At 45.2% G+C, this 576,716-nt stretch overlaps 1 protein-coding gene across 2 annotated transcripts; it reads left to right on the top strand.

Moving 5' to 3' along the window:
- Nucleotides 1–139,200: 139,200 nt before the first annotated feature.
- Nucleotides 139,201–559,303, top strand: SESTD1 (SEC14 and spectrin domain containing 1). 2 transcript variants are annotated; one of them, XM_086956209.1, is made up of 18 exons: nucleotides 139,201–139,329; nucleotides 189,416–189,495; nucleotides 210,737–210,845; nucleotides 213,010–213,100; nucleotides 237,506–237,619; nucleotides 241,826–241,939; nucleotides 314,139–314,236; nucleotides 361,440–361,495; nucleotides 385,225–385,427; nucleotides 391,375–391,497; nucleotides 392,267–392,461; nucleotides 411,075–411,189; nucleotides 414,085–414,244; nucleotides 476,980–477,061; nucleotides 480,536–480,658; nucleotides 482,251–482,442; nucleotides 545,503–545,624; nucleotides 558,642–559,303. In XM_086956209.1, the coding sequence occupies exons 2-18, from the start codon at nucleotides 189,441–189,443 to the stop codon at nucleotides 558,766–558,768; spliced, it is 2,079 nt and encodes a 692-aa protein (XP_086812335.1). In that variant the 5' UTR covers nucleotides 139,201–139,329; nucleotides 189,416–189,440; the 3' UTR covers nucleotides 558,769–559,303. The 2 variants fall into 2 exon arrangements, with proteins under 2 accessions (XP_086812335.1, XP_086812334.1); XM_086956208.1 differs by having other exon boundaries at nucleotides 139,209–139,329; nucleotides 385,225–385,436.
- Nucleotides 559,304–576,716: the final 17,413 nt, after the last annotated feature.

The following is a 576,716-nucleotide window of genomic DNA, read 5'->3' as shown; positions in this document are numbered from 1 at the left end:
CTCCAGAGAGTGCAACAGTAGGAAAAGTGTTGGATAGCGTCGGTGTAAAAATTACTATTCCAACTCCAGAGAGTGCAACAATAGGGACAGTGTTGGATATGTAGGGGTTAAAATTACGATTCAAACTCCAGAGGGTGCAATAATAGGGAAAGTGTTGGATACCGTAGGGGTTAAAATTACTATTCCAGCTCCAGAGGGTGCAACAGTAGGGAAAGTGTTGGATAGCGTAGAGGCTAAAATGACTATTCCAACTCCAGAGGGTGCAACAGTAGGGAAAGTGTTGGATAGCGTAGGGGTTACAATTATTATTCCAACTACAGAGGGTGCAACATTAGGGAAAGTGTTGGATAGCGTAGGGGTCAAAATTACTATTCCAACTCCAAAAGAGACAACAGTAGGGAAAGTGCTGGATAGCGTAGGGGTTAAAATAACTTACTAATAATTAAAATATTAAAAAAAATAATAATAATCATTTATTTATTAAATAACAATAAATTAATTAACAATACCAATACATAATTACTTCAAAATAATTACCAATTCATAATTAACAATTACATTGATGATAAATAGAATTAAATAATAATTCTTAAAAATGAATTACCAAATAAAAAATATTGAATTTTCAATACCCAAAAACAATAATTATTAAAAAATAGTTATCAATTAATAATTAGGTACCAAGAATGTATTGATAAATACCAAAAAAATATAATTAATCAAATGTAATTACCAATGCTTAATTAATGAACAATACATTCATTTCCCCCAAAAATATTCATTATTAAAAAGTTATTACCAATTATTAATTAATTAACGATAAATTAAGTATCAATACTCAACACTAAAATAAATAATTACTTAATTACAATTAACTTACTTCCCACCATATTGCCCTATAACCTCACAACACACTTCAATAATAAATTAATACACTTAATATAATTACCAATTAATCAATTAATATGAAACTCCTTTATACTGTTCCGACGGATAGGGTCCGCACAGTGCGTTATGTCTCGGACTCCTTTTCTATAGCTAGAGGGACACGGCACGGGTGTCCACTGCTCCCTTGCTGTTCGCCCTCGCGATGGAGCTATTGACGTGCCATGTTCGTGGGGTTCTGCAGGGGAGGGGCATTCGGGTGGAGGCTGTGGAACATATAATATCACTGTACGCGGACGCCGTGCTGGTATACCTACGGGAGCCAACGCATTCGCTTCGCTATTGATGGCGGCGTCGGGCCAATTTGCTGAGGTCTCTGGACTGTATGTCAACAACACCAAATCCCAACTATACCTGGTGGGGTCTGCGACTGAGCAAGGCGGAATACAGCTCCCCGAGATGGGGATCCCCTGGGTGCCTGATGTGTTACGCTATCTTGGGATTTGGATAAGCAGGGGTCTCCGGGGCAGTATTGAGTTCTGGAACACACTTCCACTCTCGCTGATGGGGAAGATTGCCCTTATAAAAATGGTGATATTGCCACGATGTCTTTACACAAAGCAATGCTCCTTCTTCGAAATCCCGCACCAGGTTTTCAAAGACCTTGATTCGCTGCTCCTACGCTTACTTTGGAATGGCAAACGCAGTCAGGTAAGCCTGGAGGTCATGAAACGTGCCTGGGGTAACGGTGGCCTAGAAATCCCAGAAATCAGACACCTCACTTATGGGGACCAACAACTGGGAGCACTTTTGTGGCACTTGGATGGTCACCAGAAGCAAGGCCCCCCACTAGGTGGATTATTGGCGGCCGTGTGGGTCAGGGTGCGTAAACGGATTCTCAAAGTGCAACCGTTCGCCCCGGAGGCAGATTTTTGGTTAATGCCCCCTTTCACGCGTATTGAAGGCGTAATGTCCGTAGATAAATAGAAAGCAGGAGGCTGTCTTATGTTGATGGATCTTTACCCAGAACAGCAGTTCATTGCTTACCAGGAGGCAGTGGAATCCTTTGAGTTAGGCCCAGGACAATTCCTACAGTACGCTAAGATAGCAGCAATGGCACGGTAGCTATGGCCTACATTCCCGGACGCCCCAGAGCACACACATATCCTGGTCACGTTGATTACCATGGCGGGTGGGCGGAAGCTAGTCATGCATTTGTATAGGGTGCTCAAGGAACACAGGAAGGGTGCAGCTCTTAAGGTGGAGGGTAGATAGCAGGATGTGAGCCAATATGAGATAACGCCACAGGACTGGGAGAAGATACACGAGGGAGTCCCAAAGGTGGCAGTCTCCTATAGATTCAAGCAGATCCAATACAATATGATCCACATGATGTATCTTTCTCCCAAACGTTTACACACCATTGACATTTCAAGGGCCTCATTATGTCCCATATGCCACTATGACCCGGCAGATTTCACACATATGGTATGGTCATGTCCGACGATCCAGAGATTTTGGGTAACAACCCTAGAGGTTCTGAACAGGATCACGGGTTGGAGGGTGGCTCTGGAGGTACGCACCTGTATCCTGGGACTGATCCCCCGAGAGCCTAAATGTAAAACCAGTAGAAAATTCCTAGTGTTAGGACTGGTGATGGCCAGGCAATGTATAGCAATTCACTGGTTGACACAACAAGGGCCACTTCCAGCACACTGGAAAGCGGATCTGAAGGAATGGGCACTGGCATGCGTAGTACTAGGAGGGACGCTAAACTCCCGGAAGTGTTACAGGCATGGGGGTTAATGGTCCAGGAGATAGACGGGGTCACCCCCAGCTCTACACAGGCGACTGCCAGAGGAGATAGTCCGGATGGAACAGAGTCTCCCAGACAACGGGAGAGGCGGGAGGATACCCCGACCTGAATGTTTGTTCTCTAGGCCTTGGGAGGGGTGGACCCGGTGGGTGGGGGGGTTTCAGTTCAGGGAGGAAATTGATTTACAAGTTATCAAATTACCAACGTGACACATGTTGATGATGTATTCGCTGATTGCAGGCTTGATGGACACTTCAGTGGACATTCGTTTTGATGTATGAACCCCGGACTGGGGAATGTCCTGCTCACTGTATAAAGTGGTACTAGTGTTGTAACTATCTGAAGTAGTAAAGTATGTCAAGAAAATTGCAATAAAGAAATTAAAAAATAATAATAATTATCAATTAATAAAAATTATTTACCAATTTATAAAAATTAATTACCAATTAATAATTATTTTACATAAAATAAATTATCAATACCAATTAATAAAAATAAATAATTGCTTAGTTACAATTAAATTACTTCAAACCCTATTCCCTTATAAACCCACAACACACTTCAATAATAAATTAATACACCTAACATATTTACCTATTAATCTTTTCATAAAAATGAATTACCAATTAATAAAAATTTATTACCAATTAATAATTATTTAACATAAAATTAATTATCAATACCAAAAATAAAATACATAATTACTTAATTACAATTAAATGACCTCCCACCCTATTCCCCTATAAACCCACAACCCACTACAGAACTAAAAAGCAAAATGTATTTAAAAATAATTACTAATTCCTAAAACAATGTAATTGATTTCCTATAATTAAATTACTTCCCACCCTATTCCCCTATAAACCCACAACCCGCTACGGTACTAAAATGCATAATTTACTTAAATAAAAATTACTAACTTCTAAAAATGTAATACATATATTCTACAACTAGTACAATAATTAACAAAAAAAATAAACACAAACATATAAAATACATTATAAAATACATAACACTAATAATAATATAGATATTACTAACATCAATATTTTTGCTATCGATATTACTAACATCGATATTAAAAAAAACGATATTTCTTACCTTATGGTCGATATTCTGGTCGTCGATATTCTTGATTTCGATATTGTGTCCCTACGATATTTCCAACTCAATATTCTTGTAGGTTGAAATGAAAAACTCGATATTTAGACTGTTTACCCTATGGGGCCGTGGTTTCGACGCCGGTCATGATGGCTGCATAGTGGAGCAGCTCCGCCGCGCCAAAAACTTCTTTCGTATCTCCACACTGCACACGCTGGATTTTCGGGACCCTGCTGACAGTGCAATGCATCGGAACACTTGAGGTGCTGGTGAGAACACTTTTGGTGCAACCAGCACGACGCGTTCGCTATTTCTTCGGCCGCGCTCCTTTCAGGGATGGCGTCCACCATTTTGTCCAGCGCAAATCACTCATAAGGAATTTAGGGGCATATTATCAAGGGAGTTTATCTCTGCTTTTTTGGCTTTAAAAGCCAAGAAAGAGGGTATAAAATGATCTCCCTATTACCTAGCTGTCACTAACACCAGTTAGTGACAGCTAGTAGGAGATAGTGACCATCTTGGGCCCCGCTTTGTATGTCAGTGATATTTATCACTAATGACATGCAAAGTGGGCGTGCCAAGATGTTAGCGACTGAAAACAGTCGCTAACATCGCTATCTCCTATTAAAACTTTTGGAGATATTTGCGCTAAGCTCTTTCTCTTTCTGGGCAGTCTCTCAGATTCTTTAGATCTTCCTCCACATTCACATGGACTTCATGATCTCATGCTTGCACTCTCATTTCAACACATTTCTTCCAACTGGAAATCCCTCTCAAGCATTTCAATACAATATTGGTGGAACTCCTTATGTCACTTTCACAGACTTGATGTTGCCTTTGTTTCTTCTTGTAAACCACGACGTAATGTGGACCTTTATTGGTGACCTGTTACCACTTTTCTAGACCGCTCAGTTCGTACATTAACCAGTAGATATCTTTAAAAAGAATATCGATCTCTGGGCTCCGATACTTACCAGGATCTTTAATGCCACTTGCTCTAAAGGATTACTTGATACATGGTACAAATCGATTATTATCCCGATATTTAAAAATGGTGATAGATCCAGCTGTGCCTGCTATCGGCCCATATCACTACTTGACTCTACCATAAAAATTATTGGGTGAGTCATTTTAGATAGACTTCAGAAATGGGCAGAGGAACACCATATCATAAGTGATCTCCAATATGGGTTACGAGAAGGAGTTGGCACAACGGAGCAAGCACTTAATCTATCAATTTTGATTGAGAAATACACCACGGCGAAGGGAGGTAGACTCTATTTAACATTCTTAGACCTCACTTCAGCATTTGATTTTGTAAACCATGGCAAATTATGGACAATCCTAACTAGCATGGGTGTGGAAGCTAATATCATCAGCTTTTTAAGAGAATTATACAATGGAGCTGGTGCTATGGTTAGATTTGGCTTAAAGGGTGAGTGTACAAGGGAATTTAGAGTGGGGAGGGGCATGAGGCAGGGGTGCGTCCTTGCCCCATTCCTATTCTCTATCTATATTAACAACTTAGAGGACTCACTGCTAAAGGAATGTAACGATATGCCAAGTGCCATGACTCGCCGGTTACCTGCACTTATCTATGCAGATGATACAGTGCTTATGGCCAGAACCCCATTAGCTATGCAGGCCATGATCTCGTCTTTTAGTGGTTTTATGGATAAACTCGAACTTCAAATCAACTGTACCAAGACATATGTGATGAATTGTGGGGAAAACGTCCGACAAAAGAAGAAAACAATGTTTATTGGGTCAACCCCACTACAGCATACCCCAACTTTTTCGTATCTGGGGATTCTTTTCGACCATACTGGGAACTGGAATAGGGCAATACAGGCCAGGAATTTACTTTTCTCCAAATCCATAATGGCCCTCAAGTCTTTTAGCAAAAAGATGGGCAAAAAGCCAGTCAAAGAGCTGCTATATATTTATAAAAGTAGCTGTGTCTCAGTAGCGTTATATGGGGCTGGCATCTGGGGAAATGTAAATGTTAATAGTTTGCAAATAAGTGAAAATTATTTCTTACGATTTCTATTGTCACTTCCATCGAGTATGTCAAACTATAACTGTCACACAGAACTGGGTATCTATTTCCTGGAAGACCTAATTAAAATTCAACCGTTGCTGCTTTGGCATCGGGTATGGACTACTGAGAGATGTCATTTAAACTGACTTATCTTGGGAGATGTGTTAAAGTTGGACGGGGCCAAAAGGATAAAATGGTTACACTATATAAAAACTGTTTTTAACAACATCAGACACCCAGAGTATTTTGACGAGCCAGAAACTATGTTCAATATTACTAGGAAGACTCTCAAACAATTGTGCCTAGACTTTATGGTGAACCAAAGAGAATCAGTTGAAATGGTAAAAAAGACTGTGACTTCCCATCAAATGATTACTAAAGGAGGTACTCTTCAGCCTTATCTAAACCTACAAATGAGTGAACATGAAAGGTTTTTATTGATAAGATTCAGATTTGGTATATTGTTTAGACTATTGAGCTTCCCAATCACAAATAACTGGTCTATGGTTCTGTGTACATGCCCCTGTGACAACGTCTCCGATCAATCGGATATTCGTATTTTATTTTTTTGTAGATTTTATGTGATACCTAGAAAGAGATGGATTATGCCTATTTTAAAATATATGAATTTGAGACAGTGTCGCCCTGCATTTCTGGCTATACAGACCTTTGAAGACATTTTTCCTGTCTCCTCCGTGGTGGCGTTTCTTAAAAATGTATTTTATCTGCGTAAGACGATGATAATATGATTTTTGCTTGTGCATAAAATACTTTGTATAGTTTGTTATCATTTTTCCAAAATTGATTGCTAATTGATGTTTGATGATGCTAAAATTTTAATGTGCTTTTATGTACTTTTATGGTTATGAAATATAACCGAATAAAGTTTTCTGAATCATTACCCACTCATACCACCTCAGAGAATTTCAAACCTCCTTGAAGGACTTGTACTCTCTCCTTCTTTGTTCACTTGAGGGTTTTTGCAAGTTTCCTATTTTACATCACCTTTTACTTATGTATACTGTTATTTTATCGAATGTTTTCCTCTCATAGTTTAAATTGCCGCTATTCTTTATATTTTATTTTATTATTTTATATTATTATTATTCTGCTGTAGCATTGCTTTTCCTTCTCCCCCCCTTCCCTTTCCCTCACTTATAACCTTAAAATCCCATTAATTGCTTTTATTTTTTCTGTTAGGACATTGGCATTGACATTGCTTTAGTTTTCTTTTTTGTTCTTGTATATTTACTTCCTGCTGATGTCTATTGTTGTTTACCAATTTTTGCTTTCAATAAAGCTTTCAAACATAAAAAAAAGACTGTTTACCCTATATAACAACACCTATGGGTTGACCCACAGCAATAAGGGAGCCAAATTGACCTTATCGATTATGATTGCAAGTTTAGCTCTGAGTGCATAATAAAACTGGAGTTGGATGGCGGGAAGCATAAGAACCTCTGACAGATACAGATTTCCCCGACTTGGAGAGGAACAGTGTTATGATAGCCCCAAATCCTTGTGCCGTATGTTGTGGCTGGTATGCACTGGACAGTGTAAATGTTTAAAAGAGGGAAATGGTTCTTAACCCAGTGGGCCTTGGTAAGTTAAAGATTGCTCCAGCACTCTGCTGAGCTTAAGATGTGAACTGTTTAGCTGTGGCTGCCAAGACCCTGAGGAAAAGTAGTCCTAGAAAACTAAAGTCGCTTCCAATGATGAGTGGTTGACCTTTGATAGAGAACCTGGAGATGTTACTTTTACCAGGTTGTGAGTGAATGTTGAAGACTGGTGCACAGCCAAAAGTTCCACAAAATAATTAGTGAGCTAATTTTTGTATGGTTCAGGGTGCCGCCTGGGTAACGTCTCTTGTCATGGACATCTGAATAATATTGAAGAAAAGTGCTTCTAATGAATCAGTAGTTGCATCCCCTGGTGCACACCTCTTTCTCCTGGATAATAAATCAAGGATTCCTTATATTGTTGTTGAAGATTGATTTTTTATATATTCATTCGTTTTTATATTCATTCTGTTCAGTTGAAATTATCATCATTTCAATTTTTACATGTTTCATATATATTTCATGACATCATAGCTTATAGTAATGTCCTCCAATGAATTTCGGGCACTGTATGCCCTTCCTGATGAAGGGCATACAAAGACATCCGCTCCACAGACTCAAACTAAAATGAACCAGTATACCACTGCTGAGTGGAACCCAGCAGAACGGGCACCTGGAGGCTCCTCCCTCCCCGGGAGTGACCTCTCAACCATCCTGCAGGCTATCGGCACCCCCCAGACCTCGGTGGAGAGCAAGATTGTCAAGGTCTGGATGGACATGGCCCTTATCCTCCAAGACCTTCGTAACACCACGGCTCAGATCTCAGAGGTAGAGTCCCACCTCTCCATGGTTGAGGACGAACTGGGACAGCTGAAGACCCAGGTGGCACACCTGCAGAATCACGCCTCGGAGCTGCACCGTCGAGCGAAGGATGCCGAAAACCGCTTACGGTGAAACAACTTACATCTAGGGGGATGAGCAAGGTCATACGGACACCTTCGTGGAGACATGATATTCTCTCTGCTTGGTTTGCAATACAACGCGCCTACTGCTCCCTGGCACCTAAACCTCCTCCCGGGCCCACCCCTTCTCATCATCGTCAGGATCCTTAACTTCCGGGACAGAGATACCATCCTTACCACGGCCAGGGCCCAGAGTCCCCTGAAATACCAAAATAGCACTATTATGCTCTTCCCGGACTATATAAGGGAGGTGCAGGCCCAACATCGCACGTATGCAGACATCAAACAAAAACTATGCAATCTGGGACTGCAATATGGTGTTCTGTTCCCGGCCTGCTTCCCCTCCCTCCCTGTCTGATCCTCAGAAAACAAGTTCATCTCCTCCCAAGAAACAATGGAGACTCACCCAGTCCCGCATGGGGGGGATCGGTGGGGAGGGACATCGCGATCGCCGGGCCTTGGGTCTCGGTTGTTGAACTCCAGCTTGGCTCCCCCGGCTCTCGGCAACCACAGCCACGCCAACTCTATGGATGAACTAAGTTGTGGTCCGGGCCCACCTTGGGCCTTGCGCCCCGCCTCGTCGGACTCAGACCTTTCTAGAAGCCCCACGATCCTGGGCTCCAGTGGGATGCAGGAATCTGATTTGTGGAAGCCTATGGGGTCAGTATTGAGGCAGAACTCCTGCAAATACTTTACATTTAAAGGCAGCTGATGATATCATTACATCCGTTATTCTGGAGGGGTCCATCATTGCCATGAACTGCCCTGCTCAACATTTTAGCTTAGCCATTTATTATTGTCAACAGTGGGGATGCAGGAATCTGATTTGTGGAAGCCCATGGGGTCAGTATTGAGGCAGAACTCCTGCAAATACTTTACATTTAAAGGCAGCTGATGATATCATTACATCCGTTATTCTGGAGGGGTCCATCATTGCCATGAACTGCCCTGCTCAACATTTTAGCTTAGCCATTTATTATTGTCAACATATTTTTCCTTTTCAGGGAAAAAGATGCTTTGATTCTGGAAGTATAGGGTGGGGAAAAAGTAAGGGGGGTTTTGGGGGGGAATGTTGCCCTCCGGGTTGTTTTTGTCCTGGCTCCGTTTCAGTCACTGCTTTATGTTCTTAACAGCATCTTGACATTTGCACACAGCATTGCCATCGAAAAACAGCATATCACCTTGTGCATGACACACCTTTCTGCCCTGGTTGCGGAGCACTGCTCCCCCTGGGATCTGTGCCCCTTCGGTCCGCCACACCTGCACCTCACCACAACCCAGATGTCCACCAGCAGTAGGTCCCTCCACGTTCTGTCTTGAAACGTGAACGGTTTGCTAGATCGCATCAAACATACAGCAGTCCTCACATATGCCCAGCGCCACACGCCTCCTACTTTAGGAGACACACCTCCAGGGAACCCAGAGCCCCTTTCTAACAAGGTAAGGGTTCGACAGGATGTGGCACTCCGGCTTTATACGGGGCTCCCGGGGAGTGGCCATACTAATCCGGAGGGGACTTCCCATCACCCTTGCGCATGTGGCGGTCGACGCACAGTCAGCTATGTGACTGTGTCCGGTAGACTCGAAGGGCACACCCTGAATCAAGTCTCAGCATACTTCCCACCCACTACGCTCCCTTCCACTCTCCATCACCTCACGGCCATAGTCTCCGCCCTGACCTTGGTCAGACAGTTACACAGGGGTGACTTTAATACAGTTATGCAACCTTCGCTTGACACGACCGGAGCACCATCCCCGTTGCGCCATATCCACCACACTCACTCTAGCATCGACTTGCTCCGACTGCCTGCCACCGACTGCCAACACATCTCCAACATCTCTAATCTTCCTTAGGGGATTTCTGACCATTCAGCCATGTCACTACAATTAGGAGGTGCCGCAAAGGCCCGTGTTTATGGATGGGGTGATAAAAACGGAAAGCTGCTGCACAACTTGGTTTCCTACTGCAGGGCCAACAGAATGATCCCCGAAATCCAGGACACCGTGGAACCCCACCACCACCCCTCATGGGCCATTGCCCAGGCCTTTGTGGGCTACTATGCCCAGCTGAATTCTGCTCACCCCCCTGAACCTTCTCTGGTGGACTTAATGGGACAGGTGGCTGTCCATCTCCTCTGCCTTACCCAGGCAGAAGCGATGGATCTCAACCTTCCCCCATTTCTTTGTTGAATTCTAGGAAGACACCGGGTCCAGATTGCTTCCCCCAGGAATACTACGCGGCCTATAGAGACTTGTTGGTGTCCCAATTGGTGGACCTCTTACAACATGTCGCAGAGGAAGGCCCTTTTCCAATTGAGACCGACGTAGCTACTATCATGGTAATTCCAAAAGACCCAGCCACCTTTTTCCTCCTGTGAGGACTATCATCCGATCTCTTTAATTAACACTGAAATGAAGATCTTTGCCACAGCCCTGGTACAACGCCTCTATCCCCTCTTGCACAAGCTGGTCCACCCAAACCAATGTGGCTTCATGTTAGGACGCGGCACCCGACACTGCATACAGAGCCTCCATCTCGCCCTGACTCACCGGCACAGCCTGACGCCGTACCTGGCACTGCGACCTATAGATTTTGAGAAGGCCTTTGACACGGTCGACTGGAAGTATCTAGAGGACGTCCTCGTGACGATGGGCTTCGGCCCCCATTTTAGACGCCTCATCCGTGTCCTGTATTGCAACCCCAAAGCCAGGGTCCTTACCAATGGTGCCTTCTCTGAGCTGTTTCAAATTTGGAGGGGCACGCATCAGGGTGCTCCCTCTCACTCCCTTCATTAGCGCTGGTGATGGAACCCCTGGCTGGCCTCATACGTAATGACTCCCAAATCCGGGGCTGGTCCTGGGACCCCTCCAAGTGGAAAAAACGCCCTATACGCGGACGATGTCCTGCTTTTCTTGGCTGATCCAGAATGCTCCGGTCCTCGCTGCCTGGAGGTGCTCCGACCTTCGAGATTGTCTCAGGCCTGCGACTCAACCCGGCTAAGTCCACTCTGATCCCCCTCCATCTTTCAAGGGCTTGCTTTGACTGGCAGACTAATATCCCCATCAGGAGACAGTAGTTCAAATACCTTGGAATCTGGATGGCTCTTCTCCCAGAGATGGAATGGGCACTTAATATTACCCCCCTGGTCATGAAAGCCAAAAATGACCTTAGGCGCTGGCAAACCCTTCCACTTTATCCCCTTGGAAGAGGGGCACTTTTTAAAATGATGATCCTTACCCGCTTTCTATACATCATTCAGAATACCACCTTTCACGTTCCGGGTAGTTGGTTCCGAGAATTTGATGGGGTGATTACAAGGTTTCTGTGGGGGGGAGGGAGGGAGGCCGCATATCGCCCTGGCCCGCTGCCGGTTCCCACCCTTTGACAGGAGGCATGGGTATGATGAATCTCCACCTCTACTACTTGGCTACCAGACTCCTCGTCATCCAGGACTGGTTCACTGGGGGGTGGTCTGACCCGGCCTATCGGAATGAACTTAGAGACATGGACTTCCTGTAAGTCCAAGTCTACTTATATGGGGCTCCCATACCACAGGCGATCCCACCAATCACCAGAGTGGTCTTAGTGGCCTGGAGCTCCGCCCTTCGATACACGCGCTGGGACAAGCGACTCATTCAACACACCTCTGTGGCAGGGCACTTGGCTGCATGAAGCATCGACCCTCGCAGGCTTCCAGCAGTGGGATTGCCTTGGGATCTCCCTCCTTGGAGATATCTGGGTGGGGGACCACATCAGGGCCTTCCCTGATCTACAGCAGCACCATTCTCTTCACACCTCCCCATTCTATAAGTTTCTGCAGCTCCGTCACACCCTCACCGTACACATCCCACCAAGTACGTCGCTACCCGAGTTTAGCCCATTGGAAGCCTAGGTCATGATGGGAAATCTGGGAAGAAATGGAGTGTCACGGATATACCGCTCCCTAGTGAACAATGGCCCCACTAACCTGGAATTGTTGCGGACACGTTGGGAGGGATGGTTAAGCCCCCCTACGGGTCGCTGATTGGCGCAATGCTCTTATGGCCCCCAAAACCCTTACGACATCCTCTAAACTCTGTCTCATTCAACTTTACTATCTTCACATGGCCTACCTCGCTCCCGTGTGCCTACATAGGGCGGGACTGCGCCCCTCCCTGGACTGCACACAATGCGGCCGGGCTCCGGCTGATTTTTACCACATGGTCTGGTTGTGTCCGAGCCTTGCCCCGTTCTGGTCGGGGGTCGAATCTGAACTTACGCAGACCCTGGGTTGGCAGGTCCCCCATGACCACCTGCACCTTCTTCTGGGCATGTTCGATGGCTTGGATGGCTCTAGAGCTGACAAGCACTTTCTGGGCATGGCGGTTGCTGTGGCCAAGCCAGATATTGCGGCGCTCTGGGCTCAAGCCAACCCCCCTACCCTGCGAAAGTGGCGCCAGGGGGTGGACTGGTGCGCGGCCCAGAAGGAGGCTCTCTTTGAGGCCCGGGCCTGTCCTGGGAGGTTCCACATGGTCTGGGGCAAGTGGTTGAACCTACTGTTTTAAATTATTTGCTCTGGCTCTCTCATGCACCAATGTATTGCCTTTCATCCGGGGTGGCTTGCTTGAATACTCCTATCATGGCTTTGGCTTTTACTGTCTGGTGGGGATGGTTTTGATTTACCATGCAAGCTGTGTGCTGTCGTTTTGTTTGTTTGTTTTTTAAATGCTAATAAACTTGATTATCAACAAAAAAAAACGTTTCTTACTATGTATGTGTGATGTACAGTGCAGCACACATGCAAAGTCGGGAAATAAAGGAGAAATGAAAAAATTCTCCTTTTAACGCCTGGTTTCAGATGGTGTTATTTTTGGACGCAAAACCCTGCCTCATATTTATGGTAGATAGGGTTTGGCGACAAAAAGTGTGGGTAGGTGCATGGGAAAACCCATATAACGCCCCCTTGATGCTCATTAATATAAAGTAGCACTTCGCATTGCTTTGCGTTACTTTTACTTAATTTCCAGCGCAAAAGTTTTGCTCTAGAAAGTAAGTAATAAAAAACATTTTGTGCTAGTCTGCATCACTTTTATGATGCAAAAGCAGTACAAAATGTTAGAAAATCGCTCCTATAATCCTTACATTTTCCAGTAATATGCCTTGATATAGTGTTGAGTCCCAGCACTACCTGGCCATATGGGCCAATGGAATCTGAACCCAGGCATAAAGGCCCTCAGCACAGCTCGAACCCTGTACTTCAAGGTCAAAATATATCCTCTTGCCACATCATACATCTGCACAGGCAACTTGACACTCTCATTCATGTCATCACTCATGGACACTCTATGAATATTCCTAACTGTACCACCTTCCACTCATATTGCACTAATAAAACAACCCTAAACAGATCAGCCCACTTTGAACTAGACTCATCACACTTTACTGGCCACTTCAATCACACTATATTCCCCACTGAATTTTTCCCTGCCTATGAGATTTCCTCATATACTCTAACACTCAACCCATCTTTCGTTTGTACTCATCCATTCTCCAGGGCACTTAGCGGTAGAGATTCTCTCCTGACCGTAAATTTGTCCTAACATCTACACCTTTGTTTTTCAGTTGCATGGAGACAACTTAGTGCCTGGCCTGTGGTCCGTCAACAACTCAAATGGAAAATATTCGGTAAAACATATTAGTTCTGCAGGAAAACAAAGTAGCCTTTAAGACATATATACCAATATATGACAGAAAGCAATCCATGTGCTTTGCACCCCAAATCTATTTCCATATTCTTGAAATTTGCAACTAGTAAACTGTGGACCATCATCTGAAACCATATATTCAAAAATCACCTCTCTATAAAATTCCTCCTCCAAAAAACCAATGACCATATCAGTAGTAAATATTTCCGTAAGCTTCTATTCCAGCCACTTTGAATAGCAACCTACTAGACCCAAGGCATACCTCTCTCTACTTGATGGTGCACAGAAAGGCCCAACCATATCAATCTCCAACTACCTCGAGGTCCCTCCCAATAAGGACATGGGTGTCTGCAAAACTGAACACAATGTAGCCTTCTTATCACTTTTTGTACACTAATTACATCGCCTGATTGAGCTATTCACCATTTCATCCAGGCCCAGCCACCAAAAATGCTCCCCCACACATCTTTTGGTCGCCAACATTCCTAAACAACCACAAAGTGAGTTGGCAATAATAACCTCCCTCAGTGTTTAAGGAGGAACAACCTTGTCTTCCTTTACCAGCACCTGTAGTAAAAGAGGCGCTCTTGTGGTTTGGCACCCTTTGATGACCCTCAACTACCATCATTTTAATTGACTTTAGTGTGTTATTTTACCCTAGCCTTAATGTAGGACGGTCCTGCATATGCCTGCTTCTCTTCTTTCTTGTAATCTTGCTGTCTTTTAGTGGGAGCTGTCACTGAGTGGACAGCCTTGTCAAGAGCAGAGCGTGTGGGATGTGCATTTGAAGGCGTGAGAGGGAGAAAGAGGCGTGGAATGTCAAAGTGCAGTGTTGTGAGTGGTGGTGCACACATGTGCTTGGTGTTCTATGTTGAGAGATAAAGTATGTGATGCTATAGGACATTAAGAGATAAAGTATGTGATTCTATAAGCAGTTGTGCAGAAATGTGTATTGTGTTGTACATTTATAAGAATTATGCTTACTATTGGCTTTGACATGGCCTCATGTCATCTTTGTTTTTTGACTTTGCCTTGCTTGATTATGAGTACTTACTTTTGGCTTTGACATGACCGCATGTCATCTTGTTTTCTGGATTTGCCATGCTGTTCACACGTAGCTACAAAGTGGGGGGGCAGGCTTTTGCTCTTCACTTGCTTTTCGCTCCTCACTGACCAGAGTGAACTGGATATGTGAATGTGCAACTCTGCTACGAAGTCAAAATACGGGAGCTTGGCTAGCCTCCGTCTTGACCTTGACACAGACTGGAACAGCCTGCTCGTTTTTTTCCAATGAGAAGCGGGCGAGGTTTTCTAGAAGCTTCGTCTTACGTTTAGTAATGATATTCAAACTGGGAACATTCTGGAGCCAGGTGGGAGCTCACTACAGAATAGACGTATTGCTGTGGAGGTGATGGAATTTGAATCCTGATCGAACTCCTTCCTGGGTTGGTGTAGAGCTCCTACCAGCTTGAGTTGGCAAGGATGATGCTAATTCGATCATTGAGGTGTTCCTAGCCAATATATTGTATATATTTGTATATACTGCATTTTATTTTACTTGTTCATTTGAGTCATTTGATATTTTGGGAGTCTGCAATTACTGATATATTCGGCCTACCTTTCTAAAATATTGCATAAATAAACTTGTGTATGTTGTTCTTAAATACACCTGAATTTGTTTTCTTATGTCGCCTTAAGGGAGTGCTGGGTCTTTGCCTTGTCTTAAGGGAGTGCTGCTCAAAGTGTATTATTAAAGGTACAGTGGTCAATTTGCCTCCCTGGTGGGAGTGCAGGGTTTGGGTGTGCCTTATTGGTGAGAAGTCACATTCATTAAAGCACCCCTTTTATCTGGGCGAATTCACCTTGAACTTTGGCAAAGGACTTGATATCACTTTCCAGTCTTCTTTCATCCACTTGTCTCAAGGTGACCTCTAACTGGTTCTAAGATTGGATCCTCATGTCATGCTGCTGCCCACTCTTTCAAGGTATTTGACAAAAATGTAGGCAAAAAAATATTTGGGGTCACAAATATTGTGGCCTGAATATCAAGATGTCATAAGTATCATGGGACTTAATATTGACATTAAGTGAATCATTTTGTTAGATGTTTGGTGTCATTATAGCTAGTATTTATTATAAGTGTTTTCTTTAATATGGTGTTGTATAAGTATACTTTTTTCATTAGTTTGAAACATTTTATGAATTTTATTATTGTAAGTTATTGTTATTGTAATAACATTTGAGTTTAATTTGTTTTAATATTGTCTGTTTAGTTTTACATGTTTAATCAGAAATTGTTTATTTAGTAGCAGATTGTTACCTTTATAGGAGTTAGGGTAGGGAGGGTTTTCAATAAGTAAATTATTATTTTTAATTTATAATAATTATTTTTATAGTTTAATTATGGAATTGCTAACTAAGTATGTACATTAATTAATGTATTAATTGTTATTTTAATTGAGTGTTACATTTTAATTAAGCATTATTTCAGTGTTTCATTAAATTGTACAATTAAACAAATTAATTTAATTTGTTTTAATTAAAAATAATCCAATAATACCTTTTCATTTTGTAATATAAGAAATGTTTTATTGGCTTTTTGGTCATTTTCGTTTATTGGGGTAGCACAGTGGAAAGTGTTTTAGTTTAAAATGTTTTTAATTTTTTAATTGTAATATATAATTTGTATTTGTGTAATACATTATTTTGAAGGTGTTTTATTGATACAATATCATACGAAGCAGAACTGTGTACATCTGTAATGTAAATACCAACCAATTGTCTCAGCAACTCGTTTCATTACCGCTCATCTTTATCGGCAGGTTACAAGTGATATTGCATTCCAATCTTACTCCGCTTCACACTGGTCCACCAAAGCTCCAACCCTCCACATGTTTGTCAATTTATTCATGTACAAGTTGAACCTGATGTAGTGGGAATCACAACAAAGATTAAGCACACACACACACCAATCCACTTCTTCCCATTCAGAAGTTTTACATGCAATTTGTTTTACATTTAATAATTAAATTGGTTATTTTGGATATATTTGAAAGTTGTAATTTTTCTCTAGATTTAATAACAACCAATCATCACAGCAACTCGTTGCATGTTATTGTTGACAGGTTACAAATGATATTGTGTTAACATCCCTCTACGCTTCCCACCTGTCCACCAAAGGCCCAACCCTCCACATGTGTGTTAATTTACATTCATTATACACGTTGAACCTGATGTAGCCGGATTGACAACAAAGAAGGAGCACTAGCACACACACATAACAATCCACTCCTTCACATAGGAAACTTTTGAATTTCCTTTTATTTGTTTAATATTTAATTATTAAATTTGCTATTTTTAAGATATTTTTTTAATGTGTATTTTTTTATTTAGACGTAAATGCTTTCTTTAAAGAATTTAAGAGTGGGAATGGTATGTTTGATCCCTGCATGAGTCCGACACTGTTGTTAAGATTGGAGTTAGGATAGTAAATTTGACCCCACCGCAGCTCAACATTTTCCAAACTTTTGGTAAGACAGCATTTTCCCTAATGTTTCTTATATTGAAGTAGGAACAGTAAAGCTGACCCATCCAAAGTCCAACACTTTCACTACTGCTCCTCAGATTGGAGTGTGATTAGTAAATGTTTTTCCTCCAAAGTCTAAAACTTTCCCTACTTTTGATTTCTTTGGAGAGGGAACAGTAAATTAGACTCCTCTAAAATCCAACACTTTCCAGACTGTTGATTGGATTGCGGCCCAGAGGTGGAGATTTCATCCATGGCTAAATCCCCACCTCCAAGCTGGAAGCTCCGCCTCCAAGCTGCAAGCTCTGCCTCCAGGCCGCAAGCTCCGCCCCCAAGCCAGAAGCTCCGCCTCCGGGCCAGAATTTCCGGCCCGAGAGCGGACGTATAGTTAGTAGTCTTAAATCTATTCTGTGAATACCGAAAGTAGTACGTTCATTCTGTGAATCCCGAAAGTAGTAAGTTCACTCTGTGAATCCCGAAAGTAGTAAGTGCATTCTGTGAATACCAAATAGTAGTAAGTTTAGGATTTAGTCTTAAGTTCATTCTGTGAATTGGGCCCATAGAGAGTGGCAGTGAACTAGAGGCAATGTATCTAGCTATCTGTTTGAATTCCCATTCCTTTATCTTCAGTGTGGGGCTATACTTGACCCACCCTATCCTCAGTATCTCCTCGCTCCTTTTCTTTAAACTTAGAAGAACTTTGTACCCTCCTTGTACACACCACAATATTTTTGCCTTAATATTTTTGTTGTTTGCATATAAAGTATGCAAACACTATATTTTGAATCCCAATAACTTTTTATTGATATTTGTTTATCAATATTTGTTTTCTCAATGTTATGTAATGTACAAGCACCGCTTCCCTGCTCTTCAGCACTACCATTAGTTCTGTGACATTGACCACAACTTCACTCTCTTCTTGATCAAGCTTACATAGCCTGAGGCATCTGTGGCATGCAATCTGCTTGAATGTTCATTTTCCCTGCCACATCCTAAGTATCAAAATGAAAATCTATATCTAGAAATGTTTGTTTAATTTTGTGCGAAGTGATCTTTGTGTGCCATTTCACCAATGTTCTCTTTAAACTTTCTGGGGGTAAAAATGTATTGCCTGTTACAGCCATTTTGTCTCCACCCACTGATAGTTCACCTAATACTTAAGGCCGTATTGAACTTGGTACCATGCTACACCTCCTTTCTCTCTTCAAAATCAAGCAAACCACTCCACTCAAAACTGCATCATCATCCCTTGCCCTAGACCACTCTTCACTGGATATTGCTCCTTGGCTGCATTTAATTATATCACCCACACTCACCACTAACCCTTCCTTTTCGTTAGCATGAAGAACATTTTTATCTCCCTCTTCCCAATGAAATAGCAAATAGGACAGAAAGTCAGTTTGGGTACTGTGCCATTCAGAAATGTGTTTACTCTTATAACAATGCTCTTGGAGTCGAGCTGCAAGTCTATCCAACCTTGCACATGGTTAGCCTGCCCTCGGAGTATTACCACTTTTATCAATGGGTTATGATCTGTTCACAGTAATACGTGAACATCTCATATATAGGATCTAATACACTGCGCACCCCAAGCTGCTGCCAATGCTTCTCTTTCAGTCAATGAATACATGTGTTACTTTCCAGTCATTGAACGACGAGCAAATGCTACAGTCTTCTCATATCCCCAATGCACTTGAGATAATACTGCACGTATCCCTATTGCACTAGCATCAACTGTAAGAATTGTTTTATGCCTGTGGTCAAAGGCAACTAAAATAACATCAATGAAAATTAAAATTTTGGTTTTGTCAACATTCACCTTAAGTAATGACAATGACTATGACAATGCCAGTTGTCATAGTCTCTTCGACTACCAAAACGTGGTAATGTGCTATTTGATAAATTATGATGCTTAGATTGCACTGATATCCTCAGCCTAAAATTAGTGGTCCACTCTCAGCCATGAACACCTTTCACTCTTTCTGCCTATCTTGAAACGCTATCTTGGTCATTATATACCCTACATTATCTATTATGTCTCCTTGGCATGCTCCTCTATTTATGTCTCTTGGTAATAGTGTTACCTATTGTCATGCTGTTACAAACATTCACCTCTGTATAATTGTACAGAATGAGCCTGAATCTACTGTTAAGTCTACTTTGCCTTTAATTGTAAATTCTGCTTTTGGTACACACTGTCTGCCTGTACTTTCATTGCTGTCACTAACACATGCTATCTTATCAATGTTTGATCATTTTGTGATTCTTCTGACACAACAGCAATATTGTTTCTCAGGATTTCTCTACACATGTGCCACATTTCCTGCACTTTCTATTCATGGCATAGCAATTCTAACTATGATAATTACTCACACATCATTTGTAAACCCTGTTACCTTGTTTGTAAGTACCTCTTCCTTTTACTGGTTTACTGCTGCCCTTACTCGTTACTTTCTTCTGCATCTTCTTTATCAGCACAAGATATATCTACACTACTCCTACTTTCTCTATTCTCCTTCCCCTCATGCAATACTCTCATTCCTTCACCATTTTTGCGATCTCTGCTGCATCTTTTAATGTTGGATTCTTTGCTGCCTGTACCCTTTCCTACAGATTTGTGCTCCTGCACTGTACTATCAATTGACCACGTATTAATTCATCTGTCATTGTTCCAATTTGACCCTCGAGTGAAAATTTCTGCAACTTAGATACACATTAATCAACAGATTTTGCTACACTTTGGGGTTGAGTGTAGATTTTCAATCCAGTCATCACATGGCAGTGTAAGTGCCTTTTTCAAATCTGTTCCCTAAACCTTCCTTTGCTTCTTTGTAGAAATTCTGAATCTTGATTGATGGCCAATGTAATTATTTGAAGACATTTTGTTCTTCTTTGAAAAGGAACTGAGTAATTGCCCCACGTACTAAAAAATGACATCGACCCCAGACCCACCCTTGAGCCCTAACTTGCCCCAGGCTTGAAAACTGTCAGTTCCTCCACTTTGAGCCCTAAAACTCGCCCCCACGTCCTACAAATGTCCCCCTACCCAGCCCCCCTGTGTTGAGCCTGAAAACTGCCCCAGCAATGAAAACTGTCCTTTCCCCCACCCCGCCCTGAGCCCTCAAAACTGACCCCAATGTCCTAAAAACTACCCCGACTACAGCCCCGCCCTAAAAACTGACTTCCACCCCTAAAAGCTACCTCAACTGCCCCGCCCTATAAACAACTGACCCCCCCCGGAGCCCTAAAAAAATACTCACCCCTAAAAACTACCCCACCCGTAAAACCCAGCCCCACTTACTAGACTGCGTCCTCTCCCAATCCTTTCTCTTTCTGCGCCCGCCTATACGTGCATCAAGACCACGCACTGCTTTAACCCTGCATAAGCCTGGTTAAGGCATGTGCGTAGTTAAGGCAAGCATGGTTCCACTTGTGTGGGCATGGCACTTGTGGCTCAGCCCAAGTCGTAAAGGCCGTTTCCCCAGAAATGATTTCACCTCCAACAAAAGCGATCAGAAAATGTTGATATTAATAAAGCTCTTTGCCAAATTGACGCTTATTTGAGCTATTTAATCCATTTTCCAGTGTTAATGTCCATTCCTCTAATTACACGGTACTCATAGTACAGTCTGCGGGCCACCAGCAGCCCAGCAGGCCTTCATTGGCGGCCCGCTGACCTTGCATGCAATCTACCAGTGTTTTAAAACACAGTGTCAGTAATCTCTAAAGAGGGCGCTTGAGCATGCACAATAGCAAATTCACTATGTATCCTCCAGCGGTCCTCTTCTGTGTTTTTGTGAGACTTTCTAGGAGGACATTGGCTTTGTATCCTCTCCCCCATAAATATCTTTTAATGTAGTCTTCCTCCATCAAGAAAGAAGTACCTTTTATCTTGTAACTGCAATCAAGAGCTCCTGCTGGTTACACACCACCATTGGTATACATTTACGTGTACCGGCAGTGTCTATGGCAGAGAAAGTGCCCTTTGCTTCCCTACTGCCAAGTTTAGAAACCTGTTCATTAGAGGTGGGCGAGCCAGCAAATTAGCAGGATGATCAGAGCCAGAGCCGAGACAAGGGTCTGGGCTGGCTCTCAGAGCCTGTGCACAAGACGAGCCCTGAAAATAGTTAGCATATAAATCAACAAAAACATGATGTGAAACATGCCAAAGTCTCTTAAAAATTGTAAAAGAGTATTTCTAGACCATATGGAAATGTTTACCTTTGTTCATCAGATTATATCACTTCAATAATGGGTAATTATTAAAAGTAAATGTTTTTAAACAGGAAATGAAAAACATTACTGCCCTCACCCAAATAGCTAACTGGCAGATGCATCAACGAAAATACCTCCCGGTAAAACACCGAATCGGTAAAACAGGCCGATACCGAACGCAAAACCAGAAAATGCTATGCATCAAACCAAAATCTGTAAAATATAAAGAATCGCTAAAAAAAACCTGCGGTAAATTACCGAATCGCAAAACAGACATTCGGAAATACCGAACCCCAAAGCTGACCTCGGAAATACCGAAGCGCTAATAACGAATCGCAATGGAATGCATGATAAGTCGCTAATACCGAAAATCCCAAAAATCGCTATTTAGCATGAGCAAAATAAGGGGAATCACAATCAGGAGGTAAAATAAACTGAAGGATAGAACAAAAAAATACACCCCATCAGCAGGTGCTGACAATCAGTAACCCTTCACAAATGCCGTGGGAAACCCCACATGTCATCCAAAATGGCTGCCCTCTACGTGCTTGCTAGGAGGAGGAGGATCAACGCCCAGGCCCAGCGCAGGAGGATGATCCAGGACCGGATCTTCAGGGTGCGCATCACTTTGCTGGGGCAGACCGAGGAACAGGTGTACGACAAGTACAGACTCAGCAGTGCCATGATTATGCGCCTAATAGCAGACCTGGAACCATTACTGCAGCACGAGACCCGTAGGACCAACGCCATACCAGCCCATGTGCAGGTCCTATGCTGCCGGCACCTGCTTGTGTCTGGAAGCTTCCAGGGGGTAATAGCTGAGACTGGAGGCGTGTCGCAAAGCGCTTTATCACGCTTCTTCCACCGGGTTCCTAGAGGCCATGCTGACATTAATAAATCGCCACATCACCTTCCCCACAACCCCCCAGCAGCTGACCCGCACCAAACGGGAATTTTACCAGATGGCACAATTCCCCCATGTCTTAGGGTGTGTTGACTGCACGCATGTCCCCATCTGTCCTCCATCAGACACCGAATACATATTCCGCAACCGGAAGTCATATTATTCCATCAATGTGCAGGTGGTGTGCAATGCCAAGTACATCATTACGTACCTTGTAGCCCAATTCCCCGGAAGCACACACAACGCTTACATATTCCGTCACTGTGTCCTTCACAGGCGCCTGATCAACGGTGAATTTGGAGAGGGACACCTACTAGGTACATATTGATGCATCATCGTACTCTCCATCCACTCCATCCCCACATGCATATTTTCATTCATGCTGATTACCATTCTCTCCCCATCCTGCAGGTGACAGCGCATACGCATTGCGTGAATATCTACTCACTCCCTACCTCAACCCAGCTACACCGCAAGAGTAGCGCTACAACAGAGCACACATCAGCACAAGGAATGTGGTTGAGCATACATTCGGCATTCTCAAGAGTCGCTTCCGAATACTGCACAAGACTGGAGGTGCCTTGCAGTACGACCCAGTGACCTGCTGCCAGATCATTGCTGTCTGTGCCATCCTGCACAACATCGCCACAAGCAGGGGGATACCCATAGAGGTGGACGGAGAGGATGAACTACGTGCACAGCAACCCCCCCCCCCCCAACACCGACAGGCGCATGTGCCCAACACAGCTGAAGGGCAACGGAGGCGGACATACATCACACAGAATCATTTCTGAGACAGGTAAGAGAGTGACTTGACAACAGGATCAGATTTGCAAGGGTTTAATGGGCATGGACACCTGACTGGTGCAGATATACGTAACACAAACATGCTGCTGCTGCAGTTGAAGTCTAACTTAAATTGTCCCTTCTCAGAACAAGTGATGTGTGTGGCACTTTAGTCTGGCCATGGTTACGTCACCAAGGACAGTGTGACTGCCACATGTTCACTTGCGCTTGCCGCGAACCCCCAGTCTCTTGTCCTGTGACTCCTCGGCTTCTCCACGATGGGTGTCTGTGGCAGTTGCATTGCGCCCACTGCGCCTCCTCCCGCTGGTCTCCGGCAGGGAGATGCTGCTGACACTGGAGGCTGCCTCACTCCCCTCTTCCGCTCCCAGACTGCTGACACTGGCTGACCCAGGCTGCAGTTGCTCCACTGCAGTGGTCACCCTCTCAAGGGCCTTTGCCACATCCTCACAATAATGACCTAAGTATACTTGCAGGGACACGGACCTGCGGGACAGCACAGCCGTGCTGTTGCACAGCTTATTGATGGCCTTGTTAGTAGAATTCACTGCCAGCATTATCTGCCTGTGACGCCGGCGCTCACTTTGTTGGCCTGCGACTACAGCACGTGTTAGTTCCTGCAGGCAAAGCTTGATTTCATTGTTGCCGGCAGCTACGGCAGTGGTGTGCTCACGCACAGCGTCAGTCATGTTGCCTAGTTTGTTGCAAAGTTTGGTCATGGAGAGTTTCATGGCACCCATGTATCTCCCCTGCAGGCGCTGGACACGCAGCATCCGGGTCTCCACAACTCCGTACCCTTCGGACAGATCGACTGGTCTTGCAGCTGCCCGACCCGGGGGCACAGCCCTCTGCCTGATGCGCTGTCGTGCTGCAGTTTGGCTGGTTGGAGTGACAACAGCCTGGCGTGGGACATTTTGGGGTGCTGAACTCTGATCCAACTCCATCACGGGCAGGGAGGAAACATCTGCTCTGCGGCTCTGCGGAGTGGCCCGCACTGGTGGTGGTGGTGGTGTCTTGGACCGTGAGGATGGTGGTGGTGGTGTCTTGGATCGCGAGGATGGTGGAGGTGTTGTCCGCCGTGGTGGTGAAGGGGAGGACACGGCTTCAGCTCCCTGTGAGCACTCCGCATCGGTCAACACTGGTGTCTCTGAGATGACGAGGCGGCCACTGTCGTCAGAATCGATGGGGGATGCATCTGTGTGTGAAACAGTGCATAGTTATTATCATGGTATTGTATGTGAAAATTGCTTTGGCATCTCACAATAAGTTACTTTTTCTGACAGACATTTGGCCCTTTGCTGCTGTATTCATCTCTGGGTTCTGGCATGCACCCATTCATGTATTGACTACAATTCCCATGGTGCAACACAGTGGTGAGGGTATGTGTTTTGGGCACCGCTACATGTGCACTGGGTCTGGCATGGGGGATTGGGCAGAGACTTACTAAACGCTGCTTTGTTACGCTGCCATGCATCTTACCTTGTCCTCCTTCCGCAGCACCAGATGTGTCCAGACGTGTGACCCCCACAACAGCTTCCGGTTCTATGGTGGACTCCACTAGATCCTCCAGGGCTGTGTTAGGCGTCACATTGGATGTGCCCCCTCCTGTGCCAGCAGCATCCTTGACCCTCTGTGCAATCCTCTCCTTGGCCCTCTTACGCAGGTCATACCAGCGTTTTTTTAAGTCGTCGATGCTGCGGTGGGTGACTCCGCAGGCATTTACCTTGTCCTTGATGCGCAGCCACATCTTTCGTTTTTCGGCCTCAGGCACCTTCAGCGACAACTTCCCAAACAGTCGGTCATTGTTGCTGGTCACACACTCTATTAGGATTTCCAGTTCCTTATCAGAAAACTTGTGTTTTCTCTTTCAGTGTGTGTCCTTTCCCTGCTGGGGGGCCTCCTTCTCCATCTTGTCCTGCTTGCCTAGTCCTGGTTGCTTCTGGTTCAGTCTGGGTCCTCAGCTCCTCTGCTCTGCCTCCTCCTCTGTGCTACTCCGAACACTGAATGGAGCATGGGCTGTCCTACTTCCTGGTTGTGATGTCATCGGCCTGCTTCCGATGCGTTGCATATTTTTCCCGTTTTCGCTATTACCGAATTCGCAAATACCGGATTCACAAATACCGATTCGGTATTTGCTAACTCGGTATTTGCTAGTCTCGCTGACGTACTTTCGCTATTTAATAGCGATTTTTACCGAATCTGTAATTTTTACCGATTACTTTGATGCATCGCGGTTTGCATGTCCTTAATAGCGATTCCTTATTTTTCGCTATTACCGACATGTATTACCGATTTTTGATGCATATGCCCGTAAGGGAATTAATAGGCAATCCAGGTCTCATCATCATATATAACCTATATGCGTCCAAGTTTCTTGTTATAGCAGCAGCAACATTATAGTAAATTACATATATATTGCATCAAACGCAAGATATTTTTGTACAGTGCACAACCCGAGCTCAGGTATTTGAAGGTGCTCTCATATGTGTTAACGAAAGAAAAGTAGGTTGAGTGAAATCGAATATTTGACTTAGATCTCACTATTTAGTCAAGGCAGGAAGCAGGGTTAACACCAGATTTAATAGATTCACATTATACAATTTAGCCACTCAATGATAATGTCTTTCTCTCGTTTATAACATCAAAAGGTTTATGTTTATATTTTAATCTTGGTGAATGAGGGTGAATTGGGGGTGGCAGGCAGAAGCCACATAGAGGCTTGGCTCATTTTCGGCTCAACGGTATAAGAGGAAATTGTGCTGAGCCAGAGTCAGGCATCTGGCTCAAGCTTGGCTTGGGCTTTCAGTGGCTCACCCATCTCTACTGTTTACATTATGATTTTTGTGGTTTTAACAGAGAGCCATCCAGGCCACAATGGCATCAGAGCACTACTACAAACAATTCATGTGAATTCCATAGTAGTTTGTAAAATGACTTACAGACAAGTAAAATTACATCATTTTGCACCATGTAGTAATCTTCAAATGAAGATTCAAAAGATATCTTGAAAAGTAGGTTTATTCCAGTAATAAAAGCACATCTGGTAAGTTCAGCTGTCAGAGGAAACTGTAAACTGCATTCCAGACCACATTCCATTACAACTCCCAATGAACATAGAATATTAAACACATTCAAAAGGTTACATTAAATTAAAGAGATACAAACTTACCAAAGATAGCATATACTACACATCTTCCCCTTTATGGAGAAAAACAAAAATAAAAATGAATAAAATATACATTCATTGTACCTTTCAGGTTTCTTATCACATCTGCCAAAAGACGATTTTACACAAGAAGAAGCAATGTCAGTGTTTAACATTTCAGTATCATTATTGACATTACACGGTACAACATCACAAGGCAAATTATTTCCTTCTACATTGTCATAACACCAAAAATAACTACGAGACTTAGAAACTGGAAAAGTATCTTGGTCAGTAGACATATGCATGTCATTAGAATATGTTATGTTATGTTATGTTATGAGAATTTGTATAGCGCGCGGCTGCCCCAGCCAAGGGGCGTCCCGGCGCTGCAAGCTGACCAGAGTGCAGAATGAAGGTGCACAAAGAAAACGGATTATTGGAAAAGATGGGTTTTGATGGCTTTTCTAAAGGCTAAAAGATCATGCATCCCCCGTATGGTTACAGGCAGGCTGTTCCATAGCTTGGCAGCAAGGAGGCTGAAAGAGCGTCCCCCAACTCTAGCAAGTCTAGTGCGGGGGATGGTCACTAGATGTTGTCCCTCTGAGCGGAGGGATCTGCTGGGGGTATACTCAGACAGGAGGGGACTCAGCAGTGGGGGAGAGGCGGTTTTGAGGATCTTGAAGGCTAGACATAGAGCCTTAAACTGGATCCTTCTTCCCACCGGGAGCCAATGCAGTTTTCTTAAAGTTCCTGAGACAGAAGAGTGGCAAGGGAGGCCGACCAGAGCCCTGGCAGCCGCATTCTGGACTCTCTGCAGTCTGGTGGTTTCAGCCAGGTTCGCTCCCAAAAGGAGAGAGCTGGCATAGTCCATATGCTGTAGTTAATCGACTCATGTGCCATTTGTCTCCATTATCCAAAGTCACAGAATGATGATGAATGTTTGCAATCTTTTTTGGAGCACTAAACATGCTGTGACCCTTACGTACTTTCTTGGCACTTTTAATACAAACCCACTGACCAACTATTAAATTAACAGGGTTGGAACCATGTTTAGTATCATAATAAACTTTGTTCTTGATTTGTGAACAAGCAAGATTTCATTTAATATCATTCAAATGAGGCGCTAGGGGGCGCACAGCGGAATGGCTGGTTAGCACCGCAGCTCCGCCGGACAGCCGCAAACAAAAAGGGGTTACACCAACCAAATGCCCTCTAAATGACCATCCGAATATAGCAAATCGAATGGGAAGGTAACGCGGTTTCAACGTGATGCTTTACAACGATCAAGATTGCTGATTTTACAATACTGCAGCGAAATGCCTTCACCAGAGCCATCAAGCACTTAAGATGGCGGCGCCCTAACGGACACCTTCCAGATCACGAAAAGTGGGTGGGTGCGCTAGCATGAGCGTTATATGCTGACCCGCTCGCCCCGCGCCCATAGCGGAGATACTGGCACCACCTCACTCCTCAATACAGGGTGCTAACGAAAGACAGAGCATAACGTGGAGCCTAGAACAACCCCGGTATGCCGACGCAAAATGGCAGCACCTCTTTATCGGAACTGGAAGAACTGCCAATAAACATCGCAGTTAGCTCCAAGATCGGAATTTAGTGAGGGAAACACCATTCTTAGCGCCCCTATCACAGAGCCTGATGTAAGATATTCACTACGTGACTGTGCGACTCCTGATAACATTGTTTCTGCAACATGGCGCGGAGCACAGGCATGGAAATGCGTACAGTAAACACAGCGCTCAATGTCACACGCTAAGCGACAAGCGTTTCACTGATTTGCCGCCCTTCCGAGTCCACACATCCTGATTAAATTGGAGCAGAGCATCACCTCGCACCAACGCACAGCGCACTCGGCATATGCGGTGCTGCAACGCATAGAATAACCATAGGGGTGAGTCAAGGCAAGATACCGGTAGCGCTACTGGGCAGGGCTGCACAATATTGGCGCTCAAAGCCTATCATCTGCTGCACCCACGATTAGCGCTGTGCTGCTTCAACATACACCCGACCGCTCTGAAGAAAGTTGCTGCTATAATACCATTCTCTAGACGGCGACAAGCACACACAAGACCAAGGTCATGACCACTATCACTGGTCCGGTGTCGGCATTCTAAGCAAACATGGTACGTCCAGACAGGCAGCAACAGAAGATAAATTTCGAAAACAAAAAAACGCCAAAAAGCACTGAAGAAATGGCGAGCACCGCCTCAGGGGCAGAACAAACACCAACCAACAATATGGAAAAGATACTACTAGCTATTCAATCGAACCTGCAGGACATCAATGGTAAGCTAGACAACCTGACATGCCGCGTGGATAACATGGCGGCCAAGTTGGAGAAACATGGCGAACGATTGGAAACAGCAGAGACGCACATATCTGCAGTTGAGGACGAATCCCGTACTACCACGAACAGATGTACCGGCATGGAGCGCATTTTGGATGTCATCAAAGCGAAAGCAGAGGAGTTAGAAGCGCTCTCAAGGCGCAACAACGTACGCATCGCAGGCTTACCAGAAACAACCAACACTGGTCGTATGGAATTGTACGTGGAACAATTATGTAAATAAATATTCGGAGCAGAGGCCCTATCGCCTATATTCGTTGTGGAAAGAGCCCATCGCTCACTCGCGCCCCGACCACCAACATGAGCCCTGCCACGACCTATAGTTGCCAGAATACTGAATTATCGGGATCGTGACACTCTTCTGCGACTAGCACGTGAAAAAGGCACAATCACTCACCAAGGGAACCACCTTGAGTTCTACCCGGACCACACCGTAGCTGTCCAACATGCGCGGAAGGATTTCTTGGCTATGAAGGCGAAGCTTCGTGATATGCACATATCTTATTCCATGTTATACCCGGCCAGACTGCGGGTGAATTGGGATGGAAAGGCGGTCATACTGTCAAATCCGAAAGCTGCACAAGAGTTCGTCAAAAAAGTGGCGAAACAGAACAAAGAATCGGCACACAGAGAACAACAACAAGACTCTGAATGAACATGAGCTACTGATCTGGCAAGGTTGATGCCCACATGGCATGCCCACATGGCGGTAAGGCCTTCTAACCTCTTTTTTGGCTTGAATAAGGTGCAGAGGCATAGTACCCTCCTACTGTAGCGCCATTCTGACTATTTCCATCCTGTGCTACTGGCAAAGGAACGTTCTTATCTATATATAACACCCTTATCTAATGATTTCACATACTCGCATGCCAGCTATTGACATAGGCGCGATGTGGCGCAACTGTGCATCACCCCCGAATTTTAAGAGTGGACTTGACATGCTTGTACTGCATAACCGCAAGCTATGCCTTAGGCACTGATGACTGCAATAAGCCCCCAACATGAAATGAACGAAATGAAATGAATGAATGAAATGAAATGAAATGAAATTAAATGAAATGAAAATAAATTTCTATAGCGCAACTAAGCCCAATGGGCGTCAAGGCGTCTAACCAAAAGATACCAGCTATTAAGGTATACTCCTACTGTGGGTAGGCCTTGATAAAACACCAGGTTTTCAACGCTTTTTTAAAAAGGGACAGAGATGGTTGGGTCTTAATCTCTTGGGGAAGCGAATTCCACAGTTTGGGGGCAACAATTGAAAATGCCCTATTGCCCCAGCGTACCCTTTTGGCACGAGGAACCACCAGCAAATTCATCTCCGAGGATCTAAGAGATCTACAGGGCAAGTAACGAGTCAGCAGGGCACCTAGAGGATCAAGTGGCCCGTCTGCCAGAGCTCTGTAGGCTAAGCATAGGATCTTGAAAGAGATCCTCAGATGTATGGGGAGCCAATGAAGACTCTTTCTGGCCATTGTAGCAGAAGATGCGTTGGGAAGTGCAAGGACAAATCGAGCAGCCGCATTTTGCACGACCTGAAGTTGATGAATGAGTCCCTTGTTGGAGTCTGCATAAAGTGCATTGCAGTAGTCCAACCTGGAACCCACCAATGCCACCACCGTCTGCTTGCGAACTGAGGAAGAGAGATAGTGGAGAATTTTCTTAAGGATTTTTATGACCCCCCAAGAGGTAGCCACAGTTCGGTTGACCTGTAGAGTCATGGACAGAGAGGTGTCAAAAATTACGCCTAGGTTTCTAGCTGACTGGGAGGGCGATGGACAGGTTCCCAGCGCTGACGGCCACCACTCATTAGACCAGATATCCTGGTCTTTGCCAAAGACCAGGATCTCAGTTTTGTTGCCATTCAACTTCAGGGAATTCTGGAGCATCCAGTCAGAGACTGTTTGCATACAGATCCTGAAGTTGGTGGTGGAGGTGGAAACCGAGTGGGCCAGTGACACCATGATTTGTGTGTCATCGGCGTATGCCACCACTTCCATCCCCTGTGATTTTACTAACCTAGCAAGGGGGGCCACATAAATGTTAAATAGGGTCGGACTAAGGGCCGACCCTTGTGGCACCCCACACTGCAAGGATTTGACAGGGGGAAGGAATTCGCCAAGCATGACTCTCTGCTCTCTATGATGTAAAAAAGAGTGCAGAAGGTTCAAAGCCGAACTGGCAATCCCTGCCTCCCTCAACCGAGATGTAAGAGTAGAGGGAGACAGGGTGTCAAAGGCTGCTGTGAGGTCTAATAAGACCAACACCGTGGTCTTATTGGACCACCTTCATACGGATGTTATTTACCACCATAGTCAAAGCTGACTCCGTACTATGGGCCTTTCGGAATCCATGCTGGGAGCTGTCAAGAAATCCAGATGAATCCAGAAAGGTGGAGAGATGAAGATTGAGGTGAGATTCAAGCATTTGTAGGGGAGCAGGTAACAGTGAAATAGGTCTAAAATTTTTCAACTGTTCCGGGTCCAGCGTGGGCTTCTTAAGTAGAGGCTTCACTATCGTCCTCTTCCAGACTAAGGGGAAAGTGCCTTGAGTTATGGAACCGTTCATCACTTCCAAAAGAGGCGGAAGAAGTGTGGATCTACATTCCTTCAGGATCTTCAGAGGGCAGGGGTCGAGAGGGGATGAGGATTTAGTCCTATCAAGCAAAAGCTCAAGTCCTTCAAGGGTAAGTAGCGGGAAATCAGTGAGACTCTTGGAGTGGTCTTTAGGCCAAGCTTCTAAGTTGACCAAGGTTTGAAGAGAGGAATCTCCCAGGATATTTCTCTGGGTTTCCAGGGCAAGATAGATATCCTCAATTTTCTTGTAGAAAAACTCTGATATGTTGTCACAGAGCTCCTGCGAACCCACAACTGGGTCAGGCACCTGAAGGGAGCAAAGGGAGTCGACGATCTTGAAAAGCTCCCTAGAGGAGGTGAGAGAGGCAGTGAGATTCGAGAAATACTGCTGTTTTTCCCCAATGACACTGGCTTTATAGTCTCTTAACAGACCCTTATGGACTCCCTTTCAGTAGGGTCCCATGTTTTCCTCCATTTTCTTTCTTGTCTTCTGCAGCTTTGTCTGAGAAGTCTTAGTGATTCCGTAAACCACGGGGCAGTGGGCTTGCGGCGGGCCGAATATCTATAAGATAAAGGGGCCAACTCATCGACCGCTTTGGTGATGGAGTCAGAGTACCGTTCAGCTGCTTCATCCACGTCTCCCAAGGGAGAGTACCTACTCTTCTCTATGTATGGAGCAAGGGCATCATTAGTGATATTCCTAAAACTCCTTTTTGGACCTCTGGTATTGGAGGGTAGTTCAGATATTACTGCCGAAGGATAGGCCATCAGGAGAGGGACAGCCAAATGATCTGACCAGACTAGGGGCACCGGAGTATCGACAGAGAGTCTTGCGTCATTAGTAAAACCTCCGTCCAGGATGTGGCCCGCCAGGTGTGTCGGGTTGTTAACAAGTTGGATACACTCACAGGCTGCAAGTGCATCCACCAGACTAACGCTGTCTGTATCACTTAGGTTATCTAAATGAAAATTAAAGTCCCCAAGTATAGTCAAATGAGATTTGCCAAAATAGGGTTCAAGAATTCTCAGAAGGTCCTCAGTAAAAGTAGCTCTGGATCCAGGGGGTCTATACATAAGGATTCCCGAGAAAGAAACCGAGGGGGCACACAGAATGGAAAAATAAAGAGCCTCAAAAGGATCCGAGGCTACGGACAAGGATTTTATCGTGCATGGCAGAGCGGATTTACATAAAATGGCCAGTCCTCCCCCTCTGCATTTGAGCGTATCTTGTCGGAACAGTTTATAACCTTCTGGAATGGCCATCAGTAGGTCATGGCCCGACGACTCAGAGGCCCATGTTTCGGTAACAAACATCCATTCCGGTTGTCTGTCCGCCACGAACTCGTGAAATGCGATGTTATTTTTAATAAGGGACCTAGCATTAATTAGGAATCCCTTTTTTGTCGACAAAATCCCAGGAGGAATAGAGGTATATCTGGAGCTCGTTTTAGGGGATATAGAAGGTAAAACCGCTGTTTTGCAAGTGTGACAGCGTGAAGAGTGCATAACACCTTCCGGTGAGAACTTGTGAGTGCAGGGCAGGCGGAGAGGTTTAAGAGCTACTAACTCCGATAAGGAATAGTGAAAAGTTACCTGTGGTCGTATGAGGGAGAGTCCAGCGTCCAGCCCGTCCTCAGCGCGGACGGGCGCAGACGGGCTAAACTCTGGCGTAACTCCGGCGGTAATCCGGCATACCCCGCTGCGCGTGTCCGCTGCACGACAGTGTGACCTCCATTTAAAGCCTTCTAGCGTCCTTCTGACGACTAGAACGCGCAATGTCCCCAGGTTCTGCCAAGATGTCCGCCATGGACCGATCACACTCCGGGAAAAGGGCCCGCCCAACAGCGGTGGGTTTTAAACATTTATCGTGCAAGTAAGGGGCTAGGGAATAAAATCAGGGGATAATGCTGCCAAATAAAAAGTTAACGCAAATACCATAACAGGATTTTTAAAATGTACGAGTGGCCGCTTTTGAATCAGGGACCACCCGCAATGCAAGAGTAATGCACGGTAATAGCAGGAAAAGGCAAGGCGCCTAATTTTCCCTCCAACATGAACTACTTAATGATGACTGATATTATATTTGTTGGAATGGCACATGTTCACCATGTTCTAAGGACATAGCATGTCAGAGCACCCTCAGTGGTGATGAATAAGCTTTTACCTTGCAGTTTATGGTTGCTTCCATAGCATTCTCGACTCTGTTTGACTGTATACCTTTTTTTCTCATCTGTGTCTGTTAAAGCTAATTAGATTTTTAGGGTACTCGATTCGAAGGTGGTTATCTATGACTATTAAGAGATTTTGTGATATTTTGGTTATCCCTGCAATGTACGATCAATGATGCTGATGTCTAGAGCTGTCCACATCCATTAAGTTGGATGCTGAGATGTGCCCCAAGCGGACCTCCATAAGGGTGATCCCCTACCTAGTTATGTTATTGGGAGCTGTTCTGATGGGTAATAGGCTTCAGCAAGATTGGGTTGCTGGAGTGGGTGGGAACGGGTGGGGGCATGGGGATGTTAGAGTTCATATACCAAATCAATTGAAATATGTTATCCAACCTCCATTTACGATAAAGATTGTACTGATATCACATGTAACACCGTGCTACCGAAAGTCCCATAGTTCTGTTCTTGTAGTACTCAGCCCCAGTATTTATGGATACTCTCCTTCCCCATGACGCAAACGACACGCAACACCGGTAGACGACATTTAAACATCCTCACGTGGAATGTTAGAGACTTCACACAACCTAATAAAATCAGACAGGTGTTTGCCTATCTGAATAGATTGTCCATAGACATAGCATTCCTACAAGAAACACATATTGCTCCTGGCACACATCAGACTATAGGCAAACGCTGGGCGGAAGCAACATACACATCCACTTACTCGTCTTACTCGAGAGGAGTAATGATGCTAATTCGTAAGGGCACAAATTTTGCAGCCCAGCAAGTGATAACAGACCCTAATGGTAGATTTGTTATTGTATCAGGCTTACTACGAGGCCACAGAGTGACACTAGCCAATACTTATGGTCCAAATGTGGATACCCCAGAATTTTTCCAGGGGATGTGGGAACACCTAAACACATTACTAGACACACAGATCATATGGGGGGGGGGCGACTGGAACGTAACGCTGGTGGATAGAACAGACCAATCCCATAATTCCACAGAACCACACAAACGTGCTAGGAAAAAACTTATACATATAATAAATGATTTATCACTTACAAATCTGTGGAGACACAAACACCCACAGGTACCAGGTGCGACACACGTTAACGTCCTACATAATAGTTGGCCACGTATTGATTACTGGTTAGGCACAAATAGCATTGCATTATGGCTGTCGGATATAACTATTCTTCCCAGGACACTATCAGACCATAACCCGGTTCTAATGAAGCTTACAATTCTGAGCTACACACCACGCCTTTTCATTGGAGATTCAATTCGAGAGCCCTGTCCGACAAAGTTTATGCTGATACTATCCTTAAAGCGATCAAGGAATATTTTCAGATTAATGAGCCGGTGACGGAGGACCCGTGCACTTTGTGGGAGGCATTCAAGGCCACGATACGGGGGGTGTGCATGAGCACCACGGTAGGCGTCTTGAGGGACATAAGACAGCAAATACAAAAACGAGAAGGGCGTATGAAAGATCTGGAGTCAGCCTTTGCAAGCACTCACAACCTTTCATTACTGGGTGAATTACGACAAGTACACACAGAACATCAAACCTTTGTCGAAGATGAGATGAAATACCTTAAAAAGACACACGTGGCCAGAGCTTTCGGGGAGGGTGGTAGACCTGGCAGAGTACTCGCAGCTAAAATATGTGAGGGTAAGAGCCACACAGCAATTTTGCGTATCAAGTCCGCTGATGGCACATTACACACACAAGCAACAGGCATTCTAAACTGCTTCACCGACACCTACAGCGCCTTATATAGATCACAGAAGACCGCATCGGCAGAAGACACGTTTGCCTATCTAGAGGATGTAGCGATTGCATGGCTATCGGACGGGCAGAGGGAATACTTAGCATCCCCTATAACAGTAGAGGAAGTCACTGATGTGATAAAGGCCTTACCAAACGGAAAAGTACCTGGCCCAGACGGGTTCACCAATGAATTTTATAAACAGTACGTAGACCTTCTAGCCCCTTATTTAGTTACAATGTATGGCGCGGCTTTTGAGCAGGCAGAACTACCCCTGACGCTAAGGGAAGTAGTAATTATAACCCTCTTAAAACCCTCAAAGGACCCGGAGACATGCGACTCGTACAGGCCGCTGTCGCTTATAAATGCAGATTCCAAAATCTTAGCAAAACTACTGGCGATCAGATTGAACCCTTTGATGACGCACCTGGTACTCCCTGATCAAGCAGGCTTTATCCCGACACGATCCACATCGCACAACACAAGGACACTATTTGCCCTCTCCCACTATCTCACACCCACCACAAAGGCCGTAGCAGTGATGCTGGACGCCGCCAAAGCGTTCGATTCTATAGAATGGCGCTACCTAATTACTATACTACATAGAATGGGCTTTCCCAAACGCTTCGTAAAATGGGTGTCTCTGATATATACAAAACCACGTGCCAGGGTTAGAGTAAATGGGTACGTCTCAGACGCTTTCGACATTGAGCGTGGCACCGGGCAGGGATGCCCACTATCTCCCTTGCTCTTCGCTCTTGCCTTAGAACCGCTGTCTTGCCGGATCCGACAGAAGTACAAATCATCCGCTTTGCAGTTTCCGTCCAGGCCTCTCCATATCTCCTCCTATGCAGATGATATGGTGTTGTATGTTAGGGACCCTGCGGTACATCTGAACCCATTGTTGAGAGAATATATTAAATTTGGGGGACACTCCGGCCTAACCATTAACTGGTCCAAATCATCAATCATCCCTCTAACCGACACGACTACCCCGCACGACTCTGACTTCCCCTTAGAGTGGCAATCGGACCCATACGCTATTTAGGAGTCTGGTACCACAGGGATCCAGAAGTAGTAATCCGCTCAAATTATGGGTGCACAATCTCCAAATTATAGGACAAAGTGAAATGCAGGACGCAACTACCGCTATCACTGGTGGACAGCATCGCGATTGTAAAAATGAACATCTTACCCAAATTCCTTTACCTCTTAATAACATACCTATTCCTCCTCCTGGAGAGGTGTTCCGGCGCATAAAATCGCTGGTCTTGCAGCTCATATGGGCGGGTAAACAGGCTCGCATAGACCTCAAAACATTGACTCTCCCATATGATAGAGGGGGTACGCAGTGCCAGACTTCCTATTGTATTATTTATGTGCTCAGGCACACTATGCAGCCTATTGGTACCATGAGATACCGTATCTCACCCACACTGCCGTGGAAGAGGGTGATGCCAAACCTATCCCATAATCGGCCATTTTAACACATGTGCGACAGCCCTACATGCGCACAACATAAATACGATCGACACCACAGTGAAAGCATGGCGTAAACTAGGACAATTAGCGAACAAACTCCCGCTATACGCTCCAGAATTGCCACTACACCACCACCAGGCACTGTCGGTCACAAGCGAAAGGGTAGGAATGTCGCTACTGCGCAGCGCAGGCATAGAACAATTTGGGGACCTATTCACTGAAGGGAATTTTAGGGACATTCAGGATCTTGAATACATACAAAACAAAATACAACTATTTTACTTTACTCATTACAGACTGAAAAGAGCCCTGAAAGAACTTTTTCCTACATTCCCCAATAAACCAGACTGTCTAAATACGCTGCAACTCGTACTCCAAACTCAAGACTTGTCACATTTAGTATCAAGGCTGTACGCCACGGCACAGGCAGAAATACCATACACCACAGACAAGGCTAAGGCGCGATGAGACGCGGCTCTAACAGACCCACTGACAGAGCTCGAATGGCGACATACCTGCACCTTAGTACTGATACTCACACCCAACGGAAATCTACGTATCATTCATTACAAGTTCCTCCATCAGGCATATTACACACCTGCCAAAATGTACAAATATGGGTTGCAAGATGAAGACAGATGCAAAAGATGTGGAGGTGGTTTGAACAGGGCTAGGGTGGGACCCGGGAGGGGGTAGTTTCACGGGGTTGGGGGGGTAAGGGTAGTTCATTGCCAATGTTTTATCCTGATTACTGTATTGATTGCTATTCTTTGCTTTTTGATTATATGCTCACAGCTCCTCCGGTGTTCGGAGTACTGTGGATGTCTTGCAATCTTATCTGAAACAACAATAACATTTTGTTCTGAAAAAAAAGATGTGGTGGTGAAGGGGCAGATTTCGCACATCTAGTTTGGTATTGCCTGAAAGTCCACGATTTTTGGGGAGAGGTTACTGCTAAACTGTCTGTCATGATTGGCGTCGAGCTGGAATGCGAGATACGATCCTGTGTACTGGGTATCACACCACATGTAAAGGCTACTAAACGCAAATTAGTGATGTATCATTACTACTTGCAAAAAGACAAATTGCGCAATGCTGGAATAGCAAAAGTGTGCCCACAACCCTTCAATGGTTGCGAGATATGGCAAGCTGCAGAGATAAACTACTTACGTACGAGGAAGATTTGCCAATAGGGTTCAGGTCAAAAGACTACTGGTCTTGCTTCACAGAAAATATGAATACACTGGGTGACGGGGAGGGAACATGAGCTACGGGAAGAGTTGTATTGTACCAACCTACTACATTGTATATGATGAAATTACAGCACCGTCAGCGCAGGAATTATGGAGGTAATGCATGTATCATTAATATCAGTTTCGGATTGTACTGGTCGTACTATATGTTTCTACTGCACTTTCTTTTACTGTTGTACTGTAAGCAGAAAACTAATAAACAAAATTAAAAAAAATATATATCATTCAAATCACAAAAAGACATTTCATTTCTTTTCATCCAACCAGGATTGGTCTTAGATAATGGAATCCTACACCTCATAAGAGAAAAGGGGCTTTTCCCCAATGAAGAATGGCATTACTCTATAAGCCAACACATTATTTTTAGTTCTCTTTCCCAAGAAAGTTTTGATTTAACACACAATTGCAAAGTATTTTATTTTTAATGACTCTATTAAGCCTTTCCACAGTTCCATTACTGGAAGGATGATAAAGTGGGGTTAATTTATGTTTGATACGATTAGATGTAAGAAAAGTTAACATTTCCTTAGATTTTAACTGTCCGTTAAGATGGAGGCAGGACAAACTTCTTGTAAAAAAATACTGTCTAAGAAATCAATTACATTCTTGGTGTCTACTTTGTCAACAACTTTAAGTTCAAACAATCTAGAAAATAAATCAACAAGCACTATAATATACTTTATAGTACTATCAAACCAGTTGATAGGGCCCATGATGTCTAAAGCTAAATCTTCCCATGGAAGATTTGGGGAAGTAACCACACCTAAAGATGGATTCAAAGGTTTTTTTTTATTTATCAGACATCTCACAATTTATGCAGGATCTGACAATTTTCTCAATATTATTGTCAATTCCAGGCCATCAATATTGATCTCTAACTCTAGATTTGGTGTGAGAAATACCTGGATGACCTTAATGGGACAAATGTATAATTTGATCTCTTAAATACACAGGAGGAATAATTTTGTCTCCTCTAAGAAGTAAATAGTCAGAAAATGAAAGTTCATCTCTGACTTCCCAAAAACCTCTTAAATCATCATGAAGATTTTTTTTACAAAAATGTCTCCAACCATCAATAACTTTTGTTTAAACATCAGATAAAATACTGTCTTCAGAATCAGCTTTTACCCATTGTTCTTGAGAAATACTATTTATGAAATTGTCATTCGAAATAACATTTGCAACTAAAAAATCATTCCAAGAACTGCAATCAGATTCTATAATAGGTAAAGACAACCGACTGAGAAAATCTGCAATAAAATATTCTGCTCCAGGAAAATAATGAATTTCAAATAAAAAATCTTGCAAACGCATGGACAATCTTGCAATTCTGGCAGTAGCTTTGTTGAGACCTTCTTTAGTGAGTCATTTTGTAAGAGGTTTATGATCAGTTCTAACGCAGAAACTTTTACCCCATAAAAATTTTCTAAAATGCTCCAAACCCCAAACCACAGCTAAAGTTTCCCTTTCTATCACAGAATGCTTTTCTTCTGTGGGAGTCAAAGATCTAGATGCAAATGCAATGACAACTTCCTGATTGTTGTCAGATATTTGAGTTAGCACTGCTCCAAGACCTTTGGAGCTAGCATCTGTAGTGACAAATGTATGAGCGTAAGGAATAAAGCCTTGAAGATTGGGAGCATTACAAATAGCTTTTGTATCATGAGAAAAGCTTGCTGACATTCTTCAGACCAAGTAAAAGTGACAGTATGGTCTTTGAACTCAAATACCAGAGAACGATAACCTAACATATCAATTTTATCACCTGTGAAACTTTCAGGAAGCACATTGGTAGTTTCGAAATGTGGACCCAATTCATTAATTAATTCTTTTTCCCAAACATTCTTAGCAATAATAGTGAAAGGAGAACCTGAGTCTGCTGCAACTTGTAAAGGAATACTACCAGATTTTACAATACTTGAAGGTTTGCTCCTTTCATTATCATCGATGTTCAAGACTATATTGCATTGTTTGTTTTCTTTGAGATTAGGAACAGAATTGTAGCAATCAGAGTCATAATCCGATGAATCTGTATCTGTAATACAAGTAACCTTCGGTCGTTGACTAGGTTTTTTCTTACTAACTTTAGCAAAATGTCCTGAAACTCCACATTGCGAACATTTTGTAGATCTTGCTGGACATTTTTCAAAACTTGCATTATGATTTTTGTCACCACAACGATAACATGCAAAAGTTGGTGGTTCATTTTGGTTACATTTTGGTTTGGTAGAAGAGTTATAATTGTTTTTGTTTGGAAATTCTTAGTAATTCCTTTTTTTGAAGATTCTTTGCCTTTTTTGTAAACTGAGATTTTATTAACTGTAGGAGCAGGTTCAGCTTGATCGGATAGTGCTTTGGAACTTCTATCTGAGAGTTCAGCTTTTTTAACTAGTGTGATAACATCTTTAAGGCTGGATTCACTTTCTATCCAAAGTCTATCTTGAATACCTTTATTTTTTGTGCAAGCAACTACTTGGTCCCTAGTTCATTGTGTAACACTCCAAATTTGCAATGTGCAGCTAACAATTTTAATTGAGAAACATATTCCTCCACAGACTCATGCTGAAGTTGTTTTCTTTTGAAAAATGCACGTCTTGTAACTCCTATTCACACTGTAGGCGAATAATTTTCAGTTAAATCTAAAATAGCTCTTTAAAAATTGTCAAAATCACCAGATGTTTCAGGTTTTTGCATTTGATTATAAACTCTTAAACCTTCAGGGCCAAGACTGTGCAAAAGCATTTTTTTCTTTCAGGAGATAGAGAAACAACGTTGTCTTCCAAGTAGCTATATAATTTAGAAAATACTCCTTCCATTCTGTCCATTTAATAATTGGTTCACCAGGAGCAGTGAGGAATTCTTTAGGGGTGCTTAAGTTAATGTTATTACAAGAGGATGAAGCTGAAATGCTTGTAGAAGTAGAAGCTGAAGTACCTGTAGAAGTATGAGTATTCATGGCAATCCACAAGAAAAATGTATACAAAATATTACTTTAAAGTAATGAATACGACTTACTTGAGGAAAAACTGTAAATGAAACAAATGAAATTGCAGCAGAAGTAAAATGCTGTCCGTAGAAACCAGACGTGCTCTGCGAAGAAATGACGATAACTTTAAAAGAAGAAAACAAAATCCAAAATGGCGGCACGTATGCCGCGTCGGGTTACATTGCAAGACCTTGGAGCCACAATCGATTGTACAGGTGCTGGACAACAACGTTCTGTGACGTATGGAGTCACTAGCTTGTTGCAAGGTGGTGTTGCTATGCAAGTCTCTGCGGTCCGCGCGGGGAATCACGGGGAGACCGCAACTTGCAACAGGAGACAGAGTGAGGATTCCAGTAACTGTTCTGGGAAGCTCAAAGTAAATGAACGATTGTAACTACGAAAATTGAGTATAATGGATGAAAATACTTAGCTACTCACTTTCCATTATTCTCTTGACGCTTCATGGAAAATGGGGAATAAAATCTTGCTAATCGCTTCGAGTGGCTTAAACAAGTAAACAAGCGATGGTGAGGAGGAGATTAAGTAAGAAATGGAACTGTTGAATCTACTCACTTTCCACTTTCAACTAGCCACTTGCTGCTTTATACTTGCCGCTTGTAGAAAATGAAGATCCTAATTTGAGTCCGAAAGAATCCTGCTTGACTCAAAGATTTTAATGAAGAGAAGAAAAAAATCCACACTGAAAAAATAAATAATCGTGCAGAGAAGTAATCATCCCAAACGTCACCAATAAAATGTAGTATTCTTCAAATGAAGATTCAAAGATATCTTGAAAAGTAGGTTTATTCCAGTAATAAAAGCACGTCTGGTAAGGTCAGCTGTCAGAGGAAACTGTAAAGCTGCATTCCAGACCACATTCCATTACAACTCCCAATAGAACATAGAATAGTAAACACATTCAAAAGGCTATATTAAATTAAAGAGATACACTTACCAAAGATAACATATACTATACACCATATTATCAGTTATGTAGTTTGCCCACATTAGGACGATAGAAATCAGTGTTAAGTACATTGACGCCTACTATGTCTGTTTGCGACATTTCCTAGTAGGGACAAAAGGGTGTGGCACTAAGAGGGCAATTAGGCAAATGAGGGAACCACTCAAACTATTATAGCATTGGCACCAGGGCCAGACTGGCCATAGCGGGCACCGGGCATTTCCCTGAGGGCCGGAAGGGTGGGGGCTGGTTTGGGACCAGTTTAAGCCGTTTTTGGTACAGGGGGCCAGTTTTGCAGCAATGCTGCAATATCGCACCTCTGTACATAAAGTAGCTGCAGTGTTTTCCTCACCCCAACCCCTTCCACCCTCCCCCGGCTGTCAGACTCAATTGCCATGGGCGGTTTGCTTTTTCCACTCCGGCCCTGATTGTTCCACTGTACAAACCAGGTTGGCCTGAAGTTATTTTTTGAGCAGTATTAGTTGAGGCCTGCCAGTATACTACCGTTACCAAGTGGCAAAAATATGTAAAATATAAGTAAGAGGCATGCGGGTGCATTTAGGGCTGTGGTGTTCATAGTACAGCCGCAAAAGGTCTGCAAGCGGCTTGCAGGCCTTCCTTGGTGGCCCACGGACCTTGCAGGCAGTGTACCGGTGTTTTAAAACACAGAGTGCCAGTAAACACTAAAGATGGCCCTGGGAGCATGCGCGATAGCAGATTTACTATGTATACTCCAGTGGCCCTCTTCTGTGTTTACTGACCACCTCTATGGTGTCACGCAAGGCCCTTTAAAAGTCAGCTGTTGCTCTTTCACAGCTGACTTTTAGGGGGCCTTTTGGAAAGCTTGCTGCTTCCTTTGTTGCCCATGACATCTCCACCCACAGCTGGCGCTGTCTGCAGCCTGCTCTTGGCGATGCTGTTAAGATAGCAGCATGAGGCCAGCCTGGATCAGGCCAGCATGCTGCCTTCCTTGCAGCCCGCAGAACTGCTTGGTGCTCCTCCAACACTGTTTGCTGCCTGCTTTTGCCAGAACTCTGACGCCATCAGGACTGCAGCATGGGGCCTTCTCAGATCGGGCCAGCCTGCTTCCCTCCTCGCTGCCCACGCAATCTCTTGGTGGTTCATTTAAGATAGGTTTGCAGAGTGCTTTCTGCTTGTTTTTCCTTCCTTTTTTCACTGCTTTTTCCTACCTTCCTGTTTTCTCAGTGCTTTCTTTGCTTTTCCGTCTCTGTTCACTGCTTTATCCCTCCTTCCCATTTTCAGAGTTTTGTCTTTGCTTTTCCCTCTCTTTTCAGTGCTTTCTCCTTCTCTGTATTAACAAAATGTCCTCCCTGTACCTTTGTAGTTACATCTGCTTTCGAAATACAGCATTATCTAGTAATGTTTTGGAAAGGTGGTGATTTCTTTTTTCCTCTAACCCTGCTCCCACTGACCCCGCCCACACACTGACACTATCCCACCGGAGTGGTCCTCGGGCACAATCCAGACGTAATTTTGGCCCCAGAGAGAAAATTTGTGAGTACCCATGTTCTAATTGTTTGTGAACCACCGCTTTTGGAAATTGAGGGTCAATAAGAAACCAAGGGGCATATTATCAAGGAATGGAGTTAAAATTATCGCCGCTTTAGCAGCAAAAAACTGCTGTTAAAGTGGCGATAATGGGCTTGATAATACGCCCTTGAGAATTCAAATAGAAGCCCATGTTCACAGCAGAACATGGGCTTCTATTGGAATTCTACTGGAATTCTTTGTCCGCCCGCCATCCTAACGTGGAATGGGACCGCCCGCCATCGTTGCGAGGGTCCCGTTGCATACATTAGGATGCGCCCACTTGTGTGGCGGGCGTATCCTGCATTCCTGACATTGTGGCGGGCGGTGCACTCAGCACCGCCTGCCACAATGCCAGGAAGGCATGTCGTGCACTTCCATGCACAACATGGCAGGCACCGCGTGGTGCCTGCTATGTTGTGCATGGAACTTGGTACCCCTCATGTGCACCCCCACCCCCCCTGGAGTCCCTGGGGGCCGTAATCAGACTCTGCATGCCTTTCCATGGAGGCAATGCCACCATGGAAAGGCATGTTCCAACCCACATCCAAATATGGCTGGTGGTGTCTAATAGACAACGCCACCATATTGAACCCTTTTCCGCCCGGTCAACTTGTCGACCGGGCGAAAAAGCGGCGGACAGTCTTTCCGTCCTCAGCGGATCCTCCAGCCATAGTAATATGGCGGGGAGGTCTTTGCTGGAAGAATGGCTGGCGGATCGCCCCCGCCGGGCCGGTGGTGGCTACCGCCGGCCCGGCGGGGGCGATCCGCCCGCCATCCTAATGGGGCCCTATGTCTCAATTTTGTTTTTAAAAAGTTCTTAAGGATTGACACCTTGAACATCCCTTGGAACTGCAGCAGTAGAAAGCCCTCGATAAATATGATTATTCATTAAAGTCTGTAAAGAACCACTTGGGAATTCTTTATAAACTGAGGTAAAAAGTGCAGCGTGTTTTCCATATTACTTGGGGTTTACCACCCCGAATGGGTTTCAACCGTACTCGCTCGCTCAGTTCCATTTTGGATATTGTTCAAAGTAGGTAGGTGTTTTATTTTTCTGTTTAGTCTCATTGGTTTGTTGTCATCTCTGGTATGAGGTCGTCACGGTTTCTGTAATGCTCTTTTTCAGCAGCAATTTCTTCCCTTCTTCCTTGCCCCACTCTCTCCGTGGCATTCATCCCGTAGTGTTGACGTTTTCACCGCCTGCTGCTGCGGCCTGCCTTTTTAGGTCGAGGACTGCATCGCACTGCGTAAGCAGTGGGCAGAGCTCCGAGATTTTATGTTTCTTAGTAAGGGGGCTTGAACCTGCCTCTCTTCTCCATTGGCTGGCTTCCTAAATGGGGGCCAGCCATTGGAGGAGAGGGGCGTCCCTCGGTTCAAGCCGCATCTTTTTCGGATTCAGGGATGTTTTTTTAAGCTTCTTTCTTGTTTTCTTTCTCTCCTCTTCCCATTGGCTGGAATTTTACCTTCCAGCCAATGGGAAGAGGAGAGAACGAATACCACGTCCCAGAATCAGAAAAAGACGGTGGTTTTTCTCTGAGGCATTCCTGCCTCGCCTCAGAGAAACGTGGTTGTGTGTCTTCTGGCTCTGCAGGCGCTCATGTCCCCGTGTCTGAGGGATGCTTGTTTCTTTCGGAATGCAGCAGTTGTAAAATGACTCCGCTATCTGCTTTCTCATCTGCTGTCCCCAGCATGGCAGGGCTTTTCCATGACATCAGTACTTGGAGGAGAGTTCGTCACAGATTTAGCCAATCTTTGCAGTGCAGCAGAATGATCCTATCAGCCTCGAACTGCGGTGACTAGCTGCTGACTGGCGATGCTTCAGCCGAACATTGACAGCCTAGCCAGGGCAGGCCAGCAGCCAGCATTCCATCGGCTTCAGCACCACCAAGAAAATGCAGCCCCTGGCCCGAGAGCTGTCATGCTGCGCACCTTTAAATAGATTAGGCAAGAAACTATTTGGCCTACCTGTCCAAAAATAACAACTTTGTAACCTTTGCGCATGGCCTGACTCCTAGGGCCACTGTAAGCACATCGATTCCATTTAGGAGCGTTAACCATGTCGTAATTGGTGGCGTGCATAGCAAACAGAGGTGAGGGCTAATTTACAGCAGCAAAGTATGACAGCTTGTTGTGAAAACGCAGCAGCGCATGACGAGAAAAGTGACCAATGCTCGGTGAGCGGATGGTATTTTAGCTGAGGCTCGAGCTGCAGTCAGGGGTGGACTGCCTGTCAAAGCTAATGCTAGACTGATTGGGTGAGCTTGCCAAACATTCTGTGATGAAGGGGGATACAGTAAATCCCTGTCACGCCATTCAGTATAAGACATGGAGGAGGCAAAGATTGTAGCGATTAGATCACTGAACCGTGAATCAGAAGTGAAAGTGATACACCGTCGGATGACGACGGCACAGCGGGATACGCATGTGCATGACCTAGATTGAACCCTCTTGCTTACTTGACAGACATGGGCAAGCATATTTAATTCAGCTACTCAGTTGGTGCCCAATTTGACACAGTATTCCGATGATAGGTAAATTGGTCTACGATGAAAGTCGTAACCCAGGCTGAACGTTGGCAATAAACTATGATGAGTGTTAAATGCTTAAAATAGCTTTGACACTAGTTGGACGCATTGTAATAAAGTAAAATTCCGAACTAAAATATAAGATTTTCGGGTACTTAATTAAATCAACTGTACTGTATGTCTGGATTCATTCAGCTAGAACCACCAAGCCAGCCTAACTGAGATTTGAAACCAGGGGTGTGAAAATGTCTCTACTTTTCACATCTGTGGAGTCGAATGAGGGTTGCTCAACTTGTCTGCTGGGAGAAAAGCCAAACACTCAAACCAGTTCCGTTCTAGAACACTGTTGCGGCTAGATATGCCAATGACTAATCATTAAAGCCAGACTCAAAATGCAGCACAACCTGCGAGTAGAGTGTGGGTCATTCGGCCACATGCATCAAAGTCCGTTTTTGCGATTCCTTATTTGCGATTTTTAGGGAATCGCAAATAAGGAATCGCAAAACGGGATGCATGATTGAAATTGCATAAAATTTGCGATTCAGTAAAAATCGCAATTTTTACCAATTCGCAAATATTATGCGAATTCCAATTTGCGATTTCGCAATTCCCATTGATTCCTATGGGCCAAAAGGCCCATAGGAATCAATGGGAATTGCGAATTCGCAAATTGGAATTCGCAAAATGTTAATGCATTCCATGGGTGCAGGGGGAGGTCCAAAGGACCCCCCCCCTGCACCTCTGAAATGTATTTTAAAATGGATGTTTCACACACACATGTCCTAAGGACATGTGTGTCTGTAACATGACAGTGTTTCAAATGCTAATTTGAGCATTTTAAACCTTTTTTGCAAATTACCACGAGGTTCACCCTCGTGGTAATTTGCCCCCCCTAATTGCGAATTCGCAATTTTAAAGACAATCATGCATTGCTTTTAAGGAATCGCAAATTTTTCCAAAAATTATTGATGCATAATAAAAAGGTATTTAGGAATCGCAAACGGCCGATTTTACCGAATCGCACCGTTTGCGATTCCTAAATACCTTGATGCATGTGGCCGATAGAGTTTCACTAGACTTCATTAAAGTCTCCGGCTCTGTAATGTACCCCCTTCCATAATAACGTTTTTCTAGAGTCACGGTAACAAAATAAGACAGGCCAGCAATAATGCTTGTTTTTGTTTGTTTTCGGAGTTATATATAGCGCAAACTTTACCCTGATACGCGCTTTACATGAGCACCGGCAGCGTTACAGAAGGACACATGCATTTTGGTAATCAGGGGAGATTAAGTGATTTGCCCAGAATCACCCTGCCGGGCTGGGCCGGGGTCAGTCTGCCCACAGGTCACAGTTCTCGTCCAATGGAGAGACCAGTGCTGGGGTTGGGTCGCTGTCACTCTGCCCAGTAGTGACGTTTCTCATGCTATGGAGAGAATAACGGCCTGGGCTGGGGCTGGGTCAGTCTGCCCACAGGTCACGGTACTTGTACTATGGAGAGAAAAGCACCTGGGCTGGGTCGTGGTCAGTCTGCTCGTAGAGGACTGCTCTTGTGTGACCAGACCTCAGGCAGCAAAGAGGGTAGAACGGCATTCGGGTGCTTTTAGAAACTCCCAGTGCTGCCTCCCCGGTGAGCCCCTGTCACTTCCAGGGAAGCAGGCGAGGGTGGGGGGGAGTGCAGTGTTTGCCTCGGCTCTGCTAATGGCTGTGCTTTGTAAACATTCCATGCAGACCCTGACTGTTGTTTTATCTGATGGACCCCGCTCTTGGAGACATCTCCGGGGAGAGATGGGGAGCGAACTCATCACTAGTTGTATTTTGTTAGCCGTTACTCTTGAAACTAGTCTCCGGGTGTTTATAATGGCAGCGAGAGCGCGCTCTGGTGTTCAGACTCGAGGCAGTGCGAGTTTCGTGCAGTGTCCCTCAGTTTGTCAAACTTCTTTACAGAGTGCAGACATCCCTAAAGCACTGTCCATGCGGGTTTTAGGTGCATGTCAGATGTGCTGTATCTGGATGCATTAACGAAGCCTAAGACTTTACAGTACCGGTAGGGGGGCCATATTATGCACATCACCAGACTGCCTGGGATGTGTTCGTGACAGGCCATCAAGCAAATCTTGCCATGTAGATGGACCAGAATCTAAGGCACCAGTAGATTTGAAAGCGAGCGTAGAATGGGATTGATACGCCCGCTTTCCTATCTTACGAAATTGCAGGGAAATTAGTAACGCAAGCCCAATTTAAAAATTTGAAGAGAACAGTTTGACAGTGCTGTAGCACTGCGGTTCTTAATGTTTTGGTTTCTGTGAATCCCCACCGAATCACTTTTGGAAGTAAGGTGCCCTTAACTTTGAATAAAAAAAAACAAGTAAACAAACATAATCCAGCATAGCCATTCTGTGGTAAGGGCAGACAAAGAAAGCAACTTCTCGACCTTTTCGGTACACAGCAAGTGCCTTACCCAGTTAGTTCCAAGTAACCTGAAAATACCTCCCGTGGCATGCCTGGGCGGCCTCAACTCGCATAAGAGGATCAAGTTATTCACAACTACCTCTTAATCGTTGTGGCCTAACCAGGGATTAATCTCCAGAAATTCATTACATTTTATTTTGTCAGCCCTAGAGCAAAATATTTGGCCTGAGAAATGTACTCACTCCTATAGGTAATATGGGTGGATCAGAATGGGGTTGGAGGCCACAAAATCTCATCTGCCACTGTATTCAATACCTGTGTGAACTCCAGAGTTAGCCCCGGTTACTCTGCGGCTAAATCCAAGGAGCAAAGAAAAATAAAGCTGAGCTCAGTCGAGGATCTACATTCCCCACACAAACATGATGCGCCCGTCACCCAAAAACATTCATAAACTATGAAAAGATCAGTCACCGAAAAAGCATTATTGTAGGAGAAGGGTATCTTGTAAGTGCTCAGGCCAATTCATCTTTGCCTAGAAAACGGTCTAAACTTTTCGAACTTGTGAGGCATCCTGTGTGTGTGTGTTACTAATCATCTGTCTGTGATGCATTTACTACCAACAGTTCTTGTTTTAACTTTAATGCGCGTGGTGCCCTCTTCAAGGACACCGCGTTGTGCAATGCAATTGGTGTTGCTTTTGGTATTGTAAATGACAATACCTTTTAATTTTGGTTCCCTGTGTGTGTGGCTCGCTGTGTGTGTGGCTCGCTGTGTGTGTGTGCGGGGCGCTGTGTGTGGGGCTCTGTGTGTGTGTGGAGCTCTGTGTGTGTGTGGCTCTGTGTGTGTGTGTGGGTCTGTGTGTGTGGCTCTGTCTGTGTGTGTGTGTGTGTGCGTGGCTCTGTCTGTGTGTGTGCGTGGCTCTGTCTGTGTGTGTGTGTGTGCGCGGCTCTGTCTGTGTGTGTGCGCACGGCTGTCTGTGTGTGTGTGTGTGTATGTGTGTGTGTGTCTATGTGTCCGCGAATACTCTCTACTACTCTCTAATGCTCACCTATTGCCATTGTAAATGACAATACCATTTATTTATGTTTAAAAAAAAAAATGTCATGAGCAATGCCAATAGCTCTAAGTTTAATAATGCCGAGACCATTGCATTGTAAATGCTTGTTAGTATTCTGCAACAGAGGCTGTTTCTTACGGAGACCTAAACAAATCCTGGCTAAGGATCTCTACCTTCTGTGTACTTATAAGTATTTGCAAAGAGCATTACTAGTGACCAGTAGTATGTTTGGGCTGCTCCTCGTTTTCTAGTTGAATTATGTCATGACCTGAGTTTCTCCAATTCGTCGTTCACCTATTTCTGTCTCTGCAATGTGTTTTATTGGATTTCAGAACAATAAATACATTTTAAATAAAACATTAACTACTGTGCATTTCACCAACTCAGCTGGCCGTAATAATGAAAAAATATGGCTAAGCTATAATTTCATTTTATTAGGCATCTTCAGACTGACTCTTATGCACAGAAATAATTGTTTACCATAAAAACATGATAAATGGGCAAAATAGAGTAAAATTACATCTGCAATGAAGTACTGAAGCATACAAATAAAGGCCGTGTAAATACTGTTGTATTTTTACAGCGTTTTGGTAGTTTTCCATTACATTCTGTCCGAAGTCAGGTCTTCAATAGTTTTCGTAGAAAAGTTTCTCATTTTTTAAAGCACTTCAACGCACATGTTTTTTATCCTGAGCGTGACGCGTCAGAAAAGCTGGCAAGTGCTAGCCGCACGAGGGAAGTTTGTGGACAGTTTTCCTAGCACGTTTTGTCTTTCACCAATTATTGGTCAGGTGTTAAATTTGCTAATTTGTGTCATTTACAGGTGTCAGTGCTCGTTCACAGGTCTTCTAAAGTCTCTTTCCTTCGGGCGTTGAATGCAGGGTCGGAATGGGACCAAAAATTGGCCCGGCCAACCCCAAAAAAGTGTCGCACATTCATGGAGCGCAATCTTCACATAACATTTCTTGGCTAATATGCCTACCCTCGCTGTAGCCTGAGTCAGTAAACCTGTCTAATGGCTGGCATAGGAGCAGAGGCAAAGGGGATTTAAAATTGGTAGTAGGAGGGATTATCTGGAGTTATCTCCCTAATACATTGTTAATGTTTGTAAGTAAGAGTTTAAGAATCAGCCATTAAAATATATACCTTCCAAACTCTCTCAAACAGCCTTACCGTGTTTTTCTAATCTTCGAGAGCAGGAAGGGTGGGTGGGGGTCTTGCTAGTGAACATCGTCATGTCCGCATCCAGTGAAAACAACAGAAGAAGCTGACATGGCTGGTTCAGAGACAGGTGCAACTGGCAGACAGTACATGGCAGTTCAGCATTGGCCATATTTGAGAAAAAGTTGACAGATTTCTTCCCTGTTTCCAGTCCTGCCAGTCCTTGATGTGGATCACTGTTCGAACCATTAGGCACATACATTGATCATGTCCTGCAACCGATAGTGCGATCTTGGCGCTCTTATATACAGGATATGACTGACTTTCTAATACGGTTGGACGACGTGAGTTTGGAGCATACAGATGAGTGGCTATTGTGCGCTATTGACGTCACCTCGCTGTATACATCCATTCCTCTTAGAGAAGGGATAGAAGAAGTCGAGTGGGCACTATTGAACTAGCCTCATATTTCACAATTGGCTCAGAATTCACAATTGGCTCAGAATGATGTGAAAAGTTTTGTAGGTTTGTGAATTTTAATTTATGTTGCTGGATGTATTCATTTTTTCCTAGAGTCCCATGAGGAAGGGACCATTTGTGCCGAAATGGGCATCACAAGAATAGGACAGAGTCACGTTAAGAAGAATCATCATCATTAATATGATTTGTATTGATATTTGTTCTATGTAAATATCGAGATGATTTGCTATGAGCGATAATGTGAAGATAATTCACAATAATGTTTGTGATTAAACAATTTTGAATGAAATATCAATTGATTGCTGATAAAGTTGCATAAATTTTGCTTGGTACCCCAAAATTGTTTTTCAAAAACTTGTGAATGTTCAATACATCCAGTTGTGCACGCAGTTATTTAAGTACGTTTACTTGACATATTTCTTTGAGCCACTATATTTCGCCAATCAATGCTGAATATATGATGGAAAGAACAGTGAACCGCCACATACAAATGGTATATTGTAAACCGCCCAAGGCATATTACAACAAGTGTGCAGATGGAGATTTTCAATAAGTGATTACACTCAACAAATCACGTGACCAGCTGTAGAGAAGCACACATGTAGGGCGCATGAATGAAGCGGTGGATGCCACAATTATCACAGCAACCATTCGTGAGCAATCTTAACAGCATGGAGCCCACACAGATATTGCACTTATACGGGTAATTGACTGTTACTCTGCATGGTCCTTGGCTTACCACTGTAGAGACCCCCAATATTACTGCCTATAAGCAACCTTCTAATACAAAATGGGCCGGCTAAAGGGAAGCAGACTGACCAAGGCCCTCCCGGTGGGGGGTGCACACCAACTCAGCAGATAACTCCCCTCTCATTGTTGAGGGCGGACACGTGACCCCGGCCCTGGACCCATGCCCCTGATAAGTTTGACATTTTATTAGAAAAATCAGGGAATCCTGGATGGTTCTAGAGCAATAACTGGGCACGCTCACCACAGATGTTAATCTACTAAGGGCTGACCACAAGAAATGACCGGAAAAAATTCAGCTGCACTCCATGGTACTGTCTGATATCACGCCCTGCCATAAAGAACAAACGGAGGCGGTCACTAAACTGCAGCAACAAGTAGTAGACCTGCAAAATTGAGCAAAAGATGCAGAGGGGCGAGCAAGGAGAAATAACATCCGAATATTAGGCATGTCTAAAAATAGTGAAGGGAGAAACCCCATGCACCTTGTTGAGCAATGGTTACGGAAAGAGGTGGCCACAAAGGGCTTGACAGATCTGTTTAGCATCAAAAGGGCACACAGTGTCCCCACTGGGAATGAACGCCAGGAGCACCGCCAATGCCACTTATAGCCAAGATAGAGACACCTTACTCTGGAAAGCGTGAGAAAATGCACCCATTTTGTATGAAAATTCAAGAACTTCCCTGCTCCCAGACTATACCCTGCAGGTTCAGTGGCAAACAGCATCATACCAAGGGGTCAAAAAAGGCATACAACAGCTCAACTCAAAATATGCTCTTCTTTTTCCTGCACGACTCAAGGTCATCCAAGAGCGAGAAAGCTATTTCTTTGATGATGCAGAAGCTGCATGATATGGGATTGAGGTTACATTCCCAAATCTGGCAATACTGGAGGAACACAGGCGGCCCTGGACGGGCATTCCTCATTACAAAAGAAACAGACAACGTCACACCAAGCACCCACAACCGGATGAAGAGTCTCGGCCCACCCTGGAGCAGAAAATTGAGAGCAGGCGAGTGGCGCTCCAAACTGCAGCTACGATGAAAAGCTTTGACACCCCTGGCGTGGGGGAAGCATCTTCCGACGGAGCACCGCACACGGACTCTGATAGCAGCCTTGCACTCTTCCCATCAATAACTCCAGAAACAGCTCAAGAAATAATAGGATGATAAGTATGCCCCAAAGCTGCACAAATGGGCAGGCCTCCCCAGGCAAATATTTCAAAAGACGGAACTTATTCTAAACGGACACCAGGTACAAACACTACTGATCCTACAGAAGGAAGCAGTGTTATGTTGCATAACTCATATGGTCTGGTACTTACCTACTTCCCCTATCCCCACTACAGACTCTGGGTTATGGATGTCCCCATCCCTCCCCTCAGTCTAACAGTATTGGAAACCACACCAAATTTGTTATATTTTTGGATTAGGGGGTGTAACCCCCCGGCCGTATTTATTAAACATTTAACAAAACAATTTTTTAAAACATTAGATACAAAATTTACGCAGAAAGTACAGTTACATTGTTAGACAGATGTTGTTCCAAAGGGCTAACCTTAACATAGTCTAATACAGAAGACACTCCTACCGTAAAACTAACAATACATGTTATTTACTTTCTGCGTGTCCCATCTAGAGCCTACGATGCAGTCAATGATTGGCAGCTACCCCCGACCCCAGTGTACTACCAATACTACTCACGGAGTAAGATTGTGCAGGGGGTACAACTTACTGGACGGATACTTTCCCCCGGCCCCCCCCCTACACCCTGTGCCCTAAACTCCGTAAACGGTGGCTGCAGACTTCTGTATAATGGCACTTTGATGCGCATGCATGTGCAGGGGGGGCCCCAGGCCCATTGGGAAGGATGACTGCCCCGGCCCCCGCATCCCAACAGCCTACTTACCAGCTGTCACTACCCTGAAGTTAGATGGTGCTGACCGCTAAGGATGGAAGACTATGCTTACCAATTATGACCTTACCTCCACAGGCCAGCATTGTTGCCCGACAATCTGGCCTCCCCCTCACATACTAGGAAGATCGTGTACTGCGCAACATACTCTCCACTCAAGCAAGGATGTCTTCCATGAAAGCCTGATTCCCTTTATGCGAGAGGTGTACTCCGTCCTGCAGAAAAAATTGCTCCACCCTGATGTAACGATGTCCTATGGACCTTAATTTAGGAGTCCTGAATAGCTTATCAAACTTGTTGTTGATCCGCTTTACTGCATGATTCAACGCTCTAACCGATTCGCCCCCTCCACTGGAACCTGGGGATCATGTGAGACCATGCTATCATTGACTGGGGACATTGCTTCGCTAACCACCCTACTTCTGTGAGCAGATCCTCTACTAGTATCCTCCTACCTAATTTGGCCAAGTCATTACCCCCTAGGTGCAGGATCCAGATCGCTGGTGGTCCCTTATTTGTTTTCAAAGTGCGGTTCACCAGTTCCCTGAATTGCCCTACGCAAAAGCCACCCTGACTTGTAAATGATAATCTTACTCCCATCTGATGGGCCCTATTCCTGGCAGATCATGAAAAGAAATTCTTCAACCGGCGAACATATGAATGGCCTACCACCCAGATCTCCAGTTCTTCTTGGTGTGAAGAGTCAACTTGCACCACCCCTTCTGTTGCTTGTCCGGTGTTCGTCGTCCAACGCTCTCACGGTTGCTCTTGTGGCTTGCAAGTGCGGATATATGCAGGCTTCTCCCCTGAGTCACAGGATGAAGAAACTGCACGTAATGTGGAAACAAGAAAGCCAAGGTAAATGCTTTGCCAACGTGGCACATGAATACAACATAAACTACACATAGCACTGTCTGCTAGTGAACTACACCACCCGCCTTTTCTGAGTCACAGAGAGAAGGGGAACACACAATTTACACTTGACAAACCAACAATCACACCTGGTTAGAGCATGTGAAGCCGCACATACCTCTTGTAACAGTTAGAGGACCACCTGCCAATCCTCTTGAGGCGCTCGCCCCCTAGCCCCCTTGCTGCTGCTTCGGTGGCTGCCACTATCCTGAAAGAGTGAGTCCAGAAGTCGGCAGTGTCTATCCCGGCCTTCTCCAATGCCAACAACATGACTCTCTTGAACTGGAATACCATGAGTGGTGCGTCCCCATGTACCAAGAGAGGCCCTCCCGTGACCTGCGCACGTTGGGCCATAAATGTCTCCAGCCTGTAGACGGGGCAGCATGAATTGTTCCCTGCCCTGTGTAATACTGCATTCTCCCCTCTACCTTCTGAAGAAAACAGAAACCTTCTCAGGGGTCCCTCTGATACTTGGTCCTTTTAAACCAACAAAGAAGAAATTGGCACAGAAGCTAAAATATAACAGGAACATCTTTATTAACCTCAAATGAGCGAGACTACATCACACAGAAGCCTTAGCAACTGAATGAGGCAGTCTGAGGAGTACAGAAAACTGGGGCCTTATATATGCTTAGGGTTACATAGCCGTACAAAAGGGAGTGGTGATGGACAGAGCATCTGAACCAATCAAACACTCACACCCAGTCCAAAGATCTGGGTTTAATCCATCACCGTTCTTTAGCCCCCTCTGCCACCCGAGTTCAGACATGGCTATATGCAAATCAGTCTGACCCTGTGCCTCATGGGAACAGTCCAGCCCGAACTGCCAAGCCATGCCTTCCCTGGACACAAATTGCAATACGTATATCTATCCCATACAAATCCAAAGTTGGCCAACACAAATTCCAAAATTCCAAAGCCACAGTAAGCATTACTAAACTACCTTACCAATCCAAGGCATCAAACCAACAGATGCCGCAGAACGACTCTTACCAAACAAATGGTTGTCCAAATTCTAACTGCCAAGTTCTGAATGACCTAACGGTCTTTTTAGAATACTCACGCCAAAAAGGTTCTTCTCAGTCAGAGGTGACATCATGTGGAGGATCAAAATCAGGAAGATCAGAAATATACTGGGCTGCAGAGACAGAGAATCCCCAGAATCTCCGTCCACAGAGTACCTCCTTAGTAGAGTCCTGTCCTCCACAGTAGATTTCTGTCTCCTGACAAGATCACTCCTTAGATAGCCACTTCTCTGATGAGCCCCACGGTGGGCGCCATTTGAAGAAAACAGAAATCTTCTCAGGTCTCCCACTGATACTTAGTCCTTTTAAACCAACAAAGAAGAAATTGGCACAGAAGCTGAAATATAAAAAGAACATCTTTATTAACCTCAAATGAGCGAGACTACGTCACACAGAAGCCTTAGCAACTGAATGAGGCAGTCTGAGGAGTACAGAAAACTGGGGCCTTATAAATGCTTAGGGTTACATAGCCGTACAAAAGGGAGTGGTGATGGACGGAGCATCTGAACCAATCAAACACTCACACCCAGTCAAAAGATCTGGGTTTAATCCATCACCATTCTTTAGCCTACTCTGCCACCCCAGTTCAGACATGGCCATATGCAAATCAGTCTGACCCTGTGCTGAATGAGGCAGTTTGAGGAGTACAGAAAACTGGGGCCTTTTATATGCTTCGGGTTACATAGTCAGCATAAGACCAAGGGGCAGTCCTGGCGCATGTAAGCATGCAAAATGACTAATATGGACATGCAAGATCTGCTAGCTCAACAAAGTGTGAGGCGCTAACAGTTCCTAATTCTGGTGAACACATCCTGACATTTATAGATTAGGAACAGTTGCAAGGACAGCTACAAGCTCAACTGAGCATGTGCGAAGGTGGAAGATGCTGAATATAGTTCATTTCTAGACAGATTACAAGAGCAGTCAAGACTGAGGGAGGACAGAGCACATGGCAAGCACGTGGCAGCACATGGCTAACTAAAATGGCTGCCATAAATACAAAAAGGCTTTCAGCTCATGCTAACCAATCCGTCCAATATTTAACACTTCCTGATCCATTTTTGATTTTAGGATGGAAATCAGCACTGAATCCTTCCCAAGTTTCAAGTGACCTGTCTGCTGGCCGCCTAGCCAGTCCGTCTTATTCTTCGCGACTAGTTCGCCTACCCTAAAAGTGCCGTAGAATGCTAGGCAGAATGCTGCCTGAAACAATACTACTTCACCCAGGGAGACACAGACCTGCGGCAGTGCCTCCACTAACTTCCCGAGCGCCTCCAAGTCAATGGGTCTCCTGACGTCTGGCTGCCCCCCCTGCAGACGTTGCGATCCCTTCAGGGCCTGACGAACCACAAAGTTCCTTGTGGGATCCTCTCCCCCTCTCATCTTTGCAAAAAATGATATGGCTGAAATGTGCCTCCTTGCTCCTGATACTGTGCGCCCCTGTTCCCTCATGAAAGCAAGATACTCCACTACTGACTCATGGTTGTGCCACTTGTGTTCCCAATGTTCACCCAAGTAAAGACAAAAAGAGCCAAACGCTCCTTCGTAAGCACTCCTGGTTCTGGGCACTAGGCTCGCTGCCACGAGGTTCGCACCTCGGGGGCAGCAAGTTGCCAAAGCTGCTCTGGGAAAGGTGTCAGGTGCCATGTCGCTTCTGGGATGTGTGACCTGAATGCCTGCATTTTAAAACGAGACAATGCATCAGCCGCATGGTTCAAAACCCCTGGCACGTGTTAAGCTTTAAACAGGACATTCAATTTCATGCATTGCAACACAATCTCTTTCAGCAGACACAACATTATGGTGCATTTAGCGGTGTGGTTCTTTATGCATTCTACCACTGCCATGTTGTCAGCCCAGAATATTATGGCAAAGGTAAATACCCAGGCAAAAATAATAAGAATATCTGACAAAATAAAATACAATAAAGTTGAACAAACACAAGGAGGGAAACAGAACAACAACTTGCTATGATAGCATAAAAAATGTAATTATACTCATAAGAATTGATATGGACATGTTCATTCATACTAAAAGTTTTTTTTAAAATACATTAAAAAAGAACAATTTTTCAATCACAATAATACATAATATTCAGGAAAATGTTAGAGCATTGACAGTTCCCAGAACTGATCGAAGAAGCTGATGTCTGTCAACGCGTTTCGACACATACAATGTGTCTTCATCAGGACAATTTCAGTAAAGTAGATTGTCGTAATTGTGCTATAATCTTTTGCCAGATAATTGATAATTCAACATGATATATTGCTAGACAAGGACATACACACTGACGTAATGCTGCTTACACTAGTTATAATCATGTTATACAATATACAAACCACTATCAACATGTATAATCAGAAACTCATAGGAATGAAAATAGAGGCATGAGTACATAAAATAGAGATAGAAGGTTTCTGGTGCTAATAACCTAGCTAAATTTTGGACAGAGCTTATAATTCCTTGGGTGGATTCTATATTATGTAACCTACAATATCGCCAGATGAAACATATTTTTTAGCTCCCTCTTCTAGTTGTTAAGGGTCATGATGGAATCTTACTTTTTAGCTATAGGTAAGGTCATGTTGAACCTAGACTACTGTCACTATCTAGTCTATATGCAATCTTAGGCAAAGGTGCTTACATTTAGGTAAAAAAAGGTTATAGAAGATTTTGAGTTCAGATTCGTGAGTATAGATATTGCCTGTTTGAATTAAGAGTATAGAAAATGTGCGTTTCGTAAGAACCAAATATTCTCGAAAGACATCTTGTCTTTAGAGGAATTTTTAACAACCCCATTATTATCTTTTGGCAGTTTGATTAAAAAAAACACATATGCGGGTGAAGCTCTGCTGAATTCCGGCATCAATATAATGTAAAGACGTGAGCTGACAGTGTCCTTACCTTTTCATGTTACCAGGTAAAATCCTGCTGTGTTTTGTTAGATGGTAGTACGTTGTCTCTGAAGACATTTCTTCTTCAGAGCAATTTTTAACAATCACATTATTCTCTTTCTGGCAGTTTGTGTATATTTTAAAAAACGAGTACATATGCGGGTGGAGCTCTGCTGATCTTCGGCATTAATACAACATAAAGCCCTGAGCGGACAGCGTCCTCAACTCAACTTTCCTTGTTACCAGGTAATATCCTGCTGTCATTTGTCAGAAGACAGTACGGCGTATGTCTTTACCCCATATATAAAATCTTTTAATTATTGCCCTTTAGGACAGCAAAAACACTGACTTTTCTGCCCTGTTTGTTTTTATGTGGTCGAACTAGCTCGAAGTCGTGTTGTGCCTTCCCGAATGAGTAACTTTATTTTTGAAGGTAATACTATTCAATTCAAGGGCAATTGAAATTGAATCCTGATCGTTCTGATGAATATCCACATACGACATCTTTTCTTTTATATATTTCTTTTCAGAATGCTGTGAATAGGATGGGTTTCTCTCACCCGTAAAGTTTTTCGTACTTGGGAACGACGTAAGCGTCTTTGTTGAACCAAAGGTAAATCTCGCGACAATTGGTAGATGCCTGAATAGGAAATCCGTGATGATATTACGAACTACTTATGGGACTATTATTATCCTTATAATAGGTTGCAAGACGGCAAGCTGCCTATATCTGAAGGTATCGTTTACAGTCACCATATGTTTTTAATGAAAGATTCGTCACGAAGCATACGCAAGACGATAGCAGGTATGCCCTAATGCTAGAAACGTTAAAGTGTGCCTTAATAACTAGGACCCTAATAGAACTCTTATGTCTAGATATTTTACTACCAACATGATTCCTAATAAATAGTTAGTTGTTCGCAACACTGTACTTCCTTCTCTAGTGCACAAATTTATCTCAGTTCTTACCAACTCAAAATCTTCAATAACCTTTTTTTACCTAAAGGTAAGCACCTTTGCCTAAGATTGCATATAGACTAGATAGTGACAGTAGTCTAGGTTCAACATGACCTTACCTATAGCTAAATAATAAGATTCCATCATGACCCTAAACAACTAGAAGAGGGAGCTAAAAAATATGTTTCATCCGGTGATATTGTAGATTACATAATATAGAAACCACCCAAGGAATTATAAGCTCTGTCCAAAATGTAGCTAGGTTATTAGCACCAGAAACCTTCTATCTCTATTTTATGTACTCATGTTTCTATTTACATTCCTATGAGTTTCTGATTTTACATGTTGATAGTGGTTTGTATATTGTATAACATGATTATAACTAGTGTAAACAGCATTAAGTCAGTGTGTATGTCCTTGTCTAGCGGTATATCATGTTGAATTATCAATTATCTGGCAAAAGATTATAGCACAATTACGACAATCTACTGTACTAAACACAAGAATGAGTGACCTAAAACATTATTTGTTTAATTTTAGAACTATGCTGAAATTGTCCTGATGAAGACACAATGTATGTGTCGAAACGCGTTGACAGACATCAGCTTCTTCAATCAGTTCTGGGAACTATCAATGCTCTAACATTTCCCTGAATATTATGTATTATTGTGATTGTAAAATTGTTCTTTTTTAATGTATTTAAAAAAAACTTTGTATGATTGAACATGTCCATATCAAATCTTATGAGTATAATTAATTTTTTTTATGCTATCATAGCACGTTGTTGTTCTGTTTCCCTCCTTGTGTTTGTTCACCTTCATTGTATTTTATTTTGACAGATATTCTTATTATTTTTGCCTGGGTATTTACCTTTGCCATAATTTGCTTTGCCCTGACCCAGGAAATTCATTTCACTCAGGGGGTCCCTGTTTATTTCTATAAGTCAGCCCAGAATATTACTGATTGATTTCTCAATTCCTCGGCCCAAACAGAGAGTGCTACCAGAATTGGAAAAAGCTCCAGGAAGCTTATGTTACTTGTGAGCCCAGAACTTCTCCACCAGTCTGGCCAACGCTGCGCCACCCAGTTGCGCCCCAGAATGGCCAAAAAACCTTCGCTGCCTGTAGCGTTGGTCATCAGGCCTAGATCCGGGCTGGACACGGGTGGGCTGGGCCACATCACTCTGCCATTAAAATCACGCAGGAATGCTTTCCAAATCAGCATGTCCTGCTTAACTTCGCCGGACAGCCTGGTGTGATGATGTTTTTCCCTGAGACCTGACATGGTATGTGCGATGGTGCGTGAAAAGGGGCGCACCATTGGGATAATGCGCAGTGCAACGTTCAATTGCCCAACCACTTGCTGTAACTGGTGAAGAGTAACCTTCTCACTGAGGAGGCAGAGTTGCAGCGCCACCCCAAAGTCCCTGACCTTGTCTGTTGGTAATCTAGACACACCTTGGACGGAATCCAGTTCTATCCGCAGGAATTCATTTGTGGTGCTCGGACCTACCGTCTTACCGGGAGCCAAAGGCACCCCGAAATCCTGCATGAGGTACAACATTTTTTTAAAGCTGCCCGCATTATCCTGAGCCTGGTGCCCCCAGAAAGAGGAAATCATCCAAGTAATGAAGCACCCATTGATGCCCCGAATCTCTCCTGAAGGCCCACTCTAAAAACGAGCTGAATTTTTCAAAATAGGCGCAAAACACTGAGCAACCCATTGGCATACACTTGTCCACATAGTATTTACCTTGAAATTGGAAGCCTAGTACGTGAAAATCTGAGGAATGGACCGGCAGTAGCCTGAAAGCAGACTCAATGTCAGATTTAGTCAGCAGTGCCCCCTGACCCAGTGTTCTAAGCATGTCAACTGCCTGGTCAAAAGATGCATATTTCACGCTACACAGTCTGTCTGCAATTGCATCGACAGGTTGTGGATTAATCTGTATTCGCCTGGCGCCTTCTTAGGTACCACCCCCAGAGGTGAACATACAAAATCCTCCATTTGGACATCCTCAAAGGGACCCGTCACCCTACCCAGGCTTTCTTGCTTCTGGATTTTTGCCGTTGCTATGTTTATGTTGGACCTAACTGACAACTGATTCCTGCAATGAGTCACCCCGTTGTATCCCTGTGCTGGTATCCTGAAAGCCTCAACAAACCCCTCCCTGATCGTTCTGGCTGTGTCAGGGCAATTGTAAAGTTCCAACTAAGGTATCGTGGTGCTAAAGTTAACCGGGGATCTAGCCTTTCCTAGGTGTTACTGGCTGCTATTCGTGTTTCTTGCCCCCTTTGTCCCTGGATTTCTTGTTACACTTGGATTCTGGGTGGGATGTACCACAGTAACCACAGGCATGCTTGAACCTGCATGTGCCTGGTGCCCTACTGCAGGATCTTTTGTTAAAATCAAAACAGACTCCTTTTTTTCCCCATTGCTCCCTGTTTTGTCCGAAACCCTCCCTCCCGTGTTACCGCTGGGGCCTGCTTTAAAGGGCTGAAAATGTGCGTCGTCGGTAAGCATGGGCGGAAAATCCGTTTCGCTCGCGGATTTTGCGGATTTTCGGTAAATTCGCAATCCGCGAGATCCGCGAATCTCCCGCAAAATCCGCAAATCCGCGAGCAGCGGATTTTATGGCTTGCTCGCACTGTTCGCGTGAGTTCGCGGCTTGCCAGTACAACTTCGCACCCCGCGAGTAAGTGCTAAATTGCAGAAATATGATCTTAGCAAAACTGAAACTACTTACCAGGTTCAAAAGTTCAGGCTCATCATTAGTAGCCATTTCCTGTAGTGCTTCCTGAGGGGCCCCTCCAGAGTTCAGTTGCCAGTTGCAACTATTATGTGACCCTGCTCTGAACCTCAGAATAGTTACACATATGCCACAAAGGTCCTGAATTACAGCTAAGGGAGACAAGCAGGAGCCAGGCTGGAAGTTAAAATCCATTAATCAGCCCCTAATTCATTATTGTCAGTTGGGGCAGGGCAGGTGTTGTAACTAATTTTGCAACAATGAAAGCACTTAGCAAGTGCAAAAGATCACTAATCAGGAAGCACTAAGGAAGCAGGTGCCAGCTAAAAAAATATTCTGTGACACATTAATCAGCCCCAAATTAATTCAGGTCACTTGAGGCAGGGAAGGTGTGCTTTGCCGAAAATAATGTACACTGGACAACCAGAGGGTGTGGTGATGAAACAGAGGGTGGCATGGGTGGGCCAGAGGGTGGCATGAGTAGTCAGAGAGTGGCAGTGGTGACAGCGAGTGGCAGTGATGAAGAAGAGTGTCCCAAACAGGCTGGACACGTAGAAACAACAAGTTCGCAAAACTTGCGACCCGACAGGTAAGTTCGCAAATTGCGAAATTGTAAAAACCCTCGCGAACTGGCAGAAACACGCGCGAACACAAAAAAAAAAATCCGCAAATTCGCGGGAATTCGCGGATTTTGCGGATTGCGAGTTCGCAAGTCCGCAAAATTCGCGAACGCGAGATTCGCAAAATTCGCCCATGCTTAGTCGTCGGGTACCTGACCCCGCCCATTGTCTGCTGGGCCCTGCACCAAATGTTTCAAGTAGATAAACATATCCGGCTGGCTCCATCTTAAAGTTGGGTCCTGCGCTTTTGCCCTCCTAAACTCTTTGTCATAGTCCTTCCACCCGTCGCCACCCTTAGTTGCGCGTAACATGCCATTTCGGACCCTACCTCTGGGAAATGTTCTAACATGACAGTCATGTAAGTAGTGAAACCCTGTATCCAATTTGCCAGGCTCTCCTCTACCCTGTATTTCAAAAGAATGTTGGACCATTCTTTTGATGTGTCCATTCCTTGTTCTTTCTGGCCTCCTCCCTCTCAGCCTCATCTATCAGGAGGGAAAACATGTTAACGTATTCCCCCTTCCAGATGTTTTCCTTAGTTTCTTTGGTCAGATGTCACCCTAAATGTTCCCTGCCTGAGTGAATCTCTCCCAAACCTAGGGGCGCCAATGTCACACTTATACCTGCTGGTGCTGCTGCATCAGCCGTCTTGTGTGCTTCCGGGTTCTTCGCATCTCTGGCCGCTACCGGTATGACTTCGCCACTAGGGACTGGTATTTGGGCCAAGGGTGTTGCGCCCACCAGGACGGTTACCCCACGGGGGACCAGTAATGTGGCCACGGGTGTTGCACCCACCGCCGGTACTGCCGGCACCTCTTTTGGCCTCCCTTTGATCAATTCTGCCATCAGTTTTTTAGCTCTCTCAATCGCATCCCCCCTCCGGAGGATGCCCCCGCTGCATTGGACCAGTTCCCTACTGTCTCCAACCATGGGAGTACCGCCGCCAAACTGGCTGTCATGTCAGGCAGAACTGGTGTGGCTTCGGGCTGAACTGGTGTGGTTTCTCCTGTGCCCCCTCCTTGCGGGGGTGCAGGAACATGGGCCTCACCTCCGGCTGGCCTAACTAGCCCCCCCTCTTGGGGGAGCACGGTGGGGATATCTAGTCCTCCTGCTGGCCCCGAGGTGTGCTTACCAGCGCCACCCCTGGTTTCCCCCCAGCCCCTTTACCACCGGGTCTGTGCCTAATCAGTTTTGGAGGTGGCAGAGAATAAGTTCTCGGCAGTACAATAGGCCGCCTAGGCCTCTCTTCTGGCGCCCCTGGAACCTCAACCTTGTCCTGCAATCTGTTAAGGGTCTGCCCCATTGCTGGACCTGCTGCATCAAAGTCTCCAGCATAACCTCCATGTGGGACTGCTTCTCCTTCCGCCGCACCTTACCTGCCATGGCGATTGAAGGTACTGTATATGTGCCATGGGCGTACGCAAAACCTGCACCGTGGGTGGACCGCAGATAGATGACTGTGTCACCTCTTACTCGAAGTAGTAACAGCCCCGGCCAACCTTTGCAACCACGCAACCAGAGCCACGACCCATTGGCTAGCCCAGTAGGCTCAGGTGAGCCGCCCGCTCAAACCCTCTGTGACTCCCAGAAGCGATGGGATGATGGCTAGCCGGTACTGCCCACACAAGTCCTCGTGTGACCTTCAGTGATCCTCCTGAATCAGGAACACTTTTCTGCTCTCCCCAGAAAGCGTTCTGTGCCTGCGGATAGAAATAATACGGATTGCGCCGCGCAGGGCCCTACCTTCCGTGAGCAACTGCGACCCCCCCCCCCCCCGGGTAATGATCCTCAGCCAAAACCCAGTTTGGCAGCGCAGCGTGCCCTTGATCTAGCTGACTCTACCCACGAAGAGCACTGCGCCTCTGTTCACAATACACCTCCCTTAGCTAATGCCCCCCAACACTGTGTAAGCACTGCCAAGACCCCTTGTGTGCAATGGGATGAGTAAAACACACCAAGCACACTAATTCTCATGCACCAAACTACACCCTGCCCACAAAACAGTGTAGGGACCGCTTGGTGTCTCACAAAATTGCAGCTTTAGTATCTCGCTGATATGTCAAAACTCAGTCTCTCAGCTTAATAACACAGCATATTACACAATCTGTAGATCAGAACGTGTGCGAGGGAGGGATCACAGGGAACTCATGCTCAAATGTGCCTTTTAACTTGCGCCGCGTCTAACCAAAAAACACGTGCAGCGCACACACAGCAAAATGCCCCTTTGTACCCCTTAAAATTGAGCTGCTGCCAAATGCCTGTACGTCACTCATGTAATTTTTTGCTGGCCCCGTGATTTACTCACGCCACACCGCTTCACAATCGGGGACTGCCACTCTCCCATAAATGCTCCGGCAGCCACCCCGTCCGATCGGGATTCCCAGTGTTCCCGAAGGCGATTCCCGGCTCCACTTCCCGCCGACTCCGCCTGCAGGGGAACAAAAGACAAAACCACTCCGGCAAGGCGCTGCCGCGATCACCGGCTCCAACTTCCGCCGAATACCTGCTGGGGAATAAAAGAAACAAAATCCAGTGACGCACTGCTCTTTCCGTGCCACGCCTTCTCAACCCCAAGTCTCGACTCCTCTCAGCTCAATGGAAGAACCTGAAAAACAAAACAAGAAAAAGGTTACGGCCCGCAGTGGCCTGGGGAAATGCTCTAAGTGAAGAGCAAGAACAAGAGTCTGTTCTGCTCCCCGCTTCTTCCTTATAAAGGGGTGGGCGCCCCCAGGCAGATCAGACCGGTCTGCCTGGGCGCAGGCTGTACGTTTTGAGCCGGAAGCACAGAAGTGCTTCCGGTTCAAAAGGGGGGGGGCAGCCCCGCGTCATTGCTGACGCGACCTCCCCCACCTCCTCTTCTATCGGGGACTAGTGCGACCGTCATAGGGGCGGCGCGCTCTATCCTTTCCCTCGCCTCTGTCAGTTGCAGTGATAAGATGGCCTGGATACCGGTCCTTTTTACTGCTAATTAAAATAATATCCTACAATAGGGTTTGTGGGGGTGGTCCTGGGGCCTCTCCAAATAGGAGTCACAGTTGTACAGCCAACATACAGATAACGATCATTGCAATGGGCCAGATGCCCCCCTCAGAGTATGCATATACTGTTGTTTTGTGGTTGCCTCTGAAGTCCTGAAGAGATGATAATGCAGTACTGGACACACAATTAGATCGATCTCATCCGCCACTCCCTGGAGTGGCAGCAACAAGACAAGCTAAAGCACTAGCTACATGGGTGGATATTAGCGGACACACGGCGCAACAGAAATAACAGGCACGAGAATATTCATTCTATTCATCAACAGACACACTACTCACTCAGATAGATCACATATTGTGCCCTCCCACGCTGTTAACACAAATAACTAATACAACATGTTTAGGGAAGACACTATCCAACCATAATCCCCTAGAATTAACTCTGTCTGGGGGTGGGTACCTACACCAGTTCCGATATGGAAGATTAACCCTGTGCTAATTGAAGATAGTTCCTTCCATGCCCATATGACCTCAGCAATAGATACATATTTTACAACAAATGTAAATACTTCTTCCACACCACTGATAGAATGGTAGGCATTCAAAGTAGTCATGAGGGGAACTGTGATTAGTCCTGTGGTGGAGATGCAGCAAACTATTCTCCGGGAATTCGACCGAAAAAGAGTTGCGGTTGGGTATACTGGAGCGTGAGCTATATCATCCCCATCAGATGACCAGAAACTGCAGGAAGCACGTATTGAATACGCAGACCTGTTAGAATGACTGCGGGTGGTGGACCATCGCACACATGCCCATAAACAACACGCATAAAGCGGGTACACTACTAGCACACCTAAGTAAAGACTACCTTCCAGTAGTGCCCATACTCGACATTTGCACCACATTGCTCAAAACTGTTAATATCAAACTGGAGATAACGGGAGGCGTGGCTTGGGCGCCGATGGCGATGGTCGCCTGAGAGCTCGGCTCCGGGACTGAGCCCGGAATTATCCTGTAAATCGGAGGCTGCGGGGCACCCCAGACCCCGCATTCTGCTGAGCGGACCGACGGAGACCTGCCGGGGCCCCTGGTGGGGCTCGGACGAGGGTTGATCCGGAGTGAAACCGAAGTTTGCGGAGTTGCGGAGTGCGACCCAACATGGCGCCCGGACTTCTTTGTCCCCCTGGTCGGACCCACTGATTCGGAGGAGCGTCGCGAGCAGCGACTGGTGCCCGGCTTTGCCATCCCCGGCTGCTCTGTGCACTAGATATCAATTTGATCGGACTTTTTACAACGAGTCTGCACTCGGTTGGGTGACTGGGCGGATGCCCACGGTATAGGGGACCCCGGGAGCGGACGCCCTGTGATCCAGGCGGTGGCCCAACTCACGACACCGCACCTAGCTACGTTCTCCTGGCCAGTCCACTTCCATGGGAGGAGCGACACTTTGGCGCCACAAATCATCCGGTGGAGTTGGTGACCCTCACCCCGGGTCTCTAGCGGCTGAGCGGGCCTGCCCGACTCGGCGGCGGCTGTCTCCGCCCCCTCATCGGTGCCCTCGGACGCCGTGGCGGTGGCGTGAGCCGAAGCGGAGAAGTCTCCACGGGCCCTGGAGAAGGAGGTCTCCCATACTTGATTTGAAGACCGGTAACCGGGAGGGTCGTGGTCGGCATCTGCACCCGGAGACGCCTACTCCGGGACCTTCACGGAGTGCCCCCGGTGACATGGGGAAACCTAGAGGAGCCAAGGGGACTACCCCGACTGCCTCGGACTCGGAAGCCCAGGACAAAGAGGAACATGGGGACTCAAAGAGTTCTGGTGGCGCACCGATGCAACAACAGTTCGACCGCGTCCTGGAGGCGATAGCGACCACGAGATCGGCCCTCCAACAGGACATTGCCCAGGTGGCGACGAGCCTAGGCCTCCTCAGAGCGGACCATGGTAAACTGTCGGACCGGGTCAAGGAAGTGGAGAGCTCGGTGAAAACCTTGGAGCCGGCGCAGCGAACCTTGGCTGCAACGATGAAGGATGCCTTATCCCGAATTGCGACCCTGGAGCAGAGGGCGGAGGATGCGGAAGGCCGCAACAGAAGGAACAACATCCGTGTAGTGGGCCTCCCGGAAAAGATCGAGGATGGCGACATGATGACATACTTGGAGACCTGGCTCCGTGACACGGTGGCCCCGGAGGGGCTATCCTCCTTCTACACTCTGGAGCGTGCCCACAGAGTCCCGGCGCGGCCACCGCAACAGGGGCGCGCCCCGAGACCGGTGGTGGCGTGGTTATTGCACTTTCGGGACAGGGACTTAATCCTTAATGCCGCCAGACATACTGGTCCATTCAAAGTGGCGAACAGTCAGGTGAACATCTTCCCGGATTACACCTACGAGACTCAACGCAAGCGGTTCTCCTTCCTGGCGGTCAAGCGCGAGCTCAGGAGCGAGGGCATCCAGTACTCGCTCCTCTATCCTGCGAGGCTCCGCATCATTGTCGATGACAAAACTCAGTTCTTCGACACCCCGGAGGATGTCTGTGCCTGGCTTGAGCTTTACAGGGCAGGGAAAGATGGCTTCGGCTCCTCGTCCCAACAGGCTGATGAGCCGGAACAGAGACGGCGATCCAGGAGGATCAGGAATCGCCGCGGCCGCACAGGAGGGCCCTCAACTGCAGAGACGTCGTCGGAACGGAGGGGAGTGTTGGAAGTCTTGTCGGAGTTGTCTGGTGCACGGGACGAAGCCATTGAGGAGGAAGGCAACCCGGGTGATGAGGAGGCACCATCGGAATCGGAGGACTCAGTGACTGATAGTGCCCATACACCGGTGATCACACCGAAGTCGGTGGAGGACCTTTTGGATGGACAAGGGTAACGGGGTGTGCTGCCTTATTTTGGGTGGGGGCCCGGCAGGGGGGTGGCGGTTGCCGTCCATTGATGCTGACAAAGGGGGAGGGAGGGGTGGGGTGCCCCTGTTTCTGCCCCGAGGGGTTTTTGGTACTGTTAAGGGCTTGTTTTAGTCCTGGTGGCCTGAGCGTCGAGGGCCCACTGCCTCCGCCCAGCCCACACCTGGCCCTTAAGGCCTTCCTACGGTGGCGACCGTAGGAGTAGTAGGGGTTGTTGGGTTGATAGAAGGCGAGGTTTGGATGGGATCTGGATGGCGCAGTTTGGGTCCTGTTCTGGGGTGGGTGGGTGGGAGTTCGGTTTGTTCTTGGGTTGTTTGGTTTTGGTTGGGGACAATGGCCGCCATCAGTGCTGGGATGGATGATGTCTTTTCTTTGTGGGAGCCCGGACGGGGAGACTGTGCGAGAACAATATGGGACAATGGCTGATGTTGCTAACTTGAAATGTGTTACTTGGAACGTAAGGGGGCTTCATACTATGTCCAGGCGCCACAAAGTCCACGCTTATTTAGTGCGTAGGGGAGTGCAAATGGCGCTGCTGCAGGAAACTCATCTGACCAAGGCGGAAGGGGCGGCGCTACAGCGTAGATGGAGGGGACAGGTCTTTTCCACGTCGTACTCCGCGTATGCCAGAGGGGCGCTAATATGGATCAGAGCAGGGGTCCCCTTCCAGGTCACGAGAACAGAGATAGATCCAGAGGGGCGTTACGTGGCCATCTCGGGCACTCTAGGAGGGAGGGACTTGAACGTTTGCTGTGTGTACGCTCCTAATGTGGACCAGACTGCCTTCCTTTCCAGGTTATCGGGCTCGTTGGCCCACTTCTTCTCCGGGCCCCTTCTGCTTGGGGGAGACTTCAACTCCGTAGTGGACGTGGATATTGACCGCTCCCATCCCCCACTTCCCGATTCTCCGGTTCGTCGCACGGCTAAGGGTCGTCAGGATTGGCAGACCCGATGGGGTTTGACGGACATCTGGAGGGCGCATCACCCCGCATCTAGGGATTATTCATACTTCTCGGGCCTGCATGAGTTGCATGTCCGACTGGATGGCTTTCTTGGGTCGCCCGAACTGGTTTCGGCAGCGATCCGATCTGAGTACTTGTCCAGAACCATTTCAGACCATAACCCACTCCTGCTGGACCTTCGCTGGTTCCCCGGGGCGCCGGCGGTCCCCACCTGGAAGCTGCGACCCGAGATTCTTGAGGACAGTGTTTTCAGAGCAGACCTGGGAGACAAGATATTGGAATATTTTGCGTCCAACGGCGGCACCGCGAGTACACGAGCGTTAGAATGGGATGCTTTTAAGGTAGTGGTGAGGGGTTACTGTCTTTCTAAGAAAGTGGGCATGAGGCGCGTTATTCTGGCTGACTTAGATGCAGCGGACCAGCAACTCCGCGAGCTTGAAATTCGCCGCCCTGGACACCCGGAATTGCAGGTACGAACGGCGGAGGCGAGGGAAAAGGTAGCGGCAGAGGTCGAACGGCTTCGCTGTTTTGATTATAAAGCCTATACGATCCGATCCATCGCAGAGGGGGACAGATCGAGCGCGCTGCTGGCATGGTTGGCCAACCCTACGCGCCAGTCCCAATTGACGACAAGTATGCGTGAGGCAAACGGCACCCAGGTACACACTCAACCGGAGATTCTTAGCTGCTTCCGGCATTATTATGAATGTTTGTACCGCAGTCGCTCCGCACGAGACCCTGCCCGGCTCGATAATTATCTACGTCCACTGGAGCTCCGCGCAGTGGAGCAAGAAGTGGCGAAGGCCCTGGGGTCCGACATCGCATTGGGGGAGATCCGCGGCGCCATTAAACGGATGGCGAGAAACAAGACCCCGGGCCTGGATGGCCTACCCGTGGAGTTTTATGCAGCTTACGCTGATCTCCTAGCCCCTCGATTGTTGGTGGTCTACAGGGAGGCGAAGAGACTGGGGCGACTCCCGAGCTCGATGTGTGAGGCGCTGGTGGTTCCTCTCCTCAAACCGGGACGAGACTCGTCCGACCCGGGGTCTTACCGTCCCCTATCGATGTTGACGGTGGACTATAAAATATTGAGCAGCATCTTGGCCTCGAGGCTGCTGGGACACATGAGTTCCCTAGTGCATGACGACCAAGCTGGTTTCATCCCACGGCGAAACACGACTATGAATATTCGCAGGCTGTTCCGTTTGCTGGGGGAACCATTTGTGGATGCCCCGTCCCCGGTCGTCTTGTCGGTGGACCTACAGAAGGCTTTTGATAGCCTCGAGTGGGACTACCTCTGCACGGTGCTGCGGAGATTTGGCCTCGGGGAGGGCTTTGTCAGGTGGACCGCGGTTCTCTATGCCTCTGCATCAGCCAGGGTCCGGGCGGGTCCACTGATTTCCTCACAGTATCCGGTAGAACGAGGCACGCGGCAAGGGTGTTCATTGTCCCCACTTCTCTTTGCGCTGGCGGTGGAGCCACTCGCGCTGCACCTTCGATCGGGAGCCCACTATACGGGCTTGTGGACGCCTGCGGGCCCGCATTATGTTTCGCTGTATGCGGACGACCTGTTGCTCTTCCTAGAGGACCCGCTCGACGCTTTACGTGGAGCGGCGGTGGCACTCACAGAGTTTGGGGAGGTCTCGGGCCTCCGAGTAAACTGGTCCAAGACCTGTCTCTTTCCGGTACGCAAAGGTGCTCCCGCCCCTACCCTACATAGGGAGATTAGATGGGAACCCGACTGCTTTAAGTATCTTGGGGTGTTCGTCTATCACGACCAACCCGACCTCCTGGATGGGAACATTGCCCGCAGCATTCGAGCACTCCGAGGCTGCATGGACTTTTGGGCCACGCTGCCGCTTTCGGTGGCGGGACGGATCGCCCTGCTTAAAATGGTGGCGCTTCCCCGGCTATTATATTACTTTCGGACTCTACCGATCTGGGTCCCACCGGCCACGTTTCGACTGTTACGCTCTATGGTGGTCGGTTTCCTCTGGTGGTCGGGCCGCCGGCGGGTAGCCCTCAAAACCTTGATGAGGCCGAAGGACGAGGGGGGGCTCGCGGTGCCGGACTTTGAAAAGTATTATCTAGCGGCGCAGCTCCAGACCCTCACCCAGGAGATCGCCAGGGAATTCCGGGGCCCGGAAGACAGGAGGGGGACGGGCATGGCCAGGCATGTTCTCTCCTTTGTAGCGCTGCGACAACGTTTGGCCCTGCGGGATTTGTCGATGGAGGAGCGGACTGTCCGCCTGTGTTGGAATCGGGCTCACGCCCGAGGCCAACTGAGAACACCATATGCGCCTGAAATACCGTTGGGGATGCTGACGGCCCTCCCCCATGGAGGGGATTGGTCACGTTTGGCGGCCTGGGAGGATGCCGGCTTACAGCTGGTTGGAGATCTGTACGAGGACGGAGTGCTCTTGTCCTTCCAGGATCTTATCGACCGCTTCGAGATCCCCCGTGGTGATTTTCTGCTGCACTCGGCCATTTTCCGAGCAATACAGGCACACTGGAAGAGCGGGCAGGAGGAACCCCCCTTATCTCAGGTGTGCCAGTACGTGATGATGTCTGCGGGCACGGTGAAGGCGGTCACTTGCCTTTACGGCAGGTTGATTAACGAAGGGTTGGCTCCCCTCACCACTCTGAGAAACCGCTGGGAGGAGGATATTGGCAGGGAGATCCCGGAGACGACCTGGGCCCAGTTGGTGAGACGAGCCTGGAAGGGCACACGTAACGCCCGTTTCCAGCTGGTCCACTATTACGTGCTCCATAGAGCGTACCTGACCCCAGTGAAAATTAGGCGGTATTTTGCCACGAATTCGGCGGAATGCCCTAGGTGCCCAGCTCAGGAAGCGGACCTCCTACATATGTTATGGGCCTGTCCGGGATTGTCGTCTTACTGGCAGGAAGTAGGGAAGACCCTGGAGGAGGTGACGGGGAGATCCTTATCATTTGATGCGGCGGTGGGGCTCCTACACTGGTTCCCCCATACCCCCAGGAATAAAATTTCTAGTAAATTTATCGACCTAGGGCTCCTCCTTGCTAAACGAGAGGTGACCAGGAACTGGAAGGCACGAGTTGGTCCGACAGGCAGCAGATGGCACAGTGAGCTTTTGAAGTGGGCGGCGGGGGAGAGCGCGCTGAGGTATCAACTGGCTTGGAGGCAGCGTAATGAGAAGGCGCAGGAGGCCGCGTTGGAGTGGGAAATGTTGGTGCAGGCCCTCAGGGATTATTGTGCCCCCAGCGACTCTGAAAGTGAAGAAGCGACTCGCCCTGAGTCCCGGTAAACATTTGCACTGTTAGTCCTATTGTTGTCCCTGTGGGTCCCATGGCAGATCCTGTGACGGTGGCTCCCAGGCGCTAGTGGCGGGGTTGGGTGGGGTTTCTTTTGGTTAGTAGTATTTTGAGGGTGGGGGTTTCTTTCGGGTTTATAGGCTTGTTTGGAAAAGCAGATGACGGATAGTGGATCATCCGGACCAGCTCAAGCGTCCTGCTGAGCCCCCATTGCATATCGCCGCCCGACCCCAGGGTTGTGGGCCGGTTGGCTGTGTACGAAATTTACGGTGGGGGGCCAGAGGGTTTTACTATGGTGATATTGCTTGTGATACAATGCTGGTCGATATTGTAACGATTTACTAATTCCTGCAATAAAAATATATTTAAAAAAAAAAAAAAAAAAAATCAAACTGGAGATAACCCACGCCTTCTGAGAATATTACGAACACTTGTACACTGCCCCTGGGATGATAAACCCCAATGAGATACACAATTTCCTCCAAGTACTGAAAATACCTAACCTGACAGAAACACAGCAGGAATCACTAAAAGCAAAGATCTCAGTGGCTGAGATACGTGAGGCAATCAAAGACCTCCCACGTAGCAAAGCCTTGGGACTAGATGGCCTCTAGTCCCAGGTTACCCTACGCAATTAGTGCCTTGCCTTGAAAAGCTTTATTAGTCTGTGCTAGCTTGTGGAGCCGTACCCCCAAGCCCTTCAGGCCCATGTAACATCTGTGCCCAAAACTGACAGAGACCGTACCGATATAACATCATATAGGCACCTATCCCTAAACACTGAATACAAAATACTGAGTAAAATTCTAGCTAGTCGCCTTCTTCCATTCCTCGAAAACCTTATCCCACCGGACCAATGTGGGTTTGTGCCGGGCCAAAGCACCTCATTGAATATCCATAGATTATGCCACGTAATGTGGGCACTCCAAGGTAATTTCCCTTATACTGTACGCCTTTCTGTAGACTTACGACTAATTTGGGAATATATGCTGGCCACCCTTTAAAGATGTGGGATCCCTGTAGAATTTATTAAGTGGATGAAACTATTATATGCCTCACCAACAGCGCAAGCTCGCATGGGGTGGTCACATTTCAAGCCCACGCGCGAAACAGAGAGGAACACGGAAGGAATGCCCACTATCCCCAATACTGTTCGTGCTTGCACTAGAACCACTGGCACAGAAGCTGAGTGGTGATGCGACCACCTGGGGTATACCACTGGGACAAACAATGCATACGATGTCCCTGTATGTGGACAACAATATACAATATGCCAGAGATCTCCGGTGTGAGTTCCAAACAGTAGCTCAAATATTTGTGCAGTTCTGCACTATATTGGGGCTAGCCATCAACTTTGACAAGTCACTTGCGTTCCCCTTCAGAGAAAATTCTGTGCCCAGCATAATCCACTTCGTAGAAGAAGAATTGACAGTAACCTCCAATACTTTTTAAATACTCTGGCCCCTCTGTACCTACCCGGTCCGTCCCCGTTCCGTCACGGCTTTCTGTGCCGCCAGAGCGGAGGGACGGACTCCTCCCACTCGTTGCCTACAAAGGTGCCTGGGATCAGCCGCGCTTGGTGAGAGCAGCGCGAGCAAGGCGCTGGGTGGGAGTGGCGACTGAAGTTGCATTTTTAGGCTGCACTGTGGTTGAATAATAACTATCAGCTGTATGTTCATTTAAAAAAATACCTGTGTTTCGTTTTTGGGAGCATTGCGTGTTTAAAAGCTTTTGGGGGGTAATTGGCAGGCAGAATTGTAATCACTCTGGCCCCTCTGTACCTACCCGGTCCGTCCCATTCCGTCACGGCTTTCTGTGCCGCTAGAGCGGAGGAACGCGACTCCTCCCACTCGCTGCATCACTTCCGGGGTATCTCCTATAAGGACAATGTGCTTTCGGCTGCGCAGCGGACGAGCGCAGTGGGCGCGCCGAAGGCAAGCCCGTCTGCGCCCGTCCGCGACTGGACATCGACCAGGGCCAGCCACGCTGCCGGTGCAGGGACAGCGGGCGTCAGGATTGTCTGGTCGAGGGAGGACCTGCTGGCTTTCGATTCGGCAGCACCCTGCAAAGCCTACTCACCGGATTTGGGGCCCGCTTCCATCCCGCACAGGTGCCTGGATTGTGGGAGATCTTGGTGCGATACTTATCCCACCAGAACGGACAAACCAAATGCACACACACACCAGCTCTGTAACAGCTTTAGAGCCGGCCTTCTGAACTGCAGGTCCATGGTAGGCATGCAGATGACATCTGGCTGCTATTGGAGGGTCAGGAGTGGGACGCCATGTTTCTAACCGAAACCTGGCTGAACGACCACAACCTGACCGCTATTGCCCTAGCTGTGCCTTTAGGTTTCAAAATGAGTTTTTCCAACCGGGAGGATGGTAGGAGAGGCGGGGGGGTGGCCCTTATCTTCAAAGAGCGATATGCACTTACATCCGCCCTGCCAGTCATGATTCCCGGGGTGGAGGGGCTGCATTTTTGCCTTCAAACTGACTCTCATTTGGCACTAGCCGGGCTAGTTATATACCGTCCCCCGGATTGCACAGAAGGCAGCACAACAACACTTATGGACATTATTGTCCAAAGCTCCCTCTTGCATCAACATTTCATTGTAGTGGGGGACTTTAATATACATGTTGATAGGATTGACAGACCACAGGCGGAGTAATTAATTGCTTCACTGAGTGCTGCGAATTTGACACTATCCACTTTGGGTACTACGCATAAGGCAGGCCATTCGCTTGACCTCATATTTTCCAATATAAGCGAACTGTCAGTGGAAGATGCACAGCCACTGTTCTGGTCGGATCATGCGCTAATCCCTTTCGTGGTGATGTTAGAAGAGGGGGGGGGGGGGGCGGGCGACGGGGAAACGTTCCTTTATGCAGAGGCATTGGAAAAAATTGACCCCTGAAGCTATGGGCCCAGTCCTGGCTCAGAACCCCCCGCCATTAACCTTAAACGCTAGCAAGGATGCTCAGGCGCTCAGTCAATGGATAGGGGACATGGTGTCGCAGATTTCACCCGCTAAATGGGCAATGTCTCGGAGGGAATCTCCCGCGGCCCATGGTTTTCTTTGGAGCTTAGGACCGAAAAATCAGCCTGTAAGAGGTTGGAGCGGATTTGGGGGTCGGATTACTGCTCTTTGGTGAAGGTCCAATACAAAGAAGCCATCAGAAAACTTCAGAATTCAATTAAAAAGGCAAAAAAACGGTTTTTTGCAGCCTCTATTCAACAAGCAGAACATTCGAGCAAAGAGGTTTTTAAAATTGTTCAGTCTTTTTTTAAACCCCGCTGCATTGAGAGGGAGGTCCCCCCGTCAACAGCACTCTGTGACAACATCTCTGAATTTTCTGATAACAAAATACAGAAAGTCTATGATACTTTTGTTCCACCAAGGCCTACAGTGAAGGCTGATACAGCAGTAGGCGGTTCTTCTCCAGTGCCCCTCAGCCAATTTCAGTCAGTGCCATTGGATATGGTTAGGCAGGAATTAAAGCGTTGCAAATCAGGATTGCCAGACGACCCCTGCCCACCAAAGCTTTGGGGGCTGATGGCGGACTCTATTGCGCCCCCTCTGCAGCACATTTGGAATACCTCCATCTCTACAGGGGTGTTCCCCGGAAGGCTGGAAGCATGCCACGCTTCTTACCCTGAAAAAAAAGCCGAACGGGGATCCGGAAGATCTTAATAACCTCCGTCCAATCTCTTTACTGGCGGCTCCTGGTAAAATGTTGAAAAATTGATTCAGTGTCAGCTAAACATATTTATTGAAGACAACAACATTCTACATGAGACCCAATCGGGCTTTAGACCCGGCTTTAGCACCGAGACAGCTCTAATCGAGGTGGCAGAGTCAGTCAGGTGGTCGATGGATTCAGGGGACTCAGCTAGGCTGGTGCTCCTGGATCGATCGGCCGCTTTTGATAGGGTCGGCCATGGTAGGCTATTACAGCGGCTGGCAGCAATAGGTATCCAAAATCAGGCACTAGGATGGCTATACTCTTACTTATCCAGCAGAACGCAGAAGGTTGTACTGGGTGCCAGTTCCTCCAAACCGAGGGATCTGAGCTGTGGCGTCCCGCAGGGGTCGGCATTAAGCCCGCTATTATTTAATATCTACTTGGCCCCGCTCTTTACATTAATCGCCAACTGGGGTGTCACTGCAAAATCTTACGCAGATGACACCCAGCAGGTTTTCCCCTACTCAGAGATGTCGAAGGCAGCTTTCGCTAGTTTCTAGGGGTGCCTCCGAGACGTGGCAAACTGGATGAACATGAATAAATTAAAGTTGAATGCGAATAAAACAGAGGTGATCTTCTTCGGGAAAGACACCCTCCCCCCTCCGGTGGGACTGTGGTGGCCTGCAGAGATGGGGCTTGCACCTCCCCCCAGTCATCAGGCAAAAAATGTGGGTGTTAAATGGGATGACAGCCTATCCTTCTCTTCCCACATCTAGCAGGTGACTGGAGGTTGCCTCAGTAAACTGAGGAACCTGCGAAAAATTCTTTGGGTGTTGCCAGAGAATTGCCGAAAAACGGTGATCCACGCAACGGTCACATCTAGGTTGGATTATGCCAATGGCTTATACCTGGGTCTCCCGAAATATCTGACCCAGCGCCTGCAAACTGTGCAAAACGCGGCAGCAAGGCTGATAAAGCACATCCCTTTTAAACAACATGTTTCTCCGTATCTTCGCTCACTACACTGGCTGTCTGTGGCGAGCAGAATACAATTTAAGGCTCTTACTCTGGCTTTTAGAGTACTACATGGAAATTGTCCGAACTATCTAAGATCTCGGCTGCCCAGATACACCCAGGACCGTTCTCTTCGATCTAACTGCCAGGTCCAATTACTCGTGCCACGAGTCAGAAGGGCTCGACTGGGGGGTCGGACCTTTTTGGCAAATACGGCACGGCTATGGAACACCTTGCCTCCTGCCCTCCAGAGAGCACCGTCGGAAGCCAGTTTTAAGAAACAGCTGAAGTCATGGCTCTTCTCTCAGAGAGGCTAAACATCCTCCTCTCTGCGATTCTCGCTCAGCCTGCTCTCTCAGCGCCGGGACACCTCCTAGTCGAGGTAGCTGTTCACGCTATACAAAACTCTGTATTATTATTATTATTATTATTATTATTATTATTATTATTATTACGTGCAAAGAGTGATTACCTCCCTGCGATCACAAAATGCATTCTGAATATCGCTCTCGTTGTCAGTGGCAGGACGGTTGGCAATAGCAAAAATGGTTATGCTTCCGCAGGTCTTTTTACTACGTTACTACTCTCCCCATAGTAGTGCCCGATGTAGTGTTCAAATTATTGAATACAATATTGACGGAATTATTATGGAACACAGCGAGATGGCAAGGTAGTCTGGCAAAGCTTCAATTACCAGCAGAAGCTGGGGGTATGGAAGTCCCTGACTTAAAGGCCTATTGTATGGCGAGCTAGCTACACTGGCTTGCATATTGGCTAGCAGGACGTAACCTGCAAAAGGTGGCATACACCCCTGTCATGATAGCGTGGGGCGTGCTACACACCCTGCTATTCCCTGAAACAACATCTCCACCCACAGCACCACCACTTTTGAAAGTATCGCTAACCTACTGGAAGCAGCCCTTGCACTACACAGTATCCAACACACCATCTGCACCTAATATTCCATGGTTAGGGCTCCCTACCCCTGCTGGAGTGTTGACTCACCACAGGCTTGCTAGGTGGGAACGCGACAGAGTGATGAATGTTGGACTCTCGCAGCTCACGCTTCAAATTCATACAATACATGGTCACACAAAGAGCATACCTCACACTACATCATTTACATACAATGTTCCCTGCGGTGACTGCGAACTGCCCCAGATGTGTAGAACAGGACACTGATTTCTTGCACCTGATGTGGTCATTTCCTGCCCTCTCCACTTACTGGACAAAACTAGAAATATTCACTACGAGAAGTAGTAGGAGGACGTGCATGGAGCATGATAGAGGGGTGTATCTTAGGCTTCTACCCACGCCCTAAGGGATACAAGGTACAAGCAAGGTTTGCTGACCTGATTACAAGGCACTGGAAATCGACAAGACGTCCAAGAGTAAGGGCTTGGAGGGAAGAAGTGGAACACTATGGACTGATGGAAAGTGGCACACTGCAAAGGGAAAAACCACAAGGGTGCTGCAAAATACTTATTGCCATGTCCTGGGATGTACTAATGGAATCGTTCAAAGCCCTAGATATGGAAGAACCCTGCAGGCAAGTAGATAACATACCTGAAGACACAATCGAGAACTAGTGCTTCCCCGAGACAGGTATACCATGACAGAAAACATGTGATAAGGAGTGGAGGAAGAACCGCAAACAAAACAGGGAAAAAAGGGAAGAGAAAAGAGTAATTCCTGACACATAGTATTGATGCTTACCCTATTAATGTACTTATATACGAAAGACAAGCACAGATATACCTGCAATCCCTTGTACAACTGGCTATAGTTAAGACTGCACCAATGGATATCGAAGGGGGTAAAGAGTTTTTTTTAATTTAATGTTCTAGTCTACTGAGCTGCAAGATTCTGCCTCAGGTTTTATGATCATTATGAGCGGTAAGAATGACTAATTTAGAACTTGCAAGTATGTTAATCACCAGGAGCGCTAGAAATAGAAATATAAGGATCAGATTGATCACCTTGATATTGTGCAAGATACTACACATTGTACAACAGATGAAACTATACTACGAGTTAACATGTGTGCATAATACTGTACGAATTGCAAAAAGCAATAACATTTGTTAAAAAAACAAAGTAAAGTGAATCCACCGCGAAGAAATAAACTGGTGACCCTGACAGTAAATAAGATATCGAAAATGCATTAACAACTGCATGTAATGTTGATAAATCAGATCCACTGCTATCTTTGTATTAATACAGAAAGCTTGAACATCATAGTCCTTCTTCAGTATCTTTGAATCCATGTTTAAAAGAGCAAACAGATGTACACACTCATGTGATGGATATGATTAAGTAGTTGAAATGCGTTATGCCAAGGAACTTGCCTGAGGAAAAGCTTTTTTGACATGCCTATATCTTTTGTGCCAGTTGACGAATCTTCACAAAATTTTCCAAAAAAAGAGTGCTGTAATACTTGATGCGCATGGAAAGTTTAAGAGTGATTTGTAAAAGTGGGGGCCAAGAAAAGTGGAGGGCGTGTGTTTCTCATGTTAATTCCCTTAGGAACTTTAGACACAGATACAACCAAAACTGCTTAACGGAATTATACCAAATTTGGCGGAAAGGTAGCTGTTGGTCTAGAAAGCCCTCTTTATGTAAATTGGTGTAAATCTGTTTAGTAGTTTTGGAAATAATAAGGAAAATACCAATTTGTGTATAGGGACGCGGATCTTCTGAGGATCAATTAGTCCCCGAGCTCAAATCTGATTGGCTACCAGCACTTCAAACCAAATATGTGTTGACAGCCATTTTGAGACTCGGCTTGAGCTGAGTCCCAGAAAAATTGTTAAAATAAAGAAAAGGGGGCAAGGCCAAAAAAGTATTTTTTAAATAAAATGTTCAGCTTTAGTTGCTTAGGATCAACCGATCCTGCTGAAAATTAAGAAAAAAATTAAGCACGGGATGCCCGTGCTTCATTAGTAATTGATCCCCAGGTGGGCCAGGTACATGGGCATGCTGCTAATAAAGGAGGAGGGTACACAGCCCCCCCGTCCTGTGCCCTATTAATGTCTCGGGACACCACCTTCTTGGGGTCTTTTCGGACTCCCAGGTCCCGGGGACCAACACCTCTCCGGGGACACTTGCCAAAAAAGAAATTGGGGGGCCTCTTGGACCCCCTGTGCACTGGGGAAAACCTCCTCTCCAAGCCTGATATATTATTATGGGGGGCTCTCGGACCCCCCCCCCCAGTCCCAAGACCAACCATCTACCAGAGCAATAATAAATATGTATTGGGGGGCCCCAGGGACCCCCCAGGCCCCGGGGAGCACCACCTCCCTTGGGCCATCATCTTCTTCTTGAGGGCTGCATGGCCCTCGTCCTGGCCCGTTCTCAGCCCGAGGACCGCCACATCGCTGAGACAGGCCCTACACACAAGAAAGGAGGGGGCCACACGGTCCCCTTCCTGGAGCCATAGATGGCCATGGAGACCACCACCCCACGGTCAGCTCCTGCTATGTCTCGGGGTGCCCTCTCCTGGCACATGGCTGTTTGCTGTGGCCTGACAGGAGCTTTACAGCTTCCTCCAAGCATTTATAAATGCTCTATCTTGCTGGAAGTGGAGCAGAATTGCTTTTAGACAGAGAGAGCTGCATGTTTAGCAGCTCCCTATGTTTAAAAGCAATGCAGGCTCCTGCAGGAGGCAGGGAGCTGGCAGGGACTGCACAGGCTTTCAAGATCCACCGTTTTGCCAGTGGAGACTGGGTGCCCTGGGGGCACTCAGAAGACATGGCCGGGCCATGGGCATAGGGTCCCTGGGCCGAAATCAAAAGAGGAATGGGAGGGCGCAAGCCCCCTCCACTCAAAGTATTTAAAAAAAAATTTAAAGTCTGGGTCCCCGGGGCCAAAATTGCCACAGGGAGGGGGCCACATGGACCCCTCCCCCATTACAGCTAGGCCGGGCCCCGGGTGATCGTGTTCCCGGGCAGCTGAAATCTGCCCAGAGAGGGGCTGCGTGGCCCCCTTAAACTAGACAAAAATAACAAAAGTAATAAAAAGGCCTGGCCCCGGGGATGGGGCCCCAGGGTAAAAATCAGCCCATGGAAGGGGGGTCATGCTGCCCTCTCTCCTAATAAAAGCAAAAAGTGCTCCCTTTAACTACCACTCTGCAAACATGCCTCCTAGTGCACTGCTAGATGGGGAATACAGTACTCTTGGCTCTTGAGGGTCCTTGGGAGCCAACTACGCCTCCAATTATCTCCAGTAAGTCCAACACACTGGGATTGCTGAGAGGGCATCTGAGGCCACATGCCCTTTCACCACCACTCAGTAAACACGCCTCCTTGGACACTACTGGTTGGGGGAAGAAGCTGCTGGGGGTCATTGGAGCCAACAAGCCCTCCTGTTACCTCCAGTAAATCCCACACAACAGGAGTGCTGAGGGGTCTTTGGAGGCCATGCACACTTTCTTCAGCACCCTGCAAATTCACCTCCTGGCATACTACTGGTTGAGGAATGAAATCCATTTGCATTCTGAGGGCCCTTGGGGGCCAAGAAGCCCTCATGTTACCTCCAGTATGTCCGACACAGCAGGATACCTGAGGGCTGGTGGGAGGCTCCACACCCTTTCTCCACCACCCTGCAAACGTGATTACTAGTTATAAAAACATATAAATTCACTTAAAAGACCAAAGGATACAAGGACATTATAGTTAAGAAATAGAATTTAAAAAAACGTAGAAATTCGCAAAAAAAAACAAAGGCTACAGAGACGTTATAGTTAGGCTCAGATTTCACTCGTACAAAACCATAGAAATTCTGCAATTATAGTTACCTGAGCTAACTATAACTTATGCCCCCAAAACCCTGCTTATGACCTCACATATTAGATCACTGAAGAAATCTCAAAATGGTAGCAGACATTTTTTTTTTGCCTTCAGGACAGGGTACTGAGTCCTCGAGTCCTGTAGTGGCTGCTAGCAACTTTTTTTTCATATTGCTGGCAGCCCATTAGAGCACTTGCTCCTGCGGGAGTCTGACTGATGAGAAGGTCCAAGGGAAAAAAGTCCCCTCGGTCAATCAGAAAGCTCTATTTTTAAATTGGTGCTCCCATACCCCTTGCGGGAGTCCCTCGCACCCAACAATCCAGATATACAAATATGTTTGCACCTTTATTTTTCAAAAACTATTTATCGAGTTTACACCAAATGACAAAAAGCACAATCTGCGGACCAAAATTGAGCTTCTTGCCAAATTTGTTGTAATTCTGTTCAGCTGTTTTTGCTGTGACCCTGCCTAAAGAAGTCTGTGGAAAAAGTATGGTGAAATTTGCTTTTGTTGACACAGATTTATTTCTCCGCCCCCGCTTGACAGATTAGCCCAGAACTTTACAGGAAGGAACTGAAGTGAATTCACTTTTTAAAAAATGGTTTCACGAAGATTCGTCAAATAGTGCAAAACTTATTAGCAAAACACAAATCGCATTAACAATTGAAAAGCTAACCTAACTATACCTATCCAGCACGTATGTATGTAGAGACTGAGCGCAACTAGAGTGGTTTGCAGTCATATGTTTCAAATAGGTTGTGCCTTAATTCGAAGGCCGTTACTAAAAATAAGCGAGAAAAGCTGAAGCTTATCCTTACATTATTCGCCTGACGATGTCTGTGTACATGCTGTTGATAGAGTTTTCATGTAGTACTATAGACAATTTAAAAAAAAATGAGATTTATAAAGTGCAGCTATTTATGTTCGAAACTTCAGTGAAAATTCTAAGATATACAGAATTGTAGAATGTTCAATGTTTGGGTGACGCACTGACAGGTGGTTCAAATTACTCAATGATTGAAAGCGTTTATAAAATGTAAAGATTCGTCAAACGGCACCAAAGAGATTGGAAAAAAAAATAATCTATTTCCTATGGAAACATTTTCCTAACTATAACTACCTTTCAGTGACCACTATTAGGTTTTAATATATATGTATATGCAGTTTTTCCTTGGGAGCTGTACACACACATATATACATTATCTCTGCTATAGGGGGGGCGTTGGAAAACACATCTAAATTCATTGACTCGTTTTTGTGCCCTTTTCTAAAACAACTCCCTTCTTTTATACAAGATTCTAGTGATTTCTTGAGAAGAATCTATGACCTACCATGGGAGGCAGATCTCTTGCTGGTAACTATTGATGTCACCACATTATACACCAGCATTAGACACGAAGATGGCCTGCGGGCAACAAAGCACTTCCTAAAAGAACACCCAATTAACCTATGGCTCCATACTCAAATGCTTCTGACCATGATTACGACATGCTTGAACAGCAACTACTTTCTATTTAACACCATCCTATATAAACAGATCTGTGGGACCGCGATGGGCACCTGCTTCGCCCCCAGCTATGCTAATTTGCATATGGGCTGGTGGGAGGAGCAGGTGGTCCAAGCGGAATTCCACTAGGAGTGGGAAGAAAATATTCTTCACTGGAGCAGGTACATTGACGTCCTGTTCCTCATTTGGAAAGGGACAGAGGCCAGTCCTCAGAGCTTCATTGATAAACTTCAGTTAATAACCTTAATCTGAAATTTACGAGCAATATAAGTGCCACTTCTTTGAATTTCTTAGACCTTACCATCTTTGTTAAAAACGGGAAATTACACTTCAACCTTTATAGGAAACCCACAGCGGGCAATACGCTGCTTCATGCGGCAAGCTTCCATCCAACCAACTTAGTCAGAAGCATCCCATACGGAGAAAGTCTAAGAGCCATCAGAAACTGTAGTGACCAAGAGAACCTAGAACTAGAACTAGCGACACTTAATACCCGATTTACAGCACGAGGGTACACACAGGAGAATATAAAGGGCAAGAAAGCAAAGAAACGTAGCAGAGAAGAAATTCTGTTCAACCAAAATAAACCCCTAGATACTAATAAACGTGAGTCAAATCAGGTCAGAATGATAACAGCATATAATAAGAAACATAAAGATGTGAGGAAAATCTTAAATTGTCACTGGCATCTGATTGTGAATGACCCCTTGTTACAAGACCAAGTCCAGAAGAGACCAGCCATAACCTTTAGGAAAGCTAGATCCCTCAAGCAAATGCTTGTGTCTAATATGTTACCACCTAAACCAAAATCTAAAGTAGGAGGGCTTGACTGGCTTAAAAGAAAACCAGGTTTCATAAAATGCACCAAGTGCAAGGCCTGCAAGCTAGGAGTCAATACCCAATCTTACCAAGGGGGGCTCACTAAAAGAGTTAAGCAAATCAGGGGATTTTTTGACTGCAAGACAGATTATGCTGTCTGCGTGCTTCGGTGCCCATGTGGCCTGAGGTACGTGGGCAGCACTATCCATCCGGTGCACATGCGCATATTCCAACATATGCGAGCCATCCGAAATACGGACCCAACATACCCAGTGGCCCGGCATTTCGAAGAAAAACATAATAAGGATGAAGCAGGGCTCTGCTATTTTGTAATTGACCATGTGCCTAAAAATGTCAGAGGCGGCGATAGATTGAAAAAACTAAGACGCCTCGAGTCGAGGTACATTTTAGAGCTCAAAACCTTGAAGAAGATCTGAGCACGCACCTGTAGGTAACAATGTAGGTCCTAAACCCCACAAGCTTGTCAAGTATCGTGTTAACTCAGAAAGTGGGTTTAGAGCTGCGGTAACCTCGTTTTAATTATCTATGTTTACATGCACAACATGCCAGAGCACCTTGTATTGTCAAGTCACGGGCACTTTTCTTCCCCCCCCTCCTTTCCCCCCCCGCCTTATTTACTTCTGGGGACAGGTGATAGTATTTGCCCACTTGGGCAGTATTTTGCAACACGGTGGAGTCTTCCAATAATTCCTTATGATCTATATAATGCGGAGTTAATTTGTGCTCACTATGGGCGAATTTAAGGCTTGTCAGCTGAATATTTAGCAGCGCGAATTATGAATGTTATGCATTGAAGCATTTAATGTTGTTCTGAATGCGCACACTTGTATTTGCGTATGCCTATTTTTAATGTCAGTTAATGAATGAACTAAATATGCTATCAATTGATAAGCATTAATGTGTTCCACGCTTATACTCAGGTCAAAATGTATGAACATGATTCGTGCCACCGAGTCTCAGCTGCAATTCACCTTCTGCATTTAAGCGGAAAAACTACGAGTCTTTTTTCACTGTCTGCCAGTTTGTAGTTCTAATCACATGACTGATTGTGGGTGCACTGTTTAAAATGGCGACTGTATTGTATTGAAGCTTCGGTGAACAAGTCTGCTGGTCAGGCGAAACGCGTCCGAGGGCGACATGAAATAAAAAAATGTATGGTCAGCACACAGTCTCGTCACCTGTAGTTCTTCTACTTGAGAGGCGAAGTGTTGTCAGGACCCGACTTCGGAGGTCCTTTTTTCCGACGAGACGCCCGCTGTTCAGGCAGGCGGCAGTTTTCTTTCTGAAGTTAAGAGAAGTGGATATATATATATATATATATATATATATATATATATATATATATATTCACTGAAAAAAACCATAGGTTATAGACCATATATAGTTAGGAATTAGCATTTACAAAACCTTATTTTACTCGCACAAAACCATTGAAATTCCATATATAGTTAGTTGCACTAACTATATATCGCGCACCCGCAATCCACTGCTGATGATGTCACATATTACATCATTCATGACATGGTCAGTGACATCACTGATGACATCACTGATGACATCTCAAATGACATCACTGATGACAACATCCAGTGACTGTATGTTTCTGTAAAGTTAAAATATGTCTTACATATTGAAGAATGAGTGGATGTATAAGTGTCTGGATGAAGGATTTAGTAGGTGCATGACTGACTGTATGAGTGAGTGATTAAATGTGTCTCACTGAGTGCATGGGTTAGTGACTAAACTGTCTTAATTTGTGCATCATTATGTCTGTTGTTCTGTAAACTGTTGCATGTGTTGATAAGTAGCTATATGAGTAACTATATGGGTTATTGATTGGTTGCCCAAGTATTTGTATGGGAGACTGAGTGTGTGTGTGGGTGGCTGGGAGGTGTATGACTCTGTGCATAGATGTGTGAGCAGCTGATTCACTAGATGTAAGGTTTCAAAAGTGCATGTGGAAACAGCTGTATGGGCGGTTGACTGTGTGCATGAGTGTATTGGTGAGTGAATGGATATCTCAGTGCTACATGTCAAAGTAAGTACATATGTAAAACACAGTACATGTGAGAGTTGACATATATAAATAACTGTGCATAAGAGCCAGTGAATGTGTGAGTGGCTGTATGGATCATTGTGAACTTGTATCAGGGATTGTATAAGAGAGTAAATATGCGTTAGTATATGTTTGAATAAGTAAAGTTTGTATAACTGTATAGTTGAGGAAATGGAGGTGTGATTGACTCTTTGCATGACTGACTGTGTGTGTGAGTAACTCCATGGATGAGTGACAGTCTGTGAGTGTCTGTTTACACTGATTGTATCTAAGGTTATATTAGAGTCTGAAGAGGTTCATTGTATTATCACATGAATGATATCATCAGTGATGTGATCAGTAATGTCAAATGAGATGTCATCAGTGATGTCATCAGTGATATAATTTGAGATGTCATCAGTGATGTCATCAGTGATGTCATTTGAGATGTCATCAGTGATGTCATCAGTGATGTCACTGACCATGTCATGAATGATGTAATATGTGACATCATCAGCAGTGGATTGCGGGTGCGCGATATATAGTTAGTGCAACTAACTATATATGGAATTTCAATGGTTTTGTGCGAGTAAAATAAGGTTTTGTAAATGCTAATTCCTAACTATATATGGTCTATAACCTATGGTTTTTTCAGTGAATTTTCAAGGTTTTGTAAATGCTAATTCCTAACTATATATGGTCTATAACCTATGGTTTTTTCAGTGAATTTGATTGGTTTTTTAAAAGCTAACATCTGAAGCTGTAAAATGTATTCTTCTTTAAATCCAAAAATATATTTTAGATGTTTATTAATAATTTTTTTTTAAATATTTTTTTGCTTCGCTTTCGGTTCGCGAACTGGGAAGCTTTCCGTTAGCTCATCTTGATGCCGCGACCTAGTCCGCGAACCGGTAAACGTTTCGTTTGCGCAACTGTGACGCTTTGCGGAAGCGCGACGTATCACTTTGTCGCGTAATGCGTCTTTTGACGCGCCGCGTTAGCGATCCCAGAAGTGCTCCGGACCGCGAACCGGAAGCGATGCGGGACGCGGCGCGCACCGCGTAACGTGAGCGGAACAGGTCATGTGACTTGTTTATAAAACTTTTCATTGGTTCATTTCACTTTTGGTTTCCTAATGATGTAATACTAGGTCATGTGATCTAAAATTAACACTTTTCATTGGTTTAGAACTTTTGCTTTTCCCAAATGATGAAAACCCCTCCTTCTTTCCTCACTCTGACTTTCATCTTGGTGAGAGAAAGACCATTTACCTATAATTTAGCAATGGCTTTTGTACTTGCTTCATCTGGTGCACCCCCATCACCACCTCCACCTCCTCATGAGAAGAGAGGACCATCATCTCGGTTCATCGCCAACACAGAGGAGGAGGAAGAGGATGAACTTGAAGAAGAGGAGAGAGAAGAACAAGAGTTCTTACAGGAGTTGCCCCGTGTTTCCCATCGGAAAACTAGTTTTATCTGGCAGTTTTTTTCAATCCCTCGAGGGGAGAAGAAAGTCAATGCAAAATATGCCACCTGCCTTATCTGTAAAAAAAGGCTATCAAGAGGCACTGAAAAAAAGTATAGCATGGGAAACTATACCATGCATCGCCATATGAACAGGTGGCATCCACTCAACTACAGCCGTGCAGAGTTGCGTGACCTGCAGGATAATCCCCCAACAACTCCTGTGGCCAGGTCAACCTTGCATATCTCTTTGACTGGAGGAGAGGCACAGGAAACCGTGCCAAACATTCAAAAGAACTTTAAACACATGAAACTAACCTGCTTGTATTGCGGGGCATTACTTTCATGTGGGAACATGAGCATAAACTTAATGAACATTGCTTTCGAAAATCACAATTGCCCTAACCAACCCAGACAATAATTTTTTTTTTGCTCCTGTTGAGCCCTTTTCAATGCCTGTTTTTTGTTGTTTCCCCGCCTTCAAAAACAAAAAAAACATAAAACTGTTCAAAAATACAAAAAAATCAAAAAATGTTTAGAAAAAATAAATAAATAAATAAAACAACAAAAACATAAAAAAAAAGTTCTTTTCAGAACTACCTCCCCTTTCAAATAAAATTGCTAGAATGTTTAGCACTCTGGCAAGCTCTAAATTTGCCAAGCACAGGTGGGAGCGTATTTACAACAAACTTGCCCCATGAGGAACGCTTTCCATTGAAAAAGGGAAAAATAACATCATAGACACTCAAATGCCTTATAAATATGACCCAAAACAACCTATGAAGCTCTAGCTGTACATATCCAGAAATGTAATTGATTTGAAAAAATAGTTTTTAAACACAGCATATAATTCAATTGTATACCTGCATTCAAGAAGAAATGACTGAAAATGTCCTTGAGACACATGAAAGCGTTTTATTGAATGCCCTTGCACCATTTTTGGGACATTATTAACATGGCTATGTAACTCCCATAATCAAAATCTAAATTTGCAAAGCACAGGTGGGAGCGTATTTACAACAAACTTGCCCCATGAGGAACGCTTTCCATTGAAAAAGGGAAAAATAACATCATAGACACTCAAATGCCTTATAAATATGACCCAAAACAACCTATGAAGCTCTAGCAGTACATATCCAGAAATGTAATTGATTTGAAAAAATCGTTTTTAAACACAGCATATAAATCAATTGTATACCTGCATTCAAGAAGAAATGACTGAAAATGTCCTTGAGACACATGAAAGCGTTTTATTGAATGCCCTTGCACCATTTTTGGGACATTATTAACATGGTTATGTAACTCCCATAATCAAAATCTAAATTTGCAAAGCACAGGTGGGAGCATATTTACAACAAACTTGCCCCATGAAGAACGCTTTCCATTTAAAAAGGGAAAAATAACATCCTAGACACTCAAATGCCTTATAAATATGACCCAAACAACCTATGAAGCTCTAACAGAACATATCCAAAAATGTAATTCTTTTCAAAAATCGTTTTTAAACACAACATATCTGTTTCAGCTTACATGAGAGACCATGGAATGGGCTCCATGTACAACAATAACTTGTGTTACTGCATGCCAGAATGCTAAACCGAATATGCAATTACAATTTCTCAAAGAAACAAAATCTATTTGTATTTCACTTGAGACAAAGCCACATTTTAAAAACACAGCTTTCTTCATCATTTTCTCCTTAAATCATACTATTCTCTTTCTAAATTAAATAAATCTTTTCTCACCTTAGCAAATACTTTTTGAGTTTCAAAACAGTCTCAGAAATACACCAAATTGTCTTGAGCAGATCAAACAGGATGCACTCCAGAGGCTGCAGCTATTGAAAGCACAGAAATACAGATATTCATTACACATATCTCTCATATTAGCCAATCATAACTCTTCCCTCACTTTTTTCAAATCAAAACCCTTCCCCCCTCTGCCCTCTCTGCCTTTTTTCCATAGCAACCACCTCCTGGAAGAACTCTCATGTTTGCAAATTCACACAACAATGTTTCAATTGAACTCTGAACTCTCACTGCACCTGCGTATCCAGTGCAATCTTTCATTAAATGTTTTTTCCTTGACCATTCAAATTGCATCTTTCAAAGAACACATCCATGCACCCTAACCTTCTGTTTTCAGAAATGGAAATCCACCAATCACTGCTAATGAATCATTAGCACTGAAACTCCACAGTTTTTTTCTTTACAAACTCCTACTGTTTCAACTGCCCTTTCATTACCACACTTCATCTGACTGCAGCACAACCTTCTCTCACCATGTTTAAAGTCTGGATTGTTGGACATAGTTACATCCACTGGGCTCAAAGGTATGCTGAGAACAGAAATTTACCTAACCTCAATTTACAAGATGTGGAAATTAAGTGGTTGGGCCAAAGAGGATTAAAATGTCACCAATTGATACCTTTGGTGAAAACCTTTATGCATTTGCCAAAACCTGACCTGTTAATTGTGCACTGTGGAGGTAATGATTTGGGCACTTTGACTGGAGTAGGTCTGGAAATGCTTTTAAAGGACACCTTTGAGCAATTGATGGCACTTTTACCTCAAACTGCCTTGGTATATTCCAATATATGCCAAAGACAGAAATGGAGGTGGTCCAACCAATTTTGTCCACAAATTGAGAAAGCGAGGAAGCATGTAAACAAATCTGTTTCAGCTTACATGAGAGACCATGGAATGGGCTCCTTGTACAACAATAACTTGCGTTACTACATGCAAGATATCTACAGAGGAGATGGAGTTCACTTCTCAGATGAGGGCAACAGAATTTTCATTCTGAATTTAAGACTGTGCATAGGTACCTACTTATAAGTACCTAAATGTACCATAAACCCAAAAGCTCTTCTCAGAGCTACCCTTCATCTGATCACTCACAATTATTATTTTTTTCTAACTTTTTTCACTAATTTTCCACAAATTACGCTCCCCGAGGCGCTACCCGGTTCGCGAACCGAAAGCTAACCTCGCGGAATTTTTTAAAAAAATGTTTTTTTTCCGCACATATAAGCCTCCTCAGCCACCCTCAGAAAACCTAGGGGGTCAAGATAAGTCTACCATGACCCCTTCTACCCATTCTAAACATTATTTGTCCTCCATCTTGTATCTTAATGCGACCGAAACACAAAATGGTGGACCCCCGTGACGCTTAAAGTTCGCGAACCGAGCCGCTTCCTGGGAAGCGGTCCAAAAAAAAGGTGGGAAAGTAATTTACAGAAAAACGACTAGAGACACTTTCACCAAATATAGATTAGCTCATACTACATAACAATCCCTTTCATTTTCACAAATTTGATTGAAATTCCATTTAGCCATTAAGCCTGTAGACCTCTCTAAGTACCGTGAGGTAAATTACTTCACAAAACACATCTGAAGTGTTGGAATTGACAACCAATGAAAATGTTACTTTCATTTTCTACTTTTATTATCTAACATTTGATTGGTTATATACCTGTATATATATAAAGGAGGAGAAGAAAACACAGCCATTTTGTCTGCTACTTCTTGTTGTACTTGTACATCACATTTGAATAGCTATCAAACAATTCAAGTTGTTTGTGAAGGTAAGTTGTTATTTTTAAAACTGAAGTATATTGTGCACTATAACTTAATATGGTAGACTTTTTCTGATAGATATATACTATCCCTCTATAGTAGTTATAGATTTAGATAGACTTCTCTGTTATAGTTATGAATGGAGTTAGGCTTGTCTTGGTTAAATCACATACACTTTTTTATAGTCCTATTTCCACTCTGATACTATACACTGCCAAAAGATAAATTCACTGATAAAAACTGCCTATCTAAAATTATTCCCAACAGTGCCCTATCTCTACTAATATATATATTTTTAATCAAAATTTCAGGCAAAATGGAAGGCGAGCAACAAGTTAAATTTACAATTGTACTGGAGGAGAGCAGCCAAGAAAAAATTGATGATTTTATGGATCAAAGTAGAGACCAGGAACTACTACAATGTGTTGAAGCAGTGGATAACCTGCTTCAAAATGAGGACAATTTACACCCTATATTCAATTTTGAAATTTCTGACACTGAAATGTTAGAAAATATAATGAATTATGAAACACAAACAAAATAAAAAAAAATACTTTAAAAATAAAGAAAACAAAAAAAAACAACAAAAACAACAAACAATTAACATACAGTATTAGAAAAGTCTATCATTCTTTTATCCTTATAGTCCGCTGCCCAGAACACTTCCCGGTTCGCGAACTTGGCGCTCACCACGCCAAAAAAAAAAAAAAAAAAAAATTTTTTGGACCCTCCTGGGCCCTTTTAAAACCTCCACATAAAACCTAGGGGGTCAACGAGGATCTACTATGCCCCCTTATGGTAATTTCCCCCTTTGTTTTGGCCTCTTCTTCTCTCTCGATCCTACCGAGAGTTAAGATGGCGGCCGCTCCGGACTGTTTAGAATGTTGACAGACACCGGAGAGCCAATCAGCTTCGCATCGCAAAGTTCCGTTACGCGAAAAGTAAGCGGACCGGAGCGCAGCCCGGAGCGCTGTTACAGATATATATCTTGTTTTAAACGTTAATTTCTCAAAATCCACTGGAGCACATATATTGAGACCTAGCAAAGGCACATCGGGCTAACAGTCCCTACAATTTTGCCAAGTTTCGTGTAAATCCATTCAGCCGTTCGAGCTAAAAGTGAGGCCAAAGGCCCTAGGGAAATTAACATGGGAAAAACGCGTTTTGGGACCCCCCTTTTTTCTCGGCCCCCCCTTGACGAAACCCCCCCAAATTTTCAGGGGCTGCTCAGAAACAAAATGTTCCATTTTCCTGAAAATTTCAGCCGATTCCGTCCACAAATTTTCAAAAGTTCCATAGAGAAAAAATCCTAACTATATATACCTACTGGCGACCGCCATTAGGTAATATATATATATATATATATATATATATATATATATATATATATATATATATATATATATATATATATATATATATATATATATATATTACCTACTAGCGATAGCCAGTAGGTATATATAGTGTGACCCGCCCGAACATTCCAGTAGCAAAGGTACGGAGGTTTCCAGCCGTCACATTTCTGGAAATTGTTTCTGGCATGGGAAAGTACAGCACACTGATGCTGCAACTAAGGACTTCGGGATTGTTTTAAGTGTCAGCAATAAATAAACAGGAGACAGCCGGTTCTAATTGAGCAAGTTTTACATCAAGTAAGTGACTCTGAAATATTACATGCACTGCAATTGTGCTCACAGAAGAGGAAAGGAGGTGAAAAAGCACGCAGTTTAAAAGTCCCATTACAAGAGCTTACCTGATGCATTCTGGTATTTCCACGATGACAGAACTACAATGTAATGAAGTAGTCTGACTGGCTGATATAAAGGTCACATGACACGCCGCAAACAGAATGGTTCAGCTCACCTGTGATCAAGACTGCGCCAGCAGTTGAAACGCGTTAGGTTGAAGATAAAGGCTGTTTTCCTGTCGAAAATAAACACAAGTTACCCTGGTCAAGCGTACTTTTTATCTATGATGGGAGGTTGTTGTGGAATATGAATGGAGGTTGCCCGCCCCCAGTGCTGTGACCGCCCGAGAAGAGGTCCGTCGCTCCCTGTGGGCGTTTGAGGTGGATATATATATATATAATATATATATATTACCTACTAGCGATAGCCAGTAGGTATATATAGTTAGGACCTAGCTACCATAGGAAATCCGCAACATTCTATTGGGAATAACTTTAGTGCCGGTTGAGGAATTTGCGTGTAATTTTCCAGAATTTTGGCTAGCTCCGCTGCGCTCCTTCCCTGAAAGTTCCAGGGGGATTCGTGAAGTGGGGGCTGAGAAAAAAGGGGGGACCCAAAACGTGTTTTCCCCATGTTAATTTCCATAGGACGGTCTGACAAGTCTACAGCCCAAACCGCTGAACGGAATTACACCAAACTTGGCAAAATTGTAGGGACTGGTACGCAGATGTGCCTTTGCTATGTTTGGTGAAAATTGCTCCAGTGGTTTTTATGAAAATTAACTTCAAAAACACATATATATCTGGGCGGAGCCTAACCACACATCTCATCGTGAGATCTGATTGGCTGTCAGCACTTCATCCAGGAAGTGTTGGCAGCCATCTTGGGACCAATATACATGATAGCACCTCATTAAAAAGCATTGTAGTTAATAGAGGGTTTTAGGACTTTAGTTACATTATAAATCATTTGTTGATGGTACCATACTCGTTTTAGGAATTGTGGTGTGTTCTAAGGTGATTTTACCATGTGAAAAAGCCTTCTGCTGGGATATCATGAACCATGTTTGAAAGAAAACTATTATGTCATGCTTTTTCCACAGTGGTTTGGAAGGGGATCTATAAGCTAAACTGAAAGCATATTTTCTGTAAATTCACATTTTCTTTCTCAGTCATGTGAGAATGAAGTCTGACATTCTCAGTAAAACATGTACATCCAACAAGGACAGAGACTGTCAGTTGATTCCTTTGTGTTCTACTGCAGCCTCCTAGAGTGTTCTAAAGAACAACTAGAGCGCTAACTGTCCTACTTATTACAAAGGTATGGCACACCTGAAGCCATCTTGATTGGAATAAAGTGGTAACTCTTAAAACATTTAATTTAATAAAAGGGAACAAAATGAGGGGGTATATTTTGCCATAGAAAGTATGATTAGTGCTGCAGAAAGAAAAATTAGAGTACATTTTGAGTGACTTCTCAAATCCTGTTCAATTTCATAAAAAAATTCTGACATGCAGTCTCCCAAGATGGCCACCAGAGACAAAAGAACCCTAATGTAGCCCAAATATCACCCAGATGTAGCCCAAGTATAGCCCAATGATAGAATGTCCCAGAGTGTTCTAAAGAACAACTAGAGCGCTAACAGTCTTACTTATGACAAAAGTATGGCAAACCAGAAGCCATCTTGATTGGAATGAAGTGGTAAGTCTGAAAACATTTAATTTAAAAAAGAACAAAATGAGGGGGTTCATTTTGCCATAGAAAGTATGATTAGTGCTTCAGAAAGAAAAATTAGGGCACATTTTGAGTGACTTCTCAAATCCTCTCCTATTTCATTAAAAAAATTCTGACATGCAGACTGAAACATGCACTTTGAGTACCAGCAGCAGACTTCCCTGGTGAACAGTAGCTTTACTACAGTGATCTAATGAGCAACTAGAGTGCTAACATTCAGAATTTATGGCAAATGTGTGGCACATCTGAATGCCTTCTTGATGGAACCAAAGTAAACAAGCATTGAAAATGCAATAGATCTCGGCCTCGTTTAAGTTAAAGCCATTCTGTTTGTAATGAGGTGGCTTTTTAGCTTTGCTTTTATTAGTGTTTTTAAAACTTTCATGTAAATAACATGCATATGTATGCATATATGTATATGTATGCATGCATTTATATTTGTATTTATGTAGATATGCAGATTATATATGTTTATATATGTATGTATATATATATATACACATACATATATATAAATGCATATGCATATATATGCATATATATATATATATATATGTGTATATGTGTGCGTGTAGAGAGAGGTAGAGAGGTAGAGAAAGAGAGGTAGAGGTAGAGAGGTAGAGGTAGAGAGGTAGAGACTAGTAGAGAGAGAAGTAGAGAGAGGTAGAGAGGTAGAGAGTAGAAAGTGAGTAATAGAGAGTTGAGAGTGAGTAGTAGAGAGTAGAGAGTAATAGAGAGCAGTAGAGAGAGTAGCAGAGAGTGAGTAGTAGAGAGTAGTAGAGTGAATAGTAGAGTGAGTAGTAGAGAGTAGTAGAGAGTGAGTAGTAGAGAGTGAGTAGTAGAGAGTGAGTAGAGAGTAAGTAGTAGAGTGAGTAGTAGAGAGCAGTAGAGAGTGAGTAGTAGAGAGTAGTAAAGAGTGAGTAGTAGAGAGTAGTAGAGAGTGAGTAGCAGAGAGAGAGAATAGTAGAGAGTAGTAGAGAGTGAGTAGTAGAGAGTAGTAGAGAGTGAGTAGTAGAGTGAGTAGTAGAGAGTGAGTAGTAGAGAGTAGTGGAGAGAGAGTAGTAGAGAGTGAGTAGTAGAGAGTAGTAGAGAGTGAGAAGTAGAGAGTGAGTAGTAGAGAGTAGTAGAGAGTGAGTAGTAAAGAGTGATTAGTAGAGAGAGAGTAGTAGAGAGTGAGTAGTAGAGAGTAGAGAGTAGTATAGAGTGAGTAGTGGAGAGTAGTAGATAGTGAGTAGTAGGGAGTGAGTAGTAGAGAGAGAGTAGTAGAGAGTAGTAGAGAATGAGTAGTAGAGAGTGAGTATTAGAGAGTAGTAGAGAGTAAGTGGTAGAGAGTAGTGGAGAATATTCCAAAGTTTGGCACAGCACCACTTGCACAATAAGTCCAATCAAATCATATCACTTAAAGTCCTTATTGAAGCGCTGAATCTTGGTGTATATTCAAATGCTTTTATTTTCCTTAAGTTTATGTACCACAGCCAGCCGAGGCGTTTCGTTCTGTACAACAGAACATCTTCAGGGCGTTCTTATTTCCTTCAAGTTATGTCGGTATCCTGTTGTCATATAACTAGATATTTCTTCCAAATGTTAGACGAGACGTAAGTACATTCTTATTCAAAGTGACTAGGTATCAATTTTATCCACACAATTCGGGCAGACTTGAGTAATTTATAGCATCCTCAAAGTCAGTCTTTCAAAAACTCCAAAGTATAGGACATGATAATTCAAATCCAAATGTTTCTCAAGAAAAGTCATTTTCAATCGTTTGGAATATCGGCGTTTGGGCAGATATGACCCAGGGACCCCCAGTATGCAAGGGGAATTAGCCCCCCCTCTGCAAACGCGCCAGTGGCCTGCGTTGCAGAGAGGTGTAAAAAGGGGCATAGCCTCATTACACCTCTGTGCAATGCAGCCCCCTGACGCATACTGGATGTTCCAGGTGGGCTAGTTGGCCCCCAGGGACCCCTAGTATGCAAGGGGAATTAGTTCCCCCTCTTCAAACATGCACAGGGGCTGCATTGTAGAGAGGTGTGAAAAAGGGTGTGGCCTCATTACACCTCTCTGCAATGCAGCCCCCTGGCGCATACTGGAGGCTCCTGGTGGGCTAGTTGGCCCCCAGGGACCCCCAGTATGCAAGGGGAATTAGTTCCCCCTCTGCAAACGCGCCAGAGGGCTGCGTTGCGGAGAGGTGTAACAAGGGGCATAGCCTCATTACACCTCTGCAATGCAGCCCCCTGGCGCATACTGGAGGTTCTAGGTGGGCTAGTTAGCCCCCAGGGGCCCCCAGTATGCAAGGGGAATTAGTTCCCCCTCTTCAAACATGCACGGGGGCTGCGTTGCAGAGAGGTGTAAAAAGGGGTGTGGCTTCATTACACCTCTCTGCAATGCAGTCCCTAGACGCATACTGGAGATTCCTGGTGGGCTTTCAGGTCTTATATAGTTAGGAATTAGCATTAAAAAAACCTTTGAAATTCACTGAAAAAACATAGGTTTCAGGCCTTATATAGTTAGGAATTAGCATTTAAAAAACCTTGCAAATTCACTGAAAAAACCATAGGTTTCATGCCTCATATAGTTAGGAATTAGCATTTAAAAAACCTTTGAAATTCACTGAAAAAACCATAGGTTTCCGGCCTTATATAGTTAGGAATTAGCATTTAAAAAACCTTTAAAATTCACTCAAAAAACTATAAGTTTTAGGGGTGTTAGAGTTAGCTGGACATTTCACTCATACAAAACCATTGAAATTGCTCCTATATAGTTAGTTGTACTAACTATATTTCACGCACCCGCAATCCACTGCTGACGATGTCACATATTGCATCATTCATGACATGGTCAGTGACATCACTGATGACATCTCAAATGACATCACTGATGACATCACTGATGACATCATCCAGTGAATGTGGTTTGCTTCGTTATTATACATATATATATATATATATATCTATATATCTATATATCTATATATCTATATCTATATCTATATCTATCTATCTATATATATATATATATATATATATATATATATATATATATATATATATATATATATATATATATATATATATATATCCAAACCTAGTTTGCCTGGAAGAAAGAGAAGCCCACGAGCAAGGTAAAGGTTTCAGCATTTAATTCTTTGTGGGAGCGCAGCTTGCGAAATGGATGCAAAAACAGCAGATGCAATGAAAGTCAGCCTGACGCGTTTCATATTGCTACTTCTTCAGAGGCACTGACTCGAGCTCCAAGGCAAACATTTTTCTTGGCAAAACCACGGCAGTAGTACCTGCCCCAGTGGGTGTGGCCGGTCGCAGGGCTTCATGGTACCTGTAGTGTAATGTCCTGTCCTCCTTCAGTGAGTGGCCTGCCTTGGAGCACACTGTTTGATGAAGAAATAAAACCACAGTGGGGTATGCAGTATCACATCACAACACCGCAGCTGTCCATTATCCCCCAACAAACGCTCCTCGCTCCCAAATCGGTGGCGTTGTTAAGCGTCTCCGTGGGGGGCTGTAACAGCCCCAGGGCTGACCTCCGCGGCTCAGGCACGCCGCTACAATATCCAAACCTAGTTTGCCTGGAAAAAAGAGGAGCCCACGAGCAAGGTAAAGGTTTCAGCATTTAATTCTTTGTGGGAGTTTGAAAGCGTTTATAAAATGTAAAGATTCGTCAAACAGCACCAAAGAGATTGGAAAACAAAATAATCTATTTCCTATGGAAACATTTTCCTAACTATAACTACCTTTCAGTGACCACTATTAGGTTTTAATATATATGTATATGCAGTTTTTCCATGGGAGCTGTACACACACACATATCTATCTATCTATCTATCTATCTATATATATATATATATATATATATATATATATATATATATATATATATATATATATATATATATATATATATATATATATATATATATATATATATATATATATATATATTTTACCTACTGGTAGGTATATATAGTTAGGACCTCGTTACCATAGGAAATTCCGAACATTCTATTGGGAATAACTTTGGCGCCGATTGAGGGATCTGCCTGTAATTTTCCTTAAATTTGCCTCGCTGCGCTCCGCTCCTTCCCTGAAAGTTTCGGGGGGATTCATCAAGCGGGGGCCGAGAAAAAAGGGGGGTCCCAAAACGTGTTTTCCCATGTTAATTTCCGTAGGGACATTCTGACAAGGCTACAGCTCGAACGGCTGAACGGAATTACACCAGATTTGGCAAAATGGTAGGGACTGGTATGCAGCAGTGCCTTTTGTATGTTTGGTGTAAATCCCTCCAGTAGTTTTTGAGAAAATTGAATTTGAAATTTTTCAAATGGCATTTTCTGTGGGACCTTTAGACACGGCTACAGCCTGAACGGCTGAACGGAATTACACCAAACTTGGCAAAATGGTAGGGACAGGTATGCAGTAGTGCCTTTTCTTTATTTGGTGAAAATCCCTCCAGTAGTTGTTGAGAAAATTGAATTTGAGCAAATTATATATCTATATGCGCTCAACTTTCTATGGGAATAACTTTGGCACCGATTGAGGAATCTGCGTGTAATTTTCCAGAATTTTGGCCAGCTCTGCCCCGCTCCTTCCCTGAAAGTTTCGGGGGGATTGGTCAAGCGGGGGCCGAAAGGGGGGTCCCAGAACGTGTTTTCCCCATGTTAATTTCCATAGGGACCTTTAGACACGGCTACGGCCCGAACGGCTGAATGGAATTACACCAAACTTGGCAAAATGGTAGGGCCTGGTATGTATGCACATGTGCCTTTGCTATGTTTGGTGAAAATCCCTCCAGTAGTTCTTGAGAAAATTGAATTTGAAATTTTTCAAATGGCATTTTCTATGGGACCTTTAGACACGGCTACAGCCCAAACGGCTGAACGGAATTACACCAAACTTGGCAAAATGGTAGGGACAGGTATGCAGTAGTGCCTTTTCTATATTTGGTGAAAATCCCTCCAGTAGTTGTTGAGAACATTGAATTTGAGCAAATTATATATCTATATACGCTCACCGTACGCGCACCATACGCGTACCGTACGCGTACCGTACCCCGCGATTAAAAAAAAATTTTTTTTTTTGCACTTGGTGGTCCTTCTAGGACCCCCTGAGAAGGGCTAGGGGGTCAGGGGGTCTCTACCCTGCCCCCTTTTCACGTTTTCCACTCTTGTTTTGTGCTTTCTTGTGCCTCACTTCTCCTGAGAAACAAGATGGCGGCTCAGGTGGTCCCAGAAGGATAATAACATATGTAAACGTTATTCGCTAATAGAATTAGCATTTACAAAACCTTTGAAATTTATTGAAAAAAAATATAGGTTTCACGCCTGATATAGTTAGTAATTAGCATTTAAAAAACCTTGCAAATCCACTGAAAAAAACCATAGGTTTCAGGCCTTATATAGTTAGGAATTAGCATTTAAAAAACATTGCAAATTCACTTAAAAAGCCATAGGTTTCAGGCCTTATATAGTATTATAGTTAGGAATTAGCATTTAAAAAACCTTGCAAATTCACTTAAAAAACCATAGGTTTCAGGCCTTATATAGTTAGGAATTAGCATTTAAAAAACCATTGAAATTGCTCCTATATAGTTAGTTGTACTAACTATATTTCGCGCACCCGCAATCCACTGCTGATGATGTCACATATTACATCATTCATGACATGGTCAGTGACATCACTGATGACATCACTGATGACATCTCAAATGACATCACTGATGACATCACTGATGACATCTCATTTGACATCACTGATCACATTACTGATGATATCATTCATGTGATAATACGATGCACCTCCTCACACTCTAATATAACCTTTGATACACCCAGTGTTAAATACAGACTACCATTCTTGCAACCATTGACACACCAATACCAGTTACTACATACGCAGTCACTGATTCTTAGGTCTACACACACATTCACTCATTCACCCATAGAATCACTCATACATACAGTCACTCATTAATACAACACTATCATATGCACTCATACACCTATACAGACACTCACACACTGCCACTCATCCATGGAGTTACTGACACACCTAGTCAGTCATGCAAAGAATCAATCACACTTCCATTTCCTCAACTATACAGTTATACACACAACACCTTACTTATTCAAACATATACTAACACATACTTACTCTCTTATACAATCACTGATACAAGTACACAATGATCCATACAGCCACTCGCACATTCACTGGCTCTCATGTATAGTCATTTATATATGCCAACTCTCACATGCACTGTGTTTTACATATGTACTTACTTGGACATGTAGCACTGAGATATCCATTCACTCACCAATACACCCATGCACACAGTCAACCGCCCATATAGCTGTTTCCACATGCACTCTTGAACTCATACACCTAGTGAATCAACTGCTCACACATCTATGCACAGAGTCACACACCTCCCAGCCACCCACACACACACTCAGTCTCCCATTCAAATACTTGGGCAACCAATCAAAACCCATATAGCCACTGATGTACCTACTGATCAACATATGCAGCAACTTACACAACAACAGACATACTGATGCACACATTCAGACAGTTTAGTCACTAACCCATGCATTTAGTAAGACACATTTAATCACTCACTCATACAGTCAGTCACACACCTACTAAATCCTTCATCCAGACACTTATACATCCACTCATTCTTCAATATGTAAAACATATTTAAACTTTACAGAAACACACAGTCACTGGATGATGTCATCAGTGATGTCAAATGAGATGTCATCAGTGATGTCATCAGTGATGTCATTTGAATTGTCATCAGTGATGTCATCAGTGATGTCACTGACCATGTCATGAATGATGTAATATGTGATATAATCAGCAGTGGATTGCGGGTGCGCCAAATATAGTTAGTACAACTAACTATATAGGAGCAATTTCAATGGTTTTTTAAATGCTAATTCCTAAGTATATAAGGCCTGAAACTTATGGTTTTTTTAAGTGAATATATATATATATATATATATATATATATATATATATATATATATATATATATATATATATATATATATATATATATATATATATATATATATGTGTGTGTGTGTATATATACATATATGTATTCACAGAAAAAAACACAGGTTTCAGGGTCGTTATAGTTAGTTGCACATTTGACTTGTACAAAACCAGAGACATTCTGCCGTTATAGTTAGTTAAGCTAACTATAACTCGCACCCCCGCAATGCACTGCTGATGATGTCACATATTACATCATTCATGACAAGGTCAGCGAAATCACTGATGACATCACTGATGACATCTCAAATGACATCACTGATGACATCATCCATTGACTGTGTGTTTCTGTAAAGTTTATATATGTTTAATATATATATAGGCCCAGGTGTATTGAAGAATGAGTGGGTGTACGAGTGTCTGAATGGATTATTTAGTAGGTGCGTTGTTGCAGGGATTCTGCACATATACAGAACTATGGGCAGGAAACCAGGTCCTCTGTGTATAGTGGTGTACCAACTACCCACCTTAGTGCCCAAAATCCCAATCCGACTAGCTATAGTCTCATTCATTCTCCATACTACAACGAAGCTACCAATGATTAGACAACCCAGAACATGTCACTCCGACTCTCTCAGGAATCGCAGGAGCAAGAACACTCTTTCGCTCACTCACTCATACTTGTCGACAACATGAGTAATCAGAGACATTGTATAGTTTAAAATGTTTATTTTAACTAACGTGCTCTAAAATGCAGGTCACATGCTATTACTAACCGCAGAATGCATAAACACACTATAGTGAGCATTGTTACAATTCCATAGAATATGAACGGGGATATCATTTTATAAAGCTGGTGGAAACGGCCTACTGTGCCTTGCCACCCTCCCCTTGCTAGGAACTAGTTTATTATAAAAATAGAAGACCTCTGAGCTTTGTCAGGGGGACCCCATACCTCCATGTCTAGATACAAAGGTTTACATTTGTGTACAAGCACAGCTCTTCTCTGAAAAGGTTTTTCTCCAAGTGCCTCAAACATGCATGAATGCAATATTAAAAGCACTCGGTTTTCAGCAGTGCAGCTGTGCTTCGTGTTATGTCTTGGTGCGGGGGACTGACCAGAGCAGAATAACAAGGGACATTATTTTTCGACCATGCACATCATGTACAGGCGAAAACCACAGAGAAGAGCAAGGAACGCGAAAGGCAGACGGTTCTCATGTGAACAGGCACAAGCAGAGTCTTAGTGAGAACAAAGTTGTGTAGTAACATGCGCAAAAGCAGCAGCATGGCAGCCAAGCTTGTGCTAACTTAGCAATGTCTGCAGTCAATCCACCAACCTCACTATAGCGTGCCTGTCTGTATAAGTGAGTGATTAAACTTGTCTTGCTGAATGCATGAGTTAGTTAGTGACTAAACTGTGTGAATGTCTGTATCAGTCTGTTATTTGGTGTGTAAGCAGCTGCATGGGTTGGTGAGTAGCTACATGAGTGTCTATATGGGTTATTGATTGGTTGTCTGAGTATCTCTATGGGTGCCTGAGTGTCTGTGTGCGTGGGTGGGGAGTGTGTGACTCTGTGCATAGATGTATGAGTGGGTAATCCACTGGGTGTATGGGTTCAAGAGTACATCTGTGAAGGACTGTATGGGTGAGTGAGTGGGTGAGTGTATATATAGGTGTGTTGGTGAATGAATGGATGTCTCAGTGGTACATGTGTGAGTAACTACATATGAGTTGGAGTATATAAATGACAATGTGAGAATGAGTGATTGTGAGAGTGGCTTATGGATGAGTGTGTGCTTCTATCAGTGATTGTATAAGAGAGTATGTGTTAGTATCTGTATGAATAAGTGAGGTGGTGAGTGTATAACTGTATAGGTGAGTAAATGGGAGTGTGATTGATTCTTTGCATGCCTGACTAGGTGTGTGAGTAACTCTATGGATGAGTGGTGGTATGTGAATGTCTGTATAGATGTATGAGTACAAATGATAGTGCTGTATTGGTGAGTGACTGAATGTATGATTGACTGTATGGGTGAATGAATAGATGTGTGTGTAGACCCAGGAATCAGTGAGTGGGTATGTAGTAACTGATATTGGTGTGTCTATGGTTTCGAAAATGGTAGTCTGTATTTTAGAGTAGGTGTATCAAAGGTTATATTAGGGTGTGAGGAGGTGCATTAGATTATCACGTGGATGATGTCATCAGTGATGTCATTTGAGGTGTCATTAGTGATGTCACTGACCATGTCATGAATGAGGTAATATGTGACGTCATCAGCAGTGCATTGCGGGGGCGCGAGTTATAGTTAGCTTAACTAACTATAACGGCCACATTTCTCTGGTTTTATACGAGTGAAATTTGCAACTAACTATAACGTCCCTGAAACCTGTGGTTTTTTCAGTGAATTTCTTAGGTTTTTTAAATGTTAATTTCTAACTATAACATCCCTGAAACCTGTGTTTTTTTTCAGTGAATTTCAAAGGTTTTTCAAATGATAATTTCTAACTATAACGTCCCTGAAACCTATGTTTTTTTCAGTGGATGTCTATGGTTTTATTGCTAATAGTTGCCTTTGCAGAGTGGTGGGGGAAAGGGGCAGGGTCTCTGAGCAGCTCTCAGAAATCCTTCTATGTTGGAGTTACTGGGGATAGGAGGAGGGCTTCTTGCCCCCCAAAGTCCCTCAGGAGTAAATTGGACTTCATCCCCCATCCCGTAGTCTCCAGGAGGAGTATTTGCAGAGTGGTAGAGAAAGGGGGGCATGGCCTTCGAAGATGACTTAGCAATCCCACTGTGTGGGACTTTTCTTGAGGTAACAAGAGGAGTAGTTGGCCCCCATGACATCCTTGGGGGCCAACTACCCCTCCTATTACCTCCAGTAAGTCCCACACAGCAGGATTGCTAAGTTCTCATAGCAGGCCATGTCCCCTTTGTCCACCCCTCTGCAAACGTGCTCCCTGGCATGCTCTTGGATGGGGATTGAAGTCCCCTTCATTGCTGGGTGTTCTTTAGGGGCCAACTAGCCTACCTCTTACTTCCAGTAAGCCCCACAAAGTGGTATTGCTGAGATGTGGACAAAGGCCACACACCCTTTTCCCACCACTCATCAAACGCACCTCATGGCGCGTTCTAAGCTGGGGTATTAAGTCCCCTTCATTCCTGAGGGTCCCTGGGTGCCAACTAGCCCACCAGGTATCTCCAGTAAGCGCCACACACCTGGATTGCTGGGAGTGGTCCGAGGCTACGCCCCTTTTTTACACCACTCTGCAAACGCGGCTCTTGGTCCACTTGTGTCCTGGTGTCCTTTTTTATTATTATTATTATTATTATTAAATGGGAGAGGGGGCAGAGTGCCCCCCTCATTGGCCACTTCTGGCCCCGGGGCCCCCATCCTCCAGACCCAGCCCAAAGCGTTGGGGACCGTGGGGGGAGACCAATGCCCCCCACGGTCCTGCCGGCTCCCCACCTCCTGTAGGAGTCGGCATTGCTTTTGGGCAAGGGGAGCTGCATGTCAGCAATCTGCTTTTGTTTTTGGATGTGAGAGGAGCCATAGCAAATGACAATGTCCTGGGTGGGCACCCCGGGACATTGCAGGAGCCGGCCCTGGGGGGTGGTGGCCCCCAGGGCCACTTGTCTCCAATAATCTGCTATTCTAGGACAGTCCCATATAGTGTGAAAATATGTTCCTTCTTCTCCACAACCACGGAGGCAGAAGGGGTGCTCTATTCTACCTATTTTATGCAGAACAAGTCTGGTGTAGTATGAGCGGTGCATCTGAGCTGCACAAGCCTAAGGCGTGAGGGTATGCCCACCTCCCTTGGTGATGCCAGTGCTTCTTGCCATTCTGAATCGTCCATATCACCTATGTCCCGTGACCATTTAACTCTCAGGGGTCCCGTTGGGTCGGGCAGGTTATTCACTAATTTTCGGTAAGTAAAAGAGGTGGCTTTCCTCTGCATATGATAAGTTAATAATCTATCCTCCATAGGGGATGCTTCCGGAACTTCGGATCCGGGTGGCATCATTGTAATCAGGGCATGTCTAATTTGCGTGTATCTAAATAATTCAGAGGGTGCCAATTCATAAAGGTGTTGCAGTCGCTCAAATTACACTATTTCACCTCCCTTCTATAAATCACCCACTGTTGATATTCCTATATCATCCCACTGGTCGAAGCCCTTACTGTTTCGGAGTCTGCCTAATTTTTCCGTGTCCCATAGTGGAGTGAGTTGTGTCACCACCCCCCTCCATCCTAATTTGGCCTGAGCGGTATGCCGTAACCTCAGAGTGTGGCGCAGTGGGCCATGCATTGCCAACACCATTTTCTCATCGTAGAGGGGAGCAAGCATACCCCTTGTGCCAAGCTGTGTTCTATCTGCCTTGAACGCCAGATCCGACTGCAGGCGTGCAACCATTGGTTAATCACCTTTAGCTGCGCTGCCCAGTAATAGAGTTGAATATCAGGGAGTACTATTCCCCCATCATACCATCCTCTCACCAGCTTAGCCTGTGCGATACGTGGTGGCCTATTCCCCCATAAGAGGCTAGAAACTTGTGCCGAGATAGCGTTGAAGTAAGTTGGCATTGCTTGGTATGGCGTGTTCTCCAACACATACAAGAAGCGAGGCAGCGCCATCATTTTGAATAGCGCTGCTTTCCCTAGCAATGTTATTGGCAATGTTCCCCAGTGGCGCACGTCTCTTTTAAGATGCTCCAGCGGTGGTAGCAGGTTTTTGTTAAAAAATTCTCCAGAGTCAGCGGTCACGGCGATACCTAAGTATTTAAATGTACTTCCCGCTATCTTAAGCAGGCAGCTATCAGGAAGACGTGGTGGAGGGCCGTGCAGCACGTATAGTATTGATTTGGACCAGTTAATGGTATAACCGGAAGCTGTTCCATAAACCCTACACACATCCAGGAGGGTCAGTATGGAAAGCCTTGGCGCGGTCAGATATAACAGGATATCATCGGCGTATAGGGACACTCGGTCCTCCCAACCCTCCGTCCAGTGGAGTCCTCGTATCGTCGGTTCCCATCATATCCACGCCGCCAGAGGCTCCAACACCAGTGCAAAAAGCAGCGGAGACAGCGGGTAGCCCTGGCGTGTGCCCCTCGCTAAAGAGAAATCGTCTGAGATATGACCATTGGCAACTACATGTGCCATTGGCTTGGTGTATAAAAGCCAAATCCAAGAGCAAAATGTTGGTCCAAACCCCAGGTGTTTTAGTACTGCAAAAAGAAAGGCCATTTGACCATATCAAATGCCATGTGCGCATCTAACGAGAGCACCACCGCCGGTTCCTCCAAATACACTGCGCAAGCAAGTACCTCATGCAGTCTCCTTAAATTAAGGGCTGTGCTCCTGCCAGCCATGAAGCCCGATTGATCCGGATGTATTAGTGTTGTTAAGTGCGGCGTGAGTCGGTTGGCTAACAATTTTGCAAGGATCTTAGCCTCTGCGTTTATCAGAGAGATGGGTCGGTATGAGGTACACCTATCCGCTGGTTTTCTGGGTTTCAAAATAGCCACTATCGTGGCCGTGCGTTGGTCCAGTGGGAGTTCACCCACCTCCAAACTATCATTGAACATGTTTAATAGGTGGGGGGCCGTAGTTTCCATCGTTTTCTTATAAAACTCTACCGGAATGCCGTTTGGACCTACAGCCTTGCCCGACTGTAGCGCATTTATGGCTGCTTGCAGTTCGTCAAGCGTTAGGCCACCCTCCAATTCCTTTGCCGCTTCCGGAGTTAGTTTGGGCATGATGAGGTCCTGCACATAAGTCAGCGCCTCCTCTATGGACATCTCCGAATCGGGCATATAGATGGCTTGAAAATGTTGTGCTAATGTGTTCAGTATTGTGCGTGGGTTGGTTGTAATCCCCCCCTCTGTATAGAGCTGTGCAATCCATCTCTCACTTTTTTCTCTCCTATCTAGCCACAGCAGTAATTTTACGGCTTTGTCACCAATGTCGTAAATTTTGTGTTGCGTTGCCTGTATCTGCTGTTTGGTCAATACTGTGAGGTGTTCTTTGTATCGTTGTTGCTTTAGTCTGAGGGTGTGGGACGTTTCAGGGGTGGGTTCCCCAGCGTGACGAGCCTCCATTGTATGCATTTCACACTCTAGATTCTGCAGTTCACGCTGTCCCTCCCTTTTATGTGCTGTAATGGCGGCGATGGCCCTACCTCTGATCACTGTCTTAAACGCCTCCCAAAGGGTGGTCGGTGAGGAAACCGATCCCATGTTGTTTTGAAAGTATTGGTCTGTCCCTTTTTGAAGTGTCTTTCTAATTTTTGTAACTTGTAAGTAGCCTGGGCGTATCGGGTAAATGCGGCGTCTTGTCTGTTGGTAGCGAGTATACTTAAGTAATATTGGAGAGTGGTCCGAAACACCTCTGGGTTTTATTTCTATAGTTTCCAAATTTTTAAGGCTACCTATTAAACCCAGGAAGTAATCTATCCTTGTGAGGATATTATGGACTCCCGAGTGATACGTAAATTGGCGTTCTGTTGGGTGTTGTCTCCTCCATATATCTATAAGGCCCATAGTATCCAAGAAACTCCCCAGGCGCGACCCTCCCGATGTACCAGCCCTGGCGGGGAATCTATCCGAAGTGTCATTCAGAGTTGCATTAAAGTCCCCTCCAATTGTAAGCTCCCCCTCCGGAAGACCGAGCAGGAACTCACTAAGGTCTGGGAGGGCTACTGTGTGCAATACGGGGGGAATATAAACTGACACCATGTTCAGGGGCTGACCCTCCCACTGCGCAATTATTGCTGCAAATCTCCCCATAGTATCGGACTTAACGTCCCACACAATCAATGGAAATTGTTTTTTTAGCAGTATGCCAACTCCGCTGGATCCCGACGTGAATTCCGAATTAACCACCATATTGTATCCCCACCTGTCCAATGCCCTACTTGATGTGCCAGTAAGATGTGTCTCCTGCAGCAATACCACTGCCGGGCCCACCCTTATAATGCACTGAAGCACTATGCCTCGCTTAAACTTATCACCTAGGCCCCTTACATTCCATGTGAGTAGGGAAAGGTTAGGTATAGTGTTACCAGGGCTTTCAGGCGTCTCAGTCGGCGCCATTCCATTTAGTGTCACACTCGACATGTCCATTAAGGCCAGTAAGATTTCTTAGGATAAAGAGAAATCGTTTCTCAGTGTGTGCTGCAACTGCGTAACTGACTGTACATCCAACCATGTAATAACCTTCTTGTGAATAAACTTGTAACAAACCCTTCCCCCCCACCCTCCTCCCTGCCTCCCTGCCATGTGGACCTACAACTGCCCGTCACCCCAACTCAGCAGAGTGCTTAAAACCCAGTCCCTTAACCATTACTTGCACGTATGGGAGCGGGAAGTCCAAGGAAGAACATTCCTTCCCCACGCCCTAGAGTCCTCATACATCGATAGTCTCATCGCTGTTGTTTTGTCGAGGAGTACCTGAGTCTACAGCAGTCTGTGCAGTTTGCACTTGATGATAGGCAGCCGGTTAGGGTCTCATTCCCCGGGATTCTTTATGTAGTTGGTCATCTTCGCCCTCTCCTTGTTCAGTGTTCACAGAATTGTCCTCCCTCTCAAGGAGGCGGCGTCCCTTCCGATCTCGGCCAGGCTTCCTCACTTGCCGCCAACCTTCTAGCCAGTCATGCACCTCTTCAGGTGTCTCAAAGAACCATGTTTTGTCGTCCGCCACCACTCGTAACTTTGCCGGGAAGAGCATTGAATAAGGCAGCTCACGGGCCCTCAGCGCCTTTTTGACCTCTAGAGAGCTCCTTCCACGTGCTGATACCTCTGCCGTATAGTCCGGAAAGAAGGAATCACAGAGTTTTGTATTCGGATGGGTGGTGCCACTCGGGCCGTCTGAAGAATGGCGTCTCTGTCCCGGAAGTTGAATATGCGGGCCAGCAGCGGTCTTGGGGGGGGGCACCATGTTTCGGCCTGCCACCCGGCACCCTATGAGCGCGTTCTACTGAGAAGTAGTTAGAAAGACCTTTTGGCTGTAGTGTCGTTTTTATCAAGTCTTCGATGTATAGGCCCATGGCGGGGCCCCTTCCTTCTCGGGAATCCCGGTAGTTCAGACGTTATTCCGGCGGGAGCGCCCTTCTTGATTGTCCAGTTTTGCTGCTATTCGTTTGTTTTCAGCCTCCAAATGTGCTACCTTGTTTATCAGAATGGTAGTGTCTTTAGTGAGTGATGTTGTCAGCTGTTCCACTTCCGTGACTCTGGCCACCATTTTTTGAACATTCGCCCGTAGGAATGTTACATCTGTTGAGATGGAGCCCACCGTCGTCTGTACGTTATGGAGAGCCGCCATAATATCTTCCAGCGTTACTTTGGGCGCACTCACGTCATCCCCTCCTTTAGTTACCTGCCCTTTCGGTTCTGGCAGCGGCGGAAAGTCCTTACTGAAGGCAAATTTGTCTAATTTCCCCTGCTGGGTCGTGCGGGATCCTCTTCCACTCATCGTGTATTCGGCATCACCCCACTTCTCACCTGTTCAGTGTTCGCGGTTATATTCGTCTGCTGGGCCACTGGTCACCTGTGGGGGGTCTCAACCCACGAGAAACCGCCACTGCGGTGTGCGTCTTCTTGAGCCTGCTGTAAACCGGCACTGTCCAGGGGGTTATCCTACTGGTGCCTCCAACAATTTTCCTCCCACATCACCTCCTCTCAGAATCCATGAAAAGGCATGCAGGCTTGCATGCTGCTGTTTTCACATGCACCCTGTTTTCCTGGCAAAGTTCTACAAGTTCAGTATTGTGTGCGAGAGACACTACCTCTCGTCAGGAATTACCACACCCTGTGCCCGGGCGTATCGCCTTCGGTTATTTCCGCCCATGTGCCACACCCAGATTACTCTCGGCAGGGCTCTAGGCCCACCCGGGCCAGTTATGCCAGTGTCTTTTCAAGGCCTCACCAAGGGGTCGCCGCCCATGCCTCTGCACGGTGTCCAGCAGAATCGCAAGTTGTCACACCGCAGGGTCTGCTTCCTCCAGGGTTACACTCGACCGGTCTCTCCGCCCTATTCTGCCCACACAACACAGCTCTGCATACAGGCCGTATTCCGTCTCCACTTCAGGCCGCTAGCGCCGCAGCTGCATATATTCGTCCAAGCATTCTCGGCAATGAACCATACTGCATCACGCCGTCTCTAGCCGTGCCGGCCGGTCCCAAAAATTGAGCCCCCGGCTCTTACCAGTGAGGCCCTGGGCCTACCTGGGCCAGGCGCGTTCGTTTCCTCTCGTTTCGGCCCGTACAGTGGGCCGATACTCAGCGCGGTCTCACGCAGCGCTGTACAGGAGATTGCCCCGGGGCTCGCCACAGCAAAGCGCCGACCTCCGGCTTTGTCACTCGTACGATCATTGCTCCCGATCTGGTCCGTAGTGCACGAGCCCCCTTAGAAGCTTCCGCTCTCCTCTGCGGCAGTCGGGCGCAGCAGCCTCTATTTTCCTTTCAAGTGGGACCTTATTTATTCGCGGATTCGAGAGGTGGCCCCTCCCCCTCAGCCACCACGCAGTCTGCTTTGTCCTCTTGCTGCCTCTTAAATTGAGTCCTCGGCTTCCAACACATGAGCAGGCCGCAATCTTGTATCCACGATATCACGCTCAATTGAGCATGCAGAATCCCCAGCGTCGGTTTGTTTTACGCCGCTCCTCCTCCGTCTTGCATTTCCAGACTCTAGGTATAATTTCAAAGACGGATGAAAAGACAGATTATTGGGGAGTTAATCTCAGCCTCGGAGTCCCTTTAGTCTGTGGTCATCTTGCCCGGCTGCAGGCCATGCCCCCGCATCTGGAGTTTTGAAGCCACTTAAAGATCTTGCGTAGCATGTGCAGGATAAAGAAGAAGAAAGATGATACAGCATTGTCCTGAGATGTCATGGAGAGTTTGCCATTCAGGATGATTCAGAAGTTTCTGGCATGGTTCGTTGGGGTTGGTAAGTGTGGGAAACAACCATTACAACGCAGTTATTACAACGCACTACATTTACAATGCAGTCATTACAATGCAACAGCCTTTACATCGCAGGCCGTTACAAGACATCCATTACAACGCATGTCACTATAACACATGCCATTACAACTCATGCCACTACAACACTTGCCATCACAACGCATTAAGTAGGTAATGGGGAATAGTAATTTTTACCCCTACACTATTTAAAACTTAAATGTCAAGGGTTCTGAGTGGGGTTTCTATGTGTATAGGAAAAAAATGGGGCCTGTGCTGGTAGCGGTAAGTATAAGATGTAAAGAAATATTGTTGGACGGTGCTACAAGTCAGAGGAGACCCCAAGAAACCTCTGTAAAGAGTGGCCAGGGCCCACTCAGTAAAGTACAACAAAAGGTCCTGTGCACACGTACTGTTAGATACGTTTAGAGAGTCATCAATGGTACAAGGCAAAGAAAAATCAAATGAAACAAGGTAGACCATATGTGAGGTTTCTTTCAAAATTGTAGTGTATTAACTTTTCTTTTCTGGAAGAGTGACATCAATGTAAGATCAAAAAACAACCAGCCGACATGCGTTTTGTCAAGCGGGCTCTTGGCCCGTGACTCTTCAGGGCTGGGGATGAAAAAGAACATGGTGCAGTATGGAGAACGATAGAACAACGTTTTTAATAAAAGGGTGAATGGCGCAAGAAAGCACCTCACGTGAATGGAAACCCTATATAGTGAAAAGGCAACCTAATAACATGTATATATTCAAAAGGTGACATCACACGATGGATAGAATGAAGAACCTAGTGTCAGTGTCTGCTAAAAATACTCAGGATACTCAAGTTAGTAAACTTCTGCACAAGCAAATGAGTCCTGGTCAGTAACAGTTTGACTAACACGATAAATGTCATCACATTCACAGTACTTGATGGACTTTAAGACAGAAAAGGTGACGTGGCGCTTGAATGGAAAAGCAAGATTCAGCGTATTTACCAAACATGGAAAAAAGCATAGTGGCCATCAATTATCAGAGGAAATTATCCTATAGAACCTATTGCCATTGAGAATCAAATTCAAGGTCTGAAAATGTAATGCCAAAAAAATATATATACATAACGAGTAGGTAGCTGCATGCAACTTTAACTAGAACAGTAATAATCTCAAAATACATGTTAACCGGGTTTGGAGATGCTAAGATTTAGAATAAGTCTATCAACTTGGCAGCACATCTGAGACAATTTAACAGTAGATCCACAAGTGTAACTGCAAGTATGTCTGCTTGGATCAGAAAACTACAAGTTTAAGATACTAACGGATGCGCAGCAGGAGGTACCTATAAAAAACCAAATAAGCTACCCAAAAAATATTTTGGTTGAACATTTCTCGGTGTCTATGCATATGTTAAACCTTTTTTCACTGTCCAAGCACATATCCATAAAATTGTCTAAGTGTCACATACAACATTCAGCAAGTTGAAATCTTGATCGGTATCAGAAAAAACGAGAACATAGTATCACCATCTAACAATAGGACATCTATGACTGACAGGCAATCGCATATGGAACATGACAAACGTGTCACCACGAAAACCTCAATCACAGATGCAGTCTTGGGAGGTTACCCCTTCTACCTCCTAGAATTCCATTACCTGGTTCGATTGATGCACCTTCTTGACGGTAACTACAACACTCAGCCCTATTACCGAACCTTCACATTTCACTCCGGCTCACCTTCTTACCACGGCTCCACGCCAAAACCACTGTCGCGAGTCCCATTTGACCCCGTTCACTTGCATCTGATACCTTACAAAGCTGACGAAACATATGAAAGTGTGTGTATATCTAAAAAACGTTCACAGAAGCATGATGTTCTAAAGGATTGCACTGAATGCCCACGCCTTTTGGCTGCACCTTTCACTGCGATTCCGATTACTGTAACTGAATAGCTAGTGCTGAACATTGCTTTAATTATTGACTGCACTCTTGTCTTGTTTTCCTCTTTTGCTTTTCCAACAGGCGTTTTTAAAAAAAAAGCTTTATTCAGGCAAAATCATTTTTCAAGTCCTGAAGATGATCCCCCTATAACTGAGCTTGGGATCGAAACGTCGACTCCTTTATGAGTGATCCATACATGTGAACCCAATGTATTATTGTATGGTTGATTTACTCCAGGATACAGTTAATTTAAATTCACATCAGTGACCTGCAAGCTCACCCTGTTTGCCTGATATTTTTTTCACTTACTGTCCTTTTTACTTCTTTCCCACGTACGGCACAGGACTGTGCCTCACTGTAACCCCTATTGTTTTGGTTATGTGCTGTATTCTCACACTGAACAAACCTACCAGATCAATAAAAATTCCCTGTCTGGCTGGACAAGGGATTGTGAACTATATAGCAGCCCATTGTGGTCTATATAATACCTTTGTTTACTTTTATTCTTATATGCTAAGGACCACTTGTTTCCTTTTAAAATACTTGATACCATTGGTCCTGAGCCATTTACTGGGTTCCCCCTGTTTTTCTTTAAAAAACGTGTCACCACAGCATTAAATCGATTAAGGGCATCAAGGGAAATGACAGTTTCAAAAGAAAGAGTAATAAAGTGAAAGAAAATATTAGTGTGAAAAAACAAACGAGTCCACGAGAAAAGAAAGAGAAAAAAAGGTTCTAGAGTGCACATCATCGCCGCGTTAAAGGAGCAAGTAAATACCTGTAAAATTCCAAACTAAGGGGTTCTCTGTAAAGTGGAAAGAGGGACGGGGTTAGTCACGGTTATCAGGGGGAAAAAGGAAAAAACGGGGGGGGGGGGAAGAGATATGGCCAAAACTAAATAATATAATATTCAAAGGGCGTGGTGGACTCACCACATTGCCGGTGATATTTCCAACCCGGCAATTCCGGGTAAAAGGACGGTACCAAATAGGAATAATCCTGGTACTGGGTGAAGAGCGGCGGGTACGGCCTTCGTGACAGTGATCTAAAAAGTAAGGAAACAAAGTGAAATAAGATTCGGAATCAAGGGGGACCACAGGAGAAGGCACACAGCCACTCCGATGTGTAGATATGAGTATGGCTCACCTGAGTAGCGCCTGGGGATAAGACGGGTGATGTCTTTGATCAGAATCCGTGGGATAGTGAGTACGCCAGAGAGCCTTAAGAACGAGTGAGGGGCGGGAAAGGCAAACAACTTGCACGCTCCTTGTAGTGGAAGCTGGAATCCTACCCCGTCCGGTCAAAGAACCGGAAGTGAGTCAATGGTAGTTTTTGTCGGTAAGCCGAAACGCTCACCTCCATTTCCCGGTGAGTTAATGTGACTAAAGACTATTATAGAAAACACACTCGCAGATAAATTGAAAGCGGGTGGATAGAAGAGAGTCAGTAGAGTGGACCAGGAAATGCACTTAAGTTAAAGAAGCGAAAAAGGTCCAATTTACAGGGTTGGAAGAAGAGAGTAGCAAGTGAAAAATTATAGGGGGGAAGAGAGGGGGGAAAAAGGGGGATTGAGGCAAAGACGAAATATTGTGACAGACCAAAATATTGGCAAAGCATTAAATGGTATACATCTTTTCCAAAATCAATCATGTTATATGAGATAGGAAAAGATTCCACAATTTTGACATATTCAGTTATTAATAAGGCAAACATCACTGGTCTGTTTGTCCATTAAAGGGAGACTGGCCCAAAGGAGATAAGATTCAGAGAATGGCAGCCCTCATTTATGAACCTAAGAAATATTGCAGTTCATGATCAGAGTTCTGTCCATGCCGGACTGCCTGTAAACGCATAATCCAGGTCGCCGCCTCTTACGCTCACTTCAGTTACATCAATTCCAAAGAAATTAAATCTTTTGTGGGAGCCTTGTGTGGGACAAGATGCAATGTGAAGAGCCATTGGATAGTGGGCACCCTGTTGATGAATGGCTCTTGTGTGTTCACTTTTGCATTCCTTAAGCGCTCGGATGGTACTGCCCACATACTGGCTCTTGCATGTGCATTCTAGCACATATGTTATGTACTTAGTGTTACATGTGATATTGTGTCATATTTCTTTTTGTTAGAGCCATAGAAAGTCTTAGTTCCATGGCATGCCCACTTACAGACTCCACAGCAGCCACATTTGAAAAAACATTTGGAGATAGGTTTGAGCCATGTGGTGATTTTAATTGACCGTGGTACAGTAGGACTAAGTCTGCTTTTCAGATTCTTGCCATGCCTGTATGTAATCTGTGGTTTTGGGCCTATTGCTTCTTTGAGGGCCCTGTCCCCCAGAAGTATATTCCAGTGTTTTTTTAGACTTCTTTCCATTATGGCGCTCATTCCATTGTAGTCCAAAACCATTCTGAGGTTCGAGTACTGGTGGTTCTCTTTTCTTGAGAGTGGTGCTCCTGTCTAGTTTGTTGACTCTAGCGGACGCTCTGCGGATAATGTGAGATTTATAACCTCTATTAGTAAACCTGTTCTCCATATCCTTGAGGCATTTTTGGAATTCAGAGTCTTTGCTGCAATTGCGTTTAGCGCGGACAAACTCGCCGTAGGGGATGTTGTCTGTCTGATGTGGAGGATGTGAGCTTGTTGCATGAAGCACCGCGTTGCAGGACGTTTCTTTGCGGTAGAGGCGACTGTGTAAGCAATTGTCCCTAATGTACAGTTCTATGTCTAGGAAGGTCACACTCGAGGTGCTGGATTCACATGTAAACTTCATGTCGTTACTGTTGAGGTGTTCACAAAACTCATCTAAACTACGATGGGAACCTACCCAAAGGAGGAGGCAATCATCGATGTACCTCCCCCAGTAGATGATGGAATCTGTCCGCTCGAACCCTTTTTTGCCCCACACACACACAGTCTCCAGGGCACCCATATACAGTTTTTTTTTTTTTTTTTTTAATATATTTTTATTGCAGAATTAGAAACAAGACCTCAAAATAGACCAACCATTACACTTATGGCATCACGACGATTAAAGTGACATAAATACACTACACAGCCATTTAGCCCACATCCCGGAGGCTGGGCGGCGCGCCAAATTTCCGTTCCCTGAAAGATGCCTCAGTGTGTGCCCTTCACGGGCGTCAGGTCAGTTGCACCGTGTAGTATCTGCTTTTACCCCCCGAAAGCCCGCCCCCCCTTGCACCATCGAGCCCCAGATTGCACCCTGGGTTGTTTCCAACAGTTCTTGTCCACATCATTCCAAATCCATCTGGATCTACTAAGCTATGTCGCTGTGCTTAACTACCTTTCTCAAGAACACCCCCCCCCCTCCACCCCCCCTCAACTGCTGCTAATGCGGGCACCTATAATCCGTCCTAGTGCCGAGGCACGCCACCCATCAGGATCCACACTCAATCATTCGATCTACATGGAGCACTGTCCTATCTCTACTCTCCCTCTTCATCGTCCGTCATATAATCACGCAGCGCTTGCACCACCATCTCCCAGGCCCTCGCCAGCTCCAGGCATTTCTCATTGCCAGTCCTAGTGGCCTGTCGCATCTTGATTACACTCTCGCAGCCCGACCACTTCAACAGCTCATTCATCCATCTCCTCACTGATGGGCCTTCTGTAGACTTCCAATGCCAAGTTATCTCTCGTTGTGCTAGCATGATTCCCAGATCAATAAATGTACTCGTTATTTTTGTCTTTTTGGTATGAGGGAACCAGAGGAGCAGACACGCCGCCATATCAAAGTCTACCTCCCTATCCGTTACAGCATTCAGGAGTTCCCCTACTTCCGGCCAGTACGCCCCCAACTTCGGGCATCCCCACAATAGATGATCCAGATCCACCTCTGGTGCCAAGCATCTCGGGCACAAGGCATCGAGCACCTGGAAATGCCGTCTCAACCTCTCCGGGGTCAAGTACGCCCTATGGACAATGAAAAAAGGCACCTGTTGAAATCGTGCGTTCCTCAGTCCCTTCCACGTCCGACGCAACACCTGGCTCCAGATAGTGTCCGGTATGGGCTTGCCTATGCTGGCCTCCCATCGCGACTTTAGCGCCAGCAGGGGCGCCAGTCCCTCGTTCAGCATTCTATTATGGAGGCAAGTCACTGCTTCGAGGGTGCCCGCTGCCATCACCACATATTGGCATGCCATGGTCAACTCCGGCTCTACCAGCCCTCCCCTCCAATGTCGCTGCATCGCTGCCACCACCGCCGCATGCAGTAGGAAAGTTCCGTCCGGCAAGCCAAATTGCTACTGTAGCGTCTGATATGGGACTAGCGTCCCATCGATATATAGATCCCCCACCACCTGCAAGCACAGCTCCTCCCATGTCAATAGTTGGGACCAATCGCCCCCGTGAGGCAGTGCGGTCAGCATTCCCAGCGGTATCTCCGGTGCATACGGCCGGTCTCTTTTTGCTCTCTTAAGCTCCTATTCCAACATAATTTAAGCGTCCTTTCCTCTATTGTAAGCTCCCTCATGTCCAGTTTCTGCTGCATAATTAAATATGACAAAACACACCTCTGGATGCCAGTCCCCCGTTCATGTTCAGGACCCCTGAATTCTCTGGCCACATTCTGTGTTAATACCTGGAGTTGTGCCGCCAGATAATATAATTCAAAGTCGGGAACGGCCATCCCCCCTTCGTACTTGGATCTAGTCAGGGTATTCAATGCCACCCTGCGCCGTCCGTGGCCCCAGAGGAAGCCGGTCACCAACGTCTTCAGTTCCTTAAAGATCCTCTGCGGGATCCATACCGGTAGCGTTCGGAAATAATAGAGTAGTCGCGGGAGTGCCACCATCTTCAACAATGCCACTCGACCCAGCACAGATAGAGGGAGGGAGGCCCAGAAATCCATGCAACCCTTCAGCGCGCGAATACAACGCTCCACGTTCCCCTCCAAGAGGTCCACGGCCTCATGATAGATGCGCACCCCCAAATAGGTGAAGCAGGAGGGCTCCCACACCACCTCTCTCGTCAGTTGTGGACAGAGCGTGCTCTTCCGCAATGGGAATACACAGGTCTTAGCCCGAATCTACCCAGCATGTCCACTGCACCCTCTAGTGACCGCCCAGGATCCGCTAGATACAATAACAGATCATCAGCGTATAGAGATATATAATGCGACTCTGGCCCTTGTGCTATCCCGTTATACACGGCGCCTGATCGTGCCTGTGCCGCCAACGGCTCCATCGCCAAAGCAAACAACAGAGGGGACAGTGAACAGCCCTGTCTCGTTCCCCTACAAACCGGATAAGCCGAAGATACAATGGGCCCCAGTCGTACTCGCGCCTTTGCCGACGAATAAAGCACCCTCGTCCATCTCCGAAAGCCCTCCCCGACCCCAAACTTCAACAGCACCCCATCCAGGTATTCCCATTCGAGGCTATCGAAGGCCTTTTCGATATCAACTGCCAATACCACGGGATCAAGAGCCGATGCTTCAGCGCCATCTATTACTCGGATCAGACGACGTATGTTCATCGAAGTGCTCCTAGTCGGGATGAATCCCGCTTGATCCCTATGCACCAGAGTGGTCATGTGCTGCAGTAGCCTGGTAGCCAGGATGCGACTCAAGATGTTATAGTCCACCGTTAGCATAGACAATGGTCGGTAAGAAGTCACATCTAACGCATCTCTGCCCGGCTTCAGCAGCGGCACCACTAGTGCCTCCCTCATGGATTCAGGCAAGCACCCCACTTGATTTGCTTCCGCGTACACCATCAGTAGTCTGGGCACCAGTGTATCAACAAATTTGACGTAAAATTCTATCGGTAACCCGTCCACCCCTGGGGTTTTGTTCCGTGCCATATGTTTAATTGCCCCCCTTATCTCTGCTAACGTGGTGGGTCCCCCCAGTTCTATCGCCTCTTCGCTATCCATCACCGGTAGTGGGATCGGATCTAGGTATTCGCCTATCTCCGAGATCTCCGCCTCTAGGTGGCATTCGTACAGTCCCATGTAATAGGACTGAAAGCGTGCCAGGACCGCTGATTGAGAGTAGACTACTTCCCCATCCTCTCGTCTTATACTCAGGACCGGGCACCCCCTAGGCTCTGGATTAGCTAGCCTGGCAAGAAGCGTGCCCACTTTATCTCGTTCCTCATGTACCTTGACAACATACAACTTATAATCATAGCACCTGAGCCGTTCCGTCTCAGTCGCCACCACTTCTTTAGCCTGCATCAGTTGCTCCTGTAAATCCGCCCGCTCAGGCCTTCGCTGCTCTAACCCGCATCCATATACAGGTTAGCAAACGAAGGGGAGAATTTGGAGCCCATGGTGACCCCCCCTTGTCTGTCTGTACCAGTGTTTATCACACATAAACACATTGTTATTGAGGATAATCTCCATCATTGCTAATAACATGTTGGTATGCTGCCAGAGATTAGGGGTCTATTGTGTAGGTATTTGGTGACTGCTTCAATGCCCATCTCAGGTTTGATAGATGTGTATAAAGATACAACACCCATCGTAGCCATAATAAAGCCTGGTTGCCATTGAATGTCCGCTAGAACACTAAAGATGTGCTTCGTGTCCTGTATAAAGGAAGGAAGGTTTTGGACCAAGGAGTTTAAGAACAAGTCAACGTACTGGGAAAGTTTTTCTTTCGGCCCTCCTATGCCAGACACGATAGGTCTTCCCTGGGAAAACAGATTGTTTATGGATTTTGGGTAGAGTGTACAGCCATGGGAATGTTTGGTCTAGATACTTTCATATATAAGGCCTCATCTTCGTCAAGGATGCCCAGATCCTGCCAATCAGACAGATGTTTATTGATGAGGATCGTGAGAGGTCCCATGGGGTTGTGGTCGAGTAACTCATAACAAGAGGAGTCTTGAATTTGGGTAAGGATCTCATTGTGGTAGTCTAATTTATCCATGACGACCACATTCCCCCCTTTGTCCGGACTCCCTGATGATGATTTCAGAGTCAGTGCTCAAGGTGTTCAGGGCTAGCCGTTCATTCCTAGTCAAATTATCCCTGCCCCTGAGTCTATGGGTATTGTGTCTATTGTCATACCTCTACAAGTCTTCCAATACTAGGTTGTGAAAGATGTCAACAGCAAGTTCAAGTTCAAAATCTATATTCGAATTTCGTAGAATTCATAAAAGTACACATACAATTTACACAATTTTCATAAGATCCATAAAAAGTAAGTTTACAAATTACACGATTATCATAAAATCCTTAAAAAATAATAAGCATCAAGCTTTAAACTCAGATAAATGAGACTTTAGGCATTGTCCATCATTTTGCGGGCGCGAACAGCAATTTTTAGGAAAGTGCAAGTACGGAAAATTATCTCCTCATTGTCCAGGGTGAGTAGCAATTGATAAGATTCTTCCAAAGTGATCGGTCTATGTTTTTTTTAAAATGGGATTAAAAGCCATTTTACATACTTCAAATAAAAATTACATGAAAAGAAAAAGTGCAAATCATTTTGGTTACTTAACCCATCACAGGGACAACTTATTATACCTAAATGCGGATTATAACCCAGAGGGAAGTTTAACATAAATCTGACAGTACCAGCCCTCAATCGAAACAGGAGACTTCTTTCCCAATGTGTCATCGGTAAGGTTAGATACAGTGCTAAAGGATATCTATACAATTCCTTGTCCATGTACCTAACAACTGTAGTTTTCTCTGATTCTATCCTGATTCTATCCGTTGTATAAAGTGCGTGTAGTGCTTTCTTCAGGTCGGATTTATTCACTGTGTTGGCTTTGCTTGGATCATTAAAGATACTATCTTGTCCTATCTTGCACAAGCTTTTGTGAACAAACGAAAGGCATGGAATCTCCATTCCCCTTTCACAGTTAAGACAATCGGTTATGATTTCTTGAGTCAGAGTAGCTAAATTGTTCGTCCATACGAGTGCCAAAATACCACCGGTCGTGCACTGATGTAATCCGATACAAACTGTAAATTTAGTTCTTTGTGTAGAATATAGTTAGAAGTTGAAATTGGTACACTTAGCAACTTTCTACAGAACCAATTTTCTTCTTGCTGTATATGGGGGTTATTCCCAGTTCCCCATACTTCTGCCCCGTAGGTAGCTACGGGCACACATTGCAGTCTAAAAATGTTAGTAATTGCTTTAATAAGACCCAATTTCTTTGGTCTAGGGATACTTAAGATTGAGTTGATGGCGTTTGAGAATTTGCTCCTGGACTGGGCTAAATGCCCAGTCCACGAGCCATTCGCAGCAAAGGCCATCCCCAAGTATGGAAAAATATGTGGGGCAATAAGTCTTTCGTCCCCCACCGATATTGAGTTCAGCTGTCTTTTTCCTGGGCCACATGACATTATAAAAGACTTTTTAAAATGTACCCGCAAATCTAATTCATCCATATATTTTGCGAAACTTTTCACTAAAATACGCAGGGAGTTAGGGGTGCGGCCCATTAGGACCGCATCATCTGCGTAAAGGAGTGCGGGTAGCAATTTACCGTTTATTTTTGGAACGTCTGGGGTAGAATTTTCAAGATAGGTACTCAGACCATTAATGTAAATGATAAAAAGCAGGGGTGCTAAAACGCACCCTTGCCTAACTCCCCTTCCTATTTTGATTGGCCCGAATAATTCCCCTCCCATTCCTATTCTGACCCTTGATTTAAGGTCTGTATGTTAAAAGGCTAAAAAGTGGACTAATGTATGATCCAATCCATATTCCAGTAAAATATATCAGAGCTTGGACCTGTTGACTAAATCAAAAGCAGACGACAGGTCCATAAATGCTAAATAAATCAGGGCAGAGCGAGCAATATTATATTTATCAATAATTAGTTTAAGATTTAAACGTTGTTCCACAGTGCACACCCTGCTTCTGAAACCCAATTGACACGGGGATAAAATACCACTTTCCTCTGTCCAAACAATTATTCTATTATAAATGACGCGGCCAAGGATCTTTAGGGTATTATCTAATAAGGAGATCGGTCTATAATTCGCAGGGTCCGACCTGTCTCCCTTCTTATATATGGGGACAATAATGCTAGTTCCCCAAGTTTCAGGCATCGGTGCTTGGGGTAGACTATTAAAAACATTCACTAAAATTGGGGGCATAGCTCAGGTTTCTATTTAATAAGATCTATGGGCAACCCATCAGGTCCTGGAGCCTTGTTGCCAAGACTCTGGGAAATTGCCTTATTCACTTCCCCCATGGTTATCTGTAAATTACCAATCTGTTCTAGTGCGTGATTGTTCCAACTATTATTAGGTGGAGAGGCATAGATTTTTGAAAAATGTAGTTCCCACGAGCTACTGGCAATAGTACAATTTATCGGTGTTAATTGTTGGGCCATATTACGAAGATCTTTTACCGCTGGCCAAAATAAATTACTACGTTTTCCTACTGCGGTTTCTGCCAGGGCTTCCCAACGTTTTCCCAGAAGTATACCTCTCCGCCCGTCTAGTGCCAATTTATAGGCTTTCCTTGCCATACTAACGTTTGCCCTAATTCGAGGAGTCTCTATAAGAGCCTTACGCAAGTTCCTATTTGCCACAGAACAATTATGGTCAAACCATTTCGGATCTTTTTGACCATAGGGTACCGGAACTGATAATAAGGTTCTAACCGTAGAAAATATTTTGGTAAAATATACAATAGCTTCATGGGCTCTAGCTGTTATAATTGAGCATGAATTAATTAATGTCTGATCCTCCATTAATAAGGCCTCAGTGATCTGACCTTTATCTATGCCTCTCCATTTCAGCCTCAGTCTATCCGTCGATACGCTTATATCCCTCACCCCCAGCGTAGTGCAATATACAGGCCGTTGGGCTAATCGTAGAACGACCGTCACTGGGTTGTGGTCCCCAAAGTCTGTTGCCACTACCTCAGTTGCCATTATGCGGTCCACCAGACTCAGGGAAACAAAGATATTATCAATAATTGAAGTACTAACTCTTCCTCTGTATGTTGGTACCGACTGAATGGTGGATTGTGGGCTCGAGTCCATTATGTTACTCAAAATATGTTCATTGAGCAGGGCTCTCAATTCCATTCCCCTCCGCATCGCTGAATCCCCCTGTTCTATTCCTTTGTTCCAGGTAGCATTTCGAAGTTTGGCATTAAAGTCCCCGCCCAGTACAATCCCCAGACCTTCACCTTTATCTCGGCTACCCTCTAATTTTGAAATAGATTTAAAAAGTGCTACGAAATTCTTATTCGGAACAGAAATAAAATCATTATTATAGAAATGTATTAAAAAGAAAGAAACTTGGCGCTTATATTGTATAATTTGTATGTTGGGGTTATTGGTATTTATATTCTTGAAACTCCCACCGGCCATTATGCTGAACCCGACAAACAGACCTCTTGCAGCCCAACCAAAATGAGACTTGGTGGCCACTATGCTGAAACAATGGAACCCATCTATGTGCAGGTCGTGCGGCGCCCATGTTTCTTGGAACATTACTATGTCATACATAGAAATTAAGTGTAGCCAGCCTTTGTCCGCTAATCTGGCTTCAAAACCTGCAATGTTCCATCTGAGTATGTTAAGATTACAATCATTGTCACGCAGATTTAGAGTTGCTCTTTTTGGCACGTGGCTTGCGATGTTCGATACATCAACTGGGCCACTAGAATTATGTTTCCCATTATCTACCTCAAATTTACCTTGGGATTTTTCGGCCCTCTGCCTATCTGGTACAATATTTGGTACAGGAGTATCTAGTTTATCTTCCAAAACCGTTGTTACCATTACTACAGGTAAAGATTTTCCAACATTTTCTGTAGACACTACACCCCTACATGAGTCCAAAAAAATAAAAATTCTGGGTGGTAGAAGTAGATTTTCCCTTGCACCGTCAATCAACTCCCTCAAGATCGTCTTGTGTGTGGAGGATGTCAAAGCGGTTATAAATAGGGACTTTGAAATGGTTATTATAGAAATCCCTATACCACTTTCCCTGTGCGCCTTCTAAGTGCATATTGCGTTGGGCCGTAGGCGGTGGAGGGTAAAAATACCTCAAGTCTACTGTTTGTATCCTGCTCTCAGTATAACCCGCCCTCCAGCCACAAATATGTTTTACCACCCGCCTGTCCCTGAAGTTCACTATTATGCAGTCCCCTTCTTGATCTTTCGGTCTCTGCCCTACCCAGCTTAGTCTGCGAACATGGAGGATTGCACCATGCAAGGATGGGGGGATTGGCCTATTTCTATTCAGCCAATGGTTAACTTTGTTCTTTAAATCAAAGTAGCTTTCTGACTTGTCCTCTTCTAAATCTGGAACCCTATTAACACCACTGTGTATGGAAATGAATCAGGTGGTAGGTCGATGCGTATATGTTTATGAGTGTGACTTGCTCTGTCAGATTCTTTCTTGCTCGGACCCTCAACTGCCCCTTTAACCCCGGTATTCCCATGGGTATTTCCAGTTTCTGATTCCCCAAGCTGGACATCTTTTGCTGTCTCTATTCTCTCTTTCCCTGATGTTGCTTGTGGCTCGTTTGTTGGGTCTACATGCCCGGTGACAGATCTTACGGGCAGTTGCATGCGTTTAACCGACTTGCTTATGCTCGATACAGCGGGTGAGCTGCTCATATTTCTTGCCGGGTTTGCTGGTGTCACGGTATTTAGACTCAGTATCGGTTCTGCATACTTCATCAACATTTCATTATTTAACCGTGAAACTTCTTCTATTTTTACCAGTTTCTCCCCCATGCCCTTTGCCCTTTCAAGAAGAGGTAGCATAAGTGACTTGACCAATTGTTCTATTTTTAACAAAAGACCCTCTACGCATTTTGTGTTATCCAGTGCCTGACCTACGATATCTATCATGCCAATGTAAGGGACTTTAGTTTCCTGGGTATATATTGGGGGAGTATAGTCTGTAATTATTGTAGTTTGCGCTGCTCTACTTGCACTCCTAGATGCTTGCGACTTACTCCCTCCTTTTTCCGTTATGTTTTTCACCATATCCGCCCTTCTTTTCCTGTGTGTTTTAGGCTTGTTAATTGGGATTTCCTTATGTGTTTTGGTTTCCCCGCCATGGTTAGTAATATTTTTGGTTTTGGACCTGGTTCGGGGGAATGAAGTGTTATTGCTGACTACCCTGTCATCGTCTGAGTCACTGGACTCAACCAGTTCTTCGGCAGAGCCGCTACTCTGTGCTAGTGGTGTATTTGGCATAGGAATAGAAGGACTCTCCTTTTCAATTATCAGGTTATTACAACCCATTTTTAGTCCATCCTGGATAGGTGTACTAGAGTTTGCTATAGCCCCCATAGATGAGCATCTGTGATATAGTGGTTCCAGTGACAGACGTCTCTCTGTTAAAGCAATTTCTTTTTCGAGGACGCTAGCAGCTCGAATTATGAAATTATCTAAAGTTCCCATGACGCTACCCCCAACTCCTCCCTTCCTCCCTATATCATTTCGTGTGGTCATAACCTATAGCATAAACACAAATATATTGTATTCCAAAAGTGTCACAGGTAATACATACATACGCTCCGGGAGACGTTAATTGTATGGCCCAGTCCAGTCCCGCACAGTCACGAACGGTCACAAACAGTCTCGCCCTTGTCCCGGGCTTCTCCTGGCGCGTCTCGCGCGCGTTCCCGCGATGCGGGGACTGGGCCCGATTTAAAGCACCCCCAGGCGTGGGAGTTGCCGTGGGCGGCTTCAGCCGCTAAGATGCCTGGGAATAGTAGTCCTCCTCACTGCAGCCGCGTAGATGGTAAACGCGGCGGCGGGAGGACTGCGGGAGAGCTGCAGGGAAACAGGGAGACCAGCGTATTGTGAGGAGCCACAGGTACGACCAGCGTGGTGTAAGGAGCCACAAGTTCAGCCCCCAGCAAAGTTCGGCGCCACCCGCTCCACCGGGACTGGGCGCGATTTAAAGCGGCTCTGGGCGAGGGAGTTGCCATGGGCGGCTTCAGCCGCTAAGATGCCTGGGAATAGTAGTCCTCCTCACTGCGGCCCTGTAGATGGTAAACGCGGCGGCGGGAGGACCGCTGGAGAGCTGCAGGGCAACAGGGAGACCAGCGTATTGTGAGGAGCCCCGGCTATCATTGTCTACAACGCAAAGGCTGTGAGTGCAGCACTTTATGGCGTGGAAATATGGGGGCAAGGGAACCTAAAAAAGCTTACAGGTTCTGAAAACAGGTTCCTACGCAATCTCATCAAACTTCCACAAAGTACTCCCATAGGCCCGGTTTTTCTGGCCCTAGTCATTAAGCATATTGAGATCATTGCAAACCTCCGCCCAGTATTATACTGGAGGCGCGTGTGGGTTACGCCAGAACTAAAAACATTCGCCATGGGTCTCCTAGATATAATCAAAAATGATGTTTTCCACCAGGTAAAATGGCTCTCTGGAATTGGAGCGATTCTCAGGGAGTTAGGCCTGACGGAGGCATGGGAGGATCCTATCAATGCCACATTTCCTTCAAAAAAAGAAATAAAGGGGTTGTACTGGGGAATGATATCCTCCAGAGTGTTCAGGACCACCTCTCCTCTCTCATTAACTGGGGCTTTTATGGAGTCCAAGGATGCGACTCTATTTCAGCCTTTCTGGGACGACATACCAAAGCCACTGGACAGAAAACTCTACTTCCAACTGAGACTAGGCAGTATCCCTGTCAAAATATTTACATCTAGGTGGTCCAGTGGCGGAAATGCCTCATGTCCATGTTGCCCAGATCCAAAAGAAAAAATTAGTCATCTGCTCTTTGGATGCCCCGCATACTCTGCCCCGCGTAGAGTGTGGTTGCGTCCTATGGCCAAATTGCTGGGCACACGGAGTGGAATGGTGGCCTTTCGAATTATTTGCACAAGTCCAATTCCCTTTATATACATTGCTGTGGTGAAATTTTTAGGAGGGGTGTGGGTCATCAGAAACAAAAGTGTAAATGTATGAGCTACAAAATGACTAACTTCCCATCACTTTGTGTATTTAAACATGATGAAATTTTTTCTTATTGGGATTTTATCCTTTTATGTATTTATCTAATTTTATTGTAAATGACCAAATTTTAATTGGTGTGCTTTTATGACAATCGTCGAAAAAAGCTTGTTTGACTTGACTTGAGGAGCCACAGGTAGGACCAGCGTGGTGTAAGGAGCCACAAGTTCATCCCACAGCAAAGTTCGGCGCCACCCGCTCCACCGGGACTGGGCGCGATTTAAAGCGCCTCCGGGCACGGGAGTTGCCGTGGGCGGCTTCAGCCGCTAAGATGCCTGGGAATAGTAGTCCTCCTCACTGCGGCCGCTTAGATCGTAAACGCGGCGGCGGGAGGACTGCGGGAGAGCTGCAGGGCAACAGGGAGACCAGTGTATTGTGAGGAGCCACAGGTAGGACCAGCGTGGTGTAAGGAGCCACAAGTTCAGCCCCCAGCAAAGTTCGGCGCCACCCCATGTCAACAGCATTCCCGCCCGGTAGGGTGGGTGTCCATTTGGATTTCATTTTCAGTCCACTTGCTACGGTCATGTTTGTGTCAATATCAAGGTTATGGAAGAGATCCTCCAAATGGTCAGTGGGGTTATCATTGTCAGCCAATGATAGGAGTAAATGTGTGACTTTCAGATAATTGATACTTTGAACGTTAGAAACATTCTATTCCTGGATATTCATAAGCGTGTTACTAGGAGGTGGTAACCCCGAGAAATGCTTTTTTGGTTTAAGACACCTAATGAATTTGAAGAGGTCAATCCTCGCTCTGCATGAATCCCCCTGTTCTTTTGGGTTAAAACTGAGACCTTTGCTCAAAAGAGAAACCATGTTATCAGTTAATGGTTTAGAGGACAGATTGACTACCTAAACTTCTTTACTGATAGTTAGACTTTTTTGCCGTCTCCTGATCTTAGTTTCTTCTTGTATTCTTCTTTGGCCGGCTCTCTTTCCTCGACGGATTTTACGTCTGTTGGGTTTAACCTTTGTTGGGTGCGATTCTCGCGTCTTATAGTCTGTATTTCGCGTAAAAAATTGGAAGGTCGTGGTGCTTGATCTTGTGCATTACCACTTTGTAATTCCAAATCACTTTCGCTGGTGGCAATCCTGCTGATTGAGGTTGAGCTAGAGGAGATGGAAGCACTATCTACTTTAGTGGTTTTATCAGTGCGTTGGTTGTTCTGCACCAGTTTGTCATACTTCCTGGCGAAGGTGAAAACTCGTCCTTCTCTGTAGTCAGCCGCGTCCCATTTGAGTTGTCTAGTTTTTTGTTCTTTTATGTCATTCTGGTGTTTGGCAAGTACTTCGTTTAGAATTACATAGTTCTTTTTGGTTGCCTCTTTGAGATCCAAAGCCTCAATCTCTTTTTCCAAAATCGTGATTTCAAGTTGTGACTTGGTGACCTTGCGTTCTGCGTTTTCTATTAAAATGTGAATGAGTGTGGTGGAGTTGTTGGTTAGTGTCTCCTCCCACTTGCCTAGCAAATCATCATCCAGATCATGAAAGGTTAGAAATATTTGAGGACGGAGTCCCCTGGGGACCCGGTTCAGTGTAATGTATTGTTTAAGCGTAGCGCTATCCCACCATCGTGAGTTTTCTGTCTTCTTGAGTCTTTCAAGTTTGATGAATTTCTCCTTCAGACTTTCTTTGCGTTGAGGGTTTGCACTGGTGGGGGGAGTTGAGGTATGGATACCTTTATACAGATTATCAAATAGTTCGAAAGCTACCTTGTCCCTATCCATAACTGATATAAAGAAATTAGTTTCCCAAATGTCACCGCAGCGGCTGCCCTTCCGGAAGCCAAATGTCAAGGGTTCTGAGTGAGGTTTCTATGTGTACAGGAAAAAAATGGTGCCTGTGCTAGTAGCGGTAAGTATAAGATGTAAAGAAATCCTGTTGGACGGTGCTACAAGTCAGAGGAGACCCCAAGAAACCTCTCTATAGAGTGGCCAGGGCCCACAGTTGGATAGTGTAGTGGTAAAAATTACTATTCCCACTCCGGTGAGTGCAACAGTAGGGTAAGTTTTGGATAGTTTTGGATAGTACAACAAAAGGTCCTGTGCACACGTACTGCTAGATACGTTTAGAGACTCATCAATGGTACAAGGCAAAGAAAAATCAAATGAAACAAGGTAGACCATATGTGAAGTACTGTGAATGGGATGACATTTATTGTGTTAGTCAAACTGTTACTGACCAGGACTCCTTTCCTTGTGCGGAAGTTTACTAACTTGAGGTATCTTGAGTATTATTAGGAGACACTGACACTAGGTTCTTCATTCTATTCATTGTGTGATGTCACCTTTCGAATATATACATGTTATTAGGTTGCCTTTTCAATGTATAGGGTTTCCACTCACGTGAGGTGTTTTCTTGCTCCATTCACCCTTTTATTAAAAACGTTGTTCTATCGTTCTCCATAATGTACCATGTTCTTTTTCATCCCCAGCCCTGAAGAGTAACAGGCCAAGAGCCCACTTGATGAAACACGTGTCGGCTGGTAGTTTTGTGGTCTTACATTGATGTCACTCTTCCAGAAAAAAAGAGTTAATACACTACAATTTTGAAAAAAACCTCACATATGGTCTGCCTTGTTTCATTTGATTTTTCATTTCCTTGTACCATTGATGTCTCTCTAAACGTATCTAGCAGTACGTGTGCACAGGACCTTTTGTTGTACTATCCAAAACTTACCCTACTGTTTCACTCACCGGAGTGGGAATAGTAATTTTTACCACTACACTATCCAACACTTGCTCTACTGTTGCACTCACTGGAGTGGGAATAGTAATTTTTACCCCAACACTATCCAACACTTACCCTACTGTTGCCCTAAAAATATTATGCGTTGTAATTGTATGCGTTGTAATGGTATGCGTTGTAATGGAATGCGGTGTAAATGTAGTTTCTACAAATGCGTTGTGATGGCATGCGTTGTAAAATCATACGTTGTAATGGATGTTGCGATGTGAAAACCGCGTTGTGAAGGCATGCGTTGTAAATGTTTGCGTTGTAACATGTCCTATTCGTACGGGTCCAAGGTCTATGGGCCACCTGAAGTCATCCCAGGAGGGGTTATTGTTGCTGAAAATCAGTGCTTCCATTTAACCTGTGTTGAGCTTAAGGCGGTTGTCTTTCATCAAATTTGCTACACTATTCATGCATTAGTGGAAGTTGGTCCTGGTGGTTCTGGAGTCTTCAAAGAGGGAGAGGATGAGTTGTGTTTCATCAGCATAGGAGATGATGTTGAGTCTGTAGGATCTGACAATGCTGGCCAGTAGTGTCATGTAGGTGTTGAAGAGTGTGGGGTTGAGTGATGATGGTGTCATCATGGGCACCATTTTCTAGTCCTCTGCTTCTTTTAACAACCTAATGCATTCAGTGTTTGTAATTTTGGTTCATTTCATCTCGATCACTAGGTCTAAACTACCTGAAAATACTGATTTGTACATTGAAAGCCATGGCTGGACCATGGAATCATTGATGGTCTTGAGTCATATGGTATCTTTAGAATACAATGGCAATGTAGTAATCCTCCCTAGCACACCAGATATAGAATTGTCATACTGCAGCACTTGTAAGTTATGCCAGATGGATCTTAGAAATTGAAACTTGCTTTCTTACCCGATGTGAAATGTGAAGGAACTAGAAGACATTAATTCTTGCATATTTCAAGGTAATTCACACTGATCTACAATGTGCTTTTATTGTATTGTATTGTAAATGCATTTATATAGCGCTTTCTACCCCAGATGAGGCATTGAAGAGTTTTTTTTGGCGAGTAGCACGCTACTCCAGAACCCATAAAGGATTAGTGGTGAATTAGTATAGTGAAATATGAAAGTAATTTGAGTGGTGGATATTAGTCAGTTATTTGGATTGAGAAGGATAGCGGAGGAATAGAATAGGGAAAAAAGGTTGCATTTATATAGTGCTTGCTACCCCTAATGAGGTGGTGTTGAAACACTTTTTTCGGCGAGTAGCAGGCTACTCGGAACCCATAAAGGATTAGTGGCAAATTAATATAGTGAAATATGAAATTTGACAAGTGGACATGTTAGTCTGTTATTTTTTTTTAAAGTATAGTGGAGGGATAGAAGGGTGAAGGATGTATATATGTATATTTTTTAGGATGTCATAGCAGTAGTGGGAGGCTTTGGATGAGTAAAAAAGGATGTGGAGGGGAAGAGTCAGAGGGAAGAGTTTAGAAAGGCTTGTTTCGGGGGATCAGTATTGTAAAAAAAACGTGTCAGATGGTGCAAGGAGGGGTAGAGTAGGGGAGAGTCTAGAAAATGCTACTTTGAGGATCGTAGTAGTGGCATAGGGTTTGGGATGAATTAGAGAGTGGAGGTAATGGATATCAGTTTGGATATCTTTATTCGGCAAATTGATCACCATAAAAGAATACATATACATATACATTTCCAATTTACCAGTAAAAAAATTATAAAATACAATAAAAAGCATGGGCACCTCATTCATAGTTTGGTAACGGTGAATTCATCATCAGCCTGTAGGACCCCCCGGGTGCAGTTTCAGTAAGCGGGAGCGTGTCAACCACGCATTTCCCAAAAATTTAGCCACCCCACAAATCATAATGGCAGATGAAGAATCTGTAGAGAGGACGCGTAGTGCCTGGCTATGGCACCTCAACCCTAATTCCCTGCAGACGGGTTTCAACCAGAATTTCCGCGCCCCTTTGTAGGCTGGACAGGCGAAGAACAAGTGAGCCACCGATTCCTTTGGTGCCGCACAGCCAGGGCATGTGCGCAAGAGGGCATCTGAATTCGACCACCTCACCGTGAAGTCATGCACCGGGAGCGTCCCATATCGCAGTTTTAGGTACAATGCTCGATCCAACGGTTTGGTTATCAAGTCGAGAAAGGGTTCCAATTTTCTCACACATTTAATTGACAAAAATTGATCAGTAAGTGAGCCCACATTCGTAACCCTCGCAGCGTTAATCTGTACCCAGTCCCAGTATAGTTTTTTAATCACATCTTTGGGTGGCGGTGATTGCGACTCCCATGCCTCTTTTAGACCCAAATTGAAGGCCAGTTCTTTCAGTTTGTTTAGCCATCCTATTTTTTTACCCGTGTCCAGTAAAAGTAGATCGTCCAACCCTTCTGCGTACTTTGCGAGCTCCTCAGTTCTTCTTAAACGGGACCAGAAGAGCAACGGGCGTAGCCTCACCAATGGATATATTGAGAGAGGTACTGGGTGAGAAATAGGGTAGTGCATTGGAAAGAGTAGTAGAAAGAGGTTTGAGATGAGTCAGAGAGTTGAGGTAGAAGATATATTGAGAGAAGTATAGGGTGAGAAATAGGGTAGTGCATTGGATATGCTGAATTAGAAGAAAGTAATAAATATATGGATCCATAAGTACATGGAAAGTTTATAGATGCATAAAGGAAGTAAGTATAAGTAGATTAAAGATATTGATAGAGGTATAGGGTGAGAAGTAGGGTAGTGCATTGAATATGCTTTTTGGGGGGAGGAAAGTAGTAAATACATAGATCTAAGTACATGTCTTGGGGCCCTGTCCTCAGGCAGGGAGGCCAGAAAAGCTTCAGTCTTGGGGCCCTGTCCACCTGGGGGACAGAAAAGCTTTAGTCTCTGGGCCCTGTGCACTGGGGGTGAGAAGCTTCAGTCTTGGGGCCCTATCCACTGGGGGGAGAATAGCTTCAGTCTTGGTGGGCCTGTCCACCGGGTGGGGGGCAGAGAAGCTTCAGTCTTGGGGCCCTGTCCTCCGAGGGGACAGAGTAGCATCAGTCTTGTGGCCCTATCCACTGGGGGGAGAGTAGCTTCAGTCTTGGGGCCCTGTCCACCGGGGGGACAGAGAAGCTTCATTCTTGGGGCCCTGTCCCCCGAGGGGACAGAGTAGTTTCAGTCTTGGGACCCTGTCCCCTGAGGGGACAGAGTAGATTTAGCCTTGGGGTCCTATCCACTGGGGGGAGAGTAGCTTCAGTCTTGAGGCCCTGTCCACCAGGGAGACAGACTACTTTAGTCTTGGGGCCCTATCCACCTGGGGAACAGAGAAGCTTCAGTCTTGAGGCCCTGTCCCCCGAGGTGACAGAGTAGCTTCAGTCTTGGTGCCCTGTCCTCCGAGGGGACAGAGTAGTTTCAGTCTGGGGTCCCTATTCACCGGGGGGAAGAGTAGCTTCAGTCTTGAGGTCCTCACCACCGGGGGGACAGAGTAGCTTCAGTCTTGGGGCCCTATCCAATGGGGGGAGTAGCTTCAGTGTTGGGCCCTGACCAGCGGGGGTGGGGGGCAATGGAGAGTAGCTTCAGTGTTGGGCCCCTGTCCACCGGGGGGAAGGAGAGGCTTCAGTCTTGGAGCTCTGTCCACCGGGGGGGGGGGGGGGACAGAGAATCTTCTGTCTTGGGGTCCTGTCTTTGTCACTTATGGGGCAGTAACCATCATAATAATCTACAATAGTTTGCCTATTAACTCACCTGCATTTAGCGGATGGCACCTGTGATGACTGACCAGGACAGACGACGACAGACGCTGGACACTAGGACCCTGTGGGTCACAGGGTGGTGACCAGGTCACCGGACACCACTTTCTGTCGGGGGACAGGAAAGGACATTATGCAGCAGGACGAGGACGAGGACAGACGTGCCATGACAGACTGATGAGCAACCGAAATAAAGAAGTATCTGTGCACCTACCCAATCTGTGTCCAGAGTGATCACTGACCGTCGAGTATATGACATCTGGCGACGAAGGACGGATCCGGTCCCTGCGTGCAGGAATCCAGAAATCGCGATTTTAAAACCAGGAGCCCACCCTGGATCGCGTTGCGGCCAAGAAGAAGAGGGAAGAGTGAAGCGCCGTCCAACCATCAGCAGCGACGTGGGAGCCCACCCCAACCGCCGCAAAAGAAAAGAACAACAAAGCCGGTAAGCGCCAAGCGCTAGCGCGAAGTTTGAAGAGCCCAAAGCCCGCGCGAGCTCTCGCGAGAGTCTCGGCGGCCATATTGGGGCCAGGCGTTGGAGCTAATCAAAACGAAGAATAAGCGTGGCGGCCATCTTGAAGTCAGGCAGCGCCCGGATTGGCCAAGAAGTCTCGCGAGAGTCTCGGCGGCCATCTTAAAGTCAGGCGCGAGGGCCAATAAGGAAGCAGGAAAGTTGGGCGGCCATCTTAAAGTCAGGAAAAGATCGAAAAACGAAGGAAAAAGCGCCGATTACAAGGAAAAAAGGAAATAAAAGCGCAGGCAAAGACAAAGAACAAGAAATAAAGAGTAAACAAAGATAGAAAATAAAAGAAAGACTGAAAGAAATAAAAAAAAAAGGGGGACAAAAGTGTCACCACACAAAGCAGAATAATAAAGAAAGAATAAAGGAGATATCAAAGAAATAACCAGAAATAAAAGAGTCTAAAGAAAATGCCAGACACAAAATCGCAGAGTGCACAATTCCGCAGACCAGTGCCTTTCGTCGTATCGGAGCCACAAGTGGGCATCCGGTGGGAAAAGTGGATCATAAAATTTGAACGATACATGAAGGCGACTGACGTTGTAAATGAGAAGAAGTTGGATCTACTGCTAAACTTAGTGGGGGATGAGGTGGAGGACCTCCTCATAACACTACCACCGAGTGAATTAGAAACAGTGACAGCAGTTGACCACCTAGCATACTTTGACCCGAACCTATGCACAGAACTAACAGTAGACGCCAGCCCGGTAGGCCTGGGCGCAATACTAGCACAACACAAACCTGGGAAAGACTCACCTCGACAAATAGTAGCATACGGAAGCAAAAGCCTATCCGATGTTGAGAGAGCCTACTCTCAACCAGAAAAGGAGAGCTTGGCGGTGGTATGGGCATGTGAGCACTACCACATGTTCATATATGGGAAACCGTTCACAATAGTGACAGACCACCAAGCGCTAGTGACTATCTATGGCAACCCAAAGGCAAAAATACCACCGAGAATAGAAAGGTGGGGAATAAGGTTGATGGACTATAACTTCAAGATAATACACAAACCAGGCAAAGATCAAAATCCAGCCGACTACATGTCGCGACACCCGCTCCCGCATCGGAGCAATAGTACCACAATGGCAGAAGAATACCTCAATTTCATAGTGAAACAAAACACTCCAGCGTCAATAACAAGCGAAGAACTGGAGCAAGAGACAAAAAGAGATCCGACAATGAAGACAATAGGAACGATAGTGAGGCTACAGAGATGGAGACACATTAATAACAACACCATCACAGAAGAAGGAGTTGACAAAGAAGAACTGTTGGCGTTCAAAAAGATAGGCGAAGAATTGTCAGAGACAGAGAACGGAATTCTGATGAGAGGTTCAAGGATTGTAATACCACTTCGACTATGGAAAAGAACAGTTAAGATAGCACACGAGTCGCATAGAGGAATAGTAGCGACAAAGAAGATGCTGAGAGAAAGAGTGTGGTTCCCAGGACTAGACAGCATGGTAGAGGAAGAAGTGTCACAATGTCACACCTGTCAAGTAACTGGATCATCCAGTAAGCCCACACCGCTGAGGATGTCGGAACTGCCATTGGCAGTATGGACTGAACTAGCGGCAGACTTCTATGGGCCACTGGAGACTGGAAAATACCTGCTGGTAGTCATTGACGAATTTTCAAGATTTCCAGTAGTGAGGGAAGTGGCATCGACATCGGCAAACGCCACCTTACCAGTGCTGGACGACATATTTGCTGCCTGGGGCTCACCACAAACACTGAAAACAGACAATGGCCCACCATTTTCAGGAGAAGAGTTCCTCAGGTTCATGGACTACCTGGGGATCAAACACAGGAAAATAACCCCACTGTGGCCACAAGCCAACGGAATGGCAGAAAGGTTTATGGGGACCATCAAAAGGGCCATCCAGCGAGCAAAATTGACACAGATCTCCATTGGACAAGCGCTGTGTCAAGTACTATGAGACTATAGGAACACCCCTCACAGCACCACGGGCAAATGCCCAGCGGAACTGGTGTTAGGAAGAACAAGCAAGACGAGGCTACCACAGAGAGAAGCCACAGCAGACACCAACAGACAAGAGATCGCAGAAAGAGACAACAAAGAGAAAAAGAAAATGAAAGAATATGCTGACAAAAAGAGACATGCAGCTGAACACCAACTAAAAGAAGGAGACATAGTAATAGTGAAGCAAACACAGCAAAGAAAATCCGACAGCCCCTTTTCAAAGGAGCCGCTGGTAGTAACTGGAGTAAAAGGGTCAATGGTGACCGCGGCCTCAGACCATCGGAAGATAACAAGAAACAGCTCACATTTCAAGGAGCTCAAAATGGAAGAAGTAGAAAGAGCAATAACAACAGCGGAAGTGGAGGAAAGAGAGCAAGGAACAAACGGAGGAGCGACAACACACAAAGAAGAAGGTGGAGGACCAGAGCAGAGCGGAGAACAAAGACCAAGAAGAGAATGCAGAAAGACAAAGAGACTGCTAGAAGAAATGTAGAGACTATCTCTCTCTCTCTCTCTCTCTCTCTCTCTCTCGCTCTCTCTCTCTCTCTCTCTCTCTCTCCCACACCGTCTCACAGGCGGTCCACAGTGTGGGCAAGGACTTGTGCATGGGGAAAGCATTTGTTGTAACAAGGGGGGAGATGTGATGACTGACCAGGACAGATGACGGCAGACGCTGGACACTAGGACCCTGTGGGTCACAGGGTGGTGACCAGGTCACCGGACACCACTTCCTGTCGGGGGACAGGAAAGGACATTATGCAGCAGGACGAGGACGAGGACAGACGTGCCATGACAGACTGATGAGCAACCGAAATAAAGAAGTATCTGTGCACCTACCCAATCTGTGTCCAGAGTGATCACTGACCGTCGAGTATATGACAGCACCCTCTTTTTACCTATCCGGCAAACAAAATGCCTCCATAGATTCTAATGGAGTCAATCTCTTTTCAGGCTATAACTAGGGTTTCCAACTTGTTCACGTTTTAAGATTCTGCAAAGGACCGTACATGATTCTTAAATAGAGCTTTTTATACAATCACCTGCAACATTTTCAAAAGGACCTTTCTGTCTTTAACTATTAGTCAGGTATCATTAAGATAGTTCTGGAACACATTTTAACGTGTTTTTCTTTATATTCACTGTATTAATATGTACTTAGAAGAGGAAAAAATACCAGCTTTGGGTAATTTTTATAATTTTTGTACCGGGCTGGACAAAAAAAAACTTGTTTAAAGGTAAAAAAAAACACGGCCGGTGGCAATCCTACCTATAACACCCTTGCAAAAAAGTATTCATTTTGTATTCACCTTGTGGGATCACTCTCTTAAAAGCCTGCCTTCACCACAAATTTTGATTCAATAGGCTAACTGGTATGCAAAACAGTACAATGTAATACACTTCCGAAAGCTAAAAATGAATACAAATCCTTAATGAGGATACGTTGAGGAATCCCTCTTAGAGTGCAACAATATAAAAGGCAACTTAACTAGTACTAAGACTCCAGAGACAATATTCGAAAAGAACTAAAACTCTGCCCTGACGAAACTAAATTTGAACAATGGCTAACTAACACTAACAACTAAGCCTAAACAAGAAGAAACCTGTACTCTTCCTTCTGAAATGTATTGTTTATAGAATTCTCAGGACCATGTTATGGTCATACTTGTTTATTTAGTCATACCAATAAAGCATTATTGAATCGTATTGTAGTCCTTCTTTAGTGTCCAGCGCGATCCAGTGTGCGACCGGAAGTGATGCTTTGGATTGAGGGAGGCACAGGAGGGGCTACCCATTGCAGGAGATGGGGTTGCAGAGATCCTGGCAACGGGGAGTCGATTTGGGCAGAAGGTAAGTGGCACCCGGTGCCAGGCGCTGCTGTAGCGCGCGTGTGCCAGCCTGTTTTCTGTCTTGTGTGCTGCAGTGATGTGCGCACAGTTCTTTTGTCAAAACACCATTAACCTCAGTCTGGTCTCTTGTTTCTGCCTTTCTTGCTGTTTCGTCCTCATGCTGCTGTGTTGCCTCTCCAGCACATAGGTCTGCAGTATATTGCCGGCCGGGAGGATGGGGGGCGTGACTGCTTGATCGGCGACCCCAACCCCCACCGCACTTGCCTGCCATTTGTGCTATAGTTACCTTTTTGCGTTCGCTACCTATTATTCGTGTTACCCGAGCTTCCATGGGTACGGTCTCTCCCTTCTAACCTGCCACCCTGTATGCACTCCCTTGTCCCGTTCCCCACGATAAACGTCTGGTCCTGCGCCCTGTCCTCTTACGATTTCCTGCAGTACTCCTGCCCCAAAACATCTATTTTTCCTATCCCTCCGTTTCACACCATGCCGTGCCTCGAGACTGACTGTTCCTTGACCCTCGTTATGATGGGGGCTGAGTTAACACTTCCTTGTTCCTCGCCATACATTGGGGTGGTACCACAGAACAGACCCTGAGTTACCGTGCAGCCAGTACCAGCTTAATGCAAAACGTTGGGGTAGCAAGCTCTTTGTCTTTCAGTGGATGTAGTACAGTGGGAGTTTGAGTGGATTCAGTCTGCAGGTGACATTTACCCCCCTTCCTTCCTGACCTCTCAATCTTTTCGCGTAACTCTCTCCCATTTTCCCAATACCAAACCACCCTTCTGTCTCCTTATTCCTCACCCCTTTCCCGGTCTTTCCTCGCTTTTTATTTTGTATTCATTAATTGTTTTCTCTGTATTATTTTCACCCACCATTCTCCGCTTTCTCCTGCCTTTCACTCCTCTCCACGTTCCCTGCGAGATTTCAAATGGATCGCTCTGATTTTCTTTCCATTCCAATATAAATTGCAAACCATTAAATGCCAGAACGTAAAGACTCTAAATGAACTTCTCGAGTCCTGCCTAACTTGTTCCACCTTCGGATGACTTCTCACAGGCTCTCCTGGCACGGTGTTTCTGACCTTTCCCTTTTTAGGTCTCACTTGTGACAGCTCCTACACCTGCATGCGCTCTCACTTGCAAGAGATATTACATACAAGCTGCTTATAGCCCACCCATTGCTTAGCATTTATTAGCTTCATTATCACTCTTATTTTCTGCTTTCTAATTGGCCAGCGCCTGCTGACTTCACTTCCTTTTCTTTTAGCTGGAGTATGGACCAAGTACTGTTTGCTTCAGGTTGATTGCTGTCTTTTCTCTGACTTGCAGTGATTGAGACACTACTTTTATTTTTTCTTGTCATTCTAGGTTATCTTCTTGCCATTTGTAACTGTCTTATACTATTTCACACTCCCTTCAAAGAAGCACCTTTCTCTTTTGAAACGGATGCTTGCTGTGACAGCATGTGTTCTCTGCTTTTATTGTGACAACATATGTTCTCTGTTTCCCAATACAATTTCACTGAGACATGGGGACACTTGCTTTCCGTATGTGATAGGATTTGTTTCCCAATTTTTTTTTCTTTTTCACTCATAGGTGGATAAACTGATTTCCTAGAATTGCAGGGGTGTTGTTCTGAGACACAAAAACCACCGGCAAAGCCAATGGGTCTTTCCTTTGAGGCTATTGGCTCTGTCATTGCCTTTCCTTCATGCTGTACAGCATGGCCATAGCTGAATTTGGCAATGATTTGTAGCCATGCTGCATATCAGTGTGGCTAAAAATAACATAAAAGGACTCTAATGCATACAGAGCTAATGTCTTTTTTTTAATTTATTTTTATATTTTAAAAGGACATTAGTCCTAGCTTCTAGGTAGGCCTTTTTAAAATTAGTTCAAGCCACATTGCAAAGCATCCGCGCTGCTGTGCAGCATTGCCACAAAACATTGGCAAATCCAATGGCTCACATAGACGCTACCTATTGCCCATGCTTGTTTCTATTTGTCAGTCCATCCTTCAGTTTCTTCTTACCGGTACTGGGTTATGTGAGGGTTTGTGATGTCTCATTGATGCAGTAGGCTTGTGGGTTAGGATAGTGATGTATTGATGTTGTTAGTGGACAAGGTATAGTCTGGGCCGCTGTGATTACATGATTCTAGGGCTCTGGTGTTTTTTTGCATAGTCATGTATTTACCACATAATCCAACATAAGCTCCATAATTTCACTAAAAACATTTTATTTATAGTTCAAATGGATCAAAAGTTACTAATTAAAAAGTGCCAAGGTTATTTCTCGGCATTGGATGATCCTTTGCAAAGGTTAACAGCGCACCATTTTCTGCTGATTGCTGTTTTCAGGTGTAAAACTGGTACTCATGCGGGGCAACGTTGTTCATTCATTAGTACTAGTTGTTGAAATGGTAGAATAAATAACACTACTACTGATTGTGCTGTCTTATGCCACATGATTTGCCTCTGGTTACCACATCATTTTGTCAAACCTGGCGGGTAATCATTTCCTCCAGTGCTCCATTATCTTTTTGTAGCGAATAGGAGTTAAAATGGGAAACACAGTTTTTTTGATCACCCCATTATGTGATACGACCCAGCCCACAACACAACAGGTTATAATTGAATGAATAATTAATATGCACTGCTGTAGAGGTATTGAGATTTTGATAAATGATTTTATAGTTATTTATATAGTGAGTTATCTGCTGTGATGGTTAAATTTTTTTACAGTTATAAGTTTTGAATGTGGTGGTGGCTATTGACTTCCTGATTTTGCTTTCCTCTTTCGCAAAGTAACCGCGGGGTTCACGACGACTAACGCCATTGCGATCTCCGGCCTCACTGCGAAAACGGAAAATAGGTTTTAGTAATGGTTGGTCTAGAAATACACTAGAAAAACGTAAGTTGGAAGTGTACTGTAATAAACCCCTAGTGTGTAAAATGCTGTAATATGTGTTTTTACTTTATGGAAAAGGCGCGACCGTTGCGGGATAATGGCGCCGTCGCGACGTACTGCATAACCGTGCTGCCCCCTTCCCTGAGCCATTAATGGCAACGTGGACCCCACTCCCTGGGTCTGTCTCACATGCTGTGTCCCGAGGAGCCCACTCCCGGGAAACAGCGATTTCACTGCATGCACAGGATCAGGCAGGGAAACCTTTGTTTTCTCCCGCCTGGCCAGAACATTTTCAAAACTCCTACCATGCTGACGCAAATACAGTCTTCTCCAAGCTGACTGGATCATTGAAAATGCTCCAGCAGGCTGGAAGTAGACCTTTGATCTGTTTCTCTTTCTGCACTGATGCAATATTGGTCAAATCTGGAGGTAGCAACATAAGTAGCTGTTCCCTGCAGGCAGGAGCAATGTTGGCTCCCGCTGCGCGCAGTGAGCCGGTTTGGGCATTAGGTTCCCCCTGCGGCCTCCAACAAGTGTATGCTGGGTAGGCACCAGGGCAGCCACCTTTAAGTAATGTGGGCCCTAGGAGATTCAGTCCCCGGGGCCAATAACGGGCAGTCGAGGGGAGCTGTGTGGCCCCCCTGCGGAAGTGTGCCTTCTGCAAGACACACTGATGCAGGGTCACCCTTGGTTCACGGGTTCAAACAAGTAAGGAGAATCGACACTGGAGTTGCACCGTACATTCATTTTTCATTGTGTACCAAGTGAAAAACAATTTATATGGGTACATATGTAAAGTGAAAAATGGGTGTCAGGAAACCTATGCATTTCTGAAATGGACAAAAGATATGGAGTTTAGGAGGAGTGCTTATTATTAAATCTCTGCATTTATGGGTACCCATATTAGCATGTGATTCAAAGGATATTTCTCGAGATGCCTTCTTTCTTACACACTGGGCCAGACCTACAACATTATTTTATTTAAAAAAATGTATTCCTGCCATAGAGTGGGTTTTCTTCCACCCCCAGGGGCAAATTGAGGGCAAATCTCCTGTCTGCCCATTGGGGTCTGGGGGGAGGTAAAAAGACTGGTTTGGCCCTTTTGGGTTATGGGTGTGGCCAGTGCCAAAGTGCAACAACCGAACCACATTTGGGGCAACCTCCCCAATTGAGACAAACAACGCTATTGCCTCTTCAGGGGTGGCGGTATGGCTCGATGGCTGCCCTTCCCTTTGTTTTGATACCGTTTTGAAATCCTTGGTTTTAGAGGGCTTTCTGCCCTACTGGAGGGTGGTTATATTGGGGTGAATATCCCTATCTCCCTAGATGAAGGGGGACAGAAATTCTATTGGGCTGCAGAGAGGAGGTGAGCAAGGATTCATTCCCTCCCCCCACCACAAAAATAATACTGAATAACTATAGTCCCACCAAGTCATGTGGCTACCACTACAGTGATTGCACATCTGCTCGCCTTTGACCTGTTAAAAATGGTGGTCACTGCGCTAGACTTGGTGCAACTAGACTATTGTAATGGATCTTGCAAGTTCTTCATAAAAGCTTGCTTAAAAACCTTCAGTCATTGCAAAATACAGCAGCAAGGAAGCTTTTTAATATCCCTAGGTCAGAATCGGTGTCCCTAGCTCTAAAGCAACAACATTGGCTTCCAATTGAAAAGTGTATCACCTTTAAGGCACTATGTCGTGCGCACAAAGCTCTGTCTGGAACTTGTCCAGACTATCTAAAAAAGAACCTAATTCGGCATACTCCAGTTAGATCCCTGCGCTCTAGCTCTCAACAGAACTTGGTAGTTCCCTCTTACAAGCAGATGTCCTGGGGTGGTAGGAGCTTTGCTAGAAACAATGCCACCAAACAGAATGGTCTTCCCCAATCGCTGAAGTCTATAACTAAGCTTTTAGTTTTCAGGAAGGCGCTAAAAACGTGTTTTTTTTCCATTTAAGGGTACTTTCTTATTGATAACTGCGCCAAGATGCCTCCGGGTATATGTCGCGCTTTAAAAAATATATTCAGCATCAATATGAATGCACAGTGGGGATTGCACGCCTGTGGAGAGTGGAGTCCGTGCCTGGCGGAGAGGCCAATACTTTTTGCACATTAACTTTGGCTGACCATGGGGGCTTGAATGCAGGACCTGGATCTAGGTGATGTGCTGCTGCCAATTCCTGCTTCAAATGGCTAATGGTGTTGCAGGGGTTGACAGCCCAGAGCAGTTGGGTCATAAGACCTGCAGCCGCTCTCTACTCCGCTGCACTGTTGGAGTTGGTGCAGTGATGGTTATTTGTAAAAATAAGGTGAGGTACAAAATACAAATCTGTGTGGAATACCAAAAATAAACACAGAAATTCACTGACCATAACTTGTACCCCCTTCATGCACTGCTAATGACCTCTCATATTGCATCACTCATGACTTGCTAAATTACATCATCAATCAGTAGGTTTGGTGTAATTGGTTGAATTGGAGTCATCTAAATGTAAAAAATTTTGACAATTGCTTGGTGTGTTCTAATGTTCTCTTCCATTCCACACCTATCAATTCTCTGTCGGGTTTCAAATACCAAAGTTCTCCCATGTTTGTGATGTTAGTCAGTAATGTCTCTGCTGGTGATCAAATAATACGAATGCTAATCTCACTCCTTCATGTGTTAACTTCTGTTTGGTGTGTTGCATGTTTGAGGTTCATTTGCGTTGTTCCTTGTGTAAGATGACCTGCCCGTTGTCAGTGCGTTTAAATTCATGAAATGGCAAGTATGACATATGTATAATATTAGTGAATGAGTGGAGTGCCCCATCATCATACAGGTTGTCAATATTTATTACCCCTTCTTTTGATCCAGGGATGCTTATCTTGTAGCCAAAGCACCTTCTCCTTTTCTGGAGCATAGACCTGTGCATGTCGATGGCGCTACAGGCACTTTTGCAGCAGTGTCGGTCTAAGATAATCAGTTTGGGACAAATGGAGGGTAGTCTTATACCAAAGACTATGGCCTTTTAGAAATAAGTTGCAGCTAATTTGACTTCCAGGATTTTAGTCGTCATGTTTGACATTACACAAAACCAACTAGTGCAACATTGTGCTTGGACTTTGAGGCAACAGTGCTTTTAAATGGGGGCTCCTACACCGTTAGCAGTTGGTAGCTGAGTTTGTTTAAGGACACCATTATTCTCTCTTTACCGCATAGCAAATCAGAAACCCTAGCATACAGTTCCACAAATAAGATCTGATGGCTAATGAGTGGTATTGTGATAAAAAGGACATAGAAGTCTGAGTAGAATTATCTTTTTGGAAAGTGCTACGAGAGGAAGAGAAGGGGAATGTGTATCATATTGAGAGAGATTTTCAGCGGGCAGTCATTGACTTGTTGGGGTTACCCAACATAGGTTATTTCACAGTGGTAAATCTGTGCCCCCCCCCCTCCTTCCCCCTTTGCCCCCCCCCCCCCCGATATCTGAACATTACTCTGTTCCCAGTGGAGTGCAGATGTTTACAGTGTCAGATAATCTCTGGCCCTATGGGGTAGTGGTGACAAAACACAAAATGTCTTTCAATTTTCTTTTAGTCTGATCTGTTGCCAAATTGCGTCAAGGAATACATGATCTCTGAAATACCTTTTCCTAGTGAAACAATCAGGCTTATAGCTGTTTTCATTAGCTTGTCACCATATCCAACTCCGGCTTTAGAATAGTGTAATACAGGGCAGTAATGGCCGTAGAGGGCACCGGGCAAACCCCTGGTGCTCCGCACGGGTGGGGGGGCCGGTTTGGGGCCCCTGGGGCCGTTTTTGTTACAGGGCCGTTTTTGCAGCAGAGCTGCAAAATCGGCCCTGTACCAAAATCGGCCTAAAACCCCAGAAAGAGCTCGGCGGCACCCACAACCTCGGCGGCACCCATAACCCCCGGGTGCGGGGTGGGGGTGGTGCGGGGGGGGGGGGGGGGGGGGGGGGGGGGGGGGGTCAGGCCGAGCACTTTACCAGGGCCGGTTTTGGTTCCCAGTCCGGCCCTGATGTAATAGCAATCTATGCGTAAAAGCCTATTGACTTTAGCATAGGCTAAACACCATTAGTCAGGCCTGCTGACTTTGTCATAAGCTTTGTCGTAACATTTCATTATATACAGTTCAAACCTGTGGAATCTGGCACAGCTTTTCCAGTGAACTGATACGGCCTATAGCCTTGGTTTGCCACCATAACCAACACTGGTGTATTCAAGTGCACGTAAACTGGCAAACAATATGTATACAGTTATACAATTACAAATATGAAGAAATATTAACTTTGCACAACAACATATGGCCCATCTCATTAGCGCCTGGCAAGAATCATCACATTGAAAACCCCCAGAGTTTGTCAGAGTGGGTGACTGACACAAAACTCTTGTTTACTACAGTAATCTGTGAGATTAATTGTAACAAAATATCTATATACCACCCGTACGATTTGCTGTTAAAGGGGTACAGGCTTTAACAAATGCTTTTAACAATAAATAAACCAGGCCTGCTGTTGTGTCACAGCTTTTCATAATGCACAAACCAGGCATGTAGTTTGATACCATAAGCAACTCGGGACCTTTGAGAATAAGCTTTCCCACAAGGCAACCATCAGGCATAGGCATAAGACTACAAAGGTTAACATAATTATAGTTAGCTAAGAAAATACTATCTCCCCTAAGAGAGCCTAACAAGGATTCTCACAACGTAAATCTTCTATGCCCACAGTAGTCACGTGAGGTACCAACACCAAAGCCCTCGCCTACCACGGTAATATATGAGATTTCACCACAGTAATATATGAGATTCCATGTATCAAAATCCTTCTTTAGAGGCTTTCGTATGGAGTAATAACATTCTATTTTTAAATAGATTGATATTAATGTATGCTTTTTACAATAAATACCTAAAGCGTTTTGCCTTTGTTGTAACACTCCATAATAAACAGATAAGGCCTTATCTATGATACATGGGTTGCAACCATAACCAACTCAGTCCTGCTATACTGAGAATAACCATTGCAACTAAACAAAAAGTACAATACAGGCACTCTTTTCAAGTGAAAACACACATCTTCAGTGTTCGACCTGACATCCTTGGCGTGGTTTTCCCCTTAACGTTTTGCCTTTAGACCGCCTGTTTTTGCGAACTACGTTTTTGCTGCCTTTAGGACTCTGCACACTTTACCATTACGATAAAGTGCTTGTGCTCTCTCTTAACACATGTTGAATTGGCTTATACACATTTGGCATATTTAATTTACTTTTAAGTCCCTAGTAAAATTGCACTACCTGAGCCCAGAGCCTGTAAATTCAATGCTACTAGTGGACCTGAAACACTGATTGTGCTACCCACTTGAAGTAGATCTTTAAACATGTCTCAGGCCTGCCATTTCACCCTCCTCTGTGTGTGCAGTTTTAAACCTTTTGCCAGGTCCAAATCTTCCTTTTTAATGCACATAAGTAACCCCTAAGGTAGATCCTGGACAGCTCAAGGGCAGGCCGCAATGTATTTAAAACGTTCGACATGTACTTTTAAGTTTTACATGTCCTGGTAGAGAAAAACTCTTACATTTGTTTTTCACTACTGCAAGGCCTACCTATCCCATAGGATAACATTGGAGCTACCTTATTACATTCTATAAGTGTAATTTCCAAATGGGAAAAGGAAATCGGTTCATGTTTGGTGTCTGCGGAATCGCAGTTTAAAATCGTAACAGAATTGGAATTTAAATTACAATTCTGAAAACACAATTTTTAGGAAGTAGGCATTTCCTTTCCATAGCCACTTGGTGCCTGTAGCATGTTTCTGGGTCACATAAATGGGTGTGGGTGACAGTTGGGCTTGTGTGTATTCCTCCTAGACAGCCACACACAATGGAGAGCTTACGTATTTCTGGATGTGCCATCACTGGCAGGATGGGAGGGAGGAGCTGGACCCACCCCACTTACACATGAATAGGCTGTGTCCTGCCTACACACAAAGGGTTGAATACACCCTGCAGTTGGTCTGGATCCAGGAAGGCAGGGCACCTGTTCAGTTCAAAGGTATGCCTTTAGAAGCCTCAAAGGGACAACTGTGTATAAATAGTGGACCTCTGACAACACCACTTCAGTACACTTTTGGACCTGTGGATACTTTGACATGAAGAAGGACTGCTGTGCTGCTACAAGGACTGCCACTCTGCTGGACTGTTGCTCTGAAGGGACATCTACCCTGCTGTGCTGACCTGCTACCCTCTTGCCTGGGTGAGATGGACTAGACCTGCATCTCTAGAACCCAGAATAACTAAAAGGGCTTGTTGGCAGGTCTCCTGATCTGAAGCCTCAGGGACACAACAGGCTTCCAACAACCTTACATCTGGACTCTGCCATCTGTAATTCTACCCTGCCAAGTGGTGCCACCTCAATCCTGAACTCATGAAAATGGGTTTAAGGTGCTCTGTTAGCCTCTGAGGATGCAGTGAAACTGATGCATCTCCTCTGCTGCGTGACGCAACCACTAGCCAAACTGAATCATATCCACTGATGCGTTGATTGGATCCATTGCAAAGATCCACATCGCCTCTGCCCTCAACGCCTTCAGAAACACCACTGTGCAGCACATCATCATGCATGTCCTTGCATTTCTTGCCGACTGCAGCCTCTATGACGATGCTGGACTCCACATCATTGCCTCGCAGCACTTTGGGAACCGACACAATGCCACAACTGTGCACGTCATCCTCAACACCAGACTTTGCATCGCAAACCTAGTTGACGGGATTTTCACGTCACAGCCTTCCCGCTCATGGGATTAAGTGTGGGGCCTGACAGCATCAAAAGAGCTGATTTGGACAGATCTCCAGCAGAAACACTATATCCCCAGTCAGCAAACAAGTGTGGGTGTGTAAAGAGGGGGAGTTTCTGTAGCTAAAAGTGCAGCTTTTATATTTAAATTCTGCTATTCTATAAAGGAAAGGGACCAAAATGGCCTTTACTTCCAGGCAATTGAAAAAACTAAATCGTAAATCCAAAGAATTCTTGAATTCTGTCTTAGCCACCTTAAATCTCTTTTGGGAGCAAATTTGCAGGATACTAATCTAGTGAAACCAAAGATGGAGGTGAGATTGCCCATGTACTTAAATCAAGCCCAAATGGAAGTGTTAACCGTTGGGAGACACGCTTGAGATGACTCGACAAGGAGAATGCCAGTCACAGTTCAGTGGGAGGAAACATTAATATTGCAGCATACCGCACTCTTGTGAAAACCCCAAAGCACAGATGAATGCTCACCAATACAGACTGAGTGACCAGAGACTAGAATTAGAGACAGGTTGACACAGATGAAATCACAGACCCCAGGGAAGACAGTATCTACCAATAATGGAGCCTGGGAGAGTCCTATTCTGTGAAGCATTTTTTCCTAGCTTTCGAAGACCCCTGAGAGACCTACTTACTCTGCTGGGAAAAATAATCCTTCACTAGAAAAACGGAAGAAAAAGTGTGCATCATCACTTGACCTGCTAGAACAACAGAAAAAAGGATCAAAGTATGTACATATCACTCAAAAAGACACTTTGCATCAAAGATGGACTTATACTGAAACAACTTTTGCTGGAAAGGATGTTATATTTAAGGTTTACTTTTGCTGCACTTGTTTCATAGCCATTCCACTAAAGCATCTTGTAGTGTGTGGCACTCAACTTGGAATCTGTATCCATGTGAAATAAAAGCTCTACACGAGGTACGAGCCAAGATGCTGAGCCTGGAAGTGATTTAACATTGCAGAAGTCCATAGATAAACCTATTGGTCCTTGGTTCTATGGAAGGTTGGACTAACCTTTGTTTGTGTTGGACCTATTGGAGTCTCAAAGCAGTGATCAAAAGTGGTACCCATTCCATTTCTTAAGATCTAGAAAAAAGTTGACACTTGTTTCAACCTCACATATGGCTACTGGCGGATGACTCTGACTGCGAAGACACAACTATGTTCTCCGCACTGCCAGATCTCTGCTAACCTCCTGGGGTGCTGCAGAATGCTAGGTAGCAAGATCAATCAGAGCACTGTGGTGTACTCTAGGTCTCAAATGGGTAGTGCCATTATTGAGCCACTCTTGAGTGATGGCCCAGACAGTGCTTTATTTGAAGATTTCCAATTTCCTAAATCCATGTGACACTTTCCTGTGCCTTGCTGGTTATTACTTGAGCTTTGTTTCCAAATAAAGACCATAGCTGTCTGCATGGATGCCCTGAACTGTTGGAAGCAGTAAAAGGTCATTTGGACTGAAGAGTACTGCGGTGATTTGATACTCTGAAAGAGTTCCTTTTTGGCCGACTAGTACTAAAGCACACATTTTTCAGATGAGAGACAGTAACTAAGAATGTGAAGGTATACTAGCTCACCTCTGTAAGCAGGGCAGAGAGCATCTAGTGCTTTTTATTAGCAACAGTCTGTTATTACTTAAAGCAGTCAAACAAGTGCTTTAAATATACCCAGAAATTAAAGAGGATTCGCCCCCAGCCTACTAGTTATCCCCTGGAGTTTCTCATTGCTCTGAACTGTGATAATTTTAGGCTCTGACAGTGATCCATTTCCCTGTAAGGTTTGGACTTCACTGAGGAGTACAAGGTTATGATGTCTCATAGAAATGGTGATTAACTTTTTTTCAAGAAGTTCAACCAGTACTAGGAAAGGAATCCCTTGCGAAGAGTGTTTTCCGGGAAGTCTGATATTGCCATTCTGTGCTGTAACAACACCAAACGTCCGGTCACTGTGTGATCAGAAGTAGATCTGAGCTATATTTCTTGTTTCTGTGTTATCTTGTATATCCCTTTTTGTGTTATTGTTCTATTGCATCCTTGAGACCCCTAGAGGATCAACTCTGTCTTTCTGCTAGTCATCAGTATGTCAGTTAGCGTCCAAAGTATTGGCTCTTCTTTGTGTCGATGTATAAATGCTGTCACACTGGCTGTAGCTCAGCACTCTGTTCTGCTTGGGAATGCATTGATCTGAGGAGCAATTACCTTTATTCTTTCAGGAGTGTGGTGACCGTGATTTCACTACACTTTCTTCTCCTCTAACTAAGTTCCCGTAAAGTAACTCTGCTTCATCTATCCTAGAATGTTCCTGAGACTTTCATTTTCTAATCCAGCTTTTCTTCATTCAGGCACTGTGACCTTCATTACTGAGGTACAGTCTACCAAAGACTTTGGGTAATATTGGTCCTAAAGCTTCCAGGTCAGGACAGGGTTAAACTGGAATACGACAATCCTGACCATGACCTTCAGGAAATGCAATATTGGCCCAATTTAGAACATTGGCACCATTTAGAGGTAAACCTAAGGTAACTTATATTGTTTAACCCCAGGACTATAAATCCTCAGTTGAGACAAGTCTTTATTGAGTGATCAGTGCCTGTCTGGCCACTTGGGCACCCACCACGCCAGGAGCTCAAAGGTTCTGGGTATTATGAAATAAATGTGACCAACTTTGTGAGAGATGCCAGTTTTCGGACCCAGTGTACCCACTTCATCTAAAATTTCATTTTGGTACACTTTTGGATGAGTTATACTGTGATATCCCCCTCTTCCCTGCCCCAGGATGTGACTCAGGTTAGCAAACAGATACTTTATTGAGGTACCCCAGGCTGATGGCCACACACACAGACAAGCCTTGTATTGTTGTTTGTCTTTTGACCAGAGCATTACAGCGCAAACTATAATATTTTTCAAAGCCTTACATGTTCCCACCAGTGCCTGGTGTTCCTAAGGGACCATAGTCAAAGCAGTATAGTGATCAACCTTAGGACTAAATAGGTGGTTGATCAACCTAACTTGTACCTAGTTTCACAAAGATGCTTACACCATAAGGCTTATTTTGTTTTGCGTTACTTTACTTTAATTGCTCTAATGCTTCTTAAAGAAAATGCTGTTGCATTCCTTCTGTGAGTAATACTAGTACCTAGACATTGACATTCATTGTGTGTGTGTAATACTATACCTGTTCATAAACGTACTACCTCCTCCTAGAGTGAGTCTTGATTCCTAATACACCTACTGCTGGTGAGATAAGTAGAGAAAGGACTTATTGGGTGACCAAGGCCCCGGGACCCGATGGAGTGCCAGCGGATATGTTCAAGGCAAATCCGCTGTTCTGGGCCAATATTTTAACAAAAGTTTTTAATGCCTCTGCCGTAGTGGGATTCCCTCAGACCTGGTCTTTAGCCACAGTTGTGCCAATATTTAAAAAAGGGCAGAGAGGAGATCCGAAATGCTATAGACCGATTTCGTTGTTGGACTCCTCGGTTAAAATCCTAGGAAAGGTTGTCCTAGCAAGAATATCCGCGTGGGCCAAGGGGAACAATATCCTGTCCGAGGCACAATACGGATTTAGGTCAGGGAGGAGTACAGAGGATCAATGCCTCAATCTCCACCTCATAATCTCTAAATACACCAGAGCTAAAGGGGGAAGTATATTTCTTGGCTTCATGGACTTGTCCACAGCTTTTGATCTTGTTAATAGATCTAAGTTGTGGGCAATGCTCCTGAAGATGGGCCTCGATAGCTCCTTGGTACACTTTCTGGCAGAGCTCCATAATGATCTGAGGGCCCGCATCAGAATAACAACGGACGGAAAGTGTACCAAGAGTTTTCGATCAACTAGAGGGGTCCGTCAGGGATGTATACTCGCGCCAATGCTGTTCACGTTATACGTGAACTCATTGGAGGATGAATTAAGGGCAGCTACAAAGGATATTCCGAGCATGGGGGGTGCACCAATTCCGGTGCTCCTCTACGCCGATGATGCGGTGCTAATAGCCAGGACCCCAATTGCCCTGCAAAAGTTACTCAATTCCTTCGGTAACTTTATGTCCAGTCTTGACCTGGTGGTGAATAAGAACAAATCGCACACTATGTCAGCAGGATGTGGTAAACTAAAAGAAAAAACCTTTTTTTGTGATGGAGAGGTTATTACAAATGTTAAAGTTTTTACCTACTTGGGAGTGATATTCGACCAAAGGGGAACCTGGACACCGCAGTTAACAGCCAAAGCGAACGCGGTGAGAAGCTCATACTCTGCAATCCTGGGATTCACTAAAAGATTGGGGGGGAAACCTATCGAAGCTGTCCTGGCTGTTTACAAAGCCAAGACAGCCGCGATCGCTAGATACGGGGCTGCAGTCTGGGGCTACGCTAATTCTAAATGCATCCAGACAGAGGAAAATAAATTTCTTCGTTCTCTGTTGGGTCTACCACAGTCAACTGCCACTCACTCTTTACATCTTGAGCTGGGTTTGGGTTATATTTTAGATATAATTAATCTCGCTCCACTTCTGATGTGGATTAAGCTTTGGCTTAATCCGAATCTTGGCCTTAATCATAGGATAATCAAAGACTGTCTTATGTTAGATCACAGGAGGGATATCCAGTGGCTGGCATATGTCGAGTCCTTGGCCGCAAGTCTGGGACGCCCTGAAATCTTTACCAGCCCAGAATCCCTGTGTAAAGCAGATTTGTTGTGGGTTAAGAACAATTTCATCAGATTACGTATGGCCGAGCGTGAAGCGGATGAATTATGTAAACCCTCTGTGAGGGCTCATGTATTGATAACCCCATCTTTTGAGTTGGCTCCTTATTTGGCAGTGGTCACTAATTCTTTTCATAGGTGGCTACTGTCCAAATTCCGTTTTAACCAAATTTATATGGTTCTGCGGGACGAGAAAGACTGGTGTAAGCTCGAGGACTCGTCCCCATGCAAATGTGATGGTTTTTCCCCTCAGGATAATGCGCATTTTTTGTTCTTCTGTTCCTTTTATCACGAACCCCGTACTCGATATTTAAAATCAATTCTGAGGGAGTTGGGCTTCACGCAGTACAAGCCTGCGCTGTTATATTTACAGATGTTGCATTCCCCTTTGATTATGTATTGCACCGCTAGTTTTTTGGCTGCATCTGTTAGATGTAAGAGATCAAGGTTAAGATTGGATTCACAACTGAGGATAGATACTTGAATTCATGTTTACTGTAATGTTGAGTGCAAACTGCAAAGAATTCTGTGTAAATAATGCCTTTTTAACTTGTTTTTTAAATTCTATCGACTGTTTAATACTGTATTAACTGTTTTTAAGATATATGAACGTATGATATTTGTTGTAGAATACTTTTATGATTTTAATTAATCGAATAAAGTGGACTTTGACTTTAGGTGACCAATTGCAGACCTGGGATATTAGAGAGAAATATTATCCACCAAGGATACTGTACCTTAATTCCAGTGTTTCAATGGACCTTGAGGAAAGGCATGATACCTTATTTTTCAATTACTGCTAGCATTCAGATGCTCCTATGAGCGTTATGATGTGACTTGTTCACTCTTTCGCTGTTTTTTTTTTAACAATATTGAGATAGCCTTCACATTCATTTCCTTAACAGAATCAAGATGTTCCTTTACCACCGGCTGGAATTTTGTGCATTCTATGTCTGGACACTACAACTAGTATTGTGGCCTACTGACCCCCAAAAAGATAACTAACTAATGGAGCAACAGTAAAACTTCTTGATCAACTCTCTTGATGGGTCAAAAACTTTCAGGATGTGTTCTAACCTTGGTTTTGACATTGAGTTCTTGCAGATTAAGCTCTAAAGCAAATTGTGTTGAGCAGCCATTCAGGAATTGCACTGGCTACCAGTTGGTCAGCGGATTAAATGTAAGGCTCTTTGCGCTGGGTATAAGGCATTTCATAGAGAAGGACCACGATTTCTTTTGGACCTTTTTAGCTGGTGTTCTCCCAACAGATCGCTTTGTTCAGCTAATGCCTACCCGATGCCCACCCCTAAAATCAAAAGGACTAATTGGGGATGAAGGAGTTTAATTTACAACACTATAAAGGAATGGAATGCCCTTCCACTTTCCCTTAGGAAGACTTCATCCCTGCTTGAGTTCAGGAAACTGCTCAAGACATGGCTCTTTAGTAAGTAGCTTTTCCTGACACAGCATGGCAGACCTTGAGCGCCTAGACACCTCCGGGTAGTAGTGCGCATAATACATTGTTATAACATAACATAACAGATACATGTTTGCTGTAAGCGCTGGGTAGCATATCTATATTACCAGTTTATCCATCTTTACCCTTAATAATTGAACAGCCTGCCATCAGAATTGTAGTAGGGAATATTGAATCCAAAATATTGACGGGACAGAATATTGTTCCCACCATATCGAGGGACAAAATATTGGAATAGCCTGCCCCTTGATATTCGCCAAACAACTGAACTTCTCCCTTTCAGGAAACGGATCAAAACCTGGCTTTTCCCCAAATGTTAAACCCTGGTTACCCTACTGTTGTTCCACCACTGCCTTCCACCTTAGGAGTTATTTCCAGCGCCAGGATACCTGCAAGGCGACAGCCGCGCTATACAAATGTTTTAAATAAATAAATAAATAAGTGCACATAGGCTGATAAGGATTTACTATTCTAAGCTCAACATCTACATACCTTGAAGATCTATATCACCAAGGCACGTAGATGTGGAGTTAAAAATAGTAAATCCTTAGCACCTTACGTGCACTGACCTTTTGATAATTTGTCCCTCGATACTGTTGTTACGATATTCTGTCTTGTCGGTCTTTGGGATTTGATATTCTGAGCCTTCACCACCATCATTGCCAATGTTTCCAGCGTATAGTCTCAATCAAAATATCGGCGAATGTGCCTTATGTAGCCTCACTAAACAGCTCAATATTTTCTGGCCAAGATTTGAATAATTCATGCACCTTCTACATGTCCCAAAAAAGGTTTACATTTGAAGATTTTATCGGCAAATACCCTTGAACAGATGCGTGTTTACCTCACCAGCACCCTGGCCATTGAATTGTAACCCTTCAAGATTTCGGACTTGAAAGTTAAACAGCCTGAAAAAGATAACCACTGCTGCTACTTCTGAGACTAATTCAGAATGTAAAGTCAGTTTGCTTAAAATGAATGATATCTAGCTCCACGCACAAGCCTGTAAAAACGTGTAACTTTATGCTTTTTTCCTCCATGGCTGAAGGACCACAGCAATTTGTTCCCAGAAGCACAAATGATTCTTTTGATTTGATATGAAATTTGCCATGTGAGGGTGTTAGGGCGCCAGTGGCAGCTGCCCCTCCAAGTTTCCCTGACACCAGGGCAACTCATTCCCCAGAATACAGTCTGTTGGCATCTGGGGACTAACTATGACCCTCCTCTAGGCCACCTCCCCACCCTTCTCTAGGGATGCCAGGGCCATAGGGCAGAAGAAGCCCTGTCCATGGGCTGGAGTTACTCCACACACCTGGCCGGTGTACTGCTCTGGGGAAACTAGCCTTTCCACTACCCTGGTCCGGCTATCCCCGGTGTTGCTCAGAGCAGGGACTGGGACCCCATTCACTGTCACCTGGAGTAAGTGACGACTTCCACCCTCAGGGATCACCAACTCACCCTTTGAGTCCACCTCCCAATTAAAGGAGATCCCAGCATGGTCTATGAACTTCTCCTGGGGACTGCTTACCCCGAAGGCCACATTGGCCACCCCTGCACAGGTCCCACCAGTGGGTGGTTTCTTAGGACAGACAGAGTCCCCCTACTTGTGTTCTACGGGAAAACAATCAAAGCAGTGGGGTTGGAAATGGAGTGCCCTTGGCCACCGCCCACCAGAACCTCCCCCTGTTTCTCAGAAGGGGCATGGGAACCCTTTCCTCCCCACTTAGCCTGGGATTGTCGGTGTCTCCCTCGACCTGGAGCCTGAATCACCCTTCTTGGGGTCACTCTCAACTACCTTCTTTTTGGACCCTGGTGCTGACCCAGAGGTCCGCCTCCATAGCAAGCTCCCTGTGAACAGTGAGCCTACTATCAACCAGGTGTTGGTGCAGATCTGGAGAACAAAGACTGAACAGGTGCTCTTGTGCAATCAGATTATATAGCCCCTGGTAATCCTTTACCTCACTGCCCTTCGCCCGACCATCCAGCGCCTTACAAGGGAATCACATCCCAGTGTGCTAGACGTCTGGGTTCCATTACGGTGCCCTGCAGGCTTATCAGGGTCCTGCAATCCACATAATAGTGAATCCCGATAATATTTTGGGAAATGAAGAAATATGATTGCCCCCGGGGAACACTAACTGGCTTAAAAGCATTAGGAGATTCCCACCGGGACTAGTGACGATTTCTGATTATCGGTGCAACAGCGTTGTTAAGCAAAACACGGGATTCTGAAAAGGTTGCCGAATGTTTGAACTCTTGAAAGTCATCATAGCCTCGAAAAATTTTCCAGAGAACGAAACAAATGTCTGCTGCTTCTAGTTGAATACCAATGTACTCGGATTCATTCATGAATTAAGAGGACAGTGTACCACTCATGCTCGGACTGGATTTTCTTACCAAGGACTGAGGATTAGAACTGGAGAAAAAAACTGCAGCGTGTGCGCTTCGGTGCTGTGGTTGTGTTACTTAACTTACTCCATAAAGATTCGTCGCCCCAGGTAGCATTTGCTGACATTTCTTGAATACCCTCGCAAGTCTCCGTCAAAACTGCTTGAATAAAATTGACAGCAATTCCGGCAATGGCAGCCAGTAATTTGGACCCCCTCTACAGACGACTAGTTAGTAACTTGACTGCAAAGAAACTGAACAGCCAGTGTGTAAACTTGGTTCTTGTTGAAACATGTTTTCTGTCTATATGGCAATAGTTCAAATGTTCCTGCATTGTGCACCAACCCTGGTTTCCTTGCTTTTTTCTTATACGGATTGCCATGAAATGCACTTGTATACCAATCGTATTCCAATCTTTGTCGTCAAGCTATCCTGGAGTGTCTTCCTTTGTATGATGCGGGATGGTAGAATTCTCCTTGTAAGACATTCCTTTTGTCTAAATGCTGGCTCTTGAGTGTGTGCAAGGCTCTGTAATGCAGAGTGCAGGATCAAATTAGGAGGACGGTTGACCAGCCAAGTCAATTCCTGAAGAGCTACTCCTGCCTCTCCTAAGCTCAGCCCAGTCTTTATTCACATTAACAGGATCTTTTGAGATGGAGGATTGTGGGTTGCATTTGGTGTGCTGTGAATCCTAAGGAGCACATCATTTTTGTATTGGCTTACATGAGACAATTTCATGTTTTACAAAAAACACTTCTCTCGTGAAGGGCCATGAACAGATCGACAACCCGTTCTTTCTAGGCCACGAACATCGTGTTATGCAAACAAATTACCACTCTTGCTCACAGAGTGGCAGCTTTTTGCCTCTGGGTTGCAGAAGCACCACAGGTGATGAATGACTGATGGTTTGTCTGTTAAAGTCACTCCACTGTCCCCACACGTCCCCTTATCACCAGTGAGTTGCAGGCACTTGCTGTATAACTTAACAGTAGAAACTACCAGTAATGCATCTGTGAAGTCTGTCATTAATAACAAATCTAATTTGTTGATCATGTCCCTTGGCATTCCTTTTTAGGTCTCGACTAAGCATGGGCGTAAAATCCGTTCGGGGAATTTGCGGATTTTCTGCAATTTCGCAATCCGCGAATATCGCGAAATTGCAGTAAAATGCGCGAAATCGCATGTGGGACGGATTATCAAAAACTGAAGTACATGAAGCACTTACAGGGTTACAGCAGGTGCCCAAGTTGAAGCTAATTTCTTTATAACCATTTACAAAATGGTTACAAAGAAATTAACTTCAACTTTGGAACCTGCTGTAACCCTGTAAGTGCTTCCTGAGCGGCGCCTCCAGAGTTTTTTTTTTTTAAACTCTTTATTCGTGACTGTAACAATGTGTCATACATTACATTACTTCATTATCTCACACATCAGTCTTTTCCATTTTCTTTACCAGTAACTTTTGATAGCATATCTTTCCAAATCGCGTGTCTTCTGTATTACAATTCTCCGGATGCTTTTCAATGTTAGTCTTCACATAGCATAAGTATGACTTACATATTTCGCTAAACCCTAACTGTCCCTCCCTCCCCGTCCACCCACCCTTCATCTCCTGGTCGTCCTCCCTCATAGGCGCCTCCTGAGTTGTTGCCTTCTTGCACCTATTCTCTGACCCTCGAAGCAGGGTCAGAGAATAGTTACAAGTATGGCACAATGCTCCAGGCTGTCACAAAAATTAAACCACAACAGGAAGCAGGTGCCGGACATGAAGCTCAAATTCAGTAACACATTAACCAGCCCCGCAGGTGTGCTTTCTCCCCATAATCTACAGTGGTGAACCAGAGGGTGCTGTGATGAACCAGAAGGTGCAGTTGTAAACCAGAGGGTGGCAGTGATGAACCAGAGGGTGCTGTGATGAACCAGAGGGTGGCAGTGATGAACCAGAGGGTGGCAGTGGTCAACCAGAGGGTGGCAGTGGTCAACCAGAGGGTGGCAGTGGTGAACCAGAGGGTGGCAGTGGTGAACCAGAGGGTGGCAGAGGTGAACCAGAGGGTGGCAGTGGTGAACCAGAGGGTGGCAGTGGTGAACCAGAGGGTGGCAGTGGTGAACCAGAGGGTGGCAGTGGTGAACCAGAGGGTGGCAGTGGTGAACCAGAGGGTGGCAGAGGTGAACCAGAGGGTGGCAGAGGTGAACTAGAGGGTGGCAGTGATGAACCAGAGGGCGGCGAGGGTGGCAGTGATGAACCAGAGGGTGGCAGTGGTGAACCAGAGGGTGGCAGTGGTGAACCAGAGGGTGGCAGTGGTGAACCAGAGGGTGGCAGTGATGAACCAGAGGGTGGCAGTGATGAACCAGAGGGTGGCAGTGATGAACCAGAGGGTGGCAGTGGTGAACCAGAGGGTGCTGTGCTGAACCAGAGGGTGGCAGTGGTGAACCAGAAGGTGCTGTGATGAACCAGACTGTGCTGTGATGAACCAGAGGGTGGCAGAGGTGAACCAGAGGGTGGCAGAGGTGAACCAGAGGGTGGCAGAGGTGAACCAGAGGGTGGCAGTGGTGAACCGGAGGGTGGCAGTGGTGAACCAGAGGGTGCTGTGATGAACCAGAGGGTGGCAGTGATGAACCAGAGGGTGGCAGTGATGAACCAGAGGGTGGCAGTGGTGAACCAGAGGGTGGCAGTGGTGAACCAGAGGGTGGCAGTGGTGAACCAGAGGGTGCTGTGATGAACCAGAGGGTGGCAGTGGTGAACCAGAGGGTGGCAGTGGTGAACCAGAGGGTGCTGTGCTGAACCAGAGGGTGGCAGTGGTGAACCAGACTGCTGTGATGAACAAGAGGGTGGCAGAGGTGAACCAGAGGGTGGCAGTGATGAACCAGAGGGTGGCGCTGCTAAACTGCCCGGGAGCCCTGTGGGTGTGAGCCCCCGCGCTGCTGAGCTGCCCAGGGGTTGTGAGCCCACGAGCTAATGAACTGCCCCGGAGCCCAGTGGGTGTGAGCCCCCGTGCTGCTGAACTGCCCCGGAGCCCTCTCAGTGTGAAAATCATTCGTGCTCAATTGTGTGGGAGCCCTCTGGGTGTGAGCACACATTGTGCTAAGTACCCCCCTGCGCCCAGTACATATATACCCGTACCGCACAGCACCATTATGCTCTTGCACCGTGAAGTCTGGTGCCTGGATGCTCCTGATCCGTGGAGGTGGTACAACCATCTGGTGCAGTCAAAATGTAAAGTCATAACTTGCTACACAGCACCAATAAACACGTGTCCCCCCTGGCACCAGTATGCGCATGTACCAGGCATGGAGCACCCGCATGCCACTGCTCCCTACTGCCCAGCGCCAGCATATGCCTGTACGGGGCAGTTTAATATGAGATGGGACATTGTCCAGCAGCAGCTGAATGCGCCTGAACTCAGTGAGCAGGATCAGAATGGCTTTGTACCAGCACGCGCAGCAGAGCTATCTTGGACATCTGAAGGATTCTGGGGTCCTGTCCCAAACATATTTTTGCATCCATGAGTTTCCCGAGCGCCATCCCCGTGTAGCTCCTGTGACCAGGAGGCTGCTTTCTCCTCATCTGCTGCTCTGCTCGGTCTCTGACCCTTTATAAACAAGATGCATGTGAACTCTCAAAGAAGCCCCGCCAGTTTGGCCCCGTTCAACACACACTAGCGGTATGAAACGTCTTCCCGCCCATCCCCACTATAATGGCCAGCTCACTCAAGGGACCTTGGCGCCTTTTGGCGCGCTGGCAAAGTTACAGGCACACCTAGTCACATATTTGTGCAAATGGCACAAAAATTCGTGAGTTCGCGGGAAAATTCGCGAACTCGCAGATTTATTTTGTCATTTCGCACATATTTGTGGACCGCGAATTCGAAAATTTCGCCCATACTTAGTCTCGACCTACAGCATTGCTTTAGCAATGCGTTTTTGTTAGGTCTCGACCTACAGCATTGCTTTAGCAACGCTTGTTTGTCAAGATTCTAGTAAGCGGTTCGAAAAGTCCACCCAAACTGCTGCGGATCGCATACAGTTCATGTGAGGCAGGCACGTGCACATCGGCAGCCACATCCCACACCATGCCTCGGCATCAGACTTCAAAGGAACCGCTCGCTCCCCCCCATCAGACTTCAAAGGAAGCCGCTCCCCCGCCTGACTCCCAATGCCTCTGCCCCGCCGCCCACCACACAATGCCGAGAGTCCAGTAATGAGTCACTAACATCCTATTTGTTCCTGCGTGTGGCCTTACGCTGTTCTCTTCAGCATGGCGGTGCTCCCAGTCACATCAGATCAGACCTAATAACATCTGACTCAACTAACAAAGCTGGTCACCCGCTTCTTCTCACGACCCAACTGCAGCGCGCGCTTCAAGCCTTGCAGACCAGACCCGTTTATTATACACCATTGCCCCCTTCATTTCCTCATATTTGAACTCTTTGAAGGGCTGTCGGCACATCAGAGGGTTTTAATCTGGTGTATAGCTTTAAAAATATCGAAGGGCATTTCGTAATTTCAGACATACGAAAAGGTTGGACTCGCTGACTCCCAAAATCAACTTCCTGAGGCACTCTCTGTGCTGACTTGGTTTTCTGACGTCATCGTCATTTAATAAGGAGCATCTAAAATACCTTGTTTCCCTTATACTTGTAGGCTTGTTCTAATTAGTATGGTTGCTTGTCCAAGATAAGAAAGTAAATGAACAAGTAAAAGAGAACACTTGGGACGGGCTGTTTTTAGAAGCAGACCTGGTTCTTCATTGACGAGTGTGTGTGTGTGTGTGTGTGTGTGTGTGTGTGTGTGTGTGTGTGTGCGTGTGTGTGCGTATGTGTTTGTCTGTCTGTCTCTCTCCGGGTGAATAGCTGACTGTGAGCAGAACGCCTCTGTTGGATTCCTTAGCGAGTGCATGGATATATTAATGTACAATAGTTAACTAATGTGCTTGTTTTCTTATCTTTTAATTTTATAAAATGTGTGTAGTGTGCTTGGGAATACGCACGCACTTATCAGCATTAGTGAATGCGTGTTTTGAAATATCGTCAGCATTAGTGAATATGTCTTCTGAAATATCGCCACCAGTCAATGCGCTTTTATGTCCGGTTTACTTTAAAAACCAACTTTCCCGCACGTATACTTTAAAAGCCTTAGACAACATGTGCTTTTCTATCTACTTTGCTTTCAAAGCATTCCTCTTTGCTTTGAAAGCCTTAGCACCGCTTTTGTTTAATGTCATTTTGGGGTGGGGGGATTCTCCTACATTAACTATTCACTCGTGCACAACTTTTCATTTATTGGGAATAAAACACATTCAGAGACATAGCCGTGCGCGAGTCAAACAGTCGTGCCTGGGAATATTGTCATTCGCCCAATGTTTGTTAAATGGGTGCTTTTGAAAAACGAACACTCGCGGTGTTCCTGCAGCAAGGTCGGAAACCCTTTATTTAGTGTTTGAAGTTCAAAAAATGCAGACAGCGCAGCTTGGTAGCACTTACATTCAAATGCTACTCTTAGAAGTGTTGGAAGGGAACAGACGAGGAGCCACTGTGGCAGAAGGCAGACAGAGCCCTTCTCTTTAATTCCGGTTTCCCCTCCGCAGGGCATTTACCACTGTGTTGTTGAAGTCCCGTAATTTTAGCATATGGGTGAACACCTGCTAAATGGACGACTCAAAAATGGAGGCATTCAAAATCTAACAAAAATTGTAAAGGGATTTATTTTTGGGGTAACATGGACACGGATATGATTTCATTTGTGTTTTGGTTTTACTGTGACTGTTTTAATATCGCTTTTTTTAGGTTTCGACCGGGCGAGGGGCACGCAGTGCCCCTCCCAGATCGAAAACTTTTGTCTTCAGTAGGGATGTTTGGACCGCCTCTGTTTCCAATTGGCTAGCTCCATAAATGGAGACTAGCCATTGGGAGACAGAGGCTGTCAATCACGCTTTCTTGCGAAAACGCGATTCGGGGGCGTTTCTCGTTCTTTTTTTAAGCCCCGCCCCTTTGTCCTGGGCCGCGCTGTGATTGGCTGCCGGCCCGGGACACCCCCGTGACGTCATTTTCCGGGCCGCGCTGTGATTGGCTGCCGGCCCGGGACCTGACTTGTTTTCCTTTGAAAGCACGGACGCAAACATTAAACATCTCCTCTCCCCGCTCCAATTCAGCACATAATCCATGAGCGTTTCACCTTCCGCGTCACTTAAATGACTGCCTTCGCTCAGTGGCCGAAAACACAAACTGTAAAACCATACATATAATCACGTTTTACATCGTTGCCGGAAGCTTCATACTGGAACAGCAACTCCAGTATGTCACCCGGAGGAGAGAAGGAATTATGAGTGTAAGAATGGTAATAGAAAAAAGACTACCGTATATCGTACTAGAGATAAATGCTTGTGGGGAAGAGCTTGTCCAGAAGGCGGGGCCATCTCAAACAAGACTGAGACAGAGGGTAACGGCGTCGTTCGAAATTTGTTTGCATAATGATACCTACACGGACACACATGTTTGTTTTTATCAGAGATGTTGCTAATATGTTGAAGTTTTGGATATGCTTAGTCATTCACTTATCATTATCAAGCCATCAACAAGGAAGACAGAGTGCATCTCTTTATTTTACCCATGAATGTTATTTGAACTTATGCATTGAATATACTGAAGAAAACCGTTTAAAAAGCATCACGCTGGGGCAAGGACAACACAGTAACAGGAAGGACATTGAAACTACAGTTTCTGATGTGCTATCGTTGGTAGGTGAAAAACAGACTGGCTACAAGTAACCTTCACGACAGCATACAGGATGGTGGATCAAGATCTAAATTATTGCTTGAGGAAACAAGGCACTAAAACGTAATCTAGAGTTGCCCTAAACCGCTCTACCCCTGAATGCGCCGATTCTTCATCTAACAGTCCGAAGTAATCCGACAACAACTCTTATGCCCGTATAGGTTACTCTTTCACATTGTATTTAACTGGCTTTCTTGTAATTGTAATATTGCATATGCAGAGTGGAAACAGTAAATAATTTACACACGCCTGGAATGGAGTGACATGAAAACTCCGCTTTAGATCCCGTCCAGTCAAACATCCGCCCCCTGCCACTTGCATAGTAACTTAACCGCACCGCCGTTCCTTTCAAATCTATTGTGTGGTCGCTTCCCTGCTCCCAAATGTCCTTAACACTAGCTCACGTTTCACAATCAATGTCATATTCCATGCGCGTCAATATTTTCACCTCACCTCACTGGCTTCCGATTTCTAGCGCAACCCCGATCTTCTCATGCCGCCTGTCTCGCAGCCGAAGCTCCGCCTGCGCCTCGTGCTTCCGTTGCCAGCCGTTTCCTAGGAGATGAGTGGTCGCCGTGAGGAAGGCAGAGGGAAAACCAAGGTTTTGACACGGGAAGTGGGACCAGTAGAACCGGAGAGAGGAGCCCTACGATCCGAAAGAGAGTCTGTCGAATTAGAGGGAACGTCTGAACGCCAGGGAGAGCAAAAGTGGAGAAGGTAGAATTAATATGAAACTGAGAAATCCGCTTCAGAAAACTTCGCAACAATTTCAAAGCACTTGCCCGCTTTTGCGCATTTTGATATAAGCCTGTGTGTTTGCATTAGCAGAAAATAGCGTTCTCTTGCTGTGTTTGCCGAAAGTAACGCTCTTCTGCTTTGAACACTACCCATTGTGGCATTTGTGAAGTTGAAATGGGTGACTAACATTGAAAATATTTGTATAATGATGATGATGCTGGTATTAATGCAGAATGAGGAGGCAGACTCGGTGACTATGGGGAAGGTCGCTTTATTATAATTACAGGATCGCGGGAGAGCGCCGAGCGTCCGCTCTGCTCCGATCCGCGACCGCGGGCTCCCTTCGCGCGCATGCGCACTCGCTCGGACTGGGCGTCTTCGCGTGGTGCGTCATGACGCAACGCGCGAAGTCTAGAGCACAACTCTACATATCTCCCCTTTTTATACATACACGAAAGAGTCCTCTGAGTCCCCAGGGGCTTAACATCCCCCTAGTTCAAAGTCTCTGAAATGATTGGGTCTGACCACCACTCTACCGGCGCGTGTGCGTCTTACCGGCGTGGAGGCTTCTCTGGTGCAGTTCTCTTCAGGGCTTACAGTCTTGTCTCTCTGCTGACTCTGCTCGGCCCTTTTCGGTGTCACACACCTTTCTCCCTGTGTTTCCTCTGCAAAGGGTCTTTCTTGATCTCCCAAGTCCTCGTAAGATCCTTCTTCCGTCTGGTGCTCTTCCCCAGCTGATGTACATCCTTCTCTGTCTCTTGGCCCTTGATCTTGTAGGGCTCTCTCTTCCTCCGCAGGCCACTGAAGGATCTTGTTATTAGGTTTCGACCTGGCGAGGGGCACGCAGTGCCCCTCCCAGATCGAAAACTTTTGTCTTCAGTATGGATGTTCGGACCGCCTCTGTTTCCCATTGGCTAGCTCCATAAATGGACGCTAGCCATTGGGAGACAGAGGCTGTCAATCACGCTTTCTCGGGAAAGCGCGATTCGGGGGCGTTTCTCGGGCTTTTTTTAAGTCCCGCCCCTTTGTCCCGGGCCGCGCTGTGATTGGCTGCCGGCCCGGGACACTCCTGTGACGTCATTTCCCGGGCCGCGCTGTGATTGGCTGCCGGCCCGGGACCTGACTTGTTTTTTAATATGTTCTTTAAAGGCTGCTGATTTCATAAAGTGAATATAGAAATGCATGAAGCTCGCTTCTGATCCTGACATAGTATTGAATGAACACATAAACCCAGAGTCTACTTGTAGGAGGCAGAGACAAATTCATCCACAGAAGCGATGTGAATGCCAGGTGAGCGACGAACAGAGCACCGGGAGACATCTCAATTCTACGGCGGCCATGTTGTAAAGGTTTCCTCTCTTTAGTTATAGTAGCCAAGTACTCTATTGCAGGAATTCGGATAAAAGTTTGATAAAGGAGGTCCTATATTACTAGTTTTATTTATTTATACAATAGATCGGAACTATACATTCTAGTCATATCTTAATAGCAACACATTTTAAACAGTTAATGTTTTTTACATTTTCGTATATATTGCTCTATCTCTGTTGTTTACCATGGTATGACTCATCCGGTAAGTGTCGATAATGCTTAAACGGAAACTAGCACTGTCTGTATCTATAAAGTGTCCGTTTTGTACTTTCACGCCTATCTGATTTTTTTTTTCCGGTTGGAGCATACCAAAACGACGCTCACTTAAGGAAACCCCATTTTGCTTTTGCCATCTGCAATTTTATCATAGAAACTAGTCTATTCTTCGTCCAGATGTCGCGTTTTTGGACATAATTTGGATTCTATGGAATAGGACAATGTTTCGATCGTAAAGGAACACCCCTCTGCACACGAAACGGATAGTTCAGTCTTGCAAAATGGTGGCCACCATGAAGAAAGTGAGTACCGGAGCGGAGCCCTGAATAACCGTATTTTGCATGTTTTTTCTCTCTTTTCTTTGGACCTTTCTGCGGTGTTTCTCACACCCTATTTGTAATGGACAAGACATACTCAGAGAGATGTGGTTATTTTCATGCGCTTCTTCCGTAGTTTGGATGAGAGCATGGCCTCCCGAGCTCTCACAGAGCTGGGGAAAAGGACTAATTCACGGTACTTAACTGGAGGCACAAGATGGGGGTATTCAAGGGCGAGGGGCTTAATTGACTGTTTGTTTCTAAAAGAGATCGAGAGCTCAGCAACACACCCGTGGTTCTCTTCTGTTAAATGTATTATTGAGTGTCATGTTTTAGTGTGCATATGGGCAAATAATGGTTGCTTGTCTCTATGTGATGTTTACATATCCTAGTACCAATATATCACTTAGTGATAGTTTGTTACAATTAACTGAGTGATAAAACTGTCACACTTGCAGAACTCTCAATATACTCTGTTCAATGTGTGAGTAGCTCATTCATCCCAGATTTGCTTTAGTGCATGCTGGGATTAGTACTCCTGTTTAACAAAACCAAGGCTACAACTCCGAAATTGGAAACCTTCTGTGTTTGCAAAGCGCCCTGATGCTAATTTGCCCAGTGAGGCGCTAATGGAGCACATCAATGTCGGGTTCATTTGCAGGTCTCCGCTCCTCCCAGTGCCATTGGCAGGGATCACCCCCTGCAGGGAAGCATTGTCCGGGGCTGGGAATGTACACAGGGCAGCTCCGTGACGCCCATTGTGTGTGTGCACCGAAACTCGAGGCACACACGGGACTGGGGGAGGGCGGGGGCTGCAGACAAGGTCAGGGGTGGACCCTTCAAGCACTCTTCCTTCAAGATGCACTTGGAGCAGAGTTAGCCCGACTAATGCACAGAGCAAACTTCATCCAGGCAATCACTTCCTTGCTACTCGTAGTGTCGGTACAAAATGTCCTGTAGCAGTGTTGTGAAGGGCACGTACACTCACTTTCAGATGTAAATTGTGTAAATTGTGCAGGCAGTCAACACCTGCAGATTAAAGCACTGCGTTGAGCCTAAAAAGAGATGCAATTCTCATACCCTGGTACTCTACCGGTTTAGGGCGATGCCCTTACGTTCTGGGTGGGTGTGTGTGGCTCTGGGTGGGTGTGTGGTAGTAATTGCTGTCTGCTGAGCTCGTCCGTAGGGTACAATAGGTCTCACATTTGCGAGAGATTAAGCTATTGGCAATGTAAATGACAATCCGTTTATTTATCTGTTTTCAAAACCAACACATAAATACAAATTTTGTCATTTACAATGCCAATAGCTCTAACTTTTCCAAAGGCGAAACCGTTGCATTGTAAATGCTTGTATTACCTTGTGCTCTCTCTGGTGTTTTTGGATGGTTCGTATTATTACCTCGTTTGTGTTATATTGTTCTTTACAGCCTAATTAACTATAAATGTAGTGCTATTGGGTCAGTTTTTTAGGTTGAGCTAAAACAGCGCTTGCGCTGTTTGTTGCTCCACATTTTGTAAAGGGGATCTCAAAATTGCCACCCAGCCTTTGCTTGCTAGCTACAAGCATCAGTGCACGTGTGCGTGCACGCGCGGCCATCTGCTTTTCCTGCATTACTTTGTGGCCATCTGCTTTTCCTGTCTCACACCTGCCCACCCTCTCCCGCACCACAGAACAGCCTCAGGCTCAAAGTACGTTGCATGCTGTGCTCGTACCCAGCAGACGTTTTGTGTATTCCAGATATTTACTGGGCTGTTTTAAGAGACCCTACTCCTGGCGACAGATTTCCTACTGGCTTTGTTTTCACCCTCTCACCTACCGTTAATCTTTCCCTTTGCCTCCACGCATATTTTTTGTTTCCTCGTTTCTCTCTTAAAACGCCACTATATCATTTTCACCCCCCTGCTCCCGCGATACTGATTTTCCGTCTCCTTCTTCTTCCACTTTTTCCCCTCTTTCATTGCCTCCTTTTCTCTGTCTCTTTTTCGCCCTGTCTCTTTTGTTCCCCCGCTTCCCGTCTCTCTCAGCCTTCTCATGTGTGCACATTTTCTGACAGTGACTGCAAGGAGGCTGCATATTCTTTCTAGTAGCCTGGGTTGTTTGTGCATCAGTAATGTTTGTCCTTTATGGCTCCTCGCTGTGCGAGTCAGTGATGCACATTATATGGGACGTCATGGGCTCTGCATTGTCAATGCGTGTCCCGCCTGCCTGCATTGCTGTGCCTTCGAGATGTGTATTTTCATCAGCCGCCTGAGGGTGGGTAGTATAGAAATGTGTTATTTGTTTCTGGCAGCGTGACCTTTGATGTGTGCGATCATTGGACGCCGGTTACATCGCAGACAGTATATCGAAGTCCTATGATCTCCGGCAGTGCGAACTTGCACCAGAGATGGGTGCGCTGCGCTATAACAACAGATGGTGTGCAGTGTTTTATTTGTATTCTCTCTAGATTACAGATGACGCGTGTGCGCTCCACCAGCATCATGCAGATTTTCTTCTGCCACAGCGGACGTGTAATTCTCTGTCCATAGGGTTCCAACTCCTTGTGAGAATTGGTGGTGGTCGGGAGATGACGTCACTCTTGACTTGAGAGCCAACAGAATATTTTTGTGTACTTCAAGCAGCGGCAAATTGATTCTTTTTTACCATGCTGTCCCTGGTGCAGATTGCAGCTCTGTGGCAGTGGACGCCTTTGGCTTGCTGTGCTAGGGACCAGGAGCAAGGTTAACTGTTCCATGACACACCGCACGCGTCCGTGTCTTACTGTGTGGCCATGATACATCACCCCACATCAAATCCAGAGATGAAACTGGGGGTGGGAAGCTGTTTCGGCTGGTGTCACACAAACCTCTTTGTCTGGCTGAGCTAGGGATCATCTAAATGAGGTGTGTGTGTAAAGGTGCATAGCTCAGATATGAGAAGAGATGCAGTGTGGAAGTAGTGTGCATTTTTTCCTGCATCATATGGCTTGAATCCCATTTGGCAGCTCACTGTATGCTCACGCATTCTTTATAACTATACCTGCCTTCACTGCTTCCTGCATAGGTGTGTCTGTCCACATGTAGCTAATTTGTTGTTTTTCTGAATACTTGATGGCTTTGGCGCAGAACGCTTTTACTGTTTGTAAACTCTGTGATTTAGTCAATTGCATAGTTTGTTACCTCTTCTATCTACCGCTCTCTCTCTCTACCTCCCTCTCTACCTCTCTCTCTACCTCTCTTTCTACCTCTATCTCTACCTCGCTACCTCTCTCTACCTATCTCTACCTCTTCCTCTGTCTACCTCTTCCTCTCTCTACCTCGCTCTCTCTCTACCTCTCTCTCTCTCTCTCTACCTCGCTCTCGCTCTCGCTCTCTACCTCTACCCCCTCTCTACCTCCTCTCTCCCTCTCTACCTCCTCTCTCCCTCTCCCTCTCTCCCTCTACCTCTCCCCCTCTACCTCTCTCCCTCTACATCTCTAACTCTACCTCTCCCCCTCTACCTCTCTCCCTATCTACCTCTCTCTACCACTCTCTCTACCTCATTACCTCTCTCCCTCTACCTCTCTCCCTCTTCCTCTCTCCCTCTACCTCTCTCCCTCTCTCCCTCTCTCCCTCTCTCCCTCTCTCCCTCTCTCCCTCTCTCCCTCTCTCCCTCTCTCCCTCTCTCCCTCTCTCCGTCTCTCCGTCTCTCCCTCTCTTCCTCTCTCCCTCTCTCCCTCTCTCCCTCTCTCCCTCTCCCCCTCTACCTCTCCCCCTCTACCTCTCCCCCTCTACCTCTCCCCCTCTACCCCTCTCTACCTACCTCTCTTTATCTACCTCTCTTTATCTACCTCTCTTTATCTACCTCTCTTTATCTACCTCTCTTTATCTACCTCTCTCCATCTACCTCTCTCCATCTACCTTTCTCCCGCTCTACCACTCTCTCTCTTTACCTGTCTCCCTCTCTACCACTCTCTCTCTCTACCTCTCTTTCTACCTCATTACCTCCCTACCTCATTACCTCTCTGCCTCTACCTCTGTCCCTCTACCTCTCTCCCTCTACCTCTCTCCCTCTACCTCTCTCCCTCTACCTCTCTCCCTCTACCTCTCTCCCTCTACCTCTCTCCCTCTCTACCTCTCGCTCTCTACCTCTCTTTCTACCTCATTATCTCCCTACCTCATTACCTCTCTCCCTCTACCTCTCTCCCTCTCTACCTCTCTCGCTCTCTACCTCTCTTTCTACCTCATTATCTCCCTACCTCATTACCTCTCTCGCTCTTCCTCTCTACCTCTACCTCTCTACCTCTCTCCCTCTACCACTCTCTCTCTACCTCTCTCCCTACCTCATTACCTCTCTCCCTCTACCTCTCTCCCTCTACCTCTCTCCCTCTACCTCTCTCCCTCTACCTCTCTCCCTCTTCCTCTCTCCATCTACCTCTCTTCCTCTCTCCATCTACCTCTCTTCCTCTCTTCCTCTCTCCCGCTCTACCACTCTCTCTCTACCTCTCTCCCTCTCTACCACTCTCTCTCTACCTTTCTCCCTACCTCATTACCTCTCTCCCTCTACCTTTCTACCTCGCTCTCTCTCCCTCTCTCCCTCGCTCCCTCTCTCCCTCTCTCCCTTTACCTCACTCTCTCTACCTCTCTAAACCTTTCTACTTCGCAACCAGTTGAATTCCGGGAAGCCCAAACCATCAGTATTTCAAATCTTCACGTGAAACATGGGTAGGATGAGCCCTGCAGCTCAGAAAGAGATGTTCTTTTTACATAATTTGTATTTAACAGAATTGGGAAGCAGGAGAACAGTCTCACAGTTGAGATAGGGATTCACATACACTGGAGACTGCTTTTGAATTGGATTTAAAACCATTCAAAGATGGCTGCAGTGTCTACGTGGGATGAAGTGGACTAAGTGGCAGCCGGAGCCTGATAGCACTGCTTGTCATTTAAAAAAAAAAAGCATTGGCATAGCCAATAGGTCTCCCCTTTGGGACCTTAAAATTGTTTAGTTATCCAGTACAATATCCTTGTTCTATTGTTTGTACCCGAATAATGGTCTTCAATCTGCTCTAGGATGCTTTCTTGCCTTTTTTTTATTGCCCTACATTGTGCGATCCTTGACTAACTCTTTCTGCTCCCTCACGTTCTGGTAAATTGTAAATTGTAAAATTGTAAATTGATACTTGTATAGCGCACTACTCACCCGCAAGGGTCTCAAGGCGCTTGTACGAATACCGCTGTGGAATCCATCCTAGCTTTCCCTGTGAGGCGTCTACTCCTGGGCACCCCCAAGGTGGAGGCCAGGCATCCTTAGCGTTGTGGGGGCCGTTGTGGAGATTAAGCAAGCTATTGCCGAGGGTAGCAGAGTGGGACTCCATGATTGGAAGAGGCACGAGGCGAGAATTATCAGGTCCGTGGAATTTTGAGCCCAAGACCCGCTGAGGCGGGAATTGAAGCCTGGTCCCGGGCTGCATCAGGGTCTGCCGCTCTAATCATTGAGCCACAACATGTCATAGAAACATGTCATATCACAGAGTCTCTCTTGGAACTGATCCAGCGCTCCTACTAAAATTCTGCATAAATGATGTCACTATCTACCACCAAACTTACCAATCAATACCAGGCCCATAAGAATAACAGAGCAGCTGAATCATGAGGCAAATGGATCTGATATGTTGTTTAAACTTTCTACAATAAACAAGACCAGCATGTCATTTTTAAAAGTTTATTAGTGATTCTCAAATTGCATAAACTTTATTAGCTCTTTATTAATATCAAACATGTAATTTTATTAATCCAGTTTAATCCATTAATCATTGGCTCAAAGATCCGACAGTTCAACATTGCATAAAATATTGAATTTAAGAAAACAATAACCCTAGACCCTATGTTAGCTTTCTAACCTGAAAAGGAAACAATTTTAATAAACAGTTAATTTTCTTACAGGTCCATAGGAAATCGGACAGTACTTCGCCCTCAGGAGACAGTCAGCCCCGTTCCCCTCAAGAGGCCCAATTTTTATACCTTTCTTGCTCGCCAATCTAACTAAATGTAATATTTTAATAAACTTCAGCACCCTGATTGGCTGCCGACTGTCAGACCACCAAAACCACCTCTTCCAGAGAGAGGACGTCACCACATTATTGTTCATTGACATGGAGTGACACCAGCTTCCGAGCGTTTGCAACAATTTTAAAAGTTGTTTCTCTGATTTCCTCCAAAGCTCGGCAAAATCATCCCTGTCACTTCCTTGGCCTTGTAAAAAGAACATTCAGAGCAGTCCGTGTACAAGTCTCTTTTGTCTGAGCCACAGTCCTTTCAAAAGTATAGCTCTCCATGGAAAAGTTCCAATAGGACTGCGCTTGGCTCCAACTCTGCTCACGTACAGGCCAACCAATATCCTTCAGAACCAGTACTAGGCCTCAAGCCTCTCTCTCGGGCTAGTATTTAAACAAACACAAAAGAATGATTAATTCAGGTAAAATAAACCCTTCTGTTACCCACCCGACCATTGCTAATAATTAACCCACTAATAAATGACATCTAGCAGAAGCAAACAAATAAAGCAGCACATAAAATAGCTACCATTCTTCATAAAGTCCAGCTTTAAGTTTCTGAAAAAGTAAAAAGATGATTAAATGATACACAGACAGACAATCACAACATAGGACAAACATGTAAGCACATATAATAAAGCACATGCCATGAATGATCAGCCGCATATTAAGAATGACAAAGACAAAAGGACATACATGACAAACAAAACAATATTAATCATGAGTTACAAAACAGACTCGCAAATGCAACAAGAGCACATGTTATTAGTTACCGCGTGTTCAAGTGTGTGGTGCAATCTTAATCTAAGTTGAATTAATTTAACAAATCATGCAACAGTTCATGAATAGATTAGTTCATGTTACAGGGAAATGAATTCACGAGTCAGAATAAAATAATTTCTGAAGCTCGCTTCATCAACTCCCTCATCTGGTGATTTAAAAATCACCAAACATCACCCAAAAAAATTTCAGAACATTTTTCACCCATTTTGGAGACGTCGCACATTGGTTGGATTCTCTCGATATTAGTCTCCCTAAACCCCTGTTTCTGCTGTCTGATCATCTCTTTCAAACTGAACCCTTCGCATTTCCTCTAACTCGTATTCTTTCTCTTGTTCCTTTCTGAGTTTGCAAATTCTTCTCTTTTCTTTCTGATGCTTTCTCCTTTTGTGAATCAAACAGCTAATTTTTAGCAGCATTATCACTATGATGATGATGACAATTACCGGATAGAGCACTTTGCCAATGATGGAGCTTCCATCTTCAGAAAACCATTCTTTTATAGCCTCCATTCTTTTTCCAATTCTTTCAGTAAAACTTTCTTCTTCCATAGGTTCTATCTCCTCATGGAACTCTGTAATATTTTTGATAAGTGACTCTATATTCCGACTCTTGTCAGGAATATAAGTACAGCAGTGTTGGACATGTAAGACCCCACAGACTCCTCCCTCTTTTGCAAGCAGGATGTCTAATGCAAGACGATTCTGCATAACCATACTTCTGGTAGCAACAAGTTCTGTATTAACTAATTGAAAACCACTTGCAGTATCTGTTGACAACCTATCTACAATTGTAGAAACCTTTCTGGTTTTGATTGAATTCATGGTAATCCCTACCATAGGAATAACAGCACCAAAGATGTCTCCCAGAACTTCTGTAAAACTTTCTCTTTTGTATCTATTCAGGTTCAGATGTTCACCAAATTCAAAAGTACCCTTTTCATTTCTGTCAACATGAAAAAATTTTGGAAAGACCAAACCAAGATAGCATGTCCCATACCAGTGGTCTGGGAGGCTAAAATATGCTTTATTGCCACAAATAAAATACATCCCAGGGAAAATTGGATCCTTACCACCTTTAAATCCCCATCCCCCTATGATACGATATGTATCCTCACATTGACTAGCACCCACAAAATAATTATCATATAGCGTATTGTCTCTCCTGATACAAAATTTACCACTAACTGGTTCGTCTATGTGAATTGCAGTATTAGTATTAACACCATTTAATTTAGCGTCCTCCATTTGCCAGTACTTAGACTTGGCATGCTTAAGCATCTCATTTCTCTTGTAAACAGCCCTTCTCTCCTCAACCATGTTCAGGAAAGTCTTTTCTTCAGCTCTCATTTTGCATGTTAAATTATTTCTGTATGCGTACTCATAATTGAGTTTATTAGTAACTAAAAAGAATTCCCTCATCTGTTTCGCAGGTCTCACTTTGTTCAAGCTATTTACAACTTTGAGATTTGCAAAAACCTCATCAAAGTCTGAATAATAATATTCCAGACGACCAGTTTGATAAAACAAGCTAGCAATTACACTGCAAGTAATGCCATAAGTGAGAGGTAACATATTATAGGTTACTCCCTCTGAAACAGAAGCAGGCAGTTTCACACAAACATAGCAGTCCTCGACATTCATTACTTTAACATATTCAGTCGAAAGCCTTGAAAATGAATTGCTTGAGAAATCTCCAACAGATCTATCTTGATGAGTCTCTGGATCATGATTAATAACTCTGCTAGACTTGCCAGCATGTTTCTCATGTTTAGGCTCTACCTTACTTGTTATATTAGTCTTAAGTTTTTGCTTATTAACATCAAAAGGATAGACCACAGCTAATATTAACCATAGTAGGATTAATAATATCACACATATTGAAGTCATTTTACAACATCTCTTAAGAATCGAACACCTAGAAGTATCTGATCTAGGCATTCTAAAAATTTGAAAAAAACAAAAATTTAAAATGTAAGTAAACTATAAACTATATCCCCCTTTAAATTTTTTTAGAATAAAACCCTAAACAGCTTTTCTTCGACCTTGTGTCACATAAATATGTGCTCTCCAACTAAACACAATTTCTTCGACCTAGAGTCATCTAACAAATTTTCTTCAGCCTTATGCCAGGAAACAAAACCCTTATCAATAATCTTAAAGAACTTCAATCTTTGTCACTGAGTTCTTCCAAGTCTTCCTGACTGCTACTCTCAACCTCTACAATTGGTGGAATTATTATATAAGTCCACTCTGGGGACTTATATTTCTGATTTGGCTTTACTACTCTTTTTGTCTTTCGAGTGATTACTTCTATTTTCTTATTTTCATTTTTCTTTTCAGGTTCACCTCCCTGACTAGAAACCTCGTTGATTTGATCTTTTGATTTCTTCACCAGTTTGAATTTCAAATTGTCTTCAGGCCAAATATCTCCTTTTCTCAAGATCTTTTTCTTTGGCACACTTTCGTTACATTCAGCTTTCCAAGCTCTTTTTCTGAATTTTCTTATTTCAGATTCTTCATCACTTTCATCAGTGTCTGTATCTGAGACTTCAAATCTGTACCTAGGAATTTCTTTACTCGGCAGCTTCACTCCATTCGAAACAATATCCTTACTGGTACTTGGTAATTCTTCTTCTTCTTCAGGAATCACCTTCAGCTTCCCAGTCTCAGGCTTTTTGCTCCTGAACACAGAGTTACTTTTTTGCTTTTCAATATTTCGGCTCAGATTTTCGTCTCGCTCAGAATCTTCTGCTTCTTCTGAATCTCCCTTTTCTTTTAGAGACTCTTTTTCAAGCAGATCTTCATCAACACCTCGATCTCCAGTTTCGATATTCAGATCTTCTTCATTCAAGTTCTGATTCTCATCTAGATTTTCTTGATGTTGATTTTCTTGTTGATCATCAGACTCAGGATCTTCTGGGTCTCCTTCTGAATCTGAATCAGTTGTTGTATCACTGTCTTCATCAGGATTTTCAGGAGGTGGTACACGAATCGTATGGCTTGCGTGGACCCACCTTTTCAGCCCTTTGCATTTAACTGCATTTGTTGTAACCAAAATCACTTGTCTTGCCTTCTGCCACCTTGAGACTAAACAGTTTCTTCTCCGATGAACTTTGGTCCTTACCCTGTCTCCGGGTAACAAATCATGGGCTTGCACTTTCTCCTTTGAGATTACATCTGTTCCCACCTGATGAAATACAGAACTGACTACATCAGACAGGTTCTGGCAATATTCAATGATTGCACTATCATTAATACTCATTAATTTGCCAACCGGAATAAATGCTTGCCTCATTACTCTACCCATTAAGATGTCATGAGGACTAAGACCTGTCTTTTTCTCAGGAGTACTTCTCATTGACATTAGAACAAGTGGAAGTGCATCCGTCCACTTCACTCCTGTGGCTAGACACATTTTTGAAATTCTATTCTTGATAGTTCCATTTACTTGTTCAGCAACACCTGATGCTTCTGGTCTGTAAGCACAGTGCAGCTTCTGTTGAATATTCAAAGCTTCACAAATCAGTTTCATCAATCTGTTTTCAAAATGAGTTCCGCAATCACTTTCAATGGTTACTGGAAATCGGTACCTAGGTATGATCTCCCTAAGAAGCATTTTGCCACAGTGACTGAGTCATTGTGACGAGTTGGGAAAGCTTCCACCCATCTTGAAAACAGACAAACCAATACCAATACGTCTGTTGTGCATCGGCATCTCAATGAAATCCATTTGTAATCTGGTAAAAGGACCACCCTCCTGTCCTATGGTTCCCAAACTTACAACAGTCTTTCTGTTAGGATTCATCTGTTGGCAAGTCAAACATCTTTGGCAAAGTGACTCTGCAATGATTCTAAATTTCGTATTGAACCATGTTTCTCTGAACAATCTAATCATGGAATCTCTCCCTAAATGTCCTGGACCATGGTACATCCGTGCCATATCAGCAAACATGCAGTCTGGCATTACAGGCCTTCCATCTTTGTAAACCCAAATTCCATCTTCCTCTCTTTGCCTGCATTCATTTTTTAACCATGTGTTTTTCTCTTCCTCATCTGCCTCATCTTGTAAATCCTTCACTTCCTGCCATGTTTCAACTACAGAAATTAGCATGAGAGAATTCATCGTGTGACTTTTGTCTTTTTCCCGATTGATTGAGTAATTGTTTTTGGCGCAGTATTTTGCGATCTCATCTGCATACGCATTCGCTTTGGTGATGTAATCATCACCTTTCTTGTGAGCTGCACATTTGACTACAGCAATTTGCTCTGGTAACTGAATGCCATCAATCAATCTCTTGATCAATTTTGCATTTCTGATTGGTGTTCCTGCAGAGGTTAAATAACCTCTTTGAGACCATAGCTGTCCATAGTCATGAACCACGCCATAACCATATTGACTATCAGTCACTATGGTTACCCTTTTGACAGCTGCTTTTTCACATGCTCGAATTAGACCAAATAACTCTGCAATTTGAGCAGAACGAATTCCATCCAGAGGTGAACCTTCAACAACATCCGAAACTGTGCACACTGAATATGCTGCTCTCAGAATCCCTTCATCATTCCTCAAACAAGACCCATCCACAAAGTAGACTATGTCTTATTCAGGTAAAGGAACATCTTTTATGTCCTGTTGTGGTTTTGTGCAGTAATCTACAACATCCAGACATTCATGATCAATGTCATTTTCATTATTTACCTCAGTAATGACTCCATCTGGTAACAGTGTGGAAGGATTCAAATTCACACATCTTGCAATCGACACATTATCTGATCCCAGAATTGTTTTCTCATATTTTGTCAATCTGCTACTTGTCAAATGTTGAGTCCTACTTCTGGTAAGAAGAATTTCAACTGAATGAGGTACATATACTTTTACAGGAAATCCCATAATGATACCCTCACTTTGCTTAAGACTTACACTTGTTGCAGCCACTGCTTTTAAGCAACCTGGCAAAGCTTTTGCAACAGGATCCAAAACAACTGAGAAATATGCAATTGGTTTTCTCAACTTACCAGGCCTCTGGATCAACACAGACAATGCACAACCTTCTCTTTCACTGCAGTAGAGTTCAAATTCCTTTTCATAATCTGGCATACCCAGGGCTGGAGCTTCACATAAACTCTTTTTTAATTGTTCAAAAGCTTCCAGTTCAATTTTTGACAAACTGATTGGATCTTTTATGTCTGCTTTTGTTAGTCTCTGAAGTGGTTTTGCAATTACTGAAAACCCACTAATCCATTGTCGGCAGTAACCAACCATTCCCAGAAACATTCTCACCTGTCTTTGTGTTGTCGGTGGTTGAATTGCTCGAATCATTTTAATCCTTTCAATTGTCACTTTTCTTGTTCCCTTTGCAATTCTGTGACCAAGATACTTTACTTCTTGTTTACAAAACTGCAATTTTGCAGGAGACACTTTATGTCCCTCATCTGCTAAACGATTTAACAAGGTAATGGTATCAGTAACACAATTTTCTTGTGTTTTAGCTGCCACAAGCAAATCGTCAATGTACTGTACCAGTGTGGAATTACCAGGCAATATCAGATCTTCCAGGGATTTCTTTAACAACTGATTAAAGATAGATGGACTCTCAGTATACCCTTGAGGGATACGACACCATGCTAGGATCCTATTTTGGAACCTGAAAGCGAAAATTTGCTGGCTTTCTGGATGTAATGGAACTGTAAAGAAGGCATTACACAGGTCAATGACCGTGTACCATTCTGCATCAGGCGGAATCTGGTAAAGAATTACTGCAGGGTTTGGAACAATTGGACAACATGGAACAACAATCTGGTTAATTTTTCTCAGGTCCTGAACAATTCTGTATGTTCCGTTTGGCTTTTTAATACCCATAATCGGTGAATTACATGGGCTACTTTCAATTTCTTTTAGCACACCTTGACTTATGAATTTTTCAATTACTGGAATGGCACCCTCAATTGTCTCAGCTTTCATTTTATACTGAGGAACATTTGGAAAATCAATTCCCTGCTTAACAGTGATTTTTACTGGATCTATATTTTTCATGAGACCCATATATTTTCCTGTTAGGTCCCAAATTGCTGGATTAACCGGCTTTTTGAGCTCTTCTGGCAAATCATTTTTATCGAACACAGGAAACAGTGATGTTTTCTCCTCATCAACCATGAGCATAGTCAATTTATAAAGCCCATCTTCTTCTGCAGTTTGCATTTCAATGCCATCTGGTGAGCAATATATTCTGCAATTCATTTTGCATAATATATCACGACCCAACAGATTCACAGGACTGCTGTCACAAACTAGAAATATGTGCTTATCTTTGTAGTGTCCTATTTCCACTTTCACTGGTTCTGTTAAATTTGTTTTAACTTGCTGATTAGCTACACCTACAACTTGGATGGACTCCCCAGAGAGAGGAAGATTTTCTATTTCTGCTGATCTCACAGTAGAACGGGTAGCACCTGTATCCACAAGGAAGGTAACATCGACATCGTTCACTTTACCATTCACAAATGGACCAGACTGATCTACCTCAAGAGTGGGTCCAAGCACACACTCTTCTTCCTCTCTCAGGCACCGTCATGAGTAATCTTCTGATGAATCACTCTCTTCTTTGTCTTTTAACCAAAATTGAGAAGCATTTGACATGTTAACCTTTGACACATTATTTACCAAATTACCTCCACAGAAACCTGTTTCGGGAGAAAATCTCTGTGTGTTAGCACTCCCAGGGAATGGTGCTTGAGGTCCCTGACTCTGCTGAATTTGACTCTGCTGTACCTGGTTCTGCTGAAACTGGCTTTGCTGTATCTGGCTCTGCTGCTGATTCGCTATCTGTCGATGTAGCTGTCGCTGCTGACTTAACTCGTTTAACTGTTGCTGTAGCTGTTGCTGTTGCTGCGGATTTAACTCACACTGCACCTGCGGATTCAACAAATTATTTTTAAAATTTCTGGGCGGGTTTTTACTCTCGCGTTTCCAGTGTCTAATCTCGCCGCAATTAAAACATGGGAGCTTTTGTTTAAGCTCTTCAACATTTACATTAAATTTTGGCTTATTATTATTGAAGTTGTTCTTGAATTTTCCCTGATTCTGCTGCTGCATAGAAGCTAGCTGTTGTTGTTGCTGCTCTGCTACCTTCACTTGTGCCCACATCGCTTTTTCCTTGTGATTCTTTTGCTTTGCATCTATCTCATCACTGCAATATTTTGCTTTTCTCAGGATGTCATCAACTGAAAGTGCTTGCCAGCAGACAATTCCATTTCTAATCATGTCGCCAATTTCAGGTCTCAGACCATATAGAAATCTGTATATAAAGTGGCTCATGTCCTTCTCACTTCATTTTTCATAGCCACTGTACTGTTTAAAAACTAACAGTAACCTTTCATAAAATGAATGAACTGATTCTTTTGGTTCCTGGTTTGTCCTGTCAATTTTAACCCAATCTACTTCTTTCGGGGGAATTTTCCCTTTCAACCAGTAAATAACTTTATTATAAATGTCCATGACATCTTTTGCTGGGGCACCTGTAACTGGGTCTCAGGGAGGTTCTTCTTTTGGCCAATCCACAGAAATGTTGCATTCTGTCCAAAGATCTGACGGGACAACAATGTCAAAGAATCCATCTAGATCAATCCACAGAACTTTTGACACTTTTATAAATCTGTCTACCTGTCGATACCACTCAACTGGCTTCTCTCTCAAACGTGGAAAATCATAAGTAAACAGGAGAATATCCTGTCTAGACCAGGGGACATGCACATACCCTCCTCCAGCTATTTCCCTCATTGGAAATTCTGAAACTACATTGTTTCTTAATCTTTTATCCTGTTCTTTCTTTGACCATTTTATTCTCCATTTACCTAATTCACCTAATTTTCTGAGAAAACTTATTAATTCTCTTATATGTGTCATTCTTCCAGCAGCATTTAGATTGTCAATGTCTCTTTCAGAAAAATTGACTCTGTAATGTTTCTGCAAATGTTTCTGTTTACTCAATTCAATTTCTAATTCAGCAGCCATTTCTTCCAGTTGTTCATACCTGTTTTTCGTTTTCCACTGAATACTTTTACAAATAAACAGCAATTCATCATCCTGATACAATTTCAAATGGTCAGTACCAATTGTGCCAATGATTAATTCTTCCAAACCGGCCTTTAATTTAGCAACATCAAGCTTTTTATAATCAGGAGCTTCAGGGGACAATCCATTTTGGGATAATTCTATTCTGTTTAAACTTTTCTCTGACAGACCTGAATCTGAATCTGCCACTGATGGTGTTTGCGAACCTGACAAACTTCCAGTTAATGTTAAATTTGGCATCATAGATTTTTCTCTATGGATCTCTGAAAGTTCTGAATAAAATCTCTCAGCAACCTTTTGAATTTCTGCATTTAATGGAACTGTCAAAGCTGATATTCTATTGTCTCCTTGATCAAAAACCGGGACAACAGGACCAATAGTTACTGGTACTGTCACTGCTTCCATGCCTTTTGTCAATTGTTGAATTAAATCTTCCTTTGCTTTATTGTAACTAGAAATTTCTGGTATGACAGCAGGTATTCTTTCTTGATTTCTCACAAAATTATTTTCCTGTTGCGGAAATCTATTTTCTCTAGGTGTACTACAATTATTTACTGACCCTACTCTTTCAGGCAATTTTAAAAATCTGGGAGAACCTTCTTCAGCTTCTCTAGGAGGTGCACTTGGAGAAGTTTCTGTAGAAACTCTCGGGATAGATTGAGAACCTGCTTGATAAGGCGGCGGTTTGCGTTTAGTAGCATACATGTCTTCCAAAACTGCATCGTCTATTTCCTCATCAATTCTCCTTCCAGCTGTCTTTTGTTCCAAATCTTCAGTAATCCTTATTCTCACTGGATACAGACCATCGTACATATCTGCCTTTCTCCAGCGTCTCACTTTGTCTTCATATGTTTCTCTATTTAAAATATATTTTGAATTTCTAGGTGCTAGGCATTTGCTTTCACGCTCAAGTTCCATCATCTCAACCTCCCATTCAACCAATGCCTCGAATTGTGTAGGTCTTGGCTTCGGCACAAGATCCATCATTTTTCCTCTCAGGTTTCTCAAAACTTTCATATTAAATGACCCATCTTCTGGCCAGGCTAATACGCCATCATTTCTGGTGTAATGCATCTAATTATCAAACCAAATTACAGTATGATAGCCATATTCGCCTTCCATATAGGCTGCGGGTGTTTTGTACTTATGAAGTAATTTACCACCACGCGTTTCAATTTTCTTGTCAGGTTTAAAATAATTTTTCACTTTCTGAAACCATGAAGGCTTCTTTGTTACACTATCGCTCCGATAACTCATGATTTTAAGTTAAAATCGTTGTTCCGTAAGCTTCGAAAATGTTTTCTGGTGTTCCGCTATTCTAACCAATCCGTGCGCGAAAGACACCAACAAGCCAATCAGGTTAAGCCACGTCACCACCTAGCTCTTCCAATAGAAATACAATATTCAGAACTGACCAATCTGGTACCAGCTCGTCACAGTCACGTGAGCCAATCAGTGCGCTTTCTGTGACGTTTGTTAGCCAATCACAGCGCGAACCAAAATGACGTATGCTGCCGCTGCAGCTTCTCTGTGTGTTACTCCGTAAACTCACCCCTCCTTCACAAAACTTTTTCACGGAGCCATTTTAAACAAAACTTTCCAATGAATTTTAATTAGTAACTACGAATAAACAAACCCACCTGTCTGTTTCGCTAACAAAGTGATAGCTTTACAATCCTTCAGAACTCACTCTTCGCATAAAATAGACGACGCTATTTCTATACGATCATTTATTCACACTTACATACGAAAACCCTAATCATTCACGCACGAGATCTTGGCAGGACTTGAACCAACCACAGAAAACGCCAAACGTTGATAAGAATAGATGACGCTATCTCACCCTTCTCTCAAGCTTGGATAAATCCTACTACTCTTTTCACAAAAAGTTTTAAAACGGGCAACAAGTCCCTATGCTTAATGCTACGATTTCATAGGCAATCCTCACTATACATTTAACCAAATAATCTAAGGTCCCTAAACTTGTGTTGTACGTCCACAACACGTGATATATTCTATACCACAATTTTGAAACAGAACAAATGCACTGTGTAACTCTTCTAGTCACACTACCCTTTGCCGGCAAAAAAACAGGACTTTTTCACACTGCTGGAAAAAATCCTTACGACTACATACAACAATCTGACAAAATCAAAAACTCAACATATGTTACACATTAATCCTATGTTTTTACCAACATATATGTATCATGTATGTAACATGCATGTCAAAAACAACATATAACCGTACGAATGCTACCAAAAACTGATCCAGCGCTCCTACTAAAATGCTGCATAAATGATGTCACTATCTACCACCAAACTTACCAATCAATACCAGGCCCATAAGAATAACAGAGCAGCTGAATCATGAGGCAAATGGATCTGATATGTTGTTTAAACTTTCTACAATAAACAAGACCAGCTTGTCATTTTTAAAAGTTTATTAGTGATTCTCAAATTGCATAAACTTTATTAGCTCTTTATTAATATCAAACATTTAATTTTATTAATCCAGTTTAATCCATTAATCATTGGCTCAAAGATCCGACAGTTCAACATTGCATAAAATAATGAATTTAAGAAAACAATAACCCTATACCCTATGTTAGCTTTCTGACCTGAAAAGGAAACCATTTTAATAAACAGTTAATTTTCTTACGCGTCCATAGGAATTCGGACAGCACTTCGCCCTCAGGAAACAGTTAGCCCCGTTCCCATTAAGAGGCCCAATTTTTATACCTTTCTTGCTCGCTAATCTAAATAAATGTAATATTTTAATAAACTTCAGCACCCTGATTGGCTGCCGACTGTTAGACCACCAAAACCACCTCTTCCAGAGTGAGAACGTCACCACATTATTGTTCATTGACATGGAGTGACACCAGCTTCCGAGCGTTTGCAACAATTTTAAAAGTTGTTTCTCTGATTTCCTCCAAAGCTCGGCAAAATCATCCCTGTCACTTCCTTGGCCTTGTAAAAAGAACATTCAGAGCAGTCCGTGTACAAGTCTCTTTTGTCTGAGCCACAGTCCTTTCAAAAGTATAGCTCTCCATGGAAAAGTTCCAATATGACTGCGCTTGGCTCCAACTCTGCTCACGTACAGGCCAACCAATATCCTTCAGAACCAGTACTAGGCCTCAAGCCTCTCTCTCGGGCTAGTATTTAAACAAACACAAAAGAATGATTAATTCAGGTAAAATAAACCCTTCTGTTACCCACCCGACCATTGCTAATAATTAACCCACTAATAAATGACATCTAGCAGAAGCAAACAAATAAAGCAGCACATAAAATATTTACCATTCTTCATATAGTCCAGCTTTAAGTTTCTGAAAAAGTAAAAAGATGATTAAATGATACACAGACAGACAATCATAACATAGGACAAACATGTAAGCACATATAATAAAGCACATGCCATGAATGATCAGCCGCATATTAATAATGACAAAGACAATAGGACATACATGACAAACAAAACAATATTAATCATGAGTTACAAAACAGACTCGCAAATGCAACAAGAGCACATGTTATTAGTTCCCGCGTGTTCAAGTGTGTGGTGCAATCTTAATCTAAGTTGAATTAATTTAACAAATCATGCAACAGTTCATTAATAGATTAGTTCATGTTACAGGGAAATGAATTCACGAGTCATAATAAAATAGTTTCTGAAGCTCGCTTCATTAGAACACACAGTTCGAACGACCCAGTAATCTACTGCTATTTTGTCACTTTTGCATAAGGTATTCATTATTCTTCCTTCTTTTCTTACAAAGAAAATAGGGGTAAGGCTCATTTACAGTGGACGAAGTACGCTTATCTCTGAAATCACCTTCCATTGCCTTTTAGAGTCTATTCTTGCTACTGGTATTACCTTCTGAAACCCAGATACCTATAAACCTGGGAGCCTTGGTAATAATACCTCAGTGAGTGGATAAGCCAAAGAAATGATTCAAGAAATAATACTTTGATGGCGTGATCCTTGTTGATGCATTTAAGGTTTTGACATACTTCCCATATCTCTTTAATGGACTTGTCTCCTAAGAGCTACCCTGTTCAACTAGACCGACCAGCTTTTTCCCAGGCAGTTCACCGAGTGTTGGTTCTACTTGGGGAATAATGCTGCTTTACCTCTCTACAGATAAGGTTTCATTTGCATTGCTCTTGTGATCCAGAATCTTGTTACTGGCTGTCTCCAAGATGAGTATTTTATCCCAAAAGAGCTTAAAGGAACTGTTCGATACATTTCTGGACCACCCATCACGTGTTGTATGTTGGGGCAACAGTGTACCTCAGTGGCAGTTAACTGGTATGTTTGTGATCAGGCAGCATCATTTCTGCAAATTATTTTTCTCCATGTGACCATCCAAGTTTGAGCTCAGTTGTGGCAACTGTTATTGCTGTGGTTGCAATTACGATCACTTCTCTTGACTCTACTTTGGTGGCAACTGTTCTTACTGCTGTTGCATCATTTGTGGGTGCTGCTCTTGTGCGGCTGTGGTCCATGCTGCGGTCCATGCTGCGTTGCTAAATTTGGTTTCTGCTCTAGTTCCTGATGTAGATGTGCAGCTGTGTCACAGAGAGCACCTTTGTTATTGTGCTCCTTTGTTAGAGGCCGCATTTTTGTCTAGAACGCTCAGTTGTGCAATCCCGGATACGTACAAATTTGTTAGTGCCTTTTCTAATGGAAAAACGCAGTGCAAACCTCGACACTGAAAGACCTTCTAAGTATTCTTGTTATCATCACATGAGTTCTGGCAGAGAGCTAAAACTGTCTCTAGCTAGACTTAAATAAGTGGACACTAAATTAGAACTGAGAATAAAATATTTTGGTCTGTAATTATGCAAATGAAAACGCGATGATGAAAGATTGAGTCCACCTTTATAGTATTTACACACGTGGCCTTCTACTGTCACTCAGATTTCCACTGCAAAATAATCATTCCACTGCACTAATTTAAAGAATGCAGAAGCAATTGGGCTGGTGAGATGGAGAGGCGGGCACCTTAGAAGATGGAAAAATAAGTTCACATTGCTAACTGCTAAAACAATCCTATGTGCTGAGTTTGGTTTATAATGTTTGAAAGACGTGGTTTGTGCATTCTGGGCTTTGAAGAGGTGGTCAAAGAATAAGTAGTGTATTGCATTATTAGTAGGTCCTCTTAATCAGTGTGCCTTAGTGCGTATGTCACTTTTTCATGTAAACTGCTGTATCATTTATTATAAAACGTAGTCAAAATGTGTTCTGAATATTTCACAATCGAGGTCATAACTGTGTGGTCTTCTCATCTACTCCTGTCTTTTAAGCCGCCTGCACTGGGCAAGCTGACCTTGGTAGCTCGTAGTTTATAATAGGAAAAACAAAAAGGCACTTCCCAGAATGCAACGCGTCCGTGTGTATTCAGTTAGGACTGGCTAGATGTGTCACACATGACATGTTTGCCCCTTCCCTGTGTGCACATCGCCGGTGGGTGAGGTTTTGGCTGGTAGTGATATTGAGGGTGAAGAACATTTCAGCTCAAGAGGTCTGTCAGTTGTTTTGCATGTTCTCCAAAAGTGGCCGAGTGGGCCAGCAGACGTAAAACTTGTGCATCACTGTCACAACGCCATGAGATATGAGGCGCACCTTTATCCAGCAGCACTTTGCATGGTCACTCTAGCAGACCTATAGGGAAAGGGGGGCAAAAACCTTGTCTTGGACCTCCGAATGTATTTATATTTATGTGTGGCGCACGAACCTAGCATGCAAAGCTTTGGGGGCCTGTTGGGAAGGAGGGTGATCAGTGTAGGCCGAGAAAGCCGGACTAGGGAAAGGTGGATGCCGTGGGCTCAAGGAGGGGCAGTAATTGTAGATGCGAATATGAGGGGACGTGGGTGCAAGCTTTGCATCCCAACACAGGAGAAGATGGGGAGATGAATGAGAACTAGAGAGCGAGGGAATGGCCAGGGAGGCATGGCAAATCACAGAATCCAAAGTAATTTGGGCTTTAAAAAATAAAAACAACCTTGGGCTGACTAAAGGTGACTCGTGGCTTGAGGGGTAGTGTGTAATTGTGAAATGCATTATATATTCAGTACTAATGTGTAGCATTAACGTAGGATATTGACACTGGCGAAAGAATAGGATAAAATGGGATTTAACCCCTATAAATAAGTGTCAGTCCATGACTAAGCACTGAAGGATGACGAGGATTGATGAGTTACTGAGAGGCTGATTAATTTGAGGTCTAAGACAAGGCAATTTTAGAGGACAGTGCAAGCGAAGAGGCCTATAGTCCATGGGATGGCTGGTGAAGGACACCCATTAACGCTCTTCATCCACCATGAACATGCTAGCCAGTCTTATCAATGCATCAGTCTGCAAACTTGCCATCATCCACTGTTCTACTCGTTATCCATGGACTTGCATTCATTCATTCATCCATCCTTTCCCAGCCCATCAAATCATGCATTCATTTTCCATCTATAGATCCACCCTCCATCCTTTCATCAACCATGCATCCATCTGCCATGTCTTTACGCATCTGTCAACTTTATGCGCACTTTTCAGATTTCTACAAACTTTTCCGCTGTAACATCTCCATTTAGCTGTCCATAACAATCCATCTACTCCCGGTGTTCACCAAATCCTACACCCATCAAATCTGTTCCTGCTTCTCTCCTTCTGTCTCACTCTTCTCCCAATCCGGCAGTGAGTCCATCGTTGGTTGAATGATTTATAGAGATCTGCGAATACTTCCCAAACCATGTCTTGTCATAGTTGTCCCTCTGAACCCTGACATTCATATTGACCTTGCCGCATTGTTACCCTCTTTGAGACACTGGATATATGTGTATTTGTGTCGGGGTAGTATGCATTGTTACTTCTGTGCTGTAACTGTGTATGCCAATAAAGCTTCTGTTGCTGCTGTCTTTCTGCTGCTTGTCTGTTTCTTACCGGACCGTTAGAAAAGCTTTTATCTGGTAAAAAGCAAAATCGATTGGCATAGTCGAAACTGTCTCCTTTCATTCAGAAACTTACAATTTGCTTGTGCATTTTTAGCAAACATTTTTCCGTGACTGCAATGCTGGCTTGCTTTGTCTCATGACTATAATAACGTATATGCTTCCGTTTTACTGCCACGAATATACTGTAGGGTTTCAGCCTCTCCTGAGTTGTTAAGGATTAACAACATCTAACTATGAAAAGAGAAATGTGTGCCTGCATGTCTTTAATCAAAAATATATTAATCGTTAAATGTAAACACGTCGATCGTGCTGAAAAAGGGATGCCGACTGTTTTACAAATAAATAGTCTTCCAAAGTACGCTCTTTCAAGAAAGGCGTTGCTGCATTCATTTGGGCAGACTTTAAACTTGGGAATGTTAATTATAGTTTGCATGTGGCTAGTTTGTTCCACTCTCTGAAGTGCAATTAGTCCAAGACCTGCCTCGCATGCACCATCTGGTTTGTAAAGTGTCAACATTTAATTTCTTATTCGTTTTCATTCGTTCTTCCTGTGTATTTTCCTCCAGAGCAGAGTAAGTGAGAGACCACGAAATGGACGCTACAGTGATCTTGCCCATTTTGAAGAAAAAACTAGCTTACCTCTCAGGTAAGTGTTCGACTTTTCTTATTTTCTTGCTGCATTTTTATCGTGGAGTTCCCCATGTACATTTCCGTATATTCAGTAAAACGCATTAACTTTAACATGGCTTTTTGCGGTAGAAGTGGACTTTACGAGCGAGTTAACGTCTAGATTGAGGCTTGCCTACAATAAATTATGTTTCTTAAGGTACGTTATTGCAGGCAGCTGTGGACCAGACCGGTTGGCAATTATTGCTGAAGTATACACACTAAATTGGTGTCAGACCTCATTAAAACCATGTGTTTGGTACAAGTTTCATGTTTTAATGAGGGTGGCTAGGTAAGATATGGAGTTCAACAAAATGATAATTGAAAACTTTGTATGGTAAACAACATAGTTAGAAAATACTGCCCTCTGAACTCTGCTCGGCCTTTTCTGTTGTTCAGTGATTTGAAGTTATTTAACTAATTTTGCCATGGAAGTGAATTTTCTGCAACAGAAGACAGCTCGTGAAGAAGGGTGGTCCAGATCCATAGAATGTACTCGTGCACAGACCCTAAAAAGAACGTTATCTTAGACATAGTCCATACATTATTTAACTATCATTGATTAAAATTGTTTTCTGACTAATGATCTAAAGTAACTCAGTGATTGGTACCTTGGAGTCTCACCATTCCACATTAAAAAAGGCCTTGAAACTGAATCTTTCAGGTTCTCAAAACATGAGGTTCCACCTGGAAAAATGTTTAGGGCATGTGTGGCTGTTGATACACATGCTGTGCATGCTTCCACCTTCTGGTGTTGGGCTCGGATAATTGAAAGTTATTTTTCTTAGAAGAATGTTTTGGAGTCATGAGGATGTGTGACTCCTCTCGGGGATAGTGTGCATGGACATTGTAGGAAGCTGGCTCTGTATATACAATACCAAAGTAAGGAATAGTGGGCACAGCGTCCAGTGCATCTCCAAAGGCTTACAGAGGTTAAAGTAGATAATACCTTACTTATTTGTGGTAGTATGGGTGAGCAGTAAGGCTTTATCAGAGGATAGTATTAAGCATGTATTGTACACACACTAAAAGACTGAACTCTGACCAATTGTTTTGTAGAACAATATTTCTTAGTTGTATTTTATTTATAGAACCAAGCAGCACTTTGTATAGGTAAATATAATTGTACTTTTCAAGACAGATTGTTAAAAAGCAAGTTGGATGAAGAATGACTTTTCTTATAGGTTTGTACAAAATTTGCCAATACAGTTATAATTTCTTTTGGATTACTTTTGATTATTTTTCAGAATTACTTTTTCTACTCGGTGTGAAATGCCTAGATATCACACTGGGACATTTCCTGGATAAAAGGCAAGTAAGTCAGTTTTTCTCCAAACCCAGTTTCTTAGGTTTTCATACAATTCTCAGCTCCACACAGAACTTTTCCCACAGAAAAACAGTCAATACAGTCCTATAGGAGAAAATCAGGTTATCAGTTTAAAGTAAAGTAATCTGTCTTGGGAGTTGCATTTCGGTAGTTAGAAACAGGGTTTCTCTCGTGGTCAATGATGCCCTCAGCGGCACTAGGTCAGCCGGGTGCAGAGTGCTGAGGCCCAATGGTATCAAATGGGGGATATGTGGCCTGCAGTTGGTGGCTGCCTAAGGGCACACTACTTGGATGTGGGAGCAAAGCTCATAGGGTTTAGCTCAGAGGAAAGGGGGATCAGATTTAACACACAAGGTGCACCCACAGTAGACTGGGACGGCCAGTTGCACGGTGCTGATTTGGCGTTGGCTGCCCTGTTTTCAATGGGAGTTTCTGGTTTTGTATTTTGGCTGCAGGCTCGGTCCAGGAAGTCTTACCGGAGGAACCAACAGCTAGGCAGGTAAGTTGGAGGACTCTGGGACATAGGTACACCTCAGGTCCTCTTCTCCAGGGCGCAGGGCGGCCGGATACAGGGTTGCCTTTTGAGGTTGGATTTCACCTTACCCGCTCACTCTCTGTTGGGGGGGTCTCCGTGCAGAGGCAGCAGGCGACGTCTGGGAGTCTGGGGGGGAAGGGGCGTTGGGGGGGGTCAACCTATGGTGGACTCTGACTCTGGAGCGCTGGGGGACCTCGCTGGGACCGATGGGCCACTCTGACTCTGGTCGTGGGCGTCTGGTGCAGTGGTGGTTTCAGGTGTCTGGGTTCTTTGTCCTCAGCAGGCTCAGAGTCTTTCTTTGGTGATTATTTTGCACAGAGCTGCTGTTCACAGGAGATCCGTCTTTGTTGAAGACAGTCAGTCCTCCCAGGAGTTCTGGAGGTAGCTGGCTGCAGGACAAGGCAACGTTTGGCTCAGGATCTCTGGAAACTGCAGACTGGCCGACAGGGCTGGGGCCAAGTCAGTTCTACTCTGTAATCTCCTCTGCTGGGCGTCTTCTTTAGTCCTTCTTCTTTGTAGGTTGCGGGAATCTCCCTTCCGGGTTCAGGGCTGCCCCTACATACTGTATTTAGGTGGCATTTTAGGGGTCTCGAAGTCAGTAGCCAATAGGCTACTGACCTTAGGGTGACTACACCCTTGGTGTGCTCACCCCATGTGGGGGAGTGGGCAAAATCCTGAACACTGTTTGGATAGTGCCTGCCATCTGCAAGATGGCAGGCACTGAAGAATGGACTTCACCTCGCCTCCCCCACCTGAGGGGTGGGGTTGGCAGAGGTGGACACACCTTCTGGGTTGTTCTAATTGTACCAGCCTTTCCTCCGTTGAAAAGGGGATGAGGCAGGAAGGGGGCCTGCTCTTGATGGCAGGAGAGGCTGGGGGTCGCGTTACAAAGGCAGCAAGGCCTTTTAAGTTCCTCTGCCACAGATGGCTCTTCCTGACTTGGGGGTGGTGTGACCTTCTCCGCCCAGGAAAGGCCTTGTTTCTGGGCCCAGGGAGCAAAGGCTCCCACCCTAGAGGTCCAGAAACCTGTTTTGTGGTGGCAGGCTGGTGTTTACCAGTCAGGGAGCCTACCAGAGGCTGGTCGTTTTTCAGGGGGCTTCTCTAAGATGCCCTCTGAGTGCACTGTATAATAAATCCCACACTGGCATCATTGTGGGTTTAATGCGCTGAGAAGTTTGCTATCAATTCTCCCAGAATTCAGTAATCCATTATGGTGCTGTGGAGTTCAAAATGACAAACTCCCAGATCATATACTCCTTATGGCTTTACTGCACTGACAATGTCTAAGGATGGACTAAGGGCCAGATGTACGACCATGTTATTTTGCAAGTCGCAAATTCTGCTTAATTGCGAGTCGCAATTTGTGACTTGCAAAAGGACTGGTACAATAGTGTCAGACGCTGTTAGTGATTCTCAATAGGGTCGCAAATTGCATGCCTCATCAATATTCATGAGGCATTTGCAATTTGCGACCCTATTAAGAATGGCTGGCCCTCCCAGGTATGGTGGCCTGCTGGGCTCAGAAGACCTCAATGTCTGGGACTGCTTTTAAATAAAGCAGCTTCTTTTAAATGCAGCCCGTTTTCCTTTAAGGAAAACTGGATGCATTTAAAAAAAATAAAAAATAAAAATTTTCATTTAATTTTGAAAGGGAAGTTAGTGTTCCTTGGGACCAAAGCCTGCCCCTAAGAAATATTTTCCTCTGCATTTACAAAGAGGAAGGGGTCCACTGGGGTCCCCTTCCCATTTGCAAGTGCATTACCACCCACTTGAAGAGGGCGGTAAATTGCGAGTGTTTTGCAACCGCAATTGCGCTTGCAAAACATTCTTACATAGGGTAGCGAGTCGCAATTTGGAAGGGAAGCCTTTGGAATGCCCCTTCCTAATTGCGAGTTTCAAATCCTATTTAGCGAGTCGCAAATAAATAGGGTTTGTACATGGCCCTGTAGGTTTTTGCATTCGCAAACTGGTCGCAAACCCGGTAACGCATGCAAAAATGAGTCGTACAACTGTACCCTCACCAGTGGTATAATGCACCCAGCTAGAGGGATGTCTTACCTATACCTTAGGCAGCGGGTTGCAGGCATGGAACATTGATATGTGTGCCATGTCGACGCTTCACTTTTCTCTGCACCACAACACTCAGCATGTAAAAGTGTGTATCAGTAAAGGTACAGGATCTCGAAGGGTGGCACAATATGTGCTGCAGCCCTTGGAGGTGCCAATAGGGGGTACAAATGTACAGTTTTGTGAAAGAACACAGGCCCTGGGAACCTGATTGGCAGTGACTCGGGCACATCTAGTCAAAGTGCATCAGAAATCGGGCTAAAAGGGGAGGGTTACTGCAACAGAAACCCACTTTCCTACAGACATGAACTCCATTGTTAGATTGTTTTTTACCCGCCGAGGGGTTTGGAACCATTATAAATGCAACTGTACTTTGGGGCAATTCTAAATGCACAGTTAGGGTTGACATCCCAAATACTGTCCCAATTCAAAACATTCAAACATGAATTCTACAGTTTCAAGCAGGGACACAATTCGCAGTCATGGCAGTAACCAACCTGTTAGGCATGATGGCATCCTGCATTGCAGTGGTCCCACATGCACAGCTTCATATGTTCCAATGGAATCACAGAGTCTAATGCACAATCTAGTGTTGGTAGACAGCTGCACACCTCACTCTCCGCAGTGGTGAAACTCACAAAAACTTTCCTAGGGGCGGCCGTTTCTAGAACTAGGTCTCCAAGCCATTCTTATAGGGGATGCTTCTCTGACAGGATGGGGAGCCTATCTGCAAACTCTAAATAATTCAAGGTGTATGGGATCCCAAACACCAGGTTCTCCACTTCAGTTACCTTGAGCTGCAAGCTGTTCACTTAGCATTGAAAGCGTTTCTAACTCACCTGATCAACAAGGTTGTACTGATCGAAACAGACAACATATCAACCATGTACTGTCTACTAAAACAAGGGGACTCACTCTACAATTATCACACGTAGCACAAACAATCTGACGCTTGGCAGTACATCACAACATGTATCTCCTGGCAGAACACGCAACAGGCACAATAAACCAAGTTGCAGACCTTCTCAGCAGGACACAGCAACAAATTCATGAGTGGGAACTCCACCCCCAAATACTCCAACCATACTTTTTCAATTGGGAGTTTCCACAAATAGACCTATTTGCAACCCCAGAAAATGCAAAATTCCCAAATGTTGTGACCAGGTTCCCAAACCCACTATCCAAAGGCAATTCCCTATGGATGAACTGGTTCGGGATATTTGCTTGTGCTTTTCCCTCTCTCCCACTACTTCCATTTGTGGCCAGAAAACTCAGGCATACATCACTCACCCTAGTTTTCATGGTTCACCACACTATTAGAACTCTCACAAGTTCCTCACAAGAAACTTCCTCTCAACCTGAATTTTCTCACTCAGGACCATGGCAAAATTCGACATTACAATCCCAAGGATATGATCCTTGCCATATGGCTCCTGAATTCCTAAAACATGGATATCTAAACCTTTCACAACAATGTATGGATATTCTTAAGGAATATCGTAGACCTACAACTAGAAAATGCTACTCAGCTAAATGGAAAAGATTCATGCTCTATTGCCAGATGTTGCTTACACCTTTCTGCCATTACAGCCTATCTGCAAAATAGACACCATTAGTCCTTATTCAAAAAACCAGTCATTAAAGCATTCATGGAGGGACTTGAGAGTAATTCCCCCCCAAACTCCCACCAGCGGCAGAATGGAATTTAAGCATTGTGCTAACAAGGCTCATGGGGCCTCCATTTGAGCCACTAAATTCATGCCAACTCCCATACTTAGCTATTAAGAATGCTACTTGAAAAAAGATATCACTTCACTCAGACGTGTCAGTGAGCTCCAGGTACTAACCTTAGAAGAACCATTCTTCTGACTCCATAGAGACAGAGTTGTGCTCAGAACAAACACAAATTTCTTCCCAAGGTAGTCTTACCCCTCCAGATTAATAAATTAATATTATTACCGATCTACTTTCCACAACCTGATTCAGTTGTAGAAAGAGCCCTGCTTACTCTGGCCGTCAAAAGAGCTTTAATGTAGTATATCGACAGAACCAAAACATTTAGGAAAACTAATCAATTATATATTGCTTTCTCACCTCCTCACACTGGGAATCCAATTTCAAAAAATGTAATCTCTAGGTGTAGAGTTAAGTGCATTCATACATTTTATTTTTAGTTTTATATAGCGCAAACTAGACCTGATGATATCAGGTATCAGAGCGCTTTACATGAGCACCAGTTTTCGTTACAGATGGGCACATTGATTTTTGTTCGGCACGAGGAGATTAAGTGATTTGCCCAGTTTCACAGGATGTGGAGTGTCGTTGCCAAGACACTGGTTATGCTAAAGCTAAAAGACTTCTACCAGTTCCCCCTAGGGCTTACTCAACTCGTAAAATAGGAGCTTCTATTGCTTTTTTACGGAACATCCCTATTGCCGACATTTGAATCACCAAACCCTCAGTTGACCACCGGAGATACACATTGCGGATTGACTCGCGTCGAAGGAAACTGGACGCGAGCCACACCTAACTGATAAAACTCACCAAACGTCTATGGGCAGTCCAATTGATAAAAGGACTCCCATCTGAAGACCCTCCAGACAACGTATCGGGGACTCAACTAAGTGCGGTTTATGAGTGACCGCCGTGATTAATAAAGAGTTGATTTTGATCTGAAGTGTAGATCGGCTGATCTAGTGACTCGATTGAGCCTTTCGGTCCTGAGGAGAACCCCGGATTTGAGGGGCTCGAAACGTGTCGACCTTTGTTGTGATTTTTTTTTAACGCACTCTTTTTTGGCCTATAATTTAATTGCATTTTTGACTGGGTATTGTTTTGTATTTTTGTAAAGTGGGTAGGTTGTAGGGCTGTTGGAATCTGTGGTGAGTGGGAGTAGTGGTTGATTGTGAAAGTATGTAAAACAAGCATTGGAAATGCAATAGGTCTCGCATTAGAAAAGTTGGAGCTATTGATCTTGTAAATGACAAATATTTTATTTATTTATTGGTTTTTAAAATAGCTAAATTGATAGCTTTGTCATTTACAATGCCAATAGTTATAACTTTCGCGAATGTGACACCTATAGCATTTGGAATGCAACATGTTTTGTATTTACGTGACTTAAATGGCAGCTCTGGTCGTTAGGCCACATCTCTAGAGAGCAGGAGAGTGCAGCAATGCAATAGGTCTCGCATTAGGAAAGTTTGAGCTATTGGTATTGGACACATTTTTTATTTATGTGCTTGTTTTGAAAATAGCGAAATTAATAGCTTTGTTATTTACAATGCCAATAGTTTTATCTTTCGCAAATGTGACACCTATTGTAACACAATATGTGTTGTAGCACTGAGTGGTGTGAGGGGTGTGAGGGTGAGGGGTGTGAGGGTGAGGGGGTGTGAGGGTGAGGGTGAGTGGGTGTGTGAGGAAGGTCGCAAAAGTAGCTCTTGGAATAGTGACTTTTTTCAAATAATTTTAGGAAATGGCTGCTAGGAATGGTTTGACAAATGTGCGTTCTTTTTAAAGGACTTAGTGCTGGTTATTCAAACAGATAGTGAGGAGAGGGGAGAGTGAGGACAGGGGAGAGTGACATACCAAGAGTGCAGTTTAACGTTGCTAGGTTATTTATAGAAACATGATAATATAATGTACATTTTCACCTAAATTTTTACAGATTTTCAGGTTGCCAGGCAGCTCTTACAAAATATCTACACAGACATTTGAGAAATATTCACTTTATGTTCACATTTTTATGTAGATTTTGAATGTTGCTACTCCTACAGTAAAAGTAAAGTTTACGTTAGGTGGAAAAACTACCGCTTTTAAAACCATTAGCTCCAATAGAAAACTTGGAATGTCAGCTTTGGTTTACTGTTTTATGTACCGCACACGTTCTCCAAAAGCGCCCGCATGTTTACTGAGCGAAAAAAGGCGTCCAAATTCACTCAACTAACCCAATCTTCAACCAGAGGTCATAAAAGAGCAGGAATCCGTTGTGAAAATCAATCCACATCTGCAGGTTTAAAGAAATAAAACTGCAAGTAAAAATGCTTTAGGACGTGTTGAAATTTCAAAGCTCCAGTTAAAACCCTTGACTCCAGTGCATGCGCAGCGCAGCGATAAATGTGGGATTAACCACTCAGTCAGGTGACTGGGAGAGGCCGGGAATGCGAAACACGTAAACAACAAAGCCATATAGGAGACGGTGTTCTGAAGGGGAAAAAAAATGCCGGATTTAAAAGCACCTTAATTGGTGGGTCCTCGGAGGCACATTAAACATTCATGCACGGTCCACTGGGAACACTAAGCACACACGCTTCTCAGGGGAAGGCATGGAACTGTTGCTACTTAACGTTCAAGAAAGTAGTAGACACAGTAGAAAGGAAACAATTCCTCAACATTAAAACATATAACAAACAAGACGGAGGGCATTGTTGTGGGGAGGGGGAGGAGAAATGCGACACGGCCGCAGCAGGGGGCGGAGCGGGGAGAGCGGCGATGGGGGAGAGACACGGCCTTACGGCCGTGAATAGTGTGAAGCAGCAGGGGCCTTTGAAGTGAATCTAAGCTTCACTTCAAAGGTGTGGGAGGAGTGCTGCTGGGGAACAGATGGCAATTTGATGATGTGCACGCGCATTTTAGGTCAATGCGCTTGCGCATTGACCTAAAAGCGCACGGGCACAGCATCAAATCGCCAGTCTAGGTAAACCTTATTTAAGCCCCTATAGTCTCGCTCAATGTGCATGCGCATTGAGAGGCGAGACCTAAAAAGGGGGGTTCAACGGGCCAAAATGATATCAGTGGTACTCAGTCAGATAGCTGCAAGAAGTAGTGTAGGCCTCCTTGATAAGGGCCAATGGAGTATTCCTAGGGAGAGTAAGAATCAAAAATCAAGAGGTGTAGTATCTAGCCAGTGACAGTATGCTACGTTTGGTACACGAGAAATGTGTGCCTTGAAGAAAGACAATAATGGCACCAAAAACAGTCCAACCAGACACTCTGAACCTGCCTGTTGGCTATGGGGTAATAAAATGATCCTTCTTCAGTATATGCGCACAGAGGAAATAATGTTAAAAACAACTGTGAATGAATGACCACCATGTGCATAGGCTTGACATTCCAGGCAGTGTAGAATAGGTCAAAGTTAACTCTCCGTAAGGGACTATAAAAGGAACCACTTCAAGAATGGAGACATGTTGCTTAAAATACCTAAACAACTCATGGCTCACGATGACACCAAGTGGGCATGAAGAACGCACTAGGGCAACCAAAGTCCCATATCCCTTGAGACAAAGTATCTGGAGCTAGGCATAATGCCCATTACAATCGAGGAAAAGCCATCTCCTTCGCTGGGTGAGAAATTCGGGTAAATGCGGCGAGTGAAGTGATCGATAGGGTGTAGTTATTTAAAAGAAAACCCCTGGTTCTTGCTTTAGGAGTAAAACACAGAGATCGAGCGGGGAACAAGGGCTGAATCAGGACGATAACATACTCCAAAGAGAGATGTAGTGGCACCAAAACTTCCACTGTGCTAACAAGTCAATCATGGCGTCTCGGCTCACGGAACAGCATATAACCTTTGTGAGCCAAGAAGCCCGTATATAAAGAGTAAAGGTAGCGAAAACCGTCAATTAGTCATGCGCAAAGAGAGACTTAGTTGGCATCAAGCCAACATGATGGACTCCAGTTCTGCTTCCAATCCTGAGCGTAAGTGACGTCAGGAAAGCTCGATAGACAGCTGTGCCCTCGCGGTTGCTGCGCAACAGCGACGCTGAGTCTATTGTGAAGAGTAATACCAGACTTTAAACGGATAATAGGTTAAGAAAAAGTAAAATAAAAAACACCAAAGCATCCCCGTAATACGCAAGAGGAAAGTATATGGCATAACGATGGAAAGAAAGTAAACAACTGTGGTCAAGTGGTGTGATGAGAAACGGCGAGATTACTAAGGACTGTGAGTCGCTTGATGTGAGAAAGAAATGTACCCAGCCACCGAGGGCAGCGAGCTGTAAATCGGTTCTGAAGAGGAAAAAAATGCCAGATTTAAAAGCACCTTAATTGATGGGTCCTCGACGGAGGGCATTGCTATGGAGAGGGGGGAGGAGAAATGCGACACGGCCGCAGCAGGGGGCGGAGCGGGGAGAGCGGTGATGGGGGAGAGACACGGTCTTGCGGCTGTGAATAGTGTGAAGCACTCCTTCGCTGGGTGAGAAATGCGGGAAAATGCGGCGAGTGAAGTGATCGATAGGGCCTAGTTATTTAAAAGAAAACCCCTGGTTCTGGCTTTAAGAGTAAAACACAGAGATCGAGCAGGGAACAAGGGCTGAATCAGGACGATAACATACTCCAAAGAGAGATGTAGTGGCACCAAAACTTCCACTGTGCTAACGCGCTTACCTGCAAAGTCAATCATGGCGTCTCGGCTCACGGAACAGCATATAACCCTTGTGAGCCAAGAAGCCCGTATATAAAGAGTAAATGTAGCGAAAACCGTCAATTAGCCATGCGCAAAGAAAGACTTAGTTGGCATCAAGCCAACATTATGTACTCCAGTTCTGCTTCCAATCCTGCGCGTAAGTGACGTCAGGAAAGCTCGATAGACAGCTGGGCCCTCGCGGTTGCGGCGCAACAGCGACGCTGAGTCTATTGTGAAGAGTAATACCAGACTTTAAACGGATAATAGGTTAGGAAAAAGTAAAAGAAAAAACACCAAAGCATCCCCGTAATACGCAAGAGGAAAGTATATGGCATAACAATGGAAATAAAGTAAACAACTGTGGTCAAGTGGCGTGATGAGAAACGGCGAGATTCCTAAGGAGTGTGAGTCGGATGGCAGGAGGAGGCAGGCCAAGGTTACATAACGGAGGATGGCTTTTCACCGTACACGTGGCCGGAAGCCCTGAAAGTCCCGAGGGCTATGACTCAAATGCGTTTGTCAGCTGCTTTGTGTGCAAGCAGGGGCGCTCCGGTAACAGACATGTCAGGATACGGGCGACAGCCATCTTACAATCAGGGCAATGCATGTATGAATGAATGTCTTTTATATAGCGCGCGGATGCTCCGAGTGTCCCGGCGCTCGGCATAGAGGTACAGGTGAGGGGCAGAGTCCCCAAATGTGTCCCAGAATCCGCAAAGCTTAAAAAATGCGTCTTCTGTGCCTTATGAAGAGAGTTTCCTCGGGAATGAAATACAGCACACAATGAACACGGGTAGAAAGCAGGCGGATCTACTGCGCGTGTGCTAAAGAATTCTTCGTGTGGTACAGGTTGGTGTTTTCTTCCAATGTTGCCGTGGATACGCGGTTTTATTTTGGGCTCAGCGATTTCCGTTTTCATTGTTGCATGTTAAACCAGAGGGATGGATAAGAGGAATGGAGAATAAAGGCAAACCGCTCTTGCCTCTGATAGGCTAAAATCTGCCACAAAGTATTGGTGACAGTCAAGGAGCGCTGGCACTTGTTCATAGAATACACTTGGAAGTGCAACAATAACTAAGTCAACGTGAAACAAGATAATACATCAAATACAAAACAAGACGGAGGGCATTGCTGTGGGGAGGGGGGAGGAGAAATGCGACACAGACTTAGCAGGGGGCGGAGCGGGGAGAGCGGCGATGAGGGTGTGAAGCAGCAGGGGCCTTTGAAGTGAAGCTAAGCTTCACTTCAAAGGTGTGGGAGGAGTGCTGCTAAGACAGAGCGCACGCTGGGGGAAGCTTGTGGGGCGGAGCGGGAAGAGCTGCTGGGGAACAGATGGCTGGCATTTGATGCTGTGCACGCGCAATTTAGGTCAATGCGCAAGCGCATTGACCTAAAAGCGCACAGGCACAGCACCAAATCGCCAGTTGGGTAAAGTCTGTTTAAGTGCCTATAGTCTCGCTCTGCTCAATGCGCATGCGCATTGAGAGGCGAGACCTAAAAAGGTTGGATGGAATGGGTATGAAAGTGAATTGACGGTGGGTGGAGGAATGCTCTAAAAGGAGAATTTTTGTGGTGTGATGAAAAGAAATTGTTATTGGATTGTGTCTATGGAATTCATATATGTGAATATTGTTATGAATACATTTTGATGAACTCATATGGAAACAGGTCTCGTGGTTACATTGCTTCACTTCAATGTGCTGCCGTTGAGATGTGAATTGTATATCAGTATTGGCATTTTGTTGTTTATTGTTGAACTGGGGCTCAGCCTTACTGATTGGAGTCCAAATCCTTCCTTGGTTTTTGGACATTTGCAAAGCAGCAACATTGTCCACACTACACACTTTTACAAAACATTATTGTTTGGCTGTTTTAGCACATACACAAGCTAATGTTGGACAATCAGTACTGCGCACCCTATTTCTAACAACTGCAACCTCTACAGTCTAGCCACTGATTGGAGAGAGGAACTAGTTTATGGTCTATTCACAGCATGTGTATCTACAGCCCCACATGCCTTGATCTGATTATTTTACTTACCCTGTAAGCAGCTGTTCTTGGCATGTTGTGCTGTAGATTCACATGAACTCTTTTGCCTCCCCAGGCGCCTGTGTAGGTCCCAGTTTACTGCTTTACATCATTTATTTTATTTTACTTACATGGACATCACATTACTTATACTTACTCTAACTTCATTCTCAACTGCCTTCGGCAAAGCAATCTAACAGTAGTTGATGCCCATGCGCAGTATCAACATGAGGTGTCCCCCATGCTTGTGACTCGAAAACATTCTTCGAAGAAAAACAACTTGCAATCATCCGAGCCCAAAGCTAGATGGCAGACCTTTGCGCAGCATGTGAATCTACAGCACTACATGCCAAGAACAGATGCGTACAGGGTAAGTAACATAATCCTTTTAGTTATAATGCAGCTGTTGAAATAAAGCAATAGAATTATGTCTGCTAGATTTTTGATATTTGAACCTTTTCTGCGTCTGGTAATGGAGAGTACATTGTTATGGCAGAGAGAAAGGGAATTGTATGGCCGCCTCTCCAATAAAATGTGCGGAAGTCTTTTTCTGCTATAGTGCTTTTTAGTGGGTATTTAGAGGTAGAAATATAAGTTTATTAGTATAGCAAGCGTTTATTTTTGTTATTTTTATGTCGAGCTAGAGTTGCGCATGCGTAGCATGCGGTCTAGCTCGACAACTATTGTATTCAGTTTCCTCGGAATCTGAGACAGGGTTCGGACACGAGCGCCGATTGCACCTCGTGGGCGCGCTCGGCGCCGTGCCCATCTCCTGCCTCAGATTCCCGTGCGCAAACACACACACAGCCACACTCACGCATGCGCACATACACAGCCACACGCATACACAGGCACACACACACTGCATACACAAACGCACCCCCCTTAAACAGACACACACGCACACACACACAGACAGACACACGCACAGACACACTCGAACACACACAGACACGCGCGCGTACACCCCCTGCCCCCCCCAACCCATCCCCCCTCCCCCCCCCCCCCCCCCCTCTCCCCACCCCAGGCTCTTTCTGCATGTCCCTTGGCAGCCAGCATTCAGCGTGCATGGTTCCAGGACGTTCTCCCTGCAGTTCCTTCCTGTTTCTTTGTAGGCCCCGCCCACGTCCCAACGAAGGCTGCCTGACTTCCGCTATGCATAGCGGGTAGCATTAGCACCTCTTGTTGTCTAAGAAGTTGACTCTGTCGCTTGGCACTGAATAAAAGACCAGTCTCCCAAAATGAGCCCCATACTAATTAAACTGTGCTTCACAAAAGAGGTGGGAGGAGTAAGCGATGTGGGGGCGCCTCTAAAGGAGATAATCGCTTCTTAAGCTGTTTAGTGGCGGCATTCACTTTGACTGAGGAGTTGCAAATCGCCATCTCCTGAATTGCGCTTGACACAGCTGGCGTTGGAGCGGTATTTGCAGAGGAAGGCGCGGACTGAAGAGAGAAGGTGAGCAGTTCAGCTTGAAGTGGTTCAGGTTGTGTGGATAAAGCAAGATAACGTAGAATGTTCTGCCACGTTTAACAAGTTGTCGATCTAGACTGGCACGTCTGGCTTGTGTAGGTGATGACGGTATGACAACAAGAATGTTACCAACGCCCTCTTGAGTAGAACAGTAGGAATGTAGTAAATTATGTTTTTGAACTGCGTTATACAGTGGCATAGCAAGTGTGCCAGCGACCCTCATACTAGCAAAGACAATGGGTCTCTGACCCGCGGTCGGAAAATAAATTACAGCTATATTTGGAGCACAATGATTTCCATTATTACCTTTGGGTCTCAGAGCTGCTGCACCTGTTGCCCCATAGTTTGCAACGGCAGCGCTTAACTTGTAAAACAAAAAGTGGCGGGCCCAGAGTTGGCTCGGAATCCGGCAACTAGCTCAAACGAAGGCTGGGGTGCTGACTACCAAGGCTTTCTCGTCCTGACGCTCTCATCCACCACCATGATAAGCACCCTCGCGAGTTTATCTTACTCCTGCATGTTTTTTCAGCCATGGTTTCAGTGTTTTTCCGACTTCTCTTCCTCGTTCTTTTCTCCTTTTGTGTCTTTCTCTCTCTTGTGGTGGATCAAAGTCTGATGATGAAAAAGAAGCCTCCCTTCCCAAAAAGTAGCTTTTTTTCCTGTACATGTTTTGAGCTCGCTTGTAAGGGTTCACTAACCGAGTGAGCGTAATTTCTTATATTTTCAGAGCTCACAGGCGTAATACTTTTCTCTTCATCAATACATTATGCTCGTTGTCTATTGTAGTCCATGGCTGAGGTTACGGTGCGTTTTAGGTCTGCCCTAAAGACCCCTTCTGACTCTCCTTACTAGCTTCTCCCCAGCACTGCCCTTCCCCCTCCGGCTTGCTTTCCTCTACTCCCCCAGTCCCCGTTCCTCTGCGCCAGGCCATGTCCTGCAGCAGCTGGCACTGGTGGCAGGCCCTGGCCTGGTTGCACTACCACGGCACCTTCCCGGACGGCAGCAAGTTCGACTCCAGGTGAGGAGGGGAGGCGGACAGGGTCGCAAAATGACTTGTCACCAGGTGCCTGGATGTCACAGAAGTAATATCACATGTGGCTATTTCACATGCTTTTCAGTCAGCCCAGGCCTCCTTGGACTCCTGAAGTCTCGCTAGTCTAACATTGGTTTCCATGATGCTGAAAATTGCCTCGAATCTCACTAGAAGTGATTCAGTTAATCCAGTGAAATGCTCTGAAATGAAAAAGTATTTACAATCTGTCTTTCTGAACTGCGTCGCAGTGCAAAGGGGACTCAGATTAGATTTATAAATCGTTCCCACAGAATAATCCCAGCTATAGGTAGAAGCTGTTAAAACCAACCGGACCTCCTCAATGATACTTTTGCTTCGACATTCCGAGCCCCCCCAAATTTTTCTGCCCCCTTCTCTTCACCTCATACTCTGCGCATCTTTACTGCATTAAGTCCCCCGATAATTATTCATTGATTACAAGCTGCGCATCAAATTAAATAGAACGTTGAAAACACTCGTTCTGACATTTAAGGACAAACCAGTTGCTCTAGAATTCATTAAAATCTTGAAACGCATCTGGCCCCACACACAACCCCCCCACACAACTTCACACAGACCCCCCACACACACATAACCCTACACACACACCCACACAACCCCACACACACACCCAGACCCCCCACACCCCTCCACCCCCTCCACCCCCTCCCCCCCACAGACCCCCCCCCATCCCTCCACACACCCCCACCCCCACCCCCCCAGACACAACCCCCCAGACACAACCCCCCAGACACAACCCCCCCACACACAACCCCCCACACACAACCCCTCACACCCCCCCCACACACACAACCCCACACACCCCCCACACACACAATCCCACACAACACACCGAGACCCCCCACACATACAACCCTACACACACACAACCCCCCCACGCCCGCCCCCCCACACACCCCCCACACACCCCCCACACACACCCCCACCCACACCCCCCACACCCCACACCCACCACACATCCCACACACACACACACACACCCCACACACACCCCCCACACACCCCCTACACTCCACCCACATACACAACTCCATACACACACAACTCCATACACACACAACCCATACACACACAACCCATACACACACAACCCCATACACACACACAACCCCATACACACACACAACCCCATACACGCACACAACCCCATACACGCACACAAACCCATACACGCACACACAACCCCATACACACACACAACCCCATACACACACACAACCCCATACACACACACACAACCCCATACACACACACACAGCCCCGTACACACACAGCCCCGTACACACACAGCCCCGTACACACACACAGCCCCGTACACACACACAGCCCCGTACACACACACAGCCCCGTACACACACACAGCCCCGTACACACACACAGCCCCGTACACACACACAGCCCCGTACACACACACAGCCCCGTACACACACACAACCCCGTACACACACACAACCCCATACACACACACAACCCGTACACACACACACACACAACCCCATACACACACAACCCCACACACACACCCAACCCCCCACACACAACCCCACACACACAACCCCCCCACACACACAACCCCCCACACACGCGCAACCCCCCACACACGCGCAACCCCCCACACACGCGCAACCCCCCACACACGCGCAACCCCACACACACGCGCAACCCCACACACACGCGCAACCCCACACACACGCAACCCCACACACACACGCAACCCCACACACACACGCAACCCCACACACACACACGCAACCCCACACACACACACACACGCAACCCCACACACACACACGCAACCCTACACACACACACGCAACCCCACACACACGCAACCCCACACACACACGCAACCCCACACACACACATCCCCACACACACATCCCCACACACACACAACCCCACACACACACAACCACACACACACACACACAACCCCCCCCACACACACAACCCCCCCACACAACCACACACATACACCCCCCCGACACACACAACCCCCCCACACACACAACCCCCCCACACACCCAACCCCCCCCACACACACAACCCCCCCACACACAACACCCCCCCACACACAACACCCCCCCACACACAACACCCCCCCACACACAACACCCCCCCACACACAACACCCCCCACACACAACACCCCCCACACACAACACCCCCCACACACAACACCCCCCACACACAACACCCCCCACACACAACACCCCCCACACACAACACCCCCCACACACAACACCCCCCACACACAACACCCCCACACACAACACCCCCCCACACACAACACCCCCCCACACACAACACCCCCCCACACACAACACCCCCCCACACACAACACCCCCCCACACACAACACCCCCCACACACAACCCCCCCCACACACAACCCCCCCCACACAACCTCCATCTATCACCCCTCACTCTATCACCCCTCACTCTATCTATCGCCCTCACTCTATCTATCGCCCTCACTCTATCTATCGCCCTCACTCTATCTATCGCCCTCACTCTATCTATCGCCCTCACTCTATCTATCGCCCTCACTCTATCTGTCTATCTATTGCCCTCACTCTATCTGTCTATCTATCGCCCTCACTCTAGCTATCACATCACCACAGCATCACTCAGGAGCACCACAACATCACTATGCGCTACCACAACATCACTGAACGCACCAGCATATATCGTCGCCAGCACAACATCACTCAGCGCCACCACAGCATCAATCTGTGCAACCATTCAACAACTGGATCAAATATGTTCTTTCAATGTTTCAAGCTTTATTACAAATGTCACAAAAAGATGTTAATATTTCACTTCGGTTCTTGGATTTTCGTCACAATAAAATACACTGAACACAATCTTCACAAAAGTTATTTACAAAAGTTTAAGCTATCGCCATTATAAATTACAATAACTTTTATTTAAGATTTAAATATAAAAAAAAATAAAAGCCATTGTTATTTGTAATATCAATACATCTAAGTCACGTAAATACAACACATATTGAATTACAAATGTTATAGGTGTCACATTTGCAAAAGTTATAACTATTGGCATTGTAAATGAAAAAGCTATTAATTTCACTATTTTCAAAACCAACACAACTAAAATATTTGTCATTTGCAATACCAATAGCTCAAACTTTCCTAATGCGAGACCTATTGCATTGCAAATGCTTGTTTTTGGTAGTAGGCATAGAGCAATAACCCGCTCCATTATTCACAGAGTGTTTATAAAAAAAACTTCTACTTAACTCCATGGCTGCTATGCGTTTTCCCCCTCTGTGCTGGAGATTGCTCTTTTTCATTGTTTTATGACGAGCTGGGCTCGTCATCAGTGTTTGAGGAGGCTACACCATGACGAGCCCAGCTCGTCATGAGTGTGGAAGGGGTTAAATAGTTGTGACTGCCAAGGTTTAAAATTCTGAGAATATCTTTCACCACAGAAGCTACTAGAGTAAAACTTTCTCCATTCAGTCTTTAGTGTCGCAAACCTCCATCTGATTGGGGCAAACATGAGATCACGTTCTTCATTTAACAAAAAGGATCCTAAATCCTATTAAACTTTGCAGATTCACGGTTGGCAGAGGAGGTTTTTTTCCATAAGTTATGTCCAATAATATGTTGACAGCAGATGTCCAATAATTTGTGACAGCAGAAATTTAAACTAGGGATTTATTTTCTCAGTTATTCATATGCCATTATTAAGCAACACATTATTATTATTTATCTTTTATATTGTACACGAATCATCCTCAAGGGGATCTCTTGCATGAGGGCTTGCTAAGACATTCCTCTAGTTTCTGTTTTGCAGCCGAGAAGTATCCATAACTGTTTCATAGGCAAGATCAGGCAAGTAATTCCCTTAATAAAACAAAGTATATCTTTGACGATTTCTGGCTTTTCTGACAGTTTTTTCAGATTAGAAAATAAGTACCTGTTTGATCACTTCACCTCCTTAAGCTATCTGACTGGTTATGTTTTTGCTTCTGCAATTTGTGTGGCAATATATTCTAACTTTCATAGAGTATGTATTAGTCTTCTTTATTTTGGGAGCATTCGCGCAACAAATCTTCTAGTTAAAAGTGTTATTTCTTTTTGGCCGCCTTTTCTCATTTGCTCATGTATGGCAGGCTTTGTTGTTGGTCATGCTGTTCAAAGTCTTTAAATGAATGAGAAACCTATGTATCTCTATCTCATAAAAACTTCTCCTCTGTCAGCTATATAAATTATCCCAGTCTTATTAGAAGCTGTGAATCCCAGTGGTGAAGTTGTATGTTTTGATACTGTCCCTTTTTCTAACATAAAATCGGGTTTTGCGTTTTTCAACGATAAATGGGTCATTATAATTAAGGCACCCTGTTTTCCGTTTTTACTGATTTTCACAGATAAATAGAGACAGAAAATCATTTATTTTCTTGTCTGTATTTATTTTTTAAATGTGGATAAAAAACGGAAATTGGGTGCTTTTTTTTATTGATTCAAAATGCACTTTGCTAAGACTGCCAAGCCAATAACTGTGTGGATTGAATGGTAAGGGGTTAAAAAAGAAAGGAATTTTAGTAAAGAAGCTTAAACAGCATTAGAAATGCACAAGGCTGATACTGAAATGTGCATATTTTTATATAAGTGCATCGATTTATTTTCTGCAGGTGTTCATATCATTGAAACCTGGCAGGCATTCAACCATGACTGCATCTTTATTGGTTAAATAAATGCAGAAATATTCCAGTTTCAGCTTAATTTTTTCACAAAACCCATAATAAATATGGATAAAAACAGATAATGCTGACAAAAAAGAAATATGGATAAATACAGACCGAAATGTCAAAAAAATAAATACCATAAAACCGGGAGCCCTAATTATAATTCCACGGTCATCTTAATGTTTGCAGTTCCACCACCTTTCCCATATAAATCAGTGTATAATTTACTCCCAAAAATGTTTTAATCTTAGATAGCAGCAAGCCGTGGCGGGATGCAATGCTTGTGGTCTGGCAGAATTAATTGGAAGTAGAATTTCACCTTTAGTGTGACTGAAATAAATTGCTGAATTGCAATGATGGTGGGTAAAATTGCAAAGATTTCTTATGTGGGTGTTCAATGTGGACTGTTGCCAGCTCCACCAACTAAATCTATTCTTCACCCTCATACTTCACTTCTGGCACAGAGCTGTAGAGGCTTTCACTTCTAATGTTGTGGGGTGAGGAAGTGGCTGCACAAGTCCGGGTACTCGTAGCAACAGAGAACACATTTCTAAAATGATCCACAAAAAGTTAGGCATCAACATCTTAGACTGAGAGAAGCAGAAAGACCGAAAGTAATTTGCTATGTTCAAAGATCTCTTTAGATGGACCTGAGCAGATAAGGCATATGCATAGCGTCTAGGTAGTGGTGTGGACCCATTACTAACCTCCCCAATTTCATGATTTTGCAGAAAAAGAAGCAGTGATCCTCATTGCATATTTATTGAAGGGGGGTTGGGCATTATTGATCCAACAGAACCTGTTGTGCTATGCATGGGAGGGGATGAGCTGAGAGGGACACCTTTGCCTCTAACAGCCTTCCTGTGGTAGATGCAGGAAAGCAAATGACCGGGACTAAACATAGCTCAGACAGACACTGTCAAAATTGAAGGGTAAGGGTAATGGGAAGGGAAGGAATCTTTGAAGGGTTTGGGATCTGAGCATGTGCAGCAGACAAGTGGGATGACCATAATCAGTATCTTTGACTTATCTGTTTGGTTCTGTCCTATCTCTTTAGCTTCAGGTAGGTAGCCAAAGCCAAGATAACAAAGAAGTGTCTCCTAGCACATCACTCTGGTGTATTTATTTATATTTTAGCCTGATTAGCTATATTCCATAAAGTGTGATGTGGCTAGCCAGTTATTTGTGCTGTGCTTGATATGTAAATATAGCAAGGCTGTGTAGAAAACGTGCCTCATTAATTTTGGGGAAATCATTGCACCATGTGCAAATGCAGAGCTAGAAGTCTGCAATGAACAGCAGATCGCCGTCTGGACTTTATCCGTAAACTGCCGGTATCGGTTTAGTTTCCTTAACTGTTTTTTATGGTGTACAGTATCTGCGACTTTTCATTTTTACAATATTACTTTAGTGAACAATATAAAACTACTTAGATCTTACTCCAGGATTTGATTAAAATAAGGAAAACTCTCACATGAGCCATTTAATTTTCTTTTTCCTTTTTTGAAGCACTCTGTAGTTCATGTTGTAAGATCGTATTGCTCTTGTGTAAAGAACTGAGATTGGTGAAGAAAGAATGAATGTTGCTTTTCTTGCAGGAGGAAAAGACAGACGAAGTGGCCTCATCCTGACCATTCCCTTGTGTTTAGAGCAGACAAGTATGGATGAGTTGAGTGTCACTCTAGACTACCTTCTTGGAATTCCAAGGTGATCTACAGTATTCTTTTGTTCCTCCCTTTAAAATTTGCAGCTGTATTTATTTTCTAATCTAAGCTCTGTGACATAATGTCTTCAAAATTCACAAAACCTTTGATTTACTAACAATAATGGGCATGTGTTGCTAGTTTCATATTTTCTTTTCTCTTTTTATGACACTGCTTCCTGATAGGAAACACATTACAGATATGTGATTCTGGGTTTTAAGGCTTTGAAGGTTTTATTTTTGCCTTTGAAATATTGGAGTTAAGATTACATTTTCTGTTTCTGTCCTTATTTAGATCAAGGGTACCCAGTGTAGCTTCTGGAGGGCCAGCTTCAAGCCAGATTTTGAGGAAAGCTGTTGACTAAGTAAATCAGTTCCTTTAAGGTTCATTATATGTGACTGTATCTTATTTGAAGATCCCAAATATCTGGCATGGACCCTCCCCCTCTCGACCTGCCTTGCACACCCCTAATTTACCTATGCTTTCAAACGTTTATCCTAGTTGAAACTGGATAAACTGGTGGGCCATATGTTTTTGTATTGCTTCCTAATTTGTAGGTTTTCTGTTAGTGTTTGTTGGCCATGGAATATGGCTTTCTGAGAGCATTGTATATTAAATTTCAACAGGTAGTAATATTTTAGGTACAGCTTAAAGATGATCACTGTTCCAATACAGTACAAATACACCCTTTCATTCAGTTAACATGTTTCAACTTTGTACCAGAAGGATTCTATAAAGCATTGTCAATACTTACTTTTTCAGGAGACAAATCTGTGGCCTATCCATAGGAGCCTTTACTTTGTACAAAAGTGGCCATGGTGAAAGTGAGCTGCTATGCTCACTTTTGTAATACACTGAGGAAACCTCCAAATTCAATAATGGAATAAACTATGTTTAAAAAGACCTGGGTTGAGTTTCAGCAGGAGTTTTAGGGTCACATTCTCACTGTAGATGTGGAGTTCACCCCTCCAGACCTAAGAGTTTCAAACCAAGCAAGAGGCATTTAATGGCTGAGGGTACTTGCACCCCTGTGTATCTATTTGTGCATCCCTTCACTGCATATCACTTCTGTTATTTTAACTATTCGTCCCTGGGTTAAAGGTTGTATGATGTTTTTGGTTCACATTTAACCTTTCTCAGCTCAAGAAGGGTCTATATTTGTATTCTGTTTAAATGATGAACTATTTACACTTTTCCTCAGTGAGTTTATTTGTTGTTTTACCACCTATGTAGGATACTTTTTCACAGACGAGTCTAGCACTGCATGCTTCCCTATTTGAGATGTCATGATCCCATCCACTTCAGACACTCACAATAATTAATAGAAAAGTATCTGAAGTGCTGGTTAAAGATTCTACTTAAAATTACTTGACATAAAGATCATTGAGTTAATCTTCCTATATGTAGTCATGCTTTGTTAGTTGTACAGCAGTATTTCAGTCCTGCGGATAAAAACCAAGAGCAGAGGTTGATGGAGGTCTTACACATATTTGTAGTGCCTGTAAGCATTATGAGGTTTTACATTCCACCAAAACCATAGATTAGTGTTGCATATCTTGACCACAATTCAATTGGTAATATCTTGTATGAACAAAATGATCTAATGACTCCGGATGCTGTACTTCTGAATATAACTATAGAGCATCAATTTGGCATAAACGTTTGTTTGTTGCCCACTCATTTTCAAAAAACCTTTCTATTATGCTGCTATACACGTTTAAATTCTGTCTCAAAACCAATGCCTTCATGTTTGTGATCTCAAATATAACTATGAGAGAAGAGGAACAGTAATGGTCACATAATTTGCTCCCATCTTCATGAATCACTATAGAGGATGGCCGTAGCAACCAATGGCATTCAAGCAGCAAATGGAGAACATTGTCTTCTGAACAACGTTTATAGATAACTAGTTAATCAACTGGAACGGTACAGGAGAAGATGCAAGAGCAGGTCATCTGTAGCTCTTCCTACCACTGTTTCTCCATCACTCACATTTCTCCTGTTTCAATGTATATCTTGTTTCCCTCCCATCCTGTCTTATTCACTGTTGATCTCTCTACCTCTCTTACTCTCTCCATTCTTACCCTCCTTTTCTTTATCACCCTCCCCGACTCTCTAGCATCAGTTGTTCCATTCTCTAACTTACTGAAAGCAATTTTATCTTTTAGTGATAAATGCAAAGCCCGAGGATTCACTGTGATAGTGGATGGAAGAAAGTCCCAATGGAATATTGTGAAGACCATTGTCTTAATGTTACAGGTAATGTATATGCATTTTCTTAACTATTTGGTGGTTAAATCTGTTGAGTAATGTGACCATGGCTGCGCAGTCTAAAGACGTTCAATAAATATAGCCTATTTACATTGTTAAGTAGAACAACTGGGATTTGCACCTGTTAAAACACATGGTATGCGGATTCTTGTAGAATCTGACAGTTGGTGGTTTAAAAAGAAGCTGAAATGATTATATTGTAGTGTATTGCTAAGTGGAGGCTTATCCTGTTTCCTTTTCAGTTAAAACAGCCCAGGCTTTATTGCCTAAAATATCCACAAAGTAGCTTTATATTTGTGTAGCAATGAATTGGGCCTATCTTTATGCTTTTCAACTTAAGGAAAAAAGAAGCTTCTGTCAGAAGACAGGTTATTCTCCACTAATGCAGAGAACCTTCCAGAGCTGCCTCAGATTTGGCTGCAGATGCATAGTCACCAAAGGAAAAACCAAGGACGGCTACTGCTGACACTATAAGCATGGTCCGAGGCTACCTTGAACCCTCTTCTGAAAGAAAAGAAGAAATAAGCCCATTCATAGCGCTCCTTGACTCTGTTGACGGTTGTATGTGATTTTATAGAAAAACAATTTAATAGAATACCATTACTGAGAATCCATTTCACCTGAACTGTTTAATGGAAATTTGCGGGATGAATGGCATTTATCCTTTCATAGAAACCAATTTATAGACTGTCTTTCTTTTTTGAAATTGGCGTTTGCTTGTTTATTTAAAGAGTGAATGCCCTGGTTGCAGGTCTTACGTTACTCTAGGAGGTATTTATTTTAGTGCTTTACTTCAGGGGACATTACTTTGGATTTGTATCTTTTACATTGTCAAACATTTACTTTGGATGCTTTTAATTCGCTGATCCCTCACTGCCTTTAAACTCCATCAAACCCTGACCACATCACAACCCCTAATAACCTGCCTCCCTGCCCCATAAAAATCCCTCAATGCTCCAAAACTACACCCATTCCTGACACCTAAATCCCACCCTTCCCTGACACTAAAAGCTTTTTATACTCTAAAATCCACCCATCCCTGAGCCCTAAAAATTCTTCACCACACCTAAACTATCCCATCCCTAAACCTCCACCCATTCCTGAACCCTAAAATACCCTCATTTCTCCTAAACTCCACCCATTCCTGAACCCGAAAAAACCTTCACCATCCCTAAACACACTCCATCCCTCCTTATACCTTAAACCCCCCACATGCATACATTCTGCCCATGCCTGAACCCTAAAAACACTTTCTACACCAGAAATTACCCACCCCTTCCCCTAAAAACTTTCATCACCCCTAAACATCACCCCTCCATAAACCCAAAAACCCTCACTACCCTAAAACTCCACCCAATTACGATATAATTGTGTTTTTCCCCCTAAAATTATCTTTCCTTTAAAATTATTCCTTTAGTTTAGATGTGAAGAATGCCTATTGGGGGGTGGGTTGTCCGGGAGGAAATGACCAGTGGGGCCTGGGGGAAGCTCACTGTAGACTTCATGTCCCATATATCAGATCGCTCCCGAGAAGGAAATCTTGATTTTATTGAACATCCGAGGAACAGAAAATTGTACATTTAATTCTGGTTTGGCACTTTGCCTTTGAATGATTTTACTAGCAAATGGAACTGTAGGAATGAGGCTGCCCCAGCCTTGCTGGCTGTGGGCATCACCAAGATTCCCAGGCCCATGTAATGTTTGCCTGCCCACTATACGTAACTCCAAGGAGAAATTGGATTACTTCAGTCTGCATGTTATTGGGAACTGACAATCATAGAACCGCATTGAGGTTCCTGAAGTCCGACACTGATCCAGCGGGCTGCCAACCTGCGGTCATCTATCACTAAATACTTATCTGGGCCCATAAACACACTCACTCATGTAGGCCGGTGAACACCGCTGGGGATTGAAGGACTGGGTTCTTTAAGACCCAGCGGTGCCAGGGCACAACACCTGAAACCTTCGTGGGTAACCTGCTCCGGCGTACGAATCACAGAGACACGGGACACTTCCTTCGACGTCAAAGATTCAAGGTTTATTTGCTGCAGGGAACACAGAGATCACGACAAGTACACAGCGTGCAACTTGGGGAGACTGCTTCAAATTGGTTCTGTGGATCGCTCCTTTTATACAGTTTTTACCCATAGGATAACATTGAACACAAAAGTTTACAACCCGGTTCCCACCATTATCCCCCAGAGGGGTCACTTTGGTCACTTTGAAACACATGAGGTCCGGAACATAAGTGCGGAAACATTTGGCGGTTCCCAACTGTAAAAACCATCTTCCCACCATTAGCAAATTCCAATCAGCAGTAAAACAGATCGAAATAGGAACAAGGACAGGTGTAGAGGAAGACGGAGACAGTGGGGAGATCGGAAAGGGTGTCAAAGGGGAGGTAACGGGAAACACGAGATACAGGCATCAAAGGGACGTGCCTAATGAGATGCACGGCTGAGACAATAAGTCCGTGCAGCAAGATGAGCCTCGAGCGGCGCCATCTGCCTTACAGTACCAACCCCCTCATCATAAAGACACTCACAAAGAACATGTGTCTTCCGCAAATATCTTGGGAGTCCCAGGGTCGCGAAGCGGACAACGTCCGTTCGCTGGCTACTTGAGGGCAAGAGACAAAATGGATGCCGTATCTAAGATGGAACCCGTGGGTACAGATGAAAAACCCACATAACAAACGAACGGTTTAAGTTAGCACAGCGAAACTGCGCGCACTTACTAAACTCGTCATTTGCGGTTCATAGATACCAGACTCGACCATATTCGTGCGAGTCGAAAACACCACTTACAATTGTCACGGAACCTCAGACGCTCCTTTTGCCCTCATGTAGGCAAGCACTAGTCAGAATCATATTCGATATTCATCAGACCATCGAGGTGTTGCTGTAGCATAGCTCTGTCCAACCGAGTCCCCTTGGTAACAGATGGTTGTCTCATACACGTTGTAGCACAGAGGCCACATAAGGCAGGACCACACTGCACACAAAGGCAACACGTGAACAGGAACACTACAACGACTCCGATGATCATCAGAATTTTCCAACCCCAAGTCGACATCAGGCCCCAAAACCATCCAAGTAGCGTCCAATCCCCTACATCCACGTGTATGGATTCGGAGATCTTATGCAACCTCGAGATGGCTTGATAGACAGTAGGAGCATTATCTGGAATGAAAATGCAGCAGCTCGAATGGATCACCTTACATACCCCACCTCGATCTGCTAAGATGACATCTAAAACCATACGGTTTTGTAACGTCATAAGTCTCTCCGCCTGAAGTTCTGTGGTGATATTACCAAGGGCACTGGCAGTAATATTAGCTGTTGATTCTACCACCCGAGTCAACTGTCTCAGGTTCCTACTATTGACCATAGGTCCCCAAAACGGGAGGAAACCCTTGAAAAAGTCTCCTGCCTCTTGACCGGCAGTATCCTCTTCGCTAATTACGCCTCGTACAACTCTAGTCTTATGATAATCGGCATCTACAGTAAACGTCGGAGGCAACAGATTTGCAATGAAACATGAGCCCATGAAGTCAGCGGGCAACCATGTGTATGCACGATCATAACAGATAAAGTATGTACCCTTGGCAGCCAGAAACACAGGGGACGAGGACATCGGCAGAATGTAATTTTCAGTGCAAGCACTTGCTCCAAGTCGGGCTTGCGATCTTCGGCCACGACCCATAAGACAAAAATTACCAGTGTGGGGTACGACCCATATCGGAGGCGAGCTTTTAAGCTGCTTTTCGCTAGTGAACACACTATATTCACCTCTACTTAGGACTCTATAGGCTTGTACCTCTTCTTCGGGAATAAGCGAAGGATCATAGATATCACTATCTAAATCCTCTATTGCTATCGACAAAGGTTTTTGATACGAGGTAGGACCAGAGTAGGGGGAACGTGGTTCTCGAATGGGGTGGAAACCCAGTGCGCTTCGAAACATTGTTTGAAATGCTCGAGCTGACCCTTGGGAACTATACGGTAACACCAGATATGGAATTCCCTTATCTGTAGTATGTGGCATCAACCCACACACCCAACAATTAGTAGTGTTAACCACTAACTGATGCTGATGGAGGAGCTGAATAAAGGAATTGTTGCGGAATTCTACACGTCTAGCCTGCTCGTGTTCCGGTAACATATGAAAGGAATGGGGAGAAGCAGTAGAGGTAAGATTAGGGTAAGGAGTAGGAGTAGGTGTAGCAGGTAAGAAGTAAGACATCGTGTAATACACCCCACCCGCCAATAATGCAGAAGCAGTCAAAAACAATACAAACAGTTGGAATATGAAACATTTGGTACGACTGAGTTGCTGCAGCTTGAATCTGTGGACTTGAGCTCCCTCCAAATCATTCAGCTTCGAGAATGCCATTCCCTACGACCGTCCGCAACGTTTCTTGACGCACTTCGTTCTGTGCAGCAATAGTCATTCCCTAGGAGTTCCCAGGAACCGACGGCCTTTAACCTAGCGTTAAGACCTACTGTCCAGAAGGAAGTACGCGCGCGGCCCTACGGCCTTCAATGCACAATATGTACGTATGCAAAAACAAAGTCTCTCAGCTGTAAAGGCAAAAAGGTACAAGGAGTGAAGCTCAAAATATATGTACAAAAATAATTACAGTAATACGAAAGTTCAAAACTGATCACGGGAAAACGGGATAATGCAGTTGTCAATACGGCAAGGCAAGATCTTTTTATTTGTCCTTAGTGCGGGATCGCAAAAAGTATCGAGTTTTCCCAGGACGTGTCTGCTCGTCAAACAAAGGATCCGTTGAAGAGACAGCGTCCTGCTGATCAGTTGAGTGTTCTGGTCTTGAGTCTTTTGATGCTAATTGTTCAACAGTGTCTTTCTGCTGCGCTGAGGATTCTTCAACAAGCTGTGCGTCGCTAAAGGGCACAAACGCCGGCAATGTTTCTGTTTCAGATGACGCAATGCCTCTCCTTACCCACGGGTCTGCCGGCAAAGGGATGGGGACTCGTTTGGTGTGCGTAGCATGCACCCAATTCTTACGTCCCTCAAGACGAACGGCAGTCCTCGTGGCCAGGAGCACTTGGTAGGGTCCGGTGAACCTCGGGTCCAGGTTATTTTTGCGTGAAAAATTCCTTGTCACCACCCAGTCTCCGGGCTGGAGCTGGTGGCCTGGACCCTCTGTCTGCGTCGGCAATGCGTCGTAAACCTGTTGGTGAATTAACCTCAGTTTAGCAGTCAAGTCATGTAGATAATCAATCAACATTGGGTACTCAAGATCAGAAAACATTCCTGGCCTAGGAACCCCCCACACATTCGCAGGACGGCCGAACACTATTTCATAGGGACTAAGCCCTACTCGGGAGTGTACAGTCGCCCTAGTCAACAGTAATGCTAAAGGTAAAGCGTCAGGCCACGAAAGACCAGTCGTAGCCTGAATCTTCGCTAACTTTAGTTTAAGGGTGCCATTGTACCCTTCAACCAATCCAGCTGACTGGGGATGATTGGCGCTGTGGAATTTCTGATTAATTCCAAGGCCCTTACACACACTCTTCATCACACTTCCAACAAACTCACTTCCGTTATCTGACCACACGACTCTAGGCATTCCATACCGAGGAAAGTATTCCTTCAGTAGGATTTTCGCAGTAGACAAAGCAGTATTATCTTTGAGGGGATAGGCCTCGATCCATCGGGAGAATGCGCAAACCACAACTAAAACGTACTTCAGGTTATTGCATCGCTCCATATGGATGAAGTCCAATTGAATCACCTCAAAGGGATACGAAGGGGGAGCAAAACTGCCAGGAGGAGTTGGGGTTCCTTTGCCAGGATTGTACATTATACACACCATACAATTCTTCACCAGACGTTCAGCACATTTCATAATGCCCTCATTTTTCCACACAGGAGATAGCAACTTACAAATACCTTTCGCGCTAATATGTGCTAACCCATGCGCCATTGTCACAACGGCCAGCACATACGCATCAGGCAACAACCATCTTTTCTGATCCGACAAATCAATCCAACAACCATTCGCATCCAACTTTCCCGTACTTTCTTTCCACTTCGTTTTTTCAGTCTCGGTGGCCTCATTCTGAATTGCTTTCACACTCTCGATAGTGTCTTCACACATACTCGATTCTGTAGGCCACCTAACCGAACTCGTCACATACATTCGAGTGCTAAGGTTTCGGGCAGTCTCCCTAGCAGTCTCATCCGCAAACGCATTACCACGACCAATATCATCCGTCACCTTACGATGCGCACTACATTTAACAATCGCAACTTGCATAGGCAAAGTCAATGCATCCAAAAGATCATTCACAAGCTGGCCATGCTGTATCTTCGTACCGTGCGACGTCAAGAAACCTCTCTCTCTCCACAATCGTCCAAAACTGTGAGCAACACCAAACGCGTATTGACTGTCAGTAAATACATTCACACGTTTCCCTTTCGCTAACACACATGCTCTAGTAAGAGCAATCAGCTCCGCAGCTTGAGCAGAATTTTGATTCAGCCTTGCAGTCTCAACAACAGTATTCAGCGTTACAACAGCATAAGCAGTAGTCACATCGCCATTCGGCAACTTAAAACAGGACCCATCCACATACAAGGTGCCATCCGGATCTTCCAATGGGGTGTTTTTAAGGTCCACTCGACCTTTCGTTTCCTCTTCAGTCCTCAAGTAGCAGTCATGTTCTGCTACTTCATCTGACTCTGTGCTAATTGGTAACAAAGTTGCCGGGTTCAGAACATTACAACGTTTTATCTGAATGTGGCTTGCCAAGAGCGTCAATTCGTACCCAGACAACCTCGCACTCGTCAAGTGCTGAGTTTTCGTTCGATTCAAAAGAGTATCGACTGCATGCGGAACCATCACCGTAAGCATATTATCCATGACCAATCCTGCTGATTGTCGGATGGAGACCGCAGCTGCCGCTGTTGCTCGTAAACAACTCGGCAATGCTCTAGCTACTGGGTCCAAGGTCGAGGAAAAATATGCACATGGACGTTGCTTACCACCAAAAGGTTGCGTTAAGACACTCAAAGCACAACCTTCCCTCTCGTGAACATATAACGTAAACGGCTTACTGTAATCAGGGGTACCTAACACAGGAGCCGAACACAATGAATCACGCAGTTCAGAAAAACTTTTCTGACATTCTTCCGTCCATGGTAAAGGAGTTGAAACATCCTTGCACGTAAGAGCCACCAATGGTTTCGCTAGCAATGAAAAATTTGGAATCCATTGCCTGCAGTACGACGTGATACCTAGAAAGGCACGCACATCTCTTTGGGTTTTTGGCACAGCCATTCGCGCAATTGCTGCAATTCTCTCTGGGGTCAATCTCCTTCCCTCCTTTGACAATAAGTGACCTAGATAGGTTACTTCTTGACAACAATATTGGAGTTTAGAAGGTGACACCTTGTGATTTAACGCACAGAGATGTTGCAGCAACGACACCGTAGCAATTTTGCAAATGTCCTGAGTATCAGCAGCCACCAATAAGTCATCGACGTATTGGATCAAGGCCGCACCAACCGGCAACCTGAATGCGTCCAGTTGACCCTTCAAGGCTTGGCTGTAAATAGATGGACTTTCACAGTAGCCCTGAGGAGCGCGTTTGAACCGGAAGCTACGTCCACCGAGAGAGAAACCGAAAAGGTCCCTGCTCTCTTCAGCAATCGGGATGCTGAAAAACGCATTTTTCAAGTCAATCACCGAAAACCATGATGCAGAAGCTGGAATCAGAGTCAGTAGCGCCGTGATGTCAGGCACAACAGGAAATTGAGGAACCACAATTTTATTTACCTCCCGTAAATCGATAACAAAACGATAAACAGGCGGTTTTGAAGGATCAGTACGTTTAAGAATGGGCAGCACAGGGCTGTTGCACACGTTTCCCCGAGTCTCCTCAATAACATCTTTCTCGATCAAATCATAGATGATCGCCAACAGTGCTCGTTCACCATCAAGGGAGATACGATATTGGGGAATACGTGGCAATCGCACATTAGATTTCAACTGAACAACATAAGGGGAGATATCAAGCAGGCCCACGTCATTTGGACCTGTTGCCCACAAAGACGCAGGAAGAGAACTCAATTCCGGTGGGAGCTTATCGAGGGACAAATACATAGGAGAGACAACCCTCTCTCCTAACGTAAGTTTCACACCCGCAGGAGAACAATACAAAGTCGCATACAGACGTTTAAGCAAATCCAGGCCCAAAAGATTTTCACCACAACCCGTAGTTAAAATCAACGGAGCTTCTAGCTCACGAGGCCCAATTTTAAGGGGCAAAGGGCGAGAAACTGGATTGCTAACAGGGGCGCCAGAGAATCCAACGGATACATTTGTTAAGCCAGACAAAGGTGCGCCAGGGAGTTTCGAATGCATGATAGAACTTTTCGCTGCACCAGTGTCCAACAGAAAAGGCTCGACGACGCCCGATGTAGCAACTGCGACGTAAGGCCCTCTCTGATCAACCGGAACTGATACCACTCCCTCTCCTTGTCTATGGCTGTCCTAGTAATTACTGTCGTCAGTTCCCTGATCGACGTAATAATCGTCTACATTGTACTGCGCAGATCGTCCTTGCGATGATCCACGTTGATCGAAACAATTATTAGAATTAGACGAGTTATCCGAGCGATCGTTCTGAGCACCACGACCTCTACCACGTGATGTTTGCTGCGAACCACCACGACCTCCTCTAGATGAGTTACCATTGTTACGTTCATTCAAAACAGGGCAATTGAATTTAATGTGTCCCTCCTGTCTACAATAAGCACATTGATTGTACCCTAACGAGGATCTTTGGGAGGAGGAGTCGTTACGGGTTTGGGATCTGTTCGATTGTGGCTGTGACCTATTCTGTTGTGAAGTATTCTGATTTGACCGCGGAGGATACGCTTGTTGCAACAACACTTTAGTTTTGAGCTCTTTCGTCTTTTTATCAGCACGGTCGTTCTCTTCTTTCTCTCTATTCTCATAGTATTGTGCCGTAGCCAATATCTGAGCCGAAGTAGAAACGGCCCATGCACTTTCCGAATTTCTCAATTTATTGCTCAAGTCGGGCAATAAATTTGAAACAAATTTATCCACAAACAATCTCTGACCACCCTCAGTACCCATATCCTGACCACTATGGTCGATGAATGCCTCCTCAAACCTCGTAAAGAAGTCGGAAACACTCTCATCTTTCTTCTGCTTACAGGCTGACAACTTGTCCCAGTTCACCTTCATAGCTGGCATAAGTGTTTTCATTAGCGTAATAATTCTTTGAGGAAGGTCAAGAATCAACTGGTCGGGTTTAGTAGCAGCTACTTGTCCGGCGTCTGCCGCTACAATGGCAGCCCAAGCACCACCTAATTCAGCCGGGTGATTTTCCTGTCGAATCTTTGCCCATACCGGTTGCGGTACGACATTGCCAAACAACATATCGATATCGGCAAGATTCATTACCGTAGCATCTACAAGCTGTGATAATTCTTTGTAATATCCTGTAGGATTCTTGCGTGGGTCAGGCAAAGATTGCTTCACCTGTAACACTTCCGAGCGTTTCCATGGGAGATGTATCCATATTCTCCTGAAGTGCGCCAATGTCGGAGGTTGAGCATTAGGATTAGCTGGTATCCAAACCGGCGGAACTTCACGCATAGGATATTGGCCAGACTCGTCTGGTTGTTTTTCAATATCTTCAACGAACAATGCATGAGGGATGGGAGCCGGACGAAGAGATAGCAATCGTTCAACAGCACGTCGAACGTTAGTATCCACTATCAGCCCATTTGCGAACTGAAGCTGGAGATCAGACAGAGCGGTGAGCACCTCGTCAGGCGCATCAACCGCTATCTGATCATAAAGGAACTTACACATTTCGTTAAACACATATCTCTGGGTTGGTATATTGAATTGACAAAATGTTTCGAGGACAACACGGGGTGGACTTCTCTGAGGATTTACCATCCAACCCATCGCCATATTATATAGCGCAACGCGTTCTCTGTTTCCAGGAAGCTGACTACGTCTCTGAGGACCATCGGAACCAGCGGACCCATGAACAGGTCCGAGCGAATGAAAGAAACTAGCCGCAAGAGGAGAATTGCGACTACGAGTAGAGGGAGAAGAATAAGACACAGGGCTAACAAGAGAAGGAGTAGAAACAGTAGCAACAGCAGGAGTTAACAAAACAGGAGCAGTAGCAGGAGCAGTAGCGGGAACAGGAGTATGTGGAAGCGGAGGAGCAGTAGGAATAGAAACAGACAAAGAAGCAGGAACAGTCGGAAGAACGGGTGCAGGTTGAGGAACAGGCGGAGGAGGAATAGGCGGAAGAATAGGAACGGCAGGGACCACAGGAGCTGCGGTACCCTGTACGTACGGAGGTGGCGACTTCATAAGATAAGACATTAAGGGATCCTCAACTGGCTCTTCCTTCTTTTCCGACTCCGTTGGTAAAGCGGGGTAACATTTATCTACAGTCATATGCTGTAATCGGTCAAACACTTCCTTATCCTTAACCTCCTTATCTCGCTGAAATTGCTCTGCTTTCTTCACTATGGTAGCAACATTATCTCGCTGATTACGTTTAGTCTGTCTGATTTCTTTCTGTCGGGCTTCTTTGCGCCACAACCGAAAGGCATCAAACATGGCCGGCCGTGACTTTCTTTCGAACAATTTAATCTCTAGATTATCTAAAATCGGGGCCTCGAAGCTACCATGAGGTGGCCAACGAAGGTCGCCGTCCTTTTTCGTATATTTAATCCAGTAATCGTTAAAGGTAACTGGGCCTAGCCCATGCTTACTATAGAGCTCATACGTGGGAGTTCCAACCGGAGGTATCGGACACGAGTCCTCCAATCGGGAATCCATACCACAAGGCTTGAAACAACTAAACAAAGTACTGCGACCAGGCATCTTGCACACTAGCCGAGTTTCACAGACTTCAAGGGTTACGGGATTTACCAAGTCCCAGCAAAGAACAAAACCCTCGGTCTTTGGCGGCTGCAGTCGTCAAACAACACAACAAAGTACGCTAGCAAAGTGTCACCGACAAAAACACTCACACAGCGCTAACAACAAAAACACTCGCTAAAGTGTCAACAACCAAGAACTATGGGAGCGACCCACAAATACTTAACTCAAAGATCGATGGCGCCACCAGGAAGGCCCGTCAATCGTCTCGCTATACCAAGGTCTACGCCAGGCGCCAAAAACAGGTCTACAGTCAGGGCAGCAGTCCGTCGCAGCCGTCCGGAGGCGGGAATCTTCGCGGGAAAAGTCTTCGGGCCACTTATTTCGACAACAGGATCGATGAAGCGGAGTGCACCTTCCCTCGGAGATTTCACACGAAGTTCCTCACGATCGTCGGGCTTGGACCGGTACCACTGATGCAGCCCCACGTTGGGCGCCAACTGAAGGACTGGGTTCTTTAAGACCCAGCGGTGCCAGGGCACAACACCTGAAACCTTCGTGGGTAACCTGCTCCGGCGTACGAATCACAGAGACACGGGACACTTCCTTCGACGTCAAAGATTCAAGGTTTATTTGCTGCAGGGAACACAGAGATCACGACAAGTACACAGCGTGCAACTTGGGGAGACTGCTTCAAATTGGTTCTGTGGATCGCTCCTTTTATACAGTTTTTACCCATAGGATAACATTGAACACAAAAGTTTACAACCCGGTTCCCACCATTATCCCCCAGAGGGGTCACTTTGGTCACTTTGAAACACATGAGGTCCGGAACATAAGTGCGGAAACATTTGGCGGTTCCCAACTGTAAAAACCATCTTCCCACCATTAGCAAATTCCAATCAGCAGTAAAACAGATCGAAATAGGAACAAGGACAGGTGTAGAGGAAGACGGAGACAGTGGGGAGATCGGAAAGGGTGTCAAAGGGGAGGTAACGGGAAACACGAGATACAGGCATCAAAGGGACGTGCCTAATGAGATGCACGGCTGAGACAATAAGTCCGTGCAGCAAGATGAGCCTCGAGCGGCGCCATCTGCCTTACAGTAACAACCCCCTCATCATAAAGACACTCACAAAGAACATGTGTCTTCCGCAAATATCTTGGGAGTCCCAGGGTCGCGAAGCGGACAACGTCCGTTCGCTGGCTACTTGAGGGCAAGAGACAAAATGGATGCCGTATCTAAGATGGAACCCGTGGGTACAGATGAAAAACCCACATAACAAACGAACGGTTTAAGTTAGCACAGCGAAACTGCGCGCACTTACTAAACTCGTCATTTGCGGTTCATAGATACCAGACTCAACCATATTCGTGCGAGTCGAAAACACCACTTACAATTGTCACGGAACCTCAGGATGAACTTCAGGGCTAAAATGTTATATTTGTTTGCTTGTATATTTGCTTGCTTATCAATTCTTAAATCTATTACTAATCCAAAGCCCTTTCAATAACTAATGGATCTATTTTAGTTGATTAGGTTTGTTGATTATGACTTAAACCTCATTTACGTGATTTTCTCATGGAATAACCACAGACTCGGGTAAGTATTAAATGTTTATCTAAATTAGTCCTATGAGCAAACAAATTACAGTGTTAAATCCATCTTTCGGAGGAAATGGAATCGGTCTATCACATTAAAATAAGATTTCACAATAACCAGTACCCCAGGAAAGAGAGGATAGAGATAGAAAGGCACATTGACACAATACACAGATTTATATTTACCTAGGATGGTTCGAAAATCCGACCCCTCTGGCCAAGAGCCATAGGCCCCTTGAAGAGTTCAGGTGACAAGTTCTTTAGGACAGGATAAGACAGGGCAGATGACCTCTACTGGATTTGACGCCTGCGTCTCACCCCTCCCTGATGCTAACTTCCTCCTCGATTCTTCTGCGATCTTCTTCTAATTCTATTACCTCCTTGATTCTTCCACGATCTTCTTCTAATTCTAATTTGCTTTGAAAATTCTAAGTCTGCTTCATCAGGTATTCGATCAGCATTCGGACAGCATCTCTGTCTTTCAGCGTTCTGGCAGCGACTGCTCTAACTAAATCTAACTACCCCAATTATACTCTCTTAATGGGATGTACCACCCCTAAATGTTTCAACTTTATGAAACTTTTATTTCTGATTGGACGAGCTGAGTGGATGATCATCACACCATGTTAAGTTCATTGTTTTAAGTTCCCGCCCATTAACTTGTTCTCCTAAGCTTTATTTCCCACCCATATTTGTAAACTTTATCGACAACAATGTATAAAATTTCACAGTTGTTTATTTAATCTTCGGGATGTTCAGCTGGTTCACAGGACATGTGTGGAGAATGTCCTTGGACGAGTCCCAAGACTTGAGCTCACTGCTTTAGAGTTGTCCCTCCTGCGCATGTGGGCAAACCGACATGGGTGTCAGACCTCAGCATCGTTCAGAGGCCCAAAGACGAACTAATAGAGAGGTCAAAAGACAAAGTATTAAATTCAGAATAGAATGATTTCGCTGTACACAACCTATCCCTATTCTAATCCCATTTACTTATAAAGACTATTTATGCATTAGCACCTCGTATATAACGCAGTTTAGTTTCAGCAAAGCAGATACTTAGCACGTGAGTTCCCAAGCAGCCATATTAGATGCTATTGCGCAGAAGCAGAATTTTCCCTCCAAGCGTTAAGACTTCATGCAGCTGACGAATGTGCAGTTAATTTTCACGCTTTATCACCCATTCTTAATTAGACTTGGTTTACTTGTTAGAAAAACACATAGGCAAGCTTCCCTTTTTCTAGAAATATATGGAATTTTGTGCAAATTAGTATTACAAACATTAATACTTCCTTACGGGATTATATGAGAGGATTGCATCCGAGCAAGTCTTTTTTACACAAATCCTTGCTCCATCAATGCTAGGCATCTATTTGCTTGTGCGGTGGCAAAGTTCTTGGGCCAAATTTGGGCTACTAGAGCCAGAGCCAAGAAGGTGAACACCAAGTAAAGCTCTAGTTAAACTTCCTAGGATTTAGTATTCTAAAACTTTAAGGATGGGCCCATTTTGCAGTTTTATACGATGTATTCTGTACCCACTGTATCCTGATGTTTTAGTACGACATTGTCATCGATCCATTGCAATGATGAATTTAATACAATAATGTATTTTAAGACAGACTTATTACTTTTATTGTATTAATTATTACTGTTTACAAGTGCGAATTAGTGGATGGTACTGGAGAGAAACAGTAACTGCTAATCATCATGGATTGTATTTAACTGTGAATGTCCCATTGCACGATTGTGCATTTTACTTAAGGTCTACAATCAAATATTGGTGTTATTCACTTTATATTTATTTGATCTTTATTTGGTTGTTGCACAACCTGTTGGCGTCACTGGGCTCTTGAAGCATGTAGATATAGCAGAATTTGAAACATTTTTATTGTATACTCCCATGCTTTCATCAGGCCTTGTAATAAGACCTGTATTTTATCTGTATAGTTTTTACTGTTGGTGTTTTGTAAGAAAACTTTTATGACTTGCCGAAATAAAGTAATTGAAAGATAAAGGCTATGCCACTAGGTGGTTATGCCATGAACAGAGTTCAGGGTTTCCCCAAAAGAGGACAGGGCTCAATGTAAACCCCAAATTGCTCCATTAGTGGTAGTGTGGGCGAGCAGCTTTAGGCATAACACAGAGGAGTGGAAGACATTTATTGCGCAACATTGACCCATAATGGACAAACGACTCAAAGAGGAGATGCACTCCAATTTTAGAAAAATATGCATTGTTTGTTTTTTATTTTAAAGCCAAGATCTTAAAACGGTTCAATGTTATCCCATGGAGGAAAACAATAATGAGGTTTAAGAGGTAAGTATCACACTTACAGTTCCAGTCTTCTGAGCCAAAGCTCAGCAAGGAAAAGATACACAATTGATGGACGGAATGCAGAACAAACCAAAACATTCTTCCCCAGTGACAAGATCTGGGTTAAATCGATCCTTCTTTTGCACACCATGCAACCCAAGTTTAGACTTGGTCATATGCAAATCAGTCTTGACCCTGTGCCTCATGGCAACAGTCCAGCCCGAACTGCCAAGCCAGGTCCTCCCTGGACCGGAAACAAGCATCCTAGGACCGGTCAGCAAGGGGCAAGGGTCAGGTGAGTACCAAAACTGCTCCACCAGCGGCACAGGGGCCTGGTGCAGAGATCAAAATCAGAGTTTTGCCCAATTTGTTTCAAGGGAGACTGGGGGTGCTCGAATCCATGCTGCTTGCAGGTAAGTAAAGCAGAAGCAGGCAGCCGTCCTCTCTTCCCCATAGCCAATTACAATGCTGCAATGGCAGTGTTGTGATTGGCTAGGACGCCGTCCTTACAGGCATCTATGGGGAGGCCATTTTCTTCATGAAGGCTGTGCAGCAGCCTACATGAAGAAAACGGAGAGTGCTATGACTGGTTTGGTAGGCCCTTCACGAATCCTGGTTAGGAAAAACCTTAGGGGAAGCGTTTTTTTTTCTTCAAATTAAAAGCCACGGACAAGTGACCCTGTTGTTAGGAGTGACAGGAAAACATTGACATCCGCGATTGGAATAAGAAAAGCGACAGAGTGTGGTCTTGGTTTTAAATATAACCATTGGATTGAGTTCTTGAGTGTACTTGTTTGAAGGGGTTCATTATCCTGAATGTACATTAAACTACAGGAGCTAACCTCTCTTTACATTGAAGATTTGAAATTGTAGATAAAGATAAATTATCATCTACCTCAACCATCAGTTGTAGTGACCTGAAAACCTTAGCCTGAGTGCAGTTGCACCGGTTTGACACAAGGTTGATATAAGATCGTTTTTAAATAAGAGGAGAACAAAGTTATTGTCCTGAAGAAGGTGGTCCTATTGCGAATGTGCCACTGAAACGCATTGACACCCACAATATAATTTGTGTTAAATTTGGACGAGTCAGCATCAAGCTATAGACAGGGAACTTGGATCCATGCCTTATGCTGTCTTTGTATATAGCCAAACTAACATCTAAAAGACATAGTAAATTGTCTCTTTATATTCTCCTTTTTACCTGTGTTTGTAGATTATTGCATTTTTAATGTATATGAATTTGTGTTTTTTAATGATGTGATCAAGTTTTTGTGTTATACAAATCTGTACAATTTTTATATTAATTAAAATATATTAATAATTTGACAAGAATAAGCAGTCGACTTATAAGTGCCTTTATCATTGATGAGTACGGTATGTGTGGAGTATAAGTTTGGTGGGATGATGAGTGTGACTTGTTGAATATAGGTCCCATCCAAAGGGAACATTTCTTTTAACTTTATGGCCCTGGGGACGACCAAACAGTCAAAGCCCATAACATTGGGCTAGCAACTCCTGCTCGACCCGCCCACCCACCCGACCGCCCCCAGCCAGGCATACCCTTCTTCTGCTTTCTCGCAGTTTGAGAAGCAGAAACGTAAAATGGTATTTATACCATTTTACGTTTCTGCTTCTCGCACTGCGTGAAAGCAGTGGTGCGATGTTCCGACGCCCAAGTGGAGGAGCCGCCCTTGCATCTAAATTCTAAATTTAGGGGGCGTTTAAGGGGAGTATCCAGTAGAGCCAATGGGGACCTTAACTGGGGTGACTAAACCCTCTATTATGCCACCCGCCTGTGGGAGGGGGCATAGACCTAGCCATGATTGGAGGACCCTCATCTTCGAGATTGAGGGGACTGAAAAGTGTGCCTAACTTCGCCTCCTTCACCTGAAGGGTGGGGTAGGCAAAGGTGGGAGCACCTCTAAGCCTTTCTAAGTTTTCCGACCCAAAGTCTGGGTGTGAACCGGGGACTGCCATCTGCTGCTAGCAGCAGAGGCCGGGGGTCGCATTACTAAGGTGGGAGGCCTTTGATGCTTCCCCTTCGAGCACTGTGTCCAGCCTGAGGGAGGAGGTGTGACATCAGGATGTGCAATTTTTTCTGGTCCCTGAGAGCAGAGGCCCAGGGGTCCAGATACATGTCTTTGTGTTGCAGGCTACCTAAAGCTAGTCTGTAACCACACCAGGGTCAGTAGGTCTCCAGGGGGCACCTATGAGGTGCCCTCTTGAGTACATGGTTTAATAAATTTCACAATGGCATCAGTGTGGATTTATTACAAGGAGTTGTTTGGTACCAAACACTCCTGGTTTCAGTGAAGCAATCAGGGTGCTGTGGAACTCGATGTCAAGTTCCCAGCCCATGTGCTCTTTATGGCTTCACTGGCACTTACAATATTAAGGAACTGACCCTAATACTGTAAGAGCAAATCTTCTCATGCAGACTTGCCCACACATGTGATATAGTGCACCCTGCCTTAGGGCTGGTAAGGCCAGCTAGAGGGGTGATTTACCTGTATCTTTGCCAGTGCTAGTTGGCATGGCACACAGGCAGTGTGCCATGTTGATGTTGTTTTGTCTGCACCAGGCCATGCATGCTGCAATGGCAGTTTGTATGGTGTAGGTGAGGGGTCCCTTGGAGACCTTCTTCAGTCCTAGTGCCCTAGGTACCCATGTACCTTTTACGAAAGCTTTCAGGGGGTCTGCAGGGCCAATTGTGGATCGGTTTTAGGGAAAGAATACTGGCACTGGGAACCTGGACAGCAGGGTCTCAGTACTCCACAGCCAAAGTTACATTAAAAGCCAGGCAAAAGTTGGAGGGTACTGCAACTGAAGTCCATTTTCTCACACTAATGATGTGAAACCTTTGCCCAGTCTTAGACTCTGTAAACATGACAAAATGAGGAAATAATATTAGCACAAAATGTACTGCATTATGGTGCATAATTTGGCTTGTCTTGGCACATAATTTAGTCAGTGTCCTCCCCTCTCACATAATTTCAGTAGCTCTGGTTATAAGATAAATCTTTAAACTACCAGGCATATTAATTTTCTGGATGGACATTCATTATCTTTATAGCAACTATGCGTTTTCAGAAAGCCTATTCATGTTAGTCAATTAAATAGGTCCAATCCTTCTTGCTTATTCTATCCTACCATATACAGGCTTTTCATCCTCTATAGCATTTTTGACGACTTTATTCCTAATCATTTCTTCCTGACTCTTGGATGTGCATTAAGTGACATGCTTTATAGATGTCCTTCGATGGCAGTTTGCTTCTCCTTCTACTTATTGGCTAACTGAAAAGTCTGATCCTTAGTTTCCAGTTTGAGCACGTCAAAGCCCAAGGGACATCCAGTTAAGTGGGGTTCACATGTTTCCTACTGGAGAATAGCCAGTAGGAAACAATTCCTCTTGACAGCTCAGACTTTGTATTTAAGCAGTGTGTTATCCCTAGATGATCTTGATGAGGCCCTCAACATGGCCTTGACTTTCTTGTTTTGTATCAAAGCAGTGTTGATTTGGAATCCATGTGAGGTCCTAGATTTTCACTTTGAAGTTCAACAATCGGTCTCGCCTTTGGGATCTTATACGTTTTTTGCCAGAGCTATTGGCTTTGCCAATGTCTTTAAGCTATGTTGTAGAGCATTGTGGCTAATGTGCATTATGTTGAAAAGTTATAATAAAACAACATACAGCCATGCTCTTGGCAGGCAGATCCAAAAGTGGCAACTATAAATGAGCTATGCCCTGTTGCCTGAAGATCATTTACACGGGATGCGGCACATTTCGGACTGCCTTCTAAAAAATACAATAATAGGAGCTGAAGGCAGAGGATGAACCACAGCCTGAAAACTATTTAATGGTAAAATAAAACTTATTTGTGCTCATCTCTACCATCATTAGGAATAGATAATGAGAAACTAGGGAAAAAACATAACACCCTAACTTATAATATGTAGTTTGCATGCAGCTTTTTGAGGCCAGTTCATAAGCCACTGTTTTGTATTAGGATTGTTACTTGTGAACTGCTGTAACAAAAGTATACTTATAGCAAAAGCGGTAGCCCACCGAGCAATCCACATAAAATACAGTACTGTGATCTGCATGTACACATTCTTTACAGCAGGCATATTAACCCTCTGTGCTACTTTATCATGAGTTAAACTGCCACTAGACAAAATTCAGATCCCTCTCCTGCAGGAACATTAATCACCAGAGTTATCTTGGCTTTTTTATTGCTGCCTGAAAACTGCTGGAAGCGCAAGGAACTGCAGCAAGGGCTTTTAAAACCATATGTTACTTGTAAACATAGCCCTCTTAGCCCCTCACCTCCAGACACCGCACCTTAAGGTCAGCATTTGTTGTGGCTGCAGGGGTCACCCTGTTTTTAGTCCCTCACATCGCAATTGTTGCTGGGGGACTCTGCGTTGTACAATGCAGCGCAGGGAGCTTTTGACGATATTAAAATGCAGATACATTTAAAAACGATTAATCTAAACAGGAAACCGTTCCACCATCAGCCACTATTATAAAAAAAACAAGCATTTACAATGCAATAGGTCTCGCAGCATTAAAGTTTGAGTTATTGGCATTGTGTATGACAATGTTTTGCATACATTTTTTTTGCAAACTTTGAATTGGTGAGCAGTGAGAGTGTGTGCAAGAGTATGCTGTTGCTCACAGCTGATATTATTCACACAACTCTGATGATGCACCTCAGGCACGGGGCTCACAGCTGTTATTATTCACACAGCTCTGATGATGCACCTCACGCACGGGCTCACAGTTGTTATTCACACAGCTCTGATGATGCACCTCACGCACGGGCTCACAGTTGTTATTCACACTGCTCTGATGATGCACCTCACACACGGGCTAACAGTTGTTATTCACACAGCTCTGATGATGCACCTCACGCACGGGGCTGACTCAGTTATTATTCACACAGCTCTGATGATGCATCTCAGGCACGGGCTCACAGCTGTTATTATTCACACAGCTCTGATGATGCACCTCAGGCACAGGCTCACAGCTGTTATTATTCACACAGCTCTGATGATGCACCTCACGCACGGGGCTGACAGTTGTTATTCACACAGCTCTGATGATGCACCTTAGGCACGGGCTCACAGCTGTTATTATTCACACAGCTCTGATGATGCACCTCACGCACCGGGCTGAAGCAGTTATTATTCACACAGCTCTGATGATGCACCTCAAGCACGGGCTCACAGCTGTTATTATTCACATAGCTCTGATGATGCACCTCACACACGGGGCATGTAGTTATTGTTCACACAGCTCTGATGATGCACCTCACGCACGGGCTCACAGCTGTTATTATTCACACAGCTCTGATGATGCACCTAAGCACGGGGCTCACAGCTGTTATTATTCACACAGTTCTGATGTTGCACCTCACACACGGGCTCACAGCTGTTATTATTCACACAGCTCTGATGATGCACCTCACGCACGGGGCTGACGCACTTATTATTCACACCGCTCTATTTTGTGTACCTTTGTAACTGTATATATGTAACTTGTTAGTGTGTTTAGTGTATCTTGTGTACCTTTTGTAACTTACCTAGTTCTTTTGTAAAGCGCTCTGACACCTTTTAGGTAAAGTTTGCGCTATATAAAACTTCATTAAAGAAAGTAAATAGTATAGGTAAATATTAATTAATTTCAGCAGTGGATTTGCGAGTTCCCTACACCTCCGTCATTAGTGTAACGTTGTGAGGGCACAGACCCGCAATAGCGTACTGACTACAGAGATTGGAATCGCGGCAATAACTAGAGTGGGTGAGCGTGTGCCCAGTCTGTTTCTTTATTCGAACGGGATGCCTCTGTAGTCTGCTACGATGGGTGACGTGCGAGAAAGCAAGTCAATGCCTCAGCAGGGTGCCACTCGAACCACTGCTTCTTAACGGAACGTTTAGTGTCGAAAATGCCACATATGCCTCAGAGAACCGTCCCCGTATGGTACATGCCCTGACAACGTCCCTTAAGGATGCCACGCATATCCCAAAACCCGGGAACGGGGGCAGCAGCCAAAGCTTCCTGCACGGAGTATCAGTTACGAACATACCCGGGAGAGGTCCAACAATGGTTCACTCTGACGATAAACGGCCATACCACACTCTTTAACGTTCCTCCCATCCTGAAAGTCGAGCCACAGGCTGGCCTAACATCCCCGCTCTGGGAGAAGCGGTTAAAAACAGGTCAGTTACCGACTAACATTAAGAAACCCCTAACCAAGGCAACAAACTCGCTTAAAACTGGGCGGCTTCCACAGCCTGTATGAGAGCGGCTGGAGAGTAGCACGTGCTGACCTGCCCCAGCATCAAATTAAATGGCATGAACAGACAGCAAAAAGCATGAAAACCACAACACGAAACCGAAACCTTCCGTGGGGCGGGACTTCCGTCTTTGGAAGCCCGCGTACGCGCCCACGGAGGGCCACGGAGAGAAGCAGTGCTGGTGACGCGGGGCTGCCATGCCCGAGGGAGAGCCCAGCGGAGGCTGCAGAAGTCCAGAATGGCGGTAAGTGGCGCATAGTTGTAGGGGGGAGGGGGGTGCGCTTGTGTGTGTGTGTGTGCGCGCGCCTGTGTGTATGTGTGCGGCGGAGGCGGCAGTGGGGAGGGAGGGTCTCTATGTGTGTGTGCGTGCGTGTGTGTAGGTGCGCTCGGGTGTGTGTCTCTGTGTGTGCGCATGCGTGCAGGGGGAGGTGTGGCTGTGTGTTACGGCTTTCCAGGAGACAGGAGCTGGCCACAGCGAGCGCGTTCTCGTGCGCGTGGCCCGCTCAAATCGCCTTCTGGCAGAGGAAATGCGCGCAGCCAGGTGCTGTCTCCTGGAAAGCTGCGTCGCTCACAATAGGTCTCTGGCGAGACCGCGCTTTGCGCTGTAAATCGCCACGTGATCTAAAAAGGGCATGGCTCAGCCCCTCTGGGACCAACATTTGACGAACCTGGTCCAACGATGTACCATTTAAAATAAATTCCAGCCAAACCATTTTTAATTTTCTGTCAATAGTGATCCGGCCAACTGAGCCACAAGCTTGTAAAGTGAGCCAGCAGGCTACAAAAAACATTGTTATGAATACTGAAAATTCCAGCACTCTAAGTTAGGAACATTAGTTAAAGCAGGCTTGAAACCATGTGAGCATTTTTGGATTTTATTGTAAGATTATTTAAGATCCAATAATTCTTCATGAAACTAATTAGCACATGCCGTGGTTCTGCCCTGACTGTTATCCTGAACCTCCGTTTGTTAAGGTTGTTGTAAGTATTGACCATTAAGCACATTATGACTGAGCATACCACAAAATAATAAACATTACTGACCAGCTAAAAAGTCACTAATGCTACTAACGAATGTGTCAACGCAAGAGCTAGCTACCTTCCTCCACCCTTCAGTCAGATGTCTGCTAAGGGACAGCTTAGCTGTACCGTATATTTACAAGCTACAATCCATGCACCTGGATTGGATGCCTGCAGTCACTGGCAGCTAAATTATAAATTCAGATTGGTTTTGTTTTACTTGTGCCATGCCGGAAGCATGACCTATGTAAACACTGTAACAACTCATACTAATAATGACAACAAAATTAAAAGTATTAATCAAATTACCAAGAATGAAAGGTGGCTGGCTTCTGCAACCTTTCAGAGTTGTCATCCACAGACAACAAAAAGATGTATACTGTACTTTGGTCATTTACAGGCTGAGTTATATTACAGCATAACCATTAAACCTGGACATTTAACTTATAAAAAGTTTATACTAATTGATGATAGGGCCTTTTACTGGCTTCAGAAAAACTGCCTCCTGCGTGTGTCACAGAGCTGCCTTGGTGCGGTACCCTCGGTGCAAAAGCTATTAGCATTTCGCAGGACGCCTAGATTTTATTTCTTATAAAATGCCAAGAATCTTGCAGAAATCCAAACATCTGTTCAACAGCTCAGGGAAGGATAATAAAACATGGATTTACATTGCGGTGAGCAAGCATGTAATCCTCGGCTGCTCTCTAGGTAAACAAACCCCACGCTTGCACTATAGACACCAGGTAGCGCGCACTGAAAGAACAAGCACTGGCAAAGTCAGCAAGTTAAGTGGGCGCCTGCTAAAATATGGCGCCTGTGTTGATAATGCTGAAAGTTTAGCGCAGCGCCCGAGGCAGGACAGCAATGAGAAAGCTGCCTGATGCGTTGCCAAACAAAAAAATATATATATATAGTGCAAGTTTAGCGAAGTGCCTGGGGGCATAAAAAGTTCATACAAACTGATGATAGGGCCTTTTACTGCCTTCACAAACACTGCCTCCTGCACATGTCACAGAGCTGCCTCAGTGCACTACCCTCGGTGCAAAAGCTATTAGCATTTCGCTGGACGTCTCGATTTTATTTCTTATAAAATGCCAAGAATCTTATAGAAATCCAAACGTCTGTTCAGCTCAGGGAAGGATAATAAAACATGCATTTCATTGCAGCCAGCCTGCATGCGATCTCCGGCTGCTCTCTAGGTAAACCAAACCCCACGCTTGCACTATAGACACCAGGTAAAAAAAATAACAAATATAGTGCTTACGAAGTATTCAAGGAGGCCGTGTCCCTCCGCAAGTAAAAGATCTAATCGCAGTGGGCAGGGCCAAAAGTGGACAGGGTGACAACCCTCAGTGTAATGATTGCCTTCGGTGCAATCATTACACTGTGTTTTGTAACCCATTACGCAAAAAGACGCGCACAAATCAAAATTGCAGGCGGAGCAGCAGCACAACTTTTGGAACCTTATCGATTCCAAGAAGCCCTTGCATGGCGAGAGCAGCGCACATGGCGAGACCTAAAAAGATGGAGTCTGTTTGAAAAGCGGGTATTACGTAGATCAAATGTGACTTAGCAATTTTGTCTCTTAAAGTACTTCATAACTTCCTTTTTACCTTTGCCTCATTTTCATATTTTGTATTCATTCTGATCTTCTAAGACTATACAATAGAAGTTACATTGTGTTGTGCAGCTTGTAGTGTAGAGTTAAGGTTGTAAAACATAATGGCTAAAAATAGCAAACTTCATCACTGATAGGTATTACATAGATTGCACTTGGCATGCTAAAGTACAACCTATCTTTGGGTTGATTCAAAATGTTAATAGCCTACTTAAAATAAGTAATTTGTGAACTAATATTAGTCAAGTGGTCTTAGTAAAAACTTGCAGGTGGTCTAATCAATGGGGAGTAAGATTAATTTTTGTGGTGGCGGGTATAATAATATTTTGATCTTGGCACTTCATGCAACAAGGTGTTACAGTTTACATGGTATATTTTACTCCGACTCCTTGATGTTTACATACAGCCCAATAGAACACATCACTGAAATGTAAATTTAGTGCACATGCCACTTCTATTGCAACCAAAATCATATGTATCAATTTAGCACACTGATTCTACAAGTGATAAGTATGTTGTATCAATGAAATTATGTCCTTTTTGTTAGTAGTTTAGTAAACTTGTTTATACTTTATGTTCCTCCTTTCCATTTTAAACAGCTTCAATGTTTTCTTATTTATTCCAGAATGTTGTTCCTCCTGAAGTGTCACTTGTTTGTGTAGTGAAACCTGATGAATTTTGGGACAAGAAAGTTACACATTTTTGTTTTTGGAAAGAAAAGGACAGACTAGGTTTTGAGGTATGTATATCATCTAGTAATTGCTACTTTTTAGTTACTTTGTTTCCGTAGCATTGCCTTTCAGAAGATATTTTAATGATGTTAACACATCAGTGGGCTGGCTAAAGCTTTTGGCTGGGTGTGAATGTCCACATTTAAATCTCTCTCTTTCCAGCTTTCAAAAGCCTTTACAGTGCATTTGATGTTATCAGAATCAAAAATACTTGTGACTTGAAATATGTATTATATTTCCGTTTTTTGCTAAATAGAAATTTAATAAAGCTTGCAAATTGTCAATTTCGATTTTTTCCAGTCTCTATTAAATAATGAAAGAGTAGCTTCAAAATGTAAATTTGAAAATGCAATTTTTAATAGTGTTATAAGTTTCGATGATACCATGATTCCTTTTATCTATAGTTGGCTTGCATAAAATTCAACTGGCTTCTAATAATTGAAGATTTTCTAGGTCCTTAAAAAGAGGCCTCCATTCATTGTTGAGAATGGGGGAGTTTTCAAATGGTTCATGTTGCACAGCATTGACAAAAAGATTTGCCAAAACCAATTGGTTAAAAAGGAGAGACCGATTTGCTTTGCCGATGCTTGTTTGGATGTTTCCAATATTTAACTGCAGTCTTTCTTCTACCTGTAAATAAACACCCTATTCTTCATTGAAGCCGTGAAAGTTATTGAGTGTTATTTACTATGTTAGTGTGTCTATGTTTCAAACCACTGCCACTCCTAGATTAAGCTTTGACTGTTACCAAGAAAGAGCTAAATGCCCAAAAGATACCTTGGTTATCGAATTGTAGAAAGGTAGTGTTGTGGCCCATGAACTCTATCTTGAGCGGGACCAGACGTTTAAAAGTAATGTCTAGAACACCTTAACTACTCCTGAACCCTCCCCCCCAAAAAAATGTATCATCACAAGAACCCTCTGACAAGATCCACTGGCAGCTCCTAATGATGATGATGATGATGAAGATGATTATGTACATCAAATAAGTCTTTTGCTGTGTAGCATCTTCACTCATCCTACTGAACCTTTGCTTTCTCAGATGAGGAAAGACGTTTTTAGATCTGCTTCTTAAGGAAACTGGCTCTTTATATGATGTATCAAAATGAGATATATTGTGTAAAGAGCCCAGTGGTTCCCTTTTAAGTGGACAGGGGCTTGCTCTAGCAATCCCAACGTGCTCTTTTACATGATAGTGTGGTCGAGCAAACTTGGGCTTATCAGATGGGAGTGTTAGAAAAATCACAAATGAACTCAATGGTCGATAAGTGAGACATACAACTCAGTAAGGAGATCACATGATTTAAAAAAAAGAACACATTCTTATATATATTGAGGCATCAAAAGCAATTTGTTCTGATAAGTTTTTCAAAAGAAATACTTTTGTATTCAAAAAGTCGACACATTTACAGAAGCTGCAATATTATCCTATGGGAGGAAAAGCATGTGCAACATTGAGGTACAGTACATCAACTTATAGGACCAGTCTCCAGGAGTTAAAGAGAGTGGTGGGCAAGGTCCGAGACAGCACCATCACCAGCTGCACTAGGGCAGTCGGGTGCAGGGATGCAAAACAGCGTCGGGTACACAATGTTATTCAGTCTGTTGGGATCTTTCTTCGTGTAAAGAAGTTGCAAGCTTTGACTGATTGGCCAGTCTGGCTGAACCAACAGGCGGGCTCATCCATGATGCTGTGGGACGTAGGGACACCTTTGGTCCTCTTCTCCAAGGCCCAGAGGTGATGGGTGCAGAGGTGCCTTTAGTCATCTGGTTTTCCTTACCGGGAGCAGTCGTGGTAGAGGGGGCCTGCGTGTAGAGGCTGCAGGTGATGGCATTGAGTTCACTTGGGGCGAAACCACTGTGGACTCCGTCTCAGGAGGGCTGGGGACCAAGATGACACGTTGATCCACTTCGACTTGGGCTTGGAGTGGCGGGTGCATCTGTGTCTTCCAGCATCCGGTTTCTGCAGAGCCAGAGTCCTCTCAGGAGTCTTTGGTTGCCTGCAGGATGCAGGGAAGCAGGTCTGATACTTCTCTGGAGGCCTTGGTCTGGGGTGAAGTGCTAGCAGGTCTCCTTGACTTTGGGGACTCAGCAGCTGCAGGACTATTATGTTTTGACGCAATTCTCGAAGTCAGCTGGCAGGGTTGGCGCCAAGTCAGTTGCTGGGTCTTCTGTTGTTGCTCTTTGCGACTCTTCAAGTCTGTCTTCTTCTTTCAGGTCGGTAGGATCTGTCTCTCTGTTGCTAGGGGCTCCCCAAAATACTGAATCTAGGGGCTTTAGGGGAGTGTAGGGTAGTAGCCAATGGGCTTCTTTCTATTGGAGTCACTACGCCTCCTAGATGTCCACTTCCTATGGGAAGTGGGCAAACCCTGTCCCAGAATTCCTACGTTTGCCATCACAAAGATGGCCAACACTGAAAAGTAATGTCCACTTCAGTTAGCCGTCCTTAGGACTGGTACTAGCTTGGGGCTGGGCACGTCTACCTTACTAAGACATTTTCACACCTGTCCAGGTGCCAAAGGGTTCTGGGCAAAGGGTGTTGGCTTCCTCTCCTGTGAGAGGAGCCAGATTTCTATTTTAAAGGTGGTGGCTTCTTTGAAGCTCCCCTGCCTTGGAATGCTAATCAAGGTCATCCTGAGGGAGGGGGTGTGAACACCCTCTTTCCGTGCATACTTTGTTTCTGACCTCCTGAAAGCATAAGCCCTCACCCTGAGAGGTCAGAAAACTGTCTTGGGTGACAGACTGACAGAGACCAGTCAGCCAACACACCAGAGGCTGGTAGGTTTTCAGAGAGCACCTCTAAGGTCCCCTCTGTGTACATGTACTCACAAATCCACCACCTAAATCAGTGTGGGTTTGGGAATACAAGATGTTTGATACCAAACATCCCTATTTTCAGTGAAGCCATCATGTAGCTGTGGTTTTTACCACTGTCCAGCACATGGGTTAAAATGGCTTCTCTGATCATTTGTACTGTCCAGTCTCTGATCAAGTGAAACTGTCCAGTAATGGGGCATATCTGGCCATGCAGATATGTCCACACATGTAATATATGGCACCCTGCCTTAGAGCTGTAAGGCCTGCTATAGTGGTGACGTAAAAATATTGCATGCAGTGTTAGAGGACATGGCACACAGGGATGTGGGTGATGTTTTTTCCTTCACTTTTGTATGCACTAAAATATGCAGCCTGAGATGCAGCCCTGCATGGGTTTGGTGATGGTCCCTTAGGGTGGCACAATTCGTACCTCAGGCCCTAGGTACCAGGGCACCATTTACTATTGACTTACAGATGCTAAAGATATTGTCAATTGGGCACACATTTGTACAATTTTGCGTAAGGAGCTCTTTCACTGGGGACATGGTTAGCAGGAACCCATTGCACTTCCAGTTGAAATCATATCATGTACCAGGCAAAATGCGGGGGTGAACACGTCAAAAAGGGGCATTTTCCTATAACTTCAAGGCATCTGCACAGTAGAGTACTGCTCTTTAGTTGCCAATATGTCTGTGCTCTATGGATATTGTTCTACAGAGCAGGTGGCCATGGATAGAGAATCTTGTGTCTTTGATTGGAATATTGCATTCCTTTGGACTATTAAGTATTTCTAAGGGGTAAGCTAGGACTGTAATATTTGGGAGATTTGTAGAGGAAGACATATTCAGATTTTTATGGATTTAGAAGAATGGTACCTAGCACCATACTCTTCTGAGTCCAATAGTGTGTAGACCAGACCACTTTAGGACTAGTTAAAGATTATGCAGCAAGCGGTTGGTGGGCTAGACAATCGGTGCTAATATTGATTTTATTTGTGGATGATGCCTTCAATTCCCTGCCTCTCCTTTTGATATGAAATGCAAGTACACTCTAACAAAGATTAAGCTTTCTGAAGATGCAGATTTGCAGACCCACCAAAGACATGAGTGTATAGTTTGTCAAATAACTAGGCTGAGGTTCTCTTCAAAGCTTTAGTGTGATGCAAGGTAATATAGAAGATGGTATTCATCATCAATTATGCAGGATGCTTGAGACATACATGCTAACTTCAGTATTTTCCTTTTCAGACACTAACTTAATTTGATGTGCAACATGAATACAACCCAACAGTATTTTCAGGCACACCCGCTTTTGAAGTGACTGTAATGAAAAGCTCATGAAAATAGAGGAATTCATTTTAAAAAGTCGTAATGTGCGAATTACCTTCTGTATTTCAGGTTATTTTAGTATCTGCAAACAAGCTTACTCGGTACATAGAACCTTGTCAACTGACCGAAGAATTTGGAGGTAGCCTTACATATGATCACATAGACTGGTTAAACAAACGATTGGTTAGTATAAATTGGCACACGCTTACAAATGTTATGTGCTCAAGTGTTTCATGTTCTGTTGTCTATTTTGTTCTTTAATTCTTAGTTTGATTTCTAACGTGGCAAATCAAGTTTTTTTTATTTACCTATTTTGCAGTTTTTCATAAACCAGCAAAGGTAACAAACCAGTCACTATACATGCAAGTGAAAATCACTGTTTCCCAGTAGAATATTGTATTAAAGTACAAGTATATAGCATTATTTTTCAATTCAGTCATTAAGTCTACTCCAGTTATACCTGATGGAATCTTTATTTTATATTGATCTCCTGGTCGGTTTGGCAAGGGCTGTCGGCTCCCGGGGGTTGGGGAGGAAATGATATGAATGTGGGACTCTTGGGTTAGAGAGGGCGAGCTGTCTCTGGCTTCTCAGGGAGGTAGTGTGGCACGCTCAAGCTCAGATCTCAACAGTCCACCAACAAACACAATAACTTCAATTTTCCAATGCAGTACTTATCTTTGTAGGAAGGAAAGTGCTTTTTAATCACACAGCAGTCCAAAATACTATACAGTTGAATCCAGTTTGCAGGGCAAGGATCCTGGTTACAGTTCTCCCTTGTGACGCTGCACCCACAGATTCCCCCTCATGCTACTCCCTTTCAGGGGATCCTTGATAAGCTTTTCCCCTCCATTATTATCATGGCAGAAGGATGAATCTGGCTCAGATGCAGAGCCCCACAAGTCCAATATGCTCTTGGTTCACATATTTCAAAAGCTCTTGTCTTGGTGGTGTGATAGGTAGCAAGTGTTTGTCCACCATTGGATCTTTCTTGTATGCACATGCTTCTTTAAACATTGCCTGTTATCAAGGTGAGAATCCCCAATAATTTTAAATGCCAGTAAAACGTGTTGAAAGGGTATTAGGCCTCAGCACCAGTATTTAATACGTCACACAGCGACCTTATTTGGAACAACCTGAACTTAAGCCAATGACATTAATGTTCTGAACTCTCCTACTCCGTCTAGAGTCCACCACTGCTCAGATTTATACTGCATGTTGTGTATCCATTCAATGTTATGTCCCTCGTCTTATGATGTCAGATGTACACCTGGGGAACCTCTGAGTGTGAAACCTTTTTTCAAATTCTTTTTTGTGCTGTGGTTCAGGAAGTACAGCTTAGAACTCCAGAACTGAAGGAGAGAAGGACACACTTTTTTGTTTGATGAAAACATAAGGAAAAGCACTGGGACACAGAAGTCAACACAGCTGTTGGTGGGTGTCAAGGGAAAACGTAAATATACCAATGATAGAGGCTTCCTTCTCAAGAATGCATTAGCAACATGGGCCCGAGAATAAAAAAAGGATATTCAGCACATATTAGATTGTGTCGAAGTGCCACCACAAGTTAACCCAGAATTGCAACCTTGAAGTCAGTAATCTCTGTTTGCTGAAGCACCACAGCTTGGATGTGTGGTTTGCGTTTGCGGGGTTCCAGTTGAAGACATTAAAGACCAGGGAGAAACAAGGTTATGCCATAGCGCAGACACATAAGCATACCTCGCTCAAACACCTGGAGTTCCTGAGTGATCAGGAAAATCTTGCGGAAACAGAGGTGCCACAGAGGAAAGCTCCAACACTGAGAAAATTGTTGTGATAGACAGAAAAAAACCATCAAGGAGGTCTTTGTCAAAGGGCACAGACTCTAAGTAGCACCAGGTAACATATGTTGGAGCATGATCCATTCCAGCAGCGGTAAACAACAGAAGAGGAGTGACAAGATTCCAGAGGAAAGGGGTCGACACATCGCCATTGAAGCCATTGCCCACCCTTACAACATCCCAATATACAGCACTCTTGTGAAAGGGGCAGCTGACATTTAAGGGGTCCAGTTAGAGGAAAAGCATTCTAAGACGTGTTTCATGCTTGAAAGACTACAACCCTCTCAAAACAAGAATCCATTTCTCCCTGTGTTGTCTAGTGTGCTCAATGTAGGGTGTGAAGCCTTCAGAGAACCTGCTGTTGCCAAGGTGATCACTCCCAGGATGGGTCTCTACCCATGCCCTGGCCGACATCCAGGGCAGTGTCACTGCTGACTGTTGGCATGGACTGAATGAACAATTGATGGACAGAATGCTTTACAATGGCATGCGTTCACCCCATTGCAGATATCTTGGCCTAAATCCATCTTTTTTTTGATCCCTTTGCCATTCCAGCATAGACCCAGCCATATGCAAATCAGTCCAGCCCGACCTACCAGGCTAGGTCCTCCCTGGACAGGAAACAAGCATCCTAGCACTGGGTTCGGGGTATCACCCCTCATTAGCCAGGCTAGCTTACCTCCAGTGACATGGAGAGCACGGGACCCACAAATGGGTATACCTGTTCTTCTCGGGGTGACAAATGCAAAAGGAACACTTGATGGACAGAATGCTGAACAATGTCATGCCTTCACCCCAGTGCAGAGATCTGGATCTAAATCCATTGTTTTTTGCTCTTTATGCCATTCCAGTTTAGACCCAGCCATATGCAAATCAGTCTTGACCCTGTTCCTCCTGGGAACAGTCCAGCCCGAACTGCCAGGCCAGGTCCTCCCTGGACTGGAAACGAGCATTCCAGTTCTCACAGAAGAAAGGGTTGGAACTATGAGCAAGGACGGGTGATGGCAAAAGTCAATAGCAGGAAAAAGGAGAAGAGTAGAGAGGAGTGGGTAGGGGGTATGGTGAAGAGGAGAAGGGAGAAAAGTCCAGTAGAGAGAAGCAGGAGAGTTTTCCCAAAGACCGGCTGGGTAGCTGATGGTCAAGGAGGGAAATCCCTAGCCCATTTCCCCTTTAGCTCGCGAAGTAGCTCCACCGAGCTTCAGTCAAAATGTCTAGGTCTCAGCTGCCGATGTGAAGATCTCCTAGTCAAGTGTCATGGAGGGTGAGCAGCAGCGGGGTCGGTGAGGGCTGATCCTGAACAGGACAATGACCTATGATTTTAGATCAGGAGAGATACTTGATCCTGTTCCCACCAGCTCAGTTTGGGAGTGCTCCAGAACCTCAGGATTCCTCCCGAGGCAGTAGTCAGGAGTGGCCCCAGTTGCCATCTTGGGGACAGGCACTGCAGCAAACTCCACCTCCGCCTGAGATGCAAGCATTGTGAAAGGCAGAGGGGAGAGGGGCCAAGAAATCAAGGTAGCCTTTCCACCATAATAGGAGAGGTGGAAGAGACCGCTCCTAAATCTGCATTTCTTTGCCATTACCCAAAACAGTAAAAAACACAGTTGATGGACAGAATGTAGAACAATGTCATACATTCACCCCAGTACAAGGATCTGGGCCTAAATCCATAGTTTTTTTGCACTCCACACCACCCTGGGTTAGACACTGGCTATATGCAAATCAGCTCTGACCCTGTGCCTCATGGGAACAGTCCAGTCCGAACTACCAAGCCATGTCTTTCCCAGACCGGAATCAAGCATCCAAGGACCGGTTTCTGGCTATCAGCCTTCATCAGCCTGGATAGCTTGACTCCAGTGGTGTGGAGAGCCTGGGACTCACGTCTGAGTATACCCACACACTCGGGGTGAAAATTGCAAAAAACACAGTTGATGGACAGAATGTAGAACAATGTCATACATTCACTCCAGTACAAGGATCTGGGCCTAAATCCATTGTTTTTTTGCACTCCACACCACCCTGGGTTAGACACTGGCTGTATGCAAATCAGCTCTGACCCTGTGCCTCATGGGAACAGTCCAGTCCGAACTACCAAACCATGTCTTTTCCAGACCGGAATCAAGCATCCAAGGACCGGTTTCTGGCTATCCGCCTTCATCAGCCTGGATAGCTTGACTCCAGTGGTGTGGAGAGCCTGGGACTCACGTCTGAGTATACCCAGCACACTCAGGTGAAAATTGCAAAAAACACAGTTGGTGGACAGAATGTAGAACAATGTCATACATTCACCCCAGTACAAGGATTTGGGCCTAAATCCATAGTTTTTTTGCACTCCACACCACCCTGGGTTAGACACTGGCTATATGCAAATCAGCTCTGACCCTGTGCCTCATGGGAACAGTCCAGTCCGAACTACCAAGCCATGTCTTTCCCAGACCGGAATCAAGCATCCAAGGACCGGTTTCTGGCTATCAGCCTTCATCAGCCTGGATAGCTTGACTCCAGTGGTGTGGAGAGCCTGGGACTCACGTCTGAGTATACCCAGCACACTCGGGGTGAAAATTGCAAAAAACACAGTTGATGGACAGAATGTAGAACAATGTCATACATTCACCCCAGTACAAGGATCTGGGCCTAAATCCATCGTTTTTTTGCACTCCACACCACCCTGGGTTAGACACTGGCTATATGCAAATCAGCTCTGACCCTGTGCCTCATGGGAACAGCTTCCGAATGTATGACATTGTTCTGCATTCTGTCCATCAACTGTGGTTTTTGCATTACCCAAAACAGTAGTAGGTGTTGGGTAATTGTCCAGGAACACACAGGTAGGGGGGCCATAGGCAACTCTGGGTCAAAAAGTGATGCTCTGAGAGTGGTAGGACGCTGAATAAAACCTTATAGCCTCGACCAGGAAACGGAGGTCTCCAAGCTTCCTAAGTAAATAGGGAGGGATCGCTGGCAGCAGTAAAGGAAAGAAGGTTCCCTGGCGGTGATAGCATAGCCTTCCCATAAAGCACTGTTCTAGAGGCTCATGTGCTGCATTCACCCAGATCTTACATATGCCCAAAATGCCTCAGCCCCTCATTTCCTTGCAGCCATGACGTCCAGAATAAACCACACCACCTTGTCACAGCTCTGTAAAGCCCAGCTTGGGAACAAGATCAGTTGTACAGTGAACTGCTCCCCACAAGACACAGACATTGCACCTCTCTTTATCTTCCTAATACATCATGCTCAGATAGAGAAAGTGAAGCGGGTCGCGTTGTCTTACACAGTCTCCATTTTGAAGTCAGGCACCGTTCCTCCTGAGGTCGTCATGAGACTACAGTTGGATATGAGACGTCAAAAGAAACTTCAAATCGCAGGCATTGCTACTTTATGCTTGACTAGCGTTTCGTTAGCAGGACACCAAAGCTTAAATCAGCGAAGAAAAGCTCAGTATTTTGCGTGTAGCCGCCATTTTGCGATCAGGCTCCCATCTATGTTGTACAGAAGTGAGTAGGATTGTGGTATGGAATTATTTAAAGGAAGTGTGTGAGATGAAAGGAAAGGTTGATAACGTTTTTTAACAAACCTTTTTTTCTGTGTCTGGGGACGTGTTGTGTGTTTCTTTTATCGTTGTGCTCTGGTTTATTCCCTACTAATATTAGTAATATTAATTTTATTTTATAATGGATGTATTTTATTAACGCTGGGACCCTGTGTTTTTGGAATAATGTATTAAATGTAATTTACCCATTATTTCTCTGCGTAAAAATTAATTAACAAATATGCATTTTGGCATGTATATGCGTTAATGAAGGCTATTGTAGGAGACTACATTATTACCGTGTGTAAATTGATGTGCAACTGTTTTTTGATACGTAGTGATAAACCGTGTGAAATGAGTTGTAATATGGGGTGGTGTGTTAGAGTAAAGGCAGAGGGGAGTTGAGCAGGGAACCGCCAGAGGATCTGATTAAATTGGTTTAATAGAGCATAAATGGATTGAGCGAGGCAGAACATATTTAGTTTTCTTTAAAGCTGTTATTTTGTTTTAAACAATATAACATACGTTTGACACTTTAAAAAATAAATTAAAATGCACTTCGAAATGTTCAGCTATGCCATCGATTTAGCTTGCAGCCACCGCAAACGTTTCATATGTCGCTTCTTGTTTTCGTGCATGATGTGTTCGGTTCAAGTTCGCAGCCTTTTATTTAGAATTGCTTACTCCTTTTGGTTTTATAAAAATTGCCCCAACGTGCACAATAGGCCTCGTGCAAGCAAGCTTTCAAGTGGTCAGCACTGCAATGTTAAGGAGTCGTTTTTAATCTGGGCCTTGCAGGAAACTGTCAGGGTTGTGAATCTATAAAGTAAACAATTCGTCCTGTAGGGTGTCCCAGTTAACCAGCTGAATTAACAATTTGCTTTTGATTTTATTTATTAAGTTAAAAAACACAAATGTTTTCACATTTTAGAGAACTCGTCTCCTTTCCCTGGCCCTGTGAATTCCGCCAGTGAGAGCTATTATTCAGTTAATGTTTCTGTTTGTGTCAAACGACTAGTGGTTCACAGACATCTCTACTCTTCTGAAACATGTTATTTATGACATCAAGATATCTGATGTGTGTACGCGATGGCGAAGTCACGGACAGCTGCACGCGAGGTTCTAAATCAGTCTGTGGAAAGTACAGGCCGCTTCACACCCACTCCTTTCATGGTGTGGGGCCGGCAGGACGCAAAAAATTCACAGAGAGGCAGAAAAGGTATTATAGCGCTGAATGCCTACGGGATTGGGCGCTATAAAAATGTGATTGATTAGGCCGAAAAGAACAACGAAAGCGCACCGTAATACAACAAACAAACGCACTTTCTGCGACTCCCGGCGGCGGCTCCTGCACCAAAACAACCTGTATTTGAATATATAAACATTCAGTGGCACAAACCAGGATTTAGCTCCGGTGTGTTCAGCGTCCGAAGGAAGGCCACCTCACCTGGCAACACTTCTGTTTTCTGCATAAGCGAAGGCCTGCCCTGCAGCGCACCGGTGTCAGCAGCGTGCGGTGGTGTTTAATAAAATACACACTGGGCTCCAGGGCAGGTATGTGCTTCAGGGATGGGCCTGGGGCGCCACTGACACAACGTAAATAATGAAATCCAACTGTACTCTCAGGAAGGTACAAACGTGGTCAATTTTATGGTGTGCGTGCGCTGTCTGAGAGAAAGCGTTTATTTATTTCAATGTGCACATTTATTCTAGTTTATAATGTATTGCCTTTTTGTCTGGTTTTCTTCTTTGCTCTGTATAGTTGTATTTGAGTGTGTTTTTGCAACACAGAGGTGCGTGCAAACCAGTACAATTAAACCTTATAGCATGAGTGTGTAGGACTTTGCGTAGACGTCCCCGCTGCTTTTTCGAATGCCCGCCACGCTGAGCCCCTGTAGAGCCGCAATGCCCGCTGGTTTATTATAGTCGGCATTCATGAAATACCTGCGGTGAAATAAAGCCTGCTGCATAATTACAGCAAATCCGTTGTAAATGAAGGTAACGCTGTTCAAATGAGCGACAGTATAATATTTAGTTCTGATTTTATCTACATCAAAACATCAGAAATAAACAAGATAACCAGCGCTGATCGCCATCTTTTTTCAATTAACACGACCGCGAGACGCGTGCGCGATAATTGGAAACAGATGGCGCTGTTGCTCGCTCCCGAGCACCCTAGGCCAGGAGACAGAGAAGGCGGGACATGCACCCGCCTTGGACCAATTGCGTTCTGTCTTTCTTAGAAAGAGTCATGCAAAGGCCAATTGCTGGAGATAAAAAAAAAAGCACAATCATGTGTTTAGAGTTTAAAAGCCCTAACTAAATGCCTTGCAGAGCAGCGCATGCGCTCTGGCGAGACCTAAAAACGAGCCACACAGAGAACAGGAGGGCAGGCAGCCACATTTAATGAAAACAGGCGGCTTGATGAAAACTGAAGCATGTCGCCATTCGAAGTTTTATGGCATGAAGTAAAAGCAGCATCTTGAATCTGAGAAGAATGCAGCAAGGGGGGAGGCAACAGAGGGGGGACTGGGGACTGAAATGTATGCTTCAGGAGTTAAAAAACATTTTTATGCGCAATGGCAGTACAGAATTTAAATCAACCTTATGAAAGCACCCCTCGCGCATAATTAAGAACAAAATGCTATTTGTTATTGCCTATATGCCTTCATTTCTAAATTAATTCATAAAGCATAGTGTGCATACAAAGGAATCTTTTACTTGCCTCTGAGACGAGCAATGCACATCCTCTGACTTGTAGGCTGTTGTTTTACAAGTTGCAAGCGCCGTGCTGAAACCTAAAGCACGGCGCCCTGGGGTGGACATTGGAAAGGAAGATAAACGTGTGACTCTTAAAAATGACACAATGCTGCGTCTCCTCTGATTTCCGCAGAGGGGATATGACAGTGTCTGCTAGAAAGGCTGTTAAGCTGGATGACCCTCAAGAAAGCTCAATGATAGTTTGAAATGCCAGCCTTTTCTCTGATCATATGCGGAGAAAAGAGATCGCAGTTCTGTTAGAGCAAGCTTAGATTCCTGTGCCACTGTTCGAAACTATTAAAGGACAGCCTTTTCTCTAGTGAGGTGCACGGAGGAGAGCTCAACGTTTCAATTTACATGGCTGTTCTGCTAGAGGTATCTCCATTTCTTTCATAATGGTGTGAAATGATGACATGCTACCCCCTTTCAAATGATTTGCGAGAGTGAGCAGTGTATATTAATTAGCTGCCGTTTTAGGAGAAGTCCGGTTTCCTCAGTGGTTGTTTGAAACGATTATAGATCAGCCCTTCTAAAATAAAAACAAAGTTAGGTATTTAGCACTGACAATAATAATGTGTTGGTAGATCATAGTAAGAGTGAGAAAAGCAGAATGTATTAAGACAGAAGAAAAGATTTCCAGATGGGTGGGAGGGGGGAATAGGGATCAAAGTTAAAAGAAACACGCAGCCGTAAAAGGGAACCCGACCTCCATCTGTTTCCAATTAACGTGACCGCGAGACAGGCAAATGTAAACAAGCGTGGCACGATAATTGGAAACAAATAGTGCTGCTGCTGGCTCCCGCAAGGTGGATGCCATACATGCAGGAGTGCTCATTGGAAACAGTGCAATACATGCTCGAGTTTTCGAAAAAGTACAGACCGATTCCAACAGGTCATCACCTATGCTGCGCTTGCGCGCTGCTTTAGGCTCGACCTAAAAAGGGGGTAGTAAGGAAGGACTACTAAGTCTATTGACCAATACAAATGCCCTATTTACACAGGACAATAACAGCAGCCAATTAAAAAGATGGGGGAGCTTAATGTCCATGTCACTTGCATAACCTGAATACAGCATGGTTCGAAGAGACAGCACAGGAATTAACTAGTCGAGATCCTAAAATGGAGCGACGCTCGCTTTTATCGGTAGTGTGTCCATTAATGACATTTACATAGCAGCCACATGGTCTTGCACACCTTCACTAAATGTATGGACATCCAAGTTAACAAAGGGGCATGGGATGGAGCAAAAGGTTCTTATAGACCTTGTTTACAATTGCAAACTCTTTTTAACCCAACCAAATGGGAAAAGTTGCTACTGAGTCAGTGTGTGCATGTGAATCTAGAAAAAACGTATCTTACAAAATGAAATGGTTACTTACCAATAGAAGTAGTTTTGCAGCTTAGAATTTTCTATATTCACGTGCTTTCCTTCTCCCATTCCCCCCTCCCCCAAGCTGTCACCTCTACAAGAGTATCACCATAGGGAAAACAAGCATTGGCATAACAATAGGTCTTGCATTTGGCACATTATTCCCAGTGCTGTGCCGCAAGGGATTGGAGAGCTATACAATTAATACACACTGGGTCATGCAGTTTGATTCAGGAATACTTGTTTGCCCCCAGGAGACATTTATGGACACATTACAAGGCTTTTCAACGCACAGACAGAAGGACAAGTGTCTCGATGCAAGTCAACAGAACTTAGTCTGGAATTGAGGATATCAGTTTAGAGGGCAAAAACTAGTGCAAGAATAACTGTGCTCTGGTTGACTTCTATACAGTTTTCAGTCTTTAAGTGGGTTGCTTCATTCTGGGAAACTTTTAGTGTAGCCAAAGTGGAGAAAGTTAGTTTGTACTAAATTGTTATTTTTGTAGTGGGTATATCATTTAAGAGAATCATTTACCTTTGGATACTAACAGAAAACAGGAAGGATCTGGTTAAGGTAGCAGGTCTGGGGCATTTGGGTCTACCTTTTGCCTCATTGTGTGACTGGGTGGTAGCTGCGTAACATAAGACAAGCCATATGGCTGGAGAGATTTCTTTTTTGGAACCTCTACGCCAGACAGCTAACACTTTATAACCTGAGTAGCGTACGCGTGAGGTAGTGTGGCGAGCAACAGAGCATCTGCTTTTAAATACAAAAACTCTGCCCAGGGAAGATCACTGCCAGGGAGTTCAAACAGAAAATAAACAGAGCCAGAGAAAGTTCAGACCTCTTGGACCCCCCAACACTCCATGATCTAACTCCTCCTCACTGCTCTGTACAGCTAACCAGTCTGTGTGGTGAATAAACAGGGTATTGCAAAGCTGAGTGGATGGAGGCAGAGTAGAGATCAGAGCCCCCTGAAACACATATCAATTGCTGCCGCATGTATTTCAAATATAGCACGGAACCTACACCCTGGGTAAGCTAAACGACGTGCAATGAACAGCTTACAAAGAGAACAGAAACTGTTTAAGCAGAAATAGGAAAAAAACGAAAGGTTTTGTGTGTGGTGTTTGTCAAGTACACAAGCCATAAGTGCCTTAAGGCATGACAATGAGCATCCCCGAGACAAGTGCAGACCTGCTAAGTGGGGCGCCAGGCAAACCGCATTGTAGTTGCATAATTAACCTCCAACAAATTAATGTACATGTTTAGCTCACACGGATGCATACTTAATGTATATAATTGTCATCGGTTTGACATCCTCCTATACAGAATGCCTTCTCTCTTCACATAACTCTCTCATACATATGAGTGCTTGTCTTTGTTTTGATCTAGTTCATCCCACTATTAATACGGTTTATTTACACTTTCCTTACTGCGGGAGCATACAGTGGCTCGCAAGTGCCTCCGACCCAAAGAGCTCTTAGTACAAGTTTAAACAAAACACCACAAACCCGGGGCTGCCCTCTATGCAGAGGTCCCGCATGCACCATGCTCGTTATCAGGTTGATGAAACGTCGCATTCCTCGTAGCCGGGGAACTGAGACGTCGACTGCACATGCACAGCCTGCAGAGTTGCAACCGCACCGGCCTGCAATTAACCGAAATTTAAATAGAAAAGGAAAACCTTGTCATCGTTCTTAATCAAGTATTGTAACGCAGATTAATCCGGAGGCCTGTGACACGGCCTAAGTAGTCCACCACCTCTTTCCAGAATTGACCTATTTGCGGGCATTCCCAGGCCAGGTGAAAAAACCCAGCCCTCAGTGTCCCACATCTAGGGCAGTCATCTCGCCTGTCTGCAGAGATACGCTGCAAGGATGTCGGGGTCATGTAGGTGCGGTGCATAAAATTAAAGTGGATCAACTTGAACCGTGCATTGCACGAGACCTTCCGGGTCTGAAGCCCGATACGCTTGCGCTGTCCCGGTTCTACAGCCTTCCCCAGATCCGCCTCCCAAGCCGCCTAGGACGGCGCGGTTGGCAGGGCCGAGTCCCGCCGCATGGCTGAATACAGCAGGGATATCAACCTTTTACCCCCACCACAGGAAAGGAGGATGTTAAGGGTGTGTGTCAGCGGTGGCGCCTCCGGGAACTGGGACCAGGTTGTCCTCGCTACCTCCTGGATTCCCCTATAGTGCAGATATTGTCCTCTGCTCAGGCCAAAGGCCTCCGTTGCTCTCTCAAAGGACACAAAGGAGTCATCCGGATAAAGGTCTGCCAAAGTCTCACAGCCTCCATCCAGCCATTCCCGGAAGGACACACTTTTCTCCATCAGCAACACTGGGGCCAGGATCCACACCGGCAGCTCTCTATGGAAGGGGGCCCGTTTCAAGATTTTTTCTACAAATCGCTGCCAGATTCCCGCCGTGTGGCGTACCACATAAGGTAGGGTTTCATCTGCGCCCCGTCCTTGCATTAAAGCCACCTGTAGTGCCCTCTCGTCCGCCCTACCCACCAGGAGCTGTAGTTCCCAGTTATCAGCAGCCGCAAACCATCTCGCAGCCGGCAGGAGCCGCGCTGCGTAGTAGTAGAGGTCAAATCTCGGGGCCTCCAGCCCTCCCTCTTCCCTGCTCCGGACCACAGTATGTAGGGCCACTCTGCTACTTCCGCCTGCGCAAAGTAGAGACGTAAGCAGAGAGTTGAGCGTGCGGAATAGTCGCGGGGCAGCGGGCATAGCGTATTCTGCAGTACATACAGCACGCGAGGCAGCATCACCATTTTGGCGACCGCAAGCCGTCCCATGAGGGAGAGGGGAAGTGTATCCCATAAGGACACGGATTGGTGCAGGGAGCGGACCACTCGTTCGGCGTTGCAGGCCAACAGCTGGTCATCGGACGCAGCCACCTGGATACCCAAATACCGAAAGGCTTCTAGTTCCCAGCGCAGCCCCAGGCACGGGAGGTCTACACCCGGAGCGTCTGCATATCCCGCCAGAGGAAAAATTAAAGACTTCGCAGGATTAATACGCAGCCCGAAGGCCGTGCCAAAGCGGTCTAGCACCCGCAATAAAGCAGGGACCGAGTCCTCCGGGGATGACCGGTAGAAGAGAGCGTCATCCGCATAAAGGGAGACCACGTGCACGGTGTCTCCGACCCTTATGCCCCACTGCTCCAGTCCAGTTCGGACAGAGACCGCTAAGGGCTCAATCGCGAGAGCGAAGAGGAGCGGCGACAGGGGGCACCCTTGTCGTGTGCCCCGCTCCAGGGGCCACTCTTCGGATCTAGCCGATCCAAGCCAAACCTTTGCCCGGGGAGCCCCATACAGCACCCGGATCCAATTGCAGAAAGTCGGTCCCAGTCCTGCTCTCCGGAGCACCTCCAAGAGGTACCCCCAGCTGACAGTGTCAAAGGCTTTAGCGAGGTCTATGGACACCAAGACCTGAGGATTCTCGCTACCTCGCACCTCGTGGAGGACATGATTAAGGCGCCGCAGGTTCATTGTGGTGTTACGACCGGGGATAAACCCACACTGATCCCGATGGACCAAATGCGCCATGTGCGAGGCCAGGCGAGTGGCTAACAGCCGGGTAAGGATCTTCACGTCCGTGTTGATTAAAGTGATAGGCCGGAACGCCGCCGGGTCACATTTGTCCCCTCGCGGCTTTAAAATCATGCAGACCTCCCCCTTATTCATAGTAGGCGGGAGGACCCCGGTCTCCAGGGCTTCATTATAGACCTGCAAAAGGAGTGGGCATAGGATATCAGCGAACGAGTGGTAGAACTCTGGTGGGAAGCCGTCACTACCCAGTGCCTTCGCTCGTGGTAGGGCGGCCATAGCCACTCTAACCTCCTGGAGCGTTAACGGCGCATCCAGTTCCTCCACCGCCTCTGCAGAAAGGACCTGAAGGTCCAATTCCTGGAGATAAGGCCAACAGGAGTCTTCAGTGATTGTGGGGTCCGCCGTATACACCTGCTGGAGATGAGATCGGAGCACCTCTAATATAGCCGACTCCGAGTGTACCACGTCCCCCATGGGAGCCCGCAAGGCAACAATCCGTTCAGGGGCGAACTCCCACCGAAGGATCCAGGCCAGCAGGCGACCAGATTTATCTCCCTCTCGGTGGAGACGCTGCCTAAATTGGCCTAAGGTGTATTTGTCCAACCGGGTAAGAATGTCATTGTATGGACACCTGAGCCTCCTCTTCCACCGTGTGATCCGGGGCTGCGGGCTCCGGTAAAGATTGAGAGCGTCGGAGACGGTCCTCCGCGTCTCGCAAATCACATAACTGTTTCCGGACCCCATAGGTGAGGCCCATACAGGCCCCCCGTATCACTGCCTTCAGAGCCTCCCATTTGGTGGAGTAGGCCAGGTCCTCGCCTCCCCAGTTCAAATCTATATAACCATTTAGAGCAGTCTCTATTTGGTCCTTCCCCACCTGGTCTTGCAAGAGGTCTACTGGCATCCGCCAAGTACGGGGACACGCAGTCTGTTCCGCCCAGTGCGCTACGCACGTCTCCGGAGCATGGCCCGACAGAAACCATGCCTGTCGGGTAACCGTCAATGAGAGAGATGCGGCAACATTAGCCGCAAGTATGCGATCCAGTCTACTATGAGTATTGTGTGTCGGGGTATAGCAGGTGTAGAGCCTTTGCGTGGGGTGGCCTGTACGCCGCACGTCTACAGCGCCCAAGTTATGCATCACCTCCTTGAGGCGGGCCGTCATGCACGGCTTCGTGCCAGTGCGAGGAGGGTATCTGTCTAACTCCGGATCCAACACACAGTTAAAATCCCCAAGCCAAAGGAAGGGGGTGTCGAGATCCGAGACCACGAGGTCCTGAAGATGGGAAAAGAAAGCAGGGTCATCGGTATTCGGCGCATAGGAGTTTAGTATCAAGAAGTCTCTACCGTCTAACTTGATCTTTATTAACAGGTACTTGCCCTCAATGTCCGCCTCCACATACTGTACGGCATAGGGCACCCCCGGTGCAATCCAAATAAGGACCCCTCTGGCATACGTGGAGAAGGAGGAATGGAACACCTGGCCCAGCCATTTCCTGGACAACTTCTGGGCATCCTCCTCATTCAGTTGGGTCTCCTGGAGACCGGCAACGGAGACCCAGTGGCGCTTAATAAAGGAGAGGACCCTATGTCGTTTGGTGCAGGTGCCCAACCCGCGCACATTCCATGTCAAGAATTTAAAACCCATAGTTGGTAAGTAAGCCCATCTGGGCTGCATATTACAAACAGTTTGATCCAACACCCCCGGGCCCGCATAGTATCCACGCTGGTAAGTCTAGCCCACTCAGTCCGCCACACTGAAGCCTGCAGTACAGTACACTTGATGCCAGCAACAATCCCTCTCCCCAACCCCCCCCCCCCCCAAAAAAAATCCCCTACTCCAGAACCCCCCCAGAACTTCCATTCCCACTCCCACCCACGAGCAAGATGACAGCAACAAAAAAACATGCTACCCTGCCCTCCCCCTGCTGGTGCCAGGACATACACAGCCACCCCATTCGTCCAACGCAACACACACTCACAACAACCAGACTACCACCTCCTCCCCTCCCCCCCCCCCCCCTATATCAGCTCCCCCCAGGACCCAAACTGCCAGGACTGGCCCTGGGCTATCGTTGCGCATCTCTCCCAGTCTGGTGGCCCTCCAATCCCCGTCGGCAGATTTTCCAAAGCCAGTCACAGTAACCGTCCACCAGGCTTGTGCCTCCGGTTTGCTGCCCAAATCCCCACCGCGCCCTGATTCTCGCCCCGTAGCTGCCCAGGTTGTGGGAGGATGAAAGGCGTCCGGGGAGGGCCAAGAGCACCCCGACGATGTGACAATCCAAGTAGTCTCCAACCAGGGCGCAGGATGAGTCCAGTCCCACCACAGTAGCAACGTCAGCAGGAGCGGTCCGGGTCCAGGTCAAGGTCAGTGGTGCAGCCCCACCAAAGGCACCCCCGAGAGGAGCAGAACCCCCAGGGCGACAGACCGCAGAGTCCAGCGGCACCGACGTTCGCCCCCGGGTAGATAGTGGAACCCGGGGCAAGCAGGAACGCCGGCCTTGTGCAAGCAGCGGGGGTCTCAATCGGCTGGTCCAGGCCACCCCAGATTCCCAGCAAGGGACAGCGGCCCCTCCGCTGTAAGTTCCGGCTAGGCAGCGACATGCTCCCCGTCGCAGGTAGAAGATGGAGGCACAGTGTGGACGGACAATTATCCAGGCGTGGGGGGACCCGCACCACCACGCAGGTCGCAGGCACCACAGGCTCTCAGCCCCCAACTGTCAGCGGAGCCGCAGTGCCACGATGCCTCAGTGGGGGCAGCGGCCACTCCGCTGCAATCCCGCTCCTCGCAGCAGATAGCCACCCCAATGCAGCAGGGGAAGTGATAACAGTGGGGGGAGGGGGGCCAAGGTCGCGTCCACTCACCCCACGAGCTTCCCGCTCCGCTCCAGATCTCAGGCTCGCGCCCCAGGTGGCATAGGAGGTCTTCCCCAGGGAGCACGCCGCGGTCAGAAGGCTTCCGGTCCAACCAGCATGGCTGTCTCAGTGCGTCATTAAGACGATGTCGGAGTGGGGGAGAGGCAGCAGTCCGGCTTCGTTCGTCTTGCTTCGAAATGCTCCCCGCCGCCACTCTAGAGTCCAGATCGGTACCGCAATTCCCAGAGGGCCCAGGGTAGTGCAGGGTGGGGAGTGCTCCCGCTGTCGGGAGGCCTCGGCTCCGCTGAACACGGCCACCACAAAGCAGCCGCAAGATGGCGGCGGTACGGGGGAGGGGCGGGAGTCCGTCTCTTTTCGTCCCGCAATGCCGCACCCGCCGCCGCTGCCGCAGGCTCTGGGCCGTCCCCTCAGGCCCCTTGAGAACTCAGGAGGACAGGATCAAGGGGCCCTCCCCTGCTCGGGATGCTCCGCTCCGGACCAACCGTGCCGCCTCACTCACTCCCTCCAAAGGCGGACAATATCGGCCAGTGGATGTCCACTGCAGGATCCCAGCCGCACGCACAGGCACTATATTGGCGGAGCCCCGGGTGGCAAAGGGCCCCGCCGGTCCACAGCATACACCCCAGTCTCCCGGGAGCACCTCACAGCCGGGCCGCCCTCGCAGCGCCGCTCCGATCCAGGCCCCAGTCCCCGGCCTCTCGTAGGCAGCGGCCCAGCTTCCGATCACCAGGGCCGTCTCGGGAACAAAACGGGGAAGACAGCCAGCGGACTTTCAGCCAGGGGGCCCCCCAGTCGTCAAGGAGCTTCCGGCACTCAAATCCAGCAAAAAGCAGCCCAGATAGGATATATGGGTCCACGGGACGGGAGCTGAAGGAGCTCACGTCCTGTCGGCCATGCTGCTTGGCCACGCCCCCTTCCTTACCTTAGAATTACCCCCAGGCGTCCGACTGGATTGGAAAGTTTTCATCAGCAGTACCCCTGCGCGTTGGAAGGTGGCGTTGTGCAGCTCTGCACCTGTCGTTGGCGTCGTGGTCGCCGAGATGACATTGCGGCAGCTACTTAGACGCCGTCCTCGCACGCTGACGCCAGTTCTTTCTTTTTCCATGTCAGCAAGCGCAGATCCGGAGATAGCGGTACCCCCAGTCACTTTTTGACTGAGTTTTGTCTCTTCTTTCAAGTCTATCGATTTCTGGTGCCGTTGGGATGCCCGGTTTTAAGTCCTGCAGAGATTGTCATCAAATGATGTCGTGACGGACCCGCACCGCTTGTGTCTTTATTGCCTGGGGCGCGACCATGACCCCAAGTCATGCCCCGACGGCTGGGCCATGGGCCGAAGACTTTGCGGGAGCGGTCCCGAAAGTTGCTGGAAGTCCGGCAGTCAGCTCCGTGTCGCTCAAGGTCCCGGTCCCGTGGGAGGTCGAGGGACCGGTCGCGGAGCCATCACCATCATTCTTCGGGATCGAAGTCTTCGCACTCTGGGTCAGGTAAGGCAAAGCATCACAAGAAGTCGAAGAAGCGCCATCGCTCAACGACTTCCACTCTCCTGTCACGCGATGCGGCTGAGGGTGGTGCCTCCCCCGTGGAGCCTACAGTGTCGCCGTCAGCCTACCAGCCCTTTCCGGGTTCGTTGGCGACTCCAGCCCAGCTGCAGGACTTTCTGGCAGCCATAGCCCGCTTCTTTGGGCTGTTGAGCCCGACTGGGGGTCCTCGCCCCGTACTGTCGACGGCTCCGGCATCGCTGTCGGCTTCGACCCCGGTGCCGCTGGGCCCCCAAGAATCCAGGCCTGGATCCCGGTCGACGCCGGTTGACCTGAAACACCTCTACCGTCGTTTACCCCACCGGCACCACCTCCGACATCGCCCGTGCCCCCGGACGCCATCCACCAGCCTCCGTATTTTCGGCCTGTTCAACAGCCTTCGGAGGAAGGGGGGGACTGGTAGGGGTCTGAGGACCCTCTCACAGCACGGTGCGAGTTTGGTCCGGACTGGGTTGAGGATTTGGGGGATGCCAGTGGTCTTGACACCTCTCCTGACCTTGGCTTTTTAACTCCTCCTACTGTTGCTACGGAGTAGGGTGCGAGTTATGCAGTGGTGTTGCGTAGGGCGGCAGAGGCTCTCCACCTCTAACTCCCTACTAACCTCCTGACAGAAGTGCTTAAGCCGGCGGCTACCTCTGCGGAGCCACTGCTGCCCTTTAATGATGCACTTTCAGACGTTCTTTTGGGCACCTGGTCCAGGCCCAGCACAGGGGCTCCTGTGGATAAGAACGTGGCCGACGCCATTGCCTGGCCCCAGGGGACCCCCTCTTTCTCTCCCAGGACCCCACCCCTGAGAGCTCAGATGTCCAAGCCTCTGCATCCCAAAGCGCCTTCCCTACCACACCTCCAGATTGGGAATCCAAGAGGCTGGAACAGTTTGGGAAGAAGATTTTCTCTTCCGCCAGTTCAGGGCTGCGGTCTGTGAACACCGCATGGCTCTTGGGCGGTTATTCCCACTTTGTGTGGGATACGGTGGTGCAGGTGCTGCCTCAGTGTCCGGAGGAGCCCCGGACAGTGCTCTCCAAAGCTATTGTGGAAGGGAGGGATGCAGCAAAGTTCACAATATGATGTGGCCTTGACATCGCCGACTCGCTGGGCAGGGCGATTTCCACAACAGTGGTGTTCCGCCGCCACACCTGGCTGAGGACTACTGGCTTCTCGGGGGATGTCCAGAACACCCTGATGGACATGCCCTTTGATGGCATTCACCTTTTTGGCAATAAGGCAGTGCATTGGAGTGTTTTAAGTACTGGCGGGCTACTGCCTAGTCCTTGGGCCTTTTGGCCACTTGCCCTCCTCCACCTTCTGCTTTTTGCTCTTTTCGTGGCCACGAAGGGGCGCCCCAACACGTTCGCTTCAGAGCCACAGGCCGCAGCAGCAACAGTCTCAACGCGGACTTCGGACTCGCAGAGGCGAGTAAGGGGGCCAGCGGGCCTGTCAGTCCACCTCTACCCCAGTCACCACTGCCTCCAAACCTTCCTAGTCCGGTTTTTCAGGCCCACCAGACACCAGTGGGCGGCAGGATTCACCAACACCTCCCCCACTTGCGCACCATCACTACAGACAGATGGGTTTTACACATAGTCCGAAGGAGCTGCTCCCTCCCCTTCGAGACTACCCCTCCAGCCATGTCACCCCAGTACCACTGCATGTCGGGGGATCACTTGGCACTTCTTCAACAGGAAATTGTGGCCCTCTTGGCCAAGGAGCCATCGATCGCGTTCCTGCGCCAGAAGTAGGTTGTGGTTGTTATTTCCACTACTTTCTGGTGCCCAATAAGGACAAGGGCTTGCATCCTATCTTAGACCTCCGGAACTTCAATCGCTTCCTTCGGAAGGAAAAGTTCAAGATGTTCACTCTGGCTCAGGTCTTGACTTCCCTCGACCCTGGAGACTGAATGGTAGCGTTGGATCTGCAGGACGCATATTTCCATATTCCCATCCTGCTGGCCCACCGGTGTTACCTGCGGTTTACGGTAGACCACAAGCACTTTTACCGTGCTCCCCTTTGGCCTTACCAGCGCCCCTCGGGTGTTCACGAAAGTGATGGCGGTGGTCGCAGCTCATCTCCGCAGACCAGGGGTTCCAGTCTTCTCCTATCTCAGGGACTGGCTGTTGAAGGCTGAATCGCCCCAGGCAGTCGTCTCCCATCTCCAGACTACTGCCGACCTCCTGCATTTGCTGGGGTTCTTCATCAATGTGCCAAAATCGCACCTGATTCCATCTCAGAAGCTCCTCTTCATCTAAGAGGTTCTAGATACGACCCTCTTTCGGGTCTATCCTCCTGAACTGCGAGTCCAGGATATTCAGGCTCTGATTCCGATCTTTTGGCCTCTTTCCTGGGTTTCAGTCAGGCTGACCCTAAGGCTGCTGGGCCTCATGGCCTCCTGCATCCTGCTGGTCGATCATGCCTGATGGCATACGCGGGCTCTGCAGTGAGACCTGAAGTTCCAGTGGGCGCAGCACCAGGGGAACCTGTCCGAGTCCGTCCAGATCTCGGAGGGCACTGCAAGACCATTGCAGTGGAGGCTCACAAACCAGCATTGGTTCAATGGCAAATCCCTCTCCCATCCCCAACCGGAGCACATAGTTGTGACGGATGCGTCCCTCCTGGGATGGGGCGGTCACATGGGAGAGGCGGAGATCATAGGCCTCTGGTCTCCGGCGGAGTCCCGGCTCCATATCAACCTTCTGGAGCTGCGGGCGATCCGACTTGCAGTGAAGGCATTCCTTCCCTCTGTCCGGGGAAGTGTGGTGCAGGTGTTCACGGACAACACCACTGCCATGTGGTACTGCAACAAACAGGGCGGGGTGGGGTGATGGACCCTATGTCAGGAGGCTCTGCGCCCCTGGACATGGCTGGAACATCAGGGCATTTCCCTGGTGGTTCATCACCTGGCAGGTTCACTGAACACCATGCCCGACAAACTCAGCCGCAGATGCATGATGGATCACGAATGGCGTCTTCACTCGGATGTGGCGAAAAGGTCTCTTTCAAAAGTGGGGAGAGCCTTGGTGAGACCTATTCACCACCGAAGAGAACGTGCAGTGTCAGCAGTTCTGCACGTTGGAATTTCTAAGGCTTCACTCGCTAGGAGTTGCGGTCTGTTGTACGCCTTTCCGCCTATTCCACTTCTACCCAGAGTGCTGAAGAATATCAGGCACAACCGGGCCCAAGTCATTCTTGTGGCTCCGGACTGGGCTCGAAGAGTATGGTATTCCAAGCTATGACTATCGATCCCCCGATCTGACTGCCTCTTCGGGAGGATCTTCTCTCGCAGGAGCAGGGGACGGTCCTCCACCCGAACCTGTCCAGTCTCGAACTCCTTGCATGGAGATTGAGCGACGGCAGATGATTCCATTTGACTTGCCTCCTGAAGTTTGTAATGTTGTTCTGGCGGCCAGGCGGCCCGCCACTAAGTTGGTATACGCCTGCAGGTGGAAAAAATGTGTTGCATGGTGCACAGCAAAGGTTGTTGATCCCCTTTCTGCCCCTCTTTCAGAAGTCCTTATGTTTCATCTCTCTTTGGCCCAGCAGGGCTCTGCTCTGGGCACTATCCAGGGCTACCTTTCTGCTATTTTGGCCTTTCTCAGGCTCCCTGATCAGATTACTCTCTTCAAGTCCCCTGTTGTAAATAGATTCCTCAAAGGCATTACTCACCTTTTCCCTCCCATTCCTCTTGTGATGCCACAGTGGGACTTAAACCTGATTCTTACATATTTGATGTGCGCTCCCTTTGAGCCTCTGTACAACTGTCCTCTACGTCTCTTAACCTTGAAGAATGCTTTCCTGGTTGCCATCACCTCCGCTAGGAGAGTGAGTGAGCTCCAGGCTCTTTCTTGTAAACCTCCTTTTCTCTCTGTCCATCCGGACAAGGTTGTGCTCAGAACCTGTCCATCCTTTCTGCCAAAAGTTGTCACTGCTTTTCACATCGGGTAAACCATCACTTTGCCCACCTTCTTTCCGCATCCTTCCAGAGAGGAAGAGAGGTTCCACCGTCTGGACTCAAAACGTGCACTCTCATTTTACTTGAGCTGCACACAACAGTTCCGGGTGGATGACCAGCTCTTTTTTGGCTATGTAGGCACCAAGAAAGGTTGAGCCAAACACAAACGGACCATTTCCAGATGTGGTCATCTTGTGTATCAAAGCCTGTTATTCTTTGACTAAAAAGGAGCCTCCGGTGGGGCTGCATGCCCATTCCACCCGGGCGACGGCAGCCACTACAGCATTGGGACATGGTGTCCCCCTGCAAGACATCTGTCAGACAGCTACGTGGGCCTCGCTGCACACTTTTACTCAGCATTATTGCCTGGGCAGCAAAGTCCAGAGAGACGGCTTCTTTGGCCGTTCTGTTCTCTGGGACTTCCTGGTGTGATCTTGGTTCGCAGTCTCACCAGTGGGGTTGGTATTGCTGGGGTATCTATTCTAAAGTATGGAATCAATCACTACGTGTTTCTTTCAGATGAACAAGTTACTTACCTTTGATAATGATATATCTGTAAGAAACATTAGTAGTGATAGATTCCTTACCGCCCCACCCATCCTCCCCGTACTGCGAACTGATTTCTAGGGTTAAAGTCATCCCTTTCAGGGCCCTAGTTTCAAGGAACCAGTGGTCAGTATCTTACATGGCTATGCGTTCCTGGCGCGGAAAGTTGTGTACAGACTGACAGTATGTGAGGGTGGGGTCTCAGTAGCTGCTGCGATGTCATCTCGGCGACCACAACGCCAACGACGGACGTGGAGCCGCACGATGCCACCTTCCGACGCGCAGGGGTACTGCTGCCGAAAACTTTCCGGATCCAGTGTGACGCCTGGGGGTAATTTTAAGGTAAGGAATCTATCACTACTAATGTTTTTTACAGATATATCGTTACCGAAGGTAAGTAACTTGTTCTCCTCGGAAACACTTCCACATCTGCCTTCGGTGAGGGCGCCAATGGCTTGACCATACTCTGTGGGAGAAAGTGATGTTTTGTTTTCCTCACTCCAGAGACAGTACAGAGAAAGTGCACTATACACTATTGAAGAGGTTTCTAGTACTGACAACATGACTTAATTTTCACTAAGCTACAGTTCAGTGCATGAGTAAGACCATGGGGAAGTTCACACATGTCGCCTTCAGAAGAACATTGTACATAATGTTGCCTTCATAAGATGATTTTGAAAAATAACTTGCCTTTAATGCCAAAGCTCTACATGTCCTGCCTCGAAGGCGGCACACCCTAAGACCATGAACAGGAAACATTGCATTATATTTGTATCTGTAATCAAGCATATTTAAAGATCTCTGTAATTCTAGCTATAAGTACTGTGTAAACAAGCTAGTAGTCAACATTAACTGTGGATGCAGTATTAATAGTCGTCCTCTTTTATAAGGTAATTCTAAAGATTCGGTAATCCTATTTCCAAAGGTGATCTTGATTTCCACAACAAATGAAGTAAAACTGTTCAGATCCAGATATTTCTCCCACACATTCAAACTACTATGTTGGCCTTTATTAAACTAGTTACAAAGCACTTTCCGCTGTTCTTTTGTTCCACAAGGTCATCACTTATACCTTCAAACTCTTTAAGAGGATAGGGACATGCTGGCATAAATGGAGCAGATAGACAAGCCATAAAATATATTTGTTCAAGGAACAGGATTAGGTCATGTGTCTGGTATAAAGATAGACACAAATTACTTGACAGAATTAAAGTGCAAATCATAAGGACTTTTTGTAAGAAAGTGTCCTCTTTTTGCATGGTTGCCCCACTTTCTGCCAAACTGTTGATGTATTTTGACTGAGAGTGCCCTGGGTTCCTGCCAACCAGGTACCCAGGGCGTATGTTCTTTCCCTAAACTGCATTGATACAAAACCCAATTGGCACTCTTTGGCCACATACCAGTCCCTACTAAATGGTACCATAGGTACCAAGGCACTGTGGCCAGGCAAGGTCTCTGAGGGCTGCAGCACTTATTGTGACATCCTTAGAGGCTATGTACCTTTACACACACACTGCCCTTGCAGACTGTGTGTTTTGGTGCAGAACAAAGTGAAGAGTCGACATGGCACACATCCCTGGTTGCAATGCCTACAACCCACTGCCCTGGCATAGGTCAGTCACCCCTCTAGCTGGGTGCACTATACCTGTGTTGAGGGACAGGTACATGAGCCCTGTACCTCTACAGTGTCTAGACCAATTCTTAGACATTGTAAGTGCAGTACTGCCATTAAGAGTATATGGTGCTGGGAGTTTGTCATTACGAACTCCACAGTACCTTGATGGCTTTACTGAAAACTGGGAAGTTTGGTTTCAAACTTCTCAGCACATTAAACCTACACTGATGCTAGTGTGGGATTTAATTAAAAATGCACTCAAAGGTCATCTTCGAGATGACCCCATAAAAACAATCTGACTCTAGTGTCCTGGCCGAGTGACTGCTCGCCAGCTGCCACCAACAGACAGGTTTCTGGACCCCTGGGTCGAGAGCCTTCTGCTCTCGGTGGTCTGAAACAATGCACATCCTGGGATGAGGTGCCAAACCTCCTCCCCCTGGATGGGCAGGGTCCACAGAGGGTAAGCTTCAAAGGCTTGCCACCTTAGTGAGGTACTCCAGCTATTTGCTGCTTCCAGCAACTGGCCCCCACCGATTCTGACCCCGAATTTGGGCTGGAGAATTGGTGGAAAAAACAAGTTAGGAAGGGAGGTGTGCCCACCCTTGCTAACCACACCCCTGAAGTGGGGAGGCGAGGTGAAGCACAGCTCTCAGTCTCCACCATCTTGCAGATGGGGGACCCAGCCTACCAGAGAAAGGCATATCCCCCCCCCCCCTCCCAATGGAGGGTGGCATAATAGGGGGTGTACCCATTCCAACAAAGGGACCCATTGGTACCGACCTTTTCTTACCTGTAGCACCCCTAAATCTAGTATTCAGGTGCAACCCTGAACCTTACGTCCTCAGACAAGAACCGACCAGAAGAAGAGAAGAAGGACCAAAGAAGCTGTGCTGAACTAAGAAGAGGAGGACACCCACTGACTTTGCCCCAGCCCCACCGGCCTGTCTGCACCTCGAGCCTGCTCCAGCAAAATCCCGGTGTGTCCTGCAGCCAGCAGCCCTCAAGAACCCGAAGGACCTGTCCTGCCCTCCAAAACCAAGACTTTGTCTCCCTGAGCACCAGATTCGCTCACCCACAGACTCTGGCCCCGGCCAATTACGCAAGTCTGCACCCCTCTGCACCTGCGGCCTGAGTTCGAGTCGCCCAACCCCATGAGGAGGTCTCCCCGGTGATCCTGACCTGAGGTCTGGTGATCTGACCTGCCTCGAATCTCCAAATGATGCTTTAAGACCCTTTCTGGAGGATCCCCCCGACCGCGACCGAAATCCGGACGCCTAAAGACACCCTTGCAGTCCCACGGCCGTGGGTGGCCCAACCGATGGTGTCCTAGCATCCCCAGGCATCCCAACTTACCTCTCCAACCAGTGGTTGCCTCCAGAAGATCTTCGTCCCCGAGCCTGCATTGTTTGTTGCAACAGCAGAATCCCCATTGAAAACAAGAGGGCACCCAACGCCAAATCTGCACCCAGCCGGCCCTGAGCAGCTGCTGATGCACTTTGTGTGCTAAACCGGATCCCCCTTTGCCCTAAATTTAACACCAGGAGCTTTTCTCCCACAACGTTGTGGCCTGCTCGTGAGCCCTATCCCCCAATGGATAACATTGGGCCTCTGCACCAAGCTGCCCTAGTGCTGCTGAGGGTGTTGTGAGAGTGCATCCTCGACCCTGGGGGATCCCTGGTTCTAACCCCAGAATACTAGTAGGAGAAGTTCTATAGCGTAGTCAAGGCTGTGACATAGTAATGAAACCCTAAGGTTATATTTCCTTACAAGGCTATGGCCTAAAAAATTTTTTTTGTTGTAATGAATCATAATTTCCCAGAATACCAACTCCCACAAATAAGTACTTCTCTGCAAACTGTGAGCTTAATTTCTTCACATAGGTTTGCATTGACTGCTTTTCCTTGAAAATTGTGGAGGTGGTTTGTATGAAACATTGAAAAACTTCATAACTGTAAAAACTGAAGTACTTACCTTTTGCTTAGGAAATGTTTTACTGCGATATATGCATATCACACTGTTTAGCAAAAGTAATTTAAAAGGTAATCCAATAAGCAATGTGCACAGTTATCTGTAAATTAACTAAAAAGTAATTGTGAACGGTTGACTTACCTGTAACTCAACCAACTGCATTTAAACCTGCATTCAACTGTAAATCAATGCATAAGATTTTGCATATTATTTCGCATACCTGCACCAGGTTTGGCTTGGTTGTAGAAATTAACTAACTAAATTATATTTTTTTATACAACAAATTGGTTTGAGTTCAGTCTTTGAGTGTGTGACATCATTTCTTGCCTGAGTGTGTACAACAAATGCTTAACACTACCCTCTTATAAAGACTTACTGCTCACCCACACTACCACAAATGGAGAGTAAGGTGCTATCTACTTTTACCTCTGCCTACTTTTGGGGTTCCACTGGACTTTGTGCACACTATACCTAATTTTTGTATAGTATATACAGAGCCAGCTTCCTACAACTTTTTATCAGTCGGCTTCTGGGTACATGGGAACGCGGCCACAGTGAGCCGGCCTGTCGGCGTACTCATTAACAGGAGAAGTTTGGGGATACTCAATCCGGTGACAGCGCACTGTGCCCGCCTCTAGCATCGTGATGGCAGCACAGGTGGTGGCGAGAGAAGAGACAGCGTGTGGACCCTCCTGAGTACCCGCCTCGTAGGGATCTGAACTGACTCATTCTCAGACAAGGTACAATAACCTTTGTTGCCATGATGCCACTGCCATCTTGGCACTTCCTTTGCACTACCCAGTGCACGGTGCAGATCCGACCAGCGGAGCTCCTTGAAGGCTGCAGAACAAGCAGCTGAGCGCTAGAATTGGTGCATAAAGCAGACCACAGTGAACGATGCAGATTCGACTAGTAGAGCCCAATGAGACCCCACAACTTAAAATGGCGTATTTGGTCAGCTTGTTTACGTAGGGGATTAATAGTCACCATTGATCTTATTTTCTTTACCAAACATCGGATCTGCGAGTTTGAGTCTGGGCGAACACTCGATGAGGTATTTGCAGCATTATTGGCATTATTAGACGCTTTTGCGATGTTTGTTTAACTTGTGCAGCCTGATCGCAAAATGGCAGCTACACTCAAAATAATGAGCTTTTCTTTGCTGATTTAACCCCTTCGGTGCTCATGATGGAACGGTTCCGTCATGAGCATCGGTGGCGCTGTGCTCATGATGTAACCGTTCCGTCATGACCACACCCGCAATTGGAATGTTCAGAACCGGGGAAGATTCGGCGCCGCAGGCAAGGTGTTAAGCTTTGGTGTCCTGCTAACGAAACACTAGTCAAGTGTAAAGTAGCAATGCCTGCGATTTGAAGTTTCTTTTGACGTCTCATATCCAACTGTAGTCTCATGACGACCTCAGGAGGAACAGTGCCTGACTTCAAAATGGCGACTGTGTAAGACAACGCGGCCCGCTTCACTTTCTCTATCTGAGCATGATGTATTAGGAAGATAAAGAGAGGTGCAATGTCTGTGTCTTGTGGGGAGCAGTTCACTGCACAACTGATCTTGTTCCCAGCTGGGCTTTACGGAGCTGTGCCAAGGTGGTGTGGTTTATTCTGGACTTCGTGGCTGCAAGGAAATGAGGAGCTGAGCCATTTTGGGCATATGTAAGATCTGGGTGAATGCAGCACATGAGCCTCTAGAACAGTGCTTTATGGGAAGGCTGTGCTATCACTGCCAGGGAACCTTCTTTCCTTTGCTGCCGCCAGCGATCTCTCCCTACGTCCTTTCTAAGCTTGGAGACCCCGGTTTCCTGGTCGAGGCTATAAGGCTCTATTCAGCGTCCTTCCACTCTCAGAGCAACACTTTTTGACCCAGAGGTGCCCATGGCCCCTACCACTGTGTTCCTGGACAATTGCCAAACACTCACTATTGCTTTGGGTAATGGCAAAGATCTGCAGATTTAGGAGCTGTCTCTTCCATCTCTCCTATCATGGTGGAATGGCTACCGTGATTTCTTTGCTCCTCTCCCCTCTGCCTTTCACAATGCTTGCATCTCCGGCGGAGGTGGAGTTTGCTGCAGTGCCTGTCCCCAAGATGGCGACTAGGGCCACTCCTGACTACCGACTTGGGGGAATCTTGAGGTTCCGGGGCACTCCCAAACTGAGTTGGTGGGACGTTCTACAGGATCAAGTATCTCTCCTGATCTAAAATCATAGGTCTTTGTCCTGTTCAGGATCAGCCCTCACCTGACCCCGCTCCTGCTCACCCTCCATGACACTTGACTAGGAGATCTTCATATCGGCAGCTGAGACCTAGACATTTTGACTGAAGCTCAGTGGAACTACTTCGCGAGCTAAAAGGGAGATGGGCTAGGGATTTCCCTCCTTGACCATCAGCCACCCAGCCGGTCTTTGGGCAAACTCTCCTGCCTCTCTCTACTGGACTTTCCTCCCTTCTCCTCTTCACCATACCCCCTACACCCCTCCTCTCTACTCTTCCCCTCTATCCTGCTATTGACTTTTGCCATCACCCGTCCTTGCTCATAGTTCCCACCCTTTCTTCTGTGAACTTCCCTTGTCAGTCGAGACCTAGCTATCTGACTGATGCCCGATGGAGCTACCTGTTTAGCTATTGGGGTGATGGGCTGTGGATTCCCTCCTCGGACGTCACCTACCCAGTCGGTCTTTGGGCAGACTTCCTTTCGTCTCTCCTGCCGTCTTTTCATCTCTACTGCTGTCTTTTCCCTCATCCTCCCCCTTCACACTTCCCCCTACCCCCTCCTCTCTATTTGTCTCACCTTTCTTTCCTCTCCCAATTTGTTGCTTATTTTTTGGCGTAATGTGTATTTATTTTCATTCTCTGTAACATTGTGTAGCCTAATTTAAAGTGCTCTTATACCTACGGGTCTAGCCAGCACTAAATAACGTTCCTCTGAACTTCTGTTGGACCTTTGACGACGCCCAATGGGCCTCAAAACTGTTTGTACTCACCTCGAGCAAACCTGGCCGATGCCCGGTGGAGCTGTCACATGCAGCTAAAGAGGAGTCTGGCCCTGGTTTCACCCCCTCTGCCGTCACCTACCCAGCCGGACATCTGACATTGTTTTCCTCGTTTTTCCCGTTGTGTATTCCCTCCCTCCCCCTCCTCCCCCTGTGACTCTTTGATTTAAGTGATGCAACTATGTAACCTGTAACTCATGTAAATCGCTCTGATACCTCCGGGTCTAGCCAGCGCCATATAAAACTTTTCTAATAAAATGAATACAAAAAATAAAACCCGGGTGATTTCAAAACGTTTTTTTAATACTGCATGTGGCAGAGGATATTTCTCGCATGGCCGGGACGGAAGTAAAACCGGCATAGAGGTGTGACAAGAAGTTAAAGTTTGTCAGATTTACAGCCCTGACGACGAAACCCATGTAGGCTGGGCACAGAAATGAATGAAAATTAAAGACAAAGACCAAGAAAATAATTTATTTGTCGTGTTATCACTTATTGAAATATTATTTATTTAAACATGTTCTTAGGATTGGATTTATACTGTAAAAAGACCTTAGGGTCTTGAATTTAAAGGGGTTAGGGTGATTCCCCTCCCCTTGAGCACCGCATGAAGTTTGATATTTACAACTTGACCACTACGTTTAAGTGAGCGCCAGTATTCACCTAGGGTTGATTCACCCCAATTCTGTATTCATATTTGGGTACTACGCTGCAAGGTCACTCTCATGGGAGAGTTCAACGTTTGCAGTAAGTTAGACAGACTTTTGCCTCATCTCCCTGCAAGATCTTTGATAACATGGAGGTAAAATAATTCCTTACTTTGGCTTGATAACCTATCTCAGTCATAGCCCATATCCATAGTAGCTAGAGAGTTCCATTCTAGAAGGAACACTGCTAGTAGTGTTTGAAAGATATGTCAGTGAGACTACATAGATTCTCCCTTTCCCTTTGACATGGAACTACTCAGTGGTCATCCAGATCAACTGTTGTACTTTTTTTGCAACCGTTTTTTGTGAAAAACGGAGGTCACAAACACAATTGAAATTTTTATGTGCACTGTATTTGACACGATCCCTCGTGCCATACTTCTGTCAATAATAAGTCTGCATCTTTACAGAATAAGCCTGTTCTTTTAAAGTTTTTTTTACAATACAGTGAAACATATATGCAGACCAATCTGGTCCCAACCAGAACGCACAATACAGCCCAAGCTTTTCCCTTCTTATCAGTGTAAATAATTAATCCTGTGATCTGCAACAGTGGTCACAATGGAAATAAACCATTAACTAGTGGTGTCTATAGACTTTCAATACCCATATATAAATCATTTTAGAAGAATCCAATGTCTGTTGGCCTGCATAACTGCATACGCAAAAATTGCATTCTATTTGAAATCCTGCACCATTGTTATTGAATGTGTGTTACTTTAAGCAGACCAGGGCTTTACAGTCAAATTACCTTTAACGATTTAGAACTTGACTATTTTCCTGACCTACACTAATTTTTGATTTGGAAGTAAAACCTTGTTTTTGTCTCTGGTTTTTGTGATCTGCTACATATTAGCTAGGTTTTTGCATGCATTTATTTTATGCCCCGCTCCCTTTCCTGGTTTACTGAAGTGTGTTTATGGATAGATATGTTCCCTTAGAATTTGTTGGTGGCGTCTCAGATATATTTAAGATTAGATTTGATAACGTAATAGCGTTTTTGTTAATGGAAAATAATAAGAGGTTGAAATCCCTTCATGCCTTGTTCCCTGCTTTAAATTCCCCGACAGGTTTGTGACTCCTTTCTATTTAGCATAAGGTCAACACAGTTCAACTGATTTTCAAAAAGTAATGTTTTTGGTGCTGGGAAGTAGTCCCATTCCGTTCTTAGATATTATGCTACAATCCACCAAAACAAGCAAAGATCCTTTGGTAAATGTATCTCCATATTGTTGGTGACAATTTACCAAAACTGTTCAACACGTAAGGACTAACTAAACTGTATATTGTGACTTGCTACTGTTTTTGTACTGATGCAACAAAGATGAAGTCATCCTTTGTTTACAGTTCAAGTTAAGTAGTCTCAACCTATTTCACCAATATGTTCAAACAGCTTCTTTAAACTTACAAGAATTGGCAAAGCCAATAGGTCTCGCCTGTGCGAGAGCTAGTGGCTTTGGCAATGTGTTCTATCCTTATTGTTCACCAGTGTGGCTGCTGTTCAGCATTGTTAAGTGTTAGTGGTGTGGTGTTGAGTGGAGTGGGGTAGATTGGTGTGGGGTAGATAGACGTAGCATGGAGTGTTGTAGACTTGCATAGCGTGGAGTGGGGTAGACTTGGATAGCGTGGGGTAGACTTGGATACCGTGGGGTAGACTTGGATAGCGTGGCGAGCGGTAGATTTGGATAGCGTGGAGTGGGGTCAACTTGGATAGCGTGGAGTGGGGTAGACTGAGATAGTCTGGAGTAGAGTTGGTTGGTTTATAGTAGCATGGAGTGGGGTAGATTGGGGTAGCATGGAGTGGGGTAGACTGGTTTAGAGTGGAGTAGATTGGGGTAAATTGTAGTGGGTAGATTGAGTAGGGTAGATGGGATTGGAGCGGGGTAGATGGTATTGGAGCGGGGTAGATGGTATTGGAGCGTGGTAGATGGTATTGGAGCGTGGTAGATGGGATTGGAGTGTGGTAGGTGGGTTTGGAGCGGGGTAGGGGGTAGATGGGATTGCAGCGGGGTAGATGGGATTGCAGCGGGGTAGATGAGATTGCAGCGGGGTAGTATTGATTGAAGTGGGTAGATTGGAGTGGGTAGATTGGAGTGGGTAGATTGGAGTGGGTAGATTGGAGTGGGTAGATTGGAGTGGGTAGATTGGAGTGGGTAGATTGGAGTGGGTAGATTGGAGTGGGTAGATTGGAGTGGGTAGATTGGAGTGGGTAGATTGGATTGGAGTAGATTGGATTGGAGTAGATTGGATTGGAGTAGGATGGGTTAGATTGAAGTGGGATGGGGTAGATTGGAATGGGATGGGGTAGATTGGAATGGGATGGGGTAGATTGGAATGGGATGGGGTAGATTGGAATGGGATGGGGTAGATTGGAATGGGATGGGGTAGATTGGAATGGGATGGGGTAGATTAGAGTAGGGTAGATTTTAGTGGATTGGGGTATATAGGAGTAGATTTGGGTAGTGCGGAGTGCGGTAGAGAGGTAGATTGGGGTGTGGTAGATTGGGGTGTGGTAGATTGAGATAGAGTGGAGTGCAGTAGATAAGGGTATATTGGAATGGGGTAGAGCGGTATGGGGTAGATCGTGTTAGATTGGAGAGGGGTAAATTGGGGAAGAGTGGAGTGTGGTGGATTGCGGTAGATTGAAGTGGGGTGGAATGTCGCAGACTGGTGTGGAGTGGGGTAGATTGGGTGGATTAGAGTAGGGTAGATTGGAATAGAAAGAGATGAAGTCAAGCGAGACAGCCTTAAACAACAAGCAAACGACAGAGCCAGCTAGGAGCGATGCAGTCTATATAGTGGCTCAACAAAAGGAAACCAGCATTGGCAAAGCCAAAAAGTCTCTGCAATGCCTGGGTTATTGGCCTTATTAATGTGTATGTCTTTTAGCCATGTTGTCTAGCATCACATATGCTGTCAGCATAGCTGAAAGTCACTGAAAGCCCAGAATAACAGGATGTTGAGCCAGTGCTGTGTCTCTTCGCCCCCCTGTTGTGTTTATTGTCTTGCCCCATCTAACACAAAAAAGTGAAATGACATTGCCTGCGCTGCCCCATGATAGTGCTTTTTTTGTGTGACTTTTAGCCATTCTGAACAGCAGATGTGCTGCTAGACAACATGGCATAAAAGACATTCACATTGACAAGGCAATAGCTCTGGCATTGCCAAGATCTATTGGCTTTGCCAATCCTTGTTCAGTGTTGATGGGGTCTTGCTGAACAAAGGTGGAAGTCATAGTGAGAAACAGTTGAGCTTTGAAGTGAAGCGAGGATGTGGTGTAACAGCCAGGGCTACCGACAGGAGACTTGGGAATCATGTTCAACTCTCGGGGTGAGCTGAACAGTTTGTTATTCTTGGCAAATCACGTACTCTTCGCCCTGCATATGACAATGATTGTGTCATTGTGTAATGTAACTGGTGACCACTTAAAGCGTTCCAGTGCTATTGACTGGTATTAGCATTAAGGCAAGATCGAGGACGGAGCAAGCGCTCCAATACCATTGGATCATGCAAAAAAAGTATAAAAGCAGCAGCGACGTGGGAGGTAGTGCTGAGACGGGTCAAGCAGGAGGGGTGGGGAGATGAAGAGCGGGAGAAAGCGACAATGAAGGGGGAAAAAAACACCTTAGTTGGGGCAGTATCAGCGAGAAAAATTAATGTGTCATTGTTGAATGTTAGTGGTGAGCACTCCAATACCATTGGCCCGTGCTCGCACAATGGCAAGACTGAGGAAATCCTCCAATACCATCGGATTGTGCAAAAAAAATAAACAAGGGCTGTTTGTGTTTTAACAACTTTTAAGAAATGCATTAGTTTATTCACACACATGTGAATGTTAGTGGTGTGGGTGTGTGTACAAGCGAGATGGCCTGAAAACCCAAGTAATCCTATGGAGTGCTTGAGAATAAAAATAATTGCTTTACAAACTGAGAGCAACGTAAGTAGACATGTTTTTGTTCCATGTGATATGATAGGGCCAACCACAAGAAGAGGGCATGACGCCCGCATGCCATGACTAATGGCATCAAGGAAAATGAGAATAAGGTTGAATTTTACCACTGGTAGGGGATGGGTGGAGTGTAAAATCCATAGTTTGAACAGAACACGTCTCTTTGAGACATTGCATGCTCTGTCTAGCCAAGCAGCATGTGCTTTGTCTAGCTGAGACCTAAAAACTATAGATTTTGCACAGACGAAACCTACTGGCTTTGCCAATGCTTATTGCGTTTAGAAATGGGGAGATTAAGTGATTTATCCATAATCAAAAAATGTGGAACTCAGGCTGAGGATAGGGTGAGGATTTGTCGTCCTTTCGGGAAAGGATGTGACGTAAGGTCCAGAGCTGCAGACTATGGAGCTGGTAAACAGAGTTCAAGTTTCAGCGTCAGCTTAATATCCTTCATTATGGGCAAATCACTTAATCTCGCCATGCTTACAAAAAATGAACATGTCCTTGTGCAAAGTAACTGGTACTTATGTAAAGCGCTCCACTATGGGTGGTGTTGGCGCTATATCGGACTACACAAAGAAAAGTAACTAGTGCTAATGTAAAACTCCTCAATACCTTTGGGTGGTGTTGGTGCTAAATAAATCTGCACACAAAAAATAACTGGTGCTTATGTAAAGCGCTCCAATACCTTCAGGTGTTGTTTTTTTAATAAATATTTCTTTATATTAAACAAACATCAGCAAAACATTACATTTTAAAGGGTCAATTACAGTAGCCAAGCACACATCTTGGGGTCATAGGATAAACACAAATTTTCAAAATTAGAGCTGAACTTCACGGAGAGGGGTAATCTTCAGGGACAGCATTCATGGGCGGTGTACAAATTTCTCCTCTGTAACTGTTCCAAGGCCCCCAAACCAGTGACCACTTCCATTCAGGTGTTGTTGAAACTACATAACACTGCACAGAAAATGTGAAAAACTGAGTCAGTGGAGGAGGGGGATCTGTGGAACGGAGTTCAGCAGGGATAAGCAACGACGGGCGGGAGGTGAACTGGCATCCACGGGGAGATGAGGTGATTTGCTTGTAATCACAAAATGTGGAACTGAGGCCGAGGCTAGGGAGGTGATGTGGCTTCCTCTTAGGAGAGGATGTGGTGTAAGGGCCAGAGCTGCCAACCTTTGAGCTGGGAAACCAGATTTGAGTTTCGGCTCAACATCCTTAAATTTTAGACAAATCACTTAATTTGCCCATGCCTACAAAAATGAAGGTGCCCTTGTGTCAAGTAACTGGTGCTAGGGTAAAGCACTCCAATACCTTCGGATTGTTTTGGCGCTATATAAAACTGCGTAAAAACAGTAACTGGTACTAATTTAAAGTGCTCCAATACCTTCATGTGGTGGTGGTGGCGCTATATAAAACTGCACTAAAAAAAATTTGAAAAGCAGAGTCGGTGAAGGAGGGTTTCTGTGCAGCGGAGTGCTGTGGGGCAAGCAGCGACGAGCGGGAGGTGGACAGGCAACCAACAGCAAATGCAGGCTGACACTGGAAGATGAGGTAATTTGGCCGTAATCACAAAATGTGGAACTGAGGCAGAGGCTAGGGAAGACTATGTGGCCTCCTCTTGGGAGAGAATGCGGCGTAAAGGTCACAGCTGCAGACTATGGAGCTGGGAAACTGGGTTTGAGTTTCGGCTTAACATCCTTGATTCCGGGCAAATCACTTAATCTCCCTGTGCCTACAAAAGTGAATGTGTCTTTGTGTAAAGGAACTGGTGCTAATATAAAGAGCTCCAATACCTTCGGGTGGGGTTGGCGCTACATAAAACTGCACATAAAACAGAAAGAATCACAGTGTTAGTGTTTACAGAGGTGAACATGAGGAACTACATTGCACCGACAACCACATTAAAAGGACTACTTTTGACAAGGACACTGAGTGGGTAGGCAGAACTTGATGACATCAAGACTCAGCCTGGCTCATTTGAAGAAAATTTAAGTTGAGCAACAATGGAGCACTGTTGGACATGGCTCTTCTAAGGGGAATTCACCCCAAAACGTTTAGATTTTTCCTCCTAGTCTTCTGTGACTCTCTCCACATGACATAAGGAATCTGGGAATCTTCCCCCTGTACTGCAGATGGACTGCAAAAGCAGCCTCATGGTAGCGAAGCTCATGCTAACTTAGTAAATGTCGACAATGGACCTATAAGCCATGCTACACCCTCCCCCTGGTAAGTCCATCGTAGTAGACATAGGAAGAAAACTGAGTTCAGAAAGTGGGCGCAGATATCAATAGGTGTGTCCTTAAACCTGGAAAAAGCAAATACGAAAGTCTATATAAAAACCAAGTTCTGAAAGAAGGAAAAAATATACTGGGGAAAAAGGCATCCGAAACCCAAATGATGCCGGTTGGCCATGTACGTGATCAATCCATCAAGGTGTAGGGGCACAAGAATGTAATTTTGCAGCGTGAATCTTTCTGGATTCACTATGCTGTGCATTATTCCGCGGTCTGGTGGTTGGGTCCGGAATCGTAGTTTTTTTTTCTTTTTCGTAGCCCAGGTGGGCGTCGACGTCCCACCTTTTGGTGTCCTTCCAGTGACGTCGGCATGCTTCCTGCGGAAGCTCCCACCCTTGGGCGCATCTTCAGATTCTTTTTTCCGCCGTTGGGTCTGGATCGTTCCCGAGAGGGCTCCAGAGATTTGGAGAAAAGAGAAGCCAAAAAGCTAAGTTTTGGAAAGAAAAGAGAAGAGAAGACTAAGTGAGACAACATCAGCGAAGGGGACGACAAAGGAAGAGGATCTTCGAAGAACTTCGACGTCCAGAAGAGAATGCGTAATCAGGGGGCCCTCTGAACGCAAGAGATGGACAACACACCATTCAAATTTTGCCGGAACTGTCACCACAAGTACACGCAGAAAGACCAACATCCAGTCTGCAACCTCTGCCTGCCGGTTGACCACGAAAGCAGGGACTGCAACGCCTGCTCCGCCTTTACGCCGAAGACCCTTCGTGTGTGAAAGAGAGGCAAAGGAGAGCTAACTTCGCCATGCAGGGCAAGGGCCAGCCACCGTCCCTTCGAGACCTGGGACTCTTGACCCACGAGGAGGATTCCGTCGCCGAAGAAGACGACGGCTACACGGTCGAAGAGACTTATAATATGAAGACTCCAGAAAAGGTAGGAGACTCGACGCCCCAAAAAGGCCCAAAAGAGGCTCGACAGTCTGCCCAAGACTCTCGAAAAAATGAGGGCAAGACCCCGAAAGCGCTGACGCCAAAAACTCCGGCGTCCGCGGCAACACCCAGGGCCAGCGGATCCTCCCAGAAGGACTCCCAGGTGCCAAAGGTCGAAAAACATCCACGAAAAGGAATGCTCAACGCCGGACGCAAGACCTGTCTCGACGCCGAAACCAGTCTCGACGTCATCAAGCCAGACAAAGAGACCGGCACAACTAATCGGCGCCGGACAGGCGGCCGAGATGGAAAGAAAGAAGAGAAGACTCAAGGCAGAGATGGAGAAGATCTTGCAGCGAAAGAAAGACTTCGACGAAAGGATGAAAGAGTATACAATTCCGTCGAAGCCAAAGCCACTGGTGGTCGAGTTCGTCGAGGAAGAAGATGAGTTTGAGGTCGAGGCACCGCCGGAAAGCCAGGAAGGTCTGGAATATCGGGAAGATGACACTCCCTACTACGAGGAGGAGGAAGATGACGACCAGAGGACCTTCCAAGGCTCGACATACTAGGACACACAGGACCAAGAGTGGCAGGACCTCGAAGCCGAGAGTCCAGAAGAGGGAGTGGACTCATATCCGGCGAGGCCCTCGCCGCCTGACGACATTGGACTTTACAATGAAGTCATCAAGAACGCAGCATCAGCGTTCAGAGTAAAGCTCGAAGAGGAACAGCCTAAGGCGGATTTCCTCGTGGAAACACTGCTCCCAATACAAACTAGGAGCCAGTACCTGCCAATGCTCGAAAGCATCAAAGGACAAGGCAGAGAGGCCTTCAAAGAACCTGCGACTTGTAAACCAGTCACACCCAGGACGGAGAAGAAGTACAAGCACTCCCCCATGGACCCACCCTACATCCAGGGAACGGTGACTGCAGACTCCATCATTGCGGCAACTGCAAGGAAAAGGGCCAATGTTCCGACAACATCAGGACCACCTTCAGACAAGGAGAGCAGAAGGATGGACCTGACAGGGAGAAAGATCAAGAGGAATGCCGCAACGCACTGGTGCATGGCCAATTCCAACGCCCTGCTGAACAGTCACCAATACCAGATCCTGGACGACAGTTAATCAAACACCTCCCACAAGAATACCAGCAAAGAGCTACGCACCTGGTAGAGGAGGGGAAGAACGTGGCGAATTCATGCCTAAAAACAGCACTGTACGGTGCAGACACAGCCAGCAGACTTATGATGCTGGGCATCACGGAAAGGAGACCAGCCTCGCTCAGAATATCTGGTTTTAAACCAGAGGTGCAACACAACATCCTGAACATCCCGTTCAACAGTGAGACACTGTTCGGAGCACCAGTGGACGAAAAGCTCACCCAGTTGAAAAAGGACAACGACCCCGCAAGATCCATGGGGGCCTTGCAGTTCAGGTTAAATAAGAGAGGAACCCCGTCACGGAGACCAAACGGGAGAGGGGGAAACCAGCCGGGGACTTCGCACCAGACTTCCCACCAGGGCGACACCCAGACGCAACAAGACCAGCAAAAACAACACTGGCAATACCAACAGAGGGGCCAGTCCTTTCGCGGGAAGGGGAATGGACGTGGAAACAGAAGCGCGGGACAACAACCCACCTCCAAGTGACACTGCCACACTACCAGTGCACACCCTTTCAAAAACTCCACGGGTGGAGCACAGATACAACAAAGACGAGTGGCTCGGACTAAACATCCAAGAGCACGTAACACCGGTGGGAGGAAGACTGAACTAATTATTCCAGGAGTGGAAGAAAATAACTACGGACAGATGGATTCTCAACACCATACAGTACGGATACTGCATAGAGTTGGAAAGAACACCACCAAACAAAAAAACTAAAAGAAGAACACTAGCAAAGAAGGAACTAGAGCTACTTCAAAGGGAAGCACAAGAACTTCTGCAGAAGGAGGCTATCGAGCTTATACCTCCCATAGAGAGGAACAAGGGGGTGTACTCTACGTACTTCCTGGTACCAAAGGTAGACGAAACAATGAGACCCATCCTGAACCTAAGGTTCCTCAACAAATACATAAAAACCCAAAAATTCAAAATGACGTCTCTGCAAGAGGTCCTTCCACAGATACAAGGCGGGGACTTCATGGTCACCATAGACCATGAAGATGAGATGCCTACCTGCACATCCCAATGAACAGGCGGCACAAACATCTACTAAGGTTTGTCATCAACACAGATCACTATCAATTCACGACATTGGCATTTGGACTGAAATCAGCACCATGGATATTCACAAAGTGCCTTGCAGCAGTTGCAGCACACTTAAGGAGGGAAGGGATCCACGTATACCCTTACCTGGACGACTGGCTAATAAAGGCAAGGTCATACAAGACATGCAAACGGCATGCACAGCGAGGGACAGACACGCTGATGGCCCTGGGTTTCTCCATCCACTGGGGAAAATACTCAATGAACTTAGAACAAGTAAAAAATTTCCTGGGTGCACAGATCCAACACCGTACAGGAGAAGGTGTTCCCCAGCGAGAAGAGAACACAGGCACTGTTGAAGGAGGCACATCTCTACCAGAAGGGGCGTGCTCTAACAGTGAGGACGGTGAGCTAGATGATGGGCATGATGGCCTCATGCATACACATAGTGCCAAATGTACGACTTCACATGAGACCACTCCAGGAGAGTCTACAGGACCAATGGTCACAAGCTACAGGTTGTTGGGAAGATCTGGTGGTTGTAACGCACACAGTGCACTAGGAGATATCATGGTGGAACAAAGGAAACGTAACAAAAGGGAAGCCTCTAACACCACCAACACCAACTGTGACCATCACCACAGACGCATCCCAGAAGGGATGGGGAGCACTCATGAAAAAACTCAGGGTGAGGGGTCTGTGGACACCAACGGATGCGGTCAAACACATCAATTACCTGGAACTAAAGACCGTTTTCCTCGCACTAAAGGCATTCCAGACGAAGCTGTACAACCAAACAGTGTTGATCCAGACAGACAACACACCAGCGATGTTCTACATAAACAAACATGGAGGGGCACAATCAGCCCCACTGTCAGAACTAGCGCAGGAAATATGGAGATGGACCATCCCACTAAAAATAGCCCTACTGGCGATTCACCTGGCTGGGAAGGACAACGTGGTAGCGGACTGGCTAAGCAAACAGACATCGGCTTCACACGAATCTGAGCTCAATGCCCAAGAGACAAGGAGTCTGTTCAACAGGTGGGGAACACCATCGATAGACCTATTTGCAACACGCCAAAATGCAAAATGCCAGCACTTTGCATCCAGGCAATCAGGGGAAGGGTTACTGGATAATGCCCTATGGATAAGCTGGTCAAAGACATTTGCTTACGCTTTTCCACTGATCCCCCTGATACACAAGGTACTCAGCAAGTGCAGGACGAGTAACATGACCCTGATACTGGTGGCACCACAGTGGGCCAGACAGACCTGGTACTCGCAGATTATGGAGATGACACAGAGTGCACCACACAGATTTGGGAGAAGGAAAGACCTACTCTCCATGCAAAACGGAGAGGTGCTACATCCAGAGCCGGAAAGTCTAAGCCTGGCAGCCTGGCTCCTGAGGGCATATAGTTTGCACACCTTAAATTACCTGAGAGCACCCTTAAGGTACTTCGAGAGGCAAGAAGACCTAGCACGCGGAAGTGCTATGTGGCCAAATGGAAGAGGTTCACACTATAGTGCAGAAAGGAGAAACTGCACAACAAGATGACAAGAGACTCAACAGTGCTAAAATACCTCACGCACCTGCTCGAGGCTAATCTGAGCTCATCCTCGCTAAGGGTACACCTGGCAGCCATAGTCGCTTACACTAGAGGAGAGACCGGGAAAAGCTTTTTTACTTTACAGATTGTAAAAAGATTCTTGGAAGGTGCAAAGAGGATTGCACCGCCAAAGAGGTTAACAGTACCCGCATGGAACCTCAACCTAGTATTGTCGGAACTCATGAAAGTGCCCTTTGAACCGATCCATAAGGCCTCTCTACAAATGCTAACCTTAAAAACAGCTTTCCTAGTGGCAATCACCTCGCTACGCAGGGTGAGCGAGCTACAGGCGTTAACGCTACAAGAACCCTACATACAAATTCACAACGATAGGGTGGTGATGAGAACGGACCCACACTTTATGCCAAAGGTGGAGTCTAAGTTCCACATCAACCAAACTATTCAAATACCTAGTTTCTTCCAGCAACCAACGACAAACGCAGAAAGGGCACTGCACACTCTGGACGGCAGACGTGCAGTCATGCACTACATAGAGAGAACTAAGAATCACTGAAAAACAAAACAATTTCATGGGAAAAGCAGTTACCAAGGGTACAATTGCACGATGGATTGCGCAAGCAATACAATTCTGCCACAAGCAAGCTGGGCAAGAACTAGCGGAGGACCAGAAAAAAGGGAGCAACAATAGCCTTCCTGGCTAACACTACCATTCAGGACATATGCCTGGCGGCAACATGGGCCTCTTTGCACACGTTCACAAAACACTACTGTGTGGACATACAAATGAACAAATAAGCACAAGTAGGACAGAAAGTGCTTCAACACATATTCAAAACCCAAAGCTCATCTTCCACCCAGCCGCCACAATGATAACAAACCGCTACAAAGTCTATGCACAGCATAGTGAATCCAGAAAGATTCACGCTGCAAAACGAATAGTTTCTTACCTGTCGGTGTAGTTTTGCAGCTTGAAGATCTTTCTGGATTCACTAGCGAACCCACCCACCTCCGCAAGACAGATGAGACTGGAGAAAGAGATGGTAAAAACGGGGAAAAGACTTTCACAGACTTTTGAAGGAAAAAGCAGTGAAACAAAATATTGAAACATTGCCATACTATTCGGAAACAGAACACAAACGGGAAAAAAGAATCCGAAGATGGCGCCCAAGGGTGGGAGCTTCCGCAGGAAGCATGCCAACGTCACCGAAAGGACACCAAAAGGTGGGACATCGACGCCCACCTAGGCTACGAAAAAAACAACAAAAAAACAAAGAAAAGACTACGATTCCGGACCCAACCACCAGACCGCGGAATAATGCACATCATAGTGAATCCAGAAAGATCTTCAAGCTGCAAAACTACACCGACAGGTAAGAAACTATTCGTTCCCTCCAAAAGGTAATCATTTTGGCCATCCAATTTAGCAAGCGGAAGGAACAAGCGGGCTCTTCATAGTCTGGTGCCTCCATTAGCATTGCAGATTAACTTGTGTGATATTCAATGAAGCTTTAAAGCAGGAGATTCTGTGTAGTTTCACAGATATCCCATTGTGCCAACATTCCAGGGAAGACATGGCTTGGCAGTTCCGGCTGGACTGTTCCTATGATGCACAGGGTCAGACTGATTTGCATATAGCCATGTCTGAACTGGGGTGGCCGAGTGGGCTAAAGAACGGTGATGGATTAAACCCAGATCTTTTGACTGGGTGTGAGTGATGGATTCAGATGCTCCGTCCATCACCACCCCCTTTTGTACCGCTTTTGGCTGCCATAAGTGTGGCAGGGTATGCTCAGACGTGAGTCCCTTGCTCACTTTGCCACTGGATTCAAGCAAGCCGGGCTGAAGACGGCTGTAATGCCAGAAACCGGTCCTCAGAAGCTTGTTTCCTGTCCAGGGAAGACATGGCTTGGCAGTTCGGGCTGGGCTGTTCCTATGAGGCACAGGGTCAGACTGATTTGCATATAGCCATTTCTGAACTGGGGTGGCAGAGTGGGCTAAAGAACGGTGATGGATTAAACCCAGATCTTTTGACTGGGTGCGAGTGTTTGATTGATTCAGATGCTCCGTCCATCACCACCCCCTTTTGTACAACATTCCAAGTGCAACAGCATGCACCATTAAGCCAATTCCAGAACAGTCCTGCTCAAGAGCTACTATGGGACTCATTAGACGATCAAAATCTGGGACTGGACATGACGTATTGGTAAAGCATAAATCCAATGCCCACATAAATTGACCACGGAGAAATGAAAATATGGGTTGCACGCAAGTGAAATACGTAAAACTGAAAGATAATCCATAGGACACCCTGAGTGTTGCAAGTGGCAGTGTACGGAAGCATTCATGCATCCGTTCACAAAGCAATTGCAGCTGGCCCGGTCTGTGCAGCACCACAAGAGGAGCAGCCATTGCATAGCAGGCACAGTAGAATCGGGATTCCAGTGGCTAATGCCAATATTAAGGGACAACTGCCAAAGATGATGAAAAAGATAGCATGAATGAATGCAGGTATTGCACCAAATATAGTCTGAAAAGAAGACACGAGGCCAGAACACACAGCCTTAAAGAAATGTGCTAGACCTTGAGTATGCGATACATTGAAGTTGCGATGTATTAACTCCCAAAAAATGTAGTGGGAAGTTTGTATTTAAAAGTGTTTGAATTTTAGTGGCTGCTCTATCCACCTGGCGGGTGAATGTTTCTCGTGAGGAAGTCAGTGCAACTTCTTGTTGCGTTAAAAGCGCTTTTAATCTGCTCAGCTTGTTGAAATCTGCTTTCAAAGTTGGTATTGAAGGCCAAACTGAACTATCCAGCGGCCCACACGGGGGTGGAAAAAGCACATTATTGCAACAGATTACGCGCTGGGAAACTGTTACAATGTACGGTATGCCAGCAAGCATGCCGCAGCATTCCTGGTTATTTAAGATTAGATAGCTACTGTTAGCAAGCAGAGTGAACTTGGGAATGATGGCGGGCACTGGTTTACCTTTCAAAACACATGCGAGGTTCGGAGCTGACAGATTACATGCCCCATGCAATTGTGTGTTTTTGCATACTAGGGAATGGCCTACTGTGGAATCGCTATCCTCCCAGCTAAGGTAAACTTCTGTATCTTCCCTTAAACATCGATAAGTGAAAGGTAAGGACCAAAGTTCGGGTACAAATGCACTCCCAAGGGGTTCAAAGTGGCCTACAGGGTAATTCATACAGGAGCTATACTGAAACAGAGAGAAAGGCAAAGATATCACCCCATGGATTAACCAAGCAGCAGAGTCAGATTCTGCTACAGAAAAAGGTAAAGGGTCAATTTTTTCAATGTGCAGAAGTGTAGGTAGCATCTTTCATGCACATGAATTGCTGTTTGTCTGTTAAATTAAATAGAGAAAATAAAGCAGTTACATTCAAATATTCCCACAGTACTTTTCCCATTTTCAGAGTTTGCAAAGTCTATGCAAATTGCATTACAGAACACAATTGATTCTGACAATGATATAGCATTGACACATCTTCTTGTAAAATGTCAATAACAGAGGAAACCATATTATCTAATGTATATATGTGTGAAAACAGTGTATTAATGCTGTTGTCGACAACTGCCAAAATGTTTTAAAAGTTTGCCTGGTCTATTTCCCACAAACCAGATGCTGCTTCAATTTGAGAAAGTTTCCAAATGTCATTGTATGCAGCATATATCCATTGTTTTGGTCTAGGAGCTGTAGTTCCTAAGACAAAATCGGTCAAATTAATATTGTTGGACAACAACGACAAGTGTTGTTTAACGGATGAGAGTGTAGAGTGCTGCAACCACTGTTGACATAATTTTCCCACAGAATAGGTTGTGACAGAATGTGAATCCGAAAATCTCGGGTCAGGTTTGTCTTGCTTAAAACCTAAACCAGAGTTAAGGAAACTAAGTTGGCAGGCATTCAAACTAGTTTGCCAAACTTTCCAACCTAGGGGGTCCATGGCAAATTCATTAAAGGAATTATTTTGAAATAAACTTTGTAAAGCTTCAATGGTATACTTTGAATGTGTGCGCCAATCATTATATTCAGCTGTGAGTCAGATGAGTCCTGTGAAGAACGAGGAAAACGCTGAACAGGGACCTGAAATCTATCAGTAGTCTTCATTTTCGCACAGGGGCGTGCATGTCATAATTACGCTCAGAAGTATCATGTGTCGTTGAACCAGCACGCGACCCTTGCTTCTGTTGTTGTTGCCCCCTTTTTTGTTTCTTCCATTTCTTATAAGAAAAGACTGGGCATCCATTTGTGTCAGATGGAACTTTTGGTTGTGTTAGAGACTGAGTTTGCGTTTGAGTAAAAGGCTTAACCCCCGGACTATTGCGACCAATGGTTTTATAAGCCTTTGCCATACTTTTTGGTAATTCGCGAGGTTTGTCTACATCAGAGACTGCTGACAAGTCGTTGGCGACTTAAAAGCTTACTGCATCGACCTTGACATTGGCAAGGATCATATCAGCCACCACATCAAACACTCCCACCAGACGCATCCCCAGTTCCACATCTGCTTCAGCACAATGCTCATCTTGAACACTCTTAATCACGGAGGGGAGGATAGTTATAGAGGGAGTGCCGAAACACTTTGAATACACAGCTGCAAACATCTTGCCCCAGGTGTTACAATCAGCTAACTCGGAAATCAAGTCCTCAAAATTCTGTGTTTTTCTACAGGAGAGGTATTAGGAAAAACCGCTTCAAGCTGTCCAAATTTCTCAGCAAGCCAATAAGGCAATTCATTCTTATATATTGGACGCTTGCCCATTGCCGAATTAACCATAATGGGATTGATAGTTACGCCACCAGTCCCCTCAGGTTGCGCAACAACTCCAGGTGGAGCCACCTGGAAAGTACGCAATACAAACTAAATAACAGCTCTATGAATTCGAATCAGAGAAGTATGTAACACGCGTAGCTCTGACAGCGTAGCTGTCGTTAACCCACGTGGATGAGGTGCTTACTCGGTGAACACCATCCATGTGGCCCCTTTAATTGATAAAGGACCTAAGTGGACCGGAGTGACAGTGTGTGGAAGGGCGCCATTAAACCAAATTCGGTGTTGCCAAGCTGTTAGCTGAACCTCATGGGTCCGATAGGGTTGATACGCAATCTGAACAGCCGCGGCATTGTATTCATGAAACAGATCGTTGTCTCCGTTCACTGCTGGAAAGGTGACCCAAGAGTAAAATGCATCGAACGGGTACGCAGGATGTGCTTCCACTACAAAAATCAGATCCCCACCAGCATCAGGGACACCATATGTTCTCAAGTAATCCCTGAGCGGAGTGCGATTGTGAACAGCAATATTATGCGCCTTCAGAAAAAAAAATGGAACAACTTAAGTCGGCAGCACATCAAAGGCTAATTGGAGAGAGAGAAACCTTTAATTTAAACTTCAAGCTTGAAAGAACCTATAAAAATGTCAATATAGGTGGTTACACCGTCGCAGCTGCCTCTGGAGGCAGAAGTGAGGTTATTGTGGACCTTGCTGGGTGCACCCCAAATCATTCTCCTCCATCTTGTGAGTTGGAGCCTCCCTGTGCCCCAGATTGCAGTGAGCAGGGTCCAGGAAGTGGTAAGGAGGCAGACTAGTGCTGTCTCTTCCCCAAAACAAAAGTTTAAAAAAAAAACGATTTTCCCTTGCTGTGATTTCTGTCTTTGCCTGTGGTTGATACAGTTTAAAAATTGGAGTTTTAACCTGCCTGTGATTGGATATTTTATCACCTGTTTTGTGTTTTAAACTTGTTTTTTCCTGCCCATGATTGCTTCCATTTAACGTGTTGAATTGTGGGATTTGCAGTCCAAACTCTGTAGTTTTCCCCTCTCATTGCTGAGGACTTTCAGTTTTCCCTTCAAATTTCTCCTTTGCTCTGTGCTAAGACCTGTATGTTAAAACAATGCACCCCAGCCACCATTTTGTGTTCACAAGCCAGTGAAACCAGCCTCCCCCCCCCCTCCTCCCACCCAGCAACAGGGATATTCTACATCAGAGGGTGCTTCTGTGAGCTGTTTAAACAGTGTTTACTAGGGACTGTGCACTTCGCTTTTTGGCCAGTAGAGGGAGTAACGTTTTATTGAAACAGTATTGTTAGATTTCAAGTTAGTGAGGCCTTTACCTGCAGAAGTTCAAAGTGTGGATTGAGCCTGTATGTCTCCTAGGAGATTCTGAACTGAAAAGGCAGCTTCCAACTCCCTGGCTAGCAAACCTTGTCTGAGGTCGCTGGGACCATATATGGTCTGATCTTGTTTGGTACATGTGTACACTGATTGGTGGTTGTATCTGATTTTTTTATTGGATTAGGGTTAGTGTCCTCATTGGTTGGGTATTTGAGTGTTCTGATTGGTTTCTGGGTCTGTGATTCAATCAATGTAGGGTTGGGACTAGGGCTAGGGCTAGGATTTCTGTTGAAATTAGGGACTAGGGTTTCCTGTGTTATTGGTTGTTGGGACTAGGGTGGGACTAGGGCTAGGATTAGACTTTTAATTGGAAGCAGCGATTAGGGCTTCTGGTGTGATTGGTTGCTGGACTGGTTGTGGGACTAAGAGTAGGGTTAGGCTTTTTTATTGGAAGTAGGGACAAGGGCTTCCTGTGCCATTGGTTGCTTGGACCTTGGGTGGGACTACTGGTAGGGCCTCTATTGTACGTAGAGATTAGGGTTTTTGAACTGATTGGGTGCTTGCATTAGGGCTAAGATTGGCTGTAAGTTCCTGGTCTCCTATTGGTTCTAGATTTTTAGGGCTAGTGTTGTTATTTGATATTGTTAGGGTTAGGGTTCCCATTGGCTGACGGGGTCACCTGATTACTAGGGCTATAAAAGGCCAGTCTTAGGGCGTCTCAGCCCGGGTGTCGAGGGTAAGGGCGGAGAGGACAAGGACAGTTGCCTCTTTGAGTCTGTTCGGAACTGACAAGGGCCAGGGCCAGAAATGCTGCCCAATATACATGCATCTATATACTTTCAATTTTACTTATGGATCTATATATTTATCATTCTTTTAATATAGAAATTCCAATGCACTTCCCTATTTCTCAGCCTATACTTCGCTCAATATATCCTCTACATCAATTCTCTCATTTAATCCCAAACCCCATACCACTACTATGATCCCCAAAATAACCCTTTCTAGACTCTCTCCTACTCTACCCCTCCTTGCATCATCTTACACCTCTTTTACTCTACTGATCCCCCAAAACAAACCTTTCTAAACTCTTGCCTCGTTTCTACCCCTCCCCAACCCTTCTCAATCCAAATAACTGACTAACATATCCACCACTAAAATTACTTTTATGTTTCACCATACTAATTCAACACTAATCCTGATGGGTTCCAGAGTAGTGTGCTACTTGCGCTTCAAAACCCCATCAGGGGTAGAAAGTACTATATAAATACAAACCTCTTTCCCTTCACTATCCCACCACCTGCCCTTCTCTACCCAAATAACTGAATAACATATCCACTACGCAAATTTACTTCATATTTTACTATACTAATTTTCAACACTGATCCTTTGAGTTCTGGAGTGGTGTGTTACTCGCCAGAAAAGCGCTTCAACATCCATAAGGGGTAGTAACAAGTGCTATATGAATGCAAACCTTTCTTCCCCTTTTTATCCCTCCGCTATCCTTCTCACTCCAAATAACTGACTAATATCCACCACTGAAGTTACGTTTATATTTCACCATATTAATTCATCACTAATCCTTCCTGAATAGCATGTTTCAACACCCCATGAGGGGTAACAGGCACTATATAAATACAAACCTTTTTTTTCCTCCTCTATCCTTCTGCTATCATTCCAAAACCAAATAACTGACTAAACTATCCACCACTTAAAATGTACTTGCATGTTTCACTATACTAATTCAACACTAATCCTCTATGGGTCCCGGAGTAGTGTGCTACCTGCCGAAAAAGTGCTTTGACGCCTCGTCAGTGGTAGTAAGCGCAATATAAATGCAATTATAATACAATACAATACTCAAGTGTCTCGCAGATAAGAACCAGACCATACGTTGGCGGCACCATGTTACAGGGATTCTGCACATATAAAGAACTATGCACAGGAAAACAGGACCTCAGTGAATAGGGGTGTACCAACCCACCACATTAGTCCCTGTAATCCCAAACTGACTAGCTATAGTGTCTCATTCGTTCTCTGTCTACAGTGAAGCTACCAATGATTAGACAACCCAAAACACGTCACTCTATCGCAGGAGCCAGACACTCAATCGCTCACTCGCTCAAACTTGTCCACAATTCGAGTAATCTGAGACGCGGTATAGTTTAAAATGTTTATTTCATCTAACGCTCTCTATGGTGCAGGACACAAGCCAATACTAGCAGCAAAATGCATAAACACAATCTGGACAGCATTGTTACAATACCATAGAATACAAACGGGGATATCATGTTATAAAAACAGTGGAAAAGGACTAAATGACCTAACCACCCTCCCCGTGACAAGAAATTGTTTATTATAAAAAAGAATACATCTGGGCTTTGTCAGCAGACCCCCATACCTCAAGGCCTAGATGCAATGTTCACATCTCAGGACAAGCACAGCTCTTCTCTTAGGAAAGGTGTCTCTCCAAGTGCCAGTATACATCTTGCGCTTGCAAGATTAAAGCAAATGATTTCCAATAGTGCAGCTGTGTGTAGCATGTTATGTCTAGGTGCGGGGGACTGACCAGAATGGAAAAACAAGGGGCATTGTTGTTTAACCTTGAACATTGTGAGCAGACTAAACCTCAGAGCACAGCAGAGAACGTGCAAGGTACACAGTTCTCATTTGAAAAGGGCACAAACAGAGTCTTGCAAAATATATGCATGCAGTGTCGAGCGCAAAACAGGCTCATAGCAGCGAAGCTCATGCTAACTTGGCAAATGTTGACAATGGACATATAAGCCATATTACAGGAAGGTACGTGCTCCCTCCTCACCCGCATTAGGCAGGGGTTGCATATGTGATCGATAGGTACCATATCTCCCTGTGCCCCGTATACCGGTATACCACATACCTGGGGCACGTAAGCACTGGCTAGTGGTAGCACTATGTGCTACCCACCGGATAGCTTGTCAAGCATGTATCGGGCCTGCCATTGCTGGCCTCTGGAGTGTCATTATGCCCCTGCCTACGTTGGTATCACTTACGCCTCAGTCAACCATGAGTGGGTCGTCCCATACTATGAGGACACACCCCCCTCCCCCATAGAAGCCCTGATGGGCGCAAGAGGGGTGGTCGACTGAAGGTCAGGCGGGTACATATGGATGACCCTTCCCAGGTAGTGAGGAACCCCCACACGGCGGCTTTCCCTGCGTTGGATTTCGTGTCCACACGTGCACCCAGTTAGTGAGGAATACCTGTGTGTGGTTTCATTAACTATGAGACTTTCTCTTCCCATAGGTTAACATGGGAAAGTGGTTGATGTTACTTCGAGCTGCAATAGTGAATTGCAGTGGAGCATCCTCATGATGTTTCCTATCAATGGATTTACCATGCCAAACCCTTTCCAGTGCTAAAGGGGGTTTTGGCAAAATTTGCTTAGAAATGCTATTTATAGAAAAGGATTAATTAATACATTATTAAATAATAAATTGTACCCATTGGGGTACGTTAGACTTGGCATCCTTGGCGTGGTTTACCCAGACTTTTTGCCTCTGCCTCCTGCTCTGCATTTTTTTTTAAACATTTGTTTTTATTAGAATGAAAAGCAACAGCACTCGCATATAGATCAACAATCATTACATATGTAGACATAATGTGTCTATTAAGTTTACCAGTCAAAGGTTTGTTGTCACTTATCCATCTGCACCCCTCCCGGTCCATTGGCGTTCCGTCAATTCCATTTCTACGGCAGGTGAGATGCACAGACCACTCCTCTAAACATTCCACTTTCCCCATTTCTTATCCCACTTCTTGGGCCAACCTCTAGATTTGAAAACCTCTTTTTCTGCAGTCATACATTTGTCGAGGTCCCTTGCCCAGTTACCGGACGATCGGGTGGCCGCTGCTCCCCACTTCATAGCTATGTTCCATTTTACCAGCGTATATCCTAGGATGACCCACTGTTGTTCCACCTCGGTGAGATCTGTCGCTTCCCTTATGTTAAGGAGCCCTAATAGCGGTGTCAATGTGATGTCTTTCTCTAGTGCTCGATGCATGTGCTGTGTAGCCCTTTCCCATAGGACCTGTATGAGTGAACATTCCCATATGATGTCATAGAAGGTTGCCTCCCTAGTACAGTGACTGAGACATAGGGAATCTTGTCGGCTCCCAATTTTGGCAAGGGTGACACCCGTGAGGTATGCTCTATGTTGGACTTTTAGTTGGACAAGGCGGAGTCTGAGAGGGATGGCCGCCTTCTTGGGGGGACATCAACGCTGTTTGTCAGTTGCCCCAGATCTTTTTGCCTTTTATCTCTGAGGGATTGAAATGAGTCTGGTAGATTGTTACATAGCTTTCAGTATGTAAGCGACAGCCTCGAAGGGGAAGATTCTGGTAGGTCCTCGGTACCTCGGAGAGCTGCTGTGAGAGCATGATGGTTCTGGAGATAGCGAAAGATATCTCCCTGAGCTAGTGTGTATTCCTCCTTCAATTTGTAAATTTCAGCACTCTACTCTTTTTCCACAGGTTACCTATTGTCGAGATACCGATAGTGTCCCATCTGTCGAACCCAGATTGGCTGCAGAGTGTACCCAGTTTTTGAGCTGACCACAACGGAGTAGCTCGGGTCAACACATCAAGCCAGCCAAGTCTGCCATTGGCCTGATGCCAGATCTCCGCGGTAAGGGCCGTAGGCCCAAATAACAGCCCTTCCCAGCCTTCGAATAGAGGGCCTCCAGGTAACCCTCTCGACCCATTTGGTAACTATCCAGGAGAAAGGCGGGGTCCGTCGTTAGGCAATACAGTCATTGGTTCACCACCACCAGCTGTGAGGCCCAGTAGTACAGACGCATATCTGGGAATGCCATACCCCCATCGTACCATCCCTTGGTCAATTTGTTAAGAGAGATATGGGGTGTCTTTATGACCCACAGCAGAGCCCTGACATCACTCTCAATGTTTTTAAAATATGAGTCAGGGGCCTAGTATGGGCAGTACTGGAGGATATACAGGAAGCGTGGGGGAGAGCCAACATCTTGTATCGCGCGGATCGGCCCAACAGGGAAAGGGGTTGTGTTCGCCAGTGCTTGACATCGCTACGTAATCTGTCCAGTGGCACAGCTAAGTTTCCGGTGTAGAACAGCTGAGGATCGGGGTGACATAGATCCCCAAGTACCGAAAGCCCTCGGGGGGCCTTTTCGATATTGCAATCTGGTGGGAGTGTCAGGGAGTGGTCTGTGGAGGGCGAAAATCACGGATTTGGACCACTTAATGGAATATCCCGACTATGTACCAAAGTTAGTGAAGATGTTTAAAAGTCTATGCACTGATCTTGCTGGTGACGCCAGATCTAGCAGAATATCATCGGCATAGAGGGATATTCTGTCCTCCCTTCCCTCCATCCATTTCAGCCCCCTTAACACAGGATCTCCCTTGACCCATAATGCCAGTGGCTCCACGATCAATGAGAAAATCAATGGGGCAGGGGGCACCCCTGTCTAGTGCCCTTTCTTAAGGAGAACGACCTGGAGAGGTGGTTGTTGACCTTTACCTGACCTTTGAGGTCTGTATAGAGTAGCTTAACCCATCACATGAATGACTGGCCAAACCCTTGGCGTTGCAGCACCTCAAAGAGGTATGGCCACTCAATGGAATCAAATGCTATCTTGGCGTCCAAGGACAACACAACAGCGTCTTCTTCTATGACGTGTTTACATCCCAAGACATTATGAAGGCGACTGATATTTAATGGCGTCCTACATTTTTGACTGTGTGATGGATTTCATTTTTGCTGGCTTACATGCTTTGGGCACTTTGCCCCTGCCGATCAGTATCAAAGTGCAAGTGCTCCCTGTGTAAATTGTAATTATGATTGGTTATCCATGATTGCCATATTTCAGTTCCTTGTAAGTCCCTATTAAAGTGCACTGAGTGTGCAAGGCCCTGTAATTCAAATGCTATTAGTGGGCTTGCAGCACTCATTGTGCCACTCACATGCGTAGCCCTGTAAATGTGTCTCAGACCTGCCACTGTAGTGTCTGTGCGCGCACTTGTAAACTGCTATGTTGACCTAACAAGTACACCCACTTGTCAGGTACTAACCTTCCCTTTTTGTACATGTAAGGCACCACTCCGGTAATCCCAAGGTACCAGCAGGGTGCTGTGTATGTGAAAGGTAGGACTTTACTGGTGTGTTTTACATGTCCTGGTAGTGAAATACTGTGTATTTCCTTTTTCACTATTGCAAGGCTGTCTGTCTGTCCCATAGGATAGTACGAGAGCTGCACTGTAACATCTTACAAGTGTAACTTTCTATTTGGTCAAGATAGAGAAATGGAGTTTAGGCTCGGTGAACTCCGAATTTACCAACACATATTTTAGTGAAGATGGTTTTTAAGTTGTGTGTTCAAAAATGTCACTTTTAGAAAATGGCCATTTTCCTGTTTACCCATTCTGTGTGCCTCTCCCTGTTTGTGTCTTCGCGGTCTGGTTTTGTAGTGACAGGGGCTGGTGATGTGCATTCACTCTAGAAAGTCCCAAAGGGGGGGTTGGGGTGTCCTCTGCCTTTCCTGGGTGACTCATGATTGAGCTAAATAGACCTGGGCTGCATCTAGAGTAGTGGTAGGAGTTTCACTAACACCTGAATAGGCTGTGTCTCCTGTGCACAATTCTGTCTCCACCCCCTGTAGTGAAGCTGGGCTAGAGAGGGCAAAACTGGTTTGGTCTGCGCTCAGAGACCCTTGCCACAAAGAGAACAAAGAGTAAGTGGGGTATAAGTATGTGACCTTCAACTTAAGTAAATTAGATCAATTCTAGACTCAAGAGAGAGAGTACTGCCCCTTTGCTGTGTGCGCTTTGCTGGGTTGGCCTGCAGTTGCTGCTTCTGTCAAGGAAAGAGCAAAGACTGGAACTTTCCTGTGAACCTGCTTGAAAAAGAATTTCCAAGCGCTTGTGTGTGCTTACCTCCTGTTCTTATGTCTCTGGGCCACAAAGACTTTACCTTCATCCACTGGCTAGCACCTGGACGTCTCTGTGGACTCCTGTATTCAAAAGTGTGGCAATTCCAGTTCCTGAGAGTTGTGTGGTTGGTGCTGCAAATCAAGAACAACAACTCAGACGCGGTCAGCGACGCCTCCAGTGACGCTGCGATCTTCACCAAGGATGGGGGGCCCACTCGTGTAGTGCACGATGCACCGCACCGCCTGCACTGCAGCTCAGACGCCCTTCACCGCTGATGCCTGCACTTCTTGGCACGCCAACGCTCACACTGAAGCTGTCGCCACCAGTGCCACCATCACGTTATCACAGAGCCGAAAACCGATGAGGGTGACTTCACAAACTTTGTCGCATCACCTCACCGCTGCCGCCGCCTAATTTCCCTGCCCTGGACTCGACGCCTTGCCCCCTCCATGGCAGAAGGTAACTGACTTCGCCTTGGTACCGACGCCTCACCTCCATGACATTGTGCATCCTCTGTTGACTTTGTTTCCAAGATACTGTTGTTTGGGGGTCCGTGTGACTCTGAGCCCGGCCCTCGCACCTCGCGGTTGGCACCGTACTTGTTTCATTGTCATAATAGACTGAGGTGGAGCTATTTTGTTTCTACAGGTCTACTCTTGAAGTAGCAGTTTTAAAAGTGATATCTTGATGCATGTATGTTGGATTTTTGTTGTCTTGGTCTTGTTTGGTTTAGATAAAGGTACTTTATTTTTGTAAACTGGTTTGGTGTCCATTTGTGGTATTTTCACTGTATTACTGTGTGTTTCATACAAATACTTTGCACATCTCGCTCCTCCTTTTCGCAGCCAAAGTTGCATAGAAAACAGTCAACAGGAAACTGACATGATTCATTAAAGAGAACGCCGTCCCAATCCGGATTCCGACTCAACCACAGCACAGAGACCGCCTTATTTGCCGCCACAGATGACATCCGCACCTATCTGGACCAAGGGCACTCCGAAGCCCTCATCCTACTCGACCTATCAGCGTCCTTCAACAACGTCTCCCACCGCACACTAGTCGCCAGACTACACGGCGTGGGCATACAAGGAACAGGCCTGGACTGGATTCAATCATTCCTCACCGGAAGAAGCCAAAGGATCAGACTCCGACCCTGCCTCTCCGACCCCAGGAAAATCACCTTCAGAGTCCCATAGAGTTCATCACTGAGCCCCACCCTCTTCAACATCTACATGGCCCTCCTCGCAGCCATCGTCCGACAACACGGCTTCAACATCATATCCTACGCCGATGACACCCAGCTCATCCTCTCCCTCACCAAAGACACCACCACTGCTAAACTCAACTTCCAGAAAGGAATGCAAGATGTCACAGTCTGGATGACGAACAGCTGCCTGAAGCTCAACACCAAGAAGATAGAAGTCCTTGTCCTCTGTACCACCTCGTCTGCCACGGACAACACCTGGTGGCCGACCGCCCTCGGAAGCCCACCACCTACCCCCTGACACCACGGCAAGAACCTGGGCATCGTACTCGACTCATCACTCACCATGAACCGACAGGTCAACGCCGTCATCTCCAGCTGCTTCAAAAGCCTCCACATCCTCCGCAAGACCTTCAAGTGAATCCCCCCCCCCCCCACTGAGTCAATGAAGACAGTCACCCACGCACTCATCACCAGCAGAGTGGACTATGGAAATACACTCTATGCTGGCATCAACAAGCCCCTACTCCGCAAACTCCAGACAATACAGAACACCGCTGCCAGACTCGTCCTCTGCATCCCCCAACAGAAACACATCAGCCAACACCTACAAAGTTTCCACTGGCTCCCAGTGGAGAAGAGAGTTACTTTCAAAATAATCATTCATGCCTCAAATGCCTACATAACAACGGACCCAAATACCGCAATGGCAGAATCAACTAACACGTACCCAAAAGAATCCACAGAGCCAGAGCCGGCGGAAGATCCTTCTCTCACATTGCAGCCTAGACCTGGAACGAGCTACCAGCAGACATCAAATGGCCCCCCTCTCTGAACTCCTTCAGGAAGACCCTCAAGACCTGGCTTTTCGGCTAAACAGATCTGTGGACCCCGTCCTTTCCCCAGTGCCTTGAGACCCTCGCGGGTGAGTAGTGCGCTTACAGTTCCCTGATTGATTGATTGACAATGCTTTTGGGATAAGCCTGTCTGTCTGCTCATGCCAAGCTACCAAGGGGGTTAGCAGGGGATATATAAAATGTGTAATCCCCTTAGACTGACTAGAAGGCGGGTCCCTACTCGGTCAAAGATGCATAACTGTTCCAGCTTGAGACCCCCATTTCTAAAAGGGTAGTTTAGCCTTTGACTACCACGGCAATAGTGTTACTCTAGGGAAAGAAGAAAAACCTCTCAAATGAGTAAGTTTCAGTTATGCATTTAGTGCATTTATTTATAAATATCCTATTTATCAATACATTAATTAATGATATAAGATGCTCCTATAGAGTGACGGCGCAGTGAAAGTGAGCAAAGTTGAATGAAAAGTGCATGCAATACCATGTACAGAAGCCAGATTGAGAGTCAGTCATGTAACAGCTTGTTGGCCTTCACACAGTTGGTTAACTGTAGCTGGGCATGCTTCTCAAGTATCTTAGCAGGTGCCGACAGTTAAGGAGATAGGCCTGAAGTTGCTTGGTACTTCAGGGTCCACGTTAGCCTTCTGTAGGAGAGGTAGAAGTAATGAGTGTTTCCACGAGGCTGGGTAAATACCCGTCCTGAGGGAAGTGTTCCAGATGTGGTTTAGGACCGAGTTTAACCATTCGGCCAGGAGCCTGAATTGTCTCACCGGGTACTGTTTGAAGTCACAGACTCCATATGGCTATTTGTGGAAAGTGGCTCATCGGCCCTGCTGGTATTTTTTGATCTCTCGATGCTTTTTATTCTGTCTCACACTCGATACTGCTATACAAGCTGAAGCAGATTGGTGTGCACAGGACAGGATCTCCTCTTATCTCACTAACCGAGGGCAAGTCCTTCTTCACCCATTCACTTCTTCAGTGAAGCTCCTCGAGTGCGGAGTGCCCCACGGCTTAGCCTTAACCCTGTTGTTGTTTAACATTTACATGACACCCCTGGTGGTTCTCATTGCTAAGAGAGGGGTCAAAGTGATCTCTTACGCGGACGACACCCAGCTGGTGTTTTCCTTTCACGAACACTCTGAACTAAGACTTGTGCCTGAAGACCGGATTTTCTAGTGCAGAGCCCCAGAAATCCTGCCCGCATCTAAAGTGTGTGGTTCCTGTACTGCAGGGACCTGCACACTCAAAGGGGTCTAGTTGGTGGTGAGCGGATTCACCGGTTGCGGGACGCCGCACGGCCTGTTTTGTCGGTCGTGCCGCATCTCTCTCATACGTCACACCAACTGCATGCTCATTGCGTGCGGTGTCTGATTCACCAGGTATGACCCTCTGAGGTGGAGTTGTTCCCGTAGTAGAGCCTAATTCTACCTCATGTGTGTGAGAAGTTGGCCTGATATGTGATGTCCACTATTCTAGTGGGCACCCTGTATCAGTCCAAAACAACCCTTATGGTGATGGTTGTAAAGTCAACCTTGTAGACCAGCTATCCTAGAGGTAGCATGAACAAAGCAGTCTTAGGCTAAAACTTCAGAGGGCATGTAAAGCCAGCTGTTTTACCATATGTAACCCCTTGAATACCAAATGAAAGGACACAACACAGGATATATATAAAATATATATGTATTTATTTCTAAACAACCCCTCTGAGCTCTTTATGAGATCATAGGCACAAGCACATAATAAGATACTTAACTATCATACACTAAGTTGCACAAAATACAGTAGAGCCCTAGGGGCACTTCAAACCATATATTAAAATAGTGGTATTAGAACCACGTCACGTACAAAGGATAGGCCTAGGGCCTGGGGAATCGCTGGGGCTACACTGTACTACCAAAGGATAGGAAGTAGGAGGCCCACGGGAGGTGTGTGCAGTGTCTTTACACACACGCAAGTTACCATAGAGTTAGAATGGGAACGAAAGAATTGGAAACTAGTTCTTTTAGGTCACTTCCTGATGGACTAGGAGAAAGCTACTTGAAAGTTAGACACTAGGATAGTCAATACCCACGGGAGCACCGAAGTACTTGCGTTACCCCACCCACAGGAAGCGGGTGCATAGGTGTCAGTGTGTCGCGTTTTGTCACTGAATCCTATGGAGCCTTGGAGAAAGATGCTGCAGGCGACCAGGAGAGAAGTGTCTGGTTGGATCCAAGGGTGGATCGAGGATGAAGAGTACCTGAAAGCAGAGGGGACAGAGTCTGGGTCACTAGCCAGTGACCAGGAAGGAACCAGGCGATGTCGCGAAGCAATCGGGTGATGTTGTGAAGCTTGTCTCTGCAGCCACGTGGACCAGGAGGCGTCAACGACGACCAGGAGTCAGGCATGGACTGTCCCACACAGGCTGTCTCTGTTGGCGGTGTCGGCTTCCGGTTTGGAGTCAACAAGCCTTGGCTAAGGCAACCCATGCAGTAATCTAAGATGGCTTCTTAATCAGACCAGCAAGGTCTTATGGGCTGCTCCTTTTCAGGGGAGCGAGGGCCAGTCTGGAGCAACCAGACCAACGGTGTAGATTCAAGTTTTCGTCGTCACAGAGGCCACTAGCCAACGGGCAAGTGACCGGACAGACGCGTCGAGCAGGGAAATGCAAAATGGCCCCACGCAGCACTCGTGGAGTGTGGAGGGATGATCTTTGGTGCAGATGATGCTCGGGGCTGGGGCTTCTCAATCCCCAATGCACAACTTCGAGGGTGCCTCAGAAGTTGCATGAAAAACAATTTGCTGGCTTTCCAAGATGGCCGGTCCCACGTCGCCTCCACGGGTCTCAGCTTTGCTGTGGCTGTGGATCGGGCTGAAGGAAGTCTGGAAGTCCGGGTCTTGTCAAGCTCTGTGGTCGGGCTCCGGCGGGAGCGACGACAAAGCAAACCGTTGATCGCTTGATGGTGCCTGCTTGTGCAGGGTGGTCACTCCTTGACCACAAGGGAGATTCTTCAGTCTTCTATCTTCTAGTAGAACGTCGAAGGTCCGAGGTTTCGTTACAAGTTTCAGTCAGGATTAATCTAAAGTCTTGGGACTCAGCTCCTACCTATATACCAGATCTAGGGGCTGTATTACCTGCTAGGTCCCTCCTATGGGTGGGACCAGGGAAGGGGGTGGTTACACCCCTTTCCCTTTGTCCAGTTTAGCGCCAGAGCTGGGGCTGGAGTGCCCCAGCACCGGTTTGAACTGGACTATGCATGAGACACCTTGTGTGCCCTAGGCAGTGTCTCGTTTCTTTCAGCCCTCCCTGCCCCAATACACTAGAGCCTGTCTGGGGTGGTGCTAGCACCTCCCAAGACAGGAAACCTATTGTCCAAGCCTCCCTCGCTGGAAGGACTCCCAGCAGCAGGAGGTCAGACTTATGTCTGTGGCAGCAGCATCAATTTTGTGATGCTGAGGCTCTGGTTAACTTTAACCGCGATTAGTAGGAACAGCATGTCTTCTCCCTCTAGAAGGGCGGAATGCTACCCCCGTCGCCAGAACTGGTGAGGGGGTAGTATTCCAAAGCGTATGACACCTTACACGACATGTTTTGATAAAGCCAAACCAGAGTTAGCATTTAACCGCGAGGTTCATAATGCACTTAAGAGTATATGGTATGGCTATATCCTAGAACAGCTATGAGGACATGTTACAAATGGGGGTGGAGTCGCACACTACTCACACACTGGCGGTGTCGCCCCTAAGGACTCTGGTTAATGTAGTAATGTGTTTGCGATGCATCATCTTTCAATCTTCTGCTATCTTCGCTGTCTTCGCCATCCCTGGACACGTGTTTCGGGGTATCACCCCTCGTCAGCAGGGATAGGCCGTGTTCTGGGGTTGCCGATGGCTGCCAAATATCTGCCAGGTTTAGTACCACTCAGGCGCGTAGGTGCGGGATCCCAGGCTCGTCAGCCAACTGCTCAAGGGAGCTTTAATATTACAAATGGGGGGTGGGGTCGCACACTACTCATGTGTTCGCGATGCATCATCTTTCGATCTTCTGCTATCTTCGCTGCCTTCGCCATCCCTGGACACGTGTTTCGGGGTATCACCCCATATCAGCAGGGATAGGCCGTGTTCTGGGGTTGCCGATGGCTGCCAAATATCTGCCAGTTTTAGTACCACTCAGGCGCGTAGGTGCGGGATCCCAGGCTTGTCAGCCAACTGCTCAAGGGAGCTTTAATGTTACAAATGGGGGTGGGGCCGCACACTACTCACACACCGGCGGTGTCGCCCCTAAGGACTCTGGTTAATGTAGTAATGTGTTCGCGATGCATCATCTTTCGATCTTCTGCTATCTTCGCTGTCTTCGCCATCCCTGGACACGTATTTCGGGGTATCACCCCTCGTCAGCAGATATAGGCCGTGTTCTGGGGTTGCCGATGGCTGCCAAATATCTGCCAGTTTTAGTACCACTCAGGCGCGTAGGTGCGGGATCCCAGGCTTGTCAGCCAACTGCTCAAGGGAGCTTTAATGTTACAAATGGGGGTGGGGTTGCACACTACTCACACACTGGCGGTGTCGCCCCTAAGGACTCTGGTTAATGTAGTAACGTGTTCGCGATGCATCATCTTTCGATCTTCTGCTATCTTCGCTGTCTTCGCTATCCCTGGACCCCGCACCTGCGCGCCTGGAGTGGTACTAAACTGGCAATATTTGGCAGCCACCAGCAACCCCATAACATGGCCTAATCCCTGCTGATGAGGGGTAAATACCTCGAAACACGTGTCCAGGGATGGCGAAGAAAGCGAAGATAGCAGAAAATCGAAAGAAGATGCATAGCGGAACACGAACTACACTTACCACAGTCCTTAGGGGCGATCCCGCTGGTGTGTGAGCAGTGTGCGACCCCACCCCAATTGTAATGTTAAATGCTCCCTTGAGCAGCGGGCTGATGAGCCTGGGACCCCGCACCTGCGCGCCTGGAGTGGCACTAAACCTGGCAATATTTGGCAGCCACCGGCAACCCCAGAACATGGCCTACTCCCTGCTGATGAGGGGTAAATACCCCGAAACAAGTGTCCAGGGATGGCGAAGAAAGCGAAAATAGCAGAAAATCGAAAGAAGATGCATCGCGGAACACGAACTACACTTACCACAGTCCTTAGGGGCGATCCCGCTGGTGTGTGAGCAGTGTGCGACCCCACCCCAATTGTAATGTTAAATGCTCCCTTGAGCAGCGGACTGACAAGCCTGGGACCCCGCACCTGAGCGCCTGGAGTGGTACTAAACCTGGCAATATTTGGCAGCCACTGGCAACCCCAGAACATGGCCTAATCCCTGCTGATGAGGGGTAAATACCCCGAAACACGTGTCAAGAGATGGCGAAGAAAGCGAAGATAGCAGAAAATCGAAAGAAGATGCATCGCGGAACACGAACTACACTTACCACAGTCCTTAGGGGCGATCCCGCTGGTGTGTGAGCAGTGTGCGACCCCACCCCAATTGTAATGTTAAATGCTCCCTTGAGCAGCGGACTGACGAGCCTGGGACCCCGCACCTGAGCGCCTAGAGTGGTACTAAACCTGGCAATATTTGGGAGCCACCGGCAACCCCAGAACATGGCCTAATCCCTGCTGATGAGGGGTAAATACCCCGAAACACGTGTCAAGAGATGGCGAAGAAAGCGAAGATAGCAGAAAATCGAAAGAAGATGCATCGCGGAACACGAACTACACTTACCACAGTCCTTAGGGGCGATCCCGCTGGTGTGTAAGCAGTGTGCGACCCCACCCCAATTGTAATGTTAAATGCTCCATTGAGCAGTGGACTGACGAGCCTTGGACCCAGCACCTGAGCGCCTGGAGTGGTACTAAACCTGGCAATGTTTGGCAGCCACCGGCAACCCCAGAACATGGCCTAATCCCTGCTGATGAGGGGTAAATACCCGGAAACACGTGTCCAGGGATGGCGAAGAAAGCGAAGATAGCAGAAAATCGAAAGAAGATGCATCGCGAACACGAACTACACTTACCACAGTCCTTGGGGGCGATCCCGCTGGTGTGTGAGCAGTGTGCGACCCCACCCCAATTGTAGCTATAAGGACATGGTTCTGAAAGCTGCAGACCGGCTCAGCTCATGCTAGAGCCTCATCTAACATAAAACCAAGCACTCTGCCTCCAGGATTGTTAAGGCCTGCCACAGGAGTGACTTATAGGTGTATATGTGTCTAGATATAAGGTTAGATATAGGAATACTATATCTAAGCAAGGGGTGATTACACGACCTTGCCCCAGCTGAGTGATCAGCCAGTTGTGTCAGTTTGGATGGCCAGCCAGGGGTGGAAAAATATATGCTGCAGCCCCTGGTAGGCCTTGGATGCACCTATGCCCTGGGTACCTAAGGTACACTATACAGGGACACTTGTTTCGGGGTATTTACCCCTCATCAGCAGGGAGTAGGCCATGTTCTGGGGTTGCCGGTGGCTGGCAAATATTGCCAGGTTTAGTGCCACTCCAGGCGCGCAGGTGCGGGGTCCCAGGCTCGTCAGCCCGCTGCTCAAGGGAGCATTTAACATTACAATTGGGGTGGGGTCGCACACTGCTCACACACCAGCGGGATCGCCCCTAAGGACTGTGGTGACCCAATGTCCAATTGGAGATGTACCTAAGGTACATGGAGTCCATTTTACAGAGAGAGCAGATAGCCTGGGGTCCTGATTAGCAGGATCCCAGGCCAACTAAGTCGAAAACCAACTAAACACTAGGCAAAAAAATCTAGGGTAACCATAGTCAGGTATCCACCTTCCTACAATGTGGCTCTGCTGAACTTGCGTCTGTGTGTGACCTGACTGGATCTGCTGCAGCCTGCATCATCGTGCACTGGACATTGTGTCTCATTTCCAAGGAGGTATGGAATTTACAGCTCTTCGTGCTTGAGACCTGAAGTCTCTGTTGTAGCCCATACCAATGTGCACAAGACGCTGTGCCTGTATTTCCTGGGTGCGACCATGATCAATGTGTACCGGTGGCGGTGTCTCCTACTATCGAAATGGCTCCCCTGTGTTACTCCCCATTCATCGGTTGTTCCCCTTTCACCCTCATCACAGCAAACAAACTGCCCTCTCCACACTTGGCCCCTTCCGAAGACATCTTGGCACCAGGTAGCGAGAGAGATTGACTGGGCTGAAGGAACGCTTCAGAGACAGTCGGAAGCCGTAGCTCTATTGTGTTTTGAGATCGGTTGGTTGAAATTCCTTAGTTGCTGCTAAACTCTGTATGTTTACATCTACCTCCTAATTAAAACTTGCTGCATTTCCCCACCTGCCTCCTGAGGACCCAGACTTTGGTCGTGTATGGGCTTTTATCCGAGGGACTGGTTATCTTCCATTCTGGGGTGTAGGACAATTAGGGTGAACTAGAGCTTAGAAGGAGGCTGGGGCCACAGAATCTGCAAGTTGTTATCCATTGACCTGCTGGGTACCGATAGCATCACTGGCCTGATGCCTGTCACACCGTGTAGGGGTGTGGAGTTAGTGTGTGAGTGATAGACGGCCGACTGCTTGTGATTCACTACACTGGCCGGCGGTGCCACTTTATACGTTGATTTCATACCAAAAGCACAATACATTTAACATTGGGTTTAACCGCGTGTCTCTGGCCCGCAATGCTGCGAAAAAGTGTTCTAGTTTATTGTATGTACATATTTTTGATACTTTTGTGACTTGGTGTACCCTATAACTGTGTGGGATTGTAGTATCAGAATTGCTAGGGTGGGCTTGGGGTGGACAGTGCGTTGCACCGCATACGTGTGCGCTCTGTTGGCAGGGAGGTTAGATTAGGAGCTGTCCGCAGTGTGCATAATATTGATATAATAACAATATGAGTGGGCCAAGTACTGCTAGTACTATTTCCAAAAGTGTTGTATGTCCAAAAGTACTTGATGTTTATGTTATAATTAGGCTTTCTGTTTTCAGTTTCTATTTTTGGTCTATTTAGGTGGGATTTTTTCAATGTTTTTAATACCTTAAAAAAACAGTGGGTATCCGTGGTTATACATTTTTGCACCATTAAAAAATACAGAAACAGGTTTTTTTTATCCGGTGTTTATAGAACGTTTTTCTTTTATTATTGCTTGGTTTCTGCACTGATAGCGCATGGTATATAGGAAGTGTAAGTATAGTGTATATGAAGTCCAAATAGGTTTTTGCATATTAAATTTACTCTAGTACACCATACATTATTTCTTCAGTGAGTCTTTGGTCATGTGTTTTTTCCTTCCAATGTCAACTTCTGTGAAAACAAATCCAATGGGGCATATCTCTCCTGCACCCGACTGTCGCACTGCGATTAAGGAAATCTTTCCTTTGTGAAACTCTTGCTCCATAATTACGCCATTGTTATCTATTTATCAATATTAATCCAACATCTTAACTCGTACATCTTCCTTAATTACACCACTACGGAGACAGCATGTTTGCATTTTGAATTCTTTATTCATCATTTTCAAACACCAAACGTTGCCAATCCAGGCTTTAACGGAGGCATGTGAGGACAAACATGTTTCAACAGTGGTTTTATGACATCAGCGTGCTCCCAATGCATTTCGAATTATCAAAATTCTTCGTCAGGGGTTTAACTGAAAATAAAATAAAGACACAATTAAGCTGGCTGGATTGGCAACATTTGGTGTTTGAAAATGATGAATAAAGAATTCAAAATGCAAACATGCTGTCTTCGAAGTGGCGTAATTAAGGAAGATGTACGAGTTAAGATGTTGGATTAATATTGATAAATAGATAACAATGACGTAATTATGGAGCAAGAGTTTCACAAAGGAAAGATTTCCTTAATCGCAGTGCGACAGTCGGGTGCAGGAGAGATGTGCCCCATTCGATTTGTTTCTAACTGAACCGTGATGAGGCGTTTCATGGCTTCTGTTCGCAGGCATTTCATCATATGAGCTGGAAAACAAGAGTAATTCATAAAGGGAAGGAGTGCAGTGGCTCAATCTTGACTTAATTAACTTCTGTGAAAGGGCACTCTCAACATTGGCACTTGAGATGGTCAATGCCAAAACAGCCACTACACAATTTGTTAACTCCGGCCACTGGCATAGCTTTCCATGCCAATACTGGTTCACTTGAAGATTGCGATTCTCAGGGCAGGTTCTGCAACATTTGTGCTGAGCTAGGTGCTTATGCCCTCAAGAGTTATTGAAGAGGTCAAAAATGAAGCAGCACTATTGAAACTAAGGAGGAAATTCCCCTTTAGGGAAGGGATCTAGAACAGAGTACCACAGTGAGGTTTCATTGACTTCAAATGCCATTGGTGGTGAAGGGACATTTCTATGCATCATTGCAAGCCATTTCTCATACAGTGTAAAATACTTCCTGAATTGCTGTTCACCCTTGCTTTGCTTACCAAGTGGCAGGCACTCTAGCATGGAACATGTTGCAGTGCCAAAGTCACTAAAGGTGTCGCCCAGCCTACTCTCAAGGAGATATTTCACATCTACACTAATTATGCTGAACACTTAGCAGACAAGGATGTTTTCAGACTGTAGTTTTTTTATTATGTCTACTACAGCAGTTATGCTTTCCTGTAAAAATCTAAGAATGCAGTAGAGTGCCCTTTTTTTTACATCGCTATCTATGTGACCAAAGATCCTCACATTTCTTGCCATTGGCATCATCACTCAGCAAAAATTCAGTAAAAGGTTGCCTCATGGATAATATAGTATTCATAGCCCCTTGGACTGAGAACCATCAGCTAAGGTACATAATTGGGATGACTCTTTCCTTGATGCCACACAAACGACAAATTTATAAATATCTACGTTTTAGTTCCTGTGCATAAGAAAACGGTGCACCAGAATGGACTAAAAAGTCAGTAGAATTCATTATTAATTCTGAAGATTGTAAAGATTGTAAAGATGCTTTCAGCATACCATCTAACAAGTGGCAAGGATCTCTTACAGGCAAGCACTTCAGCTCAGGTATCAATTTTGACAGATCATCACACAACAGTTTCATATACGTAGCTGAATCACAGCAAATACAAACAATATCACTCCAATCTTTGTTGAACTTGGAAAGAAACTATTTTGCAGAGCATTCCAAGTGACACTCCCTACCGTGTTTTCAAAAGTCTGGTGTCATGTTTTAACCACTCTCCCAGATGCTTTGTGATAAACTCTCCTTTCACATATACTTGTCACTGTACCTTGCATTAAATGTTTAAAGCCTGAGGTGTTTGCAATTTGCCTACTATCAATACTGACTCACTAGAAAATGGGGGCTGATGTGTTACAGGGTTTTACCCATTCTCTGTGGGTAAATGTATGACTCATATCAGGAAAGATTCTTATGAAACCAGCCATTTTATCTACCAGTGAAATAATCAAACGCAGCAAAAATATCAAATATGATTTTGATATTTCCTGATTCTCTACAGTTTATAAAATAACTAAACAAGACCTAAACATGCGCTTAGAGACCCCGGGGTTATATAGCGCTATATAAATCGAAATAAATAAATAAATAAATAAATAAATAAACATGCTTCTAAACCTGCTTTTTGAGACAAAGGACCACAAAACTGCAACAAACAAAAGGAAGAAGAAACAGTATTTTAGTGGAATACCTAAACAACAAAACTCAAGCAGAATAATGTTAGCCCAGACTTTCTTACTGCTAGCTTGTATAACAAAGTTACATTGTATTGGCCCCTTCAGTGTTTATATGTTTTTACTGGTGAGGGTTGTTTCTCTTTCAGTGGGGTTTTATCAGTTAGTATAGGTTCAAACCTAAAACCGGACAGCCTAGTTATGATTGAATGTGTGTGTTTAATACAAACGTTATTTACGTACATTCTGTGTGAAGTCTTTTTTGTGCCGCCAGTGTATTTATTGCGAGTGACTGCTGTGTCTTTGCTTTACACATTGCCTCTGAGATAAGCCTGACTGCCCAGTGCCTAGCTACCCAAGGGTGAGCACAGGTTATACAGCATGTATAATCACCCTCCCTTGACGGGAGAGTGAGGTTCTGCCTGGCGGGGACATCTCTTTAGCCAACTAGAAAGTTCTGGTACCAGCCTGCACAGAAACACTTCACCTGGAAATGCGGAAAAAGTAGTAAAGTGTCCTGATGAGCAGTTCAGTAATTTTGCAGAGGAAAAATGTGGCTATGCAATTACAGCAGAAGATACAGGTACTTTAGAAGTTCTAACATGCCCTGTGATAACTCTCACCTGATTCTCTTGAGGTCTGATTTTCCAGCTATAAACAGTATTGCCGAATGACTACATATAGTCTAAATACACACAAACCTAGTACCCACACAAGTGGAAAATAAATGGAGACTACACGTGCGCTTAAGTAATAGCTGCCTTGCATACATGCTCTAATCAGCACAACACTGACAAGACATTAAAAGGCAGAATACAGCCACTCACTAGAATGAAACAGACTACAATTGGGATTTAAAGCAGTGACTGGGTCGTTGAAGGGGTTATATTGTGACATGGCAAGCACCGGGAGCTGCGAGGGATCAAGCAGAGATGGGAGGAAGAAGCTGGAGGGGAAACTGAAAGCAGCAATGATAGGAAAAGCATTGATTGTGGGAGTTGGTGATCTTTGGATGGGGCAAAACCAGGAGGTACGAGGGAGCAAGCATAGATGGAAGGGAGGACGAGGGGAAACAAAAAGCAGCAACGGTGGGAAAAGCTGTGACGGTGGGAGTGGGTGATCTGTGGACGGGACGAGCACCGGGAGGTGCGAGGGAGCAAGTGGAGACGGGAGGGAGGAGGTGAGGGAACTGCAAATCAGCAAAGATGGGGAAAGCAGCTACATGGGAGGGAGTGATCTGTGGACATGGCACTAGTGCAGGAGGAAATTTGGAGATGAAGCTGTTGAAAGCATGAGCACAGAGTGCTGAAAAAGAAAGAAAAAAGTAGGTCCTAAAATGGTCGTAAAAACGGGAGCAGTGGATGCTTACAAGCATTTTCCCATGCTCCGGGGGCGGGGGGGCGGAGGGGGGACCTGGGGGAGGAGTGCTAAACACAAGAGGCATGACCATGCATGCCAGGGACAAATGATGGCAACGAATATAAGACCGACAATGGCGTAACCAAATGGGAAGCATGTGGGCGGGCTGAATCCCATAGATTAAAATGTTTCTTCGAGACTGTGCATGCGCTGTCTATCCGAGACCTAAAAAAATAGGTCCCAAAGGTGCGAGCAGTGTAAGGATACAAGTACTTGGGCCATGCTCTAGGAGAGGGTTATATGCAAGAAAATGGAAGTGCCAACCAAAGAACTGACCAGCAGGAAGACAGCAATTAAGAGTGGCCTTGAACCCCACCAATGGTAAGTAATGGGAGAGCTACAAGCCCACTAACAGTAAACAAAATTTCTTGCATGCGCTGTCTATGCAAGACCTAAAAATGGCAGAGCATTATCAATCTCTTTTATTCAAGGATGCCATGACCACATTTTGTACAACGAAATGGCTTCAGTCTCCAGATGTAGGCTTGCAGAATGTGCTCTGAAACACACACTAGCAGCATGTAGCACATGCAATGTTTATGAAATAAATTAATACACATGAAAACAGTGTGCAGATGTTAGACCAAACAGTCTGGGGGTATTCTTACCCCCAACCTTTTGCCTGCCTCACTCCATTTTCTGACCTTGTTTTTGCTGGCTTTAGGACTCTGTGCATGTTACCACTGCTGAACAGTACTAAAGTGCTTGTGCTTCTTCCCCTAAACATGGCAATATTGGTTCATCCCCAATTGGCATAATATTTTGCTTACATGTTCTTAGTAAAGTGCTCTACATGTGCTTGGGCCTATAAATTAAATGCTACTATTGGGCTTGCAGCACTGATTGTGCCACTCACATAAGTAGCCCCTTGCACGTGTCTCAGCCCTGCTAACACAGGCCCTGTGTGTGCAGTTTACTGCTCCTTTGACTTGGCATTAAAAAGGATTGCCAACGCCTTAAACTCCCCTTTTCTTATACATAAGTCACCCCTACGGTAGGCCTTAAACCTAAGACCTGCACTTTTATGGTTTGTATGTCCTGTTGTGACAAACCGCTAATGGCGTTTTTCACCACTGTGAGGCCTGCTCCTCTCATAGGCTAACATTAGGTATCCTCAATACACTTTTAAGTTATAATTCCCGATTAGAAAGTGGTAGATATTTCATGTTTTATTTCTTAGGATTGGTGACGATTAATCCTGTTTACTGGTAAAGTTGAATTTAGCATTACTGTTTTAGAAATGCCAATTTTGGAATTTGTCAAGTAAGAATGCTAACAAGGGGTATATTTCAAACTATTTAATTAAAATTAACAGTTACTTCATAGATGCTCATCAGTAACATCCACAAATAATGAAAACCAAAAATGATGTATATATATTAAAGAAAAGGAATGAGACAATACAAAACGGGTATATGTCTTAGTTCATTACATTGTATTCTAAGAAACAAGATTGCATTTGGGGGTACAAAAATAGAAAGATATTTCAAAGGCATTGATAATAGACACACAACTACTCATTGCCAAGAATAGAATGAAGACTGCCCTAGACCTAGGATCAGAATTCTCCCATATAGGTTCTTAACAAAAATAAAAGTCAAATGGGTTAGGGATTTGACGTTTCGGTCTCTTCAGCAGTAAATGTATGAGGCCATCATCAGGACAGGATGGTTGTCATAAAGATAAAAGACCCCTCTAAAGAAAAATTATTCAAGAAAAACATAATAAGCTATGAATGCTGAATAGAAATATAGATAATATACCCGGAAAGCAATGAAAAAAGGGGGTCGAGGAGTTGATTCGATACTAAATACTTTGTGAATAGACCCTGTGATTACCAGACAAAAAATGGTGAGCACGACAAGAAATTTCAAGTGCAAAAAGGAACTTAATCCAAGTAGTAAGTCGTTATAAAGCTGTTTAAAAAAACATTTATATCACTTACAAGTAAGAGAATCAGAAATGATTAAATTAAAAGGTTTGATAAATCGATAAATGGAGAAACTAACTGCAGAAAAGTTGCAGAATCTGTAAAATGCGATTATATTGGGCAAAACACTTCAAGAGGACAATTATCCCTTGACTAAGTTATGAAAGAAAGATGGGTATTAGGAAAAATCTGAGTTAATTGAATTAATTGAGAGACTAAGTCTGTCACAAAATTAGAACAATACATTTTAATTACAACAACAAAGAAGTCCATGTTTTATTAAATAAATTAAAAACACTGGGACTTACAGCAAAATCAATGGTGTTGCAAGAAATCAAATTATAGCTGTTTAAATGTGCTATAAATGTCTCTAATCTAAAGCTTTATTTAATCAATAATAAAGCACATGACTAAAGGAGAACTGTATGGAGTTGCGAAAAGTATAACAGAGTGGCTGCAGACTAAGTTTAAGAAAGGCATTCTGTAGAAAAGTCCAATATAGGCATCTCAAGTCCCAAAATGCAATAGAAATTTAGTGCTTAACTATGGTGAAAAGGTCATGCCCCATTAAGGGAACTTACTTTTTTGCCAGCCATGCATTCAAAAGTCAGGACGGAAAGCGGGGTGGGTAAAAAAAAAAACATAAAAGGGGGGTAAATACTTATAGATAGAGCCAGTCCACAATCCGACTCTGCTGTCCACGTGTGCATTCCACTAAGAGTTGTAAACCATACAGAAGGCTTGAGGTGATGGTAATATAGGGACGGGAAGCGGCACAGGTATATCGGCCATCTTTGAGTGGAGACATTGCAAAAAGAAGAAACATATTGTGGAGGGGGGGAGGGACTTATAGGTTTGTAGATGTTAACACAAATAGTCAAAAATGGCATTTCCAAACGGATATCACCAGCATTATAAGCATGTTGTAAATTAGGTATCAAACAAATTAGATCATTCATAGAAATGAGTGCAAGCAATTGTAAAAAGCACAAACGGGTGATTGAGAGAGAGACATGAAAACCAGTGTACAATGAAAATATTCAGCTCAAAATTGCTAGAACTTACCATTCCACAGCCACATTCAGACCCTTATTGACATTGCTTTTACAAATCTAATGCTTTTCTTTTAAGATAAGGACATGGTCACTGTTGGATGACCTTCTTGTGGGTTTGATAACATCTACAATCCACTGCAGTATGTCTTTTGCTGGATGTTTCTGTAAACTAAAATGATCCTCTAAAGGTGCAAATTCAACTTTCCTTTTATTTTGGTTAAGAGACTATTTTGCAGCATTCTGATCCTATGTCTAGGACAGTCTCCTTTCTATTCTTGGCAATGGTATTATAGACATTAATGACTGGTTAAATCTAAATGTAAAGAGTTGTGATCTGTATTAAATGCCTTAGGAGTACTTTTCTATTTTTGACCCAAAAATGCATTGTGTTTCTTTGAATACAATATAATGAACTAAGAAATACACCTGTCTTGTATTTTTTGCATTCCTTTTCTTGAATATATGTATTGTATTTTGGTTTTCATTAATTGTTGATGTTAGTGATGGACATTTATTTAAATACATTTTTAGTAAATTCCTTGTTGGCATTATTACCAGACACTTCTTTACCCAAGCCCACAATAGTATACTGGGTCGCACTTTTCTATATATTTACTTTTAGAAAGTCGACATTTCTCTGCCTTTACAGCTTTGTGTGCCTAGCATCCAGTCTCCAATACACTACTAGGTTGGAGAACAGCTACACTTTGTGCATTCCCCTCTAGAAAGCCACAAACACAGGAAGGCTAGGTGTCTCTGAGTACCCATCTACAAATATCTGAATTCTGATGGCTCTTTCTGGGCAGGAAGGGAGGCAAGGGCGGACACTGACACTTAAATAGGTAGTGACTTGACACCTACACAAAGGGCTGATTACCCCTTACTGATGGCCTGGAGCTGGGTCTGGAAAGAAAGGACCTGTGTGCACTACAAAGATCTTTCTTTGAAGTCTTCACCCTCATCAAAGTCATATTTGGGTATACGTACTAGGTCTCTGGCCCTACCAAGACAGTACACTTCTGGACCTGTGACCACTCTACCAGGAGGAAAAGCTGTGGTGCTTCTAAAAGGACTCCTAAGCTGTCTGCCTTGCTTGTGCTCTTGCTGTGCTGAGCCGCCGTGCTTCCTGCTGTTCGCCCGACTGGGTGAGACGAACTGAACCCGCATCATTGGAACCCAGAGTGACTCCAAGGGCTTGCTGACTTGCCTCCTGTTCCCAAGTCTCAGGGATATCAAAGACTTGAACAACCTGCATCTGGACTGCACAGGCTGTGAGTAGGCCCTGCCAAATGGTGCCTTCCCTGCGCTGTACCCTTGGAAGTGAGGCCCTAAGGTGCTCGACAATCCGCACTCGCACATCCATCTCTGATTCGGGGCCTCCCTGCCGCAGTGTGGGTCCGAACCAGTGCACTCTCGTCATTATATGTAGTGGACTATGCTCATTGCCGCCATTATGTGGAAGACAACTACACATCAAGTCCACAGCGTGATCTATGCAGCCTTGTAACGTGACCTCGTCCGGATCAAATGTACTTTTGTTCAGTGGACCCAAGGAAGCTGCCAGCCCACGCTCCCACAGGGTCGACTTGAACTCTTGACTTTGTTCTGGCCTAGTGCGACCTGATAATTCTCTTAAGCGCTTATTGTTTCGAAGCACTCTTCTGACTTTTGTGTTCTGTACAACTTCGTACTTTAACGTCTACTGAATTGATTATCCTTTTGATCTTGTTTTATTCATAAAATCACACTTCATTTTTCTAAACTGTTGTGGATTCTTTTTGTGGTGTTTTCACTGGTTTAATCTTCAAGTGTTGCACAAATACTTTTCACATAGTCTCTTAAGTTAATCCTGACTGATCTGTGCTGAGCTACCAGAGTGTGACCACAGAATAACTTACGTTGTGTAGTGAATTACCCTTACTAGAATTGTGGCTCCTGCTTGGACAGGATGCATACTCTGCCTGTCAGAAACCCCATTTCTAACACCAGTAATGTGATTAAAGATGGGTAAGATAACTCAGTGTGCTTGTTTTAATTGTCCTCACTCACACAGTATACGTAAATATAAACTGATGGTGTTTTTTTTTTTTTTAGGTTTTCGAGAAGTTCACAAAAGAATCAACATCTTTGTTGGACGAGCTGTCTGTAATTAACAATGGAGTCGAGCAAGCAAATCAGCAAGAAAAAGAGAGGTATACAGTTATTTTATTGCTGATTGATAAGAATTTTTTATTTCTCCAGTCACTCACCTTTACTTGTTTAATAATATTTGAGCACTGCTGTTGCAGGAAAGAAAGCGTCACAAAAACCTTACATTCAAAATGAGTACAGACTTTGACTCTGCACCGTCTCTGCAAGCATTACAAGATCTGTGCAGGTGGAAGTCTCCTAGGGTTCACTCAGGTCAACAAAGATAGGCGTGTAAATGCATAACTAAATGTGTATCAAAATGTCCTCAATATTATTTAAGCACGGAACCCGGGCTGGAAAAGGGGGCATGGTGGAATCTGAAGAAGTCCCAGAAGCAAAGTCGGGGAGAGATTTCACATTGGACTATCTTTCTGTCACCCCACTATGCATAGCCCTCTTTACATTAACCACAGTAAATTTTCCAACAACCAAACCTGCCACAGCAGTGGTCAAGCATGTAAATGATAATCCTGTTGGTCTTGATCTGGGTTTGAACTTTGAGATTGAGATAATTGCTGTTAATTAGGCCTCTTATGATACTGTATTACTTTTTATTTCATTCTTCTTTATTTCTTGTTTTAGGTTGGATTCAAAGGGAATTTAATTTCTGTGTTGCTACTGGGCCACTTTTTTCCATTTGTGAAAACATGTATTGTTTAATCTATTGTTTTACATATTCCTGCCCCTCTTAATCCTAAACCCTTTTGTATTTCTGTTAAATTACAAGTGAGGGTCCTGAATGTTTCCTGCAATTCTTTAATGTCAGCTCCTCATGCAACTGACTGTGAAATGGTTAACAGCAACATATATCACTATACACAAAACCAGTGATGATAATAAGGGCCAGTTCTAAAGCACCTAACTCTTAATCGTGTTAATGTAAGAGCTCTGTCACTGCTGAAGTGTTTTTGTTAATAGAGGTGTCACTGCCCAGCAATAATTTGATCCACATTTAAGGGCTATCTAAATATGTACTAACTTGAGTGTTGTCCTGAGGAAGGATGATCTACCAACTAAGTAGTTTTGATTGTCCTTTATGGAGGTCACAATCCCCCTGTCTTGTCCCAAATGATGCAGCAGGATCCTGTGGTAGGAACAACATAGGTTCTGCATCCTTTGCATGCCAAAGAGCCATAAGGAATTGAACTCTGTGACATTTATCATCTTCAAAATGAAAAAGACCTTCCATTAAAAATAGGGCATGTCTGTGGGCATACCACCAACTGCAGCAAATGGAGCTCTCCCATGCCATCAAATGAGTTCAGTGTGGAGTATATCAAGGGACAATGGAGGAGTCTTCCTCTGTTGCTGGTTAACCATGGAGAGTGGACTGAGCTTCAAGTGAAACCCACAGTCAGGACACACCGCTCCTTGTGTTCCACGATCAACACCAGTTGAGTATGTCCCATCCGTTTTTCAACCTCGAGATGAGCTTCGGCTCCAGGATAAACATCAGCCTCAACAAAACCATGCTTTGAATCCTGAGCTACTGAACAAAAGGGTCAGCGGTCAGCCACATACATTGTGTCTGAGCCATCCCAGCCACGGAGAAGTCCTGAAACCTGCCTGTCAAGCCTAGGCGCAGAGAGACCCCAGCTCCTCACTGAGATATGCCCACACCAGTCTAAGAATCGAAGGCTGCTGTTACACTGGCTTTGACATTAGCCATAATGCTCATTGAGCCCACACATTTAGAGGAATAGAGAGAAAGGGTGATCAGATATCAAGCAAAGGAAAATATGCTATGTCCCGGTCATGGGACACATTCTGGAATGTTCCCCTAAGTGTCACCATCTCAGTTTACGTACCCCAAAGAAAGAGAAGGGGGCAATGTTTGAGGAATTTGAGGAAATTAGAACCTTAATTATTCTTAAACAAGGCCCAGGTACAGTAGCTCTTCACCACCAACACAGTCACATGTGCAGTCACTCACCACCACATCAGTCCACACAGATTTAGACCTAGAGCCCCCCATGGATCTTCCAGACTTGTAAGAGCAGCTTCACTGTGATCATGTAGACAAACACTGCCATGAATGCCACATAGATTCCCTGGAGGACCCATCTTTGGAGCCCTAATCAATAAGGTCTTGCTCACCAGACAACACCACAGTATATGAGGCCATCATCCAAAGACAAGCTGACCAACATAAATTCAACCTGCATGTGGTGGGAAAAAAAAGCAGACTCCTTGGTCAAAATAGTCAACAATCTGTCCAGTTTTGAATTATGATCAAAAGCGAAACAAGTGCTCTGTGGAGAACTTTAGAGACACAGTAAGAAATACAAAGGGTTACTACTCCAATAGTGGAGAAAAAAATACAATGTAGCACCAGAAGATTCCATATAAATGAGGTGTTATGCACTGCTTGGCTTTAATGTGGTTCATACAAACAGGAACGAGGATTCTGGCCAGGGCATTAGGAATGCCACTCCTCCTGATAAGAAAAGCTGGAGGATTAATGTCGCAGAAAAAAGAAGCAGCTGGAGGGGGGCGGGGGTTGGGCACTCAGTGGTGTATTACCAACTCAGTGGGCCTCTTATCGAAGTACGACAGGTACCACTAGGACAAAACTGAGCTGCTCATCCAGCAGCTGCCAAAGGCAAAGAGTTAATCCAGGGGGAGGAAGAAAGTTACCAGTACTCCAACAGTAACAAAAGATGTGCTTTGGATGTGGCTGACCAGACCTCCAGGGAGGCGAACACCAGCATACTGATACGTAGACATGACTTAGTCTCTCAGGCTTTTGCCTTGGAGTGAAACAATACCGTCTTAGTCCCCCTTTCATGGCGAACATCTGTTTGGGACTCAGATGGACTTGGACATACCCTAAACACTACTGAAGAACCCCAGTCAGGTTGACACCGGTCTCGGGTTCCGTTTAGAGTGGACCTGGCATTTCAGGTTGGGCTGTTCCTACGGAAGCGGGTCAAAACATATTTGCATAGAAATGGCTCTAATCAGAGGTGGCGTGTGAGCAAAAGAATGATGTGTTGGAATGCTACCCCGATAAAATGTGCAGCCATTAGGAAGGATGAGTGTAGGCAAGATGGCCGCTGGCAGGCTGTAGGGAGAGGACGTGTCTTTCCACTCTCCCTGGCTTTTTTTAAAGAAGAGATGAAATAGAAATGCAGACCGGCACTACAACAATTGAATTTCCCTGATATACAAGGACATGGTGTATGTGTTTGGGCAAAAGGATGATAAAGACTCAATTCCTGCATTTTCAACCATAGCTGAATACAAGTAAATTTTACTCAGAAAGAAATCAACCTTTCAGAGTGCGAGGATGGCGGCGGAGTGGGCACTGACGCGTTCAACACAGCTGATAGCTGAGTTCATTGGTTGGAGTCGGCTGTACTATCGGAAAGCACTGGTAACATCGTGTAGCTATTGGGATATGATGGCTCCGAAGTTATTGAGGAGCATGAGAGAGGAGAGGGAGAAAGCTGCCTGGAGCGATTCGGATGCTCCGGCTGCTAACCTCAGAGCGAAGAAAGTGCTACGGAACCAGGAGGAGCGCGATAATCTTCGTGCCGTCGACCAAAATAAAAGTGCTGACACAAATGTTACAGCTAACAGCATGACAGAAAAAAAGAAGGAAAAGCAAGGAAAAGGCAACGTCTAGCAAGAAATGCAACACAGGTGTTAAAGCGGCTGAGCAGGCAACCATGAGGCAGCCTACGGTCTACGAGGCTTTCTTACCTGTCGGCGCCCGTGGAATATCAGTAAACGCGTTGGCTCCCGGAGAGTGTGCCGTGGAAGGCTCAACCTCAGCCCCTGTTCCTATACACTCGGACCAAGACGGCGCTGCGGTAAAGTCTGCTGCAAATCCGCAAAATGGAGATGACTCTGACATGGCAGTGCTGGTAAGCTCGGAGGTAACGGACACAACAAACAAGCAAGGGGCGGGGCAAGATGCTTCAAAGCAGTCGGGAGAATCAACACTGCAGACTGGGGATGCAGAGAGGGGCAAGAGTGTACTACTGGAAGGGAAGAAGCAGGTTGAATCAACAACATTTGTGAACTCAGTGACCTCAGGAACCCCAATGACGCTAACAACAATATGTCACGAGTTAGAACATGAGCAAGGGGCAGTAAATAATGATAACTTTGTGGTTGAAGAGGGAATAATTTCTATATGCATGGACAAGGATAAGGATATGGCATCAGTAGGGGGAGTAAGAACTGAAATACAGGCTGAAGACATGGCTCTTACTCTGGAAGATAACTTGGGGGCGGGGCTTACTCAAGGGCTCACTATGTCTGGAACTGTGTTAACAGTGAGCGAAATGGGTACTGTAGATACTGATAATCTTTATTTAAAAAAAGGGGGGCAATCCAGCATGTACCCTTTGGTAAATCCAGGCTCACCTTCCGATGAATGTTTTTTCTCTGTGAATGAGGGCGAGGAGGAGGAGGAGGAGGAGGTGGAGGAGGTGGAGGTGGACGGGGAAGGAGAGGGGGGGGGGAGCTCCTCTGCATCTTCCTCAAGCTCTGCGGAAACAGAGAATGATCCAACAGTGTCTGGGTTAGCGACTGAGGCAGTAGTCACATCAGAATCAGGAGAGGGCTCGGCTCAGAAATTATCCTCGAAGCGCAAGTCAAAAATTTTGACAAAAAAATGAAGTAAATCAAAAAATGTTTTAAGTCCTATACATACTGATATAGTAAAGCGATTGGACTGGGATTATTCTGCGACATCGCAGCTATATCAAGAGACTGTTGGGGAGACAGGAGTAAGAGCTATAGACATTATAGAGACACCAGAGCAAAATCTAGAACAAGCACAGAGGCAGAGTCAGAGCCAGTCCCAGGGGCAACCACCACTTAAGGGGTTCGAAATGATGTTCTCGATGTTGAAGCAGATACAGACAGAGGCGAGAGTGGAAAGCCGCAGAGCTAGGCAGGAACGTAAAAAGATACAGGGATCTCTCCGTAAAGTGAATAAATTATATGCAGATTTGTCAGGGAGAGTTACGGAGGTGGAAGAAAGAACCGGTATGTTGGAGGATGAAATGAAGAAATGGCAGGAGTTCAGGCAGGATCAGGAGAAGACCACATCAGATGTCCTATGGAAATTGGAAGATTTTGAAAATAGGCAGCGTAGAAATAACATCAGACTTTTGGGTATTGCGGAGGGAAAAGAGGGGCAGGATGCGAGATCATATGTTATTGAGTTACTCAGAGGTGCGCTCCCTGGCATAGAAGGTTGGGACTGGGAAACTGAGATACAGCGTGCGCATAGATTCCCATTTACACAGAGAAAGGGGGATACATCAAATAAACCTAGAGCGATACTCATATATGTGGGTAACTACTTGTTGAGAGAGGAGATTATGGCAAAGGCAAAACCACAGGCCAAGTGTAGATATAAGGATGTTGAGTTTTTTGCTAGGCCTGATTTCTGCCATACAACAGTAGAAAGGAGGTGGAGAATGCGGGAGTTGATAGTGCCCTTTCAAAAAATAGGATGTGAGGCGTACTTGATGTTTCCTAGCAGGCTAAAAGTGGTAAGGGATGGACAGTTTAAAATTTTTCAGTCTGAAATTAAGGCTCAAGAATTTCTGATCTGGCTGAAAGAGAGCAAGACACAGACACAGGCTGATAAAGAGCGAGTGGTAGCTCTGGTGTCGCAAGGAAATAATAAGGCATAAAAGCACATAAAATGAATAAAATGGTCAATGAATTTATAACAAAATAAGGAAAGTATGTATGTATGTATATAACGGGGGGGGGAAACTAAAAACTTTTTTTTTTTTTGCTCGTGTTTGCTTTTGTCTGCATAGGTTGGTATCACGACAGGGGGAGTGGGGGACGCGGGATTCCCAGACAGTCACAGCTGCCACACATAGGTCCTATGGACCTATTTGCCAGTAGGGGGGGGGGGGGGATCGGCAGGGTGGGAACTCAGGGGGGCGGGAAGGGTGGAGGGGGGGGGTGAGGAACAAAAGTTTTGGAGATATTATAGAGGAACAAAGCAAATAAGTCAGAAGACAATGACTAATAAAAGGAAATTGTATTATTTTTGTATGGCTGTTAGTCTACCATGTATAAGTTTTGAGTTGTGTAATGATATAAGAAATGTCGATCTACTTAATAATCCAGAATGAATACTCGGATAATGACATGGAATGTCTGTGGGTTAAATGATAGACAAAAGAGACAAAAGGTGTCTATTCTAATAAAAAGTCTTAGATTAGATTTCCTAATATTGCAAGAAACGCACATCCAGGTGTCTGAAATACATTTGCTTGAACAATTGGGACTCTCGGTTTTAGCGTATTCAAGACAGGGGTCTAGGAATAGGGGAGTAGCAGTATTAGCAAGACAGCGGGGCATTAGCACTAGGAAAAAATGGGAAGATGTTTGGGGGAGATGGGCTTTGGTAGAATGTCTGGTAAGAGAACAATGGATAACTCTTGGCTCTATATATGGATCTACTGGGGATGATGCGGAAATTTTTGAACAGATAGATATAGAGTTGGCAACTTGGGCCCCTTATGTAATACTAGGAGGGGATTTTAACATTAATGGTGCAGGGGGCCTGGGATTAGGGCTATGACCTCCGGTTAAATATCAAGGAAGGAAAAGAAGAGTATTCCAAGCAGTTTGCTCCCTAGCAAGGAATAACGGTTTATTAGATGTCTGGGACACCCTCAAACCAGGAGAGAATGGATATACGTACTATTCTGCACCGCATAGAGTGAGTGCAAGATTAGATTACTTCCTGGTTAGTAATCATGGTGTTTCTGGTGCACATATTGAGAGATTGCCAAGATTATTGGCGGACCATAACCCCCTGATTATCAACTTAAAAGGAATATCAGAATTAAAGGGAGGCTCGGTCTGGACCTGCGAAAGAGCGCTATTAGAAGACGAGGTATATATTCAGCATATGAAACCATGGATAGTGGAATACCTGACAATAAATAGGGATACAGCAACTGAAGGTATGGTCTGGGATAGCTTTAAGGCTGGGGTGAGGGGAGAGACTCTAAGTTTTGGTGTAAGGAGAAGGAAGCAGGAACAAGAGAGAAATCAGGCTTTAAGAAGGGAGATATTATTAGCAGAGGAAGAAGTAAGCGAGGGTGCAGTAAACCAGATAAATACACTCAATAGCAATGGGAGTGTACTAAACCCTGCAATAATTAAATTAGCGAAGTTGAGAATGGAGGCAGAAGAATATATAGCATCCAAGGCAGCAAAACAATATGTGACTAATAGGGAGAAATGCTATGAGCTGAGTGACCGAGTAGGCCGAATGCTAGCAGTCAGAGCAAGGCAAAAGGCATCACTTGGGGAGATCAATGCAATTAAAGATAGCTGTGGAGAAGTCTTTAGAAAATTTTATACAAACCTATATCAAGAAAGCCATGTAAAAGATCCAGGGGAAATAGCAGAATATTTGAATGATTCCCCAAGGGTGGAGTTGGATGCATCAGAAAAAGATTAGATAACTTATTAGATCAACAAGAGATCGAAAGGGCTCTTAAGACTCTCCCATCTGGCAAGGCAGCCGGACCAGATAAGATACCGCTAGAATTTTATAAGGTTTTTTGGGAAGAATTAGGAAAGGATATGGTACGTGCTATGCAACAGGCACAGAGGGGCGTATCGATACCAAACTCATGGTCCGGCGCAGAAATAGTGGTCATCCTAAAGAAAGGAAATGCACCTACAGATCCGGGTTCGTATAGACCAATAACGTTAATGAATACTGATACGAAGATTTACTCAAAAGTACTAGCAACAAGATTCGCTAGTGTAATAACTCCATTAGTTACCATCAGCCAGCATGGATTTATACCTGGGCGAGGAACCACGCACCACACACGGAAATTAATTACTCTTTTCGATAAAATGGAAGTTGCAGGGGAACCATTAGCGGTATTACTTTTAGATGCTGAGAAAGCATTCGACCGAGTATCCTGGGACTATATGTGGAGTGCTTTAAAAAGGGCGGGATTTGGGAATGGCTTTCTCACAGCAATAAAGACGCTCTATAGAGATCCGGTGGCCGCAATAAGAATAAACTCTGGATTAACTGAACAAGTGCCAATTAGTAGGGGTACTAGACAGGGATGCCCGTGCTCCCCTCTACTCTTTGCTATGTATCTGGACCCATTAATACGCAGAATGAAAAGGAATGGGAATATACCTCCAGTTACTACACCTAGGGGGGACTGCAAGATACTTGCATATGCCGATGACGTGGCTGTTGTAACACCAGTACCCACAGAGGCTATTAGATATTTGGAACTGGAGGCTAAAAATTTTGGAAAAGTTTCAGGATACTTTTTAAATACTGGTAAAACACAAATTATAAAAAATGACAAGGCAATATGTCAAGATCCGCGAGTGGTGCAGACAGGTACATACCTGGGTATAACAATCACTGCAGATCTGGGAAAGATAGTAGATTTGAATATAGACCCTATTATAAGGAAGGTGGGTAAAGATCTAGATAGACTTCATAATCTACACCTTACAATAGTTGGTAGAGTAAATATTATTAAGATGTTAATTTTACCGAAATTCTTATATATTTTTAGGACAATCCCTTTATGGTTTGACAATCTTTGGTTTAAAAAGATTGAAGGTAAAATCAATAGATTTATTTGGTCTAAAGGTAAAACTAGGAGAGCAGCAAGATTTATGGTACTTCCAAGGGAGAGAGGAGGGTGGGCTTTACGGGATTTGAAATTTTACTATTGGGCGGCCGCCCTACAATATATGGTTGGATTGATAGGTGGAGCAGAAGTAGAGGGGGAGATGCTTTAGGATCATTAGCAATATATGGTTTATTGATGGGGGAAAAGGTAAAGAATATATTTTTGAAACATTTTGACACAGCTTACTTTAAAAGGACACGATTTAAGACTATTTTGGGAGCCTATAATATCTGGAAAGCTTTTACCAAGAAATATGGTGTGGGGAAAATTAATAGATACACGAGAATAAAAAACAATTTAGCATTTCCTGAGGATATTTTTTCCGATTCAGTTTATATAGAATGGCACAGGAAGGGAATTACAAGAGTGGGGGACTTAATGGGTACGCAGGGGATGAAACAATTTGTAGAAATACAGGGGAAATATGATTTGGCAACAAGGCATTTTTTTAAGTACCTCCAAGTAAGAAGTTTTTTGGCGAATAAAAGGGGGGCTCGAGTGGGTTTGAGAAAAATTCTATACTTGAGGTGGTACATAATGGAACAAACTGTACTATTAAAAGGTTTTATGCAGAGTTAATTGAAACAAAACTGGATGACATGGATAAGTGGGGGGAAAGTTGGTCGACTAAGTTGGAGACAGAATTGGAATGCTTCAATTTATCATTAGAATTGGGTGAAAATATTCTGTGTTCTGCAGCACTACAGGCACAGCATTATAAAACTATATATCGGCTGTACTATACTCCGGCAAAGCTCGCACAATGGGGGGCGGTTACTGGGATTACTTGTCCTAGATGCGGAAGTTTGCAGGCCGATATAATTCATATATTTGCAACATGTCCATGTTTATCAACAATATTGAATGAAATACAGAATTTTTTGCAAAGAGCATTGAAAATAGCCGTCAACCTAACCCCTACGATTGTAATATTGGGAGTGAACTCAGGCAACACTCAGGGAGAGGGTTGTTATTTTATTTTTGTTGCAATGGCTGTTTTTAGATTATGCATTGCCTCCGCATGGCTCGATCAGTCACCACCAGTATTTCAACAATGGCTAGCCAGGATCTTAAATATTTATAGTTTGGAAAAAACAATATACTCTAGAAAAGGAAAAAAGGGGAGGAAACTAGGGTTGAAAATATGGGAGCCAATAACAAAGTGGAAGGAAGAAATATAATGTATTATAATGTATAGGTTCGTAATGTTCATGGTGTTAGGAGGCAGGGCTCTTACGTGTCTAGTAAGAAAAAATGTGTTGTATGTTTTTTTTTTCTTTTTCTCTCCCCCATCTCTTATTGCTTATCTTTTCTCTTTTGTGATTTCTATTATTCTCTCTCTACAGATGTGTTTGGTTAATTGTCAAATATAGTTAAAAAATCCTATATATGAGGTATATGTTCCTCTGTTTGTAATGTAGTAGTAGTTTTGCTTGGTTTGGAAAATATGATTGAATGTATATAGTAATTTGTAATTTGTTCCTCACCCCCGGTGTAGGGGGGGGGGTAAAAAATGTGTAAAAAATTGTCAATAAAAAGAATAAAAAAAAAAAAAGGAATGCTACCCCGAGCGATTTATCAGTGGTAAGAATTATTGCAAGCGTCCTCCCATCACATTTTGTGTGTTTGATTTCGTTGTCAATTTCCCAGTCACAGCTATATGTAAGGTTGCATCATGGTCAACAACTTGCACTTCAGCAAAACAATACTGCGTGACATTCATGCCAGCCGGGAAGCAGAGTGGGGATCAGGCTGGGTCAACCTGTCTTTTTATTTTTTGTAAATAATTCTTTTTATTAAAACAAGGCATCAGTGAAAAATACAGTACACAAGAATCATGTCACCCTCGACATCTTTCCCACAGTGGGGCACAGGAAACAAAAATACATACACAGCAAAGGTATTTCGGGGATGAGGGTACATCAAACACAGCGCTTCTGGGAGGCACACAGAGGCAAACTGTCTTTTAAAACTTGTTCCAAACATCTACTCACAGGGCACAACTTGAAGGAGTAAGTTAATGCTTTTCATTTATGTGACTTACAGCAGTATGTGCTACAAACTGAAAACATTCTTTACTTGTAGCAATCTGTTTTGTGCTTGTAGTCTCATTCACTCTTCCACCTTCCGGATGCAAGCCTATAGTGTGCTGTTTGAACTAGTACATGCATATCATATGAAAATTCACGCCAATATACATGTCGTCATGCTTCACATCACTTGCTATTCTTGCAGCCGTATGAAGATAATAAAATCTAAAATGGAGTCCTTATCCTGATGCATTGTTTAGGAGGTATTACGAGTCACCTCAAAACTAAAACCTCTGTTTTAAACCAATAAAACTTGCTGCAAACCAATTATTACACATAGGATATGTTTTCATTACGTAGGTGGGTTCAATGCAAACATCTGTAGGTGACAGTGAGCTGATCTTGCAAGAAGCTAGTAAAGCACAGCAGGTACCAAAACCCCTCTCCCTTCAAAGCATACACAGGTTATCCTGTAACCCGATGGTTACTGATATGGTTTCTCAAAAACACCTAAGGAGTTTTAATGCAGTGTACCTTACCATGTTCTGAAATTTCTTTATATCATTGACATGGGAATTGTAGTGGATGTACTTGTGGATGCCGCCCATTTTGGGTTGTTGTGCCCCAGTCGCCTGTATCTGTATGTCCTGCTTGTTTCCTAGCCCTGTTGTTTGCAGTGCAGGGTTTAAAACTGTAATTTTGTTGCCGTTATCTCACCACTTTAGCCCCCATTAAAAGTATTAGGTGCTAGTTGACGTTTGAAACAGTACACTGAAACCTGCTAACCAGCCTCCAGTGCCAGTGCTCTTTCCCTTAAACAAAGTAACTGTTTGATTCTAAACCTATTGGTACACACTTTAGCACCCCTGTAAGTCAGTCCCTTGAAAGTGGTACCTCTGGTACCTAAGGCATGGGTACTAAGGAGGGTCCCTAAGGGCTGCAGCATGTATTATGCCACCCTGAGGAACCCCCATCCAAATTGCATGCAGGCTGCCTGTCCCGGTGCAATCCATGAGTGAAAACTCAATATGGCACACTCACTTTGTGCTAGGCCAAAGTCACTTCATGTAATATTTGTAAGTCACCCTTACAAGCAGACCTTGTAGCCCTAAGTCGGGGTGCATTATATTACCAGTGCTGTCTAGTTCAGTAACTAGATTGTACAAGTGAACAGGAAGCCATCTTAAGTAGAAGTACTGGGCTCTGGTCATTACCAGTTCTTAGGCTACAGGATGGCTTTACTGAAACCTTTGGTGTTTGGTATCAAACATTTTGTCTTAATAAATCGGTACTGTTGCCAGAATGAATGAATGAATGAATGAAACAGGTTTTTATAGAGCGCAGCGTTCACTCCAAGGAGCATCTTGGCGCTAGATGACAGAAGACTGAGGGGAAGACAGGAGTGGAAACAGTACAGAGAAGGATGGTTGCAAAGGGATTAAATGAGTGCTAGGGTTTCTTGGTCTGAAGTGCTAAAGATCCAAGTTTTTAATGACTTCCTAAACATGGACTCGTTGTTGGTGTGTCTTAATTGGGTGGGCAGGAGATTCCAAGCTTTTGCTCCCAGTGTGGCCAGGGTTTTCCCTCCCCAGGTTTTCATTTTGAAATGGGGACTGGCAAGCAAATTCTGGTTGGAGGACCGCAGAGTTCGTTTGGTTTGGTAGGGTCTAAGATGATTTCTCAGATATATTGGCCCACTTACGATGATGGCTTTATAGGTGATGGTTAGGATCTTAAACCAGATCCTTTTATGGATTGGTAGCCAGTGGAGGGTTTTTAGGGCATCGGTCGAAGATGACCGTTTGGGGAGTCCCAGTACCAGCCTGGCAGCGGCATTTTGGATTACTTGAAGTAGTTTTATCACCATTTGTTTTGTTCCAGCATATAGTCCATTGCCGTAATCGAGGCGAGACAAAATTAAGGCCACTGCAACAGTTTTTCTGGCGTGCAGGGGAAGCAGATCAAATAATTTCCTCAACATTCTTATTATTTGAAAACCAGTATCTGCAACTGTGAGGGCCTGTTTGTGAAAGGACAGCGAAGGGTCGAATTTAAAACCTACGTTTTTGGCTGTGTCTACTGTGGCGGGCGGTGGATCTGAGTTAATGGGCCACCATAGGGTTGGGTTAAAGTTGTTAGCTTTCCCAAACAGCATAATCTCTGTCTTGGAGCTGTTACACCTAAGATGGTTTGACTCCATCCATTTCATGACTGAGGTGAGGCAGTGATGAAATCTTTCTTCTGCCGCGGTGGAGTTTTTATCCACGGTCAGAATCAGTTGGGTGTCGTCTGCGTAGCTGATTGCTTCAATATCGAAGGAATCAATCAGTGTGAGCAGAGGGGACATGTATAAGTTAAAAAGGGTCGGATTCAGGGAAGATCCCTGTGGGACGCCTGAGGACAGTTGTTTCCCTGTGGACTTATATCTACCTAAAGTGACAACCTGGTTCCTGTTTCTGAGAAAAGCGGTTAGCCATTCGTGGGCTTTGTCGTTTAGACCAATGTGCTTCAGTCTGTTTATCAAAATGTTATGGGAGACCGTATCAAAGGCCGCAGAGAGGTCCAACAGAATCAGCACCGCATCCTTGCCTTGATCTAGTGCCCATTTCAGGGTGTCTGTGGTGTGGAGCATTGCTGATTCTGTTCAATGCCCTGCTCTGAAGCCAGATTGCTTGGGGTGAAGGCAATTGTAGTTTTCCAGGAACTCGTTAAACTGAGTGTTCACCGATTTTTCCGCTATTTTACTTAGACATGGGAGAAGGGATATGGGTCTGAGATTGGAAAGTATGGTGGGGTCAGATAGTTTCTTTTTTTGGAGAGGTTTGACTGCGGCTATTTTCCACAGATCAGGGATTTTTGCTGTTTCAAAGGTAGAGTTGATAATTTGATTTATGATCGGGTTCACAGTCTCGATTAGTGCGTGGAGAATCTTTGGTGGGCAGGGGTCGAAAGGGGACCCTGATTTACATGAAAGAATAGCCTTCTTGGATTCATCTAAGCTAATTTTTTTAAAACATTTGAGTTCTATTCTAGGACCTGGGTTTGGGGCTGGGGGGGTCTTGGGCGATACAATCAGAGAAATTATTTTTTAGCTCGCTGATTTTATTTTCGAAGTACTCTTCGATATCATTACAGAGTTCTTGTGAGGGGGGTATTTCAGAGTCTAAGCTAGCTGGATGGGTGAAAGATTTAACTATTTTAAAAATAGACTTTTGGTTGTCGTCTGCCTTTTCAATGAGGTGCGTATAGTACTTTTTTTTCCACCTTTATACGTAGATGGTAGGAATTTAATCCTAGTCTAAAGGATTTCAAATCTTCTGTTTTGTAGTGCTTTCTCCATATTTTCTCTAGGGTCCTACATTTATCTTTCATGATTTTTAATTGGGGTGTGAACCAGGGGGCTGACTTACGTTTAGTGTTCTTGCCCTTCTTCCATGGTGCTAGCGTGTTAGCTATCGATAGCATCCATGTATTAAACAGATTATTGTCTGTATCTGGATCATTAGTAAGGGTGGGTTTAGTGAATTCCGCTAAATGTAGTAGGTCGGGGCTAGATAGCAGATTTTTCCAGTTGCGGACAGGCGGGGTGGTGATATCATGCCCTATTATAGGTCCGTTTTCATAGTATTTATTAAAAGGCACCAGTTTGTGGTCAGTCCAGGCAAGGGTGGACGGAGGAGGTGTTACTATGTTAGTAGCATTGGAGCATATCCCATCTAGGGTATGCCCAGCTTGGTGAGTGGGACCTTTGCTATGAATTTTTAAACCAAGGGAGTTGGTAATTTCCCTGAAATTTCTTGTGTTTGGGCAGTTTTCCATTTCCAGGTGCAGGTTGAAGTCACCTAGAACAGTAAAATTGGCATAACCTATCACCATGGGACTTAGAAAGTCACCAAGAGTGTCTAAGAAATGGCCCAAAGGGCCAGGGGGTCTGTACACCAGTGTTTTGATTATTTATTTTGATATTGAAGCAGAGGCTTTCTGCGTCCTTCAGTTCAGAAGCAGGTAATATGGTGCACTTTAGATGTTCTTTGTAAATGATTGCAACCCCCTTCCCCTATTTTTCCTGTTCTGTCTAGTCTGGATATAGTATATCCCAGTGGGAGTGCTTGTGCTAGATCCGGGTTAGAACTCTCGGACAACCATGTTTCCGTGATAAACAAACAATCAAAGAGGTGAATTTATTATGACAAGTACCCAGAAGGCATCTTAGAGGTGCCCCCTGACAAACCTACCAGCATCTAGTGCGCTGGCTGACGGGTATCGTCCAGCCTGCCACCACATACACGTTTCTGACCCTCTGCAGGTGAGAGCCCACGCTCAGTATGGCTAGTAATTTCGCCTATCTAGGCCAGGGACTTCAAAGCCCCTGCCAACTTTGATATGTGACCCTGGCTTTATCCAGATCTAGGAGATGTCACCCCCTACCCGAAGCCAATTTGGCACCAGGACAGGCAGGAAATTAGCTATGCAAGTAGGCATGCTGCACGGCCAGGCTAATCACACTCCTAATGTGGGCTCCCTGATGGGCTCCTCAAAAGAAGGTTTCCACCATCTTGTTTTGGTGGAATTGGGAACTACGGGACAGGATTATGCCCACTCCCCACAGGGTGGCCATATAGGGGGTGTAGTTGCCCTGGGGGTAAATATCCCATTGGAACTCAGATTTGTCCGCCTGAAAAAGGAGGACAAAGAAGAGCTGAAGACATGGGAACTGTGGACCAGTATCAACTTTGGGGCAAACCCCTGCCTGACTCCTGCTCACCTGACAGTAACCTATTTATTTATTTATTATTTATTAATAATATTTATAAATCGCGAACAAAGGCCCGTGGGCGTCTCAGCGCTGAAATATCTGCAGGTATTTACTCCAAAGAGGAGAGGGTCTGAATTTACTGGTTAAACAGCCAGGCTTTTAACTGTTTGCGGAATGACCAGAGTGAGGGGCTTTTTTTTATTGAATGGGGCAAAGTGTTCCATAGTTTTGGGGCTGATACCAGGAACCTTCTATCCCCCCAAGAAACCGATTTGGTACGGGGAACCATTAGATCATTTAAAGTAGAAGAACGTAACGATCTAGGGGGACACTAAGGAATCAGATTTAGTGTAAGGAATGCAGGTCCTTGATTGTGCAGAGCCTTATACACAATACAGAGGGTTTTGAACTTAATCCTATTTCTGATAGGTAGCCAGTGTAAGTATCTAATGGTTTCTGTAGCGGATTGATATTTAGGAATTCTGCCCAGGAGCCTGGCTGCTGAATTCTGGATAGCTTGCATTTTATTAAGGACCCTTACTTGTGCATTTGTGAACAAAGCATTACAGTAGTCCAGAGTGGACAACACCAGAGAAGTCACCAAGGTTTTACAGGCCATTTCGGGGAGAAAGGGAAGGATTTTCTTTATAAGTCTTAGTTTATGAAAGGCGGAGGAAGTAATTTGATTGGCATGTGGGAGGAAATTGAGGCGGTCATCGATGATGACTCCCAAGTTCCTCACTTTACTGACAGGTTTAGGGGGAGGGACAAGGGACGAGGGCCACCAAACAGAGGACCATTCTGGGGTCAGTTGTCCAAAGATGACAACTTCCGTCTTGTCGGAATTAAGTTTTAGGCAATTAGAGGCCATCCAGTCCCCAATTGCCAACATGCCCTCTTTAAAGTCTTCGGCTATTTTGTGGCCGTTATTTTTAATGGCCAGGACCAACTGCGTGTCGTCCGCGTAGGAGGTAAGGCTCATCCCATGTGCTCGAATGATGTTAGTTAGCTAGGTCCGACACATAGATGTTAAAAAGTGTCGGACTTCGGGATGAGCCTTGAGGTACCCCACATGGCAGCGACAGATTGTACGATTGAAAGGAGCCCAGTGTAACAGCCTGAGTCCTATCTGCCAGAAAGGATGCTAGCAGTTTCTTGGCTGTATGTTGGAAACCCATGTTTTCGACACGGTCGATCAGAATCGAATGATCGACCGTGTCGAAGGCAGCCGACAAATCTAGCAGTATTAATACTGCTGGTCCACCAACATCGCGGATGGATCTGATGTCGTCCGCGGCTTTAATTAGAGCCGTCTCCGTACCGTGAAATCGGCGGAAGCCAAATTGCGTCTCATCTAGTAGATGGTGTTCCTCTATAAAAGCAGAAAGTTGTTGGTTCATTGCTTTTTCGGCAATTTTTGCCAGGAATGGAAGGCTTGCAATTGGGCGGTAGTTTTTCAATTCGTCCTTGTCAAGATGTGGCTTCTTTAGTAAAGGTTTGAGAAGAGTTTTTTTGAGGGCGGCTGGATAGATACCTGTTCTAAACATGGAATTGCATATTAAGGTGATAGCAGGAAGAAGAACATCAATAATAGGTGGAAGTATTTTAAAAGGACAAGGGTCGAGTGCAGAGCCTGATCTAATCGTGGAAATAATATCCGCCGTCTGGGTGTTAGAGATGTCTGTGAACTGGGTGAAGATGGGACCGATGCGAGTTGAGGTGGTGATTGTAGAGGGGGAATTGGTTTTGTTTGAAAAAGCCCAAAAAATGTTGTTGACCTTACTGAAAAAGAAGTTGGCCAGGGCGTCACAAAGGGATTGGGAGTGGGGTGGGGTCAGATTGAAGGAATAGCCAGCTAACTGCTTGGTGGTATCGTAAAGTTCCTTGGTAGAATTTTTGGCTGATTCGATCCTTTCGCTAAAAAACTTTTTCTTGGCATCACTAATCATAATTTTATATTTAGCCAACGTCTCCTTGTAGCGAACTTTGGTATCTTCAGTATAAGCCTTCCGCCAGTGCCTCTCCTTATTCTTGCAAAGTTGTTTCTGAGTTCTTAACTCCTCCGAGAACCAGGGGGCCGAGGGGGCAAGTCTGTTACGTGTTACCTACACCATCTCATCAAGAAGATCTGCCTCCCCAATCCCTTTGAGGTCAGCCCAGCACTTCCTCGACCCAGAAAAATCTCAGTGGACAGTGTTGATGAGACTGTTATAAATTCTGAGGGAGTAGCTCCACCCCATCCTAACCAGAGAGGATGAGCATTCCAACAGGAACCTCTATTCTAAGCATGTACCGGAGGGCAGACCAGGTCAACCCAAGCACATAGAAGCACTAGAGGATCTAGACCTAGATCTGAAGGGACTAGCCAAAAGAGTAGCCCTTGAAGACAGAATCTTGGCAATACAAAAAAAGGGCCGCCCTAGATCTAGCACCCATGAATGGTGGCAGCCACAAAATAAATATTGAGAGAGAAGAAACTTTTGACCCAAAAATCCCCAAAGGGATTGTCCCAAATATGTTTAGAGTGATGGTATAACAAAATGGTTGACAGCCTTTGGGAGGGCTTGTAGAATGAGAAAGTTACACCAAAGACACTGGGTCTCTCTACTCTGTGAGCTATTCTTGGGAAAGTGCAGGGATAGACTCCTGGCACTCAATGGGGTAGATGATTAGTCGAGTCCTATGACCTCATGACAGATACCTTGATTGAGGGCTTTGGACTCACCTCTGAAGAGTACCAAATTAAGCTCAGGGATACTCACAAGACCTTGAGTCAGACATGGGTATATTTTGTTTACTGCTCAGTATAAACCCTAGGGGGCTGGTTGAAGGGAAATCAAGTGCAAGACTATGAAAGGCTCTATAACTTGATAAAGAAGGAAAACATATTACCAAACTGTTCCATCAGACGAGGTACACCAGCATTTGGTCGATACATCACTTTCTAGTCCCAGAGAATTGGTTAAGAAAGCTGATGAGTGGGTTAGGAGTAGGAGTCACAGAATGCATCAGGGGGTAGATTAATTAAAATTAATTGTGGGTTTGTAATGCGCTAGAATCGACTCCCGAAGGGGTATCTCTGCGCAGTAGACCGCTGGGGAACCCGTCCTGGCTTTCCCTGTGAGATGGTCCCTACTGGGTATCTCCAAGGTGAAACCAGGCATCCCCGGCGTATGTGGGGGGCCGTTGTGGAGATGAGGCAAGCTAATGCCCAGAGTTGCCGATTGTGATCCCTGGTTAGAGTAGGCACCAAGGTGAGAATTATCGAGTCCGCTGACCCTGGTCCACGACCCTGCCGCGTCGGGAATTGAACCCTGGTCCCGGGCCGTCCTCTGCTCCCGGGTCTACCGCCTCTAACCAGTGAGCCACACCACTCCAGGCCCACAGAAGGGAAAGGAGGGAGGTGGAAAACCCACTAAAGAGATTCCCTCAGAGACGTATAACCCTTAAAAATAAGATAGTGAATCCAAACCCACCTCTGGTGGTAAGCAGAGTGGTGGGGACCCTAAGCTTAAATAGTCTATAGATAGTAGGCCTTTCTTCAATTGTCAATAGGTTGGTTTTGGAAGGTGGCTATTTATGTAGTGTACCAAAATGAGGTACACTATGTAAAAAGCCCAATTGGCCCTTATTGGCTTGCAGGGCTTAATAATCACAAATGCTCTCTTTTGTGGTAGTGTGGGCAAGCAGTTTATGCTGATCAGAGGGTAGTATAAAGCATTTGTTTCTATACACAGAGTCAAAAAATGACACACTCAAGAAACTCTAGACCAATTTAGAAAAATAACATATGTTTGAGGCATATGAGCTGCAGATTACACACTGTGCATAGATCGCCACCTAGTGTTGGGCCCAGATGTTAGCGGTTGTTTTTTGTCCTGAAAAGTCTTTGGAAGTCACGAGATAGGTGACTCCTCCTTTGGACAATAGTGCGCATGGGCATCGGCTCCATCCTTAGATTGTTTTTTTCCACCATCGGGCTCAGATGTGTTTCCTGTGCTCCGGTTTGGAACCGATTTTCCTTCGGCGCGCAATCCTCATCCAGTTCGACGGTAGTGTCTCGATCGCGCTTCCCATCGACGCGACTCTTCACGACTTTGAAGTCTTCGATTCCGGTCGTCGACGAAGGCCTTCGGGCCTACCTGGGCCTTACTCTCTGGCTCATGGAAAGGACGCCATTTAAGAAGTGTCCTCAATGTGGGTCGAAGTTTCCCCACACCGATGTACATGAGGTGTGTAACCTTTGCCTCTCACCGGAGCACGAGACAGTTCCGCTTGTGCCTCCTTCCGATTCAAGAAGAAGATTTGGGACCGACGAGCTCGAAGAACCATGGTTTGCTCGTCATCTTCGATCCCGGATGACATTTTCCAAGAGGGCGTCGACGTGCCAGAGCAGGAGCAACAACATGGCTCCGAGGTTGATGACTCAGACGTCGAGGCCATCACTCGTGGGTCGTAAGTACACACGTCGACCCCGACCCTTCCTCGACACCCTCCAAAAAGGCTTAGGTCACACCCTCGCCTTCGGGCCCTGGTGCACACAGAGAGACTGCTTCTCCTGCCCCGCTTTCGGGCTCGGCAAAGAAGCCTACTAAGCCTTCAGGCGACTCTGGCTCGAGCCAGTCTACCCCCGGTGCCGGCACACACCTACCGGCATCAAAAAAGAAGCCATCTTCCACCTCCAAGCAAGCTGCTTCCTCATCTAAGCACTCGACGCCGAAGATTGGCACCGGTTCCTCTGCACCAAAACCACACTCGGAGCCGAGCAAGAAATTGCCCCAGAAAGCACCCGACTCCCATGCCTCGTAGCTGAAAAAACCACACGGCCCACCGGACAAAGACACCACGAAAGAACATGTTTCTAAACCAAAAGATGCTACCGGTTTGGTGCCGAAAACACCTACGGAACCAAAAACCTCAGCACTGAAGGATGTACCTCCCACAGAGGAACTATTCCATCCCGATCCTACACAAAAGACTCTGGTTAAAGATCCCAAAACTGGTCGATTGACTCTTAGTTCTAAAAAACGACCATTAGAGACGCCTGCACCGGCTCCTCATCCTAAGAAGAAGGACATTGCGACTTCCCCTCTAAAAATACCTTGTCCTCCTCCTCCTCCTCCTTTTCCTCCACCACCTCCTCCCCTGCCACATAACTCCCCTACACCATCTCCTACTCCATTCGAAGATGATGATGACGGGGATAACGCCTCCGATGACACTGGGGATTGTGCAGATAATGAGCCACTAGATAATCCTAGTCCTCCTGGCTCACCTGACCCTTGGGATGATTATAGTACCCCTACGTCCCTAACATCCTACAAGATGACATATACCCCTCCAGGCCTTCCCCACCAGAGTACACTTTGGGTCTTAACCAACTTGTCCATAGAGCTGCCCAGTATCATGGAGTTGACCTACATACTGACCCAGTAGACAAAGACTTCCTTATGGATACCTTTGATACAACACAAAGGTCCACCTCAATTTTACCTATGCTTAAAGGGGTTATTAAGCATGCCCCAGAGGTCTTCAAAGATCCAGTTAGGGTTTGAATCCTCAACCCCCGAATTGAGAAGAAATATAAGGCTGCCCCCTCAGGCCCAGCCTACATTAAAGGGCCTTCACCATTAGACTCCCTTTTAGTCTCCAGTGCACGCAAAAGAGCCAATTACCAAACATCAGGCGCGGCGCCCCCACCAGATAAAGAGTCTAAACTCCTAGACGCCTCAGGAAAGCGAACGACATCGCAGGCAGCAAACATTTGGTGTATTGCTAATACTCCGGCATTATTAGCAAGGTACGACAGAGCACATTAAGATGAGTTAGAATCCATAATGCAGCACCTTCCTGACAAGTACAAGAATAGAGCCAATGAACTTATACAAGAGGGTAAAACCATCACTAATACCTCTATTTGTTGTGCCCTAGATGCAGCAGATACCGCTTCAAGGGCAATTAAAACCAGTGTTCTTTTGCATAGGCATGCCTGGCTGCGCATTTTCGGTTTCAAACCTGAAGTACAAAGTGCCATACTCAATCAACCCTTCGATGAGCAACACCTATTTGGGCCTAATATGGACGTATCTCTTGAAAAAATGAAAAAGGATACCGACACAGCTAAATTTATGGGAGCCTTGCAGTCACAAGCTCCCAGACGTTCATTTCGTCGCTCATCCTATAGAAGCACCACTAGAGGCTACTCCTCAGATAGTCCCTCTACTTCTTACAAAGCCCCTACACAATCCACCTACAATAGGGGCTACCAAAGAGGGGGTTACAGGGGTAACCACAATAAAGGCAGAGGCAAAACCAACAATTCCCGCTCTGCCTCTACCCCTGCCCAATAACTTCCCTCCGCTTCCCGCACCACATTCCACTCCAGTTGGGGAAAGACTACAACATTCCTTCCTGTCCTTCAGACAGTTGGGTTAAACAAATAATTCAAGCAGGTTACTGGCTCGAACTAACCTCTACGCCTCCAAACATACCACCCAAACAGCGTCCAATGTCACAAGAACATTTGCTACTCTCAGGCAGGAGGTAATATGCCTCCTACAAAAAAGCGCAATAGAACCAGTTCCACTGCATTAACAAAACAAGGGAGTTTACTCCCTGTACTTTCTTATCCCAAAAAAGGACGACTTTCTAAGGCCTATTCTAGACCGCAGACCACTAAACCTGTACATACAATCAGACCACTTCCATATGGTCACACTCCAACAGGTCCTTCCTCTCATTTTACAAAACGACTTCCTTGCCACTATAGATCTCAGGGACGCCTATTTCCACATTCCCATTCACACAGCTCACAGAAAGTATCTCAGATTTGTACTGGACCGTCAGCACTATCAATTCAAGGTACTCCCATTCGGAGTCACAACAGTGTTTACCAAGTGCCTAGCATTAGTAGCAGCACACTTAAGAAGACAGCACATTCAGGTCTTCCCATATCTCGACGACTGGCTCATAAAAACCAGCTCATACAGTCAGTGTGTACAACACAATCACACCACCATCTAGTTACTCCACAACTTGGGGTTCACAGTAAACCACACCAAGTCCAACCTGCAAGCGTCCCACGTACAATAATATCTCAGTGCCACAATAAACACCTCAACAGTGCTAGCTTATCCCTGTCCTGCCAGGATAGCCAATATGCAAGCTCTTCTAACCAATTTCCAACCGCAACACTCTCTTCCAGCTCGAGTGTTCATGCAACTCATAGGAATGTTTGCCTCTTGCATATTCATAGTGCCTCATGCAAGACTACAGATGCGTCCTATTCAAGACTGCTTAGCACGACAATGGAACCAGGCTCAAGGTCAATTAATAGACCTAGTGTTGGTAGACGGTCGAACTCACCACTCTCTGCAATGGTGGAACACCAAAAACCTTTCCAAGGGCCGACCGTTCCTAGAGCCAGTTCCTCAAATAGTTATGACAGCAGACGCATCGCTCTCCGGCTGGGGAGCCCACCTCCTGCAGCACACCATGCAGGGCAGGTGGACACCACAGCAAAAGTTACTCCACATCAACCACCTGGAGTTACTAGCCATTTTTCTAGCCCTAAAAGCATTCCAAAAGCACATATCGGGCAAAGCTGTCTTAGTCCACACAAACAACATGACAGCCATGTACTACATAGACAAACAAGGAGGGACACACTCTCTGTTAGCGCAGCAGATATGGAGATGGGCTATACCTCTGAACATCTTCCTCTTAGCCCAACATGTTCCAGTAGTACAAAACACCATAGCCGATACGTTAAGCCGTCAGACACAACAGATCCACGAGTGGGAACTTCATCCACAAGTTCTTCAACCGTTCTTTCAGATGTGGGGACAACCTCAGATAGACCTCTTCCCCACCCACGAAAACGACAAATGCCCAAGCTTCGCGACCAGGTATCCACACCCGCTGTCCAAAGGCAATGCGGTATGGATGAACTGGTCTGGCAAATTTGCGTACGCTTTTCCACCTCTCCCACTGCTTCCATTAGTGGTGTGCAAACTTCAGCAACATTCCCTCACTCTCATTCTAGTTGCTCCAACCCGGGCCAGACAACCTGGTACACCACACTGCTGCAACTTTCTGTGGTACCGCACCAAAAGCTATATACCTGTCTCCACGATTCCTAACCCAGAACCATGGAGAGATCAGACACCCACACCCAGCTCAGCCTAGCGATCTGGCTCCTGAGGTCCTAGGGTTTGGTTATCTTAACCTTCCTCCTGACTGTATGAACGTTATTAAAGAAGCTAGATTTCCCACCACTGGAGCATGTTATGCAACCAAGTGGAAACGTTTTGTGATATACTGCCATAACAACTACATCAAGCCTCTAGATGTGTCTATTCAACACATCATAGGATACTTACTACACCTCCAAAGATGTAACTTAGCGTACACATCTATTAGACTGCATCTTGCTGCCATTGCAGCATACCTACAAAATAGACAACATCTATCACTTTTTAGAGTACCTGCCATAAAAGCTTTTATGGAGGGCCTCAAAAGAATAATTCCTCCCAGAACATCACCTTCACCTGTGTGGAATTTAAACATTGTTCTCACACGGTTATTGGGACCCCCCTTTGAACCTTTACATAGATGTGAACTGCAATTTTTAACTTTGAAAGTTGCTTTACTAGTAGCTATTACTTCTCCAAGAAGAGTTACTGAGCTGCAAGCATTGACCATTCAAGAACCTTTTCTGAAAATGCATCATAATAAGTTTGTTCTCCGTACCAATCCTAAATTCCTTCCAAAAGTCATTTCACCCTTCCATCTCAATCAATCTGTAGATCTGCCTGTATTCTTCTCGCAGCCGCGAACAGTCGCAGAAACAGATCTTCATACCTTCGATGGCAAAAGAGCATTGCTTTACTACATTGAAAGAGCACAACCCTTTCGTAAAACTCAACAGCTTTTTGTGTATTTCTCTTTTTTTTTTTGTCCTCATATGCCACCTAGGTTCTGATTGTGCAATCTGCCGATATATACATGCACCATGCTGTCTCAGTATTTTCAACTGGGGGGGAGGTGTGGAAATGGAACGGGGCTGTCATCCCTCAGCCGTAGTGCATAGGCCAGCTTTGCAGAGACAGAAAACCATATGGAGGTCTTAGGAGTGCAGCCAAAATGCCAAAGTAGCATCAAAATTCGGCTAGACCCAAAGATGGGATTGATGGCTTAATCATTGGACCAAGGGAAAAAAAAAAACAGGTTCTCAATGGTCCCACCTCAGGAGGTGCCAGAATGATCTTTTGTCACTGTTTCCAGCTCTAGCCAAATCTAACCTGGAGACGTGTAGGGCGGAGGTATACCAGTCATTATTAGAGGGAGGTAGAGAGTCTTTCCACTTCTTGCATATCTCCCTCCTAGGAAGCAGGATAGAGTAGAAAATCAACTTCCTTGCAGATGTTGGAACCCTATCCACAATGCCGAAGATTACGTAGGTAAGATCTAGAACAATATTGGTGCCAAGTGATATTGAAAGGGTCTTACTTATGGCTTCCCAAAACAAAGAAAGATGAGGGCACTCAAAAAACATGTGTGTATCTGCTGCGGCTAAGAGCCCACATCTCGCGCAAGCAACCCTATTTCCCTGATTAAATTTAGATAGTCGTTCAGGCGAATAATAAGCTCGGTGAATGGTAAAAATATGGTTTCTGCGTAACCATGCCGGTTTGACGATATCCCACATCATACCACATGATGTAATCCAAAGGTCTTGTAGGTTGGGGATACTTAAATGTGGTGACCAAAGCAGTACCGGTAGCAAAAATTTGCCATCCAGTTCTTCAAGGATTAGATTATACCAAAGTGAAATCTCCTTCTTAGTGGGAGGTTTGTCAACTAAAAGGGTAATAAGGTTGCTGTGAATGCCCAGTGGAAATTTAGTTCCTCTAGATAGTGAATCATTATATGTTCTGGACCAACTCGATATTTGCATGTGTTTAAGTCTGGAAAAGTTCGAACCTATTGTGTTACTTAAACAGTTCCAAGGTAACAAAATACCATCAACAAATAGATCTCCCCACACCAGAAGTCCAGCATCTCTAATAGATAGCGCAAGTGTATCACCCAGCCAAGCCGGGCTATCGGGAAGACCCCACAGAGGCGTTTTACTACCGTAGTACCCTATTTTAATACCTTTTTTTAACTGGTCCCACATTCTTGCCATACCCCGTAAGATTTTCAGTTAAACTTTTTTAAAGAACTTGGGGTCTCCGAATTTAAAGAGAAAACTTGACTGGCTAACCCCCTCTGCCATCAGCAAAGTAGAAAAAATAGAACCAACACCATGGTCTGATGGAATCTTTAATAACATCCTAGCTTGAGATAGCTGCAAGGCCCAGGCGTAGATCTGTAGGTCAGGGGCTGCAAGCCCACCCTTGTCCCTACGTCTCCTAATTTTCTTCCAAGAAATTCTTGGAAGATGATTATTCCAAATGAAGGTGTTAATATCAGCCTGCAGTTTTTTTAATAAGAAGAGGTTCAAAATATAAAGGAATAATATTAAATAAAAATGTAATCTTGGGTAGAATAGTCATCTTAACAAGATTAACTCTACCCAAAAAGATAACGGGAGATGTGCCCAATTCCGGAGCAACTTGCAACATTCTTTAGTCACTTTCGAGAAATTATTAGTGGCAATCTGATCAATATTCCCAACAACATCAAGGCCTAGATATCTCATCTCCTTACCCAGGCGAATACCTGAAGTAAAGGAACTCTGATCGATGTTCCAGGTCAACATCTCAGTTTTTAATGTGTTGATCTCATAACCAGACACGTACCCAAACTCCGATGCCAGTTTGAATATTACAGGAAGAGCCAAGTGGGGTGCGGACGTAAAGATGAGAATGTCGTCCGCATATAGGGCCACCTTTCTCTCCCAACCCCTGTATGTGAAACCTTTGATGTCAACACTGTCCCTCAGACTCTGGGCAAAGGGTTCAGCATATAGATCAAAAAGAAGTGGAGAGAGTGGGCAGCCCTGCCGAGTTCCCCTCGAGATATCAATAGGGTCAGATAATACTCCGTTAACCAGAACACTGGCCTTAGGTTTCCGGTAGAGGAGGCCGATTGCTCGACAAAATCTACCTCCCACGTTGAACTTTGCCAAGGCCTCCGACGGGTACATCCAATTGACCCTGTCGAAGGCCTTGGTGGCATCCAACGTTAAAGCCGCGAGTGGGAGAGACTTCAAAACTGCCAGATCTATGGCTCCAATTAAGTCGTATGTCAATTGGTAAAGCTGTCGCCCCTTGACAAACCCCTTCTGATCCGGATGTAAAATTAAAGGTGCAATTACAGCTAATCTATTTGCAAGTATGGATGAAAATATATTGTAATCCCCGTTTAAAATAAAGATTGGTCTATACGAACTGCATGCCGTTGATGGCTTCCCAGGCTTTAATATTACAGTAATTGAAGCATTGTCCCATGACACTGGAGGAGGTAGCCCGTCCAAAAGAATCTGATTAAACAGGATTGTAAGGAAGGGGACTAGTTCTTGCTCCAACGATCTACAGATTTCTGCAGGTAGGCCGTCTGGGCCAGATGCCTTCCCCTTCTTGGCCTTCTGGATAGCTGTCCTAACTTCATCTTCTGAGATTTCAGACTCTAACTTCTCACTCTGGTTAACAGAAAGACATGGGAGGGAGATTTTATCAAGCCAATTCCTTATGGTAACCGGATCTAATATTTTGTCTTCCCGGTATATGGCTTGGAAATATTCTTTAAAGGCTGTTCTAATATCAACATCCACAGATAGGGGGGCATCATTAACTTTGATCAGGTCAATGTTGTTACAGGTCTGATCCGTTTTGGCCTTCCATGCCAGTAGTTTCCCAGCACCCTCTTCATACTGGAAATGGGCAAGCTTACTGGCATCCCATCTTTCTTGTACTCTCTGGTTGAGAGTTGAGGCTAATTGAGCCTTTAAAGATAGTAATCTCTCGCGGAGAGGTATCAAAACATCATCGGTGGGAGTAGCATTGGAGTTAATCTCAAGCTGGACCACGTCTATATTTGCCTCCACCGAGGCCACAGCCTCTCTATATTCTTTTCTTCTATAGGCTACCTTAGCTGTAATTAGACCTCTCAAAAATGCCTTACGAGAGTCCCAGACAACTCCAATACCAGCAGAGCCTACATTTGTATTCAAGAAATGTGCTACCTCAGTTTTTATGAATAGAACATCCTCAGAGTGAGAAAGTAGTGAACGGTCAAAAGACCAGATCCTTACAGGCGCTGTCAAGGAGATCGTAAGTTCCAGCAGCACAGCTGAGTGGTCTGATAAATGTAGGGGAAGATATTTAATGGACTTAACAGCATCTACCAAGGTCTGGTTAACTAGTATGTAATCTATTCTCGATTGGTGGTGATATTTATCATTCCTAAATGAGATGCCTTGCGGTTGGCCTGCCCTTAGCCTCCAAATGTCCACATACCCATATTGCTTCATAGCATTTATCAAAAAAGATCTTGACTTCAACTGGACTTTTGATCTATTATTAGGTGTTTTATCCAATATGGGGTTTAAGACGATATTAAAGTCACCTGCAAATATTACAGGCTCTGGGTAAGACAAGAGATGAGAAAATATAGTACTTAAGACAGAAGGATTATCTAGATTAGGCCCATAATACCCCACTATTGTTAATTGAAACCCCCAAATGGATAGAAAAGCAATAGCCCATCTACCATCTGGGTCCACTTTTGAGTCTAGAAGCTTGACTTTAAGATGTTTCTTGAAAATAATCGATACACCTCTGCATGTCAGAGATTGAGAGGTAGAGATCGCAAAATCAATCCATTTATTAACCTTAACCAGTTCATCGATCTCAGCCTGAACCAGATGTGTCTCTTGAAGAATGATAACCTGAGCAGCTGAGTCACGAAGATACTGCAGAAGTGTTCTGACTCTGGGTTTAGTTCGCAAGCCATTGACGTTCCATGAAATTATATTCAGATTAGACATCTTAGCCACTCCAAACTCCACCCCATCTCAACCTCAAAATAAGGGTCAGAGGTATGCTGTGCCCCCCCTTCAAAAGTTAGCAGCACGTCGCAAAGGTATTTATAACTGATTAGGTGCAATGAAGCAGCAAATTGGCAAATGAGGATTTTTCTGTTAAGTTTTAACCCCCCTTAACCCCGTGCCCCCCACCCTCCACCCCCCCACCCTTGGAGAACCCGTGCAGTATCTAACCGGATCAAGTCCAGTAGATGGCACCCCTCCCTCAGGTTGCCGCTACCCCCACCCTCCTAGAAAGGGAAAATCAAGAAAGAAACCCCTATGCTTAGGTGATTAGTTCGTGGAATATAAGAAAAATAAAGAAGAATTATGTGCAAGATTTAACTATAGTTCCTCTTCTTTTCCCCAACCTCGTGTTTTTTTTTTCTTCTTTCCTCTCTCCTTTTTTTTCTTTCCTTTTTTTTAACATTTTTACATTTTTAGCGTTTATAAATTAAGGATCATTATTTGTTTGTTGAGTCTATTCAATATGAATATAGACACTTATATTCATAACACAGGATTAGATTATATCAGTAGGAGGCCTGAATGTCATTTATCTGATCGCTTCTTTCCCAGATCTAAAAGGAGCTCATCAGCGGCTTGGACAGACCTGATGTTCATCATCTTGTTATTATACATAACCCTTAATGAGCTGAGCTGTAGCACCTAGCCTTTTAAAGGCGTCCAGTCACTTCCCAAACTCCCACTGCTTTTCCAGCGTGCACCTACATAGGTCTGACCTTATAAGAAAAGTGAAGCCCTTGCCAGATAATGACTTCTGCTTTAACGCTAAGTTTAGAATCTGCTCCTTAAGGGCGTAAGTATGAAAATTGACCAAAATATTACGAGTTTTCGGCCTTTGTGGATTTAATCTAAAGGGATCCCTATGGACCCTCTGAATGTCAGTAGCCAAAGCCTCTAGAGACTGATCCAAAGAAAGGGATTCCTTTAGTAGATGTACGACAAACTTCTTGATATCTGAACCTTCTGTTCCTTCTGGAATGTTAAGAATGCTGATGTTACCCCTTCTGGCATTGTTTTCCAACACCTCCATTCTGTCTAGGAGGGCCTGATCCTCCTTCTTTAATTTGCCGATATCATCTACTGCCTTATCCAGGTGTATCGACATCGCCCCAACAGTCTCTTCTAACACACCAGTTCTAGAAGTTAAACCATCTATTTTGTTGTCGAGTGACTCGCAATAGTTCCGAATCTTCCTCTGTATAGACGCAGACTCCTCAAACCCCCTTTTTATGTCTCGGGTTAAATTTGAAAACATTAGCAGCAAAGAGGCAGCCGTAATACCACCTTTCTCCAAGGATAGGACAGTGTCCGTGTCCGGGTCTGGTAAATGCTGCACTAGTTCAGAACATCTAGCTGGTGGATCTAATCCCCCTGCTGCCTCCATGCCAGCATTTGCTATACAAGCAGACTCGACCAGAGGGGACGCAAAGGAGTCACCTGTTCTTTCTCCTATAACCATATGTCCATCCAAGGCGTTATTTAACTCGCCTGTCCCCATGGCATTAGCAGTCACGTCTATATTGGTCGGAGCTACATCAGCTATATCAGCTACATCAGTTGAAGGAGTATTAGGTAGGAGGTGATCTGACTGGGGTACAGCTGTAAAAACAGAGGACCCATCTGCTCAGACTTCAGTAGATTGGGTAGAACCATTTTCCAGGGGGGTCTGGTCCGAAAGGGGTGGAACAGATCCTAGGCTATCGGTAGAAGACATCCCCAACCCTGAAAATGCTGGCTTGCCCTGCGAGTCCGTGTGGCTCAATACTTGTGGTATTACTTTAAAATGAGCGCAGCGAAGGGGTAATTTTAGACCCTGACTCAGACAGAGCGGTAGGTTTACGTTTAGTTAGACCTCTCACTTTCCCTCTGTTACCCTTCGCCTTAACTTCAGTTGACAGGTAAGAAGAAGCTCTGTTATCTAATGAAGGAGATGCAACAACGTCGACACCTGAGCTGGCGCTGGGGGCAGGCTCCCTTGATTGTGTTTTGGTCAATGCCTTGCCCCTTCTATGATTACCTCTCACCTTACCTTTAGGTTGTTGCTGTTGATATTTATGGTATCGATGAGAACGTAGAGACGTGCCCTTTTCCTCTTCGGACCCCCCGGAGATAGGTTGCAGATCCGATTCTCTTGCCACATTTACCATGCTGTCTCTCTCCCCCTCGGTCTCTGTGGCGTCCACTGTATCTTGCAAGTGAGGCTTCAAGGGACGAATAACTGAGACGCCAGCCTCAGCACATGAAGTATGCAGCAAACTACGTGCCTTCCTGCCGCGCCGCAGCTCTAGGGCTGCCACAGATCACCTCCGCAGGGTCGGCAGGGCACCAGGGAGATAGAAGCTGTGGGGATCGGCTCGGAGCAGCCTCCGTCTACTCCACCCCCTCGTCGACCACTGGAAACGCCGGCAGAGAACCCCGTCATAGAGGCCGAAGACAGACTTGGTTGAAGGTGTATCGGGCGAAAAATATTTCCTTATCGTAATTTGGTGGCAGCCCAAATCTAATCGTTATGCCCCTTCGCTAAGAACGAAGAATCCATCGTTGTTTTATTTCCGTCAAAAGTTTTAGGCTCGGGCGAGGTGAACGGCAACCTGAATCACGGAGCACCACGGCAGCTCAGCCGTCTGCCGCCATGTTCTCCCCGCTTTTTGTGTATTTCTCACCACCACACAAAGGCAACCCCATATCAAAATCTGGGATAGCTAGGTGGATTGTCAAATGTATACAGATTTGCTACCACAAAGCTAAACGTACGTTATCTCTTCCTCCTAAAGCCCATTCTATTAGAAAGATAGGGGCTTCAATGGCAGGAGGTCAGAAACATGTCTGATGGCAGGCTGGAGGATGCCAGTCAGCCAGCACACTAAGAGCCTGGTAGGTTTTCAGGGGGCACCTCTAAGATGCCCTCTGGGTATATGTTTTAATACTTACACTACTGGCATCAGAATGGTTTTATCAAGACAAGGTATTTGATACCAAGCACTATAGGTTTCAGTAAAGCCAATATGTAGCTGGGGAACTCACCAGAAATGACCAGTGCCCAGTACATATTCTTAAGATGGCTTCCCTGTTCACTTGTACTATCTAGTAATTGAACCAGACAGTACAGGGGCATATCTTCTCATTCAGATATGTCCTCACAAAAGTTGCTCGAATATGAATTTACCTTCATAAACAAAAGACACAAGGTGTTTGGCAAAACAGGAACAGTTGGTTTAAATACACACTTCGGCCGGGAGCACGGTTACAGAAGCAGGTCTGAGGACTGTCTCCTGGCCTAAGTGTTTAATTAAACCAATTGTTCCTATTTTGCTAAACGCCTCTTGTCTTTCGTTTTTTCGAGGTAAATCTATATTTGAGCAACATTTTTGCGAGCCAGCCTGGAGAGATTGGTACCTAGAACCCAACTGCAGTCAAATGAAAGGGACCCGCTGTAGGAAAGTACCCCTTTTTTGCTGCGAAACTGTTAATGTAGTTTGGCTGAGTGTGCCCTGGTTACCTTCCAACTAGGTTCCCAGGGCCTATGTTGTTTCCCTAAAACTCTACTGATGCAAAACCCAATTGGCACTCTCTGGCCACATGTAAGTCCCTTGTAAAAGATACCATGGGTACCAATGGCACTGTGACCAGGGAAGGCCTCTAAGGGCTGCAGCGCTTATTGTGCCACCCTTAGAGGCCCTGTACCTTTACACACACACACTGCCATTGCAGGCTGCGTGTCTTGGTGTAGAACAAAGTAAAGCGTTGACATGGAACACATCCCTGTGTGCCATGCTTACACCGGTCTGCCCTGGCATAGGTAAGCCACCCCTCTAGCTGGGTGCACTACACCAGTGGTGAGGATACAGGTGCATGAGCCCTGTACCCCTACACTGTCTAAACCAATTCTTAGATATTGTAAGTGCAGTAATGCCATAAAGAATGTATGGAGCTGGGAGTTTATCATTATGAACTCCACAGCACCATAATGGCATTTCTGAAAACTGGAAGTTAGGTACCAAACTTCTCAGCACATTAAACCTGCACTAATTCTGGTGTGTGGTTTAATGAAAAGTGCACTCAGAGAGCATCTTAGAGATGCCCTCTGAAAAACAACCTAACTCTAGTGTCCTGGCTGAGTGGCTGCTCATGACATGTTTCTGGACCCCTGGGTCGAAAGCCTGCTGCTCTAGGGGTCCTGAAACAATACACATCCTGGGACAAGGTGGCAAGTCTCCTCCCCCAGTATGGGCAGGGTCCACAAAGGGGAAGCTTCAAAGGCTTGCCGCCTATTGAGCTATCCCAGCCATTTGCTGCTCCCAGCAACTGCCCCCCACCGGTTCTGACCCTGACTTTGGGCGAGAGTATCGGGGGGAAAACCAAGTTAGGAGCAGAGGTGTGTCTACCTTTGCCAACCCCACCCCTCAGGTGGGAGAGGGGAGTTGAAGCACAACTCTCAGTCCCGCCATCTTGCAGATGGGGGGGGAACGAGTTATTCAGAGCGAGGTTTATGCCTCCTCCCACTGGAGGGTGGCATAACTGGATGTACCCACCCCAAGGAAGGAGCCTATTGGTCCCGACCTGTACCTACCCGTAATGCCCCATAATCTAATATTTAGGGGCAACCCTGAACCTTGCCTCCTGCGACAAGAAACAAGAAGAAGGACCAAAGAGCCAGGTTGAAGGAGAAGAGGGGGATACTAACTGCCTTGGCCCGAGCCCTACCGACCTGTCCCAACCTCGATCTGCTCCAGCCAAATCCCGGCGTGTCCTGCAGCCCCCAAGAACCCAGAGGACCTGCCCTGCCTTCCCTAACCAAGATTTTGTCTCCCTGAGCACCTGATGTGCTCACCCACAGACTCTGGCTCCGGCCAAAACCGTGAGTCTGCACCACTGTGCACCTGACGCCAACGTCTCGAGTTCCAGTGGCCCAGTACCACGTGAAGGTCTCCCCGGCTTTGCTCCTATGACCTTGTGGCCTACTCGTGAGCAGCCTCCAACCGGAGGCCCCCTATCCCCATTGGATAACATTGGGCCTCAGCACTCTGCACCTGCCCGCCCTAGTGCCGCTGAGGGTGTTCTGAGAGTGCATCCCTGACCCTGGGGGAACCCTGGTTCTAACCCCAGAAACACAACTTCTACAACCAAGTACTTACTTGTAAACCGATTACATCATTTCCTCCCATAGGATTGCATTGACTTCTTTTCTTTGAAAATTATTTTAAGTGTGGAGTTGGTTTGTATGAATTCAAGAAAAACTGCAATTGTACAAAAACTGAATTACTTACCTTTTGTCTAGGAGATGTCCCAGTGTGATATCGAGGCATATAACACTGAGGAGAAAAAGTAACTTGAAAAGTAATCCAAGAAGTAATGTGTACGGTATCTACAAAGTAACTGATAAGTATTTTTGATTATTGACTTACCTGTAAATCATCCAACTGCATTTGAACCTGCGTTCAACTGTAACTCACTGCATAAATCTTGCAAGCTAGTGTTTCACTTACCTGCACCAGGCCTTGCTTGGTTCTAGAAATAAAATAACTTAAAAATATTTGTACACAAACAAAATTGGTCTGAGTTCAGTCTTTGAGTGTGTGGTATCATTTCTTGCCTGAGTGTGTACAATAAATGCCTGAACACTTCCCTCTGATAATGCCTTATTGCTCCCCCATGCTACCACATATAGAGAGTAAGGTCTTATCTACTTTTACCTCTGCCTACCTTTGGGGTTCCACTGTACTCTGTGCACACTATACATGCTTTGGTATAGTATATACGGAGCCAGCGTCCTACGCCCACCCGGACGGATTCACATCTGCGCAGCAAGGAAGGTGAGCAGACGCCGCAATTGATTCGCAGTTGTGCTAAATCCGCCAGCGGGGGTGCGTCCTGAAACCTCTGTCCGAGTTTAAGAGACCACATCTGATCCATAGTCCCTAGTATTTGGCATATAGCAAACTAGAACAAGCATTGGCATGGCCAATAGGTCTCGCCTTTGGGACCTTATAAATGTTTAGCTAGAGATATTGACTTTGCTTATGTTTTTAAGCTGTGCAGTACATTAGTTTGTAGAATGCTGAAAAGTTATAATAAAGAAGTGTTGATAGCATTTTTGTTACCTTCTATATGACCAAGAAAGCATTACGTCCAAGTGAAAGACCATATTAAAAAAGTATTACTTTTAAATAATGTTTTCATCTAATTTTGTCTTATAAATGTTGGCAACTTGTTTTTGCTTCTGCCAATGTTTGCTTGTTATCGTTTTTTTTTGTTATGGGGCATAAATAACAGGAGGTTGAAGCTTGGGAAAAAGTACCTGTGTAACAGTTAGTGTGATAGTTAGTTTGTTAATGAGAGAGTTAGTTAGTGAGAGAGTTAGTAATTTAGTGAGTGAGTTAGTGAGAGAGATATTTAGTGAGAGAGTGTATGAGACAGAGAAATTAGAGAGTTAGTTTTGAGAGAGTTAGTGAGAGAGAGATCTTTTGAATTAGTGTTTTTAAAGAGAGTTCGATAGCGAGGGAGTTAGTGAGAGGGATTGAGAAAGTTTGTTAGTGAGAGAATGAGTTATTGAGAGAGTGAGTGAGAGAGTTAGTGAGAGAGAGGTTGAGAGAGTGAGTTAGTGAGAGAGTTAGTGAGTTAGTGAGTGAGAGGGTGAGTTAGTGAGAGAGAGTTAGTGAGATAGATAGAGCTACTTAGTGAGAGAGAGTTAGTGAGAGAGAAAGTTAGCGAGAGAGAGAGTTAGAGAGAGAGAGAGAGTTAGTACTAATTTTAAGCTTTATTTTTGTTCAATCAAAGTGCTGTGTACAAAGGAAGAATACTAATAAGGAGTGTAGCAAATTAAAGTGGCAGAATGTTAAATTGCAATTTTAAAACCATAAATGAATTTTGATAATGCTGTAGTGTATAAATATACGATTTTTCCTTTGATTAATTTGCCGCTTCATTTGTTTTGCACATATAAAACACCCAATTAGAGTACTTAGAAAGAACAATAGGTAGTCTTTTTGAAGTTACTAACTAAAAAATAGTGTTTACCTTAGTGTGTTGTGCGACTGGTATTTTGCTGCTTCAGTAATTGCATTTAGATATATATCACAACAATTAACATTATACCTAGAACAAGCACCTGCTTTTTAAAACTGTTGGTGCTCAGCACAGACACTAGTGTTCTGCATATAGTCATTCATGGTTAGTTAATGCATCGTGAAGCTGGTAGGATAGCTCAGCAAGCGTAGTGCCCATTGCTGTAATTTGTGTTTGACATGCAATAGCTGAAACTACGCGCCATAGTGGTGGAAGTGTCACATTACATTGCGCCATAAGGCAGCTGCCTGCAATGGCCCTAACTTAGCAACGGCCACGGGCACCAATCACCAACAGAAAAATAGTGTTTAGCATAGTGTCTTGCGCTACTGGTATTTTGCTGCTTCAGTAATTGCATTTAGATATATATCACAACAAGTAACATTATACCTACAGCAAGCCAAGACTTTTGGCTTTGTTTATGGTTGTTGGTTGCATAAAATAAATAAGTAACAATTATGGCTTCGTTCTATAGCATATTGAAAATGCTTTAGTTCTGATATGATGGGACTTAGAAAGAATTATAGCGAGTCTTTTTGAAGTTACCTGAAAGGAAACAAAGGCTGGTATTCCTGCAGATTTTTTTAAAAAAAATCACCTGGGTGTGACGGCAAAAATAGAAAGCGAGATAACGACCCGCCCCTGTTTATTAAAACTGTTGGTGCTGAGCACTGGCACTAGTGCTCTGCATATAGTCATTCATGGTTAGTTAATGCACCGTGAAGCTGTTAGGCGGTCAGAGAAACTGAGGGAGGAGAGATATCACGCGGAGAGAAAGTGACCCGCTAAGCGGACAGACTGACAGAGCTGCGGGCTAAAGAGACACAGGGAGGTCCATGGACAGCCTTACCCTTGCGTGAGCGAGCAGCGATAATTGAAAACCGATGGCGCCGATACTCACTTCCGCAAGGTAAACGCTATACATGCATGCGTACTGATTGGAAACAGTGCATTACATGCACGAGTTTCCAAGAAAGTACGGAGTGATTGCAAGAGGTCTCTCCAATGCAGCGCTGCGTAGGCGAGACCTAAAAAAGCGCAAAAAATTTACCTGAGCGCCTTGCCACTGACAGAAATATCGTATGTTACATATTTTATGTGCCCGATCTGAGTAGTCGCAAGGCGGCCTCGGAGGCGTTCCCGTGGAAGTCACCTCTTTTTGATAGTCATCCCACTAGAAGGCTGAAAGTGGTTATCGCCTGGACTGATGGGCAGGATACAAATGGTACGCTTGTTCTCCTGGGTGTGTTACAGGTTTGAGGCCTCACCGATCGTACAGCTGGTCGTGACACAGATGGTGCGCATGGGACCAAAATGGGATATAAGGAAGTCACCTCAATGTTATTTTTTAATTTACAGGGTTTTCTTGGTGCAACCGGTTTCTTAACACTGGTGGTATCCGAAAGAAGTGATAGGTGTTGTTCGCTTGGACCGCTGGGCGTGACACAGATGGTACCAAAAGACCCCTGGGTGTGAAACAGAGTGTAATTCGGACATTAGGGACATATTTAGATCTGGGAGATCATGTGTAGCTTGTGTTTGGCCAAGAGGGGCCTGTGATTCATCAAGTTATTCCTTTTTTATGCAAAACAATTGTTGTTTTCTTTGTCCCGTAGCCGATATTGACAGGCTATCGGGCTCACTTAGTCACATTTACTGCGCAGGGCTTCCGCTGGTCACAGGATAGCATGCCCTAGGAGTGGGCTAAAGTATTTTTGACAAAGCCATACGTTTTTCTCCATCAGTTTTTTTTTATCGTTTCAAAATTGATTCAAGGTTTATTTGATGTTGTGGTGCTGATTAATTAATGCAACTGTATTTTGTTCTGTTTTGCAGCGTGAATCTTTCTGTATTCACTATGCTGTGCATTATTCTGCGGTCTAGTGGTTGGATCCAGAATCGTAGTCTTTTCTTTTCTTTTTTTCGTAGCCCAGGTGGGCGCGACGTCCCACCTTTTGGTGTCCTTCCTGTGATGTCGGCGCGCTTCCTGCGGAAGCTCCCACACTTGGGCGCAATCTTCAGATTCTTTTTTCCGCGGTTGGGTCTGGACCGTTCCAGAGAGGGCTCCAGACATTTTGGAGAAAGAAGACACTAAAAGCCTTTTTTGGACGAAAAAAGATTGGAAAAGACGACGAGAGACTACACCATCGAAGGGGACGACGAAGGAACAGGAGAACTTCTAGAACTTAGACGTCCATCATAGAATGCACGCTCAGGGGGCCCCCTGAACGCAGGAGATGGACAACTCACCATTCAAATTCTGCCGTAACTGCCTCCACAAGTACGGGCAGAAGGACCAGCACCCGGTTTGCAACCTCTGCCTACCGGTCGACCACGTGAGCAAGGACTGCAACGCCTGCTCCGCCTTCACGCCGAAAACTTTTCGAGTTAGAGCGAGGCAGAGGATGGCCGGATGGCCAACGCCAGCATGCAGGGCAAGGGCCAGCCACCATCCCTTCGAGACCTGGGGCTCTCAACAGACCAAGAGGACAACGTCGCCAGAGAAGACTACGACTAAACGGTCGTAGAGACCGATAAGAAGACTCCTAAAAAGGTAGGAGACTCGACGGCCCCTAAAGCCCCGAAGGACACTCGACAGTCTGACCCAGACTCTCGAAAAAACGAGGGCAAGTCCTCGAAAGCGCTGACGCCGAAAGCCTCGGCGTCTCCAGCTACATACAGGCCCAGCGGACCCTCAGAGAGGGACTCCCAGGCTCCGAAAGCTAGAGAACACAAAAGTCTTTGAAAAACGTCCCCGAAAAGGAACGTTCGATGTCGAAAGAAAAGGACCCGAAGAGCACTTCGGCGCCGATAAAAGACCCGAAAGCCAGCTCGGCGCCAAAGCCCGCTCGGCGCCGAAAGTTGCCTCAACACCGACCAATCCGCCGAAGAGAGCGGCCGGTCCATTCGACGCCGAACGTGCCGCCGAAATGGAAAAGAAAAAGAGACGGCTCGAGGCAGAAATGGAGAACATCCTGCAGCGCAAAAAAGAATTCAACGCCAGGATGAAGGACTTCATAATCCCGACGAAACCAAGACCACAGGTTGTCGAGATAACCGAAGAAGAGGACTACGACGTCGGAAGGACAGTCTGGAAGCCCGGAGGGTCTAGAAGATCCAGAAGAAGAAGTCTCCTACTACGAGGAGGAGGGGCATGACGACCAGAGGACAATCCTGGGCTCTGCATCCTCGGAGACACAAGACATAGAGTGGCAAGACCTCGACACAGAGAGTCCGGAGGATAACGTGGACACGTATCATTCGAGACCCTCGCCGCCTGATGACATTGGGGTTTACAACACAGTCATCAGAAACGCAGCAACAGCCTTCGGGGTAAAACTCGACGAGGAAAAGCAGAAGGCAGATTTCCTCCTAGAAACACTGATACCAACACAAACTAGGATCCAGTACCTGCCAATGCTCGACAGCGCCAAGGCACAGGGGAGAGAGGTTTTCAAGGAGCCTGCAACTTGCAAAGCCATCAAACCCAGGACGGAGAAGAAGTACAAACATTCCTCCAAGGACCCGCCCTACATTCAGGGATCAGTCACGGCAGACTCCATCATTACAGCTACGGCAAGGAAAGGGGCTAACGTGCCAACAACTTCAGGGCCACCCCCAGACAAGGAAAGCAGAAGGATGGACCCGACGGGGAGAAAGATCGGACGGAATGCCGCAATGCACTGGCGCATGGCAAATCCCAACGCACTGCTCAACAGGCACCAGTACCAGATCTTAGACGAACTGGGCCAGTTACTCAAACACCTCCCTGAAGAACACCAGCAAAGGGCTGCGCATCTTGTGGAAGAAGGGAAAAATGTGGCAAATTCTTGCCTTAAAACTGCCTTGGACGGGGCTGACACGTCCAGCAGACTCATGATGATGGGCAAAGCCGGAAGTGCAACACAGCATCCTGAACACCACTTTCAACGGAGAGACACTGTTCGGTGCTCCAGTGGATGAGAAGCTCGCCCAACTGAAGAAAGATAACAAGACTGCAAGATCCATGGGGGCCTTGCAATTCAGAGGAACAAAGAGGGGCACCCCGTCACAAAGACCTAACGGGAGGGGAAAAAACCAGCCAGGAACATCGCACCAGGCGTTCCTGCAGTCCCACCAGTCCGACACCCAGACACAGCAAGGGCAACAAAAACAACCCTGGCAGTACCAACAAAGAGGCCAGAGAGAATGGACGTGGACAAAATAGAAGAGAGGGTCAACAACCCGCCTCTAAGTGACTTTGTCACGCAGCTGGTGCCACCCCATGCAAAAACTCCCATGGTGGAGCACGGATACAACAACAAGGGGTTACACGAGCTAAACATCTGCAAACATGTAACACCGGTGGGAGGAAGAATAAATCTTTTCTTCCAGGAGTGGAAGAAAATAACCACAGACAAGTGGGTACTCAACATCATACAGTTCGGGTACTGCATAGAGTTGGAAAGGAGACCACCAAACAAAAAAACGAAAAGAAGGGCGCTAGCAAGGAAAGAGCTAGAACTACTTCAAGAGGAAGCAAAATAATCCCTGAAAAAATAAGCCATTGAACCAGTACCTTACAAAGAAAGGAACAGGGGAGTGTACTCGACTTACTTTCTGGTACCAAAGGTAGACGAGACCATGAGACCCATCCTGGACCTGAGGTTCTTAAACAAGTACATAAGAACGCAAAAATTCAAGATGACGTCCCTACAAGAGGTACTGCCTCAATTACAGGGCGAAGACTTCATGGTCACCATAGACCTCAGGGATGCCTACCTGCACATCCCAATGAACAGGGGGCACAAGCATCTACTCCGGTTTATCATCAACAAAGACCACTACCAGTTCACAACCCTGGCGTTCGGACTAAAATCAGCATAAAGGGTCTTCACAAAGTGCCTCGCAGCAGTATCAGCACACCTACGAAGGGAGGGGATACACGTATACCCTTACCTAGACGACTGGCTAGTAAAAGCAAGTTCATACAAAACGTGCAAGCTGCAAGCACAAAGAGTGACTGACACACTGATGGGCCTAGGATTCTCCATCCACTGGGGGAAATCCTCAATGAAACCGGAACAAGTAAAAATCTTCCTGGGAGCACAGATCAGCACCTTACAGAACAAGGTGTTCTCCAGTGAGAAGAGAACGCTAGCGCTGCAGAAGGAGACGCAACTCTACCAGAAGGGGCGAGATCTGGCAGTGAGGACGGCGAGCAAAGTCATGGGCATGATGGCGTCATGCATACATCTAGTGCCAAATGTACGGCTGCACATGAGACCTTTCCAAGAATGGCTACAGGAACAATGGTCACAAGGTACAGGTTGTTGGGAAGATCTAGTGGTTGTAACACACTCAGTGCAAGAAGAGATAGCATTGTGGAACAAGAGAAGGGGAAGCCTCTGACACCACCAACGCCAACGGTGATCATCACCACAGACGCATCCCAGAAGGGATGGGGCGCTCACATGGAAAAACTCAGTGAGGAGTCTGTGGACACCAGCAGATGCAGTAAAACACATCAACTACCTAGAATTAAGAGCCGTCTTCCTCGCAATAAAGGCTTTCCAGACAAAGTTGTACAACCAGAAGGTGTTGATCCAGACAGACAACACAACAGCAATGTTCTACATAACCAAGCAGGGAGGGACACAATCAGCCCCGCTTTCAAAATTAGTGCAGGAAATGTGGAGATGGGCCATCCCACTCAAGATAGACCTGCTAGCCATACATCTACCAGGGAAGGACAATGTCGAAGCAGACTGGCTCAGCAGACCGACATTGGTATCCCACGAGTGGGAGCTCAATGCACAGGAAACAGAGAAGCTGTTCGGCAAGTGGGGAACACCGTCAATAGACCTGTTTGCAACACGCCAGAATGCAAAATGCCAAAACTTCGCATCCAGGCAACCAAGGGAAGGGTCCCTGTGGAATGCCCTATGGATAAGCTGGTCGAAGACTTTTGCTTACGCTTTTCCGCCGATCCCTCTGATACAGAAACTACTCAACAAGTGCAGAACCAGCAACATGACTCTGATACTGGTCGCACCGCAGTGGGCCAGGCAGACCTGGTACTCACAGATAATGGAGATGACACAGAGTGCACCCCACAGATTCGGGAGACGGAAAGACCTACTCTCCATGCAAGACGGAGAGGTGCTGCACCCAGAACCAGAGAGCCTCAGCCTAGTAGCATGGCTCCTGAGGACATAGAATTTGCTCATCTGAAATTACCAGAGAGCACCCTGAGGGTACTACGGGAAGCAAGAAGACCCAGCACACGGAAGTGATATGTGTCAAAGTAGAAGAGGTTCACACTTTGGTGCAGAAAGGAAAAGTTGCACAAGAGGATGCAGAAGGACTCAACAGTGCTTAAGTACCTCACGCACCTGCTCGAGGAAAACCTGAGCTCATCCTCACTTTGGCTACACCTGGCAGCGATAGTCGCTTACACAAGAGGAGAAACGGTCAAGAGCTTCTTCACATCACAGATAGTAAAGAGACTCCTGGAAGGAGCGAAAAAGATCGCACCACCAAAGAGGGTGCCACCACCGGCATGGAATCTTAATTTAGTCCTGACGGAACTCATGAAGGAGCATTTTGAACCAATTCATAAGGCCTCCCTACAAATGCTAACGATGAAAACAGAATTCTTATTGGCAATCACCTCGCTGCGCAGGGTGAGTGAACTACAGGCACTAACGCTGCAAGAACCCTACATCCAGAAGCATAATGATAGGGTGGTGATGAGAAAGGACCCACACTTTATGCCAAAGGTGGTGTCAAGGTTCAACATCAATCAGACAATACAAATACCAAGTTTTTTCCAGAAACCAGCCACAAGCGCAGAAAGACCACTGCACACTCTGGACGCCAGAAGGGCAGTCATGCACTACATAGAGAGAACTAAGGGACACAGGAAAACAAAGCAGTTCTTTGTGTCCTTCGCAAACAGTTTCATGGGGAAACTAGTAACTAAAGGAACCATTGCACGATGGATCTCACAAACAATACAGTTGTGCCACAAGCAAGCAGGACAGGAACTGGTAGAGGGGACACGAGCCCACTCTACCAGGAAGAAAGGAGCTACCATAGCATTCCTGGCTAACACACCCATTCAAGACATATGCCTGGCGGCAACATGGGCTTCAGTGCACACGTTCACGAAGCACTACTGTGTGGACATACAAATGAACAAGGAAGCACAAGTGGGACAGAAAGTGCTTCAACATATATTCAACAACCAACGCTTATCTTCCACCCAGCCGCCACAAATATAACAAACCACTACTAAGTCTATGCACAGCATAGTGAATCCAGAAAGATTCACGCTGCAAAACGAATAGTTTCTTACCGGTCGGTGTATATTTGCAGCTTGAAGATCTTTCTGGATTCACTAGCGAACCCACCTGCCTCTGCCAGAAAGATGAGGCTGGAGAGAAAGGTGGTAAAAACAAAGACAAGACTGAAACAGACACCTTGGAGGTTAAAGCGGTGAATCACTTACTTGAACATTGCCATAGATTCGGACACAAAACACAAAACGAGAAAAAATAATCCAAAGATGGCGCCCAAGGGTGGGAGCTTCCGCAGGAAGCGTGCCGACGTCACAGGAAGGACACCAAAAAGTGGGACGTTGACTCCCACCTGGGCTACGAAATAAACAAAAAAACAAAGAAAAGACTACGATTCCGGACCCAACCACTAGACCGCGGAATAATGCACAGCATAGTGAATCCCGAAAGATCTTCAAGATGCAAAACTACACCGACAGGTAAGAAACTATTTGTTTTCTTCAATGTTTCAATGTGCTATATAGAGGTGTTGCTATTTTCACATTTGTTATTTCATATTACAGTAAAGTCTGCTATTTTTGTGCCAAATGTATGACGTTTTTACAATTGCACCTACTTCCAGGTTGGGACCCTTTATATGCATTGCTATTTGGGTTTGTTAATTGTTTGTATTTATGCATCTGTAAATTCTGTTGAGTTCATAGTAAGTAGATTCATCAATCCCCATGTATAATTTCCCCATGACCATAGTAGAACTTAAAAATTACCTAAAAAATAGAAAAACTAGGGTGCATCTGTTCCTTAAAAGTAGTACCCAGCTTTTCATGGAGTCGCCCTTGAAACACATGCAAACCAGGTTCTCCATACAGGCTAAAACACTTAACAAGTATTGCCACGAATGACATGCACACACTAAGTTACATGTGTTGTGACTCCCTGGCCAAAGGAGGGAACCTTTGACACACATGAAAGCACACATACCGACTAGATATGCAGGACAGAAAAAGAACAGGAGCTGTGGGCCATCTTCAAGGTGGCCCAGATCAAAAATCCCATCCCACAGATAAGCAAAGCGTGAGCGAATTCCCTGCCATATGCAGGTATAGAGGTGCTCTCCCCTATGCCGGCTATTCCTACATTAGTATACACCAACCCACCAGTTGAGGGAGCTGAAGAGTTCCCTACTGAACAACAAACTGTTAGGTCCAGGCATGAAAATGTAATAGGCCAGCAGGCCTGGGCAATCCCAGCACGATCCTAGTCTAGTGCTAGAGCTCCCCAGAGTTCGGCCCCCCTGTCCTTCGCATTCAGTCAACCAAACCCGAGCGGGAAGGAGAGCATGCAGTCCCAGAGGGTCAGGTGAACACATCCAAGTGAAAGGGAGATTCATACCGGTTCTGGCAATGATACAATTAGAGGGGGTCAGGAAAGGAATTCCAGTACTCTAGCAACCAGGGTGGGCACTGCTGGGCACATATCAATTCTAGGCTGCATTCAAGGGAGCTAGTAGCGAGAGATGAAGGAGAAATATTTGCACACCTGTTCTTTGACTTGCTAGCAGACTGCATTCAGGAGAGAACCAATTTGACCGGTCGTGGCTTAGGCGAGGGTAATTTGAACCAGAGGACATGGCTATGGCAGAGGATGGCATCAGATACCGGAGGGGAAACCCCGATTGGAATTTCCCCTACATGCAGCAATGCCTCGTAAAGTGGGAGAGACAGCAAGTACAGGAAAGAAGGGAAAGGAAACATAATAGGAAGAGGATGCGACAGAACTAGGACACAAATACAAAATCTCTGAGCTGAGAGCTGGCAGTCCTCGTCAGAGCAGTTGCGCAGAAGGCGGTGGCAACAATAAAGAGCCGCCACAGAGGCTCGGGAAGGACAAAGCACATAGGAACAGGATTCAATGAAGTACTACAGAGAACTCCCAAAGCAAGGACCGGGTTGCATTTTCCCCTCCTCTGCCAGAACAGGCTAAGCCACAGGGCCAACATCGGTTGGTACTGCACCCAGTGGATGACACACACACACCCACTCTCACATGCCCCGTGAAGGAAGAACCCACATTAACAGTGTTGGTAAATAATACACCCTATAGCTTTCTAATTGACACCGACAACAAAGTCATGTCTAAAGGAAGGGAATGTCTCCCTATCTGAAGACTCTATGGACACGCAGGGGTTCTTGGGCATGGCTATGAGGGTCTCCTTCATAAAACCCCTGGAGATAGACGTGGGAGGCATCCGCGTAAAGGGACAGCTTCTATATCACCCCTCACCCCCAACCAATCTCCTAGGAAGAGACTTAATGGCCAAACTAAACATGACCATTAATTTCTCAGAAGATGGCACACTGAATTGCTCTATCCCTGGGGTTATCCCATCAAGACTCATGTCTCTAACCCAATCACATCGCACAGACAGGCTGATAAGAGCGTCACCCACCGGCCTGAATGCCTTCACTCACCTGTCCTCACAATAAATGCTGATGCACCGGAACTGATGTGTCGGAAGCTACACCTGCTCTGCGAATTCATGTTCCGCTGGAACGGTCACCATTAAATGAAACCCCAAGAGGAGGCTCATTAAATGTTAAGAGGAGGAGTATTCAGAAGGCAAAGAAGATCTGCGAGAAGTTGCTTCAGGAATCCTAGACGGTCAGGACCCTCTGTGGCTTCCGGCAATCCATATAAGTGAAGGTTATTCCTTGTATGCAGTTTGAGCTTTTGGATTTCTTGTTCATGAAAGGCGATTTTGGTGGCCACATCTTGAAGATTACTAACACGTTGGTCGTGTCAGCCATTTTGCCCTCCATAATAATTCAACGGTCTTCAATTTGCTGAAACTTTTTATTAGTAGCACACATGAAAGGTTTAAGGCCCCTAACCTCCTAAGGACAGTGCCCAAAACTGGATTGTGAGAGGACATGATGGGTGATGTAGGATCATTTGTCACCTGTTTACTTTTGGTACTAGAAGAGGTTAATTTAGTAGTGGTAAAGAGGTCACTTGCCATTTTGACCTAGTGTATAGAATGATGCAGAACTTTAAAAAAAGATTTTGTCCTGCCGATACAAGGTGGCAATGCTGCAAGTGGAAAATAAGGGCAACAGAATGTAGTGCGACAACCTCAAAACGTACAGATCAGTAATTGGTCATTAATAAGTAAGCCTATAAGCCCTACTAATGAATGAGAAATGTGAGTAACATCCTCAGAGTCCAGGTATGCAACAGACCTTCATTAAGGGAAAATTCCCAGAATGTTTTGCTACAAATGCAGAGCATTCTGTCAGGAATATGGAGGAAGAATAAAGCAGAGGAGACTCACAGTATTATATCTGGTGTCCGGGAAAGCCTCATGATGAAAAGTGGCATTGAAATTGCAGAATAAATAAATAAAAAATACTACAGGCTTCAATTAAAAAAATTGTTTGCTGAATCCAAAGGGCATGCAGTGAACACTGTAATGGCCCGACCGCTGTGTTAGTGAGAAGCAGTTATCAGACAGATCGAGGGGCGCACTGCTAAAATGGCAGCCGCTCGTGAATGACCGAACTCACAGCTGTGACACACAAGAGGCTCCTCAGAACGTGTCTGCCAGATGGAAATTATGTGTGGGTCAAGAGGAGCCTGAAGGCATGTCTAGGTAAATGTGCACAGTCGAAAGTCGACTTTCTGAAGTATTTGGGCTCCATGTCGCTTTGGAGCTCATGGGCCCTCCACCATCTTGCACGGTGCGGAAGCCACTCATTTCAGTGTTTTACTGCTGTCTTCGGGTGTTTTCAACTTTTCATTTTGTGAATTATGCAGCTCATAGTCTTTATTGTACAAGCGATGTGTGGGTGACGAGCCTTCCTTGAGCACCTTTTCTTCTGAAACATTGAATCCCTGTCAGAGAATTTCGGCATCTATTCCCATTTAGTTACTGTCTCTTCTTAGAATTCCAGGTGTCTGTTAACAACACCGCTAGATTATAATTCACTAGCACTGGTGTAGTTGTGAATAGTGCTCTATCTTTGTATTCCCATGCAAATACTGTTGTACCTATTCCATACTTTGGAATTTGTGTTTGCAATGGTGGAGGCCTGCCGAAAATAGCTCTAGCTTGGTGGCTAGTATTTGTAATTATGGTAACAGCCCTTTCTGGTGCTTTCAACTCCGTGCTATAATGAGATTATTCTCTGACCATGTGCAGTTTGACAACACACTGGAGCACTAACGTTGTTTTTTTAAATTCTAAATTAAAAGTATGAAGGATTTTATAAATATCTGAAATGTCACAACTCTTAATTCTATCCCAGTGATTTACGTTGAAATATCTTTGCTTATTCATTTTCAGATCTATGGAATTCAATTTTCTTCCGTCAGTTGACCCCGAGACAGTTTTGCAAACAGGCAAGTCGCAGATTTCAACTTTGTTAAAATGTCTGCATAATGTTCTTGTTTCTTTTGATGTCTGATTTCTTTTGGTCTAGCGGCAGATTTGTTACCTCATTTTTATATGATCCCCCTCCTCCACCCCTCATCCATCCCCCGGTAATAAAAGGCTCTAAAGGGACCATCTCAAATTCAGCCAGTCTAACTCACCTTGACAAATAGATGAATTTACGATTGGGTAGCCACAGAAAGTGACCCTTACATCATAAATCTTTTTACACATGCCTGATATAACCCCACAAACGTGTAATATTGCAAATAAGCAAAGTCTTCTCCAGGGGTATCAAACGTTTGTTCATAGATTAGTGGAGTAGTGACATTCTTCATCCACAGAGGAGAAAGGAATTTACAAGTATTTTCCAGAATTACATCTTGACAGCAGTGACTGAATTTTCCAGGTATAGACTGAAAAAATTATATGAACCCCAGAAAATAATGCAACTCTATACAGGCACGTTCTTAGGCCTGATGGTGCAGTTTTACAACTTTGTTTTGTGAATTGAGAATACAGTGTCTGAAACCATAACATGCACATTGCTGGCAGTTGGTTGGTAATCCCCTGATTTGCCTCTTCTCTGCCAAGCACTCCTTACATGGCTTCTAAAGATAGTAAACTTTGAACTGAATCTAAGCGCTCTAATGTGGTTGGGTCAGTGACATCCAGAGTTCCCGAAAGCACAAATGGGAGAGAGATGTTTATGCCAAAGGGACAGGAAAAGAGTCTTGCATTAGTATAGGGCAAAGGACAAAATAAAAACTTCTAGCTAATAAAAACTGCAGATTTGTATGAGACAACAGACTTTTGATTTTTTTTTTTACTACAAGCCCAATGAGGCAACACATCCTGTTTCTACAGACAACTGAAGATTTGCTAGATGAGGCACCATATTTCCTAAATTGACTAATCAAGTGCAGTGAAGAGAGAATCTGCTGACATGGTGTTGCAGAATATATCTAGCTAGCAGCAAACAAAGAACACAACAGTGGACAGGCCAAGATCGAGTACACTGATGGAAGCAAACATCAAAGCACAAGAAAGCAGAGCAACAGACATACCTGTATTGAGTACACAGGATTTGAGCTAATATCAAAGACGAGGCGGAACCTGGTTAGAAGACAAGCCAGTGTCGTGCATATGCCAAGTCAAGAGCACCTACAAGGCAGGAAATCAAAGGAAGCATGTTGATATCATAAATAATGGCCATTGCAAAGTCCTTAAATGCTAGATGGACTAAAATTATATACATGACAGGTAATCTAGACCCTTGAATATGCTCTTTGTTTCCAACCTCCGGGCCATATCTTCCCCTGGAATACTGAGCATGCCCTGGTTCTGCCAGTTCTCCTTTCCTGATGAATGGCACAATTTTTGTTAATTGGACCTTTTCTATTCTCTCTTGGGGTTTTCTTTATGGGCCTATGTACTGCAGAAACCATCATGAAGCCACCTGTGACAATGTGCCAGTGCTGCAGTTGATCGGGCTGCCAGTTTTCAGTCAGTAGACTGCTAGCGGTATTTCCCTGCGTCACACCCTGCATTTGGGGTATTTGATTGGAAGGCCAGTGCTCTATAGTCCCTTGAGCGTCCCGGCCAGTCCGGAACCTTTCTCACCCAAACACTGTCAATAGAGGTGGCAGTCATTCAGGTACGGGCTTAGTTAACTCTTGCCTGTGCCTGAATGGACATCACAGTGGCTATTATTTTGTAAAGACGAGGTGGGCAACCTTGAACCTAAAGGGCGGATCCCTCACTGACACAGTGGATTCACCACTTTAAAACTAAGAAACGCTGTGTTCTTACAGGACAGGTATGTAGAAGAAAGGTCATGCTATGAACACCAAACCAAAATCAGCATCTTGAACTTCTGCAGGATGGAGGAATTAGTTTAGGTCAGTGCTTCCCAAACTTGGTACAACCACAACTGACTTTTTAGTATGACCACCTTTTGCGATCCATCTAGCTTTAATGAACATGTCGCTGCGCTTCTTTAATGTAATAAAGCATTGTGTGGTAGCACATTGTTATGTAAAGACAGCACATTTTCCATTAAAATGGTCACAAAATTTGCACAGACCAGTGGCGGCTTCTCTATGGGGGCGTTTGGACGCCGCCCCCCTGCTTTCTCGCCGTGCGAGAAGGCAGAAACAAATGGTAGTTATTGCCGTAATAACAACCATTTGTTTCTGCCTTCTCGCACGGCGAGAAAGCAGAAGTTCCTGGTTGGGGGTGGGTGGAGTTGCTCGAGGGCATTGGGGAGTGGCTTGCCCACTGTTCTTCATACTGACTGCTTGGGCAGCCTGAGGCCACCCAAACAGACAGTAATAACAACAGTGGGAAAGCCGCTCCCCCCTGCCCTCGAGCAACTCCGCCCACTCTTCCCTGTTCTCTCTGTATTCTGCAGCATACAGAGAGAAAATGACGCGGGTGGGGCAGCGGCCGGACCAATCAACAACGCAGCGGGGGAGGGAGGCTGCCTGCCGTCTTCCCGATGACGTGCACAGTGCTGCAGGAATTCAAAACTAGGACGGCGGGATTCGGGAGTCTCGGCAGTGACGGTAAGTTTACTTTATTTTATATATATTTCCATTAAACCCCTCCCGCCTCCCCACTATCCCTTCCGCAGCGCGAGCCCTGTCCCCACCCGCCCGTAATGCCGGCCTCCTCCACAGCCCCACATGACCTTCCAAATGTACATATAAATCTACTGCGTTATCTTGCACAGTATACCTAGATGCAATAATTATTTATATACACATTGGCCCCGTGCTGGCACCTTTACCTCGGAGTGCTAGGAGTGTCGCTGCACGTGCCGCTATTTATGCAAAACCAGTTCTGTGACCATGAGAGACAGGGTGTGGTAAAAAGCGAGCCAGACTCCGCTATGGATTTCTATTGAATAAGTGCGGGCTGACAACCTATTTCGGCCAATAGATTAGATGGCAAAACTTTCCTTCTTCATGAGATCTGACGCCAATGACTCACTGTAAGGCCGGAGTGGTTTAGAATTTTAGGGTGCCAAGACAGCGGTGCGGAAGGAGGGGGGGCGGGGGAGGCCCCTTATTCAACCTTCGGAAGCGAAATGCACAGGTTGTCATTCATTGCGGCGCATATCCCGGAGAAATAGGACTTCTCAGCACTTTCGTGTCTGTAATTGGCACAGCTGAGCTCATTCTGGGGGCGAGAAGGAGCTGGTTACAGCAACTGACAACCCCCACCCTCTCGCCCGCCCCCATACACAGGCACTACTCATATCCTATTTCCAAGAAGAAGTGAAAGGTACCGCGGCGCGCTCATTTAAGGCGCTGCACCTCATCCGCCCCCACGACGACCATGTTCACTAATGACCTCGACAGGCCGGGTGCGCAGCGGCGGGGTACCGGCTTGGAGTGGAGTGTCCACTAGTGTTGGGTGGACTTTGGCACCTTATGGGAGGTGGGTGGGCGTGGAGAGTGAGGCTGAAAGATGCGATGAAACATGGTGCAGCGAATGCCTCTGCGCGTAAGTGTAAATTTTGCAAAGAGAACTCTTGTCTTATAGCATCTTTGATACGTTACAGAGTCAAACATTGAATATAAGTGTAGAGCACCAATAGTTGTCAGGATTTTTGATCTGTATCGCACTTCGCAGACTAGAGATTAAAAAAATATTATTAATGCGGCAAGAAAACGTGCTTTGTGTGGTGTGTGCTATGTAAATGGTTACTTTTATGATTGAACTAGTCTTTTCTGGTGCCCAAATCTGCTTAGCCGACTGTAATGCCCCTCCCTCCCCCAATAGTCACCGTCCTTTCGAGCTGGGGCCCGGATCTCGTCGCGCGCAGAAGAGGAAGGCTCTAGCATTTTGTATTTGCAGGACTCGAAGCCCTCTAATGACAAGGTCATGTAATAAAAGTATTTAGGGTCGAGCTCGCTTGCTAAATTGCGTTGCCGTGACTTTTACGCCTCACCTCTTTCAAATGTCACCAGCCGCCACTGGCACAGACATATAGCTTTCTGGATAAAACTATATTGCACACAAGGAATAATGTATGGAAATCAGGTTTCAGTAAATATTTATTATTTGCGCATCACCAAGAAAAGTGTCTTGATTTGTTATGAGCCTACTAAATTCTTATGTTTACATCACACTTTAGAATTACCTAAATGTGGATCCTTTCCTAACTGCTGAATGCTTACAGTAACAGAAATGTACATTTTGTTGTTAGGAAAAAATTAAATCCTTTAAGTTTCCTTTCACACTTCATGTACCCCTGCAGGATGGTCACATAATTCACTTTGTTTTTCTTTCTCTGACTGCAAAATGAAAGAAGTTTGTAAACATCAGCCTCCATGTTAGAAAATAAGCTGCAGAAGACATAGCCTGACATTTGACCTCTGTCTTTGAAGCGCAGCCATGTGACATGATAACTACAGAATTTAAAGACGTCTATTGCCTGGAGTTTGACAACCCACCAACAATTGGCTTGCGGCGCACAGTTTGAGAAACACTGATTTAGGCCACAGTAGTCTAAGATGGAGTTAAGCTCGACTCACCTTTTTCGTACAAGGAAAAATTGGGAGTATTATGACTGCTAATTTTCTGACTGGTGCAAAGGTGGCCTGGGTAGAGATAGATACCAGAGCTATAAAGTATAGCTAACCTTCCTTGCTTAAAGCCCCTTGCAAAATGTGAATAAAGTCTCATAAAAGTGGTGGGGAATTACCACCCCAAAGTATAAGAGGTGTTTTTGAATTTTCTTATTAAAAGGTCTGAAACAAAAGACAAAACTAGAACCTTAGTCTGTCAGAAGCTGAATAAACCATGTATAAATCGCTATCCTGCCAAAATTGTTGTTGATGTCCTTTCTCATCGCTCTTTAACATTCTAGAATCAAGGTTAGACAGATAGTTTTATTTGAAAATAAAATATGTACATCACAATTTCATGTGCCTGTTTTGAATGACAGGTTGTACACGACCCAGTGTTTTCTATTCCCTCACAGGTGCCATAAGAAACAGTTGACCATTGTAGGGAGAGCTATGTCCTGTTGTCTCACAAAGTATTCTAACAAAAGACTTCTAATAATAATGGATTGAAGATCATCCATGGTACAGCGAGTGCTTAATTAGTTATCTGGGTGCATATAGGCCACCTTAAAGCACAGTTGAGGGGGAGGTTTAGGCTAACTTAGATTTCCCAAAATTATGGGTTAAAAACTGTCTTTAATTTATCAGACAATGTGGACAATATTGAATCTCTTCAGCTTGAGTGGGGAATTGATGAGCTACCTGTAGAAAAGTGCCTTTAGCTCACTTAGTCACCCCAGTTCAGACCCAGCCATATGCATATAGTCTTGACCCTGTCCTCATGGGAACAGTCCAGCCCGAACTTGGGTGGCATTGGAGCATGTTTGAATTGCTCTGCATTCCGTCCATCATCAGTGTGTCCTTTGCTTCCTGCTATCCAGGTACCCAGTGCCAGATCTCTTTCCCTAAAGCTGTACAATTGTTCCCCTAGTCTGCAATACCTTTAGCATCCCCTTTGAGTTCCTACTAAATGGTACCCCAGGTCCCTAGGGTAAGGAGACTAAAGAGGGTCCATAAGGGCTGCAACATGTATTATACCACCCTAAGGGACCCCTCAGCACAATTATGCAAATTGCCATTGTAAGCTGCACGCCACGGTGCAGAGAAAAATGATAGCACGCTTCCTGTATGCCATGCCTGCAGACACTGCATGCAGTATAGGTAAGTCACCCCTTCAGCAGGTCTTGCAACCCGAAGGCACTGTGCACTAAACATGTGTGGACATATCTGCATGATATGCCCCTGTCATATCGAAGTTGATTTTTAGATATTACAAGTTAACCCGGAAGCCATTTTTAGAACTTGTGCTGGACGCTGGTATTTACATCTCCCCAGCTACATGATGACCTCACTAAAACTAGAGATGTTTGGTATCAAACGTCTCATATTATTAAAACCACTCTGATTCCAGTAGATTTATTAATACATGCACCCAGAGGGCACCTTAGAGGTGCCCCCTGAAAACCTACCGACTACTAGTGGACTGGCTGGCTGGCATAGACTAGACTGCCACCACAGACCGGTTTCTGATCCCCTCCAGGTGAGAGCCCACACTCTGAGAGCAGAAGCAATGCCTGCTCCGGATGGATTTTTCGGCACTTCCTCCGAGCAGGATGGCTACATGATCAGCATATCTGATAAAGACTACTAGCCGCAGATTCCTTAACGTAGAATTATACCCAGGCGTGAGATTGGATCCGGAAAACTTTTCTGCCACGGCACTCCTGCGCGCCAGGGGGACGGCACCAAGTGACTCCACCCTGACGTCATCCACGTAGTGATGTCAGCGAGGAAACACAAGTCCCACCCCGGCGCGCCTACGTCAGTTTTTTCTCTTTCCATGTGCAACGCGGATCCAGATTCTGTCCTGGCCTGTTTTCAGACCTTCTCTTCTTTTTTACGCTTTGGCATTACGTGGAACAGTGTGCGAATGCCTTCGGGCTTCATGATGTGTACCTTCTGTGCACGTCCCATGTCGGCGACGGACCCTCACCCGATTTGCATGTGGTGCCTGGGTGAGCACCACGACTCGGAGAGTTGCGACGCCTGCCAGCACCTTAAGCCTAAATCATGGCGCGAGTTCCGGATGAAGTTGCTGTCTGTGCGCTTGTCCAGGTCGGTGTCGTCCCAGTGTCCGCCCCCTACCTCGGAGGCTAGGAGCTGCCGGTTTCGTCTGTGGAATCACCTTTCGCTTCGGCCCTTTGGGCATGGCTCACCGGCGGGTAAGTTCTTCAGTTTGTTCCGAGGCCCTGTCCTCCTTCCGCGGTTGGCGCTGGCTCCCCCCGGGACGGGCGCCCCTGCCTCCCTACCCACTATTTCCTGGCGCGGAGGCAACTAGGGCCCAAATGACAGCCTACACTGCAGCGCTGCAGGCTTTTTGGCCCTACCTCCACCTCCTGTGACGTCTGGGGATCCCTTGCCTTGCGTGGGGACTTCCACGGAGTCGCCGGGGGCTCAGGCCCTGGCGCCGAAGGTTTCGGCTTCAGGTCGTAGGAGAGTGGCGTTGTCGAGGTGTAGTCCTTTGGGGCTCCCCTCTTCGGCGCCTAGCATCCCTGCCTCGCCCCAAATCCCTACGCGGCTCCCTGCGGTGTCGCAGGTGATCGCCGGGTATCGACCCTCTGAGCAGGCGGCTGCCTCACCAGAGGTCGAGCCGGTGCCGGGAGCCTTCATCCCCGGCTCCGGTGGAGTCGTGGGTGGAGGCCGGGACCTGGGGCGTCTTCCTGAGTCCCTCTCGGTCCTCGACACGGGCGGCTGCCCCATCTAAGGTCGAGCCGGCGCCATTTCGGTGCTGCGCCTTCGCTGTTCCGGCGTCTTCCTCGCCCCATTCTCCTAGAGAGCACGTGGTGGCAGGAGTCGGCCCGGCGCCACGGAGGACCATTCTGGCACCGGTTGATACCGATCAGGCGCCGATGGCAAACTCCTCGGAGCCGCATTGGGTTCTGGATTCGTCTCCTGAGGTCCCCTCTTCTCCAGAGGCCTATCATCTGTTGGTGTGTTCCTCCCCGGAGACAGGGCATCGTGTTGTTGCCGTTTCACCGGCATCTTCCTGAGAAGGCTCTTCGCCGTCCCCACGGCCTAAATCCTTGAACCCTTCTTTCCGTGGCTCGCAGCTGGCTTCTCCACTCACCTCTCCGCCCTCCCCTGGGGCCCCCATTCCTCTGTGGATCTTCCTCTATTCCGGGGCTGGCCACTTCCCCTGGACTTGGGGTTGGGCAGCTCAGTCTACCACCGTCACCCACGGAGGAATTACTTTCCCCTCCGCGGCGCCCTGCTGAGGCCAGTGTTGCCTTTGTTCGGGCTATTTCCACGGCTGCTGGTATTCTGAGGATGGGTGAGCCTGTCACTCCATTCAGAATCTTGGAGATTCTCGACCAGGGCTCTGGTGGACGGGAGTTATTCTTTCCTTTTGAAGCTTCACTCGTTAATTCTCTTATGGGGGCTTGGGGGCGCCCTGCCGCAGGCGATCTGGTGCCTCAGGCACTACTGCATCGCCATCGTCCTGCTCTGCACGACCCGGTCTGTCTTTCTTTCCGCCCTTCTACTCCAGGCGCTCTACTGCGAAATGCCTTTCCGTGTTTGCCTCTGGTGTTGTTTCGTCCGTCTCGGGAGGCCATGTGGTTAGATTCATGGGGACCTAATGTATTCGCTTCTTGCGGGCGCTTATAACTTTGTGTGTGTTGACTAGGGCTACTTCCAGCCTGTGGGATACTGTGGAGTCCCTTCTTTCTCATGTCTCTCATGAGGATGCCCGTGCTGATCTACGGAGCCATGTGTTGGATGGTAGAGAGTTGGCTGCGCTTATTCTTTGTGAGGCTTTGGATGTTGCCGATGCTCACGGCCGTGCTATGGCCACTTCCGTGGCTCTGGCTCTCCATGCTTGGCTCTGTGATGCTGTTTTTCCTGAAAATATTAGAGAGCGTCTGGTCGACCTCCCTTTTGACAGGGTCCTGCAGTTTAATACTCATGCAGACTCTGCCATTCAGCGTCTTCTTGCGGGGCTCCGTCCTCCTCCTCCCCCTTCTCCTTCTCCTCCTCAGTAGTTTGTTTTGCTGATCCTCTGGTTCTTGGCGGGAGGCGTTATCCTACTTGCTTCTACTTTTGGGTTCTGGAGTGGATGTTAGACTTTCTCTGAGGGTTGAAGTGCCCTCGGGGTCCTTGGTTGGCCCCTCTCTTCAGTTGGCCTGTGGCTCATCCCCCCTTTTTTGGTGATGAGGTGTTTTTGGCTGATTACTAAGCCTTCTGTGGTTTCTGCCGCAGGTCTATGGTTTTGTCCTCTGATGCGGGATTGTTTTTTCCCTAAGAGTGGTTCCCGTGCTTTCTTGGGACGTGTCCTACCCTATGTGGGGTTCATGTAGCTATTGTATAGCCCTGTCTTACGCTTGGAGGGTGTGAGCTCCACCTTGCGGGTTCCTCGCCCCTCCTGATGTTGCTGCATTACGATGGTGCGGTTTTTGGTTCTTACTGGGGCATTGCTTGGCCATCTACGGTGTGTGCTGCTTGTTTTTGCCCTTCGCCTGCCGTTTGCCCTGGTCCTCTGTCTGGTGTTTCTAAGGGAATAGTTTTCCTTTGTGAATGCCTGGTCTGTCCTACTTGTTTCTCCTCTTATATTATAGCTGATCGCACTTCTTGTGGATCGGCTCTGTCCGAAGCGGTCCCCTTTGGAGTTGTTAGGGACGTTTTGCTAGCCTTACCCTTGTTCTGAGCCTGACGTGGTAGGGCGTTTAGTTTCGTGGCGCTTGTCAGCGGCTGCCCCACCTGCTCTTCAGTTCTGTGGCCGGAGGCCTTGGCGTGGGTCCTGGCGCTCCTGCTTCTTGTCCTGTCGGGTCATTGTGAGGTTACGTTCTTATTCTGCCTTATTGCTGAGGCGCTGTTCTGTCTTGTCTGTTGACTTCGAACTATGACGGGATGACTTGTCACTGCTCTTCCATTGTGGCTTGGAACACTTTTTAGGTCTCGGCTGGGCGTGGGAGTGCAAAGCGCTCCTCGCTATCTGAGAGATATTGCTATAAAACAAATTCTAAACGGGACTCTAAGCCCCGCCCCTCTTTTCCATTGGGTAGCGGCAGCGTTTATGGTAAACGCTGCCTTCCCAATTGAAAGGAGTGTTTTTGGGTGCCACCCTGTCCGTTTTTCGGACAGCCCCTCTGGACACCATGGCCTGATTTGCGGCTGTGGTGAAGACTTTTCTTATCTGCTTGTTTATTTAACAAGCAGATAAGAAAATTCTTCACCACAGCTGTGAAGCAGGCACGGAGAGCAGAGGCGCAGGGGGGCACAGATATTGCAGCTCTCAGGCCGGGCTCTCCCTCCTGGCGTTGAATTATTCTCGACGCAGACAGCTGAGCTGTTTATTGCACAGCAGGGGAGGCTTTCGGTTCAGGCCACGCAGCCGTGCATCAGGAGACAAGGAAATTCCTTTGGTGCCACTTTAAAATTCAGAAATGGGACTCCTTCATTTTTTCCATCTCACAAAGAAGGCTCAGACAAGTGCTGGAGAACAGAAAGAGGGCCTTTTAAGAGGGAACATTTCAGATTGTCATATTAATACACGGATTGGAGCTCGCTGGGTGAGAAAGAGATAAACATGCCCGGGGCCTGTAATTAGTAGAGCAGCTTTCATCTGCATGTAGCGCCACACAAAACACCATAAAAATTATAAAATGGCTTGGCATTTATTTGCGTAGTGTTGCCTGCAACGGACTTAAGTCGCCACCTTTGGTGTGCAAGTTCATCCTGAGAATTTTCTTTAAAGTGAATGAAATGAGATGCACACAGGTGGCAAGCAACTGGAGGAGTGTGTGTGAGGATTAAACAAAACCACAAATCCCATAATGCACTTAAGGCCCCTATCCTATACATTGAACTATATGAATCCGTGTTATAAAGCTACAAGATATTATTAATGATTCTACCATTAGCCTAAAGGCTATGCTGCTTTTTTCTACCACTCCACATGTGGCACACCTTCTCTTGAGTCAAAAATTCATGATACAGCCCTGGATCCCAGACACATGTGCATCTTCCATATTGAAGCTCCACTTGGCAGTGACAAACCCAGACGAACAACCACAGCTGAGCACAAACCCATCAACCTGATTCCGAATCCCTAGCCACAAGGAAGGCAGGAGACGGAAAACATTTCGAGAGAGGATAAAAAAGCACTACGCGCTGTTCGAGTCTTGGCGCCGTATCTATATCCTGTGATGTGATTCTGGGCAAATCACTTAACCTGGAGCCTAAAAATATCTGAACTCTAATGTAGCCAGGGGGCTCATGTAATAGCAGCTTAAAGAAAACATAGGTGCCAACCTGTACTCTTTTGAGCCTGTGTTGCATGGAACAAGATGAGAGGTATCCACAGAGAAAGACCACATGCTCAGCTACATCTTGATAAGTAACGTTTCCAAAAGTGAAAGCACACGACACGAGGAATGAAGAGAGAATCCAGCTGCATTCCTCCTACAGCCCGCCCCTGCTCGTGATGAGTTCAAAGTGTTACCAGCCATTGCCTCGTTCTCCTCAGCCTGCCCCGCCTCCTGCCATTGAAATGAATGGAGTTCTGTGAACTCCTCCCAGGGCCATTGTGAAAGTGCTCGAAATCCAACCTTATTTAGGGCATTGAAAATCGGAAACCCTCTGCCCTGATGTCACAGCCATAGCTTGTGCCTAGTGTTTTATTTTAAGCTGCGTGATGAATCTCTTTTTTTTCCTCTCTCCTCAGAGTGGTAGGGGCAGGGCGATGCCCATTTTGCCCACTTACACCAGCCGCCCCTGGAGAGAGGAGTGCGCACGGGTGGGGGAAGCAACACATCTGAAAGAAACAGGTTAGTATTAGATTCCTTACCTTAGAATATCCCCAGGCGTCAGACTGGATCCGGAAACTTTTCCGTAGCAGTACCCTTGCGCGTCGGTAGGCATCGTCTGCGGCTCCGCGTTCAGCGTCGTTGGCGCCGGGATGACGTCACCGGAGTACTTAAACGCGGCCCTCGCGCGCTGATGTCCGTTCTTCTTTTTTCCGCGCCAGCAAGCGCCGATCCGGTAAAAGTGGTGCCCGTAGTCATTTTTCGACTAATCTTTTTCGATCATTTTTGATCACTTTTCGAAGTCGAACAACTCCGATGGTGCCGGTAGGGATGCCCGGGTTCAAACGCTGCGTCGACTGTAACCGATTGATGTCGGTTACCAACCCCCATCGCCGGTGTCTACATTGCCTGAGGCCCAACCACGATGACAAGTCGTGCCCCGACTGCCGGGCCTTGACGTCGAAAGCTAGGCGGGAGCGGTCCCGCAAGAGCCTCGAGCTCCAGCAGTCGGCCCGCGCCGTTCAAGGTCCCGGTCCGAAAGGAGGTCGAGGGACTGGTCGCGGGGCCGGAGTCATCACAGCTCTGGGAGTCGACACCACTCCTCGGGCTCCAAGTCCTCAGGTAAGAGGCACAAGAAGTCGAAGAGGCGACATCGCTCTTCTGACTCCCCCCTACGTTCGTGCGACACGGCCGGGGGTTCGGGGGACACCGCCCACGCGGCTCCGCCGGAGCCGCAGGCGTCTCGGCCTGCTCCATACTCGCCAGTCCCTGGACAGAACGCGACGCGGCAGGAGATTGATGCCTTCCTCACGGCCATGAGGTCGCTCACTCCTCCATCGGGTTCCGTGGTGCCTTAGGGAGCCCAAGCGGGCCGGGTGCCCCTGGTGACTTCGGTCCCGACACCGCAGGGCCCCACTGGATCCGGTTCCGGATCCGGGTCGTCGCCGTTCGACCTTACGACCTCGCCGGCGCCGACGCCCAGGGTACCTCCCCAGGCGCCGTCCCAGCACGACGTCGTCCCCGGTCCTCCCCTCGATCCGGGTCCGGCGTCGGAGCGGCGCCGCTCGACGCCGCTCTCGACGCCGATGGGAGACTTTTACTTCTATGACCTGGCCCCATCATTTGACCCAGGAGATGGGTGGCGAGGCGGATTGGGAAGGGTCTGAGAACCCTCTGGCACGTGAGTGCCAGTCTTATCAGGTGAGCTAGGGGATGCCAGTGGTCTGGACACTTCGCTGGACACTGGTTTGTTCTCCCCTCCTACCGTGGCTAAGGAGTAAGGGGCTGCCCATAGTGTGATGTTGACGAGGGCGGCCAAGACCTTGGCTCTTGAGCTCCCCGTCGCGGCCTTGAGGACTAACCTCTTCACTGAGGTCTTTAAACCGCAAACAAGCTCTTCGGAGCCTCTGTTGCCGTTTAATGAGGCCTTGTCTGACGTTCTTCTGGGCACTTGGTCCAGGCCTGCTACAAGTCCCCGTGTAGATAGGAACGTGGCCAGACGCCGGCTCCAGGCGACCCTTGCTTACTGTCCACCCACCCCACCCCCGAGAGCCTGGTCATACAGGCCTCTAATTCCCAGACCGCATTCCCGACGGCTCCCCCCCCGACCGGGAATCCAAGAGGTACGAACAGTATGGTAAGAAGATGTTCTCCTCACTGAGTTTGGGGTTGCGGTCAGTTAACACCGCGTGCCTCTTGAGCCGTTATTCCCACTCTCTGTGGGACACGGTCGCGGACGTGCTTCCACCATGTCCGGAGGAGGCCTGGACTAAACTCGCCCAGGCCCTTGCGGAGGGTCGAGATGCGGCACGGTATTCCATCCGATGTGGGCTGGATACAACGGACTCGCTAGGCAGAGCGATGGCAACGAAGGTGGCGATTCGTCGCCACGCCTGGCTGAGGTCCGCCAACTTTTCGGCTGATGTCCAAAACACCCTTACGGACATGCCGTTTGATGGTCGTCGCCTCTTTGGCGACAAGGCAGACAGTGTGCTTGAGCGCTTTAAGGACTCCAGGGCTATGGCCAAGTCCTTGGGCCGGTCGGCCCTGCGCCAGCAACCTGCTGCCTTTCACTCATTTCGTGGTCATGTGAGGGGCGCCCTCACACGTCCTGCCAGCCACGGGCCGCAGACTAACATCCAACGCGGTGGCAGACGTGGTAACCACCGTGGCGGTGCCTGGGGACAACTGCGAGGCCGTTCCACATCCACCCCCGCAGCATCCGCCTCAAAGCCCTCCTAGTCCGAGCTTTCAGGCCCACGTGACGCCAGTGGGGGTCAGGGTTCGCCATCACCTCCTTCACTGGCGCACCGTCACTTCGGACAGGTGGGTGCTGCAAATCGTCCGAAGGGGCTACTCCCTCCCCTTCGAGGCGACCCCTCCAGCCATGCCACTGCAGTACTACCGCGTGTCGGGGGATCACTTGAATCTTCTGCGAGAGGAAGTCACGGCCCTCTTGGCCAAGGGGGCCATCGAGCGCGTACCTGGGCTAGAAGTAGGGTGTGGTTGTTATTCCCACTACTTTCTGGTTCCCAAGAAGGGCAAAGGGGACCTACGTCCTATCTTGGACCTGTGGAACGTCAACGGTTTCCTCCGGAAGGAGAAGCTCAAGATGCTGACACTGGCTCAGGTCTTAGCTGCCCTGGACCTGGGAGACTGGATGGTAGCGTTGGACTTGCAGGATGCTTATTTTCACATCCCCGTCCTGCCGGCCCATCGGCGCTACCTGCGGTTCATGGTAGGCCATGAGCACTTTCAGTTTACCGTGCTCCCCTTCGGCCTTACCAGCGCCACACGGGTGTTCACGAAAGTGATGGCAGTGGTCGCAGCTCATCTGCACAGGTTAGGGGTTTCAGTCTTCCCCTACCTCGACGACTGGTTGTTGAAGGCGGGCTCGCCCCAGAGAGTCGTCAGCCACCTCCAGACTACGGCAGACCTCCTGCACCTGCTGGGGTTCTCCATCAATGTGCCGAAGTCGCACCTGTGTCCCTCTCAGAAGCTCCTCTTCATCGGACCGGTTCTAGGCTTGGCGCAGTTTCGGGTTTATCCTCCCGAACAGCGGGTTCGGGATATTCAGGCTCTGATTCCGATCTTTCAACCGTTATCCCAAGTCTCGGTCAGGTTGACACTGCGGCTTCTGGGGCTGATGGCCTCCTGCATCCTACTGGTGCATCACGCCAGGAGGCGGATGCGGGCTCTGCAATGGGACCTGAAGTTTCAGTGGGCCCAGCATCAGGGCAACTTGTCCGACCATGTCTTGATTTCGGAGGGCACTGCAAGACAGTTGCAGTGGTGGCTCACAGAACGCGATTGGGTCAGCGGCAGATCCCTCTCCCTACCCCAAACGGAGCATGTAGTTGTGACGGACGCGTCCCTCCAGGGCTGGGGGGGGCCACATGGGAGAGGCGGAGATCAGAGGCCTCTGGTCTCCGGCGGAGTCCCGGCTCCACATCAACCTTCTGGAGCTGCGGCGATCCCGCTTGCACTGAAGGCATTCGTCCCCTCTGTCAGGGGGAGTGTAGTGCAGGTGCTCACGGACAACACCACCGCCTTGTGGTACTGCAACAAACAGGGCGGGGTGGGGTCGTGGACCCTATGCCAGGAGGCAGTGGCTGGAACATCAGGGCGTGACCCGGTGGTTCAACACCTGGCAGGGTCCCTGACCGCCAGGGCGGACGAACTCAGCCGTCGGTGCATGATGGATCACGAATGGCGTCTGAACACGGACGTGGCGCAAGGCCTCTTTCAGCAGTGGGGAGAGTCTTGGTTAGATCTATTCGCCACAGAAGAGAACGCGCAATGTCCTCAGTTCTGCGCGTTGGAATTTCCAAGGCGGCACTCGCTCGGAGACGCTTTTCGTTGCGAGTGGAGCTGCGGTCTGTTGTACGCCTTTCCGCCTATACCACTTCTGCCCAGAGTGCTGAAGAAGATCAGGCGCGACCGGGCCCAAGTCATCCTTGTGGCTCGGGACTGGGCACGAAGATACTGGTATCCCGAGCTACTCAGCATGTCTGTCGATCCCCCGATTCGTCTGCCTCTTCAGGAGGACATTCTGTCGCAGCAACAAGGGACGGTCCTCCACCCGAACCTGTCCAGTCTCCACTAACATGCATGGAGATTGAGCGGCGGCAGTTGAGGCCATTTGCCTTGCATCCTGAAGTCTGTAATGTGATTCTGGCAGCCAGGCGTCCCTCCACAAAATCGGTATACGCCTGCAGGTGGAACAAATTTGTGGCATTGTGCACAGCCAAGGCTGTGGATCCCCTTTCTGCCCCTCTTTCAGAGGTTCTACTCTTTCTTCTTTCACTTGCCCAGCGGGGCTCTGCTCTGGGAACTCTGAAGGGCTACCTCTCTGCCATTTCCGCCTCCTTAAGGCTCCCTGATCAGCCCTCTTTGTTCAATTCCCCAGTTGTAAATAGGTTTTTGAAGGGCATCACTCATATGTTTCCTCATGTTCCTTTCGTGATGTCTCAGTGGGACTTGAACCTTGTTCTGACTTATCTGATGTGCGCTCCTTTCGAGCCACTTCATACCTGTCCTCTTTGTCTCCTTACTCTCAAGACTACATTCCTGGTTGCCATTACCTCTGCCAGGAGAGTGAGTGAGCTCCAGGCTCTTTCCTCTAAACCTCCTTTCCTTTCTGTCCATCCGGACAAAGTTGTGTTGCGGACGCGACCCTCTTTCCTGCCCAAGGTACTCACAGCCTTCCACATCGGGCAGTTCATCACCTTGCCCACCTTCTTGTCTGGACCCAAAACGTGTGCTCTCATACTATCTGGATCGCACACGCCAGTTCCGGGTGGATGACCAACTTTTTGTTGGGTACGTGGGCGCTAAGAAAGGTCGGGCGGTACACAAACGAACCATCTCTCGTTGGTTCGTCTTGCGCATCAAGGGGTGCTATTCTTTGGCTAAAAAGGAGCCTCCTGTTGGGCTGAGGGCCCATTCCACTCGGGCCACGGCGGCTACTACTGCCCTGGGTCGGGGAGTCCCCTTGCAGGACATCTGTCAGGCAGCTACGTGGGCCTCGCTGCACACGTTCGCAAGATAATACTGCCTGGACAGCCAAGTCCGGAGATATGGCTTCTTTGGCCGTTCCATTCTCCAGGACTTTCTTGTGTGATCATTGGTTCGCAGACCCACCACCGGGGTTGGTATTGCTGAGGTATCTATACTAAGGTAAGGAATCTAATACTAACCTGTTTCTTTCAGATGCACAAGTTACTTACCTTCGTTAACGATATATCTGTAAGAAACAATAGTTAGTATTAGATTTCTTACCGCCCCACCCATCCTCCCCGTTCTGTGAACCGATATCTAGGGTTAAGGTCATCCCTTTTCTTATGGCCCTAGTTTCATGGCACCAGTGTTGGTTTTTATCATGGCTCTGCGTTTCTGGCGTGGAAAGCTGTGTATAAGAACTGACGTCAGCGCGCGAGTGCGGCGTCTAAGTACTCCGACGTCATCCCGGCGCCAACGACGCCGACGACGGACGCGGAGCCACAGACGACGCCTACTGACACGCAAGGGTACTGCTACGCAAAAGTTTCCGGATCCTGTCTGACGCCTGGGGATATTCTAAAGTAAGGAATCTAATACTAACTACTGTTTTTTACAGATATATCGTTACTAAAGCTAAGTAACTTGTGCGACGGGCGGGATGGGGAGAAAAAGCATTGACTAGTGTAATTTATGGAAGGCAATCACGTAGGGGAGAGATGGAATACACATGCTCTATCATGGAGTGCTTACGCAAAAAGAAGAGAATAGTTCCCTGAAGGCGAGCATGAGAACCAGGCAGTCAAAGATTTTGTAAAGAGGCAATGGTCCATGGGAGAGACAAGCACTAGTTTGACAGAAAAGCCATACAATGATAAGCAGGAAAATGAAAATGTCAGTAAAGCCAACCAATGGTAAGCAATGGGTGGGCTCTAAGCCCCTCTATGTTACTGGTAGGTCCACAATGAGTCTCGCAAGAGGTAGCGCATGCGATGTCTAGAAGGCTCAACTTAAAAACAGGGACAATTAAAGACATAGCTATAGAGCTAAGTGTAGGCACCTACCATGCATGTTGAAGGATCGCAAGGATTCTATTCTATTCAAGATGTCTTTTATAGCACACAGGTACACCTAAAGGCCTCCTGGTGCTGGCCAGGCAAATCTGCAAGGCCTTGGCTACCCATGCCAGGGTTAGAATAGATGAGTCTTTGGAAGTTTCCTGAAAGATTTCTTGCCAGACCTGCCTTAGATTGGCAGGGATAATACCTAAAACCTAGGGCTACAAGGGCATAACCTAAAAATCTATTAAAACAGGCTACAAATTTTAAAACAAAAAAGGCGTTTCAGAGAGTGTGTACCTCATTCCATTTAAAAAAGTTACGACCAGCCCATATTCAGTCTGGTTTTCTTTGTGTCCTGGGACTCATAGTCCTACATTTATAATTGTAAAACAAGACTACAAGTAGCAGAATACTAAAGACCAAATACAGAGCTAGATAAGCTTCAATTAGTTTTTTCTAAAAGAGGGAGCTGGAGGTGGTGGAGAGATGCTATTGGTAATTATTTTCAGAGCCCTTTTCTTGACTCTGTGTATACAGAATTGAGCGAACCTCTGTGATATGATCACACTTCCTCCCCTTTGCTGTCCCAGGGTGAGTAGATGCTGATTCACCCCTCATTAAAACCTGCTGTGCTCCGTGAATGAAGCAAGGCAGCACAGCCGATGACTCTTTTTATTATAGAACCGCTGTTCCGTATGTGAGGAGAGGGCTGGTCCAAACGTGAGCGTCCTCTGTAATTAATGTGCACGCTCTCCCACCCCTCTCTCAAAAGAATTGTGTTTATTTATTCAAAGTGTCGTACACCGTCACAGTCATTGACAAGCATTGAAAATGCAATAGGGCTCTCCTTTGGTTAAGTTAAAGTCATTTGCTTTGCTAATGGTATTGTATTCTAGCTTTCCATTATTTAGTGTATATTTTTGATATGTGCATATATTTGTATATATTTGCCCCCCCCCCAAACCCCCCCCCCCCCCCCCCCTCCCTCGCCCCTTTCGTCTGCGTCAGGCTAATGTAATACTCAATATACGAAATGAACACTCATACTATTCTTCTATTTATTCACCTCCTAAGCCTGATACACTGCTCTTTTCCTACTAACGCTATGCTTTAAACTACTACACATTTACATACAACGTATGTGGCGTGGAAATTTCTAATAAGAAAACTGACAAAGGCGCACCAGGGTGGGACTTCTGTATCCTCGCTGATGTCACGGACGCGGACGACGTCAGGGCGGAGTCACGTGGTGCCGTCCCCCTGGCACACAGGAGTGCTGTGGCAGGAAAGTTTTCCTGTTTCCAGTCTCATGCCTGGGGATAATTCTACGTTAAGGAATATGCGGTTAGAATCTTCTCTACCAAATACATAGTTACCAAAGGTAAGTAATTCGTAAATCAAGGCAGGAGGCTTCAAAGGCCTCTTCCGCCTTTAGTATGTTACCCAAGGCTTCCCCAAGGTGGGGAAATGCCACCCCTTCCCTCAGGTCCATTTGGCACCAGGACGGGTGGGAAAATTAGCTAGTCAGGAGGCATGTTCCTATCTCAGCCTAGTTTCACCCGTAAGGTGGGGTTCCTGAGGCGAACATGAAACTTAAAACCCCATCATCTTAGTTTTGGTGAAATTAGGCTCACTGGTTCAGGGTTATGCCATCTCCCACACAAAGTGGTCATATAGAGGATGTAGACATCCTAAAGGTAAGTTGCCCATTGGCTACTACCTTCACTCCACTTAACGCCCATAAATTAGGTTCTTAGGAGGCACCCCTGATGCCAGAAACTGAGATCCAACGGATCAAGAAGATGACAAAGAATAGCCATGAGACAACAAGAACTGCTGTAGACTTTTGGCCCCAACCCTGCCTACCTGCACCAGTCTCGACAATCGTGACTGAGTGACTCTTCCTGCAGCTGAGCAACTACCAAGAACCCCGGTAGACTGCTAGCCCGTTGCAAATTGACAGTAATTTCCCTTGGAGTAGAGGAGCTACTCCCCTGCAGTCCGAAGGCACCGGAGAAGCAAAGTCCGTTCAACCAAGTTACTGCTCCCTGCCAGCCCTACGCAGCAGCCCAGCAAAAGGTACCTGTGCTTCTGAAGGTAAGATCTCTCACTCAGTGGAGGGAGAGGACACCAGGACCAAGCGGAGTTGCAAAGGACCCTTTGCAGCATCCAGGGTCTGTTTAAGTCCCGTCAGAACTCTTAACAGCACCGAGGCTGAGCTGCACAGCAGAAACCCACTTCCAGAGTGGCCCTGCTGTCCTGATTTTTGCACTCTCAACCGGAAAGGCCCTAGGACGCACAAAGCCCAACCTACCTTTCCTCTGTGCACTCAAGATGCCCCAGCCGGGCTCCTGATGAACTTGCAGTGCCCCCTTGTTCTTATGACCCTTGTAACGTGAGGTTCCCGTTGGGAGCCCCCGGACTTGTTCTTAAATCCCCCTCGCAGCCTGTTTCCAGGTGGCTTCCCTACTTTGCACCGGCACAGCGTGCAAAGCTGCCAACCCGCACCTCTGCACCCGTGCTTCCCTCGTCAGGTAATTGCGATGTTTTGGACCTTGGCCCCCTACTGCCCTAAATCCAGAAGAAGACCCCCAGTAATCAACCATATATAACTGTGTGCAACATAAGGCTTTTCTTCCATAGGGAAGCATTGCTGCGTAAAGACGCATTTGAGTGAACTGTTTGTTTACCAGTGGAATTCAATATTTCAAAAAGTACTTACCTGACAACGAAGTTCTTGATATCAAAGTTTATATAAAAACACAAGTTATTTTTCTAAATTGGTCTCAGATTTATTTTTGAGTGTCTAATGTATCACCTTTGTTAGCACTACCCTTTGATGAGCCTATTGGCTCCGTGGCTCTCGTCACCACAGAGCCAATAGAAAGGGTCTCTCAGGTCAGGGCGGTCTCGTCCGTGCATGTATACCCCCCTCACCCTCACCTGTGTGCTGCCCTGCTCCTGAGGCAGACCCTCCCTCCCAGGATTTCGCGGCAGCTGCCCACATTGCTTGGCGTTGGCGGGGACTGCAGACGACTTCGGTATGTGTAGCCCCGGGGTATTTTTAAAAAAAAAAGTATTGGTCCTCGGGTCCCGCCGCGCGCCCAGTGTGCGGCAGACCCAGGGGCCACATTCTGTGGGGGCCTGCCGCACATGGGGCACGTGGCGGGCCCCGGGGGCACATTTAAAAAATAAAGTATTGGGCCTTGGGTCCCGCCACGTGCCCTCTGTTGCGCAAGTTTCTCCACGAGCGAGTACGGAATGGTGGAGGGATACCTGGAAGTCATCAGCTTCAAGAACGTTATCTCCCAGAGAGATATATAGGAGCCAAGAACGAGCTGAAAGAACTATTGAAAGATCAGAAGATCAGTGTTATATTTGATGAAATACCAGATGTCGAAGGGCGGTGTGTATTGAATGTGTTAGTTGCAGTAGTCTCTCCGCAGGATGCCCGTCAGATCCATTCCCACCTGGTAGACATAGTCTTCCTATCACAGTGCAACCATGGGACTGCAGCGCAAACTGTTGTAAAGGTGCTCACAGAGTACAGCATAGACTTCCAGAACGTTATTTCCTTTAACCCTGACAACGCGGCATACATGCTCAAGGCATACAACACGGTGTTGAGGAATCTATATACAAACTCCATACACATCACCTGCTTGGCACACATAATGAATCTTGTTGGAGAGTCATTTTGGAAGCCTTTTGTGGAGCTAAATGCTTTCCTTCTGTACTTCTCGCGCATCTTTTACATGGCCGGTAGCAGAAAGAGAAAGTACCTGCACCATCTTGCTGAGAACCATGGGATGAAAGCACGGGTGGCACCTGACCCTTGCAGTACCCGCTGGAATTCCTGGTTTGCTGCTGTCCAGTACCACTGCAAGCACTTTGAGGCCTATGCTGGGTTTGTTGAGTCTGAGATGCAACTCAGCAAGTCTCCCCCAGATTCACTTGAAAATCTACAGAAGATTTTGAACAGCGACCAAAGAAAGTGCATTAAAGTCCAATTGGACATTGTGGCAGAAAAATGCCAAAGCATTTTAAACCTGATGGAGTTATTCCAGAGTCAGACACCAGTGACCATGAAGGTATATGATTATTTGGAGGACCTCCACATGAACCTAACAAACAATTCAGTCCTCACTGGAGTCACTACAACCATTTCTACAGACCACTGCAGGGGCAAAATTAAGTCTGGCACAGAAAAAAAAGATAACAGCCCAGCTTAATGAAGCTTTTGAACATTAACTGGAAAAGGTGGGCAAATACATTGGGGAGGCCCAGCCAGGCATACAATTCTTGAAACAAGTGTGCCTTTTCAATCCTGTGCGACTCTGCATCCTGCCTAAAGAGAAGAGTGCATATTCAACCATCCCTGGTTTGAGCGAAGTTCCCGATCAGTAGCTTCGCCTCTACTTTGAAAATGTAGGCCCAGAAGCAGTGCAGGTATCTGTTTCTGGAGTGATTGACACGGTCCTCTTTTGGCGTGGGCTGGCTGACCGCATTCCAGCTCTTTCCCAACTTGCAGCTGTGTACAAGGACTGTGTGACCAGTTCTGCAGATGCTGAAAGGAGCAACAGCATCTACAAAATTATTCTGTCATCCAGACGACGGTCCCTTTCAGAGCAATCCATCCGGGCATTATTGTTTTTGCATTATAACCAGCAGCACAATACTGGGCTAGATTTGGAGTGCTCAGAAGAACTGGACGTACATGGCCAAGATTAACATGCCAAGCATACATGTTCCGTGGCCATTTATTCAGTAACAAGTTATGTCCTATATGTAGCCTTTTAACCAAAACAAATGGCCTGAATTGTAAATAAACAAAATATACATAGCTCCATGTTGTAAAATAACTCAAACAATAAGATATCTGTGTTTGTTGTCGAAAAAAACAAAATAAAATGCCGCTAAATTCCCAGATTTGTGCCGCTAAATTTACTAGTTGATGCCGCTATATCCTGGGGGGTGTGATAAGGGTGGCCTGGACTCTTTACACAGTGTACTTCGTTTTAGTCTAGTATATAAAGACCCCCGTTTGTATGCTAAAACCTCGAACCACTAAGACTAGCTCTCATTCTCTCAAATACTGGTCATTTTTTGCATTCAAGGGTATATGAGCTATGAGAACTTTCAGCTTGTCCCTTCAGGGGTGTGATGTTTGAGGGCAATACACTAGCTCTTTCAAAACCTTAGAGTACGCGAATGGAGATAGGCTAAAGAGCTTGCGAAGGTGTTAGGAAGGTTTTATGTTTTAAAGGGAATTTTGGGGGATAATCACTCAATGTGATGGAGTTTTTCCAATGCAAATAGTACAGTGCCACAGGTAGATCCTCTGCATTCTTCGAATCAGCTAGATTGCATAAAATATCCCTAACAGTTGTTGGTAACAGCTGAAGATGTGGTCAGGAGAAGGTAGGTCATCAGCACACGCTCTTAATGTGCCTGCTATTGATGGCATCACAGCTGCGATAGTAAAAGTAGTAGAGAAATGGACAAACTGCATTACTGTTTGGTATGGTTATCGATTGAAAGAAGCAGACATCTTTAGGTCAATCGCTGGCTTGCCTGTTGCTCACGGCTTGATCACAGGAAGTTGGAAGGATGTAAACATTCCAGAATTCCCTATTTAATTTTCTGAATTACAGCGGGTGGTTGTCATCTGATGTAGCCATAAAAATTAAAACTACCATGAGATGAGTATTTGGTTTTCAATTGGTGAGATTGTGCCCTTTTAACATGAGTGGTATTAAGGGACAGAGTGTACTATGAGGGTGCAAGATGGCCCTAATTTCTCTCCCTATATGGTTCCTCTCCCTATATTTAAGAATCTCATCAGGCTACACAGCTTATTTGTATCTCTCCTTCATTATTTCACTGTTGCCAATTAATTTGCTATTTTCAGCATATGTTTTGGAGGGTACTCAGTTAGCAACATGGCACATTGGGGCTTGTCATGTCTGCGAAGAATCCTCTGGGTGCCCAGTTAGAGATGAACACAGACTGCAGTCACCTGTGACCACTGTTAGCCCACTACTCTGACAATTTATCCTACCATGAGCAGCCCTTTAAAATGAGTTTGTTTCTGGCTGCTTATTTGAACTGAGTTAAAGAAATATAGTAGTGAGATTTTGGTTATTGCAGTCCTCATTTTAAAATAGAATTTTAGTTGGGTTTAATCTTTTATCTATTTGAAAGTGAAAAGATTGTCACATCCCTATAATTATTTGTTTTCTTATTCTTAAACTTTAAGGACATGAACTATTATCTGAGTTGCAACAACGCAGATTTAATGGATCAGATGGAGGGGTTGCCTGGTCTCCTATGGATGATGAGCTTCTTGCTCAGCCTCAAGTCATGAAACTGCTAGATTCACTGCGGGAACAATATACTCGGTACCAGGAAGTGTGTAGACAACGAAGCAAACGCACACAGCTGGAAGAGATTCAACAGAAGGTAATGCAGGTAAGCACCAAGATTGGGCATCCTTGTGGACATGCAAAGATTCCTCTTGGTACTGTATTTTATTTTATAGCAAATGTATTCGTAAGACTAATATTCTTCATACAAAACGTTTTTGTTCAGCATTTCTCAAATGGATGAGCATTTATAATGTGTAATTGTGAAAAAAAATTCTAGCTCCCCGTTCAAAATCTAATTAAAATAACAGTTGAAACTTTAGTAAAAAATATTGAACATACTTCTAAAAGTACCTGTGATTGTAACACTGTAGCTTAAAATCTTATTTTGCATTGCCATGTAATCTTATCCATTCTTTGTGAAAAGTGTCAGCCCACCAATGTCTTGTGTTCCTGATTCTTCTGCTGCGCTTTATTAAAGTTTGGATAGGTACCAAGAAGGCTCCTTTTTCGCTAACTTGTAACGCTTTCATTTAGGCCCATTCGATAATCCCAGCCGACTTTCAACTAAGGTCAACCTCCTTTAATGCCTCACCATTAGGTCCTCCGAATACCCCACCCCTTGCCTTGAAGGCTTTGTTGCATCCAATGAAGAAATATCCAGAGTCCAGAGAGAATTAAAATAAGATTTATTCTCAAAAGAGATACAGCCCTCCTGATTTAACAGAGTGTCTGTCTAGTTTCTGCCTCCTGTCTCTAACTGTAGAGAAGAAGCTTCAATAGATAACATTCTATGTTGCCTGGTAACAGCGAGATTAAAATGCATGCATACTTAACCTGAACATTCAATGACTATACTTTTAATGATAGAAGAATGTAACAGGCTTCTTCTTCAAGATCAGTGATGTAAAAGGCACCCTTCAAGTACTGCCAACAGTGCCACTCTAAATCGAGCCAGAGCAAGAAGCTGGCTCATCACATCCATTCATCTACAAGCCTGGAGGTGACAATTTTTTCCGAGTTGAGGAGGAAGAAGGGCAGGATCCACATGCCTCACAGCAATGAAAGAAGTCCCCATCTTTACCTACTGTGATCATCAGCACACAACTGAGTCCAGCACAATGGCCCTTAGTTGAGGCAGAGCACTGCCCCTGAAAGTGTTGTTCATCGAGCCCAGTGCCAAGAAAAGGCCATCTACCCTTGGGCCATGATTGACACCAACCAAAGCTCTCAGAGTCTACAATGCTCCTTAGGGGCCGATCAGACCTCGCCCACACTACCACAAATAGAGAGTAAGGTCCTATCTACTTTTACCTCTGCCTACCTTTGGGGTTCCACTGGACTCTGAGCAAACTGTACCTCTTTTTGGTATAGTGTATACAGAGCCCGCTTCCTACAACTGTCCATCAGTCTTTTGACGTTATTGAACACTGCAATGTGTTGTAATGTAGAGAATTCATACATAATCTAAACACAGTGTAGCCAGGAACTGAGAAACAAGGTATAAGAGAACTCCATTGATGCAGTGCTCTAGAATATGATATTCTAAAAGACAATATAATAGTTGTGCATGCAAATTGGTTACTGGATATACAACATTTGAGGTGAGTGAACATAGGAGAATTGTGGTGATCAAAGGCTATAAGAGATGAACTAATTGAAAAGAAGATAAACGTTAAGCAGTGATCACCTGGTAAGCAAAATGTTGGCTGAAAAACAGCAGCACCCACATAAATGTAGAAGAAGGACCAACATAATTTCTTTCAAATTATTTAAAGCTGGTGGCTTGGAAAATAATGACCAGCGTTCTAAATCCAGCACTGGTTTATAAATCAAATTACTTATCTCCCTATGCCTACAATTGGAAATATGTAGTAAATGTAATGTATTTTTAAATATGTGAAACATAATGGTGTGAAATGCCAGTGTGTAAATTACCAATCAATGTACAACACTATTAAAGCCAGAAGCTTGAATATGGTGTGACCTGCAGTGCTCACAATGCAACATGGTCAGGGCACTGGGGTGCTCCTATAAACCAATAGTTTAAAACTACAAAGCAAGGATGTGTTTATTTTGCGTGATGTTGCATGCTAAAGGAGTTGCTTACTTAACCCATGTGGTTCTGGCACAACATGTAGAGTTCCTGCTGCATGCTATGAAATAAATTCTGCCACAGCCCAGTGCAGCATTCTGTGACGTGGTCTCCAGCATGTCTTGTTTTTCTGTCAACTGAGGAAGGCGGACCTGCTTCATTGCTCACCCATACAGAAAGTCAAAAGTGGAATGATTGAGGATCTTTTCTATATTTTAAAGTAACAGCACCGTTTTCTGACTATCTTGAATGTTGATTCTGGCCTTCAATGTACTGTTGTGTCGCCAAGATACACAGAGAGGCTCTTCACTTCAGTCTTCTATTATCCTCCTCATGCAGACTCCTATTTTATTTGCCCAACAGCACCATTGTGTAATCTGTTACTGAGGGCTTTGCACGAAGTGTGTGACAGATACTCTCTTATTTTTTTAAGCTATGCTCTTTCTTTTTATTATATGAAAAGGTGAACTTCAGCCATTCTGCTGTTTTAATAATTGGCTGTATTTACATTAAGTTTTAATAATTTACTTTTGAGTAACGCTTCTATGCCTATTCATGTTCCAGAGCAACATGGTATTGTTTATTCATTGCTAATTATCGTTTTATATTACGTTTTGTCTCTTGTGTTCCACCCTAAGCATGTTTTGTGTGCCCAGTAGTATATTGTAGTTTAATGCGGTTGCTTTATAAAATTGTTCTTGCTCTTCACAAGATGCCAAACCACATCTGAGAAAGGGTAGCATTCAGCGTTATGTGATGTACTTGAAAGAACGTTAGATTGCCCTGTGACCTTTGTGGGAAGGGTTTACGTTCCTATGTAATGCCCAGTGTTGTGTTTGTATACTGTCATTGATCACATCATGTGTGTAGTAGAATGAGGGATAGAATGCAAAAATGTTGTATATTATTTGATTGTCATTTTAGGTTGTAAGGAATGGGGCACGAGTGTGGCCCACAGGAGAAGAGTTTTGGCATCATTCATAATGAGCAGTGGAATGCATTTCTCTTCTTGCTGCAATTTTTTCACTGCTCTTATCCCTGCGGGAGAATGACGTTGAGTGAACAATACCTCTGCATGTCATCAAGCCTAACTTTCTTGAGGGGAAGATATTTGATTCTTGAAGAGGTATGGTCCTGAATAATCCTATGTCTATACCTCCAGATGTGGGTGATGGGATCTGCTTATTAATTGTTGTAAGCCTTCATTATTTGTTTGGGAATAGCCAGAGCATTACTTCCTCCTTCAATCTGGGAATAGCCAATTCAAGGTTATCTTTGATCTTTCGGTTTCTCCAGAGGGGATTTCCATAATTTTACGGCGTGTATGGAGCAGGAAGAGATTCTACCAAATTCAACTCAATATACTTTTGTGGAACTGAAGGCTTTTTTGTCAATTTGGTTGGTTGATGGCCTCCTCTAGAGTTGTAAAACATCTTATTCTGCTATGACCACCTTCAATTTTGTATTGACACACACTAATCTTTCTGTAGGTAGTGTGTGTAGACATCTTTAGGTATTTCAGGTTACAGAAATTTTTGGTGAACCAGCAGAGGGTGGGGAGGATGGAGGAGAGTAAGGATATCACTTTTGTTTCTTATGTGGAGTATGGCGTGAATGTTGGAGGGGTTGTGGGAGGTTGATGCAATCTGGAGAACCCAAAATGAGTCAATTGATGTGGTGAGCGAAACATTTGATGGGGGTTTCGGAAAGATGGGGTTAAAGTGGTGTTTGTGCTTTTATTTGAAGTGGGTGATCTTAAGGGTTGATGTTGGCAGATACTGTCTTGAATGTGTTACTGCTCCGTTTTTCAGAAGACATGCTGAAACAAGAGTGTCTTTATTTTAATTGCTACAATATGGAACTAGTGGAGCACCTTCAAATGACAAATGATCTGTGCATGACAGGTGAATTTATTAGTCTAATCATTTTAAACAATTTGCATTGTATCTGTATATTTTTAGGAATGCCGAGCAGCAGTGCATTCCAATCAGTTAGCCCTGACTGTGATAGCTATGAGTGTCATTTATTGGTCGAAGTGGGAGTAGGTTGTCTAGCACTTGGTAAAGTGTGATTTGTCATGACATAGTCAACATGTGGGATAAATTAGAGCTTTGAATGTGAATTTGACTGTATCTTTTTTTCTGGGGGCAGGGCTCCATCAGCGATGGAGTGGAAAAGTGTATAGTCCATTGAAAAGGATCTCTACCTTAGTGCCATTTCGGTCAATGCTGTTGAAGATTGGATGTGTATGAAATTCTCTGCGAGCTGTTAGCACTACTGTTCACTCTTTGGTGGAATCATTTACCACCTACCTACATATGCTGTGAGCTTTTATGAAAATGAATAATAGACACAAGTGGGAAAATATGCATTGAAAAGGATACTGATGAAGGTGATACCCGAGAAACACATCTTGGAAGATTTTTAGTGACGCATTTGGACAAATAGCATTTGATCTGATGCGAAGTATTGCATCTGGGCTAAAGCCATGCAACGAAGAATTTGATGGATTCTGTCAAATAAAATTGAGGCGAGAATATTCGTAGCAGTGCGGAGTTACCATCTTGTGCTAGGTCTTTGTGGATGTCCAGTAATTTCCTATGTTTACTGGTAGTGATTGGAAGCAAGATTGTATAATACCCATTATTTAATTTGAATAATGACAATATTGAGTTTACATCCATTGGGCTACAAAGGAAGATTAGGAATTGGTTAAAGTATTTATGACCATTTTTTGTAGAAAGACGACTAAATTTTTGTATGAGGATACAATGGATTGATTTTTTTTTAATGAATGATGTGTTATTAGTTTTAGCCAGTTCAGAGTATTATGACTGGGTGCATTATTTGTCAGGTTAATCTTAAAGAGCTCATCCGGGTTCGAGCTCTTTTTAGGAGCTAATATGGTTTTAAATTCTTTTACGGGACCTGTAGAAAACAGCACATCCAAATGATGCCTGACTGGTTTAGAATAAGCATGACGTAATCTAATTGTAAAGTTTCTGAGGAGCTCCATGATTTTGTCACATTTCGTTGTGAAATAATAGAGGATGCGGTCAAGGCACTGCTCAGATTTACTCCCTCAGTCCCAGAACAAAGAGATCTGTTCAGAAACACTGTATTCTCATATGCAGTCCAAGTTAAGGAGTAAGTGTCTGCTACTGGTAAAAAAAAAAAAACCCAAAAAGAAAATGTCCTCTGGGATGCTGGCGAAAGATCAATTTTTCTTAAAGTTTATACATTCTTTCTTGGTTCTTTTTCACTGTGTGAGTTGCCAGTCCTAGCCCCAGGGAAATGTACATTGCAGTTGGTGGTACAAACGTGCCTCGATACTTTCCATAAGTAGTTTTCATGTCCGTATTAAATGAGCAGTAGGTGCCATTAATTTATTTTTAAAGCCATAAATAAAATGTGTGTTTTGAAATAGTATACTGTTATACAGTTGTCGAAAAAAAAAACAGATTGCAAATAGTTAAATTAACACATTTTTACAGAGTTGATTAACTCATCCTTCTTTGGAATATTCTACTAATATATAGCTGCTGGCTATGCCTTGCTGAAGAGCAGTGCTGATACTTGCATCCCACCCCAGGGATTAGTGTCAGAAGATGAAACCAAAGCATGGTAGCAAGTAATGTATGATTTGTATAGCTCATCTATTGTCGTCACGGATATGAAAGGAACATTACGTTTTTTTCAATGTATTGCTCCTTACCAGCTTCTGAGATTAGATGACCTAAGGTTAATGAAAACCATCAACTCTTGAACACATGTAAACTAATGGCTCATTTGGAACCTGACTAAATGCTGTTTGTTGCACCCCCTTGAACATCCCATTCTAATTAAAATGATTTCTTTCACTTGCTGAATGCCATCAGAACAGTTTTCCTTAACAGTATGCCCTTTGGCGTTCATTTTTGCTTCTTATACTTTTCAATATATTTTACAGGTTGTGAACTGGCTTGAAGGACCTGGATCTGAACCTCTGAGAAGCCAGTGGGCTATAGGAGATTCAATTCGTGCATCACAGGCTTTACAACAGAAACATGAAGAGATTGAGAGTCAACACAGCGTAAGATACTTTTATTTAGTTTGAAGTTACTTATATCAATTATTGATCCATACAAGATCAACTTGAACCTTTTACTTCCTTGCATATGCATTTTTACTAATGTCTCAAAAGCTTATTTTATTGTGACTTGCAGTAATTACCCTAAAAAGCAGCCAAAATTATCTATGTAAACATTTAGTTTTGCAATAGCTAACCCGTAGTGAATACTGTAGGAACTTGCTCCTTATGTGGTGTACCAAAATGAGGTGTACTGTGTAGAGAGTACAGGTACCCCTTATTAGTGTACAGGGGCTTCCTTTAACAATCCTAATGTGCTCTATTTGTGGTAGAGTGGTCGAGCAAGCATCCTTAGGCTTATCTGGGGGAGTGTTAGGCATTTGTTGCACACATAGAGTCAATAAATGAAACACATAATAAGGAAATCTGACACCAATTTAGGCAAATAATATAGATTTTTATATTAATTTAGACACCAAGATCGTCGAGAATTAGGTAAGTACTTTTCAAGTTAGCAATTTTCAGAAGCAGAAAATAGAGCTGTCAGATTTGAGGCATTATCCTATGGGAGAAACATACCATTCATAGGGATACTTGCAATTGACTTGCAGGGGTGTTCTTCTGGACTTAAGGTAAGTTGAGGCCAAGGGCCTTGGAACCATCAGCAGTTTCGGTTTACCTGCAGCAGATGGCTCATTTGAATATCTGTAGAATGCAAAGTAGCAAATATGGTGTATTGTTTTCAACTAATCGTTTTTTTTCCTATATGCAGGAGTGGTTTGCTGTGTATGTTGAGCTTAATCAGCAGATTGCTGCTCTCCTGAATGCGGGTGATGAAGAGGACCTTGTGGAGTTGAAGTCCCTGCAGCAGCAGCTGAGTGATGTCTGTTACCGGCAGGCCAGTCAACTAGAATTCAGGCAAAACCTGTTACAAACTGCGCTTGAATTTCACAGTGTTGCTCAAGAAGTAAGCCAAGCTCATGTCTGTTTCCACTGTTTTGATCAAGTGCAGGGCTTTTGGGGTTTGAGAGGTGGAAGGCAGGGAGAGAGCGCTTTCGGCCCAGTTATCTCATACTAGCCTCACCATCCGTGATGTGAAAGTGTCAGGCTTTTTAATGCATACATGCAAAAAATACCTGTGCACAAACATATAGATATATATATTTTTATATATATATATAGATTGACATAATGGGTATATATATATATACCCATTAGTTTTATTGGGTCTGTGCACAGCAATGCATATTCTAATTATCAATGCTACATGCTATGGTCTTGAGATGGGTTCTTAAAATTGCTATTGATCTATATTGCAACCTAACAAGATTTGGCCATGGATTTATCCTATAATTGTGTACAACCTTTTGATACCAGTACATAGTATATTATTAGCATTATGCTATAAAGCTCCTTTTTACAAATGGATTTATGTGCAATATTACGCTTGGAGGGATTGATCCCAACACTGTTGTTTGTGTTTGCAATAAGCGCAATGTTTGAACTAAGGGTTAGCATTATAGTATTTTTACTATTTCCCTTGCGCTTTGATTTATACACCCACAATAATTGGTTAAGCCAACTGCACTAGCACTTTAAATTTCTGCCGCCGCCCTCTGTGGCGCCATGTGACCAAGGCCTCTGCAAGGCCGAAACGTTATGCTGTATATATATATATATATCCCCTCCAGGTAAAAAGAGGTCAGAGGACACCATGGGGCTTCAGAAGATTCTTTAATACAGTTTTGCTGGGCATAATGCATTTCGGCGTGAGTGTGCCTTCGTCAGACGCCCTTCACAAAATCAGGAATACACCACGCCTCCCTTAAAATGTTCCAGTCCTCCCCTGGGTGGGGAGTCAGCTGACTCATTCAAAATTCAACGCAGCTGTAGTTGAGCAATGGAAACTACAGCTACCATGATGCAGTGCTCGGTAAGTACCTTTAGTCATTTGATGAGCGCTGTAATACCATACATAGGGATCCTTGATGAAACCTGGAAATATGGCTGAGAGTCTTCCTGGGGTCCCCACACGTTCTCCCTCATGTAGCAGGATGAAAGCGGGCCATGCAGCACAAATACAGTGATTCTGCTGCCGAGTGAAGTCACAAGCCGCTTCTGGCGGTGGCCGTGTGCTTGCCCTGGTTGATGAGGCGGGACTGCGACATCCGATACCTCGGAGAAAGAAAGCGCAGTGTTGCCACGGGATCCGGCAAGAACACAGTCCTCTTGTAGAGCGGGTCCTCTATGTGTATATGTATATAGAAATATGTATACATGTTTATAGATATATGTATATACCCCATAAACGTTCAGCATAATATGTGCGTTTTTTTAAAAAAAAATCTTTATTTTCCAATTTTCTTATACAATAATAAAAAGTATTCAGAGTGGTACACTAGCAGGTATCATGTCACAAAGCAATCACATATATATAATATTTAAAGTGAGATTTAGGCAGAACAGCAGGAAGGATTGTCATAATATCAATTCACAGTAGTGTCGGTCCCCTCTGCCCGCCCGACTATTCCCCCGAAAACACAGAGGCCTATCATATCTAGTCCTTTTCTAAAAATCGTCCATTTTGTAGAAGTCCTCAATCGTGCACAAATAGGATAATTCAGAAACATTTCAGACCACGTGAAAATAGCATGTTCAAAGGTATGGCCTATCACTCCACTCCTTCCGGGACTATGACACTATCTAACTGAGAGGAAGCCTTCTGGCATTTCCTTTCAATGTACGCCTTATATGAGCCCCATATGGCTTCAGGGCGTGACAAGCTTGTCATGAGGCAGGCGTATAGTTCGCAGTTTACATTACAATAAGCAAGGCTACGTAGCCAATTCTGTAGAGTAGGAGCAGTTTGTCGACCCCATAGCAGCGCTATTCCCCGTTTAGCTAGCAATAGCCCAAGTGCCGCAAACCTTCTGATGTTTTTGGGAAAGTTAATCGTTGCAATGTCTGGTGTGGGGATAAGCTTCAGCGACGTCATGGCTCCCAGTGTGACATGAACCTGTTCCCAATATGTCTGTAGCTTAGGACAAGTCCATGCGAGGTGGGCGAAGTCTGCGTGAGGAGCACAGCATTTCAGGAAGTGGTGCGGTCTGGAGGGGTCAATTTTGTGTGCCATGGTTGGCGTGTGAAATAATCTACGAAGGAACTTAAAGTGGATGAGTTTGTGCCTGCTGTTGAGGGAGACTTCTCTCGTTACCATGCAGCATATTTCCCATTGGTCATCAGTAATGGGACGGCCAAGATATTTTTCCCATGCCGTGCGTATTTTAACATCTGTCACTGGTTGTAGACCAGAACAAGACCTATACAGTTTTGAAATAAGGTGGGTACCTGCCTCGCTCTCAATTATCAATGTCAATGGGGTCATAGGTTCCGGCGCAATCAGATAAGTTGGTAGTGTGGCTGTCAATGCTGAGCGAATGCGTTGCATTATAAAGGTGTCCATGAAGGATCTGTCTTGGAACCGGGTATCATCGGATACTGAGAATTTGGTCATCTGGATATAGATCTCCTATCTTTGGCTAATGTAAGTTGCACAAGTGTTTCGTCTGTAACAGGGAGCCACATTAGATTTGGGAGAGGGAGAGCGGTGAATACAGTGTGTTGACTCCAAGAAGTCTCCGTAACCTATCCCAAGCCCAGCTAGTAGTGGATACGGTTTGTATGTCGCTGGGGTCACATTTCGGCAGAACAGTGGACAACTTCTGTGGAAGCACAAAGTCAGCCTTTGGTCTTAAAAAAGGAGTTTGTGCATCTGGGTGATATCATGCAAATGCATAACTACACTGAGCCACTAACTAGTATAAATGTAACCCCCCCCTGTCACACAGAAGAGTAAGTACCTGCCAGCTAACGCATGGTCTTTTACCCCCCAAACCAGCCTTATAAGATGTGTACACACTTGGAAACAAAGGACTTAGTGAGGGGGATGGGGATGTTATTAAATAAATTTAAAAAATCTAGGATGCACTATCATTTTGATCATAGCAACCCTGCCAGCCATTGACAACAAAAAGCGCAGCCACCGTTCCACCTGTGCCTCCATGGTGTTCACAGCATGTACATAATTTAAGCTAATAATGCTAGCAGTGTCTAAATGTATGTGGATACCTAGAAATTTGACTGAATCATGATACCATTCAAGAGGAAATCCACAATCCCACGGGTTTGTGCTATCCGTTAATGGGAAAATTACAGACTTGTGCCAGTTGATGCCTGGGCCTGAAAAGCCGCCAAATCAAAATATTTCCCTAACGATTGGTTCGAGATTGGCCTGAGGATGACGCACATATAAAATGGTATCGTCTGCGTAGAGTGAGACTAATAAGGGTCCTGTGTTGAATTGTAGACCCAATGGAGATGGCGCTCCTGGAAATGTCTAATTAATGGATCCATACCTAATATAAATAAAAGAGGAGAGAGGGGGCCTCCTTGTCGTGTGCCACGCGTCAACGAGAAGGGATGGGGCAGCGTGCCATTGATACGGAGCCTAGCTTTTGAGCTGCTATATAATAGGGCAGTAGAGGCCACAAATCCCGCAGACATCCCCATGCGGCGCATCACAGAGAGGAAAAAAGGCCATTCTAAAGAATCAAAGGCCTTCTCGGCATCTAGCAATACAGCTGCCGCAGGAACTTCTGGGTCTATCCTATGTACGACAGCGAAGAGAGTCCGAAGATTGAGTGATGTGGAATGGTGTGGGACGAATCCAGACTGTGCTGGGGAAATAATACATTCCATTAGTTGAGAGAGACTGCTAGCGATAACTTTAGCCAGTATTTTATAGTCTAGGTTCAACAATGAGAGGGGTCTATAGGAACTGCATAGTGAAGGGTCCTTGCCAGGATTGGGAAGGGGAATAATCACAGCTTCTTGAAGTGTGAGGAGGAAGAACCTGCCTTTCAAGCGCCTCTGCATAGACTTCAAGCAACTGTTGCGCCAGGATGTATTATAGGCTTTATAGAAGTCTCCGGTAAATCCGTCAAGTCCCGGAGCAGATGAACCTCAAAGTGCCCCTGTGTCGCCCACGACATCCACTTTGGATATGGACTATGCTAGGAAATCCTGCATATATTTCTCCAGATAAACGAGCGCAATTTTAGACAAATAGTATTCCTGTTCACTAAACTCGCAGCCAATCCTGGAGCTGTATAATGTCTTGAAATACTCGAGGAAAGTGTCGCGGATCTCAGGGGTGGAAGAGACCGACCGGTTTAAGGGGGTGCATATCTCAGTTATGTATGTCCTGCTGTATGGGGGTCGGAGCATTTGTGCCAGCACTCTACCAGGTCTTTCGCACTCTCCGTATCGTCTATCATTGTGGTGTTTACCCAAATGTAACATTTGCCTGTCTGCGGCTTCGCGAAATTCTACTAAAAGGGCTAAACGTTGATTTTCAGCATCAGCAGAGGCATTGCTAAGTAGCTCAGTATCTAGTGTCGATATGTCTTGTTCAATGCGGCCCAGTGTGGTACTCAAATCTTTTAGCACACCCGCATTTTTAGCTATACAGACACCCCTGATGTATGCTTTAAAACCTTCCCAAAGGACCGCCCAAGTATCTACCGATCCTGTGTTTATGGCAAAATAATCCTCAATGGCCTCTCGCACCTCAGCATTGAAGACCTCGTCTTGCAGTGCTCTGCTCGGAAACCGCCAGTGCCTTTCGAAGCCCCCAGAGCGAGGCATAGCCATCCGCAGTATCACCGGTGAATGGTCAGAATACTTCCATGGCAATGTCTCTAAAGCCCGGAACCAGCCAGCTATTCCTGGGGAGACTAGCCGATAGTCTGTTCTGGTCAAGGTGTTATGGTAACCAGAATAATGAGTATAGGACCTGCTGCTAGGATTGTGTTTCCGCCAGATATCTGTCAAAGAAAGTTGTCTGCAGATGGCCTGCAATGCATGACGGGAGCGTGGCTTGGACTCAGGGGATGTGGAGGTGCTCTCCAGTATGGGGTCTAATAATAAATTGAAGTCTCCACCCATAATAATCAGTCTGGGTTCGAGTTTCAACCAGTGTACTTGTAGGGAGTGGAAAAAATCGGGATGTCTACGTTCGGGCCATAGACGCCTATCAGAGCAACAAAGTGACCCATTAGTGTACCTGTGACAATAAGGAACCGGCCTTCGCTGTCTTTCATCCCTCTGCAAGGGCTGAAGGGGATTCTCTTATATATTAGGAGGGCGACGCCCCTGGCGTAACTGCTATAATTGGTGAAGTATCTGTGTGCCCTCCAACTAGCCACCATAAGGGTGGTGTCAGTCCTAGATTAATGTGTCTCCTTATGTCGCAGTAAATAATTGAGCATCTGGCATCTTTTGCGGGTATTGTTGAGGCCTCGTACATTCCAGGACATGAGGGATAGACCAAAGGGTCCAACCGTATTACCTAGATGAGCCATAGCGAGTATACAACAAAAATATGCGAACAAATTTTCTACTAAGAAATCTTTGTGTGACTGTAACCTGTGTAATATATGAAACGACATAACCATTGCAAAGTTCCCCCCCACCACCCAGCCTCACTCATTCACAAGCGAGGCAATACCATGCCCAAATAACCAGTTTGAATTGCCAATAATTTTACAACTGTGTGAGAGACCATTGGAAGGGCACTTCCGTGTATACAGAAACAAAAACCAGAACTAGGTGTACACCTTGAGGGGTGACAACGCCACGTCGGCCGGACAACTAACTTACAACAACACAAATAAAAAGTATCCATTATAGCAACATAGTCAAAATGAATGGTTAGGAATGCCTTTTCGGCCGGTTCCTGTATTTGAAAAGAGTTCCATACTGGCGTCAGAGCCGCTATGCGGAGAAAGCCCCCCCCTTTCCAACAGTTCTGGCACCGTTGTTATTTTTCTTGTAATTATGGCAGAATTCTTGCGCTTCTGACGGATTGTCAAAAATGCGGGAGCGGCCTACTGTAGGAAGGTAGATACCTGACTATGGTTACCCCCAACTTTTTTGCCTAGTGTTTTGCTGGTTTTCCGACTTAGTTGGCCCGGGACCCTGCCAATCAGGACCCCAGGCCTACTGCTCACTCTCTAAAATGGATTCCATGTACCTTAGGTACATTTCCAATTGGTACTGGGCCGCCTTATCAGACCCTGTAACTCAGGGCATAGGTGTACCCAGGGCCTACCAGGGGCTGAAGCATGTATTATGCCACCCCTGGATGGCCATCTAAATCTGACACAACTGGCTGCACGACAGCTGGGGCAAGGTGGTGTAATCACCCTTTGCTTTAGATATAGTATACCTATATCTAACCCTAAAAATGGACACACAGATTCCTATCAGTCACTCCTATGGCAGGCCTTGACAATCCTGAAGGCAGAGTGCTTGGAATCGTGTGAAATGGTGCTCTGGCATGAGCTAAGCCCGTTTGCAGCTTGCGGAACCAAGTCCTAATAGCTGTTCCATGATAACGCATACCATATACTCTTAAGTGCATTATAATCCTCGCGGTTAAATGCTATCTTTGGTATTGCTTTATCAAAACATGTCGAGTAAGGTGTCATACGAATTGGGAAACTGACCCCTCGCCAATGCTGGCGACGGGGTTAGCATTCCACCCTTCTAGAGGGACACGACATGTACGTAACTGTGAACCCGGTTAAAGTTAACTGAAGCCTCAGCTCCACAAAATGGATGCTGCCACCACAGACACAAGTCTGACCTCCTGCTGCTGGGAGTCCTTCCAGCGAGGAGAGCTTGGACAAAGGGTTTCCTGTCCGGGGCGGTGCTCGCACCATCCCAGACAGGGTTTTGTGTATCCTGGGTAGGCAGGGCTTTACAGGAAGGTGACTGCGGAGTGGCACCCCGGTGCTCACTACGCATCTGCCGGCTAGAACCAGTTCCAGGGGCCCACCAGCCCCTGGCCTGGGGAAAGTCCGGCATGGGAGAGGGGTGTAACCACCCCCCTTTCTGGTCCCACCCCTAGGGCAGGACCTAGTCGCGTACCCACCCCTTTCTTTAGGATAAAGGCAGGAGCGGGGACCCTTCCAAATTAGATCATCTTTGAATCAAGAAACTACTTTCTACGAAAGGAACTCTCGACTCTTCTCAAGATTTCTCCCTTGTGACTAAGGAGTAGTCACCCTGCATCCGCAGGCACCATCTAAGAACTCTGCGGTTTGCTGCACGTCCTTCCTCAGGAATCCGACCGACCAGCTCGACGAGACCCGGCTTCCCTGGCACCTCTGACCTCTACCCACATCGTCAGCTCAGCTGAGATCCGTGGGTGCGACGAGACCTCGAGGGACCGGCCATCATCAGAACTGCACGACTTCTATCCAGCACGACTGCCGAGGGATCCTCTGGTGAGTGCTTTGGGGTCCGAGAAGCCCCGACCCTGAGCAGCTCCAGCTCCGAAGTCCAGCCTCCCAGCATCTCCACGATCTGCGTGGGGCCCTTCTGCTTTTTGCTGCTCATCACGTTGTCTGGCTACTAGCCTCTGGCTTGTGGCCTTCTCGACGACGCCCGACGACAACAACGCTGCTGGTCTGGTTGCTCCAGACTGGCCTTTGCTCCCTTCTGAAAGAGGAGCACCCCGGACCCTCCTGGTCCACTCAAGACGTCATTTTAGGTCCACCACGTGGCCCTGAATTTGCCAAGGCTTGTTGCCCCAATCCTGGGCCCAGCGACGCCGACAGCATCAACCATCGTGGGACAGCTCGCACCTCCATCCTGGTCGCCGACAACGCCTCCTGGTCCGTGAGACTGCAGAGCCTAGCGTCGCCCACTCACCTAGTCGAGGTGACTACCATCCGGTGCCCTCCTGGTGGCCTCTGACTACTTTCTAGTAGTTACGAACTTGGTCCCCTCTGCTTTCAGGTGTCATCCATCTTCGATCCAGGCTTGGATCTCTTCGAACTTTCTTCACTGGTCGCCTGCCAGCAACTCCTTCCTTCAGGCTCCTGGTTCGTCAGCGAGGATTCCCGACGTCTGTAAAGACCTATGCAGCCGCAGCCCCTGGGCTAGGTAACTTCGGCATTTCGGTGCCCCAGCATAGCCTCATTATCTAAGGGTCCAGAGTCACTGTCGCTTCCGACTTACCTTATCGGGTTCGCCCGAGAACACTAAACTTTCCGTGCCCTCGGGCATTTGTGTAGATTGTGCACTTGAAGTATTTTCCTAAGAGTTTTTGTTGTGTGCTTAGTACCCTGTCCTCATAAAGAGTACAGGGCTGTTGTGACTTAAAATAAATACACTGTTTATTTTCATAACACTTGTGTGGTGTCCTTTCACTTGGTGTTCAAGGGGTATATGTGATGGTATAACAGCTGGCTTAACACGCCCTCTAGAGTTTAGCCCGAAGACTGCTCGCATCCACGCTACTAGGATAGCTGGCCTAAGGTTGACTTACAACCAATCACCATAAGGGTCGTGTGGACTGATGCATAGTGATCACTAGAATAGTGAGCACTGCATATCAGGCCAACTTCTCACACCTACCACATCCACCTTAAGCCTGGCAGGGTAAAGCATTCAGTATCTCAATACCAGATTTATGAGGGTGGCCTTTACCTAATTGAACTTGTGGCAGGCCTCTTGAACCATAACAGTGAAGTCTGGAAAGAAAGAGAGTTTTGAACCCTGCCAGTTGACGTCACCCCGCTCTCGGGCCAGGCGTAAGATGGAATCTCGATCTCTAAAGTTCATAATTCTCGCAATGATGGGTCTCGGTGGGAGGCCAGGATTAGGCCTAGGGCCCAAGGATCGGTGCGCATGTTCTATGACAAATCCCAGGGTGGTGGCCTCTCTGCCAAACAAATCAGTTAGCAAGTGTTCCTCGAAGATGTCCATCCTCTCAGTAGTAGCAGTCCCCGGAATGCCCAAAATGCGCATGTTGTTGCACCAACTGCGCGCTTTCAGATCCTCATTTTTAATTGCTACCTCCTTCAAGATTGGTTCCACTCTGTCAAGGCGTTTTAGTGACTGCGCCGTACCGTCCTCAGTGTCTGACACACGGGCCTCCGCCATATCCTGGCGACGGTCATATGCCTGTACTTTGGCTCCCATGTCGGCCATACTTAAGTCCAGCGCGCCGAATCTGCCATCAAGAGACTTGAAACATGCCCTCAACTCTTGAAGCATTGACGCAGACAGTGCTGGAACATCGTCCACATCCTCCACCCCCTGGGCGCCGTCTGTCATGGTGAGGGCCTCTTCGGAGGTGTTGCCCGCTACTTTCCCGAAGGGATGGTCCTTTGTTCAGATCTTTGCGGCCCATTCCCGCGGCGTGTGGAGTGAAAGCAGAGGTAGAGTGATCGTTAGGCCCAGGCAGCGGTCGGGAGAACCATAACCGTTCTAGTCGCAGAGCAGGAGGAGCGCAGCCGCGGGTTAAGACTGGGTTTGTGACCTCAATCCAGTTTGCCGGAAGTCCAGTAGTCTGGGAGGGGCACTGTGTGTCGCGCGTGTTTCAGATCGTGGGAAGCCACTCACTGCCAGGTCGGCATCCAGATACAGCGGAAGATAGGTGTAAGGGCAGAACCACAGATCTCAGCGGGATTAACGTAGGTTTGCGGGTGCCATGAGCAGAGTGTGGTCGCTCCAGTGCAGCAAGGGGCCCCCTTCACAGGCTATCAGCAAGCCCGTTGTTCCTCCCGTCGCTACTTGTCTCGCCCCACTGCCAGAATTGTGCGTCATGAATTTCAGGGGGGATGTTGTGAGCTACTCCCTCGAGGAATGTCAAGCGTACCGCAGGCAGGTAGGTTCTGTGCACACTGGGTGCGGAGTTTGGTGGCCGTGAAAAACCAGGCGTGACTGGGTAGTGAGGCAATCCCTATGGCCTCAGCTGGAGCTTCTGGGCAAGGGCAGTCACGTGGACAGAGCCACGTGGACAGAGCTCATGCGCTACAGCAAAGCCAGGAATTACGGTCCAGCAGGGCCCCCAGTGGCATGAAGTGGCAAGCAGGCTTCAGATGGGGGGAAGGAGAAGGGGCCGCGCAGCTGCGCGGCTGGCCGTGTTGAGATTAGTGTATGGGACCAAACAGGCTACCTCACCTTGACTCCTGCGCCCCCGTGCCCGTTTTATTTGCATAGCTGGGAGTCCGATGGGCCCTATCCCCAATGTGGTCTCCTAATCAAGATAGCGCTGTTCAATACGGAGTGGGCGTCGATGTATACACCGACTGAGTTGTTACGATGTGGCGCAGCAGGAGGGGGAAACCAAATCCGCCAACAAGTGGTGGCCACCGGCCAGACCGCAACGACCAATGGCCGTCGCTCACCTCCGATCCAGGCAGGTGTTCATGTGTCCAGCAACGTCAATATGTGCATGTTTGTTGGTTAACATTAATACAATTTTGGAACAGTATAAGAACTGGAGAAAACATCTATAGGTACACTGCCATGGGACCTGGAGCATAAGACCTAAGGTGGTAGAAAAGCATAGGTTTTGTCATCCTTCTAGAGTCAGGTAAAATATAGTACCAGTGATCTAAAGCCCTTGATAATGCAACCCATTTCTTTCAGTATCAGTCAATTATTGTAACTGAATGCATTCCACAATGTAATTGTTGCCTTATTTATCAGAATAATTGATGTTCCAAGTGCATAGCAGTCATTTCAAATGCTTTGCAAAGAATCAGGAATGAAAGGTATATCTCTTCTTTGTAGATGACACCAAGATCTGCAGGAGAGTGTAAATATTACAAGGGATACATTGTCAACTGTCAAATAACTTTATTTCGGCTACTAGCGTCATAAAAGTTTACATAAAATACATAAAACACATACTAAATAGCTACAATTCAGCATACATGCAATGAGTTCACATGTACTAACATAGTGCAAAATTGCATAATGGTGCCAACGAATTGGAAAGATAAGAGACATCATAGTTATGTAAAAGCAAACAGTCGCAATCAACAGCTGCTATGTAGAATACAGTGCATCATGAAATTACAAATCATGATCCACAGTCAGTGGCTACACAGGTTGCCACTTAGAAATAGAAGAATAAGAAAAAGTGCAAAGCAGCACCAGTGAATCTAATGGAAGGGTCAGCCCTGGCTCAGGTGGCGAGAAAGAGCCTTCTTCTGAGCATCCACATTGTGCAGATGTGCTTGGCAACCACAGAAGTGTACAAAGACTGACAATCATTTCTCAGGATTCGAAGAGCAATGCAGTGACTGCGAGTGCCCAGCTACCTACAAATTGGTGATAACCAGAAGCAGCATGGGCGCACGTAGGCAGACATGCAAAGAACACACAGGGAACAGTGTTCTTAGAGTGATTGCACATGGGGCAATCAGGAGATTCCAAAGTTGACCATTTGGAGTCGAAAGATCTCAGTGGCAATGCGCCCACTCTGAATTGGAAGTACAGCTTAGGCGTGAGACCACAGGATGGCTTGCAATCTATAAATTCCCTTGACAGAGTGGCAGTAGTTTTTTTAGAGGCTTTATCCAGTATACTAAGCCAATACTGTTTCAAGAGTTATTTGGAGGGAAACTGGCCAGCAACTAGGGCCTCTCACAGATCCAACATTCCAAGGGAAAAAAATAGTTTTTTAACCCCTTCGCTGTAGGGTGTTATTCCCCCGCTGTGCCTGGGGGGAGAGGGCGCGCACAGCGCCCACATGCTCATGACGAGCTCAGCTCCTGTGCTCATGACGAGCTGAGCTTGTCACAGGTGCACCGGCTCCCGTTGGATGCTCAGGACAGCAGGGGAATTCTCCCCGCACCTGAGCGTTCCACGGGCCATGACGAGCTGAGCTCGTCATGAGCGCTGTGGCTCATGACGAGCTCAGCTCATCGTGAGCAAGGGAGAAGCGTTAATGTGTTGAAGCCAAGAAATTTTATTGAAATGGTCTGCCTTGATAACATCTTTCAGACCAGTGGCATAATGAGCTAGTTCATCAGTGGCGCAGATTCGCCTCCTGTACAGAAGGGGCGCAACCTAGCTTTCCCTTCTATCCTTTTCACACCCAAGTCCAAAGATAAGCTAGGGTACTAGGAGATAAGTGGCTATGGGTTTGCAGGAATTTGTTCAGTGATCTAACGAGATCGCTGATATTTGAAGAGCCCCATAGCTCAGTTCCGTAAAGAGCTGAAAACACAGCCTTGGCTTCATAGCTCTGGAGAGCAAGTGCAATAGGTTTAGTAAAAGAAGCACATGGCTCTTTGAGAATTGCACACACTATCTGTCTATGCTTGATAACAGCCTTGCTGAAATGCGCCTTCCATATCATGCCAGAGGAGAGTGTTGCATCTAAGTAAGGGATATGTAACAATGTGGGGGGACTTGAGAAACTTAGAAGAGTGGGATGTAAACCCTCAAAGAATGTTCATCACTTCAAAGACCGATTTGTGCGAAAACGGTAAGCTCATCATAAAGGAGAAGGATTCTAAGGATTATGTTGAGTAAAAAATTTTAGCGCTATTTTGCAAGGCAGTGAAGAGGCTCATGTGGATGGTAGCTTGTATAAGGAATGGTTTTAACGGCTAAAAGCTCTGGTTAGAGCAGTTGCTCATGCTAGAGAAGGAAATCATACTTGGACCAACCTGTTGGAAAGAAATGTCTCCTTCCATATGTTTCCGCTAATCTCTTGCAGGTCATTGATCTTTTAAACAACTATAATTCTGTTGACATTTCAAATCGTATTGTTAAACCAGGCAATCAATTTGATATACTCCATGAATGATATAGTAGCATTTTTTGATATTTTACAATAGAGATTTGATATTTTCTGTGCCTATAATTCATTATTTACAGTGCTAATCTTAATACGAACCCCACATATAAGTTATAAAGTGCCAGCAGTCTGTCTATCATTCATACCACATCATTCACACAAAATCAAACATACTACTACTAATAACAGAAAACACAATAAAAGCAATATGGGAAGGCAATACAACTGAGAATCACAATGTATCTTTACACATATAAATTAATATCTCTTTATCTTGATGATACAAGGTTTTTATGTAACTAGTTCTTTTGTCTCCTTTTCTGTTTCTTATCCTTTTGTACGTGGATCTCAGGTGTACAAGGCCAAAAGAAAAGAGTGGCGACCTGGTGCCCACTATGGCAATGTCCCTCAACTTTTACTGCTGTTACCAGATCAAGAATTTTGTTAAGGGTCCAGCTATGTGCAGGAGCTTCTACTTAATTGATTTTCATGATCAATCACTATCTTTCATCGTTTCCCTTGCAAACTGTGCCAGTCTCCCTTTTATTTCACTTAGTGTTAATTTATCATTCAACAAGACTTCCAGCCTCCCAGCCAGTCTGGCCCGTTGACCCTGAGGCAGCCGACAGAGTGTTCAGGGCTGGATTAATAAATCCCTAGATGAACATATTCCGAAGAAACTGATTGAATCCAAGGGAGTGCTTACTCACGCCTGGTATAACGAGTCTCTTTGAGTAGAAAGGAAAAAGTGTAAAATCCTAGAACGGGCTTGGAGGCGGTCATATGATGACATGTCCTAGCAAAAATATAGAAAGGCCATAAAAACCTACCACAATCTAGTTCTGAAAACGAAAGCTTCCTTCTATTCTGCATCCATCACCTCCAGTGCTAATCCCTCTAAAACCATTTTTTCCTTTGTGAAGGATATGCTACAACCTGCATGAGACTCCAATAACACCATCTCCTCCAATACCCAATGGGACTCCCTGGCAAAGTTCTTTATTAATAAGGTCAATCTTATTTACAGCGCCTTAGACGCTAAACAATGCCCGTCTAGCCCCAGGGTAAACTACTCCCCATGGGCAGCTTCAAACTCTTTAGAGACTTTGCCACCTGTGTCCCCTGAAGACTTAACTGCAAAGGTCAAATCTTGCTCCCCTGACGACCCCGTAAAACTGGAGATCTTTACAAAGCTTCACATCTGTTTGTTATCAGAGGGTAGAATATGTATCAACAACTCCCTCCAATCAGCTGTGATTCCCAAGTCTTGGAAGCATGCAAAAGTAGTACTGCTACTTAAGAAGTCCACTCTTGACCCATCTGTACCAGAAAACTTTAGACCTATATCTTTGCTTCCTTATCTGGCCAAGATTATGGAATCCCACGTCAACACCATCTTGACCAACTATCTAGAGTCCAATTCTATCCTAGACAGCTCTCAGAATGGGTTCCGCTCTAAGCATAGCACTGAATCAGCGCGTTTAGCCTGTTAGTTTAACTTGACCTGAGCGCAGCCTTTGACACGGTCTCCCATAAAATTCTCCTCCAGCGTCTGGAAGAGATCGGATTCAAAGGCGAGGCTTTGGCTTGGTTCGCGGCATTTCTGTCGGAACGCTCTTTCCAAGTTCAAGCCCCCCCTATTGCTCTAAAATATATCCTCTAAAGTGCGGCGTCCCCCAGGGCTTGGCTCTAAGCCCTACGCTGTTCAACATGTACGTCCGTCCTCTGGCCTTGCTAGCTAAAGAGCGCAACATCAAAATGACATCGTATGCGGACGACACTCAGCTGGTGTTCACCTTAACCAACAACCCGGCTTCAGACCAACGGAAATTCCATGAGGACATCTTGGCCATCTCTGATTGGATGACCATGAACTACCTGCAGCTGAATTCTGCTAAAACAGAACTGCTTCTGGTAGGCCGCGACACCCATAAACGGGACTCCCAATGGTGGCCCATGACACTAGGCTCCCCTCCACAACCAAAGGATACGGTCAAAAATCTTGGTGTCATGATGGACACTGCCCTTACTTTTGAGCCCCATGCCAAGAAGGTGGCGGACACTTGCTTTGCCCTCCTGCGTTGCCTTAAAACTATTCTAGGCTTCTTTGTCGCCTCCACTCGCCAACTAATAGTGCAGGCGATTGTGCTTTCTCGCCTGGACTATTGCAATGGCCTACTGCTGGGCACTAACCAATCGGTCACGGCCAGACTTCAGCGTGTACAAAATGCTGCGGCTCGTACTCTTTTTGCTGTACCCAGGTCATGCCGCACCTCCAACCTTCTCCATCGCCTCCACTGGTTGCCTGTAAGACAAAGAGTTCAATTCAAGACCCTCTGTATAGCTCACAGGATCACGCATAACCACTGCCCCCAAATTCTACAGGAGCTTTGCACAGCCTATGTCCCTAAGCGGGCTTTGCATTCTGCCGATCTCCACCTGCTTTGCATTCCTCGAGTTCGCCGCTGTAGAGCTGGATGTCGTTCATTCAGAGCTCAGGCGCCTGCACTTTGGAATTCCATCCCCCTGACTGTGCGCTGCATCAGCGATTACTGGACATTTAGGAAGCTGATCAAAACCTGGCTTTTTTTCTGTCTAGTGTCCAACCTCCTACTTTTCGCTCCGCTAGCCCTGGGACGCCCTATTGCTGGGGCAGCCATGCTCTTTACAAATTGCATAACATAACAAGGGCCAGGGGCATTCTGCCCTGAGGTCTCCTCTAACTTTCTTCTTCAAATGCTTATGCAGCCTGCAATGCCCAGCTGGATGACCTCTGGGTAGAATATAGCCTCTGTTTTGGACATGACATCTTTGTCACCCTTGTGGTCCAGTGAGGCTGCCCTTGAGAGTTTTCTTCCCACAGCAGGGTTCCTATATCCGGCTGCATTCATTGGCTTCCGAATCCCCTTAGGCTCGAGCATCCTGTCCCCCTCAGTACGAGGTGCACTTCCTTGAGTCAGTCATCTTGAGATCTCAGTGGACCCTCCCTTATACTGTGTCCACCTCTCGGCCAGAGGATGCCTCATTCGAGTTGAGAGTCCTATCTTGCAAACTTTGCTGGAGACTCTCAAAACCTTCAATATGTGGTAGGTAATCTGTCTTCTCTTCACCTTTGCCAGGTCCCCAATCTCCCTGGGAGACAAATTCCTGTGGGCCTTCGGGAAGAGAGCCCCTGTTGGAGTTGTTCTGGTTTAGGGATGATTCAAGGTCCTGGTTTAGTACCCGTACGATTGATGCGGCGATCGACAGTAGGGTAGAGAGCTATCCTTTGCCAGCTTGTACGAGAGGACGTGGCTGTACAAGGTTCCCATAATGATGATGTCCAACACTGGTGCAGTGACCGAGTGGTGAGCCCTGATGAATCTGCCATAAAGTGCATAAGGCAGTGAAACATGTTGGCTACAGGTATTGGTATGCGACGTTAAGCTACCAGCCTTTTTATTTCATCAGTACACACCAGATCTATTAATAAAGGTGTACTATTGGTGTGTCTGCTGATTTTAATCACTTTTGATGTCACATCAGGGAGCGATTCCTTGAGCCCTATGTTTTGCACCTGTCCTTTTTCACAACACGTATGGTTTTGTTTAGGACACTCTTTTCCTTCATCTTACTTTGAAAAGGAATGGCAACCGATGATGAGAAAGGGGCTGTAAACTGGTAACATCTGCCAAGTGCCCTGAGGGTTGTTAGCCCGTGAAGTGTCATTCTTTTTCACCACACATTTTTCACTCGATTTATTTTCAAGTGTGGGTGGATGTACTGTCTCAGTTGAGCAGACATCTGGGGATGTGTTGAGTTGAATTCCTTTCAGAATCTCCCTTTTTAGCTACTAACAATGGTTTGATTTGGACAGCTAAGCAGAGATAGAATATACCCAACTACATATAGAGAGGGTGGAAGACTGGATCTAAATAGTATAGTTTTTTTCCAGAAAATAGTAATTGAATGCCTATTAGATGAATGCTAATGTCCAGGGTACAGGGATTTTTTTTATATTGACGTCTGTTAAGTGGAGGGCTATCCCGTAGGTACCCTTATTTCCCTCTTGGCTCCTTTGTGAATTACAACTGGTTTAGTAGCAGCCTGTTGTCTCCCTGAAGGTTCCCGGGTCCTTGTTGCTGCCCTCTAGGCTGAAGAATTCAAGTTTCACCACCCATAAAGGCCATATAAATTACTGCTCCTTCACCATCAGATGAACCCATTTTTGGCCTGATACTACCGAGCTGTACACTCTGCTCTTTAGATCACTGGAGCATTATCACTCACTGAGTACTCTATGTATATGACCTCATAGGGTGTCTGCTTAGTGTGAGGTGAAATAACTGAGTGTCTTTACTTATTTGTTAAAAATAGAGTTAAATTACAGTCCCTGAATGCCTTCCTTCTGGCCTACAAGGGAGCCTGTGGTTGGGTGGATCCTGTGTTCCGCTGTGCACTGGAGGGCGGAAATAGATTGTCAATGTAAGACAAGACCATCTCAACCCACTTTGGCTCAGCTTTGATTCTCTATATTGCCACCTGGTGAACCACCTGTGCCTTACGTGAATCTTGACCTCTGCCTGGAGGAGCTTGAAGACATCCTTCTGCAAGTTGAGGCAGATCTTGTACTGTGGTTGGGAGTCCATCACCCTCATATCACTGTCTGGCAATGTCTCCAAGAGACAATGTTGACTGGCTTGTCCACCCCTGTGGGTATGAGAGCTGTCTGTAAGTGTAAGGCTCCAAGTCTGCCTGCCAAGCTGCCTCAGTTGAGTATGAATCCTATGCGATCGCTATCCATTGTAGTTGACAACACTCAAAACAATACAGACAAGTAAGAAAGCCCCATAAGCAAGACGACCCATACAGCAAAACAAATCTGACACTTTACTGGCTGTTGTGCAGCGAAGAACGAGGAAGTACTTGGGTTTTTCCTCTGAATTGGGTTTGTGGTCGAGAATATTTAATCTGTGCAAATGTTATTATGTGTAATGAGGTTTCATGGGAAATGTAGTATATGATGCTGGAGATTTTTACGACTGCTGTGCAGTGAGTAGAGGAAAGACAAATGCGTAATCTGATCCTCTAGGTCCTGCCATAGAATTCCCCCAGCCTCATGAGTTTGTGTAAAAAATACCCATTCTGACTTCTGCCAAGGTTTGAGCCTTTTGCCTTTCAGTAATGTTATGTTTATGAATTGTTCTGACGTAGCACGCATTAAAAATGAGAACTGTGCTTTGAACTTCAGCCTGGAAATATGCAGTAATTGTAACAAAGTTTGCCTCAAGAAATTGTGAATTTCGAAGCAAAGAGAGCTGTGTGTTACCATCATATGTCATTATTCATTCATAATACTTCTCTCAAGACCAACTCTAAGAAATTACTTTATTCAGTATGTGATATGCCTGCAGAATTAGCTATTGAACGAAATCCATGTGGATAAGTGGCATTGCTTACATTTAGCAGAGATTTCCTGCGAAACAGCTTGTGTACCTTTCACTAAACTAGGGTAAACATTTGGAGAAATTGCCTTAGTCACTTTTCTTTTGGTCTGCCATAAGTGTGCACAAACTGCACAACTGACGAAGAAGTTAAAAGTCCATTGTGGGCCACAGCGAGGGTTACTCCACTGACATGTGGAGCACTACTTAGCAAATGGTTCCAGAGGTAGCCCAATCACCCAGCATGGCAGATGCCATTGGTGGCATTGCCAAATTAGTATTACATTTGACATTCTGTATTTCAGCTATCATTTTCATGGTAGCTGCAAGATCCAACCGCAGAATGTTCAGATTGAAAACATGTAAGATTGCACACACTTAATATGTTAATGGGGCATTCATATACTGATTGCTGTATATTGCATTGTAGATATATTAATCTCCAGAATGTGAGGGTCTATCAAAACGTAATCCTTTTTTTCTAGATGTCCCAGCAATTGGATGGTTTGCTTGGAATGCTGTGTGTAGATGTAGCTCCAACGGATGGGTCGGCAATACAGCAAACTTTAAAACTGCTTGAAGAAAAGTTGAAAAGTGTTGGTAAGCAAACACTACCATCTTTTTGTTCAATGCTTAAGTTCATAGTGAAAATGTACATCCTGAATGTGTTTTCATAGTTTGTAAAAAAAGAATGTTGTGTTTGTTAAAAAATATTAGGAAAATGTGAGGTGGGCAGGGTTTATGTTTCTGGGGCTGTTTTGTTCTGTTTATATTTATTTAGAACGTTCATTTGGGTTCATGTTCATTAGTATTTTTATTAGTAATTTATTAATGAGAAAATATGTACTTTTTTCCTTCACTTTCCTTTCTTCTTTCATATGTCTGAAATGTTTTTCATGCAGTGTACTTGTTTGTTTATAAGTACAGGTATTACAACAAATGCAACTGACAACAGAGGGTGAAAGCTAGTGGTGGGTACACCACTGAAAGCTCAGGCCAGATGTCTGGCTCGGCTCGAGGTCCTTTTGGAACTCGAGCCCAAAACAAGCAGGGTTTTTACAGAAGGCGATGTTTCTGAATGACAACAGCTGTGGACTATGTGTCTCGGTGAGCAAGGTTCTAATTCCAGTATATGCTCTGCATCCTTTAAAATCCAGCCAATCTCCCTGTTCTGATTTTTTGGTTTTTATGATATAGCTAGTCTGTGTCTGCTGTGATGGGCAGGTTTGTTGCTAGCGCTTTTACACTGCCAAAAAGAAAATGTGGGTTATGGCTTATGGCTCTAATTTTATCGTCCAAGAATTAAGGACAAAGCATTAGCATTTGAGATATCCTCCTATTGGTTGAGTGTTGAAACTATTCAGAATGATAGCATGCTGCAGGTTGTTGGTGACCAATGCATGTTTACAAATGTATCCACCTCAGGAATCTTTAATGAGTCAGTGGGCACATGTTCCTAGGAATACCTCGTTTTGCTGATACTCGGATTACAGCACATATTTCAGTGGAGGAACAAAAAATACAAACTGTTACTCACCTGAATTTTAGTAAACCCATACCAAAAAGGACTTTTGTCATGGCTTAGCAAAAATGATCGTGATGGAAAGTGGATACCATAGGAGTCACTTAAGTTTATTATTCTGTTGCAACTAACTGCAGTGGAAGTAGTGCTCAAAACTTTTCAGATGATGCGATTGAACAAAATATTACTGGTTCGCACCTACAACATGATGACCATGTACTACAGAGGCAAGGAGGCACTCATTCTCTTCTGTTGTTTAGAAAGACTCCACAGACTCGACACTAGCACAACCATTACAGTCACCTCTTGGAGTAAACCCTGTCGGGAGAATGATAACTTCAGATATCTTAAGCATATTCAGGGAATACGCAAATTGGGGATCCAAACAAGTGTCCTTCTTCACTTCTTTCACATGTGGGGAACATTACCTATAGACGTGCTCACTGTAGAAAAAAAGGAAATATGCCAAACACACCTCCAGATACCAGCACCCACACACTCAAGAATTGTCAGGCTCTCGCTTAGTGGACCCATTTAATACCCTTGCTGTTCCTGACTCCCTATCCAGATATATCGGTGTATCAACTCACTCTGTATGAGCCAGCGAATAGCAAATAAAGGGGTATGACCGAAAATATCAAGGATGTAAGGGCCAACTGTAAAGTAATTAGTAATACTCCGACTGAATTTGAAGTATTTTTAAAAGTGAGAACCGTTGAATGAAAGTTGGAATGACCCTTACCACTCATCAGTGGAAGTTGCTGTCAAGAATACCCGATAGATCAGGATACCAGCCGGGCCTCAGGTGGCCGTGATTACCAGCCAGACAGGAGCTGAGAAGGCTGATGGCAAGAAGGATAACTGAAGCTGTCTGGAACACACAAAGCAGACCCGACCAGGGAAGCAGAGAAGAGCACTAAGTGTTCAGAAACTGGAAACAGAAAAAGCAGGAAAAGTGGGGAGCTGCAAAGATTGTGTGAAAAGTACAACATTGCAGGTAGCCAGAACAAAACCAATATGCTGCCAGGCATCTACTCAATGTTGATATAGTAGACCCATGCATTCACCCGTTGTATGATTTTGTCTTATTTATGAGCTCTGCTGTTCCCACCGAGGAAGTGCACAAGTAACCTGGAAATGACTCTGTGTCTGTAAAATGTTTGTAGTGCGTTCTAGTGTCTGTCAATTTTCAATGCCCCATTCTCTACAGTTGTCAAGCCGTTCCAGTCCTACCTTTAACCAATACCTATGTCTTATTTGAATCCTTGCAGGAATCATCGGTAGCTAAACTAGTCAGGGGTATTGGCTTACTCTTTTACTGCTCTACCTCTGTTACCATATGTCATTCACAGGATGGGAGAGGCATCCATGGCAATGTTTATAAATGCACCAATTTGAGCATAACAGCGTTGGTACTCCTGCTTATTGGAAATATTAAAACCTCTGCCACCAGTTATCATTCCTACTTGACTTGCTTAGAGGCAAACTATTATTTTCCAATCCTCAATCTTTTAATATATTGATTCTAGAGTTTGGTTATTCATAACTGCCTATGGGAGTGGTTGTTAACCTGTGGTCTGCAGACCCCTATTCAGGGGTCTTTGAAGAAGTACAGCTGACGGAATCTGGCATGAATGAGTGCTGCCCTGAGTTGAAGCAGCACTGGTATACGTGACAAAACAGAGCATGCATTAGGACAAGAAAAGATACACCGATATGCTAGTCTAGCATGTCTAATGTGTGCCTGTTTTACTATAAATTATGTCTACTCTTTTATCAGGTGAGGTGTTTTACTCTAAAATAAAAATACATTCTTAAAAGGTTTTCGAGAAACTAGTTGCATGTCTTATGTATAGTATTTGCAGTTAGAAAAATAGCATCACAAATGAGCTCAATTAATTGTTTTGATTTTATAATCAGAAGTAATTGTTATATCTGAACCAAGAAAAACTCCACATGCTTTTTGTTGTTAGACTCTGGCTTGCAAGGATTGCGTGAAAAAGGTCAAGTCCTCCTCGATCAAATCACTGGTCAGGCAGCCTGGGCCTATGGAAAAGATGTATCTGTTGAAAATAAAGAAAACGTTGATCACATTCAAGGAGTGATGGAGGATATGCAACTTCGAAAACAACGGTACAGTACTTACCTTTGCTTCACTGATTCATTTTCTGTTAAAATAAGGTCTAATAAATATATATGTATTTTAATAGCATTTAGCACACAAAACATAAATTTCTGATTATATCATGTTCTTCAACATGGTCTCTTTCATAGGCTCACACGCTTGAAATTTCCCAGTCATCAAGCTGGTAAATTCCGCCCTATTTTGAGTTAACAACCATTGGGGAGATACCCATACACTCCAAAACAACTGCATTTTAGTGTTGGAGTCACCTCACTCCAAAGCAGTAAGTCTTTAGCCAGTGAGATGAATGTAACTGGTCACTAGAGGCTACAGTAGTTCAGATTGTTTACTCCTGTGTCCCCAGAATTTCATTTTAGTTTTTTTGTTATTGAAGAGGTTGTTGATGATATTTTTGAGGAGGAAGAAAAGCTATATGTCGCCTCTGTGGTTGGGTGTATCTCATTAAGCTCTCTGATTACTGGCACAGGTCATCATTTAGCGTGAACTGGTTTTGCCAGTTTTGAAAATAGATTCTCCATCATATTTTGAAATGAAGAAATCCACTGGAAGCTGTATTGTTGGCAGTTTCTTGGGATCATGTCTATCCCTAGGTTTGTATCACTGGTATTCATGGTTCATCACCCTACCAGCAGGTGTTCTAGGCACGTCCAGGCTTCTCTTCGGACATGCCCTTTGATGGAGCCAGCCTGTTTGGTGAGAAGGTGGATTCCATGCTGCAGCCCTTCAAAGATAGGAGAGCTACTGCTTGTTTTATTTGACAACTCTCCTGTTCCATCCACAGTATCAGAAATTCTGGTCATATGAGAGGCCTTGTCTAATGCCAGACACAACTCGCTCAGGCTGTCCAACAGCTAGCTCAGTCCTTTTTCTGGCTTCAAGGGTAGGGGAACTGAGCAGGAGCAAGCCCATCATCAAGTGCAACAGTCCTCCTCCTCCTCCTTCTCTTCACCTTCTGACCGCAATGCAAAGCCTCTCTAATTCTACCTCCAGCTGACATATGAGACAGATAGAATGCAAAAGTCAATATTGCCTTTTCTGCTAGAGTACATGTGGGAAGTTAGTTCTTTATCTAGTGGACCAAAACGAGGTCCACTGTGTGAAGATTCCAGACAACCCATATTGGTTTACAGAGGCAAAAATAATAACACTAAATTCGCTCTTTTGTGGTAGTGTGGGCGAGCAGTTTAGGCTTATCCTTGAACGTAATCCTAACAAATAGTCCACAATGTCTTGTTTAGGCTCTTTGAAAAGTATCGCCCAGCCTTTCTTAGCTAGGCACAGTGGTCCCCTTACAGGATGTCCAACCAGAAGCTCAAAGAGACTGAACCCTACTCCCTTCTAAGGTACTTTTCTGGAATCTAAAAAGCAGGCATGGCAAAAGGACTTTCCATCTCCTTATGAATTTTGCAGGGAGTCCCAAAGTGAACCACAACCACTGGAAGTGAAATTAAGGGGTCATTTGTGTGGTTACCTGTTTTGCCACTGGCTTGGCAGGTACAATAGGAGTTACAAAACTCCTTCACCTTCTGGAACATGTTTGGCCAGTAGAGGTAGCTGACTAGCCTACTCCAAGTCTTGCTCTGGCAAGGATACCTAGCTAGGGGAATGTAATGGGCCAATGAGAGTAATTACTCTCTGTACTACTGAGGCACTACCACTCTACTAGTGGCACCAGGTTTTAGGTCTCGCTTTTCCTGTGCAGAAGCCTGCTTTAGCAGGCTTTCAAGAGTAGGACAGGTTGTCTGTCCTTGGCACAGTGGAGAAGTGTGGCTCACTGGTTAGAGCAGGCAGACCCTGAAGCAGAGGTCAGACCCGGGACCAGGGTTCAATTCCCGACGCGGCAGGGTCTTCAGCTCAAATGTCCATGGACTCGATAATTCTCGCTTCGGTGCCTGACCTAATCATGGGTTCACACTCTGCAACTCTGGGCATTAAGCTTGCTTAATCTCCACAACGCCCCCCACCCCCCGCGGCGGGATGCCTGGCTTTCACCTTGGGGATGCCCTGTAGGGGCTATCTCACAGGGAAAAGCCAGGACGGGTTCTCAAGGCAAGCGCGGAGATACCCCATCGGGGGTCGATTCAGGCGCTATATAAGAAACATAATAATAATAATAATAATAATAACAGTTCTTCCCTAGAGGGTCCCTCCTGGACCTGGGAGCCCTGCCTGGTACCTCCCATAGACCTGGGGCTCACTTCCCTTTTGGGGCTGGCAGGTCTTCTCCCTGAGGAGAGAGGACCTGAGCTTGCGGCTGTTTAGAAGCTCACTTCACAGACTTCTTACCTTTTCTTTTGGAAGGATGAGACACTCTTTTCTTTGGTCACCCCTGTGTGAGACTACTTGGACACCCTAGTCTTGGCTAGCCTCCTTCCGCAATTCTCGGGGAGAGTCTGAACCTAGGTCTATCAAGTACTAATGCAATTTTTCGGATCACAGTTGCTTAACATATGCTCTTTCATATTAAGATTTTAAAGCCCATCATAATCTTGCACCTTGTTACCTTTTAACCAGCCACCTAGTGTTTTGACGGAGAAGTCAACAAAATCTACCCAGGTTTGACTTGAGGTTTTATGAATCTTCCTGAACCTAATTCTGTACTTCTCAGTGTTGAGTCTAAAGCACTCAATCAAGGTATCTTTCATGAGCTCTAAGGACTATGCATCTGCCTCATTCAGTGTCAGGAGTCTATCCCTGAACTTTCCTGAAAATAGCTCCCGAAGTAGGGAGCTTGACATCTTCTTGGTTATCTTACAAGCCCTTTTAAAGGCTGTAAACCTCTTGGTGATAGCATCGTCCTCTACATATTTGGGTGCAATCCCTTTGGGGATCTTAGGGTCAGGAGTTTCATCTTTCTCCTTATTCAAAATGTTGCTGCCACCAGTGATGGGTGCTAGGCCCACCTAAGTGTTCTCTTTTTCTATGACGAAAATTGTAGCTTATAAAGCTATTCTAGCTAGTTTCTGACATTCAGGACCCTCTTCCTCAACTTCATCCGGGGTACAACCAGAAGTATTACTAGTTGAGGTGCTACCAGTAGTGGAATTTGAGAACTCAACATCCTCACCGACATCTCCCTCCTCAGTATCATAAGGGCTTTATTCCATTGCCATCACTGTATCATGCTCAGCAAGCAGCTTCTGTAAATGAGCCTCGTTAGGTGTAGACCCTATGGCAAGTTTCCATGCTTTGTAGAGGTCCTTAAGATGGGCCAACTTAAGTTTCTTATAAGGACCCAGATTGAACAACTGGGTATTATCCTCTGTCTCAGACACGGTATTAGATTAGGTAGGACCTTTTTAGAAAGTTAGAAAAAATCTAGCAGACTATACTTTTTAAAGACTTAACTGTCTATGATGCTTTAAAAAATCTAATACAAATGAACTAGGGGACTTGACCAAGGCCTTAACAGTTAAAGTGTGGAAATTTGGAAAAATTGGCAAAAATTCTCAAAAATATATTTGACTAAAATATTTTGTGGATTTATTTTGCAGAGTCACCTATTGACCTTGGTGGTATCAGCAAATGCAAAGTCGTGCATCCCACCACTGAACCACAAATGTAAGAAGCAGGCTCTTTACTATGGTGGACAAAAGCGATGTGCACTGTGTAAAGAGTCCAGGCAACCCTTATTAGTTTGAAGAGGCAAAAATTAAACAGTAAATGGTCTCTCTTGCTGTAGTGTGGGCGAGCAGTCAATAAACGAGAGACACAGTCAAGAATAAATCCGAGATCAATTTAGAAAAATAACTTGTATTTTTATAAACATTTTGATAACAAGAAATTCTTCATCAAGTAAGTACTTCTTAAAATATGAATTTTTACAGGTAAGTAAATAGGTCACTTAAATGTGTCTTTATGTAGCAATGCTTCCCTATGGGAGAAAAGGCATATGTTCCATACAGTTATTTACGATTGGTTTCCTGGGGTCTCCATTGGGACTTAGGTTCGTAGGAGGCCAAGGTCCAAAGTGCCACCAGCAGTTACCTGCCCTGAGGCATCCTGGTGCAGAGGTGCTGGTTGGGTTGGTAGCTGTGCGCACTACGCCGGTGCAAAAGGGCGGAGGGCACTGAGAAACAGGCTGCAGAGGGGGATTTGGGAACAAGTCTGGGCACTCCCAGCTGGGGGGCCGGTCACGAGTCCTGGGGTCAAGGGGGCACAGCTAGTTTGTACGTACATGGGTTGGGGCACCTGGATGCAGAGCGGAAAGGTTGGCTGGGCTCTGTGTGTCCTACGGCCTTGCAGTTGTCGGTCTTCGCCAGTTGAGGATGTAAAATCAGGACAGCTGGGTCACTCTGGAAGTGGGTCTCTTCGCTTACGACGTCCCTTGACGTCTGCTTGGTCTTGGTAAGTGGGAATCTGTATTGGACTCTCATGGGCTCTGTTTGCTGCAAGGGGTCCAGTACCTCGGGTATTTTTTTTTTTTGTATGTTCTTATATAGCGCTCGATCACCTGGGGAGGTATCTCGGCGCTTGCCTTGGGAACCCGTCCTGGCTTTTCCCTGTGAGATAGCCCCTACAGGGCATCCCCAAGGTGAAACCAGGCATCCCACCGCGGGGGGCCGTTGTGGAGATTAAGCAAGCTTAATGCCCAGATTTGCAGAGTGTGAGCCCATGATTAGGTCAGGCACCGAAGCGAGAATTATCGAGTCTGTGGACATTTGAGCTCAAGACCCTGCCACGTCGGGAATTGAACCCTGGTCCCGGGTCTGACCTCTGCTTCAGGGTCTGCCTGCTCTAACCAGTGAGCCACACTTCTCCACCTCTGCGACTGCAGTTGGTCCTCGTTACCTCTCACTTGGTGGGGGAACAGAACTCACCTTCAGGAGCACAGGTTCTTCTTCCTGTGAGGCTGCTGCGTCTGACTAGCTTGGGAGTTGCAAGTCGGTAAACTGGAATTAGCATTTTCGGTACCTGCAGGGGAGTAGCTCCCCTGCTCACAGGAAGATTACTGGCAATTTGCAAAGGGCTGGCAGTCTTCCGGAGTTCTTGGAAGCTAATCAGCTGCAGGACGACTCACTGGTCGCGATTGTCAAGACTGGTGCAGGCTGGCAGGTTTTGATGCCAAACGTTTGCAGCACTCTTCAGTTGTCGCTTTGCTTACGGTTTTTCTGGGTCCTCTTCTTGATCTGTCAAATCGAAGTTCCTGGCTTCAGGGGTGCCACCTATATACTCAATTTAAGGGCATTAAGGGGACTGACCGGTAGTAGCCAATGTGCTACTTACCTTTAAGGTGTCTACACCATCTATCTGACCACTTCCTGTGGGAAGTGGACATAACCCTGAGCCAGAGTGCCTAATTCTGCCAAAAAAATATGGTGGAATTCTAAAAATCATGTTCACGTCAGGTAGCCCAGCTTAGGGGTGGTACTAGCCTGAGAGTTGAACAGCCTCCTGACTAGCTAATTTTTCCACCTGTCCTGGTGTCAAATGGGCCAGAGGCAGGGGGTGGCATTTCCCCTGTTTGGGGAAACCTTGTGTCGCAAATGAAATGTGGCAGAGTCCTTTGAAGCCTCCTGCCTTGATATGCTGATGACTTAGCCGTTCTGCTTGGAGGAGGTGACAACACCTCTGGTCTGAGTAAGCATTGTTTCTGCCCTCAGAGAGCACAGGCTCTCACCTGCAGGGTGTCGGTAACCTGTCTGTGGTGGCAGGCTGGTCTATGCCTGTCAGCCAGCACACTAGTAGTCTGTAGGTTTTCAAGGGGCACCTCTAAGGTGCCCTCTAAGTAAATGTTTTAATAAATCCATCACTGGAATCAGTGTGGGTTTATTAAAACGAGATGTTTGATCCCAAACATCTCTAGGTTCAGTGAAGCCATCATGTAGCTGAGTAACTCGTAATTTCCAGTGTTGCGCACATGTATCTAAAATGGCTTCCCTGTTAACTTGCAATATCTAAGAATCGACTTAGACATCACAGTGGCATGCACAAGGTGTGCCATGTTGTGTCTTCACTTTTCTCTGCACCATGGTATACAGCCTCCAATTGCAGTTTGTATGTTGGTACTGAGGGGTCCCTTAGGGTGGGACAATACATGCTGCAGCCCTTAGGAATCCTCTTTAGCTTCCTTGCTGTAGTTACCAGGGGTACCATTTACTAGAGACTTACAGGGGGTGCTATGAAATTGCCAATTGGCGGAAATATTGTACATTTTAGGGGAATAGATCTGGCACTGGGGACCTGGGGATAGCAGGAACCCAGTGCACTTTTGTCAAAATTGCATCAGATACCAGGCACATAGTTGGAGTGACCATGTCGAAAAGGGGCACTTTCATACAGTTTGATTACTCTCGCTTTCTTGGCAACTCCTCCCCACACACCCATGGTTTGTGCTCAAATATCTTGAGATCATTGGAATATTCTTTCCATGGAGGTTCAGATGTTGCTCTCCAAGGGCATGATCAAGGTGGTGCCAAGGTAGAGTGTGGGATAGAATTCCTGATAGCTTCCTGTCCCCTGAGGAAGTCTGGGGACTGAGGCTGAGCTGAGAGCCCAGACTTATGAACACCTTCCTCAAGAAGGATAATTCATACTGTCACTGGCTCAGGTTTGGGTGGTCTTATACGCTGAGGACATGATGGTGTTCTTGGACTTGCAGGATGTGTAGTACCATGCACATATCCTGAAGCCACACATGCAGTACCTATGCTTTGTGGTGGTGCCAAACCATTTTCAGTTCACAGTCCTTCTCTTTGGCCTGACCTCAGCCCCTAGGGTATTCATGAAGATCATATCGCTGATTGCAGCCCATCTTCTCACAGTGGTACTGGCTTCTTGAAGGTAATCTCAACAACTATCCTCCGAACACCTGCGGGTGAAGTTTTCACTGCTGTCCATCTTGGGATTTTCACATGATAAGCTAAAATTCCAGCTTCGGCATTTGCAAGGATGGTGGCTTCGAAGGACTTTTTAGGTTTTGCCTCGCGAAAAAGATGCGCTCTGCGCATCTTTTTTGCGCAGGCAAAAACCTCTTGAGATCTATATGGGAGACAGGAACGGCCTCCGTCTTTCATTGGCTAGCTCCATAAATGGAGACTAGCCATTGGAAGACGGGCCTGTCCGTCAATGCCGGAGGAGACACGGGGGCGTTCCCGAGATTCTTTGGCTTTTGCCGACGTCACGCGACGTCAGGCGAAAGCCGGGAACGCCCCCGAATCTGTTCCGGCATTGCCGGCACCCGCCTTCCTGCTCCGGTGTCTCCCGCCGTCCGTGTCCTCTCCCGCCCCCCTCGATGAACAGCCGGCATTGCCGGCACCCGCCTTCCTGCTGTAAGGGTGAGCCGAGGTGCATTTAATAAAATTACTGTGATTGTTTCCAGCATGTATCCCTCGATATCTTATTCCTCTCCCGCCCCCCTCCCCCCGTCCCTCTCGATGAACAGCCGGCATTGCCGGCACCCACCTTCCTGTGCCCCGTTCCCGCCCCCCTACCGCTGCCTCGGTTTAGTTGGTGCTCTCCGCATTTCATCTGAAACCCTCAGCCATCTCACAGGAGGATAACTGTCGGGCTGAACAGCAGTTGCGTGAAGTATGATTGTTTCCAGCATGTATCCCTCGATATCTTATTTCTTGCAAGAAGCGCCGAAAAACATTTTTTTTCTGGAGCTCGTTGGTCCGTTCACAGCGGAAAGTGTATTGCCTTTTCTTCTCCCTAGAACATGCCGCCCACTAGTAAAAGAATGCACTCCATAAGTGACTGTTTGATATGTTACCTTAAAGCGCCACCATGTGGCGCTTTACTGCATATGACTATGACTCGTGTTATTAAGATGAACTTTTACTCGTTTAAAATGGTTTTTACTATACACGACTTTGTTGGGATAAAAAAAAGGTGAGGTGAGTCTCTAAAACGGGAGTGGCCAGCAGGGCTGGGGCAGAATCAGTGCGGAAAGCATCACTTACACTCCCCCTGGTTTCTGGGCGCTCGGCAGTCCGGGCCTTTGTTTCTTTTGTGTGGTTATTACTTTTGTTTATGTTTCATTGTCCTCGCTCACTGAAACGCCCATTTCAGCAGTTCCTTGCTGTTTGCAGATGGGTGGATGATTGTCAACGGCTCCGCATTTCACCCGGCCGGTCCCTTTAAGAGGAGGCGCGGTGCCTCCCTCCTCGGTTTGCCAATGGGATCTTTCTCGACTTCTGAAAGAGGCTGAGATAAGAGAGCTGAGGAGATTATCAGCCTTTGAGTGGAGGGAGGGGGACGGGTCATGTGAGCGCCCCCCCATCCAGAGGAACAGTCCGGACACACCCCCGGCAGCAGTCACACCACAGCGAGCTAGAGGGGTGTCCTGCATTCATTCCGGCCCAGGCAAGTGTCCCATAAGCAAAGCCCCCATCCTCTTCTCTGTAACCAAGTGTGCAAATTGGACAAATGGGGCCTTTTGAGGTCTAATTGAGCGTGAGAGAAGGAGCTGCCCAGTTAATGAGGTCTGAGAGAGCTGCCTTTTCATGCCTTCAAGAAGACCCCATACCGTCCCTATAAAATCACCAATCACGTGATATCGCAGAATCTGTCGTGACAGGAGCGCGGTATCAGGAATGTTAATTAGTGCGGCGATTGTTTCTCTCCATTGACTCCACACGGGGGCTGTCTTTGAAGGCACGGGGGCTTAGCAGGTAGTGCACACAGGGGCACCGCGTCGCCTCTGAGTGCGGATGCACGAACCAGGTGAACACACCCCGTGCAACAGCCGCGCGACTTATTACAAAGGAGGTACATTAATTGCAGGGTTATAGTTTTGGGGCCAGGCGGGAATCCGTTAGACAGCTCCTGTCCCTGCCTTGTTTACCCGTCTGTGCGGTGATAACGGTTCAACTACATTTGTGTCTACACTGGGAGCGAGGTAAGTCTGGTCTTGCAAACACTACAACACCTCATGTTTACTCGTGGTGTAGATAGGGATCATTAAAATACATCATATCTGCCCGTGGTGAGTAAAAGAAAACTTCACGTCCACATGGGATGAACACCTCTACAGCTCACGTCTACCCGTCGTGCTCTCTAGAGCACCGCACACATACCTGGGTGCACTCAGTGACACTTCATCTCTGCCCAGCCATTGGTCCTCTCAGTAGCAGTCACGCCAGCCCGTGGTGCACTCAGTAACAGTCTGCCACGGTGCACGCAAGAGCACCGCACAGCCACCCGTCGTGCACATAGTAACAGCTCACGTCTTTCAATGGTGCAAGCAGGAGCACCGCACATCCATCCACCCGTGGTGCACTCAGTAACAGTCTGCACTCAAGAGCACCGCACAGCCACCCGTCGTGCACATAGTAACAACTCACGTCTTTCAATGGTGCAAGCAGGAGCACCGCACATCCATCCACCCGTGGTGCACTCAGTAACAGTCTGCACTCAAGAGCACCGCACAGCCACCCGTCGTGCACATAGTAACAACTCACGTCTTTCAATGGTGCAAGCAGGAGCACCGCACATCCATCCACCCGTGGTGCACTCAGTAACAAGTCACATATACACGTGATTGCGCACGCACTCGGATCGGATCGTTTGAGGTGCATCATGTTGGAGTAGTGACAACTGATTGTGTTTTGCACAAACCAGCCTAGGATTACAGACACTCACTCATCTCACTTGATGTCATTTGTCCACACATAGCTCCCAGAAACCCCCTGGTTACAAAAATGACACTCCTGCTGTGGAAACATTAACTTTATGATCACATTTAAATGCGTTTTTATAGTGGAAAGACTCATACAAAGTGTTTGTGTACACAAACTACGTTGTGATTTTGAGGCCTTTACGAGTCGTTGGTAACAGTGGGCAGGCCAGAGAAGACTTGGGTAAGGGGCCTGGCTCTAGCAGCCAAAACGAGCTAAGCCATCACCCTCGCTCCATCTCGCTCTCTGCCTCGGCTTTCTCTTCCTTGCTCTTTCCATCCTTCGCTCTCTGTCAGTTTCTCCCTCCTCGGTCCGTTTCTCTCTCTTTTCACCCCTCCTTCGTTTTCTACCTCCTCGGTCTCTTCTTTTGTCTCTTTCTCTTCCTTGCTCTTTCCATCCTTCGCTCTCTGTCACTTTCTCTCTCCGCCCCCTCGTTATCTCCCTCCTCTCTGTCTCTCTTTTTGTCTTTCTCTTCCTTGCTCTTTCCATCCTTCGCTCTCTGTCACTTTCTCTCTCCTTAGTCTGCTACTCTCTCTTTTCGCCCCCCTCGTTATCTCCCTCCTCCTCTGTCTCTCTTTTTGTCTTTCTCTTCCTTGCTCTTTCCATCCTTCGCTCAGCCAGTTTCTCTCTCCTTAGTCTGCTACTCTCTCTTTTCGCCCCCCTCGTTATCTCCCTCCTCCTCTGTCTCTCTTTTTGTCTTTCTCTTCCTTGCTCTTTCCATCCTTCGCTCTGTCAGTTTCTCTCTCCTTAGTCTGCTACCCTCTCTTTTCGCCCCCTCGTTTTCTCCCCCTCGTTTTCTCCCTCCTCCTCTCTCTCTTTTTGTCTCTTTCTCTTCCGCACTCTCTCTCTCTCTTTGGCTCTAGAATGCTTCACTGAGGCTCCTTTGCTCTGCCTTTCGCCCTCTCTTCTTAGTTTCTCCACCCAGCAGTAGCACCTGCTTCTCGGTTCTGCTTGCTTTTGGCTCGAGACTGCCAGAGGACCTCGAGCCGAACCAGAACAGGGCATCTGGGTTGAACCTTCTAGCCCACCTCTAGTTTTTGCATGTTCACCCCACCCACCCATCTCCCCTCAACCCCTCTCCCCTCCCCCAATCACCTCCCCTGCTGCAGCCCCTCTCAGGTGACTGTTCTGCCACTAACCCAGTTTCATATTCGGTTACAAGGGGTCAATTCAATGCCATTTATTTATGTTAAAAAAAACCATAAATAAAAATAATGTCAAGAGCAATGCCAATCGCTCTAACTTTAACAAAGGCAAAACCATTGCATTGTAAATGCTTGTTGTCCTTGCAATGAGTCCATAACATTTATGGCTATGATTTTGATGTTTCTGGAGCAAGCTCTTGGCACATGTGACTCTGTGGTGTAACCTTTGCCTTCCTTCGTTCATGCACTGCGGTTGTCTTTGAGACAAAATTAGCATTTTGTTGGATTTGCAGATGCCCATCTGATGTATGACAGATTATTATTCGTACCTCAGCCTGAACTCTCATTGATGACCGATGTATCCTATCTTTTCTGGGGAGGCCATCTGAAGTTTCTAGGAGCTGTACTATCACATGCGTCTTTTGGTGTTGCTTGCCATCTGTCTGTCCCTTATGGCTTTTCTGCTTTACATCAAGGGTAGGTCAGTTCAAGTCCTGAAGGTCAACGTGACCGAAGCGGACTGTCCTTTATGGCTTTTCTGCTTTACATCAAGGGGCGGTCAGTTCAAGTCTCTATATAGTGTACCAAAATGAGGTGCACTGTACAAAGAGTCCTAGTATTCTTTATTAGTGTACAGAGGCTAGCTTTAACAATCCCAAGGTGCTCTATTTGTAGTAGTGTGGTCGAGCATCCGTCGGCATATCGGGGAGTGTTTTTTCCCCGGAGTTTTATATAGTGCAAACTTGACCAGAAGGTATCCGATATCAGAGCGCTTTACACGAGCACCAGTTGCGTAACATGAGGACACATTCATTTTTGTTAGGCACTGGGAGATCAAGTGATTTGCCCAGAAACACAGAATGTTGCACGTCCTTAGTGAGACTCTAACCCGATTCCCCAGATAAGAGGTCGACTGCCCTAGCCGTTAGGCCACATCCTCTTTTCTAGTGTTAGGCACTTGTTGCACACAGTCAATAAATGAGAGACACACTCAATAAGGAAATCCGACTCCAATTCATACAATTAATACATTTTTATATTGATTTAGACGCCAATTTCTTTTAGCTCAGGTAAGTACTATTCGAGTTAGCGATTTTCAGAAACCTAGAAAATACAGCTGTCAGATTTGAGGCATGAGCCTCAAATGCGGTAATGTTATTGTATGGGAGAAACATACACTGCAGGCTTACATGAGTGTTCTTCTGGATTTAAGGTAAGGAGGGGCCAAGGTCCAAAAAAGCACCAAGAGTTCAATTTTACCTAACCTGGTGTTTCCGGGTGCAGAGGTGCTTTTCGCAGTGGTAGCCTTGAACGCTACAAATTGTGTCAATGGGGAACAGTACCTGCAAAGAAAGGCTACAAGGTGACTCGTGGTGACCAGCCCAGCAGACCCCAAAGGAGAGCTCAGTACTTGAGGGTCTCAGGACCACAGAGACACTGTTGGTTTCAATGGACTCGGGCTGGGGAGGGGGGCTCGGGTGCATAGGTGTTTTGTCGGGTGGGCCGGTGAGTTTGAGACTCTTAAGCTCTCGGTGCACCTGCAGAAGAGGGGAAAGAAACACAGCAATACGACTTCTGGTGTTGGAATCCCTTGTCGTGCAGGTCAGTTTTAGTGGATGAGGTTTTCGGGCTGAACACAAGCAAGCCTTGGTGCTTGCAACAGGTTCCAGTACCCAGTATTGGTGCAGGGAGTCTCTGGGGTGAATCAGTGTCTCGAAAATTGGATGGATCGATGGGGCTGACCTCCTGGACACTTGGTGACCTTCTTCTGGGCTGCTGTTGCATAGGTAGACCCGGTGGTTAGCAGATCGGTGAGCAGGACTGTACTGTCAGTGCCTGTAGGCTGCAGGGAAGTGGCTCCTCCACTTCAATGGAGATGCTGGCTGGTTGGGTAAGTGCTGGCAGCCCTCAAAAGCTTTTGGAGGATGCACAGCTGCAGGACAAGTCTGGTCTTTGTAATTGTCAAGACAGGAGCAAGCAGGCAGGCTACTGGTGCCAAGTACACAAGCTAGTCAACAGTTCTTGCGTTCTTCTGCTCTTCTATGACCTTCTTTAGTCAGGCAAATCGGAGTTCCTGGAGTTAGGGGCCCCCTAAATACTGAATTTAGGGGTGTTAAGGGGTTGAAGGGTAGTAGCCAATGTGATACTTTCCCTGGTTCACTACACCCTGTGTGGAGTGGCCATAACCCTGTCCCAGAGTTCCTAATTGCACCAAAAACATGATGGTTGAATCCTTCTTTCATGGAACACCTCAGGTAGCCCGCCTTAGGGGTATGACTAGCCTGGTGGTGCAACATGCCTATTTCATAGCTAATTTCCCTCCGGTCCTGGTGCCTAATGGACCTGAGGGCAGCGTCCCAGTTTTGAGGAAGCCGGGGTCACCTACCAAAGGTGGCTGGGGCTTTGAAGCTCCTAGCCTTGATATGCTAAATCACTAGCCATCCTGCTAGACAAACTAGACAGCTCAGGGGCATATCTGCTCATGCAGATATAGTCTCACATAAAATATAATGCACACTGCCTTAGGGCTACAGGCCCTGCTGTAGGGGTGACTTACATATATTAGGTGCAGTGACTTCTGTGTGGATGTGGGTCCCTGAGGGGGTCATAAGATATGCTTGCAAGCACGTATTCATGCCCTAGTCACGTCTCATTTAGACTATGGCAATGCTCTTCTCCTAGCCCTAAGCAAAAAAGGTATCCACCAGCTGCAGTGCGTCCAAAACGCTGCTGTGCGTCTGGTGCTCAACCATCCACGCAGAGCATCAGGGAAAATGGCATTATTTGAACTTCATTGGCTCCCTATCAAGGAGCGAATTAAGTTTAAGGCTCTATGCTTTGCACATCGCATTGCCCAGGGAAAAGGCCCAGGGTATTTGCGAAACCTTCTAACTATTCATCGTCCCACCCGAAACCTAAGATCTGCCGGAGCGATGTTGTTCCAACTTCCTCGCGTTCGCAAGACCAGGATGGGAGGTGGTTCCTTTAGGTTTCTAGCCAGTAAACACTGGAACAAGCTTCCTCTTGATTTACGCATGGAGCCCTCTGAAACAAGATTCAGACAAAAACTGAAAACTCATCTTTTCCCACGTAAATAATAGTTTCTCGCAGTCTGGGATCCAGGCGAGCCCCGGACATTGACCTTTCGGGGAGTAGTAGCATCTCTCAGCGCGGGGACACACTGTTCTAAGTGTAACCATGCGCTTTAGAAGTGGTTCTATTATTATTTATTATTATTCAGCCCTTAGGGACCCTCTTTAGTACCCCTGCCCTAGGTACCTAGAGTACCATTTAATAGGGACATACAGGGGTGCTAAAGTCCTTAGTCAGTTGTAGCACAATTAGACTTTACCTTGTTTTAGGGAAGGAGCACTGGCACTGAGGTCTGGCTAGCAAGCCTCAGTGCAATGTGAGAGTCGATACTCTGCATTTATTAGCTAAAAATGGGGCAAAAATTGGAAGGTGACTGCAACAAAACCTGAGTTCTCTACAATAAAGCAGATACAAAATAAAGTTTATTGTCCTGCATGAAAAAGATAATCATTTCAACAATGGCTCCGTCGGGTATGGACACAATTGCTTTAAATCCTGTATTTATCTTTAACTCAAGTGTGAGCATAACAATTCTACTTATTATGCCACCTCTGTTAGACCATAACGTGCAAAAACCAAACACTGAAGAGGGTCAGTACGACATTTTAATCATTGAGTCATTTTTCATTCATGGTTTTTGTTTTTCTTATCGACTGACACCTTTGAATATGCACTAAAATTTACAAAAAACGGCGCAACAATTCAGTGAACAAAGTGACATAGTGTGAAATAAATGTGAAACAGTGACATCAGGTGATCTATATACACGTGCGTGAAGAAAGTCTTTAGAAAGGGAAGCAGGGATAGGAAAAGGCCAATTCTCATTTGGCTAACACTCAAGACCAACAAACTAAATTCAATAGACATATTATGTTGGGCATGGTTGACTGGTCCTTTGTGTAAGTTTGTCGACGTTTCGACCCTGGGACACCTTATTTTTGGGTCTCTAGCGGGTCTTCTTCAAGACGGGGGCAGGTAAGGGAGGTTGCGCCTGTTGGTTAAATTAAAATTAACGTTAAAAACTATCAGGTTTGGATTTATGCACAATATTTGAGTTTACCAAAGGACTGGTAGTGGGGACGAAAAATAATTTTTACCAGTTCTTCAAGAGTTAGACATCCTGATGTTCAATTCAATCAGACGGTCTTCTTATGTATTTGATGAATATCTGTGACCAAACACAGTTGTTAGGATCAATCTGAAAGAGGGGCTCTATTTCAACCCTCCTATCATGCAACACTCACCTATTTAATAAGGCATTAGTCCTTGTGTAATCCTATTCACTGGCAATTGTTAATAATTTTGATCCCTTTACGTTGGTTTCCAATATCTTGTAATTAACAGTACATATGTATCATTATTGTGTTCTATGCAGTTTCGATTATACCTAGCCACCTCATGCGTTTTTCACTCACCAATAATTGGCTCTAGTGAGGTCTCCGTTAGGCTGGTAGGGACCTCGATGTCTTGTAATCTCCTAAGTGGCTATCAATGTGTCATCTGGTGATTTAATAAATCTACAAACAAGTGAAACGAGGGGACAATTAGTGCCAACCCCGTTGGTTTGCAGAAGCGTAATTCTGATTAGAAGGGCCGGGTAGGTAACGTCATTTTCACTCACCATGATGAAGGAGTTAATCCTTTCAGAAAGGATTCCTGACGCGCGTCTGCTCTGCTAGGCGGCTTCTGTCTGTGAAGGCGAGCGCGACCCAGCGGTGAATTTTACTTCCGCATTTCGTCTCGAGGACGTCGCGGTCGCTAGGCAACCACACGTTGATGCGCACTGACATCACAGCGTGTGTGTGTTGCTAGGTGACGTGGTATTGCCCCTCTTTCAGTCATTGTTTGAATAACACTGAGATTATTCAACTTAAATAATTATATTTTGGCCGTATATCATTGCCCTTCTTTTTCTTATTGTTTACATTGATGTCTCTACTTAGAAGGAGCACGAGTGTTCCAATAACAAGTAAATGACACGTGTATCAAGGCAAAGTTAATAATCAGTGACCAGATGTATTGGTCTTTGGTGGGACATACATGGTATTGTACAAATCACTGGCAATGCATGTCTATGCTGTTGGTCAATACTCTTATTCTGCATACTGGATTGCACAAAGACGTATCCGTGCATATGAACAGAGAGAGGGGTAAGTAATTGTGAGAAAGGTGGCTGAGATAGCCAAGAGAAGTGTACAATTCTCTGTTATAAATCTCAATTATCATAAGGCAATCGTACAAATATACAGTTACATCATTTGGGAAAAACCAAACATGTCTACATTAGTATTTCATTAACATAAACACCTCATTCCCAACGAAAAACATCTATACATGTGAAATGTCAAAGATTGTTACATTAAGTCTGAGTCCAGATATCAGACAAGGCAACCGCCATTGTCTTTTGTAATTAGTACATTACCGTAACATTAGACAATACGTCTATATCAGACCCATGTTATATGGGCAGTGATACTTTATACACAGGTATAGGAACAAAACAGAAAAATGTTGTATAACTTCCCCAAATTCAATCAGAGCTGTCCCATTTGTCTAGCTGTCTCCTCTCTCTCGTTCAAGCCCTGTTGTACACTGTTCAAAGAGTGTATCCACCTGCATTCTTTGTAGTTCAATGTCCTAACTAAGGAGCCACCCCTCGGTCCTATATTCACCTTTTCTAAGACTCTCCATCTTATCTCTTCTGGTTTGTGTTTGTAGGTGTTATAATGCTCAACTAGCGGGGCCCCAATAGTGTTACATCTGAGTCTGCTCATGTGTTGTAGGATTCTTGTTTTGGCTCTTTGTGTTGTTTGCCCCACATATATTAGACCACATGGACAGCTGATGGTATAGATCACATGGGTACTATTGCAGTTGGTGAAATGTGTCAGTTTGTATGTTTTCGAATTATGCGTAAAGCTTGATCCTTCTTGGCAGAGATCACAAGCCTTGCAGTTACCACACTTATGATGACCAGTCACTGGGGGCAGACTCAACATGTTCCGTAGGTCCAATTGTTTTGGGGGGTCCAGGAATGCTTTAGTCACTACATCCTTGATATTCCGTCCTCGCTTGAATGCAAATAGTGGTGGTTCATTGATCTGTAGATCAGTTGCAACTAAATTCCAGTACTTTTTTATAGTTTTCTTGATGCATGAAAAAGAGCCACCGCTGACTCCTCTAGTGGAAACTACCAACTGCCCTTTCTCCCTCAGAAACGTCAGCCCCATTACATCAAAAGACGGCCCTGCAAAGAACATTCTGCACTAAGATACCACACTTAGTCATACCCACTTTTGTGAGTATGACAAAGCCTAATGCCTCCCACCAGCTCCACTGCACAAGGAATCAAAGCACATCGACACACTAGGAAAGCGCTTTCTACCCAGGTCTGGCTCTGAGGTCACTGAATTCTTTTTGCTTTTTTGGAACGGTATACACATGCCCTCTTGGACAGGCCTAGCAAGATCTTGTTCACTCTACCCAAGATGTTTCAGAACTTGTTTGACCAGACTGCTCACAGTGGAAAGAATGCAGCCAAGTACTATTTTACAGACTCGTTTAGACAGCGCGGACTGTTTTTTGGCATGCTATGGACACCGACGTGCAGTTCCAACACCATGCAAAGATGCCCACCAAGAATTTGTCTGGAGATGTGCAGCCATCCTGTTGTCTATGCTGTTGGATAGTTCTAGGCTCTTTGGAGAAAAAACTGCTTCATCCTTGGAGCATTTGAAAGATATCAGAGCTATGGCACACTCCCTAGGATTATTGCTTCTGGGCTGGTCTGCCAATTTCACCAATAGTACTAGAAATTCTGAGGCTACTCTCAAGGCCTTTCCTATTGCAGAGAGTTCCTTCTCAGCCTGTACATCAGCCTGTGAAGACCTTCTAGGGCTCCAGGAGATTAGGTGCTAGTAATGGCTATGGTGACCAGCATGGGTAGCTGTTCATTTCCTCCCTGTAGGCTACCTCGATTGGTGCCAAGCTGCTCTAAGTCTTCAGCTGGAGGTTATCTGTGGCCAGCAGGCAGCCGAGTTTGTCCAAATTAGTTACTGCCTCCCTTTTACTAATTACCCCAACTCACGTTGTTAGTGTTTTTGTCAAAGCGTGTTAGGATAATGGCACCTTCCTTTCCAACATTGTGCATGCCGAAGAGGTGATCGAGAAAGTCGCTGAGGCAGAGAAGGGCATGAAGGGCTACTCCTGTTACTTCTTTGTGCCCAAGAAAGACAGCAGGCTGAGACTGACCCTAGATCTGTCCCTGAACACCTTTCTTCAGGACAAGATGCTGAACCTGGCTGAGGTTTACCCACCCTCATGTAGATCCTCTGTATAAGATGGTGGCCTTAGATTCACTAGATGATTATTTTCAGGCACCCCATCTGCTCAGGAGCTCCGTATAGACCAAGAGAGGAGGTTTGTCATCGCTAGCTGCCACAAGGACGGGGATATGTTCTTATTAGTTGGGGTCTACAGACCCAACCACGAGGACCCACAGTTTTACAATACACTGAGTGCCCTCTTGCATCAGTGAGGAGACCTGCTGCAGGTATGGGGTGGCGATTTTAACTGTATATTAGATCCTACATCAGATCCTTCAAAGTGTCCTCTGTGTCGCCCTCTTCTGCCTCCAGGGCGATCACAGGCATGTCAGAACACTTAGGCCTGGTCGATATATGGAGACAGCGCATTCCAGAGAAAGCAGGTTTCACACTACTTGGCAGTGCATAAAACCCATACCCGTATTGATTTCTGGTTGGTATACAGATACTTTGTGTCACGAGTTTCTAAATGTGATCCGCTCCAGAGAACTCTTTCTGATCATTCGCCCGTGGTGTGGGCCATAGCTCTCCCGGCTCAGAAATCCACTGTATTCTCTTGTCGCTTCCCGCCATACTCTTTACTACTCCGCATTCAAGGTGAAACTAGTATAGGCATTTGAGGAATTTTTCCAGCACAGTATCAGTATTGTCTCTAGCTTTAGCACGGTTTGAAAAAATTTCAAAGATTATATTGGAGGCACCACAATCTAAAAGCATGCAGGCGTGCTCAAGTCCCTGAGATCTAGACTATAGAACACCAATGGACCGGTACTGCTCCACTGCTTGGGAGTGGGCATTGAAATATTAGATGAAAATGACCAGCCGGTATATGATTCGAACACATAGCCGACAGGTTCTGCAGATACTACTCTAAGGTCTACCGCTTCCCCTTGGCCCCTGACGTAGAGACTGTGGCGGACTACCTGGATCACAAACATATGACATGGCTTATGAAGTATTCCAGTAGACAGGAATGTTGATTGTAGATAATTTATTGATAAGAGACAGCTTAAACAACCACTATCAACAGATCTCCAACTTCAACTCCTCAACTCCCACATACAGAACGTTAAGGCATCAGTGTATCATAACAATTCTAACAGAACACTCTAAATAGGAATACTACACACCTTCCCCCTTTGAAAAAAAACAAACAAAAAATTTTTATAAAAAAAATAACAAAACACCTAACATGAAAAAAATAAAACAAATTCAATGAACTTAATCACGCAATTTTACAGGAATATGTTTAACACGAGAACTTTTCCTTAAAGTAACATCAGTAACGTCAGTAGATTGTACAACATCATTGTCATTGTTTTCATTATTAATTACACTAGGAGCAGCACCTTGTAGAATTGCAGGAATAGAAACATCAACATTAGCACTTTGATATTCACACCCAAGAGTGTCTAACATAGCCGAGTAAGTTTCGTTATTTTTCGTCATTTTTCTTATCTGAACTTTGTGATTTCCTTCCAGAAGTATTTAACATGGAATCATTATTATTTTTAAGTGAACCTAATTGTGAACTTACTTTTGAATTCAAAACTTTGCATAGAGAAATCCACCTAAAATTCCATATCTTACCACCCTCAACTCTTACCGCCTTGGAAAATATTTCTATAACCTTGCATGGATCAGACCATTTATTCCATTTATTACCAAAAGCTCTGCCAAACTTGAATCGCACAAAATCTCCCACTTTAATCTTCCCACTACGATTGCATAATGGCAAGTAATTACCCTTCATCTTCTCCTGATACTTTAAAACGTTGTCTATGACCTTAGAAGAATCCAATGAAGCCTCACAAGGAATTTTAACCTTCATCCACCAAGGTAGGAGTTTAGAACCTGGTTTCCTACCTCTCAACATCTCAAACAGAGATATACCCGTAACAGAATTTGGAGAAATACAATATGACAATAATGTCGCACGTGATGCTTTTTTCCAATCAAAATTACTTTTAACAGCCAATTGAATTGATTCTTTAACAACTCTATTAAAGCGTTCTGTTTGACCATTAGCCTGGGGATTATAATTTGACACTCTTTTATGCAGTATACCACACCTTCCAAGAGAGGACACAAATTCTTTGCTAATAAACTGCGGACCATTGTCCAACACGATCTCTGCAGGAATGCCTTCCCTACAAAAAACATCGTCCAAAAATTCAACCACTTGTGTCGACCCAATCTTGTCAACTATCTTTAACTCTGGCCATTTCGAGAAGTAATCAATCAATACCAATACAAAACAAGCACTGGCGTTGCCAATAGGTCTCGCAGTAGGAAAGTTTGAGCTATTGGTTGTGTAAATGACAAAGCCCTTTATGTATTCTAAATGATAACAACAGTGAAAGGCATTGTTATTTGCCATTGTAATAGTTCCACCTGTCGTACTGCACGATCAATTGGCAACGTGAGTGTTGTTCGTGTGTGAGTGGCGTTGTGTGTGTGAGTGGCGTTGCGTGTGTGAGTGGCGTTGCGTGTGTGGCGTTGCGTGTGTGGCGTTGCGTGTGTGAGTGGCGTTGCGTGTGTGAGTGGCATTGCGTGTGTGAGTGGCGTTGCGTGTGTGAGTGGCGTTGCGTGTGTGAGAGGTGTTGCCTGTGTGTGAGGCGTTGGCTGTGTGAGTGGCGTTGCCTGTGTGAGTGGCGTTGGCAGTGTGAGTGGCGTTGCATGTGTGAGTGGCGTTGCATGTGTGAGTGGCGTTGCATGTGTGAGTGGCGTTGCATGTGTGCGTAGTTGAGTGGCGTTGCGTAGTTGAGTGGTGTTGCGTTGTTTAGTGGCGTTGCATGTGTGAGTGGTGTTGCATGTGTGAGTGTCGTTGCGTAGTTGAGTGGCGTTGCATAGTTGAGTGGCGTTGCATAGTTGAGTGGCATTGCGTAGTTGAGTGGCGTTGCGTAGTGGAGTGTCTTTTAGTAGATGAGTGGCGTTGCGTAGATGAGGGTGAGGTGTTGAGGGTGAGTAAGGATGAGTGAGAGTGAGGGTGAGTGAGGTGTTGAGGGTGAGTGAAGAGTTGAGGGTGAGTGAGGTGTTGAGGGTGAGTGCGGGTGAGGAGTTGAGGTGGAGGCGTTGAGGGTGAGTGAGGGTGAGTGTGAGGTATTGTCATTGAGTGTGAGTGAGTGTGAGTGAGGGGGTGTGAGGGTGATGGGGTGTGATGGTGAGGGTGTGTGAGCGTGAGGGTGTGTGAGTCTGAGTGTGAGTTATTGTCATTGAGTGTGTGTGAGTGTGAGTGAGGGGGTGTGAGTGTGTGAGTGTGAGGGTGAGGAGTTGAGGGTGAGTGCGTGTGAGGGTGACTGTGGAGTTGAGGGTGAGTGAGGTGTTTGAGGGTGAGTGAGGTGTTGAGGGTGAGTGAGGTGTTGAGGGTGATTGAGGGGTTGAGGGTGAGTGAGAGTGAGTGAGCGTGAGGGTGAGTGAGGGTGAGTGTGAGTTTGGGTGAGGTGTTGAGGGTGGGTGAGGGTGAGGCGTTGAGGGTGAGTGAGGATGAGTGAGGGTGAGTGAGCATGAGTGAGGGTGAGTGAGGAGTGAGTGTGAGTTAGGGTGAGGGGTTGAGGGTGGGTGAGGGGTTGAGGGTGAGTGAGGATGAGTGAGGATGAGTGAGGGTGAGTGAGGGTGAGTGAGGGTGAGTGAGGGTGAGTGAGGATGAGTGAGGGTGAGTGAGGGTGAGTGAGGGTGAGTGAGGGTGAGTGAGGGTGAGTGAGGGTGAGTGAGGGTGAGTGAGGGTGAGTGAGGGTGAGTGAGGGGTTGAGGGTGAGTGAGGGTGAGTGAGTGAAATGTTCTTAATTGCTTGTTTCTTTGCTCATTTTTTGAGAGCAGAACTAGAGCACAGCTTGTGGCTACTCCTTTCAGTCTTTCGTCATATTTCAGTTACTGGGGCGGGATCCTGCATCACTGAGGCACACGGCCCTGATGCTGGGTGTGCAGCGGCGATTTTTACATTGACACAATCATTGGAAATAACTGATGTAAATTGAAGTTATACTGCTTTTGTGCATGCTATTTAGAAAACAAAAATATGCTATTCCCTCAAAGTTATTACTAGCAAAATACTGGTAGTACGTGTGAGTGAAAACCGCAAGTGTAGTTTGCACAAAGCTCTAAAATAGCACTGGAAACAAAGAAAACAAGTGAAAGCAAGTTACGGTACCATAAAGTGGGTTTGAACTTTCATTTAATGTTCTTCCCGAAATGTGCTCCAGGCAACACGTTAATCTCTTTGTACGCCGTGTTTGTGCTGCACATTTGGAGGCTTAACAAAAACATGCTAGTTGGGGCAGAGCAACTCCATCGCTGCCGTACCAAAATGGTTAAAGGGACTGTAAGAAGGGGCGGTGCAAGGAAAACAAACTGCGACGTGCTGAAGGAAGGAGACTGTAAATAAAAAAAATTCTAATGAAAAGAAGCGGGACAGGTATAAATTACAACAAACTGTTGTCCAGCACCACAGCATTTATATTGGAAATACTGTGCTTCTGTCAGACGGTGGTCAGAGGGCGGAAACAGCAGGGGTCCCGGACAAAAAAACAAGCGTTAAGAGCGGCCGGGAAACTGAAAGCACGGCCGGCCAGCCATGATTAATTAGGGGAGGAGAAGCCGCTGAGCGCACGCTGGGCGAAGCCCTTTGATGTGCTGGTGGCAAGAAAGTGCATCATTTTCGAAGAACTGCCGCTTTAAATATGTGACTACATAAAGGATGAAGGCGGAAAAGAAAGTTCTCTCTTTCTGACTTCGGCTCCAGGTGGCGTTAGAGTCTTACACTTGTATATGCAACTGTTAAAGTAAATGGCAGAAATAAAACAATTATCTCGCATCTATACAGAGCTGAACTTTCTAATTTGCGAAAAGTCTCCTAGAAGCCAGACGTGCCGTGTAGTACAGATACTTGGAGAGGTCGCTGCCATTGGGAGATAAGAAAAGCTGACTGTATTTATAGACTACAGTGCAGATGATAGCTAGTGCTTAGCTCAAAATAAATGTTTTATTTTTCAAAAAGATCTTTTAAAACTTAGAATGTCGGGATTTACATGGTAATTACGCATGCTTGAAGTTCAAAATGTATTACGGAAAAGTCACGATTTTTATTGTTTATTGAATCAAAAGTTCCACTTTATGCGCCGTGGCCTGAATGATAAAAGGCACGAGACGAGTCGACCTCGCAAGCGTTTTACGCTCTGTGAACTCCAGGTTATATAAAAGTTACCAGCATACACTGCGGTTTCTCAGGATAAACAAACACCAAAACTGTTGTCTGAACATCCAGACACTGTAGAACTCATGAATAAACCTCCCCTCGAAAGCCGCATATCTCAGACATACAACTATTCCAGACCTTTCCGTTAAAATGGAGGGGATTTGTTGAGACAAATATATCAGTAAACAACCTGGGAAGCCAAAACGAGCACTCGGACAGGAGAAACGCGACGTGCACCAGAAACAAACAAAAAAGAAATGAAACGCCGGATGGGGGCGGGAAAGCCTGGTGGGAGGCGTGAATGCGCGAGGGGAGGCAGGCGGATTGGGAGAGAAGCCTGATGGGGGCGGGAGAGCCTGGTGGGTGGGCGTGAATGAGGGGAGGACTGGGCTGGGCTTGCATGCGGATTGGGAGAGAAGCCTGATGGGGGCGGGAGAGCCTGGTGGGTGGGCGTGAATGAGGGGAGGACTGGGCTGGGCTTGCATGCGGATTGGGAGAGAAGCCTGATGGGGGCGGGAGAGCCTGGTGGGTGGGCGTGAATGAGGGGAGGACTGGGCTGGGCTTGCATGCGATGCGCGTGCATGTTGACGGGCACTGCATGAAAACGGCGGGCTGAAAGCCCTTTGGTTTGACGAGAAAATAGCCGACTTGAATTCTCCCCATTTCCCATTCCTGCGGAATGGTAAAGGCTCGACCTAAACATCCTTGTTAGTTGATAGATCAAGAGGACCGATGATATCAATCCCTAATTTCTTCCAAGGACATGTGACAAATTCGATGGGAGAAACACCCACCGCTAATGGTTTAACAGTTTTGTCACTCCTTGCACAAGGAGAACATGAACTAACCCATTTGTCGACCATTCTATCAACACCAGGCCACCAATAGAACGCACGAATACACCTCTTAGTACTAGACAATCCCATGTGACCTTCATGAGCCATAGAAATAATTTTTTCTCTCAACCCAATTGGAGGAACTATCTTGTCTACCCTGGTTATAAAACCGTGATCAAACATGAGTTAATCTCTTATTTTACAAAAAGATAAAACATCACCAGATAGTTTTTGTTCTTCGGGCCAACCATGTTGCAAATAATTTGCTACACTAGATAAGTTGGTATCATTACACATTGCTTCTCTCCATTCAGCTTCTGAAATAATATCTGACAACTCTCCACAAATTCCACCATTAACATCAATCGTGAAAGCAACGTCAAGATCCCTTTTGAAATTTGCGATCTCAATCATATTAACTAGAGGCAATATGGACATGCAGTCAGCATGTACATTTAGACGACCAGGACCATATTCAACTATACACTGGAATTCTTGCAATTTTGCAGCTAATCGTGCTAAGCGCGTCGTTAAAGTCCACCACCAGTCTACCACCACCAGCCGCTAACATGTTAATCAAAGGCTTGTGGTCTGTTCGTAAGCGAAATTTTGTTCCCCAAAGAAATTGTCTAAAATGTTCTACTGCCCAAGTGCATGCTAATAATTCCTTCTCAATAGTCGAATAGTTGTATTCAGCTACCACGTAGAGTTCTAGACGCATAAGAAACCACATATTCTTCACCCCTGTTCTTTTGCATTAGCACGGAACCCAGACCAACATTGCTTGCATCAACACACACTATGCATTCTCTACCCATCTCAAATGGTCTTAAAGGAGCATTAACAATTTCCTGTTTAAGCAATTCAAACGCAAATTGTTGTTCACTGTTCCATACAAATTTAACATCTTTTTTTAACAATGATCTTAATGGATGTACTTTTGAAGAGTAATCTTGTACACATTTACTATAAAATTCAGAAAGCCCCAAAAATGACACCAGTTGTTCTTTACTTGATGGTGCTGGTGCCTTAGCTATGCTCAGAATATGATTAAACTTTGGTTTAATACCTTGAGAAGAAATCTCATGGCCAAGATATTCTACCTTGCTCTGTCTGAACTTGCATTTCGAAAACTTTAAAGGCAAACCCTTTTTTTGTAGACATTCTAATACTCTTTCTAGATTCCTATTGTGGCCTTCAAAACTTCTCCCATAAATTAAAATGTCGTACTGAAACGCAATAGCTCCCTCACAACCCTCCAGGACTTCTTTCATAAGTCTTTGGAATACAGATGCTGCACTAGCTAAACCGAATGGCATACGGCAAAACTGGAACATACCTTCAGATGTTATGAAACTAGTTAAAAATGTTGACTCATCATGCAAGACCACTTGGTGATAGGCACTAGCTAGATCTATTGTTGAAAATACACAAGCACTTGAAAGAGTGGAAATCAGCTCGTGAATGTGGGTTAAGGGATGCCTATCGATCCAGATTTCTTTATTTAAACTTCGAAGGTCTACACATAAGCGAAGTTCGCCATTGCCCTCAAGGGACAAAACCACTGGCGAAACCCATGGTGAAGATTCAATAGGTTCAATAATTTTCTTAGCTACTAGATCAGACAAAATTGCTTTCAATTTATCACGGTATGCCAACGGTACATTCCTAACCTTATGTCGAACAGGGATTGCACATTCCTTAAGAATAATGCAGTGTTTAAAATTAACAAATTCCCCTAACTCATCAGTGAAAATAGTTGGAAATTTGCCTCTCATTTGAACTGTGAAGTCGTCTTCAGGTGGTAACACATACACTGATGGTGAAGCATTAGGGTCACGTTTAATCCCTAATTCCTGTTGGTGAGGCCATCCAAGAATTGATGCACCTTTAGTTGCAATGTAAACCTTTCCCTTTATCATTCTGTCTTTAAATTTAATTTCAGCCCACATAAACCCATCCAAGTCAATCCTATGGCCTGAATAACCACCAGGTTGTACATCTGGTGGTGACAATTTCATTGTACCCCAAAATTTGTTAAAAACATTTTTGCCTATGATGCTGTACCAGGCACAAGAATCAATGAGCATTGAGATTTCTTCTCCATTAATCACGATTATATCGCTTGGGAAACCTTTACATTTGGTGTCACCAACACACAATAAACTGTTGATTTCTGAACATTGCTCAGGACTATCGCACTCTTCATAAGTCAACAAATTTACTTTTTGTGAAGATTTGCACATTTTGTTAAAATGACCTGACCTCTTGCATTTTATGCATATTTTGTTTCATGCTGGACAGCCCCTGTAGCTTCCTACATGATCACTACCTCCACACCTGTAACAGATTATCTGGGTCTTTTTCCCAAACAGTTTATTCTCTCTCCCAAAATTCGCTTTTTTGGCAGTAGTAAACAAAGGCTTCTTAGAATTTGGAAATGCCTTTACTATTGAAACTTCAGGAATCACTACTTTGCTTTTAACTTCTTGACCTCTAATCTCACTCACAAATAATTTGGATGTTGAATCCCTTTAGCAATGTTTAACACTGCCCTAAGAGTAGATTCAGTTCCCATCCACAAACGTTCTTGAATCTTTTTACTCTTCGTCCTCATCATAATTTGATCTCTTAAAACTTGTTCGAAGTTTGTTTCAAAAGCGCAAGACCCAGCTAAAGTGCGTAATGCAGCCACATAGTTTTCAATAGATTCATCCTCTTTTTGTGCACAGGAATACAATTTAAATCTTTCCATGACAGTATTAATTTTCCTCCCAAACCTAGTACTCAATTGTTTTACAACAACCTCCTCGATGGGAGGCAAATTTTCCAATTCCTTGAGCCCTGCGCTGCCTAAACAGTTCTTTAAAAGTGCTAACTTCCTCTTGGGTGAGCATCCATCTTCTTCTACTACATCTACATAGGCTAAAAATGTTGGGTACCACAGATCCCATTCCATCTTGGGATCACCAGCTACTGGTAAAAAATGCGCAGGTGAAGTAATATTATTTGACATTTTGAATAATTTCCCCAAATAACACTAAGTTTGTACACTAAAACTACATTTGATTACAAATAAACTGAGAAGAAAAAACGAATAATAATAAAAGAAAAAAAACGAAAATAATAAATGTAGTCACAGTAGTCTATTGCCAGTTGTTTTCAAAAGTTAGTTTGTAAGCACTTTGGTGCCCATTTCACATGTTGTTCATTTAGTTTTCTTCGTTGAATTAAAACGCTGTAGAAACAACAATCTAAACCAGTGACTCAATAAAATAAAATGGCCGCTGTACATACTACAGCGTACTTTGACCTTTGCGTGGCGTACTTTGCGTAGAGTTGTAACGTAGTCTCAATGCGTCACTCAGAATCCTGGCTATCAGGGAAGAAAATGAGTACTAAGAATACTCCGGTCAGAATGCACGTTCGCAGCTTGTAGTGGAACTCTGGTCAGTGTTTTTTAAAAAATGTTTTAAATGCACCTAACTTCTTAGCGATATGTCACTATTCAATGAAAATGTTATCACACTGTCTAATCAGCGAAAATATGTCCTTTCAAAGCACTTTTCTACCGCATTTAGACTAATCCATATACTCGAGCAACACGTTTACAGCAGCACATTTATGCGCCAAACCTCCACACTGCTTGTAATCTTAAATACGAGAAAGTTCAATAAATACTTCAAGATTCACACATTTTGGCAAACTCCTGCTGGTGCAATCAGGGCACATACTTTAAAGCTGCCACTGGTGCAATCAACCTACACAAAGTTAGATAAATACCTTTTGGTATTGGTGAACGCTGTCTCCCAAATTCTTTTTTTTTTTTTTTAAATCTTCCAAGATGGGTTCTTTCTTCACGTATCCCGATCGTCGCCAGAATATGAAGTATTCCAGTAGACAGGAATGTTGATTGTAGATAATTTATTGATAAGAGACAGCTTAAACAACCACTATCAACAGATGTCTAACTCCAACTCCCGCATACAGAACGTTAAGGCATCAGTGTATCATAACAATTCTAACAGAACATTCTAAATAGGAATACTACAGCTTACGGTAACAAATGCAAAAAGAACAATTGATGGACAGAATGCTGAACAACGTCATACATTCACCCCCGTACAGAGATCTGGGCCTAAATCCATTGTTCTTTTGCCCCCAGTGACTTTCCAGTTTAGACCCAGCCATATGCAAATCATCTTGACCCAGATCCCTATGGGAACAGTCCAGCCTGAACTGCCAAGCCAGGTCCTCCCTGGACTGGAAACAAGCATGCTAGGTCCAGTTTTGGGGTTTCACCCTTCATCAGCCAGGCTAGCTTGACTCCAGTGGCATGGAGAGCAAGGGACCCACTTCTGGGCATACCCGTCCCACTCGGGTTGGCAAATGCAAAAAGAACAATTGATGGACAGAATGCTGAACAGTGTCATACATTCACCCCAGTACAAAGATGTGGCCTAAATCCATCGTTTTTTTGCTACCCATGCCTTTCCAGTTTAGACCCAGCCATATGGAAATCAGTCTTGACCCTGTTCCCCATGGGAACAGTCCAGCCCGAACTGCCAAGCCAGGTCCTCCCTGGACTGGAAATAAGCATCCTAGGAATGGTTTCGGAGTTTCACCCCTCATCCGTCAAGCTAGCTTGACTCCAGTGCCATGGAGAGCACGAGACCCGCATCTGTGCATACCTGTCCCACTCGGGGTCACAAAGGCAAAAAGAACAATTGATGGCTTATGGTGGCGCACAGAGACCACCTCATGGCACCTCTAGATCCATCAGAAATATGGGCTGTGCTCAAGGGAATGTGCGCGACTGGAGCTCCCGATACTGATGGCCTCACGGTGGCCTTCTACAAGGCCTATCAAGACCTATTGATCCCGCATCTAGTCATCATTTTTGAGGAGATGGTTGAAACTGAACAGATTCCACACACAATGATGCCCTCTTAAAACTGGATAAACCACCCAACAACTGTACCTCGTACAGACCGTTGTCGTTACGAAATATGGACACCAAGATTTTTGCCAAAATTCTGCCCAATCGCCTGGCCCTGCTGGCAGCAGGAATAGTCCATCCTGAACAAGCTGGCTTTGTCCCAGGATAGAGTATCGCCTTTAAACTTTGCACTTTATTTGGCCTGTTGCAAATTATAGATCTGGAAGCGAAGTCCGCATGGGTATTTTTTTAGACACCGAAAAGGCATTCGATTCTGCGGATTGGGTATTTATGAAGGCAGTATGGTGCAGAATTGGGGTGGGGTCTTGCGCTTAATTGTGCTACTCTACAGGGCACCTACTTCCAGAGTCCGAGTGAACAACCATGTTACAGTCCCCTTTGAGACTGCTAGGGGTACCCGCCAGGGATGCCCCTTGTCGTCCTTATTGTAAACGCTGGTGGCTGAGCCGCTGGCCTGTGCCCTAAGAGAATACCACAGCCACAGGGGCCTGTGATTCCCGGTACATCAGTTTATAATATCCGCATATGCAGACAATACACTTCTGTTCATTTGCGATCCCGAAAATAATCTCTCTCCCATACTAAGGGAAGTTTTTCGATTCAGTGCCCTCTTGGGACTCCTGGTAAACTGGAGTAAGTCCACCATCTTCAATCTGACCCCCTCCTCCCTACAACCGATAATGGGATTCCCCCTACAATAGAGAACAGACGGTACTTTGGTATAATGGTCCATGCTGATCCAGCTGTAGTAATGCTAGATAACTATGGAAAATCAATGCAAAAACTGGAAGATGACATAGGTCTCTGGATTAAACTACCACTTTCTTTAGTTGGGCTTATTGCCCTAATGAAAACTTATAGTCTTGCCCAAATTCCTATTTGTATTCCAGAATGTTCCTATGTCCTATTCCTATGCAACGTACACTTTTCGCCTCCTTGCCCTCAGTGCTGATCAAATTAGCTTGGGCTGGTAATCAACCCAGGGTCATATGGGAAGTCCTCTTATTACCATTCGACATGGGGGGATTGAACGCACCAGAATTAGAACAATATTACATCGCGGCGCAATGTGCTCATGCCTATTATTAGCTACACGGACCGCAAAACCTAATGCACCTACATGTAGGAAGGGATGCTACTCTTCCTCATACTTTACCTCACACCCTCTTTCAGGAACTGTCCTGACAGCATTTGTAAAGCGCGAACAATTACCCGAAGGTGTCAAGGCGCTGGGGGCCGTCGGGAAGATTAAGCAAGCTATTGCCCAGAGTCACATGGTGCTGGGCTTATCTGCCGCCGGCACCGGGGATCGAACCATGAGCCACTAGGTTTTGGCGTCGGTTGCCCTGGCCGCTGCCCCACACCTCTTCCACAAAGCCCCACACTCACTAGACAAATGCAAAATGGGAGTTGGAGCTCGACCTCGACCCGATGTCATGCTCCGACTGTCGGGCCATAACCCTAAAGTCTTTGCGGGAGCAGTCCGAAAGCTTCTCGGGGCCCGGCAGTGAGCTCTGCGTCGCCCGAGGTCCTGGTCGAGAGGGAGGTCGCGGGACCGGTCACAGAGTCACCACCATTACTCCTCGTCGAAGTCTTCGTCTTCGGGTAAGTTGAAGCACAAAAAGAAGGTGAAGAAGCACTGTCGCACTTGACCTTCTCCCCGTCCATTGGCCGATGCGGGACATGGAAGGCTGGCCCACGGAGCCTGCTGGGTCGACTCAGAGTTTCTCTCCCTTTTTTGGAGCCGGAGCGACCCCTGCCCAACTACGTATCTTTTACGAAGCCCTCCACTCCATCTTTGGGCAGCCCGGCTCCGCTGGCAAGCCTTCGGGCCCCGCGGACTCACCTGAGGGTCTAGGCCTTTGAAGCCAGCGGTGCAGCCCCGGTGCTGCAGGGCCCCTTGGGATCCAGGCCTGGATCTGAATCGGCGCTGGTCGACCTTACGACACCTCCAGCGCCGACATCTCTGCCCCCTCCGACGCTGGCTGTGTCCTCAGCTGGCGTCGACACCGGCCTCCCCCTCAACTTGGACTCAGTCGACGCCGGGACCGGCACCGGCTGCTACTTTTGTACCACTGTTCTATCGCGGCGTTCCCTATCGCCCTAAGTGGCAACCAGAAGAGGGTGAGGAGGACTGGGAGGGGTCTGTTGACCCTCTGGCAGACCAGCTTGATGCGCCGGACTGGATAGAGGAACTGCGTGAGGTCAGTGGTTTGGATACATCCCCAGACCTTGGTATGCTTTTTCCCCCTACTGTGGCTATGGAGGAGGGAGCCTCCTGCACTGTGTTGTTGCGTAGGGCGGCTAAGGCCTTGGGCCTCGAGCTTCCTATGGTGGCAGTCAGGAGCAACCTCCTGACTGAGGTGCTTCAACCTGCAGCAGCCTCTTCAGAGCCCCTGCTGCAGTTCAGTGAGGCCCTCACAGACATCCTTCTGGGCACCTGGTCCAAGCCCAGCACAGAGGCTCCTGTGGATAGGATGATTGCCCGGCGCCGGGCGACCCCATTTTCCACTCCCAACACACTACCCCTGAGAGCTTGGTGGTCCAAGCCTCAACATCCAAAGGCGCGTTCCCTTCTGCTCCCCCAGATAGGGAATCCAAGAAGCTGTATCATCTTGGGAAGATGATGTCTTCTTCTGCCAGCTGAGGACTACGGTCGGTGAACACTGCATGTCTCTTGGGCCATTACACCCACTCTGTGTGGGACACGGTTGCGCAGGTGCTGCCATAGTGCCCGAAGGAGGCCTGGGGGTACTCTCCCGTGCAGTTGCAGAGGGGAGAGCTTCAGCGAAGTTCACCATTCGATTCGGACTGGACACCGCCGACTCGCTAGGCAGGACGATTTCAACGTCAGTAGCCCTGAGACGCTATGCCTGGCTGAGATCCACTGGCTTCTCGGGCGATGTCAAATCGACCTTTTTGGGCATGCCCTTTGATGGCTGTTGCTTGTTTGGCGACAAGGCAGACAGCTGTAAGAAAGTGGCTCTGAATATACTGCACCAAAGTAAGGTACAGTGTGCACAGAGTCCAGCAGTCTCCAGAGGTTTGGCAGAGGCTAACGTTAGATATAACCTTAGACTCAGGTGGTAGCTTGGTCGAGCAGTAAGGCAGTATTAGAGGACACAGTAAAGCATTTGATGTACACACTCAGTCAGCAAATGGTCTCACACACTCAAGAACTAAACTCTAGGCCAATTGTTTTGTATAAAAAATATACTTATTTTATTTTAGAACCACAGGTTGGTATAAAAATACTTTCTCAGAATGGGATGCCACAGTTGAATACTTTCAATGAGCAATAGACTTTTGGAGGCAATATATACAATGGTTTCAATATGCAACACACACTTAACACAATTATAACATTTAGCTCAATGGGAATTTTAAGCAAAGTGCAATACCATTTACTTTACAAACGTTTTTCTTACTCAAGGCTGGATCCTGAATTTAGGGGTGTTGCAGGTAGGTAAGGGCAGGGACCAATTGGTCCCTTCCCTGGGTTGGGTACACCCCCTATCTTGCCACTCCCCAGTGGGAGGGGGGCAGGAGCCTCTTCCTGGTTGGCTGGGTCCCCCATCCTCAAGATGGCGGGGACTTGAGGTTGTTCTTCACCTCGCCTTCCCCACCCTAGGGGTGGAGTTGGCAGAGGTGGGCACACCTCTCTTCCTCACTTTGTTTTTCTCGCCTGGTCACCCGCCCAAAGGGAGGGGTAGAACCAGTGGGGATCAGTTGCTGAGTACAGCAAGGGGTCTGGAGAGGCTCACAAAGGCGGTATGCCTTTGAAGCCTCTCCTTCGTGAACCCTGCCCATCCTGGGGAGGAGGCTTGGCACTTCGTCCCAGGATGTGCATTGTATCTGATAGAGACTACTAGCCTCAGGTTCCTTAACGTAGAATTATCCCTAGGCGGGAGACTGGATCCCATCACATCTATATACAGCAACTTCAACCTTCAACTAAACCCGGTCATTCAACTTACCATCACGGCTGATAAATGAACCCTGATCTTGTGGCCTTTCGTCACCACAGTTGAAATCACTGCTACTGTGTAGACCATCCACTCCGGGGCTCCATCTGACCTTTTTCCCCACCACTCCTTCACCAAAGGAGTCCTACCGATGAGCGAAGCACTAACACCCATCCTCTAGGCCTCCATCAACTCATTTCAGGACACCTGGAAACATGCCACCCTCATACCCCTGCTCAAGAAACCATATGCTGATCCAGCTACACTTTCCAGATACAGGCCCATCTCTCTCCTACCATACCCTGCCAAGGTCTTAGAGAAACAAATCAAATGACGCTTCACTGACCACCACAGCAACCACCAGCTCCTCGACAACACACAGTCTGTATTCAGGCCCAACCACAGCACAGAAACGGGACACTCTGCTGCCGCAGACGACATCCGCATGATCCTTGACAGACATTGTAGCCCTCATTCTCCTACACCTCTCTTCAGCATTTGTCACAGTCTCACACCTCATCCTCATCAGGCACCTTCACAATATTGGCATCCAAGGACCCACTCTCCGTTGGATCTGCTCCTTCGTAGCAAATAAGAGTACAAGCTGTCAACATGGCACCCTACTCCTCAGGAGTCCGCAAACTCAATTCTGGAGTGCCTCAAGGCTCATCACTCAGCCCCACCCTCTTCAACGCATACATGATCCCTCTGGCCAACATTATATGCGCACACAACCTCAACATCCTCTCCTATGCTAACAACACGCAACACCTAGGCTCCCGCTCGGACAAGACCGCAAAGAAGAAACAAACAAGAAACCAGTTCACCACCTGCATGACTGAAGTCGCTAACTGGATGAAAGCCGCCTGTCTCAAGCTCAACACCAACAGGACAGAAGTAGTGATCTTCGGCAAAAACACCTCACCATGGGACTCCAACTGGTGGCCAGCCGAACTTTGACCCATACCCAGAACCTACGGTAGGAATCTAAAAATAATCAACAGCAACTGCATGGCCACAAAAGTCAATGCAGTCACTGCATACTGCTTCAACACCCTGCAGATTCTGTGGAAGATCTTCAAATGGCTTCCAAGCTACATTAAAAACTGTCACTGATGCGGTAGTCACCAGCAAGTAGGATCATAGGAATACTTATTTTGCCCTGTTCACCCCCATTTTGTGATGAATGATGATTCTGGTGGTAACTGACTCTGACTGTGCCCTGGGTTCTGCTGTCAAGCCTAGGCCAGTGCTATGTTTAATAAACAACACATGTATAGGATATACTATGTATTAGGGTACACTTACAATTGTCCTGACAGACCCCATAAGTCCTTAGTAGGTAATAGGGCAAGGGAGATCAATCAACCTAAAAGCCCCTAGTAAATAATAGGCATGGAGGTTTAGAAGTCCAGCAGATGTTATGCACTTTGCATGTGTGCACTGCACTGCTGAGTGGCTGGCTCTCATTTTAAATACAGCCTTGCTGACTGCCTTAAAAGGTACATTCTTACAATTGGCATGACCTACCCTATAAGCCCCTAGTAGATAATAGGGCAGGGAGATTGAAACTACCTATAAGACCCTAATATATAATAGGATATGGAAGTTTACAGGTCAGCAGCTTTGTTTGCACTTGCATGCGTGCATTTCTGAGTGCCTGAGGTCAATTTAAAAGCAACCCTGCTATGCAGCACTGCTTTTAAAAGTAAGTTCACTGTAAAGTCGACTTTGGTGTTTTGTGCAGTTAAAGAGTGACACTCTACATTATTTTCTACATATCTGGTAACCCCTATCTCCACTTGGGTGTCTCAGGGATGTGGGGTCATTTAACTATAAACAGGGTCCTTACGAAAATTGTTTTATAAACTCTGGTAAGGGAATTCTGCCCATTTTATATTTTCCCCATTGTAGATCCTTAGCCCATAGGCTAACACTGCAATATGTTATGCATGCATAATTATTGCTAGGAAGGGAACACCATATTATTTGCAGACCAAAAAGAATGGCATTGATTTTTACCTTGTTGAATTTATCATAACTTGTACAGAAAATAAGTTATAAGACTTTCTACTCTGTAAGTCAAAATCCAGCCTTCCTGCGGTCTTTCCAGTTTGCTCAGTGCAAACAGGATTAGCCAGGCTTAGGTGAAGACAAGGCCATCCAGGGGAGAGGCTATCTGCTGGATAGAGCTCTACAGCTACACAGGAATGCAAGAGCAAGGGGGAGGAGTCATAAAGCATGAGGCTTCAAAGGAGGACAGGACAGGCAGGGAATGCCATGCCTACCTACTCTCCCTCCCCCTCCCCCATTTCCCTGTGACTACAGATAGCAGGCTTACGGGAGGAATCAGCAGATGTTAGGATTGAGAGCTTGTGGAAATGAGCCCCACTGCGAGTTGGATTAGCTAGCTCTTACTGCTCTATTGAGATTTCAGCTATGAAGGATTTTGGTACAATAGTGCTTTCTGGGAGAAGAAATTGCCACACTTTGGAGGATGTGGTTATCTGCCTGGCCTGAGTGGTGCTCTGCATCCCATTGGTCAGGGGTGCCCCCCCTCTTGATGCCCAGAAGCTGAGAATACATATGTGAGAAGTGCATATCCTATCAGTTTGCAGCAGACTGTCCATTTGGAATCTGAAATTGCACCCAAGGTCTGCACTCGGAATGGCTGTGCCTGCTGTACACTTTGGTACTACAGCCCTGGGGTCTGTGTCTTGCTTTAAGAAGAATTAAAGAGTGAGCTCCCTGCTTCTACATGTTAACTGAGCTCACCAGCATCATCTCCACCAAGAGTCCCCATCCTTGAGTGCATCTAGTGGACCTTTAAGGATTTGACCAGGCGCTTTATAGGAATTGTGGTCCCAACCTTCCAAGGACTATCCAGGAGGGATTCTAGACCCTTGGATTTGGGTTTTGGACACTTTAAACCCACAAGGAGACGTTCAGGAAACACCTCCTGAAGTGTGGAGAACTTTGGGGAAAAAGCTCCAAAAGGTGACCAATCCGGCAAGGATTTCAGGGTCACCCCGTTGAAAAGCGCAGACTTACAGGATTTGATCTGGAGCTCCCTGAAACTCAAACTAGCAAACCCTCACCGACCCGACCTGGTGAAGAGCAGCAAGGGCATCAGAAGAAAAAGCTCCAGAAAAGTTTCTAAGTATGAAGGTAAAATTTTAACCAGACCCTTCTGCTAAGTGTATCTGAGTTAGGTACCATTGCAGTCGGCCTAAACTTTGACTTTGTCCCATTCAGGCAAGACCAGATGTCCCAGAGGGGCACTATAGGTATTTGAATGCTATAAAGTGATTAAACCGAAGAATTAAAATTTTTGGTTCCCTACATTGGATTTTTGTTGTTTTGGTCTCTATTTGTTCATAAAAGTATTTACTATTTTTATAAATTGGGTGAGGAATTTTATTTTGTGTTGTCTCTCAATTTATTGAGACCTTTACTGGACCCTATACTGTGTTAGTGGGCTTACTACCAGTCGTAGGTGTACACTTACCACTACTAATAACCAACTTTCCAACATCAGGGAACTACAGTGGCTCCCAATACACAAAGAAGCTTTATATAAACTCCTCACACACACGTTGAAGGCACTACACAACTCAGGCCCCACTTACCTGAACCATAGCATCTCCTTCCACAAACCAGCCAGACACCTAAGCACCTCAGGATTCCTACTTGCTTTTTTTTTTTGTTTTAATATTTTTTTATTTTATTTTCACCTGGTATTAAAACTACAAAACATTCGACATCATTTCTATTCATCAAGTAGATACACAATTAATCATAAATTAATCAATTATTTCGCTTTGTCAAAAATTGACTTGACATAAATATCATAAAAAAAAGAAAAGACAGATAAACATATAAAGGTCTTGGGTGTATTAGTTCATTTCTAAGTTCCCCCAGATTTTCTCATATTTCTTTAACAACCGGATACCCCTGAGTTCTGCCAGCGTACATTCCATAATTTTTATTTCTTAACCAGGTACCACCATTCCTGAACGCTGGGTGGGTTGGAGTTGATCCAGGCCCTGGCTAAAGTTAATTTGGCACAGGAAAATAAGATTGATAGTAATATGTAATGTGGTTGACTTGACAAATGTGGGCCTAATATTACCATGGGTGCTGTTATTGGTGAGCTAAGAATGTTTTTTGTGTTTAGAATCTTTCCCACTTCTTCCCAGAATTTCCCTAATTTCGGACATGAGAACAGCTTATGGACAAGGTCTGCCGCATACTCATCACATTTCGGACATTTAGTTTTTTCTCTCATGATGTTATTCGGGGACCATTTAGAAAGTCTTTCTGGGGTATAATATAACATGTATATAGTTCTATATTGTTGTAATCGTAAACTGGATGATCTTACATAGTCATGAATGTTAGTATAGGATTTACTTATTTGTTTTCCTGTTAAATTAGTTCCGAGCTTTAGATTCCATTTATTAGCTAGTGTATCATTATCGTCAGATCTTAGACCTATAAAGAATTTATAAGCCGAGCTAATTATTGATTTCTCTTTTTTAGAATTTAGGAGGTCCCAAATACCCCCGCTCGCCAAGGTGTTAATTCTATTCTTCCGTACTAAAAAGTCATATATTTGCATATATTTGAATCTATGTGTATCAGATAATCCATATAATTGCTTTAAAGTAGGAAAATCCAATATGCCTTGAGAGTTATATAAATCGCCCAGAACCATAATACCTTTCAGATGCCATCTGCGGAATACCCCATCACTAAATATACTAGGCAGCCCAGGATTATCCCATAGGATTAATTGTGAATGAAATATAGTGGTTTTACAGTGAATAAGTATATCCTTCCATATTCTTACTATGTCTCGTGCGGTCTTAAATGTAACTCTTTTGTAGAAGTTAGGATCTGTGATACGAAGAAAAAATTGTTTAGCATCTCCCTTTAGTGATAAATGATGATAGAAAAGTATGTCCTCTTCATTTAGTAATGATCGAATACGTCTTATAAAAGAAGCCCAGAAGTATAATTTCATATCTGGAAAGTTAAGACCACCAGATCCTATTTGATTTTTTAGCATTTTTAGCGATCTCCTAGCCTTCTTATATCCCCAGATAAAGTTGCAGAAGATCCTATCTAATTGTTTAAAAAAAAGCCAGTTTTGTGCCAAAGGAATTGATCTAAATAAATATAAGTATTTAGGTATAATTTTCATTTTTATCAGATTTATTCTACCGATTAAATTTAATGGAAGTCGGTGCCATTTTTTTAAACTCGCAGTAGTAGTTTTCATTAGATTTTTATAATTGATGTTATTTATTTCTTTAATATTTGAGGTAATTCTAATTCCAAGATATGTCGCGATCTTGCATATTTCAGGCACTGGTTGAGGGGGAGTAAAATTAGCTATTATTTGAGTTTTGTGGACATTTAATTTATAACCTGATACATTGCCAAATTTTAATGCTTTGAGTTTGATAGCTCTTAAAGAATCAGTTGTTTCAATCGAGTATACAGCTATGTCATCCGCATACGCAGTTTTAAGCTTTGACTGTCAGTCTTAAAGGGTATTATTCCTGTCTGAGTATCCAGAGCTTTTAAAAACGGTTCTAATGAAAAGGCAAACAATAAAGGTGAAAGGGGACACCCTTGACGTGTACCTCTTTTGATTGAAAAACAATGTGACGTAAGACCACCATAGCTAGTATATGCTATTGGATTGTCATAAAGTGCCCGAACCCCTTTTAAAAATTTTCCTCCAAATCCCATTGATCCCATTACATGCCATAAATAGTCCCACCCCACCCGATCAAACGCTTTTTCGGCGTCAAGCATTATCATAGCCAGGGGGGTAGCCTCTGTTTCTGCAATATCGAACGCCGTTATTGCCGAATTGACATGAGCTGATGTGTCTCTCCCTGTTATAAATCCATGTTGTTGCGTATTAACAATTTTTGGCATTAGTGGTGCTAATCTTCTAGCCAAGCATTTTGCGAAAATCTTTGCATCAACATTAATCAGGGAGATTGGCCTATATGAGCCCATCTCCTCTTTAGGTTTACCCTTTTTATGAAAAAAAATGATTTTGGCTTTATTCCAAGAGCGGGGAGCTGACCCGGTTCTACCAATATAAGTAATTACTTCTAAAAGAAAGGGTGTTAGCTCATCCAAACATGATTTGTAAACTTCCAAAGGAATAGTGTCCTCGCCCGCAGATTTTCCTAATGGCAGTGATTTTATGGCTTCTCTTAGTTCTTCATTGGTTATTTCTAAGGTCAGTTCTTCTGTCTCGTTTCTTGTTATCTTTTTTGTTATATTTTCTTTTAGATAGTTTTCGAGTATGAAGTCGTCGGGCATGCTCTCTGGTGTGTACAGAATTTCATAATATTTAGCAAATTGTTGAATTATATCATCTGGCTGATTGTATCTCTTGTTATCAACCCCAGTGATTTGGAAGATCATAGATTCCGCTCTGTCGTCTGCTACTTTAAATGCTAAGATTTTTCCAATTTTGTCACCACCCTCATATTGTGAGAATTTATACTTATGGATCTGTGCACTCCTTTTCTTTAATAGAGTTTCTTTAGTTTTACATTTTAACTGACTAAGGTTTGCACTAATATCCAGGGTTGAGAGATTATCTCTTAGGGCTTTTACAAGCTTTATCTCCTCAGCTACAATATCAGAAGTCAAAGTTAAATTATGATTACGTCTTTCATGATTCTGTTTCAGAACATAGGTTTGCGTGAATCCTCGAATACTGGCTTTACAAGTATCCTATACTGTTAAGCATGAAGCTGTGTTTCTGTTAAAAGTCAAAAATTCTGTTATATGGTGTTTTAATTGTGAAAGGAAAGCCGTATCTGATATTAGATTCCTGGGGAAAGTGAAAGCTCTTGGAGGTTTGTGTTTGAGAGATGTCGCAAATTCAATCATAATGGGGTTGTGGTCAGATGTAATACGTGGGTATATTACCATATTTGTAGATCTCATCAGGGTGTCTGATATAAAAGCCATATCTAAACGTGAGCATAGCCTATGGGGGGCTGAAAAAAATGTATAGCCTGTTTAGTTGTTCAAATATTCTGGGTTCTTCTTTGTTTGGTCCATATACAACACATGCAACATACTTCATATTATCGAAACAAAGTTGGGCAATTGCCCACCTCCCCCATTTATCACCCTGTGTTTTAGTTATTTCTGCCTTGAACATTCTGTCTTTTAATATGGCAACCCCTCTTATAGAAGACGTAGCTGCGGAATTAATTACCATCTCAAAGCCCAGTTGACTTAACAGCTTCTTATCTTTGTCTAAAATGTGAGTTTCTGACAGAAACACTAAATGAGGATTATATAATCTTAATTCTTCAGCCACTAACTGCCTCTTGCGTTTGTTGTTCAGCCCTGACACATTCCATGCCAAACATCTAATGTTATGCATCTCTAATTAGAAAAGTGATGTCAATATTCAACATTATTTTATAAAGTTCAAGATAAAGAATACATTTTAGTAACAAAAGACTCTCATCAAGCTTTTCTACCAGGTTGAAAATATTTTTCTTTTCTTCCCCAGCCCTCCCTCCACCTTCCCCCATCTCCCACACCCACACCCACCCAAAACGGCGAAGACCCGCCCCCCCCTTACCTTCTGCTGCCGGTAACAAGGCAGCGCCTGCGGTCGGAACCAAGAATCCCCCCCCCCCTCCACCCAAGATGTCAACTAATGAAAATGTTATAGCTTCATCAAGACTGGTAGCTGAATATGTAAAAAAATAAAAAAAGAGGAAAAATGGCAAAGGTTGAGTATTTATGTATTAGAAGTGTCCATGTCCGTGTCCCAACCTATAACTTAAATTCTTAAATTCTATTTAAGACAGCTAAAGTGCTCCTCGCTTTCTTTTCAATCTTTACTTTTGTTGACTCTTGTTGAGACTGGTCAAATATTCCTGCGCCTCACCAACTTCGCTGAAGAAGTTTGTACGTCCTTTCATGATTACTTTTAGTCGGGCAGGTTCTTGTAGATATGCTGAGCCTCCCAATTTGTTGATTGGATCTATCAATTTGCGCATTTCCCATCTTTTGTCCATCGTGGTTTTGCTAAGATCTGACCGTGCAAAGATGGTAAGATTGTCAATAATTATTGGTGTATTAGGCTTAGCTTTTTGCCACACAGCTTGTCGGAGCAAAAAATTACCGAAATGCATCAAGATTGGGCATGGGAATTTACTATTCTGGCGTTTTTGGACAAGTGGAAGTCTATGTGCTCTCTGCACTTGAGAATCCCAATCCCAGTCTGAGAGATCCGGAAATGCTCGAGGTAGCAATTTCACCAGAAAGACCCTCGGGTCGGATCCCTCCAGCCCTTCCGGAATTCCATAAAGTTTGAGGTTAGATCTTCTTTGACGATTTTCTAGGTCATCAACTTTCCCCTGAAGTTGAGTTAATTCTGCATTGTGGCGCCCCACAGTGACATCTAGCCGTTGTGTTCCTTCTTCTACTAAGACTGTACGCTGTTGTAGCTCTATTATCTCCTGAGTGATACCCTTAAGTATGGAGGCTATATCTGTTATGGAGGTTTGTAATCTTATATTGTCATTTTTCAGCTGTTGATAATGTAACTCTGATTCTGCCCTTTGATTTATCAGAAGTTTCAATATAGTGTCTAATTGGGAGTGATCAGTATTTCCCAACTTAGTAGCTTCCGTTAAGTTTGAATTCATTTTTTCAGCATGTACTTTGTTTATTTCAATGTCCATATCAGAAGTCAATAGATCAGATGCCGTTGCCGTTGCTGCTAGTAGAAGATCTTTTTCTTCTTCTTCTGCATTCTGCTCAATAAGAGCACGATTAGGAGTTTGCTGTGCTTCGTTGTCTGTAGGGCTGCCCCCAGAAAGCCTTAAAGTCATAGTCTTGACTAGCCCTTTGGCTTCTATCCACTTCCTTAGCGGACTTTTTACACTGGCCGTTCTTTTTGAAATCAAAGGGGCTGTTTATGTAACCAGGCTAGACAAAGCTCTACCTTTCTTCTTGTAAGTTGTCTTAGCTTTGGCTCTGCGTCTCTTTGGGGGTAGCCTGCTCAGAGTCTTATCCATGGACTTATCCAGTTCCAGTTCCTCTTCTGTATCATAATCACAGTCTTCAGAGGAAAAGTGTTCATCAGCCAGTTCCAAAGTTTGTCCCGGACCATGATTACCCACTGAGCATGTAGCATGCCTGCCGCATTCTTCTAAAGTATCCTTATCTTTATCATTTGGGTCCTCCATTCTCGAAGATATAGCCAAATCTGAAGCTGACTTAGCGATATTTAACGATTGGGGCCGCTCTTTTGCCGCCCCATTTACCCCCTTTATTCCTGCTGTTGCCTCAGCGCACGTTAGTGTCTCTCGACTTTCCTACTTGCACACATCCTACGCAAGTACAGAACCAGATCAGGACAACGGTCATTCTCCTACATCACTCCTAAAGCATGAAACTATCTCCCACTCCACTTTTTGAATTCTACAAGAAGCTAAAGACCTGACAGTTTTTCAATTAACTATCCTACTATAGACGGGGACTGGCACCATCTAGCGCAATGCCAGCACACCGTTGTGCAAACTCTCTACTAATTCACATAACATAAAATGCCATCTATAGATCTTTACTCTGTCCTTGAAGCATTTTTCTCTTATTCCTATTCTGAAAAAAAACATATTGCAATACTTTACCTGCTAGCTTCCATTCTATTGTCTTGGATCAAATTCTTTCTTATTTTCTGCAATTACGGTTTTAGAATAAATGTTTTCTCTACTCTTACCCTTTCCTACTGCCATTTTGGTTTGGCTTTTACTGTTTTGTCACTATAAGAGCTGCTCTTACGTGGGCAACTATCTTCTATTTGCTTGTCACCAAATGGTCTTCCCTTCTCATGCTTCTTGACCTAGTTCACTGACCCCCTAATCTCAAATGGATAAAAAGCACAAGAGGCAAAACCCAACTTGTAGTGCCATCACCAAACCCCCCCCCCCCCCCCCCCTCCAATAAAAAAAACACCACTGAATCGTTTTCAGGCTGAGATCTCTTATTATGTAATTGTGATATGTCACAAAAAATTTCAACTTTGTGTGAAGTAGCACAATTCCAAACTACAAAAGGGTGTACAGTCCAAAACGTGCAGAGACACTAGGCCCTGTAGAATTTCTGTAGGACTGGGACTGAAAGCAGCAGCATTGCCAGGCTACTGCTGCAGCAGTCTGGGGGCAGCATACAATGCTTTACTCGGGCAGGCACAAGCGTGTTTTGAACTACAAGGCCTCTACCCATTTACCCCCAAACCCCCACCCGCAACATCAGATCTGCATATTCTTTCCATATACTTAGAGCACGATGAAAATGTGCCAATAAATCTGGGTGCAAACTGTTATTCCACATTTCAGGGAAGAAACTCTGAATTACAAGACTTTGTGGCAGATATACTATTCAGTAAATTTAATATTGGCCCTCTGGTATCTCTGCCAACTGGTTATCTCATGATGAGGACCTAAGAGTAAGATGCTCAAAAAGTACAACAGTTATGTTTTTCTTTGTTGGGTCTATCGTAACCTCAGCCGACCCATATTAGATGGAGTGTTATAATGCCCACTTAGGTTTGGGTACAGGTCGTAAGACCTACCTCCATCTCAACATCCAACAACCCACACACTATTTAACAGAAGCATAGCACTAAGCCCCACATTCAAGCAACAATATGCTAGCTAATTTGAACAATGAGTGACCAGTGGACTACGCAGCCCCCTACAAAAATGCTCTGCTTGCCATCCCATAACCACAGATCCATGCTCTGCAACAAGAAGCTTTAATGGAGTGCACACATGTGAGAAAATTTGCTATAAACAGTGTAATGTAACATAACATTTACCTTATGAAGAGAGACCTATCAGGGGTGTCCTCTATACCTCACAGTGTGCTTTGTCCTTTATTTCGTTCAGTGGACTCCTCTGGGAGGATTCATAAAAGGTGGTGTTTCTAGTTAAGTTGCTTTACACACATTTGAGATGTTTCCTCTTAAGATTGGAGTAAAGAATGAGCAATTTTCAAATCTGTTATCAAAACATTCTTGCTAATTTCTGCATGTCAAAAATAATTATGAAAAGAACAGTTATGCACTGGATAACTCTCCTGGCATGTTAGAAATTCATATTCTAAATACATTTGAAGATGTAGTGAAGGTGAAATAAGGGGGTATTCACTTAAATTTGGAATGATTTAAAAAAGCAAGAAACAAAATTAATGGTAACTTAAAATTCTGAAATATTGTTCTGACACTACTTTGTTCCACTAAATGCAATCCTGCTTCATGTGCCAAATTATTTTTTCTCTCATATGGGCCATCAAATTGTGTCGGAAAATCTATTGGATTGCATTAAAAGGGGAAATGGGCCCTCCAAGTCCTAGAAGTTCTATCCTGTTTTTAAACCCACCCATTTACTCAACCGGCAGCGGGTATTTTCAGGCCAGATAATGGCTTTTATTGACTGACAATTTATGCGTACTCTACAGCTCCTAAACCTACGATGGTCTTAGGGCTTTCTTTTTTTAAATTATTTAATTAAATTCACCGTCACTGTACAACTTTACAAACCTTAATGGAAATAAAGATTTCGGCACTGATTTAGCACTATATGCATGAATTTACATATGGTATTGATGGTAAATTATGCACAAGAACAGTACTAACATGCCTGCCCTGCAATTGTAGCTTCTGCCCCCCCCCCATCCTCCTTTCCTGGATCAAACCTTTTCACTTAACCCTTCTCCCAAATCAACCTGCCCATTGAACTCTCACACCATGTGTACCTGGGATGCATCAGTCCACATCTCAATATTCCTTCCATAGTCTCCTTTAAGATCGCCTCCATGATCCCTTAGTTTTCATTAGACTGTTTATTTCAATAACGAGTTCAAGATCTTTTTGCTTCCATTTTGTATACATTTTTTACATTCGTTTTTTAGATCAATTGATTCCTGTCATGATTTATGAATGGACTTTTCCAACATATTGAGCCATACTCATGTGAGCCGCGGCCATCACCAGAGAGGCATCAGGGATTTGCTCCCCAGGACCTGCAAGCGTGACTGTGCTGCGGCGTTTCCTTTTTTGACTCAACCATTTCTAAGATGCACACCTGCTAATCCACTACAATAGTGTACTGAAGAGCGTCTACAAGCCCCCTTCTTTCCAAATTGAAGGCGGCGGAGGCTGGTTCCTGTCCGTTCCATCAGTGCTCCCCTTGTCCTGAAGAAGACCCTACCCCAAGGATCACCATCTGTCCTGACTAGAGGGGTCGAAACGTCGACATTTACCACTGTACAAACTCTTGTGACACCATACGATTTGTATATGGGCACCATTTAGTTATGTTCGTTAATGGGAACATTGTGAGATTTCACGGAAAAGTATACAACAAACTCTGTTGATGTATATTTATTTTATTTATTTATTTTTAAAGTTTTATATAGCGCGAACAAGATCTTTGCAGATATCAGAGCGCTTTACAGAAACAGTAGGTAGGATAAACAAACTGTTGACAACAGTATAGGGTAGTAAACGCACAAGAGTATGCACACTAAAACAATCTGGAACAATAGTATTGAAGCCGTGCAATGACGATTCGAGTAAGATTATAGCACCCCAGAGGGTGAGAATACACATTGTTGAAAACAGAATAGTAGGCACCAGTGCGTGGATTGCAAGTTAGTAAGGCACTCGGGTCATAGTGTACAGCCCTATGAAACAATCTGGAAACAAGATAATGAAGCATCCGTGCAGTGATTTTGGTCCAGTAGCAGTCATAAAAGAGTCTAATATAGATAGCAATCAGGTAGCCGATAAGCTAGGAGCCATGTGCTATCATTGATCCAGTGGCAATAGGGTTCAGGTGAACTTAGCCATAAGGATGGCTTTTACCTCTTTCTTGAAGAGTACAGAGGAGGGGATAAGCCTAGTTTCTGGCGGGAGTGCATTCCAGATCCTGGGTGCCATTCCTGAGAAGGAGCGTTTGTAAGTTCTTTCCTTCCGGAATCTACGAGGTTTCAGGAGGAGATTCTTTGTGCTTCTGTTGGATCTCGAGCCTCCTGATATAGTCAGTTTGTGGGTGAGGTAGTTGGGTGATTTGTGGTGTACGGCCGAATGTGTCATACAGGCAATTTTCAACTGAACTCTGGCTTCAAAAGGCAGCCAGTTCAGGGCTTTTAAGTCAGGGGATATATGCGAGATTTTTCTTGAGCCAGTGATGAGCCTCGCGGCCGCGTTCAAGGAGGCTCGTAGGGGTGCCGTTGTTGTTAGGGGGAGCCCGCTGAGAGCCACAATTCCGTAGTCTATGCGAGGAATGACTAGGGCTTGTACAACAGTTCGGAAGTCCTTGGGTGGTAGGAAGGGTTTGAGTTTTCTCAGCGTGTTGATTTGGAAGTTGGCACCCTTGGTTGCTTTGCTAATATGCTGCTGCATGTCGAGATTGGAGTCAAGTGTGATGCCAAGGGATTTCGCCGAGTCTACGATGGTGGGCTGGACATTTAGTGCGGTTAGATGATTGAGCCAGGTTTGGGTGATGGCCTTTTTCGCAGGAGGTGAGATCAGAAGGAACTCAGTTTTCAGAGCGTTTAGTTTAAGGTGATTGTCGGCCAGCCATGCTTGAGTGTTTCTTAGTGTGGCATTCAAAAGTTTGATGTCTTCAGGGGATTGAAGTTTGAGGTACAGCTGAGTGTCATCTGCGTACATATGGAAGTGTACATTTGATGCTTGAAGCAAGGAGGTGAGTGGTTCCATGACGAGGTTGAACAATGTGGGGGAAAGGGAGGAGCCTTGTGGGACGCCTAGTGTTACGGGCACAGGCGAGGACAGTGCGTTGTTGATCTTGAACTTCTGAGACCGGTTGTGCAGAAAGGAAGTGAACCATTTGAGGACAGTCCCGGATATGCCCATGCTGGTGTTTAACAGCTCAAGTAGATTCTCGTGTTTGACCGTATCAAATGCTGAGGATAGGTCGAGGAGGATGAGGAGGCAAGACTCGTTGTGATCAAGGATTTGGAGGGCGTCATCGATTATGTGTGTCATAGCCGTTTCCGTGCTATGTTTTGCTCTGAATCCTGATTGGTGAGTGTTGAGGAGGTCAAACTGCTCAATGTGTTTTGTCAGTTGGAGTTGTACGCATTTTTCTAGCAGTTTAGCCAGAGTGGGGATATTGGTGATAGGTCGGTAATTGTTCAGGTCGGCTGGGTCAGCTGTGGGTTTCTTGAGTATAGGCGTGACCTGCCCTATTTTGAGGGAGTCTGGGATGGATCCTTGTTGCAGGGAACAGTTGATGATTCTAGTCCAGAGTGGGAGGAGCATGGGGGTGAAGGCTTTAACAGCGTTGGCAGGTAGGGGGTCTGTGAGGTGATTGGCGGGTTTCAAGGTGCCGAGCAGCTTGTGAATTGATTCTTCAGTGTAGGTGTTGAAGGACGTCCATGAAGCGTTGTTTTTAGGTTGAGTGTTAGTTATGCCTATGGAGCAGGAGTATCGACTTACATCTTTGAGGAGATCACTTCTTATATTGTCGGTCTTTTGCTTGAAGAAAGCAGAGAAGTCTTCGCAACTTGGAATATCTTTTGCTGAGCAGTTAGGTTGTGGAGGCTGCGTCTTGGTTTGGGTTTTGACTAGCTCGAACAGTTTTCTTGGTCGGTTTTTTGCTTGATCCAGCTGTTGGCTAAAGAAGCCTGATTTCGAGCGTTTGATTTTTCTGAAGTAAGCGTTTCTCTTGCTCTTAAGCGCTCTAAGGTGCAGTGCTGAGGGGTCAGATCTCCACATGCGCTCTGCCATTCGCATAGCACGTCTGTCCTCATTGAGTCTACCATCATACCATGGGTTAGAGTTCTTGGTGACGACTCTCTTCATTTGCAGGGGTGCGGCTTCATTGATTATTGTAGCCATAGTGTCTAGATAGAGGTCGGTCAATGAATGCACATCAGAGACGCCCGTCGGGGGAAGAAGGAGATTGCCTGTGTGGGCAGGCAAGGAGTTTGGGTTAAGATTCTTCAAGTCCCTCTTCCAGATCTTGGTTTTGGCAGGTTGAGCCGGGTTAAGTTTGACCTTTTCGTTGATGAAGAAGGTGATGATGTGGTGGTCTGACCAATCACACGGTTCGATTGCCTCAAGCTGGGTGGAGTCTTCTTTGGCGATGATAAGGTCGAGGATAGAGCCTTTTTCATGTGTTGGACGGTTGCATATTTGGGTGAGGTCCAGCGCGTTGAGGAAAGTCTTAAGGCTATTCACCACAGCGTCTTTCTGGTCGTTCCAGTGGAGGTTGAAGTCTCCCAAGTATATTTGATTGATCTGTCGACCGGCGTTGGTGGATATCGTGTCCATGATTTGTTGGGAGAAGGTGAGGTTGTCCCTGGGTGGGTGATAGATAACATGAAGGGAGCATACAGGTTTGCCCTCGCTAGTAATATTGAGGCAGATGAGTTCGCAGGAGGAGAGGGGGGGGGAGGGACCTTCAGTGATGACGAGGTTGCTCCTGTAGATGCATGCGATTCCCCCGCCCGTCTTGCCATTTCTGTCGAGTCTAATAATGTGATAATTGGGGGGGACAAGTATGTCCATTATAGGTGTGGAGGCTTCAGTTAGCCACGTTTCAGTCAGAATGGCTAGATCGAGGTCCCTTGATGAGATGAGTTCCGCTATGCCGGAGGAGTGTCTCTGGGCCGATCTGCAGTTGAGCAGGATACACTTTAGTCTGGGGGAGAAGAGAGTGGGTGAGTGTTCTAGGGCGAGGGGGACTTTTCTGAGATTACAGGTGACGGAGCTTCTATTGCTCCGTGTGGGGGGCCTGAGGGGATTTGTGATAATCGTTGGTATGGGTAGGTGTGTAGTGGGTGGGGGTTTTGTGGGACCTGGGCCATATGAGCGAAGTAGAGTATGTAGGTCTCGGTCAGAGAGGGGGTGTAGGGTGCGACGGAGGCGGCCGGTGGCCTTGCGGTCGGGGATCGAGGGCCAGCGCGGGGAGTGATGAGTGCAGAGGTTAGAGGGGCGAGTGGTGTACTTGTTAGGCGCCGAAGTGGAGGGTCGGGGGTGTCTGGGGTATGTGAAAAGACGTTCTTTGATGGAGTGAAGATCTTCTTTGACTTGTAGGAGGGTGGATATGATCATGTCCAGAGTTGGATTGGGGATGGTATTGGGCGGGAGAGCAGTGGGTGCGTCATTGACTGGGGCAAAGGTGTGGGCAGTGGATCGCGTGGGGCGGGATGTGCACGTGAGTGAACCTGGCTCTGTGGCCGTAGTAGGTGGGGTACAGGGCTCTGCGGCCGTAGCAGGTGGGGTGGCATTCGATGGATGAGAGGGTTTGTGAGCAAGGGGCGTGGATGAGGACAGGGGGAGGTTGGTAGCATAGGTGGTGGCGCTAGAGGAAGGAGGCGCAGGTGAGTTGAGGGATGAGTGTAGGCTGGTGGAGGAAGGAGTGACAGTAGGCTGGTGAGGGCTAAGAGTGGGGGGGGGATAGAGGGTAGGGTGTTGAGTTGGGGGAGGTGGAGTGTTCTGTGAGTCTGGCCGGTAGGGTGGGGTAGTGAGGAGTGAGAGTAGGGGGGGAGAATGGGAGAGAGTTGGTCGTGTCGCGGGGCGTGAGAGATATGCTCAGTGCGGTGGGGGTGGGTTCTGTGAGCCTCATGTGAGGTGTGGGATGGGGGGTAAGGAGGGTGGGGGTATATGGGATGTGTGAAGAGGGGTTATATTCGCCAGCGCAAGAGGGGTGTGGGGAAGTGAGATCGGATGGGTGATTGATTACACTGGGATCTGAGGCGTTCGCAGGAGTCGTAAGGTGGGGGGTGAGGAGGGTGAGGGTATGGGGAATGAGCGAGGGGGAGTGATCTTCGCCAGTGCATGGGGGATTTTGGGAAGTATGACCGGGTGGGTAACTGGACAGAGGGGAGAGGTGTGAGATGTTCCTCTGCTGTGAGTATTGACGATTGGAGTTAGGGGGTGTTGTGTAGCCCGTGGAGTTAGGCGTGGCGGACCGCCTGTTGGAGATAAGATTTAGGAAGGTGGGGAACAGATTGTCGAGTAGATCAAGGTTTCTATCAGTGGATTGGATTAGGATAATCCCATTGTTGTAGATGGAGATGGTCGCTCTGCCCGGGAAAGATTGGGATGGTGTAATAGAGAGTGTTAGGCCGTGAGCGGTTTTTCTAGAGGTGGAGATGGTGAGGTATATATGTCACCATCACCTTTCCCTGTCCCCCCTTCCACACTTGATCACCTTATCCTGATTCATTCACCTTCTGAGCACTGTATAATAGTGAATATCTAGTAGAAATTGAGCAATTCTGTGGCTTCGCTGTTAATGCTTCGGAAATAACTGCATAGACCCATTGTATGAATATATTAATACAATAGTGGAATGAACAGCCATCTTGTTTCTTTGTTGTGTTTTTTCGCTACTTGAAAATGATTTTATGAATTGTGTGAACTACCGTGACCAAACACTTTGTTGATACCGTAAATTGGGGTATATCCTGTCTGCCCTGTGTCCCGTCTGTTCTGTTCTGTTTACAGTATACTGCCAGTTATATACTCTGAAATTAGCAGACGAGACGTCTGCCAATTTTCTTTAATATTCTCTGTCCGCCAAACTTGAAATAATAAACGTACTTTTTATATTTCTGTAGGATTATTATCAAACTTTCAGATCAATGTTACCAGCTCAAATATAGTAATTGTAACTTTGCTTGACTATTAGTTTATGTAACCTGGAATTATCACATTTATACATACACAAAATGCTGCAATTTATAAAAGGAAGAATTGCTGAAGTAAATAACAGTTTTGCTTGTTGGATACCTGGATAGCTTGTTCAGGGTTGAAACTGCTGACCTGTATCTTGACCTTTTTCCCTACACTTCACTTTTTTTGGTGTGACATTTAGAAAAATAGAGGACTTAAAAAAACAGTATTGACCACCCCTGAAATCTTCATGATTTAGCAGGACCCTGGCTCTCTATATAGTGCACCAAAATGAGGTACCCTGTGCAGGGTGTCCAGAAAACCCCAAAGGAATTGCAGAGACACAAATGACACCCCAGATGCCCCCTTTTGCAGTAGTGTGGGCGAGCAGTTAGGCATATCAGAGGTTAGTGCTAAGAATTTATTACACACACAAAGGCAGTAAATGAGACACACAATAAACAAATCCGACATCATATTATACAAAATAATACATGCTTATGTATAAATTTAGATACAAGGATCATCAGATTGGGTAAGTACTTTTCAAGTTATGAATTTTTACATTTGCAAAAATGGACACAGTGCATTGTCTGGATCTGCAACGTTATCGTATGCGTGAACAACATGTATTGCATAAGGAAACTTGTCAGCGACTTACAGGGCTGTTCTTCTGGACATAAGGTGAGTACAGGTCAAGTTCAAGGCCACACCAACAGGTCACTTCAGGAGGCCATGGGGCGTCCGGGTGCAGAGGTGTCACAGAACCAGGTGTCCCCTTCACTTCAATGGGAGAACGGTCCGGTTGCAAAGAGGTTGCAAGCAGGATTTGGGGCACCAGTCCGAGGGAACCCAAAGGGGGTCTTGACGCTTGAGATGCTCAGGCACATGGGTACACCTTTGGTCCACTTCTCTTCAGGCTGTGGGGCTCAGGTGCAGTGGTGTCTTTTGGTTTCTTGTCCGGTGCTGTAATTTCTCACAGTTGGAGGGAGCCTGCAGAAAGAGGCTGCAGGCGGTGACTGGAGTTCCAATCTGTTGAAACCCAGTGTGAGCTTAGCTCTTGTGGGTCTGGGGACCCCGTTGGCGCAGTCACCTCCCTTGGATTTGGGCACTGCAGCAAGGGTGCCTATGTTCTCTGAGGCGCCAGGTGGCAGAGGTCGCAGACTCATTTTTTTGTCTTTGTTTTCTGCAGGAGGGACAAACAGGGCAGCTGGGCCACTCATGAAGTGGGTCGCACTGTCCCTGAAGTCCCTCGACATGCAGGTCGGTCTTCCTTACTGTTGGTGTCCGGCCTGGGCAAAACCAGCCTTGGCTGCTGCAAGGGGTTTAGTACCTCAGAGATTGGTACTGTGCAGCTCCGGGTCAGTCCTGGCATCCCTGCATTTGGAGGGAGGACGGATCTTACCTGTAGGAGCACTGCTACCTCTTCCTGGGTGGCTGCTGCATCAGCAGACTCTGTAGGCAGCAGCACGGTGTAACGGATCTTGCTTCGTAAGTGCCTGCGCCTGGAGGAGAGTAACTCCTTTTCTCCAAGGAAGTTTCTTTGACAATTTGCAAAGCACTGCCACCCCTCCGGGTATCTTGAGGTCTGCACAGCGGCAGGACGAATCAGTTGCTCCACGAAGGTTGGGTGAAGCAGACAGTCCGACAGAGTTTGCGCCAAGTCAGTCATGCTCCTCGGGTCAGCAGTCTTCTTCTGCTCCTGTTGTGTCCAACAAAATCTGAAGTCTTGGTATCAGGGGTAACCCTGGGCGTAGTTTGTGTAGTAGCGCTACGCATAGCTACGCGAAGTGAACTTCGCACTACGCAAGGTACGCAAACTTCGTAGTGCGGTAGGGAAAATGCTATTCGCATTGATTGCACAGTGCCAGATGCTTGTCCGCACTGTGCAATCATTGCAAACGGCATCTTGCACCGTACAAGCAGTCGTTTTCTGCCACTCTAGTAGATTTGTACTCTAGCTGCAGCTTTCTCAACGCAGACTGGTAGTTTCTCATCGCGAGAGGTCGCGAGCATACGCTACTACTCGCAATGAGAAACCTGACCTCCTCGCTTTGAGAATCTCGCTGGGAGGTTTATTTTCCACGCTTGTGATCTGCAACTTGATGTTGCTAATCGCGAATGAGGAAAAAGCCTAGCTGGGATGTTGATTTTGCTCGCTCGGGCTCGACAACTTAATGTTGAGGACCGCTGGCAAGCAAAAAATGCCCGCTATGTGTTTTTGCACTGTGCTACGTGCAATTCTTGTAGTGCATAGTAGCGCAATCTATGCACACTCGGCGAGCATAGCGTAGTCCTACACCCAGGGTTAATCAGGGGGTCCCCTAAATACTCAATTTAGGGGAGTTATGGGGAATGAAGACTACTTACCGCTGGGGTCACTACACCCCCATATGACCACTTCCTGTGGGGAGGCAGCAGCATCATGCTCCAGAATTCCTAATTCCACCACACACAATATGGTGTAAGTTCCAAAGTCATGTTCTCATTAGACTGGGTCACCATAGCAGTGTGCCAAGCTGGCAGTTCAACACGTCTCCTGCATGGCTAATTTTCCAGCCTGTCCGGGTGCCAAATGGCTCTGGACAATGGGGGCTGGCTTCCTCTCCTGTGAGAGAAACCAGATTTGCATTTTAAAGGTGGGCTTGTTGAAAACCCTGCCTTGGAATGTTAATTTACCAGCCTTTTCTGGGGGAGAAGCTTATAACACCTCTCCCCAGAGCAAGCATTGTTCCTGACCTCCTGAGAGCAAAGGCTATCACCCCTGGAGGTCAGAAACTAGTCTGTGGCTGCAGGCTGGACTGAACCAGTCAGCTAGCACACTAGTGGTCTGGTAGGTTTCAGGGGTTACCTCTAACGTTCCCTCTGGGTGCATGTATTAATAAATCCATCACTGGAATCAGGGTGGGTTTAAATGAGGTGTTTGATACCAAACATATGTTTCAGTGAACAATTATGTGGCAGGGGAACTCAATTTGACCAGTCCCCAGTACATACTTTAAGATGGCTTCCCTGACCACTTGAAATATCTAGCTATAGAACTAGACATCACAGGTGCATATTTGCTCATGCAGATATGTCCTCACATAAAATGTAATGCCTTGAGGCTCCAGGCGTGCTATAGGGATGACTTACATATATTAGATGCAGTGATTTTGGTATGACACACAGGGGTGTCATGTTGCGTATTCACTCATGCTTTGAAACATGTCACGCAGCCTGCAATGGCAGTCTGTGTAGAATTTGTGTGTGGGTCCCTTAGGGTGGCATAAGCTATGCTGCAGCCCTTAGGGGACCCTCTTTAGTACCCCTGCCCTTGGTACCTAGAGTACCATTTACTGGGGACTTACAGGGGTGCTAAAGTTCTTAGCCAGTTGTAGCATAATTAGACTTTACCTTGTTTTAGGGAAGGAGCACTGTCACTGAGATCTGGTTAGCAGGCCTCGGTGCACTGTGTCGAAAATCAGCATCTAGTAGCTGGTTGCAGAGCATTTTCAGGTATCTCTCCGAAGATTTGGAACTCCTTACCCCCAGATGTACGCAGGATCTCTTCCTTTACTGCCTTCAAAAAAGAAGGAAAAATGCTTCTAATGAACAAATTCACATCCTAAGACTTTAATTCCTTGATGACTATTAGCCACCTATGCTATCCATATACACCTGTCTACCTACTTTGTATTGAATGTAGATTTGTGAATGTATGTATATATTATCCCAATCATCTATTGTCTATGTACTGTGTATTGTAAAGCGCTCTGATACCCTCATGGGTCATGTTCGCGCTATATACAACTTTATAAATAAGAAATACTGATGCACTTTCACTTGATGTGCCCTGGGCCCTGTCAATCAGGTTCCCAGGGCCTGTGATCTTTCCCAAAACTGTACCTTGTACCCCGAATTGGCACCTCTTTGGCCAAATGTCAGTCTCTTGTAAAAGGTACCATGGGTACCAAGGGCACTGTGGCCAGGGCAGGCCTCCAAGGGCTGCAGCACTTATTGTGCTACCCTTAGAGGTTCTGTACCTTTACACAACCACACCCACACACACATTGCAGGCTGCGTGTTTTGGTGCAGAACAAAGTGAAGAGTCGACATGGCACACATCCCTGTGTGCCATGCCTACAACCCACTGCCCTGGCATAGCTCAGACGCCCCTATAGCTGGATGCACTATACCAGTGGTGAGGATACAGGTGTAAGTGCAGTAATGCCATTAAGAGTATATGATGCTTTGAGTTTGTCATTACGAACTCCACAGCACCATAATGGTTTTGCTGAAAACTGGGAAGTTTGGTATCAAACTTCTCAGCACATTAAACCCACACTGATGTCTGTGTTGGATTTAATTAAAAATGCACTCAGAGGGCATCTTAGAGATGCCCCCTGAAAAACGATCAGCCTCTTGTGGGTTCCCTTACTAATACACACCAGCCTTCCACCACCAGACATGTTTCTGGACCCCTGGGGTGGAAGCCTTCACTCGCTGAGTCCAGAAACAAAACTGTGCGGAGGTGTTCACACCTCCACCAGGCCAGGAAGAGCCATCTGTGGCAGGGGTGCTTCAAAGGCCTTGCAGCCTTTGTAATGCAACCCCCAGCCTCTCCTGCTATCAGGAGTAGGCCCCCTTCCTGTCTCCCCTCCTTTTCGGCGGGAAGAGATGCAGGAACAATTAGCAAGCCCAGAAGGTGTGCCCACCTCTGCCAACCCCACCCCTCAGGTGGGGGAGAAGAGGTGAAGCCCACTCGTCAGTGCCCGCCATCTTACAGATGGCAAGCACTCCCATTCATGATTAGGGACTGTGCTCACTCCCCCACATGGGGTGAGCACACCAAGGGTGTAGTCACCCTAAGGTCTATAGCTCATTGGCTACTGACTTTGAGACCCCTAAAACGCCTCCTAAATACAGTATTTAGGCAGCAGCCCTGAACCAAGAAGGCAGATTCCCGCAACCTACGAAGAAGGACAAAAGAAGTTGCCCAGCAGAGGCGACTGCTGAGAACAACTGACTTGGCCCCAGCCCTACCGGCCCATCTGCAGTTTCCAGAGATCCTGGGCCAGAAGTCGCCCTGTCCTGCAGTCAGCGATCTCCAGAACCCTGGGAGGGCTGACTGCTTCCAACAAAGACCGGATCTCCTGTGAACAGCAGCTCTGTTCAAAAGAAACAGCCAAGAAAGACTCAGAGCCTGCTAAGGACAAAGAAACCCGATGCCTGGAACCACCACTGCACCCGAATGCCTACGGCCCGAGTCCGAGTGGCTCATCTGCCCCAGCGAGGTCCCGCACCACTCCAGAGTACAAGTCCACCGTGGGTTGACCCCTCCAGGACTCCCTGATGTTGCCTGAAGCCTCTGCACAGAGACTCCCGCCCCCTACCCCGCGCCCCACCGCCAGTGGCCTTGTAAGGTGACATCCGACCTCAAAAGACACCCCTGCATCTAGCCGCCCTGCTCCCTGGAGAAAAGAACCCACGGTGCACCTACGTCCCTGAGCCCTTCAACTTACCCCCCCAGATGTTGGTTCCTCCCGAAAGTCTTCCTGGACCGAGCCTACAGCTAAAAAACAAAACCAAAAATCCCCATTGTAAACAACAGGGCACCGGACACCACAATCGCACCCTGCTCCCAGCCGCTGATGCGGGTGCACTTTATGTGCTAAACCGGATCCCCCTTTACCCTGAGCCTAACACCAGGAGCTTTGCTCCCACAACCCAGTGGCCTGCTCGTAAGCAGCCACCAACCGGAGGCCCCCTATTACACATTGGATAACATTGGGCCTCAGCAGTCTGCAACCGGCCGCCCTAGTGCGGCTGGGGATGTATTGAGAGTGCATCCTTGACCCTGGGTCAACCCTTGTTCTAACTTCAGAAACTCAACCCCAAAGACACCTGGTAACCTTTAACTTAATTTTTCTCCATAGGAACCTATTGACTGTTTTCTTCAGAAAAATGTGGTTTGTGGAGTTGATTTGTATGGAAACCTGAAAAAGTACAATCGTGCAAAACTGTTTTTACTTACCTTTTCTCTAGGAAATGTCCCAGTGTGATAACCAGGCATATCACACTGAATAGAAAAAGTAATCTATAAAGTAAGTAAAAAGTAATCTGTACAGTATTTCAATACCTTGACTTCTCTATATTTCAAACAACTGCATTTTGAACTTGCATTCACTTGTAAAAACGGCATAATATTCTTCAAAGCATTTATTTCACTTACCTGTGCCAGGCTTGGCTCTAGAAATAAAATAAGTTAATACTATTTTTGATACAAACAAAATTGGTCTGAGTTCAGTTTTTGAGTGTGTGACATCATTTGCTGATTGACTGTGTACAACAAATGCTTAACACTACCCTCTGATAAAGCCTTACTGCCCGTCCACACTACCACAAATAGAGAGTAAGGTGCTATCTACTTTTACCTCTGCCTACCTTTGGGGTTCTTCGGGACTCTGTGCACACTGTACCTCATTTTGGTATAGTGTAAACAGAGCCAGCTTCCTACAACTTCCTAAAAACCTTGGCAAAAATATTAGTTTAAGCAAATTGAATGGTCTGCTGTCATGATACATGACTAGAACTTCTCTTTAAAAAAATGTATGTTCTACTTAAAGGAAAAAAAAATAAGATGGAGGAGCATGCAATCAAATGTGTAGAAGTTGGACTGCTCATGTTTCTTTGTCAGACAACAGAAACAATGAAAACCAAGAATGTGTTTGAAATGGGTGAGGTTAGGAACAGGATTTCTTTTACAGTTTTTTTTTACTTTTCCCTGTATGATGTACTGAATTAGAAACTAGAGTTTGTTTAGTTCGACTTGTCATGGTTTTTTGACTTAAATGCATAGTATTTGTAATAATTATAAATCTGAAAGAGACACGTTAGTGATAGATTTCTTACCTTAGAATATCCCCAGGCGTCAGACTGGATCCGGAATTTTTTTGCGTAGCAGTACCCATGCGCGTCGGTAGGCGTCGTCCACGGCTCCAAGTCCGTCGTCGGCGCAGTGATGGCGTCGTCGGAGTACTTAGACGCCGCCTCCGCGCGCTGACGTCAGTTCTTCTTTATTCCACGCCAGCAAGCGCAGATCCGTAAAAAGTTGTACCCTAGTCAATTTTTTACTAACTTTTTACGATCCTTTTGATCTTCTTTCGAAGTCTCTTGACTCTGAAGGTGTCGGTAGGGATGCCCAGGTTCAAGCCCTGCGCGGACTGCAACCGACTGATGTCGTTTACCGACCCCCATCGCCGGTTCCTGCACTGTCTAGGCCCGGACCACGACGACAAGTCCTGCTCCGACTGCCGGGCCCTGACGTCTAAAGCTAGACGGGAGCGGCCCCGTAAGCGACTCGAGCTCGGCAGTCCGCCCCGCTCGAGGTCCCGGTCCGAAAGGAGGTTGAGGGACCGGTTGCGGGCCGGAGTCACCACAGTTCCGGCAGTCGTCATCGGTCTTCGGGCTCAAAGTCCTCAGGTAAGAGGCACAAGAAGTCGAAGAGGCACCATTGGTCTTCTGACTCCCCCCGACGCTCGTGCGAAGCGGCCGGGGGTGCGGGCGACACCATCCACGCGGCTCCGCCGGAGCCGCAGCGGTTGCGGCCTACTCCATACCCACCGGTCCATGGACAGCATGCAGCGACGGAGGAGATCGAGGCCTTCCTCTCGGCCATGAGGCCGCTCACTCCTCCGTCAGGTTCCGCGGAGCCTTCGGGCCAAGCGGCCCCGAATGGGTCCCCCAGCGGGCCAGGTGCTTCGGCTTCGGTGCCATCTGGGGCTTCGGCCCCGGCGCCGTCGGCGACTTCGGTCCCGACGCCGCAGGGCCCCACTGGATCCGGATCCGGGTCGCCGCCGGTCGACCTCGCCGGCGCCGGCCCCAATGGTGTCGCCCCTGGCGCTGTCCCAGGACGACGCCGTCCCTGGTCCTACCGTCGGAGAGGCGCCGCTCTCGACGCCGTTTGGAGATTTCTATTTCTATGACCCGGCCCCATCCTTTGAGCCTCAGTACCAGGCAATGGGTGACTAGGGGGATTGGGAGGGGTCTGAGGACCCTCTGGCACGTGAGTGTCAGTCTTCTGCGGACTGGACAGGAGAGCTTGGGGAGGCCAGTGGTCTGGACACTTCGCCCGACACTGGTTTTGTCTCCCCTCCTAGCGTGGATACGGAGGAGGGGGCTGCTTATAGCGTGGTACTGATGAGGGCGGCCAAAGCCTTGGGCCTTGAGCTCCCCGTCGCGGCCGTGAGGACTATCCTCCTCACTGAGGTCCTTAAACCGCAGTCAAGCTCGGCGAGCCTCTGCTGCCGTTTAATGAGGCCTTATCAGACGTTCTTCTGGGCACTTGGTCAAAGCCCGCTACAGGTCAGCCTGTGGATAGGAACGTGCATCATGGACACTACTGACTCACTGGGCAGAGCGATAGCAACAACGGTGGCAATACATTGCTACGCCTGGTTGAGGTCCGCCAACTTCTAGGATGAAGTCCAGAACACACTTATGGACATGCCGTTTCGATGGCAATCGCCTTTTTGGCGACAAGGCAGACCATGCGCTTGAGCGCTTTAAGGACTCCGGGGCTACGGCCAAGTCCTTGGGCCTCTCGGCCCCGCGCCAGCAAACGGCTGCCTTTTGCTCCTTTCGTGGCCAAGGAAGGGGCGCCCCCACAAGTTCTGCCAGCCACGGGCGGCAGACTACTGTCCAGCGCGGTGGCGGACGTGGAAACCGCCGTGGGGGCGGTCAGGGAAAACGGCGAGGCCAGTCCACACCTGACCCTGCAGCATCCGCCTCAAAACCTTCCTAGTCCGAGCTTTCAGGCCCATGTGACGCCATTGGGGGGCAGGGTTCGCCATCACCACCTCCACTGGCGCACTGTCACATCGGACAGGTGGGTGCTGCAAGTCGTCCGAAGGGGCTACCCCCTCCCCTTCGAGGCGAGCCCTCCAGCCATGCCACAGCAGTGCTACCGCGTGTTGGGGATCACTTGAAACTTCTACAAGAGGAAGTTACAGCCGTCTTGGCCAAGGGGGCCATCAAGCGCGTTCCTGGGCCAGAGGTAGGGTGTGGTTGCTACTCCCACTACTTTCTGGTACCCAAGAAGGGCAAAGGGGGCCTACGCCCTATCTTGGACATCCGGAACGTCAACGGCTTCCTCCGGAAGGAGAAGTTCAAGATGCTGACATTGGTTCAGGTCTTAGCTGCCTAGACCCTGGAGACTGGATGGTAGCGTTGGACTTGCAAGACGCTTATTTTCACATGTCCGTCCTGCCGGTCCACCGGCGTTACCCGCGGTTCACGGTAGGCCACGAGCACTTTCAGTTTACCGTGCTCCCCTTCGGCCTTACCAGCGCCCCACGGGTGTTCACGAAAGTGATGGTGGTGGTCGCAGCTCATCTGCGCAGGCTAGGGGTTTCAGTCTTCCCCTACCTCGACGACTGGTTTTTGAAGGCGGGCTCGCCTCAGACAGTCGTCAGCCACCTCCGGACTACGGCTGACCTCCTGCACCTGCTGGGGTTCTCCATCAATGTGCCGAAATCACACCTGTGTCCCTCTCAGAAGCTCCTCATCATCGGAGCGGTTCTAGACTCGGCACATTTTCGGGTTTATCCTCCCGAACAGCCGGTTCGGGATATTCAGGCTCTGATTCCGATCTTTCAGCCGTTATTCTGAGTCATGGTCAGGTTGACGCTGCAGCTTCTGGGGCTGATGGCCTCATGCATCCTGCTGGTGCATCACGCCCGGTGGCGGATGTGGGCTCTGCAGTGGGACCTGAAGTTTCAGTGGGCCCAGCATCAGGGCAACTTGTCCGACCATGTCTTGATCTCGGAGGGCACTGCAAGACAGTTGCAGTGGTGGCTCACGGACCGCGATTGGGTCAGCGGCAGATCCCTCTCCCTATCCCAACCGGAGCACGTAGTTGTGATGGACGCATCCCTCCAGGGCTGGGGGGCCACATGGGAGAGGCAGAGATCAGAGGCCTCTGGTCTCCGGCAGAGTCCCAGCTCCACATCAACCTTCTGGAGCTGCGGGCGATCCGGCTTGCACTGAAGGCATTCCTCCCCTCTGTCCGGGGGAGTGTAGTGCAGGTGTTCACGGACAACTCTACTGCCATGTGGTACTGCAACAAACAGGGCGGGGTGGGGTCGTGGACCCTATGCCAGGAGGCTCTGCGCCTCTGGCAGTGGCTGGAACATCAGGGTGTGACCCTGGTGGTTCAATACCTGGCTGGTTCTCTGAACGCCAGGGCGGACGAACTCAGCTGTCGGCGCATGATGGATCACGAATGGCGTCTGAACTCGGACACGGCGCAAGGCCTCTTTCAGCAATGGGGAGAGCCTTGGTTAGATCTATTCGCCACAGAAGAGAACCCTGAATGTCTTCAGTTCTGCGCGTTAGAATTTCCAAGGCAGCACTTCGTAAGGCTGCCTGATCAGCCTTCTTTGTTAAAATCCCCGATTGTTAACAGATTTTTAAAGGGCATCACTCATATGTTCCCTCCTGTTCCTTTCGTGATGCCCCAGTGGGACTTAAACCTGGTTCTAACTTACCTGATGTGCGCTCCTTTTGAGCCGCTTCATAACTGTCCTCTCCGTCTTCTTACACTTAAGACTGCTTTCCTGGTTGCCATCACCTCTGCCAGGAGAGTGAGTGAGCTCCAGGCTCTTTCCTCTAAACCTCCTTTCCTTTCTGTCCATCCGGACTAGGTTGTGTTGCGAACAAGACCCTCTTTCCTGCCCAAGGTAGTCACACCCTTCCACATCAGGCAGTCCATCACCTTGCCCACCTTCTTTCCGCCTCCGCATCCCTCGAAAGAGGAAGAGAGGCTCCACCGTCTGGACCCAAAACGTGCGCTCTCATACTATCTGGATCGCACACGCCAGTTCCGGGTGGATGACCAACTCTTTGTTGGTTACGTGGGCGCTAAAAAAGGACGGGCGGTGCACAAACGGACCATCTCTCGGTGGATCGTGTTGTGCATCTAAGCGTTGCTACTCTTTGGCTAAAAAGGAACCTCCTGTTGGGCTGAAGGCCCATTCCACTCGGGCCACGGCGACTACTACTTCCCTGGGCCGATGAGTCCCCTTGCAGGACATTTGTCTGGCAGCTACGTGGGCCTCGCTGCACACGTTCGCAAGACACTACTGTCTGGACAGCCAAGTCCGGAGGGATGGCTTCTTTGGCCGTTCCGTCCTCCAGGACTTTTTGGTGTGATTATTGGTTCGCAGACCCACCACCGGGGTTGGTATTGCTGGGGTATCTATTCTAAGGGAAGGAATCTATCACTAACGTGTCTCTTTCAGATGGACAAGTTCTACTTGTGTAACGATATATCTGTAAGAGACATTAGTTAGTGATAGATTCCTTACCGACCCACCCATCCTCCCCGTTCTGCGAACCGATTTCTAGGGTTAAGGTCATCCCCTTTTAGGGCCCTAGTTTCATGGCACCAGTGTTAGTTTTTATCATGGCTCTGCGTTTCTGACACGGAAAAGCTGTGTATAAAAACTGACGTCAGCGTGCTGAGGCGGCGGCTAAGTACTCCGACGATGTCATCACGGCGCCGACGAACGCAGAGCCGTGGACGACGCCTACCGATGCGCTTGGGTACTGCTACGCAAAAAAATTCCGAATCCAGTCTAACGCCTGGGGATATTCTAAGGTAAGGAATCTATCACTAACTAATGTCTCTTAGAGATATATCGTTACACAAGTAGTAACTTGTGCTTTAAGAATTGAAATACATTGTTACTGTGTTTCAAATGAAAGTATAAAATATATTTTAGCAAGTAAATCCAAAATTGTTTTTTCAACGCATACTGGGACAGTAATAGATTGCATATTCCGTTGCTTTATCAAGCTGATGTTTTATGATTTTTTTAGGTGTGAAGATATGGTAGACGTGCGAAGGTTAAAGATGCTTCAGATGGTGCAGTTGTTTAAATGTGAAGAAGATGCTGCTCAGGTATTTTGTGGCTACTACATCAAGTTTGTAATATTTTGAGGTGGAACGACTTGATGAAAAACATTTTCCACTTCAGAATATACTACAGATTAGGGACTTTTCATATTAATTATTTTGCATTCATCTAAAGGAATTAGAAATGTGGTTTAGGTTTCATCCTTTTCACTCTTAAAAATCAGCAGCAAGCCCATAGGATCTCCAAGATGAAGTCACTTTACACTCACAAGATAGCCTTTAGAACAGTTGGTAAGACATTCCTAAGTAAAGCCAGGTCAATAAAAGGGGTTAGCAATATAACTTTTAAGCATTATTGTGTTTAATTGGGATATGTTAATACTGGTTTCAGCATTAATTATACATTCTAGACTTTCCTGGCTCACACCAGATTGATTTAATTTTCAGTGGAACTCTTTCAACATTAAATAGTTAGACCAGTGAATGACCCATTTGTTTAGTTAGGGTAGGAGATGAGACTGGGGTATTCTGTCTCCTGAAAACTTTCTACCCCCCTCTAACAGTGCAACTATTCAGTTTTCTCCTCATACTTTTCTGACATCTTATCCTTTATAGGCTTGGTTGACTGGGGAAGGGTGGATACACATTCATTCTGATGAAAACGTCTTACTGCATATTCCTCACCTTTAGAATATTCCCAGACACTAGATTGGATACAGAAGATTTAAACAGTATTTCTCCCACATTGCCGTAGGTGGCGTTGTGCAGCTCTGCGTTGCATTCCATCTGAGGTGTTGAAATGATGGAGCCACATATAAGTGCCTACCCTGCATGTTGACTTCTGTTCCTTTCTTTCGGCGGCCTTCACATGTGGCTCTGTAGCTCAATTCCAACTATTTTTCTGGTCAGGTGATGATTTTTTTTATGACTTATTTTTTCCAGTATAAAAGGGAACTTTGCCCCCCTCCTAAAACTACAGGTTTTAGGCCTTTTTATTAATGTGGCAATCAGCCATCTGTGACAGGTTCCCATAAGGTGTGCCTCCGGTGTTTGGGATCAGTGAACAACTCCAAGTCCTGCTCGAAGTCCAGGGAATGGACGTGTTCCTGCTCTTGAAGCCTTTTCCGCAAGAGATGTTTGTTGTGGTCCAAGTCTTCCACTAAGTTGAAGGGGAATCACAAGAAGACCAAGTGAAATTCGTCCAACTCCCTCCACTCTCAGCCTGAGAAGTCGCAATGATGTCAGGATGCTTCACTGTCTCGTTGCTGGTCCTCCGCCAAGGAGTCAGTTCCGCAACTTATCCTGGTTCACCCCAAGTTTCTGGGTCCGTAAGGTATGCAGCAACAGATTGAGGCCATTTTGCAAATTTTCAGCAATCTTCTTGCTCTCTCTGGTGTGCCTTCAGGACCCAGGGATCCATGGAAGCCTCCAGTTTGGTTACCGCCAATTGGGTTACCCTCAGTACTGTCTCTGCTTATAGAACTCTCCTCGGGTACTGCTTCAATAAATGGAGCAGAATTTCATCTTGGCACCAAAATCCATACCTCAGAGCCACACCCGGGTGCTCTCAGAGCTCATCGGTCCGGACTCTGAGAGTCAGCCAGCCTTTGGGGGTGACAACGGAGATTAGGTGGATTATTTTCCCCAAACCCATGATGATGTCAATTTATTCATGGAGTTGCAGGAGGCTAGTGATTTGGACACTTCCCCAGACACCGGTTTGTGTTCTCCTCCGTTACCACCAAAGCAAGAGCGTGCCTCCTTTTCCATAGTAAAGAGATATGAGGGAAAGGTATTTGATTTACAACATCCAGCAATGGAGGTTCAAACAAGCATTCTAACAGACGTTTTGCAAACAGGGCAAACTTCATCTGAACCATAGCTTCCATTAAATGAGGCCATAATTTCAAACCCTTATGGGTACCTGGCCAAAGCCCTGTTCCTGCCCACCAGTGAACAAGCTTGTTGCCAGACACCGCAAGCTGGCTATAGGTGACCCTGATTTTATAACACAGCACCCTATGCCAGAATGTTTTGTGTTTCAAGCTTCCATCATAACGCGCCATGCAGAGAGTCCTAGCCTCGGAATAGGTACTGGCTGTTACTTCCGCTATTTCCTCATGCCAAAGAAGGACAGAGGCCTTCGTCCTATATTAGATATCTGCCTAATGAACCCTTTTTTGCCGAATGGCAAATTGATGGTGTTCACTCTGGCCCAGATTCTGCCTAGCCTGCATCCTGGCAAATGGATGTTGGTTTTAGACCTGCAGGATGCCTATTTTCATGTATCCCCCTTCAGTCCCACAGAGGCTGCTTGTCGTTCAAGATGGACCATGAGTATTTTTAATAAATTGTGCTCCCCATCATTCTCACTAGTGCCCCTCATGTGTTCACAAAAGGGATGGCGGGGGTTGCAGCACATCCTCAGAGGTTCCAGTTTTTCCTTATGACGACTGGCTATTGAAGGTGGGCTCGCAAACGGCAGTTGTAGACCACATCCAGACAATGACACACATCGTGACATTGTTGGTGTTCACCCTCAACATGCCAGAGTCATATCTGGCTACTTCACAGGGCTCCATTTCACCGGAGCCTTCAAGGATACAGTGCAGTTTTTGCCCTTCCTTCCACAACAAGTCCAGGTAATTTTGGCTTGATGTTTCATCCTCATTCCTGGGTTTTGTTAAGAGTCGCATTGAGGCTTCTGGGCCTCTTAGCATCCTGCATCCTACCAGGTGGCATAAGCAGCTTTATAGTGGAACGTGAATCTGAGTGGGCTCTGAAACAAGGGACCATGTTGCATTCAATCGAGGTTTTGGAGGAGACTGTAAAAGGTCTGCAGTGGTAGCTCAATCGCAGTTGAACCAGTGGCACACCCTTCTCCCTGCTCCACCCAGAGCTTACAGTGGTGACTTATGTATAACTGCTAGAAGAAAGAGCTCATCCGGGAGAGGAGGAGATCAGAAAACTCTGGTCTTTGGAAGAAACCCACCTCCACATCAACCTGTTGGAGTTGGGGGCCATTCACCTGCCGCTGAAAGCCTTCCTGCCGTCTGTGAAAAATGAGGCTGGTTCAGGTTCTAACAGATAGCACAACCGCTATGTGGTAATGCAACACATGGTGTCCTGTGCTAGGAGGCTGTTTGCCTCTGAAACTAACTGGAACACCGGGCTATCTCCCTGGTTATGACCTACCTGGCTGGAGCAGAAGCAAGGGCGGACAGGCTCAGCCAGTGCTAGATTCATCACGTGGTTGCACAGAGCATCTTTCAGCAACTGTGAGAACATTGGCTAGTGTGCTTTATAATTCCACGTACTGATACCGCAAACAGCCCACTTTACTGTTGATGTAGTTGCAAAGCATTGTCTTGTTAGGATTCATAGTCTGCTACTATCGCTTCAGATATATTGATATTTACCTTATAAAGGACAGACCATGGAGTTATGATTGTAATAGCATTTTGAATTGGAAATTACTGAGAACTTTCGCTTCACCCTGTTTTTGTCTTCTCTTTTTAGGCTGTGGAATGGTTAGGTGAACTGCTAGAGGCACTTCTAAAGACCTATATTCGACTGGGAGACGACGCTCAGGAAACCAAAGTTTTGTTGGAGAAGCATAGGAAATTTGTTGATGTAGCACAGGTAATAGCACCTGCCTTGAAAAATAATGGCGCAGTTGTAAACAGGACTTTCACTAGCATTGCACTCTAGCTGTTTCCAAAAGACTTGAAATGAATTACATTCTTTATTTAAGCTGAACAGACGGGACACACTTTTACTATATTCCACCAGTATAAGTCAATGGTTTAGTTAATTGCTAGCATTTTGTAGCAGGTGGATTGTGTCTGTTAGTTATTGCCAGATTGACCTCACATTATCCATATTATCCCGACTTGAAATGTACAGTGACGCTAATGGTTTCTTTTATGTTATGTTCCTTTTTCTGGTGCTAGTGTCACGAATTCCAATGCTTAAATTAAGTATCATTTGAATCTAGATGTGCAGAGTTCTTTTTTTTCAGTGTGTGCATTTTGTATTTGAGAACCTACTCCAATGGATGCTTTGTATATTTTAATGCTGTTCTATCCTTTTCAGTTTTAGCAGTTTGTGTGTGCTTTCTTATGCCGGTCCCATAGTATTTTTCACTCCTAACCTAGTTCTATTTTTGCCCTGCTAAAAGGTATGTTAGGGGGATTGAATGTAACTATTTTGTTTCATCGCTGTTTAGATGTCCTAGTACAATACGCTTTTAAAATCAATCTAAAGTAGACTACACTGTACAAACAAGACGAAGGGGAAGTACAGTTGACTGCTCTGTTGATACAACTGTAGAAGTAGGTACATGATTGGGTCTTGACCCTTTTATAGAGTTATTGTTTTTTAAGCCAGTGATTAGGGAATTTGTAATGGTAGGGTTTTTAATTTGACCAAGTTAATTTTTTAAGGTCGTCATAGTGATCAAAGCCATTTAAAAGTTTAACTTCTTTTGCTTACTCTTTGGAATTCCCTGCTTTTTGTCCTCCTCTTTTGACTAGCTTCTAACATGAACTCATTACAATCGTAAAGTCTAACTCTATAGTTGAACTGATAAAAAGGGGTTCATTATACCATTTACCCGTTGTAACTGATAATACTAAATGTATAATTTGATTCACCCAATCCACCAACTAGAGAAATTAGAAATTAAAAAGCCAGTAATGGCAAAATCTAAACGCATAGTGGAAATAAGTTTATCATGGACAGTTTGTCAAGAAATCTTATTGAGCCAAACTAAACATGATTGCTGCTGGAATTTGGTTCCATGAAGTTTTTGTAGACTCAGGCTGTCCATGACCTCCATATTTTCTCAGTCTCCCCTGCAGTATAACCCCTTTCTTTGGGACGCCCAGAGTACTGGCTTTAGGACACAATTTTGGAAAAACCTACCACACATACTAGTGTTCAAGAGGCACATAAATTATGGGGACATTCTTAAAATAGACTTTTACATTTCCATAGTTCACTACCCACCATCCACAAGCAAAGAGTGATGATGGGGACTATCCACTCATTTGAATAGAGACATCTACATAAGAATATGTATTTGATTGGATTTGTGCCATTGTCATGGGTTTGTAACAATTGCAATGTTCTATCTTACTTGAGTACCTAAACAACTACATTGACTAAGTATCATAAACTTGCAAATAGGCAGAATTGTAACTTTACATTTTCTTCTTATTTAACTTTTTCAGAGCACTTATGATTACGGGAGGCAGTTATTACAGGCCACAGTTGTATTGTGCCAGTCACTGCGATGTACTTCTAGGTCTTCAGGTGATACTCTTCCGAGACTAAACAGAGTGTGGAAACAGTTTACAATAACCTCTGATGAAAGAGTCCATAGGTTGGAAATGTCCATTGCATTTCATTCAACGGCAGAAAAGGTTTGTTTTATTTTTTTCATTTGTTAACCAACCATATAACTGAATTGATTGTGGCTGAGAAGGTCAAAATAGTATCGTTAGTTTAGCTAAAAAAAAAGAAACCTCTTTAAATATTTGTAATAAAGCGTATTTTTGAGAGCTAAATCTTCTTGAAGAGAAAAACCTCTCTAAGTGTTCCTAATAAAGCTTGATGTTAAGTACTACATCTTCATCACACATAGATGTAGAAATATAATTATTCCATATAAATTAAAATGTTAAGCTTTTTAACATCCACTTACCTTTCACATGTTACTTGACTAAACCATGCTCTCAGCGTTGAAAGACAGTACAGGCAACACCAGTACAAGAACTTTTAAAAGCTACTCCGATGCCTTGTAAGAACTATTGTAAACATTCCTGGAGAGCAGAAATAGTACTTGGAGGTACTTATTTTTCACAATGCAATTAACACCATAAAGCATTGATATGCAATTTAAAGCATTTGGAACCTTTCCTTACATTAAAATTTAGTGCTCACATTTTTAAGGACATTTCATGGAGCTTTTTGTGTTCTTTATATTGATGTATTATGTTGGTTGTGTTTGTCATATGATGCTGGTTGTGTGGAAGTATGATGGTTGGTGTGTTGCTGCATGTTGGTTGTAGTATGGATGTATGCTGCAAGCCACAGAGCAGCAGGATAGTTGACACCCATTTCTGCATCCCTTTTCTGGGTTGCATGTAAGGTGTAGAAGTTAGTGGAAGGTGGCACATTGTCTGTCGCCCTCTCAGTGCTGTTGGCAAGGATGTAATGTGTAACCTTACACCTGAGGAGCAGACTGATGTAAATAAGAAGCAGGGTTCATGAAGAAGATGAAGTTTAATGAGAACAGACAGCTTATACATCCACAGTGCATGAAGACATCCTCCTACTCCCAACTCCTACTCATAGAATGTTAACCCCAGAGAGAACAATAACATTCTACAAGCACGTGCATAACATTCTACAAGCTTGTGCAGCAATCACATTATAATAGGAATACTACACACCTTCCCCCAATAAAATTATTATTTTTTTAAACATATAAATACATTAAATACAATTAATAATGAATTAAATCTTTCAATTTAACAGGAGTATATTTGATACGAGAACTTTTCCTCAATTCACCCGACATTACTCCCGATGCCACATTAATCTCACTTTGAACTTCATTGTTGTTAGTGCAAGTGGATGGAGATGACTCACAAAAATTGCTTATGTTCCTGGAACCTGATTCTGTATCAACAAGGCAATGCATTCTGAAACGAGTCTTACATGGCAGAATGACATTCATCATCCTCAAGAGATTTCTGCAAATCAGACTGTGAAACTGGCAAACTAGGCCGAGCAAAACTTTCAGAACTCACAACTTTGCACAAAGAAATAAGTCTAAAATTCCAAATTTTACCACCTTCAATTCTAACTGCTTTGCTGAACAGTTCTACCACCTTGCAAGGATCAGACCATTTAGCCCATTTTTTGCCATGTAAACCACCATATTTAACACGCACAAAATCTCCAATTTTAATTTTTGAGACATGACAACCACATGACAAAACATTACCACTCATTTTTTTTGATAACTCTGAATCTTATCCTTAACTTGAGACAAATCAAAAGTAGAGTCATGTGGCAATTTAACTTTCATCCACCAAGGTAACAATTTTGACCCATGTTTCCTTCCTCGCAACATCTCAAAAGGCGATACACCAGTGACAGAATTAGGAGAAACACGATATGACAATATAGTAGCACGTAAAGCTTTCTTCCATTCCAAACCACTTTTAATGGCCAATTGGATTGAATCTTTAATAACTCTATTGAAGCGTTCTACCTGACCATTGGCTTGAGGGTTATAATTGGACACCCTTTTGTGTACAATACCACATCTATCAAGAAAAGAAACATACTCTTTACTAATAAATTGTGGACCATTGTCCGAAACTACTTCTGCAGGAATACCTTCACGACAAAAAATTTCATCTAGAAATTCAATGACTTGGGTAGAACCAATTTTGTCTACTACTTTCAACTCAGGCCATTTGGAGAAATAATCAATCAGAAACAGAGCATAAACCTCCATGTTGGGAGACAAATTGAGGGGACCAATGTTGTCAATACCAAGCTTCTTCCATGGACTCGAAACGTTCTCAATAGGTGAAATTCCAGTAGACAGAGGTTTGACCGATTTGTCACTGTTGGAACAAGGAAAACACAATCTGACCCACCTATCTACCATTGCATCAATTCCCGGCCACCAACAAAATTCTCTGATACGTCTCTTCGTACTGGAAATACTCATATGTCCTTCATAGGCCATTAAAATAATTTTCTCCCTCATCTCGATTGGAGGAACAACTTTATCACCTCTAGTGACAAAACCATGTGCAAACATGAGATCATCCTTTATCTTACAAAAGGACAACAAATCACCAAATAACTTCCTTTCTTCAGGCCACCCAATTTACAAGAATTTTACGACACTGGACAAAGAAACGTCCTTGCACATAGCCGCCTTCCACTCGATTCAGAAATAGCATCAGAAGAAAGATTAGAATCAAAAAAACATCAGGAGAGAGGTAGAGTATAGAGGTAGGATTCTTACTCCACGGGCACTGTTACATAAACAAAAGGAATCCTACTCACAGTGGAAAGGGAAAGTGTCTACCACAGGTGTGGGGACACTCAGTGTTTTGTAAAATACCCCTCACACACCAACAGACCCCTTGGTGTCATGCTTCATCATAGGGGTCTTCGCACCCCTCTAACGGGATGCAGCGTGCTGCGACCTACGACTACGTGGTAGCACTGATAGTTGGACTATGTGTGGTGTGTGTGGTGGTAGTGGTAGGGGTGTTTTAATGTGAGTGGTGGGATATAGTGAAGGTTTAAAAAGTACCTGGCTCGTGGGTGTATAGGAAAAAACTTTATTCACAACCCCGGGCTGGTACTGTTAAAAGAAGTGCAGTGTGAGGTAATTATCTGTCGTGACTATGGACAGTACCCCTGGTGTGCGTCGACATGTTTCGGAGCATATGCTCCTTCTTCAGGACGGGGGCACCTCGTTGGACATTGTGGAGTAAGACAATGTCCAACAAGGTGTCCAGAATTATAAACAAACACTCGAGGATACTGAATTGTGGTAGTCTCAATCTTGAGAAACCGATGCATGCACACCGCCGAGGTAGGAACCCCAAAGACTTATTGGTTCACACCAGACCCAAACCAAATACCACCGCGAGGCAGACCACGATTGGGATACAGGGACATTTTCCCTGTGGAAATTGCAGTAGTGGTCATCTCACGCAGAAAAGCAACACCTTGACATTCAGAAATGGAACAACTTGGGAGCAACGACAATTCACAAATTGCAATACTAAGAATGTTGTGTACATGATCACATGCCCCTGTGGGTTGGAATATGTGGGCATGACCACCAGGCCTCTAAAAACGAGAGTGGGTGAACATAAAAGCAACATTCGCTGCAAGAAGTCCACAACAAAAATGGCGACTCACTACTTGAAAAAGCAACACTGTGTGAACGATTTAAAATGGACTGTAATCGAACATATGCCATCGGAAACAGGTCTTTTTCTGAAGGAACCACGATGGGTGTTCCGACTGGTTACACACACCCACGGTCTGAACTATGATTTCCCTTGGGGTCAGCTGTCCAGCTAACCAAAATGCCCCCTACAGTAATTTAGCTGTCCAACTAACCAAAATGCCCCCTACAGTAATTCAGCTGTCCAGCTAACCAAAATGCCCCCTATAGTAATTTGGCTCAAGATCTGAGGACCCTCTACAGGCTTATTGCAACGTTTTTACCTACATGACCATATTGGCAATTCACACATCGTGAATTTATGAATTAGGATAAGGGTCTCTCTAAAACATTGCTGCAACAATCCACCACTCGCGTTGCACTTCAAATAGCGTAGCTATAATAATCCCATACATATGCGCATCAGAGCGAATATTCGCGCATGCGCTTTCAGGCACAGACGCTTCCCAATCGCGCATGCGCCTTAATGAGATCAACACGCTGGAAAGGCCACTTGCCACACGCATGCGCACGTCATGGAACTTTCGCACATGCGTGCCTCTAGCCACCTCCGCCGCTCCCAATCTGAGTGTTCACGCTGGTTTGCTTCACCGGACATACCATATAAGGTGTGTCTACTAACCACCAGGTAGACGGATTATCCATGTATGGGCATCAGGCACATCCAACAATTAGCCTATGACTGCCAAACCTTTTAGGGAACCTTAGCATAAAAACCACACGGCATGCATCCACAGCCACTACCAGCGGAGCAGCGTGTGGGGTAGCACGGAGGCAAACTCGTCCCGAGTCTGTGAGTATTGGGTAAACAAAAACACCATTTCCCATCCAAAAAGTGAGTACCAAATACTGAAAACGATCCTTTATCCTTCTAGATTGCAAAAATAGCAATCAACCCCAGACGTTCTTGAATGCTCATGAAGCAAGACAACTATTTACAATGAGTATGACCAAAATGTTTCAAATAACTTTGTGTGTTATCTATGTTGTGTGACCTGTCTGTCATTTTCGTTTACAGGGCCAATGTGCCATTTTGTGTTCCAGGTGACTGCACCTGTTTGAGCCACCCTAATTAGGGTAACCATAATCATTTTCCTTTTTGCTCTTTTTAGGTCATGCAAATGCATGGTCAAAAACCGCTGTAGGCACATTATAGCCTTTATTTAGTATTAAGACACTGTAAATAGTCCTGCACTTTTGGTTATTTACACAAACTATAGAGATACGTGAGTAAGGTGGGGAAGTTGTGCCCCCGTCCTGAAGAAGGAGCATATGCTCCGAAACATGTTGACGCACACCAGAGGTACTGTCCATAGTCACGACAGATAATTACCTCACACTGCACTTCTTTTAACAGTACCAGCCCGGGGTTGTGAATAAAGTTTTTTCCTATACACCCACGAGCCAGGTACTTTTTAAACCTTCACTATATCCCACCACTCACATTTAAACACCCCTACCACTTCCATCACATACACCACACATAGTCCAACTATCAGTGCTCCCACGTAGTCGTAGGTCGCAGCACGCCGCATCCCGTTAGAGGGGTGCGAAGACCCCTATGATGAAGCATGACACCAAGGGGCCTGTTGGTGTGTGAGGGGTATTTTACAAAACACTGAGTGTCCCCACACCTGTGGTAGACACTTTCCCTTTCCACTGTGAGTAGGATTCCTTTTGTTTATGTGAAAGATTAGAATCTCCACTATTAATATCATCCTTTGTGTAAGCAACATCCAGATCATTATCATTGTTGATAGATTCATGTGTATCAAGTAACGGCAAACTAGACATGCAGTCTGCATGCACATTCAAGCGATCTGGAACATACTCCACTACACACTGAAACTCTTGTAATTTAGCAGCCAAACGTGCCAACCGAGCGGTGAGTATTCTACCACCACCAGCAGCTAACATGTTAATTAATGGTTTGTGATCTGTGCCTAAACGAAATTTAGTGCCCCACAAAAATTGTCGAAAATGTTGTGCAGCCCAATTACATGCTAACAGTTCTTTCTAGATAGTTGATTAATAATATTATGCCCCACGCAAAGTTCTGGACGCATATGAGACCACATACTCCTCACCTTTGTTTCTTTGCATTAAAACTGACCCCAAACCAACATTGCTTGCATCTACAGCAACAATGCACTCTTTCCCAACATCAAAAGGTCTTAAAAAAGGAGCATTTACTATTTCCTTTTTAAGTAAATCAAAAGCACATTGATGTTCATCTTTCCATGTGAATTTTAAATTTTTCTTTAACAAAAGTCTTAGAGGATGTACTTTAGATGAATAATCTTGTACAAATTTACTGTAAAACTCCGTGAGTCCCAAAAATGACACAAGTTGCTCTTTCGTTGAAGGAGCAGGAGCATTCGAAATACTTTGGATGTGATTAATTTAAGTCTTAATCCCATCGCTGGAAATTTCATGTCCCAAATGCTCCACCTTGTGTTGTCTAAACTTACATTTAGCGAATTTTAAAGTTAAACCTTCATCTTGTACACGTTTCAATACCATTTCTAAATTCTTATAATGGTCTTTAACATCTTTTCTGAAAATCTAAATATCATCCTGGAAAGCTACAGCACCCTCGCAACCTTCCAGCACTTCCTTCATGAGTCTTTGTAAAACAGACGCTGCGCTAGCCAAACCAAATGGCATGCAGCAAAATTGAAACATACCTTTAGGAGTGATAAATGTCGCCAAAAATGTTGACTCTTTGTGCAACAGTAGCTGGTGATAAGCGCTAGCTAAGTCTACTCCCCGCGGGAAATTTTTAAAATTGCAAAATCCTTGATATCCCCTCCATCTGAAAGACCACCATCAGAGGATCTACAGGCCCGCTGTGAGGATCTCGCCACCTTCTTTTCTCAGAAGATTCAGGCCATTTACTCCCAATTTGCGACAAATGGCGATGGCATATTCTCTCCTTCTGTTTCAGACTCAGACTCGCATGTATCGTGCTCTCTGGGCACGTTTCCACTCCTGGATTCTAATGTTTTAGATACTTTGGTCCAGAAGGTCACCTCAGGATCTCCTAACGACCCAGCCCCGCCCCAGAGCCTAGTGAAAGCAATGGACGCCATTCGCCCGTCTTTGCTGGAGGTTTTGAATACCTCCATTACCTCCAACACAGTTCCTTCTTCGTGGAAGTGTGCGCACGTTAGGGCTTTGCTGAAAAAACCGAATTTGGATTCCAACAACTTATCCAATTTCCGCCCTATCTCGCTGCTTCCGTGGTTGAGTAAGCTGTTGGAGAGACATATCAATAAAACATTAGGGGACTACTTGGAGTCCAACAAACTTTTACAGGTCTCCCAAACAGGGTTCCGTCCTCAGCATGGCACTGAGACCGCCCTTCTGGCGGTCACAGAGGCGGCCAGAGCAATAATGGACCAAGGTGGAAAAACTGCTATCATACTGTTGGACCTCAGTGCCACGTTCGACAATGTTAACCATGCCACCTTATTACATCGTTTGAAGGGCATGGGGGTGTCGGGCGCGGCCCTGAAGTGGCTGACCTCTTTTTTGGAGGAACGCTTTTTCCAGGTCTTTGAGGGCGAGGTGGTATCATCCAAGCATCAGCTCAGCTGTGGGGTTCCTCAGGGCTCCTCCCTGAGCCCCACACTATTTAATGTCTATATGCAGCCTCTAGAGAAGATAGTTCTCCCTTACGGTGTGCGGATTGTCACCTACGCTGACGATACCCAACTTGTGGTCTCTCTGGACCACAAGGGGGGTTCGTCTAACACCCTGGGTCCGTGTCTAGAGGCTGTTGCTGAGTGGATGCAACTCTCCCATCTTAAACTCAACGGGGAGAAGACCGAGATCATGTTATTAGGTAACCCTTCTCCTACCTTTCTGTCGGTGAACTGGCCTTCGTGTCTCGGCACCCCTCCCCCCCCAAAGGACCAGATAAAGAGTCTGGGAATCTGGCTGGATAGAGCACTGGATTTCTCAGTTCAAGCCACAAAAACAGCCTCCGTATGCGTGGGGCTAATGAAAATGCTCAGGAAAGTGCTCCCCTTACTTCCATTCCAGGCGAGAAGGGTCATGGTACAGGCCCTGATACTCTCCCGCCTGGATTATGGAAACGTTTTATATCTAGGGGCCCCGGCATCAGTGACAAAAAAAATCCAAGTCACTCAAAACTGTGCCGCACGCTTACTGTTTAACATTCCTCGTTGGCAGTCAGCCAGAACAGCCCTAAAGGAGCTTCATTGGCTCCCAGTGGCTGCAAGAACATTGTTCAAGGCCATGTGCATTCTGCACAAATCCTTTCATCAAACTGGCCCGGCAGTGCTGTTCCCCTTAGTACTGCCTTATGTGCCGCCTAGAACTCTTCGTTCGGCCTCTTTGCATTTGGCAACTACGGCAAAAATTAAGAAAGCCCGCTGGGGCGGCCGTTCATTTACTTGCTCAGCAGCGAAGGCATGGAATTCCCTGCCTTTATCCCTTAGACAAAACGTCAATTTGATGTCATTTAGGAGAGATCTAAAAACTTACCTGTTCTCAAAAGCGTACTAACTCTGCCCTGCAGTCGAACACAGTAATCAGTTACCAGCGCTGCGAGGCCTCCGGGCAGTTATGCGCTATATAAGTGGAATTTTTCATTTCATTTCATTTCATTTCATGGTAGAAAAAACACAGGCACCAGACAAAGTCGATATGAGTTCATGTATGTGGGGTAAAGGATGTCTGTCTACCCATATCTCCTTATTTAGACTACGAAGGTCTACACATTAACGAAGCTCGCCATTGCTTTTAAGGACTAAAACAACTGGAGAAACCCACGGAGAAGATTCCACTGGCTCAATAATCTTTTTGCTACTAAATCAGACAAAATAATTTTTAATTTATCTCAATACGCTAGAGTTACATTTCTTACCCTGTGCCTAATAGGAATAGCGTCTTGTTTGAGAATAATTTTGTGCTGACAATCTTTAAGTTCTCCTAGACTGTCTGAAAAAATTGAGGATTTTATTATTTTTTTAAAACACTAGTAAACTCTTCAACATCAGAAGGTACAATATACACAGGTGGAGATGCATTAGGATCTAACTTAATGCCCAATTCTTGTTGATGGGGCAACCCAAGAATAGACACACCCTTGGTGTCAACATAAATTTTACCTCTAGTTCTCCTGTTTTTAAACATTATATCTGCCCACATGAAACCATCAAGATCAATTTTATGGCCAGGATACCCTCCAGGTTGAATATCAGGCGGGACTAATTTTTTGTTGTTCCAAAATTTATCAAATACATCTCTTCTTATAATACTTAACCAGGCACATGAATCATTAAACATATACATTTCTCTACCATCAATTGAAATTTTATCACTAGGAAAACTTTTGCACTCAGTATTATTAATACACAAAATACTATTGATTTCTTGAATTTGGTTAGGACAGTCGTCCTCTTCATACGTTATAAAATTAACCTTCTAAGAAGACTTGCAAACTTTGCTAAAATGACCAGATCTTTTGCATTTAATGCATATTTTATTCCAAGCAGGACAACCTTTGTAACTTCCTACATGGTCTAAACCACCACATCTATAACAGACCACTTGAGATTTCTTCCCCCAAAAATGTTTGTCCTTCACCATAGTTTCTTTCTTTGGAGGAACATAGGAACATTTTCTAGGATTGGGATGATCCTTTCCTACAAAACTTCAGGGATTACCTCTTTGGGTTTAACCACTTGACCTCTTATTTCACTAACAAACTTTCCAGACTGTTCAATCCCTTTTGCAATATTCAACACAGCACTAAGAGAAGACTCAGTACCCATCCATAAGCGTTCTTGAATTTTCTTACTTTTAGTCTTCATCATGATTTGATCCCTTAACACTTGTTCGAAGTTAATAGTCTCAAAAGCACAAGATCCAGCTAAAGTACGCTAGGCAGCTACATAATCCTCAATGGATTTGTCATCTTTTTGAGCTCGTGAGTAGAATTTAAACCTCTCCATGACAGTATTAATTATCCTGCCAAATCTAATGCTCATTTGCTGAACAGTAGTCTCAAAAACATTGGTGTCCCCTGAACCTTCTATGGCAGGTAAATTTGCCAATTCTTTTAAACCAGCTCCTCCTAAACAATTTCTTAAAAGAGCCAGTTTCCTTTTAGCAGAACAACCATCTTCTTCCAATACGTCAACATAAGCTAAAAACATTGGATACCAAAGATCCCACTCCCTTTTAGGTTTACCTGCAGCTGGTAAAAAATGTGGAGGTGCAAAAATATTAGACATGTCAATAAAATATTAATTACATTTCCCAAATACTTAAACAACAAATATAAACGTATATTTATATCCTGTAATAGAAGAAATGGTTACAAAATAATAAAATTAACATAACAACCATCACCGAAGTCAGATGTCCCTTGTTTGTTTTCTTCATTCAAGCGTTGAAAATATGAAGCAAAGTATTTTGTAGGGTTTAGACATAAAGTAAATATAGTCAAAGTAAGTAAAAACCTTTGTGACAAGCTTCGTAATTAACTTCTTTCTACCATGATAGCATGAAGAGACACCTAAGGTAGCTGTTAAATATCTCCACGTTATGATGTAGTTGCATGCGAAGCGAAGAACATTGCAGAAAAGTCTCTGTGACTCCGTGAAGACACTTAATGGGCTGTAGTCATGGGAACGTAAACAGTCAATCAGGAAAATGGCTGCTGAACGTCCTACGTCACCACGTGATGCGGCGTCGTAATGTACGTAGTGTATTGACTCACTCGTCACACACAGAACGTCGGAAGAATGAAGCACGTTCCAGTCACGCTCTAGTCAGTAAGGTAGCTTTTTTTTGTAAGTGTCAAAAAATGCTTTGTAGAGCTAAAATGCTAGGCATAGTTATACTTCTTCAAAATTAACCGCAGATGCGCCAAAACAGAGCCGTACTAAACATGCGAAAAATAAACAGTACTCGGCAATACCACGCTACTCCGTACCATCTTAAATAAAAACTAATAGCGCATTGCTTAAAAAATATATGTGCCAGAGTGAAAACAGCATATAAAAACTATCACCCGCTGGTGCAATCAAAGCACAGAATATCGAAAACTGCCGCAGTTGCAATCAAAACACGTTGAAAAGGTGTAAGTAAAAATACGTTAAAACAAGTGAACGCTGTCTTTAAAGATCCTTCATCAAATTCTTCTTTAAGTACTGGAAATCCAGATCGTCGCCAAATTATGATGTAAATAAGAAGCAGGGTTCATGCAGAAGATGAAGTTTAATGAGAACAGACAGCTTGTACATCCACAGTGCATGAAGACATCCTCCTACTCCCAACTCCTACTCATAGAATGTTAACCCCAGAGAGAACAATAACATTCTACAAGCACGTGCATAACATTCTACAAGCTTGTGCAGCAATCACATTATAATAGGAATACTACACAGACCACTTGTCACCCATACCTGGCACTGCTTCAATTCGTGGAAACAGAGTGCAGGGATAGATATCAGGTGATGCATTCCTCTGTAACCCACACACTGTATGGACAACGAAGAACAGGACAGTTCTCTCCTGTCCTTATGCTGTTTCCCAGGTTAGGAATCTGGTGCAGGTGGCTCCCTCATTGTGGTGTATAGTATTGGGCCACGAGGGGCAGGTCACCCGTCCTGCGCCCAACACTGCTGCGGGCCACAGAGGTGCAAGTCAGGTAACACCCCTCCTGCACTCTATTGCCCAGTTGCAAACAGAGCTCAGAATCACGTGCAAGCTCATCAATTCTAATTTTAATTTGGTTAGCCCTGTTTACCCTTGTCCAAGGCAACAGGGCCACTGGGGTATTCCTCCCTTTGACCTTGGGTTAGGCTAGCATTGTGCGCTGTTTATTCCCCCCTCTTACCCATTAGGCAAGTTAAGAGGAAAGAATGAAACTCCTACACCTGGTTACGTTTTGGGTTTTCTTTGTCAAGGAGAATGCAAACAGCAAGAGACACACCACTGAGCTAATTCAACTTTAAATTGCCCTCCCACCCTTGGGAAAGACCGGAAGCCTTCTGCAGAATTGTTTTTTCCTAGCACTTCTATATTGTCAGGAGGGAGTAAATTAACTCCTTTTGCTGTTGACAAAACAGGGGAGAGGATACAAGATTAGTCCCCTGGCCACGTCAAGATATGCAGCCTAGGAGAAAGTGTATTTTTCTCTCTGTCACTACTAAAGCAATATTTGTAACCGCGTATACTTTCTGATGGATGCTTATGACTTCCGATTTCTCACCTTGTGAATATTCCTGAAGCGTCAGTATGGATCAGGAAACTTTTAAAGCAGTTCTCCTGCGTGTCCATAGGTGTCATCCTGTTGTACTGCTCCGCAAGTGACAAGCGGAGCCACATATAAGAACCACTAATGCATGTTGAGGTCTGTTCCTTCCTTTCTGGGCCTTCAGATGCGGATCTAGAGCTTCTCTTTGATCTTTGACCAGAATGTATTGAAATTATTTATCCAGTGTGCAGGGAAATGTCACCTCCTAAAACTGGGGGGTTTAAACCATGCAGGGACTATCACAAACAGATATGTGTGACGGGACCCTAACAAAATCTGTGTGGAGTGCTTGGAGTCATATCATGAGTCCAAGAATTGAGGTGACTGCGTCCATATGAACCCAAAGGCGATATGGGAACATGAGACCAAACTCTGTCAATAAAAGTCTCTTTGCAGTGACTGTTTGAAGTCAAAAGGAAGGTTCTGTACCCACGGCAGAGCGTTGTCAAATTGGTTAAAGTCATTTGTTAAGTTGAAGAAAAAAGACAAGAATTCCAGACAGGAAATGGCACCTTGCCGACACTCTCAGACTCCGATGAGTGTGAAAGGGCATCAGAGTTCTTCCCGTTCTTGCTATCGATCTCCATCAGAGTCGATTCAGTGATTGACCCAGGCACACCCCGAGTTCCCAAGTCGTTCTGTGATGTTGCAGTACGTTGATGCCCTTAAATGGGCTATGCTGTGTATATTTGGCACTTTACAGGCTTCATCTGGTGTACCCCCACAAGGGTCCGTAGGTGCCTCCAGTCAGACTTCAGGCGAATGGTCTGCCCTAGTTGTCGTCTGTGCCTATTTGACCTGTATCTGGTTCAGCATTACTCCAGTTCCAGTGCCATCTTCTGCACCGGTTCCACTTGCATCAATGGTAACTCTGAATGAGGTTGTACTGGCCATAGTGCTATCCATCTCCAAGCAGAATCTAACACAACCTCGGCCAACAGCACCCAGTGTGACCGATGTGCAGCCACTTGGCAGTGCCCCTGATTCTAATACTTTCCTCTTGTCATAGGGCCCAGACCTTACATAATAGTTTTGACATAGATTTGGATAATCACAGCTATGATAAGGGAGACCATTATGTACCCCAATATGACCAGGAAATCTGGCATGAAGAGCTTCAGTGTGACAGTGGCTCGACATTTCACCTGATACTGGCCTTGTGTCAACCCGGATCCTGCCACAGAGAAAAGCTCCTCTTTCACGGTTGTGATGCGAAGGGCAGCTTGAAGTGTTGGATTTTCAATTGCCAACCATAGAAGCAAAAACTAAGGTACTGGCGAATGTTTTGCAACCTGGTCAGGCTCCCACATAGCCACTTTTGCCATTCAAGGAGGCACTTACGAACAGTCTTTTAGGTACTTGCTCCATGACCTGTTTTAGAGCTGCCTGTTAATAAACCGTTTGCTTGTCGTTGTCACCCTGCCCCTGTGACCCAACTTTTGCAACAAAAAAAGGGAGTGGGGTTGAGGAGGCATTTAAAGGAGAACCTCTCAGTCTCCCTGTAGTATAGACACATATTTAAAAAATAGGATACGATTACCCTAGCACATGAAAGAAACACACTTGAAATTCTTAATCCTAATAAAGTTTTATAGGGGTCCTCACACATACATATCTTGTGGCATAGTGCATCATAGGAACAAAGGTACATCTGGGTGGGTTCAACCAAGGTGCTGGGTGCTCTTGATATTGTAGTGATAAGGAAAAGAAAAATATCATGGGTGTAATCACTCAAGTAATATTTACCCATGGCCACTCTAAGTACTATGCTAGTATTCAGTAAGGACATGAAATTAGGTTATTATTACCTTTGCGTCACTAGTCTGTTCTACAAGTTATGGCATTTGACATATTGCTGTGAGGTTAGGGGGCTTTCATCAAGAACAATATTTCTAAACAATATATAGAGAATCCATTAGTGTTTCAATATTTGTTAAAAAAGGAAGCACAAACATATGCATTCCCTCATGCAGGCGTACCTATACAGGTGACTTAATAGTCTTCTGAAATGTCAGGAAGGAGATTGTTAAAAATATTAAAAAGTTTGAAATTGCTTTGTAAGTACACTCTGAGATAGCCCTAAAAAACTTGAAAATGCATGACCGTGTTCTAAGTGGCTCACGGTAATCAGAACATATAGAACTAGACAAATACACCAACAACAGGAAGGATTTATTCATTTCAATGTTTTATAACTTACTTGTTGTGGGGGGAAATGCGGGACCACCAGGGTGCAAGGTATAGTCGAGCTCTGTAGTCACACTGTTAAGCAAATAAATTAACAGAAATTGTTGATTGAGAAGACATGCTCCAGTTATATTAAGCTGGGCTCTTTGGAATTGTCAGGGAGCAAAAAACATTGTTCCCCATATTTACACGTATGTCCAGACAGACCAACTTGTAGTCCGCAATAATATAGAAAATGTCCCTTGGGGCCACGTACTTCTTCAAGGAGTTATGTGGGCCTGAGTAGGCTTTACTTCCTGTCTTAACTCATATGTGAGGCTTTCAAGAAAAACACACTCCTCTTTCCCAATAGTAGTACTGCCTGTCGGGCCACTTACTCTACCAAGCGCATCAGTCCTACAATAATTTTACTGCCCCCTTGCATCTTCTCTGGAAGGTTACATATCTTAAAAAGACTGTGTAGTCATGTATCACGTGACGGGCATCATGACTTCTTTTGTGTATGATGTTGCCACGTCCAAAGCGTTTGACATTGTACATGCAAAGTTAGAAAGGCATGTTGTGGAGTCGATGCACCTCTTTGTCTCAAAATGTCATGGCAAAATCAGAAAAACGTAAGTGTCCAAATGGCAAAAACTAAACAGTCTGTCCATATAAAAAAATCATTTGACTGTATAAAAATTCAATAGAAATAATTTTTATAGGGTAGCGTAATTGGAAACTATGTCAAAATATGCCAACATTTCAAATCGAAGGGGGTGGGATGAATAATTGGGGATTATTATCCGTAAAGGCACACAAGATGCCATTTGTTAATTTGGGCCAAAGTTGTATGTAGTAGCCATTTCCTTATTTTAAACCCACTGTGTCTAACTGTAGCCATAGAGGCCTGAAATACAGAGTGTGCCAGGAATCAAGTTTTATTCAGTGAGAATCATAGAATCTCATCATTTAAATACTCTGTTTCTTGAGTCTAAATACCCATTAGTACTCTTTCTCAAAAAGTACCCTTTCCCTCTCCCTTCATAACACCGTATTTGTAAGCCAGAAAGTCTATTGATACAGGCTCCCACCAGCAAGATCAATGCCCAAGTCTGACCTATCCTTCCGCTTCCTGTGACGTCAGACGCCAGGAGTTATCGGTCGCCTTCGAACATCAGGGATATATTATCCATTCCCGCCTTACGTTTCATCTTTAAACAATAAAGCCGAAGGCGATACGGACATTGAAACCACAATACTGTGCTACCAGGTCCCTAATGCGATTTTACACAAAAGGCTGCATTTAATGAGTTTTAGCTATCTTCTCTGACCACTGGGCGATACGTGCTAATTCCCGGAGTAAAACTAAACATTAACTGTTGCAGGTCTTTTTCTTATTTGGAAGTGTCTTATCCTGATACCTTCAATACTGTGGAGCCATTTCGCGCTCTTTCTGTGTTCTGTGGCCCTATCCAAACAGCAAGAAAATTGAAAATATTATATAATAGACATTTTGCTCTACCTCAACGGTTACGGAGCTTATAAGCCCTAAAGCTGTGACGACGAAACGAGGAAGTCATAAAGCTGTGAGCCATATAATTATCAAGATTCTAATATCAATCCTTCCTGCACATAACAGTCTATGAATCTAAAGGATACTACGAATAAAATTAAGTAATCTGTGGCTATTCCTGAAGAAGACGTCCAGTACGCCGAAACGCGCGTCGAGAATATTTTTTGCCACTGGTTATGATATTCAATTGTTACCTGTGTTTTTATTGTTCTAATTATGAAATGTTATGATTTTATTGTCTGGAAATATTAAACATACTGTGTTTTTACACAATTTTTATCTGAATTGCACCTGTTTATGAATTATTAAAATGATGTTATTGAGACAGAATTTTCTTTGGTTTGTGTATTTTCCCATATACCATTGTGTGGACAACTGTATGTAATTGACTAGGTGTTGCCTTTCTTCGCAAGTCTGACCTACCACACCACCTGACTGTGAGTCTGTGTGTTCATGAAAGTGAGGATTGCGGTTTCCCCACATCTTCTTGAGGTCGGGGGTACTAGTCTTCCCCTACCTCTACGACTAGCTGCTGAAGGCAGGCTTGTCTCAAGGCAATTTTCAAACATCTTCTGACGATGACGAAATTTGTTGGGATTCACCATCAACATGCCGAAGTCGCACCTGGGTCCTTCGCCGAAGCTCTGAGCCATTCACCATGGAATACGGTTTTGTGCCTTTCCTCTGTAATGGAGAGTCAAGGACATTCAAGCTGTGATCCTGATGTTTCAGGCTCTGTCCTGTGCCTCAGTGCGGATGACTCTGAGGCTGCTGAGTTTGTTGGGCTTCTGCACCCTGCAGGTGACACATGTCAGATTGCACATATGGGCTCTGCAATGGGACCTCAAATTACAGTGTGCATAACTTCATGGAAATCTGTTGGATCGTATCCAGATTCTGGGAGGGATTGCAAAAGTGGTGTGAGCAATGCTGGACCATGAGAGCTGAAGTTTGTCAAGGATACATCACTGGTGGGCTTGGAATGCTATCCAGGATAGATGGAGATCAGAGGCCTCTTGTGTCCTGACAAGACAACTGCACATCAATCTGTTGGAGTTGAGGGCAATTCTCTCGACTTTGAAGGCCTTCCTACCCACCATCAAAGGTGCAGGTGATCAGGGACAACATCACTGCCATTTGGTACTACAACAAGCAAGGCGGTGAGGCTTGGGTCCTTTGTCAAGAGGCTCTGCACCTTAGGAGGTGGCTGTACTGCCCAGAGATTTCTCTGCATGTTGACATTTCCAAAGCTGCTCTCGCTTGGAGACACTTTCCCTCTAGAGTGGCGCTCAGGATTCCTGTATGCCTTTTTGCCCTGCCTTTCCTGCCCTAAGATATGAAGAATATCAAGAATGGCTGGCCCAAGGTCATCTTAGTGGCACCAGCGTGGACCAGGAGAGTAGTACCTGGAACTGCTGGGCAGGAGAACCCTTCCTCCGAGCAAGCTGTCACTTTATGTCGCAGCAGCAGGCCAGGGTAGGGTATTGCACCCATGTATGCACACTTTGCATCTTGGTACTAAGAGATTGAAAGGCAGCAGTTGGCATCCATCGATCTTCACTCTAACGTTGTTGTAGGGAGGAAGGTGGAGCGGAGTGCGGCAATTCAATGGCGCATCACAAACTCCAACGCCCTAATCAACAGGCATGCATACCAGCACTGGGAGGAAGTGGAGTAACTCCTAAAGCATCTACCAGACCAGTCAGTACCTGGTCTGGTAGCTCACCTGGTGGAAGAGGGCAAGAACATGGCGAATACATGTTTAAAATCAGCCTTGGATGCTGCAGACACGTCCAGCAGACAGATGATGTTCGGAGTGACCGAGAGAAGACACGCATGGCTTAAAATTTCAGGCTTCAAACCAGAGGCGCGGAACAACATCCTAAACACACCCTTTAACGGAGAGCAACTGTTTGGCACACCTGTTGATGACCAGTTAACCCAGCTCAAGAACGACAACGAGACAGCAAGGTCCATGGGAGCGCTGCAGTTCAGGGGTAAACCTGCAAGAAGGCCAGGTCGTACGGGAGGCAACATGCGTACTACATCCCACCAAACGTTCCAACAGAGCTACCAAGGGAACAACCAGTGCCGGCTATAGCAGGGACAGCAGCAGCAGAACTGGCAGTACCAGCCCCAGGGCCAGTCCTTTCGAGGGCGCCCGAACGGACGAGGACCGACACGGAGAGGAGGCCAGCAGCCTAATCCCAAGTGACTTCGCCATAAGGCAGACACCCACCCTAGCAACACCTCAGTGTGGGAAGAAGGACATACAGAAAAACTAAAACCAGGCGTTCCACAACAAACAGTACTTCGAAAACACAACACCAGTAGGAGGCAGAATAAGAGACATCATCCAGGAGTGGAGGAAGGTCACAACAGACAAGTGGATACTAAACATCATACAATACGGATACTGTATAGAGCTAGAAAAACAACCTCCAAACAGGAAACCAAGAAACAAGGCACACTCAGCAAAAGAACTTTCGCTCTTGCGACTAGAGGCGCAGGAACTGGTCAGCAAAGAAGCAATAGAGGTAGTACTGCACAACCAAAGGAACAAGTGAGTTTACTCCACTTACTTCCTCGTGCAAAAGGTGGACGAAACACTAAAACCTATCCTAGATCCAAGGTTCCTGAACAAATTCATAACGACTCAAAGATTCAAAATGACTTCCCTACAAGAGGTAATACCACAAATACAACAAGGGGACTACATGGCAACTATAGATTTAAAGGACGCGTAAGTACGCATCCCCATCAACCACAAGCACAAACGTCTACTGAGGTTTGTGATCAACCAAACTCACTACCAGTTCACAGTACTGGCAATTAGGCTCAAATCCGCACCAAGGGTGTTTACAAAATGCCTAGCAGCTGTTGCAGCGCACCTACGAAGGCAGGGAATACACGTATACCTCTATCTCGACGACTCGCTCGTAAAGGCAAGTTCGTCCAGCCACTGCAAACAACACTTCCAGCAGGTCATACAAACACTGACCCAACTGGGTTTCTCAATCCATTGGAAAGAATAGGCGCCGGAGCAGATCAAGAGATTCTTAGGGGCGGAGATCGACACCATACAGGCCAAAGTGTTCCCCAGCAGGAAGAGAACATTGGCGATACTGAAGGAAACACACCTGTTCGAGGCATTCCATTACAACGCATACGTTTACAATGCACAAGCACAAACGTCTACTGAGGTTGGTGATCAACCAAACTCACTACCAGTTCACAGTACTGGCAATTAGGCTCAAATCCGCACCAAGGGTGTTTACAAAATGCCTAGCAGCTGTTGCAGCGCACCTACGAAGGCAGGGAATACACGTATACCTCTATCTCGACGACTCGCTCGTAAAGGCAAGTTCGTCCAGCCACTGCAAACAACACTTCCAGCAGGTCATACAAACACTGACCCAACTGGGTTTCTCAATCCATTGGAAAGAATAGGCGCCGGAGCAGATCAAGATATTCTTAGGGGCGGAGATCGACACCATACAGGCCAAAGTGTTCCCCAGCAGGCAGAGAACATTGGCGATACTGAAGGAAACACACCTATGTGTTGTGATGGTATGCGTTGTAATGACTGCGGTGTAATGGCATGCGTTGTAGTGGTATGCGTTGTAGTGTCATGCGTTGTAATGTTTGCGTTGTAATGGCATGCGTTGTAATGGATGTTGCGTTGTAAAAGTTTAGTTGTAATGGTAGTGCGTTGTAAAGGTTGTTCCCCGAGCTGCAGATTCTACACTTTGCATTAGATCGCCACCTGGTGTTGGGCTCGGATGATTGCATGTGTAGTCACGAGATAGGGGACTCCTCCCTTGGACGATAGTGCTCATGGACATCGGCTCCATCCTTAGATTGTTTTTTCCGCCACTGGGTTCGGATGCAACTTTTCCGCTCCGGTTCGAAAATCTACTTTTCAAAGACTTCGACACGCAAAACTTTTTAAAACCAGCTTTAACATCATAGACTCAACTTCGTCACTTCGATTCCGGTTGTCGACACGGGCTGTTGGGCCTACTCACATGGTGAGGCCTACACCTCATGGAAAAGACACCATTCAAAAAATGCCCCGGGTGTGGAGCAAAATTTGCACACAGTGACCATCACGAGGTGTGTAACCTGTGTTTATCATCTGAACACGACGAGTCGACCTGCACAGCTTGTGCATTCTTTCGATCCAAGAGGACCATTTGAGATCGGAGGGCCCGTCAATGCGACATGCAGAGATCAGCTCCGGAACGGGTGGATATCTTCGACGAAGGTCCATGTGTCCCCGAGGAAGAATCCCATGATCTCCATATCGTATCTGAGGCAGACGACTCCGATGACTCCATACCATCAGGTCAACGCGTGAGTACGACTGCCCCTACCCCAGCCCCAACTCATAAACCAAAGGCTAAGGTCAAAACTCCGCCTTCAGGGCCTAGTCGAGACCGAGACATTGCTTCGAAAGCCCCGCCATCAAGCCTGGTTCCGAAGAAAATATTAAAGCCTTCCGGTAGCTCCATACCGAGCAAACCACACATGCCGATACTACCAGCGCCCTCGGCACCGAAACCGAAAGAAGTCCCAGTTCCGAAAAAGACTCGGAAACCATCGACTCCTAAAGACAATACGGCACCGAAACCAATGAAGCCTGCTTCCACCCCAAAATCTTCGGTGCTGAAACCTACAAAGCCTGCTTCCGATGCCTCCAAGCTCTCGAATCAGGCCTCGGCTCCGAAAACAATACCTTCGGTGCCAAAAAGTACGCCAAAGGACTATACAACAACTCCTAAGGCTAAAGACAAACAGAAACCAGGCCGGGAGCTGAACAAATCGCCGCCAAAAGCAATTTCTCAAGAAGAAGAGCTTTTTAGACCTGATCCTTTGCAAAAAATGATATACATAGATCCAAAAGCAGGACATGTTTCCACTATGCCACATAGGAAGAGGAAGATTGATACAGCACCTTCAACTCCAGTGCCTGTCAAGAAGAAGGATTCTGCTACATCACCTATGCACCCTTCTTCTCCTGTACTTCCTCTTTCACCTTCTAGTCCTTTTAACACCTCACCTCAAATTTCACCTGCTCGTTCACCACAAAATTCTTCACCTCCGTCTTCACCTAGGGGATGGGGGAGACCCAGATGAGCCTTTTTGCATATCCTGCTGATATACCAGGCTGGGACTATCCAAACCCACAAGATGTACCAGATATCCCTGACCCACATACATATCCATCCAAACCATCTCCTCCTGAAGATAATATTGGGTTTGGACATCTAATTAATAGAGCTGCCATCTATCATAATTTATCAATGCACTCAGATGAAGCGGAGGAAGATTTTTTGTTAGACACTTTTGAGCAATCACAAAAAAACTGTTATAAGTATTATTACCCATGATTAAAGGGGTCATAAAGCATGCCCCAGAAGTGTTTAAAGATCCAATACGAGCTAGGATCATAAACCCAAGAATAGAAAAAAGTACAGGTCCTCTCCCGGGGCTCCTGCTTACATTAAAGGTCAGCTACCCTTAGATTCCCTAGTCGTGTCAAATGCTAGAAAAAGAGCAAATTCACAGACATCAGGTGAGGCACCACCTCCTGATAAGGAATCAAAAATAATAGATGCTTCAGGCAAAAGGATACCTGCACAAGCTAGCAATATATGGCGCATAGCTAACACAGAGACCCTCCTCGCAAGATACGGCAGGGCTCATTATGACCAGTTAGAAACCCTTTTATAAATTCTACCTGGCCAATATAAAGCACAGGCAAATTACCTTATACAGGAGGGTAAGCTTATTTCAAATGCCTCAATCAAGTGTGCTCTTGATGTAGCAGACAGTGCATCTAGAGCAATAAACACTAGTGTCCTCCTTAGAAGACATGCATGGCTACGCATTTCAGGGATTAAGCAAGAGGTGCAAACAACCATCTTAAATCAACCATTTAACCAACAACAATTGTTTGGTCCAGAGGTAGACGTAGCACTTGAAAAAATGAAAAAAAGACACTGATACTGCAAAATCTATGGGAGCTTTGCAGTCCACTCAACAAAGAGACTCCTTTCGTCGCTCCTTTTAAAGAGGAGGCTCCAAACAAACTAGAGCAGACAATTCAACCTCTGTTAAAAACAATACGTAAACATCCTCCAATAGAGGATATTTTAGAGGAGGTGACAGAGGGAATAAAAATAAAGCAAGAGGTCGAGGTAATAACAACAATCGATCCTCTTCCACCACTAAACAGTGACTTCCTTCAGCTCCCCCAACAGCAAACCACTCATGTAGGGAGGAGATTAACACAGTTCCTACCTGTCTGGAATTCCATCACAACAGACAAGTGGGTAAGACAAATTATCCAGGATGGTTACTGCCTAGAGCTGATAGCTACCCCTCCACATATACCACCCAGACAGCGTCCAATGTCCACAGAACATCTAACGCTGCTTCAACAAGAAGTTCTCTCACTGCTGCAAATAGATGCAATAGAGCTAGTTCTGTAAAACAGGGGTTTACTCACCCTATATCCGAATACCCAAAAAGGACGGAACACTAAGACCAATTCTGGACCTAAGGCCTCTCAATCTGTATGTACAATCAGATAATTTTCACATGATAACGTTGCAACAAGGCGATTTCCTAACCACACTAGACCTCAAGGACGCCTACTTCCACATTCCCATACATCCTTCTCAAAGGAAGTATCTCATATTTGTACTAGAAGGACAACACTATCAGTTCAAAGTCCTTCCATTCGTGGTTACAACTGCACCAAGAGTGCTTACAAAGTGCCTAGCAGTAGTAGCAGCACATCTCAAAGGACAACATATCCACGTCTTCCCATACTTAGACGATTGGCTCATAAAAGCCAAGTCATTCAATCAGTGTGTCCTACACACATCTCAAACAATTCAAACACTGCACGACTTGGGGTTTACAATCAGCTACACCAAGTCACATCTTCAGCCCTCTCATGTACATCAATACTTGGGGGCTACCATAAACATCAATACAGCTCAGGCTTATCCCAGTCCAGCCAGGATACAGAGCATTCAAGGCTTAGTTACAAGATTTCAAAACCAGCACTTTCTCCCAGCCAGAGTGTTCATGCAATTAATAGGCATGATGCCATCTTGCATTTTTATTGTACCATATGCGAAACTGCAAATGTGCCCATTGCAGGAATGTCTAGCACATCAGTGGAATCAGGCACAAGGACAACTAACAGACCTGGTGTTGGTGGACAGCCGCACACATCGCTCTCTGCAGTGGTGGAACACCAAAAACTTGTCCAAAGGGCGGCCGTTCCTGGAGCCAATTCCACAGATAGTACTGACAACGGATGCATCCCTGACAGGATGGGGAGCACATCTGCTCCATCACACAACTCCGGGAAGATGGACCTCTCAACAAAAGGTGCTTCACATCAGTCTCCTAGAGTTGCTGGCAACTTTCCTAGCACTAAAGTCTTTTCAAGTGCACATATGGAACAAAGCTGTCTTAATCTGGGCGGACAACATGACAGCCATGTACTACATACAAAAACAAGGCGGCACACATTCCCTGCAGCTGTCCCAATTCGCACAAAACATTTGGAGATGGGCCATTCCACAAAAGATATATCTGCTTGCAGAACACCTTCCAGGAGTTCACAATCAGATAGCGGATCTGTTAAGTCAACAGGCACAAAAGATTCACGAATGGGAACTACATCTGCAAGTTCTTCAACCATTCTTTCACAAGTGGGGTCATCCAGACATAGACCTGTTTGCCACACACCGTTCACACGCCGTTCTCTGTAAAACCTCTCTGCCCTGTACGATAAAAGCTTTGTCTGTAGCCTCGGATCCTTTTTAGGCATTGTATTTCTCCATTTTATGTGCTCCCTCTGTCTCTTTTACTGGTATCCTTATTTACAGACCGCCTGGCTCAAGAGCTGCTTTTAGCGGGGATCTTCTGAGGATTCTTGAACCTTATTTTGGCAAACCCCATCTCACCATACTAGGGGACTTTAATTTCCATTTGGAAAATTTGGGGGACACTGACACCGCTATGTTGGTGGACTCACTCGGAGCTTGTGAGTGTACTCAATTGGTGAGTAGCCCGACCCATCGGGCGGGTCACATCTTAGATGGTGTGTTCACTAATGACCCTAGACTTTCAGCTGGTCTTCCGGTGCCTTTAGTTTGGTCAGACCACCTGGCAGTACCCCTTGAATTAGCATCTGGCCCGGCAGAGCTGCCTGTTCTGACTGCTGGTACTAGAGGTCCCAAAAGGAGTTACAGGAACATTACCAATGAAGCCCTTGCTCCCTATATAAAGACCAGCGAGCACTCTCCTTTGAGAGAAGCTGATGAGGCAGCACAAGAGCTTGCTAACTCCATCACCAAAGCTGTTGATGAATTAGCCCCCGCGTCATACCGATACTCGGCACAGCGTAAACCTTCTGCTCCCTGGTTCACAGAGCCGTTAAGACTTCTGAGACAAAGTTGCAGAAGACAGGAGAGAAGATGGAGGAAGGCTTGGGATCCCATAGAAAGGGATGCACACAAGTGTTTGTTGAGAGAATGTGTAATGAGGGAAAAACAGGAGTTTTTCTCAAATCTCACTACATCCCTTACTTCTTCTAGGGAACTTTTTAAGATCGTGGATTCTCTTTGCTCCCTTCAAGTGCCTGATCCAGTTGTGGGCTCACAGGAGCTGTGTAACAATATCTCCAAGTTTTTCCATAAAAAAATTGAGGATATATAACTTGCTCTGGAAACTCAGAGGAACACCTTGAGGGACCTTTCCTTCCAAACTCTAGCTAATCTAGAGTCCTGGTCGAGAGACTCCACCAAGATCCTTACTCATTTCCCGCCGCTTTCCCTTGACGGGCTTGAGCTCCTGTTGGATCGGACTAAGTCGGCCTAACCTCTGGACCCATGCCCATTGAAGGTCCTGAAGGATTGTAGGCACATGCTTCTTCCGCCCCTTCTTGAAGTGATGAATGGTGCCATGGCTCAAGGCACCTTCCCTTCAGTCTAGAAAAGGGCGATAGTGAAGCCACTTTTGAAGAAACCCACCCTGGACCCAGAACAGCTCAAGAATTTTAGATCCATCTCCCTGTTACCGGCTCCTGCAAAAATGCTCGAAGCACACCTGAATTCACATCTTTCTACCTTTCTGGATTCCTCTGGGTTCTTAGATAGCTCCCAGCATGGATTCAGAAAGGCCCATAGTACTGAGTCAGCACTCACTATGGTGGTGATTAATATTCGCCTGAAGGTGGATTTGGGCCAAACCACTGTGTTGGTCTTACTTGACCTCACAGCAGCGTTTGATACTCTGTCTCCCTCCACGTTAACATCGCGTTTGAAGTAGGCAGGGATTGCGGGTCCGGCCCTGAGCCTTCTGCACTCTTTTTTACATCTAAGAGAGCAGAGAGTCATGCTTGGAGAGTTCCTCTCCCCTGCTAAATCCTTGCAGTATGGGGTGCCACAGGGGTCGGCCTTGAGTCCGACCCTTTTTAACATCTATGTGGCCCCCCTTGCCAGGATAGTAAAATCACAGGGGATGGAGGTTGTGTCATACGCCAATGACACCCAAATCATGGTGTCCCTGGCTCACTCTGTTACCACATCCGCCGTCAACTTTAGGACTTGTATGCAGACAGTCTCGGAGTGGATGGTCCAGAACTCCCTAAAGTTGAACGGCGATAAAACAGAGATCCTGGTCTTTGGCAAGGACCAGGATATCTGGTCTAGTGAGTGGTGGCCCTCATCTTTGGGAACCTGTTCATCTCCTTCCCAATCAGCCAGAAATCTCGGCGTAATATTTGACACATCATTGTCCATGACTCTACAAGTCAATCGAACAGTGGCCACTTGCTGGGGGGTCATTAAGATTCTTAAAAGAATCTTGCACTATCTTTCTCCCCAAGCACGTACGCAGACGGTGGTTGCAATAGTGGGTTCCAGGTTGGACTACTGTAATGCACTTTATGCAGACTCCAACAAGAGACTCATCCAGCGCCTTCAGGTCGTACAGAACGCGGCTGCGCGATTTGTCTTGGCTCTACCTAATGCATCCTCTGCTACAATGGCCAGAAAGAGCCTGCATTGGCTCCCTATACAACTGAGGATCTCTTTTAAGATCCTGTGCTTGGCCTATAGGGCTCTTGCAGCTGGTCCTCTGGACCCTCTAGGTGCTCTGCTAACTCGCCATGTGCCCAGTAGAACCCTTAGATCATCAGAGAGGAATCTGCTTGTGGTTCCACGTGCTAGGAAGGTTCGTTCGGGCAGTAGAGCATTTTCCATCGTTGCCCCTAGGCTGTGGAATTCTCTCCCTCTGGAGATTAAGGCCCAACCGTCCCTGTCCCTTTTTAAAAAAGCGCTCAAAACTTGGTGCTTTATCAAGGCCTACCCACAATGAGAGCATATTTGCTACAGCTAGCTTATTTTTGGTTATGCGCCTTGACGCCCACTGGGCTTAGTAGCGCTATATTAATTTGTTTTCATTTCATTTCATTTCATGTGTGGGAAAGGACGGGCTAAATGTAAATCTATCAAGGTGGGTGATGTTACTATTGAATATACTAAAACATTCTCCTACCTGGTGGTGCTCCTTGATGGGTCGGCTCCTGGGGTCCTGCGGTTAGGAGCAGGACATTATTATTTAAACGCTCAATTGCAGCACTGAAGAACTTTGCCCAAAAATTAGGAACAAGGCCACCAGAGATTCTCTTAAACATATATACAGCCAAATGCAGAAGTATAGCACTTTATGGGGTGGGCATCTGGGGTTTTCAAAACGTGGCGTCCATTCAAATAGTAGAAAACAGTTTTTTAAGATATCTTTTAGCGTTCCCTCAGGGCTCCTCAGTTTTTAACTGCCACACAGAGTTAGAAATTGGATTTATAACAGATCTCATAAAATTACAACCTATTCTACTCTGGCAGAGAGTTTGGTCTGCAGATGCTTTGGGCCTTAATCGAGAAGTTATAAAGGATGTAATGGCATTGGATAGCTCTAGACATATTCCCTGGCTAGATTATGTCAGGAAAACGTTAACAGATCTCCAAAGACCCGAACTGTACAATTACCCTGAACTAATCTGCATGATATCCAGAAAGGAGCTGAAAACCTTATGTATGGACCATTTCGAATTGCTTAGATCAACGGGCGAAATTACTAAAATATCTGTGATTAAACATCAAATGACCCTGGCTTGTAATACTATTCAACTTTATTTGCGCCACTGCACAAAAGGCTTTGATAGATTTATTTTGACCAGGTTTAGATTTGAAACATTCCATCGCTTGGTCACATTTCCATCTAAAAATGATTGGTCAAAGAACCTGGAGTTTTGTCCGTGTGATAATCTATCACTGCAATCCACATTCCACGTGGTTTTATTTTGTAAATATTATGAGGATGAATGGAGAAGGTGGATTAAGCAATTTTTGAAGCAGGGAATATGGAGGCAATACCGGCCAGCGTATTTATTCCTACAACAACTGGAAAATGAAGTTTGTATAGCAACTATGTCTGGTTTTTTAAAAAGTATCCTGAGGAAACGGAATTTTTTAACTGTAGTACTGAAAGGATTTAGTCTGCTACTGTAACTGTATAATCGTATTTTTTATGTATTTTTAAGACATTTGTATGAAATGGTTTATTGTGATTGCTGATTTTATGATTTTATGTTTGCTCTAAAATCAAATAAAGCATTTCTGACTGACTGACTACTTACCAGTATGCATCTGTTCTTGGCATGTAGAGCTGCAGATTTCTACACGCCCTCCCACCTCCCCGGGACCTGTATCTGTTCCAGTTTTATCTTAATTAGATATACACACATGGACATCCTTTCTTTCTTTCTACTGACTCCATCATTTCCCATCATGGCGAAAAACAATCTAAGGATGGAGCTGATGCCCATGCGCACTATCGTCCAAGGGAGGAGTCACCGTCACCTATCTCGTGACTACAAAGACTTTTTCCAAGACGACAACAACATGCAATCATCCGAGCCCAACACCAGGTGGCGATCTAATGCAAAGTGTAGAAATCTGCAGCTCTACATGCCAAGAACTGATGCATACTGGTAAGTAGCATTTTCCTTACCGCAAGTGGAAAGTTCTGACAGTGAGGACGGTGAGCAAGCTAATGGGAATGATGGCGTCATGCATTCACCTAGTCCAAAATATTCGACTCCACATGAGACCATTCCGCAACAGGGAGTTGGGAAGATCTAGTTGTTGTCACACACGCTGTGCTTCAGGAAATAGCGTGATGGAACAAGGAAAACATATCACTGGGGAAACCAATCACACAACCAACTCCAACAGTGACCATCACAACAGACACATCCCAGCTGGGGTGGGGCGCGCACATGAACAAACCAAGGGTGAGGGGGCTATGATCGCAGCAGGATGTGGTCAAGCACATCAACTACCTGGAACTAAAAACTGTGTTCCTAGCCTTAAAAGCTTTTCAGAAGGATCTGTACGGAAACAGGGTGTTGATCCAAACAGACCACATAACCACAATGTTCTACATCAACAAGCGAGTAACACAATCAGTAGCACTATCAGGGCTAGCACAGGAAATATGGACATGAGCTATTGCACTGAAAATAGATCTACTAGCAATACATCTCCCAGGGAAGGACAATGTGGAAGCAGACAGACTCAGCAGGCAGACGTCAGTATCCCACAAATGGGAGATCAACCAACAGGAAATACAGAAAGTATTCCAGAAGTGGGGTATGTCACAAATAGACCTATTTGCAACACACCAAAATGCCAAATGCCAACACTTCGCATCCAGACCATCGCTCACAAGGGAATGCGCTATGGATAAGTTGGTCAAAGACATTTGCATACGCTTTTCCCCAATACCACTGATATAGAGGATACTCAACAAATGCAGGATTAGCAACATGTCGCTGATACTAATAGCACCTCAGTGGGCCAGACAGTCCTAGTTCTCAAAAATAGAGGAAAAGGCGCAAGCACCAGCATACAGATTCCCAAAAAGAAGGGACCTGTTAACAATGCAGAACGGAAGGGTGCTACACCCAGAGCCAGAGAGCCTCAGCCTAGCTGCATGGCTCCTGAAGACCTAGCGTTTGCACACCTCAAACTACCGGCAAGCACAATAGCAGTGCTCAGGGAGGCAAGAAGACCTACCACAAGAAAGTGCTACGTGGAAAAGATTCTACTGATGGTGCATTAGGGAGAAACTGCACAGAAAAATCACAAAGGAATCAAAAGTACTAAAATACTTAACACATCTACTGCTAATTAAACTAAGCTACACATCCCTAAGGGTGCACTTAGCGGCGATAGTGGCTTACCCAAGAGGAGAAACAGGGAAAAGTTTCTTAACCTCACAAGTAGTAAAAAGATTTCTAGAAGGACCAGAGAATCGCACCTCCAAACAGAATGCCAACACCAGCATGGAACCTCAACGTAGTGCTAAATCAATTGATGAAGGCACCATTTGAGCCTATTCACAAGGCTACACTGCACATGCTCACGCTAAAGACAGCCTTCTTAGTAGCTATCACATCACTACGAAGAGTAAGTGAGTTGCAGGCGCTAACGCTGCAAGAGCCCTACCTGCAAATACACAGTTATAGGATTGTAATAAGAACAGACCCACACTTCATGCCAAAAGTGGTGTCTCGGTTCCACATCAAACAAACAATCCATATACCTAGTTTATTCCAAAAACCAACTACAAGCACAGAAAAGGCGCTACACACACTGGACCCCAGGAGGGCTGTAATGCGCGATATATAGAAAGGACAAAGAAGTGCAGAAAGCCAAAGCAGTTCTTTGTTTCCTTTGTCAGCACATTTTGGGGATGACCAGTTACCAAAAATACCATTGCACGGTGGATTGCACAAACCGTACAACTATGCCACAAACCAGCAGGACAACTGTTACAAGGAGCAGCTCATGTTCACTCAACAAGGAAGAAAGGAGCAACAATTGCGTTTCTAGCTAACACACCAATTCAAGACATTTGCCAAGCTGCGACATGCTCTTCAGTGCACACGTTCAATAAGCACTACTGTGTAAATATCCTAATGAACAAAGAAGCGCAATTGGGACAGAAGGTCTTACAACACATCAGTAACCAGTGCTTATCTGTCACCCAGCCACCACAATAAGGAAAAACCGCTACAAAGTCTATGCACAGCATAGTGAATCCAGAAAGATTCACTCTGCAAAACTTAGTTTCTTACCTGTCAGTGTAGTTTTGCAGCTTGAAGAGTTTCTGGATTCACTAGCGAACCAACCCTCCTCCGCCACAGAGATGAGACAGGATAAAAGGGATTAAAACTGGAAAAAGACTTTATAAGATAAGAGGAAAAACAAGAATAACACAAGGCAAGAAAAAAGAATCTGAAGACGGTGACCAAAAGGTGGGAGCTTCCGGAGGAAGTGCGTCAACGTCACGAAGGACCCCAAATGGTGGTATGTCGACGCCCACCTGGGCCACAAAACAGCTATCTGCTCTTATGGCTTTCTTACGGATGCGGACCGGCCTTCTTTATTCACAGCACCAGTTTAGTCACTTAAGACTTCTGACCTTGAACAGTCTTTCTCGTCATCATAACAGCTGCTAGACGTTTCAGTGAGCTTCAGGCGCTTTCTGTCAATCCACCTTATACCACCTACCTCCTTAATAGGTTGGTTTGGGGACCTGAGCTTCATTTTTGCTGAAAGTGGTTACTCCTTTTCATACCCATTAGGCTATCGCCCTCCCAGTTTGCTTTGGTCCCTCTCACCTCTCTAAGGAGGAAGAGAGACTTCATCATTTGGACCCTAAAGAAGCAATATGTTTCTATACTGATCGTACCAAGGAACATTGAGTGGACTATGAATTCTTGGTAGGGTTTAGCAGGGCACAGAAGGGCAAGCCGTGCAAAAACAGACCACATCCCAATAAATTATTACCTGCATGAAAAACTGCTACACACTGGTGAAAAAGCAGCTCCTAGAATGCTTTCAGGCTTATTCCACCAGAGGCAGAGCTGGTTCCACTGCGTTAGCCTGTCCAGGACAACTGTCGGCAGCTGCGTGGCCCTCTGTTTTCTTTTTTATCAAACCACAGATCGTATGATATTCCCAATCTTTCATCCCCGATCCTACCCACCTACTCTAGAGTGCCCATTATAATACATCTCTTGTGTTTATAGTATGTGTAGTTTGTTGAGGATTGCGGGCCCTAGTTTGCTCAGGTGTCAGAACAAAGGCTTCAGTACTTCGTGTTCTGGATATCTTTATATTCTTTTGGGAGGTTTCGACACCTGTTCTAGGGTGGATGATCAGGGTCACAGGGTCCTCTGCTGGGGTAGGTGGTGTTGTTAATCTCTGCTTCCTCGGTCTGTATCCGGGGGTCCTGGATGTATTGGATCGAGTTTGTGATTCTGGTTCGCTGTCGCTTCTATATATCTTAGATTGCTGGACTATGTTGGCCCAATATGAATATATGGGAGTTTTACACAATCCCCTGTTTTCTTCTCTGTGCAGGACCGTACTTTTGGCCTCTGCTCATATGAGCACTGTCTTTTTCCAACTTACTTGAGTATGTGGGGCTTGGGCTTTTCACCGCATAGTGACTACTCGTTTGTCCAGTATCAGGGCCAAGTTTAAGAATCTGGTGGATATTTTGGATTTTCTTTCGGTAGTGGTAGATCCCTAACAGACAGGCCTCAAAGCAGTAAAGCTGGTGGGAGAGTTGTTACAGCTGCCAGTATATCCAATACCCTCTCCCAATAGGGATGTTGCCATGTGCAATAATATAGCGTGTGTACAGTCCTCTGGGGAATTGGTGACATCTGGGATATACATCAGCCGGTCTTGCAAACATCTTGCAAAGCCTGGATGGGATGAGGGAAGCCCTATGTAAAAGATTGGAGTGAATAAATTTGAAGTGCGTTTTGCGGGAGATGCGTTGTGGGTTTTCTAGTGCCCGTTGCCATTCCTTCTCGTGGCAGGGACACCAGAGTTGTCCACCTACCACTGCCAAAGCTGGTGCAAGGACACCCCGGTATGACCCAGTATGGCCCTATATAGCCAGGTTCTAAGATGCCTCCCATGTCCAATCGTATGTACTGTCTGTAACAGTGTATGGGTGGAGGTCTCTTTCTGGTCGCCTCCCTACAGTCGTTCGATTGTTCGTATTATCCTACCATGGAGTAGAAACTGGTCCTCCGGCAAACCCTTTATGTTGTTTAGAGTGAGGAATGGTTGGAGTGTCCATCCTTAGTAGAGATCCCCTAGAGTTCTGGTCCTGCCCCTTTCCAGTGTAAAAGAATCTCATGTGTGAGTGGGCCATTAGCTGCCGGTAGACCTATCAGTCAGAGGGCAGGGGCGTAATGCTTTTGTGTAGAGAAGACTCTGTCGCATTAATGTGATTGCTGTTCTCAAAACCAGGGAGAGGGTGTGTTATCTGGATATTGCTGAAGGGAAACAGTACCCTATATAAATCGCCTCTTCTTGTTTGAAGTGCGTTAAAAAGCCTTTTCTCTAGATGGAATTCCTCTAGCCAGTACTCAACTCATTAGAGTTGCACAGCGTAATAATAACCCCAGATTTTTGCTGGGAGTTTCAGCCTGGCCAGGCTCACCCTGCACTGCCCCCAAATCAACTCCACTAGTATAGTAACAAGGCGATGATAGATTGTGTGTAGATCATGGGGCAGGTTGACGTAGTAATAGAAAAGGCGAGGGAGCATCAGCATTTTGACCACCTGTATGTGCCCCGGAGTTTTGAGAGGCAGGCAGGTACAGAAGGCTATCTGTGATCGGAGGGCCTGCACCACCCTACCTACGTTGCCCTCTAGCAAATCAGTATGGCTATGATACTTATGGATGCCTCGGAATTTAAAGGTATGTATTGCCCACAGTATTTCCTTGTGTTAGAATTGGGGGTCTCTATTTGGCAATGGTATGCACCTTTGTTCAGATAGGGACCCTTGTTTCTAGTCAGGGTAAGGAGGATACACACATTAGATACCTCTGCTCACTCCCTTCGTAGCTAGGCACATATAAACAGGCTTAACCCAAAGGCAATGTGTAAATTAATTGTGCTCAAAACACACAGTAACACAGTGATAGCACCACAATTGGAGACCACACCAGATTAGAAAAATAAAGTATCTTTATCTAAACTCAACAAGACCAAAGCAACAAAAATTCAACATACAGGTAGTAAAATAGCATTTAAAAACTGTTATTTCCAAAGTAAAGCTTGTGGAAAACAAATAGCTCCACCTGGGCCTATTGCGACCTCGTGTCAACAATAATTCCAAAGTTTGCCACCGACCGCGGGGTGCGCAGTGCCGGGCACGGAGTCACATGGACCCACAAACAAACAGTACCTTAGAAACAAGGTCTAAGACAATGCACGGTGTTGTGGAGGTGATGCGTCATTGTTGAGGTCGACTACCTGGCTGCCATGGGGGAGGCGAGGCGGTGTGTCCGCAATGAGGCGACATGTCAAATCCAGGACAGGAGAAGTCTGTTTAGTCTGCAATGAGGTGTCGGTTTAAGTGAGGCGTTGCAAAGTCGGCAAGTTCGTAGAGTCATCCTTGGCTGTTATTGGCGCGGCCGAAACTAGACCTTCTGTCTACAAACAGGCAGTAGCACCCAGAATCGTTAAACAAGAAAATACCTACCTTCTAAAAGTGGTAGGTATTGGGCAACCCAATCAACCCTTGTGGGCTTCGGGTTCAAGGATAGAAAGGTAAAGATGCCTACAAAGGATGTATTCAAATCGAAATTATTTTGAGTATGTGTGTATATATATATATATATATATATATATATATATATATATATATATATATATTCACAGAAAAAACCATAGGTTATAGACCATATATAGTTAGGGATTAGCATTTAAAAAACCTTGAAAATTCACTGAAAAAACCATAGGTTATAGACCATATATAGTTAGGGATTAGCATTTAAAAAACCTTATTTTATTTGCACAAAACCATTGAAATTCCATATATAGTTAGTTGCACTAACTATATATCGCGGACCCGCAATCCACTGCTAATGATGTCACATATTACATCATTCATGACATGGTCAGTGACATCACTGATGACATCTCAAATGACATCACTGATGACATCACTGATGACAACACCCAGTGACTGTATGTTTCTGTAAAGTTAAAATATGTCTTACATATTGAAGAATGAGTGGATGTATAAGTGTCTGGATGAAGGATTTAGTAGGTGCATGACTGACTGTATGAGAGAATGATTAAATGTGTCTCACTGAGTGTATGGGTTAGTGATTAAAGTGTCTTAATTTGGCAATCATTATTTATGTTGTTCTGTAAACTGCTGCATGTTTAAATCAGTAGCTATATCAGTAACTATATGGGTTATTGAATGGTTGCCCAAGTATTTGTATGGGAGACTGAGTATGTGTGTGGGTGGCTGGGAGGTGTATAACTCTGTGCATAGATGTGTGAGCAGTTGATTCCCTAGGTGTATGGGTTCAAAAGTGCATGTAGAAACAGCTGTATGGACAGTTGACTGTGTGCATGAGTATATTGGTGAGTGAATGGATATCTCAGTGCTACATGTCAAAGTAAGTACATATGTAAAACACACTCCATGTGAGAGTTGACATATATAAATAACTGAACATAAGAGCCAGTGAATGTGTGAGTGGCTGTATGAATCATTGTGAACTTGTATCAAGGATTGTATAAGAGAGTAAATATGTGTTACTATATGTTTGAATAAGTAAGGTGTGTATAACTGTATAGTTGAGGAAATGGAGATGTGATTGATTCTTTGCATGACTGACTAGGTGTGTGAGTAACTCCATGGATGTGTGACAGTCTGTGAGTGCCTGTTTACACTGAGTGTATCTAAGGTTATATTAGAGTCTGAAGATGTATTATCACATAAATGATATCATCAGTGATGTAATCAGTAATGTCAAATGAGATGTCAGTGATGTCACCAGTGATGTCACCAGTGATGTCACCAGTGATGTCATCAGTGATGTCATCAGTGATGTCATTTGAGATGTCATCAGTGATGTCATCAGTGATGTCACTGACCATGTCATGAATGATGTAATATGTGACATCATTAGCAGTGGATTGCGGGTCCGCGATATATAGTTAGTGCAACTAACTATATATGGAATTTCAATGGTTTTGTGCAAATAAAATAAGGTTTTTTAAATGCTAATCCCTAACTATATATGGTCTATAACCTATGGTTTTTTCAGTGAATTTTCAAGGTTTTTTTAAATGCTAATCCCTAACTATATATGGTCTATAACCTATGGTTTTTTCTGTGAATTTCAATGGTTTTTTAAAAGCTAATATCTATAGCTGTAAAATATATTCTTTATTAAGTGACGTATCACGTAGCCCGTGAGACGCCTCATGATGCATCGCATAACCGTGACGTATCGTCTCTGCAGCGCAAACCAAACCCAAAACGTAAGCGCGCCAGAACACGCTTAAAGATATATATATATTTTTTTAACCTTAATTAGACAAAATCCACACGTGCACATATCACAAACGTTCAAAAAACACAATATGTCGGACTCCCGTTACGCTGCCGGTTAGCTGCCCGGTTAACGTACCAGGAAGCACCTTTACCGCGAAAAATCGCAATTTTTTATTTTTTTTGCCCCGCAGGGAACTTTAATAGCCCCCTCATCAATCCTAGGGGTTCAGGAGGGGTCTGCCTTACCCCTTTCATTCATTTCCACCTTTTTTTTCCACCTCTTGTCTCTCGATCCTACCGAGAGACAAGATGGCGGCCGCTCTGGACTGTTTACAATGTTGACAGCCAATCAGCTACTCCTCAGGATTTATTTTTTTTGGGCCTCGCGTGGTTTTATAATATCCCCCTCATCAATCCTATGGGGTCAGAAGGGGTCTACCTTGCCCTCTTTCCTTCATTTCCCCCTTTGTTTTGGTCTCCTCTTGTCTCTTGATCCTACCGAGAGACAAGATGGCGGCCGCTCCGGACTGTTTACAATGTTGACAGCCAATCAGCTACTCCTCAGACTCCCGTTACACTGCCGGTTAGCATCCGGGTTAGCTGCCCGGTTAGCTGCCCGGTTCGCTTACCAAGACGCGTCTCTACGGCGAAAAAATCGGATTTTTTTTTTTTTTTTGGGGCCCCGCGTGGCTCTATAATATCCCCCTCATCAATCCTAGGGGGTCAGAAGGGGTCTACCTTGCCCCCTTTCCTTCATTTCCCCCTTTGTTTTGGCCTCCTCTTGTCTCTCGATCCTACCGAGAGACAAGATGGCGGCCGCTCCGGACTGTTTAGAATGTTGACAGACACCGGAGGGCCAATCAGCTTCGCATCGCAAAGTTCCGATACGCGAAAAGTTCGCTAACCGGATCGCTGCCCGGAGCGCTGTTACAGATATATATCTTGATTTAAACGTTAATTTCTCAAAATCCACTGAAGCACATATATTGAGACCTAGCAAAGGCACATCGGGCTAACAGTCCCTACAATTTTGCCAAGTTTCGTGGAAATCCATTCAGCCGTTCGGGCTAAAAGTGAGTCCAACCGCCCTATGGAAATTAACATGGGAAAAACGCGTTTTGGGACCCCCCTTTTTTCTCGGCCCCCCCTTGACGAACCCCCCCCCCAATTTCCAGGAGCTGCTCAGAAACAAAATGTGCCATTTTCCTGAAAATTTCAGCCGATTCCGTCCACAAACGCCAAAGTTATTAGACATAGAATTTTCAGAAATCCCATAGGGAAAAAATCCTAACTATATATACCTACTGGCGACCGCCAGTAGGTTATATATATATATATATATATATATATATATATATATATATATATATATATATATATATATATATATAGATAGATAGATAGATAGATAGATAGATAGATAGATAGATAGATAGATAGATAGATAGATAGATAGATAGATGTAGATATAGATAGATATATAATAACACTCCATAGAATAAATCAAAATGAGTTGTAACAAATTAATTAGAAAATTACCTCAACCTGGGGATCCAAAGTAGAAAAATATATTTCCGATATCATGAATAAGAAAAATTAAGGGTACAGAAATAACAACGAGAAAGCTAAACAAACATTGTCAACAGAGAACATATGTTAGATATAACAAGGTATCCTAGTTGTCAATGCATGGTTATCCATCTTCATTCAGTTATACAAGGAGTCTGTCCTATACATAAGATTCAGCACTCAAAGATACATTAGTTCAACAATCACTAAGGAGAAGAATGGATTAATTGTTGACGTTTCGGTCTTCGTTGCATCAAGTCATTGAGATCATCTTCTGGACAAAGGTAACTCTTGTGCAATTTACTGGCCCATATTTAACAAAAATAATAGAAATACCTTAACTAATCTAAATGTGATAAAGAAATACACATGGTGGAAGGTGGACCAAATCAATTTAAATGATTGTGAAAGAATGTGAGCACAATCCAGAAGGGTTAATGGAAGATAGAATTTGGTAAATAGAAATAGATCAGTGTATTTTTATCACTTGATAGATAAAGTGTATTATAGAGACCCGAAATCCGGGTTTCTTGGTAACTTACTGGTCAGAAAATTGGAGGATAACTGGGATTCCCAGACAAGATATCTCCAGTATCAAGTAGGAGCCTAAATCAAATAGGTTGAGAATGTGATATATCAGAATTATATTTTTAAACAAATGCAAGGAAATAAATTGACCAAGTATATAGTGCTTACAAAAATGTAAGCTCGATTAACCTCTTTGGAGGAACAAGGAAGGTAAATTTCCCAGGAAAGATTTATATACATAAATGAATCTAGATATTGTAGTGTTGGAGAGAAGCAGCACATTATATTGTTTGCATTGCGGTAGTTGGAGAGTAGTGATATGCTTAGTTCTCATCCAGGGGATACTCATCAATAGTCATAATCTATGAATAATCCCCGCCCATGTGCGGGATCCCAGAGCATATAAAAAATACATATATATACATATATATGCATATGTGAAAACATATACATGCAGCCTAAATGGCAAAAATGCTGATATTACTAGGTTTGCATTGTGGTACCTATACCTTCCCAACCCATAAGAAAGAGAGGAAGCAGTAACCATTGCCATACAACAATGCTTTATTGCCATAGATAAAGCTTGTAATTGCAGGCATTTGCCCGTAGGCCGCAGCAGAGTATAAGAAACAAAGAAAAACTGACACCTTGCCATTAAGGCATTAGAGTAGGGGTACTGTGCCTTTAAGACCTGCAGGAGACCCCTTGCTCCCATGATGCACCACAAGTGGCAGTTAGGTCAGTTCTTTTTTCTGGCTCCTTCTATGATGATCCTGGAGCTTGAGCTCTTCAGTTTTTTGACTGAAAGTGATTTAGTTGATATTTTTCTCAGAAAACTCGACATTTTCGGACATCTTAAGGCTTATTCTACTGGTTTTTTGGTTTTACCATAAAGTTTTCAAGTCAGAATGCCAGCCTTATTCAGGAAATGCTCTTCCTGTGGCAAGAAGATGGCACTGGCAGATCCACACTCCGTGTGTATTGTGTGTGTTCCATCCTCACACAATCCTGACCAGTGTTACCACTGCTTTAAGTGTTCCAGGCGGACTCTGCGCGACAGGGAACGCATAAAACTTCATGCCCAGCTGGAGAAGACAGAAGCCATCATGGAGGTGACATGGAGTCTTCAAACCACCTTCTTCAAGCAAACAACACCGAAAACGGCGGCATACCACATCTGAGTCCAGAAAGAAGAAAGTAACAGGAGATTCGCCGCGTCGAAGAGACCCAGACACTCTTCAGCGTCAATGGACAAATCACCTTCTCGACATCGAGATTCTCCGCCGCATGCAAGTAAGTCCGCATCGAGGCACAGCACTTCGGGCTCGAAGGCTGTGGGTCCTGAGAGACCTGAAAAGTCTCCGTCGATGTCGAGGCTTCCGTCAACGTCGAGTCACTCTCCGCCACCCTCGAGGGGGTCGGCGTTGAGAGTCACGACGGTGAACATCTCTCCGCAAGAGGGCTTGTTGACGCCGAGAGCATTGTCGAAGTCCTATCACTCGACGTCAAGAAGATCGGCGCCGACACAACGTCATGGAAGATCGACGCCGACACAACGTCATGGAAGATCGACGTCGAGGTCCCCGGGCCGCCGGTGAAATTTCACGTTGAGGTCCCCAGGTCGACGCCGAGTTCTCTGCATCGCCATAGGCGATAGACTTCGAGACCATTGTTGAGAGCGGGACGGTATTCCCATAGCAGGTCACCTCGATCGACGCCGATGGTGACGCAGACTTCATCGACGTCGAGTCATTCGACGTCTAGGGAAAAAATTGCAGCTGCTACAGAGGAGAACCGGAGTAAGTTGATGTCCAGATCATCTTCTGGAGAGCAGTCATCATCCCCAGGACTGCATATTGTGCAGATGTCACCGGGTAAATCTCCCAGAGCTGGAGAGAAGGGGGCCTATGGTCTGTCTCCTCGCTGGCTGCAAGGTGTTGGGACAGGTGACCGCAGAAGTCCGGGCTCGGACTACTCCCATACATACTCGCCTTCCAGGACCTCTCCTCAGAGAAACGCTCCTGCTAGACCAAGTCTCCCCCCCCCCCCCCCCCCCCCAGAAGACCAAGATCACCTTCCACGCACCGATCACGGTCCAGGGGTCCCCACTCTCCCCCCAGAAGACCAAGGTCACCGTCCACACACCAATCACGGTCCAGGGGTTGTCACAGCTCTCATCATGACCCTCCCCATAAGAGAAGACGCACAAGATCACCTACATGGTCTTTCTCTACGAGGTCCTCCATCAAGGACTACTCTCCGACCTTCTCTTCAACTCCTCCATCGCAAGTGTCTCCCATCGATGACATTGCGACTTTCTCAGATGTCCTGGGTAGGGGTGCGAAGAGATTAAACATCACTTTGCATACCCCGGCAGTTCCCACGTCCATCATCTTCGACACCTTACACCATCGTACAGCGCCTAGACCGCTGCTTCCTTTGGTGCCAGGATTCTTGGAACCAGCTATGGCCACATTCCTCAACCCTGCTACGGTGAGTTCCGTGCCATCCAGGATTGCCAAAAAGTATAAGGCCCCAGCCGAGGATCCCTTGTTTCTCAGAGCTGATCCACCAGCGGATTCCGTCATTGTGGCAGCAGCCATTAGGTCTCATTCGGCGCCTGCATCATCTTTTGTCCCCCGGGTGAAGAATAGTAAGCAGATGGACTCCTATGGCAGAAAAATTTGCAATACTTCGGCTTCATCCATGAAGATAGCGATTGCCTCTGCTCTTCTCGGGCGATACGACAGGTCTCTTTAGGACTCCCTGACAAGGTTTACAGAAAAGCTCCCCAAAGAAGACCAGCAGGACTTCAGCGTAATTCTGCTAGAAGGTGGGCTAGTAGCCATTCAAGTTATAAGTGCGGCAGCGGACGCTTCAGATCTCGCTGCGCATGGTTATTCCAATGGCATCAGTTCTCGGCGCTCAGCCTGATGCGCAGAAGAAGATTTTAAGCCTTCCTTTTAATGGCTCTTCCTTGTTCGGGGCGCAGGCCGAAGAGGAAATGAGCAAGATAAAGACAAAGCTCGTCCTCCCAGAGCCAGCAGAGGTCCCCATTCCACCAAAAACGCCCTGAAAGAGGAAGACGGAACAACCAGCAGCAACAGTCCACCTCTAAGCAGCCTCCACTCCGGTAGGAGGGAGTATCGTTTTTCACCTGGAAGAGTGGGAAACCATAACAAGAGTCAAATGGGTGCTGAATATTGTGCACCATGGTTACTTGCTACGGTTCAAGTCTCCCCCTCCACAAGTGCCCCCGCAGTCGAAGCACCTTCCTCAACTTCAAAATCGGCTGTTACGAGACGAAGTATCCATCCTCCTCTCCAAGAGGGCCATAGAGGAGGTCCCATCTCTCCAAAGAAACCAGGGGATATACTCTCGGTACTTCCTAGTCCAAAGCGAGGAGTAGCCAAAGAGTACAGACCTATCCTCGACCTGCGCCTGCTGAACAGGTTTATAAGAAAGGAGAAATTCAGAATGCTAGCCCTGCATCAAATCTTTCCGCACCTTCACAAGGTAGACTGGATGTGTGCCATCGACCTGCAGGACGCCTACTTTCATATTCCTGTCTCAGTGAAACATCGCAAATTTCTCAAGTTTCAGGTCTCTCGCCACCACTACCAGTATCGAGTGCTTCCTTTCGGACTTAAATCCGCCCCGCGTACATTCTCCAAGTGCATGGCGGTGGTGGCTGCCTTCCTTTGCAGGCGGAGGATCTTCGTCTATCCATACCTAGATGACTGGCTCCTGAAAAGTTCCATACCATCTCTCGTACTGCCTCAACTTGCTGCATTCCTTGGGGTTGCAAGTCAACTACAAGAAGTCGGTCCTCAACCCCAAGCAAGGGATTCACTATCTGGGCGCCTCCCTGGACTCCGCAAAGGCAAGCGTGTGTCCTTCGGAGGAGAGGTTGGCATCAATGCTTCTCAAATGCCACACCCTTCTCGACACTGCACATCCCACAGCCAGGCAAGTGTCTTCACTGCTGGGATCAATGGCCTCGTGCATCTACATTGTGCCCAATGCACGCCTTCACATGCGGCTGCTACAACAGTCCCTCGAAGATCTATGGTCCCAGAGGTGAGGTCGCTGGGAGGATCGTGTCTCTCTCCACCAAGCTACCAGGTACTCCATAAGATGGTGGATGAAACGTTCTCACCTCTACAAGGGGTCATTTTTATCAGACGCCTCCAACACAGACAGTGGTCACAGATGCCTCAATGCAAGGCTGGGGAGCTCATATGGGCCAGCTTCAAGTACAAGGTCTCTGTTATGAGACAGAAAGAAGTTAACACATCAACTTCTTGGAGCTACGGGCGGTCCATCTGGCACTCAAGTCCCTGTATCCGTCTCTTCAATCCATCCACATTCAGATTCAGACGAACAACACAACAACAATGTTCTATCTGAACAAGCAAGGAGGCACCAGATCACAAGTCCTGTCTCTGGAAGCCCAATCCATATAGCGGTGGCTGCTGGCCAGGCCCCTCTCAATCATCGCAGTTCATCTTCCAGGAACCCTCAACATGCAGGCAGACGGTCTCAGCAGAGACTTTGTAGAAGCGCACGATTGGGTACTCAAGGACGACGTCGCTCAGGAGGTCTTGGGGCAATGGGGAGTGCCGGACAGCGATCTGTTCGCAGAGGCACCAACACGAAATGCCCCGTCCTCGGGTCCAGATTCCACCAGCAGGGATCACGGGGGAATGCATTTTTGATAAGCTGATCGCAGACATTGCTGTACGCTTTTCTCCGTTCCCTCTGATCCCAGCGGTCATACAGAAGTTCTACAGGACCAACACCAGAATGATCCTGATAGCGCCAGAGTGGCCACGCCAATGGTGGTACCCGGATCTCCTTCAACTGTCGGAGGTTCCACAGAGGAGGCTGCCCTGCCGCCCGAACTTGCTGACCAAGAACGAGAGGAGAGTGTTTCATCCCAACCTCCCTTCCCTCTGATTGACTGCAAGGCTCCTGAAGTCATCCAGTACGGTCATCTAGACCTATCAGTTGACTTTATGGATATTCTTATATTCTTAAAGAAGCTAAGAGACCCTCCACCAGAAAGTCTTATGCTTTCAAGTAGAAGAGATTTTACATTTTGGTGTAAGGACAACACTCTTGATCCGACTCAAGGTCAGGAGCAAGTGATTCGTCCATATTTACTGCACTTGGTGAGGTCAGGCCTGAAGTACCCCTCCTTCAGGGCCCACTTAGCTGCTATCACAGCTTATAGAAAGTCTCCTACGCAGACCTCATTCTTCCAAATACCTGTGGTCAAAGATTTCCTAGAGGGGCTTAAGAAAGTGTTTCCACCAGTGAGGTCTCCCTCTCCTCCCTGGGAGCTTAACATTGTCCTCGCCAAGTTGATGGGTGCTCCTTTCGAGCCTATTCATAAGGTATCTTTACAGCTTTTGACGTGGAAGGCTGCTTTCTTAGTAGCCATCACTTCAGCCCGCAGGGTGAGTGAGATTCAGGCCCTTTGCTGCAAGGAGCCTTACACTGTGTTCCACACTAAATGGAGTGGTGCTGCGAACTCATCCGAGCTTCCTGCCCAAGGTGGTCTCGGATTTCCACATCAATCAGATTATCACACTACCCACATTTTTTCCTCAGCCAACCACTCCCCCGGAGAGATTTTTACATTCTTTAGACCTCTGGAGGGTATTGAAGTTTTACCTTGCTAAAACCCTTCCACTTAGGAAGTCTGACCGGCTCTTTGTCAACTATGGTTCTACAAATACCGGGCTGGCTGCTTCCAAAAGGTCTATTTCTGGATGGATCGTCTCCTGTATAGCCTTGTCCTACCAACTAGCCAACAAAGCTTTGCAGCGCTGACCACGAGCACACTTTACTAGAGGGAAAGCTTCTACACCTTCGCAACATTCCTATATCTGAGAGTTGCAAGGCGGCTACATGCGCTCAACACATACCCTTACACGCCATTACTGCTTAGATTCAGATGCACAGGCCGATGCCCAGGTGGGGCAGTCCTCTTTGAGGAATTTGTTTGCATAACTGCTATTTGAATGTGATGTTACTTCATGTTCTATATGCTCTGTTGCTCGTCCGCGAGACTTTGGGAAAGGGCTTGCTACTCTATTGAGAGATTATGACTATTGATGAGTATCCCCTGGATGAGAAGGATTAGTTACTTACCTTTAATCCTAGTTCTTATCCAGGGATCTACTCGGGTGTGTATGCACCATCAAAAAGAACTGCCCTAACTGCCACTGGTGGTGGTGCATCATGGGAGCAAGGGGTCTCCTGCAGGTCTTAAAGGCACGGTACCCAAATGCCTGAAATTACAAGCTTTCTCTATGGCAATAAAGTATTGTTGTATAGCAATGGTTACTGTTTTCTCTCTTCCTTATGGGTTGGGAAGGTATAGGTACCACAATGCAAACCTATGTAATTTCAGCATATTTGCCATGTTGGAAACAATTTAGGCTGCATGTATATGTTTACATAAATGCTTATATATGTATATATATGTATTTTTTATATGCTCCGGGATCCCGCACATGGGCGGGGATTATTCATAGATTAGGAATTTGAGTATTCCCCTGGATGAGACCTAGGATTACAGGTACGTAACTAATCCTGCCATCCTGTATCTTTAGATGACATTAGGGCAGAAAAGTGTCACAAATGGTCAAATGTATAGAGTTTCAACCAAAGCCAAGGTTTATAATGATATACATGTAAGATTCATAAGGTAAACTGTAATTTTCTATGTATTAGTTGGGTATATGGACAAAACACGACCAGACCATCTATCTCGGTGAGGAGCTCTCTAAAAAGCCCAACGGGTACATAGATTGTTTATTTATAACAAAGTAAGTATTGGCCTGTGTAGTCTGAGCGGCATTTGTAATTTTCGAAAGAAAGGATTATCTTATTATTTTATAGAGATAAATCACTATATCAAGTGACATGAGTTGAAAGATGTGATAAAAAAATGACTGGTACAAAACAAATCCTTGTAGAGGAAAGGGATAGATAGTACTACATTTAAATTAAAGATAATTGCTAAAGCAGACTGTGCTTTGCGAACTTACTTTTCTAGCTTCACCGCAGCGTCTGTCTCACTGTCACAATGGGAGTTCCACGTGAATTGGAACGCTATACTCAGTCCCAGGGTTCAACCTATTTAAGGAGACCCTGTGGTGAAAATCAGAGAGCTCCATCTTCGAATGTCAACCATAAAATAGATACTTTCATAAGGGATAACATATTCACAGTGGATATAATAGTAAATGAAAATAAAATGGTGCCAGCGATAGCGTCCAAGTTGATAGTCATAACCAAGCGGTTAGAAATGATAACCGCCATGTTGGGGTATGATACTAAAATTTGTACCACTCGAAGCCTTTTACTTGAAGTATCAAGTAAGTATAAGAGATAATAATTAATCTTATTCAAACAATCAGGATTACTATTATTTAAGAATAATTTTACATTTTTCAGAAGTTAACTTAAGAAGTTATTGTGTGTATCACAAGGTGAATTAAATTAAATAGAGAAAAGAAATGTTAGCCTCCATCTTAGAATGTCCAATAGTTGAGGAATGACTATCGGGAAACTTATAATCATCAGTAGGTAAACATACATAGTATAGATGGATAAAGAAAGAATGATTTCATAATGTAGATTAACAATTCATAATAGAAATAATGTATTGTCAACACTATTTGGTTCAGATATAATACATTTGTCGCAAGAGCATATAGATAATAAAGCTTTACCAATGACACAACTGTAGGTTAAATAACCTCATTGAGGATCATTGTTGGTGTTATGTGGAAAAAATCTTTTACAGAAAAAAGGCTGTCAATAGTCCAGAATAGTTTACAAAAAAAGGAAAGGAAGGACTACAGATCTAATGATACCCTAGTTAGTAACAGCAGAATAAGCATGCAAAAGTATTTAAAGAAATATTATAATAGATGTCCAAATGAACAAGTGAAGTTGTTTTTAATATTCAGTGTTTCTTAACGTATATATTTTCAAAAATAACGTATACATATCTGTTCATGTTGCAAAGTCAGTATCTTACAATCCTAAATTACATTGGCAGCAAAGATTGAGGTTTAGAGGAAAAATAAAAAAATATACATTGTTGATATATACAGTGAAAACAAATAATTGACAAGATCTTGGAAAGAAAACAATGTCAACAAATATATAATTGACAAGATATTGGAAAGAAAACAATGTCAACAAATTTATAATTGACTTTTGCATATTATGCATCCAATATCTTATGATCTTAGCCCCATGCTGATGACGGCAGGGAGCCGTCAAGGCACAAAGTGCTCGTGCGCTGGTGACGGCTCCCAGCCGTCACGACCGCACCCGCGATCAGAATATGCCGCGCAGAATCGAGGCCGCGCCGAAGGGGTTAAACAACTGGAACAAATCTTAAAGTTTTATTAGGAGCAGAGGTTAGAATTTAGATGGCTAAATAATATACATCTTTGTTATAAATGATAGATACAATGGAGATCTTTGACAGTATGTCATTTAACAAATATGTACAAGTGTTTGCCATTCTACTGCTATATTTAACCCCTTGTGTGCACTGACTGTGTTACAAATCCAGCGTTTTGTTTTTTTAATCAACATATGATCAAGATTTGATGATCTCACTGTTGGCCTGATCACATCTAATACCCACCAAAGCATTTCTTTCTCAGAAGGACCTTTTAATGTATGGTGTTCAACCAGTGGAGCATGTTCTACCATACAGCGAATTCTTGATTGATGTTGTAATATTCGTTTTCATATTGGTGGTTTTGTCTTACCAATATAAGGTAGTTCACAGGGATACTTAATACAATAAACAACATTGCTTGTATTGCAATTAGAAAAGGTTTTAATCTGAAAATGTATACCATTGATCTCAAAGTTTTTTGTTATTGAAGTCGTACTGCATGCAACACAGTTATTTCATTTGAAATAACCCACCACTGGAGTTGAAGCATTTGTTGGATCGTAGATTTGTTTATGTTCTTCATATGCTCTAATCAACTGTTTTTTCAAATTAGAGTTTCTTTTAAAGAAAACAGAAGTCTTTCTTTAAATTCTGAGATATTGCGAAAGAGTCTCCAGTCTTTACAAATCGTTTTTTGATCTTATTGGATAGAGTACCAAATATAGTAGCACAGACTAAACGTGATTGAGTGGGTCTATTTCTGAACTCAGGTAGGGCTGCCTGTCATTGTACCAAGCTCTCTTATGAGATCTATTGAGACGCCTGGATGGGTAGCCTCGAGCTTTACCCCCTCCCATGCTCATGACGAGCTCAGCTCGTCATGACCTTTAGAACGCCTCCACACGAGGCTAATTCCCCTGCTGTGCGAGCGTCCTACACAAACAGGTGTGGCTGTGACGAGCTCAGCTCGTCATGAGCACACGAGCACCGTGGCTCATTACGAGCTGAGCTCGTAATGAGCATGTGAGCATAGGGCACTGTGCAACCCCCCCCCCTCCAGCACAGCAGGGGAATCAGCCCCGCAGTGAAGGGGTTAGGTTTTTCTATCAGTTGTCAGCCTCAAGGAAGTAGTCTTCTTTTTTATAACAATTATGGCGCAAAAACTGACCGAATGGTAGATTATCTTTCAGCGCTTTGGGGTGATGACTTTCATATTTTAGCAATGTATTTCTTGCTGTAGCTTTTGTGAAAAAAGTTATATATGACTGCTTGTTTTCTACTACTATAGTTGTATCTAGAAAATTCATATTTAAATTGTCATACTGGATGGTGAATTAAAGATTAGGGTTACATGTATTTATCCATCTATGAAAATCAAAAAGGCAATCGGTGTTCCCTTGCCAGATTAGAAAAACATAGTCTATGTATCGCTTCCATTTTTTGATGTAACGTTTAGATCGATTTACAGTATTAAAGATTAATTTTGTTTCAAAGTTCGACACAGACACTTGCTATATCCGGAGCAAAAATAACCCACATCGCAACTCCCTTCACTTGTTGATAGAACTATTGTTTAAAGATAAAAAAAGTTCTTACATAGTGCTAATTCTGTACATGCCAAAATAAATGAAATGGGGACATTATGGAAACTCATAGGACATCCAATGCTTTTGCAAAATTGTCTGAGCTGATCTACTTTGTAGGTATGCACCCTTTCACTGTCAAACTGCAATTCCGCAACTTCACTCGCTGGTTTACCAGTTAGAGACATGGTGCGTGGATATTTCAAGGGTCTGTCCACAATTGTACCAAAAACACAGTATGTGGTTGCGTAATGGTCTGCTAACTAAACAAGTGATGTACACCAATCACTGTGGGTCAAATACAAGTTCAAATCCTCCCCGCTGACCACCAGTGTTAGAACTGGGGGTCTCTAGTTGGTAGAGGTATGCACCTTTTTCCATACAGGGAACCTTACTTCTAGTCAGGGGACGAGAGATACACACTTTAGATAACCCCTGCTCACCCTCTTGGTAGCTTGGGACGAGCAGGAAGGCTTATCCCAAAGGCAATGTGTAAAGTATTTGTACTCAAAACACACAGTAACAAAAGTGATAACACCACAAATTGACATCACACCAGTTTAAGAAAAATAAAGTATCTCTATCTAGACTCGACAAGACCAAAACGACAAACATCCAACATGCTGGTAGTAAAATAGCACTTAAAAATAGTTATTTCCAAAGTAAAACTTGTAGAAAACAAATAGCTCCACCCGGGGCTATTACGACTTCTGATAGCAATAAATCCAAAGTACGACACTGACCGGGAGGTGCGCAGCATCGAGCACAAAGTCACACAGACCCCCAAACAAACAACACCTTGGAAACGAAGTCTAGGAAGATACACAGCTGCGTGGAGGTGAGACATCAGTGCCGAGGTCGAGGCCAAATTCCTGGCTGCTATGGTAAAGTGAGGCGTCGTGTCGAATCGAGGACTGGGGAAGTCTGTTTTGTCAGCAGTGAGGCGTCCGTTTCGGCAATGCGATGCAAATTCGGCAAGTTCGTGGAGTCACCCTTGGCTTTTATCGGCGCCTCCACTGGCTGTTGGAAGCTGGCTCCGTATATACTATACCAAAGTGAGGTATAGTATGCACGTCCAGTGGAACCCCAAAGTTAGGCAGAGGTAAAAGTAGATTGCGCCTTGCTCCGTTTGTGGTTGTCTGTGCGAGCAGTAAGGCTCTATCAGAGAGTAGTGTTAAGCATTTGTTGTACGCACTCAATCAGCAAATGTAATAATCAGCCCTGTGAGACATAGTTGCTTTTGCTGAGGTGCTCGAAGAGTACCTGGCACGTTTCTGGGTGTAAGCAAATGTTATACAAATTTGTATTCAATTAGAGATATAATTAATAGCCCTACATCTGTATTTGAGAATGTTTTGAATGTATTGCCTAGCTGAATTTAAATTGTTCATTTAAGTATTTATCGTGGTAGCTTTGCTACTTGCCTGAATATGAATTTACCATGCTTAATTTGTTTCTTTGTCTTTTTAAGCATTTGTTGAGATGCTGCATGTTTTTATTTGGCCATGTTTTTCCTAATATTATGTCAAGTGCTAGGATTGCTTATTTATTGCCTCCTAAACTTAACTATTTTTACACTTACTAGTGCTAGGATTTCAGTTTGTTTGTATCCTAAACTGTTGCTATGCTAAAACTGGTAGTGAGCATAATTTTCTAAGCTCATACTATTTATTATGGGGCATACTATGCTCACAATTTTGTTTGTGTTTACAAGTGGTGTTATGCTAAAACTTGACATGGGTTAACTGGTAGTGAGCCTAATTTTCTAAACTCCTACTATTTATTATGGGGCACATTATGTTCCCAATTTTGTTTGTCAATGTCCGATTCTTTACTGCGTGGTGGTGGGTTTTTCTGTGGATGAATTCCCTAATCACTTTTACGGGGCACTTTTGTTCCATTTGTATGCGTTTACTGTGGAAATTTGCTGTTTTGAAACATCTTCTGTGGGTTATGGGTACTACACTACACTACTATACTCAAACTACATCTAGTGGGCACTTATGCTCCGTTTTTGCATGTTTATGTTCTATTCAGTGTGGTGGTGGGTTTTACTAATTCTCAGACCACATTACTTGCGCATCTCCGCTCGCACATTACTTGCGCTATGTATTTTATTGTTAATGGTGTTGGGACGTTACTTCCTCTTCTCTCGGTCTAGTCCCTTCTCTGTGTTTTGTTCTCTGCTGCTCAGCCAGTCTCAGTGATGTCATGGAATGTTCCCTTTGTGTATCTTTGAGTGTAATTGTCAATCGATGTATGTAGGCTGAGCAGCAGGGATGCTGCTCCCGGTGGGGCTTATTCATCTGATTTACTAAATACTACAGGTGTTCCTGTCCTGACTGAACTTAGGAATAAAATTATAATCAAGATAAAACTACTTCTCAGTTTACTTCCTTTCAATGAACTTCACAGTATTGTTATCATACGCTTTCCGATCTTTGCATTTTGAAAACTGGAAAAATATTGCTCACTGCATCAACTCGCTCGAATAGCGGCCTTCAGACCTCACCCTTCTGGGCCTACCTTTCTATCTCTTCATCTTCACATTAACATGCCCTACTGATGGAACGGACGCCATTCAGTTTCAGCCATTTTAAACACTTCAGAAACTGCTGGGACTGAAGTCGGCCATGATCTTATTGCTCAACGCTGAAGTGGAGGTCCTCTAAGTTGAACGGCCCTTTGTGTTTTTGGTTCTGGAAAAGATGGGGGATCAGCCCCAATTGCAACATTGGGGGAAGCTATACGACAGATCTTGAGTGGTCATGTAATGGTAAAATGGGGTCTCTCCCGCTGACCTTTGTGCTGGAAAGAGGTACTAAACAGGACTGTCCTTTCCGATCTTATTTTCATGACCGGACTGTCATATCTGATCCGATCCTTGTAATGGAACCGTTGCCTTAGTAGGTTCAAGGGGGATCCCCTGCTGTGAAGTTTTAAGTGGGACCATAGGTGCAAGGACAAGATCGCTCTATGTGCTTTGCTTATGGTGTACTTTTATTTGTTGCTGACCCCAAGTCTTCTATTCACAGATTTAGACTGATGTTTCAGATTTATGGCTCATAAGCCGACATCCTTTTTGGCCAAAACCACCCTCTTTCTCTTAATGAGCTTTATTTTGATCCCAGCATTTCACTGTTTGTTTCAGATATCCAGTCTGTAATTTTGATATTGGGCATGCATTTCTCAAACGATTGAAATGTAGATCTGGAAAAAAATCATTCAAAAGTTTTTTTAGGAATGTAAAGTGGATGTGACGCATTGTAGGGGCTCCCACTTTCCCTCTTAGACCAGTGCTATTTAAAATTGCGATTCCTGTTCCTATTTCAGTGTGGCATTTTTGGTCCTGCAGACTTCTTCACTAGACTTCATGGTATGGTTTGAACTCTAATTTTGGACAGAGGAACCCCACAGATTTCTCTGCCTACCTTGCATTGAGGTTTATATCTTGATGACATCACTCTGCCAGTTTTTTGCAGAAGCTTCTGGGCCTCACAGCTGGTAGTACTAATTGAATTTGCTGTATCGTCGCAACAGGACAGTCAGCGTATGTGGATGGATTTGTACTGAAACAAGGGGGTTACCTCATTGCCCTTCTTGTGAAGAAGGTGCCTGAAAAGTTACCAGGTCAAGATGAGCTGTGGCTGCCTTGAAGGTGAAAACAGAAAGGATGGGATGTAGGGTGGTTGTCACCTCAGTAATGACGCTTTGGGACATATCCATAGTTAGAAACCTATGTTACCTTGAAGAGTTCAGACAATGGGACATGTGTAATTGACGTTGTATGCAGGCGAGAGGTCATGAAAACATTTGAGAGTTTGTGTTCAAAGTTGCCCTTATTAGCGATTTTGCTACAAAGCTGCAGCATGCCTTGGAAAATCTGTGAGCGGTTTGGCAGTAATTCCAAATTGTTCTGCATGGGAGTTTAGGTTACTTGGTTAACCTCTCCTTAAAAAGTTGTGATCATTAATATGTAAATCGCGGATTAACAATGTCCTCAAGATGCTGGGGAAACTGAAACTGCACTGGGAGGCTGATAATGGCCTGTGGGGTGATGCAGATTGTAATGAAGATAAGGTTTACAAAAGAGAGTTTACCATTAGATTGGTGTTCAGGGTGGTCCAGTTATTAGTTCACCAAGTGTACTACACTCGTTGCATCTCAGGACATTCAGCAGCGTACACAATAGCACGTTTGACAGACAGCTGGGTACGTTTTTTGCCCACTATGTTAGTGCCCTCAAATTGTGACCTAGTAGAATAGGGTTATTAATTATCTTGTGATGGTTCATGGAATCAGAGTACCCTTAAATGTTAAAATAATATTACTGAACATATGGAAATTCTTCTGTCACATAGGGTTGATGATGGCTCAAATATATATTGCTAGGTTTTGGGCAAGTCCTGAACCACCGAACTGTTGTGAACAAATATGGATTGATGCATGTCAGCTAAAAATACGTTGTACTTTGCCCAGATCTCTCCACAAATTGTATCCAAATATGAAGTAAGTGGAATGAAACTCACGGACTGGATTAAATGATTAAATTATAACCCCTTGTAACAAATTACATTGCAGGCTTGATATAATTTTTGGGTGTCTCATTTTAGTATGCCGTAAGCTCATATTGTATGTGTTATGACTGTATGATAGGTCACTGGTACTGGATAGGTAGTCCAAGGAATGGATCATGTAACAGTATGTGGGTTGAATGCCTATCGTTCGATATGCCTGAATAACCCACAAAGTTATTGAAAAAAAAAATCAAATAATGGGGGAGCGAAGGGTTAGGTAATGTTAAAAGGGGCGGGTACTGGTTGTGTTAAAATTCCTTTGAACTGTTCAGCTAATGGGATCTTTATCCTTTGTAAATTATAAATGGTCAATATAGCACGATGTTTCGCTTTGATTGTATAAGTGTTGCCAGGTGTGGCTCAGTGGTAATACTCAAAACTTCAATCAAAACTATTGCTCAGAATATATAGCAAACAAATATAACCAATTCATTTGTAGCTGAGATTCCAGAAGATTGGAAAAAGATAACTAACTGGAGATACCAAAATATGACATTTCCAGCTGTGATCATCTCAAAGAGTGTTTGACTGTTGCATACAGCGGAGTGGTAAACGTTTTTTTTTGTACGACTGAGAGAACATTGGCTGAGTATAAAATAAAGTCAAACATTCTTATCTCAAATAGTACTAAGATGCTTGCTATTTTGTCGCTGCAGCTACCAAATAAAGCAGACTAAAGATTCAATCATGTACACTTTTGCACCTATAAAAATAATACAAATAATGAAAAGATTACTGGCAGAATCATTTTTATGGATAATGTTGCAATGACGTGCTGTAGACGCTGGCATCTTAACTGAGAACTAACCAAGAGCAAAGTCAAGAATAAAAAAATGAATCGTAATAAAGGGATTGGGATATATTAGTTTGAGTTTAAACCAGCAAGAGGGAGAAGCATTTGCCTATGTCTCCAAAATAAGAAGTAATCAAATCTTATAAAATATTTCTTTAAAACATTAAAAATAAACATAAAATGTGTATTTATCATAGATACATTCCTTCTTGATCGAAGCTGTGCTGTGTTGATCTAGAGGTGTCTCCCGTTGGGTATTGCACCGCCGACCCAACGAGGAGCAGGCCCAAATGATGAAGCATTACACCTGAAAGGGTGTGAGAGGGCATTAAATCCAACAAAATGGATTCCCAGGGCTACCGTCTGGTTACCCTGCCTTAAATCACCTGCATCATAGACTGTATCATTTTCTTTTCCTCCCTCAGGAACAACACAACAAATTTTTTTTAGATTGATCTAGAGTATCCCATGCCAAGTGAGTGGTGGATGAACATAGTGACATAGCAATGGTGAGCTGTGGCAGAGGAGAAACTACCTAGTGCATCTTCCCAGTTTGATGTGGATAATGATCAGTAATAAATGAGCATGTCTAGATTAATCTATTGTGCATATTTAGCTAGATAATTAATGTGAGAAGGTTACTTTGTACTAATATATTTTCACTTGATATCAAGTAATAGCTACTTCAACACAGTTGCTATTTCAAGCATACACTGCTATGGACTACCTTCAGACAGTGATATAAGTAGAATTAAGGAAATGAACATTGCCGCTGGCTTTGTACGATAACTCTCAAATTCTGTTCTTCAGCTGATCAACCACAATTCCCTTTCTATGTAGCCATTTTAGGCTGTTTTATTGTGGGTCAACACTGGGCAAAATACACATTAGTAACGAAGTCCTAACATGAATCACAGTGGGAAAGAATGCATTGTGCTGTATAGTTCTTACTGAAGTGCTGCCAATTGATGTCCTGAAGCATATTGTTTATGTTTGATAAAGGCAGCCGTTTGCCTTGGTTACATTGTGCCCTCTGCTATGTACTGTTTTACTCTATACTAGAAGGTTTAGTCCAGTAAAAATATATAGTGCTTCTATATCAGTATGCAGAAAAAATGCAGGTTCGAATCTTGAGTGGCTGTAGATACACATGCTTTGCGTACTTCTGCCATTTAGTGTTGAGTTCGGATGTGTGCATGTTGTTTTTCTGCGAAGAAGTCTTTCGAGCCACCAGGTAAAGTGATTCCAAGTTGTAGTGATAATGCACATGGGAATCAACTCCATTGTTGGATTGTTTTCTTTCTGCCATTGTGTTTGGACGTGTATTACTGCGCTCCGGTTCGATACCGTTACAGATTACTTTTTTTTCGTAATTCATCCTTACCGTTGTCGGTATTGTTATTGAACGCGTTCCCATCTTTGCGTTTTAAAATCTGGAAAACTATTGCTAACCGCATCAATGTACTTAAACAGCGGCCTTCAGGCCTCACCCTTCTGAGCCTATCTTTCTATCTCCAGAGCTTAGACTTAACATGCCTTGCTGATGAAAGGGACGCCATTCCGTTTCTGCCCGGGGTGCCATACTGAGTAGCCACAGACCGACCATCACCATGTCTGCAACATGTGCTTGTCTCATGATAAGAGGGAAAAAGGCTGAGAGGTCTGTCCATCGTTTAAATCATAGAAAACCTTACAGGGCTGAAGGGCACATTGCAGGGAGATGCAGGGGAGAGAGGTCGACGATACACCTGACATCTCCTGACACCAGGATGTCGAGAAGGAGGAACTCAACGAGGCTTCTGCAGCTGAGATAGAGGCTTTGCCGTCAAAGACTCCAGCTACGACTTAGACATTGACCTCCAGATGCAGGACCTTTCACCGGGTGAGCATATCATGAGAATTGATGTCCCCATTCTGCCACTAAAAAAAACATTTGGTTCCAACCGAACATAAAGCTCCCTGGCCACCACTACTCGCAAGCCATGGTCGGCTCCAAACATCTGCTCCGGATGCCTCGCCCTCAGACTCACCACCCAAAGCACGGCCAAAGCCATCGGCTACCACACCAAGCCAACCCTATCCATCTTTGTCTCCAACCACTTTAACTCCAAAGCTAAAGATCATCTCGGCACAGAAAATGTTGGGATCGGCATCGAAACCCGACCCCGGTAGTACTCTGGTGGAACCAATCCTCCATAAAATGAAGGAACGGCTTGATGCACACCAGAAACAAATCCATGTACATCCTAAGACTGGCTGCATCTCAACCAAGATGGTATTGTCGGCGCTCCCCTCCATTAAAGCACCAACTTTCCTCTGGAGAAACAATAGATTTGCCGGTACCAGTTAAAAAGAGAGACAGGCAAGGCTACGAGTCCCTTGCACCCTCTTCCAGCTGCTTCTCCACCGTTTTTCACCTCCGCTTCCACCATCTCCACCTCGCTCTCCGGGTGATCCCCTAGATATCATTCTGCAGGGGTCCCCACATTCCTTCTCGGGTGGGCATTGGGGTGGATGATTCTTATGATTAACCACCAGATCCCTGGCCAAATTATGACATGTTCCCCAGGGTGCCACAGATCCAGACCTGTACCCTGCTAAACCATCGCCTCCTGATGAAACCACCTCATATCAAAAGCTCATCAGCAGGGCTTCAGGGTACCATCAAGTCCTGCTTCATGAAGAGCCTAAGGAGGAGGATTTCCTCTTTGAAACCTTATCCAGTACACATCAAGCTATCCAACACCTCCCTGTGTTAAAAGGGATGATGTGTCACACCAATGACCTCTTTAAAGTCCCTGTGCGAGCACGCATTCTCTCTCCCAAGTTCAACAAAAAATACAAAGCTGCACCCTCAGACCCTATTTATTTCGGAGGGCAACTTCCCCCTGATTTGTTAGGCTGATGAGGGGTGTGAGAAAGTGCCCTCTTTCTGCATGGTTGCCCCCACATTTTGCTGAGCTGAATTGCTGATGTGCTCTGACTGAGTGTGCCCTGGGCACCTGCTAATCAGGTACCCAGGGTCTGTGTTATTTACCTAAATCTGCATTGAAACCAAAACCCAATTGGCATCTCTGGCCACAGGTCAGCCCTTGGTAAATGGTACCACAGATATCCAGGGCACTGTGGCAAGGGAAGACCTCTAAGGGCTGCAGCACTTATTGTGCCACCCTTAGATGCGCTGTACCATTACACACACACTGCCTTTGCAGGCTGCGTATCTTGGTGCAGAAGAAAGTGAAGAGTCGACATGGCACACATCCCTGTGGGCCATGCCTACAACTCACTGCCCTGGCATAGATCAGTCACCCCTCTAGCTGGGTGCACTATACTAGTGGTGAGGGTACAGGTGCATGAGCCCTGTACCCCTAGAGTGTCCAAGTTCATTCTTAGACATTGTGAGTGCAGTGCTTTCATTACGAACTCCACAGCACCATAATGGCTACACTGAAAACTGAGAAGTTTTATATCAAACTTCTCTGCACATTAAACCCACACTGATGCTAGTGTGGGATTTAATGAAAAATGAACACAGAGGGCATCTTAGAGATGCCGCCTAAAAACGACCTACCTCTATTGTCCAGGCTGAGTGGCTGCTTTCAACTGCCACACCAGAAATGTTTCTGGGCCCCTGGGTCGAGAGCCTGCCGCTCTCTAGGGCCTGAAACGATGCACATCCTGAGACGAGGTGCCAAGCCTCCTCCTCCAGGATTGGCGGGATTCACGAAGGGGAAGCTTCAAAGTCTTGCCGCCTTTGTGAGCTTCCCCAGGCCATTTTCTGCTTTCAGCAACTGGTCCCCACTGGTTCTGATCCCCACTTTGGAGGGGAGAACCAGCAGGAAAAACAAGTGAGGAAGAAAGGTGTGCCCACCTCTGCCAACTCCACCACTCAGGTGGGGGAGGCAAAGTGAAGCACAACTCTCAATCCCCGCCATCTTGCAGATGGGGGACCCAGCCAACCAGGGTAAGGCTTATGCCCCCCTCCCACTGTAGTGTGGCATAATAGGGGGTGTACCCACCCCATTGGTCCCAACCTTTTTATCTACCTGCCATACCTCCTAAATCTAGTATTTAGGGGAACCCCTGAACCTTGCCTCTCAGACCAGAAGAAACTACAAGTAAAGAAGGACCGAACAGCCGTGCAGAAGCTAGCAAGAGGAAGACGCCCACTGACTTGGCCCCAGCCCTACCGGCCTGTCTCCACCTCGAACCTGCTCCCGCGACATCCTGGTGTGTCCTGCAGCCAGCAACCTCAAAAACCCTGGAGGACCTGCCTGCCTTCAACCACAAAGACTGTGTCTCCCATGAACACCGGATATGTTAATCTCCAACCTCTGACTCCAGCCGGACACAGTGAATCTGCACCCGCTGCCACGGCCCGAGCTCTAGTGGGCAAACACCACAAGGAGGTCTCCCCGGTAATCCTGACCTGAGATCCAGCGACACCTGACCTGCCTCAAACCTCCAGCCAACTCCTGCAGCCTAAATCCGGAAGGTCACCCCAACCGCGACCAGGAGCTGGGAAGAAGATCCGACCCTAAAAGGCACCCCTGCACCAGACGCCTCACAACCTTGGGTGGCCCAACCAACGGTGCCTAACCAACCCCTGATATCCCAACCCACCTCTCGAAGCGACAGTCGCAGCCAGAAGACCTTCATCCCTGAGCCTGCAGTGCCTTTGCAAACCGGAGGTTCCCCATTGCAAACAACAGGGCACCCGGCGTCGAAACAGCAACCTGCATCCGGCTGCACTAGTGCTGCTGAGGGTGCACCTTCAGTGCTACTTTGTTTTCCCATTTGCCCTGAGCTAAAGTCCAGGAGCTTTTATCCTACAACCAAGTGGCCTACTAGTCAGCAGCCACCAACCGGAGGCCCCCTATCCCCCATTGGATAACATTGGGTCTCAGCACTCTGTACCCGGCCACCCTAGTGCCGCTGAGGGTGTAACAGGAGTTGCATCCCTGACGCTGGGGGAACCCTGAGTCTACTCCTAGAACCTCAACTCCCACTACCGAATATTTACTCTCAAACCGATAACACTGTTTTCCTCCATAGGATACCATTGACTGTTTTCCGTGGAAAATGTTCTAAGTGTGGGGTTTTAAAACCTAAAGAAATTATTTAAAATTGCACTAACAAAAACGATTTTACTTACCTGTTTACGTGAAATGTCCCAGTATAGTATCCAGGTATACTACACTGTGTAAGAAAAATAATCTCAAAAGTAATTTATCTGTAATGTTATTGAAAATCCTATACAAAGTATATGTACTGTATTTACAAAGCATTACATTTCTCAGAAACAATACTGTAAGCAATGGCCTTGCGTCCATTGGCGGCGTTGGGGCGTTGCCCGCCTAGCCATGGACGACCGCACTGCCAACATGATGATGAATAAATACCTTTTTAAAAATAAATAACTTTTTAAAAATGAATCTGAGCCGAGCGCACTAAGGCCCCGGGAGAAGCCCTACAGGATCGGGCATCTATAAGGAAGTGGGCCGTGGGGGGCGGGGCTGCGGCAGAGAGTGACAGGCAGGCAGAGCACAGGCTGCGGGGTGTCTGACTGCACATGTAAAATCTCGTAGTAGTCCAGATTTCGACTGGCCCGCGCATGCGCACAGTTTAGACCTTCCTCCTCCTCCCCCCCTCTAGCACTACTGGACATAGACAGGGACCTGGGCAGATAGCAGTCTGCTCTTAGCCAATCCTGGCGCAGCGGCGCTGTTAACGCTGCACCAGGATTGGGTGTTGGCTACTCTGAGCCATTTTCGTCAGTGATTGGCCATTTGTTTTTGAGGCGCCAACGTGGGAGTCGACCCCCGCCCAGGAGGACTCGCAGAGGCGGCGCGGATCCAGTAAGTTTAGTTTGCTTAAGGGTGCTCTTTATTTTAATGTCCACCTCCACCTCCACCTCCACCTCCACCTCCACCTCCACCTCCACCTCCACCTCCACCTCCACCTCCACCTCCACCTCCCAAACCCCCCCCCCCCCCCAATTATTGGAGCCCGAGTCTCGAATGTATCTAGAGGCCATGCCACACAACATCATCCGTCAGGTAAGGGGTGCTGGGGCCTGTCACTGTGGAGATGTGGGGGACATGGGTCGGGGAAGAAGACCATGGGTCGTGAGCCCATGGGTGAATGGGATGTGAGGGGGTTTGGGGTGCCCACAACATCGAGTATTACTACATCTGCCTGAAAAAGTGAGGAACGTATTATATTGTGATTCATAATTATTGACTGTAATCTTAAATCATGAACCGTCAAAACTGGTTAAGGCAGTGAAAACCACCCAGACAGTACTTTTTAGACAGGAATACGAGGGGGTTTATTAATAATATGATTGTGGAAGGGGCTGTTACCACTTTGACGTGACAGCCTTGTTAGAGCAATTAAATGTATCCTGGCATTCGTGTGAATCCTTCAGTGTATTACAGTGAGAGGAAGACATTCTCCCCCAGGGGCGTAACACAGGCCCCCGCAGCCCACGCGGTGCGGGGGGGCCCCTAGCTCCAAGGGGCCTCCTCGGCACTGAGCTCTGGCCAGGAGAGCTCCTGATTGAGCCCAGAGGAGGCCCCCCTAAGTACCATGCAGGGAGGCCCCCTCACTTTTCGTTACGCCAGTGTTCTCCCCTTCCGGGGAGAGAGACAGGATGCAAGGTGTGAAGGGTTGAGGCCAGGGCTGCGTGGGGGCAAGGGTAAACAAAACCTTTGGATTTCGAATCAATATGGCAAAACTTGTTTTTTTCAATGTAAAATGCTGCACGCAGCACTTTTTATTTTTATTTGTTACTACAAGTAGTGTGAAAACACAGATTTTTCACAGTTTTAATTCAAAGTTAAAACATGTCTAATGAGGCCCTGTCTACTGCTAAGCGAAGAAGGGTCGTATGAAAACTATAAAATAAACGTAAATTAAAGTGAAATATGGGGTGGGCGTTCGAGTTAGTTCTATTGGGGGTATGTGATGAATATTCCCATGTGTATAAAATGTTTGCCCTCTGACTCACATGTTTGACAATTTTTAAGGCTATGTTCCTTAGGAACAATGCGAAAAATCGTGATAATATAGGACTGTAAAAATGTGATTTTTTTTAGCTTTGAAATAGTTTTGGTCTGTAATGTTAAGAGACGCGTAGGTTTTATAGTGAAGCAAAAATGCCAGCAATAATTATAGCAGACATTTCTTCAGGGTATGAGTACATGTCAGTTTGTGGTGTCCCTCTGTTAGCAGTACAAACATTCGCACAAGTACGTCACTAGATTGACGGTGAAAAGTAAATGGCGACAGGGTGAATGCCACTGGAGTCTGAGAGACATGAGCATGCGCTGAGACCGTTGCATTGCTCTTGGTGGTGTTTAATGGTGGAGGTGGAAATGCACTTGTGGGGTGGGGTTATTCTGGTTGCTGAAGGTCTGGGGGACTGACGGAGTGGGGGAGGGAAATTGTCCAGATGATGCGTGCTTCACATTTGCAACCCCCTGGGGGTGCCAGTTTTGAATGAGAGCCAGATTTGCTGCAAGTCAGTTGGCCCCTTGTACCAGAGTTGCTCGGCGGTATGCTTTTGGCAGTGTGGTTGTCTAGTCTATTAATGTAATAACTGCACTTTCAAAATTGCTTCATTGACCTTCTTGCTTTTCAAATTTGCTTGAAAATGCACCATTTACCCACTAACTCTCTGCGGTGCACACAGACACAAAGTTTGCGCCCTGCCACTTTCAAATGTCACCCGCCGCTGTGCACAGTTTCTGAAAGTACTGCTAGAAAGGCTTTGTCAATTTCGGATTTCTCTACAGGCATAACATTTAACAGCTACAGTTGCAGTGCCCCTGGAAAAAGTTAATAATATTTGTATTAGGTCTCCCAAACGCCACATGATTTATTACTCCGATATCATTCATTTTCATTAGTAAGCTGTATTCGATTTTAACTGAAAGCATAAAAGCATAAAAAGCATTACAGCATAGAAATATATGTTTAACAGAAATACATACATCATCAAATATAACTATATGAAACATCATGACACAGTAAAAGACATTTAGACAGTAATAGTAAAAAACATACATAAATACATGGATCAATTAAAAACATGCTATCTAAAAACACCATTATTATATACAAAATTGTGCATAAGTTAAACTTATTTCTTGCAAATATCACGGACCAGAAATAATCTGACAGATAGCAGCATATATCCAGAGAAGGTAAGGTTTGCAAACACAAATATACTGGGCAGCATTATTTAAAATCTAAAGACTCTAGAACTGGAATAATATAATGTTTCCTCTGTTCTAAATACAGTTTGCAAAAAAGCATTATATGCATAGTGTTCTTGGTCACGGGCAGTTATCTAATTTTTTAGGACAACCATTCGTTATAGGAAAGCTGTTTAAATGGGGAAAGATATTCATTTTGAAACACGAAAGTACTTGAATATCAGTTTTAGATATATTTTGGAAATTCTGAAATAAGTGCACTATTTTCTCGAATACACACTGTTCAGTCTTCTTAGTAGTCTGCGATGCACACTGGAGGGCTACTTGCAAGTAGCTGGAGAGCTACCAGTAGTTCACAAGCTACTCATTGGAGACGCCTGGTGTAGTTCTTTTTCAAGACTTCCTGCTTAGAGGGTGACTTTTTACATTTGCATTTTGGTATACAGTCCTTCTTACATTTCTGTTGCCATCAGGCATATACATTCTGCTCGATATGTCACATATCCCTGGCTAAAGGCTGTTGGTCCTGCTGTAATTTTTACTGTATGCAGTGCAGATCTATGAGAATCACATGAGTGTCCTCTACTCTTAATAACAGAGCCATGAACATGGCGAGAAAACACCCCTTATCAGATTGATGTCCTCTACTAGCTCTAAAAGTGGGTCGGTGTTGCAAAGAGTGGTGTAATGTTGGTGCGTCAACCATTCTACCTTAATAGAAGGGGAGGAAGAAAATCAAGCTAGCACCTGGGAAAGTCGTAACTTCTTCTTCTGCAGTCAGCACAAGAGGCACAGCAGCTGCCATACCTTAATTTCCACGACAATGGGTTACTGCCATAGTGATCATTTACACAAAGTAACGGATTTTAAGACTATTTTATGAAGAGTAATGTTAGCTGTGATGGGGGCTGTAGTCTGAAGCGAGAGTGCAGCATGTAGATCATTGTGTCAGAGGAGTTTTCTAACTGATTTGGTTTTACCTCCTTGTGTTTACTCAACCTGGTTTCAATCAATCCTCTGTGGATGGAGAATACCAGAAAAATAGCTTACACCTGAAACGGATGACATCTGGACTGTTCCTTGAATTAAAAATGTTTTATTTGTTTTAACAAAGAACAAAATGGAAGGTGCACTCGAATAAAGTCAATAGAAGTAGTAATTTTTAGTAAATTCTTCTTTATTCAGAAAAGTGTTCGTGAAGCATAGGCACAGCCAACGCATTTCGTTCCTCTTTTTTTGCCTTTTTAGGAACTTCGTCAGGGCGAGTTCTTAGGACGGAAAGGGGCTGGACTCAAAATCCAAGTAGGATTAGGCCGGAAGTGATGGTCTGTTCAGTGAACCAGAAATAATGTCCTTAATTTGGATGAAGTGCACCTCACTAGGCGTAGTCTCAAGTGGTTCCTGATGATATAGTGCAGTCTAAATTGAACCAGAAGCTAATGACAGCCCCAAGGCAAGAGTCACATTGAGTTTATCAAGCGGCCTCTTATGCCGAGGTTCCAGGAGCTGCTACCCTATCACAGGTGCGGTTTCCGTTAATTTGGGCTTATTTTCGGGTCATCACCGGACCGATGGCGGTTGGGTGACACGATTGACTTCGACACCTCGGAGGTCCTTAACGTGGGAAGCATACATATGCGCTGCCGGACTCACACCTGAACTTTATTGAAGACGTTACGACCCTGATAAACTCAATGTGACTCTTGCCTTGGGGATGTCATTAGCTTCTGGTTCAATTTAGACTGCACTATATCATCAGGAACCACTTGAGACTACGCCTAGTGAGGTGCACTTCATCCAAATTAAGGACATTATTTCTGGTCCACTGAACAGACCATCACTTCCGGCCTAATCCTACTTGGATTTTGAGTCCAGCCCCTTTCCGTCCTAAGAACTCGCCCTGATGAAGTTCCTAAAAAGGCAAAAAAAGAGGATCGAAACGCGTTGGCTGTGCCTATGCTTCACGAACACTTTTCTGAATAAAGAAGTATTTACTAAAAATTACTAATTCTACTGACTGTATTCGAGTGCACCTTTCATTTTGTTCTTTGTATTTCAATAATTTGCACATCCCACGGCAGCGGATATTGGAAGAGATTGCGACACTCTAACTTAAGAACTAAATGATCCGTAGTGCTTGACCTGGTCTGCTGCCTTGGTCCTTTTGTTTTATTATTTGTTTTAACAGTTCTCTTATTTCATTATCATGTTAACACATTCCTTACTTTAATGCAGATTTTGCAGTATTGTCCAGATCAACCTGAAGACATCAACGACCTGGACCAATATGATGAAGTTGAAGCAGTGGGCAAATCGCTTTTGGATAGATTAACTGTGCCTGTCGTTTATCCTGATGGGTAAGACTATGCATATGTGGTATAGTAGTATGGTTTACACAGGTCTACAAAACAATTACATCACATAAGCAGCAATCTGTCTGCTTAAATGTTTGTCCTTTTTTCCTTAAAATAGCAAATATTCTGACTGAACCTCTATTATATTGTGAGAACTCAATTTTCAAGGCAATACTGCTAGCTAAATAGAAAGAGGTAAGCTACCATGATAAACAGATAACAAATAACTCTGATCTTTTTTGACAAATCTCCGTGTTATCACAGAAAATATGAATTCATGTATGTTTGATGCTGAATAGTTTTGAGAAGACTCAGCAAGAAAGGGGCGAGGTTGTAAAGGGTACAGAAAATGTGTTATAATGTTAGTGTCCCATTTTTTACAAAAGCAGTAGCAAATAATCAATGACAGAAAGATTCCAAACTTGACAAGAAGAAATATTTCAGCGCAACATGAAATCCTTTTGTGGTTGGTGAATGTCTGTACATTTGTTTTTGAGATATACAATGTCGCCGCAGAATAACAATTGTTTAGTCTGTGAACCAGGTAATGAAGCAACATTTCTAGGAGGAATCAGTGTATCTGATTGGTTGAGACACTTTTAAATCCTGACACTGTTTTAAACAGGTAGTCCTGGTTCCTCATAGAGATTTATATAACTGGATTCCTCACCTTTAGAATATTCCCCAGGCACCAGACTGAATCTAGAGGTTTCACAGCTATGCTCCTGTGCATGGTTAGGTGGAGTTATGCGGCTCTGCGTTGGCATCGTAATGCCCTGGAAGAGACACATATATGCACACTGACTGTGTGCTGACATAATCTCCTTTCTTTCTGCTCGTTGGTACATGAATTCCGTGCTCCAGTCCCTTCGTCAGTTGACACATTCTTTCAAATTTGTCTTATTTAGTGTACAAGGGAAATATGTCCCCACTGAATACTATAGGTAAAATTGTGACGCAACCATCATAATTGGATGTCAGTGACTAGCCCTGGTTATAAGCTTCTGAGTATGACTTCAAGACTTGCGAAGAATGTGCCCTCATTCAGTCAAAGGCGATCTAGGACATTGAAACAAAGCTGTATGTTGCCAAACACCGAAAGAAGTTGCATACTTTGCACATTTTCGCCTACGCTCCATGTTGCAGGCATGAACCATTCTGTGCTCTGTAGGCCGCTCTATTGACAAGACTTCTTTGCGGTCAGAGTTGTCCAATAAGTTGAAGTTAAAATCGAAGAAAAAGCACAAGAAGTCTGTTGGAAATTACCATTGTTTGCATGCTGTTCCCCAAGATTTTTAACTTTTTTTGCGGAACTGGGTTTTCTTTGGTCCAGTGGTAAAGTGCTTGTTCTCCCATTTTTAAGCATGGTAAAATCGGCATACACCTAATTGACATATTTAATGTACTTACGATTCCCTAGTAGATGGTACTATATGTACCCAGGGCATGTACATTAAATGCTACTGATGCCTGCAGCCCTCATTGTGCCACACACTAAGGTAGCACTGTAAAACCTGTCTTCAGGCCTGCCACTGCAGCTCGAGCAAACCGTTTTAAACTGCCATTTTGACCTAGTAGGCCCTAAAAGCTCATAGGAAAGGTGTATGGCATTTAAAAAGCAGGGAAAGTATATTTAATGTTTTAGATATCCTGACATTGAAAAACCTCCACAGTCCTTTTTCACTGTGGCAAGGATGGCTTTCCCACAGGAAAACACTGAGTTACACTATAACGTACAGTGCTTTGTTTCAGTTTGGGATCAGCTCGGAAAATGGTTCAAGGAGTCATTTCAATAGTGATTTAAAATTAAACTTAATGGTCCAGTGGAGTTTTATATTACTATTTTGAAAATTATACTTTTGGAAAGTTGTCATTTTCCTGCCTAAGTCGAAAAAGGCCTTTCTGTCAGTGTTTTAGTGGCCCTGCCTGCTAATGGCTTACATGTGGATTGCTTTCAGACAGTGGACAAAGGGTTTGGGTGTGGAAAGGTGCTTTTGTTCCCTGAGCTGGTTGGCCTGGGGGAGATGTACCCAGCTCTTTCCTGAGCTTCACATGATACCTATCTTGTCACTTACAGATGTAGTAAACACCTAGGCCTGCCTTCATTTTATGTTATTAGTCAGTTTGGCGCCAAACCAGGGGGGGTCTCTGGCCAGCCAGTGGAAGAAAGTGTCTGCCATGTAGGATTTAGGTAGAGAGGCGCGCTGTGGGATAGCTTACAGTAAAGCACAGAGAACATACTGCAAAAGTGGGATAGGTTCACCTCTGGGAACTTTTACACCATTGGCTAGGGAGTGGGCAGGTGTATCCTCTGCCTACAGGCTGACACTGGCCATAAATTTGGCATCCAGAGCACCCTCTTCAGTACACTCCTGCGCCTCTGAAGATTCTGAGGACTGTCCTGCTGTCTGCAACCTGAAGGAAGACATATACTGCTTGCCTTGAACCCAGGACCCCAGAAGTGACTCCCAAATGTCAGTTGGCTGACCTGTTTGAGCAACAGAGACACAACAAGCTTCCAGAGGCATTACCCTGAAACTATCCACTTGACCGGTACTAAGTGGACCTGCCTTGGACCCTGGTGCTGGCTTCTGCCGGAGTGAGTCCGAATCCTCAAGTAGTGCCCACCCAAGTCATGGACCCTTGGCTGGTGTTTTGGTGTTCTCCTCTTGTCCCAAAACTGCAAGATCTGGGACTCAGAAACATTTTGCCAACTTTCTGCCTGGAGAGGTGTGAGGGACTTGATCACAATTGAAGTTGTCGAATCCTCAGTCATCCTCAGCTTGCTGGTTCACTTTTTGAATGAGATCGGATTCCCAGAAAAGTTTCAAAGTCGAACAGTGGAGTGCTTCAACAGGACCAAAGTTGAATAACACCCCGTAGACCATGAGGCCTTCCTGGGCACGGCCTTCGGAGTTTCACTGTCCGAATTTAAACATTTCACCAGCATTAATCTGGGCCCTGTGTCCAACCCGTGCTGCATCATAGTTGGCTTTAACTGCTGACTGACCTAGTCTAGCGTGACCAGGTACTGTGGTTGGTGCGTTATACTTTTTATCAATATTTTTAGTTCATAGTTTAAAAATTGATATCTTCAGTTCTACTTCTTGGATTTTTATTTTGGTGTCATTTTATTTATAAAAAAATATTCTATTTTTCGAAATTGGTTAGGGATTTTTCTTGCATTTTGTTTTCACTTTATTACTGCTTTAGTACTCTATAAATATTTTCACATTCCTCTGACTGCTTTTTCCCAAGCTACCAGATAGTTATGCACGGGTTTAACTAGTGATCTTGGTGATTCACCCTGATAAGAATTGTGATTATTAATTGTAGTGGGTTTTCATCCCACTCAACTAATGCTACCAATTATGACAAATTTGAAGAGGGACACTACCCCCATCCCACTACTCTCTAAAAAGAAAGTGAGCGGGCATCAAAGAACAATTTAATCTCTTTTACGAACCTCACTCAAGGAGTAAATTCCATAAAAGGCCCTGCTGTGCCCTGAGTTTTTTTTGGGCCATTGGCAACACCAGAGCTTGTCTTGGCCTTTAGGGGGGGACCATGCTGCACATTTTTGACACTCAAGTGGCTCCTCTGGGGAGCATTCAGGAATAACTGCTTGCGGGTCCACCCTCTGCACCATCAGAACACCTTGAATCCACCTCTGGTTCCACATGGCCTCTGGTACCGACTTCTGCTATGGCTCCAAGATCTGTGATGTTTCCATCTTCATTGACACCAGTCCCAAAGTCACCAGTGCATGAGGCCAAGCACCTGCTCACTGAGGTGCGCAAGCTAAACCAATCTTGACTTCAGTGAGATTGTGCTATGATTCCTCTCCAGCGTACATGGTTCCTACATGATCTGACTTGAACAAGACTTCTACCATGGAGCCATCCTCAGGGTATCCATCATCTTTTTGACTCAAATTCTGACCAGAGTTTGCCACCACCTCACAATGTTGAGGTTGGTGATGGGAGCGCTTCAACCCATTACAATGACAACAGTGTACGCATGGATTTACAGGGGGTGAATGAGCTTGATACTTCTGCGGTGCTGGGTTGATTTGCTAAGTAGGCGACACACAAATTAACCTCAAATTAAACAACCACAATGAAACCATGACATTCATTTTGGCATCACACTGTGAAAGATTGGTTAACAGTCAAACGTATGAATTCAGACCTGGAAAAAATAGAAATTCTCAGATGTAGAAACTGACGACAAGAAAAAGAGATCTCACTCTAGTATGCAGATGAAGGGCAAACAAAAACTCAACAAACACTCGAAAAAGCTTACAAACCTTTGTAGATGCTGATCTTAATCTGCAAAGTCAAATAGACACTGTAGAGAAATCCTCAACCAATATGCTCAGAATCCTGAGATTGATGTCCTCGACCTAGGCTTCCCCACAGAGTTCAGGCCCTGCTGAGAGTTATATTCATGCCTCTACCAGTAAAGTATATCCTAATATTTTTGTACCACAACTCTTCCAGGGAGTCAAAAAGGATTGAGGCATTCGGGACACAATTTTGGCTTCGGCCAGCTTGGCATTACTGCCGGTCATGCAGTCTTCCTGTTAGGGCGTAATATGCATGCGGACTGGGACATGGCCAGCAAGATCTTGCAATCGGTGTCCAGGGAATTTTAGGCACTTTGATTCAAACTATTCAGAATGGCCACAATGCCGCCAAGTATTGTATTAAGACTGGCTGTGATACTACATATTGCTAGAGCTGAGTGGCGGACACTAGTGTGGTGCTTCGTGGAAATGAATGGATGCAATCCACTGGTTTTCCTGGAGATGTACAAGCATCCCTTATGGATACATCTTTCGCTGGGTCCCTCCTATTTGGTGGAAAGACTGATTCTGCTGTCAAATGCTTTAAGAAAAACATAACCACAGCGTGTTTCTTGAGCCTTTCCACCTCTGCCTGTGATTTTCCCCATCAGTCTTGCTCCTTCCAAGTTTACTCTAGACGGCTGGTGTACAGACAATGTCATGCACCGCTTACCCCAAAACAGTACTTTTGTGGCAAAGGTATCATGCAGACATAGTGCAGGTTGCCAGGGACAACACTCTATTCAATCTACCACCATTGCAGAATCAGTCTCCGATCCACTTTAGTTTGCCCTTAGTGGCACACAACCATCCAGTGGGAGGCAGAATGCGTCTTGCTTAGAGAGTTGTTGGCCTTATTGGGCCATTAGGAGGATACCGGTCTTGGAAGAAGGGAAGGGATATTAATCCTGCTATTTCCTTGCATCGAAGAAGAAAGGTGTCTTATTTTAGATCTACACTCTCTAAATGCATTTGTGTGAAAGGACAAATTAAAAATGCTCACACTTTTCCAAGTTCTGTCTGCCCTTGATCAGGGTGGCTGGATGGTTGCCGGGGACATGCAGGATGTTACCAGCATTTCAGTGTAGGCCAGAAGAATTTTCAGTTTGCTGTACTCACCTTCAGCCTTACCAGCGCTCTTCTGATGTTCACAAAAGTGTTGTTGGTGGTCGTCGTTCATCTCCTGAATTTGGGGAGATTCGTTTTTCCCTACCTCAATGGCTGGCATGTTAAAGGCGAGCTCACCATAGTCAGTGGTAGACCACCTCCAAATCACAGCAAACGTCTTGTTTCTCACTCAGTGAGCTGAAGTCACACCTGATTCCTTCATAGAGGCTTCCTTTTATCGGAGCTCTTCTGGACAAAGTGCAATTCCAGCCTTCTTTCTTCTGGATCAACGAGTCCAGGATATTCGGTCTAAAATCCTGATGTTTCAGCCTAGGTCTTTGATTACGGCGAGTGCGGTTCAGAGCTTTCTTGGCCTGCTAGCATGTTACATACTGCTTGTTCAGTTCATCAGGTGGCATATGCAGAGTCTGCAGTGGGATCTGAACTCTCAGTGGGCATTGCACCAAGGAAATGTCAGATGCCATATAGGTTTCAGAGGAGACTGCACAAGATCTGCAGTGGTGGCTGCTCGACCGCAATCTGACTATAGGCAGACCCCTTTCCCTACCCCACACAGAGCTGACAGTGGTGAAGGATGCGCCCCTGCTAGACTGAGGAGGTCATCTGGGATAGGTGCATTCAGAGGACTATGGTGTTCGGTGGGAATCTGTCTACACATAAATCTGTCAGAGTTGCGATGCGTGTATTTATGTACCTCTGCATCAGAGGGTTCCCGACAAGTTCTTAATCTGACCAAGACAACTGATGTGCATGATATGTTACACTTTATGATGTGCAATTCATATACAGGTTTTTAAGTTATTTGACCATTCAAGAACTTAATATTACGATCTGCAAAGAATCCTCTTGTAAGACCGGGAGTATGTTATGTCTATTGAAACCATGACTGCTTATTTGTGTAACATATCACTAACGTATTACGGTCAAAGCACAAGTTCATATCCTATCCTTTCTTAATCCTAAATGCCCCACGAGACAACTCCACATTTTCAAAACACTCTCTGCAGATTCAAAAGCCTCTCATTCTAGAAGCTACTCTACAGTATGCTTTTTAAGTTGAGACACCTTTGTATCTACTAGATTTCTGTTGTTCATCATTTAAAAAGCATGTCTTTGTCTCATTGCAAACTAATTTCTATACGTTTTCATTATATTTTTAGGACCATCTATAGCTGTTTCTTCATCATGTTGTGTTCCCTTCAAAATTGCATTGAATTAGGTAGATTTCCATTTCCATGTAATTATTTGCTCATCTTGCAGGAATGCCCTTTGCTTTGTGTTAGGGCTTTCATTTAGTATTGTGGAATAATGCAGCAGCCAGCAATTACCTGGCCTCTTACCTCAGTCTCTCAGTGTTGTGGTGAGGATGAAGGTGGGGTTATTCTACTATCCTTTTGCCTGAGAGAATGTTTTTGGTGTAGTTTGGAAAGTCTTGCCTATGAATTTGTGCCATTGTGGTGCCCATATAGATGCCATTGCGGCAAACTAACATCAGTTCCTTTCTTTCCTTAGGAAAGATCCCTGGATCCGGATTAACGCAGCCACAAGTACCTCCACCTAGCCTAGCTCCATTCCATCAGGCGTCCTCTCCAGCCCTGCCTGAGCCCCTCAACGGCGAGTCGATCGCCATCCCCGACCCGGTGCCACCCTGGCACCACTCTACGTTGCTGCGGGGACAAAAACCTGGTGCTAAAAAAACTGCGCTATTGGTGCAAATTACCACACTCCCCTGCTTGCCAGACTCCGCGTAGCATGGCGGAGTTTTGGATCACCTTGCGGAACTCCACCCAGGCCTAATCTGCAAAGAAAGGTGGTTCAGGATCTCTTCAGAGAGTTGGGAGAGGCGAGGCTCTATCTGTTTGCCACCACCAGGAATGCCCAGTTCCGGCACTTCTGCGTGCTGGAGTTTCCATAGTGGCTTTTGCATGGAGACGCATTCCACCTCGGCGTCCTGTCGCAGCAACCGGGCAGGGTGCTGCATCTCAACTTACACACTCTTCACCATCATGCATAGAGATTGAATGGCAGTAGTTGAGAATTTGTTTTCTTCCTCCCGTAGTATGTGATGTCATCTTGGTAGCCAGGTGTCCTCCTACTAAGACCATCTGTGGTCTTCCTGCAGCTGCCGGACCACCCATCCCTGCTTAGGTTACCAGTTGTCACTCGTTTTCTGAAGGGCCTGCAACACTTGTTTCTACCTACCCCATTTGTTATGCCCCTATGGGACCTTAATTTATTTCTAACTTACCTTATCTATACCCCCTTTGAGCCAATACATTGTTGACTTCTGCTGCTCCTGAAAACTGTCTTCTTGGTGGCCATTACATCAGCCAGGATGGAGCTTTAGGCTCTGTTGGTCCCCCCTCTGTACACCACTTTCTTTAAAAACAAACTGGTCCTCCAGACAAGTACCTCCCTCCCTTCCACGTTGTCCAGAGCACCACTGCCATATCCTTCCAAGGAGGAGGAGAGACTTCGTCACCGTGGCCCTAAGAGAGCTCTCTCCTTCTATATTGATCTCACCAGAGACCACTGGGTGTACAATCAACTCTTCATTGAGTTTGCTAGTGCGAAGACAGGCAAGGCTGTGCAGAAACAGACCATCTCAAGCTGGTTTGTTCTCTGCATAAAGATCTGCTAAACACTGCAGAACAAGCAACCCTCTGAGGGCTTGCAGGCCCACTCCACCAGAGCTACATTAGAGCACTAGTGAGCATGGTGGCTGTCCTGGACATCTGTTACGCTGATAAATGGGAATCCCTTCACATGTTTACCTAACATTACTGCTTCAAAAGTCAGGTCCATTGTGATAGGCACTTGCCCGTTCAGTCCACCATGACCTTTAGTGGGTCAAGTCTGTTCACAGTCCCACCTCAAGGGAGGTATTGCTGAGATATCTATTCTAAGGTTAGGAATCTGTTGTTTGAAGTCTCATCAGATAAACAAGTTATTTACCTTCGGTAGCTGTAATCTGGTAGAGACTCTAACAGCAGTTTCCGTACCGGTCCACCTATCCTCGCTGCTTTGGAAACTGGGCTGTTTACTCAAAAGACACCACCAAATATGGCACACTGGTCAGCAATTTACATTTGTTTTTAAGAGGCTCTGCATTTTTGGCACAGAAAGTTTCACGAAGGAAACTGATGTGAGTGCGCTGGGGTGATGCCTCTATGGGCACCGTGATGTCACTTCCGATGTGGCTGATGTGGAGCTGAGCAACACCACCTGCCAGCATGCAAAGGTACTGTTCAAGAGTTTCCGAATCCAGTCTGACACCTGGGGAATATTATAAGGAAGGAATCTGCAGTTAGATAGTCGTTCTACCAGATAAGGCGTTACCCAAGGTAAGGAACTAGTTTGTCTCTGCTGCCTGCTTCACTATGGGGGAAGTACGTATTGCATCCTTCTGCCTAATCCATGTTAGTTGTGATGAGGTTTCTTGAATTCAGAAGTTAGTAGATCTAATTTCAGAAACTGGATTAAAACCATTTTCAGCATCTTAGTTGTGCAAGTTAGAGTAGTTGTGATATAGCTTAACTGCTATAATATGCGTTGTTCTGTACCTAACCCATTTTCGAGGAAACTGAGGCTGTTCTGACTTTTTTGTGTTTTTCCTTGCTATAGAATTCTCTCATATCGTCTATCTAGTTTATGTGAACTCTAATGCATTTGTTATTGTTACTGTATCTTGTTTGTCTCACTTCACTCTTGTATCTGACTTCCTCTTATTTTCCATGTTTCTGTGTCCTGATGTTGCTTTTTGCCAGCCATAATGTTTCTTTAACTCGCATGGGCCTCAGCTTTCTAGTTCTGAGATCCTCTGTCTTTGGAGTAACACATTTTAAGGTTCCTTGTTCACATTGGTAATACTTTTCCTGGCTCCATCTGTTGATATTCAGTGTTTTTTGTCTGAAGAGCCATCTCTGCTTATGGAGGACCCACTTCTTGATCAAGCACAGGACTTTGTCAGGGAACAGGGTCAGGTATTTCTTTCTATCCAATTTAATAGTGTGCCTCGAGACCTAGGTTATCAAGCACACTGTTTTCACAGCATCTGTATCCTTGTTGCGCTCATCCGCCCTCACAAAGCCACAGTTTGCTTCACATGCATCGATCCCACAGATGATTACCTTTCCTTCTACTCCCATAAGCGCCATGTGCTTAATATAATTCTTAAGGTCCTTTTCTAGTTACTTCATGCAGAAGGAATTTACCTAGTATGTCGAGGTGTAGTCACCCTTGCCATATAACTGATCACAACACTGTATCCTTATTTCATACTTTCCCAAATAAGCAGTGTCACAACTGAGCATATGTAACCTATCATTACGCAGATCAAAGTGTACATTTGTGTTAAAAAAGAAAATGTTATTTTGACATCTTAATAATCAAAGTAGTTTTGAATGTGAATCTGCTTCTCAAAGACAATTTTATCACATGAACATTTGATAAAATGTACATTTGGGTCTTTTTATCGCTCATCTCAGTATCATCCAACTCATTCGATTTTCAGGCTATAATGGACAAAACATTTATGCACCATGTGAAGAGAGGGTCTGTTTATTTGATGTAAACTTGTCTTATTACTTTAACAGTCTTGTTTCCATTTTAGTCATGTAACTATTTGCTAGGTTTTATGAGCTCTGACATTTGACATTTGAAAGATTGATCTCCCTATTTCAGAGGTTCAAAACTAAGAACCAAGCGACTCACCCAAGATAAACTTCCAAGCAAATTTCCACAAAATGCTTGCTTTTTTTGTTATTTCTGTTTTTACAGTGCAGATCTGTCATTTATTTTTTGGTGGGTGTAAAAGGGAGTAAGTGACGTACGTTGGGAAGCATTATGTAACTGCTTCATCGATTCCCAGATAATGTAATGTAAGCATTTGCATCAAGCATGAAATGTTGTGTATCTGAAAGAAATAGGTTAGTGTTAGATTCCTTACCTTAGACTATCCCCAGGCGTCAGACTGGATCCGGAAAGTTTCGCGTGGCAGTACCCCTGCGCGTCGGTAGGTGTCGTCTGCGGCTCCGCGTCCATCGTCTGCGTCGTGATCGCCAGGATGACGTTGTCTGAGCTCAGATGCCACTAACGTCAGTTCTTCTTTTTTCCGCGCCATCAAGCGCAGATCCGGGAAGAGCAATACTCTTAGTAATTTTTTGACTAACTTTTTGATCTATTTTTGATCACTTCTCGAGTCGATCCTCAACTGGCGGTGCCGTTAGGGATGCCCGGGTTTAAACCTTGTGACGATTGTCACCGCTTAATGTCGGTGACCGACCCCCACCGTCAGTGCCTTTACTGTCTCGCGGCCGACCACGATGACAAGTCGTGCCCAGACTGCCGGGCCTTGACCTCGAAGGCTAGGTGGGAGCGGTCACGGACCCAAGGGCTGCACAGGTCAATACTAGTCTGATTTGAACCAGCAAATACATTTCTGCAGTCCATCCTGGCCTCATGCATTTTTTACAGCATAGGGTGCACACACTATAGGTACACAGCGACGGCTCGTGGAGGGAGTTACGGTGGGGCAGGAGGGCGGGGAGGGGGAGGGGCAGGGTGGAGGTTGCTAAAAACCGGCATATGGATAATTGCAGGTAAGTAAACAATTTAATTAATAAAACGAATTTCGTAGTGCGCCTTGCATCGCAAAATGCAATGCAGTGCGAGCTACGAAATTCGTTTTATTAATTAAATTGTTTACTTACCTGCAATTATCCATATGCCGGTTTTTAGCAACCTCCGCCCTGCCCCTCCCCCTCCCCGCCCTCCTGCCCCACCGTAACTCCCTCCACGAGCCGTCGCTGTAGGTACACATTTGTTGGTGTATAGAAAATGTAGGGACACTCCACTTTGTGTTGATGCATTACACCAAACCTCACGGACAGTCTGGTACCGTTCTCAGCTCAATATTTCCCTTATGCCTGTCAATTTGGTGGGGTTCACACAGCTCGTATCACATTGATCTTGCCTCGCATCATTGCTTCTGGAACTTCTAGATGAGCAGGAAATGCCTAGGACTCTGTTAGAGGATGTTGAAATGCGTAGCTGGTGTGGTCCCTCACTTACAGATTGGTAGAGAAATACTTTTTTTGCTAGAAATTGTGGAGGGTCTTCACCAGTACACGTACCAGAAGACATTTGTTGGTACCACCCTAATGAGCATCATTCTCTGAAAAATCATTTGCAGGCCCAAGTAAGTATATGTGGCAGTGTACTATCAACTGCTCTGTATGATGTCTAATGTCCAGGACAATATATAGGCACATTTGGAAGTGTCAACGCAGTGGAGCAGAATTTGCTATCAATGGGCATGTAACATCAAAGTATCGTTTCTGGCGATAGCAGGACTCGCTTTAGTGTCTGCTTGTAGTGTCACCATGGGACTTGGATGACGCTAGACATGACAATTGCAGCAAAAATGTGACTATCTAAATTGAAACGCTATGCCAACTGATTTAAAGCCTTGGCCTGTATCAGATTTGATGTGGACTTTATTTGGCAACTGATGCATTTTGCAGTTCATCCTTGATGACGGTTATTCATAGACAAGACTTCTATGTTTGTGTTGGCATCAATTCTCACCTTTCTTCAGGACTTGAGCACTGTGCCGTCTTCTCACTTAACTTTTTGGTAGCACTGTTTTACTTCCTATGAATATTCATTTTACAATTTCATTGATATTTATTTTATTTATTTCAAATTCATAATTGTGGTACTCATATTGAATATTTTTTCTGGCAAATCATTTATTGCCCTGCGTTAAACTTTGTCCTGAATGTGTTTGTGAAGCTGACTTTAAAACATCATGATTTTCTTCAGTTTAACTTGACGGTATCCATTTGATGCATTTTTTAGGACTGCCAGTGTACCAAATGGCTAGACTTTTCCATGTCCATATTGCACATACTTGGCGATCCAGGACTATCAGCTGTCCCTGTTCTGAAATCTGTTCAGTTTGTAGCCCACATTATGGAACTTCCCATTGAATGGATATTTCCCTACTCACGGACGATCCTCATTTAATTTGCAACTTCTAATTCTTTTCTCTTGTTATTATCTATTCATGGTGCTTAGAGGCAAATTTGTTGGGGGCACCAAATAGAAAGTTAAATGAGACATGAAGAAAACTACAAGATTGCCTTGTATATCATTGTTATTAATACTCGGAAATGATATCCTGTTAATATAGCACTGGGCCGGCATTTTCCTGCAGCCAGCAGAAGCTTTATCGTATGTTTTCTGAATTTGTATAACACACATTCTGTCGTTTGTATTGCAACTTTACTTAAACTCATTATTTCTCCATATGTTAGTTTACTGTACCTTGCTTTAGACATAAGGGGTTTGGAAACTGTATCCCTTTTTAAGGGTTTACAGAGGATGGCATGTGATTCAGAAACTAAAGCAAACATGTGGTAAGGATTTTGTTTTTAGAAGGCTTTAATAACCACGCACACCTGATTCTGTTTGCAGCAGTTGTGGTAATATGGAGTTACTTTATATTAAGTGCAATTCATGCATACTGTATTCTTTTCTAGAACTGAACAGTACTTAGGGAGCCCAAGTGACATGGCTTCTACAGCAGAGCACATCAAGGAGAAGATGAGACTGGTTAGCCTGAAAAGACAGCAGTTGAATGATCCTGATGGTGACCCGGAGAGCTAACAGTTCAGACTATTAACCAATAAAAAGACTATGTACTTTCCATCCTAAGATCCCCGATTACATGATGTGGCATAATAAACAAAACATTTCACAGCCATTTTGCAACATGCTGATCTCCATTTCGACTTCATCTATCAGCTACCATTTGTTCATCTTCTGTGAAATCATACTCGTAAGTATTTCATGGGAAAGGATTGTACCATTGCACTGAAAGCTCTGACCTGCCAGTTGTGTAAATAGCTGACATACATTTTGAATGCTGATACTGAAAGTCCCATGTTATAAAATAAATGCTGTTAAAACCAAGATGATGTTAAGCTATTGGACTGTGAGTATATTACTTGTTGTTTGTTGACAGTGTTGTCTCTATTATTTTGTCTTCCATATCTTTAAAGTTGTCCTTTTAATTGTGCCAATAATCAATCTGCCTTCAACTGTTTGATATATCAAATTTATGAAACAGATGTTTACCTACATGTACTGATATTGTATTTAAAGCTGTTTGTGCTGAATAAAACTCCTTTTTAATATCGGATTTCAGATGTTTACTTTTAACTATTTGCATCCTTAAATACCCTTGTCTCCCCTTTGTTCTGCAACTATTTCCCTTGGTTATTACAGGTATGTGCAAGTGAGCTGAAGGGTAGTATGTCACTCCAACTGTATTAAACTTTTTTTATTAAAATGTTATTCTTACAGGTTTGGTCAAGATGCTGGTATTGTTAATGCACATGTCTCCAATTCGAGTGGATAAGTTTTTATGAAACTGGTTGATCATAAACATTTTTATCCTTACGTAGCACTTCTAAATGGCAGTGTCACCAATGCATTGATTGTATTTGTTTTGTATAATTATATGTTGATTTTGTTTGTGACCTGCTGTAGGAAACCGGCTCTATATATACTATACCAAAATATGGTATAGTATGTATAGAGTCCAGATGACCCCAGGGGTAGGCAGAGGTTAAAGTTGGATAGAACCTTACTCTCTATTTGTGGTAGAGTGGTCGAGCAGTAAGCAGTATCAGAGGGCAGTGTTAAGCATTTGATATACACACTTAGGGCCATGCGTATGAAACTTACATTTTGCGATTCTCAAATAGCGATTTTTAGAGAATCGCTATTTGAGAATCGCAAAATGTTTTGTATGTAGGATTTGCAAATAGTTTTGCGAATCCTACATATTCCTTAATTGCGAATCGCAAATTGAAATTCGCAATTATGGAATACCTCTCCATTTATTCCTATCGGCCTAGAGGCCTATAGGAATGAATGGGAAGGCATTTTCAATTTGCGATTCTCAATTCGAGAATCGCAAATTGAGAATGCAATCTCAAGGGTGCCAGGGTGTCAAAAGGACACCCTGTTGCACCCCTGAAATGTGCATGTGTGCCCATGTGGCACACATAAATGCCCTAAGAGCATGTATGTGTGCCACATGGCACTTTGAAAAATGCAAAAAAGTGCATTTTTCAAAGAAATAGCAAATTACCACCAACTTGAAGTTGGTGGTAATTTGCGATTCCTTATGGCCAAATTGCACTTTTTCTGGGCCTCATACATTGCATTTAAGGAATCGCAGTTTGCGATTCCTTAAATGCAATCGTAAAATAGGGAATCGCAAATTTGTGATTCCTTATTTTACGCAGCTGTTTTGCTTACATACATACTACTTAGCTATTTCGCGATTGCAAATGCCGAAATTCTGCGAATTTCGGCATTTGCAGTTGCAAAATTGCCTTCATACATATGACCCCAAGTCAGCAAATGAATTCACACACTCAAGAACTGAACTCTAGGCCAATTGTTTTTGTATAAATAAAATTATACTGTTGTTTATTTTTAGAACCAGGTAAGCATTAAATACTTTTCAGTAATAAGTTGCTGAATATAGAACATGCAATACAAATTGTTCTTTGTTTGATTTACAGGGTGTGCAATAGGGTGCAACCCTTAGCAAATACAGTACATTGAAATGCATAGGCTTTTTCAGTAAATTACAGGTAAGTTACTTTTTAGGTCGAGTATTTATACTCAAACCTATTATATCTGAACCAAAGTCTCTTAAACCATAAGGATTTCCTACAATGCATGTAGTCCACTCAAGCATAAAGCTTCCCCAGGCCATGAAGCTTCTCCAGGCGCGCGCTTGGCCTCGCACACCACCAACAAAGGCTTCTGCTCCCCCTCACTCACACCCCATCCCCATGTGCTCCTTTCCGGCCTCACTTCTCCTCCCCCCCTAATTAACATACCTGCTTTCACTTTCACGGCTGCGAGGCGGTGAGCTTCATTTCAAAGAGAGATACTCTTCCCCAGTTACTTTTACTTTTAAAACATTTAGGGGATGCTCAGAGCACAAGTTTCGCAGTATGTTATTTTTATTTAATTAAACTTTCACAAGCTTCGCACAAATTTACTTGTATTTTTTTTTTCACATACTCAGCGCGCCAGCGGATTTATTTGACATTCGAGGGCGGGTGCTTTGAATGTTGCTCTAGCAATCCATCCTTGCAATTGAATAGTGTTTGGTGTATAAATATGACTTCAGCCACACAGACTGTACTGTAGCTTGTAATACGTAATTGCGGGGGTCGTACGGTGTGTTGCAGAAAATATAACCCCTCAAATACTTTAAACTAGTACACAGCGGGGTGCTAAAATCCTCCACGTATAGTTGCACTAATTGGATTTCTCTCACCAAGCTTTGATGGAGAAAGGTTTACATACATGATGAACATTTCTTTTGCCGACGTTTTTTATTGTTAGTTCTTGTTCCTGGGTGACGCACTTAATTTACTAATGCTGTAAAAAGCGTTAGTGCACATGCTCTGCCGGGCAGTGATAATGGTAACTTGCGCTGCCATTACCGTTTATGGCGTAATTGCCCATTTTGGTGTGCAATATAAAAAAATATGACTTCAAAGGGAAGAATGTCAGTCGCATTGTTATGGTCCGAGAGTCTAGCAGGAAAATGGAAACTGGAATTGTGCTGCCCCTTAAGATTTTCTAGCAGCGCCAGTGTTTGTATTCGGAGTTTAAAAAAAAAAAAACTGTATCGTTATGATAAAATAATAATTGCAGGCAATCATTATTCGCTAATAAATGCATGTACCACAGCACAGTCGTATCGCATCTCTTGCAAAAGATGTGTTATAGGAGGGGTTCGGTTCGGGGGGTGGCCTACGATCTATGTAATTATTTATGCTCCTTAGGTGATTCATTTGTAGTGTTTCGCCTTGAGCACGCACCAAGGAAAATGAACACTAAACTTTTCTAAAATGGAAAAGAATAGTCCATTTTCTGTTTTCTCTCATGTACTCCTCACTCGTGCAGTGCCACCCCCATGAAGGGACTGTAAAAACGTGTCACATGTTTACGTTAGTCTTTTGAAGCCAGTGGAAGCTGATTGCTGTCAACACCTGTATCTTTCTACATCAGCATGTGCTTTTCGCTCAGAAGTCTATATTGAAACAGTGCAAAACTAGAGATGTTTCCAGTGAAATTTTGAATGCAAAATTCTTAGGCAAACTTAAAACCGATCCACGGAAATGTAAGGCTGGATAGCTCGCATTGAAGTCATGTGTTCCACATACTTTAAATGCCGTTCAGTCATACTTCCAGCACTTTGTTTTTGACCGACAACCCTATGTCTCTTCTATCTTTCTCCTGGCAGCCTGCGTTTCTAGGGTGTATACTGGTAAAATGAAGTGAGCCATGTGCAAGTTAACTTGCATTGCCGTAAGTGTTACATGAAATATCAATTTCTGCTGAGGCTCCTGGGTATCTTCAGTAATCAGCGCCTTGCTTACAATTTAAGAAATAATGAAATAGCCAAGGATAATGCACATTTTTCAATGTGGACATTCAAGTGAATGTAGACAATTTTCAGCAGTTTTCCTCCCAAGGGACTTTTTTTCTGTATAGGTCATAACAATTTGTGTACCAGTTGGCGAAACTGCATTTGTTTGGTGTAGCCTTTCGGTTTGGTGTATAAGAACTGCTTGTGGTTTCCAAAAAAAAATAAAAAATAGTGACTTCTCATTAATTGCTGAAGACCTCACACACAGGTGTTTCTGTACCTTTTTGAGAATATTTTTACTTTGTCAAATGTATTCTGAAACCCTGCTAGTTCAAGTTGAGTTGTTGAAGACCTTTTCCTCTGGGTTTCAGTTGCACGTGGATCCTTCCATGACAGCAACATACCAACTTCTTGTTTTAATCTCTACTTCCATCGTCTCTGTCTCTATTTCGGTGCCTCTATTCCTCCCTTCTTCCTTTCGTCCCCTCTCCACACCGCTCTCTCGTTTATGCCTTACTTATGGTCGCTCTCGTACACTCCCTCGTGCCCTATCTTTTGTGTGTTTTAATTTCGCCTCTCTCGTGCTTTCTTACCGCATATCCCAACGATCTCTCTGTTTGGTCCATGTTCATAGTTTTGTAGGCCAGTACTCCCACTTCAGGGCATTTCCTGAAACGAGAATATAATTTGCGTGTCCCCCACTGCGAGCCTCTCAGGCGTGGGGTGCGTGGACAGCCGCAGAGACAGGATTGAGACGGAAAAGCAATATCCCATTAACAACTCGGGAGTGCAGGAAAGCGGACTCCTGTCTGAGGCCAGCAGCTGATGAATAGCTCGTCCAGTGGTCTCCGCCATCACACACACACACAACCCCCCCACACACCCCCACACACAACCCCCCCACACACACAACCCACCACACACACAACCCAACCAAACACACAACCCCACACACACAACCCCACACACACAACCCCACACACACAACCCCACAGACACATCCCCACACACACAACCCCACATACACAACCCCCCCCCCCCCACACACAACCCCCCCACACAACCCCCCGCACGCACACAACCCCCCGAAAAACACAACCCGACACACACAACCCCCCCACACACACAACCCCCCCACACACACAACCCCCCCACACACACCACCCCCCCACACACACAACCCCCCACACACAACCCCCCACACACACACAACCCCCCACACACACAACCCCCCCCACACACAACCCCCACACACACAACCCCCCCACACACACAACCACACACACAACCACACACACACACACACATAACCACACACAACCACACACACAACCACACACAAAGCCCCACAACCATACACACAACCCCAAACACAACACACACAACCCCACACACACAACCACACTCACACACCCACACACTCAACCACACACACAACCACACAAAAACCCCACAACCACACACACAACCACACTCACAACCACACTCACAACCACACACACAACCATCTATCTATCTATCGATCACCCTCTCTCTATCTGTCTATTGCCCTCACTCTATCTATATATATATCTATTTATCTAGATATCACCCTCCCTCTATCTATCTATTGCCCTCCCTTTATCTATCTTTCGCCCTCCCTCTATCTATCTTTCGCACTCACTCTATCGCATCACCACAGCAACACTCAGCACCACCACAGCATCAATCTGTGCAACTATTCAACAACAACTGGTTCAAATTTGTTCTCTCAATGTTTCAAGCTTTATTACAAATGTCACAAAAAGATATTTCACTTCTGTTCTTGGATTTTCGTCACAATAAAATACACTGAACATAATCTTCACAAAAGTTATTTACAAAAGTTTAAGCTATTGCCATTATAAATTACAATAACTTATTTAAGTATTAATTATTAAAAAAAATTAAAAGCCATTGTTCTTTGTAAAATCAATACATCTAAGACACGTAAATACAACACATATTGCATTACGAATGCTAGAGCTGTGACATTTGCAAAAGTTATAACTATTGCCATTGTAAATGACAAAGCTATTAATTTCACTATTTTCAAAACCAAAACATAAATAAAAATATTGTCATTTACAAGACCAATAGATCAAACTTTCCTAATGCGAGACCTATTGCATTGCAAATGCTTGTTACGTTACTTTTCTAACTCAGTGCTGGATACCTAGATTCAGCACCGGCACATTTCCTGAAAACAGGTAAGTAAATAAGTTTTGGTTATTTGTTCGATTTGTAAAGAATATTTATAGATTTCAAACTCCACACATAGTGGACGAAAATTGTCAATGTTATCCTATGGAGGAAAAACAGGTTATCGGTTCACAGGTAAGTAATCGACTGAGGGAGTTAAGGTTCTGGGGTTAGACTCAGGGGTCCCCCAGGGTCAGTGATGCACTCTGGTTACACCCTCAGCGGCACTAGGGCATCCGGGTGCAGAGTGTTGAGGCCCAATGTTATCCAATGGGGGATACGGGGGCCTCCGGTGGGTGGCTTCTGGCAAGCAGGCCACTGGGTTATGGGAGCAAAGCTCCTAGGGTTAAGGTCAGGGCAAATGGGGAAACAAAGTAGCACAAAAGGTGCACCTTCAGCGGCACTGGGGAGGCCGGGTGCAGAGTGCTGTTTTGACGTCGGGTGCCCTGTTTTCTATGGAGAACCTCCGATTTGCAAAAGCACTGCAGGCAGGGAGACAAAGGACTTCTGGGTGCGACCACCACTTGGAGAGGTAAGTTGGGAAGGTAAGGGTTTTTTGGGCACACAAGGCCGTGGGGCGTCGGGTGCAGGGGTGCCTATTGGGGTTGGATCTTCTTACCAGCTCCTGGTCGCGGTTAGGGGGTCCTTCTGGATTAAGGCTTGAGGCAGGTATGGGGTCGCCGGTTCTCAGGCCAGGATCGCCGGGGTTACCTCCTCGTGGTATTTTTCCGCTCAAGCTCGGGTCATTATTCGGCGGCTGCAGATAGGGCTGGATTTGCGGTTTCTGGCTGCTGCCAGATGTTGCAGTTGAACAAATCCGGTGTTCACGGGAAAAGCAGTCTTTGGAAGTGAAGGCAGGCAGGTCCTCTGGGGTTTCTGGGGTTGCTGGCTGCAGGACACACTGGGATTTCGCGGGAGCAGGTCCGAGGGGAGAAAGGCTGGTAGGGCTGGGGCCAAGTCAGTGGGAGTCTTCCTCTTGTTAGCTGGCTGGCTGTTCGATCCTTCTTCTTTCCTTCTTGTTTTCAGGCTGGATCTTAGGAAGCAAGGTTCAGGGTGACCCTTAAATACTAGATTTAGGGGCGTTACAGGTAGGTAAAGGGCAGGGACCAATGGGTCCCTTCCCTGGGGTGGGTACACCCCCTATCGTGCCACCCTCCAATGGGAGGGAGGCAGGAGCTTGTCCATGGTTGGTTGGGCCCCCCATCCTCAAGATGGCAGGGACTCAGATTGTGTCACCTCGCCTCCCCCTCCTGAGGGGTGGAGTTAACATAGGTGGGCACACCTCTTTCCCTCACTTGTTTTTCCCGCCGGCTCTGTGGTAAATATTTTACCGTATACGAGTTTGCCATATAATTTCAGACAAGTAAAAAGAATAGCTCAATCAAATGAGAGGCAGAGTCCGTGGTGTCTGAGTCATAAGGGCTTTAATTAAGAATGACTCGAGTCAATGGAGATCTATTCCATCAATACAAGGGTTCGGGTATGCAATGATGGCAGAAAAGAAGTCAACGATTTATTAACAGTACATGGCATATATAGTATAATGACACAATAGCATTGAATACAGTAGGCGTGACAAGTGAAATGTATATGATAAGAACACATGTGCGTAGCAAAAAGGCGTGAACAAGGGTGTGCACAGAGGCGTGTACTAGAAACGTCACAGAAAAGTGTCATAAGTGGGTGGATGCTTAGAGAATTCTTGCAGAGTCAGCTGAAACCTGTGGCCTGGATGCGCGCGCAGGTAATATGACGTGTGATTGACGTGCATCGGGAGGAAGCTAAGGGTCTGACCTTTAACACTAGTAGAAGAGACAGAAGTCTGGCATGTCAGATCGACCTGTTCTTATAACATATCTGATATCTTGTGTTTGGAGGATGTTTAATCTGAAGTAAAAGGTCTTTCGGGCAGAGGCTGTTCTATACTGAATGCATACGTGTCTAAGTGTAATGCACGGAGCTAGGGGCCTACCATGGTAACGGGAGCAATGAATTTCATGAGGGAGACAGGAAGGCTTGGCCCTTTGCTCTGCAGCTGGGGATATGTTTACCCATTTCACTAGACAGGAATGTGTTTTCGAGGAGCTGAGCTGGCTACGCTGATAACTTGAAGGTAAAATACTTTTTTGGCAGGCGGACCAGGCCGAGCCGGGCACCGCTCGCTTGGCAGGAAGTAAGGCAGAGGTCAGGGATGCATCTCCATGCTGCAGCTTTCAGAGGCAGAGACAGAAATGGCTTGAAGACAGGAATCAGGGCCTAGCTCGGCAGAGCCAGGAGAAAACGTGAAAGTGCACCATATAAAGACGGTGGCACGGCATACTTAGGAACTGAATTATCGATCCATTCATGGTGGATCTGATAGAGGACATGTTAACGTTGGACGCAAATGTATTTGCGTCTTCATATTTGGTCATGGAGGGAAATTACATGTACTTGAAGCACGTACATGGAGCCGTTGGGGTACACGTTAGGGGACACACTTGACCATAAAAATTTCATTTACCTCAGCTCTCCCGCCCAAAGTGGCGGGTAGAACCAGTGGGGACCAGTTGCTGAAAGCTGAAATGGTCTGGGGAGGCTCACAAAGGCGCATGCCCTTGAAGCTTCCCCTTCGTGAACCCTGTCCATCCTGGTGGAGGAGGCTTGGCACCTCGTCCCAGGATGTGCATTGTTTCAAGCCCCGAGAGCAGCAGGCTCTCGACCCAGGGGTCTGGAAACATGTCCTTTGGTGGCAGCCTAAACAGCCTCTCATTCAGGTCACTAGAAGCCGGTTGAGTTTCAGGAGGCATCTCTAAGATGCCCTCTGTTGTGCTTTTTACATTAAATCCCTCACTGGCATCAGTGTGGGTTTAATGTGCTGAGACGTTTGATACCAAACTTCCCAGTTTTCAGTGGAGCCATTAGGGTGCTGTGGAGTTCATAATGACACACTCCCAGCACCATATACTCTTAATGGCAGCACTGCACTTACAATGCCCCAAGAATTGAGTGGGCTCTGTAGGGGTACAGGGCTCATAATAAGTGCTGCAGCCCTTAGAGGCCTTCTCTGGTCACAGTGCCCTGGGTACCTGTGGTACCATTTACCAGGGGCTGACATGTGGCCAGAGATGCCAATTGGGTTTAGGCTTCAATGCAATTTTAGGGAAGGATCATAGGCCCTTGGTACCTGATTAGCAGGAGCCCAGGCCACACTCAGTCAAAGAACATCAGCAATTCAGCAAAAAGTGGGGGCATACCATGCAAGAAAGAACGCACTTTCTCACACCTGCCACAAATTTGGTTTGCAGCTCTGTAGTAGTATTTGTTTTGTTCCAGAGTGTTCTCTTCTGTTAATTATTGGACATGCACTTCCCTCTTTGCATTAACAGAAAATTGGAAGCCCTTCTCCCAGGTGTGCTAGACTTAGTATGAAGCACTATTTAGAATGAAGTTGTTGAGCAAGTGGTTACGTACAACAAGAAAAGAACTTAAACATAACAAATAATGCAGTACATTTAGAGCATTACTTATATGGTATACCTGTTTATGATCTGGGATTAAGATGTAGATTTCCTATGGTCATGGGTGTATGGATGTTTGTCTGGTTGTCATGTTCTCAAGACTAAAACAAGGATTTTTTTGACTGTTTTTGAAGTCTGGGAGGTAGGGAGTGGTTCAGGGATGAACCGGTATAGCATTTTATATCTAATAGAGAAATCTAGCCGCAGATTCCTTAACTTAAAATATCCCCAGGCGTCAAACTGGATCCAGAATTTTTTTTTTGCAGCAGCAGCATCTCTGCACGCCAAGGGACGGCGCCGCACGGCTCAACCCTGACGTCCACGGACTAACCTTTCCATGCCACAACGCAGAGCCACCAACCTTTGCCCTGACATCGCCATGTACGTGACGTCAGCGAGGTCATATAAGTCTTTCCTGGCGCGCTGACATCAGTTTCCTTCTTTTCCGCGTGCAACGCGGATCCAGAGTAAGCAGTTCCTCTGGCCTGTTTTCAGCCCTCTTTTGACGCTTTGCGTCTGGAACTGTGCGATGCCTTCGGGCTTTAAAACATGTACCTCCTGTTGGCGGCAAATATCTGCGATGGACCCACATCTTATATGTATGTGGTGTTTGAGCGAACACCACGACTCGACGGATTGCGACGCCTGCCAACACCTTAAGCTGAAGTTCCAGCTAGAGAGCGCTGGATGAAGCTTCTTTTGGCTCGCCTGTCCCGGTCAGAGTGGTCTCGTCCTCCGGCCTCCTCATTGCCAGCAGGCTCCTCTGGTTTCCAGTTGCCCACATCGGTCGCCCTCTGGAGCCCAGAGACGTTGTTCGCCCCTTCTGGGTAAGTCACGGCGCATGTCGCCGAGGTCCTCGGCCCGACTTTCATCTGTTGTCGGGGGCACTAGTTCCCGGAACCCTCTGGACGTGCGCCCCCGGCAGTCGCCCCTCCCCTATACGCCCTATCCGGGCGCGGGGGCGACTCGGACCCAAATGGAGGCGTATGCCGCGACTTTGCAGGCCTCCTTTGGGTCCTCTCCTGTCCCTGGGGCGTCCTCTGGCCTCCGCTACCTACGGGGTCCCTGACAAACTAGCCGGTGTGTTGGCCCACGGCGCCACATAAGCCCTTGCCCTCCAGGGACAAAGGAGATATGGTGTTGTCAGGGTGCGGCCGGCCGGGTCCCCCTCTACGACCCATAGCACCCCTGCCGTGCCACATAGTCCTGTGGGTCTCCCTGTGGTGTTGCAGGTGGTTGCTAGAACTCAAGCCTTGCTTCGAGCACGCCTCAGCTGTCCGGGAAGGCGGCCATCTGTCAGGAGCTGGGGTCGGCACCGGTCCGGTACCCTAAACTCGCCTCCCCGGCTACCAATCTGCTTCTTACTTCAGAGTCTGTTGTAGTTGAGGCTGAGTCGGTGCCTTCACGTCCGGCGACGCTGGATCTACCCTTGCCCCCCTTTGAATTTGTGGACCCGGCTGGATCCCCGCCTCCTCAGGAGCCCCCAGACCCGGCAGGATCCCCGCCTCCTCAGGAGCTCCATCAGGACCCCCATTCGTCAATGGAACTCCCTTTCTTTGGGCATTGGTCGCACCCTCAGTGTCTTGGACGGCTTCGTTTACAGCCCTCACCTACAGATGAGTTGCTGTCCCCTCCTCGGAGGGCTACCGAGGCCGGTGCGGCTATTATAAGAGTAGTCTCCTTGGCCACTTGTGTTCTGAACATGCAGCCCCCTTCGGTCCCCTTGTCTGTGGACCCTCTGCTTGATGTCCTTCACCGTGGGTCGGGGAATGTGGAGCCGCTTCTGCCCTTTGAAGCTTCTCTTTGTGACGCCTTTTTGGACACCTGGACACGGCCACCTTCCGGTGATCCGGTGGCTCGTTCTGTCTTGCACCGCCGCCGTCCTGCTCCACATGATCCTGTTTGCTTATTTGTCCATCCTGACGTGCAGGGGTTTGTTTTGCAAACTGCCTTCCCTTCCTTACCTCAGTTAATTCTTCCTCCCTCCTGGGAGTCCAGATGGCTTGAGTTATGGGGTCGTAACATCTTCGCCTCCACTAGTGCTGGCCATCGGGCCCTAAATATGGTTTCTGTCCTGGCTCGGGCTACCTCTGCCCTGTGGGACTTTGCGGAGACTCTGCTTTCCACCACCTCTGAAGGTGCTCATGTTGACCTCCTTCATCTTATCCGGGATGGCCGTGAGCTTTCTGAATTTACGATCCGCTCGGCCATGGATACTGCTGATTCCTTAGGCCGAGCTATGGCTGGTTCCGTTGCCTTGCGGCGCCATGCTTGGTTGCAGGATAGCGCCTTCCCAGAGAATATGCAGGAGCGCCTTGTTGATCTGCCCTTTAATGGGGTCCTATTGTTTGATGCCCACGCCGAATCGGCTGTTCAATGCCTCCTTGCAGACTTTCGCCATCCCCCTTAAGCATGTATTTCCCAGGTCTTCCTTTTGCATGTTCTGGGGCGGTTACCCTTTCATTAGGCATCCTTTAGATGTATTATGAGTTTTTAAGCCGGCAGTGCGCCTACTGTGGCAGTGTTCCACAGGTTGTTGTTTCTGGTCCTCTGACTGTGGTTTGCCCTAAGAGGTGTTCCCTGTTGTTTGGGGGTGTGCCATACTCCAAGTGGGGTACTTGTATGCTATCATATAGCTCTACTTTATGTCAAGTGGTCCTAGAGATCCCTTTGGGCTCTATGCGTTCCCGGATGCTCATATTTTGCCGTTGTACGGTGTTCAATGTTGTGGCTTTGGGCTATCTTCTATGCGTCATGAGTCGTCTTGCTACTATGTCTCATTCTCCTTGGGAGGTTTTCTTGGTGTTTATCACACTTAAAATGCGGCTACCACCTACAGTTAATGCAATAGGTGTGCTCCCTTAACAACCATGTTGCATGGTCGTAGATCCTTTACCCCTCTTTGTTATATCTATATATATGTCTATTTACAGTGTAAAAGAACCAGCAGCAACACGCTTACCTGGCAGCCAAGATGGTGCAAGCTGGGAGATGAAGTCTTCGGAAGGAGGCGGAGTCGGAGCGTGCAGGAGACCGGCTCTGCTGGACTGCCGCCAATGGCAGCGAGATGGATGACTGAAAGGCTTCAGGAGGCAGTTTGCATTGTTTTTGGCATTCTGAAGAAGGGATTCAACCCGAAACACGTCAATGCCGCCTGTACTGCCATTAAAGGTTTTTCTCTGGCTCCCCGTTTGTGTCCCTCCGGTTCTTTCCCTGGTGGAGTGAGTCGTCTGTTGGATATATATATTTATATATATTCACTGAAAAAAACATAGGTTTCACATATGTTATAGTTAGGAATTAGCATTTAAAAACCTTAGAAATTCACTGAAAAAAACATAGGTTTCACACATGTTATAGTTAGCTGTACACTTCACTCTTACAAAACCATTGAAATTCCTCCGTTATAGTTAATTCAGCTAACTATAACTCGGGCGCCCGCAATGCACTGCTGATGAAGTCACATATTACATCACTCATGACATGGTCAGTGACATCACTATTGACATCTCAAATGACATCACTGATGACATCATCCAGTGAATGTGTGTGTTTCTGAAAAATAAATATTTTTTATATATGTATATCTAAAGGTTGATGGAAGAATAAATGGGTAAATAAGTGTCTAAATGGATGTTTTTGTTGTTGTAAAGTTGATTGTATAACTGACTTATTAATTGTATCTTAGTGAATATATGTATTAGCGAGTAATGTTTAAATAATTAAATATCTGTGTCTCACTTTGTGTATAAGTGACTGCATGAGTTAGAGAGTAGCTACATGACTGTGTATATGGGTTATTAGTTGGTTTTTAGAGTATCAGTATGAGTGTCTGTATGGTTCGGTGGGGGACATTACTTAGTGTATAGATGCATGAATGAGTGACTCACTGTTTGTATGTGTTTTGAAGACAGCATGTGTGCAGGACTGTATGGGTGGATGAGTGTGTGTATGGGTGTGTTAGTGAGGGAATGACTGTCTCAATAGTGTCTTTATGAGTAAGTACATATGTTTTAAACTAGTATATGTGAGTATTGATGTATATAAGTGAGTATATATGAGAGTGAGAGATTGGAAGAGTTCCTGTATAAATAAGTATGTGTTTCTATAAGTGATTGTTTAAGACAGTAAGTATGTGTACGTTTCTGTAGAAGTAAGTGTACTGGTGTGTGTCTAGCTGTATATGCAAGTAAATGGATGTTTGATAGTTTTTTTGCATGTGTGAGTATGTGTGTGAGTAACCCCATGGATGAGTGTCGGTGTGTAACAGGATGTATAGGTGTATGAGTACATATGATGAGTGAATACATGTATGAGTGACTATATAGAACTGTTGGTGAATGAGTGGATGTGCATGTAGATGTTGGAATTACTGAATAGGTTGTTACTGATATTGAAATCTCCATTTTTTTGAAAATTTTCTTTTCAATTTTTGAATGTGTGTATCAAAGGTTATTTCACGGTGAGAGGAGGTCTGCCACTCTTTCACAAGGATGATGTCAATTGAGATGTCATCAGTGATGTCACTGACCATGTCATGAGTGATGTAATATGTGACGTCATCAGCAGTGCATTGCGGGCGCGCGAGTTATAGTTAGCTGAACTAACTATAACGGGGCAATTTCAATGGTTTTGTATGAGTGAAATGTCCAGCTAACTATAACACGTGTGAAACCTATGTTTTTTTCAGTGAATTTCTAGGTTTTTTTAAATGCTAATTTCTTACTATAACATATGTAAAAACCTATGTTTTTTTCAGTGAATTTCTAAGGTTTTTTAAATGCTAATTCCTAACTATAACGTGCCTAAAACCTATGGTTTTTCAGTGAATTTCATAGGTTTTGTAAATGCTAATTTTTAAATGTATTATATTTATTTTTTTATACCAATTTCCCAAAAAAACTTATTATAATTTTATTTATTTTTAAATTACATTACATGTTTTTAATGTAAAATAATAAAAAACAAAATTCAAAAATGATTTTTTATTATTTTTGTTCTTCAATATATTAAAATTAATTTCTATATATTTTTTAGCATTTTTTGGGGGTAAACTTACGGTACGCGTACGGTGCTCGCACCATCCTTTCTATCTGTAATCGTACTGTGCGCGTACCCGCGCATACGTTACGAATACGTTTTTGACGTTCTGCGTCGCTTCGGTGCTTCCGCATGACGTCATGCACGTTTGTACGGTGCACCGTACGCGTACTCCGAAAAAGTTTCTTAATGTATATATATCTATGTATTTAATGTAAATATTAAGGTAAGACATTATCTGAGATCATTATGAAAATAGTTTTTATTTACTTTTAATAAGCGTATATTACTTTTAAAAGCAATTACACAAATTGCGGGGGTACGCCATTTGACTCCAAAACAATTGATTTGATTGGTTCATAACACTTCCTATTCCAACTGTTGAAAGACCCCACCCATTTTAATCATTCTTCTTTGACTTTCACTAAAGAACCATCTCTTTTCTGGAGCTCCTGTGTTTTAGAAGAGAACTTTAATATGGCTGCACATCAGGAAGAAGATACTTTTGAACACTTTTCAGAAGAGGAATTTCTGGCTGAGGATGCACAGCCAAAAAGGAAGGCGGCTTTGATTTGAAAATTTTTCACATTTCCATATGGTGAATAGAAGGTGAATGCTGCCATGGTCACCTGCAAGGTGAGAAGGTGAGAAGTGTGGCTCACTGGTTAGAGCAGGCAGACCCTGAAGCAGAGGTCAGACCCGGGACCAGGGTTCAATTCCCGACGCGGCAGGGTCTTGAGCCCAAATGTCCACGGACTCGATAATTCTCGCTTCGGTGCCTGACCTAATCATGGGTTCACACTCTGCAACTCTGGGCATTAAGCTTGCTTAATCTCCACAACGGCCCCCCGCGGCGGGATGCCTAGCTTTCACCTTGGGGATGCCCGTTAGGGGCTATCTCACAGGGAAAAGCCAGGACGGGTTCCCAAGGCAAGCGCCGAGATGCCTCCGAGCGCTATATAAGAACATACAAAAAAAAAAAAAAAAAAAGGTGTGTGGGACCACGCTGTCTAGAAGAGATCCGACCAAAAAATATTCATTTGGAACCGCCAGCATTGTTCGACACGTGAAGACCCTTCATCCTCGCAATTATGCAAGAGCTTCATGTGAAAGGCTGCGGTACGACCCTCCACCAGCTGTTGCCAGCACTTCAACAGCACCATCCAGTCCACATCCGGACATCCGACCCGATTTTGGAGACTTGATGATTCTTTGTAAATTTTGCAAAGAGACATTGTGCTATGGGGAACAATCAATTGATTTGATTTTCAGAAGGAAACAGGAGCACCGTTGCTCCTGCCATTAATAACTCTAGTCTTGTAATTTCACTTGTACTAGCTTGACGTCTCAACACAGGAGTCTTGAAAGCTGTTTTCCCATGTCATTACTATCATTTTGGGTCTACACTGCACTGCTGTTTCCTGTAGCTGTGAGTCGCGGAGTGCGGTGGGCGGAGTGTTAGTTTGGCGCTTGGAGCACGGAGGGAAGCGTGGCGTCCGAGCGTCATCCATGCGGAGATGAGAGCTGCGGTATTGTGGAATAGCGGAACGTCCTGCTCACCCTGACTCTGATTCTGCAACTTGCTTTCACCCCGATTTTGATTTGGCGCGGCGGTCTGCTACACCGCGGAGCTCCAGGTGAGAGCGGCATGGGAAGTAAGGTGAGCCACCCCACCGCACTGCCTTGCAAACCCTCCCCCCCCGCCCGCACTGCCTCGCCTTGCCCCGCCACACAAGCGGCAATCCCCTCTGCTAGCGCTGCCCGTCCCCCCTGACGACAGAGAAACGTGAACGAAGGCGGAGGGGGAGTGGGTGATTAACGAGCAGCGAGGCGGGCTGTATCAAGGAATACCAACAACAGCTTTGCCCCCGCTTCAATCAATCATATCAATAAATCACTTCAAACATTCAGCATTAATCATTCCACTACTGCCAGGTCGGATCCTTTCAGAGGGAGATAATTGATGATTACTGCGGCATTTCTTGAACGAGTTCCCCCAGCTTCTATCACCGGACAACTATCTCTAACGTACGGCAGTCGCTTGCTTTCCTATGTTTGCCTTTTTACGCCTTCCTACACTGGACAGGATACTGGACAAGATTGGCACATATTGTAACTCACATTTCTAAAGCTTAGACACCGCATTAAAGACTAGACCTCTATCGTGCAGAGTAATTATGCGGACAAGGAAAGCAGGCCTTATACAATCCCAGCCCAACTATCGCCCTCATAAGTCCGCATGACGCCAAAAAGCCAGGATGCTATAGCCTGTGGGCAAAGATAACACAAGACATGACACGTCCCTACAGGACAGGACCTTACACGATGGGAAACAATCGGGAGAAGAAAGGACAAACTCCTCCCCAGCTTCTGGGTCAGCTCTCAGGACGGCGGCCAAAAACACAAACACAACTACAAAGGGGGATACAGGTATAACAGGAAGCCTGTGCAATCACGATGACATGGACAACAGAGACTGTAATAAAAACACAAATAACAGTATCAGTACTTGCAGTAGCAGCAGCCCCAAAGGCAACAACAACATCAGGAAATACTTTCTACAACATCCAAAACAAGGTAATTTTATTGCCTACGGAAAATCAATTGATACATCTCCTGACGCCTCCAGGCTGGATACTCATCGCTCTAATGCTAACAAACCATCAGGTACTGTTAAAAAATGAAATTTTGAGCCGAAAGCCCTCATCGATTGTTCCTCTGTCACCAAAAGTTCTGATTGTGAAGGGCAATAAAACACAAGCCGAAGAATATCTAATCGATCACAATCCGACCAGAGCTAACGACTTAGGAACCAATACACTGGTACCCATAAATTTGTCCAACGACCCCCTAGAACCACAATCTATTACTGCTCCAGAGGGAAGTGAAACAAATAAGGAATCCTATACCCTAACAGAAAACACCGTGAACTACGAGGTCATTTGTACACCTCTGAAATCTGTCGGGCTTCCTGAATGCTCCGCATGTACCCATCGGGGGACGATGACGTGGTCCCCCCACGAAACGTAAATCTTGGTTCAGATTTGGAGACAAGTTTAACAGACTCAAACAAACAGTTGCCGCTCTGGGAATAGAAATCCACCTTGCACTAATTAACGAGGCCTTGATATCAATGGTAAATGCCGCATTAATGAACGTGGACAAACTTGACATTCAAATAAATATTCTGTGGTCCGTAGAAAGCCTCATTTCCGGAGTGGATTAAAAACTGGAAAATTTAAACTCCTTAATACTCAGAGCGCAGGCAGACACAGAGGTAATGATGAAACCTAACGACTGCGGGTGCTCCCCGTTACTGCAGTCTTTGGAAAAACGCCCGGAAATAATGAGCACATTAGTCATGGATCTCAAGCATGAGGCAAATA

This window comes from Lissotriton vulgaris, chromosome 2_1 (assembly GCF_964263255.1).
Source record: "Lissotriton vulgaris chromosome 2_1, aLisVul1.2, whole genome shotgun sequence".
Lineage (NCBI taxonomy): Eukaryota > Metazoa > Chordata > Amphibia > Caudata > Salamandridae > Lissotriton > Lissotriton vulgaris.
The sequence above is the reverse complement of the archived record's forward strand: the minus strand, read 5'-3'. Positions and strand labels throughout refer to the sequence as shown.

Excerpts from the sequence above, each read along its gene's own strand:
- SESTD1 (XM_086956208.1), top strand. The coding sequence starts at position 189,441 with ATGGACGCTACAGTGATCTTGCCCATTTTGAAGAAAAAACTAGCTTAC. Across the intron at positions 241,940-314,138 it reads ACTGGTTAAACAAACGATTG|GTTTTCGAGAAGTTCACAAA; the intron begins GTTAGTATAAAT and ends TTTTTTTTTTAG. Across the intron at positions 480,659-482,250 it reads AATTTGTTGATGTAGCACAG|AGCACTTATGATTACGGGAG; the intron begins GTAATAGCACCT and ends TAACTTTTTCAG.